The sequence below is a fragment of the Eubalaena glacialis genome, chromosome 9, assembly GCF_028564815.1.
Source record: "Eubalaena glacialis isolate mEubGla1 chromosome 9, mEubGla1.1.hap2.+ XY, whole genome shotgun sequence".
Lineage (NCBI taxonomy): Eukaryota > Metazoa > Chordata > Mammalia > Artiodactyla > Balaenidae > Eubalaena > Eubalaena glacialis.
This window is the reverse complement of record NC_083724.1, coordinates 115,761,225-116,337,940: the sequence shown is the minus strand read 5'-3', so window position 1 is coordinate 116,337,940 and position 576,716 is coordinate 115,761,225. Positions and strand designations below refer to the sequence as shown.

At 44.3% G+C, this 576,716-nt stretch overlaps 3 protein-coding genes and 1 pseudogene across 5 annotated transcripts; 2 read left to right on the top strand and 2 right to left on the bottom strand.

The window, feature by feature from the left end:
* Positions 1-25,695: 25,695 nt before the first annotated feature.
* RP1L1 (RP1 like 1) lies at positions 25,696-80,134 on the top strand. The gene is made up of 10 exons (XM_061199255.1): positions 25,696-26,301; positions 28,196-28,337; positions 29,896-34,247; positions 34,326-34,878; positions 48,688-48,904; positions 68,550-68,638; positions 74,585-74,685; positions 75,675-75,756; positions 75,858-75,935; positions 79,911-80,134. The coding sequence occupies exons 1-10, from the start codon at positions 25,696-25,698 to the stop codon at positions 80,132-80,134; spliced, it is 6,444 nt and encodes a 2,147-aa protein (XP_061055238.1).
* A 13,085-nt stretch (positions 80,135-93,219) lies between these two features.
* Positions 93,220-154,695, bottom strand: PRSS55 (serine protease 55). The gene is given in 8 exon segments (XM_061200753.1): positions 93,220-93,272; positions 93,275-93,467; positions 98,528-98,677; positions 107,113-107,255; positions 108,676-108,926; positions 110,568-110,757; positions 152,689-152,770; positions 154,598-154,695. Coding segments are annotated over 8 exon segments (1,086 nt in total). The 5' UTR covers positions 154,622-154,695.
* On the top strand, positions 134,594-135,709 carry LOC133097549 (growth hormone-inducible transmembrane protein-like; annotated as a pseudogene).
* Positions 154,696-162,609: 7,914 nt separating the features above from the next.
* On the bottom strand, positions 162,610-542,165 carry MSRA (methionine sulfoxide reductase A). Of its 3 annotated transcripts, none has more exons than XM_061200754.1 (6): positions 541,941-542,165; positions 396,457-396,525; positions 355,119-355,238; positions 288,133-288,237; positions 258,204-258,310; positions 162,610-163,386 (listed from the first exon to the last, which is right to left on the bottom strand). In XM_061200754.1, the coding sequence occupies exons 1-6, from the start codon at positions 542,074-542,076 to the stop codon at positions 163,222-163,224; spliced, it is 702 nt and encodes a 233-aa protein (XP_061056737.1). In that variant the 5' UTR covers positions 542,077-542,165; the 3' UTR covers positions 162,610-163,221. The 3 variants fall into 3 exon arrangements, with proteins under 3 accessions (XP_061056737.1, XP_061056740.1, XP_061056738.1); XM_061200757.1 differs by lacking the exon at positions 541,941-542,165 and adding an exon at positions 374,088-374,144 and having other exon boundaries at positions 396,457-396,515; XM_061200755.1 differs by lacking the exon at positions 396,457-396,525.
* Positions 542,166-576,716: the final 34,551 nt, after the last annotated feature.

Sequence of the window (576,716 nt, the reverse complement as noted above, 5' to 3'; positions counted from 1 at the left end):
ACCAGCCAAAAGCTAGACAGGGAAAGGGCTGGTTCCATGTCTCTCTTCGTGGATGTGGTAACCTCACCTTGACCTGGTCAGCTCTTAGTCATCACAGCTCTCTGCATAGTTGAGAGCAGGGGTGAATCAGACCCGTGTGGCCTCGTGTGCACCTTCTAAGGGCAGTGGGGAGGCAGGGATGGACTCCCATAGGCTTCCCTACAGTTCAGGAGAGCGGCTGGCTTCCTGCAGAATCACAGACTTTGAAGATGGGCAGACTCTTTCGGGACCACCTTGTCCAACCTTGTCACTTTTTGGAGAAGAAATAAGAAGTCCAGAGATGTGAGGTCCCTGAGTCCTCACCGCCCCAGGGAGACAGAATCTGGGTCACCCAGCCCCGGTCCTGAGCATTCTCTCTATGGCGCCAGTTGCCCAGTCCTTGAATGGAGCTTTGGTCCCCCTGGAGAAGAGAGCCAGGAGCAGCCACGCTTCCCCAGCGGGCAGAATTGGGCTGGATGCTCTCCGAACCCAATAGGGCCTCCTCACACCCCAAACCAGTCCCTGGCGACACACGCCCTTGTTGACAGATGCTGGAACATTCTGCTACTTTCCCTGACCACCTCCCCACCTCCTTCCACCCACCCCTGGCCGTGTTTGCCAGAATGACACACAAGTGTATCCAGTTTTATTCCTCTGGTCTTGTAAATCAGTTTTTTGTACCATTCTAGTTGCTTCCATTCTCTGAATTTCCATGGATCTGTCAACACACTCCTGGGACTGGAGGCTTTGTCTCATACCACCACCTGCCCAGGTGAGAGGTAGTCAGCAAGCCCTGGGCGAGAAAGGAGTGTTTTTGCAGCACCCACATTAGGTTGTTGGCTGAACCAGGATCTTCTCTCTCCTGATGCAAGGATTGGCTTTCCTCTCCCAGGCAGGAGAGACCACATTCCAGCCTTTTCCAGACTCTTTGTTACCTGGCAAGAGAAACAGATGGGAAGATAGTGCTTCGCCCCCCACCCCCACCCCCAAGACATCAGTATAAATGCTTTCTCCTCCTTTCTGAGACGCTAAGAATGTGTCTCTCATCCCTGATCCTCAAGTCTTCCAGGTAGCTCGCAGCAGATTGGTCATGCTATGGAAGAAGTTGGATTAGGAACGGTTAGAAGAGGGACAGAATTGGCATGAGTACCTACTGTGTGCTGGCATTTTCAAATACATGCTCTCATGTAGCACTAGGGGTCATTTTTATTTTCTTTTTCAGATGAGCAAACTGAGGCTTGGGGTACTGGCTAATTTACCCAAAATTACATAACTAGTAAGTGGGGAGAAAAAACAAAATTTGATTGCACCTGTGTAGCTCTAAGCTTCATTGTACCTTGACTGAAGGTCAGGTCTGCATGAAAAAAAGGAGAAAAAGAACCTCCCTGACTTTCCTCTTAAAAATTACTTTTTGTACTTTTAAAAAGTTGATCATAGTTTTGCTAGAACAGATGTTCTTCTGCCTGTGCCTCCTAAAATCACCTGCTTTCTTCTTATCTTTCACTTATATTACTGAGCATCAGTATGGTACAGCTCAGGACACCCTGGGCGTGTAGGCCATTTGGGTGTAACCCAGATACACTTGGGCTGCCTGGTGGCACCTCTCAGCATGCTGTCACACTCAGGGAAACACTGTTCTGATATTTAAAAAATAATTTTTCAAAAGCCAAATCTTTACTAAAACTTCCCTAAAGGCCCCAAGGAGGTTATTTCACAGCAAAACATCCAACAGATCTTCATTGATCATTTCCCCCCAGACTTTCCTAGAAGCTTCTCAAAAATTTTCTCTCTGGATCTTAGCCAGTACAATTCACTATTCTCTCTTCTTCTCCCTCATTCTCTAATTCCCAATTATTTTTGTTCTTCTTAAATGAGAAACTCAGAGGCAGTCCTGGGCTGGAATGGTGTCTTAGATACAGCCATTGGTACCCAAGCTCCTTCTGTCCTTTATCCTTAGTCCTGGATTTCATTGTGGTACAAAATGGTGTCTGTAGCTCCAGCCATCTTGTACATGTTCCTGGAATCTGGAAAGAGAAAGGAGTGAGGGAAAAGAGTTTTAGCAACCTTGAAAGAAGTTTCCTAGAAGCTCCTCCAAATGACTTCTGGTTAAAACTCATTGGGCCTTCCCATCTGAAAAAAGAATCTGGGAAATGTAGTTTTATTAACTGGATATATTGCAGCTCCAATATATAGGACTTCAGTGACTAGGAAAAAGGGGAGAATAGATCTTTAACCCTGCCACACATGGTAATAATTTTTATCTCTGTCGTTCTTTAAAAAAATTAAACCTTTAATTTGAAGTAACTGTAGATCTATACGCAGGTGTAAGAAATAATACAGAGAGCTCTCCCGTACCCTTTACCCAGTTTCCCCCAAAGGTAGCATCTCATAGAACTATAGTACAATGTCACAGCCAAGATATTGACACTGATGCAGTCGAGGCACAGAACTTATCATCACCACAAGGATCCCTCATTTTACTCCATTATGGCCACACTCTCTTCTCTCCTTAACCCCACCAACCATTCACCTCTTCTCCATTTCTATGATTTTGTCATTTCAAGATTGTTATATGAATGTCATCATAGAGTGTGTAATACTTTACATCACAATGTGCTGTGTGCATCAATAGTTTGTTCCTTCTTATTGCTGAGTAGCGCTCCACGGTATGGATGTACCACAGTTTATTTAAGCATTCACTCACTGAAGAATATCTGGGCTGTTTCCAGTCTGGCTATTAATGAATAAAGCTGCTATGAACGCTTGTGTATAGGTTTTTGTGTGAACCTGTTTTCGTTTCTCTGGGATAAATGCGCAAGAGTGCAATTGCTGGGTCGTATGGTAGTTGCTTGTTTAGTTTATAAGAAACTGCCAAACTGTTTTCCGAAGTGGCTGAATCATTTTACATTCCCACCACATCCTTACCAGCATTTGATAGGGTCATTATTTTTTATTTTAGCCATTCTGATAGGTAGGTAAAGATATCTCATTGTGATTTTAATTTGCATTTCCCAATGGCTAATGATGTTGAATACCTTTTCATGTGCTTATTTGCTATTCATATCTCCTCTTTGATGGAGCGTCTGCCCATGTCTTTTGCCTATTTTCTAATTGGATCCTTTGTGCCCTGTTTGTCTTGAGATTTCTTTATATATTCTAGATACTACTTCTTTGCTGGATATGTGGTTTGTAAGTATTTCTCCCACTCTGCGGCTTGTCTTTTCATCTGCTAAATGGGGTCTTTTGCAGAACAAAAGTTTTAGATCTTGATAAGGTCCAATTTAATCAGTTTTCTTTTTCTGGATCATATGTGTAAGAACTTTATTCTAGCCTTAGATTCTGACAATTTTCTCCTATATTTTTCTAAAAGTTTTATTGTTTTATGTTTTACATTGAAGTCTGTGATTCATTTTGAGTTAATTTTTGTATAAGATATGATGTTTAAGTGGAAGTTAATTAATTTTGTTTTACCACGGATGTCCGATTACTCCAGCACATTTGTTGAAAAGCTATTCTTTCTCATTTTGCATCTTTGTCAAAAATCAGTTGGACATATTTCTGTGGGTCTAATTTTGAGATCTCTATTCTGTTCCATTCATCGATCTGTCTATGCCTCCAACAATAACTTTTGGGGCTTTTAAAAGAAAATTATTTTTTCCACTTAAAATAATATATTACGTTATAGAATATTGAAAATATACAAAAAAAATTTTTTTAAAATTACCTGTAAGTACCATAATCTAAAAACAGATTTATAAACATTTTGGAGTGTTTTCTCCATGCATTTTTTTAAAATGTGTATTTTTACTTTTGTTGTTCTCATGTTTACATTATGTATTAGTATGGATAGGCTAGGTTATGCTGCAGTAACAGATCTCAGTGGTTTAATCCAATGACGTTTCTTTCTTATTTACACAGGATTGTTGTCGATCCGGACAACATTCTGGGGCTATTGTCTTATAAGTGGTGACTCAGGGATCAAAGCTGCTCTAATTGGCTCTTCTGTCCCAACCTGAGGCCTCCATATTCACTGCCCCAGCATAGTGATGACACGCGTCATGTTTGTCCACATTTCATTGGTGAGAGCTGGTCACGTGGCCCACCTACCTGCAAGGGGACAGAAAGTGTGGTCATACATAGGAAGAAGGAATATGATACAGGATTTGGTGAGCCGTGGCATTGCATCTGCTACATATTGTATGAAAAATGTTGTATTTTATTTTATAGGTTAATATTATGACACAACCTCTTTCCTACTTACAAATTCTTCCAAAAAATTTTAGAATGACTTACAGCATAGAAAAAAAAAGTCTTGGTGCTTTACAAAGTAAACTTTTGTTATCTGCGAAGTTGACTTCTGTAAAATGGCTCCTTCTCCAACTATGTGAGATACATGAGGCCTCACTGTCAGAACAGTATCATTGTTAAGACGAAAGGGACAGAGTGAAGCATTTGGGTCATGCAGGTTTACATCCTGGACCTGTCCAAGGCCCCCGTCAACTTCACTCTAGAACCTTCCACTTTCAGTACTTTCTTTCCTATGACCAGATCATTCCAAAGTAGCTTTATTTTTTGTTTTGTTTTTTAACTAGAATAGAGTAGAACCAAAAGACAAACAAAAAAACCCTAACCATTTAGAAGCCTACAATAAATACATCCCATGCAACATTCTGCCAATACCATCCCCTAAAAGGAGGGAAATGCCCCAGGGCCTTTGCCCATGCCATTCCTTCTACTTGAAATGCTTTTCGTTTTGTCTTTGCCAAGTTAAATGCCCTTCATCTTTTGGATTTGTTGTCTGGGGATATTTTGGTGCTTTGGTAGTGTAAATAGTGTTCAGCCAAGTTTTCCCAGGGGTCATGAAGTAGGCTCACAATGAGATGCTCAAATAGCACGGTTTACTAAATAAATTAAAAACATTGGCAAGAAGCGAAAGGAAAGAGATGGGACAGGTTGACACATCTAGGATAGGGCTGCATTACATGAATCCTGGATTACAAAATATCTGTAGGTCCTGTCAATGTCTCTCTCTCTCTCCCTCTCTCTCTCTCTGCTGCATCACCTTTCCTGCTGGTAATGGGGCTACAAGGACCAGAACGAAGGGTGATCAAAGAGCCTCAGCAGAAATAACACGTGCCTGCTCCATCAGAGAGCAGAGGTGAGAATGCCTGGCCCCAGCTCCCCATGTGTAGTTCCTCCATCAATCTGTTGAGCAGCTAGTGGGTTTTATCTGCATCCCTCTATCTGGCGAACTCCCTTATTTGTCCTCAGCTCTGGTCCCCCAAATTTCAAACCTCGAACAGTTTGAGAAGTTTTTATCTAATTTTGTGAGAAAAAAATCAAGGCAATGAATTATTGCAGTTCTTCCTTCAATTTTTTTTCCACATGAAACAGTCTCAAATTCCTGTTTAAGTCCCCAGCATCCACGGAAAGCTCCTACTTCATCCCTCCACTTATACTTTTATCATCAAGGCTAACCACACTGCTTTACTCTTAGGTTAGGCCTCGGTGAGGATCACAAGTGCCTGTGGATAAATGGAAATGTGTTTGAATGTGTGTTTACTTTGCACAGGCGAGCTGAGCCAATATTTTTGCATTCACACTTGTCATCGACATAAGCCATACCTGAAACAAAGCAGGTGTTTCCTAGTTGTTCTTTCTTGTCATGGATTTAGGGCTTTTTCCCGGGTCTGGGTCTGTGGGGTCTAAGCTGCTCACCAGCTCCAGGAGTGAGTGCATCGCCTGCTCTCACTGCAGAGGGGACCCGGGCCTGGGGCTGTAGACAGGAGGGCGGGGCCATCCCAAGAACTAGTTCCTTATCAAGAGGATACAGAGTCCTGAAAATCCCCCCACCCCCGGAGCTTGTATTTCCTTTTGGATCTCTGAGCATCTTTTGATCTTGAAACTAATCCATTTTTCCTCTCTCTCTTCCTATTTCCCCCCTTCTCTTTCCTCTCCTGTCTCAACCAATTTAGGGAAATAAGAGCTTATGTGGGAGATAAGTGACCACAAATAACAGCTCCATTAACTCTTTCCCTGCCGGAAAGCTCAGCTGAGCTGTAATTAACTAGAGCAACTAGTACACATCAAGTGGGTTGGCTGACTAAAGGGGGAGTTCTTTTGAGTATATTTGTTATTGATATGTTTATTCCTCCATTTAATGCCTCCATTTAATGCCAGAGGAGTCTTCTGGTCCCCACATAACATCACACACAGTAAGTGTTCTTTAAATATATCACCTAATTGGCTTGCTTTCAGTGCATTAGAGAAATACTGAAGGAGATTGTGGGCTCGCTCCACTCAGGGGCAAGAGGGCCCTGTCACTCAACAGATTCTGTGACAAGCCTGGGAGGCTGATGTCTCCGACTGTCTGGGTCCAGAAACCTGATCCAGGGGTCCTGCTCTCTCTTTCCCTGCTCTGTGGGCCCTCAGCTGGCCTGTCTCTTCTCTGGGCCCAGGTTCTTTCCTTCTAAACGCTCTGCCTGTCTATCTCCCTCACAAGGTGGCTGCAAGGATCAGCTGAGATGGGTGAAAGTGCTTTGTCTATTGCAAAGGACCCCCCCAAGCAGGGCCTTTGGTCGTGGCCTCAGGTCCTGAGGCTGGGCTGGCTTGGGAGCTGTCTCAGGGAGCCGTGTGGACAGGCTGTGACCCTTGCCCCAGTCACTCCTGCTCTGTCTGGGCATCTGGCATCTTCCCAAGGGGCATCTGTGCCCAGACAGCCTTGGTGTCATCAAGGATGGGTTGGTTCCAACCTGCTCCAGGCATCAAGCCCAGCTCTGAATTACCTAATCCCGGCTAAGAGCATTTCTGATTGCTTGACCGCTGACCTCCTGCAGCTGGATTATCAGATGTGGCTTTGGGGAATAGGCTTGTTTATAATGCTGGAGACAAAGGGAGGAAACGCAGAGCAGTTAAAACAACAGTCCTTCCTGTTGCCCCAGCGCCTTTCATCCAAAGAGGTCATTACGAAGCAGGCTCCTTGGGGCTGGCAGGGCCCTGAGATGCGATTTGAGGGGGAAGGGGAAGAGGGAAGCATTGAGCGGTGCAGGGAGGGCTCAGGGAATCCCCAACACTGCCCTGAGGGCACGTGTTGATGTCACCACTTCATACAGGAGAGGTGACCAGGTGCAGACAGGTTCATTCATTAGTCCAAGTTCAAGGTTTACAGATGCTAAAGGGTAGCCCTGGAACGTCGAGGGGGTCTGGCTGACTCCAAACCTGCTTCTCTTCCCTTTGCCTTCTGTATGCTGGATAAAGCAAGTCTTAACCTACCCTGAAAGCCCCCAGCACCCCTTTTCAAGGTCCAGACATGAGATGGCCCAGAGCCTTTGTTATGGACTCAGAAAAGGTGAGCATTAGAAGGACCCATAAGCATCACTGAGTCCAAATAACTTGTTTTAGAGTTTAGAAAACCAAGGCCCAGAGAGGGGAAGCAATTCATCCACACCCACACAGCATTCCACACCGTACGTGGTAGAAGGCGGGTCATCCACAGAGAGCTGTTGAATAAATGACGGAATTAGTGGCGAAGCCGGACACGAGCCCAAGCCCATCCTCCAGCCTGGTTCTCTCAGCCTGTGCCGGCCGCTGCAATGGGAATGGTTTTTTCCACAGGTCAGTGCGGTGGCCTGACAGGGGTCGGGGGGTAGGGTCTTCTCGTGCTTACTACCCCTAAGCTTCCACCCACTGGTCTCTACCCGACCCCGAGCCTCCACTATTCGTGCTCTGTAAGTAAGTAAGATTTATTTTGAAGTAGTTTCAAAGCTATTGAAAAGTTGCAAGAACAGTACAAAGAGCTCCCACATCCTCCACCTTCTCCACAAATACCCCATCACCCTCACCAACCATCTCCTTGACCAACAGCTCTGTGCCAGGAGGCGAAGGGAAGAGAAGAGCGAAGGAGATGGGATGCTATTTATGCTACTTAAATCAAAGGGTTTTCCCTGTCTCAGTTTCACAATTGCTGGGAGAGCAGACCCTTAAAGAACTCCTCTGTCCTGAGAGGTTACCTAGTCTTCCTTCTTGACAAGGCCCAGAACTTAGTAGGTCTTAAATAAGTCATTGCCCAATGAAGGAATGAATTGGTCTCATACAAGAACATTGGGTCTCTGGGGTGGGTGGGGATGGAAAGATGTGTAAGGTGAGGAGGGCCCAGAGATCAGCTTTGGTGGGGTGCAGGGTGCCAGAAGGGTCTCCTCACAGGAGAGGTAATGGAGCCATGGCTACTGAGGCTCAAGGGTTACTTGGAAAGCACCAAGCGGGTGCTCCAAGTAGGGGCCTCCATCTTCTCCCTGACTTCCCCAGAGAGGTAAAGTGACTTCCTCAAGGACAAGGATTGGTCCGTGGCAGTATTAGGATGAAGACCCAGCCTTCTGACTCTCAAGCCTTTGCTTGTTTCCCCCACTCAATTCAATTGCTCTGTGCATGGATTATTGGCCCATGTTAATGTTGCAAAGAGGAGACAAAAAGTTCACAATCACCCTACACACTTTCACAAGATGCATTTCAGGAAAAAAGTGACTGAGAAGGCTCAACAGTACCCCAGGTACTGCATTTCTGAGGGAAGTGGGCCCCTAATTCCTGGTGAAGAGGGTCCCAAGGAGACTGGAGAGGTCATGTCTAATAGTCTCCCTTTAGGAGGGGGAATCCCCATTGAGGTTGGGTGGGCTGATACCAGGTGGAAGAGCCATAATGCCCGGAGGTGGATTTGCTCTGCCCACAGGTGGGGTGGGGTCCCCAGACCTGGTGGGTTCAACTACAGCAACTGCCACCATGTCTGTACACTTGATTCCTATTGGGATGTCCCACAGCCTCTTGGATGGTGTCCAAATCCAGCAAGAGCCCAGGGACTTGGTACTCTTCTGCCAGCTGCCCTGCCAAACCCAGAGCCCCCTTCAGCTCCAGCAAGTGGTAACCAAGAAGTGCCAGTGACTTTGGGGGTGGCCCTGGATAGTCATGGAAACCAAGTTCTCCCCATGCAGCAACACCGGACCCAACACCCACCTTCTATGCTCTGGCTGTTTCACGCTCTTTGATTTGACCTTCCTAAGTTTGTCACAGTCACAGAGGGTCAGCTCATGTGTTTGCAGAAGCCTCACAGATGCCAGTTGAAGATGAGGTTGGCCTGTAGGGTGCATCTTGTTCTGGGGTCCACGTGCTGAGCATCTTCCTGCTCTTGCCCCCGGCCCTGGTTGCTGCTCCTGCTTGGATCCTGGGAGAGCATGTTTTCTGAACTGTTTCCAGAAGAGAGGAGTAGACACGTGGTTGAGCTCACATAGGAGGTGAGCGATTGGGGTGGTGTCAGAGAGGAGCCAAGAGAAGCTTCTCTCCCAGCGGGTGCTGCGTGGCATGAGGACTCTACCCTGTTCCATGCACCCATCACCTCTCTTTCTGTTCAGACAGCTGTGGTGTGGTCCAGCCTGACCCTCTGAGCCCTGTCTACTCTGCCTCAGGAGGCTGAGGCCACCTCAGGACTAGTTGGGGAACAGGGTGAATTTGGGAGCCTGGTCAGGCCCTCAGACACCGTTGTTCATGGGTGAAGAGAGAGGGCAGGGTTTCTAGGGTCGTAAAGCCTGGGTTCCCCTCTCATCTGTCAATCAATTTTCCCATCTGAAAAAATGCGGGGAGGGTGGAAAGAGATATTAGTTCTTGCATCCCTCATGGGACTATGTGGGGATTATATACAATAATATGAAAAAGCCCAGTAGATAGTGACCCACCCCGAATTCATGGTCACTGAAGTTCATATGATCTTGATGTAGCTGTAGATCATGATGTAGGTCTGGAGAACTTCCCAGGGTAACTCGGGTCACAACTGTCTGGAGCCCTACCTGTTGCACTAGGTTGATAAAAGACTCAAGAAGGATTAAAAAAGAGGTCATTTTGCTTCTTTCCCAGGACTGTGAATTCCTCTGGGCAGGCTTATGACTCTCCAGAGTTACTGCAGTGCCTGGCATGTAGAAGGGCTGTGGAGAGAATTTATGCAGCCAAAATGTACTCAAAGTCACCAGGATGTTACTGGTGACCCTGCCCAGGGTTTCCTTTGGCTGGAAGCTGATCTCCTTTGAGGTGTTTGGCTTGTTAAATCTCCATCTGCCCTTCCTGATCTATTCTTAGTCCTTTGACCTAGGAGTTTGACCTCTATGGATTACCTCTCAGGCTCCCTGGCCCTCTGGCTTCTGGTTGGATTTGGCCAATGAGAGGCACCAGCAGGAGATCAGAGGGAAAGGGGAGAGAGAGGTTGGAATATTTGGTTCCCCCTTCCCTGTCAGGTCATAGCTTTGACAATGTCTGCGTTCTTCTACTCAAGGCCACTGGGTGGCTGCTGTGTAGCTTCAGCTCTCACTGGACCAGCAGTTCTATCTCTTCCCTGTGCCCCTTCAGACATAGGGGCAGCATCGGCTTCCCACTGATACTGTCTCCTAGGCACATTTCTGTCCCTTGGTGGACACAGAGTGTTGGACACGCTACCCATGTGTTTTCCCTAAACTCCCTTCAATTAACCCTTTGACTGCATCCTGTGTTTCCCACGGGGACCCTGACTGACACAGAAAGGTACATCAGATGCTGACCCTCCCTCTCAGATTGGCACCCGGGGTTCAGTGGCTCCAGGCCCTGAGCTTCTCGGGGGGGCCCAGTCCAACATAATAGATAAGCAAGGGCAGTGGCTGGGGTACTGCTCATGTATCACAGTCTCAGCCCAAGGAGGAGTGAGTAGAAACTGATGACTCTGATGGATGGACCGAGAAGTCTCAAAGGTCATTCTCAGCTCCAAATAGTGTCAGAACCATCAAAGGTCCCTCAAGTGCTTTTAAATCCTAACATTGACCTCACTGACCCTATATCAACCTTAGGTGGAGAATCATAGGCCATTCTGCCCAATGAACGTTCATGCATTTATTCATTCAGGCACTCAACACACATTTCCTGAGCACCTCAGGTGCTGCAGTGTGCCATGCACTGGGGACCCCAAAATAAATGGCCTAGTTCTCACCCCCAACCATCTCCTAGTATAACAGGAGAAATAAGCTGTGCACACACATGACAATTATACAGTCAGCATGAGAATGAGACAGGAAGAGATAAAGTGCTGAAGGAGTTCAGGGCAGAAAAAGGAAATGGGGATGAGATAGGGCATTCCCTCCCCTGAATCTTGGCTGGAGATAATCACATACATCAATAAGTTGGATCGTGTAGCCAAGAGCTGTTTACCAATAAGCTAAACAGAAAGGGAGACCTAATCTCTACTGATGTCCTACTATGTGCCAGGTGCTTCATAACATCATCTCAGACTTCCTGGTAAACACTGTTATCCCCACTGCGCAGGGAGGAAACAGTGCAGCTTTGAAGGTTGGACGGTTGCCCAGCAAGCTCCAGATTCAAGGTCTGTCTCTTTGCAGCCTCTTCTGCTTCCAGACATCACACACAAACTGCTTCCATCCATTTTCCAGAAGAGAAAAGGCTGAAGTAGAAGGTTCGGCCTCCATCCCAGTGAAGGGTCATGAGTGGAGTGCTGGCCAGTTGCACCTAAATTTAATCAGGGGACTTGGTTCTTGTACCCTATGGCTTCCCCAGGTTATTTTGTGTCACTTGTTAGAACCGGAGTGGGATGGTGAATTTTGTGTGTCAACTTGATAAGGCTAAGGGGTGCTCAGGTAACGGGTAAAATTTTATTTCTGAGTCTGTGTCTGTGAGGGTGTTTCTGGAAGAGATTAGCATTTGAATCGTCAACTGAGTAAAGAAGAGAGTCTTCATTGATGGGGGTAGGAATCTTCCAATCCATCGAGAGCCTGGATAGAATAAAAAAGAGGAAGGAGATTCTCTCTCTGCTTGCGCTGGGACAGCCGTCTTCGCCTGCCCTTGGACACCTGTGCTCCTGGTTCTTGGGCCTTCAGCCTCTACTAGGACTTGTAACTTGTTCTCAGGCCTTTGGACTCAGTTTGATGACCTCCCTGTTTCTCCTGGGCCTCCAGCTTGCAGACGGCAGACCATGGGACTTCTCAGCCTCCGTGATCATGTGCTCCAATCCTTCGTGATGAATCTCTTTCTGTGAATCTGTATGTATCACATTGGTTCTGTTTCTCTAGAGAACCCTGACTAACACAGTGACAGGACTGTGAAATCAGAGCCCCTCAGCCTGCACCCCTGGGCCTCCTCCCAGGGCTGGGTCTGCCCCCATCTTCTCTCCCTTTCCTTCCTCAGCAGGACCCGGCCTCTGGTGGCCCCTCCCACGCCCCTCCCCCATCGCCCCCCACTGTGAGAGGCACGATGACAAAATGACAAAAACATTCTCGAGGAAGCAAGCTGCCCGGCTCACGGAGGCCACCGTGAGTGCCAGAGAAAGCAGGATTTGGAGTTATTCATTCCACTTCCATGGAACGATTCCAGATCTGCCCTGTGCTGGTTTCCCCCTTCCTGTTTTTGAAACCAGACACTTGCGGTCACAGTATCTTCCCTTCGGTGGGTACAGAACCTCTAAGGGCTGGCCGGCCTTGGTTTCCCTTTTGTCAAGGATGGGCTGCTCCTCTTTTGCTTTCAACCAGCCCTCATCAGCGTATGGAGGCCGCAACGTATGGGGACGAGAAGGCAGAGTCTGCAGCCCGAGGGCCGAGGAAGGCTTCCTAGGGCACCCACATCCATGACCCGGGGCCGAGGGACCGACCAACCCTGGAACTCTGCCCACTCACCACTTCTCCGCTGTTCAGTGGGGTTTCCTGGCCTCTCCTCTCCTTGTAGGTCACTGTAGGAGCAGTGAGATAACACTTATGTATATATATTTATATTATTTAAAGGCTACTATATTTATATATTATTTTAAAATAGTTCTATAAATAAATATTAATTTACATGTATATATTTATATAATATTTATACATATAATCACTTTGTAAGCTGAAAAGAGCTTTACACATGTGGGCTTTAAGAGTTCTTTTTAAAAAATGTTTGTGTTTACAAGGGCATTTATTGCAGTGTCGTATATAATCACCTCAGTGGGAAAATGCCCACCCATAGGGTATTGGTTACATATGTGTGGTAAAGCTCTTAATGGGATATCATGAAGCTTGTTTTAAATTTAACTTCATTTTTATTGAAATATAACATACGTACAAAAAAGCGTATAAATCAGGGGTAGGGAGCTGGATGAGGTCATCGGTAAGTGAGCCAACACAGCCACCCTGCAGATCAAGAGTCAGAACACCACCAACACAGCACTGCCATTCAACTGTACTTCAATACAAAAATAAAATGCAAACCAAAATTAAAAACAAAAAAAAAGAGGAGCAGAACACCGTCAGTGTTCCAGAGCCGTCCTCGGTGAGCTCCCGATATTTAATCCCGCCCTCTGCCTCACATAGAACCTCTGTCCTCTCCCGTAACAGCATAGATGCATTATTCCTGTTTTGAACTGCATAAAGGATTACATACTCTATGACTTCTTATGTCCAGTTAAGAATTCTTTAGGCTTTGTGAACTGTTGCTGAGCTGTGGTTGCATATTCACTATGTGTTCTGAGGAAGCGCCCCTCCCCTCATAGGGTGTGTGTGTGTGTGTGTGTGTGTGTAGGTACTGTTGCCATGACAATATCCCCGCCTGGGCGTTACTGCCCACAGGCCCTCTAATCCGTCCTGCTGGTTGATCTTGGGCGATCACCATGTTTACAACATCGTGCCCCTGCTCAGAAGCCCACCATGGCTCCTGATTGTGGTGGCTGCTTTATTTACAGCCCCTTCTCCCTCAAACCAGGCAATGCCACCCCTCCTGAGAGGCAGGTGTTCACTATATCAAGCGAGGCTCCACTTGCAAAGTTGCTGGAGGCCTCGCCCTGCTCTGTCAATGTACATCTTCCTATCCCTTCCACCCACTGGGAAGTCTCTGTCAAATCCTCTGGCCGTGACGGCCAGACACTCCTCTTACGAACCTCTGTTGTACTTAGACTTCACATCATCACGTGGGTTGGCACGCAGTTGGCATCCAATCGTGTCCGGCTGTTACTTTAGCTCAGTGGTATTCAACGCTGGCTGAGAATCAGCTGGGGAGCTTTAAAAAAGAAAGAAACTGAAAACATTTTTAAATACTAAAAAATAGTTTGGGCTTCAGGCCAAACCCAAGTCTCCGAACCTCTGAAGGTGGAGTCTGGATGTCAGTACTTTCAAGTGCTTTCCAGGAGGTATGGGCTGAACTGTGTACTCCCCGCTATACTCACATGCTGAAGCCCTAACCCCCAGTGCATTCTGAAGACTGTGACTGTATTTGGACACAGGGCTTTTAATGAGGTAATTAATTAAGGTGGGCACTAATCCAATATGACTGTGTCCAGATAAGAAGAGGAGATTAAGACACAGAACCACAGAGGGAAGACCATGTAAAGACACAGGGAGAAGACGGCCGTCTACAAGCCAAGGAGAGAGGCCTCAGGAGAAACCAACCTCCTAACTCTTTGATCTTGGATTTCCAGCCTCAAGAACTGTGAGAATATAAGTTTCTGTTATTGAAGCCACTCAGCCTATGGGATTTGCATGGCAACCCGAGCTGACTAATACACCCGGTGACTCCTCTGTACGTCCAGGGTGCAGCTCTGGGGCAGAAGCCAGCCACGTGGATCCCCCCATCCTCACCTCCCAGCTAGATGGTAACCTCCCTGAGGCCAGGGATGGGGCTGTACCTTTGATTCCCTTGGTATAAAGCTGGCTACTGACCCATCGGTAAGTAACGGCTCACTGTGCCATAGGACATGGCCCCCATGCACTTGTATTCATGGTCCTTTACTTCTTTTGCCTCCATCATACTTGGAGATGCTTTGGACTTTTTTTTTTACAGTGTTTTTCCGCTTATCATCTTGGCCAGTTTTACATCATAAACAACTTCTATCATTTTCTGTTAAAGGCTTTTTTTCTATCCCAAGGATCCTGACTTTTGTTGGCATGTTTAATATTTTCTCATATGTCGGGTAAACATCTGACTCTTCTGACCCTCTATGTGGCCTGCTTGGCCCACTGGCATTAGATAACTGCCACTTCCATCGACGACATGCCATTTCTGGGAGAATATTAATCTTTTTTTTTTCCTTCTTTTTCTTGGGTCGCATCGCGCGGCATGTGAGATCTTCTTAGTTCCCCAACCAGGGATCAAATCCATGCCCGCTGCAGTGGGAGCACAGATGGAGTCTTAACCGCTGGACCACCAGGGAAGTTCCAGGATTTTTATCTTTTTCGGAGATGCCACTGGCCTTGCCAGCTCCCGACTCTCTGGGGCCATTGTCCTGTCACTTTTCCCGTTGTACGTGCAGGAGAGAACCTTGCTGAAGGCTCACCCGCCTCCACATGCCTTGTATGGCTTCAGACCATCACGCCCAGGAGAGCTCCTCTTTTAAGAAAATGGACTGTTTGGAAGTAAACTTAGAGGTCATTTTACTGATGGGAAACTGAAGCCCAGAGGTGGAAGGCGATTTGCCCACCGTCGTCGAGCGAGGCAGTGGCCACACCCGTGCTGGAGGCTGCCTGCCTGGTGGCACAGAGCTCTGCTCTCTGAGTCACTCTGCTACCCCGTCGAGGGGAATTTCTTCTCCTGGGAAATAACGTCGGCAGAGAGCAAAAGCAAAGCTCTCCGTTCTCCACGATTCGTCTTGAAGTTTTCTCTCTATCCTTTATGGCCCTCAAATTTTATACCACTTTCCCTTTTCTCCACTTGAATGCCAACCACGGCCCAGAGGGGTCATCACTGCCGGCCCTCATTTTGCTGTCCGGTGCTGCTGCGGCCACTTCCAACTCCCTGTACAGGTAGCGATGGCCATGTAAGCAGGTTCTGCCGAGGGATGTGGGCAGAAGTTGTTGGAGGAAAGTTTCGGGTCAACTTTCCAAGTGACTAACTCAGTAAGTGTCCGGCCTTTCCCCCTCCCTCCTGCCTGGAATGTGGGTAGGTAGCAAAGAGAAGAAGGGCACAGAGCTGGACAAAAGCAAGACAGGGCTCTGGTTCCCAGCTCTTCACTCTCCATTCCCAGCTTGGGGTCAAGTGGAGGAGTACTGGGCAGGGGGGTGGGGGGAGATATCTAGAGAAGGTGAGAGAGACACTCCAACAGCAGAGGGCTTCAGTCCAGCCAAGACCCATACATAAGCTCTAAAGGAGACCTCCTTTTAGACTCCTCATCGCCCTCCCACTCAGGGCAGGGCCTCATCAAGGTATATTTGGAGGATGGATTGGAGAAGGCTCTGATGCTCAGCTTTCCTGAGCCACCTGCGTTCTATGGGGTGTGGACAGAACCAGGCAGGAGCTCAGGGGCTGACTGTGAAGCTATAGGTGGTCTTGCTCAACACAGAGACTGAGGAGGTAGACCACTGGTGTCAGGCTGAATGGATCCCAGTCAAACTGCAGGGCCCACAGCAGCCATCTTGTGACTGTGAGGAAATTTGAAGAGGGAAGTCAGCAGTAAGGCAATCAAGGCAGAAATAAAGAAGGTGCCAGGAACATTGTTGACATCTTGGAGAATCTGTACCAGCTCAAGAGTGTCTATCTCTAGACTTCTTTTATGTGATAGACAAATTAACTTCTACCTGGTTTAAGTCATTTTGTGGGAGGGCTTCTGTTACTTGCAGCCAAAGGCACTTTCTGACAGAGCAGTCATCTTAGGATCACTCCACTTGTTTAAAAGTTGTTTCCCAAGTTGAACTGAGATCAGCCTCTGTGTCCTAGGAAAGTCCTGCCCATTCCTAACTCCCGGTTCTGCCTTTTAGGGTCACCCCAGAGAAATCTAGTTTCTTTCTTGTCTCCAGCATCTTCCCAGTTCCTTCCCACTGGCTTTTTCATGTTACTGGTTTTCACTCCATCTCTTACACCTGCGATTGTTTGTTTGTTGGACCTCAGGCTCCCTTAGTTGCTTTCTCAGCTGCTCAGGGCCCTGGGCAGCCTGAGGGTGTGTGTCCTGTGTGTCACTTCTCAGACCCTCCCAGCCCACAGCAGCTGTTGGATTTGCACTTCCCTTGGTCATTTATTTGTTTCCTCCATGCCCTGACCCATGGCTGGTCAAGAAAGCTTTCTTCCCTTGGGCTATCCTGCCCCCATTTTATTATTATCATAGTCTTTGCTGACTGTACTCCTCACCCCACCCTTACCACTGCATGGCCTCCCAAGCATCATTTATTCTGCAAACATTTGTCAAGCACTTACAATGTGCCAAGCATTGCCTGGGACAGCAGGGCCACAACCAGAACGCTTCTTGCCTTCAAGGAGCTCAGTCATCCCACTTTGCCCATTCCACTTTGCATCTTAAGCTCTGTAAATCTGAGCCATCTCATTAGCCTACTTCCCTTGTTGATAAGCTGTCTAGAGAATATTAGCAAGTGTGGGGTGGGGGAGAGGCAGGACAGGAAGATACTCTAATGCTGGTGCTTTCTTTTAAAGACAGTTTCCAAGGATTTTCCTTCCTGTGTCAATATCAGATATCAGGGTTCTTCCAGTGTTAAGTCTCCTTTCCTGAGTTGCCATGAATATGTTGTCGTGTGTGTCTTTCCATTATCTCCAGTAAGAAAGAGAACCACCTTTGGCAAAACTTTCCTCAGGACCTATAGGTTGAACAAGAGGGTTTATATTCACAAACACGGTCTCTTTCTTTTTAAGTCACACCATCTGCATATACTGGTCAGCCCAGAGCTCCGTGTTTTTTCTCGCTACTGTTCTTCCTCTCCTTGGTTTCCTCATCTTCAAGGACTACATCAAAGGTTCCTTTTCGTTTCGTTGTTGCAAGCATTTAAGTTCTATTCTCTTAGCAAATTTCAATTATGCAATACAGTGTCATTAACTGCAGTTGCCATGTTATGCATTAAATCCTCAGACTTCGATCAAAGGTTTATAACTTGGGCTTTGTGATCTCTGGGGGGTATTTTGTGCATATGGGAATGTGCTCATTTTTTAGAAGAGGGTCACTGTTCATGGTTTGACCATAATGTTGAAAGGGTAAGGTATTACCTAGAAATTTTTAAAAACTAATGCCTTTGATATTTTCTCAAGAGGTCATCCAGATTAAAGGGTAATCATTTATAACACAGCATCATGTGCTATCTTTTCCTGCAAAACTCCTAGTGTAACCTCAGCAGCCCTTTTGTTTAGCACCTTCATTTTAGGATTAAAGTAACTGAAACTCCAAGAAGTCAAGTAGCTTGCCCACAGCCATCAGTTAGTTACTGGCAGAGCCAAGGTGGGCTCATGAGCCTGGGGTCTCCTGGAAGCAGCAGGGAAACTCACGGGCCAAAGGGTGAGGACTCAGGTGCAGAGCTTCTGTCTTCTTTCCTGGATTTTAAATTCTGTGAGGCATGAGCCCGTCTCACCACGCTAAGCCTCATTCTCTGTGTCTAACCATATTTCTAGCACATCGTAGATCTCAGTATTGGCTGCTAGATTGCTTTACATCTGTTAATTAAAAGTACTACTCTTGGGACTTCCCTGGTGGCACAGTGGTCAAGACTCCGAGCTCCCAATGCAGGGGACCCAGGTTCCATCCCTGGTCAGGGAACTAGATCCCACGTGCATGCCGCAACTAAGAGTTCACATGCCACAACTAAGGAGCCTGCCGGCCGCAACTAAGGAGCACATGAGCCACAACCAAGACCCGGTCCAACCAAAAAAAAAAAAAAAAAAGACCCGATGCAACCAAAAAGAAAAAGTACTACTCTTGTTAGACCCAATTTTCCTCACATTCCGTTTATTTTCTTCCTGAATCCACCACTCAGAACCTCAAGCACAGGGCGTTCTGCTGTGTGGAGCTGTTTCCCTTGCCCCTCACCACCTCAGCCCCAGCTTTGGGAAGTCTCCATCCATCAAGTCGCCTTTCTTAAAGGGCAATTCACCCCACTTCCTCCTTTCTTACACTTACCGGCCTGGTCATCGTGACCTGGCCATCAGGTTACAGCACAGTGGCGCCCTGATGCTGTCATCACTCGAAATCAATCAAACCCAACCTTGAATAAGTACTGGGTCTTCATCATGGATCTGCGTACAGCCTACGCTTGACTCCTGTTGTATTTCACTGACTTTAATACACCCAGGTTTCCTGCACCCCTCTCCCCGCCATGTTTTAATATCTCTGAAATCAGAATGCAATCTTGCAATTAATAGCATGTCTTTGTCTTAGTCTGTCACCATTTTTTTCTTTCTTTCTTCTTGGCTCATAAAATAACGGCAAATTCGAGTCACTGAAAGGTGGTGTTGAAAGTGGCTATAGATCCCACCCAGCCTGGGGCACTGGAAGACCCTGTGCAGGGCTGAGCTGCCTCTGATCGGTGGCAGTTCTCCCTGGAGGCTAAGTGCCGCCAGCGTTTTTCTCCAGGGACATTGGCTGTTCACACCATCCTTGCTCCTCCCAGCTGTTTGTTTGTAACATCAATCAGTCAACCTTCAAGGTTTCGGCCGCAGCGTCCTCCGCCCCACCCCTTCCTGCTTACTCCTTCTTAGGTCGGCTTTGGTGTCTTTGCCACTGGAAGTTTTCCTCCTGCAAAGCCCAGCCTCTATCCAGCCTGCAGACTTCTCTCACCCTATTTATTCTCTTCCTGAATCCATCACTCTTGCTGCCTGCTCCGCCCCCAGCCCCTGGCCTAGCCCACTTGCAGGCCTGCCAACAAAACTGTTTCCTCGCCTGCAGGCCCATCCTGCCCAACTCCTCCGCCAGGACTGCCACCTTTTCGAGCATTTCCTGAGAATTCTATTTTTTTCTCCTTTTGCCCCTTAATCTGTTTTTCTCCACTTCCCTCCCCTACCCACACACAGCTGGGATGACTCCTATGCTTTCTTCCTCCTGAAATCCCCTGGCACCCTCCCCCATCCTTTGCTGCCCTAAACTGGTCCCACCATTGCTAGGATTTGGTGCTGTGGGCCTGGCTTTGGCTGGAACCCATTTCGCACTAGTGATTCGCCCCCCAGTCTGTATGCTGACTGAGATCACCCACCACCACATGACAGCCAGACCCTGCTCTCCTGCCTGGCCCTGTCCACCCCCGATTAGAACCCAGGTGGCTTAGGAAACCTGGACATCGGAGCCTCCTGCAATCTGCTCTGCCCAGCACATCTTGAGGCCCTGCCCCGTGTGGGAGTGGGGTGTGGGTCCCGAAAGGAGGTGTCCTTTAGAGTTTAGTCACGGCGCAGCTGGGCAGACGCTGTCTGCTGCTGGAGTGTCTCTCGCCTTATCTAGATATTTCCCACCTCCAGTCTCCCCACCGTGACCCCAAGCTGGGAGGCAGACCCTATGTGCTGTCCCCCAGCTCTGCCCCCTGCTTCTCTTTGCCCTTCTCCCCAGCACTTCCTTGCACCTGGAAGGGCCAGGCTCCCCACTTCCTCCAGAACCTTCTCTTGCTGTCCACCCCTTCCCCCACAGAGAGTGTTAATGGGGGAAGGGTTGTCTTCTCTCTCCTGTGAAGTGGGTTCCTGATCACGTGGCTCACCTCGTTCACAAGTGGTAAAGAAGAGCTGCATGCACTTGTGAAAGAGGTCAAGTCTCCCCACTCCTGCTTAGGGAGAGAAACCTCATGATTTTTTTTTTTTTTTTTAACATCTTTATTGGAGTATAATTGCTTTACAATGGTGTGTTAGTTTCTGCTTTATAACAAAGTGAATCAGTTATACATATGTTCCCATATCTCTTCCCTCTTGCATCTCCCTCCCTCCCACCCTCCCTATCCCACCCCTCTAGGTGGTCACAAAGCACCGAGCTGATCTCCCTGTGCTATGCGGCTGCTTTCCACTAGCTATTTTACATTTGGTAGTGTATATATGTCCATGCCACTCTGTCACCCTGTCACTTCATGATTTTGAAAGGAGGGATGCAACGAGGGAAAAACCCGGTATACGTGACTTTGCATATCAGCTGAGCAGTAACCCTCTGTCCCACCTCTGAGGGTCTATGTTATACTCCCCCCTCCGCCATCAGGGCTTGCAAGAAAGGGATAGTTGACCCCATCCCCAGGGACAAGGTGAGAGGATCTGGGAGGGGCCTCAGAGCTCCACCGTCCCGCCCCCAGGGGCCTCCCTAAGTGAATCTGGGAAAGACAGGGCACTCACTGGCATTGTGCCTTGGGGGATCCGTGTCCCTTTCTGTTTCCGGTGACAGAAACTCCAAGTCAAATCCATTAAGCTAAGTTGAGAATTGTCAGCTCGTGTATCCGAAGAGTCCAGTTTTCCAGTTTGGGTGCTGGTTTCAGGCCTTAGTACTTCCAGGGGTGCAGCCAGGTCCTTAGGACTTGGTTTCCCATTCTTAGTGGTGACGTCTTTATCCAGCTCCACGAGGCAACAAGCTTATCCCGGCCTCGCTGCCAGCAGGGCCAGAGCCAGGAAGAGGCCCACCTGATCCTGGGAACTTACCAGGGGATGGGAGGTGGAGGGGAGGGTAGGGTCCCAGCACTGGGCCCTTCAGTGCTGCAACTGGGGCAGTCCAGGTAAACTTAGCCTGCAGTGACTCCTGCTTCTTACTTCTCCTCTGTTTTTGCCAGACTCAGTTACCATCCCCCTGTTCCTTACTTACCTGTTCTTGGATCTAAGGTAGGAACCCCCTGAGTTTGCTTTTGCCAGCATCTCAGACTTCAGTAGGGAAGGGTTCTGGGCTCTGCCATTGCAGTTCCTGGGGTCAAAGCTGATCTTACTGTCTGTGCTGTGCCATCCTCGAGGGGCATTCATCAGCCCCCTTAACAGAGCCTGTCAGATGCATGGTGTGCATCAGTCGAAGGCCCTTCCAGAATACCCAAGCTTTCTTTTTCCACCACACTTTTGCACATACGCCCTCACCTCGAATGCCAGGAGCAGAGCAAGGATGGGAAGGTCAGGCACCGTGTGGCCCTTCTCTGTCCTGACGCTGTGGCAGCTCTGCCGTATGACGCGGCACAAGGGAAGCCTCAGCACCTCCTCCACCCGTCCTTCCAGCCCACCCCGCAGGTCAGAGTTGGCACCACGGCAGTATCTATTTGCCACGCCGGTCCTAACTTCCTCCTTCTCTGGTAAACCCTAAGGTGTCCTTTAGGTCTCTGCTCAGGAGGCTGCATGTCACCTCCTTCAGGAAGTCTTCCCTGATTTGCATACCCCTGAACCTGCTTTCAGTCACACCCTGTGTATATATATCTCTATCTCTATCATCTCAGAACATGTTTTATGCTGCATTTTAATAATGTACCTACTTGCCACACTAGAATATGACGTTTTTGAAGATGCGTGCTATGGCTCAGTCATCTTTGTATTTCCAGGACCCAGCATAGAGCCTGGCACACAATAGAAGCTCAGAAATCTTTGTTGGGTACGTGAATGCGTGAATGAAGGAGTGGTTAAATGAATGAATACCCTGGTCTGGGAGCCAGGTCATTTTGAAGGTGAAAGGATCAAAAGTTCATTAAGCCTCTTTGAAAAAAGAAAATCGATTTTCTTCTCCCTTCCCTGTGGCTGCAGGAGGAGGTGGCAGATGAAGCAGAGCCTGTTTGTTTCTGCTGATGAGGCTGGAGGTCAAGTGGTGTCCTCATCTTCCTGTGAGAAGGCGCGTGACGCGTGGAGCCCTGTGTGCCCTCCCCTTGCACAGTCCACACAGCAGGCTACCCTCCCGCTTCAGCTCCTTCTCCTGGGTCCTAAGTGCCTTCTAATTTGTCTGTGTGTGTGCACGTGTGTGTATATCTGTGTATATGCAAGTGAGCAAGTGTGTGCGTGTGTGTATGCGTGTCTGTACATGTGTATGTGTGTGTCTGTGTCTCTGCATAAGTGTGTGTGTGTGTGTGTGTGTGTGTGTGCGCGCGTCAGCGAGCCACCTGAAGCGACATGCGGAATCTTGTCTGTCACCTGAGTGCAGGTGCGTTAGCAGCAGGGGGTGGTCCGTGGCTACCCTCACTTCTCTGGGGTCGTGTGCTTGGTCTCACACTGGGAAGGAGCCTTCGGGCTGGAGCCCGGCTGCTCTCAGCCTGATCTTTTGGACTTAAGATCCCTTGGGTCACATTTCTCTTTTTATTTCAAAAATCCACTTGGAGATTGAGAATTTCAGTTCAGAAAGAAGTTATTTGCTAAGGAACGTCAGAGGAAAGGGGCCGTCAGCACTTGAGGGTACTGAACGCGTCGTTGCCATGAGACGCTTTGGCCAGGGTCCTGGGGGAGCCCAGACGGGCTTTGCCTTCACTGTCTCTCCCCTCCCTGCAGAGCTGCTGCCGGGAGGGCCCTGGGGAGGGCCTGCCTGTTCAGAAGTGGGCTGTGAGGAGCAGCCGTCCTGGGAGACAGCAGAGACGCTGGGGGACACGGCGATGCTGGGAGACACAGTGACGCTGGGGGACACGCTGACACTGAAGGACACAGTAACATTGAGGGATGCAGTGATGCTAGGGGGGTATGGTAATGTTGGGGACATGGTGATTATGGGAAATATGGTGACACTGGAAGACATGGTGACATTGGGGGATATGGTGATGATGGGGGACATGATGACAATAAAGGACATGGTGATATTGAGAGACACCATGACACTGGGAAGCAGAGTGATGCTAGGAACATGGTGACACTGAGGGACATGGTCACACTGGGGACATGGTGATGTTGGGGGCACCATTATGCTTGTGGAACTATAAGGACATAGTGACAACAAAGAACACGGTGACACTGGGGGACATGGTGACATCTGGGAGTCACAGAGACATTGGAGGACACAGTGATGCTGGGATATGGTGACACGGGGGGACACGGTGACATTGGGGACATAGTGATGCTGGGGGACATGGTGGTGACTCCAGGGGACACTGTGACCTTCCTTCTCCTCTCAGTCCCTCAGTTAGGGCCAAGAAGGATGCTCATGGTCAAAAGTGAAACTGCAAATCAAGTGGGAAGAAAGGGAGCCCTCGGGGAAGGCACGCCGGAGGAAGAGTGCAGCTGCGGGGATGTGCACCGGTGCTGGGGGGCTAAGAAAGCAGCTTAGAGGGATTCGCTGGGAGGCACGAGGCTGAGGAAGCTAATTATAAAGTTTGTGCAGAGATGAGAGAAGGTTATAAGCCCTCTTGTGCACCAAGATTTTAAAAATGAGAGCAGAGTTCTTTCCCCGAAGACGAATGGGGATAAATGGTGAGTAAAGGTAAAAAAGGAGATGTGGGCACTGGCTGGGCTGTGAGCGGGGGAGATGGCTGCGGCCAGGGAGACCGCGGTCACCTGCAGTGTGCACAGCAACGAGGGCCCTGCTAAGTCTGAACCCCGTGTAATCAGGGGAGACCCCTCATCTGATCCTGACTGCGTGCGTGGCAGCTGCTTGGCAGGCCTGGGCTCTGCTGGGCGGCTCTGTGAAGCACGGGTGTCATCAGTCAGCGGCATTTCTTGGGCCCCTGCTCTGTGTCAAGCAAGGGGCTGGGTGCCCCGGGGGGTACAGGTTCTGTGCCCCACGCCTTGGGGTAGTTGGCCAGGAAGGGTATAGGGTGTGGGAAACATTGGGGAGCCGTGCTGAAAATGGGGCTTGCCCCGGACTGGGGGGCTGGAGAAGCCTCCACAAAGGAGGACAGCCGAGGCAGGGCGCAGAGAATGCGGCCGCCCTGCAGGCAGAGCCTCCTAGTCAGGCAGAGTGGAGGATTCCTGCAGGAAAAGGCAGGAGCAGGGACTCAGGGCGGAGAGGGCCTTGAATCGTGCAGTAAAGGCCTGGGCTTTTTCTGAGGACACTGCAAACCACCCGAGGGGCTTGGTGCACTGGAAATGTCCCGAGAGAAGAGGGTTTCGGGACAACTTGGCTGGCCGGTGCACAGAACAGAGCGCCATGTGGTGACCTGGGCAGGAATAGCCTGCAGCTGGCTTTTGCAAGAGTCCCAGATGAGGCAATGGGGCTCCACCATGGCGGGAATAGAAGCGAACAGTTGGACGAATGGCCTTGACCCCGCACAGCTGGCCTGCAGCCTTATCTCCCACGCTGGTGGCAGCAGGCTGTGGTACTCACCCGTACGGTTCATCTTCCAAAGACTTTGGAGGGATGCAGGGGGAGCATCCTTGCTCTATTAAAGCAAACCTCCCTGTATAATGGAGAAAAAAGCACGGCATCAAGTGGCAGCATCCTCTTTGAGTTACGAGTCTCCTTGTCTGCACTCCACCCTAAGGGTTTGGGACGAGGGACTCTGCTCCGGCCCTCCCACCTGGCTGCTGGAGGATGTGAGTGCAGAGAGCCTGGACTCCCTCATGTTCACACATGACACTTTGCTCTGAGAGAGAGGGCAGGGCTCCTGGGTCTCCGGACCACTTGTTCGGTATTCTTATGTCCGCTTATTCACCCACCTCCTAAGGAGATAAACTCTATACTATTCAAAGGAGTTCAAGGTGGTAGAAGAGGGTAAGAGAAACAGCAAGAGAAAGGAGAGGAATAAAGGTGTATTGATGCTTGCTCTGTACGCGTAAATTCATTGAATCCTTATGACCACTGCGCAGATCAATATGGCTGCATGTTACCAAAACACAGACTATGTCATCAGCCTCCTGGGTCACACAGTCAATAAGTGGGGGGGGTGAGGGATGGGATTTGAATTCAGATCTTCCCATGCCAAATCTTTGGCCTTCCTTCTACTCATCAAAATGGATTAACCTGCCTCTACAAGGTTGAGAGGAGCAGATTTGGGGTGGGCAGGGAGCACCTCTGTAACGAGGGGGAGGAAATGCACAGACCCGCTCTCTGACTTTCCTCTTCCTTTGATCCATTTCAGCTGCCTGGTCCTCCACACCATGAACAGCACCCCGAGGGATGCCCAGGCCCCCGGACACCGCGAGTGCCTCCTGCCTTCTGTGGCCCGGACCCCCTCTGTCTCCCAGGTCATGCCAGCCAAGAAGATAACTTTCCTCAAGCGAGGGGATCCCCAGTTTGCTGGGGTTCGCCTGGCCGTTGACCGACGCGCCTTCAGGAGCTTCGGGGCCCTGATGGATGAGCTCTCTCAGCGCGTGCCGCTCTCCTTTGGGGTGCGCTCCGTCACCACGCCCCGGGGTCTGCACGGCCTCAGCACCCTGGAGCAGCTGCAAGATGGTGGCTGCTACCTCTGCTCCGATAAGAAGCCCCCCAAGACCCCCAGCGGGCCGGGCCGGCCACGGGCGAGAAGCCCTTCTCAGCAGTCACGGGATTTTGAAGGCTGCTGCGAGGCACCTGGAACAGCTTCTTCCTGCAAAAGTCTCAGAGCCCCGAGGAGGGTAACGCTGGTTAAGAACGGCGACCCTCGATACCAGCAGGCAGTGGTGCTCAGCCACAGAAACACCAGGAACCTGACGGCCTTTCTCAGCAAAGCCTCGGATCTGCTGCGCTTCCCCGTGAAGCAAGTGTACACAACCGGTGGGCACAAGGTAGGCTGTCGGGTATGACATTTCCTTAAAAGGTTCTCTGGACCTCAGCTCAAAACACTTAGGTGGAACTGGGAAGTTATTCCTTTAAAAGAGGGACTGATTGCCCTGCTACTAATTAAAGGTGAATAGAGTGGAGACATTCAGTCAGTTAATCAAACGAGCAATTGTTCTTCATATTTGCAGCTACCATTTAGCAAGTGCTTAGTACCTGTTCCGTGCACACTTTGATTGTTTTCTTACCCAATCCTCTTAACCTATTTTGGTGAGAGTTCAGTGTAGGAAACAGAAAAGACTCCAAGTGCTTTAAGCAGAAAGCAATTTCACGCAGGGCATTGGGGGGACTTTCAAATCTTTGGCAAGCTGCGGGAGTGAACTCCAAGTTGGGTGCGCAGGATTGGCTCCCAGCGTCCTGCAGAAAGCTGCGAACTCCGCTCCGAGCCGCTGTGACTGAGCTCAGGAGGACTCCCCTGTACTGGAACCGAAGCTTATAAAGCTGGGTCAGCAACCTGCCCCAGCTGCATCTTGATGCCCAGGGACACCAGCCACTGCTACCTGAGCACCGTCTCCTCCCGATGCCCACAGGCTTGCTTTGTAGCCACACAACAGCCAGAAGCAAGAAGAGACAGTGTCTACTTCGCTTGCCTTCCCAGGCTTGACCTACCTGATGGAACCCGATCAGCATCCGGCCTAACTGGCAAGAAGGCTAATGAATGTAATTTTTGCCCTTCTGGGTTTTGCTGAACATGAATGTAACCCAAGATGGGCAGGCTGGAGGATGGAGGTTGACTGATCTAATCCACATAAACTCTCACAGTCTAGTCCTATAGCTACTGACACCTGTATACACCATGCTACCAATACTTAAATGTATAACAGCAGCTACAGCAGCGTGTCCCCACCTAACAATGGAACCATCCCTCCTACCATCGAGATATATTCCCCTGCTCCCCAAAGTCGCATCAGTGCTGTACCATTCTCTTCCAGCTCAGTCACGATCCCACCTTTATACCCTCTATCTTAAGAGCCTTTTCTTTCATTTCCTTGTTAATAAGCATACCCTTCTAATTGGAGAAAAAGAAAAAGAACAGATTCTGTACTTTAAAGATGGAACGAAATCCCCCAACATCGCTAATTATGATGTAATGTTATAAATTGTGCAAATCATCAGATAGGCAGGATCCTTGGGGCCAGGTGAGATTTTTCTAAAAGCAGGGACCTGCTTCCTGGAATGCAATCCAGCACGGATGTTGCCTACATGACCCAGCCCGGGATGTCATGATGGTGGGGGGTTGGGGTAGGTGGGGGGAGGATGACCCAAGTGTCTGGGCAGGAACCTAGAGAACCATTGGAGGAGGGAGAGAAAGGCCATCTGTGCCTTGTCCTTCTCTGCTCCACTAGGGGCAGAAGCAGAGGCCCTGGGCTCAGATTAGACTGGAAAGCACAGATCAGACCCAAGAGAGGACTCTGCCTGGAAAAAGTATGAGATAGTGAATCAAGTCTCCATATGGGAGCCCTGGACCTTCTGTTATGGTTGCTCTAAAAAATACACATTCCGGAGGGAGGAAGTGTGGGCAGGGAAGCAAGTCAAAGTCTTCTTGAAGTCTTTTCCACCTGAGTATCCAGAATAACCTCTAAACCACAGGCCTCGTACCAGGTGGAGGGAGGGATGTAGGTAGAGAAGAAGATCATGGTGGGAGGACCTCTGCCCCCAGCCAGTCATGGAGGTGTAATGAGGAGTGAATGGGATCCTTCCCTTGGATCAGAAATCTGGGGTGAGATGTGCAAATATCAGGAAAGGGACCAGCAACAGTGGATTCTCCCTCTACCCATGTCTCGCTGGACAGAAGTGGGTCCTGCAGACCACGCCTCCTGACTCTAGACTCTGCTTCCCCAGGTGGACTCTCTGAAGGGTCTGCTACACAGCCCCTCGGTGCTGGTATGTGCCGGTCACGAGCCCTTCAGACCTCTGGCAATGGAAGATGTCAGAATAAATGGAAGTGAACCTTTATCTGGGCAGACTTCAAGGAGCAAAAATGGTGAGTTTGTTCCGCAGGATCCCCAGTCTTATTTGCACTGGATGGTGGTTTGGTAGGGCTGGGCAGATATCCTTTCTAGATAACTAAAAAAACCTGCCTTTGGCTCCAGGTCTTGGGCATCCCATTTGTTTGGGGGTCTCTCTTGCCTCTTCCTCCTTCTCATCACCATCAGCCTTAACTAGGTTGAACACTTGGCTGGGATAAGAGAGATGGGAGTCTGGTATTTAAACAGGGATTAAGAGATCTTGAACTTTAAGCTTCTAGGATCTAAAATAAACTTTGTTAAGAACCACAGTGGGCATGACATTATGGAGGCAGTGGACCATGGATATGGGCCCTTTGCATCTTTCAAGAGTCATGACTTTCTTAGGCAACAGTGAGGACCAAACAGACCAAAACAAAGGATAACCATTGATCATCTATCCATCCATCAATCTATACAGCCAAACATACATCCATCCAGGTGCCAGAGGTAGCCTTCATTATTAAAAAACAACAACAACAACAAAAACCCAAAAAGAAAAATTATTGGAATGACAATGGGCAAATTTTGGCGAGTAAACAAAACAATATCCTTTGTGAAAAGCTATTAAGAGAAAGACAACAATGGTTTCAGTGATTGCCTCATGCTGGGTGTTGGCTGTACAAAGGCCCATCAGCCACAGCCCCTCCTCTGGAGGAGCCCCCAGTCTCATTTGGTGCTTATGGAGGAGCAGGAGGGGCAAAACCTTCTCCTGCCCAGATGGACTCAGGAGGTCTGCTCTTCTGCCAGCCATAGGCTCAGCCTCTGCCAGCCCCTCCCTCTTGCCAAGCATTAGCTCAGGAGATGAAATGAGAAAGTACCAAGGGCTACATTATCTCTCGGGATCATGTCTTTCTAGCCCCAGTGACCCCCTCTTCTTCTCTTTTGCATGGCTGAGGGGCAGGCTTAGCTACCAGGACCTGCTATCGTGTGTCCAGGTCCTTCCTTGCAACCCATTTATCAACCCCAAAGCTTGATGAGTGTTAAGATGATAAATCATCACTAATAATTGCACAGCATTTTACAGTTACAATCAGGTGCGTCCGCAGCAGCTTATTGATTTTTGCTTCCTGTGCCGTGGGTGGGTGCGAGCAGAGCTAGGATTTAGCTCTGGGCACTGATGCTCTGCAGTCAACTCTACTGCCTGTCGAGAACCTACTTTGTGCCAGCAACTTTGCAGGAAGCTTTACATGCACTGCCTTGCATCCTCAAAACAAACCTATCCGTTAGATACCATTACTCTTATTTTACAGCTCAGGAAAGAGGCTCTGCCAAAGACTACACAGCTAGGAAGTGGCAGGGTTGAGATTGAATTCGGACTCCAGGTTCATCTCGCTGGGCTCTGCTGGTTCACACCCTGGCAGCTCCGTGAATATTCGTTCTAGAATGGCTTCTGTCCTTACGGCTGGTTTTAGAGGTGGCAGGGGTATACAGACCGTGGAAGGCTCGTGACTGGCCTTGACTCTTCTGTCCCGAAGCTCTCCCCGGCAGCTCACTATCTTTCCTTCTTTTCTCTTGCTTGTCGTCGTGCACCAGGGAGCTGGGGGCCAAAAGCCAAGCAGAGCGTGATCCATGCGCGGTCCAGGCCAGGCAGCAGGCCACGGCAGTTTTCCTTGCTGTCGGAGAGGTCTGGGCTCAGTGACCCTTCGGTGCCTCTGCATCGTGCCTGCATGTGCCCTGCTCCTGACAGGCACCCTCAGGACACACCTGCCCAGCTCAGCCCGTTGGTAGCTGGTGAAGACATTGAGAAGAATGTGCGCGTGAACGAGGACGGCAGCTTGTCCGTGGAGATGAAAGTCCGCTTCCACCTACTGGGGGAGGACCTGCTCCTGTGGTCCAGGAGGGTCGGGAGGGCCAGCAGTCTCACAGCGGCCAGTGGGGAGGGCCCCGTCCTGGGGGAGGCAGATCCCCTAGGCTGTGTGTGGAGGGGCCCCCCTAGGGACCCCTCAGAGCCTGGGGCACAGGGACTGGGGCCCTGCGAGGCAGGAGGTGTGGGAGCCTTTGACCGAGGCCGGTGGCAGCCGGGGTCTAGATATGAGATCTGGATGAACCCCCTTTATGCCCCCCAGGGAGAGCAGACAGCCTCTCAGAGGAGGTCTGGGCTGACCCAGAAGTCCCACTCCAGGACCCCCAGGAGCCAAGGGGTCACCAGCAGGAAAAGAAGGAGCAAGGACAGTGCCAGCCCTTCCTCCAGTGACAGACCCCCTGAAGGTTCTGAGACCAACTCTTCCTGCTGTTCCAGGTCCCTGGAGGATGGTGTGGGCAGCTGTGGCCCACATCTGGCCTCGGGGGCTGGTGAGGGCACAGGCGAGGGAGCAATGCCGGGCCGCAGGGAGCACCCTGGCTGCCTGAAACCCGGGACCCGAGGCCCGGCAGACGCTTTTCCTGACTCCTCGGCAAGTGGCGGGTCTCATGAGGAGTCCAGTGAAAGGCGTGAGCTGCACCAGGCCCACCCCAGCAAGAAGAGCAGGGCCGTGACTTCCTGGGGGGCCACCCAGGGGGGAGGCCCCGCTTCCCCCGCTGTGAGCCGCTCGTCTGTAAGGAAAGAGGGCCCACGGGCAGGGGAGAGTGGACAGGGCGCCGGGTACCCCCAGGCCAGGAGTGGGTCTGGGGTGAGGCTGCCTTTGGCTCGGGGCGGCCGGGCTGGCTCTGGGGAGGATGCAGGAGGCCACTCTCCGCCGTCTGCCTGTACCTCAGCCCCAGGCGGGAGCAGAAAGCAGGAGAGCAGAGCCAGCGCCCTGTCCTTACCCAGCGTTTCTGTCCTCAGCCGAGGGTCCCAGAGGGGCCGCCCCAGGCAGCACCACACCCCAAAGGACACCCAGTGCCCACTCGGCTTGCCTGTGTCCAGGCCAGTGCCGGGACCTCCCAGCAGAGGCAGGGCCCGCCCAGACAGCCCAGCGCCTGGCCCTTCTGAAAGCCCACGCAGCCCCAGGAGCCAGGCCTCGCGGGACCCGGGGCCATCCTTCTCTGCCTCTCTTCATTCCCGGGACACGCGAGGGCTTAGCAGCACTCCCATCACCCCTGTGGGCAATTCTGACTGTGTTTCCAATTTCCACCCCCCAAATTCCCCTGCTGCTGAGACCGAAGGGGACCCTGAGCTCAGGGCGTGTTCACCAGCTCCCACACCTTCAAACACATCTGGCTCTTTCAACTCCCAAGCTGATGGCCTGGCTGAAAAGGCAGGGGGTGACAGTCCCAAGCCTTCCTGGCCCTTGGTCCTGCCAGTCGGGTGGCCCGAGGGAGGGAGGCCGGGAGCGCACAGGGACAGCTGCTGGTCACAGCTGGACGCATCCCCGGCCCTCGGGTCCCCCGGTGGGAAGACACAGTCGCTGCCAGCCTCCCCGTCTTGGGACGGCCAGGGGTCCTTCTCTGAGCCCTGCTTGGTGTGCAGCAGGTACTGTCCCATGCCTCGCAAGCCACGGCCCTCGGGCAAGAAGCATCCTTTGTGCACCCTCAGCCACAGCGAGGGCAACCACAGTGCTGATGGGGAGCCGGGCGGGGCTGAGGCAGGGGAGGGAAAGCTGGACGTGTGGCGCCCTCGGCCCCCTGGCTCTCCGGGAGGGCCCGTGGGGAGCGCAGTCAGAGCCGTGAGAAGGGGCGGCTCCCACCGCGGTCCCAAGCTCGGGAGAACGTTCCAGGAGAAGGTCTCGGGTGGAGGAGACGGCCTGGAGGAGCAAGAGGAAGGTGGCTGCATGACGCTGGGCACCCTGCCCCGAGTCTCCCCAGAAGCCGTGGTCCGTGCGTGGCTGAGCAACATCCCGGAGGAGCCCGTGAGATACGAGATAGTGGACGAGGGCGAAGATGTGGCTGGGCACAGCCCGGAAGGTGCCAAGGAGGACCCTGTTGACAAATATCCCCCAGATGGCCTGGAAGGGTCAGCGCAGGCCAGACAACTGCCCCTGGAAGGGGCGGCCAGTGAGAAAGCAGAACCAGATGCAGCCCTCCCAGTGACTGGCAGTGCTGGTCCCAAGTCAGGAGAGGGCCTGCCTTGCAGTGGGGTTTCAGAAGCCCCAGCGGAGGTTGGTGAAGGCAAAGGAGCGGCTGTGGACTGTGCGATGGGCCAGTGCGAGCTTCCCAGCAGGGTCTCTTCCTCCGTACACATCATGAAGGCGCTGATGGGATCCAGGCCAGGCCGGCCCAGCAGTGTGCCCGAAGTGTCCAGCTCAGTGGGCAGGAGGCTCGGCCGCTCGGCCCAGGCCCTCATCACCTGTCTTGCCAGGCTCCACTTCTTTGACGATGTCCTTGGGTCTCCCGCTGGCAAAGTGAGGTTCACAGACTCTCCTCGGTACCAGGAGCTCCTGAGCACCTTCCAGGCCCTGTGGCCGGGGAGTGGCCATGGGCACAGAGAGCTGGACTCGGGCCTCCAGGAGCTAGGCTGGGGCCAGGCCCTGCCGGCCCTTGGGTCCCACGCTGCAACTGAGGACTTCACGCCGACATCCTCCTCTGGTGTGGATGTCGGCAGTGGTTCCGGAGGCTCAGGCGAGGGCCACGGGCCCTGCACCGTGGACTGCGCCCTGGTCCCTGAGAGGATGGAGCTGCCCTCAAGCATCCCCTGCCAGAGGCCTGATTCCAGAACCTCAGGCAACCCAGAGGATGCGGGAAACCAACAGCCAAGTGGTTCCGAGGCTGGTGGTGCCTCCAGCGAGGACAGGGCAGAAAGAAACAGCGGGGAACAGATGTTGGGCAGTGACCTGGACCAAGGTGTTAAAAACATGATGCAAGAAGAGGGGGTACAATTAGAGGAAATAAAAGAGGAAAAAGAAAGAGCAGAACTGCAAGAAGAGGGTGTTAAAGGGTTTCCGGAAGAGGAAGGAACCACAGGACGAGAATTGTCAGGGGCGGGCTCTCAGGACGGGGCGGGCGCCAGGGAAGACAAGAGCCTGCAGGAAGAGGAGGGAGACCCCACATCGGCCGCGCTGAGCCCTCCAGGGAAGACAGAGAGCCCGACAGAGCGCCCTAGGAGCCTCAGGGAGAGCGACCCAGACGCCAGCGGGAGTCAAAGTGGCCCCAACGCTGAGCCTTCTTTGGAGAAGTTGTCCACAGCAGCTGAGACAAGCTGTGGGCAAACCCAGGCCAAGCTCACCCAGGGGGCGGGGGAGAGGGGCACTTCCACAGCCCACAGAAGGCCTCTGGACCCTGACCCCCTCTGGGTGTCCAAGTTGCTGAAGAAGATGGAGAAGGCCTTCATGGCCCACCTCGCCACTGCCACGGCTGAGCTCCAAGCCCGCTGGGGCCTGGAGAGCAACGACCTGCTGGACCAGATGGTGGTCGAGCTGCAGCAGGACGTGGGCCGGAGGCTCCAGGACAACATCGAGAAGGAGCTCCGCAAGGTGCAGAGCCGGGCGGGGGGCACGGCGCCGGGGCCACCCAGGGAAGCCCTCCGCTGGGAGACGCCCCTGCAGACCAAGAAGTACAGGCCGCACCTCTGGGACCTGAGTGTCCTCTCAGCTTTCCCCGAGCACACGCGGGGCTGGGGGCCCCCCTCCTTCTCCCTGGAGGACGTGCCAACCTTCAGAGGAGCCCTGGGGACCCGGCCGGGGGAGGAGGCTGAGGAGGAGGAGTTCTGTCCCTGCGAGACCTGCGTGAGGAAGAAAGTGGTCCCTGCATCCCCGAGGGACGCAGTGCGGGCAGCCAGTGCGCCCGTCAGAGAGGCCTTTGACCTGCAGCAAATTCTGCAGAAGAAGAAAGGAAGATGTGCGGACGGGGAGACAGCAGAGGCGGCCCCTGCGAAGAGGGGGATGGAGCCCCTTGAGAGGGCCCCCTCGGGGACGGACCCTGTCCGGGGAGCTGACGGAGGCCCTGAGCTGGGATCAGGCCAGAGCCCCCGGGAGGAGGAGGGGGACGAGACCCTCAGCAGAGATGAAGCCCCCCGGGGGGCAGAGGAGGGGGCAACTGCTGGGAAGAGAGAAAGGAAAACAGACCCCTTTGTAGGCAGCTACCCGGACGGGGTGGGGCCGGGGGAGCAGAGTGTGGGCAGGGAGGAAGGAGACCCAGAGGTGGGATCCGGGGCTGAGGACACTGGGGCAGGTGAAGCCCCGGGAGGAGGTGACCCAAGTCCAGGAGGACAGAATGCTGGTGCCGAAAGTGCAGAGGCCCAGGGAGCTGAAGGGGAGCAACAGCCAGAGTCAGGAGGAGGAAATCAGTGTAAGAGAGAAGCGGGCCCTCAGCTTGGCCCCGGACACCGCCAGTCGCGCGAGGCTTCTAGAAACAGCAGCCCAGATCAGGAGGGCAGGCCCACGCCGTCCCTGGCCCCAGGTGCAGACTCCCCCCACCAGAGCTCAGGCCTGAAGTCAGGCCTCTCGTCCTCCAGCACATCATCTCTGGGAAACTGCTCTCAGCTCTCTCAGAAAAGCTCCGAAGATGAGCCTTCAGACAGACACACGAGGAGCATTGAAGACGAGGCCAAGGGCGTCCCTGATCCAGAGACAAAAGTCACAGGCACATGTCCAGAAAGCTCCCCTTCTGAGCAAGAAGGGGCCCCCTCAGGCTCGAGGACGCCAGAGCGAGGAACAGATGAAGGTCTGACTCCAGAGCAGGGGGAAGAGGGAGGCCCGGCTTCAGAGCAGGGGACAGAGGGAGGCCCAGCTCCAGCGAAGGGGACAGAGGAAGGCCCGGCTCCAGAGCAGGGGACAGAGGGAGGCCCGGCTCCAGAGCAGGGGACAGAGGGAGGCCCGGCTCCAGCGCAGGGGACAGAGGGAGGCCCGGCTCCAGAGCAGGGGACAGAGGGAGGCCCGGCTCCAGCGCAGGGGACAGAGGGAGGCCCGGCTCCAGAGCAGGGGACAGAGGGAGGCCCGGCTCCAGAGCAGGGGACAGAGGGAGGCCCGGCTCCAGCGCAGGGGACAGAGGGAGGCCCGGCTCCAGAGCAGGGGACAGAGGGAGGCCCGGCTCCAGAGCAGGGGGAAGAGGGAGGCTCTGACTTAGAAGCTGAGAAGGTAGTGAAAAGTCTCGCTTCCACAGAAGTGATGCTTAAAAACCTCCCCATGGACAGGACAGATGGCTTTGGCCAAGACGACTTAGATTTCTAAGGATCCAGCTGCAAGACAGTCCTGAGTCTGGAGCTCAGCCTACTGGAGATGCATAAGGGACATGGACAAAGATCAAGGACTTGCCAAGGACATGGCCACCCCACACTGCCCCAGTTCTAAATTCTGGGGTTTCCAAGGCCCCATCGGCCTGTGCACCCATCGCGTGAAAGAGGGCCATCTCAGATCTTCCCCATTACGGGAGGTCAGCTGCCCCAGCATTTGCCTGCTGGACCCAGGAGGATGGAACTGCCTGGCAACGGTCCAGGAGAGGTTTTGTTTGTGTGTTTGTTTTTTGCTAGTGAGTGTTTCCCTCGTTCTTTGCCTATTGATCTCCAGTTATTTGTCTCCTTGGCCTCTCCGGGGCACTGACGTCTCTCGACTTTGAAGTGCTTTTTTCTAGTCTTGACTATATTTGGTGACTCTGCAGATGTGAAAATTTGGGAGAAGAGGATAAATTCAGGATCACTGGACAAAGTTTGTTCTCAGCCCCAAAGTCCAAGTGTCTTTCCTTAATTCTTTTTTTTTTTTGGAATGAAAAAAATTGGAAAATGCAAAAAAGCAGAAAGAAGGAAAAGTAGTCACTCATCATCCCACCCCTCAGGGATGACTCGTGGTAGCAGTTGGATGTATTTCTTTCCCATCATTTTTCTAATTATTTGATACTTGTGCTCATCCTTTTAAACTACTTTTTTAAACATAATATGAGAATTTCCCCCATTAATCTCAAAATCTTCATAAACCTATTTTTAATACCTGAATAATGTTTTTAATGCCCAAATAATATGAGACTATAAAGTACTTTTTCACCATCTCCCTTTTGTTGACCATTTGGATGGTTTCCATTATTTTTTCCATATATATATATATATGTGTGTGTATATATATATATTTTTTTTCTTTTTTTTTCCCCTGAACAGCAGATGATTTCATTAGGATAGTTTCCCAGGCATGGAATTACTGGGTCTAAAGATATCGACTTTTTTAAGGCTCTTGATATCTTCTGTCAAATTGTTTTTCTAAAGGTCTACTAAGTTGTACTAAGTTACATCACCTGGTCCGCCACATTCTCAACTGTGTTTGGTAGAGTCATTAAAAATGAGAAATCTTTTGCTAATTTTACTGGCAAAAATAGTACCTCATTTTAATGTGGAACTATTTTAGCTATATTTGATTGCTAATGAGATTAAAGAGTTTTCTAGTTTTTTTTTTAAAGCCATTTGCATATAAATTATACGTGTATGCCTTTTACCCATTTTCAGCTGGAATTCTAGCTTTTTTTAAACGAATTGATTTACATGTGTCCTTTACAATTTTTAAAAAACCTTCTGTTTATCATTTTTGAGATTGAAAAAATGCCCTTTCTCGGCAGGCTTCTCCAGCAAGCCTTGGACTAGGGCTGTCTGGATTGGGGGGTCCTTGATAGGGCAGAATTTCCTTCAAGGGTTCTCACCAGCATACAGGACCACTTTGTGTATTCAGAATTATTAAAATGGAGGTCTGTGCTACAAGAACAAGTATTGTTCACTGGTTGTTTAAATGTAAATGTTCATGTAAGAAATAAAGAAAATAAATACGTTAGTAACAGAAAATAAAGCAAATGTTGGGTGTAGGCTGTGTCCTCATGCCCAAAGTCATCTGTTCTGCTCTGTTTCTTTTCTTTTTTTTTTTAAATTTGTTTATTTATTTATGGCTGCGTTGGGTCTTTGTTGCTGCGTGCGGGCTTTCTCTAATTGCGTTGGGGGGGAGGGCTACTCTTCTTTGCGGTGCGCAGGCTTCTTATTGCGGTGGCTTCTCTTGTTGTGGAGCACGGGCTCTAGGCGCGTGGGCTTCAGTGGTTGTGGCACGTGGGCTCAGTAGTTGTGGCTCGTGGGCTCTAGAGCACGCAGACTCAGTAGTTGTGGCTCACGGGCCCAGTTGCTCCGCGGCATGTGGGATCTTCCCGGACCAGGGCTCGAACCCGTGTCCCCTGCATTGGCAGGCGGATTCTTAACCACTGCGCCACCAGGGAAGTCCCTGTTCTGCTCTGTTTCTGAATGCTGGAGATGTTCTTAATAAAATTTGACATGTTTTTAAAATTTCTTGTGGAGGTGAGTCTTTAAAGTTTTTACATTGAAAGTATATATGAAAAAGAATATATATATGTATCTGTATAACTGGATCACTTTGCTGTACACCAGAAACTAATACAATGTATATATACACACACACATATGTACGTATGAACTGGTGTCTTAGCCAGAAGCCCCTAGTGAAACAGATTGCATTGCGAGCTTGGATTAGATATGGTGATATGCAGGATTGTCTAGAACTTATTATTGTTAGTTGACATGGAGCATCCACTGTGCACCTCTTCTGTGACTTGAGGTCCTCAGTCATTTCCTAAGAGATGTTCCAACCTCTTTGTTTCATAATCTGCTGTCTCCCCAAATGACAGAGACAGCCACCACTGGCACCTACTGACCCAGCACTTCACTAAAATGGCATGTCCACCTCTGGTCAAGAGAAGGCAATGGAAAGAGTGTGGGACTTGGAGTTGGATGACCAGGCTCAAGTTCCAATGATGGCACCTCACTTGCAACCTCTGTGAAATGGACCAAGTAATATTTTGCTCACTGCATTGTTGAGAAGTAGATGAGATAACATATGAAACTTCATTACATGTGTATTGGGAAAATATCAATATTTTAATTAGAACTGCTAAGTTTTCAATGCCTATGATGTATCAGGTACCACATGAACATAAATGATCTCATTTAGTCTTCTCAACGTGTCTGTGAAGTAAGCAAGTCGACAGTTATCCTCATTTCAAAAATGAAGTAACCGAGGCGGAGGAGTCTTACGTAAACTTGTCCAAGTTCACGCAGTTAGTTAGGGGCAAAGCCAGGATTTAATCTCAGATATTTCAGACTCTGAAGTCCACATCCTTTTCCACTGTATCATATTTTTTTCATTTTGATTTGGGTTCCCTAAATAAATCATTTAACTAAAGGTGATCAAAGCTTTGTTGAATGAATTTACTGCAAAAGAGTTAAGACTTAGGAAAGTAGATTAGATGGGATTTTTTGTTCAACCAATTGCATTACGTCCTTAGTAATGTTCTAATTACGTACAGACATTGGGAGCTTGAGATAATCTGGTTTTTTAAAGCTAAGAGTTGAACTCAAAACTTTTCTATCCACAGAATTCTCCTTTTAGTTACAAACTCATCTTCTTGAAGCCCCCAGACACCGGGTTGGCCAAAAAGTTTGTTCGATGTTATGGAAAAACCCGAACGAACTTTTCGGCCAACCCCATATTTCTGCTTTTATATTAAACAACTTGCTGTTAATGGAAAATTGTGTCTTCTTCTGACTTGGAGATAAAGTATTTCAGGGCCATCAGCCAAGGTGGGAATTTCGGCATCTCCTCCGCACCCCTCTTCTCTACAGCAACCATACCGCACAGCATTGCACAGGCCTCTGAAATGTAGCACCTCTTGAAAATGTTGGGCTTCCTGTAGCCCATCCCCGAATCAAAACTTGGTGCATCTGCAACTCAAAGAGTTGCCAAAGTACTTTTAGTATCAGTGGTAATGCAAGCATTTTTAGCCAGTGGAGTCTCACCTTGAAGTAAGTGGGAGACGGAAGTGAGTGAATAGAAACCAAGCTCTTCTCCCCCCTCCTCTGTCCTTCTGCTGGGGATCAGAGATTTCAGATCAAAGGAACCGTTTTTCAGTGGCTGGGAACTAAAGCCTCGTGTCCAGGTCCCATGTCAGAGATTCTGAATTTATTGGCCCGGAATCGGGCTCCAGCACAGCTGCTTTGTCCAGCTCCCAGATGTACGTAGCGTTCAGTCCAGGTGGCCCGTCACTGATTTAGCCCAGCTTCCTTTTTCCAGGTGAGAGGACACCCATCTTGAATAAGTGAATTGCCTAAACCATGAAGCTGGATAAGTGGCTACGCTGAGAGCAGACCCCAGGTCTTTCTCTGGAGCTCACTTCATATTCTCCTGTCCCCGAGCTGAGCGAGGCCTTGCCGAGGAACGCAAGGAGCAGCCAACCTTGTCACCCAGACCCCTGCACCCCTCCCCTGCTTGCCCCCACAGCTCCCCGCCTCTGAGTCTGACCCGGCGACCCAGGTGCTGTCTCCAGGAGGGCCCTTCTAAGGTGGCCAGGGGAGAAGTAACCTGTCCTTTGTCTGCACAGTCCTTAATACGAGTACAGCTGGGAAGGGGACGTGTCCTGAGAGACTTCCACATAAATCAAAGGCCGGGGTGGAGGCTTCCTTCACTTGAGTGAACATGTAAACCACCTAGCGAGCATCATTAAAATGGACAGATCCACCCAGGAAATTCTGATTCCATGTGTCTGAGGGGGTCCAGGAATGCGCGTTTCAACAAGCCCCTCGAGGCCCACGCACACACGGTCCTCCCCCAAAAGTTGCCTGCATTCTATGGCCGGACCGTCCCACCAGGACCGGGGGTCCTCCCAGACACACACATACACGGACGCACGCGCGCGCACACACACACACCCCCCCCCACACACACGCCCGCCAGACACACACACACACATCCCAGACACACACACACACACCCAGACACACACACACACCAGACACACACACACACACCCAGACACACACACACACACCAGACACACACACACACACCCAGACACACACACACACACCAGACACACACACACCCCCAGACACACACACACACCAGACACACACACACACCACAGACACACACACACACCCCAGACACACACACCCCCCACAGACACACACACACACCCAAGACACACACACAGACCCAGACACACACACACACCCCAGACACACACACATACCCCCAGACACACACACCCCCCACAGACACACACACACACCCCAGACACACACACACACACACACACACACATCCCAGACACACACACACACACAGCGGGAGGGCGGCTGCCTCGTGATGCCCCTCCCCTGGGCCAGCTCTCTGCCTTCCCGTTGCCTCCACACACCCCCTCTGGGGACGCCTCCAGACCCCACCTGTGTCTTCTTTCCTAGTGTCATTTACAGATCCCCATGCTTGTCCTCTTGGGTTAAATGTTTAGACCCGGCTGGGGGGTGGACAGTCATAGCCCAAGGCACCCAGTTTGTTGATGAGGAGACCAGTCGAAGGTCCCACAGGTCGGGAGAATGCCCTGCCCTCACCTCTTCTGCCTTCCTTGCTCCCCTTTCATGTAACCCCCCTCCCATATCAGCTCACCGTCCCCCACCCCACCCCAGACCCTAAAATCACTGCTGGTTGTGAGTTTTCCAAACACTGGGGCCTGGCTTGGTCATCATCTCTCAAGATGGTGGTGACCCACGGTCCTAATGATGCCCCCTGCCTCAGTGACACACCTCCTCCTCATGCCCCCCGTCAGCTGGCTCTGGCTCCGCGTCCTCGGCCTGCACTTTCCCCCCAAAACGCCAGGGTCTCCTCATTCTCAGCCCGTTGGTCTTCTCTCCTTCGTCTCCCCGGAGGACCTCACCCTCTCTTGCTCTTTCTTTGCTCCTACTTTGGTCTGAGGACTCCCAGCGAAAACCTGCGATCCCTTATTGCACCCCTCATGTGTATCAGGAAGTTGCTTTTATGTACATGGTCACCTATCACAGCTTCCTGGCTCAAGAAACGGGTTCAGAGGTAAGTCTCCCAAGGATGCTTGGCTGGTAGATGCCGAAGCCGTGATTTGAACCCAGACCTGACTCTCCCGGGCCTGGGTTCCCTCTTCCACGCAGCCAGGGCCTGAGCCCCAGGCCCGGAGAGACCTCTTACCTTGTACCCCTTGGGCTGGGCTTCAAGCCCTGCTTCCTGCCCTTGGACCCCCATTGCCCGAGGCTGGCTGGGGAGGCTGAGCTCCACTGGGCTGCCTCTCTGGCCACCTCACCGTCCTGCCCTTGGCCTGTGGGGCTGAACCTTCCAGGTTCACACCTCGTCCTGGCCAGCGCCTCCCCACCCCAGGGCCCGTCCTCCTCGGCGGCATCCCTGACAGCCCCACTGGCCTGTTGCTGATAAAGAACAAGGAACTTGTGGTTTTCCAACTGTGGGCAGCCTGGGAAAAGCATGGAATGTTTTTGTCCATCACAACGATTGGCAGCACCTGTGATGTGGTGTGCAGGGCCCAGCACACACTGGTCACACCTTGTGACCAGTCCCTCACAAGGATGGGTGGTTCTACCCCAGAGGCCACGGGTATTACTATTGCTTCACTTTACAGCCGACCAGACTGAAGTTTGGGAGCATAGCAGCTTCCCCAGAGGCATAGGGCCAGGTGTAGATGAGCATCCCACTTCTGAGTTATGACTCTCCCATCATATCCGAGAAGGAATGATATGGCCTTCTAACATTCCAGGCTGGCTTGGGATCACCTGCCTCAAGGCAAAGGGATGAACTGGGTGACCTCTTGAAGCTTCATCATCACAGCAGTTCCGGGAAAAGACAGACCTTAGGATCAGATGCCCGCTGGGTGCAATGGATAAAAGGTGGGATGGGTGAGAGTTGGAAGTGACTCATTTTTCTTGGAAAAGGCTGAGCCCTACATCTTATTTTGTTCTGCTTCAGCTTGGTGAGCTCTTCCTTGCCCTTGAGAGACAGGCCCCGACAGGGCAGGCAGCTCCAGAAAATGTTGGGGACCCAGAGATAAATGGAATGCTTTGCAGGTCTTTTGTTCTGACATCAAGGAGCAATGATCTCTCTTCCCCTCTTTGATCTCAGCCTTCCAAGCACACCTGACCCTCCCAAATACATATCAGGATCAGACCCACAAAAACTTCTGAATTTAAGGGACAAGGGTGAGGAGAGAAAACATCCACAGGAAAAACTGAGTCTATTCCCTCCTGGGTCCAGGGCTCTTCACCCCTACTATGAAGCTGCTCTTACAGATGGAGACAATGACTTGTACGGATGGATTCACTGCAATCACATGTCACAACAGCAAAGGCTCATTGTGATACGGTTTCCCCGCATTACCTGAACCTGCATTTCAGGGCACACTACACACCAGGACCATTGACATTTGTTAGTTCTTTTATCCAACCTATGATGAGCAGCTGCTCCGTGCCAGGCTCCGTGCCATGCTCCGTGCCAGCTGCTAAGGATGCAGAGATGAAAGTGCTGCCCCCATGTGTCCCACTCCCTAGACCTGCTGTGGCCCCTCCCTGGGGCTCACCAGTCAGCAGTGCTGCCCTCCTGATGGACAAGTGAAATAACAGAGCCGTGTTCCTGCTCTGTGTGCCCAGGGGTGGAGCGACAGCAGGAAACCCAGACGGTGGCTGAGAAAATTGGGAGATGCCGCGGAAGTGGTCCCAACAGCAACCATAGCAGTGGAAAGGCCAGTTTTCATGAGCTATTTTGACTGGGGGCGGTGGTGGTCTGGGTATTTTCCAGGCAGAAAGGACGGGAGCCAAGATGGGGTAAGTTTGTCATGAGCTGAGGCTGGGGGTCAGGGGCTGTAGCATGGGGGTGACAGCAATTAGAAGAAACCACAAGGAGTCATGTGGTCTGTTGGGGGGTGTCTGTGGGCAGTAGATGTAGGGCAGGAAGGAAACTGAGAGTCGCAGAAATGCTGCCTAGTTGAGAAGGGGGCCCTGATGACCCGAGAGACACCTCTTCTGGAAGGTAGAAGAGTTTTTTCAGAATGGAGGAGGGTGGGAGTGGGAATCTTGGGACCACCTGAGGAACTTCCAAAGACATAGGCTGGAGCTTTGGCCAGTGTGAGGGCAGGTGTCTTCCTGTGCTCAAGGAGGACCAGGCCTCAGGTTGGCCCTGGCTCAAAGCCCCACCAGGTCCCCAAAACACAGGGAGGGGTAACGGAGAATCTAAGAGGGGGAGGGCTGCTGTCGGGCTGGGGAGCCGCTGGACGAGGCAGAGAGAAGCCGGGACTACCAGGACCCCTGGGTTCCGGGGGGGGCGGTCCAGGCCAGCACGAGGGGTGTGGTCTTCTCTAGTCCGGTGTTTCTACCTGAGGCCCTGTACTCCGGCAGTCAAGGCGGCTTTTCTTGCTGCAATCGGCTTCAAGTCCTGGCTGTGTCCCTAGCCAGCAGCTGCAGGAGGACCTGGGGCATCGGAGGGTCATTCTTGGAGGTCCTTGCAGGGTCCAGACATCCCCTCCCCGTGGAGCCACAGCAGATGAGCCGGAATGAGAAAGGCTGACTTCCCATCTTACCCAGAGACTCTCGGCTTCTGGGACTGGTGACAGTGAACCACTGAAAGAGCACTGCTGTTTTCCCATTCTCTGTGTCCTAGAAGCAAGAGACTTTCGGACCATGATGACCATATACCCGCTCCATCTTGGCTCTGCCATTTATAGCTCCTTGTCACTTGAGAGATAATAGCGCAGAGGTCCAGAGACATCCTGCCCTGGCCCAAGGTCACACAGCAAGTCAATGCAGAGTCAGGCCTGGAAACTGCCGTTTCCTGATTTGTAAGCCTGAGTTGGCTCCGCAGCTGGAGAGCCTCAGAGGCGGGGCTGCCCCTCGGGGAGGGCAGCTTCACAGCCTAATTAGAAGCTGTAGGGGAGCGGGGACATGGGGGGCCGTGCTCGCAGATCAGCGCCCCTCCATAGATCATAGGCATGCCAAGGACATAATAAATAATCTGCCCAAAGGTTTTAAAGGTAAAAATCAGCAAACCATTAATAACATCCCCGGCACCATATATCACGCTGAAATCTTCCCATTACACTGCTCCCTGAGCCGATCCGCATCTTCTAGGCTGTTTTTTGTTTGTTTGTTTTCGTTCCCTTTCCGATATGTCCTGCTGCACCTCTGAAGCCCCTCCCTTGCAGCCTGTGGGCTGGGAAGGATAGGAGTGTGGAACCTTTCGGATTTACCATCCGGGTTCTATTCAGGAGCGTGGAGGGATGGGCATCCCTTCCTTGGGACCCCATGTTTCTGCATCCACGTTTCCTTTTAATGGATGGGGTGGAGATGGCCTACCTTCCCCCACCCCCAGCTCTAAGTAGGAATAACTCTCTGACCTCTCTCTCTCAAAAGCCACAGAGGCTTAATTAATTAATACAACAGGGTCACTTTAAATAAGAAAAGCGCTGATGGCTGCACTCTCCAACCCCTGGTGTCCCCTGCAGGGAGCTGGGGCAAGCTCGAAGATTTGGGTGCGTTGGATGTGTTTTATAATTTGGGAGTCACCCGTGGTATCAAGAGCTGGAATGAGGAAAATCAGGCAGAGAGAAGCCGGGCCAGCAGCCTGACGGCCTGTGACACGGGGCAGTGCGGGGCTGTGTGACCACATGGTAGAGGGTCCAGGAATGCCTCCGGCATGGGCCGTGTTGCCCCCATTTGGCCTCAGCTTCCTGCCACGTGCTGCCCTCCGTGAGTTCTTCGACGGGCGTGTGGGTTGAGTGGATCACGAACTGCCACAGTGAAACGGTCTCTTGGATGCAGGACGCGTACACTGAAAACAGAGGAGGAACTCTGTGCTGGTTACTTGTTGCCTCCTGGAAGGCCCCCCTGATGGGGACAGGGACACTCGGGCAGCGTGGGGAAGGGGCTCCTGTCTTGGTTCTTTCGTCGTGAGCTGAGCTGGGTGACTTTAGAACAGCCCCTTCCCTCCTCTGGGCCTATGTCCTCACCTGCAGCATTCTGAGAGTCCCTTCCAGCTCTGAGGCTGGACTGAGCCACCTCCCCGAACTTCCCATCTGAGAGCCAGGGCCACGTAACGGTCATTCTGCAAAACCTCTTGAGTGGTCCTAGGCTAGGGCCTGCGAGCGGCCGGCCTCAGCCGTTTTTTACCTTGGCTAAGACATACACCTCTCCACGGCTTGGAGTTCTGTCCCCGTCCCCCCGCAATCCCTCAAAGTAGACAGTAGGAATCCACCAGACCACCCTTCACACGTGAGGGGCACATTTCACCAAGCACAGCCTGGTTTCCTTAGGCCTGCAGAACGACCCAGTGAAGAAGCAACGTAAGGTCTGCTGTACCCATTTGATGGATGAGGAAACTGATACGGATAGATGAACAGGACTGAGAAATCCTCTGGTAAAAGGCCTCTCGTGGAGAGAAGCTCAGGGTGTGATGGCCGGGAGCAGGGTTCTGAGAGCCCGAGGGGACGGATGGCTATTAGGCCAAGACAGCCCGTCGCCGTGGATAAAGTCTCTTCCCTAGAATATCTTGGGGTTTGGTGCAAACCATTCTCACTGTGAGCAGCTCTCCCCTGGGCACCACGTTTTGCAAGAAAGACTCGAATTCCCTAGGCTTAGAGTGACGTCCCACGTTGACTCTGCAGGGGGCACTGGAAGCCGGGCCCCAGCAGCCAAAAAGGAGGTGGGGCTCCACAGCCAGCAGACATGTGCTGGCCTCCCCCAGCCCGGGCAGTTTCTTCTGCAAGACCAGCATCCTCCTTGCGGCTGTTGGGACTTCCCAGTGTGGACCATCTCAGCCTCCCTGTGTCCTGAGGGAGGGCTCCATCTAGCGCAGGGTCCCCAGGGGCACGTCGGTAGAGCCCGAAGGCTCCGCCGGCAGACCCCTCTGTCACGCCTTCCTTTGTACCCACAGTTTGCCCACCTGCCACGCTCTGCTTACCAACTGTGTGGTCTGGGCAAGTTACTAATATCTCTGAGCCTCAGTTTATCATCTACCAAAATGGACCTAATGCCCACCTGTCTAAGTGGCTATGAGAATTAAACGGTGTGATAACTGTGGACGTGCCATCACGAGTATTTAATAAATGAGTTATTCTTGGGACAGGTTGGAAATGATTTGTCTGAGGGGGTACAGAAGCTCCTGAGTTCAGCCAGAGGAGAGAAAGCACATTTCCACTGGAAGGGAGTAAACTGGGGAAGGTTACACAAAAGAGAACACATTCGGTCAGCACTTTGACAAAAGAGTGGGGCTTTGACGGGAGCAGTTGGGAGCTGGGCTGGGGAGATTCCAGGGGAGGGGACAGAACGGTTGAAAGCCCAGAGGTTTATGAAGCAGGGAGGGTCCAGCTTGACCAGACCCAGGCACATGGGGGAGGGTGGGCATTTTGGCCTGGTCTGTCGGTCACCCTGGCTAAGCCCCCGTGCCGAGGCGTCAGCTCTGATGATGGAATGCACTTTGCCAACCAGCTGTCCTGAGAGACCCTGGCTCCCCTCAACCCCCTGTCACCGTGACAGACCCCTGGCCCCCCTCAGGCCTTGATGGATGGCTCCCACGTTGATTTCATACATCTCTATCTTCTCCAGGAGCTGTGACACAAGTAATTGGTGTCACCTTTGTTGATTGCATGCCGAGTGCTGACAAAACAGTCCCTAACAGGGAGCTCCGGGGTCCTGTGCTCGATTCTGTGGATGAAGGAACCGCCAGGGATGGACCTAGCTGACCCGTGGAGAGGCAGCCGGCTCCGCTGGACCAGCGGGGGCCAGTGCAAAGGTATTCTGGCCCCAACCTGGAGAACGTGCCGGAATCCTGCTAAACTGGGGGCAGCGCTGTGTTTAGGATCCATGACTCGTCCCCAAGGCTGTGCTGGGGGGTGACCCACACCTCTCTGATCACTGCCGTCCATGCTGTTCCTAGGCCGGGCGGTTGGCGGGGGGTAACCCTCGAGGAGGGGCCCCGTCTCCTGCCAGCAAGGATGCTGCCCTTCCCCAGCACAGATGATGTGTCTAAGGCGAAATGAGTTTCACCGACAAGTGTAGATGTTGGCGAGGGGAAGTGTTAGGGAGGTGGGCTAGGGTGGGTAAAAGCCCTGTCACCTGCTCTTGACCAGACAGACCTTGCGTCAAGCCAGGCCCAATCTGACCTGGGGCCTTGGCCTTTCTAGCCTCCGGGGTGGAGGGGGGGAGGGGCCTCCCGAATGTCTCATCATTCGCAAGAGGACGGCAGCCTCACCCAGGCCCACGGCTTAGCAGAGAGGCCTGCGGTGAAGCAGGAACTCACACAGGGGCCCTCCCGGGTGTGGCCCCAGGAGAAACACCTTCTCCGAGCTACCCCATCTCTAGCCAGAGTTCAACGGAGACAAACCGGCCAGCAGAAGGCTACCTGGGGGCGGTGCCATATGTCACTTCTCTCCATCCTCTAGCATCTGCCCCTTAGAATTTTGCCTTAAAATTCAGCTGAAACAGCCGATGGCAGGGTGCACGGGCCCTGTCTCAGTGGCCTCCTTGTAGGGCCTTTCATGACTGGCGCCTGCCTGACCCTGGGAGGAGCTCTGAGAAGCAGGGTCCTGGAGCCCAAGAAGGTTCCAGTGTCCTGCCTGAGTTCTTTCCAGGAGGATTTTGGACGAGGCTTGGTCTTTGGTTTTAGTATCAGAAGTAACATTTTGGTGTTTTTGTTTGTTGTTTTTTTGCTCCTCCCAAACAACCTGTGATCGATGGTGTTTCTCCCTCCTGGTGGTGGCTGCACCCCTCACCCGCGAGGGACGTCACCCTCTCTCCTGGCTCTACTTAACCTCTCTTCCCTTGTTTTCTTTTCCCCTCAACTTTCTTCTTTATTTTGTTTTATCCTGTTACGTTGTCTGCATCTTGTAGGTTGCTGTAAGTCCTTTTCAGTATAAGGCTGGACTAAGCAATGAATAAAAAGACGCAGACTCAGTCTGGATTTAGGAAAGAGACAAATATCCTCAAGGCACATCATTGATCCCCTGGGCCGTTCCTCCTGGGGTCTCCAGTTCTGGCCTGGGGAGATTTGATCATACAGTCTACGCACTTTGCTCCATACCTACCACGTGCCATGAGCCATACACGAAGCGACGATGGCACCTGGGATGTCTCAGCAGCCACTCCTGGCTAAGAGCAGAGGCACTTCCCCTCGGGGTGACTTGGTCAGCATCTGCAGGCACTCAGCCACCGAGACAACTTGGCCTCACGTTTGGCCAAGCCGCAAGGTCTCTGTCTATCTGCTGCCCCGACGGCTTATCTACCTGCGGGATTGGCAGGCCCGCTGGGGTGTCCTGCGTGTGCGCCCAGACGCTCTGCACGCCTGGGGGTGTTGAAGAGCCCTCCTGCTGGGCATGGGACAGGCTAGAGAGCAGAAGAGTGAGTCAGAGGTCACGGGCCTCCGGGGGTCAGAGCTGAGGTCATCCCGGGAGCCACTCACTCCTTGCTCCAGCTGTGTGATGCTTGCTCCGTGGCCCGGGGAAGGCTGGGAGGTCCCTCCCTGGGGTCATGATTCCCTGTCTGCCCCTGCCCTGCCCACAGAGAGAGAGGGGTCTCTTGCGGGGGGGGGGGGGTTGGTTGGAGCAATGCCGAGGCTGCCCCCGCAGCTCCTTCCCAGGGCCCCGGGCTCCCCCCTCAGAGCCCCACCACGCGGCAGTCTCCGGCCTGGCCCCTGGGACCTGCAGATCCTTCCTCCATCCCGCCCGGCTTGGGAGAGTCCCGCAGCCGTCTCATTGTCCCACCGCTGCCACTCTTCCTCTGCCTCATTGTTCCTGTTATCAGCATCCTCCACACTGTAGCGGCTGCACGGGAAGGCGTGGCTGCCACTGAGGCCGAGGCCGAGGCTGGCCCAGGTGTCCTGCTGGCACAGTCGGGTCCTTCAGGCTTGTCCCAGAGCCCGTGGTGGGTTACATGGCACATGGCCGTGCGCTTTTGGGGGGATCTTGGTTCTCGGTGCTTGGGAGGAAGGGGCAGGAGACTCTGAGCAACCCCCTTTCCAGCTGTGATATCTGCAGGTACAGGCAGCCTCTCCAAGTCTCTCCTTCAAGGCCAAGGTCCTGCACAGTCAGAATCTCCGCATCTCTGTTTCCTTCTCTGTAGGTGCAGGCCTGCCTGTTTTCCTTCTTTTTTTTTTTTTTTGACGTGGACCATTTTTTAAAGTCTTTATTGAATTTGTTACAATATTGCTTCTGTGTTATGTTTTGGTTTTTTGGTCACGAGGCATGTGGGATCTTAGTTCCCTGACCAGGGAATCGAACCCACACTCCCTGCGTTGGAAGGCGCAGTCTTAACCACTGGACCACCAGGGAAGTCCCCTGCCTGTTTTCTTGACAGGACCAAATAAGGCTGAGGAAATGAAAGTGTGTGAAGTGAGTGGTTTAGATTAGAGCAGGCCTAATAAAGCAGATCCTATCCAGAGTTTTTCGGGATGAAGGGGCTGGGGGAAGGGAGAAGGAAGCTTGCTTTTGGTCTGCACTGGGCTAGAATATTCTAGGCATCTCAGGAGAGCTGGTGTGGTACAGCTTTAGCAAATAAAAAGAAAGGACACCCAACTCAATTTGAAATTCAGATAAAGAATTATTCTTTGTTTATCTGAAATTCAAATTGAATTGAGTGTCCTGTATTTTATCTGGCACCTCTACATAAGATCCCTTGTGGGGTGCAGAATGCTGCAGGGAGGTCGTTGGGAAGTTCAGACAGGATTGGGAATGGGGGGGGGTTCCTTTGGATCTTTCTCATTCCCTAGAGTTTCTCTGGAGCATCTTTTCCAGAATCCTCTAGGAGACGGGCAGGCTGGAGGTGGCTCCCCAGGGCACAGGGATGCCCCAAGTCTGAGGCCCCCAGAACAGCCTGAGTCAGACATTCGGGCCCAGAGCTCTTTGCAGCCTCCTGTGGTGGAGCCCCCTCCTCAGCGCTGTGGGTGCAGATGGGGAAGTCGGCAGAGCCGGCCTGGAAGTCCGGGTGGATCAAGGAAAGAACCCGGGCAGGGCAGCCAACTCTGTTCCCACCAGCTGGGACGCCTCGCCCTCTGCTGGCAGGTGCTGATATGACAGGCATCTCTTTCAGGGACCGTCCCTGCAAGGATTACCAGACAAGCCGCATCCTCAGTTTATCTTCCACTCTTCTGTATCTGCCCTGGGAGAATAGGAATTGTGGCTTTTCTGTGAAGAAAGATTCACCGTCATGAATCTATGTTGTTGATACAACCCCATTTCTTTTATGCTAGGCAAGCAGGATCTTGGAGAAAACGAGATATAACGTTCACTAATTTTGCCTTCCAGAAGGAGTGGACTTGGAAACTTCTAGAAACAAAAAGAGGTAATGTCTCTCAGTCTGTGAGGTAATGACTCTCAGAGTCATTAATAGCAGTGGGGGCATCGGAACGGGATGACCATCATCTTGTTCACTCTAGCAGGAACGCAGTTCTAAAGTCTCTTTGCTGTTCCCTTCTATTAACATGGATAATTATTTGCTTCCTGTGACCCCCTGTTTTAGCTCAAGACACCTCCAAGTGACCAGAGATCTCAGGACAGAATTCTCTACAAGCTACTCAATGAGCCAGTAACACAATTCCTACAGATAACAGCCAAAGGGGATCATGAGAGGCTTCTATCAACTCCAGCCAATGAACAGTTTAACTTTATGTACTGAATACAGGAAATAGTAGATACTTTTTCTTCATCAAGATATTTATAATCCACATGGAAAAGTGACATGGTTATAAGTATGAGCTAATACAGCTGCAAGGATTTATGATGTGCAAACAGGGCAGACCCAGGTTTTCCGAGGACTTCTTAAAAAACAGACTCTCAGACTGCACATGAATAACGAGGCTCCTAAGTGAATACTTATTTGGAATGAGTAAATGAATTACAACGATTTGCATATTTTTATAAGACTACTTTTTGGTGCCGTTCTAGATTCACAGCAAACTAGAGAAGGTGGTACAGAGATTCCCTGCCCCCCACATGCGTGGCCCCATCATTAACATCCTCCACCGCAGTGGTGCTTTGGTTACAGTCGATGACCTTGCATCAACACCTCATAATCACCTTAGTTTACCGTAGGGTTCAGCCTCTGTGTTGTAAACTCTATGGGCTTGGATAAATGTCCAGGGATATGTCTCCACCATCAGAGTATCATAAAGTGGTTTCGCTGCCCTAGAAATCCTCTGTGCTTCACCTACTCAATCCTCCCCCACCCCCAACCTCTGGTGACCACTGATCTTTTTATTTTCTCCATAGTTTTGCCCAAGTAGCAGATTTTTAAAAGATGAAAAACAGGAATATCAGGAAACCAGGAAAATAATCCAGACAAGCTTCTGGCTCTGTATATTTGTTTATCCTCTGCTTGGGACATACTTCCAGTGCTGGGAGCCCTAAGACATGTTCCCACTGATGCACGACTTGTGGCCTTGCACCTTCATCTTGTGGCACTGGTGGGTCATTGGGGTGTTCCTGGAAGTCATTTCAACACCAAGACGGTTGACAATGTTTAATTACACAGAAGTGACTAAAGTGCACGCGCGCGCGTGTGTGTGTTATGATGGCAAGTATGATGGAGGGAAAGTCAGAGTGGAAACAAACAACAGTCTTAACCAATTTGTGATTAAAATAGTTTACATTTGCAAATTTCACAAACACGTGTACTGTTTGAATAGAGGTTGCTAGGGCGCTTGGCTAGCCATGAGGGGCCTCGAGACTTAACCTTTGTTGGTTTCAGGGTAAACCTCCCACCACATACAGACCAAGGCCAAATCTCAAAACAAATAAAGTCAACATTATCCACAAATGAGACTAAAATTTTGAGAATAACACTAGGGACATCCAGTCATTTTCAGTGTTTCAAGTGTCTTGAAGGCATTTTTCTAACAGTGATACTGATTTCCGCCTATGATTTATAGGAACCAGACTCCTAACCTGTAAGCCCAATAGATAATCAAACACTCTTTATTTACCGTTTATAAGATCTAGCTGTATCCCGAATTCTCAATGTTAAATTTAATCTGCAGTATTCATATTAGGCCCAATTTGTGCTGTCTCAACCCTACCCTGTGTCCCACTGCAGGGACGTTACCATGGTAGCAAATGCTGGGCAAACAAGAATAATAGAGGGAAGGCATTTCGGGGAAGCAATTCATTCTGAAGCAATATGGACATGAGGTTCAAAGTCAGTGGAACAGAACAAGAGGAAATGTAACACAATGGGTGCAGGTTGGTTTAAGGGCTTCTGGACAAGGAGGACGGCTACTGAGTCTCTGAGTAAGACAGGGAGCTCTTTGTGAACTTATGACATGAGCCTCTATCGGGCTGGTTTAGACGTGGTTTGGAGGAGATAGGAGAGGCAGCTAGATGACCACTCTTGGGGCATCAGAATTCTTTCTCTTGTCCAAGGCTCACGCTTGGATTTTAGGTAAACAGCGCCCTCTACTGCTAAATAGCTTTTACGACAGCTCAGAGGGCAATGGTTCCCTTGGGGGCTCTGTCTACAGGCTCATTCCCCCCGACCCCCAGGAAACCTGAACTTCTAAAGACGTTTGCAGGTGATAATGTGGGTAGTGATCTAGGATAACCTGGGCACAGCCGTTTGAGACGAATCCCCGTGTCCACAGTCCCTGGTGCCTGGGCTTTCTGGGTGGCATGGCTGCCACTTCCTTCTCACCTGGGCTTTGAGGAGCCCCCTCCCTGGGGGCTGCGGGAACAGGCAGCCTCCCCCGATGCTCTGCCATTAACCAGTAGCTTGACCCCAGGCACATTTGCTTGACTTTCTCATCTTCATTCTCCCGTCTCCTGTTAAGTGAAGAAATGGATTAACTCGATGACGTCTGCAGTACCTGCCAGCCCCCTCTGGGACCCACCACCCCATGTCTCTCTCTCTCAAGTTTCTGCCAGACTCCTGGGGAGACCAGTTGCACCATGAAGCCAAGAAAGGGTCCCCAGCCGTGTCTGCCTAATGCAGATGGCCTCCGTGCCCTGAGGGACCTACCGGAGCCTCTGCAGCCTGTGCTTTAACGTCCGAATCCAGGGTCCACCTGCCCCTTCCCAGGATGAGGATGGACGATATTAAGGAAAGCGCTTATGCTCTGCGGAAGAAAGGACCACTGTGCATGCGCTCCCTTAACCACTGGCGATGACCTGACAAGTCGTTTCACTGGCTTCACTGGTTACGCCAGGCACGATGCCTAAACTCATCTGTGTTTACATTTTCAAGGTTTAAAGAAAACCAGGAGACCCTACCCCAAGGGACCCAGGGTTGTACACCATCTAGAATTACATCCCAAGGGTCGGCAAGCTCATAGGGTCCTTACAAGTTCAAGGTGGCACTTCCCCCGCCAAGAACTTGGCTGAGGAGGCCTGTGCCCTCCAGGAGCTCCCAGCCAATCTCTAAACACGTGATTCTCCGGTCATGAAGGAGGCAGCTCTCCCTGGAGATCTCAGACTCCATCTCTAAGCTCCTTGGCTGCTGAGGACGGGAGGGGAGACTTGATAAAATCAAAGATGAATCCGTGATATTTAATCAGGTGCCTCGAGGGGTTCTTGAAAACTCCTCTGGGCCTGGGAACCACCTCAGAAGATAATAAATAATAGTGACAGACAGAAACAGAGTTGAGTGCCTCCCTTTGATCTTCTATTTCCTCCATAGGGGTCTTGGCGCCTGGGTCAATGTTGACTTGAGTGTTTGTTCTACTGTTTGTGCCTCGGTATGAAAACACAAACGCCAACTTCCTTCTGAACGCAAGACCCCAGGAGAACCAGGAGGAAACTCTCCAGGGACAGGGCCCTGCTCGTCCCCCCCTCCTCCAACTCCAGTAGGTTTACATCTGGGGAATCTTGGCACCTTCCTCTATGCTGAGGTTCAGGTGGAGAACTTGGAAAGTGAAAAGTCAGGCTTAATATCCCATGCATGCGTGTGCACGCACACACACACACACACACACACACACACACAGCCCTCTGACTGTAAATACAGGATTCAGCCTATAACAGAAACAATAAGAGCTGGATTCAATGAGGTTCCCCCCGGCAAATGGAGTGTTTAGGGTTTTGTTGGGATTCTATTGTGTAGACTGGAGTTTCTTAAACAGTAAGACAGCAAGCAGCTTCCTGTTATGGAAACAGCCCAACCCTGAGATTCAGAAAGTCAATCTATACAGCAACTGGATAAACAACCAAGATAACGATCAGCCATAATCGGCACAATAGCCAAAATGGGATTGCTTGGAGAAAAGAGGCTGGCGCCAACCCAAGCAATGCCCATGAATACAAGCCATCTCCTGCTCAACAATCCCCATTCACTGCGCCCTGGGCTTGTGCACGCCGCCCCGTACACGGCCGCCGGGCGTGTGCACATACAGACCCAACGCTATTTATAGGCGGCTGGCCAGGAGCCATGTGTCTAGCTCCCTGGGTGCCCCCAGAAGGCCTCCCTGGGCACTGCACCAGGACAGGTGGCCCCCTGTCTTTGCCGGCATGACTGGTGTCCTACTCCTGTCCTGTCACTCATGGGAGTGAGCGCGTCCAAGCCAGGGCTTGAAGCCGGGTCTTCGCTTGTCCATCTGTAAAGGGCCATCCTAACGATGTGTTCAGACTACTTCGCTCTGTTTCTTCTGACGGCTGCACAGATGACATTGCCTTCGGATTACAGAAGGCACAGCAAAACTGGTTGTTTTATAAAGTATCTGAGCGTTGGGCTCAGCCCCTTGGCAATTACCTGAGTGCAGTGAGAACCATCCTCTGCCCGCCTCCCCCCCAAAAACTGCTCTATTGCCGAGGGACCTTCCCCATCAGCCCTTAGTCAACACATGTCCAGCTAGTTAACCTGCCCTGGGCGTCATCAAACTAACACGGAGAATGACTCAGTGTCTCTGACCAGGCTGACTGGTGATCGCCCAGGTGTCTGACCCGGAGGGCCCTGGAAGGCCTTGCTGACCCTGAATCTTTCGTTTATCCACCAACTTCTTTCTGAAAGGAAGTATCCACCATGTGACTCAATTCTTTGGGTTAAACAAAAAGTTGGGGTGCATTGGGAGTGGGGACACTGCATCGGGAGCCCCTGTCGGTGTGGACATAGCCTGGGAGGGAGATCTGGAGCCATCGGAGTACCCCAGGGCTTTCTCCCGTGCCTAAATCTCATTGTTTGGGAAGAGAGAGCTGGTCAGACAGCTCTGGAGGTCAGAGGGGTGCGTGGAGCAGTGCCAGGGCCTAGGTTGGACATTCCAGTGTCAGGAGGGACAGAGAAGGTAGCCTTGGGTGACGGGGAGTCTTGGAATTATTTAGTGGGACAGAGGGGCAGGCAAAAACTAATCAATTATTTTTCTTGCTGTAGCATTAAACTCTGAGCTCTAAGAGCAAAGTGGTTACATTTGGAGTTTTTGAAGGTCAGCGATCAGAGCTGGCAAGGATCTTAGAGATTATTCCAGGCCAAAAACAGAGGCTCAGAGAGAGGGTGTGACTTGCCCAAGGCCGCAGAACAGGTGAACGACAGGGCTGGAGTGAGAACCCTGGCTTTCCACGTGTGTCCTGCTCCCCACTGCATCTCCCTGACTCCGTCCCAGAGAGACTGCTTTCTGCCCACAAGTGGGAGGGAGGGGTTCTGGCTCCCTGGATGCTCCCTGTAATCCTGTCCACAAACAGGGCCTGGTCTGGGCCAGGAGAAGCCCCTGACCTGCTGCCGTGCTTCACTCCTGGTAGCTCCTCTTCCCTGTGACCAGGGAGAGCGGGAGGGCAGTGGGGGGACAAGACCAACGATAACAGCTTTGAGCAAGACAGTCTTCAGGCCAAGGAAATCAACCTGAGAAACTCAAAGAGCTCAACACTCCCTATTTCTACAGCACTTTGCCTTGCATGAAGCGCCATATCCCATTCAACTGTAGACAACCTCCCTACGTTCATAGCATCCCACTGTCCCATTTTAAAAGTGAGAAAAAGAATGCCCATGGGGCTAAGTACCTTACCCAGAACCATGGACCCAGTGAGTCCTGTAGTCAGGGTTCAACCAGATCCTTTGACTCCAAGCCTAGGGCCGGCCCCATCAGATCTCCTCAAAGCTGAATCCACTTACACACCACACTGTATCCAGTGATGCCAGGGATGAGTGTTTATTTCGTTTGCCTGTATTCATTACAACTGGTCATTTCGAACTCACATTAGATACCACCGTTCAGCGGCGGTGAGCTCAGACTGAAATCTGTGTTCCCGTTAATCTAAGTCCTTGGGAGTAAAAGAAAATCTATGCTGCCTCCATTCTCAAAGGAGGTGAGGTTGGCATGGCCCACGATGGTCCACATGTCTCCACGGTGGAGAAATCAGCTGCCTTGAATTATATGGAATAATAAGCACGTGGCCTCTCTGTCCATCCCCACCCCCCACCCCCAAAACACCAGGTTATTTGCTGGATCACAGCTTCGGGCTCCTCGTCGACCGCAGCCAGCTCTGTGATGTGGAGGTTTCTTTCCTTATGGGGCTTGGGGCTGGGGGCGCCTGCACCCCGTGCCTGTGCCATCCTCCTTGCTCTGCCGACCGCACACCTTGGATCCTAGTTTTCCTTCTGGCCTGTGGTCTCTTCCATGGTGTTCAGGTCAGGTGTGTGAAACCAGTGGCCCCGATGGAGGCGCCTGGCTGCGTTCACGTGCTTTTCCTGAGAGGCTGTACTGTTACTCTATGCAGCAGCAGGTCGAAGCTCGTGCAGGCGTCATTTTGCCCCCTGATTCCACAGCTAATCAGCCGAGGGAGCAGGAGAGAAGCTGAGGTCTGGATCGCTGGATCCCATGTCTAGGGCTCTTTCTAGCACACAGGGTGGCCGATTGCACGGTCTTAGGCCCAGCCTGGTCTTGACCCAAGGAAGCCCCCTGGCCTTCTGGCTCAGCCAGACCTCTAGTCCGGCCTTCTCCTGCCCTGTGGCCCTCAGCACCCAAGTCTCAGAATGACCAGATCATGTGTTTCTCCCCTGACTAAGGGGTCTACTTGCTCCCTCCCCATAACCATGCCTGCACATTCTCAGGGACACACTTTCAGTGACTGCGCCTGCCTTCCTCTGCTTTCCTTGGCATTGACAATGTGAGAGGAGTAATGAGGAAAAAATCCCAGCAGCCAAGTTCACGTCCAAGCTACACCAGCACACCTGTAGAGAGGCGTGAAGGAGCATGAAACAACCCCGGGCTCCCTGCTCTGGCTGCCGAGAACGGACCCCCCCGGCGCAGGTGCTGGCAGTGTCATTAAGTCACTTCCAACACAGGCCAAGAGGATCGAGGCAGGCACCTCCTTGTCCCTCGAGCCTTCTGTGGTCCCCTTCCGCTGCAGAAGAAGAGTCCTGCCCCGCTGCTGGTCAAGACCTCTGTGATCTGGGTCCCCTGCCCTCTGACCAGCGAGGCTGCTGTCCCACCCCCGTCTCCCCCTCCTCATTCCTCCAGCCCTCCTCCACCCCGGCCTCTCTCCTCCTCTCCATTTCTCGCAATCTTACTCGCCCTTCCAGGCCTAATTCACATGATGGCTCTTTTGTGAAAACTTTCCTTATGACCCTGCTTTGCAAATGGGGAAATGAAGTGGGGGTAGGCAGGATTAAGTAACTTGCCCAAGGTTACACCGCTTGAGTGGTGAAAGACGGATTTCAAACCAGAACCATCAGACTCCAAAGTCAAGGCTCTTTCTCCTAAACCCCACCTCCCCGTGAGGGGCACTGTGTTGACAAGTTCAAGGTGCCGAAGTTCTGTGAGTTCCCCTTCCCCACCTGCTTGAGGGCGGGAAGCCCAGAGAATAGTGTCATGCCCTTGGGTGTTTGTGAGGGGGGGCCCTCAAGAAAGACCACTGAATTGATTGATGACAACAGCTACCATTTGCTGTCTTTACTGATGACGGTAGCTGTCGTTTATCGAGACCCTCCTGTGTATGCATCTTCCCATGTAATCTTCACCCCGCCTCACAAGGTAGGAATTACTATTTCCATTTCCAGAAGAAGACTGCACTCTTTTTGTTTTTTTTTTGGCCGCGACACCCAGCATGTGGGATCTTAGTCCCCTGACCAGGGATCAAACGCATGCCCCCTGCAGTGGAAGCACGGAGTCTTAACCACAGGACCGCCAGGGAAGTCCCAGAAGACTCTGCACTAGATAGCCCACTTGAGCCAGGCATTTCCCCACTAGTTCTCGAAACAACAGACTGAGATACAGATGGCTATTTCTATGTGACAGTTGGCCAAATTGGGGCTCACAGAATTTCAGCCACTGGCCGTTGTCCGTGGGGAGCCGGGTGAGAGCCCAGGCCTGATAGCTGTTCCCATGGAGCCACTCAGCCTTGGTTGATAGAGGATGAGACAGACCCTCAGACGGGAGCCCAGCCCTGACTCGATGTGTATCAGTACCTGTGGCTTTTGTGTGACCTGAGTGGGTTCACACTGTCCGGCTGAGTGGAGGAGAGGAGGTGGAGGTGAGGAAGGACGCAGGCCCAGTCACAGGAGAACAGAGTTCTGGAGGAATACCCGTGAGGAGCAGCAGGTAGACAGTCTGGGTGCATCCGGTGCCCAGGGATACGGAACAGGCTGCAGGGAGAGGCTGGGGGAGGAAGGGGGCATCCGCTCAGCTGGGAACTTTCACCCAGTTCCGCTCCCAGGCGTGGCATGCGAAAGTCAGGGCCCTGACGGGACCTCAGCCACCAATCTCCAGCCTCTACTCCCTGGAGAGAGAGCAACCTGGAGAAAGGAAGTCTCTGTGCACCTCCCTTAGAGCAGGCATTGACTCTGCCTCAGGCCTGCAGAAAAGTGGGAGCTTTGTTGTCAAGGGAAACAGGCCCAAGGTGGACCAGCCCAGGACCCCCTGTGTGAGGAATCTGCTGGGCAGGAGGGGCCCCGATAGAAGGAACAGGAGATGGGGTTCAATTGTCCACAGGCCCTGAGCCTATCCGGGATCATGGTGCTGGGGACCAGGTGCTGACTTTCAGGGAGGGTCAGTGACCAACCACAGCTGGGCTCAGCTGGGTGGAATCTATCCAGCACCCTACCTGTGTGCATTGACCTCAACAAATATTGATTGAACTGGATGCCAAAGTAGAGAAGAAAACGAGATGGTGAACCCCTAACTAAACTGCAGGGCTTCGTGGTACAGACTAAGCCACAAGGGTGCTGCAAACCTCCTTGACTCTTTGGGGCTCGGGAGAGCTGAGAAAGCTTCCAGGAGGAGAAGACATGGATTTGGGCTTGTCACTGCCTTCAGGCACAATGAAGCAAGTCACAAGATGCAGGAGATGGTTCTTCAACTAGGGATCCCAAGACCTGGGATGGGGTTTTGCCTGTTACTGGCTGTGTGTCATGGACACATAACAACTTCTCTGAGCCTCTATTTCCGTTAACTGTAACTTGGGGATAATGACAACATCAACTGAAAAAAAACGCACAACCTAGAAGTTGAGAATGATGTTTTATCCGGTGGACATACTGAGGACTCAAGCCCAGGAGACAGCCTCTCAGACAGCTCTGAGGGACTGTTCCAAAAAGGTAAGGGGGAAGCCGGCATATATAGGAGTTTTTGCCAAAAAAATCCCGGTAGTTGAACATCAAAAGATTACTGCTAATTAAAGAAAAACCAGACATCTCAAGTTAATGAATCTAGCGCTTTTCTAGGTACGGGAAAATACAAGAGTCTGGGCTCATTGATATCACTCCTCTGATATGCACCCTAACTATTTAGGGCCAGTATCCTGTTTTCTCTCCATCCTGAATCCCCTCGGGGCGCACAGCGGCTGATGGCTTGACAGCCACAACATCCTTTATTTACTGATATGGCAGGCGACATTCTTTGTCCACAATAACAAGGGTTTATTCCTAATGAAGAAATCACTCAAATCATTTGAGTGCCAACTGGTACCCGTCTAGGCTCTAGGAACACAGTGGCAGACATAATAAACAAGGGCAAGCTCTCGAGGAGACGACGCAGAAAGTGAAACAGTGAAAGAATAATAAACAAGATCTTTTCAGGTGGTGATAACTTGATAGCTGTTATGGAGAATATGAACAGGGTGGAGGGAGAGAGAGAGAAAGAGAGAGATGCTGTGGGTCTTTTTCTACTGACTCTGTTGTCTGCCCTGGCAGGAGCCAGGCCAGAACTCTTTCTCAGCTCTACCATTGTAATGAGTTATTTGCTTCTTCATGCCCACCCCAAATTCATATATTGAAATCCTAACCCCCAGTGGGATGGTATCAGGAGGTGGGACCTTTGGGAGGTGATTAGGTCGTGAGGGTGGAGCCTTCATGATGGGATTAGTGCCCTTATAAGAAGAGACAGGAGAGAGCTTGCTTCCTCTCTCTCTGCTCTCTGTCATGTGAGGACACAACAAGAGGACGGCCATCTGAAAACAAGGAAGCAGTTTCTCACCAGATGGGAGATCTGCTGGCACCTTGACCTTGGACTTCCCAGCCTCTAGAACAGTGAAAAACTAATTTGTTATTTAAGCCACCAAGTCCATGGTAATCTGTTATAGCAGCCCAAACTGACTGAGATGTTGTGCTTCTTCTGTCTGTCTACTCCTTCCCCCTGCCCCCATGGCATGAAAGCAGTGATTTTCCTGCTTACCATATTCCAATCCTCCCTCCAGTTGGATTCCATAACTGAATTTTCAGCCCCGGGGTTGGTTGTTTTGTTGCTGGTTCAGCCACCTCAGCCCTGGCAGCAACTACATCCAAGTCAGAAACCCAGGTGCAAAATTACAACATCTGCATGAACCCCTGGTGACCCCAACCTGCCAGCTCTCCCCACCTTCCACGCCACACCTTTCCAAAAAGCATGAGCATTGGAAAGAAATCCACAGCCAGCACAAGGTAAGTTCCAAGCCTAGGGGAGCCTGGGAGGGGTGAAAGGCGGGGTTATCCCAGTTTGTGCCTGTGGAGCTTTCTGGAAAGTGAGAGTCAGAGCTCAGATTAGAAATTGCAAAACCACAGGTGATGTGGTTTGGCAGTAGAAAGGGTGAGGCAGGCAGTGCCTTGGGAGTAGGAGGGGGAGCTGGGGCAAGCAGGGATGTGGGGACGGTAGGGGAGGGGGAGGCCAGGCAGAGGCTGTTTCACACCAGAGGCTTGACCTGGGGGTGGCTGAGATTTGGACAGCAAGAACAGCCTGGAGAAAGCTTCTCCACTGGAGCAGCACCGGCTTCCTGCTCTCACATTTTTCTTCTTCCAAGTAAGAGGATGTCATCTTAGCAGCCTCCACTGGGTGGGCTTCTGGAAGGTGCAAGTGGAGCCCAAAGAGCACTGGAGCCATTGTAGACTCCCTCAATGATAAAACTGGAAGAATGCAAGAGAATATCCAGCGTAATTCCCTCCTTTATGGATGAGGGAACTAGTGCCAGAGCGGAAGGTGCCGACCCAGGACCACACAGCTGGTATGTGGCTGCCTTGCGATCTGCTGCGGACTTTGACCTCCAGCTTGGCGCTCTTTTCCTACCACACTTCTTGTGTGCTCTGTGCCCGGTGGTCCCGTGCCCAGCACGTGTGTGCAGGCTGAAGGATGGAGAAGGGAGGGCAGCGTGACCATCCTTCGAGGTCTGGCAGAGGCCCTGGGCGCACTCAGCCTCCCAAGGAGGTGGAGGAGGACCAGGGTTCCCATGTTTGCTTTAAGAAAAGCTAAAATCATCCAGTCCCAGGGGTGTTTCAGAGCCCAGCAGATTTCCCCAGTGTGGACAACGATATTCGGCCCACTTAGCATCTCCTGGGTTGATGCTGCCATGGTAGACAGCGCTTTGCAGACCTGCATTTCTTGGCTGGGGAAAGAAAAGATCATCTCTGCCACTTACTAGTTGTGAGAACTTTGATGCACATACGACCCACATGCTTCTATGAGCCTCAGTGTTCTTCCCTGCAGAATAATACACACCCTTCTTACATCATATAGTTACTAGGGCCCAAATAAGACATATGGTACAAGAAGCATAGAGCTCTGTATTCACTCTGAAGCTGCTTATTTATGTATCACCAACATCACCATTGCCATACCATCATCACCTGGGGGAACCAAAGTGGTTCATTATCGTGGATGCCGTGATGGATGCATAACTCTAATGACTGATTACTGAAGGCCTTAGGTGACTAATAAAGATACCAGTCAGACACCTGGACTGTCCACAGTCACAACTTGCTCTCCAAACACTGGCAACCAGAGGGCTGCTCTGTTCCCAGTTGGTTCCTAGCCCATGTTTACTGCGTGGCTCACCAACCTGTCCTGCAGATGGAACCAAGAGGCTAGAAGTGGTAGGACTCAGGGTTTCCAGCTGGAGGGTCTTCCTCTTGCCACAGTGATGTTGCCAAAGAGAAATGATCCCGGCTTATATGTTCTGGTGCCCATGGGGTCAGCTATCCGTGGGTTCCAGGCAGCTTCCCCCCGGGGTTGAGCAGTCACGGCAGGCTTCCTGGAGGAGATGGACCTTCCTACTTGTGATCGGGGAGGAGTGACTGATTCCCTGTGCAGGATCAGGGCCGCGGCTGGTCCATCCATTCTTGTCATGGTGTGTGTTGTAAACCATCAACTGTGTCATTTATGATGTATTTCTACCTCAAGAGAATAAATCCCCCGTCCCCATTTCAGAACGACAAAAGCCCTCCTTGCTGTGGCAGCATCTCTATGAATGTGGTCGACTAAGATGGTTAAAGGGCAGCCTTGCCATCTCAGCAGCTTCCCCAGCATCTGGTGCCAGGAGGGCTGCCCTGGGTGGGGTCCTCCCTGGGCAGGGGGCAGGCGTGTGTTCTGTAGCCTGCATCCTGTTGGAACACTCCTGCCCCCACTGTCCACTCTTACACCACGCCGACGTCACACGTCTGTGCCCCGCCTGGTCATGTGGGCATCTGAGACCGCAGTCTCCTTTTCCTTTTGGTTAGAGGCGTTCCTGTCTTACAGTCTGACTTCAGATCACAGAAGGCAGCACCAGATGGGCAGCGTGTTCCATCCAACCTTCTCATTTGGGAGCCAAGGGGCAGGCTTGGGAGGGAGAGACAGGCTCGAGGTCACAGGGCAAGTGAGTGGCCTGCAGGCGCCTGCCTCCGGCTGTTCCCACGTGCCTGTGCCTTGTGTGGAGGTGTCTCCACCGCCCTTGCTGATGGGTGTCCTTCTCAGCCTCTAACCCCAATCCTCCCTGCTGTGGGACCTCCTGGCTCCTGGCCCGAGTCCCTCGCTGTGTCTGTTACCTGTAGCTCGTGACCACCTGTCTCCATGTGCCCTTGGGTTCCCTCTCATGAGCTTCTCTTTTCAAACATTGGGGGGTGTTGCTGTAATCTGGGGACCCCCTCCTCTCTCCCACCCCTCTCCTTTACTCTAAAACCAGTGCCACAGAGTTTGGGTCCTGGGGGTGAAAACTCGCCCATCACCCAGTCCCAGGAGCCCAGGCCCGGGTGGCCCCTCGTGGACGCGTGAGGTCAGGGCAGTGGAGCAGGGGGCCGGGGTCACCGGGAAGATTTGGCACCTCGGCCATCCCCAGCCTGAATGAATAGAAGTCCCGGCGGAAACACCTGGTAGTAACGGAAATCCAGGACAACTTTTATTATGCCTGTTCACAGGTCCATTCAGACTGCATTGGGGGCTTCCTGTTTCCTCTGCTGGCTCTTCACACTCATTCACAACAAGAAAAGCCATTGTGCTCCTGAGTTATGGGCCCAGCATCCCCATGGGGCGGGCATTAAATGCACTGCCCGGGAGGCTTATTTTTAAAATTGTACTCCCTGCTGAATTGTAGGTTCTTATTTTTTCCTCCTCCCACAAAGAAAACTTTAGAGGGTAGTTTTCTCCCAACTGCCAAGGTGAAAAATAACTGTGAAATCCATTTCTGAGTTTTCAGAGACGATCGTGTGGGATACCGCTCATTGGAAAGACTCCAGTGCTAGATTCTAACCCGGCTCTGCCCACGTCTTGGCTGGTTGGCCTTAGGTGGGGGGCTTTACCTAAAGCTTCAGCTCCCAACTGTCAAAGGAGGGAGTGGGCCGCATACAGGTGGACCTCACTTTCTTCACAGATACTGCTTGTTTCTTTTTTTTTTTTTTTTTTTTTACAAACTGAAGGTTTGTGGCAACCTTGTGTCGAGCAAGTCTATCAGCACCATTTTGCTCACTTGGTGTCTCTGTCACATTTTAGTAATTCTCACAATACTTCAAACTTTTTCATTATTATTATATCTGTGATGGTGATCAGTGACCAATGATATTTGATGTTAAGACTGCAAAAAGATTATGACTCTCTGAAGACTCAGATGATGGTTAGCATTTTTTTTTTTTAGCAATAAAGTATTTTAAAATTAAGGTATGACATTGTTTTTCTAGATAATGCTATTGCACACCTAATAGACCACAGTGCAGTATAAACATAATTTGTATATGCACTGGGAAACTAAAAAATTTTGTGACTGGCTTTATTGCGATATTCGCTTTATTGCCATGGTCTGGAACCGAACCCGCAGTGTCTCCGAGGTCTGCCTGTATTTAGGGTCTCTTCTAGCTCCCAAGTGCTGAGTGCAAACAGCACACAGTGCTGAGTCAAATCTTCCTCTTGGATGCGGCCGTGGAGGGGAGTCTCTGTTTAGAGGGGGCAAGACCAGCCCTGCTCATCCCCGGGCGAGAGGCAACCAGAGCTCCAAAGGTACCGCAAAGGCCCTTGGACAGCGCCCCTGCCAGAGATGGGAGACCGTCAGAGGATGAGGGTGGCTGTGAGCCCAGGCTCCATTTCTGAGTCAGATCCTCAATAAAGAGGCGTCAGCTTTGCTAGCCTCCAACGGAGTGAGGGTCCCACTCTGCCGGGGGCTCAGCGCCAGGGCTGATGCCTGGAGCTGCTAAGACGTCTGTTCTTGTCTCTAAATTCTAGTCCCTGAAAGAGAAATCCAACAGCCTGGAATCTTCCCCCAGGCCCCGACTCTGTGTATTGCTGATAATCCTCACAATTGTTCCTCAGAAGTTGGGCAGCCGGGCAGCTGGTAAAGCTCAGAAACAAACACTTGTACTCAACAGAGTCACCCGAACAGAACAGATATGTGTTTGATTGCTTGCTTTTAATATTACCTGTTAAAGGAAAGAATATTAAGACTTCAAGACTATCGTAATAGGCGTCAAGGCTGTTGCAATAGGGGAGAGAGATGGGGCTTAACCCCGAAGACAACAAGGACAAGTGGGGATTTCTAGCCGAGGAGCAGTTTGGTGGGATGGGTCAGTGGATGGAAATTACTAAGAGGAGACATCAAGGGTAGCAGGATTCTTGCTAAAATGATCTAACAGGGTGATTCTCACTGAAGGCAGGCCTGGGTGATGGCATATCACCTGGGGGGGTCATGGGGGCTGAGGAATTTGATAGGATGTTGAGGGTGATTGGGTCCCGAGGGTGGAGGATTCTCTCTAAACTGACTTGGCCAGGCTCTTGCTAAAAGTAGACTCTGAAAGAACAGACAGAAGCCCAAGGTTGAGGCCAAGTGGAAAAGAGGGCTCAGAGGAACCTGTGTAAAGTCTGGTCAGGAGAGTCTTTGTCACACGCCTGCCTCAAGCATGGGAAATAGGTCTGCCGAGGGACATCACGACTTTCTTTTCTGGGTCTCGGTGACCTGCCTCCCGGCGTGCGGTCCAGTTCTCTCCCATCTCCTGTTAGGAGGGGCCCTGCCTCGGCTGGGAGGGGGTTTAGATCCTGACTCAGCTGCCTTCTGAGTCCAGGAGTGGAGACGTGTTTAGGGAATGACAGGGAGGCTCTGGGCTCGGCACGGGGCAGATTGTGGGCACTTGGCCTTTCTTGTTCTTCATGTTTTTCTCAGATGCTTGTAGCTGGGGGAGAGGAGTGGGCGTGAGCCGTCAACTCTGGGAGGCCCAGGTGGGTGCGGGGCTTGCTCTCCACCGTGGGCCGGGGCTCAGGAAGTAGGGGATGGACGTGTAAGTGTCGTGGGAATGAATGCATGTGAGGCGGATGTCAGGGGACAGAGAGGGTGAGAAGCAGGGTCGGGGGACCATTCGTGGCCTCTGAGTTGCTGTCTGTAGACCCCCGGGGAGGTGAAGCTCTGTGAGGTTGGGGGACCTTGGCCACCAAGGGTTCTGAGAAGGGTCCAGGTGACCCTGCCTCTGCCTTTTTAGTTCTGATCCGGGATTTTGCTAGTTTGGGGGCAACTGGAAGTGGAAAGTGGGCAAAAGGTGTTGGTTACTCAACTTTGTCTCATTCCCAGACTGTGCAGTGTTGGCCAAGAGGCAGCCTTGAGGTGGGACAGCTGAGCAAAGAGATTTCTAGAGACAGACAGAGGGTGGGTGGAGACACATGCTCCTTAGTCTAAGCCCCAGCTCTGCTCTCTGTGACCCCAGGCGGTAGGGGAGGGAGGGGAAGGGCTGCCACACCGACTCTAACTGTGCTTCATGTTTGATGTCCTTTACCTCCTCCATCACCGCAAAGGTTTCCCAGCAGGCGCTGAGAGCCCCATTCTACATCTCAGGAAATTGGGGGTCAGAGACTTTGCCTTAAGTTCCAAGTTGTTAACTGGCTGAGCCAGGATCCCAGCCCTGGTCCCTCTGGCTCCCGTGCCCATGGCCAGTGCTCGCAACCGGGCTGCAGGATGGGGATGGTTTGCACTTCACATCTGGTGCCACTGTGAGAAACACACAAAGAAACTCGCGGGAGTGTGTCTTTTGGCTCCAGATCAGTGTGCCGGGTATAAGGGCTTCTCAGGAACCCTTGTGTTGATCCTGGGCAGAAGACACCCCCTCTCTCAAATCCTTTTGGCCCCTGTCACTCTAAAGCAGGGGCCTCTTGGAGAAGAGGAAACAGACCCACAAGGAGCCGAAAGGAAGCCTTTGAAGAGCGGGTGGGCAGTGGGGAGAAGTGGGTGTCCCCACCCGCTCCTGGGTAAAACTGGGTGCCTGCTGTGCTGGGGCCACTTGGTGGCAAAGAACCTGGTGCCCCGAATTGCAGCTTCCACACTCCCGCTGGGCCCAAGTCCTTTCCTCACCTCATCCGGGGCGCTCGGCCACTTGCAGTGCATGAGGACACATACAAGCACACACACGCATGCGTGCACGCACACACACACGCGTTCATACACATACACACAGACAAACACGCGTGCAAGCATACACATACACACAGACAAACACGCGTGCAAGCATACACATGCACACACACAAACACGCGTGCAAGCATACACATACACACAGACAAACACGTGTGCAAGCATACACATGCACACAGACAAACACGCGTGCAAGCATACACATGCACACAGACAAACACGCGTGCAAGCATACACATGCACACAGGCATAAACATGCATCACATGTACAAGGGAGTTTAGGGGTAGAGGCTGGTTCCCCGTCAGGGATCTTAGCCTTCCTAGGAAGGCTGTTGCTTCCCCTACCCTTTGTGTGGCCTCGGTGGGTCAGGATTAGCAGACTTTCTGGGCATCAGTAGTCACTAAATGTCCCAACCCTGTACATCCCTCCCACTCCCAGCTAGGCCACTTCTCTCAAAGCACTGTGCAAATCCCCAGAGTGGACCTGACCTCCATTCAGCCCACTTCTGTTACTGTCACAAATATCATTACCCTTACACGCAGGCCTGACTGAGACCCTAGCCAAAAGGCCATGCATGACCATGGTGGGCTTCAGGCCACCCACCCCACGAGTCGACAAGTTATACACCTGTCCTGGCCCCCGGACACATGAATGGAAGTGAGATCTTCAACTACAGAGTAGAGACCTAAAAGCCAGAAGCTCTGGGATATGATAACTCTGGGGGTGGGGCAAATAATACACTGCCGCAGAGGCAGGAACCCCTCAGAGCCCTTAGGACCCATCAGGGCAGGTTCCCTGGGGGCAAGTGAGCTGGTACAAAGTTAGATGGGGGCCTCACGGAGGCACAGGGTATGGGGGCGGCAGGTGGGAGGGGCAAATTAAGAGGGAGGTGGTTCCAGAGCGGGGAACAAGCTGGCTGGGAGCCTGGGCGGCCCCTGATTTCCTGAGCTGGAGCCGGGGATCAAGGAGAGAAGGTGTGAGATGCTAGGGACCAGATCAGGGAAGAGATGGGTCTAACTATGCAGGGTGCTAGGAAGGAAGACCAAGCAGAGAGGGTGAAGCCAAACGTCCTCCAAGTTTTGATCTCGGTGTAGAAGGAGCTTGAAGCTACCATGGGACCACCTTTCGGCTGAAGGCTTCACCCCGGCAGAAGCAACCAGCCTCAGCTCAGACTCCCGGAGTCCAGAGCCCTGGGTTCTGGTCCTGGCTCTGCCTGGGATCTCTGTGCAGCCCTGAGCCTCAGCTTCCGGTCCCATGACACCTGGTCTCCGTGGTACCTGGGCACCTTCTGGCATCCCCATGCCCAGGCTCTGCTTCTAGAGAGAGGTTCATGGCTTTCCCAGGGCTGCACACCCCACCTCCAACATGGGGAGCCTCCTTGATTGACATGAACTAGGCCTCCAGTAGCTTCCATCCTGGTCCAAGTTCTGCCCTTTAAGTTGCTCCGCATAAACCTCCCCCTCTGCCCCATGATGTCCCGATAAGCCAGGGAACCCGCAGCATGGCTCCCTGGTCCTCTCCAGGCCGGATCTCCCACCTCCGCTTAACTGCCCCGCTCTAGGCACTACGTCCTGGCCTTCGTCAGCTTGCAGCCCCTCCTGCACACCCCCTGCTTTGTCACTGTTCCTTTGAAAATGTGTCCTGTGGCTGGTGAGATGTCGGCCCTTTTCAGGACGGCCCCGTTCCCATCGCTCCATCCTCTTGCTCTGTAGCCCTTCCCCACGTCCCAGCAGCTAAATCTGTGATCCCAAACTGCTTTTCTCCCAAGCCCTTCCTGGGAACCCTGGGTTTCTGTCCCCAGCAAATACCATCCTGTGTGTGTGTGTTTGTGGGGGGGTCATTGTTGGAGAGCCTCGTTCTCCGGCTGTTCTAAGGGTTAACAGAATCGGGAGCCTGCAAGGCCAGGGTAGGAAGCCGGCTCCAGGAAAGGGGAAGGATATCTTGCCTTTCTATCCGGGTTACAATGCTGAAAGTGAGCCAGTTGGGGGAGGGGCTGGAGGCCGCAAAAAAACAACCACCCCCAAATAAAATTATGAATGGGCTGATTCCACAAAAATGCGTGAGGCTGGCGGGAGGGGAGGGGCCCGAGGGCCTGTTGACAAGCAGCAAGGTCAGGGCCGCGCCGCCCGTAAACAAGGGCTCACAATGCCCTCCTTTCCTCCGAGTCGGCTCCTCTCCTGGCCTGGTCCCCTGGGGCCCTGGCCTGCCCTGTCCCTCATCCTTGCAGGAGTCTGTCACTGAAAAGCCACCGCTGCTTCCTCAGGGGAAAGCCCAGCCCCGTGTGAGCCCTTACTTCCTTCTTCTGTGGGAACCACTTCTGCGCCTAGGACAGCTGCTTCGAGGCGTCTTTCTCAGGGGCCGAGGTGGGAAGGAGGGGGGTGCTGGCTGCAGGGCAGGGGGGCTGCAACCTGTCCGGGCTGGGATTGTCATCACAGGCCTGGGGAGAGAACAATGGGGGGAGCCTGGCCCCCGCCACCCCCAGGGGTAGGTGCTGGTGCAGCTTCCTCTTCCCACAAGCCTGCTCTTTTGTGTGTGTGTGTATTGGGGGGTCAGGGGAATTCTTTTGTTTGCTTTTGTTTCTCTTTTTTTTTTTTTGGTTTGTCCTTTGGATAGCCCCTGGCTGGTGGGGTGTGTGCGTGGAGGGGCAGTGATGCCCCGAGAAGGATTGGGGGGCTCTCTGGAGGAGAGGGAGTGAGCTTGGGACCAGGGCGGCCATGGGGTTTGTGTGGGGAAGTTTGGGGGCTTTGGGAGGAGAGGAGAGTGAGATGCTGCCATCTTGGTTTTCTTGGGCAGACGCAGCCTCTGAGCTGTGGGTGCTATCCTTCGGACAGTGCACCTGAGCCCCAGGCAAGGGCCACGCACGCAGCAGTTGCCCGACAGCTTGCGGAGGGTGGGAGGTGGGCAGTCCTACCCTAACCCTGACCCTGACCCTGACCCTAGCCCTAACCCTGACCCCAGCCCTAAGCAGGGCCAAGAGCTCTATCTTGGGCGGGGGGGCTTGAGAAGCACCTTGGAGTCCATGACCCAGATGCTTTTTACCTGCCTTCCGGAAGTGGGTCGGAGGAAGCCCTGCCGACCTCCCGGTGCAATCACTGCCCTGTCTGCCCCCGCTACCCCGGCCGGGACAGACGTGGTGGATGTACCCAGAGCATGCAAGGGAGCCCACAGAAGTCACATCCCCTCGGGAGAGAAACTGCCTTGACTTTGGTTCTCTGCGGGAGCTCCAGGGTGGGACTCAGGGCGCCATTCTCTAGAAAAACTCCAAACCCCCAAGAGAGGAGTGGCAGAGGTCAAAGAGACAGTTGTCCCAGCCGCCAGCTCAGCCAGACTCCCCAGCCAGCTGTACTTAGACCCGTTTCCCAGCACTAACTGAAGCCCGTGTGATGCCAGTGCGGACACGTCTTCTTCAGCTCATATCTGAGGGGACCCCACGTAAGTCATTAGGAAGGCGGAGGAAACAGCTAGCTTTGGTCCTTGGGGCATGACTCAGGAAGATACCCCAGGAATTATCCTTGAGGAGACGGAGGGGAAGACCTCAACCCATTGGCTGACGCTCCTGCCGCTTGTGGGGAGCCTCAGTCTGGCTTCCAGAGCAGCGATTCTCAGCCCCGGACACACAGCAGAGTCAGACGAAGGTAAAACACGACGTCAGGCAGCCACTCTGGGAAGGAATTTGGCAGTTGTTTCTTACAGAACTGAACGCTCAACTACCAACGACCCAGCAATCACACACTTGGACATTAATCCCAGAGAAATGAAAACATGTTCACATGAAAACCTGTACGAGACTATGCATAGAAGCTTTACATATAATAGCCCCAAACTGGAAACAACTCAGCTGTCCCTTAATGGGTGGATGATTAAGCAAACCATGGCACGTCCACACCGTGGGACACTAGTCAGTGCCTAAAACAATGAATTATCATCCACACAGGCAACGACTTGGTAGGATCTCCAGGGAATGATGCTGAATAGAGAAGCCAATCCCCAAGGGCTACCGACGGTCTGATTCCATTTATACACCATCCTTGAGCTATCCCAATTATAGAGGTGGAGAATAGATTGGGGTTGCCAGGGGTGGGAATGGGGGTGGTGGTGAGGCTGTCAAGGGGCAGCATGAAGGGGCCGCGTGGTCACGGGATGGTTCTGTATCTTGATCAGAACCGTGGTGGTGATCACGCAAATCTACACATGAGATAAAATTGCACAGAACTACACACACGCACACACAAGCGTGTGTAAAACTGGTGAAACCTGAAGTTTGGCAGGTTGTACCAATGTCTTGGCTTTGATGTTGTCCTGCAGTTGTACGTGGTCTTCTCATTGGGGAAACTGGGTGCAGGGGACACAGGACTGGGTGCAGGACACCGTTCTATAAATCGATAATTGTTTCAAAATAATAAAAAGAAAAACCGCAATTGAAAATGAAGCATCTGGGCTTCACCTCTACTGTAGAGTCAGACGCCCGTCCAGCACACACGTGAGACAAGGTCAAGACCTGGCTCGTAGGACGAGCCTCTGCTGGTCAGACGGCGTATCTCCTACGGCGACAGCAAAAAGAAGAGCGAGCCACGGTACCAGCTCCCTGTGAGCTGCACGCCCCACACCAGAAAGGACAAAGAGGGGACACAAGGGCCGCACGACTGTGACAGGGGACAGCAGCGGCTCCCAGGCTGCCGCCCCTTGTGCTCTGGACGCTCCCGAGCCGTCCTGCCAGGACTGAGACGCGCTTCGCCTCTCGCCTTTGCCCGTGTGGGCCGTGAGGATCCAGGCACGGGTGCCTGTGGGCCCCGGGGCGGCCCTTTCTCTGCTCCTCTCTCGCCTGGGGCCTGGGCCTCAGTGGTTTTAACAGCGTCCCTGTAGTTCTGCCAGGAAGCTGGGCTTGGAACCAAATGAAGCTCTACCTTGAAGGAGCCAGAGGTTTGCATCCTGATTCTGCCCGCGGCTCGCCCCCAGGCAATTCAGCGGCCCTGTGTCCTGCGTGTAGGGTACAAGACTTGCTCTCCACAGCACTCCAGCACCTGCTGTCCTGAGCACAGCCTCCCTATTGCAGGGAAGACTTAGGACATGCAAACGGCACATTCAGTGGCCAAGGGTCCCAGGGAGGCCTTCTCCTGGACGTGAGCAGGCAAATGAAAAAGCACAAAGAGACCAAGGGCTTTGGAGGGAACAGGACACCTGCTAAAATATGCCACCGCGGTGTGGGTGTCCAGCACAGAGATGCCTGGAACAGTTCCTCCCTTGGACCAGGAGAGACTTTTGCACACACACACACACACACACACACACGGATCTGAAGGAAGAATGTCGTGGTCTCCACTTATACACAGAAATAAATCAGAAGGAAGTCCCAGATTCCAGCTCATCATTCATTCAGGGAATTCATTTGTTCTTCCATCATTCATTCATTCGCTCAATCCACACACATTTTAAGTGGGTCTCATAATTATTGGGCACTGCTTAAATCAACTTTCAACTTCTCATTCGGAACTGCAGGCTCAGGCTTGAACTCTGGGCCCTCCAGAAAGCCCCACATACTTACATGGTGTTAGTTATCAGGGCCAGAAATATGAAGAAGTAACCAAGGGCAACATCAAGGCCAGGGGCTTGTGAAGGGGAGCTGGGGACTGGGCTGGGAGAGCCGGAAAGAAAGAGCAGCCCCTGTGCCCGCCGGCCACCATCTCTGTGCACAGGTGTCGGAGGGCGGCCTCTGCCAATTGTGGGGTATTCACGAGTGTTACACGGAGAAAGGCCTTCCAGGGTCGCGAAAGTCTAGGGAAGGCTGAGTCCTCCAAGTCCAGCAGTAGCCTTTTCTGCAGGACTCTCCAGACCTCTCCTGTGCTAACACGCGTTGTAATCCCCAAGGTGGAGATGCAGCCAGGGGAGTTTCCCAAACCCGCCTGAACACAGAGCATTCTGTGGGACCCTTTGGGAAACGTCTGATGCTGACAACAGGATCTGTTGGGAAAGGGAGGGCTGACTCTGGACCCAGGGAGAGGCCAGCTCATGCCAAGAATAGACAGGGTCAGGCAGCCACGCAAGGGGCAAGGGACAGGGAAAGGAGGAAAGAGGGTCAGATTGGAGATTTCTGTAAGATTTGGGAAAAGTGACCTAAAAGAGACAGGGGAACATTGTCTGCTTCAGAGGAAGAGACTACTTCTTTCCCCTGGGGTCTGGGGGACTCGGGGACACATGTCAGACTGAAAGCCCAGCTTCGAGTGAAGGTCAGGGCAGGAGAACCAGGAAAGGAACGTAAATATCGCATCTGCTGGAGACAAAGATCCTGGTGCAGCAGGGGCGGCTCAGGGGTAGCCACAGAGGCTTCCCCAGCTCAGGGAGCTTCTAGACTCATAGCCCAGGCAGCCTGAGGCCTGAGCTACCCTCTGAACCAGCATCCTCCCTCCCTGGTAACCGGCAGTCTCCCAGGCAGTCACAGCAAACCAAGGACACCTGCCACCTAGTGGCAGAGGGAAATGCTGCATGACGATGGGTTTGTGTACTCCCTGTGAGCGTCTTCGGAGATTTCATGCGGTTTACTTGAATCTTTTTTTTTTTTTAATTAATTAATTAATTTATTTATTTGTATTTTTACTTTTGGCTGCGTTGGGTCTTCGTTGCCGCGCGCGGGTTTTCTCTAGCTGTGGCGAGCAGGGGCTACTCTTTGTTGTGGTGCACGGGCTTCTCGTTGCGGTGGCTTCTCTTGTTGAGGAGCACGGGCTCTAAGTGCATGGGCTTCAGTAGTTGCGGCTCTTGGGCTCTAGAGCGCAGGCTCAGCAGTTTTGGCGCGCGGGCTTAGTTGCTCCGCGGCATGTGGGATCTTCCCAGACCAGGGCTCGAACCCATGTCCCCTGCATTGGCAGGCAGATTCTTAACCACTGTACCACCAGGGAAGTCCTACTTGAATCTTATTTAATGCACAGCACCCGCTGCATCGTTGTGAGTTTCTGATCTATTCCAGCCCATAACATCAACACATTTGGGCACAGCAAGGCTCACTCCCAGAGCCCCACGGTCCCCGTTCCAGGACTGATCATCCTCCTGTGTTTAGGCCGTTGGAATCCCAGGAATCCCAAAACCCTCCGGAGGCAGCAGGGTCAGGAGTCCCCAGACCTGAGCCCTCTCACCCGTTCTGGGGTCCACTCATGGAGGACCTTGTGTCTTTGTTGAGCCCCAAAGCCCTCCTGGGGATGAATACATGCTCCTAAGACCGATGTCTGGGCTCTCTTTTCTCCTTGAAAATGGCCAAGCTATAGAGGAAGGATCAACATCTATTTCCACCGTGGTATGCTAGGGGACTTGGCAGGTTTTTAGTTCTCCGGGTTTTAGTTTTGGTTCTTTGCCAGCGTTTTGGGAGCTGTTGCTTGTGATTAACCACTAGGAGACGAGGCTCTTCTCCTTGGTTTGGCCACCAGTGAAAGGCCGCAGCGTGAAATTCCAGCCGGTGAGGGGAACCCGCCTCTTCCCCTGCCTGGCTGGACCCCAGAGAAGCTCCTCTTACTCCAAGTCCCCATCTCTGTGCCTTAGCTTGCACTATCTCATGCATTCACGCACTCACTTGCGCGTTCCTTCACCCGCGTGTCTACTGGTGCCCACCAGGGGCTGCTGGAGAAAGGATGATGGCTCTGAAGGAGACGGTCTGGGAGCGAACACAAGCAAGTCCTCAGGCAGTAACCGAGGCACCGGGAGCCACCTTCGAGGTGTGTATAGTTATGGGGGCTTGGAGGACATGCACCCGACTAGTTCTGGGGGATGACTCCAGAGGAAGGGAGTGACATCTCAGATGACACTAAAAAAAATGAATAGCAGCAAAAAGCTGGGGAAGGAGGGAAGAGAGTGGCTAGGCAGGCAGAGCCAACAGGGTTGGTCTGCAGAGCTGAGAACGAGCAGGGCCGCCCGGGGACCTGAACCTGTGAGTCGGAGGGGCCAGAGGCTGACCCTGAGCAGCTGTCCTCACGTTCTTCTTGAAACTGCAGGTACATGTTGAGGTTAGTCTGAGCGAAGTTTGGAGACCCCACCCAAATAGTCCAAAGTCTGTAGGATGGTCTTGAACTTGAGCGTATCTCGTAAGAATCTTCTGGTCTGGGGGTAAGACGGGACTTGGTAGGACCCTCGGGACTTCTCCAGAAAGATTGAATGGCTGGGAGGTTTGGGACGGTGGGGATTGATGGCTTCTCTCGGGTCCAGTCTAGATGGATAGACCAAACACGCGGCCTTCTGGACGGTCCCTGCAGAGGCACATGCGTGCAAGGGTCGGAGGTGGGGGTTCACAGCATTGGGTTTGTGAGAACGTGACTATCCAACATCAGCTTCCTCCCCCCAAATTCAATGAATTTTTTTCTCTCTGTTGGTCTTGGTTTCCTCATCTATAAAATATGAATATTGGACTAAATAATCTTAAGGATACCTCCAGCCTGGAACCTTTCGTGATTATGAATCTACCTCTTATCAACATGCTCTCCCCTCTGAAAATCTTTCTCTCCGCCCTCCCTGAGGGCAGCAGAAGGCCTGGCCCAGGGAGCCGGTGTCACACTGGGCCTGCCTCCTGTGCGGTGTTTCAGACACCCACTCCCTTGCCAAGACTTTCTGTAGTGAGCAGGGTGTTGACAACCGGCCAAGGACTCAGGGTCTCTCTGACACACTCGCATTGCTCTCCGAGCGAGGGGCTGCGGGTCTCACTCTCCCCCAGCTGGGAGAGCAGAGAGCCCAGGCCTTGGAGGGGTTGGGGGTTGGCACCCACGGAAGCAGGAGCCAGACCCCCAGGAGGGAGGGTCAGTAGGGCCTGCTCTGTGCCACAGAGGTGCCCTGTGAGGCCCAGTGGTCATCTCACACCCTCCTCCCTGCTGGCCCCATCCCTCTGGCCCTGGCATAGTGAGGGAAGTAGGGAAGTTCACGGCCAAGGGCCAAGCCAGTCTGGGAAGGTTCCTGAACCCAGATCTCCTTCCTGAGGGTAAGCGGGAGGGGCACAGAGTGAGGCAGCTCCCGCTGATCAGAGAAAGGCCAGGAATACAGGGGGACCCTCCACCCACAGTACCAGGCAGGCAGCTGGCATCAGGGCAGTTGCCGGAAGGATGCAGAGGCCCCGCTGGTGAGGGGTTGGAGAGAAGAACCAAGACATCTGCAGGAGGCAGTGTCGGGGGATCATTTGGACCTTAGTCTCCTCATCTGTAAATGAGGATAATGAGTGGATAATAATGAGGATAAGTAACTGAACAGGGATGGGGATTAAAAGAGGTCAGAACATGGACGTATTTGTTACATGGGGTATGACTTTCCTATCGCTACAGGGGGAGCCAATCTCCCAGCACGGGTTCTGCATATTCTTGGTCTTTCAAGGCTGAGACAACCAGGGGGTGATGGGATTTTAGATAGATTGCAACAGAATTTGATGAGTCCAGAATTCTCCAAACATGTCAGCTTTTCTGCTCCCTGCGTCTGCCTGTATTTTGCAGGTATTATTTCCTGTTGGGCACACGGTTGTGGTGGAGGGGGAGGGGTAAGGGTGGGGGAAAGGAGACTGTAGAGGTCGCAGAGGTTGACTGCGAGCCTCGGATGGAAGCGGTCAGTGGCGACATCAGCAGTGGCCTGCGCCTTTCCGGTGCGTGGGTTTGCTTTAAAACACCCAGGAGGGGCTTCCCTGGTGGTGCAGTGGTTGAGAATCTGCTTGCCAATGCAGGGGACACAGGTTCGAGCCCTGGTCTGGGAAGATCCCACATGCCACGGAGCAGCTGGGCCCGTGAGCCACAATTACTGAGCCTGCGCGTCTGGAGCCTGTGCTCCGCAACAAGAGAGGCCGCGATAATGAGAGGCCCGCGCAACGCGATGAAGAGTGGTCCCCGCTTGCCACAACTAGAGAAAGCCCTCGCACAGAAACGAAGACCCAACACAGCAATCAATCAATCAATAAATCAATCAATAAATAAGAACGTGAATTTCTTAAAAAAAAAAAAAAAAAAAAACACCCAGGAGGTCACTCAGGGTAGGAAAGGGTTAGTCTGTTAAGTCCCGGCTGTCCTGAGGAGCGGCCACAGGCTGGCCAGGTGAGCCTGCACCCGTGTGTGTGCATCCCGTCTGTTTGCAGAAGTCAGAGGTGGCCCGGCTGACTCTCCTTCCCTGTCTCGAGGGGTTGCCTTCTCCTCCCCGCAGAAATCTAGGTTACAGTTGACCCTTGAACAACAAGGGATGCGGTTCTCGGTATCCAAGGATCCTCCGTATCCGCCACTCAACCAACCGTGGACTGCGTTGTGCTGTAGCGTTTACTCTTGAAAAACATCCACCGAGAAGTAGACCCGGGCAGTTCAAACCCGCATTGTCACAGGGTCAATCGTCCTCCTTTGCCCCACCAACCCTGTCCAGCCCACCATCAAGTCCCATGCGTTTGGCCTCCGAACTAGCTCCTCCCACCTCCTCCCATCCCACCCTCCCAGGCCATCACCTCTCCCTGGACCACATCACAGCGCCCGACTAATCCACAGGCGCCCACGTGATCCACAGGCGCCCACGTGGCTCCACTCCCAGCCCCTCCCTGCTATACCCACAGGGGCCCCCAAATGCAAATTCCATCACATCACGGGCTGTTTAACCCCACAAGTGGCTTCCCCGGGCCCATAAGAGGAGGGCAAGACTCTGTCCCAGGGCATCCTTGGTCCTGTGTGCCCTGCCCAGCCCAGCTCTGCAGCTGCCTCACCTGCATGCGTCCCTGCGCCCTGGCGCCACAGCCACTGACCCTCCTTCAGACCCCTGGGTTTGCGACATTCCCTCCTGCTGAGGTCTTGGACCGTACTGTTCCCTTTGCCCAGAATGCTCTTTCTGTCTTGTTCTCCTACTCATCCCTTCCCCTCTCACTTTCTTTCTCTCTCTCTCTTTTCTTAAATTGATTTACAATGTTGTGTTAATTTCAAGTGTACAGCAACGTGATTCAGTTATATATCAATCTCTCTCTCTATATATATAGATATATATTCTTTTTCAGATTCTTTCCCACTATAGGTTATTACAAGATACTGAATATAGTTCCCTGAGGTCTACAGTAAATCCTTGATGCTTATCTATTTTATTATAGTGGTGTGTATCTGTTAATCCCATATTCCTAATTTATCCTCCCCCCCCGCCGCCAACTTCCCCTTTGGTAACCATAAGTTTGTCTGTGAGTCTCTTTCTGTTTTGTATATAGATTCATTTGTATTATTTTTTAGATTCCACATATAAGTGATATCATGTGATATTTGTCTTTCCCTGTCTGACTTACTTCACTTAATATGATAATCTCTAGGTCCATCTCCCATCTCACCTTTTTTTTTCTTTTCTTTTCTTTCGGCCAAGCCGCGTGGCTTGTGGGATCTCAGTTCCCTGACCGGGGATTGAACCCGGGCCACAGCAGTGAAAGCCCAGAATCCCAACCACTAGACCACCAGGGAACTCCCTCCCATCTCACTTTCAATGTCACTTTCTCAGGAAGCTTTCCAGGAGACCCCATGCAGGCCAGAGGGTGGCCATGTGACCAAGGTCAAGAAGCAAGGGCCGGAGGCCTTGGCCCCTAGGGTTGGAGGCCACGTGCAGTTTGGAACAAACCTGGCAGGCTACACAGGGCTCGAATTTTCCTGGGGGTCCTCAGCAACCTCGTGGTGTGGCTGGGATGGGAATTCCACCACTTGTCCTGTGTGCCCTGGGACAAATTATCCAAACCCCTACATGTCTCATTTCCTTCATCTGTCAAGTGGAGATAAATAGTAGGTCCTACTTCATTGGGTCGTATGGAATTTTAAGTGAGATTTTACAGCACACATCTTACAAGTCTAATAAACAGCATGATTAATTCTTGGGTTCACCAAGGCAAACTCCCAGCCCCACTCTTGTCATGGAATTTACCCTACAGTGTCACTATCGAGAAGACGCCTAATTCTCCTCAGCAGTGTAACTTGGTCCTTGTCCTGGTAATTGCCTGAATTTCATGATTAGGCAGGAAAAATGAGCCCTTTAACAACGAATTGAGGCTACTTTTGCCACAGAGTGCAATGATTATCAAAGTGGATAGGCTTTACTTGGTTTTTCCATTCATTTGGACAGAACAAGCCCTCGAAGACTTTCAACTTGAGACTACACCCAAGGAATGTGTTTTCTGCCTGAAAAATGACCGATGTAGAGGAAAAAGAAAAGCACAGATCTTGCAGATGGAAGGCACGGATCCACGTGGGCCTCGGTCGCTAGCTTCCTGGGCTCAGTTCTTGCAAAGTGGCAAGACAGCTTTGCTTTTTCAAGCCAATGCTCCATGGATACAAGCAGGAAAACGTTCCCTGGAGTCGCTCCAGCCACTGTGGGGCTTTGCCCTTATCAACATTCCCGTGATTTCACTCTCCCCAAAAAAGGGATTTCTTAAAAGTTCCAACTTTAGGGCATCACTAAGCTAGAAAAGGGATCTCTGGTTTAAATCAGACGGTCCCTAGCCTTTAGACTAAAAGGAGGATGAGCTTCTTCACAGCCAGTAGCTCCCAATACGTTTTCTCCTAAGATGTGAAACAACTCCCTTTGCAGGATTCACATTAAGGTTGACTGCTGCAAGACAGGAGAGAGTCCCTTTCCCCAGCAATCTCCAGCCTTTTCTGCAGTGTGTCTCACCCCCCAGTGGCTCCACACGGCTGTCCTCCAAATGTGTGATGGCTCTGCTCATTAACTGTCCCTTTGGGCAGGAACATTGGAAGGTGGAGATTTTGCAAACATTCTGCTTTTGGAAGTGGTTTGTTGGCTCCCATCAAACACAAGGAGGGAAAAGAGGAATGCTTTATAGCGAGGATAGTCTGGGACTTGACCCGGGACAAAGCAATCTGCAATGCTTTGCCCCCTAAAAGGATGGGGTGGGAGCCTCTGGGCCACTGCAGGATGAGGAGACGCTTGGCTGTCCATCCATCACCTCGGCTGTCCCCTTCAGCCCCTCTCGTGTACCGAGGCAAACACATCACAGGAAAGCCAGTCCTCAGTCCTCTGGGACACGTGGCCCCAGTAACACCTCTGATGTGGCTGGCGCTCCTGCTGCTGCATCCGTTGACCTGTGATGCTGCCGCGGACGCTGCCTCCCCACTAGACGCTGAGCTGCCTCAAGACAGTAACGGGGCGCTGTCTGTCGTGTTTGCCAGCACAGAGCAAGACACTTAGCACTCCCTCTGATTCAATAACAAGATGAGTGAGTGAGTGAAGGCGTGTGTTTTAAAGCCATGGGTGTTTCTGCCTCACAAAGTCATTGTCTTGTGAGGAAAGCCGACAGACGTGAAGGAGCTCAGTAAGAAGCCCCATGTGCAGGATTGCTTCCTGTGCCTTTTGACCTTCAGCGATGAAGCGTGACCTTTACCGCTTGTTGAGCACAGACTGCTTTTAAAGGATATCCTTCCACTGCCCTCCCAGAAGGAAGGGGAGATTGGATGGTGCTCAAAGCCCACCAGTGTCAGGACCTTCTTTTTTTTTTTTTAAGTTTTTAATTAATTAATTAGTTTTGGCTGCGTTGGGTCTTCGTTGCTGAGCGCAGGCTTTCTCTAGTTGCGGTGAGCGGGGGCTACTCTTCATTGCGGTGCGCAGGCTTCTCATTGCGGTGGCTTCTCTTGTTGCAGAGCATGGGCTTTAGGCACGCGGGCTTCAGTAGTTGTGGCACACGGGCTCAGTAGTAGTGGCGCACAGGCTTAGTTGCCCCGCGGCATGTGGGATCTTCCTGGACCAGGGATCGAACCCGTGTCCCCTGCATTGGCAGGCGGATTCTTAACCACTGCGCCACCAGGGAAGTCCCCAGTTTCAGGACCTTCTGCGTGTGCTCTGAAATAAGTAGACAGTAAGGGAAGGTGGCAGTGGTGGGGAATTTCAAAGCAGTCCTGGAGGGAGGCTGGTCCATTTTGGCTGATGGTGGTGGGATTTGGTGGGGGGGGAGTCTCAGTGGAAGTAGTTGATTGACTGAGAGCCGTCTGAATGTGATAGAAGACAGGATAACTGGGCAAACATCCTTCCCCCAAGCTGTCCCTCCACCCCATACAAATGTGTGCATGCACACACACAAACACAAATGCACACATATTACATCCTTTGGGAAATAGATCATGTGGAAGACACAGGTATCAAATGGAAAGTCGTTTCTTCCGAAGAGGTTAATACAGAAAAAAACCGAGATGCCAAAGCTCAGAGTAACAGGAATTTAGATATAGCACATTTGTCATCAAACGTCCTCATGGATAGGCAGGCTGGGAGGATAGGGCTGAAACTGCAGGTGATCCTGATTCAGAAGTGGGGAGGTAGAGGATAGGTCCCTGCACCCCAACTTTCTCCATAAAGGCCAACAAAGTGGCTTCAATTAAGGGAGTCCTGGAGTCAGTATCTGTCTTGGAAGTCCCCGCAAAAGTCCCAGGACCTAAAATCTTTGATATTTAAGGCAGGGCAGACAGCTGCCACCAGGTGGCGCCAAACAAGAGCTTGTGCTGGGACAGGCCATACATTGCCACAGACCCAAGGCTCACCAATTCATTCATCGATTTTGCCACACCCCAGCTTTGCATTTTAGGGGCTTGGATTTCTCAGCTCCCCCCTCCTTGCCCCGCTTATGGCCTCACGGCAGGGTTTTACTATAGTGTTTCTCTATGGGATAATGGTGCTCTTTGGATATCTAAAATGCCTTGTACTTTTTAAAGTGCTTGCCTTTGCATTACTGCATTGCAGCAGGACTGACAGCTAGGCAGGAAGGGGTCATTACTTCCACCTTGCAGGTAGGAAAATTGCGGTTTAGAGAAATTACAGAGAGAAGGGAGCAGCTGGCGGTGCTTCAGCTGCTTCATGGCCCAGGGCATTCTATCTTAATCCTCTCTATTGATCTGAGGCATAGTCACAATGTGTAAAGGCTATGTGTCAGGGGTTTCAAGGGACTCAGGGGTAAAAAAGTGTGTCCCTGCTGTCAGGGAGCTTTTGGGCTGATCACCTTGCTGTCCCTCCTTATACCTTTGCTGTGATATCAGCACAAAAAGCTGCCTCTCTCTCCAGGCTGCAGTCATGTCCTCATCGTCCTGCCCCAGACCCTCACCTGGCTGAGACGGAAATACCAGCAGCTACAGAACAAACCTGAACACGCTCCTGAAGCATCTTCTTAGAGCATCACTGTTAGTAAGTTATTTAAAAATTTCTTCTACTTCAAGACACAGAAGATATATGATGGAACAGAATGCAAAAAGCACCTGAATTAAAAAAAAAAAAACCCTGAGGCTTCAGCGACCCCTCATATTTGTGGAGCCCTTTGTCTCCAGCCCCCAGGGCTGGTCTGTTAGCTCCTCTGCACCACCCTGGGCACCTTGCGGGAAAAGTGTGAGACATGCTTCAGCCTCTGCCTTTCTCTCCCTTTTGGCAAGAGGACTTGGGCTGGGATGTGCTGGGTTTTCAAGGCTCCCTGAGTTCACACAGCCCTGGTCCCACCCACAGGGCATCCTAAGAGGTCCATGCTGATGTCACTCGTTAGGAAAGTCCTGGAAGATACCACGCACCATGCACTCAACCAGAAAGGGGCACAGAGCAGAAACTAACAACAGGAGGCTCCTGCCCGGCATTCCGAACGTTGCCACGAAACCTCCAACCTCGCTTCCCCACCTTTGAAGGAGGGGCTTCTCTTGGCGATCCAAGTGGCTCATCCACCGCAGCATCTGGCATGGCTTGGTGAACCCTTGTGCAATCCCAGAGTTCGGGGATGCAGGCTGGACACAGACTCAGCCCTGACCCTGCCTCTCCCTCCCTCACACTCGAAATCCTGCCAGCATCGACTCTTTCCCCATCCCCACAGCTCCCTCTCTCTTCTCTCTTCTCCCTCCTAAGCAGCCACCACAGTCTCTTACTGGGCCCCTTGGCTCTGCTCTTGTCCCCTCCTCCACTTTCCACACAGTAGTTCCTGGGATGGGATCTTGTCACTCCTGCTCAAGACCCTTCAGTGGCTCCCCATGGCTACTATCCTAAAAGGCAGGCCCACCTGGACGCTCCCCGACCCAGCTTCCCACTCAAATTCATCTCTCACTTGCCCCACCTCCATAACGGCCCTGCCTCCATCACAGCACTCTCTTTTTTTTTGCCCTATGTTTTTAAAATTTTTATTTTATATTGGAGCATAGTTGATTAACAATGTTGTATTAGTTTCAGGTGGGACAGCAGAGTGATTCAGGTATACATATACATGTATCTATTCTTTTTCAAATTCTTTTCCCACTTAGGTGATTACAGAATACTGAGCCGCGTTCCCTGTGCTGTACAGTAGGTCCTTGTTGTTTATCTGTTTTAAATATAGCAGTGTGTACATGTCAATCCCAAACTATCCCTCCCCCCCCCCACTTCCCCCTGGTAACCATAAGTTCGTTCTCTAAGTCTGTGAGTCTGTTTATGTTTTGTAAATAAGTTCATTTGTATCTTTTTTTTTAGATTCCACATGTAAGCGATATCATATGATATCTGTCTTTCTTTGTCTGACTTATTTCACTTAGTATGATAATCTCCAGGTCCATCCATGTTGCTGCAAATGGCATTATTTCATTCTTTTTAATGGCTGAGTAATATTCCATTCCATTGAATATACGTACCGCATCTTCTTTATCCATTCCTCAGTCCATTCATCCATTCAACTTCATCTCTCACCTGGCCCAGCCTCCATCGTGGCCCCGCCTCCATCACAGCTCCCTTTATAGTGACGCGATCCTCTGTTCACTTCCCTGTCTCTCCCTCCAGATGGGTGGTCAGCAAATGTTTTCTATAAAGGGCCAGCTAGCACATGCCTCAGGGTCGTGGACCATATGGTCTCTGTAGCAGCCACTCAACCCTGCTTTATAGCACAAAGCAGCCACGGACACTAGGTACACAAATGGGCGAGGCTGTGCGCCAGTAAAACTTTACAAAAGCAGGCAGCAGCCTGGATTCAGCCCTCAGAGTATAGTTTGCAGCCCGCTCTGTGAATGGTCTGTCTCACAGACCCCTGGGTCCCCAGCACCCTGCCTGGCGTGTGTAGATCATTCATTAAACTTTTGAATGGAGGTATGACCAAGCGGGCTGTGTGGGGGGCACGGCGGGGAAAAACGTGTTTTTTCTGCGGATGCAAGTCTCACGCTGGCCGAGTGAGCAGGCTCAGGCGGCGGCGCTCCGCTCTGCGCCAGACCAGGGCTTCTGCTTCCCAGGCACCCTCCATTCGTCTCAGGAGGCGCCCCAGGCTTGGCGGACTAGCGCTGGGTGAGCTGTAGGGTGAGATGCCCGGCTCGCTAGGGCAGAGGGAAGAGAAGGCCCCGAAGTGAGCCAGCCACAGAGCGAGGGGAGCCACTCGCCAGCTCCCAGTCCTGAGCGGGGCCCCATGGGGCCAGGCTCCCTCAGGAATATGTCAGCTACGGCTGCTCTGAGCCCAGAGCCCCACCTGTGGGGGCCAATCCGGGGATGGCCGCCGTTGGGAGAACGGGGAATCCAGTGGCTCGGGAAAGCTCCAGCCAGCTGTCAGGCAAGGAGCCTCTTCTTCCTTCTCAACCTTCAAAGCTGTATCTGCTGCTCCCCTGGTCTTCCGGGGATCCCGAACCTGTGCCAGCACTCCTCATTTGGGGGAAGAAAGAAGTTTCTCCCCAGACTCTTCGGTAGACTTTTTGTCTGAAGTCACTCTGCCACCTGGTGGCTGTATCTGGGAATCGCAGTCCCATCCGGGCCAATCGCACTAAGCCTGTTGGCTGGGCTCCTGCACCTCCAAAGTCTTCCCCCAGAAACCTAAGTCCTATCCACACTTGTAAAGGCACCTGATAGCATCTACTATGCTCTTTTCCCATGTAGCAGCATGGTTCTGGCCCTCACTCCCTCCAGGTGTGAGTTGTCAGCAAGGTCCTCCCAAACACCCCCATAAAGCAGCCGTCCTTCTACCGACGCAGCCTTTCCACCCTCACCCCCGTCCTTCCTTCCTTTCACTGCACTGTCTCCACCTGTCATACTCAGAAACATCTGTTGTTTATTGTATCTGTCCCCGCACAAGAACCTAGGCTTTCTGAGGGCATGCTGTCTTGTTCACAGTTCTACCCCCCTGGTAGAACAGGCTGGCACACAAAGGCTCCCAAGACATGTTTGATGAGGGAATAAACAGCAGTGATTCACACCAGACCATGATGATTTCCTTTCTCTGAACATTGATTTCTGTTTTGTGGACTGTATTTCATTCTGGGCCAACTTTTACACAGCTTTATGTGTGTAACTCCCATATTCCCTCCTGGATTGCAAATTCTGGAGATTATGTTTGCATTTTCTAACTGAAACAGAAGCTCAGTAGATACATTTTTAAAATTATGAACACTATAGTATTACTGTCATTAATAGCAATCCTCACATTTATAATCTGTTTATAGTTTCCATCAGTTTCTACACTTGATCTTGGCAATTCTATGAAAGACTAAAAACAGAAATTATGAATCCTATTTTCATATAAGGAAACTGGGGCTCAGTAAGGTTAAATGACTTGCCCAAGATCACACAGCTCCTGAATGGATGTGCTGGGACTTCTGGCTCCAGACTGAGCATTCCGTTCCCTGCTTTTGTCAATTAGGGTCCAAATGGGGAGAGTGTCACCTGATATCCTGAGGGAAGGTGACATTACAGTGTGGGCAGAAGGGATCTGTGCAAAGAGCCTGTGGTCTGTAGGAAAGTCTATTTTCCGGCGTTCCTCAGCCCTGCTGTATTAATCTGTTAGGCTGCTGTAACAAAGTCCCACAGACTGCGTGGCTTCAGCAACAGAAATTTATCTTCTCACAGTTCTGGAGGCTGGACATCTGAGATCAAGGTGTCAGCAGGGTTGGTTTCTCCTGAGGCCTCTCTCCCTGGCTTGTAGATGGCCGTCTTCTCCCTGTGTCCTCACATGGTTGTCTCTCTGTGTGTCTGTGTCCTTATCCCCTCTTCTTATATGGACACCAGTTATATTGGATCAGGGCCCACCCTAGTGACCCCATTTTACCTTAATCACCTCTTTAAAGGCCCTAATTCTAAATACAGTCACATTCCGATGTACTGGGGGTTAGAACTTCAACATATGAATTTTGGGGGACACAATTCAGCTCATAACACTCTGCCTCCTGCCCTTGTCCCCTAGCAGACACATGTCACCTTCTTTCTCCACGGGCTTGTGCCCTCCTTAGAGGGTCTCTGGATGCTTTTCTGCTTCTTCAGAATTGCCAGCTGGTTGGCTGATGGCTGGCACATGGAAGGGCAAGGTTCCAGGCTGTCAGTGACTAAGAGGAAAACCCCAGAAACCGTAGAGGCCCCTGCAGGGAAAGTTGCTCATGTACACTATGACCGCTTTGCCGGGCAACAAATTTAAAACCCCGAGCAAGTGGCAGAGGACTTCCTTTCTGAGAGGAATGGCTTCAGGCCAACACCTAGGAGAACTTTCTGTGCAAGTGGACAGAGGAGGAAAGCACCCAGAGTTCAATTTCAGACATTAAAGAAACTCTCCAAATTCGTCCCAATTAACTTGACACCTGAAATTTGTTCAGCTCATTTTGGGGTGAATCTCTCTGTGACCCTGGACCACAATTTCTTAACCTGTAAAATGAGGGACTTAGACTAGATCCAACCATAAGACTTGAAAGGAGGGTTTGGGTCCCAGAACCAATACCTACTAGCTGTGTAACTTTGGTCAAGTCACTTTAACCTTTCTGCAACTTTGTTCTTGTCTCATAAATAGAGCTGAGGATCAGGTAATCTCTAATTCAGTGCCAGCTCCGAAATCCTCTTTTCTTAAAAAAACAAATTTCAAGCAATTATAAACTTACAGAAAATTAGGAATTACAGTTATATAATAAAACCTTTTCCTTCCTGGTCATTTGAGAGTAAGTTGCTGACCTGATTTTCTATCAGTGTGTGTTTCTACAAACAAGGACACTCTCCTTTATAACTAGGGGGCTAACACTGATACACCACCATCATCATAGTCCTCGGACCCGCTGAGGTCTGACCAATTGGCCCAATGACTCCTTTCATAACAAAAGGATCCATTCAGAATGACACGCTGCCCCGAGTTGTCACTTCTCTTTGGTCTTCTTCAGTCTGGGGCAATTCCTTTGTTTTTCTTTGATTATCACGGCCTTGGTACTTTTTTTTCCCCGGGTATTGGACTTATAATTAGGTGTGAATAAGACGGCAGAAAGCAATAGTGATCATAGAGAACTCATAAGTAAACCCATAATTAAAAAAAAACAAGTGTGTTTCATTAAAATTCAGAATTTTAACCAGAAAAAAGGGAAAAAGACAAGTGATGGCCTTGATACTTTCGAAGATTTTGGTCCAGCCATTTTGCAGACTGTTCCTCGATGCCAGGCCCCCTCGCCAGGGCCAGCTGGCTTGGACCCTGACTTCCCGAGTCGCCCGCCCTGCCACAAGGACACGCTGTTGCCCCACCCAGGCTCTGACCACCCTCCCTACCCGCCGCATGGGCTCCCACGCCCCTCGCCCGGCTGCCTGTCCCATGGACGCCCTCCCCGCTGTCCCCACGCAGCCCTGAGACCCTGCGGCCCTCCTGTCCCTGAACTGAGGACACAGCAGCACTCCACGTCACATCAGGGCTTTGGGGCTGAATCGCTCAGGATGAAAGGGAAGAGCTGGGAAGGTGGGAGCTTAAGGCTTTAGTCTTCAGTGTGCTCCCCAAATGAGGAGGGCTCCTGCTGAATGGGGGTCCGTAGGAGGAAGAGAAGGACCAAGAGGCCCCGGGACTCAGGGAGGGGTCTTCGTGGTGTCAAGAAGAGAAAAGCAAGGCAGCTGGGGGCACTGAGACAGGCTGTACACATTCTGCAGTTCTAAAAGGTCAGGAGTAAGGCCCACCTTAGGCTCTACAAAGAGACCCCGTGACAGCAGGGCGGGGTGGGTCTTACCTGGGGAGGCACCTCACCTGGGGGTGTGTTCTGACAGGATGGTGCCGATTGTAAAGGTATAAACAGGACGTGTGACAGGGAGCTGGGATGTGCAGCTTGCAGAAGCCAAGGCTCACTGAGGCCAGAAGGCTGGTCTTCAAGGGTGCACACGGCAGTCGGGCTGGCCCCCAGGAGCTGCAGCCAGTGCTGGGGTGAGAGCCACGGGGAGGCCAATGCAGCTCAGCCTGGGACTGTGTTCTCCGGGTCAAAGCTGTGCGGAGCTGAGAAGGCCTGCCCTTGGGTGGTGAGTTCCCTGTCAATTGTGGCATTCAAGCCGAACAGCTTGGGGGTTGATACAGAGAACTTCAAGGGGACTCAAGTCCAGGCCAGAGAGGGGTGGGGAGAGGAGTGAGAACTCACTAAGGCCCACCCCAACCTGAGGTCTTGTCACTCAGCTTCAGCTGGTACGGGCATTGGGTTCTCCTGAGCGTTACCCGGGCCTGGCTTTGCATCACTTCATCTGCATCATCACGGCCCGGCGTTGGCCTAGGCAGTCCATGTGACAAACCCCCATTTCACAGGCCAGGAACCTGGGGCGTAGGTGCTCCTGTTCCTGGGGCCTAACCCCTGAGCCTCGGCCAGGGTGATTCTGGATCTGACCCTCCACGGCTGTCAAGGCCAACTCAGGACAGGGGAGCCCAGGCCTGGCCTGCCCCCTTGGTGTGGGTGACAGGGATCTGGCTCCGCTCTCCCAACTCCAGACGAGGCTTCCTCTCCTCTCCTCGTCTGTGCCGGCAGCTGCTCACACAGCCTCTGAACCCCTGGGTGATCTGGGCTCAGCGCCTTGGAAGGATACTCCATGGGGAGGGGTGGCCCCTTCACGCACTCAAGCAGAGACAGGAGCCAGGGACCGAAGATGGAAAATGCCTCTTCCTGGGCCTGTTCTGATGTAAAACTGCAGAACTCAGAATTAAACAGGTGCTTGACATCACAGAGCACTGCTGCCCAATTAAGCTATTCCGGGGCCTGAGGGCACTTAGGCATTTTGTGAGTTTTTATTGCTCAAGACAATGAATAATATATCAGTCTGTACAGTCTCAATTCAAATGATGACTCATGTGTCACATTTCAATCTAACCCGTGTTTTAATGTGATCCTCCTAGACTTTAGAAAGCCAGGGGCCCCTGACTTCTTGGTAATTAAAGTTTGGATCTTTTAGGGAAATACTTCTCAAAGGGTGGAACACGGACCACTGCTGGTTCCTGGTCCATGAAGAGATAAGTACAGAAATGGAGAGTAAATGCTTAGAAACCTTCACAGCAATTTAACGAGTGATTTTATGTGGGTTGAATCTAATAATAAAAGTTTGAGCTTGTATTTTATATGTTCATTTTTTGGTTCATTTTTCTAGTAATTTAATTGGATTATGTTTTATGAAAGTATTGGTTTGCAAGAAGTTAGAAATTTAAAACAAGAACCCACAAGCTCTGTCCTTCCCCACAGACGGTCTGAATGCTCGGGTCCAAGGCCACGGCCCTTCCTGCTCACCGCCGCCAGGCTGCAGGGCACAGAGTTCACACCCATACAGCGCGTTTCATTCGCTGCGGGGCTCTCTGTGCCTGGCATGTGTTGGGCTCTGGCTGTGTGACCCCTTAGCTGGTGACCACAGCTGACCTCCTGGCCCCATGGTGTCCTCCCAGGGCTTGTAGACCAGTGACCGAATCGGGGTGCCTGAGCTCAAAGCCTGACTTTGCCACAAAGTTGTAGGGTGACCTTGGGCAAGTCACTTCCCTCTTTGGGTGTCAGGCTTTTCATCATTTCAAGGGCGCTTCTGGTTCTCTCATTATGGGACTCCAACACTGGCTCTGGGGACCACTGAGATGCCCATCTTACACAGTGAAATCAAGGTCAGAGTTCTAACCAAGCTTTCATAGCACGTGGAAGGCAATTTCTTAATCTAGACACAGAAGAGTCACTGGCATCCAGCACTCATATTTTCTTACAGCTCTACTAAGGTTTAATTTAACACAAGCTGTACACGTCTGAAGCGTCAACTGTGGAGAGTTATGACATATGCCTTTACCTGGGAAGCTGTCATTGCAATTAAAATACTGAATATTTCCATCTTTCCCGAAAGGTTTCGTGGGCCCCCTCAAAATCCACTTTCTCCCTTACTTCTGACCCCCAGGCAACCACCGATCTGCTTTCTGTCACTATATAGATGACTTTGCATTTTCTAGAATTTTATACCAGTAGAATCACACAGTATGCACATTTTTTGGTCTTTGTTTTACTCAGCATGACGATTTTGAGATTCATCCCTGTGGCTGCAGGCATCAGTAGTTTGCTCCTTTTATTGCTGAACAATACTCCACTGCATGGATATACCACCCCATTTTTATCCTTTCAGTAGTTGATGATAAACATGTGGGTTGTTTCCAGCTTTTGCCATTACAAATAAGGCTGCTATAAACATTCCGAAGCAAAGTCTCTGCGTGAACGTGGGCTTTCATTTCTCTTGGATAAATATGTAGAAATTGAATGGCTGGGTCATAAGGTAGGTATATGTGAAACTTTTTAAGAAGTTACCAAACTGTCTTCTTAATGGCTTGTACCATTTTACAATTCCATCAGCCTTGTATGAGAAATCCAGTTTCTCTATATCCTTGTCAACACTTGGTACTACCAGTCTAAAATTTTAGCTGTTCTAGTGAATACATAGTGGTATCTCCTTGTGGTTTTAATTTGCATTTCTCTGATGACTGATAAAGTTGAGCATCTTTTCATGTGCCTATTGATCACTCATAAATCTTTCGTAAAGTGCCTGTTAAATCTTCTGCCCATTTTTAAATTGAGTTGAGTTGCAAGGATTCTTTATATATTCTGGATAGAAGTCCTCTGTGTGACATATGTGTTGCAAATATTTCCTCTCAGTCCCAATATGTGGTCTTTAGTTTTGTGAGTGTATACAATTTCAAGGAGTTTTACAGCCCTCTATTAGGTCATCCATGAGTCTGAGGCTTCGCCCTGGGCACAGGTGCAGAACATCAGCTCTAAGGTTTCAGGTCTGGCCAAAAGAGAATGATGCTGGCGCCCATAGCAGAAGCAGGTCCAGTGAAGGTGGAGTACTTTTTGTACTTTTTGTGAGTAAGACAGTGTGTATAGTCAGTTGAGTTTTAGGAGCTGGGAGTAAAGATAAACGAAAAGGTTTAGCAGAAAATGGATAAATGAGATTTCCACTCTCCCTACCTACTATCTGGAGAAACTACAGCCAAGGGACTGGGCTTGCTGGAATCATCAAGGAAGAGCTGGTTGATTCTGCTGAGAGAAATGCAAATCAGGTTGCTAGAGGTGGGACGTATTCCTGGTTGAAGGCAGGACACTGAGTGAGTCCCCCAGCTATGGGTCGAGAGAGGATGGAGAAAGAAGAGACTGGGGACTGAAGAATGAGGGAGTGAATACCCCAACCAGAGAGAGGACGAGGAGGAGACCTGGAAGACAGACCGGGAGCCTGGATTGCTGTATTTGGCTTTTGTGACGTTGGCCAGGGACCTGAGGTGCTCTCCCTACATGCGTCCAAATGAGAAATCCTGGGTTTTTACTCTGTAACTTTCTCTAGAGATTCCTTTGACCAAGGAACCACCAGTCTGGGCCACCAGTTTGACCAAATTCCTCAAAGAGTGAGTGATACCTGAACCCAGGTATCAGACCTGTGGGTCAGTGTCCTTGCCTTGGACAGTGTCCAGAGGCAGGCTGGCCCAAGGGCTCAGTCCACCTCCATCTAGACCAGACTGGTTGGGTGTGAATACAGCCCCACATCCTCAGAGCCCTGTGACCTTGGGCCTTGGTTTCCTCAGTCTGTAAACAAGGCCCAGTGGTAGTACCTATTTCATAGGGTTACTCTGAGGACTGAGGGGGATTGACACTGAGCAGGGCCCCGTGGGGCTCCTGGGCACAAAGCCTTTCTGTATCCCCCATTTCTTTGATTACAGGAAATAGGCTTCATTCAGCCTCCATGACCTTCCCTGAGTGCCAATGGGCAGATTCAAGCAGTTGTTAATTAGGGAAGGGAAGGGATGGGAGACAAGGGTGGGACACTCAGGAGAAACAATAGTGCCGCCTTGGGGCAAGGTCCTGGCTCCCCATCAACAGACACAACAATATCTTTGAGCTGTTTTGCAGATGCCCCCTTCAGGTAGGAAAAGTTAACAATTAACGATGGTATGCTTCCCACGAGCATGTAGACCCCAGGCCAGTTGGAAGCAGAAGGTTGATGATGCCGCCTCCCACTTACCTCACCACCAACCAATCAGAAAAATGTCCGCGAGCTGATCATGCCCTCTTTGAACCATTACTATAAAGCTTCTTGCTACCCTCTCTAAGGGGGGCACAGTTTTTGGAGGCACTAGCCTGCTGTGTTCCCTCTTTGCCTGGCAAGGAAATAAAGCTATTCTTTCGCTTTCCTCCTAAATTCTGTCTCCGTATTTCTATTTGGCATTGGTGTACAGAAGCCGAGATTTCAGCAACAGGATCTTAATGTGTATAAGAGTATTTACAAGGGCGGTTGACGTTTAGGAAGCATCATGCACATGGCAGCCTTTACTAACAAGGAGGGTTGCATGGTGTGTATTCTGCCTGCTCAGAGCCGCTCCTCTGGGAGCCTGGAGGCCAGGGAATCTGCGACATTCCGGACTTCAGCAGCAAGGGAGCAGTGGAATTAGAACCCAGGCCGCTTGGGCTCCTGGGATGTCCTGGGGGCTCCAACATGTCTACCCCTGAAACCGAGTGGGGCCTGGGCACGGAGGCCTCTTTTTGTCCCCCGTTTCTTGTAAGCAAGACTCCAGTCTCCATGACCTTCCCTGAGTTCCAAAGGGCAGATTCGAACAGTTGCTAATCAGGGAAGGAGCAGCCAGGAAACCACCTGAGGCAAGATTGAAGGGACCAGAGAGTCTCATCAAGATTTGGAGAACCGACCACCTGAGACCCTGCACACACCCTCATCTTGTCAGCAACCCCGCCCTTGAAGTACTGTTATAAAACTCATCACATCCTCCTGGGTGGGGACACATAGTTTTTCGGTGCAGGAGCCCACTGTGGCCCCTTTTGTCTGGCAAAGTACTAAAGCTCTTCTTTCCTACTTCACCCAAAACTCTGTCTCCGAGATTTGATTCAGCACCGGTGCACAGAGAAGCTGAGCTTTCGGCATCACCCGCCTGCCCCCATCCCAGTTCCTAGCACTGTTCCGAGTGAACGCCTTCGCTTCTCTGAGCCTCGGCTTCCGCATCTGAGCGGTGGAGTGGTCCTCTCTGCCCTGCTACCTCTACAGGCAAAAGGGATGGGCGAGAAGGTGCTTTTCAACAGGGGGAGTAAAAGGTTTCACAGTTACTTTCCAAACAAGCGAGCGGTGTGCGGGGCGGGGAGCGGTCGGGGGAAGAATGCCAGAAGAGCTTTGAGCTGCAAATGCTCCTCCTGCGAGACATTGCCGAGAACCTGCTTCTTAGGAAACCAGGTGACCTCGAGTGGCGGCCAGCAGTCCACTTCATGGGCTCCATCTGCACCCACAGCGGTCGTGGCAGAGCGCCCAGGCCGGCGACACCGACACCCGGGCAGCCGGGAAGAGGGGGTGACATCTGCGCGGGGGCGGAAGCGGTGCGGCATTTATATTTGGAAAACAATAAGCATTTGTCAGGGTTTGCTCTTTCTTTTCTAAATTCAGAACATTTGGGGAGAGAACAAGAGAGAGGAATATTGATTTCCGCTCCGGGAGAGGATGATGGATGGCAGAGACGGCAGGAAACACGGACACTTCCCCACCTACCCCTCCCCCCCATCCACTCCATCTCCGCCACCGCCTGGCTGCCGCGCCCCTCGCCTCCTTCCCTGGCTTCTGATCTGCTGTCACTCTCTCCCTTTCCTACCTCGCGGCCAAAATGAAGTTGCTGCCAGGTTTAGACGGAAAAACTCAACATGCCTCACCCTACTGGACCCCTAGAAATTTCACCGAGGTAGAAGACCCCTGAAATTTGTTGGGTTTATTTCCCACCCCCAGGCATGTAAATGTCTTACCAATAAGTCTAGAGCAGGTGCTACTTCTTGCTCACTAGGTCCAGTCAGCAATATGTCATCAGTGTAATGCACCAGTGTGCTATCGTGTGCAAGTGAATGGGGTCTTGTGATCAAGAGCCCTGTGAACTAAACTATGCCATAGGCCCGGAGAGTTGATATCCACCTGAGGTGGGACAGTAAAGGTGTAATGCTGGCCTTGTCAGCAGAGAACAAACTGCTTCTGGCGGATCTCACGGACAGGAATGGAGAAAAAGGCATTCTTTCAGATCAAGAGCTGCATAGCAGATACTGGAAGAGATGTGTCACTTTACTGAAGCAATGAAATCACATCTGATACAGCAGCTGGAATTGGAGTCGCCACCTTGGCAAGCTTACAATAATCCTCTTGTCATTCTCAAAGACCCGTCTGCCGAGGCCAGATGGGAGAGTTGAATTGGGGATGTGGTGGGAATCACCACCCCTGGGTTTTTTAAGTACTTGATGATTGCACTAATCTCTGCAATCCCTCCAGGAATGCAGGGCTGCTTTTGTGGTTGACTATTTTCCTAGGTAGGGGCAGTTCTAGTTGCTTCCACTTGGCCTTTCCCATCATAATATCTCTTACTCCACAGAGAAGGGAACCAGTGAGTTCAGAGTCAGCGTCCAGTAGTCCCGAAAAGGTCTGATTATTTCCTCTTCCCAATGCACAGTTGGCAAAAGCCTGTGGGTCCTTTTGGGGAAGGCTGGGAGAATGATTAACAGTATAAATATTCCATAGTGTACTAGGGTCCTTCATTCAAGGGGTTCTGAGTCTATAAAGTGGCTCAAGTCTGACAATTAACGAGCCATGACTCTTGTTTTTATGATTCAAGTTAGACTCTTTTCACTTGACCTATTTTCTGCTTACACAGAACAAGTAAGAATTAGTAGGCTTCCTGTCTATTTCACTTCTAGGAACCCCATGACGAACTAGCCAGCCATCGGTCTGCAGGAGTCAGGCCATTCTGATTGCGGCATTGACCCTGCTGTCCATCACAGGGACCATTCCCTCCTTGCCATTGGGGCTTTAGTGCCGCCTCTCTGGTCCCTGACACCACGGATCCGATCACTCTCATTGTGGTTACGTTTCCCAATTCCGTGACTGCAGTTCCCTCTGTGAAGTCTGGCCCACAGAGAAGAGCCAGGGATGCCAGGGGTTCCCTCTCAAATTTATCTCTCACAGTCGTGGTGAAAGGCATGTCTTCTGGACCTTCCCAGGGTGGGTGAGTGAGTAGGTTTCATATGACAAACTCACTCTAACATTCCAGTCTCCCTAAGTCATGGAATCCCTTTCTCTACATTAAACCAAAGCAGGTCTGGCAATTCTAATTCACTCACTGTGGGTCTCCTTTTGGCCATATTTCAGCCAAGCAACGAAGCAAACTGTTAGAGCCCTTTCTTCCTCCCCAAGATGCAAAGTTAGACGCAGAATCCCTGCTTAGTGAGCCCGTGGCAATAAATGCCGCCTGATCCAACTTTACGTTCCTTCCACGATTTATCCCACAGCCTTAATACCCATCCCCACACGTGTGGCCCGGGTTTCTATCTGCAGGAGTTAGAACACTCAGAGGGTAGTACACCTCCCCACGGGTCACACTTTGTACCTCACCTTTAGGGGCTGCTGGGACTTGAGTCTGCTCATAGGTCTAGAAGCCAAGAGGGGTGGTGGGGTTGACACTGAGGAGAACCAGCAGTGTCTCGCTTGTCAGCTGCCTCAGGGGCGGTCATTACCCTTTCCTCAGGTAACTCAGGGTTAATACCCTGGGACGGGCGGGGGTGGAGAAGCCACTTCTCCTGGGGACAGAGAGACTGCTGCAGAGAAGATGCATCAGAATTTAGGGTTCAAGTTCCCCAGCTCCATCAGGGTCTTCCCACACACCCCCATTCCAACTTGCAGGATCCCATTCCTTCCCAGTCCGTGGCCTGGGTTTAGCAGGAGACACCCTGGGAGGCTGGGAGTTCAACTTGCATTGTAATTCAGCCAGTCACAGGGGGAGATGGCAGGTCTGATTTTCAGCAATCCCTGCCCTGTGGCTACAGGGGGTAAGGGTCTCCTTCAGGGCAGACATAGAAGCTTTCAGGTCATTTACAGGATCCTTGAGCTAGGAATTCGAATCCCTGAGCTCATCCTTTTCTTTCCCACTTTGTCCAGTAACATTAGAAGCAACCAGCCAATCTCATCATACTCATCAGTTTGAAAAAAAATGTTTGAAAGTATCATATACATGGTCACCCAGATCCTAGCTTCTTACAAGTGTTGGATCAGGAGTTTCCAGTGGTGATACTTTGCTTATCTCTCTTGCCCTGTCACTTCATGGACTGTCAGTGCTCTTTTTACTACTGGAAATAGAGTCATTAGTGTCTTTCAATCTAATCTGACTAGAGAGCTAATTCCAGAAATCACAGCACCAATTCAGAAAATTCATCTTTAAGATTTTGTTTCTCTAGAACCACTCTTGGTCCTAAAATCTGTATTAGTCAGAGTTCTCCAGGCAGTGTGTGTGTGTGTCTGTGTAGGTGTATTTGTTATGAGGAATTGGATCACATGATTAGGGAGATTGGCAAGTTCAAATCTGCAGTGTGGGCTGGCAGGCTCAACACCCAGGAGAGCTGAGGTGCAGGTGGAGACCCAGGAGAGGCAGAAGTGCGGATGAAATCCACAGGCAGTCTGCTGGAGACATGCCCTCTTGCTTGAGGAGGCTGGTCTTTTTGTTCTATTCAGGACTTCAACGAATTGGATGAGGCCCACCCACATTACGGAGGGCAATCTGCTTGTTCAAAGTTCACCAATTTAAATGTTAATCTCATCCAAAACCACCCTCCAAGTTAACACATGAAAGTAACCATTGCACTCCCCCAAGCACCCTTCAAATGGCGTCTTATGTTCGCTCCCCGTGTTAGCACTAGCAAAGTGCCCATGCTCACGTTCATTCTGAGACAACTTATTTTCACCTCTCTCTCGAGCAACCTTAACTTTTCCTCAGCCCCACCCCCCTTTTTAATCATCTTACTTTCATTCTGTCTTGGGACTCCCCTCTTTTGGAGAAGCGTCTGCTCCCTTTTCTCCCCGCTCTCAGCTTGTTACCAGTTCTCACTGTAGGTTACTCTTGAGCCAAGCTGACGTCGCTCATCTCCCGCTTGCCCTTCATTTGCCCTCTTTCCATGCTTGGAAAGACCTCGCTTTTCCCTCAGCCGATCCTCCTCCGTGGTGCAGCCCGTCTGAGGAGGCTTCCGGGTCCTGCCAGCTCCTGGTGATGGCCCCCTGCACCCTGCAGGATTCCCCACACCCTCTAGCACTCAAGTGGAAGGGTTGGGCGTAGCTGTATCACCATTTGCCAGGAAGCTCCTTGAGGAGGGGAGCTGCATCCCCCATGGCAGGCAACACTGTGAGCTCTCAAGACGACTCAAGCACTGAATGACTCGGGGCTGCCATGTGCCTCATCCCTCTGGTTTTGGCCCTTATTGGATTCCCTGGGCTCCCACTCGAGATGCAATGGCAACTGGGGAAACGCAAAGCTTGGGCTCGTCCATGACCTACAGCAGTGGTGATCCTTCTTCAGAAAGAGACTGTGAGAGAAAACACTTCCTGGGTCTCCCTTTTCCCACTCTAACCCTGCTCTTCCAATGGTCTTAAAGCAACAGTCTCTGGACGTCATTTCTTCATTTCTTCGGGAGCTCCTGAGAGCCTGGGATTCGGCTGTCCAGGAGGTCAATCAGAATGTCCACCATCAAATGGCATCTCCAGTAGCCAGACCCTTTTATCTGTTCCCAGCATCCTGATTTTTGTGTGGGTGCATCACCTGCACCCACAATCAGGGCACATGGTTCTGGACGGCTGGCCCTTTGCTGCTTCCTGGCGTGGGCGTGTGACTCGGGCCGAGCCTAGAAATGTGCCACTGTTGGCCACAGTGATTGCAGCAGCAATGGGCTGTGGGCCTGTGTGTCAAGAGAGCAAGACCACAGGCTTTTGCTGGAACTATCAAGAACGAGGCTCTCTCTATTGGAGCTGCTAAGCTGGTAGGATACAAACTAAAGGTACTAGTGGTCATTATAGCCACTGCTTGGAAGCTCGTTTTGAGAAATGATCCCTGTTAACATCTACTGCGCTCCTGGATTCAGCCATGCCTGAAGGCAATCAACATACCACTCCTGTTTCTTGTTTTGTTTTGTTTTTCTGTTATGTACCTCTATAAACAACCCTTTTTGGCTTTAGATGGTTTGAGCATGGTAACTCACCTAAAATGGAAAGAGTCCTGACTATTGCAGGGACCCAAAGCCCAGTCCCTGAGCCATGGCTCCAGCCTACCTGGTTTCTGATTCTACTCTCTGTTAGCAGCCTCAGTTCCTAGCCCTTACCTCTAATCTGTAGTTAGTCCTTGTGCTGGTGGCTCATTCTCACACACTCTCCTTGGTTAAAGAATAGCATCTATTTTATTATTTGTAGAAAAATAGCTTAAAACACCATGTAGGGCAGAAGGCAGAGCAGGAGCCAGAATCTGGGGCTGCCTGGCTCCGGGAATTCTGAAGCCTGAGAGCTCTTTGATTTTTGTTCGGGAGAGGCTATCATTTTCTCAGCACTAAAGGGCCTTCCCTCTAACTCAGTCACCTTCTTGATCCAGGAGTGGTAGTTTTCTAACAAGGTGTATATTCCTGGAATGTTCTTCTGTCCACAACTCTTTCCCCAGCTGATGATGCCCACCTGGTACCACTTCTTGCCAGATTCTGTGGTACAGACGAGAGGCCCCCCGCTGTCACCCTGTGGACAGAGAACACAGATCAGCAGCGAGTCCCATTTGAAACTATCCATCTGAGGCAGAGCTCAGCTCACTCATGGAAGAGGGTTCATGGACCTCCCGACTCCAGGCTGCCAAGGGGAATCACATCATTGCAGATCAACACGCACCCTATCCCGGCTGCTTGCGGGGCATGTGCAGCACTCAGCCTGGCTCCAGGATTCGTGGTATGTAGAGCGTGGGCAGTGGCTGGGACAGGACTAGAGAGGGGGGAGGAGGAGGGGGAGGGCTGGCGAGAAAATAACTCCATGCACAGCACGGAGAGAGGGAGCCGGAACATGGAGGACCTGTCGCCCAGGCTGAGGAATAGCGGGGACCAGTTTTGCGGGTCTTAAATCAGAAGCTCTGGACAGAGCTGTAAAGGGAAGGAAGGAAAAGAGGATGTGAGGAGTGCTGTTAGGGCTGTGGATGTGAACTGGGTCTCCTCTGATGTTCTTCAGGAGGCGTGAGGGAGAAGGATGTCTCTTTTTAATTCCTTGCTGTGGGTGTTTGCAGGGGGCAAGTGAGCTAAGCTTTTCTGACTGTGTGACCCCTCCAGGGTGGAATCACATGGGTCTATGACTCACATGATTATCTATTTATATAGAAAGTATGTACCAAGTCCCCATCGTATTCCACACACATACATGGCTTCCTTTTGTCCGTTTTAACACAGGGAAAATGAAGCTTAAGGAGGATGAAGGGCTTGCTCAGGGTTACATGGTGTTGGGGCCAAAGTTGGAACCAGGTCTTCCTGATGCCAAAGCACATGTTCTTTCCCTCTGGGGAGCTATAATTGTTCAAGCGACCTTTCTTTCTCAGCGGGGAGATGGCCTCCTTTTCCATGGTCATCAACAGGACCGGGAATGGGACCTAACAGGAAGGAGGAGGGTCAACACTTCCTGGACATGATGTACAAGGCCCAGCGTTGGTCCCCTGACTTTTCTTTCTCATCCACCCCTTCATCTCACATCTCTGTGAGGTAGGTATTTTGATTCTCATTTTATAATTAGAAAATGGAAAGTCAGAAGAGATCTGCTCACTTCCACTGAACACATCCTCAAGGAGGAAAAACTAACTGTTAGGCACTTGGGAAAACAAGACCTGATGGTCTAGGGAGGGAGACATCAATGCAAACAAACAGGATCAACTGCATTTGATGAAACAGGAGAAGTGGGAAGAAGATATGGAAGCAGTGCAGGGCGGGGAGGAATTGACTCTGTCGAGGGAAAGGTCTGCCAGGATAGCCTTCAAAGCATTTTGTTTGAAGGATGAATAAGAATTTGACAGGAAGAGTGAGTGGGGAGAACTGATTGGAAAGGAATTAGGCAGGAGGTGGAGGGACCAGTTAAGAGGAGATGGGAATGCTGAGGACCTGAACCAGGGCTCAAGACGGTCAGGAGGCAGAGGGATGCGTTGACACTGACATGATCCGGTGACTGGTGCCACTGCACACGGATGGTGAGGCCTAGTTCCAAGGTCACGGGGTGTGGTTAACACGGGTAAAGTGCAGGGGAACATAACGATTAAATCGGGTTCAAGGGGAGTTTATGTTGACTGTGGGACACATCGCCAAGCAGAGGGATATACGGAGCGGAATGAACAGAGAGGTTGGAGCTCAAGGACACCCAGCAAGCGTGGTGCCAAAACCAAAACCACCCTTTCCAGTACAAAACATTGCCCTTAACGCTTGTCTGGTTTTTGTGGGTGTGTGCTTTTCTTTGTGCGCGTTCTAGTTCAAGGTCATGGGGCAAGAACCAAATCAATAGGATTGCCACTCAAAGAGCTCCTTCCATAAGTGCTGTCTTTATCATTTTCTTCATGTTACGATAGCATGAATGTTATAAAAAGCCTATTAATATGTTGATTGTTATTTCCTTACATAACAGGGAGAGAACTGTGCCTGGACAAGTAACTTCTAAGCCTCAGTTTCTGCGTCGTTAAAATGGAGATAATACCAGCTACTTCCCAAGATTACTGGCAATGACATTTTTAAAATCTATAAATCACTTGGCATAGGGTAAATGCTATGTAGTAAATGCTTCAGAAATGTATTAGTATTATTATTTTAGCCTTATGTATTACAAACATTATTTGTATACTTAGGAAACAGAGATTCCCTTCTCGGACTGCTGGGACACCAGAGGGACAGCTGTAAATTCATGTCCTTTCACACATAGAGTCTTAATTTTTTTTCTCTTCCAATTGGAAAGAAAGAAAGGATGTCTCAAAGGAGGGTCTGGCCTCAGCTAGCAAGGACTTGGGACTGATGACAGCCCACCTAAGGGGAACTTTCTTCCAAAGACTAAGGCTGGTAGCCAGAGACTTGTCTGGTTAGAAACATACTGACCACAGAGCCTCCTAAGTTCACTGCTGTGTTATTTACACGGCGTGATCACTTCTGTCCATTTTGGGTGAGAAGCAGATGACCTGGCTTCCAGCCTGGCCCCACCACCTCCTGGACCTCAGGCAAACCACTTAAATTCTAAATCCCTGTTTTCTCATCTGTTAAACAGGGAGAGTGAGACCTGCCCAGCCCATCTTACAGGATAGTGGAGAGAATGAAATTATTGAATATGTGTGAAAGAGCTATGAAGTTATTACACGGCTTCGGATCATTCAGATAGTGAAGAGAATGATCGATGATTAAAATAACCATGTTTTCTCATCTGTGAAACAGTTGCAATTAAATATTTTTATACATTTCTTTCTGGCTCTAGAGGTCTAAGATGCTATGGAGTGAAATAAGATTTTCAGGCAAGTGTCATGGGTGAGGATGGGTTCAAGATAACACCCTGCAAAGTAGCCCAGAACTGTGAAAACACTCTGTGTGATAGTATTTGTGATGGCGCATGTCATTATACACTTGACCATAGAATGGACAACACCAAGAATGAACGCTAACATAAACTATGGACTTTGGGTCATTGTGATGTGTCAATGTAGGTTCATCAGTTATAACACATGTACCGCTCTGATGGGGACACTGATGGTATGGGAGATTACGCATGTGTGATGACAGGGGGTATATGGAAAATCTCTGTATCTTCCTCTCAATTTTACTATGAACCTAAAACTGCTCCCTCCCCACCCCCATAAAATAAGATCTTTAAAGAAAGTTGCTCAGGTTGATATCCAAGTCAGCTTGGCATCCCCATAACCAAATTGCCCAACAGCCCAGCTGGCTGCCAGCTCTTTCTCTCTCTCTCTTTTTTTTTTTGATGTGGACCATTTTTAAAGTTTTTATTGAATTTGTTACAATATTGCTTCTGCTTTATGTCTTGGTCCTTTGGTCGCGAAGCATGTGTGTCCTAGCTCCCCTACCAGGGATTGAACCCACACCCCCTGTGCTGGAAGGCGAAGTCCTAACCACTGGACCACCAGGGAAGTCCCTGGCTGCCAGCTCTTAACCCCCCTCCAAGGCAGCCTCCGTCAAGGTCTCTCTCGGATGTCCCCTCCGCTAGGGCTACTGTAACTGACAGGCAGTTTCCAGCTTCCTTGGAAGGTTCATCTCTTTGGCAAACATTTGTTGAGTATTCTTCATGCCAAGCACCGTGCTAGGCACTGGGAATCCAGCCATGAATAAGACAAAATTTCCGCTGGAGTTGAGAAGAAAGATAAGAAAACTGTGCAGCATTGCAATGCCTGTTTCTCAGATGTTTGCTGGTCCTTCACAAGAAGTATTGCTAGCTTGGGACATATTTGGTTTTATAGTTTGCTGGACTGTGTCACTTATTTTTTTTAAATTGAACTTTGTTTTTTCATAGTGTAACCTTAGGGGATTACAAAGAGGAAAAGCGCTGGAAAAAGTAAACCACAAAATTCAATTGATTTGATTTTAATTTGTATTTTAAGGACAGCATAATCTTATTGCCATTACTTTGAACATATTTAAATGTTTCCATCATAAAATTATAATTTCCCTTCATTATGTGATTATGTGTTTCATTCAAGTTTGCTAAGTTTAAAAGTGTGATTTTATTTTTAAGGGCAATTATTTTTAAACCCTAGGGGGCTTTCTGCCTGGCTTACCTGGATTTAAGTGATGATAATATTATATAATTTCAGAAAACTTTCCTTGCCTGGATCACTGTCAGTTTATTCTCAGCAATAAAAAGCTTTCTAAACAGAGAGCAAAGCTTTTCACTTCACAATTTTTTTCTTAAAAAAGGCTTGAAACGATAACAGTGCACTTATTTATAGCACTCAAGTAATAGATGATTAATTTTAGAAGCTTTCATTAAAGTACATTTTGATAGGGGAGGGATTGGAGCGAAAATCCTAGACTCCAGATGGTAGATCCAGCCATTGAAGCAAAGGGGACAGAAAATGTCATCAAAGATGACACTTGTTTCAAGTGTTGCTGCAGTTGGTTTTGGCCATTTGAATATGGGATGGTGACGAACCGAAAAGATTGAAAGGATAGGTGTGAATACTGATGAAGGTGAGCAGCAGGGGTGACAGCCTGGGACAACATCTGGTCTCCCACGCATGGCAACCCTGCCCTAGTGACCTGCTCTGCTCACCTCTCCACACTCAACCCTGGTTATCACTGGCTTCTGAAATATTGAAAGTTCCCTGAACACAAGATACTTTTTCAAGCCTCTGTGATTTTCCCCCAATTCTCCCTGGAATGCTCTCTCTTTCCAATCATACTATTAAATGTTGTTTTCCCCTTTTCAATTGATATTGGATCCCTTTGTCTCCTGCTCCAGTATGAATTGGCTACTCCCTAAGTCTGTGGCATGGCTAGGATCTGAGATCTTCATTAAACCATTGCTGTTGGGAAGCTTTGTCTTCTCTTTGTTTTTTAAGTTTGATATAACTGTAGATTCATGTGCAGTTGAAAGAAATAATACAGAGAGATCCCATGTACCCTTTACATGTTTCCCCCAGTGATACCATCTTGTAGAACTACATATAGTACAATAGCACAATTGGGGTATTAACACTGATGCAGTCAATACACAGAACATGTCCATCATCACGAGGATCCCTCATGTTGCCCTTTTAATGCTATATCCACTTCCTTCTACCCCTAAACCCTCCTTAAGCCCTGGCAACCACTAAGCTGTTCTCCCTTTCTATAATTTTGTCATTTCAAGGATGTTATGTAAATGTCCATTGACAGAGGAGTGGATAAAGATGTGGTACATATATACAATGGAATATTACTCAGCCATAAAAAAGAACAAAATAATGCCATTTGCAGCAACATGGATGGACCTAGAGATTGTCATACTGAGTGAAGTAAGTCAGACAGAGAAACACAAATATCATATATTGATTATATGTGGAATCTAAAAAAATGGTACAAATGGCACAAAACAGAAATAGAGTCACAGATGTAGAAAACAAACTTATGGTTACCCGGGGGGGAAGCGGGGCGGTGGGGAGGGATACATTGGGAGATTGGGATTGACACATACACATTGCTGCATATAAAATAGATAACTAATAAGGACCTACTGTATAGCACAGGGAACTCTACTCAATACTCTGTAATGACCTATATGGGAAAAGAATCTAAAAAAGAGTGGAGATTATATATATATATATAACTGATTCACTTTGCTGTACAGTAGAAACTAACAATATAAATCAAGTATACTCCAATAAAAATTTTTTAATAAAGAATGTTATGTAAATGGAATCACAGTGTGGGACCTTTGGGGGTCAGCTTGTTGCACATAGCATGAGTCTCTGAACACATTCACGTGGTTGCATGTACCAATAGTTTGCTTCTTGTGACAGCTGAGTGGTATTGCATGGAATAGATGCAGTGTATTTAATTATCAGTGTATTTAATTATCCACGTCTTACAGGACATTTGTTTCCAATTTTGGTCTATTATGAGTAAATCTGCTATAAACACTCCTGTACAGGTTTTTGTGTGAACACAAGCCTTCATTTCTCTGGAATAAACGCCCAAGAATGGCATTTGCTGGGTTATATGGCAAGAGCATGTTCAGTTTTTAAAGAAACTACAAAATTGTTTTCCAGAGTGATTAGACTATTTTAAACTCCCCCAAGCAATATATGAGTGATCCAGTGTCTCTGCATTCTTATCAGCATTTGGTGTTGTTACTATTTTTTATTTTTTAATTTTAGCCATTCTGAGGTGTGTAGTGATACCTGATTGTGGTTTTAATTTGCATTTGCTTGATGGTTAATGATGTTGAACATCGTTTCATTTTCTTATTTGCCATCTATATATCCTCTTCAGTGAAATGTCTGTTCTTGTCTTTTGCCCATTTTTGAATTGGATAGTACATTTTTCTACAGTTGACTGCAAGAGTTCTTTATATAGTCTAGGTATAGTTTCTTTGTTGGATATTATCTCCCAATCAGTAGCTTGTCTTTTCATCCTCTTAATATGGTCTTTCATAAAGGAAAAGTTTTTAATTTTGATGAGGTCCATTTGATCAATTTTTCCTTTTATGAGTTGTGTTTTTGGTGTTACTCTATGTCCCAAAGACTTTCTATTTTTTTTTTCTAAAAAAATTTTATAGTTTTACATTTAAGTGCATGATCCATTTTGTTTTAATTGAATTTATTCTAGGAATTAATGGTTCTCAATTTTTAAAAAAAGATTCTTTACTCAGATTTTTAGCTTTATTTTTCCTTATCCTATGTGTATTAGTAAATGGAATCCATGTATATTAGTGAAACCCTCTATTCTATCTATTACAGATCCTGTCTTGAGTAATAGGTTATGAGACTCAGGTTTTCATATGAATCTTCTGTTTTAACAGGCTTCTTATGAAACTGGAGTCCGGGAAGGGGGATGCCAACTCCTTTCCATTGAATTGGGGTGGAAGTCTTGACTCGCCACTCAGGCCAGCTATGACACTAAGGGGAGGAGCAGGAGTGCAGCCACCACTGGGTGGGAGCCCAAGCTCCTCAGGTGGCCTCCACTGACATTCAGGGGGACAGGGGATGGCTCATTATGACTAGATTGTACTTAAAGTCCTGGTTTTCCACTCAGCCTCCTCTGACACCACCATAGTGGACAGGGGGAGGGGGGGAAGGTGAGATTGTCCACTCGACCTTGGTTGCTAGGGTAGGAGCGCTGTGGGGCTTTTCCTGGTGTTTTGCTGGAATAGAATGATTATTGTTTAAAAGTTTCCACCTTGCTAGGTTGCCCTTTTCCTGCTCCAAAGAGAGGAAGGCTATCTTGTTTTGTTTTGTTTTGTTAGTTTGTCTGTGCCCATGGTGTTTTTTCCCCCAGCTGCTCCCAGGAGATACTTAGCTGTTATGTACTACCATCCAGGCTGGGATATAAGAGGCAAAAAGAAAACCCAAGGAATTCACTGCTGTATCATTCCTTAAGTATTAGGATATTTGTTTCCAATTTCATCTTCTCTTCACATTTTGGAGCCTTTATTTTTGTCTCACAATATAATGTCCAGTGTTTTTAGCTGTATTTAGTGGAAGGGATCAAGAGAAATGTGTCTACTCCATCTTGCCCAGAACCAGAAGTCCCAATCCTCTGTTTTGTTTTGTAATGTTTTAAATTATCCAGAATGTGGGGAAAACACAGGGCTCGTGTGACATTGATTCTGTCTCTCTCTGTGGTCCTCATGATATTCACCACCTCGTGGGGGACTCCTTCTAAACCTGGTGCCATTGCTGCTAGTGTTCACTCTTTCTTACCTCACAGCCCTTCTGTGAGACAGCCTTTTCATCACTCTGCAGAACATTTAACATCTGCACTTACAGTTTTATACCAGTGACCAGATCCACTGCCCAGCCAATGAGTAGGACTAAGTGGGCTCCCCAGAATGATCCTTCCCAAGATGTATCCTTCCCATCCTTAGAGCCAGAGGAAGCTAATTTATGAGGGGTTTTCCCCCTGTTTCTTCTACTATCAAACAAAAAATGTTTTTCTTTTTAAATTTTTGTGTTAATTTTATTAAAGAGAAGCTAAGCTACCAGACTTTTCTTCAGTGAAACTCACATGCATTATCCAATACACTATGATTGTTTACCCAACTGCCTGCCCAGGAGACTGTGGGCTCCTTTAGGCAAGAAACCATGTCTCATCAATGGTTGAATCCCAGGGTTTAGTGCACTCAACAAAGGTAGCTAAAATTAATGAAGTAAAATAATTCCTTGTATGGATCTCAAATATTCCTTGGCTTCTTGTTTTTTAAAGAAGTCTCAGAAATGGAAAAAGTCTTGGGGCCCTACCTGAAGAAGACTAGAAATATTTATGCAGGGTTGCTGCATACTGACTTCCAGGCAAGCACTGATATTCCAAGGACCTGACAGTAAGTATTCCTGAATCCATGTCCCCATTCCCATATCTAAGCCTGATTCCCACACATTTTCCAAACTCTTATTGTCTATTCCCCATGGAGAGAGGATGCCTTTACATTGGCAGCCCGAGGGGATGGAGGGGATACATCCAAGTTACCTGGCAAGCATCGTAGGTCTCATTCTCGTATCCAGCACACAGCATATTTTTGGTAAGTCTTGGAAATTCCTTTAAACACTTCTCCCAATCCATGATGGTCATGGGTACTTTCAGCAGCTCTGTTTCCATAGGTTGTTTGAGACCTGACCCATAGAGAAGGCCCTTTAGGAAAGTCACTGGACAGGAGCCCCAGTGCCGATAATGCAAGTGACGTGCCCTAGACCAACCTGCCCAGTGTCCCGCCAGCCACACATCCACCTTTTTTTCACATTTTCACAGACCCTCACTCTCCATGTCCTTCCCGTAATCCCTCGCAATTTACTCACTCCACCACCCCAGGCTCTTCCAAACAAGTCCCCGCCTACTTGAATTATCCCTCCCATTCAAAATCATATTCCTGCCTCCAAGGAGACTTCCATCTTGGCTCCAACAGCGCTACAGACTTGACTTCTTAGAACTGGCTTTCGATCGATTCTCAGCATAATCCTGCCTCTTCAGCATATTTGCCTATCGCTACTTTCTGTTATGTGAGTGTGACACCTCTAACACAGGGCCACTGAAACTGGGTTTGCACTCCCAGTGAAAAAAGCTTTCAGGTCCCCCAGACAAAGCTAGGTTGGTTGAGAGTCTTTACAGGGGGTTTGCCAAGGCCCTTCCTGGACTGCCAGCTTCCAGGAATTTGTTTGGACTTCTCTCCATCTCATTAACTCTGACCACATGGAGATTTCAAAAAACTTCTCCACACTGAGTATTTTTAATCGTGCAGGCACCCACCTGCCTCTCCTCACTTCTAAATTTTGAGTCTTGCCCAGAGCCCTGAATCAGTGTTACACCAGTTGCCCTCTAGTTACCAAACTCCTGAAATACCTACCATCTCTTAGACCCCAGGTCGCTGCAAAGCATCCCTGAGGACCTGGAGTCTTGCTCAGGCCTGAGCTAGCGCTGTGCTATTCCCGTCCCTCCCCTACCTATTTTGTTGAGTTTTCTTTGGGAACAGGCCAGCAGGGCTTTCATAATTCCTTTATTACCCCAGTCCAGTTCCTCCTATTTTGGCCAAGTAACAGTGTAACAACAAGTAACAACAGATTCATTTCTAAGAATGGCTGGGCAACACTCCAGGACCATCTAAAGTCTAGGCCAGGGCAGGCGTCTTGAATGCCTGTAGGAACCAGGTGGGAAACATCCATCCGTGAATCAGGGAGATGTGAGAGAGCAGAGCAGAGAGCCCCTGGCCAACTGGAGGGTTTACATTCAATGAAACAAACGAGACTGCCATGTGATGGTGGGATAGGACCACACCCAGGGATGGCCCACACCTGGCATCTCAGCTCGGGGACTTGGGGGATGTTTCCTTCGCACTTGGAAGAGGCTGAGATCAGGCCTCTGTGCGTTCCTGGTGTGCAGGGATTTGCTCCGATGCAAGCCCCTCTCTCCTCTCTCCTTCCTCAGCCCTCTCCCCTTTCACCCTCTCCCCTCTCCTTTAGGTTTACTGGCCCATCCTCAGACGCCCGTGATGTGGCTCTTCCCCCAGGTGCTCCCAAGAGATGCTGAGCCGTTACTTACCAGTTTGGGTCTGCCCCCATCCTGCCACCCAGCACTTGTGCCACCTGGAGAGGCCGGGCTCTGTGGGCATGCAGATGGGTTCTTTCAGTTCGCTGAATGTGATGGGCGTGTCCAACAGCAGCAAGGAGATATCATTGTCCATGTTGAGTTCCTGAAAGTCCTTGTGCAGAATTATGCTTGTGACCCCCTTTATTTCCAGGGATGGGCTGCTTAAACTATTGGTTCCCAGCACGACTCTCAGTTCTGTTGGCCTGGTGGCAGAGAACCAGAGACGGAGAAATAGGAGGGGAAGGAAAGTCACAAGGTGCACAGAATCTGCTGTGCCTGAAAACCCTAAATCCCACATAGCTGTAGGGGCCTCTTGGATTTGTCGTACTGGGGCTGTTGCTCAGAAGATGTGAGCATTTGAAAAAGGTAGAGAAGGAGGGTGAAACAGCCACTGTGGCCGACCATAGCTCCGTGGCTGCTCCAGAATCATCCCAGAGATGTGAATGAGATACTCCCGCCTCACGGGGCAAAGACAGGACTTAGCGTTGGGCCCCCAAAGAGCCCATAAAAGACCACTTGGCACAGATCAAACTAGCCCTCAGATAGGAAGGGATTATGACATCAATTTGTCTACCAGCAATTTAGAGACTCAGGAACAGAATTTTTCTGTTGGCAACATACACAACTGACCAAAGTTTAACATTCAGAATGTATAAAGAAAGTCTACAAATTAAAAAAAAATTGTCAAAGCTCAAACAGACTTTACAAAAGAGAAAATATACCAATAAACTTGCAAATATCAACTTAGCAGTAGTAAGAAAAATGCAAATTAAGACTACAATTATAATAGTATTTCATGCTTTTCACCAGAAAAGCAAAAATTAAAAATTCTGAAAAAGTAGCAAGTATTGGCGATGATTTTAACACTTATACACCGCTGGCGGAAATTTAAATGGGTGCAACCACTTTGGAAAATCATTTGGATTTTCTAATAAACTTGAAGATGCACAAGTCCTATGATTCTATATCTTCTCTCCTAGGAATAAACTCTTGCACATATGCACCTGAAGACCTATGCAAGAATCAGAAACAGAATTTAATCCAGACCTGCCACTGATGAAGCAGAAAGAATCTTCAGTAATAATTCAGGAATTTCTCTCCAGGCAGAATGGCCAGGAACTTTCCAACCGCCAGTCCTTAAGTATCCCATGGGAGCAGATGCAACAAGTTTCCTTGGTTACCCCAGGGTGAAACTTTCCCCAGGTTTTTGATTAACCCTTTAAAGTTCATCTTTCTGTGTATCTTCAAACTTCCTCGAGGTGGTGGAGCGGAAAAGCACAAGTGCTGGAACCGGATTTAAATCCTGTTTCTGTCTACTAGGTGTGTACCTTGGGTGAGTCAGCTAACCTTATTGGACCTCAGTTTCCTTCTCTATAAGATAAGGATGTTCATTCTACCTGCCGCAGGGTTGTTTGTATGATTAAATAAGTTAATGCACGTAGTTTCTTAGCAGGTCGCTGGCACACGATTAGGAATCAGTAAATGCTCTATTTTCCACCAGTCTCCTGGAGTGCAGAGAAAACTCTATAAGGAGGAGGGAATTAGGTTGTCGGATGGCCCAGGAACCCAGACCTCCAGAATTAGGAGGATTTCCTCCTAGAAGGACTTGAATGTCCTAGGAGAGGTAGACAGACCAAGCCCTTTGGCTCCACCAAGCCACAGATGTCCCTGGAGAGGACAGTTTGTGACCTCAGGGAAGCCGCAGTTACTGGTTCTGGGTGACAACAAAGAGGGCACAGTGGAGCCGGCCTTGGGTTCACAGCCTCCTCCTCCCTAGGGCGTGTGGGGCTTCCCCAGGGAGGGGGGCACACTGTCTGAAGCAAGGGGATGGACTCGGTACTTACGAGATCTCAGAGTGAAAGCAGTGAGCCGCCGAGACAATCCACCACTCGTTGATGATGGCGCCACCGCAGAAATGTTCATTTCTTGCTTGAATACTCACCTGCCATGGAAACTCACCCACCTCAGCCTCCATCCCTCCTATGATTCTGGAATACTGAGCTCCTCTCTCAAAAACGGGTCTTTCACCGCATTCTGGTAGAATGGAAGAGAAAGGAAGGGAAACGATGCAACACTTAGTCAATATCCATAGAAGACCCATAAGTAGCTATCATTATACCTGTTCTAGAGATGGGGAAACTGAGGCTGGCCCAGTAAAGCACCCTTAGAAACACGAGTAAGCCAACAGATGCTTCACATCTGTTGGAACGTGTTCGGAAGTTTTGGCTCTGTCTCCTTTCCAGACAGGCAAGTCACTTTGCCGAGCTTGTTTCTGCTCTCATCTGAGAGAAATCGGAGGAAAATACTTGGCCAGGGCCAATCTGGAGTGACTGGCAGAATAATGCCTCTGTGGCCAAAAAATGTCCACGTCCTAATGGACCATGCCCTGGAATTCGTGAATATGTTACCTTACAAGGCAAAGGGGACTTTGCAGATGGAATGAAGGTTGCTAATCAGCTGACCTTAAAATGGGGAGATTGTCCTGGATAATCTGAGTGGACCCAATGTAATCACACGGGTCCTTAAAAGTGGTAGAGGGAAGCAGAAGAAGAGAGACGTGACTGCAGAAGAAAGGCACTGACAGATGCAATATTGCTGGCTTTGACAATGGAGGAAGGGGCCACAAGCCAAGGTATACGGATGATCTCTAGAAGCTGGAAAAGGCAAGTTAACAGGCTCTTCCCTAGAGCTTCCGATAGGAACGCAGTCCTGCTGACACCCTTATCTTAGCCCAGGGAGACCCACGTGGGAGTTCTGTCCTACAGAACTGTAAGATAAGAAGTTTGTGTTGTTTAAGCCACTAAGTTTGCGGTAGTTTGTTACAGCAGCAAGAGGAAACTAATACACACAGGAAACCAGAAGGGTGGCCCGGAGAGGGCCTGAACCTACAGGAAGCCCTGAGCTATTCTAGGTTAGAACATTCTGTTCCAGGCAGAGCAGCTCTGTTTCCTGGAAGGCTGAGAACAAAGGCTGCAGCTGCCTGTTTGGAAGAGAAACCTGCCTTCTGGACCGAGTCCAGATCCAAACCCTCACCCCGAGGAGGAGGAGACACTCTTAGTATTTTGATTTGAATGTGGTCTTGTTCTGGAACAAAGAATGAGCTTGATTCTAACGAGCCCAAGACCCCCTCCTCTCTCTTTCTAGAGGCTACTTTTCCAAATACCCACTCAACAGAGGTTTTGAGGACTTTGTAGTATGGGTTGGAGGGATCCAGTGGTGGTTATTTTTAGTTAAAAAAAAAAATGGAGTGAAAATGTATCAATATGTGTCCATAGCCTTCAGCTGTCAGCAACATATAGAGGCTCTTTCCAGGACTTTTGGGTCTGCACTTCCTCCTTTATTTACCAAACACATATAGTCTTACCATGTGTCTGGGCACCATTATATGCTCTGGAGTCGCAAAGCCTGAGTCTGAATCCTGGCTCTGTTGCTTATCTGCTGAATGATTTAGGGTAAACGACTTATTCTTGTTTATCATCCCTTTCTTTATTCCCCAAATAGGCAGAAGATAATACCCTACAGAACAGATGCACAGATGTACAGAACAGATAACGGGTGTTGAAGTGCCCAACACAGAGTAAACCCTCAAGCCACGTTAGCTGTCAGAATTTCTCATGTCACCTTGCACCAAGGGCCCCCTTTCCTTGGTCTTGAGAACAACCCACATCACCAGCGTGGAACCGTGCAGACATATAGACTAACGCTGGAACACAAAGCCCTAAGCAGTGACGGAGGCAGTGCCAAAATGGTAAGCAGAGATGCGAGCCATCGGGGGCACTTGGACCTGCTCGCAGAGAGGCCAGCTTTGCCGATTCTCTGCCCACACCACACACCAGCCCCCATTCACTCCGTGCGGCCAAGCCTGGGCCGGAATGAGGGAAGCCGGGAACATGGGCTGTGTTCTTTCCGTGAGGCAGAGGGCAGGGAGGGAAATGCGGGCCTGGAGTCACACTGGGGCCAGTCCCAGCTCCCCCATTTCCCTGCTGCGAGGCTCTGGACCAATCCTCAACCTCCCTGAGGCTCGGAGCTCCTTACCCACGTGTGGGGCTAGGAGTGGAGAGCCCACTGGGGTAGTGTGGGCATCTAACGGGGGAAAGTACCTGAGCCGTAACAGCTTCCTTTCCACTTCAGCCACCTGCCACCCCCCAAGAGAGAGAAACAACCTATCAGGAGCTGCGAGGAGCTGCCGTGGAGCACAGGTACCCCCGGCCCACCCCCACCCCACCTCTCATGCACGTGGATGTCCTGGGCATCTGCTCAGCATCTGAGTTTCCGGACCGATGCTCAGCTCATTCTGGGCCCGTGCTTCGCTGCGCTCCACTATTCATTCAAGGATAAAGCCTCGGGTTTCAAAACCAAAACTTAAGGTCAGACAGGTTGAACTTGGGGCCGGGGCAGGAGAAGGGGCAAGGGAAGTGGTTTCCAGGAGGGGTGTGTGGGGAACAGGAAGCCACAGCTCCTGTGAGCCGGCCTCTTAGTGGCCCATTAGCTGATTCGTGGGATCGTCCAGGCCTCTGTCCCTCGGCCTCTCAGGCTCAGCCCTGGCGGGATGGAAGGGAGAGAGCAGGGCCAGGGTCGCGCCCAGCCCCGCCTGGAGAGCTGCTCGGGCCCGGGCAGGCGTCCACTTACCCAGATGTGCGTCCCTGGCCTGGGTCATGAGCAGCAAAAGGGACCACAGGAGCATGGCCCTGGGCGTGACTGTTGGCCTGGGAGGTGACGGAAGCCGGGGCAGAGGGGAATGACTCTGACGGGGCCTCCCCCTTACAGCCAGCCCTGCCGGTGATGTCACAATGGGCTGTGGGTCTGAGAACGCAGACTGAGTCATGCAGGCTTCTCTTCTGGCCGTTCTGCTCCGAGATGGGCCTCATCCCTGACGCCTCCTTGGCTGAGCTTCCCTTCCTGACTTGGGCACGGCCTGCCCTTCACGAGTCCTCAGTGGGCAACTTGCTGTGGCCCCCTCACACCGCGTGTTTCTTAAGGCTCAGATGCCTCCTCTTCCACAGGGCCTGTTCTGTCAGGGGTCCCCTGTGAGTGTGCGTAGAAGGCCTGCGCGAGGGGCTGCCGGGTGCGATCCTTGGGAACAGGGAGGCGGTCCAGGAGGCCCGGAGTCCTGCGCAGCCTGAACGGCCGTCGGGCCAGGTGCCAGGTTCTCTGCTCAGGCCTCTGATCTGGGCCGCAGGCGCGGACCCGAAGGCTGGGTTCAGAGGCCCTGGCCTCCCCCCATACTCAGCCCAGCAGGCAACAATCCCTGCTCCCACCCTTTCTGGGTTTATGCCACGTGGCCCCCAAATCTCCAGATAGGCCCCTGTCCATTTCTAAAGATGGAAAGATCAGACTCAGAGATGGAAGTGCCCAGCCCAAGTCTTCCCCTTATGTCAGCGGCTTAGCCATGGGATCTGGACCTTACTATTTGGGGTTTTCTTTTTTGGACACTTTTAGTGCACAGACTTGGGTGGACTCTACCCAAGCATCCTTAGTAACGCCTCCCCGGCCACTGTCCAGGCCCAATGGTTAGAAGTGAATCATGTGCTAATTCAGCTCCCAAAGTGACCGCTGGTCATTTTCTAGACTTGCTTTGTCTACTCTGCCCAGCCTCACGTCCTCGGTTTTCTCCTCTGCAGAAAAGGAAAAATAATGCTCACGGTAAAGTTGCTGTGAAGCTCAAGACAAGATCATATGATTTGGGTGGTGGGCCCTCTTTACTAAACCAAGGCTGTGGCTCCAGCTACCTTCTGGGAGGAGAAATTCCAGGACGTGTGACTTACTCTTTCTCCAAGATCAGGAGAAAGCAGCATCCAGGTGTTCACCCTGAGTGGTGGGCCGAGGCCTGGTGTGCAGCTTTCCCCACCTGTTCTGAATAATACCTTGTGGGCCTTGGCCTTGATCCAGGGCTAAGCCTTTCTCTACTGGCATAGGGTAAATGTCCCCAAGCACACTGCATCACCTGGCCCCGGTCTTGCCCCGGGAAGCTCTGAGTTTTCCCTCTGCTCTTCCTTTGGACTCAGCGCTCTCCCTCCCTTGGACGTGTTACCCACATCCTGAATGCTGGCGGCTTTCTTTGCTCGGGTTCTGGGGGTGGGGTGTGGAGGGGAGGAGGAGCCTGGGCCCCATGTCTGATCGGGAGAACAGAGGATGACTGACGGGCACATCCACCCTAAACTGCTGCCCATTTTCTATGAAAGTATCTGGACAGAATCATCTCTGTCTCCTCTCTAGGAAGATGCATTCCTTCTGGGTCTGTGTCCTTCCTATTGACATGATGTGAGCCCTGTCTATTGCAAAGCACTCATTCGCTGCCCCACATTTTTTGGCCGAGCTTCTTCACAATAACAGTGGATCACACCATGTCTGAGCTGGTGGAGGGACTGACCAGCGGGGCCAGAGCCACCGTGCACAGCCCCAGAGGCCGCCATTCCTGTAGACTCCAATGGGAATGGCTCCCCCTGGAACTGGGCAAACATGGCCCGAGTATGGAGAGAAACTTTAGGAATGTAAGGAATCTATAGAAATCCAAAGAGGAAAGCAGGTACATGGTGACATAGGTTGCACAGGGACACTGCCTGCCTGACGCTCCAGAGTTCCCCAGGGTGGCTTTATCGAGGTGACTTTATTTTCCACAGTCCTGGCCGGCAGAGCTCTAACTTTGGTGTGCAGCCCGGGGAGCTTGTTTGGTACAGATTCGGGTTGCCAGATTTAGCAAATAAAAATACAGGTTGCCTGGGACCTCCCTGGTGGCGCAGTGGTTAAGACTCCGAGCTCCCAATGCCAGGAGCCCGGGTTTGATCCCTGGTCAGGGAACTCGATCCCACATGCATGCCGCAACTAAAGAGCTCGTGTGCCACAAATAAGGAGGCCGCCTGCTGCAATTAAGACCCAGCGCAACCAAATAAGTAATAAATATTTTTTAAAAAAGAGTTAAAAAAATACAGGTTGCCCAACTGATTTTGAATTTCAGATAAAGAACAAATATTTTTAGTACACATGTACCCCATGCAATGTTTGAGACATTCTTATACTACAGAAAAATTCATTGTTTACCTGAAATTCAAGTGTACCTGGCATCCTGTATTTTAGCTGGTGACCCCAGTGTTGATTTCCAGGCTTCACCCTTCAGACTCTGATCCAGTGGATTGGGGAGGGCAGGGAGCCAGGTCTCAGCACTTTAACAGCTGCTTCCAGATTATTCCAGGACAGATCCTTCTGGAGCACCTGGAGAAATGTCCGTTAGGCCAAAGGTAGAGGGCTTCCTGGGATCCCTGGGAAGCTGGGGACTGGAGTCTGACTCCAGTCAGACTGGAGTGGCCCATTAGCTGATTCGTGGGATCGTCCAGGCCTCTGTCCCTCGGCCCCTCAGGCTCAGCCCTGGCGGGATGGAAGGGAGAGAGCAGGGCCAGGGTCGCGCCCAGCCCCGCGGGCTTCTCATTGTGGTGGCTTCTCTTGTTGCGGAGCAGGGGCTCCAGGCGCGCAGGCTCAGTAGTTGTGGCGCACGGGCTTAGTTGCTCCGCGGCATGTGGGATCTTCCCGGACCAGGGCTCAAACCTGTGTCCCCTGCACTGGCAGGCGGATTCTTCTTTTTTTTCTTTTTTTAAACATGTTTATTGGAGTATAATTGCTTTACAATCGTGTGTTAGTTTCTGCTTTGTAACAAAGTGAATCAGCTATACATATACATATATCCCCATATCTCTTCCTTCTTGCGTCTCCTTCCCACCCTCCCTATCCCACCCCTCTAGGTGGTCACAAAGCACCGAGCTGATCTCCCTGTGCTATGCGGCTGCTTCCCACTAGCTATCTATTTTACATTTGGTAGTATATATAAGTCCATGCCACTCTCTCACTTCATCCCGGCTTACCCTTCCCCCTCCCCGCGTCCTCAAGTCCATTCTTTACGTCTGCATATTTATTCCTGCCCTGCCCCTAGGTTCTTCATAACCGTTTTTTTTTTTAAATTCCATATATATGTGTTAGTATACGGTATTTGTTTTTCTCTTTCTGACTTACTTCACTGTGTATGACAGACTCTAGGTCCATCCACCTCACTACAAATAACTCAATTTCATTTCTTTTTATGGCTGAGTAATATTCCATTGTATATATGTGCCACATCTTCTTTATCCATTCATCTGTCAATGGACACTTAGGTTGCTTCCATGTCCTGGCTATTGTAAATAGAGCTGCAATGAACATTGTGGTACATGACTCTTTTTGAATTATGGTTTTCTCAGGGTGTATGCCCAGTAGTGGGATTGCTGGGTCATATGGTAGTTCTATTTTTAGTTTTTTAAGGAACCTCCATACTGTTCTCCATAGTGGCTGTATCAGTTTACATTCCCACCAACAGTGCAAGAGGGTTCACTTTTCTCCACACCCTCTCCAGCATTTATTGTTTGTAGATTTTTTGATGATGGTCATTCTGACTGGTGTGAGGTGATACCTCATTGTAGTTTTGATTTGCATTTCTCTAATGATTAATGATGTTGAGCATTCTCTCATGTGTTTGTTGGCAATCTGTATGTCTTCTTTGGAGAAATGTCTATTTAGGTCTTCTGCCCATTTTTGGATTGGGTTGTTTGTTTTTTTGATATTGAGCTGCATGAGCTGCTTGTATATTTTGGAGATTAATCCTTTGTCTGTTGCTTCATTTGCAAATATTTTCTCCCATTCTGAGGGTTGTCTTTTCATCTTGTTTATGGTTTCCTTTGCTGGCAGGCGGATTCTTAACCACTGCGCCACCAGGGAAGCCTGGGGATGTGTTCATTTCTTCTTTCTTGCATCCATCCACAGGTGGACAGGGTCCAGGTGTTTCCCTGAACAAAGGCACTTTGGTTTAACGTTCAGGCGGAGGGGCAGGGTTCCCTGAGGTTGGCCATTATGTATAGACAGTATCCTTTTAGTGAACAAAAGCAGTGGAAAGCAAAGGTTAAAGGAAAAGAAACAGATCCAACATGTAGTCTGATTTGGCTCTTCCCTGTTACACACCTTCCCCCGACTTTGATCCCTGGCAGGAGCAAAAGAGCAGCTTGAGTAGGGGGAGGGTAAGCAGAGCCAGAGGTGAGAGGAGACCCAGGCCCTACCCCGACCCAGGCCCTACCCCGACCCAGGCCCGGAGGGGGTTTGATTTAGAGTCAGGCTCAGCGCCCCCCGGAGCGTGATGAGGGCTTGGATGCTCTAATTCCTAAATTGAAACCTGGTTTGGGACTCAAGTGACTGTAGGTCTACTATCTAAGGATAATCCGAGGGTGTCCCTGGGGCTTTTCCTTCTGGGCAGGACAAATCATCACCACTCAGTGGAGTTGCAAAGCCAAAGGGAGGCAAGACGCACTTGCATTTCCATCACGTTCCTCGGTGCCTTCACGGCCCACCCGGAACTTCATCGTTTCTCCATTTACAGCCGTTTGCGGAACAGCGACCGTGGAAATCTGACTCTCTTACAAACCAGGGCAAGTCACTCAGGGAGGCAGACGCCTGGTACAACAGCGTGCCCACGCATCCCCACCGCCCGGCGCTCACCACGGAAGTGATGAAGGTGAAAGGAGTGTCTTTTGTTGTTCATAACAAGCCCCTTTTGACCCCACCTGAGTTTGTGTTAACGAGGTGACTTTTGAAAAGCCCCAAGGATGGGGGCTGGTTGCCAGGGCGACCAACCCCCTGATGAGAGGGTTGGAACTTTCAGCCCCACCCCCTGAGCTCTGGGGGAGGCGAGAGGGGCTGGAGGTTGAGTTAATCACCAATGACAAGTGATTTAACCGATTATGCCTGTGTAATGAAGCCGCCATAAAAACTCCAACTGAAAGGGTTCTGAGCGCTTCCGGGTTGGTGTGCACGCGGAAGGGGGGATGGCACGCCTGGAGGGGGCACGGCAGCCCTCCACCCCTTCCCCACACCCTGCTCTGTACATCTCTTCCGTCTGGCTGTGCCTGAGTTGGCTCTTTTTAACAAACTGGTAGTAGTAAATAAAGCACTTTCCTGAATTCTGTGAGCCATTCTAGCAAATTAGCAAACCTGAAGAGGGGGTCGTGGGAACCCCTGATCTATAGCCAGTTGGTTAGAAGTCTAGGTGACAACCTAGGCTTCCAGTCGGCATCTGAAGTGAGGGTGGTCTTGTGGGGCTGAGCCGGTGACCCGTGGGGTCTGCACGGACCTCAGGCGGGCAGGGTCAGAATTGAGTTAAACTGTAGGGCACCCCGTCAGTGTCCACCTGAAATGGAGAAGAGCTCGGCGTGGAAAAACCCACACATCTGGTGTCAGGAGCTTCCCAACTCCTTCCCCCGCCCATCGGTGCACGGCTTGCACTTAGTTCCCTGAACAGGGATCGAACCCGTGCCGCCTGCAGTGGAAGCGTGGAGTCTTAACCACTGGACCCCCAGGGAAGTGCCTGGTGTCAGAAGTTTTGTGGGAGTAGAGGAAAGCAGGAGTGTTCCCTTCGCATGTAGATAACAGCTGTTTCAGGCAGTGTGTACATCCTTCACTCAATCCTCCAAACAGTCATTCTTTGGACAACAGGGGATGTTGTGAATGAGAAGAGATGGGGTATGGGTGGAGAGGAAGGGGGTCAGAGCAGAGGGAGGGCATTTTGGGGGGCTCTCGTTTATTTAGAAGGTTTTAAGATGGGGATGACTAAAACAGAGAGGTGAGGAAGATGTGGAAGAGGGTGAAGAGGGGCGGGGGAGAGTATGTAATTGATAGCATCAGATTCCCGTGCCTGTGGGAGTGATAGGGACAGAGTAAAGGGACAAATTAGGCAATTAAATAGTTAATCCCACTAGGGGATTGTAAGTAAAGAAAAAAGTATGGGAGACTCCTGTAAGTTAATGATCACTCAAGAAAGCAGGTTTGCTTAACTGCAAAACCAAGCAGGCCTGCCTAGCAGCAAAACCATGTGACAGAAGCATGAGACAAGCCCCAAAACAATAAAACAATGGTGGCATGGGACCCACATCCTGCCCAGTGAGCTCAGTAAGTCAATGATCCCTAGGACATGCTCTCTGCACACATAAAAACCAATACTTTATGGAAAGGTGCTCATTGTACAGAGACCTGAAATAATTTTGACAGTCCTGGCTTGACCATGTAGGGACAAAAAAACTCCCCTGCCCAATCTGGAGGAGGAGCTGATGACGGAAGCGTGACGTCTACTCAAGAATGAGGAAGAAGGTGGTCTTTTCACCCTCCCCACTTTTCCTTTGATTACAAAACTGTAGCCCACTAAGTTCTCAGGGCGTGGCACCTTCTTGCCCACCTGCTTGTAAGCCTCACGAGCGTCCTATTCTAATAAATCACTTCTTATCTATCACTTTGCCTCTCGCTGAATTCTTTCTGCACTGAGACATAAAGGACCGGGCTCTTCAGAGAGCCCCGGAAACAACACCTATCAGTTTCAGCAGGATTGAGAGATTTAGAGGACACAGGGAGGGATTTCCCTTAATCAGGAGGCATTGCTCCTCTTTGGAACATTCTAGTACCATTTTCCACACCAACACCAGCTCCTGATTTTCCTCCAGCACTTCTGGCAATTTCCAGCCTCCTTTTCCAGCTCTGCTTCCTGGACATGGTCATAAATGTCGGCAGTTCTTCCAGGCTCAGCCCGAGGCCCTTTTTGCTGTTCTGTCCACACATTCTCTGTGGACAAGCTCATCCACTCCTGTGATCTCAACAGACTGATGGCTTTCCAGTGTCTACTTCTACCCCCAAACCTTCAGAACTGTATGTGTATCTGCCTACTCACCCTGTGTAGCTTAATAATCACAGTACTTCTATATTCAGCCTCCTCTGTCTCTCTCAATTACATCTGTTTCTTGGTAACTCCACTGTTTTGGACTGAATTGTGTCTCCCTTAAAATTCTCATGTTGAAGTCCCAATGCTCAGTACCTCAGAATGTAACCATATTTGGAAATAGGATCTTTAAAGAGTTGATTAAGTCAAAATGAGGTCCTCAGGGTGGGGCCCTAATCCAATATGATTGGCATCCTTATAAGAAGAGGAAGAGGGACTTCCCTGTAGGTCCAGTGGTAAAGACTTCGCCTTCCAATGCAGGGGGTGCGGACTTGATCCCTGGTCAGGAAACTGAGATCCCACATGCCTTGCAACCAAAAAAACCAAAACATAAAACAGAAGCAATATTGTAACAAATTCAATAAAAACTTTTAAAATGGTCCACATCAAAAAAACAAAACAAAAGAAAACTTAAAAAAAAGAGGAAGAGACACCAGGAGTGTACCCTGCACAGAGAGATGACCATGCGAAGAGGCAGCAAGAGGTGGCCGTCTGGAAGCCAAGGGGAAAGGCCTGGAACAGAGCCTTCCACTGTGGCCCTCAGGAGGAAACCAACACTGTTGGCACCTTGAGCTGGGACTTCTCATCCTCCAGAACTGGGAAATTTCTGTTAAGTTGCCTAGACTGTGGTACTTTGTTATGGCAGCCTTGGCAAACTACTTGTCCTCTTTCCTACTTTAGGCCATCACCATCTTTCATCTGTATTATTGGAGCCACTTCCTAAATGACAGTCTCTTTTCTAGTTTTATCCTCTCTAAAATAATCTCCCAGAGTAATCTTTTAATGCACATGTGTCTGTATGACCTGCTTTGATTCCACTGCTCTCCCCATTAACCTCATAATAAAGTCCAAGTCTCCTAACAAGTCATAGCAGGCTTTGAGATCTGGTTCCAGAGAATACGACAACTCACCCAAAGACCCAAAGCTCTTTAATGCCCAAGCAGACACTAGAACACATGGCTCTTCAAGAGGCTCAGAGTTATGCTGGGAGGGGTGGGTACAGACAAGAGTGCCTGATACGGTGCCCCTTTAGTCCCCGCTGCAGAGAGAATGCAGACAGGGGAGGATTGGGCTGTGCGGACGCCACTGAGCCAGGCTGCCCTGTGTCCCCTGCTTCCTCTCTAACCCTGGGCTTACTGTGATGTCACCCAGGACCAGCTCTGCCGTGCATTTGTGATGGCCCCCACTGAAGCAGCTGCAGCTGGCATTTTGTCAGCTTTGGCTGGAAGCCCAGGTTGGGAAATTCTGGACTGGAATGAAAAGAAAATGCTGCAGCTTCTAATTCCACTGCTCATGGCGCTCAAGGGACGTGCCCAGGAAGCTCCAGGTCTGTGCCAGTCTAAGCCAGAGTGGAGGATGGGGAGAAGCCTGCAACCTCTTACCTGGCTCCTATAGAGTTGATTTAGAGGCCCAAGGGGGTGCTAAGTCAGAGCAAATGGCTCAGGAAATGAGGAGAGTACAGTTGATTAATCGAAGAAGATGTATTGGGCTCAGTGAACATGCCAGTTAAAATGACCCCCCAGTGTCTGGACCCAGAGTTCTGGAAGAACAGGGGACTTGGAGCAACAATTAGCAAATGCTTTTGCTTCTCCAGTCTCCACTGCCCTCCTTGTAAACACATTAAGGATCTTTCTGGGCTCAGTACTCTGGGAGAGCAGCAGAGTTTCGGTAGAATAAGGGCCTCATGACTTTAGAGCACCTTATTAGATTATGTAATCTCATAAAGTGGGAAAAGTTTAAAGGGCTATTGTGGGGAGCAAACGAGTTAACACAGCAGTTTCCAAAGCGCGTTCTGTTAGAAACTGCACAGCAAAAAAGCTCTACGATTAGACAAAATTTGCAAATGCTCCTTTCAGTACTTTTCCTTGGAGTCACGGTGGATATCCACATGTTAAAGGTTCCGAGAAATCTCACAGTGACAAAGTGGTTTAATTTTATTTAATCCGGCATTTCTGAAATGTATCTGCCCACAAGGCTACCCTTTACCCTAACTCCCAGCCTTATAAATAAGTAACATTTTCTATTTATCCTTTTGAGACTGACCTGTTCGTATACTTTTCCCATCATTTCTATTTGAGTGGGTATCGTAAGTCGATTGGCAGAACCTTTTTGATTTTAATGATATTAGCCCTTTCTCTCTTATGTGTGCCACAAAATCTTTTCTCCTAATTCTTTAATACTCTTCCAATTCTATTTTGGACTAAACAAATCTTAAATTTATGTTAGAAGTTCAGCAATATTTTTACTTATGGTTCTTGGCTTTTATTTGATGTCTTAGAAGGACCTCTTCATTCCAAAATTATAAACACAATCAGACCTGTAGCAGAGTGTAAGCTCTGAAATTAGACTGTCTGCTTTCTAATTACTTTTCCTCCAAGTACTTGCTATGGGACCTTAGAAGGAGTTTCTAAATATCTCTGCATTTCAGTTTCCCCATCTGTAAAATGGCCATATTAGGGTTATTGTGAGGGTTAAATATGAACAAAGCTCAGAGAACAGTGCCAGACACTGTAAATACCAAAAATTTGTTAGCTGTTATTATTCCTAAATGTTTATGATTTTACTTCTTAAATTTACATTTCCCCATCCCAAGATGATATTATCGTATGTTATTTCCAAAAAGTTTTATTTTCATCTTTTACATTTAGATTTACAATTCGTTTGGTTTCAAATTTTGTATACAATATAAGGTAGAGTTCAAGATTAACTTTTTTTCTTTTTTTTAAAGAAAGTAACTGTAAAGAACCCCCATTAGGTTATCAGTGGATTTCTCAGAAGAAACTACAGGCCTGGAGAGAGTGAAGTGACATAGTCAAAGTGTCGTAAGATAAAATATGCCAGCAAAGAATACTTTATCTGCCAAAGTTATCCTTTAGATATGAAGGTGAAATAAAGGTTTTCCCAGAAAAACAAAAGCTAAGGGAGTTCACCACCATTAGACTCGCCTTGCAAGAAATGCTAAAGGTTCTTTGTGCTGACATAAAGAGATGCTACTGAGTGACATAAAAGTAAACGAAAGTACACAATACTCTAGCAAAGGTGAAAAATAGTCTGAATTAGAAAACTCTAACTCTATATTAGAATGGTTGTTAACCACTTATAGTATAAAGGCTAAAGGAAAAGAGCATTAAACATAACTATAGGTACTAACATTTCTCAACGAATTCACAGGACAAAAAAAGGTAAATTGTGACATCAAAAATATAAAAGTCAAGGAGTAAAAGAGTGGAAACTTTATAGGCAAATGAAGATTAGGAGCTATCAGCATAAAAAGGACTGTTTTATCTAAGAGATGTTTTATGTAAGCCACATGGTAATCACAAAGCAAAAGTCCCAAAAGTAGAATCCCAAAGCATAAAAAAAGGGGAGACTGAGCAAATCACCATGGAAAGCTACCACTTTACAAAGGTAGATAGAAACGAGGGAAAAAGAATGAAGATACAAAATAACCAGAAGGCAAACAATAAGATGACAGTAGTCAGTCCTTACATATCAATAAACACTCCAAATATAAATGGATTGAATTCACCAATCAAAAATCACAGAGTAGTGGGATGAATGAAAAAAAAACCAAGATCCAACTATGTGCCGCCTATAGGAGACTCATTTCAGCTCAAAGGCTGAAAGTGAGGAGACAGAAAAGGATATTTCATGCAAGTGGTAACAAAAGGAAAGTGAGGGTACTCATATCAGAAAAAATAGATTTCAAGCCAAAAACAATAACAAAAGGCAAAGAATATAGTTTTGTTTTTTAAACACGTTTAATTTAATTCGATTCAATTTAATTTATTACTGATACATTGAAGTTTGAATCCAGCATCACACTATTTGTGGCATCTCCTCCACATTTCTTTTCCATTTCTCTCTCTGGTTTTGTGTGCATGTGTGTGTGTGTGTGTGTGTGTGTGTGTGTGTGTGTTTTGGGGAAGTTGATAAAGATTACCTCTGTTACTTATTATCTATGTAATTATGTTAACAGTTAAAAATACACTCCAAAAACGTTTTCTTCTTCACCTCTGTCCCTCACATCCATGATCAAATTGTCATGTGCCATGTATGTGAAGCTTCTGCACTGTATGTTACTGCCTAGTATGTTATAGCAGCTCTTGAGGGATGAAATTTGTGGTTATTATTCCACAGGTACACTTACTTGCAGCCTGGTTTACTTCTGATGCACCCTTATTTCTAGGGTGCAGACCATTAAACTCCTAACTAAAGCCACGGAATTCATGAGGTCCCTCGCCATTGATGGGTCCTGGGGTCCCCCTCCTCACTCTGCAAGGCTGTCAGAAGTACCGCCCAGCCTGTCAGATGACTCTCCACAAATTGTGCCCACAAATTTGTTTCTCTTCCTAAATATTGGCCCATAACTCTTCACTAACTTTGCTGTCTAGTGCTTTCAAGCAAGTGATATTTTAACACTTTTATTTATCCTCAGCAAGAAAGTTGGTCCAAATTTCCTAGTCCATCTAACCGGTTTTAATTTTTCAATGCTATTATGTGTCTTTATTTTTTCTTTGTCTCTGCTAGTTCCTTTTTACTTCTTCCTTTTCTCTTATTTCATAGTGTTCCACGTTTTCTTTAATGTCCTTGCATGATACACCTCTAACCTGTTTCTTCCCTCCTGGTAATAGCTAAACAAATATATTATTCATGTGTATTTTGTACATTCTGTTTCTCTTTTTTTGTAATATTTTTGCATGGTTTTAAAAAATTTATTTATTTATTTGTGGCTGCATTGGGTCTTCGTTGCTGCGTGCAGGCTTTCTCCAGTTGCAGCGAGCGGGGGCCACTCCCTGCAGTGCGCGGGCCTCTCACTGCGGTGGCTTCTCTTGTTGCGGAGCACGGGCTCCAGGCGTGCGGGCTTCAGTAGTTGTGGCTCACGGGCTCTAGAGCGCAGGCTCAGTAGTTGTGGTGCACGGGCCCAGCTGCTCTACGGCATATGGGATCCTCCCAGACCAGGGCTTGAACCCGTGTCCCCTGCATTGGCAGGCAGATTCTTAACCACTGCGCCACCAGGGAAGCCCTTTTGCATGGTGTTTATATATTCTTGCTGGTTTGCTTTTAACTTGGGGCCAGTTGCAGCAGACCTGCCTTCCACCTTATACTGTATAGATAGAAACTCATTACTGCCTTTCCCTTTTTATATAAGCCTTTCCATAATCTTTTCTCTTTACCCAGAGGGCTGGATATTGATAATTTATAATATCTGTTCAGTCTGCCTGAGGAGAGTGGTGAGGGACTTGGGATCACGACCAGTCTAGATCTGGAGATATTTTATTGGATGCTTTCCCTCTGAAGGGGGCCAGGGCAGGGGGTGAAGTTCCAACAGCTCAAATAAAATCTTTTCATGTGTAGGGGTAGCCTTGGATTTCAGGAAGTTCTTTCCTCTTTGTGGTAATCTTCTTGGACCTCAACGCCTTTCTTACTTCCTGAGTTGGAATGTATTTTTTCTCTGCAAAGATAGCTCTAGTGTCTGCTGTGAAGTTTAGTTGCTGCTGACCATTAAGAAGACATGCCAGGGACTTCCCTGGCGGTCCAGTGGTTAAGACTCCATGCTTCCACTGCAGGAGGCTCGGGTTCGATCCCTGGCCGGGGAACTAAGATCCCACATGCCCCATGGTGCAGCCAAAAAAAAAAAAAGCCACGTCAAAGGTGGGTGAAGGAAGTATCACATGGTTGGTTGTCATCTCCAGACTGTTCCAGGAGAGGTCAAGTAGCTCAAAAGAAGCAGCTCCCTGTCCTTGCCTTCTCTTGCCTGGGCCGCAGGCTCTTGCCCTCTGATCTGTGGATAGCAGTGGGATTCTATGGATTTCTTTTCACTTTGTTTACAGTATTCTGCACCGTGAGGAACTCTAGAATAGGCTGTGTATATTATTTCTCAGTGTCTTCTTTCATTCTGATAAAATTATAAGGCCATAGTCTGAATATCCTCAGTTTGCTGCGTGAGTATATTGTGTGAGTGAGTATGTATGAATGTATTTATAAGCCATCTTTCCTCCAAATTATTTTACAGTTATTTTACAGTTCCAACAAAGCAACAGGAATATTACATCTTAAAACTCAAACCACAAACCCAATTTTATTTGAAACTACTGAGTTTTATTGAAAATATCTAAATATACTAACAAAGAGGCCGAGTAATCCAGCAGAATGGTGGTGGAGCTATGATAAATGAGCATTTGCATAAGGGAAGTGGAATAGAGATGCATTCCAGGGCCTGAAAACAATTGGGGATGGGTTTCAGGCTGATGCATCATGGAAAATGCACAGCCAATGGAAATCCTTGATGGCAAAGTCTCCTAGGATTTTACGCTCGTAAGGCAGAAAAGTAACAATGAATTCTCATGGGGTCTAGTGTGAGGAAGATATATAAAGTGTATGTTAGAATAGAGAGGTTGCATCTTTCAGTACAAAGGGCTGTGTCCTGAGAAGCAACCCTGAAACAAGAATCCCAAGTGCTACAGTGGCCAGAACTGTGTACTGAAGGCCAATTTCCAGTGATTCTAGAACCAGAATTCCTGGCTTCAATTCCTGGTTCTAGCACTTACCAGCTGTGTGGCCGTGAGAAAGTTACTTTACCTCTCTGTGCCTCAGTTACTTCTTCTGTGAACTGAAGATAATAATATATAGAACCCAACTCACGAGTGAGAATTAAAGGAGTTAATATGTATAATATAAAGAACTTAGAACAGTGTCTAGTCCACAGAAAGTGTTAGCTGTTACTGTTGTAATGACCAGGTCTGTAGGCTCCTTGAAGAAGAGGCTGGGCTAGATTTGATGGCTAGTCTATGTGGAAGGACTAGCATTGAACTAGAAATGAGTAGACCTGGGTTTGAAGCCCAAATTTGCTACTAAGGTCATACATATATCTAGTTGCTTTTCAATAAATATTTCTTAAGTGAAGGAATGAATGAATAATTCATAGATCTTCACCACTATTCCAGGTTTAACCAGTTCAAGAGAGAGAGTACAGGATGTTTCCAAGGTTCATGGCTACCAAACTAAGACTTCCTGATTCGATTCCCTAAACCAGATGTCCAGAGCACAACTTGAAGATCTAAAAAGCTAAGATTGAGATAAATAACAGAAAATACTAAACAAAATCATGGGTAGTGAACCCTTGTACAGAATTCCTCCAAAAGGTTGTATAAGCTGAAATTATAAAGTGCTCAAAACATTTAGGAAATGTATAGCATTTTTGTTCACTCATTTATTCAACAAACATCTATTGAATTCTTAACACGTTCAAAGACTGTGCTAAATATTAGCAATGCGAAGATGGCAAGATATGGCTTATATCCACCACATATTTATAGTCCAGTCAGGGAGACATGTCAACAGGTAATTAACACAATGTGGTGACTGCCCTATTGAAGCATTTTCAAGGTGCTTTGGGACCACAGAGCAGAAAATAACTGTTGAAGGCTACGTAGTTTCCCAGGTGGATAAAGGATGTATCTAAGGCAAAGAGAAAACAACTGCAAAGGCATGAAGGCAAAGAAGAAGGTCACTGTGGCCCCAGATGTGAAAATAATTAAGGATGACTCACAGCACAGCCAAGGCATTGGGGAGTAGCGGGAAGTGAGGCCGGAAACGTAGGTAGATCACGCCAGATCACTGAGGGTCTACGTGTCATGCCGAGGATTGGGACTTTGCTGTGTTTAGGGTCATTGGAAGGGGCCATCCCAGGGTGCTGAGAAGGAAATGAGCAAGGTCATGTTGAGGTGCTGGAAAGAGAACTGAGACAGCCGCGTGCAAGGTACAAGGTGGAGCAAGAAGAGAGTGAGGTACCAGAGCCCAGGACGATAGTAAGAAGACCATCGCCAAGGTCCTAAAAAGAGATGCTGAACTGAAGCCAAGACAGGAGAAGATGGCGGCCAGGACCGAATCTGCCCGGGGTCAGGGTCTGGGTACGGGGGAATGTCGGGGTGGCAGGGACTGTGTGGAAGAAGTGACAGCTCCGGGGGGGTGGGGGAGAGAAGGTCTGCGGGCAAGATGGGCCAGAGCTAATTTATGTTCCCTGTATCCCCGCATTCACCCGGGGATGAACTGAGGGAAAAGAGAAATGTTAAGAACAACTGACTTGAAGTACAATATTCTGACAGCAGAGGAGGAGCAAAGAAAAAAAAAAAAAAAAAAATGACAGTGCCAGTTTCTGGAAAGTGACATCTCCTAAAATAAATATCTCCTAATTTATTGTCATAAGCTCAGTGTACTCAGCCAACTCTTTTCATTTCATTTTAAACATTTTGTCAGCATTAGACAGGAAGCGAATGTTGATCATTTGTTCACATGCTCCTAGTTGTAGAGCTCTCATTAGTGATTTGAGCAAAATACATTAATTCAGTCATTGCAACCAGTTACCTGACATGTTCCTAAACGTGGTGGCAACAAACTCAGAGGATTGAAATAAAGTCTGGATGAAGGATTCAAGCACTGAATTCTGATTTACTTTAAATCTCCTAAGATAAGAACAAACATTTGTCTCAGATGCTGTATGTGAGGCAGCCAGAGTATATAGAAGGATGCCTACCACAGAGTGTCAATGTAAGAAGCCAACCTGAAACAAGCCTGGGGTATCTGGAAGAGCTGTGCTGAAATACTGCCATGTATTCATCCAAAACGACCTTTGGAGCACGTGACAGGTGTGTATCCGTATGTGTGTGCTCACCTGAGAATGTGAGAGACTCTGAGGAGGTGGGGGAGATGGTGGGGAGGAGAGAAGGAGGTCAAGGGCAAAGGTGAGAGAAAGGGACCCTTCAAACTGATTTATGTATTTAATTTAATTTATTTATTTTTGCAGTTTTAAAAAAATTTTTTATTGGAATCTAGTTGATTTAAAATGTTGTGTTAGTTTCTGCTGTACAGCAAAGTGAATCAGTTATACATATACATATATCCACTCTTCTATTTTTTTAGATTCTTTTCCCATATAGGCCATTACAGAGTATTGAGTAGAGTTCCCTGTGCTACACAGCAGGTTCTTATTAGTTATCTCTTTTATATACACTAGTGTGTATAGGTCAACCCCAATCTCCCAGTTTATCCCTCCCCCTCTTATCCCCTGGTAACCATAAGTTTGTTTTCTACATCCGTGACGCTACTTCTGTTTTGTAAATAAGTTCATTTATACCCCCTTTTTTTTAGAGTCCACATATAAGCGATATCATATGATATTTGTCTTTCTGTGTCTGACTTACTTCACTCAGTATGACAATCTCTAGGTCCATCCATGTTGCTGCCAATGGCATTATTTTGTTCTTTTTTATGGCTGAGTAATATTTCAAGTCTGGATTCCAAAATTCAGAGACAACATGAAAAGCAGGGGCAAGGGATGAGATAAGAAATATCCACCCTGAATCAACCGAAGAAGGCCACTAGGTAAACTCTTCCTATGAAGTATTGGATGAGAAGGATTAGAGCAGATGATACAGCTGATTTGGCTAAGGAGGGACTCCAGAGATTACTGATGTTCTTATGCCACGTCAAAGGCAACCATGACAGATGGGCATGGGCAGACTCCTTAAAGAGAAACTCCTCTAATAATTTTTTTAGCAAAGGGAATGACTTTCTAAGCACCTAAGGGAAAATTTATAAAGGAAAAGTTTTGACCCAGCAACACATTTTAATTTCCTGAATGTCGAGACAAAAGAAATTGACAAATTGGGTAAAGTAATTACAATATTTTTGCAGATAAAGAATTACTATCCCTAATATCTAAATAGCTTTTTACAAAAACAGTTAGTAAATAGCATACCTCAGCTCCCTCCATGCACCTGCCCCCCAGCCATCAGTCCACCTGCACCCAGGAAGGATGCTCTAGCCCAGCTGTACTCTGGAGGGGTGTTTCCTGCATGTGTAGTAATGGGGACTAGCAAACGTCTGCCTTCTCTTGGGCTGCAAAGTGAGTTGTGAATCCCAGCCTTGCGGAGGGACTCCCCTTCCAGGTTTGGTCCTTCCTTTCTTCCCTAACCCTGAGGTATTCTTGGAGTCCTCTTGACCCTTTGTAGTTACTCTTCTGTTGTAGTTTATAATTCTTGATATTAAGCTTGCCCTGTTCCAGTCTTGCATGGTTCCTGTTTCCTGAATGGACCTGGCACGTCTTTGGCACTTCTCCGTTGCCACCAACACCTTCACAGCTTCTGATGGATCTCCACCCTGACCTCCCCAGATCTCACAGCTCTTCCTAAATGTGAGGGACAGACAGTAAAGGAGGTGTGTTTGGCTGGTGTTGTCTGAGGTCTATCCCCCCTGCACCACCTCACTTCACTCAGCTCCATCACCGGTCTTAGCTGGGAAGATGCTGGGAAGACGGGATAAGAAGGATTTCTCAGTGCTTCTCATGTGCAAATGGCTCTTTCTTTTCCCTTTCAGATGAAGCTCCATGTGGCTACAGACCCAAGTTTTCAAACTCAACATTGGTACAAGTTCATGAACTGTTTGAAGTCCAGGAAGGTGAGTTCCCATGGCAAGTGAGTATCCAGATCTCTCGGAAACACCTCTGTGGAGGCTCAATCATACATCGGTGGTGGGTTCTGATGGCTGCACATTGCTTCTCAAGAACTCTGTAAGTTCCTGATGTGTTGTCTTAATTTATATCAGGTCTCCTCAACATATTGTCTGGGCTGGGTAGCTTGTAGCTTAGTGGGTTAGTACACAAGGTTTGTGAAGCCATGGGCTCTACACCAAGTGGTTCCCATTGGCTTTGTACTGAAAAGTATCTGTTCTACACCTACTCTCTCCTCTGAGGTTAACCACATCCAAAGGTTGGCTGCTAGTTGCGACTATGCACCCAGTATTGGAAAATCAGTACAAAGTTTCTCTTCCCCTGCCTGCCATCTGTGTAGACAACACATTGTATTCATTCATCATACACATCCAGGCTACCGTGTGCTGTTCTAAGTGATGGCGATATGGTGGTTGACAAGACAGTCAAGACCCCTGTGGTCAAGGAGCTCACAGTCTATTCTCTTGGGTGGAGTCATCCCACTACCTTTCGATGGGGAAGTCTCCCTGGGCTGGCTGTTCACTACCTCAGAGTTCTGCCTGAGTTTAGACCCCTGGCTCCTGCCACCTACGTATGGTATGTGCCTTCCCTTTTGAACCCACAGAAAGCCCACATTTAGGTTTCCCTGGGCTAGATAGCATGATGCTTTGGAAGACTCAGGTCTGAATTTTGGCCTCACTACTCTAGCTTTGTGATTCTGACCTAGCTCCTTCACCTTCTTCTCCTGCACCTTTTCTCATCTGTAGCATGACAGTAATGCCGCCCTCAAATAAGTTATGTGGATTAAATTAAATGAGATTACACATGTAAAGTCCTTAGTAGAAACCTGGAACACAGAAGAATCTCAAAACATGAGAATGATGGTAATTTTTTTTTAGTACCCAGAAGCATTGTAGAAAGAAAGTTAGGATTCTTCCTTCCTGGGCTGTTTTATAATCGCATCCCCCCAACTGTTTATCATTGGATGAAGCTCATGTAGACCACCATCCTGAGATAACTCTGAGACAGTGATTCCCCAACCAAGCATAGTCATCAATTATTCTGCTCCTTTCCCAAGGCACCAGGCTGGCCAGACAAGGATGTGGGAGTGGGATGAGGAGAAGGCCAGAAGCTACTTTAAAATCCTGAGCCTACAGGAAAGGAAATGTTTAGGGAATCAAAATCAAAACAGAAGTAAGAGTCCAGAGTTGTTATGCAGACTAAAAAGCCAACAAGAGGTATAAATCCAGACTCTTGGGTTTTAATGGTCATGTAGGGCAGTGGTCCCCAACCTTTTTGGCACCAGGGACCGGTTTTGTGGAAGACAATTTTTCCACGGACCGGAGGGGGTATGGTTTGGGGATGATTCAAGCGCATTACATTTATTGTGCACTTTATTTCTATTATTACATTGTAATATATAATGAAATAATTATACCACTCATCATAATGCAGAGTCAGTGGGAGCCCTGGGCTTGTTTTCACTTGCCGCTCACTGACGGGTTTTTCAAATTTAAAAATATTTTAAAATTTTTGGCTGCGTTGGATCTTCGTTGCTGTGCACGGGCTTTCTCTAGTTGCAGCAAGCGGGGTCTACTCTTCGTTGTAGTGCACAGGCTTCTCATTGCGGTGGCTTCTCTTGCTGCAGAGCACAGGGTCTAGGCATGTGGGCTTCAGTAGTTGTGGTTCGCGGGCTCTAGAGCGCAGGCTCAGTAGTTGTGGCACATGGGCTTAGTTGCTCTGAGGCATGTGGGATCTTCCCAGACCAGGGCTCGAACCCATGTTCCCTGCATTGGCAGGTGGATTCTTAACCACTGTGCCACCAGGGAAGTCAACCGATAGAGTTTTGATATGAGTCTGCAAGCAATTGACTTATTATGGTCTCTATGCAGTCAAACCTCTCTGCTAATGATAATCTGTATTTGCAGCCACTCCCCAGTGCTAGCATCACTGCCTCAGCTCCACCTCAGATCATCAGGCATTAGATTCTCATAAGGAACGTGCAACCTAGATCCCTCACATGCGCAGTTCACAGTGGGGTTCGCGCTCCTATGAGAATCTAATGCTGCCGCTGATCTGACTGGAGGCAGAGCTCAGGAGGTAATGCGAGCCATGGAGAGTGGCTGTAAATACAGATGAAGCTTCACTCACTTGCCGGCCGCTCACCTCCTGCTGTGCAGCCCGGTTCCTAACAGGCCAAGGACTGGCACTGGTCTGTGGCCTGGGGAGTTGGGGACCCTTGATGTAGGGAACAAGGGCTTGAGCTCTTGGAGGGTAGGTTGTAGGAACTGAGAACCATTCACAAAGAATGGACACTTAATGGGTTATAGCCTCAGAGAAAGTGTGGGCTCAGAGAAAAAATCCTCTGATGAAAGGAGACTATTCTTTGTTTTAGTCTCAGCAACAGAAGGGGGAAGAACTCTCCTTAGAGAAATGGCAAACATGACCCTACCCTCAAAGGTGTCTAGAGTTCAAAGATAACCATGTACATAGATCAAAAACACCAAACTGAAAATTTAATTTAATTTAATTTAATCTCTCAAGAGATTCAAGAAAGAAGAAAAAATCTTCTCTAGAGACATGTATCTCCAGCATAGGTAGGGCTGCCAGACAAAATACATGTCATAGAATTAAATTTGAATTTCAAATAAACAATGAAAAAAGTTTTAGTATAAATATGCAGCATAACATATTTGAGAAATATTTATACAAAAAATATTAGTTGTTTACCTGACATTCAAATTTAACTAGGTATCCTGTTGTTGTTTTTCTCCTAATTCTGGCAACTCTAATCATAGTTCCCTACATATTCCCATAGATTAAGTTCAGCAAAACATGAGTCCAAAATGTAAAATTGCTAAACTCATATAACAGCCATCATGAGAAAGTGCAGGAAGAATAGAAGATTATACATCTAAACACTTCAGCCATATAAGTTACTAGATAATAAATATAAACAATTGTATTTCAAAAAAGAGGGAACTGAAAACTTGACACTGAAAGCAAAATAATGTCAAAGATGACCAGGCAGAATTGAAAAAGAATCAAACAGACTTTATAGAAATAAGAAATATAATCAGTAAACCAGTAGATGAATCTGAACAAATTACCCAAAATGCTAAAAGAAGACATGAGAAATGTGAAAGGGAAGTTAAGAAATAAGGAGGGTAAATTGAAAAGGTCTAACATATGACTACTGGGGTTTTAGAAGGAGACAACAGAAATAATGGAGAAAAGGAAATGTCCAATAAATTAATGACCAATTATTTTCCATAACTGATGAAAGATATGAATCTTCCAGTTCAGGAAACCAAAAATCCCAAGCAGAATTTATAGAAATATATCTCTAAGCACATTTTAGTGAAATGGCAAAACAACAGAGAGAGAAAATCTCAAAATCAGCACATGCAAGAGAGAGTGTACTTATAAAGGAACACTGAATTGACAGACTTCTCAACAGCAACAATGGAAGCCAAAAGATACTGGAATAATACCATATTTAAATTGTCTACACCAAACTATCATTCACGTAAAGCAGATTTTAAAAATGGTTTATCAGTAAGAGGTGGGCGGAGGGTACGGGTGGTGGGTGCAGTTGCGTTTCGCCGGCCCGGAAGGCGAACTGCGCGCTTGAGTTGACCAGGGACTGAGCATTTCAGATCTGCTTGGTAAACCTGGTGCACCACCATGCTGGCCGCAAGACTTGTGTGTCTCCGGACACTACCTTCCTGGGTTTTCCACCCAGCTTTCACCAAGGCCTCCCCTGTTGTGAAGAATTCCATCACAAAAATTCGATGGCTCTTAACACCCAGCAGGGGATATGCCACCAAAACAAGAATTGGAATTCGGCGTGGGAAAACTAGCCAAGAACTCAAGGAGGCAGCTTTGGAACCATCATTGGAAAAAATATTTAAAATTGATCAGATGGGAAGATGGTTTATTGCTGGAGGGGCTACTGTTGGCCTTGGAGATTTGTGCTACTATGGCTTGGGAATGTCTAATGAGATTGGAGCTATTGAAAAAGCTGTAATTCGGCCTCAGTATGTGAAGGATAGAATTCATTCCACCTATGTGTACTTAGCAGGAACTATTGGCATAACAGCTTTGTCTGCCCTGGCAGGGAGCAGAACTCCTGCCCTCATGAATTCATGGTGAGAGGCTCTTGGGTGACAATTGGTGCAACCTTTGCAGGCAGGATTGGAGCTGGGATGCTGGTCCAGTCGATATCATATGACCAGAGCCCAGGCCCAAAGCATCTTGCTTGGTTACTACATTCTGGTGTGATGGGTGCAGTGGTGGCTCCTCTGACGATATTAGGGGGGCCTCTTCTTGTCAGAGCTGCATGGTACACAGCTGGCATTGTGGGAGGCCTCTCCACTGTGGCCATGTGTGCGCCCAGTGAGAAGTTTTTGAACATGGGACCATCCCTGGGTGTGGGCCTGGGTGTCATCTTTGTGTCCTCACTAGGATCTATGTTTCTTCCACCTACCACTGTGGCTGGTGCCACTCTGTACTCAGTGGCAATTTATGGTGGATTAGTTCTTTTCAGCATGTTTCTTCTGTATGATGCACAGAAAGTAATCAAGCGTGCAGAAGTAGTACCAGTGTATGCAGTTCAAAAATATGATCCCATCAATTCGATGCTGGGAATCTACATGGATACATTAAACATATTTATGTGAGTGGCCAGTATTCTAGCAACTGGAGGCAACAGAAAGAAATGAAGTGATTCAGCTTCTGACTTCCTTAATACATCAGATATCTGGCTTGCTTAATAGGGGCAGATATTCTTTAAATAGTGTGTGCAAGCAGCTTTCGTTGAAGTTTAGAAGGTAAGAACTTGTCAACATGTTTCAGGTGTTCCTGTAATGTGATGCTTCAGGTGTGCTTTTTCTTCTGGAGAATAAATTCAGTAGTTCTCTTCCAAACAGTACACACATTTTCAATTCTCGTGTTTGAGTAATTCTAAAATGTTCTAATGAATATGAAAACGAAGTTTTGTGTTGCAGGAATTTAAGTATTTTATCTATTTTTAAATTTATTTGGTTAAGTGAAATTTAGCAAACTTGTGTACCTGCATTTTTCATTTTGGAATGCGGAATATTAACAAGTAATGTCATAAGTGATGTAGGGGTTTGGTGAAGGGACCAGAGAGAAGTAAAGCGACACCTGCAGTCTTTCTTTGAATACTTAGAACTTAGCACTCGTGTAATTGTGGTGAGCCAGTGAGGGGGTCTGGATGTTTGGAAACAAATCATGGCTGTACATCTGCTGAACTTACCAGAAGCACTGAGCAGAAAACAAAGACACAGGTGATTCTCCGGGCTCTCCTTACAATATGGATGTGATCATGTTTGGCTTCTCATTGTTTGACACTGTTAGGAGAGTCCACAATGCTAATCCTGTGGAGAATTCCTGTTATATATATTATGTGTGTGTGTAAGTCTTACTTTTGAATCATCTAGAACAAAATATCCTTAAAACACTCAGGAAAAAATATTCGAAGCATGAAAATTGTTGCATTTTTAAGTATACAAACAATATGTGCATAGTTGCTGAATATTTTGCAAATTTATTGAAATGTTTAAAGGAATACATGCTTGCCTTTCTTATCTCTTCAGGTTTTAAAGCTTATATCAGAAAAGCCTATTCATGGTTTACACTTGAGATTATGAAAGCAGTCTTCCCCCTCAGATTTAGTTTCTTGCATTCCCTCTCAGAGGAATCACTAAAAAAAAGGAAGGCAAAGCGAGGCTTCTTTCCTGAACTATATCAATCAAAAATGTAATGGAGAAAATGCTTCACTAGAGTTTCCCCTAGCAGAATTTTCCTTCTCTCCTCCATAGACCATTATTTAACTCCCTTGTGCCATTTATAAGTTTTTTGATACAGAAGAGTTATTTTTGGAAGTTCTTATGAATGAAATAAGCGTATGATTATTGAGATAGTTGGTGTTTTGACAAATATTTATTACAGTAATCCATAAATAACTATTCTAACCACCTCAAGTTACATAGGATGCCTATTTCTGAAATAATAAAGTTTCTAGCCAGAAAAAAAAAAAGTTTATCATTAACGGGTGATAAACTAATTCACTATTTTTGTTTAATATTTTAAAACATTTTATTTAAAATTTACAAGGAGGTGGATACAGTAATATTCATAGCATCATAGTTTGTAATAAAAAATTTGAAAAAAATAATGCTCATTATCAGAGACATGAATAACTAGTTTCAGTATAGCCACTCAGAGGTGAATATGTATATGAATTACAGTTAAACTGATCAACATAGATTAATCTCACAGTGTTGGCAAAAGCAAGTTGCAGAAAAATGTGTTCAGTATGATACCCTTTCTACCAATTTTTAAAATATGTAAGACATTACTATTGCTTAGTATCTATTCGGGTATAGAAAAATTATAAATGCAAGGGAAAGATAAGCACAAAGCTCAAGCTGTTTATTATGACTGGAGGAGGTGAGGGGACCCACAGACCTTCAACCGTGTCCACAGTGTTTTATTTCTTAAACTGTGAAGTGTACATGGTGTCTTATAATAATAATACAATTTATTATTTACACCATTTTTAACCTTAAATACCTTACCATAACTTATAAAAAGAAATGAAGAGGAGAAAAGAGGAAGAACATTTGAAGTATTTATAAGCTCTTCTCATCTTGCAAAGCAAAATGCACAGTGAATGGTGAGACTATCTTACGGACAAACCCGAGGGAACATTTTGGCCAGCCCAATAGATGGTTGAAGGGAAAGTTCAGGTAAGAGAGTTAAAGCGGTTCTGGGTAAAGTTAGCAGACAGAAACTCTTACCATAAGAGCAGGCTTAGTTAAAAGGCTGCTCCTCCAGTTTTCCAGTGATTTTATAAACAGAAGTCAGGGACCTCTACTAGTTTTCAGGCCCCATCACTGCGGCTCTGACCCAAGGCCAGGAGGCCAGGGCTGCAGCCAGTGGTTGGGAAGGAGAAGGAAACCTGGCTCCCTCTCTCCCTGCCCAGCTGTCCTGCAGCCCTCAAACTGGTGACCAGCAGGGAACTGAGAGGCCACTGTAAACACTCACTTCTACTGGAGACTGGCTTCAGCTGCCACTGCTACTGCCTCCTGCCTTTCTGCATCTCAAATATTAGCAAGTGCATTTCACTGGACCGAAAGTCACCTGCATGATGCCAGTGCAATTCAGAGACTTCCAGATCTTATGACACAGAAAAATGGGGACTCAGCATTCAGGGAAATGGATCTTGAGTGATACTAGACACTATCTAGCAAACCCACGCCATGTTGGCTTCTCAGCACACACACACACAAACTTCTATCACATTAAACATTCTAGAAAGAAAGAATAGTAACAACAGCATGCTCCTGCCAAACAAGTACAAATATCCTTCATACAAACAAAAACACTCTGATTCTCTTCCCCAAAGTGGGAACCAAAGTCTCATAAATCACAATACCCATCTCCGGGTGATAATCATTTCTCTTTCAGTTCTATCACATTCCACCTTTATATCTTTGTGTCACTTTGTGTCCTCCAAGAGGCAGATGCCAAGGCATAATTATATGTGAAAGGAACTTACTGAGGGAAATGTCTGGGAAGGATAGAGGGCAGGGGAGTGGCATGAGGCAGGGCGTCTCCAGACTCCAGTGCAGGTCTGAGAAAGTCTCAATCAGGTCGATGGGATCTCCTGGCAGATTGCCACATTGGGTAGTAATGGACCCACTCCTGTACCTTTAGCCACTCTCAGACATTGGCTGAATGCAGCCCAAGAGAAGGGTGGTCTTGGCCTGACTGCCGTGATGGATCCAAAGGAACAGCAGCCAAAGGCTGCCGTCAGCTACGCTCCTTGCAACAGGTTCCCTAAAGCAGATCGGAATCGTGCACCTCCATGGCAACCACAGTCTTATATCCTAAAGACCACATAATAAATTTAACCACCAACAACACGTGAAAAAGTGCTGAACCAAATACATAACAAAGCAAACATGAAGATCTGGATAGCTACTATACTTCTCGTCTACAGCTGATTCTGAGGTTGGTATTTGTACATTCCTTCTTCCAATGAAGCTCAGCTGATCGTGGTTCTTTACTTGGTGGGGTGACCCAAACTTTCACTTTTGAGCTCTTGGTGGTTTGCCTAGATTGGGTTACTATACTTTTCCATTAATTTCTCCCTATGGATAATGAAATACTAACAGCATCCCCAGAGGAATGCATGGACCCCCCCCCCCAGACATATTCCTCCTTGTCCAAACTCTATTTGCAGCATAGCTCTATCCTCTCGATAATAAATGTCAATCAGGGACTTCCCTGGTGGTCCGGTGGTAAAGAATCTGCCTTACAATGCAGGGGACGTGGGTTTGATCCCTGGTCAGGGAACTAAAGATCCCACATGACACGGGACAACTAAGCCCGCGCGCCACAACTAACGAGCTCGCATGCCTTAACTAGAGCTCACGTGCCGCAAACTACAGAGCCCATGAGCCCTGGAGACTGTGCGCCACAACTAGAGTGAAGCCCGCACACCATAACGAAGAGCCCGTGCGCCACAACGAAAGATCCCGCATGCCGCAACTAAGACCCGATGCAGCCAAAAATAAAGTAAATAAATAAATAAATAATAAGTCTTTAAAAAAAAATAAGCGTCAATCATCTCAGTCAACACATTAACTCCTTCTTTGCCTTCTGGTTCAATGGCTTGATGAGCTCCAAGCAGCCAGGATGGAGTCTCAACTCTCAGGTCGATAGATCCATTGTGTTTCTCAATAAATGCATTCCTCCCTTAGGAACTAAGACTTGTAAACCTTCACAGCTCAAAGTTGTGATAAGAAGCAAAATACTTTTAGAGCAGATCATTAGGTGAATAGTAATTGGAATCAATTACTATTCCAGTTGCTTTTCTAACCCTTGATTTACAAACCCATGTTTTCTGGTCATGGGAGAATCAGCACATTATATTGAATACTGGCCCTTGAGATGCACCATACGTTGTAAAAGGGCACTTCAACCTCGTAAGTTGTTAGATCTCAATAGACTCAGTTACAGAAACTTCAGTAGGCCGTTCCTCTTTTCTGGCAGGCGTGCTGTTTCCGGGTGCTGGGATACATGGTAAGAGCAGTGAATCCCACGGACACGAACATGTTGCCTCACTTCTGTTGCATTAAAATCAGTTGATCAGAAGTTGTGCCCAGTGGAAAACCATATGATGAGTAACTAGGCATCTAGTGGGGTGGCGGAAGCTTTGTGAGCAAGGCAGACACGTCCATATACAGAATAAATGCCTATTTCTATGACGAAAAATTACTGCTTACTCCACAAGGGAAGAAGTCAAGTGTAATCAACCTCCCACAAGATAGGTTACGTGTTACATCATCCTCAGCCTACAGACGACGGCCACAACAGGGTCTTTCAAGGATGCTGATGCTCCTTATGGAAATGTACTTTTCAATGCCTAATTTAACATGGTGTCCTCAGGACTCATTTAAGGGATGGAGTTAGGGGATGGGTGAGCAGGTCACCCTTAATAAATCCATTCTGACATTCCTATCCAAGATTTTGTATTCCTTCTTTTATGTTCTACAAAAGAATTCCATTTAATGTAGGCCATTTATTTTTGTCCAGGGTTTTAGTCTGTCAACTAAACAAACAGAGCCAGTTCTAGCTGCTCCAGATAATTCATTTGAACACAGATTTTCTCTTAAGTGCACCCAAATTGATAAATTTGGCCAAGTCACATTTTACTTTATCCTTTGCTTAACTCCTTTAGAATCTCTTCTCCCACATAATCCTCCGGTGTCTACAAACATACATTAGCAGAATGTTGCAGTTCTTCTAATGTGTATAATATCTTCTGCCGGGTCAGATGAACTGATCCCCTATGAAGTCTATTGTGATGGCTCTACTTATGGTTCCGACTGCCCTGAGAGGTGGTAGGGGTGGGTTATGGGGAGAATCAGCATCCCCTGGGAAAGTATTTCAGTTAAGTCATTACAAAGTCTTCATGGAAACGGAGACTAGCCTTTCCAGAAAGGGGTAGAAGGGCTGCTTCTAATAGGAACGGAAGCTCAGTGGGATTTGAGGTTTTATTTTATTTTATTTATTTTTGGCCGCACTGTGCAGCATGTGGGGATCTTAGTTCCCCGACCAGGGATCGAACCCGCACCCCCTGCCTTGGAAGGCGAAGTCCCAACCACTGGACCGCCAGGGAGGTCCCGGGATTTGAAGTTTTAAAGTACACTAATTCATCTTAATCCATCCAAATATTCCATTGCAATTTTCTTGGTCACCTTCTTTTCCAATTAATCACCTTTCATGCAAGCAACTAAAGAAGTCGTGAATTCAAGTTATGTTGTCATTCTGCTACCTGCAGGAAGAACTCTGGGACTGATTTTTGATACAGTAGATGAGAGATTCTTTTAGGGTAGTTGTAGAAACTTCTCTGGGCCTTAGATGATGCCTTTGAGTTGAAAATGTAAAACTCCAATATTATCGTTGCTGTTTTTCTGGTAAACTTTCCATTGCATTTGGTGACAGTAGCCCTTGTACTTATCTCTTCCACCAGAAAATTCTATAGCAAAACCCACTTGTTCTCCTTTAATAGGATTCCAAGAATGACAGGTAATAATTTGAGAGACTGTTTGACCCTGCATACCCTGGACTCCCAGAATCGCATTTTCCACCAGTGACGAGCTCATTACTGCCTTCAAATCAAATCAAGCCTGACAAGAAATCTTCGATTCCCATCTTTGCAGTTGTATTTCCTAAAACCACTTTCAATACCAAATAACTGTATCAGTCAGGATTCTATCAGGAAAATAGAAAATACTCTATGTATCTCAAACTGACAGGGATATAGTACATAGAGATGGATGCTTACAGAACCATTAAAAGGGTTTGAGTGCAAAGACCAGGAAAAACAGTTGCTTGCTTCGAGAAGCTCTGTAAGCCTCAGGAATCATAGGAACTCACTGCTAATGATCTTATTATTCTCTTCAGCATTAGAGTAACAATTTGCCAGAGGACATCCAAAGTTAATGGCAAAACCTCACAACTGTCTTCTGCTGAAATCTGCATGCCTGTGTACAGTGCTAAGGGAAGACAACACCTCTGTCTTCTGCCTCCTAAAACTCACCTGAGAATCTAAATTTGAAGCCTGTTGGGACTCTGAGAAACGTGACCAGCTTTCAGCAACTACAATTCTTAGGACAGTTTAGAAAGGCAGAGATGGGGCTAAACATCAAGATACAGTATCTGGCACACTGATAAACTAAATGTGGAAAATAGACGAGCAATCCCTCAAATAGTCACTATGAGAATTAAGAGAGAGAACACCGGCAAAGTCCTAAGCACAGTATATTATATATGTGTAACTTAAGTGCTTGACATTTTAAGTTTTTGGTTGCTGAGTCATCCATTTTGAAAGACATCCATCCTGAATAAACATATTGCCAGCTGTATGACACAGCCACTAGCAAAACAACCAGATAAGGAATCAGGCTTGTGAAGGTCCTCACCCATGAAGGTCCCTTTTCCAGAAAGCCCCGGGTAACCTACATAACTGCTTGAGTGACCTATTTCTTCCTTCCTGCACCCTAATTCCTGGTCGCGTGCTTTAAATTAGTCAATAAAGAATGAACTCGTGAGACCCTAGACACCCTACCTTCAACCCTAATAAAAGCAGATCCCCGGGTCTGTTACCTCTCTCTCTCTCTCTCTCCCTGCAACCTGGCTGTGTGGCCCCTCAGGTGTGCTGTGTACCCTCCAGGACCTGTGAGGAATAAATCTTGTTCCTCAAAGTTCCCTGATGGTTTTTGCTGAAGCACATCCTGCAATCCTAATACGAACCACAAAGGCTGGTCCAGCCACACATTAGGGGAGATATCCGCGGGGGCTGGCTGCAAGTAATATGGTCTGGACGAGTGCCACCAGCGTTCCTAGCTGACAGCCAGGCTATCAATAGGCTGAGACCAACACATCACCATGAAAAGCCTTACTGGGCAGCTGGCTATCTTTACCCGTCCTGAGATAAGAATGGCTCACAGCTTTCAATTCTATTCTCTGGGAGGGAGCACTAGATGATGCTGTGCAATAATTTTCCATTTGTCCCCATTTTACCACGACAAATGCCCTGGCTGTCCTTCCCTGTGTCCCGGGAGGCTGGCTCTTGAGGACTGGTCACCTGGGGGACCCTAAATGTCACGTGGCTTGCTCTGGGCAATGGGAGGCACCGGCAGGCACGAGGTAGGAAGGGAAGGGGTTGGGGTATTTCTTCCCTGTCCCTTCTGGCTGGGGCCACTGTGCTGCCAGTGGCAGGGTCCCTCCTTGACCCAGTTCCTGCCGCGATCTCTCCTCCGTACCTGCCGTTCTCACTGGATTCCAGCGACTAGACTTTCTGCCCTTGTCCCTGTGGCTAGTCTCTGAAATGCCCTCCTTCACTGGGACACTTCACGATCGATGCCCACAGCTCTCTGTCCCTTCATGAAAGTAGCTTCATTTCAACTTGCCGAGTGGAATTCGATTTCCTTCTGGGACCCTCTCGAATCCCTCTGTTCAAGGTCATCTTCCTAAACACCCCGGGCCTGAGGCTTTGAGGCCATCAGCCTCCTTGTTTCCACTTCAGGGGGCTGGATGGAAATTCAGAAAGTCACGACAGGGCTCAGCACAAGGTCAGGCCATGGATTCACGCTGGACTCAGAGACTAGACCCACCCACCCTTCCTGGCAGAGGTGAGGACTCCATCCCCATGAGCCAGCAGGCCGTCAGCAGACAGCAGTTCCCTTACTGGGGACACGAGTCCGAGGTCCCACCGTGCACCCCTGTCCAAAATGGAATCAGTGAACCCGGGTGGAGTCTCTGCGGCCTTGCACTCAGATACCCCGAGCAGCCTGTACCAGGAAAGAATTAGGGCACAGCTGAAATCCAAAAGGGAAAGGAAACGGGCTAAGATCCACGGGGAACAATGACTAGTTCTTCATCCGTCTCCTGCCCCAAATAGCTCCGCTCTCCTCCCCCACTGGTGTTTACATGTGTTCCTTGCCTGGCAGCAGATGCCACCAGGCCTTAAAGTGGGTCACAGAGGGCGGTGAGGAGCCGACCAGGCCCTCAGGCCACGTCCTCTCCTGCCCTCACTGCCCAGAGGCTCCAGCCTGGAGTGGCAGAGCCCGGACCCCAGGTGGCCCCTGCCCTCCAGGGCATCCTGGCAGGGTCCCTGCTGCCCAGAGCCACAGCCGGCGAGGGGGATCCTCCGTCCAGCCTGTGAGGGGGCAGAGGGGTCGGCACTGGGTGCGGCTGCAGCCTCCCCACCCACTCCTGCCCTGCCATCCCCCTCACCGCAGCCGGGCGCGCATCCCCTCAGGGACCCCAGCCTCCCCCGGGCAGCTGGGGAGCCACACGGCCCTGCTGCTTCCTCTGGAAACAGGGTGGCTTCACACAGACCCACAGGGCCCAAACCAGGGCTCCCCACACCCACGGGGGCAGAGGTGGTGTAGAGGGTAGAGCATAACTTACAGTCAGAACCAAACCCAATCAAACCCAACCCGGATTTCAGACCCCAGCGCCCTGGGGCCCACGAAGGGAGATGGTTGCCCAGAATAACCCAGCAGGGAAGTGGCCGAGCCCGGGCCCCAAGGACCACTGCACACCCCCAGCCACGTGTCTGCCCCTCCCATCCTGACCTCCTGGTCCTCCTCCTTCCCAGGATCCCTGCGCTTCGGGTCCTGATGGTGCCTTTCCCTCCACAGGTTCTGTCAGAGCACGGCTTTGGCCTGATCACCACTGACATCCGGGAGGGACAGACTTTCTACTACGCGGAGGATTACCACCAGCAGTACCTGAGCAAGATCCCCAACGGGTACTGCGGCCTCGGGGGCACCGGAGTGTCCTGCCCGCTGGGTATTTATTATGGACCCAGAATTCACATGTTGGAACCCTATCCCCCAGTGTGACTGTATTTGTTGATGGGGCCACTAAGGAAGAAATTAAGGTTAAATGAGGTCATAGCCTGCGGCCCTGATCCTATAGGATTAGTGTCCTTACATGAAGGCATAGCAGAGTGGTCTCTCTCCCTCCGTGAACCTGCACTGAGGCCGTAAGAGGACACAGTGAAAAGGCAGCGTTCTGCAAACCGGGAAGAGAGGCCTCACCGGGAACCGGGTAGGCTGTCACCTTGATCTTGGACTTTCAGCCTCCAGAACTGTGAGAAGATAAATTTTTGTTGTGTAAGCCAGCAGTCTATGGTATTTTGTTATGGCAGCCTGAGCAGACTAAGCCAGAATTAAAAAGGAATCTCTCCCCACGCGGTCAGCCCTTGAGATCACAACAAAAACACTTTCAATAAAGCAGGCAATTCTTTTGTGGTTCACAGTGGCTTTTTGAAGTGCACAAAGGCATTTTTTAAAAGTCTGGTTTTTGACATATAATTTAAATTTAGTAAATTACCTTTTTAAGGGGTATGGTTCCATGAACTCTGACAAGGGCAAGATGGCTATGTAACCACCACCAGAGTCAAGTCACAGAACCTTTCACCACCCCAGAAAGCTCTCCGGTGCCCCTTGGAACCCATCCCCTTCCCCAAGTCCCAGCCCCTGGCGACAACTGATGTGCTAGCTCTGCCTGTCTGGGCATCATACTGAAGGTAGCAGTTATCCAGCTTCCTCTCCTCGGCAGAAGGCACTGGAGGTTCATGGTTATAGCATGTGGTCTGCAGTCAGTGGTCTGCTCCTTTCTATTGCTGAGGACTATCGCTGTTGTCTGGATGGACCACCGGCTATCCACTCAACTGACAGACATGTAGGGTGTTAGTTGTTAGTACTTATGGATAAAAACACCATAAACATTGTGTACGGGTCTTGGTGTGGACATGTGTCTTCATGCAATGGTATTTTGATAAAAATGTGAATTCATGCACATATGTGCTGGGAGATTTGGGGATTCTTTGGGATCTGAATGAAGATCATGCATATGCTGTGTTATCCTGTTCAGAACTCTAGGGCCAGCCATGGAAGCCACGTGGTTAAGCCCGGTGACCTTGGGAATTCTTTACCTATGCCCTGGTCCACCTCATATGAACACGTGCCCTCCAGGGCCCCAAAGTTTGCAAACACTTATAGCTGCAATGAAATGTTTCTCTCTGCTGAGCTCAAATTCGTGTGGTTTTCTAAAGAACAGAGATAAGGAGGCTGTGTCTCTCATTTCAGGCCCCCTCCTGGCAGGGAAAAGATATGTTAGGTTGATGAATTCTAATGCTTTGCTTATAGCTATGAGATGGATAGTAAATGCTTGTTATGTTAAAACTCCACATCCAATAACACGAACTAACTTCCTAATATTTCATCTGCTTTTCGCTTATTCTGATAGGATATCCCCAAGAGCTTTAAAAATAAATTGTAAAGCCTTAAAAGAGCTAGGGAAAGAAAAAGTCCCATAGTCATTTTCCCTAAAATGGAAGTCCATTATGTATAGAATTTTGGAAAACATTTACACCTACAGCTCTTGCCAATCTTTAGTAATAATACTTGTTCTCCACACACCTGTCACGTCCATGGTGATTTCTCATGAGAATACTTCTGTGGCTGTATAGTGGGGAAGACTGTATTCAGAGTCGAACTTTATTTAATAAATTGGCCTGTCTACTGCTCAATCTTGCACATTATTCCAACTCAACATTTTAGTTTGAACTATTCGAATTTGCCAGTATTAGACCATTTTTGAGCTACTAAACCAGCAACTCTATATGGTTTAACTTAAAACTTCCTACAGTTCCCATACCTTTGCACACATTTTCTGCCCATCTAGAATGCTGTATTAGTTCCCTAGGGCTGCCATAACAAAGTGCCACAAACTGGGTCGTTCAGAACAACAGAAAGTTATTGTCTGGAGTTCTGCAGGTCAGAAGTCCAAAATCAAGGTGTTGGCAGGGCCGTGCCCCCTCGGAAGGGAGGGATCTGTTCTAGACCTCTCTCCCAGCTTCTGGCAGTTCCTTGCCTTGTGGCAGCATAACTCCAATCTCCACATGGCGCTCTCCCTGTGTGGGTTTATGTATCCAAATTTTCCCTTCTTGTAAGGACACCAGTCACAATGGATTAGGGGCCAACCCTGCTCCAGTATGACCTCATCTTAATTAATTACATCAGCAATGACCCTGTTTCCAAATAAGGTCACATTTTGAGGTACTAGAGGTTAAGACTTCAACAGATGAATTTGGGGAGGACACCATTCAACCCATAACGTATGCCTTCTGGCCCCTCCCTAACATCATCTCTCTCAGTGGATTGACTCAGCCCAGACAGGGCTTATTTCTTCCTCTAGAGAATCTTCCCTGGTGGCCTCTTTCCCCACCCACCACACACCTGTGTTCCCCCCACACTGGGTTGGGTGCCCCTCCGCAGCTCCCAGTGATACACTTGCCCCAGTGTGGTGGTGTCTCTGCTCACATGTCTCTCCCAGATTCTAGGAGACAGAGAACAAATATTGTTTATCTCTGCATCATTCTCCAAGCCTGGCGTATAGAAAATGCTCTGTAAAGTGCTAGGTCACCTAGTGGACAAACAAATGAATGAAATATATGAACAAAAGCCACCCTGCAGCCCATCTATGCATGGGTTCTGTACTTTATGCACGTCCTATTCATAGAAACGGCTGGTCAATGTGCCTTCCTTTTCTGGAAGACATGAAATTGGCAGAGAATTAAAATCATGGGCTTGGTATTTGCCAGGTCCTAGATACACGCACTATCTCACTAATCCAACAATATATTGATGGAAATATTGTGATTATCCCCATTTTACAGATGAGGAATCTGAGGCTCAAAGTTCAGGTCCCACTGGTGATGTGAGCGCTCTGCTGGAGGACTCTGAGTCTGTGCTCGCTCCACTGTATCACCTGACTTGTTTGGACCAGCAGCCTCAGGTCCCTTCTCCTGAGGAAGGCCTTCACCTCTTTTTTCCTGATGCATTAGTGGGTCTGAGAGGCCCTGCTCTGCAGGAGCCCAACTGGTGTGGAGCCCTCCCGCTCCACTGCCTCTGCCCCCGCTTCCACACTGGCCTCCACGTCCCAGAGGGCTGGCTCATGGAATCATCAGGTCCTGGTCCAGGAGGCCCCCTGGCTGCCTTGTCTGGACTGTGCTGGTTCCACCCAGTGCCCTATTGTGACCTGGGCATCAGGCTGGGCTGTGAGACTGCAGGCACGGAGAGCAAGGCCCTGACTCGGTCCTTCTGAATTGAATATGCGCAGTCTCACCTGAAGCTCCTCCATCGACTCGAGTGAAGACCAGGGCCGATGACAGGACGGACGGACAGAAGAGCGGTGCTTCTGCTGCCAGCCGCCCTGCTGCTTCCCTGGTCTCACAGTGGCCTGGCACGTAGGTCTCTCATGGTGTTCTTGGGTCTGTGCCTCTCCGGGGCTCTCTCTCCTCGGCGGCCGGGAGAATCACTTGGGGAGCTTGTTCAAAAGGTCAAGTTCTAGGATGCTGATTCTGTAGTACTGGGTGGGATCTGAGGAACTGCACTTTTAATAAGGCCCCTCCAGTGAATCTGATGCCGGGGCCCCTGGACCAGACTTTCAGATCATTGCTCCCCACGCACTCCCAACTTTAAAGTTACATGTGGAGAAGCCATGTGTGCGTGTGTATGTGTGTGTGTTTGTGTATTTCACATCTATGTTAGGTACCAGAGTTTTCCAGAGTGAAGGGCCAATGTAAGTAAACCGTTTGAGAGGGGTAACTAGCTGTCCATCTGGAGATGCTAACTAGCCATGTCCTGCAGCTTTAAGGTCCTGTGTGATCAGAAAAAGGAATTTCTCTGCTGCTTTCTCTTTGAAAACATCCTGAAGGATCATTTGGAGCCTAACTGGTCTAATGCAAAACATAAATAATATAACTGTAATGAAGGCAGCGTCTTAATACCTACTATGGATTCATCTCCCTGAGTCCGGAGAATTTATGGAGCCTCGTGTTATGCTGTCAATTTGCTGGTTGACAGATATCAAACCTCTATCACGTGTTGGGAGCTGTTTTAGGAGAGAGATGTTTTATATCAGAGAATGACATATTCAATTCCTACCCTTAAGCAGTTTTGCTATCTAGTGAGGGGAGGGAAGTATTAAACATAGAAATGAATAAATAAATAAGTTAATTCCAGTTCCTGTTAAATGGTATGAAGCAGATGAAACAGGCTAATGCGATGGGAGGTCTGCAGGTGGGAGTTGAGACTGTTCTAAGAGGTGGTCACGGAAAGCCTTCCTGAGATGACGACACTTGGGTTGAGACCCATCTGATGAGAAGGAGACGTATTTCCAAGCACAAGTGACAGCAAGTGCAAAGGCTCTGAGGCTGAGTGCGCGGGGCACGTTTTAGAGGCAGACAGGCCAGTGAAGTTGGGGCAGAGTGAATGGGAAGGGGCCACTGGAGAAAGACGGGCTCGTAAAGGCACAGTGAAGACTTTGGATTTTATTCTGGTTACAGTGGGAAGCCATCAGAGAGTGAGAAATGAGAGGTGCTTGAGAAAACACTCTGGCTGCTTCAGAGGATAGACTGTGTAGGAGTGGGGATGCAAGAGTGGAAGGAGGGGGACGAGTTCGTGGGCAGGACAGGATGACGGCCTGGATGGGTTTATAGCAGGGGGGATGGAGAGGATGGCTGGCGAAGGACATTGTTTGGTAAAGTTGATGGAACTGACCAATGCACTGCTCGTGGGGAGTGAGGGAAAGAGGAGACATCAAGGATAACTCTTGCCTCAGCAAACAGACGGGCGTGGTACCATCCATAGAACTGTGGAAGGCTTACAAGAAAGATGTGGAGTGGGGTCAGGTTCCATAGTTCAGTTTGGGCCACGTCAAGTTTGAGGCACCTCTTAGACGTTCTTGTGAGATACTGAGTAGGGCAGTTGGTTAATGGGCTGGGAGCTCAGTGGGGAGGCTTGAGAGGGTAAACGTGAGAGCATCTGTATAAAGATGATATTTGAAGTCTGGCTAGGATGAGATACTCTAGCCAAAGTGCATAGAGAAAGAAGTGGTCTGAGCATTAAGCCGTGAGTTTTGGAAGAGGAGGTGGATTTGGCAGAAAAGTATGAGAAGGAATGGCCACTGATGCAGGAAGACGACCAGCAGGTACATCCTTTCACTGAAATGTTGCCCAGAGATGACCCCAGATTGAACCAAAAGTCTTGGGCAAAACTCAGACTTCTTTCTCCTTGGTCCAAACTAGAATGAAACCAAATGTCATCCCTCTAAATCAATGTGGCATGAAAAAATAGGCATTAGACTGTGTTAATACTTATCTTTGCATTAAAGATGAGGATATTGAGGCACAGAGAGGTTAAATCAGTGGCTCCAAGTCACACAGCTAGCCAGTGGAGCCAACTCAGAACTTCTGACTCCCAATCTCACTCCTTCCCTCTTCACCAGGTGCCCTGCCAGCTAGGAAATTTCCAGGCTAAAACCAGTGCCTTCTGCAGACTTGAGTGGTTTCTCCAGTCATGCTTCTCTTTCTCTCATGGTGACCAATATATTGAAAGGGTCTTTTGGGGCAAAAAGAATTTCTGAGACACCCTGATGGTGCAGGCAAAGAGAAAACACTCAACTAAAAAGCTGAGATGAGACCTCCCTATCTTAATTTGTTTGGTCACATCTCTGGGTCTGGATCAACCAGTCACTTGGCAAAAATCTACAGTCTGCAGTGATTTCATTCCAGTGGAATTTGCAAGGGAAGATTTCCAAACTCCCCCACCAGGAGTTTGCTCTGTAGTGCTGGCGGACCCAAGACTTCATTTGGTTTTTTATCTACAGACTATATAAACCCCTTAGGCTCACAGGAACTCTGATAAGATTCACAACCGTGGGTCTCTTAGTTTCCAGGACAGCCCCAATTCTAATTTTCAACAAAGTTGAGCCATTGAGCATGTAAAAATATAGAAGAACTTTTGGACTTGCATAAGACTTTTCATGTAAATACATTCACGTTTCAGTCTGCATGACCACTGGCAGCCTGACATCAATATCAATACAGCATTTAAACTGTTGTACTGAAAATCATATACCTCTTAAGGAAAAATTCAGAATAAGGAAGCTAAAGTTTGCTTCAATGTTTATATAAGAAGCAAAATGAAATGAGTTGCCAAAGCAGGATGTGAAATAGACGTGGTGTGTCTGAAAGGAAGGTCTTTATAATGAACAAGAAATCAGCCAGTTTTGCCTCAAAAGCAATGATGGGGATAATACTACTAGCCAACCTTCAAAAATGCCTGTCATGCTTGCTTCCGACTAGTCTCTGGGGCTCATTTGGGGCTTTTAACAATGATGGATGTTAAGAACCATATATATCCTAAAATAGATGTTTCTGAATAAAAGTGGCATTTTCATTACAAAAAAAAAAAAAAAGAATTTTAATAAAAATAGTTATGTTTTATATTAATGTAATTTAAGTAAAAATGTTTCCCCCTCGTCATTTTAAACTGTAAAAGTAGAGTATTTTAGAACTGGGAAAAACCTTAGAGATGATTTTATTGAGTCCCCTCATTTTAAGGTGAGAAAATTGAAGAACCTAGAGGTAGCCTATTCCACTATAGAGAATTCTATGAAGTGCATTTTTATATTGAAAAATATACAAATTCCCTGGACTCCCAGGGACTCCCCTAAATTAACCACAGGCCCCAGATTGTCCAGGTCACCCTCAATTCTGTGTAACGTCCAACAAAGTGGAATGTAAAAGTACGGCAGAATTTTTATACTGTAAGATCTTTTCATGCCAACATATGCTTTTCACCCACTGACACTGGATCTGAGCAAGTCTGATACCACGTCTTTAAGAAAACCCTGCAGAAGTCTGAAGGCCCGTCCTTTTATGTTCCCTATAATCAGGCTTCCCAATATGCTAGTTACTCACCTCTGAACACGCTCCATTTGTTAATGCTATTCTTACACCTCGAGCCCCCAGACCAATGACCATCAAATGCTAAAGTCTAGGAAGTGGCGTGCTTATCGGTCAGGTCATCTCATCAGCATCTTGTGGTTGATATTTTCATATGAAAAACTTCCAAGTCAAAGCTCCTCTCACAACCTCGAGTTTGGGATCTATTATTTTTTTTGACTGGAGTTGCAAGACTTTATTTCTAGTCCTTGTTGAGTTCAGTATTGACGGTTCATGCCCAGGATTCAGATGTGATCAGATAGTTTTCAATCTCTATTCTGTAATCTATTAAATATTAGTTCTTGCTCAGTTTTGTGTCATGCATTATTATGCACTTTTTTCCCCAAGTGTAAGACGACTTTTTACCCATTTAAGTTTTAAAGGCATCTGTTAGTACCAGCTTGGCTTGGTATCCTACTGCCGCTCCAACACCTCCGAACCGTCAGCAGAAACTGCTAACAGATCTTGCTTTCTCTTTTGTGTTGAACATCTTGTTCTACACAGAGGATGGCAGACTGCCACTGCCCACCAATCAGATAGCTCTCCAGGTGAAACCTTCTTCCCACCTCACTCAGAAAGCCTCCCTTCCAGGATACAGTCAATGATCAATGCTTTAGATATAATATCTCAACCAGTTGGATGTTCGCCTTAGAGAGAAATCATCCAAACCACATACCATCATTTTAGCCAAATAAGATTCGCAAAGAATTGAGTGGATGATTTGTCGAAATATAGACATACCATGCAAGCTACGAGCAAGATGAATAAACAACTGGGCTTTAGAACCAGACATACCTGGCCGAAAAATCCCCATCTGTCTCTTGTAAGCTGAATGGTCTTGAGCAATCACGTGATCTCTCCAAGATAGTTTCTTCATCTGTGAAATGGGGATAACAAACCATAGCTCAGAGGTTTGCTGGCATTATTAAGTGTCTCTCACACACACAATACAGAGGCTGACTCCTGGTAGGTGCTCAGTAAGTGGCTATCATTATGTAGCAAAAAGATTAATATATGGGGCTTTTAAATTATTAATCCAATTTGACTACTAATCATTGGTAATTTTGTTTAAATTTTCACAAATTATTATTTTAATTAAGTATTTAAAAAATTTTCCAGAGATCCAACATTGTTTTATTGTATATTAAGTCCAAGATTCCCTTGTTGGCTCTGAAAATTCAACCTTTTCATCTGAGATTGGGCTGCAGGTTCCTTACAACGTGTGCCCTTCCTTGACAGGAGCAATGGGAATCCCTCATAGAGATTACAATTTAGCGGGGGAGGTAGACTTTAACAGTTTCACAAATGCTTCATCACCGTTGTTAGTGTCCTGAGGGGAAGGTGGGGTGTTGAGTAAGAAAGTTATACTGAGGGTAGCTGGTGTAATCTTAAAAGGCAAGGAAGGAGCTAAGATATGAGGGATACACAGGAATTAAACAGGCAAAGAGGAGCGAGACAGATGAGGGAGGAGCCTCTCTTTCTGGCAGGAGCACGGGGAAGAGCCCCGAGGTAGGAAGGAGCAGGGCACTTCCGGGGAGCTGAAGGGCCAGGGAAGTCAGAGGACAGAAACCCAAAGGCAGCGATGAGAGGCAGCAGTGGTGGTGGCGACGTGCAAAGGTGGCGGTAAAACGTGTAGTGATGAGTGGTGTGATTGACGGTGACGTGTGGCGGGGACATACATGGCGGCGAGGCTGTGTGGTGATGGTACCATGTGTGCTGCAGAGACAGTTTGAATAGATACACCTCTCAGATTAGACTCTTCTGTGAAATATTATGAACGTCATGGACTTTTCTCCCCAGGTATAAGTACGGTTAACACTTAGGCAGTTTGCCCAGTGGTTATGAGGACAGACTCCAGAGCCAGACTGCCTAGGTTCAAATCTTAGCTTAGTCATTTATTAGCTGTTGGTCTTGGCCAGTTGTCCTAATGGTAAACTTGCCTTTGTGGTCTACCCTTTAAAATGAGATGATGATAATTTCAACTATCTTGTGAGGTTTGTACGAGAATTAAATTAATTAATTTAGACAAAACAGAATGGTGCCTGGCAAAGAGTAAGCATTCAACATTTTAGATTTTATGATGTTTATTGTTTCCCATTACTCAGATGATGTTGGAAACCCATTAGAAGCTGTCAAAACAATCCTGTCACATAGGAAATGCCAAAATTTTAATTTCTCTCAAGGTGCAATTGGGATGATCTTTAGAATTAAAATTGGGTGAAACACGGTGGTGCCATAAATCACAATAGAAAATGCAGGAAAGGAATCAGTTGGGAAAGGAGGGGCGGGGCAATTTCCCTTGGGCTTCCCTACTAGGGTGCAAGAGCAAGATCCGGCCCCAGGGCTTGTGGCTGTGTGCCCCTCCCCACAGGCCCTCAGACGGAGACCCTTCCAAGAAGCACAACTATGGTGAAGGCACTCAAAAGTACAATCTCATAATTGCGGTGCCCTTGGTAGGCGTGGAGGGTATTGTTTTTGTTTGATGGATCTCCCACCTGGTAGTAAACTGGCTGAGCCACTGCTGTCTGTGTGCTGGGGGGGTGAGAAAGGGGCATCATACTTAAGTGTCTTCCAAGCCAACCAACCTTGACTGTTGGGCTCTGTGTCTCTCCTCCCTCTTCCTTCTTTCTGCTCTTAGTGAAATGTGGTCAAAGATTAACCAGTTCTGAGAAGTCAGAAGCTTTGGATATCATAGGCGGGGTACCTGCAGACATTGTAGATTTCCCATGGCAGATGCGTATCCTTGACAGTGGGAATCATCTCTGTGGAGGATCGATCCTCAGTGAGTGGTGGATTCTAACTGCAGCCCATTGCTTCAAAAACAAAAATAAGTAAGTGTTGCAGATAGAATTTGTTTTTCAAACCAGTGTGGTAGAATATTTGCCCCGACATGCCTATTATTCATGTTCATCAGCCATAAAACAAAATACCAGGAGGTAGACACCTGTGTTAAATATCACACTTTGCAGGTGGAAAGAAACCGTTCTCCTCCTAGGGTGTTGCACAGCTTGCTGTGTGGGACGTACACTGCAGAGCAAATGTTCCTTGGGCTTCTCAGCATTTTGCTAAGTGCATGTAGTCCTGGCCCAAACTCCTAGAGAGTCCTTTCCTAAGCATTTGCTCTCACTCAGGGAGAAAGTGGGCTGACAGAGATCACGGAGTTGGGGAACTCATAGAAGGATTAGGCCCCGAGGGCAGGGTGCCAGGCCTGGCTGCATGGCAGAAGATGCTGTCTGAGTCCCAGCCTACAAAATATTTTTGCAAAACTTCCAAGGCGTCTGTGATATAGCCAGTCAGCTTTTCTTGCAAATCAAGGTCAAGTCCCTCAATTACTTATGCCATAGTATGGCTTCCAAGACATTTGTTGATGAAATTTACAAGTGAATTTGCCCAAGCAAAAAGCCATCAGGGCAAGAGCTGGTTGGCCAGAGGGCAGGCTGGGCACTCAGGTCAGCCTCCTCCTCCCTGGCTCCGTGTCAAGTGCAGAGCCGCAGATGCTCTCAGGATCACAGTCTCACACGAGTGCAGTTATTTTCTCCTAAGGCTCACCTTTCACCCTCCCACCACTTACCTATTTTCTCTTTCTTTTGTTTTGGAATAAGATCTACCTTGGAGGTCGTACATGGTAAAGGAAATCTTGACACCGAGAACTTGACAAAGATACAAGTGGACAAGCTAATTACTCACTATTATTTTGACAGCTGGTTCTACATTAATGACATAGCTTTGCTGTTGCTCAAATCCCCACTGAACTTGGGTGTCAAGAAGGTACCCATCTGCCTTTCAGAGGTCACTGACATAGAGAGATGGAGAAACTGCTGGGTGACTGGATGGGGCACTACTAGTAAGTTACTATAGCCCAGCGGGGAGGGGGCGGCACCTTGGCTGAGGTTTGCAATGAGAAGCAAAGTCTGGAGGCTCTGCTGGCCTTAGGAGGTCTGCCTCGTGCACCTGGGCTCTTCCGGTTCTCAGTTAAAGTCCCACGATGACCCTTCTGTTCAGTCCACATGGGAGCCATCCTCCCTGGGCGCGTGTAGCAAGTTTTAGGTCCATGTTGTGAAACAGGAACCCTAAACAGGGCCTCAGGGAAAAGCCAGGCAGAAGTGTTCAGAATCTTCAGGGTGACTTGGAGGAACGTGGAGGGACATACCAATGGGAAAAGGGGCTGGGCTCCGGGAAGTCCACTCCAGTGTCAGCCAGAGCAGCTCCATTCCAATTGATGGGGCCAGTTCCGCCCCCTGTGATAAAGGGCTCTGTGGCTAAAATCTCTGAAAACCACAGATCCAGGCCAAGGAGGAGGGGATAAACCGAATGTAATTTGTCCTTCTAGAGTCAACCTGTAACCTACTCCTGCCAGTTTGCCCAGCCAGCCCACAAAATGGTGTCCTCTTGTCTTCCTTCTTGGTGAACGTGACTTTCCCCATAATCAACAGAGCAGGAAAAGTCACATTCCACTCGGTGCTGCCCTTCCAAGGAGGCACCCAAATGGCTCTACATGGATTCCCACGTGGTCCCAAAACTCAGAGCTGTGTTAGATTCCTCCTTGGGAATTGCCCTTAGAAGCTTTTCAATAGCTTCAAAAACAAGGCCACCTTCTTAACTTAGAGTTCCTCATGCTTCATTTACCTCATTTTCTTTGAAACTCCTCTATGATTCAGGCAGTGTTGTAGGCTCCGGGGATTCAGCAACATACAAAGAGGAACACATCCCCATCTTCGGAAGTGGACATTCTAGGAGTTGGGCTCAGCTAGAGCCCACAGGCAGTGAACTCCTCAAGGACCCCGACACGAGCTTCAAGCCCATCTTTTTGTGCCGTGGGTCCCAGGACAGAACTTGTCATTGTGGGTTCTCTTTACATCCTCATGGATTTGAATGAAACTCCTTTTTAGGACCCTAGCTGGAACCTGGCACCCTCGGCAGGGTGAGAAAATAGTTCACTGAGGCTGAAATCCAGTACAGACCCAGTCCTAGGAGCTCTTGATTCAGAGAGGGTGGGCTCAAGAGTCTCCCGGACACCCCTCCTGCCCCCTCCTCACCCAGTCCAAATTTGGGTCATTGCCGGGGCCACAGAGCAGTTCCCTTGTTGTTGAGGTGAAAAGACATGATGTGGGTGGGTCCTCCACAGGGACCACGTTGAGCTCAGGGTCCTCTCCCCATCTGCTTCTTCTTTGGGTCAGTTCCTAAGCGAAGTACGGAAACAGCGCTCCGGAAAGTCAACATCCAGCTGATCGAGTGGGAAACATGCTTCCACACGATGCCTCTGCTCACCAAGAGCATGCTGTGCGCCGGCGACCTTCAAGGTGGGAAGGACACCTGCCAGGTAACATAGCTTCTCCATGGCCTGGAGAGGGGCTGCCCCAGAAAGCTGGCCAACAGTGCCGGGCTACCTGGCTGCCCTCTTTCTCCTCTGGATAGGAGGTGGATTAAAACAACAGAAACGTGTTCTCTCCCAGAGGCCAGAAGTCCAAAATCAAGGCATCGGCAGGGCTACGCTCCCTCTGGAGGGTCTAGGGGAGGATCCTTCCTTGCCTTTTCCGGCTTCTGGTGGTTGCGGCAACCCTGGGCGCTCCTTAGCCTGTAGGTGCAGCCCTCCGATCTGTGCCTCCATCTTCACAGGCCTTCCCCCCTGTATGCGTGTGTCTCCTCTCCTCTCTCTTCTTATAGGGATACCAGTTATTGGAGTAGGGCCCATGCTAATCCCGTAGGACTTCATCTTAATGGAACTAATTACATCTGCACAGATCGTATTTCCAAGTAAGGTCAAATTCTGAGGTTCCAGGTGGACATGAATTTGGGAGGGATGCTCTGCAACCAAAGGCAGGCTGTGCAGGCCAGCGGTTAGGGCTGCAGGCTCCCTTAGCTTCCCTCCCAGCTCCTCTACTCACTGCCTGGAGTCCCCTCTGTGCCTGTGCCTTTTCAGATTTCCCCATCTGTAAAATGGGACTACTAAGAGTCCTCTTAGGACTGCTGTGAAGATAAAATGAGTCAATGCACAAAAGCATTTACAGGAGCATGGCGCAGAGGAGGGTCATGGTAAACACTACGAATATTGTTTTCTCCATCATCATCTCTTACATCTGTTCAGTGCTCAATAGCATACAAACTGCTTCCACAAATACGTCAAACTAGCTCTAGGAAGCAGGCCTATTTTAGATGGGAAAAGGAGGACCAGGAAAGCTGACAGCCTTGCGGAGGACACACCAGCAAGGTAAATTACAGACCCCGAGTTCCCACCAAGGCGCGCTGACTTCAGGGGTGAGAGCCATCTTTTGGGTTCCAATAGAGACAGGGCTCCAAATCCAGCAGCCCAGCACGGCCCCGCCCAGATGTGCCTGGTTTACCAACCACAAAAATGGTGGGAGCTGCCAGTGAGTACAGGCTTGCTCTATATTAGGGCCAGGCATAGTGCTTTATAGGTGTCATTTGCTTACCTTCACACCGTGGTCCTGCAGGAGAGGTACAATCATCACCAGCATAAAAACGAGCCTCAAAACGCTGAAGAAAAATTTCACATTCTCTCAACTAAGTATTCACCCTGGGATCTGAACCAAGGTCTGTTTGCCTCCAGAAATTTAAATTCTTAACTGTACATCTTTCACATAGATCCCCTCATCCCTAGAGAAGCGAGTGTAATTCTTTATTTTAAAGAAAGGTCATGGGAATTTCCAATGACTTCAAAGAACTGGATGAAGAACAGTTTGGTTCAAAGGAAGCTGATGGGCACAGCAATTTGTTCATGATAACAATCTGGTTTAAAAAAAACCAAATAAACCCATATCCTATTTGGGGGGCGTTGTTGTTTGTTTTGTATTTGGATTTTTGGCATATCATTAAATGGTGCTTCTTTCTGACTCTTCTATGTGTTACTTAATATTTTCAAAAATAGATCTTTGTAAGCTGTGAGACACTATGTACCGCCGGATCCTATTTCTGTAAAATAATAATGACGTGTACGTATTTGCATACATGAGGATGTGGAAAGTTACATTTGGCTGAAGAGTTGCCTCTGCATGGTTGAAATTAGAAATGTTGTTTATTTCACTTATTTATTTCAGTACACAGTAAAGAAAATTCCAGGGGTATAGAGGGGTGTACAGTGAAGAGGAAGTTTACCTCTTACAATTGTTCTCCTGTTCACTCCCCAGAGAAACAATGTTAACTGTATCTTACCTGAAAATTCTTCTTATACACAATCGTGTGTGTGTGCTTATATATAAATTTACTTATATAATTATGGGTATTCTTCATGTTCTTTTTCCATATCCCAGTTTTCTGATTTTTTGATGAAGATACATTCTTCTTTTTTTTTTTTGAAGATACATTATTCTTTAGTAGAAAATTTTAAATGGTCTAAAATGTTCGGGGGCATGAAAGGTAGTGCATTCCTTCATTTTCATGTCAATGATGTCTGCTCCACCTGTGCTTACTTGGCAATCTCTTTCATGATGCTTTAAAATTTGTAAATTGTTTAAAATTTGATGTTTTGAACCACAATCTAACATTTTGACACAATTTTTGTACTTTTTGCATTCTGTATATACAGTCTGTATGCCTGCTGTCTTCAACCAATGACCTAGTATAAAGCATAATGGCTTTTGGGTTTCAGTTTTTACTTTTTGCTGTCGTGAACAACACAGAAAGAGCAAAATGAGGTCTTTCTGGGGAAACTGAAAGAATTCTGAAAAACAAAAAAGTGCTTAGAGGCAGAACGGATTAGAAAACCACTCCTTGGTATATCAGAATGAATGCATGTTACTGGATGATAATGATGATAGTGACGATGGATATTTATTTTTTGACCAAATTGTCATTCATCACCATTGCTTTTGACCAAACTGTTCGCTCCCTTTTCTGACAGTCACAGAGCTGGGAGTATAGGCATGTTGTTGGAGAGCCGAACCAAAAGTAGAAACATCCACCCGTCCTCCAATGACACCATAAGTGCTTTGTGCCTCGTGCCAGGCGCCCACCCCTCAAGAGGCTGTAAGAGCAACTTGCCACCATCCCTTCCACTCCCAAACAACTCTTCTCTCCTAGGGTGACAGTGGGGGGCCTCTGGTTTGCCAGAAAAAACCCAGCACAAGCAAATGGTACCAGCTGGGCATTGTCAGCTGGGGAGTGGGCTGTGGCCGGAAGAAACTGCCTGGAGTATACACGAAGGTGTCTAGTTATCTGTCATGGATTGAGAAGGAGACCAAGCTGTCAAAAAGGCCCTACAAGCATGAACCGGACTCCGGGGACAGTTTGCTTCTATCACCCTGGGCCATCTTGTTACTGTATCTTGTGATGTGTCTATTATCCCCGTGATTAAACACTGCATTGCCTCACAACCAAGTGTCCTTCTCAGTCTGTGGAGTAAGGTCAAGGGTGGGGTGCAGGTTGTGAGGAGGGATTCTCATACGAATAGCTGTGCCTGGAATAATCATATACCTATAGGAATGCTTAAAATATACCTGGGACCCACTCAGAGGCCTATGGTTCCCCTGGGACTCAGAGGCAGGTCACCAACTTCAGCTTGAGGCCTCTCCAAAGGTTTGGATGGAGCATCTTTCCACAGGGAGGGGTATGCCAAGGATCTCTGAAACAGAAGGCCTATTCTTTCCCTCTCTCACAAGCAGGTATCTTCCACAGCTTCTTTCATTTTCCATTTCTTTTGCTCCTGCAATGAGAAACATTCCAGCTCCTCGCTCCCCCTTCATTGGTAAGCTCATCCCTGAGACCTGCAGACTTGGTCTCTAGAAAGGTCCTTGTTCTTTACCCTCCTTTGCTTCTACCTGGTTCAGAGCCCCAGTAAATGCTGCTTTTGGCTCTCAGAGACCATGAGTAACAATGCTGAGATTCAGGATCAGGAAATCACTGATGTAGAAATGTCCTAGAGATGAGGTGGGAAAGAAACACACAGCTTATTGGTTTTGTTGTTATTGAGTTGTATGAGCTATTTGTATATTTTGGAAATTACGCCCTTGTCGGTCCAATCAAAAAATGGGCAGAAGACCTAAATAGATATGTCTCCAAAGAAGACATACAGATGGCCAACAGGCACGTGAAATGACGCTCAACATCACTAATTCTTAGAGAAATGCAAATCAAAACTACAATGGGGTATGACCTCACACCAGTCAGAATGGCCATCATTAAAAAGTTTACAAATAACAAATGCTGGAGAGGGTGTGGAGAAAAGGGAAGCCTCCCACACTGCTGGTGGGAATGTAAATTGATACAGACACTATGGAAAACAGTATGGAGGTTCCTCGAAAAACTAAAAATAGAACTACCATGTGACCCTGCAATCCCACTCCTGGGCATATGTCTGGAGAAATCTCTAATTCGAAAAGATGCATGCACCCCTATGTTCATAGCAGCACTATTCACAATAGCCAAGACATGGAAGCAACCTAAATGTCCATCAACTGATGAATGGATAAAGAAGATGTGGGGTGTGTGTGTGTGTGTGTGTGTGTGTATGTGTGTGTATATATATATATATATATATATATATGTATATATATGTATATATATGTGTATATATATATAAATATTACTCAGCCATAAAAAAATGAAATAATGCCATTTGCAACAGCATGGATGGACCTAGAAATGACCATACTAAGTGAAGTAAATCAGAAAGAGAAAGACAAATACCATATGATATCACTTACATGCGGAATCTAAAATATGACACAAATGAACTTATTTACAAAACAGAAACAGACTCACAGACATAGAGAACAAACTTAACGGTTACCAAAGGGAAAGGGGGTGGGGGAGGGATAAATTAGAATAAAATTTTTTAATCCTATTAACATGTCCTTAGAAGACCCTGCATGGTCTGGCTCTTCCTACCTCTCTGAGGTACTTCTCCCCAATACCTTCCTCAGTCACACTATTCCAGCCCTACTGGCCTTTCTGTTTCTCAAACACCACAAAATCCCCCCTGTCTTGGGCCATTTATGCTTCCTGGTCCTTGTAGTTGGAAAGCTTTTCCTTCAAGCACCACAGCGGGGATGCCGACAGTGGTTAGGGATAGCTACTTCACTTAAGCATTCTTGATGTGTTTAGGGCACAGCAGAATTCCAAGAGGGAAAAGAAAGAAATGGGCTATATCCAGGGGGAACCATGTCTTATTTCTTAGTCCATCTCCTGCCCCCAGAGCTCCGCTCTCCTCTCCCAACTCGTGTGTCCGTTTCTCCTTTGCATCATTCAGATCATTCGGTTCTCAACTTACGTGTCACCACCTCACGGACCTCACCGCTTCACCACCTCCCCTGACCAGCGTGGCTAACACAGCTCTGAACACAACTCCACAGCACCCAGACACAACTTAACATCTTACCCTATTCACCGTCTTCCTATCATTTCTCAGGACCAGCAATTATCTTACTTATTCATGTGTTTACCTGTTTATTGTGTACTTCCCCCACCCCTGGTCTTGAATATAAAGACTCTTAAGGGCAGGGATTCCATGTGTCTGTTCTCTAGAATAGCCCCTGATGTGATGGTTGTAATAGCTGTGTTGAAAACAGCTATTATTACTAAAGTTGCAAGGAGCTAGAGGTGGACCTGTTTCCTAAAGATTTCAATCAGATTTCCCATTTGGGGGAAAATGATTCTTAACACTTTTTCCCCCGCAAGCTCTTTGAGAGCTCTAAAATTTATCTTACAATACTTAGAAATATCCTACCTAAACAAGTAACAGACAGATGAGATATCAGACAGTTTGTATTATTAGACTGTAGACTTTTATTAGAACAAGCATTTCTCATAGCTGTGAGCAAAGCGTTAAAATTCATCAAGCTAACTCACATCTTTTCTCTGCCACGAGGAGGGCCGAAAAGAGAGAGAAAGCCCTTTACACAAATATAGGATCAGTTGAGCAAAGTATTTCAGTGAACGACTCATTGTGGCTACAAATGTTTGCAAATTTTAAGGCACTGGAGGGCAGGAGGGCTTGCGAGGTGGGACAAGGCACAGATACAGATAAAGGATGCCCTATCCCCTCCGACAATCTGCCAGCTTGGTTCCCTAGCATCCATGGCAGGCACCCAGGCACAAGAAGGGTGAACACTGATTATTCATTATTCTCATTCAGACACCAAATGATCCAAAAAATTTCACAGCTCTCCTCCCACCATAACTTATTAGAAGATAAATTACATGTTATCAACCTGCCACTGCACTTCATGTAAATTATACCTCAATAAACCAGATTTTTATGAATGCCTTTGTGTACTTCAAAAAGCAACTGATGTGAATGAACCACAAAAGAACTGCCCGATTTGTTGGAAGCATTTTTGCTGTGACCTCAAGGGCTGACCATGTGGGAAGAAATTACTTTTTAATACCCAGCGGGCAGGACACTCCGGTGCCCCCGAGGCCGCAGTACCCGTTGGGGATCTTGCTCAGGTACTGCTGGTGGTAATCCTCCGCGTAGTAGAAAGTCTGTCCCTCCCGGATGTCAGTGGTGATCAGGCCAAAGCCGTGCTCTGACAGAACCTGTGGAGGGAAAGGCGCCATCAGGACCCGAAGCGCAGGGATCCTGGGAAGGAGGAGGGCCAGGAGGTCAGGATGGGAGGGGCAGACACGTGGCTGGGGGTGTGCAGTGGTCCTTGGGGCCCGGGCTCGGCCACTTCCCTGCTGGGTTATTCTGGGCAACCATCTCCCTTCGTGGGCCCCAGGGCGCTGGGGTCTGAAATCCGGGTTGGGTTTGATTGGGTTTGGTTCTGACTGTAAGTTATGCTCTACCCTCTACACCACCTCTGCCCCCGTGGGTGTGGGGAGCCCTGGTTTAGGCCCTGTGGGTCTGTGTGAAGCCACCCTGTTTCCAGGGGAAGCAGCAGGGCCGTGTGGCTCCCCGACTGCCCGGGGGAGGCTGGGGTCCCTGAGGGGATGTGCGCCTGGCTGCGGTGAGAGGGGATGGCAGGGCAGGAGTGGGTGGGGAGGCTGCAGCCGCACCCAATGCCGACCCCTCTGCCCCCTCACAGGCTGGACGGAGGATCCCCCTCGCCGGCTGTGGCTCTGGGCAACAGGGACCCTGCCAGGATGCCCTGGAGGGCAGGGGCCACCTGGGGTCCGGGCTCTGCCACTCCAGGCTGGAGCCTCTGGGCAGTGAGGGCAGGGGAGGAGGTGGCCTGAGGGCCTGGTCGGCTCCTCACTGCCCTCTGTGACCCACTTTAAGGCCTGGTGGCATCTGCTGCCAGGCAAGGAACACATGTAAACACCAGTGGGGGAGGAGAGCGGAGCTATTTGGGGCAGGAGACGGATGAAGAACTAGTCATTGTTCCCCGTGGATCTTAGCCCGTTTCCTTTCCCTTTTGGATTTCAGCTGTGCCCTAATTCTTTCCTGGTACAGGCTGCTCGGGGTATCTGAGCGCAAGGCCGCAGAGACTCCACCCGGGTTCACTGATTCCATTTTGGACAGGGGTGCGTGGCTGAGCCCCAACTTGTGTTTTCATGACGGAACTGACCAGGCTCTGACCGTCGTTGGTCCATTTAAGATGAAGTCCTCAAATTGGCACAGCACAGGGAATCCAATTTAATACTCAGCACGAGTCACTGATTTTCCCTGAGAACCTTCACCTTCTTTCTGAATCTCCTCCCAGCCCTCTGAGCCAGAATGAGGCTGACTGCGGACCTGACGCCAGGCAGGCCCAGGAGGGGTAAAGGAAGGATCCTCACTAAGGCGGGCGGGTTGGATCCCGCAGCTCAGAGGCGGCCAGTTTCCTTACAAGGGTTAGAAAGGAGAATGGGGAGCCATTCTGACTTTAGTTTTGGCAGTTTTTTGTAAACGAGCAATTATCGAGGGTTTACCACATGTCACGCTCTGGGTTAACTTCAGCCTCACAGCAGCTGTCTGAAGGGAGTATTGATGCTATTGTTATCGTCCATATTTAAAAGTCTGTGTCCGATACTGCGTCTTGGCCCCTGACATCCTCGGCTCGCCCTGCTATTGCATTGGCTGCAAGCTGGGAAACTGCATTTCCCACATCCCACCGCCAGCCGCGCCCCGGTTTAGATCCCACCGATGGGAGAAGGGCATGTGACAGCTGGCGGGTAAATCCACGGAGAAGCTGTTATCGGCCAGGTGCAGCTGTGGGGACGGGCACGAGCACCGGCAGAGAGCAGACCTGGGGCTCTGACAGCTCCCCCTGAGAATCATTCACTCCCGTGCTGCAGGCAATCAAAGCCAACGCAGTGATTTCCAGCCACTTCTGTAACTTCGTGACATCTTGAAATCCAGAGGTGCTGTTCCCTGACCTTCACTCCAACAGCCCTTCAAATGATTCTGGAAGCACCAAATTCCCTTTGTGAAACCCGCCCCGCTTAAAATGTCTCCAACACTTTCTGTTTCTGTGATGAACCGCGATGAACATGGCATTTAGTGTCAGGAATGTTTTCCGGAACCAGAACCTGCGCGAGCACGAGAGCCGGGATTGGTTAACTCTCTGGTCAGACTTCGAGTCGGGAGTGACCTCATCCTGGCTAGTCCTCTCCGCGGGCCTCCTCCCCACTCGCCGCCCTCCCGCCTGCCCGCATCTGTCTCCCTCACAAATGGCCATCCTCCTGGTACGAACAAGGACGGCCTTCCCGAGGCCCTGGAGGCCGCAGCCGCCGTCTCCAGAAGCTTCTTTTCCCCGAGGCAGGGAGGCCGGTGCCAGTGGGCGCTATTGCCCGGCTACACTCCGCCTCTCACGCCAGCTCCGAGCGACCCCTGCCCACGACCACCCCAGGGCAGCATCCTTCCGGGAGCAGCGAGAAGAGAGGTGTGGGGAGGGGGCTGCAGTACCAGGCTCCACCACCAGATGGCAGAAAAAAACCGAGACTAAAAAGCGATGAAAACCCGCAGGAGACAGACCCACACGCTGCCCTCTTGCACCTCCCATTAGGCTGGGACGTTCAGGCCACGTCTGCTCTGCGGTGGACGTCGCCCCCGTACACTGGGCCAGCAGCTTCCAGGCTGAGGCCTCACTTAGCACGGGGCTGTCCTCAACCTTGCTCTGAAACTGGGGAAAGGGGACAAAAGCGCCCAAAAGAAACTGGATGTAAAACAGAAGAAGTGGGAAAACGAAAACGCTATCTTGTCTCTATTTCCCTCCTTCCCAGAGCCCCGGCCCTCTGCTTCCTCACTGGCATCCGGAGGGACACACACACACACACACACACACACACGCACACGCACACCCTAGAGCTGCTGGGAGAGCTGGCTGCTGGTAATAGGAGCAGCCTCCTTAAACCCTGATCTCTGGGAGAACCTGCAGGCTCTTCCCTCTTCCTGCTGGGTCCCACCCCACCTCCTCAGCCTCACTCCCTCCCCGTTTTCTAGCTCTTTCCTTTCCCTCTCTGTGTACTATTTTCTTGGGTTGTGTAGACCCCTACATATTTCCTGAACATTCCATTCCCTTGCACACTACCTCCTTAGAATGTTCCCTCTTCTCTATGGCACGAACTCCTACCCACCTCTCAGGACCCAGGTCAAATGTCCCCACCTGTATAAAACCTTTCCTGATTCATTAGGGCTGAACTTACTCCATCTTCCAGGCTCCCACGACACTACCACCCCTTATGGCGCTTGAGACATCGCATCGTAATTATCCACTTCCACTCCCCTCTGGCATTACACGTGCTGGACCGCGTGCTCCTTGACATTATGGACTGTCTTGTTTCTCTACCTCATCTCAGCGCTTAATGTATCAATATAAGAAATGAGTGAACGAGTCTTGGGGATCTCTTGGCGCTCCTCTTAACCTTTGGGTTTCCACCTGTGTCCCTGCTGCTGCCTCAAGCCAAAGCACTTCCCTGGGGACCTGAGAAGGAGCAGCGAGGAGGAGCTCGGGGACCAGGAAGCTGAGTCTGTCCATCACTTTCCTTGTCACAGACTCTCGGCCAGTTCCCCAGGACGGGTTTACTCTTTAGACCATGCGTTGCAGTGGCCGTGTCCGTGGAGAGAGGGCCAATCATCTTCCACAGAAGGATGGCCTCAGCATCACCTGCAGCTCCTGAAAAACCCCTTTCACTCTTTGGGGGTGGGGGTGACTGAGGTGATGGGGGTGGTGGCGGAGCAGGAGGAGGTGGGCGATGAAGACCGGGTTATAGATGGTCCCTCTGGCCCCCAAAGTCCAGTGGTTAATCTGGCCTCATGCCCAAGCTGTGCTGGTGTTGATGGGTGCACCTCAGTCTCCAGACCCTTCTCCTACAGCATCTCCATACGCCAGGTCCCCAATCAGTTACTGGGGGTGTCATAAGTAATTTGTGACTGATAACGGCTGTGTCGTTGTTTGTAACTTACTTTTCCTTCATGAATTAGGGCAGATGGAAGGCTACCCCGATCCTCGCATCATTCCCGCTCACCTGCCCACTCGCGTGGGAGGGAAGGGAGTGTCAGGAGAGCTGGAACATGTGTGGCCTCCCCCATCGTCCACAACAGGGACCACACCAATGACAGGCCATTCCTGATTATAGAAATGATGAATCACATCACCCACAGAGGTTCCTGGTATCTTATAAAAAGGAAGCTGTACCCATGAGAGTGGGCTGCCCATAGGAAAATCATGGCAGATAAAGAGCTGAAAGCAGCTGCAGCAAACGCTCTGGACTCAAGCACAGCCAACCTCTCAGGATGCATCCCTGGGGGCCCCCAGGCTAGCGGGCCCTGCCTCCAGACCGGGCTGACGTTGCCCCAGGAGACTGTGTTCTTCCTTCAGACTCTACAGAGCCACCTTTGAAACGGAGTGCAGAGTGTGAGGTCAAAGTGACCCCCCCAGATGGCCCAAACCCCCATCAGATGCCTCCAGGAAACACCCTCTCTCGCTGGTCAAACCCCAGGCCCAACTCATCCTTTGTCACTCCAGGCTCCGGGGCTGTTCACCCACTGCCATTCAGAAAGGCAGCCCTGCACACCCACTTGCTCTGCTCAGTTCCTCACCAGGACCAGCCCCCGAGGAGGAGCTACTGGGCCTAACTGCCCCCCACTCCCAGCCCTCATTTTTCTACCTTCCACTCTTGTTGACGCCAAAACAGTTATCTAGCTAGAGCTCCTTGTTTGTTGCATTTTATTTTTATTTTTAATTTTTTTGCTGATTTTTAAGAAGGAAGTAAGTAGGGTCTAACGTGAAATAACGCATGTCAGTGTGACACCTGGCTCAGGATCTCCTGTGAGAGGGGCACCTAGTGGAACTGATCAGATGCTTTTCTCACAGACTCTTACCTCACCCTTTTCTTAGATGGCCCCAGGAAGCCTCCTATGCCTTTATTCTCTTATCATTTTCTTCCCGGAAGCAGCTTTTCTATCTGTAAAACGGGCACAATACTTCCCTCAAAGTGCTATGATGAGTCCAAGATGGCGCAGAGCATCCTGGCACATTCTGACTACGTGGTAGTCCTGACCTACTTTCCCATCAATGCCCACCCGGGGGAAAGGAGCCCACCATCTTGCCCTCCTTAGGCAGGTCTCCATCTCCACGCACGGGCACGCCCTACTTCTGCAGCTGCACAGCCCATCTCTGTGGAGCAGGAAAAAGAGGTGGGGGTCAATAAGCTGGGGCAGAGCTCCCAGCTCCCAAGCGGTGTCTCCAGCCCGCTGGAGGAGGAGGAGGTGGCCAGGCCGTTCCCTTACAGATGTTCTGCCAGCGGGAGTGTCCTGGGCCCAACCCACCCTTCCAGGGCTGCCGGCAGGAAGCCTTTCTTTTAATAAAATCAATGAACACGTGACCTTTCTGCTTACTGCAACCCGCTAACAAGCTCACTGTTAGCGTCGCTGAGATTCTCCAGGTGCCCAGGGATACTCAGCGTATTGAGTGGAAACAACAGACTCTGAGGTCACCCTGAATGTTGCCTGGAGGCCACAGCAGTGCAGGCCGTGCTGGAGCACCAACAGGTAGGGCGAGAAGTGTATCAAGGCAGAGAAGCAGCCTCAATCCCAAGTCCTTGTGTTCATCCTGAACTGCAGTGTCTCCAAAGGGCCTCTGCACGCTCCGTAGTCCACGCGAGGCTTTCACTGACTGAAGAGGGGAGAATTATCCTCTTATTTCTCAGCGGAGGACACCAAGGCACAGGCAGAGAGGAGGCTTGCCCAGAGCCACTCATCAGTGACAGGATGAGAACCCGTCCCCTATTTCCAGCACTGCTACACGACCACCGTGGCCAGATGAAGGAGCTACCCTCCCCTTAGAGAGGGACAGGTCACTATTTCAAAATATCCAAAAGAGACCTAGACACCTATATTTGGATCATACTCTCCCCACCCTGCTCACATCCCTGGAACTCAAAACATGTGACATATTTCTTGGTCATCTCACTGACTTTCTTTAAAATTGTGGGAAAATACACATAACTTCAAATTCTCCATCTTAACCATTTTCAGGTGTACAGTTCAGTAGTGTTTTGTACATTCACATTGTTGCATGACTAGTCTCCAGAACTTTTTATCTTGCAAAACTAAAATTCCGTCCCCATTAAATAACAACTCCCCATTCCTCCCTCCCCACCATCCCTCATACCCACCATTTTACTTTTTGTTTCTGTAAATCTGACTATTTTAGGTACTCATAAATGGAATCCTACAGTGTTTGTCCTTTTGTGACTGGCTTCTTTCACTCAGCATAATGTCCTTGAGGTTCATCCATGTTGTAGCCTGTGTCAGAATTTCCTTCCTTTTCAAGGCTGAATAATATTCTGTTGTATGTATGTATCACATTTTGTTTACCCCTTCATCCATCAATGGACACTTGGTTGCCTCTCATCGCTTTTTTTTAGCTGTCAAATAACACAGCTTGCTGAATGACAAGCCCACCCCATGACAGTTACACAGATCCTTCCTGGCTTGTTTTTATCAGTTGCCTGCTGTTTTGACGTTAATCTCCTCCAAGGAAGTGAAAAAGGAGTTCAACAGTAAAAAGACTTGCTGCAAACATGTGGTTCGGTTATTCTTTATCTTGTCCCACCTCAACTGATGCCACCTATCAATGACTGCATTGTAAAGATGGAGGGCCAATCAGAGAGCTCCTCTAAGGCCCCCTGATAGACAGCTGGCATTGCCTGCCTCCCATCCACTCAGAGGGATAAATGCCCCCCCCCCCCAAATACTGAATTCCACAAACTTTCCAAGTATCACCTGATTCCAAGAGATGGCAGAAGACCTACTCCAAGTGTCAGGAAAGCAGAGTTTGCATGTTAAATGCTAGGCTCCACATCGATTTTCTGATGGATGTCAGAGGAGGGGCTTGCAGGGCCCTCCAAAGGGGCAGACGCAAGCTTAGGACGCCCTGTCTTTCATTTTCTCATTTCATCATGCTAGGAATCCTGTAGGGGTGGGGGAATAGTTATTCTGACTCCACCCACAAGGAAACTCAAAGAGGTTAAGAATCACGCTCAAATTCATGTGCCTGGAGAGTTAGTGGTGGGTCTGGGATAAGAATCCAGATCTGTCTGGCTCTGGATTTCATGCTCCTTCCCACATACATGCTGTCCCTGGAATTTGGAAATACAGGATGGGTGAGACCCCAGGGAGCTGAGTCTGCCCTGTCCTGCCACACACGTGTCTGAGGTACAGAAGGTCAGTATGAACCCACCAGGAACCTTGAGCTGGAATTCTACAGAGCAGGACAGGGAGGGGTGGGGGGGGTGGCTCTAGAGACACTGGCACACGTGTGTGTACACACGTGTGTGGGTGAGGATGTATGTACACATTTGCATGTGTGTCCTCACACGTATGTGAATACAAGTGCACATGAGAATGCCAAGTGATATACATTCAACCCCCATGTTAGATGGAGTGACCTATGGACACCTTCTCTTTTTAGAAAATATATCATCATAAAATAGAAACCCCAATTTATGATAGTGGATCTTAACATCTTGGGGGGGCGGGTCATGGATTCCCTCGAGGATCTGATAAACACCACGGACATTCTTCCCACATAAACTCACGATCAAATATTTGCTTATAATTTCAAAGTATCCTATGACCCTTTGGAGTCCACCCGTGGGCCCTGTATTCAGAACCTTTGGACACAAAAAGTCATCACGGCAACGGCCCGTCCCCCCTTCTTAGGGTGCTGGAACATGCCAGCGGCATGTCCAATGGGCAATGAACATTTTCAAGACAGTTTGAAGGCCCAATGAGAAATGGCTCTGTTGACAATGAGAAAGTCACCAGGAAGGGAGAAGTTACCTGATGAGTTCAAACCTCATCAGATGCATATTTTTTAAAGCCTCATTAAGTCTGATCCAAGCAAACCCCGTCTCCTCCACCCACCAAAAGAAATTAGCCTTACCTTAAGTGTTCGGTTTTTATATAGTTATTTGCAAACTGTAAGTGTGTTTCATTTTATTTTATGATCATTTTTAAAAGATATTTTAATGGTAAGAAAGTAGTGTCCTAGAACTGAAATCCAGTTTATGATACTGAGCCCACAGGAAATTAGCGTTTGGTTTGGCTTTTAACAGATCAACCTGAGACTGCTGCCCCGCAGGCCAACCAGCTCTCCTTTAGAGGAAAAGGCTCCCGGCAGGACCCAAGAGACCCTGATGCTGGCCTGCACTCTGCCCTCTAGTGGCAGCAGGGAGCATATACAGGCACAGCCCCTCCTTGGTTCCTACTTTGCCCTTCTGAACTGAGGGCCCTTCAGGTCGTTCCAGATCTAACTCCATCGAATCCCGTGCTATGTTTCCATCCTGCGCGTGCACGCGTGCACACACACGCACCCCCCACACACCCGTGCAGGTTTAATAAGCTCAGCCAATGCCAATGCCCAAGTCAGCAGTTTTATTCCATTGGCAGCTTCTGGCTGACCAGATTGCCATCAATCAAAACTTCGGAGAAAGGATATAAAGCGACTGGCATGGCTTTTAAATAAAACCACTCGAAAGAAAACCAGCATCTCTTCTGAGCTGAGCAGAGGCACGTGTGTTGGCAGCTCAGCACCATGCAACTGCAGTTGCGTGGGGAGCAGGTTTGCCACTGCCCGCAGTGGTTCAGCTTCAGCCACAAGGAGGCGGTGGACAGGCTGCCCGCCTCCTGTGCCGGGGAGGACCCTGGGACAACAGGAGCTCCAGGCGCTGGGCCCATGGGCACCACCCCCTGCAACCCCTCAGTGGCCGTCAGCACTTGCAAGGGCGAGCAGGAGATCCTGGGACAGAGACGTGACACGGACGAGGAGGGTGCTCGATGGGGCTGAAGCTTCTATGAGGCCCAGTCAGAGCTGCACTGACCCTTCCCAGCTCCGTGAAACCATGGGAGGCACAGGAGACAGAGAGGTGACACAATTAGGTCTAATTTGGTCCATTTACCAAACCTGCTTATGCAAATGGTGGCCTCTGGATGGAAGGATTCTGGCTTCTTAGAACAGCTGCAGCATCCTTGTGTTCTGTCCTTCCCCAGACTCTGCAGTTGTGCTGAGCTATTAATGACTTTCATTATTTATTCCTCTGTGTCCCCCTTGCCTGTGAGGTAAACCACAAGTGTCTGCTGGCTGGCAAAGAGGTTTTTCTTGGTTTGCAACACAAAATGATAGAGCTACGAGCCGAGTTCTGTCTCTGCAGAGAAGGGGACAGGGAAGGAGTTCGGTTTGGCCAGTAAGGATTCGAAGCTTTCCCCCTGGTCCTCAGAGCGTGGACGATGGGCCAGCAGCTTGTTCGAAATGCAAAATCTGGCCCCCTTCCCGGACCTACTGAATCAGGATCTGAGTTTTAAAACCATCTCCAGGCGATCCACGTGCATGGATTTGAGAAACTGTGCTCTAGCAGACAAGCATGGAAGACTGCGTTCATGGTCACCAACATCCCTTACCCTCCCTCTTGATGTCAGGTTGCCTGTGTGACTTGCTCTGATCACCAGGATGTGAGAGGAAGGGACTGACGTTCTTCCTAGGAAGAAACCGTCCGGCACCAGCATGAGCTTCGTGCTTTCCCCTCTGCCACAGCAGCAGCACTGCTCCCAGCTGGCCCTGCTGTGAGGCAGTGACAATCTGGAGCAAGTCCCCACATGGAATACTTTATTTCCTCTATTACAGACCCTGGTTTTCCCTGGTTCGGGGTGTGATGCTGAAAGATCCGGGAAGGCAGGCACTGCTCACACGAGCTAGTCGTGCAACTTCCCCGCAAATAAGTTTTTTTTAACTCTCCAATTTGACTTAATTAACTAATTTCAGCAATCATGGTGGGGCATTTGCTAGGCGCCATGTACTGTGCTAGACATTAGGGATAGAGAGGTGAGTAAGACAATCTCTAAAGCAGGAATAAGGACGGGCATGCGAGCAATCACACCCTAAGTGCCTACTATGTACGTAGCAGGTGCTTGTGAGGCCGGACTGAGGAAGAAAAGTTCCCTGAGTTCAAGGAGTTTACGGTTTAGGCAGGGAGTCAGGTCACACGATGAGGATGGGATGGCCTGAGGGTGCGGAGTGATGGCTGACAGGTGGCAAAATGGGAGCCATGCCCACAGGCTGGGGAGTGCAGAGGACCACTGTCCAACATCAGGAGGTCAGAATTCTGCTAGAGGAGACAGGTCATACCTGCACGTGAAGGCAGAGGGAATGTGCTGGAACACTGGAGGTGCAGACTCCACTGAGGCTGTGGAGGAAGGAAAGACCAGTCCAGCTGGGAAGAGGGGTCCTGAAGGAGGTGGATGCTGATATGGGAATCTCACGATGGTGGCTGTGAGGGCAGTGATGGGTCTGCTCCGAGTACCCGGAGGGAGGGGGTCATGAGGCATATTTGAGGGGTGCTGAAGGGCCTGGATGGGGAGCGGGCGAAAGCTGAAAGGGGCTCAGCTGAACAGCAAGAAGAGATGAAAGCGGATGGGGGGAGAGGCCTTTGGAGGCATCAAGTTTATGGCCTATTTTTCTGTTTGCTCCCATTTAAGGTAACCCAGCTACACACTTTCTGTTCATCCACTGCCCTGCGATCACAGGGACACGTGGAAACACTCTACAGGATTAGAGGAAGCGCTTGCACCCAGGCAAAGCTGGCAGATGCCTCTCAGTTTCATCTGCTTGGCCGCGGCCACGGCTTTAAGGCAAAGTGAGCCAAGGTGGGGACGATGGGAAGGAGGTGGCTATTGCTCATTTTTCCACGACTTAGTTGTCATCCTTCACCTCCCCATACCTTATAACTTCCAAGCACCATTTCCTGGCGGCAAGAGGAACTGGGTCCTTCCTCATTTTCTACTGAGTGCCTTGAGAGGAGGAGCCCCGTGTCAGGCTGGGCTGGGTGGCAGCCCTGGCCTGGAAAGGAGGGAGGCTGAGCTGGGCACCCCAGCTGCAGGCCAGGGGGAGAGGCGCAGAGCTGTGTGGCTGAAACGTGCCACTGCCCATTTGCTCTGGCTTCTGCAGCGTCTCCTCCAGCCACGAGGTGACCGACATCCATCACACGTTCAAGGACTGCTGCTTTCCCTTGCCTTTGAGGTCTGCTGGTTTTGAAATGGAATTCAAGTGACTTTTCCTATACAAGTTTTCCTTTCATGGCTTTTAGTTTTACAGGAAATGGATCTCTCTCCCTCTCCCCCTCTCCTCTGAATATATCTCTAAGGGGTTATAATCTGCTTTTTCATATCTGAAATCAATTAACGACAACCTCTGTTTCTATTATATCCTTAGCATTTAGTATACAAAAGAATCCACTTGTCACTTTTCAAGGAAGCCAAGGACACTGGCTTTCACCTTGTGGATGAAATGCAGATTTCTTTAAAAGGAAAGATCCTTCATTCTGAAAGGTTGAATAGAAAAGAACTTAAAGCAAAATGCCAGCTGCTTAAGTTTAGAACATTGAGTTCAGCAAGGCAAAGGAACTTTCCGAGTACCACCATCTCTCATTTACGTATGAATTTCAGGGATTCAGAACCACAGGAAAGAATATTTGTCCCACTTGGAACTACAGACAGTGCAGCCAACCATCCTGATTTGCCCAGGACCAGGGGCTTCTCAGGATGCGGGGCTGTCAGTGTTAGAACTAGGAAAGTCTGGGGTCAGTTGGGCTGGCTGGTCACCATAACTGTAAAATGGGTAAAGAGTTCCTGTCGATCACACCTCAAGCACTGGGCACCTTGTTTCACCAGTCTGGGTCTGGGCCTCTGTTTCCCCAACTGTAAAACGAGAGGATTAAACTAGGAGGTCACCCTTCTGTTACCCATGTTGTCTCTCTGAGCCATGTGTTCCAGAGCCTTTTCTAAACTGTGCTTCTTTCTTTCAGATAACTATTTTATTGAGATATAGTCCACATACCATAAAATTCAGCCTTTTGAAGTTGACACTTCAGTGGTTTTTAGAATAGTCTCAGAGCTGTGACTATTTTTTTTCATTTCCACTGCTCAGACTGGACAATTCCGATTCCAATTAACCTAACTTTGTTCTTTCTTCCACTAACTCAGCACCTTTAGTGATTTTGTTTCTGCTTAAGTTATTGTACCTTTGAATTTCTATTTAGTTATATTTAATTCTGCAATTTCTATTTAGTTCTCTTTTTTAATACAATCTCTATCTCCTTATTGATATTCTTTATTGGTGAGCACTGTTCTCAGATTTTCCTTTCATTCTTCAGTCATGGTTCCCTTTAGTTCTTTGAGTGTATTTACAATAGCTGATTTAAAGTCTTTGTCTAGTAAGTCTTACTTCCATGTTTCTTTGTTTGTCCCATAATTTCTTCTTGAAAACTGGGCATCTTAAATGATACAGTGGTAACTGAAAACCAGACCACCCTCCCCCTCTGTTTGTTGCTGTTGCTGCTGTTCATTTGTTCACTGACTTCTTGGACTAGTTCTGTAAAGTGTGTGCTCCCTTTCATGTGTGTCACTGGTGTCTCTGCTTGGTCAGCAAATCATCAGCTAATGATTGGGCACAGGGTTCCTTACCTGTCGGGAAGCAACAAGACTTCTACCCTTTGGCCCTCTGTGTGTTGGAGCAAACACAGCTTCAATGCTACAGTGGTTTTTAACTCTGCCTTTTCTCTCTTTGCTTGTGCAGGGTTTTTTTTTTTTTTTTTTTTTTTTTGGCTGCACGGCAGGGCTTGTGGGATCTTAGTTCACCGACCAGGGATTGAACCTGGGCCTAGCCATAACCCTAACCCTAACCCTGACCCGGGCCCCCGGCAGTGAAAGCGCCAAGTCCTAACCACTGGATTGCCAGGGAATTCCCCTACCTGTGCAGGGCTTTGAGGTCAGCCAGAGGTGAGAGAGCAGGGCTTTCTCAGGTATATACATACTGCGGTCTGGCCATCCTTTCATCAACTGAAGGACATCTGGGTTGTTTCCAGTTTGGGGCTGTTATGAATAAAGCTGCTCTGAACATTCAGGTATCGGGTTTGTCTGAACTAAGTCTTAATTCTCTTAGGCAAAACCCTAGGAGTGGGACTGCTGGGGCATGTGACAAATGTACATTGAACTTGATAAGAAAGTTCTGGAGCATTTTGCATTCCCACCAGCAATGTTTGAGAGTTCCTACTGCGTGGCATCTTGTCGGCACCTGGTATTGCCATTATTTTTTAATTTAGCCCTTCTAACTGGTGTGTAGCAGTCTTTCCGTGTGGTTGTAACTGGCATTTCCCTAATGACTAATAATGTCAAGCATCTTTTAATGTTCTTATTTGCCTTCTGTATATCTTCTGTGGTCAAGTGTCTGTTCAGATCTTTTACCCATTTTTAAATTGATTTACTTGTTTATTCTTGGGTTTTGAGAATATATATTCCAAAGTTGCATTTTGATTTCAAATGCACAACCCCTACCCTTAAACTCTATGTTCCCCATGAGCATCTTGGCTCCACATCTGTAACATACTGTTTCATATTTTATATTGTATATAATGTCTGTATCTCTCTCTTTCTACACACACACACACACACACACACATATAGCACTTTAAGCAATTTTCTTTTTCAATTTAGTTCAAGAAACATTTATTGTGTCCCTATGAAGGCACCATACAAGGTACCAGGGAACCAGAATTGACTAGCATATGGCCCCAGAAATTGGTGAACTTTAGTTTTTAAGAAATGTGGTCTTAAGTTGGATTAAATTGAGAAATACATAAGAATGACTGCATGTAATACATCAGCTTTTTGTGTATAAAATTAATTATTTGTTCAAACAGTTGAAACATGTTTATTATGACTTTATAGAGGCCACTAATTCTCATTAGAAAATCCGTTCTTTATTTATAGTCAGAAGTATTCCTCATATAGTCCCTTGCCTAAAGTAGCATATATTGTGAAAGAACGCACTTTGCATTAAAAGATTTCTGCTGCAATTTTAAATGAATGCTTCTGTATTCTGAGCTCACGAAATGTGATGAAAGCCAAGTCATGTTCTCTTCAAAGACAAAAGTACACCAACTCTGCACATCTTAGCACACACCCTTTCCCTGCCGAGGAGTGGTGTCCACAGAGCAGCTCAGAAAAATGTTTCACGTAATTGCAGTACAACTGTCTATCTGCAGAACCACCGGAAGAATCTTCTCGAACACAGAGAAAATTAACTTTCAACAGTAACTTAAAAGGCAATTGTGATTTCTTAAAATCCTCTTACACTGAGTTTAAAAAATGAGACTTAGCAACTTTATTGTTTTTTTATTCACTGATTAAGACAATAAAAGTTGTGCTCATTTCAATATTAAGAAATTAAAACCTCCCTTGAGACTTCCTCTGCCCTGGAGCAGGTTACATCTGTCAACTGCAAATAGGCTGGCCAGCTTGCAAGCAGAAATTCTTCCTGGGGCTGCAATATGTATAACCTTGCACTGTATTGTCTAGGGCTAAGAATGAAATGATTGGAATTTTTTTTATTATCAAAGGAAACTAAAAATAGGACTATGAAGTAAAATAAAATCTCTAAGAGAAAATGCATTTAAGATCTATTTTGCTTTAATGCTTTCACTTCCAGCCTCACATGGTAGAGAATATATGATGATGCTAAATAAAGAAAGAAAAGAAGCTTTTGTTGGTTTCCTCTAAGGCTTAAAGCTGACACAGTGCAAGTCAATGGGAGGATGGCCCACAAAAGGATGTTCCCTGTGATACTCTCAGTGTGCGGTCTAGGAGCTGTAGGTGACGAACCTGCGCTGCTTCCTAGTTTCAACTGCATCTCAACTTCTAAGCAGGCATCACTGGAGGACTCTTGCCTCTTCATTTCTTCTAATTGCTAATACAATCACAAAGGAACAAATGACACCCGAGTGGAGATAAGACGGAGGGGTCTGGATTAATGAAGACTCTCTATTCAGGTTGTTTAAGCTTCTTAGCAGTGAAGTACAGTCAGGGTTTTTTTTTTTTGAAAGAAGAAAGGAAGGGAGAGAAGAAGGGAGAAAAGAAATGGGAACATAAAAAAGAAGGAATCTGAAATAGGCTATGGGCGTTCTTTGCCAAAGCATAATTTAAATTTTCTTCAAGGCTCAGAACCAGCGGGAGAACTGGAACTCTCTCAAGAGAAGATGGCAGGAACATAAGCTAATTATACAACTTCAATGTGGTAACGCCACCATGTAACCAGCACGTTTTCCGGTGAAGGCGATCTGAGCCCATGTAACCCGGAGGTAAGACAATGAAGACAACGGCGCTATATAGTTAAAGCAGTACTTTGTATCCCCAAGTATCAAAACTTGCTTACAGTATCTCAGGGGTTCTCAAGTAGATCATGTTTGTATGGATGTTAGTGACAAGACGGGTCTGAATCCTATTCCTGGCTCTACCAAACCACATGACCTTGAGGCCTGGCCATCTCTTCTGCAAAATGGGGATAAGTGACCTCCCTCTCAGTGCTGTTTTGAGGAACAGATAAGATTACATATTCCATTCCAGCAGCCCTGCTCATATGGTTAGTTATTTTTTAAGATGTTATGATCTTTTTGAGCCCTTGGAATGTCCCACTGCGGGAAGTGGCAGGGATTACACCCAGAGAAGGTCAGAAAACCAGAGCCTACTAACTGAAGCCTCATTTCACCCTTTCCTGTTTTCCCAGACACATCCAATGAGTGACTTCATGTTTTACATGCCATGCAGATTTTCCGGTACTTTGGAGGCTGCCTGGGGACCAGACTTGCCGCACCAGAGTGCTGGGGCTTCGTCCACGCACGAGCGCTGGGTGTCGCAGCTGCACAGCCGTGCAGGACACTGGCAGTGCTCCTGGGGGAGAACCTGGACACAGTCCTCGGGGGATAATCTCTTTCCCTCTGATTTTCTCTATGAAGAAATATCTTGACTGAAGTCGATTAAGACCCCAGTGAAAATCCCGTGTTTCTGGCAGGCAAGGAAGAGAATGTGTGTGTAGGGAGAGCAGCAGAGGTGAAGAGGAGCTGAGAGCTGACGTCCCTTGAGCCCTTACTCTGTGCCAGGCACTGCCCTGCGTGCATCACGTGTGCCATCCTCGTGACAGCCCCTCTGACTCAGCACAGGGAGGTGGGGGGCCAGGATTCGAACCCAGGCAGACCGACCCCTGAGCCCCTGTTCTTAACCGCTCACTGTGGCTGCCTTTTACCTAAAAAGTATTTCAGGTCCACTGACAATATACTTTGCCCACAGTGGAATATTTATATTATCTGTTTTCAACATGATGGAAAAAATTAACTTCATCTAAAAACTTGAATGTTTTTATTACATATTCCCCTTTGAATATCACTATAAGGATGTCAATTAAGACTGGTCCGGGTTAATGATCCTGAGAACCTCCGTTTTGATACTTCTCCTCCAAGAGCTGTGGCCATTTATCTCTGGCTTTTGATTCCTGTCATTAAACTAGTTCCCTGCTTGTGACAACACAGATTTTCTGCTGTGCTGCTGATCTCAGTATCACCCCTGAAACAAAGCTTGTCCGTGTGTCCACTGCTTCTGAGAAAGAATTTTATGTCTACTGGCTCTTCTTTACAATCCTATTAATCCACTCAGAGAATCTCTGCATCGCCAGAGCAGCTTAAAGATTTAAGGGATCTGTGATGAAACTCCCAGTATTGATATCTGATCCGGATTCAGAATGCAATCACCATAGGAGGCAGAATAGGCATAAAATAGAAATGCAATGAACAAGTAAGAATTTTGATAAAAATACAAACCATCCTACACTCCGGGTATTGTGCTGTTTAGACCAAGAATGACTCACTCTCCATATTTCCTGGGATCCAGACCCTTCTCTTTACTTCCTTACTGAATCCTACCACGCACCCTCCCAGAGCTTCAGACACGGCACAGCCCAAACTGGAGCCATTCTTCTTCCTCTCCCAAAGCTGTTCGTCTTCTCCTGCTCCCTCTCTTTGTACACGACACAACCAGCCACCTATTCCCCAAGCCATACATCTCACTGCCATTGTCAACTCTCTCCTCGCTGATGTCTCCCAGCAAATCATATTCATAAAGCAAACCTTGACACTTCAATCTGAATGGTGCACGAGTCCACCCCATCCTCAGTGACGCTTCTCAGGCTGGGCCATCACCAACCTTTGCCTCGACCGTTGCTATAGCTCCACATCTGGACCTGCTGACTGACGTCATGACCCTCAAATCTATCCCCAACCCTGACCAGGAGCCAAGGGGAGCTGAAGAAAGGCTGGGGGTGCTTCGTCAACCTCCACATTGTGAAATACATAACTCTGTCACATTCACAAACGACACAAAGAAAATGTCACATCTGACAAGGCAAGACTCAAGGCCGTCCTCAGCACAAATCTCACCTTGGTTCCTTGAACTGTATGTATTTCTAGGTGTTCTCAGTTCGCCATAAAAGTAGGTCCAAACAACATGTTTCAGAGGGATAAAGAAAACCCCCCCTACGCTTCATAGAAATCAAAGGAACAAGCACGGAACAGGGGAGACACAGCTCACATGTGAAAAATAACACATTTTTTTTGTTTGGGAGTAAGATATTGGCTTGATTTATGCCAAGAGGGAAAAGTGGGTGCCTTGAAGATAAGTAAGCAAGGTATAGTTGCCAGTGCAGAGGGGACAGAGCCAACACACCCTGGGCTGTGCTGCCTCAGATCTGCTGCCTGATGTTCTTGAGGTAAGTTCTAGACTGCCTGCTCTTGGGCTCCCCAGCGCCGCCTCTCCCCTTTCTGTGCTTTCTCTTCCTGTTAGGCTACCCCACTTACCTGCATGACCTGGCCAGGTCACCTATCCTGTCTGTACTTCAATTTTCTCATCTCTAAAATAAAAATGACAATATCACCTTGTAGAGGTGTTTGTTGGAAATTCACAAAATGTCTCATTTTCCAGATGGATAACAGAGGCTCAGAGAGGTTAAGGAACTTGCCCAAGGTCACACAGCTAACAAGCTGCCATGACTGTTGGGTACCACACTCAGCCTGCCAGCTGGACTTTCTCTAGCTGCCCTGGCTGAGCTCATACAGTCCCTCTGTGCTATCCCTGCCCCACACAAATGGATGGATCTTGCTTCTAGTTCCAGCCTGGCCTAGGCACCAGGCTGTTCCTGTCACTCCACAAAGAATTGGATACAGTGAAAATCATTAACATTTCTTCTCCATACCATGAAAAGGCAGGGAACATGGGCCTTCATTTCTATTATATTATTTTGATTCTTTTCAGTTCACTAGAAATGCACTCGCTGCTGAGAGCCTTAACCACGGAAAACACTGTGAATAGCTCCTCTCTCCTCTCTGTCACCCTCTGCCCCTCATGATGCATCCTGTACACGTGTATGAGCGTGTGTGTGTGTGTGTATTTCCCTCAGAGCTCACCTTCAAATCGTGCCACTCCAGCCCCGTTCACATCATTCACTCCAGTGCCCTGATCGCCATCAGGTGGTAAAAGTCTGCTCTAAATAGTTATGGATATTGGGTCCTTGGCGTCTAAGTTCCAGCGAAAGAAAAGTGGCAGCTGAGGTGTCAGGGTAAAGAGAAGAAAGAAATGCGGGGCACGGAACACACGTTTTTATTCTCTCTCTCTTTAAGAATCTGGCACAAAGAGCTCACCTCCTTCCTGTCAGGGATGGAACAGTAGTGACTTGGCAACAGTCTCAAGCCAGATGTCACCCTCATCTGGTTGCCTTGGCTGGTTAGCTGTTTGGAAAGAGCAGCCCAAACACGGGGCAGGGGAGCTCCTGGAGGCTGCGGGCAGCGACGCTGGTGCCGGCCCTGGTGAGGCCCTGCTCCTCGGGGGGCATGGGGCGGGGCCGGGGGCGGGTCTGTCAGAGGGGGGCTCTCGCTCAGACGCCAAGGGGCCCTTGGAAGTGCCCACCGCTCACCGCTTCGGCTCCCTCCTGACGGTGAGCTGCCTGGTCCCGTCCCCAGCACCGGGGCACAGACGTGTCCTGCTATTTTACGAAGACGAGGCTCCTGGTGCATTTGGGACCCCCATAGGCGTCCCCATCCTATGTCCGTAGGACCACACTCTGGGATACAGATGGCGGGAGCAAAGCGGGACGCAGCCCCTGCTCTGGAGTCCTGTGCCGCGGCCACCGCAGCTTGGCCTTCGCGGGCCTCATCCAGGCTGAGCCCAAAGCCTCGCCGGGCGCCCTGGGGAAGCAGGCAGAACCCTGGGCAAACACCCCAGTGAGGAGACACGCGGCTGCCACACGCAGGAGGGAGAAGGCAGAGCCTGGGGGCGGGCACAGGCCACATCCCGCGTGGTGGCCCAACACTGAGGGGTCTCCGACTGAAGGGGGGCCCCCGGGGACCAAGAGTGTCCTCTGGAATGAGCCCGCTGGCGTCACCTGAAGCCCAAGCTGGGCCCTCTAGGACAAAGCCGCGCGCTCCGGCCTGTGTTTGTACACACATCAGCGTGTGGTGAGAGGGCGGCGTGCAGTAAGCCCTGCCAACAGGTCCGTTTTGGTCACCATCTGCCGCGGAGAGCCCGAGCACCTGTCGGGAACAGCTGCTGGTGGCAGCCCGTAGGTGAGGGAGGGGAGCAGCCCCACCCCGATGGCCTGTTGCAGGGAGCATGCCGCCTGTCCCCGCAGAAATACCAACTGTTCACTCTGAAGCCCATGCCAGTTCGGAGGGGGTGCGATGAAATCCCGCGCTTCTCATCACTTCCTCGCGGGCAGGGCAGGAGGAACAGCGATGCCCTTCCCTCCCCAGCACCGGGCGTGACCGTCGCTTGTCACAGGGGCCAAGGAGAAAGGCATTCAGGAAAACTTCCGGGGCAATTCTCCCCTGGAGCTGTGAGCCCGAGACTCCCACGCCAGGGTCCCTGCCTCGCTGTAGGTGGAGAAAGGGCAGTGACACTCCACTTTCCTGGCCCCGCGGGCAGCGAGACGTCCCCCCCGCATCAAGGGGTCGGAGGTGAGCCGAAAGTTGGAACGAGCACGAGAGGATGACGTGGTCTGGGGTCGGGTCCTCTGAAGCATCTTCTTCCAGGTAAACAAAGTTGACTTCAGTAAGGTGAAATTAAAACCTTTAATATTATCACTTTTCATAAACAAGTTCTCCAAAGTGAGTTATGTACTCCCCTGCCCACCGTGTCTTTAAGTGTCTGTCATTTATTAGATGCTGGTTACCTGCAGCTGCTGCACGGTTAGCCTGCTGAATCGTGTAAGGCATCGTCCCACCTCCTCGCACGGCACAGGGGGACTTCTTGTTGGCTGGTCAACGTCATTTTTCTCCCAGGATGTCACACAGCGAGGCACCTTCCTTCTGGAATTTTCACATCGGCTTCCCCTGGTCTGCTGGCTGCTGTTTCTTTCTGATCAGGCTGCCAAACTTCCAGAAGCTTCACTGGTGCCTTCGGAGGGCCTTCCTCAAACCAGTCCCGAGACATCTGAATGGGTGGCTTCTAACTTGCAAGGGCTGGTAAACGAGAATCTCTGGCTTTATATGTGTGGAGGCCTAACACCAGAGCCCTGCGGGGTAGAGGGCCCTGGCTTGACTGCAGGGACTTGGTGACTTTTCTTTTGGTTGCTCAGAAGCTGTTTTCTCTTGTGGTTTTTGGAAACGGTACTTGAAACTACTCTGTAACTTGGAGGTCCATGCTTGGGCCGTGGGTTCAGGGGCCAAGGACATGGTAGGCATGGTGGTCTCTCTGATTCCCAGAAACAAAGTCTCCCAAATGGGAGGAGGGCACAAGCTCTCTCCCAGCGTCGGGGCCATGCAGTGCAGGGAAAATACAACTCTGGGTTTAAACCTCAAGTCTGGAAAATTCCCTACTGACTCTGTGTCGCAAAGCAAAGTAACTACAAATAACACCCCAAAGTAACACTCTGCTATCCTTTTTAAAAGAGCTTGGTGGGGCTTCCCTAGTGGCGCAGTGGTTGAGAATCTGCCTGCCAATGCAGGGGACACGGGTTCGAGCCCTGGTCTGGGAAGATCCCACATGCCGCGGAGCAACTAGGCCCGTGAGCCACAACTACTGAGCCTGCGCATCTGGAGCCTGTGCTCCGCAACAAGAGAGGCCACGACAGCGAGAGGCCCGCATACCGCGATGAAGAGTGGCCCCTGCTTGCCGCAACTAGAGAAAGCCCTCGCACAGAAACGAAGACCCAACACAGCCATAAATAAATAAATAAATTAAAAAAAAAAAAAGAGCTTGGTGACCCACAACTAAAGCCTCTGTGAAAGGGGCTCTTCCCGCCTCTGTGGGCACGGTGTTTCTGCGGCTGGTCTGCTTCACCACCCCTCCGTCCCTATCCCACCCTCCCCGTGAGCGAGGAGCCGGCCTCGGGAAGGATGATCTGGATGCCTGCACTTCCAGCTGCCGCCAGGGAGCGTCACGGGTGTGGGACAGTGCACGCGGGGTCCTGAGGGTTCGCTGCTTTGGAATGATGACCGACTCAGGGCTCTCCTCTCCGGGGAAAACTGTGGGTGCTCGGAAGCTGTGAGCAGAGGAAGAAAGCAGCCAGTAACTGTAGAGGGTGAAGCCCGCTGGCGCTGCCCTCAGCGCGAGGTGCCTGGCAGGGCTGTCTCCCCTCCCAGGCAGGAGGTGGAGTGGGAGACAGGACCCTCCAGGAGAGGTCACCTCACTAGAGCTTCCCACAGTTTGGGAGCAGCTCCCTCTCAGCCCAACGCCCAGGCATGGTGGAGCGTGAACCCACAGCACAGCGCCGGGAGGTGAGGATGGTGCAAGGAGTGGGCAGCGACCCTCAGCCAAATGCACTCAGATGGGAGACTCCGGGGAGCCGAAGCAAAGAGCTTCCCAAGTTCGGGGCCTGTCCTGCCTTACTTTCTTTTTTTAAATGGTAAAATATACATAATATTCACCATATTAAGCATTTTCAAGTGTTCAATACATTAAGAACATTCACATTATTGTATAACAATCACCACTGGCCACTTCCATAACCTTTCCATCTTCCCAAACAGAAACTCTGTACCCTTTAAACAATAACTCCCCATTTCCCCCTTTCCCAGCCCCTGGTAACCTCTACCCACTTTCTGTCCCCACGAATTTGCCTATTCTGGCTCATATAAGTGGAATCACGCACTGGATTACTTCACTTAACATAATGTCTAGCATATTTCACTCAGCATATTTTCAAGGTTCATCTATGTGGTAGCATGTGTTAGCATTTCATTACTTTTTAAGGCTCAATAATATTCCATTGTATGTATATACCACATTTTGTTTATCTATTTATCTGTTGATGGACACTTGGGTTGTTTCCACTTTTTGGTTATGTGAATGACGCTATGAAAATGTGTGTACAAATATCTGTTTGAGTCCCTACTTTCATTCTTTTGGGCATATATCTAGGAGTGGAATTGTTAGATCACATGCTAATTCTACATTTAACTTTTGGAGGAACCACCAAAGTGTTTTCCCCAGTGGCTGCACCATTTTACATTTCTACCAGCAATGCGAGAGTGTTCCAATTTCTCCACATCCTTGCCAATACCTGCTGTTTTCTGATTTTTTGACAATAGCCATCCTAATGGGTGTGAAGTGGTATCTCATTGTGGTATGTGCATTTCCCTAATGACTAATGATTTGAGCATCTTTTCATATGCTTATTGGCCATTTGGATATCTTCTCTGGAGAAATGTCTATTCAAGTCCTTTGCCCATTTTTAATTGAGTTGTTTTGTTGCTGTTGAGTCATCGAAGTTTTTTTTAAAAAAATATATTCTGAAAAAAAATAAAAATAAAAAAATAAAAAAATATATTCTGGATATTAATCCCTCATCAGATATATAATTTGCAGATATTCTTTCCCATTCTGTAGGTTGTCTTTTCACTTTCTTGATTGTGTCTTTTGATGCACAAAAGTTTTAAATCTTGATGAAGTCCAATTTATTTTTCTTTTGTTGCCTGTGCTTTTGTTGTGACGTCCAAGAAATCATTGCCAAATCCAATGTAGATCTGCACTAAATCCACTGAAAATCCAATGAAGATTTTCCTCTCTGTTTTCTTCTAAGAGTTTTATAGTTTTAGCTCTGAATGTTAGGTCTTTGATTCATTTGGAGTTAATTTTTATATGCAGTGAAAGGGAACTTCATTCTTTTACCCTTACATTCAGTCACAAAACTGGATATCCAGTTTTCCCAGCACCATTTGTTGAAAAGACTGTCCTTTCCCCATTGAATGGTCTTGACACTCTTGCCAAAAATCAATTGACCGTATATGCGAGGGTCCAGCCTTCCTTTTCAATACTGTCCCTTACCCTTTCGTTTCTGCCGCCACGTCAGTATCGTGGCTGCCCTGAAAGGCTGACGACTGCTCATCCCCTGCATCTTCCAACCAGGTCATTACTGCCTCTGGGCCACGGCCCCCAAAAGCAGGTGCACTATTCAAAGTCAGCACGGATAACATAATTCTCTCTGTTCTCCCACATCTGTTCCCACTCCTGTTTTCCCTTTCTCGGTTCCAATGCCAGCCACACAAGGGGGAACCTTAACGCTCCAGCCCTCATCCACACACCGTTTGTAACCACGACTCCCCACACAGACTGAATAGGTCATGAAGTCCTCCTAATCTTATCTCTGGCTTGTTTCTTAAATTTATCTCCTCTCTTCCGTTCTCTCCACCACTGCCTTAATCCAGGCTCTCTCTCGTCAGTTTTCACCCATCACCCATCTCCCACCCCGAGGCCCACCCAGCCAGCCCAGCCCCCAACACTTCCTCCAGAGTGATCGCGGAACGGAACGTGCCAGTCTGACGTGGTCTCTGCTACTTAGAGTTCCTCAAAGATGCCCCCTCTAGGAAGGAAGGCAGTCTATCACCCCTCCACCCTACACACGCACACGCACGCACGCACTGCCTCAGATACACCGGAATTGCTCCTGGTCCCTAAATATCCAGTTTTAATCCTCAGGCCTTTGCACGTTACTCTCCTCCTGTCAGGAGAGTCTTTGCTCCCACCGTCCACCTTATTGTTCCAAAGCAGCTCAAATATCACCTCCTTCGTGACAAGTTCTGGATCATCCACCAAGACCATTGGAAGCAGAACTTCACATTGTTCATTCATACGTGTTGCACACCCTCTGTGGTTTATTAGCTACCACAATGACGGTAATAATCTACATAACCTCCACACCACCAGCCCCACCTCCACAAAGATTTACCTCAATTTTAATAGACTCCAAAGTGGAGTCTATTGCAACACTACGGGGACGCCTGGAGACCACCTGTCACAGTAATGCCACACTCAGCTGTTCTCTTGCACGTTTCTTCCTGAGACAGTGAGAGACGTGAGGACAGGGACTGTCTTCTATTCCTCTCTACAGCCCCAGCACAGGATCTGGCACCCAGCAGATGCTAATACTTATTTGCTAAATAAAGGAATGACTTCAAGTGCCTGCTTTAAAGTTTTGCAGCCCTTGGAAAATTCCATCGTTTGGGCAGCTGCTCACAGCCTCTGTGCAAATAGGCAGTTCATCACTTCCAAGGTTGGCAGCAGATCTGCTGAGCTGAACTCAGTCCTCAGGCTTTCTCTCAGAGCCGGCCCTCCATCCCAGCGGAAGCCACATCTGACTCTCTCGACAGGGGCTTCTCCCAGGGAACGGGGAGAGGCTCCGTGCAGCCCTAGCATTTTGAGCGCTATTTTAAAAGCAAATTCAGAAGCAATGGTGGTATTTTTTCCCCCTTAAAAACAACTCCTTTGACATAATAAGGTTAAAAAAGAAAGGAAAAACCTCATCCTGCTTTTCCTTTCAGCTGAATTGAAAAAAAAATCCCCAATCTCCCAGTTCCAGCTGGCAGACCGCTGGACTCTCAGCTTCCGAGAAGAAGGGGAGCGGAAAGATCAGCCCTCAGCAGCTGAGAACTTATTTTTGGCTAAACAGCTGGTGGAGGACTTGCTGGCAGCAGGCAGCATCTCCCTGCAAGGATGCAGAGGCAACAGCGCCCAGCAGAACTCCCCGTCCGGGCCTGGGTACCTGGCTCTTAGCTTCGCAGGGACAATTCAGGGCTTCTCGGGGCCAAAGCAACCCCGGTGGCCAAGGACCTTCTGAGGGACCTTTAAAGGAGAAAAGGGTGCTCAGCTCCCAACAAGGAGGCTCCAGGGGAACTTCACTGTTGGCCTCAAAGGAAGTTCTCTTTTGGAAAAGGGGAGAAGACCAGCTCTGTCCTGCTCTAAACCCGAGACCAGGACCGGCAGGTGGGATCCCATAAAGGCAGAATGTAGCCACTTCGTTACAAGGAAAAAACCCCTCATCCAGAGGTCTCTGACGGTGGAATGAGTTGCCCTAGAACTGTGTAAATAGAGGCTGACTGGCTTACCAGTTGCCAGAAATTTTATAAGAGGGATCCCTGGATGGAGTGAAAGGAACTTAGTTTCTTAAAGCTGGGAAGGTCAGTGGAGACCAGTTAGGAGTTGATGAAAATTATCACTGTGGACAGGCAACTGGACAGGGGACACCTAAATTTTAATAGACTCCAAAGTGGATTTTTACACAAAATTACACATTTGTTGATTTTCTCTGATTAAAACCACAGAGTAAGAGCCAATCTTCTCTACTTTGTGCTGAATCCACGCTATCTTTTGTAATGTTGATGCTACAGCCCAAGTTCAAGGCTTTCCACATCAACATGAGAGAGAACAGAGGGTCTCTGCCCACTTCTGCTTTTCACCAAGTTGTTATAATGGGCTCGCTTCTTTGCTTCTGCTTTTTTCACTTGTGATAATTTAGAACAACAGGATTAAAAAGTCCTAAAGACTATGGGAAAACAATGTTCTTCAAAGAAAGCTTTTGCATTTATATTCCATCCAGATATCCAGTACTCCAGAAACATCTTCATATTCAATGTGGAATAACAAAAATCCAAAGCAAGAGAACATGAAGTCGGTAGAAGAAAAAATAATTTTCACTGGCAGAGAGTCTCCAATTCAAACTCAGAGGTTACCCATTATGTGTCAGACCCCCCCCTTAGCTACCACCTTGATGAAGACACGCCAAAGATGGGACCCTGTCCTCTGGGGACATGGCGCACGCACTCCACGGCACTCAACCCAGTGCGCTGCCCACCTGGGCTGTTCTCACCTCTCCTCGCACCCCCCGCCCAGTCCCATGGACTCTGCAGGTCAACAGGTTTGTCCTCTGGTTGCTTTTATTACAAACGAGCTCAATCCAAGCAACATTTGTTAAACTCTCACAAAGTACCAGGGTCAATGTTAGCACCTTGGAGGCGTAGGATTCAAAGGTGAGTAGCTTCTAAATATGTGTCCATTTGTTTGTTTGTACCTCCACTTTATTCCCCAAGCATTAGAGGTGGCTTACAAAAATAAACCAGGACCAGGGAAAATAGACATTCTAAGGGAAGGTCAAGCCAGGAGACAAAGGAGGAATACACATACCACACACGCACATCACAGAGTCCTACATGGCTGGTAAAGTAAAACCACAAATTTGACTCCGTGGATGAACAGGACATAGTCTCCAAGCCGTCTGGGGATGGACAGCAGCCCTTATACCAATTTCTTGGTATAAAAGCATAGTAGCTGGCACACGGCGGATGCTCTAGGCATTCACTGTTTAGATGCTGACGGGGGCATCAGAACACAAGGTCACTCCTCAAAGCATGACATCCAGCTGAATAACTTGGGCTGGGAGGGTCAGAGAAGGCTTTGCTCAAGAGGTCTCATCTCCGTTGGGCTACTTTGATGGGGAGACTGCCCAAAGTTCCCAAGCCAGTCATCTAGGATGGAAGTGGTGCTATGAAGAAAAATGCCACACAACTCCTCAAGCAATGGCGACCCCACTAAACAGGGCGTGCTGGCAGCATAGGGGTTGGAACCTGAGTTTTAGGGCCACACTCTGGATCCACAATTCCCTAGGCTTGGGCAATGCCATTCACTGAACAACCTCGAGGTTCTACCTGGCGGTACTGGTCATGGAACCCTTCTGATGGCAGTTTCTTTGGGTAAAGAGACAAGGTCATTCAACAGTCAGAAACACACCACCATCTAGAAAGTTATAATCCCCAAATCAGCTTCACCCCGCACCTGAAGTCCGTCACTCTAGGGAATCTGAAATGACCAACAGTCATTCCCCAAAGGTTTAGCAGCCAGGTCGCTCTTTCAGGGGATCACAACGTGAGTACTCAATGCATAAACTTCAAAAACTAATCCCAGTTGCGCTAGAACGCTTATCTGCTTTTCCTCCAAATAGTATTTTCCTTTAGTGATAAAGCCTCTTATCGCACTGAAACTCCAAATAAAGGAACGTGAGAAGTTATTGAAAAGTGGCATCTTCTCCCATTGAAGCACTGCATCTTCTTTCAGAGCCCTTGCCACTCTATGTGTAGAGAGAAAAGTGGTGGGGAGGGGAGAGGACTTCCCAGGTGAAGGACAGATGGGTCTGAAAGACAGCGGCCCCTGCTGAGCGCGTGCGTCATCTCCCCGGGGAGGCCCAGTACTTGTACCAAGGACGGGACCCTCAATAACAACACCGTCTCCTGCTTGTCCCTGTAATTCAACCGGTGGTTGGGGCCAACGGTCCCAGTTAGCGAGCGGAAAAACCAGCACCCTGCAGGAAAAGAAGGTGGAGGATCCGGCCTCGGAGGGGGACACCCAGCCTGGGAGCTGAAAGGTGCAGCCAAGGGACTGTGGGAAGGGGGTGGGGAGTAAGCGGCAGTACAAGTGGGCTATCGCAACAGAAACCACAATCCACAGTGGACAAGGCGCAGCCCACGTGAGCTGGACCCCACTTGGAGGGCCCGTGAAGACGGACAGAAACAGGAATCTTGGTGAAATGCAACTTCTGATTCCAGCTTTTGTGGGGTGCTTGGGAGCACTGCTTTACAGTCTTACTACAGATTATATGCCTCTGAGACCCACAGAAGATCGGGCATCTACAACCTCAAGTCTTTGGCATTTTGGGGGATACAAGGCAAAAAGAGGCTGAGAAACACTCTCAAAAGTAGGCAAATGCTTTTTCGCTGGATCAGGGAGGGATTCAAATTGTCCTCTGCCGAAAGGCTATGTCGGTAGCCAGGGTGGACCCAGGGTCAGCGGACATGCAGACATTCTCAACATTTCATTACAAATAGTGGCGGCAATGACCGTTCTCGCCCCCGGTTGAGATGCTCGTCCGTGCTCTGCCAAGACCTGCAAGAGCCTTCACGCTGGCCTCAGCCCCAGCATCTGCCTCCCCTGCCCTCTTCACCGCACCACGGTCAGCGTGCTCTTCCTGAAACACATCCTTGGCCACGTCAACCCTCTGCTCAAAAATATGGCTAAATGTTTCCTCCACATTTCGGCTCAACCAAACTTTACAGTTTCAATCCCTCCACTCCCCACCCCCATTCTAAATGCATCCCGTGGTTCTGCCCCCGTGGACACGCTGATTTCCCAGAATCACACCTGTTTAGGTTACTCCTCCTCCCTTACCCATCACAGCCCTTTGCAAATACGTGTGCAGGTGCACGCATGCATGCGCACGTGCACACACACACACACACGCTTCCACACCTGGTTAAAACCCTACTCATCTTTCCAGGCACATTCCTCTGGAGCATGCTTCCTCTGGAGGGCCTTCCTGGTTCCCTGGGTTAGAATTCAATGCTCCCTTAGGTGTGTCCCTAGAGCATCCTGAGCTTACCCTTGATGTCACACTGATCACACTGTTCTAGGTGGCTGTGTGTGTGTGTTAGTTTCTGCCACTTGAATGTAAGGCAGCTGGATGGCAGAGACTGAGCTGAAATCATTTTTATTAGTCTCACCTCCCTCCCACCCATCCCAGGCCTAAAGGCAGTGTCTTAAACATGGTAGCCACTCAGTCTGTGTATGAATTGAATTGAGTCTGTAACTGCAGATCATTGATTTACAGTCAATAGGCATGGACAATATTGAAAGGGACTCTGGATCCAACTCTGACAAATAACCACTCCAATATTAGATAGATATTGGATGAGCCAACTCACATTTGTACTTCAGTCCACATTATTTAGAAAGTAACTGATGCCATTTGAAAGGAAGAGGTCCTAGTTTATTATAGAGAGGAGTGGGAGGGGTGGAAAATGAGCTGGCCGTGGAATCGGCTCTGTCTCCCACAGCTGTGACTTCGGGTAAGTCCCACAGCCCTTCTGAGCCTTGGTTTCCCCATCCATAACACGGATGTGAGAATTCTGCCCCGTTAACAAGGCTGCTCAGAGAAGAGATGAGATGATATTTATAAAAGGGATTTAAGAACTAAAAATGTGCTATTCAAATGAGAAAACTTACATAACCATTTTGTGAATCCTACTGTGATAAGCAAATTTTTGTAGCTAATACAACGTTAATCCCCCTTTGTGGCCTGGGTAAAGAAGGGATGGGATAGATAGAGTGGGGAGCTCTATTTATTGTTGAACACCCCTGTGTTGGTAATGGGTCCGATACTTTGGGATAGCTTCTCTGAAAATGCAAGCTATTATCTTTGGGGACCACAGGGTTCTGGCCGCCCAAAATACAGATACAGAGCGTTAACTTTGGTTTCTCTACAATAAAAACATTGAATGGTCTCTTTTGGTTTTGGAAAGGTCAATGAGGAAAAACTCATCGTAAAAAGGAAGATGAAGAGACTGGTAAAATATTTAAATGTTATTATAAATACACAAGACACAATGCCATCTAGCTAATAGTTAATATCAGCTCCCTAGAAACTCAACCACTAACACTGGGCATGTGGTCTCAGGGTCTCTCCCATCTGCCGTTGACTTTACCACTGATGGTAGAAAGCTTACGCCACACCAGACCCAGGGGCCAGCTGTGTGGCTATGCATCCATCACGCTGCCTGCAGACCACATGACTGCCCCTGGGGCATCTTCATGCCAGCCTGATACATGTAAATGCCTGAAGCCTGCATAGTGACCAAGTAGAAAGGCACACGTGATGCCCAGGGGCCAGTCTCCAAACTGTCTCGATTCAATACTGGCATGCTCACCTGTCAGTGTGTCACTGCACATGCTTGCTAACCACGGGCTAACCAGACAGCTAGGGATTCACGCTGCCTGATGCAGGTCATCAACCATACAGGACAGCTGCATGCTAGCTGGTCCCGAGTTTTTATCATTCCCGTGCTGTGATCAAACGCACAGAGTATTTCCATATACTCTCTGTGCATGTATAACTATGCATTCTATGTCTTGTCATAGCACTGTTCACACAGCACCCAGGAGTGCATCATGTATCATGGTGACGTGTGCCAGGCACGGAATGATTGTGCCTAGACCTTCTGCCTAGACCACAAGGCCCACTGTCACCAAAAGCCAAGAAACATCTCTTAGGTACAGAGCAGGATTTGCTGTAATAACTTTGGATTCAAGTCTGAAAACTCCATTATGGCAAGTTAGTTGGAAAAATGGTGTAAAAATGCGCCCAGTGGCAAGGACACACACATCAAGCTGGTGTTGCATCCACTCTAAAAGCAGAAGGGACTCTGACGCCTCCTCATACCCTGGACAGAAAGAATGGTGGGGCTCTGCATGGTCCCCCCATCCCTTCTCCCGGGACTCAGGGGTAGCTACGGGCAGCTGAGGTCGGTTCCGTTCTCGTTGTATAACTCTGCTCAGGAACTGCAGAACATTTCTTCAGCACGGGAATGTTCCCCTGAGGTCAGCTGATTTGACCCTCCTTACATCACAGATGACAAGCTGAGGCTGAGGGGTACAGTGATGGCTGCTGGCCACACTGCTGATTAAAGGCTGATGTGTATTCACAGTGACACGCTTAGCCACCAGATTAATTTTTAATTACAGTGTACACTTGGCTACTGAGCACATTTACTGATAACAAAAAGAGCATCATGGCCAGACCCAGAGAGAGGGAGGAAGTGGGAGATGAGAGTGGGATGTGAGGCTCAGGACCGAGAGCAGGTTGGAGGTGGGAGGGTCCAGAAGGGAGGGACACTGGGCTGGACTCAGTGCCCGGCTCTGACTCTGACCAGCCGTGTGGTCTCAGGGCAGCCTCCTTCCCTCTCTGGCCGGCCGCTTCCCGGGCTGTAAACGGAAGGAGTCAGCCTCTACGATCCCTTCACGCTCACAATTCAGACAGATTCAGGAGGTATAAGCATCATTCATCGTGGAAGGAAGCCCTGGCGTCAGCCTGATGAAATTTACAAGGGAAGGAGACAGACATCCGTCCACTCAGCTCTGGCCAGCCTCATGACCCCTCCCTCACTGTGACGGCCTCGGGCAACTGTTATCATCACACAGAAGGACCATCCTCGGCCTCCTTACCTTCACAGAGGTGAACCTGCCACTGCACAGCCAGGAGGGGAGGTTGTGATTCACCTTGTTTTCTAAGCACTCTACGTTCATGCAGTGAGTTCTTTTAAATACGAAAGTCTGAAAACTGAGTCTAAAACACCAACTTTTAGAAATGTAGAGAAATGTTTCAGAGGTTTCTATAGATCAGGAAATGTTCACTGCATGACCAGCCCTGTGGCAAAACCAGGCCAGTGACCCAAGTCCCTAGGAAGTGGAACGCAGTACTTTAAAGCTGTCACCATCTGCCCACTCACTGCTCCATCACTTCCTTTTACGTGGGACACGTGAAGCCACAGACAAATGAGGCCACGAATTACTCTTCTTGGACTCAAGGGCAGGGCAGGCTGGCACAGCGGGTGACAGACGTGTTAGGTGTGGTGGGTGGAAGGAGAACGGGCTTCTGAGCCTGGCTCATCAGGGGTCAGATGGCAGGAGGTGTGACTCTGGGAATCACCCACCTCTTCTGGCCTCAGCATCCTCACCTCTGTCACGTCACTGCTGGCTTTACGTGACCTCTAGCAAATCCTCTTTGACACATTCATTGGATTTACTACTAGTAAAATGTGCACAGAATTATCAGTGAGTGATGAAAAATATTTTAATAGAGTTTTCATTAAAGATATGATCTTGGTTTAACCACCCAGAATGCCACAGATACCTACAACTGTCTGCTGGGTTCCAGGCAGTGTACAAGACACCTCATAGACAGTCTAGTGCCTTGCCCCAGACAGGGCCAATCTAAAGAATGATGCCCATTTTCAGACGAAGAAACTGGAACTGAACTTGCTAAGGGCATAAAGCCTCCTCCGTGTCAGAGCAGGACTGGAACTTGGGTTCCCTGCTGTCACAACGATGACGAATAAAGTTCTTATCTAACTGGGTCAGGCTGGGTTGATTAAAGGCTGAAGGGGGAAATAAAAGTCAATGCAGAATTAGGTTAATATTTTTATAAAAGTTGACTCCTATGAACTCAGAATATTGATAAGTAAGTTCCAGAACTACTTCCCTCTGTTTTTGTTTTTTGAAGCCCCAGAACATGAGCTCCATTTAAGAATGGGTAGAATTCACCTTTAAAAACAGCATCTCGTGTTGTTTTTAAAACGTAATTTTATATCCTTCATTTTTTCAACTTTAAAATGGAGTTAATGTGTGTCCACACCTCTTGGGAGACTCAAGTAAGATAAAATGTACAAAAACAATACGACAGCCATAATTCTCTAAACAAATGGAAGGTGGCATTTTATTGTTGTAATTATTACTTTGCCTTGATAAATATCTACAAGTTTCCCAAAGCATCGTGTGACAATGATCAGCCGTATAAGGATGTGGTGTAACTGGCAGTTTTCATTTTGTCCTCTGTGATGTCACCAGTGCCCGCCAGGATGCCGATGGCCTCCGGGGGTGGGTGGGAGAAGGGGCAGGAGCTGGGCTGAGAGATCCAAAGGGCAAGGAGCCCTAACGGATGCGCCTGATCAGAGCTGACAGCTCACCAGACTAGCCCGCTGCTCACCTACCCTTGATGGACCCGTTCACCAGATAAGTGCCAGGCCCCCGCTTTTGCACAAGGAAACGACAGGCTGCCAACACAAGACCATGCCAGGACCCCCTCCACTCAACCTGAACACGCCCCCTCCCCTTCGTTTCCTCACAGCAAGACCCCAACTGGGCATGACACCCAACATGGCATAGAGTATCCCCAAGTCACACAGACTCTGGGAAATTCTGAAAGTGGCCCAGCTGGGAATCTTGGGAATATAGAAGCGAGAGGGACTGGATCTAAGCAGGGGACACAGCAGAGGTGGCAGGTGAGCTGGGCTTGTGGCGGGAGGGACAAGGTGAGCAGAGCACGGGAGCAGGCATGGGACAATCGGACACCCAGGCTGTTAGTATGCACATGGGGGCTACTAGGGAATGGCCTTGAACTTCAGGCAAAAGTGTCTGGTTGTGGGCAAGGGAAACAGAATGACCATTATCCTACAGAAGTCTCTTCCTTTTCTGCTTTAGGTATACGTGTTTCATCACCATGACCCTCCCTGCCCCAGTTCCTTAGCTGCCTTCAACATCTTCCTAAAGTCTAATCAGAGAAAAGTAACTGGTGCAAAAATCACATGAGACAGCGGGAGAGTCTGCAGTCAGACATACCGAGACGGTCTCTTCCACTTTGGGGAGTTATTTCACCTCTCTGAGCTCTGACTTCTCCATTTGCAAACTGGAGACGATAATACTTATCTCATGGAACATACGAAAATTAAAGGAAACTCAATATCCATTAGTTTATCATTACTTTTAATAAGTAGGAAATAATACAGACATGTACACTTGCATGATGCCTTTGCTCTGAAATTTTAAGAGTTGACATGTGACAGTCTGTCCCTCCCACCCTCCCTGAAATTCCCACGGACGGGGCCATTAAGGAATGGGTTACAACAAAGGGAGGGGCACCGTCTCCAGAAAGCCCCCCTTCCTCTCCTGGCTTCCAAGATACCCCATTGTTCTCCTCTGTCACTATTTACTCTCAGTCACCTTTGCAAGCGCCTCTTTTCTTTGCTCTCTCCACAACTGCTGATGTTCAGCCCTTGACCTGATTTTATAGGACACCTCCCCCTGGGTGGGTGAGAAAATTCACAATTCACTCCCTTGGCTGCAGAAACCGTTTAACCAGTCTTGACATGCTAACAACTCCTATCTTTGTATCTCCTCCCCCAGCACGCCCCGCTTCCGACCTTTATTTCAGTGCCTCCTGGAAATGCCCTCCTGGATTGTCCAGTGAGGACCTCAGCTGCCACACGCCTCACACTGAATGCACCCCCCTAATCTCCCGACAAGAGAATAATCCTTTAGAATCACAGACTTGATCGCCTCACCCCCCTGCCCCGCCCCACCCCAGTCATAAAGGTCCAGCCCGTCCTGTCACGTCTCCCATCCCTCTCTCTGCCCACCCCCAGGCACACCCTCCACGGCAACGTGCCTCCCACCGTTGCGACAGGTTCCCTCCTTGACCAAACTCTATTCAGGCTCCTCTGAACTCTCTCAACCAGGGCCTGACCTCAGGGCCTCTGTGTTGGTCTCCACATTGTCCAGTCGTAGGAAGAATCCTGCTCTGTCAGTTTAACCAGAACCCTCGCCCTCCATGTCAGATAACCCTAACTGATGGGGTCTCCCAGGTGATGTCTGATCACCCCAGCCTGCCTTCAGCAAGAATCCAGTTAGGCTGCTTTACCCCAATAGGTCCTCTCAGTAATCTCCATCCCCTCAGCCCCACCCTGCTCCATGGCGGGAAGTCCCCCCTCGTCCTGTTGTCTGGGAGTTAAGCCCCGGCTCTCCCCTACGGCAAAGCCCATGGTAGAAGCCCCCCTCGAATAACATCTTCCTTATTGCCTTTAACAACTCACACTTTATTTTTTATTTTTTAATAAATTTATTTATTTATTTATTTATGGCTGCATTGGGTCTTCGTTGCTGTGCACAGGCTTTCTCTAGTTGTGGCGAGCGGGGGCTACTCTTTGTTGTGGTGCACGGGCTCTAGGCGCACGGGCTTCAGTAGTTGTGGCACGTGGGCTCTGTAGTTGTGACTTGCAGGCTCTAGAGCCCGGGCTCAGTAGTTGTGGCGCACGGGATTAGTTGCTCCGCAGCATGTGGGATCTTCCCGGACCAGGGCTCGAACCTGTGTCCCCTGCATTGGCAGGCAGATTCTTAACCACTGTGCCACCAGGGAAGCCCTTCACTTGATTTTTTAACAGTTCCCAAATAAGACTCAAATGTGAGTCCTTCTACCTAGCAGTTCTCAATCCTGGCTGCAACCTGGAAACATCTGGAAGCTTCTAAAAAAAAAAAAAAACTTCTCATGCCTGGGCTCTACCTCAGATTGGGGTTAATCATCAGAATGGGGTTGAGGGGTGGGCAGGAGGAGTTTTTTAAACTCCACAGGTGACCCCAATGAGCGGCCAGAGTTGAGAACCTCTGGCCTGAAAACCCTTTGCCTTCCCACCTAGACGAAGAAGGCAATTCTGCCGGGGCTGTGTGGAGAGGCTCCACGCTGACCGGCACCGGGATGATTCCCACATTAAACTGTCATTATTTGGAGGGGAGGAATTCTGAATTTTCATTCTCTGGATTCCAAGCACTGGCAGGGTGGGTGCCTGGCAATGTTTCTGAACTGACGGGAAGGGGTCAGAGCAAGCAGGTTGGGGTAGAGGGAGAGTCTCCAAGTTCAAGACAGGCTCTACTACTTCCCTCCATCCATAAGGGCACAGAAGGTGGAGTCACACAGTTCTCCAGGGTGACACAGCCCAATATGCCAGGCATATTCTAATTTAAGGTACAAGCTCTGGGCGCATAAACTGTCCTAAAAGTGGCAGGTAAATGTCACGGTTAGCATTTTAATGTGTAGCTTCGTGGAGCAAGGGTGGTCCAGAGTCACTGATCTGGGGGTGAATCTCAGCTCAGCAGGCATCCGTCACGTGAACTTGGTCACATCCCATGCCCTCCGAGCCCTTGGGAAAAAAGTGGGGGTGAGCAGGTGAAGAAGGTCCCTAAAGTTCTTTCCATCTCTAACATCCTACAACGCTCTGACCAACCAAATAGAAGTGCTTTCTCCTTAGCTGTGCGCAAACAAAGCAGAAGTCACTAAAATGAGGTGACAGGGAGCCGGAAGGAAATTCACAAAGGCAGCCAGGCTCAGAAGTAGCCTACAATTTCACAACCCATCACTGGGCTTTGTCTGCAAAGACCGTTGAAAGAAGAGAGACGGGACTTGGAGTGGCCAGAAGAATAATTCCAATCGCACTTCTCCGAATAAGGTACTTTATATTCTTTTTGAGTTCAAGGCCTCTGATGTGCTTTCCAAAACATTTTTACAAATGTCAAACTCACTGTCAACCCTAAACCACCTGGAAGAAAAATAACTGACAGGCAGCTAAATTAAGGAGCTATAATTTCACTGAAGTGTTTCAGGGACCTTTTAAGCCACAAGAACCAAACTGAAATTGCTTCAGTCGAGCCCAGAAGCCGCCTGAGTAAGAAGAGACCACAAAACACCCCCCAAGCCCCCCTACACTTTAAAATTGAGCCAAGTTGCTGAGAGGGTAGATCTTAAGGTTTGTCCCCATTAAAAAAAACGTTGCAACTATCTGAAGAGAGAGATTAATTAGATTAAACATGGTGATCGTTTCACAGTGGATATGTATATCAAATCATCAAATTATATAGTTTCAACATGTACAATTCTGAATTGTCTTAATATACCTCAATTTTGTTTTTAAGTGGAACCTGTGGAGATGAACTGGGGCCTCTTTCTGCCACAGGACCTCCATCACCCCACTTGCCATTCTGAGCTCTCCGTGACCGAAGGCTCACACCAGCAATCCTACTGAAGCCTGAACCCCCCTCCCTTCCCCCGCAGCCTTCTTGCTTTCCAGATGGCAGCGCCCTTCCCTGGACAGTCCTGACTCTCCCAGCAACCGGCCCCATGGACCCGAGCAAATCACCAGGCCTCGAATATTCCGCCTCGAAGGTCAGGTGGCTGAACTAGTTTTCTTTCATGGACCCTGCCCCAGCTCTAGGGAGAAGAAGTGAAGGTCCGGGAACTCTCTTCTCCCATCCAGCACCCCAGGAGAAGACAGAAGCTCTAAGGAGGAAGACACTGGTGGGAAGCTGATATCCACAAGGGAGCGTGCTGGCAGCGCGGAGAGCGGGGTCTACGGTGGGTCAGGACGGGACAGCATCGGGCCGGGGCTGCCGGGGTGGTTCCAATCCCACTACCAGCTGCTTGGAGGCAGAGCTGGGCCTCTTCCAAGCACGGCCTTGTCCCTCCATGACTGGGCAGGTACATCCACTTAAAGGAAGGGTCCAGGAATGCCATTCTGGCCCTTGAATGACCTTCAGCCTAGTCAAGACCTCTGCCACTTGCCAAATCTGAAAACAGAGCTGAGGTGTCTGCCACATGAAGCTGTAGCTAGTGGACCCCAAAGGCCTGTTGGCCAGATTTTCATGAGATGCTTTGGCAAAGCCCTTTCCTGGCACCACCTTTACAGCTTTAGATCAGGTCTCCAAATGAGAGGCAGGTGTAGAATGACAGCCGCTGGTCGTTTTGCAAATAGGGCACTCAAGGTGCACCTCCCTCCCAGGGCAAGCTGAGCCTGTCCGCCAGCTGCTACCCATGTCTCGGCACGAAAAGCAGTTCAAGGGAGACTCTGGTGACAGGCATCTCCTCAAAACCAGTGCGGGTCAGGGGAGAACGATTAACGAGGTTCTGGCCCTGGACTCGCATCCTAACGACCTCAGCGCGAGAACCACAGTGGTAGGGGGATGGGGTACCTGTGGGCAGGGCTGTCTCCAAGGCCAAAGGCCCCTGAGCTGCTGGCAATGCTCGACGAGCTGGAGAAGCAGCTGGAGGAGGGCAAGGAGGCGGCCCCACCTGCTGAGGCAAAACTAAAGACCCACAACCAAGTAACACACGACAGTCCTTGCCCCGGTCCAGCGGGCACTGCAGGCCACCTAACCCCACCGGGCCTCAGCTTCCTCACCTGTAGAGTGGGCAGGAGGACCCCACACCACACAGCATGAAATGGCTTCACAGTACCATTCTCCAGTCACATTCGACCTCTCCAGGTGCCCATTCGTGATTTGTCCCCCGCAAGTTGGCCCTTGGTATACCTCTGGTCCCCTAGGGTCACAACAGTGACAGTGCCTGAGGCAGGGCAGGGAGCAGACCAACCCAGGGTGATTTTTCCAGCCCCCAGGGATGGCCCTGACATCAGGGGTCCCTGCCACAGTTCCTAGATCTCTAAGGAAAAGCAAGAGTCCCATCAGCTCCCTTAGGGTCTGCCCTGCCTCTGCTTCGACACTGTGGATGGGAGAGAATCTAGCACCCCTACCATCACAGGACGGGTGGGGCAAGTGCGCCCCTTGGTGGTTTAATCCAGCAACTGCAGAGAGAGGGCCGAAACCTAGAGCCTCCACCACAGGGGCTGGGCACATGTGTGTTCCCACACCACCAGCCAGGCCTCTGGAGAGGCCTGACGCCAACGTGAAAGGTGGTGGAAACTCCCTGGGGAGGGGCCAGTATGACAGACCCAGCTCCAGGATCTAAGCCTCACTGCCCCGTTCCTCCCAGCTCTTCTTCTGAAATGTTCCAGGGACTCTGACCCTCAGACCACTTCCTTCCTGAGGCCCTGGGGATGAGCCCTAAACAAAACACCTCCTGGTTATTTAGTCAGGATGAAACAGCTAGAGAAGGTAGGGAAGGGACTGATTTATGTTAGGAAGGGGGTGGATCCGAGAGAAAAGGAAGGAGGGAGAAAATAATGTAATCAAGGTAAATCTAAAATGATGAGCAGAGGCGAGTGCAAAGTGGGAGGGGAGGGGAGGAGGACAGAGGTGGGGAAGATGAGTGAGGGAGAGGCTTGGGGGAGACCCACTGGGGGAGACACTGCCCAAGCGTGCCTCCAGGGGCCATGGGGCATCCAGATATAGAACACTCACCCATCCACCCATCCATACATCTACCCATCCATTCATCCATCCATCCATCCACTCATCTATCAATCCATCCATCCATCCATTCATCCATCCATTCATCTACCCATCCATCCATCCATCCATCCACCCACCCATCCACCCATCCATCCATCCACCCATCCATCCATCCACCCATCCATTCATCTATCCATTCATCTACCTATCCATCCTTCCATCCATCCACCCATCCATCCATCCACCCATCTATCCATCTACCCATCCATCAATCCATCCACCCATCCATTCATCCACCCATCCATCCACCCATCTATCCATCTACCCATCCATCAATCCATCCACCCATCCATTCATCCATCCATTCATCTACCCATTCATCCATCCATCCATCCACCCAACCACCCATCTACCCATCCATCCTTCCATCCATCCATCCATCCACCTGTCCATTCATCTACCCATCCATCCATCCATCCACCCATCCATCCATCTACCCATCCATTCATCTACCCATCCGTCCATCCATCCATCCATTCATCCATCCAAAAAAAATACTAAGTACCTATTGTGTGCCAGCTTACTGGCTTCTGGAGACACAGAGATTAAAAAAAACATAATCCTTAGTCTAGAAAAGGAAAGGAATGTGAGCTAATTGTGAGTGCATTTTCTTATTCTGGACTGTCTCTGAAAGGGTCCAGAACCCAGGGCATTTCACCAGTTATGGGCTAACCAGGAAAACTGCACAGGAAAGGCGGCCACAGCATCACATCCTTCATAGCTCCCTTGGGATATTATTAAAGAAAGAAATTTCAAAACTGAATTGTAGCAATGCTCTCAAAGGGAATTAAGGCCTAGCACCCTGTAGCAGTCCCCCCATGCAGAGTGCAGGGAGCGCCCTCTCCAGCTGCCCACCCAGAGGTCAAGCCTCCTCCTAACCCGTGGCAGTTGACCTGGGAAAGCTTCCTGTAGGAGGAGACCATGCGGGCTGAGTCTTAAATCAAGAGTACGAGTCATCCACGAATAAAGGGGAAGAGACAGTCTAGGCAGGGAAACAGCTTGTGAAAAGGCCACAAGGCCAAACCAAACCCCAAGCAGGCAGTGAGCGCGGCCCATTTGGGTGTGGCTGGAACGTGCGGGGTGCGTGAGGTAGGTGATGCTGAAGAGAAGAACCACGTGCATCCTCTGTCATTTATCTTTCCCTTTTTCTCCCCACCTTTTCTCCCCACTGCACATGAGTGCGTTTCGGTTGGGTGTCTTTTCAGTTCATTATAGCCCCTCTCTCTCCCATGGTCTGGCCTAATCAACATTCATGTCATCAGCGTGCCCCTTCGAGGCACCTGAGTTGAGTCTGTGATCCAAGAGCCAAATAAGGAAGACCCTAGTTTGCCAGGTCGTGAAGAGCAATGTAGAGCCACTGACAGGGCACAAATGCATATCGCCACTAACGGAAGGGACAGTGACACACAAGATGCCCTATGGATTACCCTTAGCCCATATCTAGGATTCACCCCAACGAAATCATTTCAAAAGATACAGCGTTATTTATATGACCCAAGAATGGTCAGTGGTCTTGTCAAAACTAGGGGCCATGCTGGTCAAGCTGTGTGTCTCAGGCTCTCCCCGGGCTGAGCCAGGCTGGGAGAAAGAAGGAGAGAGAGATACACAGGTGTAGGGTGGGGGGAGGTGGAGGCAGCACGAGAAAGAAGGAGGGGCCTTCCTGCTGGGGACCAGGATGCTCAGGAAATGACCGCCAGCAGGCCTGGCACAGGGTGAGGCCCCGGGCATCCAGCCCACTGGGGCAGGGGAGGCTCCCGCCCCCATGCCCACACCGTGCCCCCCTCTGCAGACACCACCTGCGAGCACAATGAGAAGATGCTCAGTTAACAAAACTCAGTGGATGGGGCTGTTTCAGTCACAATGCATCACCGCAGATTTAGGGGGTCTCTTTGGTTTATTTTTTCCACTAAGCAATCTTTTCCAGATAGCCTCAGGTTGAGGACTTACAGGGAGGTCGATGTTGGGCTGACGGGGGTCACGTGGAACATCCCAGAAGCTGACCTCGCCCTGGACAGGCAGGAGGCTTCGCCAATGGTGAAAAGCGGCAAGTCGCCAAATGTCTGGGGACAGGGCAGTCAAGCGTGTGAAGCCGGTCACGGAAGGGAAGTGTTCTGCAGTCACTGAAGATGACAAGTATGAAGGTGATGAAGCGACGGGGAAAAACGCACTAATAATGTCTAAGTGAAAGAAGTACTACAAAAAGAAGTCTCTATCCAATGCCGTCTGTGTAAAAACTATGTGTCCAGATGAACAAAGACCAGAAGGGAGCCCAGAAAGATGAAAACAGTGACTATGACGGGGCAGTGGGGCTGCAGTAATTTTTCGAAGTATTGCTGGAGCCTTGTCTTAATAATTAAAAATAGTTTTACATAAAAGAGGGAGAGACAGACTGTGGTTCTCAAACTACGGGGTTGTGCTGGTGCAGTGGTTCTCAGACCTCAGCCTGCCTCGGACCACTAGCAAGGCTTGTTAAACAGATTGCTGGGCTCACCCCCCCAGGGTTTCTGAGTCAGTCAGTAGGTCTGGGGTGGGGCCCGAGAATTCGCATTTTCAACAAGTTCCCAGATGACGCGGGTGCCACTGGGCCCACACTTGGAGAACCACTGAGCTAGCGTGTGGTTCTCTATGGAAGTATGAACTTGGGGAGGGTGAGGAGGATGTCACGAGCCCGTGTGCCGAGGCTCCAGGTGGCCCAGGAGATGATGCCGGTCTATGTTCTGATGGATGCTATAAGCCCGCTCACCCCCATCCTGTTCGTGGTCAGGGTCACCAACTCAGCAAGGCCCCTGGGGTGTACGTCCTGACTGGAAAGTTCCTCCCGGCTCACAGAGACTGAGAGACTATTACAGGGGGGTTAGCTACCAGCCCCCCTAGTTTCTGACATCTCTCACTGGGTGGTTGCTCTTCCATATCTGCTCATCCCTATGGTCCCCTAGAGCCCAGAACATGGGGGCGAGCACCCCAGAGACCCCCTGCCAGCTTTCATATGTGAAGAAACCAAGGGCCGGAGGGAAGAAGCCACGCAGGCGGCTCCTGGCAGAGCGGAGACTAGAACCCAGGGCTCCCGGCCCCCAGGCCCCAGCTCTTCCTCTCCTGTGATGCCCTGTGCCCCCAAGAGTGAGCAGAGTCTCTCTGCCAACATTCAGTCACTGACAGAGACATCTGCTGGCCCGGCCACCTGGAGCCTTTCACCCCGAGCAGGTGCTGCTGATGAAAGCTTCGCGCCGGGGCCAGCGCTCCCAGCCGGCCGCCACCGCCCAGGTTCACACCGAGACCCTCCTGGACCACAGGCACCAGCACCGCCAGGAAGCTTCACCCTGATGGGCCGGGGGTCTGTGCAAAGCAGGTCCCATCTGGCTGGCCCTGGGAGACTCAGGGCCCCCTCACACCCAGCACCTCCACATTCAGGACCCTCCTTTGAAAAAGTGTTTTGCCAGCAGGAGTTGGCCCTGTGAACTCGCCATAATTAAAGCTGCCCAGAGAGACCCAGCAGAGGGTCAAATCTGATTTCAGAGCCTAAAATCAGTCAGCCCAGAATTCTGAAAGAAACACTCAGCCTGCTGTCCCCAGCCCCAGTTCACAGGCTCCCAGCCGTCTCCGTGAGACATTTTGGTGCTACGTCTTGCTGGGCAGATACCAAATCCGAAGGTCGGAAGTGCACAGTGCATTTTCTGGGTAAAAATACCTGCACTCCTTACCTCATTCACCCGGACGGCCGTTCTCACCCACCCGAAGGATATGGCTACAGAGAAGCTATCCTTCTAACAAAGCCAGTTACTGCTACCGTTAGAAACAAAGAATCAATATCTGCTAATGGAAAAAGATGGCTACTAGTAATATGAAAGGATCTGGCTCCTAATAGGTCAAACTGTGCTTCAAATCAGAGGCCCCACAGAGATGCTGGCAGAAATCTCCTTAAAGGGGATTCAGGCCACCTTAAGGTTTGGGATTTTGCCAGCCAAGAATGTCACATGTAATTAACGTAAAATCACACAGGCAAACTGGCTTGGTTTTTACCCTCTGGCTGGGTCCACCTGTGACTTAGTCCCAAAAAAATCCTGGTGCTCGGCTGTCGAGGTCCTGCGCCTGCCCTCTTGGTCCCTGCGCCTTCAAACACAGCCTGCTCCTACCGACGCACCCATAGAACCACCGGCCCCACAGAACGTCATCCCACTGCTGCATTAAGACAGAAACATAAGCACGTGAATTCAGCTCTGCAAACACATCCGTGCTAGTGCCCCGCCTATGACTCGTTCATCTACCTCAAGGGCTAAAGCTCCACCCCGGGCGTCCATCTGTGGTGCCTGGTGCCAATAACTCCTGGTCAGGTTAAGTCTAACGATAAGTCATGTTGCGACAGAGCTGATGCTGGCCTTACTGTTTCTAAATGTATTGGGGGTGGGGGGGGGGAGGGAGGGAAGATGCCAGAAAGAGAGGAAAAAGCAGGAAGAGGAGGAGCAAATATATGTCCGTACAAGCCAAATGCGAAAGTCTCTTATCTATTCAAATGGACAAGAGATTGCAAAGGCAAAATTGAGGGGAAAATGGAAACTAAATGGTTAAGCTCTCTGAACGTTTCAAAGCAAAGACCCTTGGTCCAGCCAGCTGCATCTGCGTGAGTGTTTTCCTCCAGCGTACAGTGGGAAGGACACAGAGAGACCTACCTACGCTGTGATTTTACTTGTCATTTACTAGCTGTAAGGCCTTGGCAGGTTACACAAGATTTCTGAGACTTAATGTACTGATCTGTAGATCGGACTCAGAACACCTTCCTCAGAGAGTTCTGTGAGACACACCGGTAAGGCACCCAGCCTGGGGCCTGGCACACAGGATTCGCATAATTAGTGGTTACTCTCATCTCTAACACAGCACAGGGCCATGCAGGGTCTGCCCGCTCCCACCGAGGCAGCCAACGGATCCCACAGCACAAGGCCCTGGATTTAGGAGAATCACCATTTCCCCCGATATTATCTCTATCCATAATCCCCAAATTATATTCTGTGAGTTCACTTCTGTACTTTCTTATTATAAACTCCACAGGCGAAGCGTTCTGGGACCAAAAGGATCCTAGGAATTTGGCCTGGAGAACAAAAGCCCATCAGCTCACCACACCGAACAGAAGGAGCTTGATTCCTCCATCAATCAGCCTGATGGCAGGGGAAAACGTCTCCACGGGTGTCCCCGAGTTTGCGTATAAGCCAGGAACGGGCCGTGCAGTGGCCGGGAGAGGGCAAGCCCCGCCCCCGCTCAGGATGCTAACGTGGCGGTGACTCATGCACCTGCCTTCAGCCCGGGTCCATGGACTTCTCTTGGATTCTGGAAGCCAGTGGCCGCAACACGGACCCCACAGCCAAGGCTTCGCTTCAGTGGTCTTTACATCCAGCCCCTTCTCAGGTCCCGCACCTGCTCAAAATCCTCCAGAGGCTGCACGGCCCACCCCATCACGTCCAAGTGCGTCGGCTGGCTCTGAGGTCCCATCTTAATCTGGCCCATCCTCACTGCTTCCCACTTGATCCCCACAGCCCCCCGCCACCTGCCCGCTCTCCTGGTGTCCCCAGAGGTCCATAAACCGCGTCTGTCCTGCCCCTGCGCCTCAACAATAGGAACAGTCTCATGGGCCGGATGGGGGATGAAATAAGATGGTGTTTGTAAACACTCACTCAGCACAGGGCTTGCAACAGAGTTAAACCTTTATAGGAAATCCTGTTTTTAACTTTATTGGAGTTTCTAAGCCAGTTTTAGATTTCTACCTCAACTTTTAAGCCCACAAAAATTTTAATTATTATTCCCTGACTATACCAACCTTTTCCTGCCAATCCCTGTAGAGCCTGTAGTCTGATTCCCACCACTCAAGTTGTATTCACCATGGTTGTTCCTATCTTCGCTTTGTCTAACTGTAGCCTTCCTCCCTCTGTTCCCATCCAGAGAGAGACCCAGGTGGGAGTGATCCAGGTAACCTGGAACAGAGTGGCTGTATTTAAGTCAGATTCTCTGCGATACAGTTTAGTTATCTAGAAATAGGGAAAATAGCATTTGCCCTACTTACCTCATAACATTCTTGTAGGGAGCAAAATAAACTCAAGTGGTAGAGGTACGGCCACCTTGTAACTACAAAGCACTGCAGATGCGTGAGGAATCTATCTGGTTTGCAAGCACGGTGAAAATAATCTCCATGGAGTTCGTTTGGAAAATTACTCTAAACACTTCCGGCTCAATGAGGCCTGCGACTGTAATAGTCTATTTCTTAATTCTTAATTGGACCCCTCTGGCTCAGATGGCAGCCACTGCCTAGCAGGGCCAGAGACACCCGGCGAGAAGGCCAGGAGCAGCGCTGGAGGTGAGAGGCGGTGGGGTCCACAGCCTGCGTGACAGTAGCTCGCAGCGCCCTCCAAAGCAGAGGAGACCCTGTGGGCAGAGGCCAGAGGTATCAAAGCAAAGAAGCTCACGGTACAGTGAAAGGGGGCTGGCAGGGGACAGGGAGTCTGGCGAATGTGTACGGCCTTGCCTGCCACGCGATGGAGTCCAAGCTCTATGTTGGCCAGGGGACCGGCCTCTTCTCCCTTCCCAACTAGTAAGAACATGGCTCTCTGCTGCTGTGTACTTTCGCCCAGGCAAAAGCCGAGAACCTGACAAACAGCTGTGCCACTCCCAAAGTGTAGGGACCATCTGGGGAAGGCCTGTGTCAATCTCGAATTCATCATGGGAGGGGTCAGGGAAATTGGGGAACAAGGTGCGGGCCAGATGAGGTGTGGGAGCTGGTGACACTCTTTCCGTGTCCAACATGAAGAAGAGCCACAGAAGAGGACTTCTCCCGTAACAGACGGGCTTCCCCAGTCTTAAATCTGCACCACCTCTAAAGGTTGAGATGGCAAATGACCTCCTTTCTGACGTTCAAGTACCTTCTGGTATTTATCTCCTTCCTGATCTTGTCCCAAAATAATACACCCTAAAATAACCAATGAATTCAGTTTAATCAATCACCCCTCATGACACAGAGAGTTCTGTTTCATAGCCAGGGTTGCAGAGGGGGTACAGCGGGTAAGCATGGCTTGGCAGCGTCCCCAGGGGACTATGATACGCCCAGGTTGATACAACACAGGATGGTGAAAAAGAAATCTTCATTTGTAGGAAGGATCAAAGTCAGGAAAGGAGCAGAATTATGGAGAGGAGACTTGGATCATACTTAAGACACGTGTTCTAATGACTAGCCGGCGCGTGTGCCCACGAGCATGTGATAGCACGTCTCAGAACAAAATACAGCTGCTTTTTTGTCTCCGCGGCAACCCTGGTACATTTGGCAGGAGAACAGATCCATGCACCAATCCACAGGCTGACCTACAAGACCTTGTGAGTCTCAAGGCATTTTTAATATGTTTCCCTCCTTGCTGTTGACCATGACAAACAAGGACATTCCCCTGGTATTCCAGGTACATAACATGGACTGGAGATGGCAGGTGAAGAGAAAAAGGGTTCAGGACAAGGGAGAGGCATTTACAGGTCATCACAATGTGGGTCCCTCCAGGCCACGGGGCCAGGCCATCATTCTCTGTGCCGGCAGTGCAGGCAATATGGTTGCTACTCTTGCAGTAATATTGTTGGGTAAATAAATGAATTAATGAGAACTGACATTTCATTAAAAGAAGAGTATATCTAACAGTTTCAGTGTGAAATGTCCTTCCTTAGAAGCCTCAGACATTGGCTGATCCTCTGCCTAACTTGCTATGTCTTGACTGGCCACATGGACGCTCTGCCACCATATGTAACAGAATCAAAGAATTCCATCTTGAGAACGATTCTTATCTTCTCCTGGGAAGCTGTGCCAGAGAGTAGAAGGAACATGAAATTTAGAGCCAGAAAATCCAGATTTACATCCTGCCTTTGCCACTGACTGGCTATGTAATCTTGGGCGAGTCATTTGATTTCTATGAACATAATGGTCACCTCAGTTGTAAAAGAAAGGCACTAATTATCTAGTGGTAGAGAATGAAAATGACATGTGAAAGCATTTTGAAGCTGCAGAACATGATACCAATGTTGGTTGTTATTAAACCAGAAAGCAAAAATAATGACAAAACAAAAGTTTATAAAGGTGTCCCTGTCTACCACTTACTGAGGGCCCAACATCAAGTTTCTTCTTCAGCAAGAACAGAACATTTGTGCCAAATATCCATCAAGGATGAGATGATGGAACTCTGCCTGTGTGGATACTTCAGGATGAACTCACGGTTTCATAACCACATAGGAGAATGTACAAATGGCTGTTCCTCCTGTATCTGCTACAAGTTATATAATGATGATTTTAAACCTGGAAACCTGATGAATAATTCTCATGTATGTGTTTTTCTTCCTATGACTGTTTTTTAAAACATTTATTTATTTATAATGGGCCTTAATTAACTTGAAGAAATGATTGACCTATCAATAATGCACAAATAGGATGACTATTGATGACCATAACCTAGCACGTATTAATAATTACTTTAATCTAGACCCCATTTTTAATGACAGCTTTCATTCCAAAACCAAATTTTGATATACTGTGAATTCCCGTTATTCTTTTACATTGCCTTTGTTTCTGATGGACTTTGAGAACATGAAGTACCACAAATCAAAGGCAAGCAAATGTTAAAAGATGACCCCCTCTTAACTGCATCTGACAATAAATTATACACTGCATGTAAGAGCGGTCTCCATAGGTGGCATTGGGTTTGCTGTACTTTAGTTTTGAAATTAGTGTTTGCTCATTTCTTTAGGTACTTGGTCTGCAATTAAGGCACTCCATCATTAGGTGGCAGGAGTGTTATAATCGTGCTGTATCCATGTAAGAGCCTGTCTACAATAGACTATTTCTTAGCTGAGAGGAAGAACCTAATTTTCTTTCTCAAAAAAAAAAAAAACTACAAAAAGACCCGCATTTCAACACTATTTAAAACACCACTTTAGTTTTTAATATTTAAGATAAAGTAGTATTAAACTATTATCATCTTTACCTTAACTATTCATCCTTAATTACTCAGTCACTACTTAATGTAACTGTTTCTCCCCCAGAACTGAATGCAGAGTTCATCTCAAACTCACTAAGAATCCTGAGCTTGGATTCTGACACTTGCCCTTTTGGCTTTGAACTTCATGCCCGTTGCTTCCACACACCTGTGGGATGCGGTCCCTAGTTGGCATAGCTGTGTCCTATAACCACAAGAATTCTACCATCTTACTAAGCTGCTCAGAGACAACTGGAGGGGAAGCCTTGCTTTGCTTTCCTGGCTATCAGATCAGCTAGAAGGCCCTTCAGAGCTGACAGTTCCATCTCCCAGGCAGAGGGGGAAAGCAGCAACAGACAGGTACAAGCACCTGTGGGCAGCAAACACCACGAATCCTTCCACTACATGGAAGAAAGTCATGTTCTGTTCTTTCTAAGAGGAGAAACATGCCTCCTGCCCAAGGGAATCTTGAGATGTCAGCTCATTTAAATATCAGCTCTCTCTCTGTGTGGTTCCCTTAGTAACGACTCTAACCCAGGGTCAGATACAAACTGTCTCACAACTGCTTTAGAAAAGAGCTTTTATCTTTTATCACGAAACAGTGCATTTGGCAAATAGCATTTGTGCAGATAGCTAGTTTTAAACTCGCATCTAGAGGGTTCCATCCCCAGAAGCCATCGCAGGGGAGGCCCTGTTACAGTGGCTTTGGACTGAGCAGTACCTCTTCGACCCTCCGCTGAGCGGGACCTGCAGCCTTCCCGCCACGACGCCTGCACACCAGCGTCTCCAGTCCCTGGAGGGGTCACTCCCTCACCTTCTGATTTTGCAAAGGAAAACAACTTTTAGGAAATCGAATGATAGGGCTGCATTTAGATCTTGTTTTTAAATTTTAAGTTTTTAAAAAATTGGGCTTCTTCTGATTAGACTTTCAAGGCAGGGAGTAGGGAGGAGGCCTTAAAATGACTCATTCTGTAAAAAGGAGTTAAGACTATTTTAAGCTTTAAAAATGTATCATCATAATCGTCATTGTTTTATGTACTAAGCTAAGAAGACAGAACTAAGGAATTTGGGAGTCGGAATGGACGTTTTAGGGCACACGTGTACCAAGCTCCATATCAGGGAGACACTCTTTCTACGGCTTCGTGGCAAACGGTCATTCTGCTGCTGCCTGATCTTCCTGGGCAGGGTGTTCACTCCTTTGTAGGCAGGAAATTCTGCTGATGGGCGGCTCCACTCGCTTGGAAATCCTTCCTGATGGCCTAGCATCTGCCTCATTGCTCCTGAGCCCGGGAGTAAGACAGCACACCCTATCCCCCCTCCAAGGACAGCCTGTCGTTAGAATCTTTTTTTTTTTTTTTTTTTTTAATGCAGCCTTCACACCTCTCACTTCAGTGTTTTCATCCCAGGCTAAATGGAACCGCTTTCTCGGACCTTCCTCACAAGGCCCCTCTCATCTTAGTTATCCGGGTGTTATTAATAAAGTGAATTGTCACAGTAGATAAGAACATATATAAGGTACCTCGTGCAGTGACTGGCCCCTGAGTACTCTCAGTAACGTGTAGCTAGTAACCACAATGCTAATTGGCACACAACAAAATTGGAAGAATTCGGGTAAGTCAAAAGCAGCTTTCACTGCAGAAATACTATGGGGCTGAGTCTAGCGGTCAGCACAACCAGTTAAGTTCTGCATTATCCCAGCAAAGCACTGATTCACTCGCTAAGTGAGCGTGAGTGGAACACATACCAATGGTGTTCAGGACCCAAAAGATGGGGGAGACGGTCCGGATCACAAGGAGCCTAGCGGGAAGGACAGCCAGTTCCAGCAACAGAGATGGCTCATGGGGCAGGTCGGTCAGAGCTACAGACAGGGGCCGTGGGAACACGGAAGATGGGCCCAGGGTCTGGCCAGGGTTGAGAGACGGCTTCCAGGAAGAGATGCCACCATCTGGCCCCAAAGTAAACCTACGCGCGGCTACGACCACAGCCCCCACCTCTGACACTCACATCAAGACCGGACTGAACAGGAGGCTTGCCGGGACCCCAGAATGTCCGAGGTCAGCCCCGGGAGAATTCCACAGGGGCTGCACGAGGCTGGCGCGGGGCTCGCCCAGCGCCCTGCCCAGCCCAGGCTCAGGTACAAGCCCTCCTCGCCGGCAGGCCGGTGGCACAGGGCTCCAAACTGTAGGCAGGTGGCTTTGGTATAAATTTAGAGCCCTTTGCTTCCCCTGCCCACTCATAACTTCACACTTTTCCCCAAGCTGCCTTCGCCCGGAACAGCTTCCCTAAAAGAAACATGAAACCTCTTTTCTTTCTCTCTTTAAAAAAAAAAATCTCCTGCGATCCCATCTGCTCTGGAAAGCTACCCAGATTCAGTGGTCGCTCTGCCACAAGGCCACCATCACAGGTCGCCAGGGGTTCCCAGTCCCGCAGAAACCCCTTCTCTCCTGTCTGTCCTGAAGGAGCAGGGGAATAAGGCACAAAGGGGTTGCTACAGGCAGCTAGCGGGAACTAAGGGGTGTGGAGGGAACCCCACATCCGCACTGACAGGTCAAGGCGGTTGGGGGGTGAGGGGCGGGAGGACAGGCCTGGGAGCCAGGAGTCCTGGGCTCACCATTAACTAGCGTGTGGCCCTGGACCAGGCTTCATGCATCTTAGCTTTCTCGTCTGAGCAACCAGGAAGCCCCACGAGAAGAGGTTAAGACAGGTCTTCCTCCCCTACACCTGGGGGATATGAAGACATCCACCCTCCCTGAGATGCGGACGACGGCCCCAGCCCTGCAGTCCTGATCCTGTTCGTGTAGAGCCAGGCGAGTAAAAAGTTAACGCTCTCGGTCTATAAGTAGTTCCTGCTGTTGCAGATAAAATTAAATGGCATGGCTATTTTGGTGGAAAATCAGGTAAAAATGCTGAAAAATAAACTCTCTGTCAAATGCCAGCCCCCCTCCCCAACTCCCCACCATGTTCTTTCTTTATGCCCATTTGGTATTTGTTTTTAATTCTGGCTGATTGTCAACTTTAAAACCTGATGCACAGAGTGGCTTGCTATTCCGGAGGCGTTATTTTAAGAAGAAACAATGTAAATTCTGACTTGGGATGGCAGATGGCTGGCAGTTCACTGTTTGGCAAACCAACTGGTATGGTATGTTGGAAATTCAGAGCAGCAGGTATGCAGTTCAATTTGAAACCAACACAGATGCTCAGAGGGAGCGGGGGAGGGGCGCAAGCTGGTCAGGAAATTAAGAACAGTACTTTGAGCTCAGAGGGGAAAAAAGATGATAATTAGCTGAAAGTTTGCTTCTTCCAGTCTCTACTTTTTCTTTTTTTCTTTCTTTCTTCTTTTTTTGGTTGCTTCTTAGAAAACCAGGAAGGCCCTTAGAAGCTGGCCCAGGGAAAAGCTTCTAATTTTGCTCCAGAGCTGTCTGTTTGGCAAAGCTCAGCCTCCATGAGGAATTTAAAGGTGAGGAAAAAGCGGATGAAGAGAAGCTCAAACATGTTCTTCAACGGAGAGATGCCAAGAGCAACGTTACATAAGGAGCCCACCTCCAAGCTGATTTTTAAGACAGGATCAATTCATGATATTTCGGGAAGAAAGGACTAGGATTCACAGTTAGGAAAGACCTACACACGTGAAATGGACAACACAAGCGTTTCTACGTCCAGGGAGTTGCCCCAAAGTTGGAGGGAGGTCGTGTCTACTACACACTTCGATTAGATTCTAGGCGGCATGGATGCTGTCTGGTGTGCCCATCTGCAGAGGGTCTGAACTCTGCCCAGATTTACCCATCAATGAAGGCCTATTCAAAGTCAGGGAAGACACAGGGTCCTTTTAAAGAAGGTCACTCAGGCTGCAAACCTCAAACTGTCAAGACTCCTATCAAGTGGAATGTCAAAACAAGTCATTAGGACAAGAACTCTTGGTGGGTGTGTATGCGTGTGTGTGTGTGTGAAAACTGAACTATTTCTCATTTCCTCCAAATTCGTATGATGACTAGAAAGCCAGTAGGGAAGTACCTGGTATAGGCGCCCTGCAGTTCTCTCCTGGGGTGCCCGAAGTAGACAGGAGCCCCACGAAAGGAGCTGGGATGGGGATCTGCCAGGTAAGACTTGGAGACTTAACAATAGCTCTCAAACCACTCTTGCACTAAGGGTCCTCTGGTGTGCTCAAGTCTTGAGGAGTCGGCCTTGATGACCCCGAAAGGCAGCAAACCTCCCACTTTGGGTGTCCGTGGATGACAACCACTAAATCCAGAGCGCCACAGTCTCAGTGACTGTGAATTACTCAAACGGGTAGGTGTAATCTGCTCACTGTGTTGCAATCAGGTGTTCTGGCCAGAACAACAGCTTATTAAAATTCCAGTTCATAACTTAATGGCTCATCTGGACCTTCAGCAATGAGCAAAGGGTCTCTGGGTTTCAAAATAATGCTCCGAGCCCGTGTGTGCCCTTTCTCCAGCAGAGCGTTGCCGGGAAGAAGCCTGGGGCGGGTGAGCTCTGCTCCCCGCTTCCTCGTCACACACGAGGTTGAGTGGCTGGGGGTGTGTGTTCTTGCTGTCAGCAGCCACGGGCCACCTACAAGGCCCAGTTCCAGGCACCGAAGGACATGAAGATGAGTCAGATGTGGATCCTGCCCTCAAGAACTTTCCACCTGAGGGGAATAATAAGGTGTGACTCTACATCACCGATGGGGCCTGGAGGACGGACAGATAAAGAACAAAGGGAACTCGAGTTCCTACTTTTCGGAGGAGATGCACTGTTTTCTTTTGGAAGAGAGGTCCTGACACAGGAGCCTGACAGATTCCTCTTACGTTCTGCATTGGTCCTGTGGGTCAAGGCGGGGCAAAGTGTCTCAAGCCTTCCCCTCCGTTACGGCCCAGAGAAGCAAGCCGGACTTGGCCATGTTCCCAGTTTTCCCAAGAACCTGGTTCAAGACCCTGAGAAGGGATCAGGATGGCTCCCCAGCTTGAAAATTAATCAGGAACTGCGGTGCTTCAAATACAGATTTAGCCAAAAGACAAAGAAATCTAAGGAAGAGAGATACAGATGATAGGAGAATGGACATTTCTGGAGGAAAAATGTTGTGCTTGTTATATCACCAACCACCAAATGTGAACCACGCCAGTGAAAGAGGCTGGCGAGGGTCCCTGAATACATTTCTTGTGAATGCTCTTAACACCAAATGGATCAAAAAAATTTTTTTCCCCCGAGATGCTGCAAAAACAGCATGTCCGTCTGTTGTTTCGAAAATGACATTTAGGCAGCAGTGAAGCTGAGTGTACTGGGGTGGAGGCAGGGGGCAGTGGCAGGGACCAAAGAACAAAAGAGCTGGGGACCAGGAGAGGTGGGGTGTATCAGGGACAGCTTAGGTTGGTGGAGGGAACTGTGTTAAAAACTGAACAGGAGGGGAAAACGAAGGGACGGGAGGCCAGGAGAGAAATCAGGACCAGCATGCATGAGCGTGATTTTCCAGTCTCTCAAGCAATATTTTGCAAAAGGGCCCCCATCTGAGACCACCCTCCCCTTGGAACACAATGGTGGTGGGAGGAGAGAGAAGGGGCTTCTCTGTGTCTATGGGGGACTGCTTGGCAAAGAGTCGTGTCTGTAAAGAAGAGCCCATCACGTGTATGAAGAGAAAACAGCTGAGGCATGAAAAACTCAGAAGTGGGAGCGGAAACAAGAGATGTCACCGTGACTCCGCCCCCATGCCACCTCCCACATTGCTAAGGATCCATACCCACGTGTTTGGCTTGGGTTTCTTTGCTTATGTATCACTGTGAATGGGTATTTCTGATTTGTTTTAGTGGCTATAGATGTATTTGTACGGAGAAACACATCCTCAACAGTACAGGGATGAAGCTCCACCCGTGGCGGGCAGGGGGAGTGAGAACAAGTTATCACAAACTATTTCTCATGGGCAAGAGGTCACTTTTTCATTGGCAGGAGAGTTCCCAAATAAGGACGATTATTTGGGAGGCATCAATATTGTGCCAGGTACCAAGTGCTTTACATATATTATTACAATTAATCCAGCAGCAACAAAGTCACGTGAGGATTTTTTATACCCATTTTATAGGTGAATAAACTAAGGCTCAGAGAGGTTAACTAGCTTGTCGATGTCTCAGAGCAAGTTAGGACAAAGCTGGATGGGAACACTAGGCTCTCTCACTCCGAGTCCAAGATTCTTCCTCTGTTTCCTCACAAACAAAAGATTCGAGCACAGTGAAACAATGACATAGGAGATGAAGTCATCTATCTCATGTGAAGGAAACTAATTCACTTCCCAGGAAATAAAGGGGAGGCAGTGGGAAGAAAAGAAAAGAATAAAACACAGCTTTGCCTTGATAGATGACAATATGATATTAAAAAGTTGAAATTTTAAGACAGATAAATTAGGGAGACATTTTTCACATTCCCAAAGTCATGTTTACTTCACAAAGTGATTCTCTTAAGAGTTACTTTAGGTAGATGGTTTCCCGTGTACATTTAAACTAATTGCCAAATGAAAATCTTTCGCATGTAACTTCTGAGGAAGACAGGTGGGCTCCTGAGAAGACAGAAAAAAAAATAGGAGTCCTCAAATGTGTCTCCCAGCAGTAGTTTTATTTGCATCCAGAGTTTCCAGTCTTGAGGAATCCTAATAGAATGCAAAACTAGGCTCATGTGCCCCCAACATCTAGAACATAAGGGTCATACAGTAACGGGAGATTCAAAGGGGAAGCTACCTATTCCCCAGTCGTGTCCACAGCCACAACCACCAAATTGTAGTTACAGCCTGAAAAGCGGTAAAAAAAGATATAGAGCCACAAGTCCCAAGCACAAGTCTCTCAGACAAAAGGTTAACGAACTTCGGTGCAGACCCCAGGGCCCTTCGGCCAAGCAGAAACGTGGCACTATTAACAGGAGTCATGACAGCTAAGGCAGTCACTGACTTGGGCTGAATCTTCCCCCAACACATTGCATTGCAAAAGACCTGTTATCTCAGAGAAGGTTGCATCGTCTCTCGTAATTATGTCTCCAAGAGACAATACTCTTCTCATTAAATGTTTCAGGGGGTGGCCCTGCTGAAGGTGCAGGAACTTAACCCTGGACCGCGGAGCCTAAGAGGACACAGGCAGAGGCCACCGAGGAGTTGTCCAACTCTATTAGCTGGGGTCTGGCTGTTTATTGGGTTGAAAACAGCTTTAATTAGGGACCCAAGCAAAGAAGCAGATAAGTTATTGCTATATAAAGTGCTTTAATAGACAAAGGCACTGGGAGTCACAAGCTTGCCCAGCTGCTTTCCACCCTGGTCATGGTTCAAAGTGGCAGGCTGTGAACTCCAAAAGCCAATTTGACATTTGCAGCTCATTATCTCCATGTAACAGGCAGCAGGGAGACATTGTGCTCCCACTAGAGGGTGAACTCCCCCAGCACCAGACACAGACCCTGTGTCCCTGGCGTCCCAATGAACAGCAAGTCTCTTTGGAAATAGGATGTGTTACCAAAAGCACTGTGGGTGGGCTGGGATCCTAATCCAGAGGTAGACAGTTTCATTTCATTCCACGAACATATATCAGGTTCATGTTTTACACAGGACAATGTGTGAAGTGCTGCTGGAGACTCAACCGTGAGCTCTGTCTTCATCAGCTTAAAACCCTGCTGGGGGATTCTAGGAAGAGGGCAGCGGCAGTGATGTCCTCCCAATGCCTCACAGAAAAAGCATACAGAGAAACTAAATGCAAAATCAAAAATGCACAGACAATGCTTACAATAAAACTAAGTGACAAGGTATCCCCATGAACCTCCAAAAGACAAGCCAAGGGACAAAACTACCAATAGCCACAAGACGTGTGTGTCACTGGTATCTATCTGTGCTAGAGAAAGGAGAGGGAAGCAACAGGGCATGTGATGGACTTGAGAACAAAACACCAAACTATCCAACAGGAATCCACTGGGAAGCACACATAACTGAGAATAGCAGCTAAAACTGGGGGCAGTTTTGCTCACTCTAATAGTAGGGACATGGAAGGACTTAATGTTTGAAGGTCTGAAGTGAAGAGGCTGGAGCTGCCTGGTCCCTACGAACTCTCAGTGAACTCCTCCAGCAAGTCCACTACTGGGAGTGAAATCAAAACGTAAACAGGAAATCTCAGAAAGAAAGCTGCCATATTTTTTTAACACTATGTGAAACAACAGAAGAGGAAATACCGTTAAGTTAGAAAAGCTAAATAAACCAATCTTCCTCCTAAAAATTCAGGAAAAGCAAATTCATATAAAAATTTACATTTTGCAAAAGAGCCCCCATCTGAGATTACCTTCCTCTTAGAGAGGTTTGGTGGGGGAATTTGGAGAAGAGCCTCTCTGTAGTGGTATGTATGCAGGTAAAACTTCATACAAAGCTATTATCAAAAAAAAAAAAAAAGAAAGAAAGAAAGAAAGAATTAGGAGCAGAAGAGCATCTCTACAGATAATGAAGACATACCAGAGAGATAGGCTCAGAAAACTATCAAAATTGTAGCACCTTATTTCAAAATCAGCTAAAGGCCTTCAGAAAATGATGTAAGATCTGAAATAACAATAAAAAATTATTTTAGAAATGAAAAGTAATCTAGAAGGAACATAAAACTAATACATAAAACAACTAATACATAAGGGAAATGAAAGGTAAAAAGGATAAAAATTTTCAAAATCAAAAAGAAATGAAGAAAAAGATAAAAAATGATCTCAAGAAAGGGACAAATATTGAAGATAGGAAATGAAGATCCAACCAGTGGAGAATAGGAGTCAGTCTCTAAAAAAGAAAACCAAGGCATGGGAATAGAAAAATATTAAAATGTATGATTCAAGACAATTTTCCTGAAATTTTTTTTTAAAAAGATTTGAAACTGCACATTGAAAGAGCACACCACATACTTGAAACTCTCAACCCAGAACTATTAACATCAAGACATGACTTAGTAAAATTATTGGACTTTAAAGATAAAGAAAAATAACTTTATAATACATAACTTATAAGGGAAAGAAAACTAGATTATCACATGCTTTTTGATAATAATACTTTATGCTAGAAGAAACTGTACTATTTTACTTTTGATACCCATATTTATGATATTTAAAGAAAAAAAGTGAGTTAAGGATTTTACACCCAGCAAAACTTACTTCATGTACGAAGAGCACAAATTGTTATCAACATAAACAAACTCAGAGGATACTGTTTCCATGAAATGAAAACTTACTAAGGAATCTACTAAAGAATTAGCTTCAGATGAGCAACATAACTAAATTGGCATCAACATAAGGATAGTGAGTGTTAAATATATATTTACCTACAGAACTAAAACTAAATGAGGATTAAAAGGGATAGACTACAGTATATATTGGTTATCTGATCACACAAATACGACCAGAAAAGTTGGGGGGAGGGAAGAGAATTTGGAGATTTAAAAATTTAGCTATTTTCAGTAATCATAATTGATGGTGGTAGTACTGTTATTATTGTTATTCAGAGACTTTTGTAATAATTATGAGATGTTCTAATTCTGTGTTTTTAAGAACCAGGATTCTTGGTTTGCAATAAAGGAGATACAAATGCAATATAAAAGTCGTTAGGTAAAAACTCTATAGTTTTGAATCTGAGTCTGAAATACTTTGAACTCAGAATATTTGATCACACACATATTACATACACATGTGTATGCTATGTCTGCTGAAAAAGCTAGAAACAAGGACCAGCCCAGTAGGAATAAGCATCCAAAATATCCAGATTGTGGTCTTGAAATATCTTTTCCCATTAACAGAAACCAGGCTTCTTGGAGAAATGGCTGATTCCAAGTCTGGGGCAGGAAATACACAACATGAGCCTGGAGTATCTTCATGTACCAGATAGTAAGGAAGATCAGAAACTTCCTGAGGTCATGTCAAAGGGACCCAGGAGCCAACTGAAGAAGCTCCAACTGGCAGTGGATTGAAACCCATCAAATATGTGTAAATCCATGAGTTCATAATACTATTTTAAAAGAACTAATTGGTTACATTTTAAAGATGACAGGAAGCCAATTTATTATCTTGAAAACTGGATATATAAATGCATTGAATATTTATTTGGCATTTCCTGTAAGAACTGTACCACTGGGTGACCAAGTAGTAGAAAAATGGAAGCTTCTCCTTAAAAAATTATCCCCGCTAATATAAAAACAAAATTATAGAGTGAGAACTACACCATTTTGCAGCCCTCGGTGAAGTGGTGGGTCGAGACATTGAGCATCACTGAGTGTTAACATGAAAAAGTGAAAACCACATGTTAAGGCCTTCCTGATGAAAAACATCATCACCTTGCCAAAGAGATTGAACCAGAGTCTGGTCAAGCCTCTGGAAGCAGCTGCCAGGGTGCAGGAAATATAAAAGACAGAGGGAAATGTTGAACTGCACCACAAGTATAGAAGCTTGTGGGACTCTGCAGATTAAGAATTCCTGGGTCCTTCCACAGAAAAAGTGTAAGGAAAAGAAAGGGATGGAGGGGATGCTGCAGCTTTTAAAAGAGACTTCAAATATATATCTTTTTTTTAAACGGGCAAGACTAAAAAATAGCAGTGTTGAATGTGGAAAACAGTGTGGAGGTTTCTCATAAAAAATAAAAATAGAACTACCATATGACCCAGCAATTCCACTGCTGGGTATATATCTGAAAAAAACAAAAACACTAATTCAGAAAGATACATGCACCCCAATGTTGTTAGCAGCATTATTTACAATAGGTAAGATATGAAAGCAACCTAACTGTCCATCAACACTTGAATGGACGAAGAAGATGTGAGATACACACACACACACACACACACACACACACACACAATGGAATACTACACAGCCATAAAAAAGAATGAAATTTTGCCATTTGCAACAACATGGATGGACCTGGAGGGTATTACGCTGAGTGAAGTAAGTCAGACAGAGGAAGACAAATACTGTATGATGTCACTTATATGTGGAATCTAAAAAGTACAACAAACTAGTGAATATAACGAAAAAGAAAGAGACTCACAGATATTGAGAACAAACTAGTGGTTACCAGTGGGGAGAGGGGAAAGGGGAGGGGCAATATAGGGGTAGGGGATTAAAATGTACAAACCGTTATGTATAAAATAAGCTACAAGGAAATATCGTACCACAGAGGGATTATAGCCAATATTTTATAATAACTATAAATGGAGTATAACCTTTAAATATTGTGAATCACAATACTGTACACCTGAAACTTATATAATATTGTACATCAACTATACTTCAATTATATATATATATAGTAAAAAATAATAGTGAGGAATGCACACTAATGTGACAAATCGACAGAGAAATGCAAGAGAGTGATCGCCATAAAAATTGAGACGGGTAGGGGATCTGATTGTGAGGGACAATGGAGGGGCTTCTAGGGTGGCTGGCAGAGTTTCATGGGAGCAAGAGTGTCTGCCTTATAAAAATTCACTAAGCTATGGATTTGTTTAGTATTGCTTTCTGTACCTGTTTTATTTCACAATAGAAAGATGAAAAAAAGTTTAAAAAAATTCCAACAGGGATCAATTTTAAAGAATGTTCAGAATGCTTTAAACTCTGCAGCATCTAGAAAAAAGCCAAGAGATCAGGTTGCCAACTAAAGAGTTAAGAGTAGGGAATGTCCAGATTTCCTGGCTCTAATCACTCAAGCTTCACAGCTGGGACCACTTAATCTCAGCTCCCCAGATAAGTTAAGGAGCTTCGGGTCAACAGCTCAGCAGTCTAGGCTGCTGGTCCCACCCTGACCATTTTGAACATGCCTTTCTTCAAAACTCATTTCTAGCCTGGCTTACCAGTTTTCCTGTTGCCAAGATCCCAGGTCCTAGGGGAAAAGGCCAGGCCCTGTCATCTCCAGATCTCTAAGAAATTGGGTTTCTGTGACTGTTGGGTCTCCCTGATGTAGGCCATCTGCCTGGCTAGACCTCTGACCATTACCTGCTTCTGGAAGTCCTCACCCAGGACCACCAATCATCTACCTTCTGAAGGAGCCCATCGGGAGCCTGAAGCTGGCCTCTAGCCAGTCAATTTTCAGATGCTACCTCTCTCCAAGTCACCCTGATAGCCCAAAGTATGACTGTCCTGCTGCAGCCTAGGCCCTTCTGCTGTCACTTATGTTCTAAAGGACTTCACCCATTAGGTAAACTTCTCCGGCTTCAATGCAGTATCTTTCTCACCCAACTCAAGCCAGCTTTTTCTATCCCTTACACATAACTCACAATCAAAGACTCATAAATTTGCAGATCTGGAAATGCCCTCAGACAGATCATCTTTTTAAAATTACCTCATTTACGTTTGTTAGGAAACTGAGCATCAAAGAACTGATGGCGGATTTGGCAGATCCCACATCTATCTAATACAGCTTGTACCAAACCCAGGAGTCTCCGACAATGACTTTCTCACCCCTCCCTCTCCATCCATCCTTGGCCATTGCCTCTTTTCAAATGTGCATTAATACTCAGCACTTCCATGCAAGTTGCCATTAGCTCTGTGCCAGGAACGATGCTGGGTAGGCAGAGGTGGTGCTGGGGGCCGGGAGGGTATCTCAGTGCTGTAGCTTGACGAACAAGGTACCTACAGTCCTGCCCTAAAACTAATAAAGATTTACAAGGAGGGCAATAAACAAGACGTTACCAGAGAGCATGCTAAGTGCTGACACAGACTCTCTCATTGACCAAACTCTACTCAGACTCCCCTGAACTCTTTTCCAACCAGGCCTGACTTTCGGACATCTATGTTCATCTCTGCATCACCCAGCTTTAGCAAGAATCCTGCTAAGTCAGTTTAACAGAACCTCCCAATCTCAATACGTGATCACCCATGACAACTGATCAGGTTCCTCATCCCCCAGGTGATGTCTGATCACCTGACTTGCCTTCAGCAAGAATCTTGTTAGGTTGGTTTATCCAGAACCTCCCTCACCCCTGATGTTTCCTCTCAGTAATTTTCCATCCACTGACCCCCACTCTGTTCCCTGACTATAAATTCCCATTTGCTCATGCTGTATTCGGAGTTGAGTCCTATCTCTCCCCCACTGCAAGACCTCATTGCGGTGGTCCCTATACCTCCACCATGGCCCCTTTCAACAAACGTCATGAATACATTTCTTCTGTAACACTGCCATAGTACAGAAAGGACATGGTGCTGTTGACACACATGTGTCAAAAGCTACAAAAGTCTGCATGCCCATATATGCAGCAATTCCCCTTCCGGTACTTATCCAGGGAAATAATCATGGATGCACAAAAAGATTTCACTACAAGTATGCTCACCACAGCAATGTTTATGATTGTGAAATGTCCAACAATACTGGATTGGTTAAATAAATTGTGGTATACCCATTCAGTGGAAACTATGTAGCCAAAAAAAATATATAGGAAAATAACAGGTAATGGCATAAAAAATATTCATGAAATACTGATCAGTGAAAACATGTATAACAAAACGGAATGTATACTAAGATTCTATCATTTAAGGCATTTACTCCCATAGAGAAAGGAACAGAACATATATACCAAAATGTTTAAAAATATGATTATTAAAGGTAATTTTTATTCTCTTCTTTTTGCTTATCTGTGTTTTCCACAATAAACATACCTTAGTTGTGCAATAAACAATTAAAACTAAATTTTCTTCCTCTGGAAAACTTAAAAACTCATCTGATTCTCTCACTCATTCTCACTTGTGTGTTCTCAAAGATGTGCTCTACACTTGGATCTTGCAGACAATGTGGATTCCACCGACTTAGAGATCAAGTTCAAAGGAAACACATTATAATTCAATTAATGTCTTAACGGGACCTGGAGCTAGCTTCTCTGCATTTTAGAAGATGAGCTTTCCTAAGTACAAGAAAACCTTTATTCGGGGCTTTAAAAAAGCCAATAAATTTAAACTCTGGTGCTAACCAAAGATTTGCAAAACAAAACAAGGTGTGGTTTTATGCTTATCATATCAGCAAACATCAAAAACAATGACAACACTTGGGGCTGGTAAGGCTGTAATAAGAAGCATTGCAATGCACTGCACTGAACAATACGTACTTCTAAAAGTTAACCCACTGAAAAGAGAAAAAGAATTAGTTTTAGCTTTCCTCACAGAACTTGGGCAAATTTTCTTACACACGGGTTTCCTGCTTTCCATTAATATAAAGTTGTTTGCATCCATGACAAAGGATTAATCTCCAAAATATACAAGCAGCTCATGCAGCTCAATATCAAAAAAACAAACAATGCAATCCAAAAATGGGCAGAAGACCTAAACAGACATTTCTCCAAAGAAGATATACAAATTGCCAACAAACACATGAAAGGATGCTCAACATCACTAATCATTAGACAAATGCCAATCAAAACCACAATGAGGTATCATCTCACACCGGTCAGAATGGCCATCATCACAAAATCTACAAACAATAAATGCTGGAGAGGGTGTGGAGAAAAAAGGGAACCCTCTTGCACTGTTGGTGGGAATGTAAATGGATACAGCCACTATGGAGAACAGTATGGAGGCTCCTTAAAAAACTAAAAATAGAACTACCATATGACCCAGCAATCCCACTGCTGGGCATATACCCTGAGAAAACCATAATTCAAAAAGAGACATGTACCACAATGTTCATTGCAGCACTATTTACAATAGCCAGGACATGGAACCAACCAAAGTGTCCATTCACAGATGAATGGATAAAGAAGATGTGGCACATATATACAATGGAATATTACTCAGCCATAAAAGGAAACAAAATTGAATTATTTGTAGTGAGGTGGATGGACTTAGAGTCTGTCATACAGAGTGAAGTAAGTCAGAAAGAGAAAAACAAATACCCTGTGCTAACACGTATATATGGAATCTAAAAAAAATGGTTCTCATGAACCTAGGAGCAGGACAGGAATAAAGATGCAGACATAGAGAATGGACTTGAGGACACGGTGTGAGGGGGGAAAGGGTAAGCTGGGACGAAGTGAGAGAGTAGCATGGACATATATATACTACCAAATGTAAAATAGATAGCTACTGGGAAGCAGCTGCATAGCACAGGGAGATCAGCTCGGTGCTTTGTGATCACCTAGAGGGGTGGGATAGGGAGGGTGGGAGGGAGACTCAAGAGGGAGGGGATATGGGGATATATGTATATGTATAGCTGATTCACTTTGTTATACAGTGGAAACTAACAACATTGTAAAGCAATTATACTCCAATAAAAGTGTTAAAAAATAAAATAAAATAATAATTTTTAAACCTAAAAAAAAAAAAAGACACACAGTGCGATAAACCTCCGCCTGAGTATGTCAGAAACCCCAAGGGAGAGGTTGGCTGTGCTGGGGCTGAGGAGGTGACAAAGATGTTTAGGTTGAAGGTGCCTCAGAAAGTGGGTTTATGTAACTGAAAATACACAATAGATATGCGTATTCACTAATTATTTTGGAAATTCTCCATAAACCAATCACCATATGAGCAAAATTGAGAGACTGGAAAATGGTTCAAATTAATAAAGCTGATATAAGCATTCCCATGGAAAAAATAAAATAAAGTCTTCTGTCTCATCATTTTTCTCTATGATTTTTGAAATGCAGTTTCCTAAGACATGTCACAAGACATGGGAAAATAGCTGCTTACTTATTTCCTTTTATTATTGTCCTGTGTGGGATTCAAAAGAATTTTCCAAATGGAACTCTGTCACCTGCTTGGCATCTTAGAACGTAGAAGGGTGGGCACTGGCGGATGCAGAGACTGAGAGAGGAAGAGTCGCTCGTCATACCTTCCGGATGGGCAGCCCCTCTACTTAATCTTCTTCAGTCAAACACGCACGGGTGCCTGAAAAAGAGCTGCAGAGCTGGAAAGGTGGTACTTGGGAAAGTATTAAAGAACAGACCCTACCCAGAAGATTGCATCTGATCACAGGAAAGTCATCTGTGCTGCTCTGCTGGAGACACTGACCACTCGTTTTAACACATGGACCCAGTTTCCAATACGGGAAACACAGATGGGAGGAAAGTGTTCTCCAAACACTCCATTCAGGGGTCTGGTGGCATCAGTAACAAATCAGTGGAGCAATTTATTTCCTTTATTGATATTTCGGTGAGCACGCTTAAACAGAAAGCTGGCTGCTGCTGAGTGGCTTTTTATTAGTAAGGCTGCAAGAAGCACGCGCTCTCTCCTCCAGGAATGGGCTATTTGCAAGGGGCAGTTCTCCCAACTACCTTAAGCATCGCTGCGCTTCCGCATTCTTTGTCTCGCAGCGAGAAGGAGTGTGAGTGTGGGCGCACGCGCAGGCCGAGGTTCTGGCCCAAAGTGGAGGGAGGGATGCTAAGGCTCTTGTTCTCCTCCCCCCACCCAAAGGGAGATGGGGAAGGTAACGACTTCGACTGCAGGAGCACCCTCCAAAGACGGCTCAGATGGGCAATGAAGAGGAAGTGATGTGGCTCTGGTATGTTGCAAGGCGGAGCTGATTTTTAAAATAAGGAAAAAGGGAGTTGAGCCCTTTTACTCCCCCTGGTTGTTGACTCTCCAAAACACTGGGTCTGGCGCGGGTTCTGATCCCTGGAGTTTGATGCACGTTTGATTCACAGACTGCTGCGTGTCTGCACCAGATGGCCTTGAGTTAATGAACACAAACTCATCCCTTTTGCTCACCAGGGAAATGTGCAGCTCAATCTGATTTGTACTCTCCAACTAAAAATATTTGAGTATTTTTAGGGAGCATTTTACTGAGACAAAATGGCACTTCAGGAAAGCATTAAAAGAACAGAGACTAACCAGCAAATTGCAACTGCAATCTCCTGCACGTTGATAAGCCAGCTCTCAGATCGGGCTTTAACCAAAATTAAAGTAATATGCTACGAACTGTCTGGGAATGATGGCTCCATCCTGCCCTCCCACCCCTTCCCCTTCTGCAGCCCCCCTGCCCTGCCCCAAGCTGAACTTGTGGTCCCGAAGCACAACGTGGAACTCATTCCAAACACAAGATTTTTCTCACTTACATAATAGCAAAAACATTTGTCATGGGGTACATATAAACACACACACACACAATTTTATATGTTCTTTTAATCTACATGTTCTTATATATAACAACAATTTTAGGATCCAGAAAAAATTCATTAAATTAACTCTGCAAGATCTCCATCTTGTCCGACTGGGATAGAACTTGGTTCAGCTGAGTATTTTCCTGGTCATCACTACCAGCAAACAAAATAGTGGACTCCTAATAATGAATTAGGAAACAGGAAGCTATTCAGTGTGGCTCCCTTTCTCCCTTCTCTAAACCCTCTCATTTCCTGCTATTTTACCGAATCTTAGCGATTTAGCTCACAAACATTCAAGTCATAGCTTCCCAAGTCAGCTCAGTTCTTGTCTCTCTCCCAGCAAAACCAACAGCCACATAATCGGATTCTTTTCTCTTGGACTGTGACCGTTCATCCAAGGTCCAGACAAAGTCCTTATAGCCTTGAAACCTGGGTCTCACCCGGGAGCTGGTTAAAAATGCCCAATCTCAGGCCCCATCCCAGACCTACTGAATCCACATCTGCATTCATTTTAACAAGATCCCCAGGTGATTCCTACGTAGATGCAAGCTTAAGAAGCATGGCCTTACCGACATCTAATCATGTAAAACAATGTTTGAATCCACATCACAAGCGTTCTTATAGGTTGTACTGTCTTAATGCGGAAGTAGTTTAATCATCTAGAACTCTTCCTTATGAAGATATTTTACAAGTACCAGGTTTGAACAGACACCTTTGACTTTTTCACACTGATCATCTTTACAAATAGAAGTCTCTCTGTTGTTTAGAAGGAAAAAAAAAAATCATCATTCATTACGAAGTGTTCTGGGTACAGATTAGCACAGGGAGGAAAAGCATACTGTTTTTCACTTGAATGGATGAGCTTGGAAATAGAGTGTCACTACTAAGAGATAAACTTCCAGTGAAGCATCTCCAGTTGCCTTTGGCAAGATGTCTTCTGATTCACAGCCTTCTCCTGCTTGGGCAGCTTAAATGAGGTTCTCTTTCCAGCCAATTCTGGAGCTGGAAATTCATAGAATTCACAGCAAATAATGGTTTTGTGCAGTGGTTTAAAAAACACATTCTTTGTCACCTTGTTGGGAGCCACCAGGAGGGGCAGTGAGAAGGCTTCTGCGGGCTCCGGAAGCTCCCACTTAGCCCTTCCCTGCCAGGCTGACTACAGCAAATGGCTAAGAGGGTCTGACATGAGCTTTGGAGCCAGCAGAGATCCACAGAAGGCACACATGCGGGAAGCTTCTTGCTGTGGGTGGAGGCAGAGCCCTCTGTGGGCGCTCAGGATACAGGGAGGGGGAAGGGTAGGGCCCTGCCGGCAGGGCGCTCTGACAGGGGGTGAGATGCTGGGGCTTGCTCTCGGGGTTGCTCAGCCCAGCGGGGCTGCCCGCCATGGCAACAGGCCGCCGTGCCTGGGCCAGAACAAAGGAGGAACCAGCTACAAGCCCCCTCAGCTCGGGGCCAAAACTCCGACCCTGCAAAGCTGACAGGCTCTTTCTGGTTCCGGCTCAAACACTGTAGCTGCTGCTGAGTTCTAATTTGGTGACACAACTATGGAGGTTCTGGACTAATTTAACTGAGAAATTCACCCTGACAAGAGAATGACAGGATGTCAAAGCAGAAAGAACCTTATATGAACCTCTCATCCAGGGCTTTCAGGTTCAAATGCCTTCAGAGGCAGTAAGGACAGTAAATGAGTTAAGTGAGAAGGATCTAGAACTGGACTGTCCAGTTCTGCAACCACTAGACACAGGTGGCAACTGAACACTTAGTATGTGGCTAGTTCAAATGGAGAGGCGCTGTAAGTAGAAAATACAAAGTTTTTCAAAGGCATAGAAGAAGAAAAAAATGTAAATAGCTCACTAATAAGCTTTATATTAATTATATGTTGACATGAAAATATTTTGGATATATTGGGTTAAATAAATTATTAAAGTTAATTTCTCTGGTTTCTTCTTAATGTTCTTAATGGGAGAAAATGTTCTTAATGCTAGAAAACTTTAAATTACTTATGTAACTCAGTTTGTGATTTACAATTATTTCTATGGGACAGTGCTGGTCTGGAGCAACGGGGAAGTACGGAGACTACAGCCAACTGCAAAGCAGATGCCTTTTGAAAAGCATTAAAATTCAAGATTAAAAAAAAAAAAAAGAAAAAAAGAAGACTACAGACCAAATTCCACGCAGAAGTCACTGGTTTGTGACTAAGGATTTTTTTAAAAAGAGAGGAAGTGCCCCAATCGTACAGCTGGTTAACAAAGTCTAAAATGAAAAGCTAGGTCTCCAATTTTCCTATGGCAGCTTGTTTAACAAAGTCAAAAGCTTAAACGGCAACTTGAAGGGAACCTGTGACCTTCCTTTAGTCCCTTCACGTAATGGGGTTTGTACCTATAAAATGCGGGCTGCTAGGGTCTGAATATTTGTCTCCACCCCCAAGTTCATATATTGGAAACCTAACCCCGAAGGTGATGGTGTTGGCAGGTGGAGCCTCCGGAGGTGATGAGGAATGTGATTACCAGCGCCCTTACAGAAGAGGGCTGACAGAGCTCCCTCACCACTTCCACCACGTGAGGACACGTGAGCAGCCTGCCACCTGGAAGGGGGCCCGAGGTGAGTCTGACCACGTTGCTACTTGACCTCGGACTTCCAGAGCTGTGAGCAGTAAATGTCTGTGGCTGGTGAGCCGCCTAGCCTGTGGTATTTTGTTAAAGCTGTCTGAACGGACTAAGACAAGGGGGTTATATGAGACGAGCCCCTTGATCCGCCTGGGCTCTAACATTCTCGTGTTCAAGGGCCTCACACGGAAAACTCAGGAGTGAGCCGCCACAGACATTAAGGGCAGTGGGGCTAGAGGGTCAAGTGAGCAGCAATGGAGGACAGCTGTCCTCTAACTAAACAGAGTCCCAATCCTGTATTAGTCCAATTTCATTCAATAAATACTTGCTGATTCCAGTAAGTGTCAGGCCCTGTGCTAGGTATAGTGTGGTGGGAGTTTACAAAAGCAACTAAGGCAAGGCCTCCTTATCGTCGAGGAGTCAGAGGGAGAGAGAGACACACGCTCAAGGTACATCACCACGGTCATGGGTGCAAATGTGCAGGAGGTCATGTGGTTGCAGATGAGAAGGCAACGTCAAAGGGAGTTAGAGGTGGCATCGCTGAAGAGTTGGGTTTTAATTAAATCTTGATGAAAAAAAACATGGAGAAGGGATAAAGTTATTCTAGGCAGAGGGAACAGTACGTATAAAAGCGTATGATGATGCAACGAAGGAGAATGGGGAAGAGCACGGCGGATCAGAGAAACATTTCATTGCATCAGAGGATGCAATAACTGTGCATGTTATTAAAACCATCTGAAATGGTGCCTTGCAACCTGTGGCAGCAAAGGTGAATCCGCCGGCAGTGCAAATATTGATGCCGCCAAAAGCAATTTCTAAATATAAACTTCAGCAATTTAAGCAATAAGTGTATTCTGTTTTATTTGTAATTGTTTTAATTTATGATTACCATGTACAATTTTCATTATCTAATCATGTTTTAAAACTAACAGATGTATTGCGTATGATTATTCAGATTTCATAGGCATTCTTTTCTTTTGTTTTTTAACACCTTTATTGGAGTATAATTGCTTTACAATGGTGTGTTAGTTTCTGCTTTATAACAAAGTGAATCAGTTACACATATACATACATCCCCATATCTCTTCCCTCTTGCGTCTCCCTCCCTCCCACCCTCCCTATCCCAACCCTCTAGGTGGTCACAAAGCACCGACCTGATCTCCCTGCGCTATGTGGCTGCTTCCCACTAGTTATCTATTTTACTTTTGGTAGTGTATATATGTCCATGCCACTCTCTCACTTTGTCCCAGCTTACCCTTCCTCCTCCCTGTATCCTCAAGTCCATTGTCTAGTAGGTCTGTGTCTTTATTCCCGTCTTGCCCCTAGGTTCTTCAGAACTTCTTTTTTTAATATATTCCATATATGTGTGTTAGCATACGGTATTTGTTTTTCTCTTTCTGACTTACTTCACTCTGTATTGCAGACTCTAGGTCCATCCACCTCACTACAAATAACTCAATTTCATTTCTTCTTATAGCTGAGTAATACTCCACTGTATATATGTGCCACATCTTCTTTATCCATTCATCTGTCGATGGATACTTAGGTTGCTTCCATGTCCTGGCTATTGTAAATAGAGCTGCAATGAACACTGTGGTACATGACTCTTTCTGAATTATGGTTTTCTCAGGGTATATGCCCAGTAGTGGGATTGCTGGGTCATATGGTAGTTCTAGTTTTAGTTTTTTAAGGAAACTCCATACTGTTCTCCATAGTGGCTGCATCAATTTACATTCCCACCAACAGTGCAAGAGGGTTCCCTTTTCTCCACACCCTCTCCAGCATTTATTGTTTGTAGATTTTGTGATGATGGCCATTCTGACCGGTGTGAGGTGATACTTCATTGTAGTTTTGATTTGCATTTCTCTAATGATTAATGATGTTGAGCATTCTTTCATGTGTTTGTTGGCAATCTGTATATCTTCTTTGGAGAAATGTCTATTTAGGTCTTCTGCCCATTTTTGGATTGGGTTTTTTTTTGATATTGAGCTACATGAGCTGCTGGTAAATTTTGGAGATTAATCCTTTGTCAGTTGCTTCATTTGCAAATATTTTCTCCCATTCTGAGGGTTGTCTTTTCGTCTTGTTTATGGTTTCCTTTGCTGTGCAAAAGCTTTGAAGTTTCATTAGGTCCCATTTGTTTATTTTTGTTTTTATTTCCATTTCTCTAGGAGGTGAGTCAAAAAGGATCTTGCTGTGATTTATGTCATAGAGTGTTCTGCCTATGTTTTCCTCTAAGAGTTTGATAGTGTCTGGCCTTACATTTAGGTCTTAAATCCATTTTGAGTTTATTTTTGTATATGGTGTTAGGGAGTGTTCTAATTTCATTCTTTTACATGTAGCTGTCCAGTTTTCCCAGCACCACTTATTGAAGAGGCTGTCTTTTCTCCACTGTATATTCTTGCCTCCTTTATCAAAGATAAGGTGACCATATGTGTGTGGGTTTATCTCTGGGCTTTCTATCCTGTTCCATTGATCTGTATTTCTGTTTTTGTGCCAGTACCATACTGTCTTGATTACTGTAGCTTTGTAGTATAGTCTGATGTCAGGGAGCCTGATTCCTCCAGCTCCGTTTTTCTTTCTCAAGATTGCTTTGGCTATTCGGGGTCTTTTGTGTTTCCATACAAATTATGAAATTTTTTGTTCTGTTCTGTGAAAAATGCCAGTGGTAGTTTGATAGGGATTGCATTGAATCTGTAGATTGCTTTGGGTAGTAGAGTCATTTTCACAATGTTGATTCTTCCAATCCAAGAACATGGTATATCTCTCCATCTATTTATATCATCTTTAATTTTTTCATCAGTGTCTTATAATTTTCTGCATACAGGTCTTTTGTCTCCTTAGGTAGGTTTATTCCTAGATATTTCATTCTTTTTGTTGCAATGGTAAATGGGAGTGTTTTCTTAATTTCACTTTCAGAGTTTTCATCATTCGTGTATAGGAATGCAAGAGATTTCTGTGCATTAATTTTGTATCCTGCTACTTTACTAAATTCATTGATTAGCTCTAGTAGTTTTCTGGTAGCATCTTTAGGATTCTCTATGTATAGTATCATGTCATCTGCAAACAGGGACAGCTTTACTTCTTCTTTTCTGATTTGGATTCCTTTTATTTCTTTTTCTTCTCTGATTGCTGTGGCTAAAACTTCCAAAACTATGTTGAATAATAGTGGTGAGAGTGGGCAACCTTGTCTTGTTCCTGAACTTAGTGGAAATGGTTTCAGTTTTTCACCACTGAGGATGATGTTGGCTGTGGGTTTGTCATATATAGCCTTTATTATGTTGAGGAAAGTTCCCTCTATGCCTTGCAGGCATTCTTTTCATTCCACTTTCTTAGGCTGGCATTCTACGTGGTTTGTTCAGATAGTGAAAGCCACAGTGCAGCCATCTCCTTCTTTTCCACCATGCTGGCCTCTTGTTATGCATGCCTCTGCTTCAAGAGGCCTTCTCTCCCCTACTACCTCTCAGATCCCAGCTACCTGTTGGTCCCAAATTCTGCCAACCAATCCCTCTTTCCAGGACAGCATATAACTGCAAAATGTTAATGAGTAAGGAAATCAGTACTTTACATGCCTTGGTGGTATGAACTGAACTTCTACTAAAGAGAAACCAATTATCTCTGGATACAACTTGGGAAGATAGACATTTGGCTATGGTGCTGGTATAGACCTCAAAAAGAGAAATCTCCTGGGGAGAGGGCCATAGCACTTACACAAATACAAAGCAATTTACAAGCACTACGAAAGGAAGGACTGAGTAAATGCTGATAGTTCCGATACACAATTACTCTGATACTTTGTCTATATGATCCCATGATTTACAAGGAACTCTCAACTGTAGGTTTAAATTAATCAATCCCAAATCAATCTATGGATGAACTAATTTTATGTGAGGGCTCTTCTAGATGCACAGACCAGCTGCATCATTCATTCATTCAACAACTATTTATTCTGTGCTTACTCTGTATACAAGGCAAAGACTGGTCAGGGTGGGTGTTTCAATGAGCTTAGCCCAGTAAGAGAGAGAAAACATCTGCTTTGATAACTGCGATATAGGGGGATATAGAACTGCCATCAGAAAGATGCAGGGAATGTTTAGTCATTCATTTAGGCTGTGATGGTAAAGGAAGCATAGAGGAGGGAAGGGAAGGGAGGTCCTAGAAATGATAATTAGGACAAGCTAATCAGAAAGTCAGGTATGTGTTGAGGAGTAGTGAGCACTATGGTGGATGGAATCATTTAAGATCATATTGTACAGAGCTCTGAAAGCCAGGCTCTGAAGTATGAGGCAGCAGAAGGGTTTTCCACAAGAGAGAAGCATAACCAAAGTGGGATTTTGGAACAATACAGAGACTGGAACCCAGGGACCAGTCGGAGGCTGAGGTAACAGTCCAAGCCAGAACCAGGGTTGAGATGGGAATGAAAAGGAATGGACAGAAATGAAAAGATAAAGATGAAGGAGACCCACTGGTGACTGATAGCTGTAAGGGACAAGGGAGAGTGTTTAGGAGAATGGTAGGAATTAATGAATGGGGGTATCCTGAGGAAGAATTGGCTTGGGAGAAAGATCAAAAGTTTGGTTGCAGACATGTTACTTTTGAGATGCAAGTGGGGTATCCAGTTGAAAATATCCATGAAACAGTGGGAAAAGTGGACCAGAAGGTGGAAAGTGGGAGGTAAATTGGGCTGTGTTCAATATTTATCGATCATTTGTTTAATTAACATTTATATTTATTATAAGCTGACTGTGCTAGGGACTGGAGATACAAAGGCGAATGAGACAGAATCCCTGCCCTAAAGGAGTTTTTGGACTGAAAGAGGAAACAAACCAGTAACGATCATAATGAAAGGGAATACGTGTTATGATAAAAATGCAGTGCTATGAAAACACATAGGAGGGGGACTTAAGCCAGAGTTACAGAGTCAGGAAACAGGTTGTGAGGAAGGAGAACAAGGAACAGCAGCCCAGCACTTTCAGTTGGGGGAATGCTGAGAGACAGAATATACAGCTGGACAGTGTCCAGACCATCTGTAAAAAGAGAACTCTGGTCCACAACCTGCTGCAAACAGCCCAGGAAGCCAAACAATAACCCCTGTAGCAATTGGCCCCAAAGAGCCAGGACTTGGTTAATAACTGATAACTTCATGAAGTTTTGCCTCCACTTCCAACTTAGGACTAACCAGAGAAAGGCAAATATGCCCCCCTAAGTAACCACGTAGGATATCCCACTACTAGTTAGCCCACCAGCAGCGTCCCCATGCCCACAGCCTCTGAGCAGGGCACATCTGAAGCCTTCCCTTTTTTCCACCTAAAGCCTTCCCACTCCTGCTTGCCTTCGAGTCTCTGCCAAACACAAATGATGGTGGCCGACCCCCTCCATCGCTACAGTAAATTCAGAAGGAATGTCCGTTGCTCGTTCACAGCTGGTGGTCTTCCTTTATTTTCACAACAGTGCATGATTGCGTAGGGCTGGAATGCAGTGGACGCCTGCTGGGGTGGAGGGTCAGCAGAATCCGGAAGGGAGTTGGGCGAAGGAAAGTGGGGAATCAGCAGCCATAGGAGGAAAGACCTTTAAAGCCACAAGAAGGAATATAAAGTTTATGCTGAGTGTAAAGTCATCCATGCAGAGGTGAGAACTGATTCTGAATCTTTAGTCCCATCTTGTCAGGACGAGTCTTCAGAGAATGAACAAAGCGATGGGTAGGGAAGAGATGACATTTACTGAGTCACTCAGTCTTTGCCCGCCATATGAGAAGTAAAGGGTCCATGGGTGCCCTGGTCCCCTGAGGGGTCTCTGCAAACTTGGAACACTGAGTAAGAGGTGACGCTGGAGCTGCCCTAATGCACACACACATATAGAACCAAACACAACACAACGAACCAAGCAAATAAACAAAACTCGAGGAAGACAGGAGAGAAGGGCTGAATTATGACCCTGTGTCAGAGTAGGCTGGCAAATGGTTAGAGCAAAGGAAAACCTGAATTAGCTAAACACCTCCGTTCTGAACAAAGGCTCCAACCCAATGGTGGATTTGACCTTTTAGTCCCCTTCTATTCTGTTTAACTTTATACAAACACACCTTGACTTGCCAAACTTCTACAGAGTGAACTTAAAACACCAGAAGAGAAATGGGGCTCTGAATAAGGTGCTTCTTTTAATTCTGCTATATTTTCATAGATAGGTTTACAATCTCATCACAAGGTTTTTGAAAATACGTTTACCAGAATTCTCCATAAATATTATTTGTAATAATAAATTACATTCGTATAGCTCTGTACCACTTTCAAGATACTTCCAAGAACATTTGATTTCCACATTGCATAGGAGATGGAAAAGGGAGTGTGTGTGTGTGTGTGTGTGTGTGTGTGTGTGCGCGTGTGTGTGTGTGTTTTAAGAGGTGGGCCCTTGGCTCACTTGGTCCAAGACTTTCTCTTTACTCCTGAGGAAAATGGAGCCTATGATCACACACATACTTAGAAATAGACTGGACATAAAAAAACACATCTCTTGACTCCCAGGCTGGCCCTCTATACAACCCATTCTTAGTAACCCATTCCCATCCTACCGATCAAAAGACTGAGGTTAAGGGGGAGGGGGTAGAATGTACACTAATAGCCTCAATGACTCACACTTATTGATACCCACACTCTTGGGCAGTCCCCCCCCTCCACCAACTTTGGGCTTGAACACGTGATGTGCTTTAGCCAATGGAACATCAGCAAAGTCAGCAGAGGCTTGGTTAGCACCTGCACACCAGGGCTTAGCATGCTGCCATCACCCTGTGAGTCAGCCCAACCTGGGCTAACCTCCTGGAGAAGGAAAGTCCCTGTAAGTATAAAGAGGTCCAGGCATCCCAGTTGCCCCAACTGAGCCCAGCCACCAACTAAACATAGTCACATGAATGAGCCCAGGCAAAAAATCAACAAAAGCCAAACCACAGAGTCATGAGAAATAGAAAATCATTTTTTGCTTTAAACTACCAAGTTTTGGGGTGGTTTGTCACGCCGTGATAGATAACTGATATGCTAAGGAAAAAGAAGTCTGTCCATGCCAGTCATTCACAGGCCCAAGAGTGGACCTGAGGTCTTTGAAGTACACCACTTCACACAGGAATGGAGAATATGTTGCTGAACTGAGCTTCCTTGTCTTGGAAACCTGAGATTCCAAGTTCCAGATTCACTCAAAATCACTGTGGTCAGCTCGTCTAGCTGCTTAATGATTTTTGATTCTCACTTTTTGCAACTTTCTCCTCCCCTCAAGCCCATTGGACATGGCTGGCTTTGCATGCCTGAGGGTGGAGGGAACCAGCCACCACTCTCTAGACCAGCATTAGAGGGGACTGCTGTTAAAACATCTTTGTACACATGGGAAGAAGGACAACCGGAGAGACAAAGGCACTGGCCTCAATCACACTGTAGGTACAAGGGACAGGATGAGAACCCAGGTCTTCTCATCCAAAGCCAATACATTTTAGGTGATACATGCTACCTCCCTAGCAAGAGCAAAAAGAAGCTCCAATCCCACGGCTTAGAGATAACGATCACATGTCAGTTCTAGGCATGATGCTGCCATTTGGGACTACAGAGTGTTCTATCTTCAAAGACCTTTGGGTCCGACCAACAGAGCCACAAGAGGTGTCTCCCAGAGAGACACTCAGAAAGACTGAGGATGAATTCATTTCTTGACTCATTATTGATACCCACATATGTGCTGAACAGGGTCTGAGCTGGCTTGGAGATTATCTCATTTGATTGGATACATCACACTAGTTATTTATAGGATATCACTTTAAAATCTTTTGTTTGTCAGTAAAGTCTTCAAATTCACCTATAGTGTTTAAAAACAATATTAACATTTTTTGCAGCAGAAATCTGTTGACTTGTATGTGAGGGCCACCAGGGACCTCCCCCCACACGGAACGAAGCGTTACATTTACATTTGTCAAATAAGGAAAACTGGGTCACCTACCATCGCTGAGCTCTCCCATGAACTGATTAGTAGACAATTAAAAAGTGGTTTGGGAATGCAACTGGCAACATGGATGGTGCTACAGAAACACACATTCCACTTAGGGGTAAAAAAGAAAAGACAAACATATGCTACAAACAAATTTTAATCATCATAAATCATGCTTCAGTTTATTCAGCTGTAATAATACTATTCGTTGGCTCATTACGAGTTTCATACCACCTTGAAAACACTGATCACGCCAGCATGATGTACAGCATGGATTGTTGGGTCTGACATGTAAACTCATCATATCCGATTTTAGCTCTGCCTTCAGCCTGATGGGAAGGCAGAGAGAGACGGCATTCACCGTGCAGCCTGGAATCCCCTCGCATTGCTCGGTTGCTGAGCCAGCCTGGGTGTTGTCAGAAAGAGGAGCAACTGAGATGATAAGAGCTGGGGAAAAGCTGCAGTAATTCCCAGGAGTGCTGGCCGCTACCTATTACAAACGTACACCTCCAAGAAGTCATTGTTGTGAAGCTAAAAGAGCAATATAAAAGGGATGAACAAGTTGGGGGGTTCTATGGGAGTGTAGTTATGGCTAATATTCATTGGATGCTTGTACAAGATGCCTGCCCCTTTCCATACATTATCTTGTTTAATTTTCCCAGCAAGCCTATGAGGTAAGTATTTACGATCCACATTTTACATGTGAGGACGTTGAGGCCACAGAAGCTAAGAAATTTGCCCAATGTCACAAGGAGCACAGCTGGGACCAGAATCCAGCCATCTTTCACCTGAGCCTGGGCCCTAAGCCACTAACCTGAGACACAGGGCAAGCCCAGTGGTTGAAGCTCTACGTCATAAGCTCAGTTTGGCAACTGGGCTCTGAGGCCTTCCTGAAGCTGCCTTCCCAGCTGTATCAGTGAGTGGTTCAGTGTCCTCTGCTTTCATTTCTGTGCTTCTCTGAGACAAAACATACCCTGAGTACTCACCATCCACAGTTCAGGGTGGCCAAGGGACCCCTGAGCACCCCCCCGACCCCAAGATTTTTTCCAGGGTCCACAAGGCCAAATACTATTTCATGATAATACTAAGATATATTTCCTTCTTTCACTCCCATTCTCTCACAAGTGGAGGTGGAATTTTCCAGAAGCTACATGAAGCGTGATGACATCATCACTCTGATGGCTAATGGAATGTGTGCTTGTGTTTTCAAAACCTCAGTGTTAATTTCTCATATGGTAGATATCAATAGATACAACCCTCAAAAACAGAAGTTCGTTGGGGCCTTCAATAATTTTTAAGAGTTTAAAGAGGTCGTGAGGCCAAAATGTCTGAGAATCGCTGCCCAAGGTCACGCCTATAAGACCAATGGAAACGAAATCGCCTAAACTCTCAAACACTAGAGAACAGAACTCAAGAACAAAAAGAGCTGTTTGCTTTGGTGCAGCTGATTACTAACAAGCCATTTTTAATTCCTTGAGTTGAGCAGATCCAGCCAACTCACACGGCACAGGAGGAGAGTGGGCCAGAAAGCTGTGTGCAGAGCACCTCGTGGGATGGAGGGCACCCGGGGCGGGGGAGCGAGTAGCTTACATCAGGGGGGGAAATGCAATGGTGGAAAATGAGTTATCAACATACCTCAGTCAGCAACTGTCTTGGCCCAGCCCTTCCTCATCAACACGTGAGTGTTCAGGGTCGAATCTCTTGAGCATGTCGTTTGCCTCTAATGCCAATTGCTGATGTAACTCAAGATTTCAGTATACACTGAGGACAAGGTGCTGGGATGCCCCAGAGCAGAGAAGACGATTACAACTGATCAAGCCCTCCTGCAAACCAGAGGCTTGGTACATGCCGGCTCATTTATTCTATACGATAAAACTTCCCAGGTACACATGATTAGATCCATTTTGTAGATTAGGAAATTGAAGCTGACTGGTTCAGTGAGTCATCCAGGCTCAAACACCCAAGACTAAGCCCTAAGTCAGAGAACTAAGGACGCCCAAGACTAAGGACTCATCCACTACGCTGAGCTTCCCAAACCTAGCTGTGCATCAAAATCACTTGGGGGGTTTTAAAAACTTCACAATTCTTGGCTCCACCCCTGAAGATTCTAATTCAGTAGGTCTGGGTGGGACTCCAGAATTCATAGAGCCCTACAAACAGTCAACTTCTAGCTTGGCTTTTAAACAGCTATATCATTAGTTGGATAAGTAACTTCACATTTGAAAGCCTTTTCCACACCAGCACTACTAGCTGGCTTTCTTCTCTGCCTTTTTTTTCCTGGAAAAAATAGTATTTTTATTACATCATGAGCCTTGCTCTCTACCTGAAGCTAACTGGAGACTCAGCCAATAAATGCAGCCAAGCTGATGCAGAATGCTCTTCCAAGCTCTGAGCTGTCAGGCAGACGTGCTTTTAGATTTTATTTATTTATTTTTTAATTGAAGTATAGTTGATTCACAATGTTTCAGCTGTACAGCAAAGTGATTCAGTTATACATACACATGTATTCTTCTTACATACATGCTTTTAGAGTTTGATTTATATGGATTTCCATCACGTCCTTCCCCTGCAACACGCAGGTACTTGGTAAATACTTGGGAATTGAATTGAAATGTGATCGTATATAATCCTCACAACTCTGTAAAGTAGGCTGAATAATTCCCAATGTGATGGCTCACAGTTTTTCCACAGTAAATAGGATTGGGATACAAATTCTTTTCAATCACCAAAATCTAGTTCAACAACCTCGTGGCATTGACATGGACAGGGCTGGGCACTGAAGACTGCTCAGATAGACATTTTTTGGTCTGTGTGATCTTTCCAGCGTTCTCTCAATCCTAAAATACGTCGTGTTTCTTTCTACTGGAAAACACTGATTCTGGCCCACCTTTCACTTTCTGCTCTATTTCTCTATCCAGGTCTATGTTCCTAGGTTCCTTTTTCACACAGTGTACACACAATGGCTTGGATTTTCTTTCTTAGTCCCACCTGATCCCTCAACACATCCTATTTGCCTTTACCTCCTACCCAAGGATACTTTTCCTTCCGCTGCTCTTTGAATAACCCTACTGTTCATTTACCTTTTATCAACCCCCAACCCCTGATTTCCTAGGCTCCTAATTTACCTCTACTTTTACGTCCTATTAGTCTTGCATCAGAAACACAAAGCCATATAGACTTTTAAGCCAGGTTGGGTGGCACCGCTACCTGTTAGCTGTCTGACCTCGGGAAGGTTGCTTTACCTCTCTGTGCCTCATTTTCCATATCTTCAAAATGGAGATAATAATAGTACTCTCCTTATAGAATTATTAAGAAGATTAAATAAATGGCTTAATATAAAGAGTGCCCCAAAAATGAAAAAAGAAAATTAAAAAAAACCAAAAGAAACACAAAGCCATGCTGTCATAACAAAGAATGTGTGCATTTTTTAGGACCACTTTACAAACTGATTTAGCAGAAAGAAGGGCACTTTGCTGAATACCATTTTCCTATCACAAGTGCTTGAGTGTTAATCTCTGTGGATTCCTGACACCAAACAACACCCTTTGGGCGAATATGTACAAAAATAATAAATTAGAGTTTCATTCAACTGTCTTTGGCACAATGATAGCCCTGAAACCAGGTTCTTTTTCCTCCCACAATTATTTTTCTTTCCTACTGAATCTTGCTAACTCGTAATAAAGTGTTTGTATTGGTAAATATGTTTCTAAACTTGTTAATGAATCCTTGTGGCACAAGGGGTCTGGTGCTTTCCTTAAAGAAATGAGAATGCTTAAATAAAACAAACATTAGATCTACATTTGGAGGATTTTGTACATTGAGTTTATTGCCCAGTAAGAAATTGATGTTCTATACAACATGCAAAGAACATAAGGTGTCAAGAGTTTAGCGTTTAGATTAAAAACAAACGCTGTCATTTTAGCCTCCTGGTATACAGTGGATGCCCGATAAATCTCTATTGAGAAAACATCAAGCTCTAACCCCAGTCTATAGTTTCTCACCATCGTTATGTTATACATTCTGAGAATCAGTGAGGAAATTAAGGGTCATTTTATACAACCATTAATCCACATCCTGTGGCTAAATAATGTTGAACTAAATATCTTAGAGAAATTTCTCCAGATAGATGAGTCTAAAATTACAGATAAGAAAATGGGGAAAAACGGAAGCCTGGCCATTTTTCTGATGTAGAGTGGGCAGCAGGGGTAATGATGTCTAGTGGTCTTATTCCTGCGTGTCTCTAGTAAATTGTGATCACAGGCCATGGAGATTTCTTACCCATTCAGAGAGTTTAGACTGATTTCTTTTCCAGGTATTTAAATGGGACACCAGGAACCTCTCTGGCTTTTACTTAACTTTCTCTCTGGAAAACTCACTGTTAAACCTGTTTCTCACTACATTTTTTTCTTATGGCCTCATAAATACTGATCAAGGATGGTAATTGGAGGATTAGCAGTGAAAGTTGGGGGTAAGTGGAAAGTGCAATCGGAAGAACAGTTGCTTGTAGGTTGTGTAAGTCAAAATCTACCCCCTTCTATTTTTACTCCATACACTTGATCCTATCTTTTGGGGCAAAATATTACTCAAAGTAACTTCACTCAAGTTTTGCTAAAAGCATCATTTGAGTTGCAATGTGAAATATTCTAGCATTCTTGCCACTAAAGCACATTCTTTTGAATGCTTGTTAAGGTCCTATTTCTAGAAATGCAAAGGCTCTCAATTTTGCTTAATTTTCCCTAAGTGGGTGCTGTACCCAGTCTAAGAGAGAGGAAAGGGAAGAACTCAGTTTGCTGGTAGGTTTAATAGCCTCTAGTGACTTAGGACACTGGATTTGAGAGTAAGCTCAGGGGGACTCTCAGCCTCGTTTCCAACCTGATCCAGTGTTTGTTCACTTTCCTGGCCTGATCAGCACACGGATAGAAAGACTAGTTCGTGAACCACTGGCAACTGTGTCAGTCCTGGTTACACCAAGTTGCAGAAGCAATAGCTCTCTTATAATCATACAAAAAGACAGGGAAGTGACATGACTTTTTTTTTTTTTTTCTGTTCCATAGTTCTTTCAAAGATTTACGAGTAAATCCTCAAACTTCTAGATTCAGGCCAAAAGGGATGAGCAAAGATGGCAGAGAGGCAGACGTTAATAACACAGACCTTCTCCATCATGATTTTGTGGTACATTTCTATTTTTTTTTTTTTTGGCCTTGCTGTGCAGCTTGCGGGATCTTCGTTCCCCAACCAGGGAGCGAACCCATACCCCCTGCAGTGGAAGCTTGGAGTCCTAACCACTGGACTACCAGGGAATTCCCCTACAATTTCTATTCTGATAAAGCCCAAACTATCCCAAAATAAATAAGGGACCAAAATAAGTCTGAGAGAGGGAAGCAGAGGGGACAATAATTTTTAACTTCGTCCCACTGGTTCTGGCACAAATCCCCTCCTTGTCATCAGCCGGGAGCATTTCGCTCAGTTAAAGTACATGTATACAGTGCTTTCAGTCAGATTATAACCACAAGCAGCCGCCACAAGGAACAAAAAGAATTCCTCAAGCCATTAGCCCCTGATCTCGACAAATTAAACACCAATGACACATTCTTACCGAGTGTAAAACAGGCATGACAAAGCATGAGTAGAGATGGGAGGAATGGCCTTCATCAGAGGCTACCTTCACCATATATAAATCTGCGGGGGCATTAAACATCCAGGGGCCCACTGCAGCCATGTGACAGATGGAGAAAGCACGCACAGAGTTTGGAAGCAAGGAACTGAAGTATGCATTCTGGGCTCACCCATTCACAAGTGGTGTGACCTTGGAAACCACCGGCTTCAGTCTCCTGTGAAGCAGGGACCACACATGGGAGGAGCAGATGAGAGAATATTCGTGAAAGTTCCTTCTCCAGCCTCAACTATGCTGACTGGAGCTGTCAGTGTTGGCCCAGGGGCAAGGTCACCAACCACAGCCAAATCCCAACTGGTGCCGGACCCTGGAGACTGAAGGCCCCGGGTGTTAGCTGATGCACAGGACACCCCATCCATCACTCATCGGCGGGGACGTAAAACCCACCTGGAGGAGGGAGCCCAAGAGAGGCAGCTGGGGTTCCGCCAGCGAGGCTTTCATGGCTGTACCTCTCTCTACCTGTCCGATTGGCCAGGTGTGCGATCAGGCACTGGAGGCATAGATTCACTCGGCCATGAGGTAAGGATGCGAGTGACCTACAGCTCTGAGGCCAGAACTGTGATAACCCGCAGCTATGATTCCAATCACATCGTGAAATTCAGAGGTGGCTCCAAGAGGAAAATGATTTTAAAAACAATCAGGTTCGGGTGCCAATTTTGAAATGGAATGCTGTCCTCTTTTCGTTTTAGAGTGACAGGGTAATGGTCAAGGTAAATGGAATCTGATAGAGGCTTTTATTCTGACAGCTTAACTTGGGCCCAGGCCCTCTCACTATGGGGACGGCTGGGAGTAGAAAGGGTCATCCTATGAATTTCAATCCAAACACTACAAAAGAAAAGGGAGCTCAGAGCAGTTCAAGGTGAAGGAAAAGGCAGCCCAATCTTCTTGACGGGCACTGCTTTTGTCCTTCACACACTTCACACTTGAGGGAGAAACTAATGACATTGACCTCGGGGGGCCCCCATTCCCCCGGCAATGTCCACAGCTGTGGTGGGCGGTCCCTGCGGGCCTCTGCCCGCTGCCCCGTGCTCTGTTAATGTGGCCAAGCCAGCAGCTGACTGAAAACAGTGGCAGGCGGGCACTAGGCACACGACCCCTGACACTGCGGGCCTTTTTTTCTCCTCTCCGCTAGCAGCCAATGGGCGGGCTCTCTCCACCGGCTGCCATGGCAACGAGAAGACGGCTCCGCAGTGCCCAGAACAGATGTCACAGAAGCCAAGATGAATGTCGTGGGAGCGGGGAGCGTGTGGCAGGGGCCGAGGGGGATGGGGGGGACGCATTTGGAGTTAAATGGTCCCACCAGAGGGAGTCAGGCATACTTTGAAGGAAGTGCAAAGCGGTAACATCTCTTTTCTTTTTCTCCCTGTCCTTTAAGTTCCAAACACACATGCACACACATGTCCTTTCATCTCCGCTACTGAGGTGCTTGCGGCTCTCTGGCTTTCATGGCAATCGTGAAAGCTCTGATTTCTCGAAGCCTTAAATGAACATCGCCTCCATTGCGGACATGCAAGCGGGCGTTCTGCAGTCATTTAGGAACAGGCTGGGAAGCTCTGTGGAGGGCAATCGGAGAAACTTAGAACCACACGGAGCTGAGACAAAATCCATGGGAATTTCACAGGCAGACAACAAACCCTGTTTCACTCCGGTTGCCCCTGAACTGTAAGGGCTCCTATTCCTCTCGCCCCCCCCGCCCCACCCCGGTTATTTCTCTGATTGGACCACTCCTAAGGCCATTTTATATAGACTAAACCAGGGCAAGCCTTATAAATCTACCTGCTTGAGCAACAAAGGCTCTTGTGTTGTCTCCAGAATAGATCCTATCCTAGCTGAAATACTGTATTTAAAATGTTCCCACTGCCTTCCGTTTACCTGCCGCTGAAATTAACAAGTAGAGCATGTGCACGCAGGCGCAGACCATAAACCTATATATATCAGTTGGTAAGATAAGAGCGATATTAGCGCTGGTAGGCACTAGACACTGCAGACCTTTTCTCCCCGTTTGCAGCAAATGGGCAGGAACCTAACCCAGTCCCGGTTATGAGACCACATGAATCAGGGAGACAGGAGGGACCACGTACAGGCCCTGTCCTCATCCGACAGATGAAATGTACTGAATGTGTCCGAGGACGGGAAACGTCACTTAGAATGATTTTGCACTTAATTCCTGCCGCAAGTACGTGGAGAGAGCCTGCTTTGTGCACAGAGCCACATGGGCTCACTCCACAGGGCAGGCCCCACCTACAATCTAGAGGGAGAAGAACACAGAAATTCTTACAAGGGGCCGATGAAGGGTGGAATGCGTGTGGCAAGCAAAGCAGGACGCGAACAGGGAGGAAGGCTCGGAGAAGTGTCCCTAGTGTGAGGAGATGAGGGCACCTACTCTGTGACAGATGCCTGACATGTACACCATACCTTATAATGCTATAGCACCCTAAAAAGGAGTCATTATGATTCTATTTAACAAATCAGGAACCCCAGGCTTAGAGAGGTGGCTGAGCTGCTGCGGCCCCCAGTCATCCCCCCACCTCCATGGGGGTTTTGCCCCACCAGCCAATGGCTCATCAACCCAGTGCTGTTATCACTGCAAAGAAAGCAGCTGTGTGTGGGCCCCATCTCCTGGGCATCACCTAAGCAATAACGCCCAGGAAATCGTGGGCTTCAAACACTCACTGCATTGTTCCTAAAACATATTAAAGTATTCACACATAACTATTAACATTGAAAATGCTCATCTGGATACACCCTAAAGTCACCTCGGGTACCACAAGTGGTACATATGTCACACATACGGAGCCACTGCATTTTCCCACGCTGGCCTTGAAAGATGAGGAGTGCGGCCCATGGAGAATTTGAATTCACTCAAATGTCACCCTACGTGGGTCACGGTTATTTTGTGTGTATACCTCCCCTAAAATGAAAATGTCTCCTTGGTCCTCACAAGAATGCCTTCTTGTATCATTATTCTGGCCAGTAAGTGGAATCCTAGGGTGCTTGCCGTGCACTTGGATGAAAAGCAGTGACTGTGAATCAAAGACTGATGGCTCAGCAATGCCCTAGTCTGCATCGCTCCTGGACGCTGCCACCAAAGGCAGAACTCCACCCCAGGGACGCACTTCCCTGCCACTGCAGCAACAGACTACAACCACCAGAGGGCAGTAACACAAACCAGATTTTTCATTCGGACCCAAATGTTAATGCATACAGTTTAATAATATGTAAAGCCCATTATTACAAGCTTTTTCTCTCCCCACCCCTTATTAATGAACAAATGCCCAGGGGTAATGCAGATATTTCTAAATACAGTGCAAGAAAGGGCAATCTGTACTCATACAAGGGGAGTCTAGCACACAGTAATAAGTGGAAATGAAAATAATCACCCAGATGCAACTAAAAGATTTATCTGTCTGTATGGCTGCATACATAGAAATATAGAGGCCTGCCTCCCAGAAAGGGGCATTATAAAAACATTTATTTCACAAGTTCTTATTTAGAGTTCATAATAATACCTGTAATGACAACCACAAAGCTACAAGAGGGGTGTAAGAGGAATTTCATCTTTACCGCTGGGCAGACAAAGGGGGATTTTTCTCTTTGACTAAAGTAGGTGAATGAATTATTCAGGGCTTTTCCACGGACATTTAAAAATCATAATTCCATGCTTTAAACAATAGCACAAGTTTTTAAAAAAAGAAGAAGAAGAGGAGGAAGAGCTGGTTAATCCCCAAACCATAAAATATCAGCTGACATTTAGCCACGTCTACTCAGGGTGCTTTGATGCAAATAAATGATTTTTGGTGTTGGTGAAAGAGTCTTTTAGTGCTGTCGTTGGTTTTCACATCGGAGCACAGAGAACACAATAGATTGAGAAGGGATATTTCTAGAATGCAACCTACCCATTTCCCTGTAAACAAAGAAACAGGAATAATCCTGCCATTTTCTCTACTCATGAGAAAGGAAGGTTCTCAGATCCTATATTTCCACAATGGTTTGAGATTTGAGGGCCCCTGGAAAAGCAGGATGAAGTCATTGCCAACAGCCTTGTCTCTGGAGTCACCCCATTAAACCGTGATATTCGTAAAATGCTTGACAGATTACCGAGGACAGTGTGTGAGGAAAGCATATGGAATTCAGAGTCAGATGACTCTGTCTAAATGTATTACCTGGGTCATCTTGGAAACATGAATGAAGTCCATCTGAGCTTCGGTTTCTTCCTAAGGCAGGTAGGAGGACAGACCCTGAACTACTTCCCTGTGTGGGGTGAGGCTTACCACTCATATGATACGGGACAAAGCACTGGAAACTGTTAAGATTTATAAAAATTTTTGTTGTTCTTATGTTCCCCACTTTATACACAGGAAGGTAGAGCTGTAAAGACTTGTGCAAGGTCAGGGTCAGTAAGGGCAGAGCAGGGCCCCAGGTGCTCTCACCCACGGCTATGGTTCTCCCCACCCCTCCCTGGTATCTTAGTCAGCCCGGGCTGCCATAACAAAGTACCACAGACTGGGTGGCTTTAAACAAAAGACAATTATTTCTCACAGTTCTGGAGGCAGGGAGGTGCCAGCAGGGTAGGTTTCATTGTGAGGACTCTTTTCATGACTTATAGACAGCCACCATCTCATTGTGTGCTCACGTGATCTCTTCTCTGTGTGCTCGTGGGGGGAGAGAGGGAGTGGCGGGGGGTGGGGGGGGGAGAGAGTGAGAGAGAGAGAGAGAGAGATGGGGGGGTAGGGAGTGGGTTCTGGTGTCTCTTCTTACAAGGACACTAATCCCATCATGGGGGCTCCACCCTCATAACCTCATCTAACCCTAAACACCTCCCAAAGGCCCCAGCTCCTAATGCCATCACACCGAGAGTTAGGGCTTCAACATATGAATTTTGGGAGGACACAAATATTCAGTCTGTAACAAGGGGTAACAGTGGGCTTCTTTATTCTGCTACATCTTTTTCGTTCGGGTCAACAAATATTTGCTGACAATCTGCTAGGTGCCAAGCACAGAACCAGGTCTTGGGAGAAACAAGGATGACCAGGAGCCCCCAAACAGCCCACTTAATGTCAGGATAGTTCCCAGCAAATGGTCTACAGGAAAGAGCATTTGTGACACATGGGCTTTTATGACCATGTGTAGCACAGTTTATTACAAGAAACTTCATGAGATCCTTCTTCAGATAGCTGTGTTTGAAACAACTATAATGCGAGTCTGGCAACTAATCAGTACACAATTAATATATGATAAGGTAATTAATGTATTAATTTACTGAGGAAGATGGGGGGAAGGTAAGGAAGGAAGGACCAATTTTCAAATTTTCAGCCTACAGATGCTTACAAGGAAACACAAACGATCTGTACCTCCTGGTAGGGAATTATCAGGTCCAGTTATATTATGATGATTATAGCATAACTGGATATTTATTAATTATATTTAATTTCTCTCAGTTGAGTTGGCGTAATTAGAACTACTTTCTTGATTGGAAGACTGAAGGGGCTCAGCTTCGATTAATGCATATTGGGTGGCTACTACAGGCTAGCTATAGTAGGTATATATATATTTTTTCAGTCCATAACAAGAGGTATTTTACATATATAGAAAATATTATTTAATTCTTATAACAAGCCTATGAGGAAATTTTGCTATCCACACTCAGGTAATTTAAAAATGAAGACCGGAAGTGGAAGTCAGGGATCCACGGGTAGTAAGTCACCAGGAGAGTACCAGAACACCCTTCCCAGCCATTCAAACATCATTTTGATTACTCACTCACACGCATAATTTTCTCCCCCAAATCTAGCTCTTAGGGGTTTTTCCTGTTGTTATTTTTAGTATGCTACTTTATTTTGGTAAGCAGGATGGGGATGAAGGTGGATCTTTTTTGAAGGTAGAGATGTTTGAAAGGGGGATAAGCTTATCAAAATTTGCACCTCCCTTCAAAACTAGATACAGACCCCAAGAGAGAGGAGAGCAAGCCCTGTCCTCTCTGGGATACTGAGCGTGTTCTGTGGATGGCCCTGGAGTCCAGAGGAAGCCAGATGGGCACCCACTGGGTGAGCAGCCCAGGAAAGAAGAGCTCCCAGTTTCAGCCCTCATTTGAGGCTGGACATGTGACAGTGCCGTGGTAGGATGGAAACCAGATCCGCAGACTGTAGTAGGCTGAATAATGGTGCCCCCTGGTGCCCTAATCCCTGGAACATGTGAACGTTACTTTGTATGGCTGTGATTAAATTAAGGGCCTTGAGATGGGGAGATTATCTTGGATTATCCAGTGGGCCCTAAATGTAATCACATGGGTCCTTGTAAGAGAGAGGCAGAGGGAGATTAGACACATAGAAGGGAAGGAGGCAACGTGGCCACCTAGACAGAGACTGAAAGGATGTGGCGAATGCCATGGAATGTCGGCAGCCAACAATCAAAGTAAATAATCAAAGCTGAAGCAATTCTAAAAAATACTTGTTGTAATCCAATCATTGCATATTGTTTTTTATCTTTCACTTGGGTACTTTTTTTAAAAAATGACACTGTATAGAGTACAGTGACAGATTGCCAGATAATTGAAATTTAAGATAAAATATGGCAAATAGAGACTATAGCTATGCTGAAGATATGAATGGATGGATGGATAGATGGGATGCTGAGAGACAGAGACAGATGTTAGGGCACTGATTTATATTTGACACATGGTGGGTAATTTAACATTCACCCAAAGAGGTTATCCAGAGGAAAGCTTGTGCTTACTGTTCTTGAAGCTTTGAGGAGTTGGGAAGGAAGTAGGCCATGTGGCCAGAACAATCTTTAGATTTATTAATTCTCTATCAAATTTCAGGTAACATAATCTATTGGTGATCAAAAGATTTAATTCCTAAATGAGGAAGAGTCAAATTTTCAGGACATAAAAATCACAAGTGAACAACCCCCCTCCCTGCCACAGGCCACTATTCAATTTAGAATATTAGAAAATATCATCATAGGTTCACTTGAGAGGTAAACTGTCTATATCTCATGATCCAAAAACAATTAACAATACATCCAATTGTCTCCTCCAATTAATACCATAAGCAAAGAATTCCACCGTGAAACTCTGAGGAAAAAATATGAAAATGCTGTTAACAAAAGATTACGAAGTCTTTGTCCAAAGGCAAGAAGACCTCACATTTTGTGCAAAGGCTGCAGCTCGTCAAAGATGTGAAGCAGCTGTCAGATTCTGTGAACAGAATCCCACCCTTTCAAGGTCAAGGAACCCAGTGTGAAGTTGAAATTTCACTCTGATCCTCCTCTATAAGATTCTCCAGCCTCCTCTAATCTGAATGGAAATTAGCATACTTCTTCAGCCTTTCTTCCTTTCCTAGGGTTGTTGGTGAGCCTGGTATCTACAACCCAGCCAACTCTGCAGAAAACCACAGTTTAGATGGAAAATCACTTTGGGTTTCTGGCTCATCAGCAGTACTGCACATCTAATTAGCTCAACAATTGGTCCCTGTGATAAAATCAGCTAATTTTATGTTCAAATGGCTGCTCCGTGGTAAGTAATACTGTCACTCTCAACTTCACGTGGCATAAAGAAGTTGCTGAAGAAGCTGGTTACTAGGGGGTCACTGGGGGCAAACCAGTGAAGACTATTAAATTAGTAACTTCAGTCAATGTTATAGTTAGTACAGAGGGGTCCCGCCAGGGCTCAAATAAGATGAATTCCCAGGATGTGGTGACAGGGTCTGAAATGCCAACTCTTACCAGAGAAAACAGTACATATAAAATGATGGAAAGCCATCTGCAGAACCTCTCCGAGGTTTAACCCGAATGTTTGTGATGAGGTAGATTATGGAGTCCTAGACCCTCATCCAGTATTGTTAAGAATGACTCTCCCAGATTAAAGACCCCTGTTGCTTCAGGAATCTGTTCAAGGTTATCCTGGAGAGAAAACCCAGGAAGCCAATTCCAGGAGTCACCTCCCAACTTCTTCCTCTCCTTCACTCACCTGTGAAGGCAACTTGTGATATCTGAGACTCTTTCCCTACTTAGTGAGTGACCTAGTAAAAACCACGTTACTCTTTAAGGTAAATGTAAAAACACAGATCAACTTCTTTATGGTGTAAAAGCTAATTACACTGCCTCTCACCAGCACTGAGAATTGCTGATTTCTTTTTCTTCTTTTGGTGTGTATTTATCAATTATAACAATTGCATGGACAGTTAGAAATTGATACAAGCTTCAAAACTAGAAACAAGAAATGCATGAATGCATACGATTTTACATAAAGATACAGAGCGATATATTCATACCTATATCTAAACATATCCATTATATCTATGTATGTATACTGATACATATAGTCAGAGATATAGAAATGGCTCCATTTGTATAAAGTACTTAAAACAGTAATTAGCATGTAGTAAGTACTCAGTACTGTTGCTGTTCTATTATCATCAATGTCATTATTATATGTACATATAGATATATCAACTCTATACATACATAACTGTATATTATGTAATTCTACGATTGTAGCAGGATGCCTGCTAAAATTAGACTCGTGTTTTTCATTCTCTGCTCTAACAGAGGAGCCAGAAAGTCACTAAATCATAGTAAATTATCCTGGAGACACTGTAGTCACTTGGCTGGCATGGGCCGGGCAGGGGTGGGTGAAGGACCCTTTGTACGTCGTCGCATCAGCCACCTCTCGTGCACCAGCTCAGATCCCCTCGGCCTCGCCTTTCTCTCCTGCAGTCCCTGCTGCAGCGGCCAGCTCTGCACGGACTCTGAGGAGCCTCATGCAGGGTCTCACCTCACACCCGTGCCATGTGCCTCCTGCCCCGGGGACACAGTATCCTGAGCCCACAGGTGTGCAGCCCAGAAGTGCGGAGTGAACCCATGGAGGGTGGCATCCAACAGACAGATGCTTCCCTTCTTCCCCCGGAAGGACCCGTCATTTCATAAGGACCAGACACCCCATCACCGAGGGCAGGGGCCAACTTACATTGCTTCTCCTTCCTCTTCTCTTCCACTCCCCTGCCCCTCACTCCTGCTCCGTGGCAGCCAGTAAAGTCCTCACATACAAGCCTTTTTCATGGGCTCTCCTTTCTACAGCACCCAGACTAAGACAAAAATCACAGTGGTCACCTGTGTGCCAGTGCTCAACAAGGTAGGTGACACCATGAGACCCCTTGTTCTTTGGTTCCTGAAAAGGAAAATGGCTTGACCCCTCATGGCATAGATAGGAAAAGGGGGCAAAGGACAGTAGTTCTCACTGCTCAAGGTGGGACAGAAGGATAAATCCTGACCCGGAGCTTCCGGGTGGGGACCCTTGGGCACTGGCTGTGTCAGGAGAGGAAGAGATCTCTGCACTTGACAGAGCTCAGCCACGGGTCCCCAGGGCCATGGCTCTCAGTCCTCAGCTCTGTCCAGCGGTGGCTGGAGGAAGAGCGCTTGACCCTCATGCCGTGCCTCTCCGGAGAGGAGAGGAGAGGAGAGGAGAGAGCAGTTCCTGAGGCGGCACCTCTGACGGCCGAGCAGCCCTGAGCTCTCGCAGTGAGCCAGCCCAGGAGCTGAGGGCTGGTAACCCTGGGTCTGCCAGTCCGGGAGCCAGGCTGACGCCCCGCCCCCTGCAACACACACACCGCCCCACCCCTTACACTGCTGTGCTGTCCAATCAGGCTGCCGCTGGCCTCACGTGGCTATGTAAATACACAATTAAATTAGTTAAAAGAAAATAAAACGCTCGGTTCTTCAGTTGCATGAGCCACATTTCAAGTGCTCAACACCCCTATGTGGCTAGTGGCTCCTGCTGGACGCTGCAGGAGAGACCACTGCCATTGGGTAGAGAGCTGTACGGAGGCTCTGGTCTAGAGTCAAGACTCTATGGGTTTTAGTCAGTTTGCCAGGAGAGAAATACTGGACTTTCTACTCACCTATCAGTGGAATCCAGGGGCAGTTTTTATTTATGTGTAAAAGAGTCGTGACAGTATTTGTTCTCTGAGTTGGTGATAAAGCAGTTCTATGTGATTATGTTAATAGCAATGGATATCTGGACGCTGTGGGCACAAGAAGGCCCCAATCTTTATTTTAAAAATAGACCCTACTTTTAAAAGTCAAGCAAAAAATATGTATATATGTATACGTAGGAATGTATTTAATTCCCATATGCTTAGGTACAGAGCACCCAAAAAGCACTAGGTTAGAACAACTGTCTAGAATATAAGATTAACATTCCCCAAATCTAAAAAAATAATGGAGAAATTATTAAAACAAATAATATTTAATATCTAAATTTTACTTCATATGTGTATCTGTTATCTAAGACCAATATGGGTTCCACTCAAAGCTCAGGATAAGAAACTATATTGGGGTAGAAACCAGAAAATTAAGTGTAAGTTAGCCTCTTCATCATCACATGGAAGGCACTGACCTTGTGAACTTAAAATTTTCATAGTGAACACCAGAATATCAACTCATTTTGAGATATTCTGCAGGGAAATTAATATCCTTCCAGTCTCTAAGTATTACTGTTTGTACCTTAAGAGATTGTAAATCATTACATTAGGAAATCAATATATAGCATTAATCATATGTAACTTTTAGTATTACTTACTAACACAGCCTTTAAAATTAAATATAAAGAGATTAAATCAAATAGAACTAACTTTTCAGGTTTTGCATGGGGCCAATTCTCTATGGAGCCTGCCACAGCATCTTGTCTGGTGAAGGCACTTCCCTACCCATCTCTCCAATGCTGGTGTTCCTCAGGTCCTAAGCCTCCTCTTCTCATCACTTATCACTTTTCTAAGTGATCGTATCAGCAACTAAGGCTTCATTTACCAAATATAAGTTGATAATCCCAACAGTAATAAGGGCTACCATTTGTTGAGCACTTACTATGTGCTACGCCCTGTGCTTTACAAGCATTAACCCAGTTAATAATCACAACAACCCTCCCTGCAAGGTGGGAACAGCCCACATCTCCACCTAATAGCCACGTGGATGCACATATCAGGGGTACCTTAAACACCACCCTTCCAAACTTAACTCACCCTCCCCACAAATCTGCCTCTGCTCCTCCATACCTTCATACAAAACATCACTAGCCAGAAACCTAAGTCACCCTGGACTCCTCCCCCTCATCTAGTCTCCACTTCCAATCCAGGCCCAAGTTCTATTAGTTCTCCTTCCTAAATATCCCTTCATTCCATTCATACTTCCACCATCCTAGACAAAGCTCCCATCACTTCTGGCCTAGAGTCCTGTGACAGAGGTCTCTCATCCTTATGTGTCTGCCTGAGGTAAACATGATACATGGCTTTCTAAGTGTCAGGCATCTGATAAAAACTTATGCAGCTGACATACCAGTTGAGGCAATTCAAGGCTGGAGGTCACAAGCTGAAGTGCCAGCACACACTGAAGTGCCCAGGTAAGCCTACCATTATCAGAAAAGTCATCATGGGGGAGGGGTGGTGGTGGGATGAATTGGGAGATTAGGATTGACATATATACACTAATATGTATAAAAGTGATAACTAATAAGAACCTGCTGCATAAAAAATAAATAAATAAAATTCAAAAAAAAAAAAAAGAGAAAGAAAAGTCATCATATACATGCACCCCCATGTTCACAGCAGCACTATTTACAATAGCCAAGACCTGGAAACAACCTAAATGTCCATTGACAGAGGAATGGATAAAGAAGATGTGGTACATACATACAATGGAATACTCCTCAGCCATAAAAAAAGAATGAAATAATGCCATTTGCAGCTACATGGATGGACCTAAAGATTATCATACTAAGCGAAGTAAGTCAGACAGAGAAAGACAAATACCATATGATATCAGTTATATATGGAATCTCAAATATAACACAAATGAATTTATCTATGAAATAGATACAGACTCACAGACATAGAGAACAGGCTTGTGGTTGCCAAGGGAGACGGGGGGTGGGGGAAGGATGGATTGGGAGTTTGGGACTAGCAGATGCAAACTATTATATATAGACTGGATAAACAACAAAGTCCTATTATGCAGCACAGGGAACTATATTCAATATCCTGCGATAAACTATAATGGAAACATTTTTTTAATTTAAAAAACTTAAAAAAAGAAAAGTCATCATAAAAAGAGATCTGAGAAAGGATAATTTATACTTAAAAGCTTTTTAGAATGGAAATATAAACAGGCTCAAATGAGTTCAAAACATTTATTTTCTTGCAGTTTCTGCAGCACGGTTCAGCTGGGTACCTCTGGCTTGAGGTCCAATGTGAGCAAATTATCAAACTGGAGCTGCAGTCTCAACTCAAGGCTTGACTGGGGTTGAGGGGCTTCCAAGCTCATGCATGTGGCTCTTGGAGGCCTTGGTCCCTTTGCCATGTGTGCCTTTACACAGGGCTGCCCCACAACATGGCAGCTGGCTTCCCCCAGGGCAAGTGATCCAAGAGGCAGTGAGACAGAAAGGACCCCCAGGATGGAAGCCACAATCTCGTAATGAATTCATCTCAAAGGTATCATCCCGTTGCTTCTGTCATTCATTTGGAGGGAGTCATTAAATCCAGCCCACACTCAGGGATAGGGGATTCCACGTGGGCAGCAACCACTGAGGGCCATCCTCGAGGCTGCCTACTATTATCATCCAAGCAGACTTCACAGCCTTGGAGGGAGGGAGGGGACGTGCTAAGGAATAAATGGGGTCCTATCAGCATCTCCATTAGCCCTCTCTGCTTTTCGGAGTTGAACTGACCATGAGTTGCATGTCCTGCTCCTTTTTCTCAATAGATGTACTCTTGTCCCTGCCCACTCCTCACTGCCACCTCTGCCACCACGGGGATAGGCGGAGAACCCACACATTCCTGAGAATGGCTGCATAGCAGACTTTTTACATAATTCTAAAATAGATCAGCATTACTGTAGCTCTTGGCTCCACTGTTAAATGTGGATCCAACTCTCTAAAAAATATAAAGATAATTAAAATTTAAACATTATCACAAAGTTCTAAAATTTAAAGCAACTCAAGTTATTTTTAAAAGGACTAAATCTCTATCAGAGATTTTTAAAATATAATACAAGTTAATGGTGAAAAATAATTATTTCATGATGTAATGTCTATATTTCTGAGAAGTATTTTTATTATAATTCAATCTACTGTTACAAGCAAGAGAGAGAGCACTATGGGTTGAATTCTGTGTCCCCAAAAAGATGTTGGAATTCCAACTACCAGGAACTCAGAATGTGAACTTATCTGGAGATAGGGTCTTTTTTTTTTTTTTTTTTAACATCTTCATTGGAGGATAATTGCTTTACAATGGTGTGTTAGTTTCTGCTGTATAACAAAGTGAATCAGCTATACATATACATATATCCTCAGATCTCCTCCCTCTTGTGTCTCCCTCCCTCCCAGAGATAGGGTCTTTAACAGAGATAATCAAGTTAAACATTGTCATTAGGTAAGGCCCTAATCTAATATGACCGGAGTTGTCATAAAGGTGTTCATTTGGATACAGAAACAGGCACACATAGAAGGCAGATAATGTGAAGACACAGGGAGAAGACGGCCATCTACAAGCCCAGGAGAGAGGGCTGGAGCAGATCCTGCCCTCACAGCCTCCAAAGGATCCAGCCCTGCCAACACCATGATTTTGAACTCCCAGCCTCCTCACCTGTGAGACAATAGATTTCCGTTGTTTAAGCCTCCCCGCCCCGCCGCCCCAGACTGTAGTACTTTGTTATGGCAGCCTGAGCAGATTAAGACAGGCAGAGAAAAAAAAAAGAGACTCAGAGAGCAAGAGAGATTATATGTTAAGCTGTATATTCATCTGGAGGAGTTGACTTTAAAGAGAAATGGCATAAGGGCCTATTCTTCTGTGGCGCAGAAAGGCTCTATTCCAACAGGCTGACAGAAATTTCCAAAACATGTGAAAACAGAACCCAGTGCCAGGTGCCAAGCACCAGACTGTCCCTCCGCAGGTGGGGTCCGGGAGGGAGAGGGGACCCTACCTTCTGGTAGTCCTCTTTGGACCTCAGGGACGCCTCCATGTACTCAGCAGAGGTCGGGTAGATGGCAGAGCGGTACTGAGAGCCGTGGTCGTTGCCTTGGCGCAAGCCTGGGAAAGCAGAAAGCAGAGGATTACTGGGGTGGCCTGGGCAACGAGGCCAGTGCCACACATTCTCCATGACTCATGTCCTGGTAAGTGCTTGTTTTAACTGCATCCTGACACCACTCTCCTTAAACAAGCATGCAACGTATCTGTTTTGCTTTGCCAATTTTTTTTTTTAACTTTTTTAAAAAAAATTATTTAGTTTATATCTACCCCTATTTCTCTGTCTTAATTGTTGCTACGTTTTAAAAATTTATTTATTTATTTTTGGCTGTGTTGGGTCTTTGTTTCTGTGCGAGGGCTTTCTCTAGTTGCGGCAAGCGGGGGCCACTCTTCATCGCGGTGTGCGGGCCTCTCACTATCGTGGCCTCTCTTGTTGCGGAGCACAGGCTCCAGACGCGCAGGCTCAGTAGTTGTGGCTCACGGGCCTAGTTGCTCCGCGGCATGTGGGATCTTCCCAGACCAGCGCTCGAACCCGTGTCCCCTGCAATAGCAGGCAGACTCTCAACCACTGCGCCACCAGGGAAGCCCCTGCCTATTTTAATTGTAACAAATATCTTTGAACTTAAGGTAAATTTATCACAGGCCTTGCATCACAGTAGATGCTCTGCAAATATGCATTTTTCTATGCAGATATTTAAGTCATAACCATGCATCGCTTGCAAAGCACTGTGATACACACTGTTTCCTTGGATCCTAATGAGACATTCTGTGTGGCAGGTGTTACCGTCCCTCGACTGGCAGATAAGGAAATGGAATAATATACGTGGAAGTGCCTGGCCTAGTGCTTTGCACACAGGAGATGCCTAATAAATGACAAAGTGACTGATGCTCAGCGAATTTAAAGAGTTTGCCTAAGGTCATGCACCTAATCAAAGAAAAACCTAGCACTTAAAATCAGCCCAGCGTACTTTCCACCCGGTCACAGCAGCTGAAGTGTAGATGCTGGTCAATTTCTAACTGAATGACAGAGTCCCCAAGTTAAACAGCCACAGGCCTGCCATAGATCCCCTATAGATCCCCATGCTGTTGTAAAATGAACTTCACACATGTTTACTGCATCATTCAAGCATCAGTTTCAGTTTTAACAAGTGCCCCCAAACTCCTCCAGTAAAAGATGCAACTTTCCAAAACAAACAGTTCTATCTTTTCGAGCCCCCAGCTTAGCTGACTTCCTAGAAATGCCATTCTCCCACCTTCAGAGTCCCCTCCTCTCCTCAATGCACAAAGGTCACATGGGGACCAGGAACTAAGCGGCTTAAAGAGCCAATGCCAATAATGACATCAAAATATTAATTTAATATTATATAATAAAAATAAACCAGCCCATGCCTCCAATAAGCATTGATTAATACCAAATTAGGATATCTATTTCATTTCTTTCTAAGTTATATATTCATTTAAGTATTATAGTAGTAGTCTTATGGTGTACAATATATATTATAGGTATTATTTACAGTATACAGTATGTATTATTATAAATATTATTTATTAAGCACCTAATACATGCTGAGTACTTTTTCAGATGCTGAGGATACAGCAATGAATGTAAGAAAACCCTGCCTTCACAGAGCTCACATTCTAGTGAAGGGTAAGAGACTGGATAAATATACATTCCAGAATGTTCTTTGTTTTCAATTTTCCCTCCTTCCCTTACAAGTAGGGCTTTTCCCGTGTGACTACTTCCCATCCTTTTGTCCTAACATCTATTTGCATAATGGCAAGACGGTTGCATCATCGTTCCTTCTGAAACATTCTCCATGAAGAAAAAATATTGCCGGATGGCTGATTTTTGGTAAAGTCAGACCCCTCTCCATTCAGAACAAGATGCCGAAAAACACTGTCTCCATGTGTAGTTGTTTAAATCTACTTAAGTTTTCTTTTTTTAAAAGAGAAATTAGTATGTGAGTAAAAGAGAACCTGCAGGTATGATTTATTTATATTTTTCAATAAGTTTTACTAAGATTACATACGCCTTGTACGCTGAAGACCATAATATCTGTGTGCTTACTTGGAGGTCTCTGAATTATCATAGGATCATGGAAAATTGTTGCTTACAGATAAAAATTGGCTTTTTAGAAAACAGAGTGGGAATAATTAAGAATCACTCCAAGGATATGGTTTAACAGTGGGCCCTTTCACGGATCATATTTTCACAAAGCATCTGGTGTAAGGATTACACCATGAAACCCTTAAGTTTACATCGATTTTTTAGAGCTGCTCTTGTAGTGACATGACAACCTAAGGGGTAGAAACATCTGGAAGACTTCACAAAATTGTGTGGTTGGGCAGAAAAGATGCACATGGCTGTCATTCTGGGCAAGTATATAAGGTAATGAATTTCTATAAAAAATAATCCATGCATTATTTATACAATTAGAGTTCATACTACTACTGTAATCAGGGATGGGGATTTATGGGCCCTTCCCTGAAGCCATGATCCCTCGATCCTACATTCTCACTTGATCGCCTGTTCACTGGAACACTGTAATCCTGAGGTGGCTCCTCCCACTGTTGTCGCGGTCTTCCTGTGCAGGTCTGGGCTGTCCCCAACACACTGTGGACAGCTTTAAAGAGGAGTAACTTCGTGGGCATTACCCACAGCCCTACCCCAGACTCACTGCCACCTCTCCCACTGTACGAACCCAAACTAACCGTCCATTGGAAAGATGGGAGCTATCCACACAGTTAATAGTCACATCTGTGGGCAGAAGTCTCTCAATTTTGAATGTACAGCTTCAACCTTCTAATCACATCCCTTCTTGGATGTTCTAATAAAACTAAAAGTTCTTCATGTCAGAAACAATACCCTCTCTTCCTGGTCACTCTGGCTAAACCCCTGACTGGCCAGGAAGGAAGACAAGAAAGTGTTAAAGAGATACACTAGGGGATGGAGAGAAAATATGAAAGCCTGTGTTTGGATTTCTTTGAGTCTTGAGTGACACTGGACTAGGCATTAACTCTCTGGTCTACTCAAGGATAACGTTATTTTGATTGCATTTTTCCATCACAGTTCATCCTGAGGAGAAGGTATAATATCTTAAACCAAAACCATACATCTATATCCACATACATGTGTGTGTATTTGGTTAATTCCAATGCATGTACCTTTCGGTTCACTAATGAAGGGGCTTATTAAGTGGACAGAAGCTTCAAATTTGAAAGCAGATGGTTCACTGGGAAATACGATTTGATGCCCAACAGATTGAGAAACCTATAGAACTAGGGCTTTTCTGTTCTCATTATTTTTAATACATTGCATTTATAGATGTTTAGCATCATTAAACTTTTCACCATTTCTTTCAACCTCTATTGGTTTATATAATGAATGCAAAACAGTAATTCACATGTGAGGAAAACCTGTTTACTAAATCTCTTGTCAGAAGGCTAGGACTTAGAGCTGCAAGAGCTTGTTTTTAAGTCTGACTATGCCACTGACATATTTTATGCAAATTTCCTAATCTTTCTGAGCTTCAAACCTCTTCTGTAGAACAAGGATTATAAGGGCCTAAGCTATAGGTTTGTTTGAGGAGCAAATGAGATGGAACCTGTAAAGTGCTTTGTTGACCATAAAAAATTATGTAGGGGTTAAATACTTTCATTTTTACAACTTTTCATAATCTTAGAATAGTTCAGAACAACTAGTTTGAAATAAAAATAACGAATGACGTCACACAAGATACTTTAGGAGTGACCCTTCTCCCCCAGAAAAGCGTTATTTTTATTAATATCTCAGATACTCACACAGCAGGGGTCTCACAGATAAATAATCCAAAGAGAGGGTCAGAATTCATTTTATGTGTGTAGAAATGTACTGTTCAGTTTTTAACTAAACTTTTAGTTTATTACATTTTTTTTTAAACAGAATTACCTTCCTAGTTAAATTTTAACTCTGCTCATGTCCATCCCAGTTCTTCATTTCCATGGAAAACAAACCCAAGAAAGGGGAAGAATTCTTTGAGTGAATTCTCCCTCCCCTGCTCCTACCCATGAAGCGCTTTCAAATGCAATGTCTTCACGCTTGGTCTCTGATCTGAAGTTTGAGGAAAATCAAGCCTGTTAACATTATCTTGTATCTCTCAAGCTCACACCCACTGGGTTACTAAAAAGGGGGAAAGAAAGACTTGCAGAGTGGGTGGTAGAAAGAAACAAAAACAATTGAAAATTATTGAAAAACAAAGTTTTTAAAGCCCTTCTTTCTGACTTCCTGCCTTCTTTTCTTCCTTCCACTCATTCATCCGTCTTTCCCTGAATCAGGCAAGGTACTAGATATTGGGATTCAGAAATAAGACGGTCTCATTTTTCAACTAGGTCCCCATCCTAGTATGGTGAATGCCATCTTATGAGTTAAACCTAGATCTACCTGACACGGAAGCTCTTTCTCTTTTCAAGATTGATGCACAAGAAGTTACAGCAGAACAATCGAAGACAATGGAACAAAGTGTGCGTGTGCGGTGCATCTGGTGGGGAGTGGAGCATCCCAGCCCAAGACCCAGAAACAAGAAGAAGCTTGGTCTGTGCTGAGGGCTGTGAGGAGATGAGCCTGGGTCCTGCCAATTGTCCTGGAAGGAAATGAAGCCGGTCGGTTGAGCACGAGGCCGCATGGGTGTCTTGACAGGACACACGGGGGACCAGAGACGTATGGAAAGATCAGTTTCAAGGGAGCCACAGAATTCCGTGGAACCCTGGGTGAGCATAATCATCGAGAATCCAGAGCTCTCTTTCACATTGATTCAATATGTGTTGCAAAGTTCACTGTGCCTTCCACTTGGCTTTGGAAAAACTAGGAGGATAAATTATTGACATTATTTGGCTGTCTTCACATCCCAGGAAAGTAAGCAATAGACTTGCTGTGAAACTGTGGGGGTGAAAAGAGAATAACCGGCTCAGAAACAACATCTTGTGCTTAAAATTCTTCCATAACACTCTCTAAACTGATTAATAAGGACTGGGCTTTGGGGCATTCTTGAAAAGAACTGCCCTCTTGGCATCCACCAACTGTTTGAGATTTCTCCATCCACCTTCTCCAAATAAGATTTGAAAGGGACAAACCATCATGAGACTGCTCTAAGATTTCCCTCTCTCTCAGTGGAGCCAGAGAAAATGCCGGAAAACAGAGAAATGCTTAACCTATAATGAAGCGAAAAGATGGATGAGTTCTCACCTGCTCAGTGGCCCTCTAAACTTTGGCTCATCTTTGGGTACTAGCCCTGTTTTATATATTCAGACTAGAGAGATGAGAAATATGCCTGAACATGGAAATTTTAAAGGGAAGTTCACACTGTGAGCTGTTGCGAGGTAATTAAGAAATTTCAGGAGTCACCAGCTGATAATGAACATCAGGGCAAGGAAGGACATATTCCTAATGGTCTGAAATTACTGACTCTGTGTTAGGGAACTTCAAAGGAGCAATCTCATTAGAGGACTACCCATGTTGGCTACAGAGACCAGGTGACTCCCACCAGGATGAATCTATATTCTTCTCTTCTACAGCCAGTCGCTAGGAAAAAATGGATCCTGGTTATGGTCTGCTGCATGAAGCAGGGAAACTGGCATGAGTTTTGCCATGAGATGGTTCTGGATTCTAATTCCATCTCTGCGTTTACTGTGTAACCTCAGCCAAGGTACTAGACCCATCTAAGCTTCAGTGTCCTCATCTGGAAAAGTGGGGATGGTGACACGTACCTCACAGGTTTGCTAGGTATCTTACATAGGAGCTCAATAAACGTATCTCCCCCATCCCCTTGTGACTTCTAATGCAGAAATTCAAGGAGGAGAAGTTTTCAACATACTACTTAAGAATTTAAAAATTCCTGTCAAGAAATGAGCTACTAAGCATCTAGCTGAGTTCAGGAACCTTGCTAGAGATTCAGCTAAAACACAGACCATTGAGCCTGATCTCAGTCTCAGGAAATGTCTAGAATGTATCAACAAACAGATATGAACGCAGAGAGGCAAGCTGTGATCACTAGGATGAACATGGATCCATCTAGAATCCATGCCTCTTAACCTCTCTGGCCTCAATTGATCATCAGTAAGGATTTGGGTTAGATCCTTTTACAACCAGTTTTATTAAGGTATAATTGACATACCATAAATGGTATATATTTAAACTGTACAATTTGATCAGTTTTGACACGTGTATATGCCATGAAACCATCACCACAATCAAGATAATGAACACTTACAAAAGTTTCCTCATACGCCTTTTAAATCTCCCCTTCTCACCACTCCCAGCCCCCATCCTAAAGCCCCAGGCAAACACTGATCTACATTCTGTCACCTGTATTTTTCTAGAATTTTACACAACTGGAATCATGTCGCGTGTGCTCTTTTTTGGTAACTCAACCATGTTGTTGTATGTATCAACAGTTGCTTCCTTTTATTGCTGAGCAGCGTTCCATTGATTGGATATGCCAAATTTGTTTATTCACTGACCTGTTGATGGATATTTGGGTTCTTTGCAGCCTCTTGCTATTAAAATAAAGCTACTGTGATTATTCACGTGCAGGTCTTTGTATGTCCATATGCTTCCATTTCTCCTGGATAAATACCTGGGAGTGGAATGGCTGGTACATTTATGTTTACCTTTTTAAGAAACTGCCAAACTTTTTCCAAAGTGGTTGTAACATTTTACATTACCTACCAGCAATGTATGAAAGCTCAGTTGTCATAGCTACACAAACAGTTGTCACGGTCAGTACTTTTAATTTTAGCCATTGTCAAAATATGTGTAATAGTATCTTATTGTGGTTTTAATTTGAACTTCTTAATGTCTAATAATGTTGAGCATCTTTTCATGTGATAATTTGCCATTTGTACACCTTCTCCAGTAAAGTGTTCAATTTTTCCCCATTTTTAAATTGTATTGTCTCTTATTATTGAATGAGTTCTTTATATATTCTGGATACAAATATCTTATCAGATATATACTTGAAAATATTTTCTCCCAATCTGTGGCTTGTCTTTCATTCTCTTAACAATGTTTCAAAGAGCACAAATTAATTTTGATGAAGTCCAAATTATCAGTGTTTTCTTTTATGGATCATGTTTTTGGTGTTGTATCAAAAAAAATCTTTAGCTAACCCAAGTCACAAAGATTTTCTCCTGTATTTCCCTCTAGATGTTTTATAGTTTTAGGTTTTAAATTTAGGGCTATGATTCATCTTATGTTTTGTATATGGTGTGAGATATGGATCAAAGTTGTTTTGGTTTTCTTGTGGTGGCGGTAGTTTGTAGTTGTTTGCTGCAAATACAATTGTTCCAGCGCCATGTTTGGACAACACTATCCTTCTTCCACTTTGTAGTCTCTCCTCCCAGACTTTGCGCTATTTTTTTTAATAGTATATATTGTGTGCTTTTATTTTTTATTTCTCCATAGTCTGGTTCCAGGACTCTGCTCTTAACCACATCTTTGCACTGCCTCTGTTACTTTCTTTCTTTTTTTTTTTACATTTTTATTGGAGTATAGTTGCTTTACAATGTTGTGTTAGTTTCTACTGTACAGCAAAGTGAATCAGCTATACATATACATAGATCCCCTCTTTTTTGGATTTCCTTCCCATTTAGGTCACCACAGAGCACTGAGTAGAGTTCCCTGTGCTATATAGTAGGTTCTCATTAGTCATCTATTTTACACATAGTATCAATAGTGTATATATGTCTATCCCAATCTCCCAGTTCATCCCATCCCCCTTCCCCCTCGGTATCCATATGTTAATTCTCTACCTCAGTGTCTCTATTTCTGCTTTGTAAACAAGATTGTCTATACCAGTTTTTTCAGATTCCACATATATGCATTAATATATGATATTTGTTTTTCTCTTTCTGACTTACTTCACTCTGTATGACAGTCTCTAGGTCCATCCACCTCTCTACAAATGACCCAATTTCGTTCCTTTTTATGGCTGAGTAATATTCCATTGTATATATGTACCACATCTTCTTTATCCATTCCTCTGCTGATGGACATTTAGGTTGTTTCCATGTCCTGGCTACTGTAAATAGTGCTGCAGTGAACACTGGGGTGCATGTGTCTTTTTGAATTATGGTTTTCTCTGGGTGTATGCCCAGTAGTGGGATTGCTAGGTCACATGGTAGTTCTACTTTTAGTTTTTTAAGGAACCTCCATACTGTTCTCCACAGTGGCTGTATCAGTTTACATTACCACCAACAGTGCGAGAGGGCTCCCTTTCTTCCACTCCCTCTCCAGCATTTATTGTTTGTAGATTTTGTGATGATGGCCATTCTGACCGGTGTGAGGTGATATCTCAGTGTAGTTTTGATTTGCATTTCTCTAATAATTAGTGATGTTGAACATCTTTTCATGTGTTTGTTGGCCATCTGTATGTTTTCTTTGGAGAAATGTCTATTTAAGTCTTCCGCCCATTTTTGGATTGGGTTGTTTGTTTTTCTGATATTGAGCTGCATGAGCTGTTTGTATATTTTGGAGATTAATCCTTTGTCAGTTGCTTCATTTGCAAATATTTTCTCCCATTCTGAGGGTCGTCCTTTGGTCTTGTTTATGGTTTCCTTTGCTGTGCAAAAGCTTTTAAGTTTAATTAGGTCCCGTATGTTTACTTTTGTTTTTATTCTCATTACTCTAGGAGGTGGGTCAAAAAAGATCTTGCTGCGATTTATGTCAATGAGTGTTCTGCTTATGTTTTCCTCTAAGAGTTTTATACTGTCTCACCTTACATTTAGGTCTTTAATCCATTTTGAGTTTATTTTTGTGTATGGTGTTAGGGAGTGTTCTAATTTCCTTCTTTTACATGTAGCTGTCCAGTTTTCCCAGCACCACTTACTGAAGAGGCTGTCTTTGCTCCATTCTGGCCAGGTATATTCTGGCCTCCTTTGTCATAGATTAGGTGACCATAGCTGCATGGGTTTATCTCTGGGCTTTTTATGCTGTTCCATTGATCTATATTTTGACTTTGTGCTATTTTTGCCTAACATTTTACTTCTACGTATCTTATAACCCTCAAAATAAACTTATTATTTTTGCTTTAAGCAGTGGTTTATCTTTTAAAGATATTTAAAACTTTAAATATCTTTATATTTAGTTAACATGTAGTTAACATTTCTAGTACTCTTTATTCCTTGTGGAGATCCAGATTTCCTGATGGCATCATTTTCTTTCTTTCTGTTTGAAGGACTTCCTTTAACATTTCCTTCTAGCTTGGGTCTGCTGGTGATGAATTCATCCAGCTTTTGTACATCTGAAAAAATACTTTTGCTTTGTTTTTGAAAGATGTATTCACCAGGCAAAGAATTCTAGTATGACAATTCTTTTTCTTTCAGTACTTAAAGATATTGCTCCACTGTCTCCTAGCTGGCATTGCTGCTGATGAGAAATCTGCCATCTTCGTATCTTTGTTCTTCTGCATGAAATTATCTTTTTTTTCCTGTGGCTGCTTTTAAAATTTTCTGTTTATCACTTATCTTACTGATTTGATTATGATGTGTTGTGATGTTTTTCTTCATGTTGCTTGTGTTTGGTGTTCATTTAGCTTCGTGGATCAGTGGTTTTATAGTCTTTATCAAATTTGGATTTTTTTCTGACATTATTCAATTTTTTAATCTCAGGCATTGTAGTATTGATCTCTTGAAGATGGATTGGGTCTTTTTTATATTTTTCGTCTTTCTACTTCACATGTTCAATCGTCCCTCTAGCTTCTTAAACATACTGAATACAGTTTTAATGGCTTTAAAACCTGTGCTAGTGTCATTATCTGCATCAAGTTTATATCATTTTCAATTAATTGATTTTTCTCATTAAAGATAGCATTTTCTTGCTTATTTGCATGCTTGTTGGATGCCAGAAATTGTGAATTTTATCTTGTTGGGTGCTGGATATTTTGTTATTCCTACATATGTAGTCATATACTTTGTTCTGAGAAATTAAGTTACTTTGCAAAAATAACATATCCTTTTGATTCTTGCTTTCAAGCATTGTTACTTTGGACCAGGAAAACTTTTAATCTACATTAATTGCCCCACTAATGAGGTAAAGCCTTCAGAAGTACTCTACCTGATGTTCAATGCGTTTTTATATTTTCCATTCTAGGTAATGAGAATGGGCAGTATTCCCAACCCTGTGTGAGCTCTGGGAATTGTTCCCTCTAATTCTTCAAGGGGATTCTTTTTCTGGCCTCAGGTTGTTTAATCACACATATGCTGGTCAGTACTCAGACAATTACTTAAGAGAACCCTTTGCAGATCCCCAGAGAACCCACTCTCTGAGTGTTTCTCTCCTCCCTTCTTCTGTTCTGTGAATTCCACCTTCCTCAGCAACCCTGGACTCCCAGTGCCATCTCCTGAACCCGTGGAGACTGTGAGACTTGGCCTGGGTTCCTCCTCCTTGCTTTGCAGCCTAGAAACTTTCTCCAGGGAATAAGGTAGGGCATTTGTAGGACTTGTTTGTTTTTCTTATGTCTAATGTGTGAGAACCATTGTTTCATTGTTTTGTCTGATTTTTTCAGTTATTTCAAGTGGGAGAGTAAATCCAGTCCCTATCACTCCTTCTTGATCATAAACAGAAGTCTTTGAGCTAAATATTTTCCAAATATCTTCTCACCCTAATTTAAAAAAACCATTTATAGTTAAAATAATGGGTATGGGGACACAGACAGACAGACTGAAAAAATTCCCTTAAGGTTTTTGTGGAGGTTTTAGGTGTATTTTTTGTTTTGTTCTACTCTGTTAACAAATGGACTCTGTAAATTTATTTCAGTAAAATAATTCAGATTAAAAATTTATATGAACAGCATCTGGATGGTGACAAAAATATTTAAATCGCCGTGATTAATCAAAAAAAATAATTTAATCTATTTTTTTACCCTTTTATCTTCATTCTTCTCGATCATTCTGATCCAACAGTGTTCACAGCGCCTTCCCTCCTTAAATGCTCTTCCCCTTGGCCTTGTAACACTGTACTCACCTCAGAATTTCACTATTTCTTGACCACTTTATGTCTCTTTGCTTTTCCATTTCCCCCCCACCATCCTCCTTACTACAGATGTTCCTGGGCTCGGTCTCTGTCCGTCACCCTCCCTTCCATGTGTCCTCCAACAGAAACTTCCTTTTCTAGGCTCTGAACTTACAAGTCTGAATTTGTGATTCAAGTTCTCTTCCAGGCATCAGCCATGTAGAGCCACATTCCCGTTAGACGTTTACATATCTAGGCTCCATCGTCCCTGGATTCTCAACTTGACCTCATTATCTTTCATTGTCCCCCACCATTCTCATCTCTACCCATTGACTGGACCATTCTTCTAGCAACCCAAGCTTTCAATTTTGTAGTAATCCATGTTTCATTTGAGTCTCCTTTATGCCTTAAGCCAGGCAGTCACCTAGCTTTACCTTTGTTTTCTGTAAAATCCTTCAGTAACGTTTTTCTTTCCCTTTCCACAGCCTCCTCCCTGATCTAGAGTCGATACTTCATGGTGTGTGATGATAAAGCTAGTATGAACACCTGGATCTTCTGCAGAGCCCTAATTCAGGGCTGCTTAACAAATGTTTCCTGGCTGTCTCTGGTTGTGTAGGTTGAATAAATGAACTGGTAGTTCCTTGCAATAGTGGGTCATTTCACTACATAATCCTATCATTGTTCCCAGTACTGCAAGCCTAATATTTCACCCTTCTTCCTGTGAACAAAGCCTAAGGGCATCATTTTTCAGATTTTCCATTCTCAGAGCAGAGTGAACATCATGCAGAAAGGTGACAGATGCAGAAAGGTGACATAATGCTGCAACTCCCTGCTATGAAACATACTCATTTTCATATTTTTCACACTAAGAGTTTCGACTTATTATTCCTTTAAATGTTATGAAAGCCAATACATTAATCAGTTATTCTGCATATTAATATTCACTAAAGTAAGATGCCTTTGAAAAGTAAAGTGAAGGCAAGTAAAGTAAAATTTCCTTCGAAGTATCCATTGGATTTAGAATAAAAATATGTTCAATTCCTGATTTTTTAATCCAGGCACCCCAGGAATAGGATGGAGACAAGAGGGTGGAGTAGAAGGACATGAGCTCCAGCACCCCAGGAAATTACATTGAAATTTGCTTCCATGTGATTTTGGTTAAGCATAAACCTAAGTCACTCTTTTGCATACCAGGAGATGATAAAGCATCAGCAAGGGAAAGTGTTAACTAGGTCATTTGAGGGAGGCAAGAGTACTTGGGCTATTTTAAAGAGGGAAGAAAAAGCTAAGAAATTAATTAATATACTAGAAATGAAATTTAAGTGATTTTAAAGACATCGTTGGGCATCTGAACTGTTAAAATAAAAGGATGACTACCAAGGATTCCCTATCTGGGTTTCTTAACTTTGGCACTATTGACATCTTGGCCTGGGTAATTCTTTGTTGTGAGGGGCAGTCCTACGCATTGTTGGATGTGTAGCAGTATCCCTTGATTTTATCCACTGATGCCAGCAGAGTCCACCCTGTTGTGACAACCAAAAATATCTCCATACACTGCCAAATGTCCCCTAGGGGGCAAAATTGAGACCCACTGCTATATATTAATGAACTACATCTTTTGATATCATTGCTTATAAAAGCCTACATATTCAAAGCAGCTAAATGAAGCAACATGTGAAAAGTGAAAGCTCTAGGATATGTGGAAACCAACAGCTATAAAAGAGTATCAGAGGTCTTTGGTATTCATATTTTCATTTGCATCTGCTTGTTTCAGTGGTTGCCAGTTTGGTTTCACTTTTTACTCCCAAATTTAAGAGATTTGCATAGAGAACACAATACCTTTTTTTTCCTTTTCTGGTAAAATAGCATTTTAAGCTACACATTGCAAGTCCACAAAGAAGAGAAGAACATAAGCACAAATTAAAATCAACATGCATATAGTTTGAAAGAGAGAAAGTTCTCAATTTTATGGAGAAGGCAAGAAAAGCACCTTTTTTCCTTCTTATTTAATAGCTTGGGCAGGAAAAAAAGAAGCATTAAAGTTGTTATCACAACATGTTTCCTGGTGACTAGAATATCTTACCGTATCTCTCAGAAAGCCTCATATCTCTCAAAAATTGGTACAGCCCCATCTCACCATACCACTTAGGCACTGCAATCAGTTTAACAGAGAACAAAGGTAACAGTGGCTTAAACAAGACAGAATTATATTTCTTTTTCACTTTAAGTGAAAGGTACTGAGTTAGGTGATCTAGTGGTGGTCGGGTGGCACATGGTCACCAGGGACCCAGATTTCTTCTTTCTACACAACTATCCTTAGCAGATGGCTCTCATTCTCAAGGACATAAGATGCCTTCTGGTGCTACAACCGTCACATCCAAGTTGTAGATTAGAAAAAGGAAAAATAGAAGGACACTTCTTCCCAATTCTTCTATCTTTAAAGAGACTTCCCAGAAGTTCCAAGCCATACTTTCACTCATATCTCATTGAGTGAAACAAGTCATATGACCACACCTCCATAATTCCCCTCTCCCGGCTCCACTGTGGAGCAGGCCAAGGTCAGGCTACCTGAGGTCACATCCTTGCTCAGCTTCTTCCCCTTCCCTACCCTACTTTCCTCACTCCCTTACAGGTTCTTTTCTTTTTCCTCAATAAATCACATGTACTAAATCCCTGTCTCAGCCTCTGCATCTAGGGAAACTAACCTAAGACTTCAAGGTATTCATCTAGTTTTGCTCTCATTCAAGCCACCTTACTGCCCATCTCCAGGGCTATGTTGTTTCTTACATTCCATCACTTTAGTTGTTTAGGTTCCTAGATGAACTCTTATTAGATATGTTTATTAAAGTATTATTAGATGATTTTATTAAATTGCTATAATGATCCCTTAATGAGATCAAAGTTCTTGTGGTCAGCATCTGGCTTACACATGCCCAAGGGCCACCATTCTCAGAGAAAGACCACTGGCCTACATGCTGAAATGTCGCACTCAGGATGGTACGGCTCCACTGTATTTAATTCACTTTGTGAGATTAGCATAAGCAGAGGCTTAGCTGCTATAACTCTGTTTACTAGATTTTGAACACTCCTAACTGCTTCTTCAAAATTTCTCTCAATGAATAATGAAACAACCAATGAATGACTCAGAACTTCAAACATTCCATGGATAAAGAAGATGTAGTACATATGTACAACGGAATACTACTCAGCCATAGAAAAAGAATGAAATAATGCCACTTGCAGCAACATGGATGCACCTAGAGACTATCATACTAAGTGAAGTAAGTCAGAAAGAGAAAGACAAATACCGTATGATATCACTTATATGTGGAATCTAAAATATGACACAAATGAACTTACTTACGAAACAGAAACAGACTCACAGACATAGAGAACAGACTGGTGGTTGCCAAGGGGGAGTGGGGGAGGGATGGACTGGGAGTTTGGGATTAGCAGATGCAAACTATTATATATATGTATAACAATCACTTTGCTGTACACCAGGAACTAACACAGCATTGTAAGTCAACTATACATCAATAAAATAAAATTTTTTTAAAAGCAAGAAAAAAAAGAACTTCAAACATTCCAAATACATGAACAGAGTCAGCACCTCTACTCCTTGCTTCTTAAACTGACCCCACCTCCCCAGAGATGGCACAGGAAGACCACCACAGATGAGTGGCACTGGTGGAGTGTTGCTTCAAGGATGACCTCCTGCCTCCTGCTGGAAAATAGGGCCTCCATGGGGGCAAAACATCACAGGGCTCTGAAGTCCTCCAACAGGTAGATGAACCTGCATCCCTCACAGCAACAGCTGGCACCTCTTATTATCACCCATGTGACCCTTCCTCCTGGCACACCCGGACTTTAGCTCAGGTGTTTGAGACAAGTCTTATTAATATGGAATAATCTCACATTACCTGACTGAAAATTAATTCTGTCCATTTTAAATGACATCTCATTTTAAAGTTGAAACACTGAATAACCCTCAGAGAAAGGTTGAGCACCTGCCCAGGGCCAGTGCTGGATCTGCAAAGTGCTAACTGCAGTGCTAACTGCAAAGCCGTGCTCTTATCCACTACTATCTCAATTTGTAAATTATATATCACTTAAGCAAAAAAACTGAAGTAGAAAATAGTGAACTATGAAAGATATTACATGGCTCTCTTCTGAGAGAAAGTATTCTGTGTTCCCTACCATTTCCACAATATTGTTTCTATTTTTTAATGCAATGCATCTCAAAAGAGATAAAAGAAAATTGCTATATAACAGAGGTGTCAAATATTCACGCTGTACCTAAAAGGAAGGGTTTGAGTTTCAGTAATGAAAAAACATTACTTCTATAATCATAGATAAATTATTTTGAAAAGATGTGGTGATGTCTTCCTAAAAGGCAAAAAAAAATTATCTTAGTATAATTTTTGCTTTTATGAAAGAGAAATTCTATTTCTGGTCAGCCAAAGGAAGTATTTTAAATTATGATATCTTTCTTAGAATGTCTGGGACTCCATATCCACTTATGCTACAAACTCCCAAGTTTGACCAAATAATGAGTCTTGAAATGTTCAAATTATCATCAAAATGTATGAAAACTTACAAAATATTAAAATTTCTATGTCACTATTTCCTATCCAAATCTTAAAGTTTTGTAGCAATGAGTCAGCCAAAGTACTCCCCTACAGAACATTAGGCACGTAAATGAGATTTATAAGATGTTAACATCTGAATCAGTACCAAGCACACATAGGCACACACATTGACAAAGTTATTCTTTCATCATGGGCATTGTTCATATTATTAACAGGAATAGCAATCAATATATTAACCTTTGTAATTTCTAGATCTGATTACAGAAAGATACATAAATGTACAAAAGTTCATAAAACATAAATGCAGTTTATTAAAGTATTTACATTAATGCTATCATACTATATATAATATGTTGCAATATGTAATATTATTATACTTATTATAAAGTGAATGCTCATATAACCACCACTCATGTCAAGAAACAGAGAATTGTCAGCACCCTTGGAGGCCCTCCATGTGTCCCTACTGATGACAATACCCTCCCTCTCTCCAGTAGTACCCACACCTGATTTTTGTAACAGTAATCCCCTATTTTTGAAATTTACATCAATGAAGTTATTCTGTGGTTTTAATCTTTCACTTACTGTTACGTTCATGAGATTCTTCTATTTTCTTCATTTTCATTGCTTTGTAATATCCCTTTGTATGAATAGATAATAACTGATTTATCCATTCTACTGCTGATGAACATTACCAGCTTGGGGCTGCTAAGTACATTCTTGACCTGCATTCTGTTACATATGTATAAATTTCTCTTGAGTACATACCTAGAAATAAAATTGTTGGCTTGTTGGCTTTGCATGTCCTCAACTTAACTAGATGTTGAACCATTTCCCAGAGTAGGTGTATTAATTTATAAACCCGTATCAATTCATGAGAGTGCTCAGAGCTCTAAATGTTTGCCAATTCATTGAAGTCTGTTAATGTCAGACTTTTCACTCTTTGTCGGTATGCTTGGTGTGTAATGAAATCTCACTTGATCTTAATTTGCATTTCCTTGATTAATAATGGCATAGATTATCACTTCATGTTTCCTCACCACTATAAGTCCTTTGTCCATTTTTCTATTCAGTGGTCTGCATTTTTTAAAATCTACTGGAGATAATTTTAAAATCTACTTTTTATATATCTTGGATATTAATACTTTGGCAAATATAATCTCCCTATCCTTACATTTTCTTTATGATGTTTTTTGATGAACCAAAGTTGTGATTTTAATATAGTTAAATTTATCAAATAGTTTCCCTTATGGTTAGTGCTTTATGTATCTTGTTTAAGAAATGTTTCTCAAACCCAAGATCATAATGATATTATCTACTTGAAGTTTTGTAGTTTTGTTTTCACATTTAGGTCTGTAATCTACTTGGAATTTACTTTTTTTTTCACTCTTCTTACAATATTTTAGATTTTCTTTTTAAACTTATTTTTATTGAATAGTTGATTTATAATATTATATTAATTTCAGGTGTACAGCATAGTGATTCAATATTTTTTATAGACTATACTTCATTTAAACTACTATATATAAAATATATAACTAATAAGGACCTACTGTATAGCTCAGGGAACTCTACTCAATTCTCTGTAGTGACCTATAGGGAAAAGAATCTTAAAAAGAGTGGATATATGTATATGTATAACTGAATCACTTTGCTGTACACCTGAAACTAACACAACTTTGTAAATCACCTATACTTTAATAAAAAATTTTTAAAAATGAAATATCAACTTTCCAAAGTTAAAAAAAATAAAATTACAAAATAATTACTATATTGCCCTGTGCTGTACACTATATCCTTGTTGCTTATTTATTTTATACATAGTAGTTTATACTCTCAATCCCGTACCCCTATCTTGCCCCCCTCCTCCCCTCTCCCCACTGGTAAGCACTAGTTTGTTCTCTATATCTGTGAGTCTGTTTTTGTTTTGTTATATACATTTGTTTGTGTTATTTTTTAGATTCCACACATAGGTGAAAACATGGAGTATTTGTCTTTCTCTGTCTGACTTATTTCACTAAGCATAAAATACCCTCTAGGTCCATCCATATTGTTGCAAATGGAAGAATATCATTTTTATGGCTGAGTAATAGTCCATTGTATATATATATACCACAATTTCTCTATCCATTCATCTGTTGATGGACACTTGGGCTGCTTCTGTATCTTAGCTATTGTAAATAACACTGCTATGAACACTGGGGTGCATGTATCTTTTTGAGTTAGTGTTTTCATTTTTTTCAGATATACATACAAGAGTGTAATTGCTGGATCATATGGTAGTTCTATTTTTAGTTTTTTGAGGAATTTCCATACTGTTTTCCATAGTGGCTGCACCAATTTACATTCCCACCAACAGCGTACAAGGGTTCCCTTTTCTCCACATCCTAGCCAACACTTATGTGTAGACTTTTTGATGTTAGTCATTCTGACAGGTGTGAGGTGGCACCTCACTGCAGTTTTGATTTGCATTTTTCTAACAATTAGCAATGTTGTGTATCTTTCATGTGCCTGTTAGCTACCTGTATACCTTCTTTGGAAAAATGTCTATTCAGGTCTTCTGCTTATTTTTTAATTGGATTGTTTATCAATATTGAGTTGTATGAGCTGTTTATATATTTTAGATATTAACCCCTTATCAGTCACATCATTTGCAAATATTTTCTCCCTTTCAGTAGGTTGTCTTTTCATTCTGTCAATGGTTTCCTCTACTGTGCAAAAGCTTTTAAGTTTAATTAGGTTCCATTTGTTTATTTTTGTTTTTATTTCTTTTGCCTTAGGAGACAGATAAAAAAAAATTGCTACAATTTATGTCAAAGAGTGTTCTGCCTATGCTCTCTTCTAGGAGTTATATGGTTTCAGGTCTTACATTTAGGTCTTTAATCCATTTTGAGTTTATTTTTGTATGTGTTGTTAGGGAGTGTTCTAATCTCATTGTTCTACAGGTAGCTGTCCAGTGTTCCCAGCACCACCTACTGAAGACTGTCTTTTCTCCATTCTACATTCTTCCCTCCTTTGTCACAGCTTAATTGACCATAGGTGTGTGGCTTTATTCTGGGCTCTCTATCCTGTTCCATTTATTTATGTGTCTACTTTTGTGCCAGCACCAAGCTGCTTTGATTCCTGTAGTTTTGTGTTACAGTCTGAAGTCAGGGACCACAATACCTCCAGGTTTGTTCTTTTTTCTCCAGATTGCTTGCTCTGGCAATTTGGGGTCTTTTGTCCTTCCATATAAATTTTAAGATTATTTGTTCTAGATCTGTGAAAAATATCATAGGTATTTTGATAGGGATTGCATTTAATCTGTAGATTGCTTTGGGTAGTATGTGCTTTATAATAAATCTTGATATCTGGAAGAATAAATCCTCCCATCCTCTTGCTCTTATGCAAGAGTGTCTCTGCTTTTCTTAAACTTTTGCCTTTCCAAATAAACATCAGAATCAGCTTTAAAGATCCACAAAAATAACACAGCAAAAAAACTGCAGCTGAGTTATTTTTATGAGAAGCTTTTGAAATACTGATTCAATTTCTTAATGATTATAGGTCTATTCAGTTTTGTTTTGTTTTTGGCCATGCCACACAGCTTGCAGGATCTTAGTTCCCCAACCAGGAATTGAACACAGGCCACGGCAGTGAAAGCACCGAGTCCTACCCACTGGACTGCTAGGGAATTCCCAGTTTTGTTATATTTTTAAGGACTCTGTCTTATCTAATTATCTAACTTTTCAAATGTATTGACGTAAAGTTGCCTATCTGCAGTGATATCCCATTTTTTCTTCCCAATAATGGGTATTTGTGACTTCTCATTTTTTCCTTGATCAACTAACCAGTGTTTTATCAATTTTATTAGCCATTTTGAAATATCAATTTCTGGCTTCCTTAATCCTCTCTACTACTTTTCTATTTCCTATTCCATTTACTTCTGTTCTTCATTATTTCTTTCTTCTTCATTGTTTGGTTTATGTTGTTGTTGATTTTCTAAGTTCTTGAGATGGATGCTGAGCTCTGTCTTTCACCACCTCTAATGTAAGAATTTAAGGCTCTGTATTTCCTTCTAAGAACGGCTTTAGCCATGCCCTATAAGTTTTGAAGTGTAGTATTTTAATTACCAGTCAGTTCAAAATATTTTCTGATTTCCATTATGGCTTATCTTTGATCCATAAGATAATTAGAAAATTTCTTCTATTCTAACATAAAAGGATTTTCTACATATCTTTTTGCTATTGATTTCCAGCATAATCACATTATGATAAGAGAAACAATCTCTATGATTTTAGTCCCTCTGCAACATATTGAGACTCTATGGCTTAGTACATTTCCATGTGTGATTAAGAAGGTGTAGGGTACAGTGTTTTATATACGTCCATTAGATCGAGTGCTTTAATTGCATTGGTCACAGTCTCTATATCCTTAATAAGGTCCTTAAGACTCAACTCTTCTGGAATTGGCAAATTCCCTAGAGCAAAGGTGTTTTAGTCCCCTGCTTACCAGTCTGGATTCCTGTGTTTCCTTCAGTTTTACATGGTAATTCCTAATCATTTTGTCGGCATTTTGATGTGATGCTTTTAATACGTTTTTATATCTTATCCAACATTTTGAGTTGCTTTTGATGAGAAGTTGATCTGAATAGCCTAGCCTGCCATTTAAGAACCTGGAAATTCTAGTTCCTACCAATGTTATCAGCTCTGATTTTTTTCTCTTATCTAATTTAATACTCTTTTATGTGAAGTAATGTAATTCTTCTAATACTCTTTTATGTGAAGTAATGTAATTCTTCTGACTTCATTTCTTCTTATTGATTTTATATTATTTCAGGAATTGATCAGCAAAGTTTAAATGACCTAAACTCTCCTATCTCAAATATGTGGAATTCTCCCTGGCTGAAAGTTTTCAAAAGCCTGTTTGAACTTACTGACCCTAATCACATCTTTCAAAAGAAATTCTTGGATACCTGCCCTTGGTATAGGCTGCCAAAAGATATTAGCATTCCTAACCTCTGCTACCACACTATCCATTACAAATAAATTTTGATTTATAGCCTAAAAAAAAGCCTATTTGAACTTCTTAATCTTGAAAATCCTTAACAGGTTATAAAATTGTAATAGGTATTACAAGGAGCTTGTTAGGACAGATACTCTTCATTGGATAATGTGCTGCTGTTTCCAGTTACGGTGTGGTTGTGTTTTCTGTTGGCTGATAGCATCTTGTAACAATGTAGGACCACGTACCATACAATGGAAATAACACAAGGTTTGAAATTGAACTCTTAGGTCCAAATCCCAGCTCTGACAATAAAGTACCAACTGGCTCATGGAAAATCACTTCACCTCTCTGGGCCTGTCTGTTCATCTGTAAAATGGGTTTAAGACCACCTACTCACAGGTTACTTTAAGGATCAAATGGTATCACATGCACATAAGAACCTAGCATCATGCCCAGCCCAGAGTAAATACCCAGTAGGAGTCTGTCATTGAGTCTGGAGGCACCAAACCCTTAAAGCACTAGAAAGGCAGAGGAAAAATGTTAAATATAAGCTCTATAGTATTATAGGAGAGAGGGATTTGAAAGTGCAAATAGCACATTTGCAAATAGCAAGGATACTGTGTACATATATGATAATGTTATGCAAGAAAAAGTACGACTGAAAGAACAATTAATAAAGAAAAATATCAGTTAAATTCTTTGTTTCTTTTTTTTCCTGTTTCTGAAATTCTTAAAAGAATGAAATCTCTTTCAGAATTCATAATGCCGGGTTTGGGTCTTTTTTGCATTTTGTATGTGTGCAGCTGTTCCTCCACTATAAGTATGCACATCTGCTCATTAGCAATACAATATAATTCCCACTGTCTAATTATTTGCAGATGATAGATTCCTTGTACGTGGGCTAAAAAAAGGATAGTCCTTCAAAACTGGTGACTTATTTTAAAAGACCAACTTAAAAGGGTCAGCACAACGAAGTTCAGATATTAATTTGGCAGTTCAAATATATGAACACCAGCACTTAATTGCCAACTTGATGAGAAACAGAAGGAAAAGAGGATTTTTCTCTCTCCAATTAATATTCCCCGATAGACAGCACCAGGCCCTGGCTTCTCTATGGTGCACCTGGCAAGAGGCTATGAAGCAAACCTGCTAAAGTTGGAGCGGACCAGCCCCACCGCAGATTCTCTGGGAACCGCGCACCTCGAGCGATGCTGCAGAGTGAGTGTGGGGCTGTGCTGGGAGGGGGATTTGTGGTCCACTCTTCTCTGAATGGAGAAGACTCCTTGGGGTCTCTAGTCTCAACCACGGGCTGAGGAACCACATTAATCCCCTACTCTTGGCTCTGAGGGTGGGGCAGCAAGCCAGGGTGTGTGGTCCTAGGGCTCCATGAAACCAACACCAGAGACAGTGTGGCCCATGGGGACAGCCAGATGAAGCTTCTGAGGACAACTGGGAGCTCCCCGTGGGAGGGTGGAGGGTGGACGTGGGAGGGAAAGGGATGCTGAGCAGCTGATTGAGGATAAAGGGTGTGAACCAAGCATAGGAAATGATCAAGCGTATTCAAAACATAAGATGGGGAAAATGAGAGGGAAAAAAATGGAGGAATACTGGGGTTCAAGAGAGAGCAAGGCAAACAAATGGGAGCTGGTGAAATGGCTCTTACATGGGCAGGATGAGGATGGTGGCTATTATAGATGACATGCTTATTCTGTGCCTGGCACTGGGCTCTGCACAACAGACTACGTTCCTTCCTACATCTTGACGGATGCTGATGGGAGAGGAACCGTTTCACAGATGGGAAAACTGAGGTTCGTTCATTCATTTGTTCAATGAAAAAATATTTCCTATGAAGCTTACTTTCTAGAAGAGGAGACAGTTAATAAACAATAAACAGACAAATCAGTCCACCCTGTGATAAGTGTTAGGAAGAAAAGAGAGCGCAGCGATGGCAAAAGCCGGGAGGAGGGCTGGAGAGCCTCCTTCAGTTAGGGCGGGTCAGCGAAGACTTCTCTGAGGACGTGACTCTTTAAGCTGAAGGAAAGGAAGGAGCCAATCACGCCGACAGCCGTGGGCAGACGTAGCCGTAGGTATGGGCCCAGCAAGGGAGCGCTTGTGTCTTCCAGGAATGGGGTGAATGAAGGCCGCGATGCAGACATGCAGTGGGTGAGGGTGTGGAGGGGGAGGGGCGGCAGGGCCTGAGGCCGGAGCAGGAGGCGCCAGTCAGCTGATCCCAGGCCAGGCTGCCATGGGAAAGAGTGTGTATCAGCCCAAAGGAAAGGCAGGAGAGGGACATACTTTTGTTTCGTGTTTTTGACGGATCATTATGGGTACTGGATTGGGAAAGGGGCAAGGCCAGTCAGGAGGCGACTGTGGCAGCCAGATGAGAGTAATGAGAGCCATGACCCAGTGGTCAGGCAGAGACAGAGAGAAAGGAGGCCGTGAGTGACATAACCTCCCCAGGCCACATGGCTAGTACGTGGCAGGCCTGGTTAAAGCCATATCCTCTAACCCCGGAGTCCATACTCTTAACAGATTTGATTAAAGCTGTTTTAATTAAGGAAGCATTTTAATTAAGATCTTCAGGGGAGTGAGTGGGAGTTCATCACCAGCTTACAGTTGAAGGCTATTTTAGTAAGGATTAGTTCAGCTGTTGTAAGGAAAAAAAAAAAGAAAAAGAAAAGAAGGCCTAAAATGAACCAAAATAACAATAGCTTAAAGAAGTTCTTGCCTAAAGAGTCCAGCATGGGATACTGACTCTGGAGCCTTCGATCCTGTAGCTCCTCAGTTACAAGGGTGAGGCCTCCACCCCTGTGGTCTAAGACGGTTCATCACTGCATCCACAAGTAACTTGCGGGAAGGAAGAAAGAAGAGGAGAATGGCCTTTCCTCTAAGTGTACCGAACCCAGAATTTGACACCATCACTGGTACTCATGCTCTGGTAGTCAGAATTCAGACATGTGGCTATACTTAGTCATAAGGAATCTGGGAAATTTAGTCTTTATTGGTGGTTGCACATCCAGCTAAAATTCCAATCCTTCAGAAGTAGGGAAACTGATATTGGGGCCAGCTCGCAGTCACAGCCAGAAGGCCTCTGCAGAAAGGCCACCACTCACCAGAAAAGTTCCCCACCTGTGGCCCCAGCCCCTGGGAAGGCCGGGAGCTACTACTAGAGGTCCACAAATCCAACTGTGCAGCAGGCATGGCCTAGAGGCCGTGGAATGCATTATGCATGTGGGCCTTTCCATTTTCCAGAGGTACGTGACACTGTGCTAGTTAATAAAACAGGCATTCAGTTTAAAGTGATTAAATTTGCAGTAGCATTTTCATATATTTGCTTTAAAAAGGTTACTAAGGGCACAACTATATCACATGGGGGATCCTGAAAAATGTTTATCTTTAGAAGAGGTCCTCCTAGTCAAGAAGCATGGTGTACGGGAAAGAAAATAGATTTGGGCTTTAGTCAGAGCTGTGTCCAAATATTGCCAACAACATCAAGCAAGACTGTCAGTCTTCTGGAACCTCATTTCTTCTCTTCTCTTAAGCGAAGACAGTGAACCCCAATTCATAAGATTATGGTAAGGGTTAAATGAAATGATAGGTATAAAGCATCTACCACTAAGACTGGCCCGTAAGGGGTGCTTCATAAATGGTGCTGTCCTTTCCCCAGGATCGAGGAGAGGGAAAGAGGTTGGAATCGAGAAGTCAGGTTTATGGGATCAAGTCAGGCAAAGCTGAGTCTCCACATTGTGCACTTGTGTGCTTGTGGCTTGGCTCAAGGTACAGGGTCTGGGCCCTGCCTCCTCCGGCAGGAAGAGGAGGACCGAAACGATGGAATTCATGCACAGAGCATGCTAGGTACAGGGCTACAGAGGAAGCATGAGAGGCTGGGATCTTATCTGGTTCTTCTGAGCACTGGGTCAGCAGCAAACACGAGGCGGTTTCTGCCCACCAACCTCATCACCATCACCGCCAGCAGTTTCGTCATAGAACGGGAACACAGACAATGCTGAAATCTTTCTAACTAGCAGGAAGTACAAAAGAACATCTGTGGGGAGAAACCCCACCCTTTAGTAAGCAGAGGGTAGATATTTTCCCACAGAAATCAAGGATATAAAAATAACTAAATAAAACTGGTGAAGTTGTATTGCTGTGTTGAGAAGAACACAACGACGAAGCGGCCACCTACACGGTTCTTGACGTTTTCAAGTGATTTTCACATAATTTCATTTCATTCTTATGACAACCCAAGAAGTACGCAGGATAGATATCATTATCCCTTTTTTGTAGATGAGAAAACAGAGTTTCAGACGGAGTAAGTGTCTTGGTCAAGGTCGTGAGGTTGGGAAGGGGTCCATCTGGTGCCAGAACCCAAATCTAACTGTCGGGCTCTGCCATGTTGTCTGGAGACCGGGGGAGTTTGGGGACCACACGGTCAGGAAGGAGCCTGGAGGAACTGTATTTGTCCCATGAGTAAGACAAAGCCAGAACAGGACGTATTAGCTTAAACAGTGGTGTCTGAATGCTTCAGCAAAAGCAGGGGTTTCATGGTAAATTCAGAGAAAAGACTATTCCGTTTACTGGCCGGTCATCTGTAAACTTCACCTGAAGCTAATCCATTGAGCAGCCCCCTCTCAGGACTCACTGCCTGTTGGCTGTGGAATCACGGGTCTTGGGCCCCCTACATCGTTAAAAGCCCACACTTTCTGATAGCTCTTACCAGCTCTGTTCCCTTCAAAATGGTGGACCACGGGGATGTCCTCCTTTCCACTGGGACAGATGCCGTGAGAGCTGCTTTAATACCCTCAAGCAGGGAAGAACGTGCAGGATTTTCTCTGTCTGGTCTATACCATGAAGATCTGATTTAATTGAAAGGGAACTTAAGCTTCAATTCTTGCTGTTTCTACTATATTAGACCCTTGTCATTAGCAAGAACCCCGCATTTGCTAATACCACTCTAGGATATTGCTTCTCCCACAAAATGAAGTAAATTATAACTAAAGATTTTTAGTGGCCCCTGCAAATCCTTCATAACTTTATAAACAAAGCAGTAAAGCCTTTCAACATGCTAATTAAAATACATTTCTCTTGAGGCCTATTGCTGTTGAGAATCGTGTGTGTCCGGGGCGGGCCTATCATCACATCAAAGATCAATGTCATCTCAACTTTTACTTAAGTTTTGTCTTTTTGTTGATAAGTAATTCTGGTACAGGTAAGAGCATTCTTCACGCAGGTGGAGGAATCACTTACTCTTGTTTCTGAAAAGAACCTACAATGGACTATTGCTTCACAGACCAGAGTCTCCACCAAAGCCAACATGCTTCTGTCCTTACAAACGTCCACTTTCTGAGTAAGAGTAATCAGTCTTACACGCCTCTACTTCTCCCACCTGCTCTACTGGGTGCTTTTCTTTTCTGGGCCACTTTTCACTGTGAAATGTGATAAGAGTCACCATGTGACTTCAGGTAGAGAATTAAGAAGATGTGTTCAGATGGCCAAGTTCACCTGCAGCTCGGCTATATCTCCTGCTGCATGCCCATCCTTTAGCAAGTGGACTTCAAATTCTTACCTCAGAAAAATTACATGATTACACGTTTTAGACCTTCAGAGTTCCCTGGAAATACTAAATCCATTGATACCAGACTTCTTATGAACTTATATTTTTGCTTTTAATCTCCCAGGGTTAACCAATACTTGTTTTAATTATTTCAGGTTAACATTTTGGTCTGTGATCTTATACACATTTATGTGAATGCTCGTTTGATCTCAGTTTATTGGGATTAAACTATTTTCTTCCTATAGAAATGTATCTTCCCTGTGTGTTAACCAAAATGTTGGATACTGCTGCTTATTCCAGACCACTCAGTGATCTAGCACCACTTAGCAGAATACCTGGCAAAAAGAGCAGACACAAGATAAATGTCATTGATGAATGCTTGTCTTTCACAATACTTCAGAAATATTGAAAAGGCATCTGATATGTTCTCAGGCCATATGTCCCAAATCCTAAATCCTAATTCTGAATTACCAAGGAACCTCCAATCAAACCACCAACAGGTCTTGAAGAAACAATTTCTAGTGTCCGCCCCTCGGTGTCTGAGTCAATGATAAAACCATTCAAATGGCTTTAGACCTCTGATTTATGGAGCCAGATGAACACAGTTAACTAACAGTTACTGAATATAATGATCGAGCATAATGCTCATTGTTTAAATTGAGTAAGTGGATTAGTTAGGGTTTTTGTTGTTGTTGGAAGTAATAGAAAGCCAACAAACTAGCTCCAGTTAAAAAAAGGAAGGGAATACCTAGTAGCTCTCCTAGCTTGAAGAGCTCACAGGCGAGCTCTCGGAATTGAAGGAGGAGCTGCAGGAATGAGGAGTCCCAGGGCCTCAGAGCCTCCTGAGGGTTTTCTCCTCGCATCTCTCATCTCTCAGCGTCTCTGCTCATCTTCCTCCCTCGCCTCTCTGGTGGGCACGTCATTCCCCATACAGAGCACCCACTCCGGCAGCTTCAACAAACTGAGAACATACGACAGTCCCAGGGAAGCACTCTAGCTGGTTCTGCTTGGGTCACATGCCTGTTCTTTGGATCAAACATTGTTGACAATAGGAAAAGATACTGATTGATCAGGCCTGGATCATATGATCACTCCATTGGCCCTATTTCCAGAAGGGTCCTAGGAAACCCTACAAGGCAGAAAAAGATTGTTACAATGGCCCATTACACTGAACTATCTAAAAAAGTAATTCTAATAATAATGCGGGAAGATCAGATATCTTGTGATTTAATATGTGTGACTGTATATATTACATGAAGCTCTACTCTAAGCAGAAACAAATATACACAAGGGTAGAAAAACTCTCCTCCCACATGTATAATTTGTCCAAAATATCGGTGTAAAAAATAGGTCACTCGACATGCCAGCCCCATTGTCTGTGACCCCCATCATTCCATCACTACCAACTTCATCTTCTGACTCATAGAACTGAAGCTGGAGTTGAACCAGATGACCTCTAAAGTCTCTTCCAGCCTATGAGCCTATGAACACCCTGTTAGAAAAAAAAAATACCTCTGGAAGAACAGCACATCAACCTATTACATTATTGGACAGTGTTATGGGCTAAAGGGTGTCCCACCTCTCCCCACACGTCACATGTTGAAGCCCTAACCTCCAATACTTCAGAGTGTAACTTCATTTGGAGATAGAGCCTTTAAAGATTAAGATTAAATGAAGTAATTTGGGTGGGCCCTAATCCAGTTTGACTGGTGTTCTTATACAAAGAGGAGATCAGGACATAGACACACACAGAGGGAAGACTGTATGAGGAAAAGACAGCCATCGACAAGCCAAGATGAAACCAACCCTGCCAATGCCTTCAACTCAGACTCCCAGCCTCCAGGACTGTGAGAAAATGAATTTCTGTTGTTTAAGCCACCCAGTCTGTGATACCTTATGATGGCAGCCTTAGCAAATTAATACAGGTAATAAACCAAGAATTTCAAAGAGGACTGAGGCAAAGTTGAGACAAATCTGATCCATGGGATGGGGAGAACAAGAGGTTCTCCTAAAGTTTGTTGAAGGTGGAATTCCCCTGAGATTCAGGGGCCAGAACTAGTGACCTAATAACTGAGGTGTGCCAGTAAAGATGTGATAAAATGGGTAAGACATTAAGAGAAGTAAGGAGAGAGAAGTGGATGACAGACTTCACCCTCTTTGAAATTTTGCGGGGGCCAAGCATAAGGTGGTTGTATCGGGACATGGCATTACGGGTGGCCAGGCCAAGGCCACATACCCAGCCTTGTGGGCCTGCGGGGAGCCTGTCTCCTCCATGACTTCAGGCTTGCCTGGGCTCCTGATAGGTGTCTCCACTTAGAACTCTGGAGCCCTCAGCATCCTGCCTGACCCTCGGCTTTGAGAGCCAAGAGGCTGAATGGCTGCTCCATCTGGACCAAAGGCTTTCCGGCATGAGTTCCTGGCCGTCACTACCCTTATTTATGATGCTCACCAGTCAGTTTCCCTTTGAGCCATGCGTGTCTAAACCATTAGGCTTGCCGTTCTCATATGATGTGACAGTCCAGTAGTCCAAACGGGGGGTGGCATCAGAACCTTCTGATGATAGTACTCTTGCCCTACCAGTTCTCTACCTCCCCTGCCCCATACCTCACTGCTCTCCCACCAGGGACTCATCCCCCCATGTCAACCAGACTTCACTGTCATGGAGAGCCTGCTCCTGGCCTCCTTCCCGGCCTTTACCCACCCTGCTGGATGTACCTGGATCGTGGACCTGCCTGACCCTGGCTCGTCGATCATTCTGCTGTTCTTGCCTTAGCTCTGACCTTTGCCCTCTGGCAAACCACCCTGGCATTAGGTGGAACGAGAACTCAGGACTCACCAACCTATGCTGCTGGGGTCTTGGTAAGGTCCCACCCCAAAGCACAATGCACATTTGGAAAAACACATCCATTCATCAGGAAATAGCCAACATGGTGTACCCACTCCCCCAGAATCTGACACCAAAGGGAAAATATTTCCGTTAAATAGACCGATTGCTAAATGAAAATCACATCGGATATACAGGACCTTTCAGTTCATAAGCCTCATAATATCAGATCATCACACTGGCAAAGCAGTGCTTGTAAGGCTGTTAAGATGAAATCTGGAAATTACTCCATTATTGAATATTACAATGATATTTGCCAACATGAGATTTTTGCTTGTGTGTGCATTCAAATAAAATTCCTGACCACCATTGTTTACAGCCCAAATATATTAATATCTCCATATAATGAATTCCAAAGAAGACAAATGAAATATTTAAATAACCCAAGCATTGTAGAACCACCGAATACTGCATTTTACCTTTATGTTCTTTTTTTTTTTAAATCACCCACATTTAAAAGAAAAAAAAAAGGCTGATAATGTCAAAAGATGAGAAAGGCTAAATAAATTCAGGGAAATAAAGGAACCATAAATCAGGAAAACTTTGGAGCTGCTAGAAAGACACTTTAATTTTGTAGACAAAAGACTGCATTAAGGAGGAATAATGCAATAATCAAAGGTGAACGAATCTCTATTGTCTGGTGTCTTTCTCTGTGGGAATTTTCCCACCCCTGACAGCTGTAAAGGGGGGAGGGGCGCAGACAGTGGCTGTGCCTTTATTCTCTCGCCCTCTTTCTCCCCAGCCCCTCCCCTTCTCCGTCAATAAATGTCTGCAATCATATTCTTGAGCTCCTGTGTGATTTCAAGGTTCATCTCTTCCATGCAGCTCAAACACTAATTATCCCAGCTGTAATTAGTAAGATAATTAAATACTGGCTCACTCATCTACCTTGGGTCGGGTCATGATTCTCCCAGAAGACCTTGAGCAGTTCCTCAAAGCTGATGCGTTCTGGCTGGTATACCACTCGGACTACTTCTGCGTGGCCAGTTTTGCCTTGAAAGAAACAGAACGTACAACCCAAATTTACTGACAACATCAATTTATGACAAGTTATTTGTTTCCACAAAACCACTAGACAAAGGCTGAAATTCTTCTCTCTGAAGGCAGGCTGGGAGCACAATTGTACTTTAATGCTTTCATCCTAAGTCTCTGTCGCTGGTTCTTTTTCCATAAAAGCACACAGTTGTCCTCGAGCAAGTTTCCTGAGGATGATGATTTCTCTTCATTGTGCTCTAATTTTTTTTTAATTCCGTGAGAAAATAAACTCGGGTTTTCATTTTTCTAATCTCACTCTTACAAAACCTTATGGATCCAACCTGACATGGTGCTAGAGATTTGAAACTCTGCAAAGGGGAACGAGCCAATTTATTTTTATCATCCCCCCCTTCTCTGTGCGTAGTAAGCTCAGCTGCACTACAGAGGGAGATGGTGCCAGACAGAGAAACCCAAGAAAAAAACAGGCTTATAACTCGTTCACATTAGATAAATTCGTTAACAGAGAGACATATTTGCTGTGCTGTTAACACTGAGGCGAGGGTCAGGTTCATATACCCAGCAGGACGGTAAGTGTTTTCTCAGCCTAATTCATCTCTGTGGTAAACAACTACTGTAGCAAAAGCCTCTCTGCGGCCCCCGCTGTTAGCACACTCCCTTCTCAAAGGTGGTCCCCAAGGTTCTAAGGATCAGGGAAGCGGGTACTTGCAGTACCACTTGTACCTGTGGAATTCATGCCCTCTCTTATTATACAGTGTTAGAACATGGTAAATAATAGACCCCTCCATACTAACATCATCTCTATGTTTAAATTTGTTTTCCATCTCTTTCGGTCACCTTGTGTGTAGTAAAGAATTTAGCCTTGCCCAAACAAGTAGCTGGCCTCTGCCTTGGCTCTGGTAGGTAATCTAGGTCATACCTGATAGGAGTGTCCTAATTTAGAGAGGCCACACCTATACTCTTAGGGTGGGGCTAGCCACACTGAATCTCAGGGTAGGGCTGCCAACAGTCCTAGGGTAGAGGCTGCCATGTCGGAAAGACCAACCATGTGACTGAGGGTGGCGGCTTTGGGTAACACAGTATCGGCTGACCGAGAGCCTGAGTTCAACCATGTGGGCAATCAATCAATCATACCTATGTAATAAAGCCCCAGTTAAAAATTCTGGACACCAAAGCTTCGGAGAGCTTCCTGGTTGGCAATACTCTGCATATCGTCACACATGGAGGCCAGGAGGATAACATATCCTGACTGCATGGGAGATGACACAGAGGCTTTGCACTGGAACCCTTCCAGACTCCGCCTATGTGACTCTTCCTTTAGCTGATTTTGATCTGTATCCTTTTCCTGTAATCAGCTATAACTGTGAGGATAACAGCTCCCGACTTGCGTGAGTCCTTCTAACAAATTATCAGACCCCGCAGTGGTTTGGGGAATCCTTTGAACTTGCATCTTAGTTTGCAAAAGTGTTTTCCCCTATGTTGGTAATCTCACCTTAATTCTTACAACCCTCCGATTGTACACGCAGGGAAGGTAGAAATCCCCATTTTACAAACTGGCAAACAGGTACATATAAGTTAGATTTTCCCAAGGTCATACAGCTAGCAAATTTCTGGACCATAACCTGAAAAAACACCTTCTGACTTCTTGTCCAGGATTCTGTCCAATATATCAAAGCGAACAGAGCAAAGGGAACATGAATCCAGAAAAGGAGAGAGATCTACTTATTATCTTTAGTCTTCCTTAGCAGTTAAAATTTCTGAGTGTAGAAACGATGATTTGCAAACAATATGAAGCTTAAAAAATGTGCAGAAATATAGAAAAGAAAATAAAAATCACCCATACTCTTACCACATAAGTACTATCAATACTTTTTACCCACTTCTTTCTAGATATGTACGAGATACATACACACACAAAACACACACAAAGTCACACCGTGACACACAATTTGTTTTATTGTAATCACTGCATCATGCTTTTTCCACTTACCAGCATATCGTGAGTGTTTTCCCATATCACTGAAATTTTTAGGAAATACCATTTATAATGACTATATAACACTCCAAAGAGGCCGTACTATTACTTACTTCAATCATTCCCTGTCATTGGGCATTTGTATTGAATCCTATTTTTATCTATGAATGTAAATATTTTTTCTACATTTTTGAGGCTGCCTCTAGCCTTAGTTATATAAGGGAATTTTCTAAATCAATGTTTATGAACATTTTAAAGATACTTGATACCTTGTGCTAAACTGCTATTCATTAAAGTTGACCCAATTTTCTCTCCCCATTGGCAGCATACCTGAGGGTCAGCCTCAGTCACCATCACAACGTTGTTAATCCCTACCAAATTTATAGATGGAAGATAGTATCTTATCATTTTATTGTTAATGAATTCAATTATTAGTGAGGTAAAAAATGTCATGCTTATTAATAATTTTAATTTTTTATTTTCTCTAATTTTTGTTATGTCTTCTTTATATTGGGTTATTAATATTTTATTCTTAATTGGTCAGCCTACATAATTTTAATTCAAATACTATAGTCATGTAAGTTAACATCTAAACAGATTTTATGCTAATAGGTATGAAAAGAATGATAAGGGAATTATGGGAAGAAGATTCATTAAGTATAATAACCATGTTATTGTAAAACCATTTTTGATCTACTTTAAAATCTTATAATTTTGTGTTTTCAAATGTTTAAATGAATGATTTAACTACATAACTAGTAAGACTGAATATTTAAAAATGGCAACGTGTTACAAACATGACAAAAAAACATTTGATAAGAAAAGCGTTGGGCTTGCCTGGTGGCGCAGTGGTTGAGAGTCTGCCTGCCAATGCAGGGGACATGGCTTCGAGCCCTGGTCTGAGAGGATCCCACATGCCGCGGAACGGCTGGGCCCGTGCGCCACAACTACTGAGCCTGCGCGTCTGGAGCCTGTGCTCCGCAACAAGAGAGGCCGCGATAGTGAGAGGCCCGCGCACCGCGATGAAGAGTGGCCCCCGCTTGCCGCAACTAGAGAAAGCCCTCGCACAGAAACGAAGACCCAACACAGCCAAAAATTAATTAATTATTAAAAAAAAAAAAAAGAAAAGCATTGAAACCACACTAGAAATATAGGCAAAACACATTGTAAACAGGCAATACACATTGGAAAAAATAAATGTAGATCCAGGCATGAAAAGTTCTCAACATTTTCAGTGATCAAATAAAAGCAAACAAATGTATACTAAACATTAAAATACCATCTCTTACTCATTTCATTTTGTAAAACTGCTTAAAATTGTGCCTAGTGCTGATGAGGACACTGTGAGGCTGGCGCCCTTACTTGGGTGGTGACACTGAAAATGACAGCACCCTTCTGAAACCCCATGGGCATAAGAAGCAAGAGCCCCAAAGACTAAGATTAATTCACCTTGATTAAGTGACCCAGGAAATCCACCTCAAAGATATAAACCCCAAATAATAGAAAAGACATACACAAATACGAAAATTCATTCCATCATTGCTACAGTGGTGGAGTACTATAAGAAATCCAAAAGTCAAACAAAAAAGAAACAAATTATGGTACAGCCGCATGATGAGATATCACGCAACCATTAGTTATAATCCCAAACCCTAGTAAAAGCTGCTACTAGTTACTGAACACTGATAATGTGGCAGGCACTTTACCTACTGGGTGTTCTTCAATGCTCATAATTTTTTTTCCCAATTTTTCTCTACTGAGGTAAAATACACACAACATAAAACTTACCAGCTTAACTATTTTTAAGTGTACAATTCAGTGGCATTAAGTACAGTCACATCATTGTACTACCATCACCATCTTCCATCTCCAGAACTTTTTTTAATCTTGCAAAATTGAAACTTCATATCCGCTAAACACTAACTCCCCAATTTTACCTTCCCCCAGCCCCAGGTGACTGCCAATCTACTTCTGTCTCTGTGAATTTGACTCCTCTAGGTACCTCATGTCAGTGGAATCATATTGTATTTGTCCTGCTGTGACTGGCTTATTTCATCAGCAGAATGTCCTCAAGATTCACCCACGTTGAAGCACGTGTCCGAACTTCCTTATTTTTTAAGGCTGAATAACATTCCATTGTTTGTATGTGCCCCGTTTGGTTTATCCATTTATCTGTCAATGGACACTTGGGCTGCTTCCACCTTTTGGCTATTGTGAATAAAGCTGCTATGAACATGGGCACAGAGATGTTGCTCACAACAATTTTACAACAGGGATGCCATCCCCATTTTACAGGTGAGGAAACCAAGGCCTCTCCACAAGTTGTTTCACCTAACATCCCACATCCGGTAAGCGGCAGCCGACCAGGTTTCAACTGGAGGTGCAAGGTCTGGCTCGTTCTATGACCCCAAGCTGGGCTCCTGAATGTAGACACCCGAAGTCATCAAGTGACAGCAAAATGTCACACAGGCAGTGGCCCAGATGAGAAAACACAGCTGTGGAGGTAACTGACATCCAGGCCGTCAAGACTATTTTCCAGGATTAGGCTCTTCTTTCGTGGTTGCAGTATGGGGTCAGGAAAGATTTCCACTCACCAGCAAACACTTTTAGACATAATCTGCACACTGACATTATTTATGGAGAGGTTTAAAGAGGTTTGGTTGTTTAAAAGAAACTACTACCATTAAAATTCAGGATCCATCTGCATTGACAAACAGTGTGGAGAAGCCCTTGTCAAACTCACCTTTAGGTTTCTTTATTTTATTTCTCCAAAGTACAAGAGCCTGTATAAAAATACACAGTGCAAATGATCAAAAGGATGAAGGGGCCAGGAACCACTTAGAGAAACGCCCGCACCTCCAGGAACTCACCCACGTGTTAGGCTAATTTGATCCCCAAGACCAATCTGCAAATAGTTTCTGGTGCTTCCAAAGATAAAAGGCTATATCTTAAAAATACTTTGAGCTGTTTCTTCACATAACATCGTGCAAATAGCATGATAGATGTGATGTGCAAATGTGCTTGTTAACAGTTCACAGCAGTGTTATAGGTGCTTTAACACTGTCATTCAAAAATACCCTGAAAGGAAAAACGCAAAGGATGAATGTCTTCTCTGAGCATTTCCCCCTTGTCACTTTATCTCATGACCCCAAAGGGAGGTGAAGGAACACAGAGGGGTAGGCTATGGTCAGTCATTCCTTACAAGACAAAACATCCCAGAAGACACACATGGCAGTGTTCTGGGGGCAGAAAAATCACACATCTAGAGTCAGCTAGAGCTTTGTGGAAGCCAAGTCATCCACAGAACCAGGTGTTTTTAAAGAGAACCCCAAGACAAATCAGCCAATTTTTTAAGTCCTGTGTGACAGTGTTCCATCCATCCCATGGGGAAAATGCGATCTTCAACTCTTCCAGGTCAGCATGATTAGTTTTTACTACCGGTGGGCTGGGGAGGAGAAGAGAAACTAGGGAGGTGGCCTACCCAGCAGATGAGACCGGAAAAGAGGCCAGGAGCTGGTGAGACACGAAGGCAGGGGGACGATAGCAGGGGGCAGTGTTGTGCTCTGGTGAGAAGCACATACTCAAGCCAGGCTGCCTGGGCTGTGCTCTGGCTCTGCTACTTGGCAGCTGCGAGACCTGGGCAGGGCCAGGGAGGGAGGAAAACGCTGGTTCAAATCACAGCTCCTTGGCTATGAGCCATGCCTTACCTAGGGGTCCCACACCCACTATCAAAGGCCCTTTATCTACTTTACCACTTGATGCCTCAGTTTCCTCTTCTGCAAAATGGGGAGTCAGAACCGTGCCTGACACACAGGAGTCTAAGTCTCTATGTCTTATTATAAGCTGAATTATTAGAATTATACTCAGCTGTGATGGAGTGGGAAAAGATGAGAATTAACATCACTAGACGTAACTTAAGCCATAGTTCTAACAAGTAGTTTAACACTTTTTTCGACTGTGATCCAGGGTCTCCTACTATTTCAGATAGGAATAAAAAATAACCTCTGTGACAGAAGAGTCATAAAGATTAAACAAGGTCATATGTGGGAAAGTTCTGGGGAAAATGCCAGCTCTCTATACACAAATGTGACGCTTCTATTGTTGTCATCCTTTTATGTTTCCTTAGCATGGACCCCTCCCCGTAAGGACTAAACTGCAGGAGAAAACACATATCTCTGTAAGTGGATAATTCTGATTTTATTTATCCATTCAACTGATAGAAGTATCAGTCGAGTGTCTACAACCACTGACCCGGGTGCTGAGGTGCATTCCCAGCCGGCGCCTTCAGGCCCCAATGGGGACTGCGGTCCAGCCTTCGTCCACACCATAGAGGACCCAGATTGTCACTCTTTTGATGAAGTGTAGGGTGGTGGAGAAACACTGCGTTTTTCAAGTGTGAGTCCCCACTTTAGAATCAGAAATAAAAGGACAGGGGTTTAATGAGAGGGTGCTTAATTTGGGTAAAAAGAAACCTCCAGAAGCAGGGCCCCAGGAGAAGCTGGGGCTGGGGTCTTGCCTCCCTGGAGAAGCTGTGTCCTACCACACTGTGGCTGTCCACAATGTCCTTCCTACGAGAACCTTTGTCCCTCAGAGTCGGTGTAGCCAGGAGACAGCACAGAGCTGCCGAACTGAGACGAGCAGAAGCCTCCACTGCCCCCTGGGCTGGGACACTGGGAGGCCACCTCCCTCTGGTCAGAGCCAAGTGACTGCAGGTTGGTGGGCAGCAGTGATGGGTGGTCAGCATCCCACAGCGAGCACGCTGAGCGGAGCGAGCGAGACTGGAGGTGAGAGCTACACTCCAAACTCTCTATAGAAGTGGTGGCTCCTCCCCAACGGGGTGGGCAAATCCGATGCCAGGAGATTTCCAGAAGGAGAAGGAGCAGGGCCACCTGCACCAAGGGCAGCTTGAGCCCACGAGGGGCTCCTGGGGGTGGGCTCATCTAGGGGGGGACCCAAGGGCCACCCAGCCGAGCAGCCGAGACCTGTGTGGTCTCAGCGTGTGAGGAAGAGCGGAAGCCAGGGCAGCGGAAGCCTGCCTTCTGGGAGGGGGCTTGGTGGGGACGCAGAAGACAAAAGCAGAGAGAGATGGAGACCGTGCACGCCTGCCGGGGCTGGGGCCCTTGCTGCTGCAATGGCGGGGGCGGAGGGCGGGAGGCCGTGGAGACAGCACCCGGTCCCCGGGCAGAAGCTGCACCAAATGGGTGCCCCTCTGCTGTGAGCCGGGCTTCTGCTGTCTCCGCAGGGCAGTGAGAGACCTCGAGGCCTGCCCGCCCCTCTCTAGGTCAAGGCCCAGCCCTGGGCCACACCTCACAGTCAACAAGTTGCCCATCAAGAGCCAGACGGCCGGGCTCCACCCAGGCTGAGGGGCACGGGGCCGCTGCTCGGGGCCGGGGCTTCCGCACTGGGCTTGGCCAGAGCGCGCCGCACCCCCGTCCCTGCTGCCCACACTTGTCCTCTGCCCTCCGGAGTTCCTCTCTCTCCACAGCTGGGGTATGCCAACCTCATCTCCTCACGCCATCTCCCTGACCCAGACACTCCACAGCCCCACATCAGCCCCTAGCTCCTCTTGCACCGCCCACATACAGCCTGCAGTGCCCTCCCTCCAGCCACCTGCAACCCAAGCCCTCTCCTACTCTCAAGGTCCCCGTAGGTGCTGCTTCCTCCAGGAAGCCCTGCCTGAGGATGGGACCTTGAGAAGAGGCATGATGCACGGGGGAAAGCACCGCAGGCGGGATGCCGTCAGATCTACTGCGCTCAGATTCAGGCTCCTCGACTGAGTCAGGTCCCCTGAGGTCCCTCACCGGGTCGCTGTGATGAAGAGAGAGGATGGATGTAGCCGATAGGGCCCAGCAATTAGCACACAAGAGGGGACTCAAAAAACTGATCTTTCTCCACCAAGCACCACTGACCCAGCCCCCTAGACTCTTAACTGCACTTGGGATCAGCCACACACAGTGTAACACTTGGGTGCTGGCTGTTTTCAAGTGCTTGCTTAGCCTTCCCACGTACAAAGCGGGCTCCTTGAGAGGAGGAACCAGGAAAGTGGCTCTTCTCTGTCATCCCCCAGGACCAGGCACATGATGTGACATTAATAAACACATTCAGATCAGAGGAGTCTTGTGCTAAGTGTTTCTGCCACTTACTTAGCCTTCATCTGGATGAGCGTCCGTGCCAGCCCCAGACGTGCCCACCTGACAGAGGACCAGTGCCCTAAATGGAGACAAACCTCTATGCCCTGCTCTGCCTCTGTCCCTAACCGTTGAGTTCTATGTAAACCTCAGCATACATCTTCGAACGGACGTAGCTACTACCTGGAGAAAGGGATTAGACACAATTGATGCAACTTGAACACCTTACTATATGGGTCAACACGATGTTTTATTTACTCATTAATCCATAAATATTTCCTGAATGCTTACTAAGTTCCAGTACTTGTGCTAAATGCTAGGGATTCGAAGGTGGCAAATGTTAATACAGTGACAACAAAAGACTCTTGCAGCGCCAGTACTGCTTACGGTGTGAGTACAGGTAAAGAACTGCTCTTTGGAGGAAAAAGACCTGCTCTATTTTATTTATCCTACAGGCAAGATGGAGGGGAGAAGTGAGCTATAGTTATTTTTTCATTAAATAATAACTGTTCTTCAATTTCCCTCATCTTTTCCAGCCAACAAGACCAAACCGTTAAACCAAATCAAAAAGCACAGAAAAAGATCCAGGTGTTTGAAGGGGAAAGGTGGATGACTAATACCACCCTTTCCCATACAAGATTCAAACCACTACTTTCCTCTTGCTAATTAACTACAAAGAGGTAAGATGTCAGCTCAGTTTCATCTCCAGCTCCTGCAGATAGAAAATGTGATTTCCAACAATGTACTCATTATAAAAAAAAATCCTAATACATCAAAATTGGATGCCCTGTGGAGTTCATTATAGGATTTGAGGAGTGTCTATACTGTCATTTTATCTTGGCTTTTTTTTTCTTTTGTCTCATCATCACTTAAAGTGTCCAAAGAGAAACGTAAGCTTTAAAAAGCATCCTATTGATTGAAAAGTAGAAAAAAATACTGTTAGAGCAACTGTAATTTTTTTCTGGTCCACCATGGGGAGACACGGTGGGGGGGGGGTGTCTTATCCTTCAGTGATTATTCTCTCAGAGGAGTGCTATAAACACGGTGGAGTACTTTATCAAGAAAATTCCTCAGGAAAACAATACCCTACAACCATTAATTCTTCATGCTACTGGACGTTTCTTACTGCTACAAAGCTAACTAGTAGGTAACTAGTCTAGGAGTGAGCGGCTCACTAGTTTCTCTATCCAACCTGCTGATCATTAAGGCTGGCCCTCACACCCTTTGAACTGTTTTTTCCAGAACATGAAAGGACCTATGTGGTTGGGTTGATCAGTGTCTATTTCCTAGACCAGCACCAACTCCCACCCCACCATGAGATAGGCAGGCATAATGAGATGTCAGCAAAACTAACCTGCCAAGTGGAGATCATGGTATCCTTGCAGCTGAGAGAACAAACACAGTGTTATTAAATGGCCTGATTACTATTAAAAACGGTATTGCACACTGAGAAGCTATGACTCCTTGATGCTGACAAATTATACCAAAAAATCCAAAATGAGGCCTGCTTGTACCTTGTCATTAGTGGGCTACACAAGAAGAGTGGTTCACAACCCTACATCTTAGAATCACTTGTGCAACTTTTGGAAAAATATTCTCACGCCTCCCACTCCGCCCCACGCTGGAATTCTGATACAGGAGGTCTGGGGTCAGGCCTGGTCATATGTATCCTCACAAAGCTTGACAGGTACTTCTGATGGAAAGCTAGGAAAGGGAATCATGAAATTGGGCATTTGATATACGTGGCTATAACAAGGGAGAGGAAACCAGACAGTAGATTTTGTTTGAACAAAGTCTCAGAATTTTAAGGGACACAAAAGGTCACCTAGCTGAATGCTATATTGTGTTTTACCCCATTGCAACATCCAAATGACCATTTCAAGTGATAGGTTGTACAGGATTTCATGAAGTAGTCCATGCGGTTGTTGGAATGTCCTGTCTTTATTGAGTCAAATCTACCTCTTCCTACTCACAGGTCCAGGCTGTACCTTTTGGGGTCTACTCACTTCTCCACAATGATTCTTGAGAAGGCTGAAGGTGTAGGATATTGTGGGGTAGTTAACTGGGCACTGACTCCGAAGTCAGAAGACCTGAACTTGAGGGCATAATCTGCCAGACAGCCAGTTAACCTTTCCTAGTCACAAGTTCCTCACCTGTAAAATGAGGGAACTAACACCTGTCCCATCAATCTTGGAGTATGGTTGAAAGCCCTAAATAACAGACATAAAGGAACTGCGTGGCAGTAATCAAATCTATGATATCACAACTAGTCTTTCCATATCCATATACTATTGTAATAGGGAAGAACAAATCTGACTCCATGTTAGAACTGCTTCTTTTACTTTAACCTTTGTATTCTATTGCTTTTGCTACAGATTAAGAATGTTGCCTATAGCCTGAAATATACAGGATAGCCTATTCTCAAGGGTCTGACCTTTAAAGGTGTAACACTTTTCCATTCATATAGAGATTGAAAGTGGCAGAACAGAGAATAACATGTGTCTTGTTGGAAATTTACAGGAACAGCAGTGACCTGACCCATGTGGACAGCTGCAAGAACAAAGGATTCCGACAGGAAGAAGTCTGCAACAACCAGCCACATGCCCCCCCACACACCTTGCGTGTTTAAAAATGCTTTGCTGAAACCCTTCAGGGAACTCAGGGTTTTGGGGGCACAAGCCCCCATTCTCCTTGCACAGCCCTGCAATAAATCTACCTCTGCTTCAAACTTCGACATTCCAGTTTTTTTGGCCTCACTGTGTGTCAGGCATACAAACTTGCATCGGGTAACACTACTACGGATATGTCGTCATAACAGAACTTCACTATGCAAAGCCAGAAGCTTTCAAACATTCAGGATCTGGGTTAATACAAACAGAACAATATGGACTGCTCTCCAAGAAGAGATAGGTTTCTTTGGGTAAGCTGCCAAGGTTTTCTAAAAGTGTTCCAAATCAGAGTGAAAAAACAGCTAGAGAACCCCTGAAATCATGACAACAGAAGGCATCTTTAAAATCAAGTCAGGTAATTTTTCCATATTCTAAAACTACACTCAACTCATAATAACATGGATGAGAAAAGGCACCCCTATACAAAGCTCAACATTGCTAACTCCCACTGCTTACGCAGAATTTCCAGAAGAGCTACTTTAAGTCACCCAAAGATAATAATTGCCTATTCATTTTGCACACACACCACATTACAGTTGCTTTTTTTTCCTCAGAGGAAAGTGCATGAGACATACACTTTGATATTTATATTGAAACTGATAACTCTACCTGCTTGAATGTACTGCTTTCCCTCGGCGCCCGCTCTCCTGCTCTCCCTCTCTTTCTCACCAAACACTAGATCTGTATAACTTTCTCTTTAAGAATAAATAAACATAAAAATCCTTTCAATACATTGTCAAATATGTTCAAACACATGATTTTTCCTGCAATTGCTTTAAATATTACCTCATGTCTGTCTGCATTTGGTATCACTATTATAAAATATCAGTTAAAACTACTGATTCATAATTGGTCACTAGAAGGTTTTAGAAATGTACATAAATTTTAATATTCTTTCTTTTCTGTTTACCATTGACCCCCTTCACCCACTTCTCTCACACCCCACCTCTGCCTCTGACAGCCACTACCATTCTGTTCTCTGTATCTATGAGCTTATTTTGTTTGTTGGTGTTGTTTTTGTTGTTGTTTTGTTTTGTTGTTTTTGTTTTAGATTCCACATATAAGGGATATCATATGGTATTTGTCTTTCTCTGACTTATTTCACTTAGTATAATGGCCTCAAGGTCCACCTATGTTGTCACAAATGGCAAGATTATATTCTTTTTAATGGCTGAATAATATTCTATTGTATATGTCTACCACATTTTCTTTATCCACTCATCCATCAATGGACACTTAGGTTGTTCCTATATCTATTGTAAATAATGCCGCAACAAATAGGAGGGTGCATGTATCTTTTTCAACTCGTGTTTTCATTTTCTTCAGATAAATAGCCAGGAGTGGAATCGCTGGATCATATGGTAGGTCTATTTTTAATTTTTTGAGGAAACTTCATACTGTTTTTCATAGTGGCTGCACAATTTACATTCACACGAACAGTGCACAAGGATTCCCTTTTCCCACATCCTCGCCAACACTGTATTTCTTATCTTTCTGATAATAGTCATTCTAACAGGTGTGAGGTAGTATCTCACTGTGGTTCTGATTTGTATTTTCCTGATGATTAAGGATATTAAGCATCTTTTCATGTACCTGTTGGCCATCTGTATGTCTTCTTTGGAAAAATGTCTATTCAAATCTTCTGAGCATTTTTTAATCACATTGTTTGTTTTCATGCTATTGAGTTGCAAGAGTTTTTTAATATGTTTTGGATATTAGCCACTTATCAGATACATGGTTTGTAAATATTTTCTCCCATTCAGGAGGTTGACTTTTTATCTTGTTGATGGTTTCCTTTGCTGTGCAGAAGTTTTTGAGTATGGTGGATTCCCATTTATTTATTTTTTCTTTTGTTGCTTTTGATTTTGGTATCAGATTCAAAAAATCTTTACCAAAATTGATGTCAAGAAGCTTTTCCCCTATGTTTACTTCCAAGACTTTTATGATTTCAGATGTTATGTTCAAGTCTTTAATCCATTTTGAGTTTATTTTTGGGTATGGTATAAGACAGTCGTCCAGGTTCATTCTTTTGCTTGTGGCTGTACAGTTTCCCCAACACCATTTATTGAAGAGACCATCCTTTCCCCACTGTACATTCTTAACTCCATTGTCATAAATTAATTGACCATATATGTGTGGGTTTATTTCTGAGCTCTCTGTTCTGGTCAATTGATCTATGTGTATGTTTTTATGTCAATACCATACTGTTTTAATGGCTATAGCTTTGTAATATAGTTTGAAATCAGAACTCATAATGCCTCCAGCTTTTCCCTTCTTTCTCAAGATTGCTGTGGGTATTCAAGGTTTTTTTTTGTGTGTGCTTCCATACAAATTTTAGGATGATTTGTTCTATTTCTTTGAAAAATGACATTGGAATTTTGATAGGGATTGCACTGAATCTGCAGATTGCTTTGGGCAGTATGGACAGTTAAACAATTTTGTTTCTTCCAATCCACGGGCATGAAATATCTTCCCATTTATCTATTTTATGTGTCTTCTTGAATTTCTTTCATTAATATCTTACAGTTTTCAATATACAAGTCTTTCACTTCCTTGGTTAAATTTGTTTCTAGGTATTTTATTCTTTTTGATGCAATGGTAAATGGGATTGTTTTCTTTATTTCTGTTTCTGATAGTTTGTTATTAGTGTATAGAAACGCAACACTTTTTCTGTATTGATTTTTTTATCTTGCAATTTGACTGAATTCATTTATCAGTTCTAACAGTTTTTTGAGGGAGTCTTTAGGATTTTCTATATATAAGAGCATGTCATTTACAAATAGTGACAGTTTACTTCTTCCTTTCTAACTTGGATTCCTTTTATTCGTTTTTCTTGTCTGACTGCTCTGGTTCAGACTTCCAATACAATTTTGAATAAAAGTGGCAAGAGTGGGCCTCCTTATCTTGTTCTTAACCTTAGAAGAAAGGCCTTCACCTGTGTGCAAGCACAAGTCACTACCCACACCTCCCCTCCAGGAGCCTGTGCAGCCCGCCACTACCAGGGTCCCGTGATCCAGGGACAACTTCCCAGGGAGAACACATGGTGCGCCTCAGGCTGTTGCAACGTCACGCCAGCCTCTGCCACCACAGGCTCACCCCGCATTCCGTACCCCTCCCTCCCCGTGGCCTGAGTGAGCCAGAGCCCCCTAATCAGCTGCTACTTGAACCCCGTCCTGTCTGGGCAGGGAACAGATGCCCTCAGGCGACCTACAAGCAGAAGCAGGGCCAAATCCAAAGCTGAAGCCCGGGAGCTGTGCAAACAAAGAAGAGAAAGGGAAATCTCTCCCAGCAGCCTCAGGAGCAGAGGATTAAATCTCCACAATCAACTTGATGTACCCTGCATCTGTGGAATACCTGAATAGACAATGAATCATCGCAAAATTGATGTGGTGGACTTTGGGATCAACTGTAGACTTGGGGTTTGCTTTCTGCATCTAATTTTTTTCTGATTTTATGTTTCTCTTAGTTTAGTATTTAGAGCTTATTATCATTGGTAGATTTGTTAACTGATTTGGTTGCTCTCTTCCATTTATATATATATATATATATTTTTTTTTTTTTTCCTTTTTCTCCTTTTGTGAGTGTGTATGTGTATGCTTCTTTGTGTGATTTTGTCTGTATAGCCTTGCTTTTACCATTTGTCCTAGGGTTCTGTCTGTCCATTTTTTTTTTTTAGTATAGTTTTTAGTGCTTGTTATCATTGGTGGATTTGATTTTTGGTTTGGTTGCTCTTGCTTTCTTTCTTTTTTTATTACTTTTTTATTTTTAATAATTTTTTAAATTTTTTATTTTAATAACTTTATTTTATTTTATTTATTTATTTTTTCTTTCTTTTTTTTTCTCCCTTTTCTTCTGAGCCGGGTGGCTGACAGAGTCTTGGTGCTCCAGCCAGGTGTTAGGCCTGAGCCTCTGAGGTGGGAGACCCGAGTTCAGGACATTGGTCCACCAGAGACCTCCCAACCCCATATAATATCAAACAGCAAAAGCTCTCTCAGAGATCTCCATCTCAACGCTAAGACCCAGATCCACTCAACGACCAGCAAGCTACAGTGCTGGACACTCTATGCTGAACAGCTAGCAAGACAGGAACACAACCCCACCCATTAGCAGAGAGGTTGCCGAAAATCATAATAAGTTCACAGACACCCCAAAAAACCCCAACAGATGCGGTCCTGCTCACCGGTAAGACAAGATCCAGCCTCATTCACCAGAACACAGGCACCAGTCCTCTCCACCAGGAAGCCTACACAACCCACTAAACCAACCTTACCCACTGGGGGCAGACACCAAAAACAACAGGAACTACGAGCCTGCAGCCTGCAGAAAGGAGACCCCAAACACAGTAAGTTAAGCAAAATGAGAAGACAGAGAAATACACAGCAGATGAAGGAGCAAGGTAAAAACCCACCAGACCAAACAAATGAAGAGGAAATAGGCAGTCTACCTGAAAAAGAATTCAGCGTAATGATAGTAAAGATGATCCAAAATTGTGGAAATAGAATGGAGAAAATACAAGAAACGTTTAACAAGGACCTAGAAGAACAAAAGAACAAACAAACAATGATGAACAACACAATAAATGAAATTAAAAATTCTCTAGAAGGAATCAATAGCAGAATAACTGAGGCAGAAAACAGATAAGTGACCTGGAAGATAAAATAGAGGAAATAACTACTGCAGAGCAGAATAAAGAAAAAAGAATGAAAAGAATTGAGAACAGTCTCAGAGACCTCTGTGACAACATTAAACGCAACAACATTCGAATTATAGGGGTCCCAGAAGAAGAAGAGAAAAAGAAAGGGACTGAGAAAATATTTGAAGAGATTACAGTTGAAAACTTCCCTAATATGGGAAAGGAAATGGTCAATCAAGTTCAGGAAGCACAGAGAATCTCATACAGGATAAAGCCAAGGAGAAACACGCCAAGACACATATTAATCAAACTATCAAAAATTAAATACACAGAAAAAATATTAAAAGTAGCAAGGGAAAAACAACAGATAACATACAAGGGAATCCCCATAAGGTTAACAGCTGATCTTTCAGCAGAAACTCTGCAAGCCAGAAGGGAGTGGCAGGACATACTTAAAGTGATGAAAGAGAAAAACCTAAAACCAAGATTACTCTACCCAGCAAGGATGTCATTCAGATTCGACAGAGAAATTAAAACCTTTACAGACAAGCAAAAGCTAAGAGAATTCAGCACCACCAAACCAGCTTTACAATAAATGCTAAAGGAACTTCTCTAGGTAGGAAACACAAGAGAAGGAAAAGACCTACAGTAACAAACCGAAAACAATTAAGAAAATGGTAATAGGAACACACATATCAGTAAGCTACCTTAAATGTAAATGAATTAAATGCTCCAACCAAAAGACATAGACTGGATGAATGGATACAAAAACAAGACCGGTATATATGCTGTCTACAAGACACCCACTTCAGACCTAGGGACACATACAGACTGAAAGTAAGGGGATGGAAAAAGATATTCCATGAAAATGGAAATCAAAAGAAAGCTGGAGTAGCAATTCTCATATCAGACAAAATAGACTTTAAAATAAGACTATTACAAGAGATAAAGAACGACACTACATAATGAGCAATGGATCAATCCAAGAAGAAGATATAACAATTGTAAATATTTATGCACCCAACACAGGAGCACCTCAAAACATAAGGCAAATGCTGACAGCCATAACAGAGGAAATCGACAGTAACACAATCATAGTAGAAGACTTTAACACCCCACTTTCACCGATGGACAGATCATCCAAAATGAAAATAAATACGGAAACACAAGCTTTAAATGATACATTAAACAAGATGGACTTAATTGATATTTATAGGACATTCCATCCAAAAACAACAGAATACAGTTTCCTTTCAAGTGCTCATGGAACATTCTCCAGGAAAGATCATATCTTGGGTCACAAATCAAGCCTTGTGTCTTTTTAGAAAACACAAGAAAATTGAATTTGTATCAAGTATCTTTTCCGACCACAATGCTATGAGACTAGATACCAATTACAGGAAAAAAATCTGTAAAAAATACAAACACATTAAGGCTAAACAATACACTACTAAATAAACAAGAGATCACAGAAGAAATCAAAGAGGAAATCAAAAAATACCTAGAAACAAAGGACAATGAAAACACGACGACCCAAAACCTATGGGATGAAGCAAAAGCAGTTCTAAGAGGGAAGTTTATAGCAATACAAGCCTACATCAAGAAACAGGAAACATCTCGAATAAACAACCTAACCTTGCACCTAAAGCAATTAGAGAAAGAAGAACAAAAAACCCCCAAAGCTAGCAGAAGGAAAGAAATCATAAAGATCAGATCAGAAATAAATGAAAAAGAAATGAAGGAAACAATAGCAAAAATCAATGAAACTAAAAGCTGGTTCTTTGAGAAGATAAACAAAATTGATAAACCACTAGCCAGACTCATCAAGAAAAAAAGGGAGAAGACTCAAATCAATAGAATTAGAAATGAAAAACAAGAAGTAACAACTGACACTGCAGAGATACAAAGGATCATGAGAAATTACTACAAGCAACTACTTGCCAATAAAGTGGACAACCTGGAAGAAATGGACAAATTCCTAGAAAAGCACAACTTCCCAAGACTGAACCAGGAAGAAATAGAAAATATAAACAGACCAATCACAAGCACTGAAATTGAAACTGTGATTAAAAATCTTCCAACAAACAAAAGCCCAGGACCAGATGGCTTCACAGGCGAATTCTATCAAACATTTAGAGAAGAGCTAACACCTATCCTTCTCAAACTCTTTCAAAATATAGAAGAGGGAGGAACACTCCCCAACTCATTCTACGAGGCCACCATCACCCTGATACCAAAACCAGACAGAGATGTCACAAAAAAAGAAAACTATAGGCCAATATCACTGATGAACATAGATGCAAAAATCCTCAACAAAATACTAGCAAACAGAATCCAACAGCACATTAAAAGGATCATACACCATGATCAAGTGGGGTTGATCCCAGGAATGCAAGGATTCTTCAATATATGCAAATCAATCAGTGTGATAAACCATATTAACAAATTGAAGGAGAAAAACCATATGATCATCTCAATAGATGCAGAAAAAGCTTTCAACAAAATTCAACAACCATTTATGATAAAAACTCTCCAGAAAGTAGGCATAGAGGGAACTTACCTCAACATAATAAAGGCCATATATGACAAACCCACAGCCAACATCATTCTCAATGGTGAAAAACTGAAACCATTTCCACTAAGATCAGGAACAAGACAAGGTTGCCCACTCTCACCGCTATTATTCAACATAGTTTTGGAAGTTTTAGCCACAGCAATCAGAGAAGAAAAAGAAATAAAAGGAATCCAAATCGGAAAAGAAGAAGTAAAACTGTCACTGTTTGCAGATGACATGATACTATACATAAAGAATCCTAAAGATGCTACCAGAGAACTACTAGAGCTAATCAATGAATTTAGTAAAGTAGCAGGATACAAAATTAATGCACAGAAATCTCTTGTATTCCTATACACTAATGATGAAAAATCTGAAAGAGAAATTAAGGAAACACTCCCATTTACCACTGCAACAAAAAGAATAAAATACCTAGGAATAAACCTACCTAAGGAGACAAAAGACCTGTATGCAGAAAACTATAAGACACTGATGAAAGAAATTAAAGATGATACAAACAGATGGAGAGATATACCATGTTCCTGGACTGGAAGAATCAACACTGTGAAAATGACTCTACTACCCAAAGCAATCTACAGATTCAGTGCAATCCCTGTCAAACTACCAATGGCATTTTTCACAGAACTAGAACAAAAAATTTCACAATTTGTATGGAAACACAAAACACCCCGAATAGCCAAAGCAATCTTGAGAAAGAAAAACGGAGCTGGAGGAATCAGGCTCCCTAACTTCAGGCTATACTACAAAGCTACAGTAATCAAGACAGTATGCTACTGGCACAAAAATAGAAATATAGATCAATGGAACAGGATAGAAAGCCCAGAGGTAAACCCATGCACATATCATCACCTTATCTTTGATAAAGGAGGCAAGAATATACAATGGAGAAAAGACAGCCTCTTCAATAAGTGGTGCTGGGAAAACTGGACAGCTACATGTAAAAGAATGAAATTAGAACACTCCCTAACACCATACACAAAAATAAACTCAAAATGGATTTAAGACCTAAATGTAAGGCCAGACACTATCAAATGCTTAGAGGAACACATAGGCAGAACACTCTATGACATAAATCACAGCAAGATCCTTTTTGACCCACCTCCTAGAGTAACGGAAATAAAAACAAAAATAAACAAATGGGACCTAATGAAACTTCAAAGCTTTTGCACAGCAAAGGAAACCATAAACAAGACGAAAAGTCGACCCTCAGAATGGGAGAAAATATTTGCAAATGAAGCAACTGACAAATGATTAATCTCCAAAATATACAAGCAGCTCATGCAGCTCAATATTAAAAAAACAAACAACCCAATCCAAAAATGGGCAGAAGACCTAAACAGACATTTCTCCAAAGAAGATATATAGATTCCCAACAAACACATGAAAGGATGCTCAACATCACTAATCATTAGAGAAATGCAAATCAAAACTACAATGAGGTATCACCTCACACCGGTCAGAATGGCCATCATCAAAAAATCTACAAACGGTAAATGCTCGAGAGGGAGTGGAGGAAAGGGAACCCTCTTGCACTGTTGGTGGGAATGTAAACTGATACAGCCACTATGGAGAACAGTATGGAGGTTCCTTAAAAAACTAAAGACTACCATATGACCCAGCAATCCCACTACTGGGCATATATTCTGAGAAAACCATAATTCAAAAAGAGACACATACCACAGTGTTCATTGCAGCACTATTTCCAATAGCCAGGACATGGAAGCAACCTAAGTGTCCATCAAGACACTTAGATGAATGGATAAAGAAGATGTGGCACATATATACAATGGAATATTACTCAGCCATAAAAAGAAATGAAATTGAACTATCTGTAGTGAGGTGGATGGACCTAGAGTCTGTCATACAGAGTGAAGTAAGTCAGAAAGAGAAAAACACATACCATATGCTAACACATACATATGGAATCCGAAAAGAAAAAAAAAATGGTTCTGAAGAACCTAGGGGCAGGACAGGAATAAAGACACAGACGTAGAGAATGGACTTGAGGACATGGGGAGGGGGAAGGGGAAGCTGGGACGAAGTGAGAGAGTAGCACTGACATATATACACTACCAAATATAAAATAGCTAGCTAGTGGGAAGCAGCCGCATAGCACAGGGAGATCAGCTCAGTGCTTTGTGATCACCTAGAGGGGTGGGATAGGGAGGGTGGGAGGGAGACGCAAGCGGGAGGAGATATGGGGATATATGTATATGTATAGCTGATTCACTTTGTTATAAAGCAGAAACTAACACACCATTGTAAAGCAATTATACTCCAATAAAGATGTTCAAAAAAAAGAAAGAAAGAAATGGCTAAAAAGGCTCCCTAGGGTGGCTATAATTTTTGAAAGGTTGAGAAACACTGGTCTAATTAATTCAGTTAATACATCAGTATAACCAAAATGGCAACACAACTTACCATATCTCCTGCCTCATTTCCACTTCTGGATGGGGCTTGAAATAGAACGACCAGAGATGGGATTCCCTCAACAAGTATTTGTGGAGAAGCTAGCATGGGCTCTGGGTGCTCTCTTGGGTGCAGCTAATACAATAATGAATAAGACCGTTCCTGGCCAGAGGAGCACATAGGCCAGGAGGGCAGAGGAACATGTAAAATGGCATGTACAGGATAAAGCAGTTACTGCTAGGAGTGGGGTGTGCTCAGGTACACAGGCGCACATGGGAGGAGCACCAAGGCCAGCCTTGAAGAGTCAGGGAAGACTTCTCAGAGGAGAGCGTGACTCCAGTGCTCTTAATACTAAGCTCTACAATAGCGTCCCTTGACCCCTAGGCCTCTCTCATTGAGAGGCAACTTCATACTTGTCAGACATCCAGGCAATCCAAAAAAAAAATAGGGATTATTTATCTAGACTACATGCCTTTGCCTGTAGTTATTTTAACCTATGAAGGGAATCAAGGCCTTGAGCAAAAAAATTGATCAGTCCAGGACACTAATACCAAGCACATCACATTAAAAGGGCATACGTCCCAAAGGGGATCCTATAATAACTAATACTAGAGTCCTAATTTGGGACTTAAGGGAGCTTGTTCCACATTAACCCAAACTCTGCACTGGGCTTTTTATACCTTCAGATGAATGGTTACTCAGTAAGTGTGGAATGATGATGGCAATACTTTTATAGATCAGGAAACACTTTCATATGCATTAGGTATCTATTATGTCTTCAGAGTAACTCCATGTATCATATGTCCATTTTACAAATGAGAAAACCGAGACTCAATGAGGTCAAATTATTTGCTGAATTAAGGTCACTCAGTAGGTGGCAAAGTGCAGTAGGTTTAAGCCGAGGCTCCATAACCTCAAGTTCTTTCACATAAACATGGGGCTAAGGGTAACAACTAAATGATGGCTGCCTATGGCTGCCTATACATCCAAATTTGGCTGGAATTTGATTGATATTGGAAATCTTTTAGCCTTGATTAGCAGGTCTTTGGCGACAGCCAGTAATTACTTTAGGTGCCCAGAAATGTGCCTTATGGAACAAACCAAATGGTTTCAACAATAAAGCACTGAGACACTGTGCCAACGGCAATGCCAATGCAGTCAGACTATTTGAATTGAATGAATTACATAACTTCTCTGAGTCTCAGCTTCCTCGCCTGCAAAGTAGTTACAGTCAAGCCAAAAAGGCACACTGGAAGGGTTTTACACACACACACACACACACACACACACACACACACACACACACACACAGTGCTCGGGCTGTGTTAACCATAAAATGCTTCAGGACTTAGTTCTCTCTTCTCATTCCCTCCATCCCATCCCAGTAAGGCAGTAACCCAATAACCATAAGCCTGAGTCATGGCTACATGCACAACACAAAATGAAGATGTGAGAAATCCACAGACGTGCGATACAGGGCCTGCTCCTGGGGGACTCCCGCAAACGCTAACACAAGATAGAAGGTACGAGGTGCCACTGGAGAAGTACAGGTGAGCTTCCCGAGTCTGGAAGGGAAGAGAACAGGGGAGGTCTCAGAGGAAGTGCAGCTGAACTGGACATTGAAAACTGGGTGCAATTTAGATATACAGAGCTGAGTAGGAGTGTTTTTCAGATGATGAAAACGGACAAGCACCATAGTGCAGAGAAGGGAAACCAATCAAATGGCCCAGGTTGACTCCTCCACACCATTCCTTCTGGCAAACATGGTGCCGTTGCCCAGAGCACCAGAACACCCCCCGCTCTCTCTGGCACACATGCACCCTTCTGCCCCCACCAGTTTAGGGATACACTTACCAAGTTAGTTGCCTTTGTTCCCAACCCTGTTTAGACCAATTGTACCTTACACTGTAATTACAAAATTTCACTAAATATCACATATAGAAGAAAATAGAGTCATTTCTGTTAAGAATTAAGTTGAATGCTTTAGGAAACTCAATAAAAGGAAGTTGTTCAAAAATACAACAAATTATGGGAATCCCCTGGCGGTCCAGTGGTTAGGGCTCCGTGCTCTCACTGCCGAGGGGCCAAGTTCAATCCCTGGTCAGGGAACTAAGAGCCCCCAAGCTGTATGGCACGACCAAAAGTAATACAACAAATTGGGTGTGGGCACAACTACTACATAAGATTGTGAAGCGTGGTTTTTGGGGAAGGGGGAAGTGAGGAATGGAGAGTTGTTGTTCAATGGGTACAGAGTTTCAGGTTTGCAAGATGAAAAGAGTCCTGAAGATGGATGGTGGTGATGGTTGCACAACAATGTGAATGAATACTGCTGAATTGTACACTTAAAAATAATTAAGTTGGTGAATTTTATGTTATATTTATTTTACCATAATTAAAGAGAAAAAGAAAAAGAAGATTGGGAAGGAAAGCATTAAAATCCGGTTAAATGCTGTGCTCAGATTGCTTCACACTTGTCTTTAAGTTCTCACTTGATTTTAAAGAAGGCAAAATCAGAAATCATTGATAATAACAATGGTGGACACTTATAGCTTGCTCTGTATGAGGCATGGTTCTAAGCGGTTTACATATATTATTTAATCCTCCTGACAAGCCAATAAGGAGGTACTATTAATATACCCATTTTAAAGATGAGGACAATTAGGCACAGTGGTTAAATGGCACGACCAAGATCACAACACCAGTAGTGGGCAGACTCGCAATACAGACTAAAGAGTCTAGCCCCAGAGTGTGAACTCTTCCCCACCCCTACTGTACTAGGGAAAAGAGACAAGCAGGCACTCCTGGGAGAGGACCCACCACCAAAGGAAGACAGGGACCCGGAATCTAAAGGTTGGCACAAGGTACGTTTAGCTAAGAAAGAATTTTAGGTTTCTGTAAACCTTTTTAAAAAAAATGATTCACCCTCCCTTTAACCAATTTTCCTAATTAACTAATTATCATCCAAGAAAAGCAGTGGATAAGACATTTCTCCTGTATTCATTCTAACTGGAGCCTCAGGTGCTGCCACCATGGCTGCCTCACATCACGAAGACACAACTGGGCTGCGGAGACGACTGGGCTAGACACCAATGGGACACAGAATGAACACCTATCCCCCAAGCGGCTGGAAAGTATGAGCTTCTCTAAGTTTGTTAATATCGAAAACATCTGGATACATGGATTTTATAGTTTTCACCCTGGTGGATATCCATTATGTAGGCTAGTATAAATTATATTCCTTGACCACCAAAATAACTAATGAAAATAAGTTCAAAGTGACTTTCAAAATATAAATTTCAAGCTGAAGATACATCAATAACTATTTCTGCACTATGTTCTGTACCCTGGCCCTTCTGCAAATTAGGGATAATTGTACTTGCCAGACACTTACTTCAGAGGTTGGTGAGAGGATAATGTTTGTAAAGCCTATTGGTTTTTGTGGATGAAAGGTTTTTGATTAGTACAAATTATAAATTATTACTATTCATTAGAAAGAACAAATGAATTATTTTATCTCCTAATGCATCTCTGACATCCACATGCTATTGTACACAAGAGGACAGTCTTGGAGAACACGCCCCGTTCACAGCACTGCTATTAAACAAAACTACATCCCTCTACCTTAAAAAGGGACGCTTCAGAGCAGCCTGAAAAACCTGAAAAGTCAGTCCCAGATTTCTTTGTCCCTTTATCTAAAAGCAGGAAAAAAATATAATTAGAAACGTGGATAAGAAGCCTTGGCCATTGTGCTTGGTTATAAGCTTCAGATGTTTGGCTCCCAGCTCGATAATGGCCATCTTCTTGATCAGTGCCCCTTTATAAAGCAGGCTCCTACTTCACAGACGGGCGGGGGGGTCAGGGTTTCTGGCACAGAGAATAAAGTAAAATCCTCCACAGAGGAGCCACTCCATACAATCCAGTCATTGTGTAGATTTGATACCATTTTCCCCTGTGGCACATGCCAGAAATCATCTCTTAAAGACTGTTTCTCATCTACAGCATTTTCTAAGGTGTGTTACATATAGCCTACTTGCTCCTATGTTCTCTGCACTTGTATTGTTTCAAGATTCTGCTGTCTCAAAATCATGTAGTCTAAGCCTTTGTGCTAGTCAGTCAGCACCACCAGATTCTCAAGGTTGCACCATCGCAGTCTCTTAGTATACGATCGTCCATGGGGGTGGAAATTGGAAAATTGTGTTCATGTCAATGTTCCTCATTAATTAACAGTTTTATTGAGATAAAAATCCACATACTGTACAATTCAACCATTTAAAGTGTACAATTCAATGTGTTTTAGTATATTCACAGAGTTGGGCACCCATCACCACAATCAATTGTAAAGCATTTTCATGATGCTAAAAAGAAACTCCATACCCTTTAACTCTTATCCTCCCAACCCTCCATCCCCTCCAATCCTAGGAATCCACTAATTTGTTTACTCCTCTCTCTCTAGATTTCTATATTCTGGACATTTCAAATACATGGAGTCATACACTATGTGGTCTTCTGTGACTAGCTTCTTTCACTTGGGATAATGTTTTCAAGGTCAGCCACGTTGTTGCACGTATCAGTATTTCATTCTTTATTATTGCCAATTAATATTCCATTATATGTATATACCACATTTTATTTATGCATTCACCAACTGATGGGCATTTGAGTTGTTTCCACTTTTTGCTATTATAAATAGCCAAATACTGCTGCTATAAACATTCAGGCATAAGCTTTTGTGTGGACATACATTGTCATTTCTCTTGAGTATATATCTAGGAGTAGGGCTGCTAGATTATATAGTAACTCTATGTTTAACCTTTTGATGAACTGCCAGACTATATTCCAAAGGGACCATTTTCCCTGCACCATTTTCCCTTCCCTCCAGCAATGTATGAGGGTTACAAATGCTTTTTTGACCTAATAGATATCAGTATTAAAAACTAATTTTGAAAATAAATAATTCAAAAAGAAGAATCACAATAAAAAACTTTAAATACGTAAAACCAAATTATAAAGAAAACACTACTATCAAAACTATTGAGAGGCAGCAAAAGTGGTTCTCTGATGGATATTTATAATTTTAATTCAATTATATTACAAGGAAGGAGCAAAGAGTAAAAATATCAACGAACAAAGTAACAAGTCAAAAAGAGAACTACAGAATAATACAAAGATATTTGAAGAAAGGAAGTAAAAGAGGGAAGCATAAACTAATGAAACATGAAATAAACATTTAATAGAAAGGATCACAAACCCAAAAATTGATCAAGAAAAAAAGAGAAAGCACAAATAAATTCTATTATAAATAAAATGGGACCCTAACTACTGATGTAGCAAACATTAAAAAGATGAGAAAAACATTATAATAACCCCATACTAATAAACTGCTTAGAAAATATAACTTTCCAAAACTGACCACAAAGAAAAAGACTGAATTCTCTTCAATAACCATTTAAAAATCTGGATTGTTAGTTTAAAAAAAAATCCTACCAAAAGGGAAACATGAGGTCTGGAGGGCTTTACAGGTAAATTCTATAGAATAGTCAAGAAACAGATTATCCAAACATTATACAAACTCTTAAAATAATAGAAAAAGGGTGAACACTGCCTAACACATTCTGTGAGGTTGGTATAACTTGATACTAAAAGTAGACAAGGACAGTATAAAAAAACTAAAAAGTATAGGCCAATCTCATTCATGAACCAAGATGCAAACTCCAAACCAAAATTAACAGCAAAGTGAACCCAGCAATATATTAAAAAACTAAAGCTTCATGGCTAACTTAGGTTTATCTCAAAATGTAATCAAAATCATGACCAGGAATTTCTCATGAAAGCTCAACAAGGGGCTAAGGATAGCCAAGACTCTCCTCAAAAACTAGTTGAAAAGACTTGTCTTACCAATTATGTAATTAATAATTAAGACAGTGCATTGGTGCAGTGACAGAAAAATAGAGCTAAGGAACAAAACAATGAGTCCAGAAAGAGACCCATGCAAGTATGAAAACTTACTACATGACAGAGGTTACATTATAGATCCCTTGAACACTTGATTATTCATAAAAACAAAACTAAATTCAGATCCTTACAAAATAAACAAAAAAACAATTCTATTTACATTAAAACTTTTAATGTAAAAGGCAAAACTCCTTTATTATCTTTTAGAAGCCAACAGAGGGGATCCTGGGTTAATCCTGGGTTAATCTACGCAAGATACAAAATGCACAAACCATGAAGAAAAAGATAAATAAATTCCACCACATTAAAATTAAGAACTTCTCATCAAAAGACACAATAAAGAATTTTAAAAAGAAAAGCCATCAAAGGCAAGAAAAACATTTGTTATACATATAACTGTCAAAGGATTAGCATCCAAAATATATAAAGAATTCCTTAAAATCAAGAAGGAAAAAGCCAAAAATCTCAATAGGATAATTAGCAAAAGATCTAAATAGGCATTTCACAGAAGAGAAATACAATTAGTCAACAAACATATGAAAATTACTTCTATCGCATTAGTAATCAAAATGCAAATTAAAATCACAAGACGCCATTTCATACTCACAGAATCGGCAAAAATTTTATACCTTGAAATAGGCCCATCCTACTTTGGAAATCAAAAACTATGGTTCTCTACAATTCAAAATTCCAGAAGGAATCTAGCGATACTCTTACACACAGGTACCTGGAGACATGCAAGGATGTACAAAGCAGCACTGTTTACAATAGGAAAATAATATAAACAACCTAACGCCCATCTATAGGAAAAGGAAAAAATAAATTACATCATGGCCATACAATGACATACCATCAGCAGAAAAACAGTGAATTATAGCTGTGTGGCTCAATATGGACGAATCTCAGGAACAAACTGTTGACTGAGAAAAATAATTCATGCAAGAATCCATACAGTACGATACCACTTATAAAATGGTCCAAACAGGCAAAACTAAATAATATATTGCTTTTGGATACACAAGCTTGTGGCAAAACTACCAAGAAAAGCAAAGGAACAATAAACACCATTGTTCAGACAGTGGGCAATGCTAAAAAGAAGGCCTGGGGGTGCAATGGGGGGCAAGGGCAGGGGCATGCTAAAGTCATCCACGTTATTGGTAAAGTTCTAGTCTTAACTTGAGTGATGGGTTCCTTTTACTATTAGGCTTTGTAATTTAAATTCACTTTATATAATCCTTTTCAGGGGTCATATATTTAATTTTATTTAAAAAGGAACACCTATAATATCCCTAGAACATCAGCCTTATATCTGTTTTTATTAAAAGAAACTATGGATATTAACTTTTATTTTTCACTTAAGAGCAAGTTATCCCAAACACCTCTCCTAGGCATTTCACTTTAATTATGCATACAAGTACACGAGTTAATTACTAGTCGACTAAATTTTTTTAAGTTATACTGTGCCAATCTAGAACTGAAAATACTCATTTTCATTACAGAGGCCATGATTCAAACCTCTTTTTCCCTATTCTATTAAAAGCTACTCTTCAGAAGCTTTGTAAATAATAAAACCCAAAAGGTGGCTTGGAGGTTGTTCAATGACTCTTGGAGGGTCTCTGCTAGGAAGTGAAACATGATTCCCTTTTGCCTTTTGTTGTTTAAGCCAGCCAGTCGATGTACTTTGTTATGGCGGCCCTAGGAAATTAATACATCTGCTATTGGGGTTATCTCTCTATGTGGTAGATGGAGAATGAAGGCTTCTTTTCCTCACTGGGTAATTTTGTGGGTTCCGGGGGATCCTCCCTCTGAGAACCTCGGGCCACTGTTCTCTGGAGGTGGGCAGGGCCTCTCTCTGCTCCAGCTGGCTGCTCACAACTGTCCTACCTGCTCCCTAACCTCTGGGCTTCCAGCAGTCTGCCCCATAGTTTTTCTTTGTGGGAGTCCGCTGGCCCCTCCACGTGGTCCTCATGCGAGAGATACTTTGGAAAAGATCCCAGGCTGCCTCCTTAGCACGGGGTCCAATTCTGGACAGCACATACCTTTGCCCCACCATGGAGAGAGCACCACTAGACCCCAGGCTGGCTGTGTCTTCTTTCCACCGCCGGCCAGGCAGCTCCTGCCGCAGCCTTATTAGCCTTTATCCTCCACGGGCAGCAATTACGCACCAATCCTTACATTTCCCAGATTCCGGGAGCAGATGTGAAATTCTCCCGGTACTCTCCTGGAGGCCTCCTTCGCTTGGCTTGAGGTAACAATAAAGTATCCACTTTACGGGCTTTCCTTAGGTATTGGGTAGGGAGGATGCCTCATTCTCCAGCAACTCCTCCCAAGGAATCCTCTCTCTCAACTCTAACCCCCTCTGTCTAACGCTGGTATAAAGCATTTTACAATTTCCTAGAATGTCCTATATAGATGGTCTAAAACCTCCCCACAGAATGCGGGGCTTGGCACTGCCTGCATTGTTCTAGGTTCTGGGGCTCTGCTGACATTGGTGAGTCGAATTTTTTTTTTTCTTTTGGCTGCGCTGTGGGGCTTGTGGGATCTCAGTTCCCCGACCAGGGACTGAACCCGGGCGACAGCAGTGAAAGCCCAAAATCTTAACCAATAGGCCACCAGGGAACTCCCCTGGTGAGTAGAATTTAACACCCAGTTCCACTTGACTTTCCTGTTGCTTACTTCCCTAGATGACATTGTAATAGGGAAGAACAAATCTGACTCCATGTTAGAACTGTTTCTTTTACTTTAACCTTTGTATTCTATTGCTTTTGCTACAAGTTAAGAATGTTGCCTATAACCTGAAATATACAGGATAGCCCCATTCTCAAGGCTCTGATCTTTAAAGGTATAACAATTTTCCATTCATATAGTGATTAAAAGTTGCCGAACAGAGAATAATATTTGTCTTGTTGAAGGTTTACAGGAGCAGCGTGACCTGACCGATCTTGAGAGATGCAAAAACAAAAGATTCTGACACCAAGACGTCTGCAACAACCAACCACACCCCCTCCCCTTTTAGTAAAAGCAGCCTGAATTCTAACTCGGGGAAGATGCTTCTTTGGGACACTAGCCCAGCATCTTCTCCGTCTGCTGGCTTTCCAAATAAAGTCGAATTCCTTGCTCCAACACCTCGTCTCTTGATTTACTGGCCTGTCGTGCGGCAAACAGTACAAGCCTGGACTTGGTAACAAGATGGAGGACTCCATCAGTAGAAGTGACTGAGAAGAAGCCAGCTACAGGCTGACAAAGGCCACACGCCAGTGTGGCTTTCCACGTCTTCTTGTTCTCTGCAGCTCTGGTCCCCCTAAACTGTTTGGCTGGATGACTTATCTCCAGAGAGTGTAGCTGTTTCCTACTCCCCATGTAACAAGGTAGAAGAATTAGCCTGTTTCCTGAAGGGAGAAGTTTCAGACGAACCCTAGAGGTCGGGGGTGGTGGAGCCTGGGATTAGCTGATGGGAAAACCCTGGGACCTAATCTTCATTAAGGGCAGGAGCTGAATCACATTTTGCCTTTGAACCCCAAGCATCTAAGTTCTGTGCCTTCTATGCAGCAGATGATGAATGAATGCTCCTTAAACTGAGTTCTAAATACACAGGCCTTTGGGAGCCTGACTTAGGCTGGGGTTCATGGGAAAACTGAAGACAACTGATGGATTTTTATTATCCTTTGACGATTTTAAAACACATTTTAGTATCTGTGGGGAATTAGTCAATGCCAGGCTATTATGTTTATGCTGCATGTGAGCCATATGAGCTTTCCTCAATCTTCCTTTCCTGCCAGCCTTTCCCTCCACTTCTACTCAAGGGCCACCCTTTCCTAACACACACTCGGGGACTTCAATCTGGACTCACCTTCTTTCCCGGCCTCTTAATCTGCCCACTGTCAGCTCCTGCATGACACCTTTCTGAGTCCCAGCCAGAAAGTACCTCTTGCTCTTCCGAGTTCTCAGAGCTGTCTACCTGGATCTGTTCTGGGGCCCCCGAGCACTTTCTACCTTAAATTAGAATTATCTTCTCTGCTCTACTAGATGATGGGCTTCTTGAATTACAATACCGTTATGTCATAAGGACCTTTGTACCCCTCAGAGCACCCACGCTGACAAGTACCATAGGATGGCACTCAACAAGTGCTGAAAGAATTTTTGTATAACATGCGTGTGTTTTAACAATGCACATAATTTATTCTTCAGTGATGGGAAAGACTGATGAAGAGGGTTAACTTGTATGAGTTATAGGTCTGATTTATAGGTTTGATTTTACAGTTGTTTTGCAGTAAAACAAAGTCAAGATTTTTTTATGGTTTTTTCCTTTTTTCAGAAAGTTAAAATGTACATAGAAATACTTAGAAACGTGTTTTAAAAATCTGCCATTCTCCCATTAGCCAACGACATCTTATATCAAGTTTACAACAATGAGTAAGAGAAATTTGATCATCTTATGGCAACACTTCTCTTATGAGCCCAGTCTTTATGATAACAAAGGTTTGATCTTATTTTTATTTTGTGTTTACTTTTGTATGTAATTGAATGGAACGTCTAAACACCTATACAGCTGCTTGTTTATTCTTATTGCAAAATCCCAGAAAGCACACGTTTTGTCCAAATTGATGTCCCTAAGTATTAAAATCCTGTTACATTCTTAAAGTTCTATTTTTTATAGGGATTATTTTTAGACATATACCTTCAAATGAAACAGGATTAAGGAACAAGAACTTTGACTTATGTGTGTATGAAATGAAAACCACAGGGAAGGAACACATCTGGGTTTTAAATACACACCCGTAACCACCCAGTTAAATATTATAATCCTAAACTTGCACTTACATCATATTTTATGGTTAGCCAAGCACTGGCCCATGGTATTGCACACACTGTTTGCTGTCTATCCAACAACTATCTACGTCTTGCTTATCGAATACCAAGTCAGTTCAGGAGCCAGGCAGTCAGGCAGTTGTGGGCAGGCTGGGCCCCTCTGACTTACCAGGTGTAAGTTTTGACTGTTCTAACTCCTTATGGCCATTGCATTCCTCTTTTCAGTGACTGGTCTAGGCACAGGCACGTGAAACAATTCTAGCTAAAGAGATTTAAGGGGATGTCTTCTGAAGCACTTCTAGGAAACTCTTCTCCTTCTTACAAAAAGGACACAAAAATGGAGCATTAACCCCCTTTTCTTGACAGTGGATCCTGAAATTGAGGACTTGATGCATGAAATTGTGGCAGCCATCCAGGACCAATGAGGGATGCTGCCAAAGCTCAGAATGGCAGAGTAGAAAGACAGGAAGAACCTGAATTCTTGATGATTTTTTTTTGAGCCACTGAATCAATTACCCTGGAACTTCTTGACTTCTAGCTATGAGAGAGTACATGTTCCTATTTTTAAGCCAATTTTAGTTGAGATTTCTGTTATTTGCCACCAAAAGTATCCTAAATAATCCACATATTGGATCTCATTAAATCCTCACAACAATGGTGTGAAACAGGCATTTTACAAATGAAGCAAACGAAATAGCAAAAAGTTAATCTTCTGTGCCAAGGTCACACATCTATAAATGGCATAACTGGATCTGAAACCAGGTCTGATTCCAAATTTGGTGTTTCTTCCCATGAAACTTGATGACACACACACAAAAAGCCTAGAGCAAGAAAACATACTGTCAAATCATCCTGACATTCTTAACAAGTCTAAGGCAAACTGTGCCATCATGGAAATAGACTAGCCACTGAGTGCAAATGCTAGTTCTGTCAAAGACTCTGGGATTATGGTTAAACCACTTAACATTTCTCAATCAGGAGTCTTATATTCTTTAACTCTAATTTAAATCAAGCAATTTCAAGACAAATCCAAAAACATTAAGTGCCAACCATTTGTCCACAACTATTTGGCATTTTGGGAGATACACCATAAACCAAATGCTAGCTTGTCCTTAAAGAAAGGAACTTGTTCACCTGAGAAGCTAAGTCACAGACAGTACTTGAAAAAGCTAAAGAAACACAGTAAGGACTATATCATATATTAGCCTGTATGTCAACGATAGCACAATAGATGCTAAATATAGCATGAGACTCAAAAGTAGTACGGATCCCACGTTCAGGTGTCACACATCACTCAATAGCCAACAAAATATCTCATGCCTCCTATGTATTAGGTTCAACCATATGAAATCGCTAATATCCAACCTTTTTTTTTTTTACTAAAAAAGTGGCAATTTTGTGTGTTTCAACTTTGCTAGACCCAGAGATACAGCAGAAAATAGAAAGCATTTGATGTAGTGGGAGAGTCAGAGAGGTAAACCTCAGTAACGACAGAGTGGACAAGTGCTCAATAGGAGGGCATGTACAGGCTGGGGTAAGAGCACAGGGGGGAGGCACTGAGCCCAGACTTGTGAAGTCAGGGGAGGTTGCCCAAAAGAGGAGATGCTTAAACTGAGTTCTCAGTGGGAAGTAGCTTTGATGTGACTGATCTCTTCAACCTCTAAAGGTGTGTATTTCTAAATGAATGCTCATACTCTTTCCTATTTTTACCCATCACACGTCTGGAAAGACAGCTGTTTTATATTAATTAATTCTTTTAACAGCGTTACACTGAGTGGTTTATATGGAAGACATGTAATGCACTCTTTAATCATCACCCCATCCATCAAGGTGAGAATTAGTATCCCCACTTTTACTAATGAAGACACAGTGGCTCAAAAAGATACCCAAGATCATGTAGCCGTTTAGTAGCAGAGCCTAGAAAAAATTATGGTAGGAAATAAGAAGAAAAACAACAGCAGGATCCCCATATAATCAATGGCCTAAATGCCCTATGTTTAAAAAACAAAAAAACAAAAAACCTCAACCACCACAGGAAAAAAATGTTTAATTCTACTTTAAGGCAAAAATCTGTTCTGGTTACTAAACATGCTCAACAAGGCCACCATAATTGCCCTGTTTGTTACCCAAATGGCACTAGTAAGACTTAGAGCTCAAATAAAGTTCAAAGACCAAGCCAGAAGTCAAACTAGTCAGAAGAGGGTTTGGAGATGCTTAGGTCCTTTGAAGTCAACTTAAAAAGACCACCTGAGACGTCTAAGTCTCCACAAAGAGCTGCACTCACAAGTGATGACCATTTCAGCACTTTCTTCCAGGAGTTCCCATAAAACTGCAGGAAGGTAGAGCTGAAAGTAACTGAGGACTGCAGCAGATTCTGCAGGCTCTTCACCAGAAACGTACTTCCTCGTCTTCACAAGCCCGCCACCTTCACGGCATTTCCTGGCAGTCAGCGTGGCCACGTGCTCAAGTTCTACGAAGAACGTGAGCAGGAGTGATGTGTGCCATTTCTGAGCCATGGCCTCTCAGCCGCAGGGGTGCCCTCTCCACGCTCTCTCTGCCCATCTGATAGGTGTGGATGGCAACAGGGTCAGAGGGGACAACAGAGCCACAAAATGACAGGAAGCTGTCTGGCTCCCTGAATCACCACATGAGGAAAGCTGCCCACTGACCAGGAAGGCCCACTGTCAGTTGTTACATGAACAAGAAGTAAATCTGCACTGTGTTTGAGCCACTGTATATTTGGGGGGTTTATTTGTTATAGCCGGTAGTCTAATCCCATAGATAGCAGCATAACCAGGCCAAAAAGCAGGGGTGCTGTGGAATTCCTTTGGGGCTCTGAGCACATCTTCTAAGACCAAGGCTACCCCCTGCTGTACCCGGCTCACAGGCCCAGCCTCCTTCAGTCCAGGGCATTACCACAAAGCATTTCTGGAAGTGAGATCTAAAGAATAAGCAAATGAGTGACTCAATTGATAGCTAAGCATTAAAGGAGACAGTGAACATCTGAGCTACAAGGGATAGCAAAATATTGGGCAAAATAAGAGGGAAAAATGGCAAAAAGGTTTAGAACTTGGCCCTAGCATAATATGTATTACTCCTTGACACACTTTTTATTGCCCATCTAAAGAGTTCTTGATGCAAACAAAATTTATCTCAGTAAGTAGCCAAAGAAGTATAAATAAGATGACCATTTATTTACAAGAAAGATGACTCTAGGTATTAAATCCTCTTACATTTTTAAAGTTTTTTAAAATAAAGATTGTTTTAGACATATACCTTCAAATGAAACCAGACTAAGGCACAAGAACCTGGACGTATGTGTGTAAGAAATGAAAACCACAGGGAAGGAACACATCTGGGGGTTTAGATACAATTAAAAGTACATGCAGGGGCTTCCCTGGTGGCACAATGGTTAGGAATCCACCTGCCAATGCAGGGGACACGGGTTCGAGCCCTGGTCTGGGAAGATCCCACATGCCGCGGAGCAACTAAGCCTGTGCACCACAACTACTGAGCCTGCGCTCTAGAGCCCGCGAGCCACAACTACTGAAGCCTGCGTGCCTAGAGCCCGTGCTCCACAGCAAGAGAAGCCACCACAATGAGAAGCCCATGCACTGCAACGAAGAGCAGCCCCCGCTCGCCGCAACTAGAGAAAGCCCGTGCACAGCAACAAAGACCCAACACAGCCCAAAATAAATAAAATAAAATAAATAAATTTATAAAAAAAAAAAGTACATGCAATGATACTGAGTTTTCTGAAGCTCTTTGACTTCCAGAAATTACCATATTTGACACTAATATCAGTAAATTTGGTCATTTATACTTTACACTTTGTAAAGGGGGAAAAGCAAGAAGACTACACTGGAATCAGACTCAGTAAATCCTATTTTTTAAATAGGGGAAGAAACCTTAGAAATTGGATCTATAGAGTAATAGGACTAGACAGGATTTTAGAAAGCCTCCTCCTCAATTTCCTAATTTCATATATGAGAAAACTTAGGCACAGGGAGGTTGAGTCACTTTCCCAACATAACACAGCTTTTTGGCGAGAAAAAAATGGAGTAACTCCAGGTTTGCTGACTCCCAGACACCTGGGTTCCCTGGCTCTGATAACATAGAAGGAAGATCAAACTTAACCTCAGAAAAATACTTGAACTACACTTTCGAATAGCTAAATTATACTATAGGGACAAGAAATGCGACCTAGAATTCAGACCATCTTAAGTTGGCCAGGATACATTTTACAAGAATAATTTCATTGAGCTTAAAAAAATTATTAAAGACATCTTTAAAACATTGCCCTTAATTTCTTCTACTATCACCCACCACTGTTATTATAAAAATCTAGGTCTCAAGTAATGAGGTATATACTTTGTTATTTAGCAAAGCTAACAGATTATTTTTAATCATCCTACTGGTTATACATTTTCAATTACACAGAGAAAAAACTCAAATCCCTTTTAATTCTACCTTTCTTAACCCTGAAGGATATTTCTTCCAGATTTCACCAGCTGATACAATTCAGATGAAAAAAAGATCCTTCCTTTATTACTTAAAGGGAGCTGTAAATCAAATGTAGACCTCAGGGGCATCGGGACAAAGGGAGAGAAGGAGGGAGGGCTCATTTGCTTATTAGGTTTCCATAAAAAATTAAGAATAACAAGCAGATCTAAATCTGCCCACAACCGAAGCCTCGTATCAGTTGCTACTGAAACATGAAAGACTTTTCTTACAAATTGCAATCAACCTAACTTTCTGTTGTCTCGCATACAGACGTGCTGCTCCAATTGATGAAATGTTATTAATAAAGGAAGAGATGGCTACAAATTAAAGCAAGCCCTGCTTAATCACATTAATCCAGAGCAAGTCAAAGGCTTCCATTTTCGAAATAATTTTGGGCTTAATGCCTTAGAGATGGGCAGACTGCTCCATTGAGGCAGCAGCTGGTCCAATTTAAGCTGCATTGTGAGGCCGGAATTGTCAGGTCCTTACAGAAACAAGGAAGCCTGACAGTTTTCAGGATGCAACCAAAACTGCTGAGACAAAGGAAATTGCAAGAAATTGAAAGGGCCCTGTAACAATTACAAGGCAGCCCGCTGTTGGTGGATTGTATATGATTAGCCAACTCTCGCTGTCGGGATGGGGTGGCATGCACTCACTGCGACTCTGCCCCCAGCCATTGAGCCCCCAACAGCTGCTGCATGAAGCATAGTCAGGAACCACTACTTTGGGTGAGCGATTAGAAAAAGGCCCATCCCTAAGCACCAAGGCAGAGGGCACCCTCCACATGTTCCTGTCTCCTCCACAGACATGGTGGCTGCACTGACCAAGACACGGACAGAGAGGCTGGATAGGCACCAACAAAGAAACGCTGCCAGTATCTGACAGCCAGAAGGGGCTGAACTCTGAGAACAGGTTTGCAGCAGGGGGATTTGATTTTCCTGAGCAATTATCTGAATGATTTTCTATGCAACAAAATGAAAAAGTAGGTCAAAAACAAAACCCAAGTTCTAGGTTGTGAATTAAGAGATCTAATTTCTAATCCTAGATGTGCAACTCTGGCTGTGTGATGCTGGGCAATTCACTTTATTCTCTGGGCCCTACTTTCTTCATGAATCAAACCAAGATTCCAGCTCGGTGTTACACAGCTTGCAAACAACAGAGCTGACCGACTCCAAACTTCCCACATCACCCACACGTACACATTTTCCATCGTATTAGGAGATGCCATAGCACGGTAGTAGCAGGGACTCTGGAATCAAAATGCCTGGGTTTGAATACTAATTCTGTCCCTCACTGCTATTACTATTATCATTATTACTACTTATTTCACCACTCAACAACAAAGAGGCCCTACCAAGGTGAAGCTTTTCATGATTTCATCTGTCATAGCTCTCCAACTCTTTAAAAGTCCCACATGTCAGAAAAGAAAACACATCCAATTTCAAACAGTAAAATCATGCTATTAACTCTCTCAGACCAGGCTTGAACTAAGGAAATAAAGCCTGGGGGACAAGAACGACCTCGTTGGTTGCAGCTCCTCTGCTTAGACAACTGTAGGCTACATTTCTGAAACTTCAGTGAGGAATTATTGTATAATACGTTGTGTTTTCTCATTTTAGTGCTTTGGGTGTTTGTGGTTTTATTCTGGTAACAGTAATATTCTGCTGAGATTACTCCTGTCTTTTTGGCATATTACAGGACACTTTTAGGAAAAGGACACCTGGAATAGAAAGACAGCGATTAAAAATTATTCTACTAGTTAAACCAAATGAAAATAATGCATTTATATGTAATGTCAATTAATTCCAATATTAATGTAATAGCCCTAAGAAGCAAACCAATAAATGTTGGCCCAAATGAGTTTTGACTGAGTGAAATAACTTCATTGAGTTTTAAACAACTCAGAAGAGGAGGGATGGATGGACAGATGGATGGATAATGCACAGATAGATAAATAAGTGGGGGTATTTATGGATAGACATACAGGCACACCTCACTTTAGTAACAGAGGTACTCCTGAAGAGTCCATGGCTTCTCCAGATCGGAACAGACCTTGGAGATAGTCTGGCTCCACCTCCTACCCTGGTTGAACCCTCACAACTTCACAGAGAATCACCGTAGCCTGTGTTTCCTCATTCTTAGTGTCAGGATAACTGTAACATTTGAAGATAAGTGTCTGAGTTCCTCAGGGAATCTGCCAAAATATGCCTCCCTGTACCTTTCACTAGTTTTGTTCCCTCTGAGCAACACACAATAATGACATTCTACTTCACGCGACAGGTCTTTATTTGAAAACAACTAACATGCTCCCCATCTCCCAACACAGGCACCTAAGCCTTTGACTTCGCATTTGGAATTGAACCATAATAGTATGTTAGAAGGCTCCTGGGTTTAATAGATGTAGCAGTTATTAAGTCATTACCCCTCAGCTCCAAATCTGTCCTTCCTTCCCACTCTGTGATAAAGGAGGTGGGCTCTGTAAATATCTCCCTTTGCCAGATGCCATGATGTTAAGCCTCGTCACTAGGGAGAGCGGGAGGGACACTAGAGGAGGAATGGTCTCCTCTGCCAGGTCCCCCTGAGCCCCCCTCACCAGGCTCCTGCAGGGCACTGCCCTCTCCAGCCTTCACCTCCTGCCCAGCAGATTCCTCTCACAAGGCTCATGCAGGTTCATCCGCAGACAGGAAGCTGCTAAGTCCAGCTGTTGGCTCTGGGATCATACTGTCAGCCCCCAATCCTCTTTATCAGGTTGTGCTTAAAATAATTTCAATAGTTTGTGTTATCTGCAAACAGACCCTAACGTACACAGTTTTATTATCTACTTCCGTTGAGAATAAACTGACATAGTCATAATAATATAATAGTGTCTGTTGATTTACTGAAAAATTATGATATAGTTATATAGGAAGAATGAGGGAAGATGAGATGGTGGGAAGGGGGAAGGTGGTATAAGAAGGCTGTTTCCATCTATTATTGATGCTGATAATACTAATTATCATTGTTATCATCATTACAGTTAAAAGTTACATGATTCTTATTACATAACAAGTATTTTACATTTAGTAACATTTAGTCCTTACAGAAATGTTGTGACATGAAATAATATTATTTTCTTCCTTTTACAAAACTTGAAAATGAGGCACTGCAAAGTTAGATAACTTACCCAATGCTGTACAACTACTGGGGGGTAGAATTAATATCTAAAATGGGTAAATTAAGAAACAGCAGTATTAAGTGTGCAATAATTAGCTATTAAGTATTAAGTGGGCAATAGCATTGTCTGAAAACACAATGTATACACCTTAATTTAAAAATACTTTGTTCCTAAAAAACCCTAACCATCATCTGAGCCTTCAGTGCATCTTAATCTTTTTGCTGGTGGAGGGTCTCGCCTCGATGTTGATGCTGCTGACTGATCAGGGAGGTGGGTGCTGAAGGCTGGGTGGCCCTGACAATTGCTTAAAATAAGACCACAGTGAAGTGTGCCTCATCCATTGCCTCTTCCTTTCACTTGAACATTTAGAGGCCACTGTACCGTTATTAATTGGCCTAATTTCAATATTGTTGTGTCTCAGAGAACAGGGAGGCCCGAAGAGAGGGAGAGAGAGAGGGATTGTTTGGTTGGTGAAGCAGTCAGAACACACACAAAATTTATTGATTAAGTTTGCCATCTTGTATGGGCACGGTTCATGGTGCCCCAGAACAATTACAACAGTAACATCAAAGATCACTGATCACAAATCACCACAGCAAATGTAATAATAATGAAAAAGTCTGAAATATTGCAAGAATTACCAAATTGTGACACAGAGACACAATGTGAGCAAAAGCTGTTGGAAAAATGGTACCAATAGACTTGCTTGACGCAGGGTTGCCACAAACATTCTATTTGTAAAAAATGCAGTATCCATGAAGCACAATAAAGCAAAGTGCAATAAAGCAAGGTGTGCCTGTATAAATGTACTATTTTAACCCATGGAGTAGAAGAAACAGCCAAAACAAAGTACAGACTTCTGCTGAGCAGGATTTAAGGTAGAGTAGAATAAGGAAAAGGAATATTGCTTTGATTTTTATTTTGATTTACTTTATATTTTATTTTCATTTTATTTTGATTTTTAACCATGTTCATATAAAATTTTTTTTAACTTTTTATTTTATATTGGAGTATAGCCGATTAACAATGTTGCGATAGTTTCAGGTGCAGAGCAAAGGGACTCAGCCACACATATACATGTATCCATTCTCCCCCAAACTCCCCTCCCATCCAGGCTGCCACGTAACATTGAGCAGAGTTCCCTGTGCTACAGAGTAGATCCTTGTTGGTTATCCATTTTAAATATAGCAGTGTGTACATGTCGATCCCAAACTCCCTGACTATCCCTTCCCCCCTGGTAACCGCAAGTTCATTCTCTACGTCTGTGAGTCTGTTTCTGTTTTGTAAATAGGTTCATCTGTATCATTTCTTTTTAGATTCCGCATATAAGGGATAACACACGGTATTTCTCTTTCTCCTGTCTTACTTACTTCACTCAGTATGACAAACTCTAGGTCCATCCATGTGGCTGCAAATGGCATTCTTTCATTCTTTTTAATGGCTGAGTAGTATTCCATTGTGTGTGTATATATATATATATATATATACCACACCTTCTTTATCCATTCCTCTGTTGATGGACATTTAGGTTGCTTCCATGTCTTGGCTAAGCACTGCAAACAGTGCTGTAATGAACATTGGGGTGCACGTATCCTTTGGGGCCATGTTTTTCTCTGGATATATGCCCAGGAGTGGGATTGCAGGGTCATATGGTAGCTCTATTTTTAATTTTTAAAGGAACTTCCATACTGTTCTCCATAGTGGCTGTATCAATTTACATTCCCACCAACAGTGTAGGAGGGTTCCCTTTTCTCCACACCCTCTCCAGCATTTACTGTTTGTGGATTTTTTGATAGCCATTTTGACTGGTGTGAGGTGATATCTCATTATAGTTTTGATTTGCATTTCTCTAATAATTAGCGATGTTGAACATCTTTTCATGTGCTTCTTGGCCATCTGTATGTCTTCTTTGGAGAAGTGTCTATTTAGGTCTTCTGCCCATTTTTTGATTGGGTTGTTTGTTTTGATGATATTAAGCCTCATGAGCTGTTCGTAAATTTTGGAGACTAATCCCTCGTCGGTCACATCATTTGCAAATATTTTCTCCCAATCTGTGGGATGTCTTTTTGTTTTGTTTATGGTCTCCTTTGTTGTGCAAAAACTTTTGAGTTTAATTAGGTCCCATTTGTTTATTTTTGTTTTTATTTCCATTATTCTGGGAGATGGATCAAAAAAGATATTTCTGCAATTTATATCAGAGAGTGTTCTGCCTATGTTTTCCTCTAGGAGTTTTATAGTATCCAGTCTCACATTTAGGTCTTTAATCCATTTTGAGCTTATTATGGTGTATGGTGTTAAACAATGATCTAATTTCATTTTTTTACATGTAGCTGCTCAGTTTTCCCAGCACCATTTGTTGAAGAAACTGTCTTTCCACCATTGTGTAGTCTTGCCTCCTTTGTCGTAAATTAATTGGCCGTAGGTGCGTAGGTTTATTTCTGGGCTTGGTATCCTGTTCCATTGATCTACATTTCTATTTTTGAGGCCAGTACCATATTGTTTTGATGACTATAGTTTTTTTTTTAATTATTTATTTATTTTTTAATTTTAAAATTTATTTTTGGCTGCGTCGGGTCTTCATTGCTGTAAGTGGGCTTTCTCTAGTTGCTGCAAGCGAGGGCTACCCTTCGTTGCAGTGCAAGGGCTTCTCATTGCGGTGGCTTCTCTTGTTGCGGAGCACAGGCTCTAGGTGTGCGGGCTTCAGTAGTTGCGGCACGTAGGCTCAGTAGTTGTGGCGCATGGGCTTAGTTGCTCCGTGGCATGTAGGATCTTCCCAGACCAGAGCTCGAACCCGTGTCCCCTGCATTGGCAGGCAGATTCTTAACCACTGCACCACCAGGGAAGTCCCAATGACTACAGATTTGTAGTACAGTCTGAAGTCAGGGAGCCTGATTCCTCCAGCTCCGTTTTTCTTTCTCAAGATTGCTTTGGCTATTTGGGGTCATTTGTGTCTCCACACAAATTTTAAGATTTTTTGTTCTAGTTCTGTGGGAAATGCCATTGGCAATTTGATAGGGATCGCACTGGATCTGTCGATTCCCTTGGGTGATACAGTCATTTTGACAATATTGATTCTTCCAGTCCACAAACATGGTATATCTTTCCATCTGTTAGTGTCGTCTTCAATTTCTTTCATCAGCATCTTATAGTTTTTGGAGTACAGGTCTCTTGTCTCCTTATTCCTAAGTATTTTATTCTTTTTGATGTGATGGTAAATGGGATTGTGCCTTGAATTTCTCTTTCTGATCTTTTGTTGGTGGTGTATAGAAATGCAACAGATTTCTGTGTGTCAATTTTGTAACCTGAGATTTTACCAAATTCATTGATGAGCTCTAGCAGTTTTCTGGTAGCATCTTTAGGATCTTCTATGTATAGTATCATGTCATCTGCAAACAGTGACAGTTTAGCTTCTTCTTTTCCAATTTGGATTCCTTTTATTTTTTTTTTCTTCTCTGATTCCTGTAGCTAGGACTTCCAAAACTATGTTGAATAAAAGTGGCAAGAGTGGACATCCTTGTCTTGTTCTTGATCTTAGAGGAAATGCTTTCAGCTTTTCACCATTGAGTATGATGTTAGCTGCAGGTTTGTCATATATGGCCTTTATTATGTTGAGGTATGTTCCCTCTATGCCCACTTTCTGGAGAGTTTTTATCATAAATGGGTGCTGAATTTTGTCAAAAGCTTTTTTTGCAGCTATTGGGATGATCATATGGTTTTTTTTCTTCAATATGTTGATGTGGTGTATCACACTGATTTGCGGATACCGAAAAATCCTTGCATCCCTGGGATAAATCCCACTTGATCCTGGTGTACTATCCTTTTAGTGTATTGTTGGATTCGGATTGCTAGTATTTTGTTGAGGATTTTTGCACTGATTTTGTTCATCAGTGATATTGGCCTATAATTTTCTTTTTTTGTGGTATCTTTGTCTGGTTTTGGTATCAGGGTGATGGTGGCCTCATAGAATGAGTTTGGGAGTATTCCTTCCTCTGTAATTTTTTGGAACAGTTTCAGAAAGATAGGTGTTAGCTCTTCTCTAAATGTTTGATAGAATTTGCCTGTGAAGCCATCAGGTCCTGGACTTTTGTTTGTTGGGAGTTCATATAAAATTTGATAAAATAATTCACTATAACTTAGACTAAAATAAAATGCAAATAGATTCTGCTGAGTAATAAATAACTTGTTCATATCTATAATCTCAAACCTATACATGAATTGTTTTTAAGAATGAACTTGATTATTTTGCTTTTATTTAGTCTACTTTTGAATAGACCATCATCCTTCATGGTTACTTATATCAATCCTAAAACCCATATGAATCTTACTAGAGTCATATTTAACTTTAGAACATTAAAATTTGGTGCTTTCTAACTTGTAGAGTTTCTCCCAAATCTACTGCAGATGCAATCACTCATGTATTAATTTACTCAGCAGACATTTATTTGATACCTGTTCTATGCCAGGTTCTAGACTAGTCTCTAGCGATTGGAAGACGAATAAGACACAACCTCTGATTAAGGAACTTACAGCTTAGAGTAAAATACAGGCTTGTAAGTCTATATAAAACAGACATGTGGAGGCTTTACTACAGAATTTGTATTTGAGCTAGGTCTTAAAGCATGAATAAGTGTGACAGTTAATTTTGTGTCAACTTGAATGGGTCACAGGGTGCCCAGATAATTGTTCAAACATGGGTGTATCCATAAGGGTGTTTCGGGATGATGTTAACATGTGAATCAGTAGACTGAGTAAAGTAGATTGCCCTCTCTAAGGTGGGTCAGCATCAACCAATCAATTGAAGACCTGAGTAGAACAAAAAGATTAAGTAAGAGGGAACTCCTCCTGCCTGACTGCCTTCAAGCTGGGACTTGAAGAATGTCTACACATTCCTCCTGGGTCTTAAGTCTACCAGCTCTTGGACTAGAACTCACACCATTAGCTCTCCTGGGTACCCAGTCTGCCGACTGAAAATCTTAGAACTTCTTAGTGATCATAATCCTATGAGCCAATGCCTTATAATAAATTCCTTAGATCGATGATACATAGATAGATAGATAGATAGATAGATAGATAGATAGATAGACAGACAGACCACCACCCTATTGGTTCTGTTTCTCTGGGGAACCCTGATAAATACAATAATCTTTAAGTGAAGAAAATCATTTCAGATAAGGGAAGCAAGCTTTCATAAAGTTTTGGAGCCATGAAAGGATTCAGCATGCTTGGCTGGAAAATAGAAGAGACTGAAGAAAGAGAATAGTTAAGTTGTGAGGATTTAGAAAAGATGACTCACAGAAATTAAATCATGTAATGGAATTCCATGGTAAACTATTTTATAAAAGAACAATCCCCTTTGTAATGCAAACAGACAGTTGATAGGTCTGAAATTTTTAATGGAGATAAAACCATTTTTAATTGAACTTATGGGCAGGTGTTTCTTGCATGTAAAACACACAGTAATCTATTCCTAAAATTATGTGTCTATTTACTTATATTTTATAGTCTTCATAATTCCTAGAAAGATAGTTATAAAGAATTATTATGAAAGTTTTCAAACATACACAAAAGAAAAATAACAGTAAAATAAACCCCACCTGCCCACCTACCTCACCTACCCTCTGGATGCAAAAATTACCAACATTTTAACATACTTACTTCATCAATTTCTTTTTTTCTTCCTTCCTTTTTCCTTTACTCTGTAGTATGTTAAAGCAAATTTCCTGCATCATTTTACACCTAAATACTTTCATATATAATTGCTAAAACAAGGTTATTTCTGTTCATAACTGCAAAAACTGCAATACTCTCATCCAGCAAAATTAACAGTCACCCCTTAGCATCATCTAATTCCCAGTCCTTATTCAAATTTCCCTGACTACTGGCCAAAAAAGTCTTTTTCAAGTGGTTGTTTTGTTTTCAAATCAATTTCCATCCATGACCCACACATCCTACGTGATATGTCTCTTAAATGTTATGTAATCAGCAATGCTTTTGTAACTTATGGGCATATTTAAGAAACCAGGTCAGCTGTCCTCAGCATATCCTACATTCCAGATGTGCCCTACTGCTTCCTCAAGGTATGTGTCATGCAAGGTGTTTCTCTATCCCCTTTATTTCCCATTAACTGGATGTTGGATCTAAGGTTTTGACTTTATTTAAATTCAACTATTTTAGCAAGAATCCTTCAAGACGGTGCTATGTATTTCATCCTACAGGAGATGTATAATGATGTGTGGCTGTTCTATTTTTAGTGATGCTAAGATTGATCAGTGGATTCAGGTGGCGACAGCCATCTAACCTGTTCCCAGCAACATTTATCCTAATGGTTTCAGCAGGGTGAGCACTGCCTAAAGAAACTACAGGTATACCTCTGAGGTACTGCGGGTTCAGTTGCAGACCAACGCAATAAAGCGAATATCACAATAAAGTGAGTCATAAAAATTTTTTTGTTTCCCAGTACATATGAAAGTTACATTTACACTATACTGTAGTCTACTAAGTGTGCAACAGCATTATGTCTAAAAAATAATGTACACACCTTATTTTAAAAATACTTTATTGCTAAAAAATGCTAATCATAATCTGAGCCTTCAGTGAGTTGTAATCTTTCTGCAATAGTAATATCAAAGATAGATCACTATAACAATATAATAATAATGAAAAAGTTTGAAATATTGTGAGAATTACCAAAATGTGACAGAGACATGAAGTAAGTAAATGCTGTTGGAAAAATGTCACCCACAGACTTGCTCGATGCAGGGTTGCCTCAAATCTTCAAATTGTTTAAAAAAATGCAGTATCTTCAAAACACAATAAAGTAAAGAGCAATAAAAAGAGGTAGGCCTGTATTTCATTAGAGATTGCAAAATGGTGATCTTTCTAATTCTACAATTACTTCCGCATTAATAGCTAGAATTCTTCTATAGAGATGACTTGGTGATAAACTAATTTTAATTTTGGGGAATTAAAATATATGAAACAGGTCACTACAATTGACATACAATTTATTGCACATTTAAAAAATGTACATGAGAAGTGTTAACATATGTATCCACTCTTAAAACCATCACCACAATCTAGACAATGAACTTAGTTCAGCATCACTCCCAGATGTTTCCCTATTCACCTTTCTAATTCTTCCCTCTTACCCCTCACTGGCCCCATCCCCATGCAACCATTTCTGTTACAATAGATTAGTTTGTATTTTCTAGGGTTTTATATAAATTGAATCATACAGTGTGCACTCTTTCTTGTCTGGTTTCTTTCACTCAGCGTAACTGAGTGAACATAACTGAGTTTCTTTCACTCAGCATTCATGTTGTTGTGTGTATCAGTGATTTATTCCTTTTCATTTCTGAGTAGTAGTCCATTGAATGGATGTACCACAATTTATTCACCTATTCACCTGTTATGGGCATTTGAGTTGTTTCTCATTTGGGACTATTATGAATAAAGCTGCTATAAACATTCCTGTATAGGTTATTGTAAAAATATAAGTTTTCATTTCTTTTGGGTGAATACCCAGGAGTGAGACTGCTGGTTCATAATGTACACTTACATTTACATTTACATTATGAACCAGCAGTACATTTATGAGAAACTTCTAAATGGCTTTCCAAAGTGGTTGTGCCATTTGCATTCCCACCAGCAATGTATGAGAGGTCCAGTCACTCTGCATCCTCTCTAGTACTTGGTACTGTCAGTATTTTAACTTAATCATTCTAATAGGTTATAATGGTGGCTCAGTGTGGTTTTAATTTGCATTTCCCTGACAACTAATGATTTTGAGAATCTTTAGATGTTTTTATACACCATCTGTATGTCTTCTTTGGTGACAGGTCTATTCAAATCTTTTGCCCACCTTTTTTAAAGTTGTTTGTTTCCTTATTATTGAGTTTTGAGTTCTTTATATAAAACCTTTTATTCTTCTATGGAATAGAAAAAGAGAGAGAGAGCTCATAAATGAGCTTTAAGCTATTTACTGCTCCAGGCAGCTGGGGGTTCAAAATAAAATAAAGCCCTCTTCCAAGGATGAAATGAGAGCTCTGCCAACTCAAGGTTTCAGTGATGGTGAAGCCAAGGGGTGGGGAAAGACGCCTGGCTTTCTATAATGTTTGGATGCCCATCTTCTGCTGCACAGATTCCCATACTGCAATACCTTCAGCCTAACTGAACAGTTCTTTCCTTCCGAAGAAAAAGCCCAAAGATCATGGAATCAACCTTTCCTAATTTCTTCATGGAGTCACACCTGAATGAGCTAATGACATACATTGTGTCAATATTCAATAAAAATGCTCATAAAATCAGAGAATTTGCAATACACCCACCCTTATGACACACTTGATTCCCTGTACAGCATCCCTCACAACTGTTTGGAAGTAAAGTTGGTCTGACGTGGTTTGAGTGACCCTATGCTAGCCCCTGGGCCATCCCCTCCCTCCTCTAGCCATCCATAGGAGGATCCTGCTTGGGATAGGCTCAAACTGCCAGTCTTTAATTAGCAAAATTCGCTTTAGCATTTTTTTATAATTAAACTTGGGTTAAAGTTTCCATTACATGAATAAGGCAATGGGTAAGTTATACATTATTGTTTATGTGTTTTCTTCAAAAAAAAAAAGAGAGACATACTTGCTGTCTTTTCTATGGAAAACAAATAGAAGCATAGCCCTCTACCAAAGGATATCATGTTGCCTTTTACATAGAATTTTGCAGCTCAGTGAATTATCTTGAAGCAAAAATAGCTATTGATAGGCAGATGTTTTATTACTTAGAATCTGCTATACAAGTAAAACTTCCAAAGATAGATACATAACAAAACAATTTTTTCTGATAATAACTAATTTTTTTAACATCTTTATTGGAGTATAATTGCTTTACAATGGTGTGTTAGTTTCTGCTTTATAACAAAGTGAATCAGCTACATATATACATATATTCCCATCTGATAATATCTAATTAAAGAAAGATCAAACCTCCAATGTGAAACTTGAATGTCAAGTTTTCCAGTTCACACAAGAATATATTACTTCTACAGGAATGAAAAAATTTCTTTCCTTCACTGTTCAAACAATACTCCACACATCTGCATTATCTTCTTTGGCACTCATAACAAACACACAAGGTAGGTGAGAGGATAATTTTTCCACGATCGCATAAAGAGCAAGTGGGAGCAACAAAGCTGATAGCCTAGTCTTCTGCCTCCAAATTCCATGCTTCTATCACTGTATCCCTGCTTCCCCACAGGTAACACTTCCCCGTGGTCCACACAAGTCTATGCCTGATGCATCCAGAAAACTCAAAGAATTAACAATGCTGTTCCAACTTGACAAAAGTGATCTTGTCATCATTGGTAACATGTTTCTTTTTTCATAAATGGTTATATAACATGACATATTTCTGATTCTGCTCTAAGTTCTGTTTCTTTAAGAAAAGAAATTCCTTTGAGCCTTTATTTTCCCACTGAAAAATAGTTGACAAAGGGATATCTTACAATGAAACCATTTAAATGATTCAGAAAAACCAAGCATGGCTCACTCTGTGGTATCACTGCTTTGAGCACAATTGTTTAGATGAAGTCTACTCTTTCCCATTATCTGAACACAACGTGTGGCAGCAAATTGCATTTTGTGGTGACAATGCATCTACACTGGCAAGAACTCTATTTTCAGCTGCCAATAAAGGCGATGGAGAAACATTCAAACCTGAAGACAAATGACCACGCAAGGAAACACAGAGCACCTGCGAATGCGTGTGGGGTTTGCCTTCTCTGCCTGTGCCATTGCATTCCAAGCTGCATCTTTTCCAGAAAGCTAAAGATAAGGGTCCCAAGAGGTGGGAAAAGGTTTCTGCTATAAAGTTGTGTGATAACGAAAAGAAGCTAAGCTGTACCTGGATTCCAGGAGGACAACATGAAATAATTCTATGCAATAGGTCAGCTCAGCGAGGTATCTGGAGATCCACTGAATGGCTTAGTGTAACCTGTTGAGAAGATCAGCCCGTAGTCTTGCTCAGAAGGATACTGGGTCACAGAGCCATACTGAAAGCCCATGATGCTGAAAGAACAACTCATGGCCTTAAAATGTTTGAAGTCAGGGTTGTTTTTTTAAATTCTTTACGGTGCAGAACTTGTTTGCACATGTATTTAATTATTAAACAGCAATTTGCAGAGATCTTACTATTTGCCGGGCACTGCTCTAGATGATGAGGCTAGGGTAGTGAATAAGACAGCTGCCGAGGTACATGGTAAACAAATAATTTGTCAGAAAAGAGAAGGATGGTGTTGTGAGAATGTACAGTGCGGGGGGGGCGGGCGTGGGCGTGGGGCAACCTAATCCAGGGAGTGGAGGGGGAGATGTCACAGACATGAAATATTACAGACGAGTGATGACTGGAATGAAAGAATAGTGTCTCCCCTTGTCTCTTCTACTCTTTCTAGAAAACATCTGTCAGTCACATACTCTCCCCCCGAATGTCTAGAGTGCCAATAGAAGCTATTCTGTTAGATGAGAATGAAGTGGTCCCATTTGGTTTAAAAATGAATAAATGAATTGCTTGTTGTAGTTGGAACAGTGGAAGGCAAGTACTCATATACACGTCCATCTCCTCCATTCATCCAAGATGAACTCCTTTAACACAGGAATGTCCTGCTCATCTTCAGATTTACCCATTTAGTTGCTTATTCAACAAACATTTATTAAATGGCACTAGGGTTATAAAGATAAATTAGAGGTCTTGGCCCTTAAAGAAACTCCTGCTCCAGGCATGGAGAAAAAGGGTCATTGTGATAGGGTAAGTGCAATGAGGGAAATATGCTAAGGGGGACGGGGACATGGAGGGAGAGCTGGTCTAGCCTCGGGGCCTGGGCCTGGGGTGAGGGAAGGTTCCTGGAGGAGGGAAGGCCAGTTCTCATGGTGCCTCCAGAAAAAAAATGTGCAAGTAATTTTTTTCTGTATGAAAGGATGAAAGAATTCATGGCCCACCCACTAACAGTAATGCTGTACACGTAGAGAGCACATTCTCCCAGGGTGCCCATGAGGCCACTAAAAGGTACTCTTCTCCTTGTTTGGCAGATAAGGAAAACGCCTTACTCCTGGTCCTCCAGCAGATGTAAGGGACTGTCAGAACACAAACGCCTCCATCTGCTGACTTCTATTCCAATGCCCCTTTCTGTATGTCTCTACTGCTTTTCAGAAAGAAAGTACATCCCTGGGGTCAGGAGCACAGTGGAAGGCAGAACACTTGGGCCCATAAAGAATCCCCAGAGATGAAATGACCAGCTCCAATCCTGTGTCGTGGAACCTGAGTCATACACTTATATACTAAGGTCGATGGAATGGTGCTAAAAACTCCTCCTCCTCTCTTAAGTACCTGACAAGCACAGACAAAACCCCCGATATCCCTACACGGCCCTATTTAGTCTCCAAATCAGCTCCTTCCCTGTCTATGAGCTGCTCTCTTCAGCCACTGCAGCTTCTCCTCCCGCTGGGTCTTCACAATAAGAACCCAAACAAACTTCTCTTTGCACTGTTCCTATGAATGGCAGAGAGAGTGCCCACGTTGTTTGGGACATAATTACGTGATTAAGCACTGCATCCTCTCCAGGAATTCTAAAGTGCCATAATCACCACAACAGGAGGGGGTGGTGGGTAAACAATGGGTAATCATTGCTGTTGTCAAGGTTTTAAACTTGAGTCCAGGACTATGTTGGTCCCCATTAAAAGGGAAGAAGCTTACTTCTTACCCCAACTATGTTCATATCAAGAAATATATATAATCAAGAATATAATCAAGAATATAACAAAACACTGATTGCTCTTAATGACCTTATTATTCTTTCATTAAATGTATTATGAAAACTGGGCAATGTATTTTAGTGGGGTGTTTTTTGAGTGTCATACATGTTTAATGTATGGTTAACCTTTGCATTTAAACATGATGGTGTTGGTAGAAGATTCCTATAACCATGTGTGGATAAAGAGACCACATGCCTTTTACTATATTGCACATATGTCAAAAGACTGTGGGGTTCTTGCACCATAAACAAAAATTAATTCTAAATGGATAACAGACCTAAATGTACATGTCAAACTATACAACTTCTAGAAAAAAATATAGGAAAATCTTTGTGAATGTGGGTTAGGCAAAGATTTCTTAGATATGATGTCATATCTAAGAGGACAATCCACAAAATAATAAATTGATAAATTGGCCCTCATCAAAATTTAAAACTTCTACTCTTCAAAAGATACTGTTAAAAGAATGCAAAGACAAGCCACAGACTCAGAAAAAACATCTGCAAATCATATATCTGATAAAGGACCTATAAACATATATATAAAGAACTCTCAAAACTCTAAAATTAGAAAATAATCCAATAAAAATGTATGAAAGATTTGAATAGACAATTTTATGAAAGATATACAGATGGCAAGTAAGAACCTTAAAAAATACTCAATATCATTTAGTCATTAGAGAAATGCACGTGAAAAGCACAAAGCTGTATCAATGCATATCTATTAGAATGACTCAAATTGAAAAGACTGACCATACGAAGTGTTGGTGAAAATGTGGAGGAACTGGAACTCTCACACATAACCAGAAGGAATGTAAATTGGTACAACCACTTTGGAAAACAGCTTGGCAATGTTTTAAAAAGTTAAACATATACCTACCATGTGACTGAGTCATTCCATTTCTAGGTATTTATCCAAAAGAAATAAACGTATATGTCCACACAAAGACTTAGACATGAATGTTTATGGCAATGTTATCTGTAATAGCCAAACTGAAAACAATCCAAATATTAACCAACAGGTGGATTGATGGTATATCTACACAATGGAATACTATTCAGCAGTGCAAAGGAACAAACCCTTGATAAATACAAAAACCACCGAATCTCAAAACGATTGTGTTGAATAAAGGAAGCCAGACAAGTATGATAATCATATGTGTCTGATTCCGTATAAAATTCTACAAAATGCAAATTTATCTAGAAATTTGAGGAAGCAGATCAGAGGTTGCCTGGGCATGGGGGTTAGGGTGCTGGTGGCAGGGGGCAAGGGGGGATAAGGAAGGCAGGAAAGAGGAATTACAAAGGTGCATGAGAAAACTTTGAGGGTGATGGATATGTTCAATATTGATTGTGGAGTTGGTTTTACAGTGTCTACAAATGTTAAAACTTATCAAAATGTATACTTTAAATATGTATAGTCTACCATATGTCAATTATATCACAATAGAACTGTTTCTAAAAATTTAGTATATTAAAAAAAAAAAATGACCAGGGTCCTGACCAAGTCCCTGCTATAGGCCAGCAGGCCAGCTGCCTGACAGTGGTAAGTCATTAACCTTCTGGAGTTTCTACTTCCCACTGTGTAAAAAGAGATGATTCCAAAGGCCCTTCCAGCTCTGCCAATTTGGTTGAGCCGTGGGTCACTCATTCCAGCAGTCATCACAGTTCGTGACGACCTCGGGACCTTTCAGTGAGCCTACAGACCTGGCTGAGAGGAAGGCCCCTGAGCTGATGCCTGCCTAGAAGACCCCAGTGATGTCCCTGTCCTGTCCAAATCACCATCCAGTGTGCACCGTGATCTTCCCGGAGTCAAGAATCGACCTTGACTCCATGTGGCTGCTCCAGACCAGCCTGTACCCTTTGCCTCTCTCTTCTCTCCCCACTACCCTGTGTTTGGCCAAGTCTCTGCCAGCCAGCCACTTGGCACCTGAGCTCAGGTCTGATTCTGGAGTATAGATTGGCCTCTCCTACATGCAGGACTTAACTGGGTAAACACCAGCAGGATATTCAGACTCGGCATCAAATCAGCCACAGGTGAAAAGTGAGCAATGGCACTCCATCTCTCGTTTTCCTGAATCAAAGGCAAAACCCTCAGTCTGTCATGACCTAATCCTAGCAGCCGCCCTGACTCACCCACGCCCCCCTCACACCGGCTCGGTGGCAGCACACACTCAGAGGTGGGTTTAAAGCTTTCTCTCCCTCTGAGGGCCGACTTGACCCCTACTTCCCCCGTTTGGCTCTCCCTTCAATCTCTTCAACACACCGGCCTATCTATCTATTTAACTGACTTCCTAGGATGCTCTCCTTTGGCCTCTCACTTTATTCCAGGTTATTTTATTTCCTTGGACTTGATATACAAGATTGTACCCCTGGCCCATCCATCGAGGCTAAAGGTTTCTCACTGATTAGTCATCTAAGCTCAGTAACCATGTATTCGAGAAGGTATCCTTCACCCCACCTGCCCTTCTCCCTCTTCACCCCGAGCACTCCAGCCATGCCCTTAGGCCTACCCACCTGTTCATTCCTGCTTTTCCAAGCAGCTCAGGCCCAGCACGACAGCCAGCTCCCTGCTGCACCCACCTGGGCCCAACCTGCAGCAGCTTTGCCTGGCAACTCCGGCTTTAGCCCAGACAGCCAGAGTTCCAACAAACAAGTTAAAATGTATCTGGAAATGTTGCAGAATAGAAAACTTTCAAAAAGATTCAATGCTGAGTTTCTGGGGGAAAAAAACCCTTAGAATCAAATATATCTTACAATTATTTTAAACTAGGTGCATATAATTGATAATAGTTTCATTCTACAATAAGATTTTTTGGACAATTAAGGAAGTGGCATACAATACATTTACACAAGGTGAGCTGCCACAGGCTAACAGCTGGAGTTCTCATAAGCTACTGGACATGAGGGAAGCCCAGTTTAGCAGAGACTTAATGACACAGGTATAGTCTGAGGGCAAACAGTATACTCTAGGTATAGATATAGTTTGAGGGTGAATTTTAATAGAGGATTGGCTTCTGGAAGAGTAGCTCTTTAGTCAAAACTTTGAAGTTATCCCTAAGTTTGAAGTCTATTTTCTAAAAAAGTAATGGTGTTACTGAGTCCAAGCTCATACTGCTTGCTGCACGACAGGTCAATAGAAAGGAATAGGACTTTATTCGGAAAGCCAGCAGACCAAGAAGATGGTGGACTCAGGTCCCAAAGAAACATCTCGCCTGAATTCAGGTTTCTTTTATACTAAAATCAGAGGGAATAAAGTCAAACACTTCCTGGTTCCCATCAGCCTCCAGAGAGGATGTGTTCATTTCTTCCTCCCTGCAGTCATTCACAGGTGGGCCTGGTCAGGATGTTTCCTGGGAGCTAAACAAAGGTGTTTTAGCTGAATGCTCATTACCTGGGAGGCAGGGTTCCCAGAGATGGGCCATTATGTATAATTTAAGCTTATAGGCAACACCTCTTTAGTGATTACCTTGTAACAGAATACAAAGGGTCTTCCCTATTACAATGTATGTGCACCTTCATGAAAACAACAACTAATCTCTCCTGCCTCCCACTGTATCTGGCACAGGGACTTTCGCAGAGTAGGTGATGAGTTTTTAAATGCCTTCAGCGGAGACCCTAACATGAGTGTGCACACCTACTAAATGTATGTAAAAGTGCTGAGTGTGTAGCAGCTTAAAAATGTGCCAATTCATTCATTTCATCATCAAATGAAAATGTTAGTACCATCAGAGCTGACTACAGCTACTGTGTACACGATTAAAGTGACATAAAAGGAGTCACATAGAATTATATTTTGTTTTAGTTCAGTACTATCTGGTTTTTAAATGAAGGCTTCATCTTTTCTACATCTTATACTGTATTTTGAAAACCGAACCACATTCTGTAATTCTTTTCAAGAAAGTTATTTTTCACTTTGCGCTTAGAGTAAAAATTCAGTGTTAAGAAAATTTATTTCAAATATAGTTTGCATGTATATCAAATACCCAAATGTTATTTCCCCTTCCAGGGCTCTGAATGTCGTATGATTACAACATTCGGAAGTGACATGAAAAGGTCAGGTCTTGCAAAGACAAATGAGAGACAATAAGGCCTCGTACAAAAAACGCTTTATAAACATATACACCGATGATGGGATTTCCTTTATTCTTACTGAATTTCATTTGTTTTTCTCCCCACCAGTGCAAATGGCTACTCACTTCCCTTTTAGATGGTGGGCACCCTGGTTCTACCTCTGCCCAAGTGTGGTGTCATTAGGTCAACCTGATGCGTCCTTGGATTTCCCAGAAGGCACTGAGGTCCCTGGCTATCCAATTCATGCAATGAATCGTCCATCTGTTGCCCTAAGTTCAGGCTACGTGACCAGCACATCTGCGCCTGTCGACATAGGAGCTGTCTCGCGTATGTGCTTGTGTAGCTAGCGCTGTGAGGTGTTCTCCCTCTCCCCTCCTCTGCCCTAAGGAGCAAAGGAAACATTGCTGGTTCTCTATTCCATGGATCTTGGGCTACATGCAGCTTTTTCACTCCACTTTCATCACTAACCAGAATTCTGTGCCCCGTAAAACTGGCCCAGGCACAGTGGCACTCAGTAGTTTTTGCTTGTTTGTCATGTGTGATTCTTCACTTAGAAGCGGAGCTTTTATTCTGCTGCAACTGGTCCAAATTACAGAGTGAGCCTCATTCATCAATGACTCGCCTACACGCAGTCGCTGATTTCTCCCATTTCTTTGCCATTTATTCTGACAGATCTTACAGTTATTGTGTCCGCTTTGGGCAGTGTTTGTCTCCAATCCAAATTTGGAAACAAACGGAAATAACGAGGTTGTATTTTTCTTTTCTGGAACTTCTGTATCTTACAGCATCTCAGGGAAACAGGTCCAGGACCCCTTTCGGGAATTTCTGTGTTGAGGTTACCTGAGTATAACAAAGCGGAACCATGAGTGAGGCAGGCAGAGCCTAAAGCGCCAATGTCAGGAACACCAGGGAGCAGAGCAAAGCTACAAACCCAAAGAGAAAACCCCAGGACAGCAGCAGTCACAATTTGCAAAGGCAAAGTCAGAGAATGGAAGATAAGATATACTATGTGTGATATGTGTCACCGTACATTTGTCCAAACTCATAGAATGAACAACACCAAGAGTGAACCGTAATGCAAACTATGGAGTCTGGGAGATACTGATGTGTCAATGTAGGGTCATCAACTGTAACAAATGTACCATCTGGTGGGGACGGTAATAGTAGGGGAGACCACGGGACGGGGGCAGAGGGTATATGGGAAATCTCTATATCTTCCTCTTAATTTTGCTGCGAACCTGAAACTCCTCTAAACATAAAGTTTATTAATTAAAGAATGTTATTGAAGAGCCAAAAACAGATAGCTTCTTCCCATGCTGACCCCACCTGCACCCCCAGTATGCCGCTTAGCCATTATGTAAGCTGACTCTCCAAGGTGGACAGATGGTTTTCCCTGGAGCATTTTCAAACTACCAAACACAACTCAACAGGCCTTAAACACGGTGACAGATTTTTTTTCTTCTGCACAAAGATACGCAAGTTCAGGCACCTATGACTTTTTGTCAACCCACCCTTCAGCAGCAAGGCAGGTTCAGGGACAGGGCCTGGGTATGACAGTAGCCAACAGTTCCTTACCTCCAGAAAGGAGGAGGGGAGGGAGGGCTTTAAAATAAATATGCTCAAGGCACCAGAGCTGAAACAAAATGGACAGAGACAAGTGTTGGGAGATACCGGAGGCTCTGGGCCTCTGATGGGAGACCCAGAACTCACACAAAAACGCTTATGCTTAGGGCTCCTGGGTTCATCTTGGCGCCTGGGTATATCTCTGAGAAGGTAGAGAATAAAAGGCCCCATTCTCATGCCTTCCAGCACTTTATCTCTGGATGGTCTCCCTGACAATCCTGGGGACTTTGTAACTTCCAGTATGCAGCCTTAAAGCAGGCACAAGCGTGGAATGTGGTCAGAGAGGGGGGCTCTCCTTTAGTGTATGACGTGGTCGGGAGGTCTTCTCCTTTAGTGTATGACGTGGTCGGGAGGTCTTCTCCTTTAGTGTATGAAGTGGTCGGGGAGGTCTTCTCCTTTAGTGTATGACGTGGTCGGGAGGTCTTCTCCTTTAGTGTATGAAGCGGTTGGGGAGGTCTTCTCCTTAAGTGTGTAGTGTGGTCGGGAGGTCTTCTCCTTTAGTGCATAATGTGGTCGGGAGGTCTTCTCCTTTAGTGCGTAATGTGGTCGGGAGGTCTTCTCCTTTAGTGTGTAATGTGGTCGGGTGGTCTTCTCCTTTTCAATGTGTGTTTCAGCCCAGGGTGAAGTTGTCCCTGGTCCTCAACTGCTTTCTAGACTTAGCCCCAAGGAAGCACCTCCTTGGCCTGAAGAATGAGGACAGTGTAGGGGGAGCCCCCTCCACTAATCAGAGTACCTTGGACACTGTGTTTTAATAATACACTGCTGTGCAAAATCTTTATCTGATGAAAACATTCTAATGCTTATCAAAAGTTTCAACACTTACTGAAACAGATGACCTCTAAGATACATCCAATGAAAAGAAAAAGAAATCCATGTTTCTATAGGTCAAGTTCATCTAAATAGTTTCGGACCACCAGACATTTTTTAATAAACCATTTTCTAAAATCTAGTTTATTCCTACAAGAACTTCATTGCTTAATTTAATATCTTTTGAAGTATCCTAAAATGCTCAAGAAAGGCATGTGAAAATGCATTTATTGGAAATGCATAAAGAAAAAGTTTAGAAGGACACAGTCTGAAATACAAACTCTGTTTTCTTCAAAAGAAATGCCATCAGAAGAGACGGCTGGGACCTCTAGCTAGTGGGTGACACTCCAAGTAACTGTCTGCTCCGGAGGGCTTTGCACCCTTGTAAGTGGAGGCAACAACGCTGCCCTATTTCACAGGCCTGTGACAAAGCTCAGCCTCTGGAAATGTTTGTAGATTTTATAAACCAGCAATTAATATAAGCTACTATTATAATAATATCTGTTGAGAGTTTTGTGTTATAAACTGTTCTAAACCTAAGATGGGCAACATGTAAGTCACCAGTTCTTGTGATTTTCTAGGACTACTGTAATTATAATAGTACTGGAGTAGAAAAGCAATGTATCCTTAACCACAGGAAAGAAGAAGAAACACAGGGAAGGGAAGGAGAAGTGGGGAGAGAACATGACAAGAAGAAGAGGAAGGAGACAGCTACAAGTAAGAGGGCCCGACCCTGTTGTGGGTAAGCATCCTCCTCAGAAAGCTTCTGCCCCAGAGACGGGGCACTGGTTCCCACGTGCAAAGCCTGAAGAGGCTGAGGTCAGCCCTGTCCCTCGGCGCCCCCGACAGACCCTGCAATTCCATGCATCAGAGCCCAGGATTTATTAAGCAAAGTCTGGCCCACAGCTGAGAGGACTCAGTGGCCTGTGACTGATTCGCATGCTGATGAGGCCCCAGCACATCTGAGGCAGGCCTGGCACACAGCAGTGACCTCTTCCGAAGCTGCTCCGTTCCTACTGGGTGATTCGCTCACATGATGGGCGACTGTGTTTTCATACGAGTCCCTTGCAGTTTCAACTTGGCAGATGGGACAGCAATTGACCCAGATATTTATTTTTAATGTAACTTAGACAAGAAAGAAAGAAAGAAAGAAAGGAGGAAAGGAAAAAGAAAGAAAGAAAACTAATTCTCAGGCTTTAAAAATTGCCAGTCATTATGAAGTAATTAAGACCCAAAGTATCACATAAAATTCCTAGAGAAGCTCAACCCCCTATAAGGTTTTTTTCTCATATTACATTATGGCTCCATTATATGTGATTTGAAAATATCAGTGTAGGCACATTCATCAATTGCTTTCGCAGTTATGTTTTAAGAACTGCTTGCTATAGCAAAGTCCTCTTCACCTCCCTCCTAAATCCTTGAGAATATAATCCTGAAACAATGAAAGAACAACTTATTTCTAGCACTGGATGAGTATAAAGAATGTTTTTATTATTGTTCCTTTTCATTTAATTGGACTATTCGAATTTTACCATCAGATATGCTGAAATATTGACACATTTAACTTCTTAGAGTCTGTCAGTCTGTTGATCTTTGACCACTACACCTGTTCCCAGCAGTGAATTAAGTTGCTCAAGGAGAGAGGTGATGGAACAGCTAAACAACCTAGAGAAAATGAAAACATCAAGGACATATGAAGAATATACTAAACATGCAGTATCTTCAGAGACTCCACAAAGAATCAAAATTCATTTGCCACCTCTTCTCTTAAATGACAAACAACAGACACTGACATACTGGAGTCTTTGGCCGCTAAACCCGACAGGGAAGGAAAGGCATGAATGCTTCCTTCACCACCTGAGGAGGGAGGTCTTGTGCTGCCTCATGTTTTGGTGTTTGCCAGCTGTCAGCCCTCTGAAGCTATAGAAATATCTTCTTCCTCCTCTGTGACGTCTAATGTTGTATCAAATTATTGTAGCAAACTCAAAATATCTCTAGCAAAGGGCGCACATGTCTATTTTGTTTCAGCTTTGGGAACTTTGGACAACCCATTAGCATGGTGGTTCCACGGCTGCGTGAGCACGAGAGATCACGTGATTTTGTCAAGCCTCTGCACAAGTACAGGCGCTCTGGGGTTCTAGAATCTGGGGATGAAGGGCATACTGGTGAAGACCAAAAGCTGCTCTGAGTTCAGTAAGATTGCATGAATGTGTCTTTCATTTTCACAATGTCATCTCCCTTACAGACTGAAAATCAGAAGTAGATGTGAGCGAGATGCTTACTCAGACCTTCAGGACCTGCCTGGTGGACAAATCAATTTGCAGACTGTTCCCAACTCTGCAGGCCCCACGGCCCACAGCCCAGGCTGGAAACCAGACCTGCAGAAGCTCTGAAAGAGGGCAAGGCAACAACACCTGCTGGTCGAATGACTTCCTTTCTGGTTCCGAGGTCAGGAGAAACGAGAGATGCCAGCACACTGGTTAACAAGAGAGGCTCCAGCACGCTCTGCTGTCACACCCTCAGCTCGGCTCCCGGCTATAGCACACAGCACTGAGAGCATCCAGCGGACATAAGAACTATTTAAAAACCCCAGTACTCAATTAAAAAAAAAAAAATTCCAGTCTAACTGAAATGATAATTGATCTCTCAAAATCTTAATTCAAACTCAACAGCCACCTCCACTCTGAATTCTTGATCGCCATCCTCACTTAAAAGGGCATGATGCGTGGAGAAGTTGTATTTGATCCTAGAACCCAGGTTATAACTAGGAGTCACAGGACCCCTGACCTCGGGGCTTGCTTTCTGCTAGTGGTTTGAGAGAGGTAAGCATTTTCACCCTGCCTGCTACAAGTTCAAGGTTAATTTTATGTCTAATATAAGAGGAGCAAAAAGTGATCAAATTGCTTATAGCAAGAACTGAACACCGGAATTCTGGCATTTTCAGGGACATGTCAATAACTTAGTAATTTACCTTGACTGACATTGAAAAGAGTACAATAAGACTTACTATGCACTAAAGAGAGATTTAATGTAGTCTGCAAGGAATTTAGAAAGAGTTTTACATTGCTTGGTAAAATCTGCTAATAACAGAACTCATCACTACTTTGAAAAAGAATGGGGTCATTAATCTCAAGCAAGATACATAGACATGCACATCCACCCAAACACTTCAGAAATTGTCAAACTAAAAAAGTATATTGAGTTTTTTTTATATTAGTGGGGAAATTATTCAACGCTTTGTTAGAGCTCTGAAGCATCGAGGAAATAAGGATGTGCATTTGGAGAGGGGGGTGGGTATGACCTACTGAGAACACAGAAGAGGAAAAGAAGAAAACGGCTTCTGCTTGCTGTGCCGCGTGCACGTTCTGTGGGCTGAGCCCAGGCCCCTGCCAAGCGATGCTTCCTGACCCATCACTTCTATCTTTAATATACCCAAGAGCTAGAGTGATAGAAAGCTTATGTCCTGGATTTCCTACTCCCAATATGAAATAATTTTATTTTCAAATAAGAACCTGACCACAACCCTATGGGCTTCATAAAGCAGCACTGCCCCCATTTTACAAGAGAGGCAGCTGAGTCCAGAGAGTGGTACAGCCTTGGCACGGACACCACCGGAAGGTGACAGGAGCCTCCCACTCTCTGCTCCTCCCAGGCCCTGGCTCCTGCTCGGGACTTCTACCGAACACGTTGCATGAAAATCCACCAGAGTATTCTGTTGATAAAGAAAAGCGTCTGGGCCTCAGATTTTCCATGGTGACTGTATAAATCTCTCTTATGAGAGAAAGTTGTACAGTCCCTTTCATGCTTCTGGTTTTGGTGCCACTTGGCTGTGCAGATTTCTAAAAGCTTTTGAATAGACTGATAAACATGGAATTGTTCTGAACATCTGTAAGCAAAATACGAAAAGATATTACCCAGTGAATGAACATCCTGGGTTTTCTTGCCAGAAATGGGGTTATTTGTGTATTAGGCTAATGCACTGAAATTAACCCAGAATGCTTATCCATTGCAGAATGTCTTTTCATATTTTCATCTGTGTAGTCGTTATTATAAAATGTAAGAATAATTCTCTATCAGGGTATTCAAGAAACTGAATAGCTCAATTACTTCTAAAATGAACGTAGGAAAGCAACAGCATGCCAGTTAATCAGTTGGTTTGCATAACAAATGTGTGGTTTGTGTGAGTGTGTGAGGGTGTGTGTGTGTGTGTATGTGTGTGTCTAAAGCCAGGGTCAGCACAACTCTTTAAATGTGAAAGATCAAGCTTTCATTTAACTATAGAGAAAGAATTCTGGAAGACAGGTACTAGCATTTTTCAACTTGGTATCACATACAATGATATGAAGTACCTAGTACAATGTCTTGCGTGCAGTACATTCCCAATCAATGGTGAATTTAATTCATCAAGAAAGCCTACACGAAATTTAGGCTTTTCCTGGCTGTTCCCTTCCAGGTTTTTATGGGTTCTCCAGCGCCAGGCATACACTGAGCTGTTAAGGAATAACATGTGAATGAATGAATCCTTGGAAATCATTTCAGGAACAGAATGACGGCCTCTAAGACTTAAATTACTTCTCAGCACATGTCTTAGAGACAGATCTGAGGCACAACAAGAAACAGCCAAACGGTGGCTGTGAGCAATGCTACCCTGTATCCAAGCTGAGACTGGGTTCTTGGTGCAGGAGCTGGTGGTGGGCAGCTCTCAGAGGACTCAGAATTCAGGCCTAAAATACCTGAGAGATGCAAGTTTCTCAGTCTGTGAGCTCCAGCACTAATTGATGAATCTGAGGAAAGGAAGTTTAAGTGCCTATTATAGGAGGGTGGTCACTTTTAAAACAGGTTTAAATGAAATGATGGACATGTGAGGGATGCGGAGACTCTAGGGAAACGCAAGGAGGCAATCACAGCCTTTGGAAAATCATGGCAGTCAGGCTTCTGACTCTCAGCTCTGAAGGCCAAGTTCCATTTCTACACTGAATGTAACCCAAGGTTAATTGAATATGGAGAGAATGACCTGTGTAGACTAAACTCACAATAGACTGAGATATACATCTCAGAATAGCATTTCACTGAATTTGAAATGAGAAGTAGAACTGTCTGGCTGACCTGGTCTCCTTGCATTTTCTTCCTGTAAATAACCTCCACAGGAGGACAAAAGACGAGAAGTTTCTACAGAGTGTGTATCAGAACAAGACGAGTTAGTGACAGAACTTAAAAGTGTCATGGTGCCAGGCTCTGGGAGTCTGTCCAGCAGCCAAACCTTACAGAGCAACCCGTGGGGGGCCAGCAGGACCTCCCCTTTCCCAGGCCGGCCTGGCGGACCTGGCTGACCAGCCTCCCTCCTAAGGTTCTCTTCTTTTCCTTTCACATACGTCAGGGCATTCCGTCAGGTTACTCTGAGGTCCCAAAGACCCAGAAGCCAAGCTCTCTTCTAAGTGATTGCCTATCTTGGCTCTGATGCATTACAGGCTTATTTTATACTTCATTCCCAAAAGGCAACTTTGCAAATGCTTGAGGAACTGTTTTCCCCATGGGTCTTCTACATGTGTTAGGCTCTAGACTCACACAGATCACCCAGCATTAACAGACCCCTTGGTGAGCAGTTAATGAATGTCACCGTGGGGGCCACCTCCTCTCCTGGCTGGTACTAGAAGTCATATGTCTTTTCCACGTGCCTAAGCACAACTCCAGCTCAGGTTTCTGAATCACTGGCCCATCTGTAGCCACACACAAACACTATTCAGACATTAATACGCAGCCTGTCTGGACACACACCTGCTTTCACATTCACATGCATATCCACTAGCAAGCAGGCATGACCAACTTCAGCCAATGGTGCTGGTTCCATGGCTTGTGATCACCAATCTGTTCGCCAAGACGATACTTGTGGAAGCTCTGACACAAGCTCTGACTCTGGAAGCATCTCCCAGATGGTCGGTCAGGGTAGAAGGGAGTGGTAAAGCTAGCCCAGTGGGTTTTGAGAACCCCTTCCTGAGTGCTAGCCCTATAATTCTGGCACCTGCCCCTAAAAAACCCAATGGCACCTCAGGCTCAGGCGTCCTGCTCTGTGAGAGAAGGCAGTTGCCACACAATCCAGGTCCTTGGGCTTCTTTTCTTGAAGGAAGGCAAGAAGGAAGGAAGAAAGGAATACCTTTACAAAAGACTCCTGGTTGTGACCAAAGTTTTACAAGTTTAATTGCAAACACAAGAGTAAGTAATTTGGAAATTAATGCAAATACTGGAGCACAGACTAGTATTTCTCTCACATGAAACCTCAGCAACGATTATACATCTTAGCAGAGCCTGGGTTTTTCTTTCTTGCAAGGCAGACCCCTCCAGGGCTGACTTGTTCAACAAGGCTTTGAGCACCCGAGGCCCCAGTAGGGAGGCCTAGCCAGTATAACCTGCTTTCTGTCTCCCCTATCCCTCTCCTTGGTCAAAAATCTTTAATTAGCTGGGGACCTTGTTTGTTCTCCTTCCCCGCTATTCCCAGGGATCTGAAGGCTCCACCACTTCTGTGCTAGAGAGATCTTTCTATCACAGCTTCTCTCTGCCTTTTTGTTTTTCCCTTTCATGATCAGAACAAAAAAAAAGCCTGGGGAAAGAAATCATCTCTCCTTCTGAGTCTGGATAAGACCCTATAACTATCTTTTTCCAATCAGGAACAAGTTTCCATGACAACCATGCTTCCGGATGCCACCGCTAACTTAGCAGGTAGTGGTCACATCAAATAGAGAGTTCTTTACCAACCTCCGTGGTTTCTGTACTTCACTGTTGCTACAGGCCTCTAACGCACCAGATGTCTGCATGAACTGTATCTTAAAAGGGTTTTTTCCTTTTTCCTTGTAAACATCAGAAAGACCCAAAAAAACTGCTTGGTATTTTCCTTCCAGTAATCATTAAAAAGCATACCGATAGATTCAAAAGTATACATGAAAGAGAATGTGTGGACGAGGGGAGCATAAATAGGTGGATGGAGAATGGCTGGGCCGTGATGACAGCTGGGTGACTTACACCACAGTCAATGGCATAAGTTTTGAGCTGAGAGCTAATGAGATCGGGAGATATGACCTTGGGTAAGTTACTTAGTCTCTCTGAGCCTCAACACTCCCCCTGTAAAAAAGGAGAAACTGAGGCCCTTCATGGGGCTGTTTGAAAGATTAGATGGAAAAAAGCAAAGATGCAAAAAGTGCTTGTTACAGTGTCTGGCACATAGTAGGAGTTCAACAAAGGGCAATTATCATGTTGTTCTTGTTACGGTGAAGAACTGAATTGGAGAGAGTCTGAGCAAACCAGCAACCACGATATTCGAATTGATGATTAACATTTTGCTGGTAGACAGTAACAGTATAAGCAGTAGATATCTGGAGGTTTTCTTAGCAACTTTTTCTCTTAGGCTATTAAGTCATGTCTGCAATTACAGGAAGGAATCTATTCATTTCCATTCCTAAGACTTAAGAGGATACACCTGGGCAATCTCCAGGGTTCATCTGAATCTCTCTATTTATAGTTCTGCATAAGCATTTGTTTAATTTTGAAACAGAAGCAGAGGAAAAAAATGGATTAACCATTAACGTATTTGTTCGATATTCCACATTCTCAACACCGATCAGAATATTTCAATTCTTCTCCAGAAGCAAGAAAAAGAAGAATATGTATATTTGCATGATATTTTCATTGTTGCACAGTTCAAATTTCATTTCAAAATCAGAATTCATATTGTAGCAAACAAATCGACACGCTCATTATCGAACAAACTCCCAAACTCCAATTCCCCCCGCCTACATTCGCAGTGCCCTCAAAGAGCTGAGAGGGCCCTCCACAAATAACACCAACGCAAACCTTTATTTTTAAACGATAAAACTATTTACATATTTTTCAAAAATCCCATTTCTGTCAATGTGGTGGACTGTATATTAGATAAACTCTCCGTATTAAGAACTCTTAAGATAGTAAATAAAATATTCTTTTAAAAAATGTGTTTTACAGTATGGAGGTGCCTCAAGAAATTCAAAACAGAACCATCATACGATCCAGCAACCTCTCTTCTGGGTATACACACAAAGGAAGTGAAATCCGAATCTTAAAGAGACATCTGTGCTCCCATGCGCACTGCAGCATTATTCACAATAGCCAAGGTATGAAACAACCTAAATGTCCATCAATGAAGGGATAAAGAAGATGTGGCACATACACAACGGAACACTATTCAGCCTAAAAAAATGAAGGAAACCCTGCCATTTGCAACAACATGAGTGAGCCTGTAGGACGCTATGCTAAGTGAAATAAACTAGACACAGAAAAAAAATACTGCACGGTCTCACTTATAAGTGGAGTCTAAAAAAATTGAACTCACAGAAGCAGAGAGTACAATGGTGGTTCCCAGGGAAATGGGGAGATGTTGGTCAAAGGGTACAAACGTTTATTTATGTAAGATGAATTAGCTGTAGAGATACAAGGTACAGCATGGTGACTGTACGTAATAATATTGTATTGTATACTTGGAATTTGCTAAGAGAGTAGATCAAAGGTACTCTCACCACACAAAAAAAGTACATGAGGAGATGGGTATGTTAATTAGCTTGACTATTAGTAATCGTTTCACTATGTATATCAAAGTATCATGCTGTACACCTTAAATATATACCATTTTTATATTTAAAATGAAAAAAAAATTTTAAGAGAAAAATAATGTGTTTTAAATGCGACCAGAGCTGGCAGAAAGGTAAAAGGAAATCCTTGAAGGCCAGAAATAACAAAACAAAACAAATTCCAGAAAGGTTATCTGGTAATTGAGCTAGAATTTGCCATGGAGGCAACTGCCTATCCCGGTCAGCAAATATTTTTCTGTAAAGGGCTGGATCATAAACATTTTAGGTTTCACAGGCCATACTGTCTCGGATGCATCCACTCAACTGCAACTGTGGCATGAAAACATTCACAGATAACATAAATAAATAGTCATGTCTGTGTTTAAAAAAAAAAAACAACTTTATATAAACAGGCAGCAGGCAGGATTTAGCCTGCAAGCCACAGTTTGCCAATCCCTTCATTATAGCCTGATTTTTAGTGTCTTTCCCTCAAGAAAACAAGTCTGGTATATGATATATTTGTCCCAGGTGATAGAGTGATGTGGTGATGGTCCCAATTTCTTCACATCTCCCTGTACACCTGCCTTTGGGAAGTCCCTCCCACACAGATTCTGGGCTAGACCATGTGACCTGCTTTGGCCAATGGGACCAATAGTAAATGTGACTCAGAGACTTGAAAAGTACTAGCAGAATGGTGCTTGTCCTCTCTTACTGCTCCTAATCTCTGCATCTGCCATCACGTGAATTCACCCCAGGCAAGACGAAGTGACAGCCAGCAGCAACTGCCAGATGTATGAGCGAAGACATCAAAGACCAACTAGCCCCCAGGCAACCCACCAGTTGACTGGAATCACATGAATGAACCCAGATGAAACCAGCAGAAGAACCGCCAGGCTGAGCTTAGTCTAAACTGCTGACCCACAGAATCATAAGGTAACAAATGATTGCTTTAGCGATTTAAGTTTCAGGGTGATTTTTCTGCAACAAAAGCTAAATGACACATTCCTTAGGAAGTCTATGATCTTCTAAAAATATGAAGTGAAAGGCCAGCAAGTATATTTATAGAAATGGGCAAGAGAAGACTGAGAAAACACACAAAGAAATTATTTCCATTTTAAAGATCCTGTCATCCGCCAACAGGGACAAGTCTGTCCTTGTTCCTTATATGATAGAGCAAATTCTTCCTACCTGAGCAGACTTCTTCATAAGTAGGATTGGGAGTGTAGCCTCCTGCATAACCAACTTGAGTTGAATATACTCCTTTCAGGGTCCAGAATTTCCTTTCAGCTCCCCAGAAACAGCCCATTCCTAAGAAAAAATATGATACTGATTAGTCCTTTATCAAAAACAAGGTGGTCATTGCATATCAGAAGCCCTGTTACACTAGAAAAGAGAAGTTGTTCCTGTCATCTGGTAATCAAAAATGACTAAGATTTTATCTTTTAAAGAAGTAGAGTTTTTAACACCTAAAAAGAATTTTATTTAAGGTTATTTTCACAGAATGTCTCTTTGCTTTAGTTGTGCAACAACTTAGAAAGCCTCAAATTTTAATGGAGTTAGTAAAGCTATACCTTTTGAAATAACACAGCAAAAGGATAACTGCATTTGATGAATGATTTCCACACTCAGTTCATTATGGACTTGTCAAAACATAGTAAGTTGTAGGAATAGTAGAAATTTATTTAATGATCAGCATCCTGGTCGTGCTTTCTTTAAAAATTCTAACAAAGGAAGGTAACACTAAATTACTGATTTAAATGGGAAAACTTCCCCAAATCAAAACAGATTGACACAGTATTTGATTAACGATTTCACATGTGTTCAGTTTTTTTAAATTTTTGAAGTCATTAGAAACTTTCATGGGATAAATCGCTGCTCACCAAAAAGAACCTTTTTCTGAGTTCGAGTACTGAACATAATGAATAAGGAAAGAGAGACAGGGGAAGGCAGGGAAAGAGGGAACAACAAATAAAGAAACTCACAAAAACGGCATTCCATTCACCTAGCAAACATCGTGCTCACACCAGTGGTTAGTTATTGGATTCCTCTGAACATATGATGAAAACTAAGAACCATCTCCCAAGGATGCACGTACTTACACACATCTAAAATGCTGCATTACTTTTCCTGGGCTCCAAATAAAGAATCTTCATTTTTCTACCATGAGTTTCTAAACTGTCCACAACTGCTATTCTGTGGTCAATTCCTAGATGTAAACAAGATTTCTGCCTCACTCAAGTTTTACATGGCTTTATTAAGTCATATATAATTAAGATCGTGGGTAGAACAACAGTTGGCAAATTAATATATTCCTCCTACTTTAACAATCACTAGATTTGCTAGATTCGATGACAGAGCTAAAAGAAAAATTAGATAGAAGTTTACTGAAATTCTTGACACTTGTTAATATACTACTTAAAGAATTCAGAGCAACAACCAAAAAGAAATGTGCACGATGTTATACATTATAAAAAATATATTTGCTCAACTGTGATAGGAAACATACTAACCAAAAGTAGGTTAACAGTTAAAAAATATGATAGAGCCAAATGATGAAGTTTAATGCAGTAAAAAAATTACTATTGTGATAACAATGCAATATGGAAATATGTATATAATTATATCATAATTACCTAAGGCTAAATTTAAAAGAGAAAATCACAGTATATATGCATGTTTCTATTACAAAACTATGAAAAAAATTCATACCAAAATAGACTAGAAAGATATATATAAAATCATAATCATGATTATATTACAGCGGTGAGAATATACAAATACTTTTTCATTTTTCAAGTCTGTATGTAATAGATTTACATTACTTTATTTTATTATTTTTTTCAGAAGCCAGGAATAGGTTTTTTTTTTTTGGCTGTGTTGGGTCTTCATTGCTGCGCGCGGGCTTTCTCTAGTTGAGGCGAGCGGGGGCTACTTTTCATTGTGGTGCACAGGCTTCTCATTGCGGTGGCTTCTCTTGCTGCAGAGCATGGGCTCTAGGCGTGTGGGTTTCAGTAGTTGTGGCATGTGAGCTCAGTAGCTGTGGCTCGCGGGCTCTAGAGCACAGGCTCAGTAGTTGTGGTGCACGGGCTGAGTTGCTCCGCGGCATGTGGGATCTTCCCGGACCAGGGCTCGAACCCGTGTCCTCTGCATTGGCAGGTGGATTCTTAACCACTGCGCCACCAGGGAAGTCCCTACGTTACTTTAAGAACAAAAAATACATACATTTTTTAAGGGAAAAAAAAAATTCAAGGAAAAACATAAGCATATGCATTGTTCAAGTTACACACTGCTAGATACCATTTTTCCTGTTTACAAGTGAATTGTTTGCTGCTAGTGAATATAACTAAATATTTACTGAGTAGTTATAAAAATTGACTATCCTCAAGTCTCTGAAACAAGGATTCACTGCTAATTTTACTTCCCTGCATTCCTGGGATGAGGGAATCATATTAGTCAGTGTTCTCCAAAGAAACAGAACCAACAGGATTTATACAAATATATATATACAGAGAGATTCATTATGATGAATTGGCTCCCACAGTTATGGAGGCTGAGGAGTCCCATGAGCTACAGTCTGCAAGCTGGAGGCCCAGGAAAGGTGGTACTATAATTCTAGTCCAAACCTGAAAGCCTGAGAACCAATGATGTGAATCGCAGTCTAAGTCTGAAGGCCTGATAACCAGGAGCACTGACGCTCAAGGGCAGGAGGAGATGGGTGTCCCAGCTCAAGCAAAGAGAGTGAATTCACCCTCCCTCTGCCATTTGGTTCTGTGCAGACCCTCAGTGGATTGGATGATGCCCACCCACACTGGTGAGGTTGATCTACTCAGTGTACTGATTCAAATGCTAATCTCTTCCAGAAACGCTCACAGACACACCCAGAAATGATGTTTTACCAGCTTTCTGGGCATCCCTTAGCCAAGTCAAGTCAACACATAAAATTAACCATCACAGGAATGATGACAGGGCATCTCTGGAGAAGGACAGGTAGAAAAGGAGCTGGGCAGCATTACTGAACATAAAAGGCCACAAAGGCATCCAGGAGCCGTGCGGTGTGCCAAGCTGAGGCACCGTAGCCCCTGAAGTTCAGAAATCTGAGGAGTTCACCGAATAAAATATTTCTGTATCTCACAGCAACTAACAGTGATGGTACCGAAGAGTACTGCACGCCTTCAGTATTCTCCACACACGGTATATAACGAGCTATTTTAGCAACGAGCCTATCCTGACCATTGTCTACAGTACCACACAGACGGCCCCAGAGTCTGTATCTTTTACGTCTTCACTACATCCTCGTGATATAAAACTTAAAATGACCAAACAAAAATTTATTGCAGGTAGAGAGATATTTAACCCTCTTTTATGTTTAATAAGGATCAAGATAAGACCTCTGATAACAGGGAGAATGAACTAGCTCCAGCTGGACAAAGGTCTCCAAAGGGGACCATGTGTGGCTGAAATAATCCTCCAGGGAACTGTTATATAACCAATGTCAAAATTTTTAGAAAGGTACTTAACTTAGGATAAGCAGTAGCTCTAAGAATAAAACTCCTCCTTGAAGCAATCAGATGTTTTATCTAGTGGCTTCCAGTATAACCTAAGCATTCTTTTATTTGGCTTCCAGTGTGTGTGTGTTTAAACAAAGCAAGGTTTATTAATGGCAGAATTTCTCAGAATTTACAGTAGTCTAGTAAACAACATGAATATCATCAAAGAAGATGTACTGTGCACTTTTATTTAAAATATTTTATATTTTAACCTTTTATTATAAAGTAAACCAGATACAGAAAAACCACACAAAACAGATGCAAAGTTCAATGTCTATTATTACTCAAATGGCCTACTAACCACCAACCAGGTCAAGATTTAGAACTTTGCCATCCACCCCAGAAATCCCTCCTTGTATTACACCCCAGTCACAACTCCCTTCCTCCCCCCAAAACTAACCACTGTCTGAATTTTATAGTATTCACTTCCTTATGTTTCTTTATATTTTTATCACTCAAGTTATCCATTCTGATACTATACTTTGGTCTTGCTCATTTTTAAAAATCTGATTATGTCTTTAAAGTTCTTTCAATTGACAGGTTTCCTCTCCATTCTTTTCCTTTTAATTTATCTATTGAAGAAACCATGAGCCACTTGACCTGCAGAATTTCCCACAGCGTGGATTTTGCCAATTGCATTCTTGTGGTGCAATTCAACTTGTTCCTCTATCCTCAATATTTCCTGCAAATTTGCTGCTGGATCCAGAGGCGTGATCAACCTCAGATTTCATCCTTTGGCAAAACTATAGGTGGTACTATGTAATTTTTTTAACTTTTTAAAAGTTTTTTTCCAGCTTTATTGGTATATAATTGACATATGACATTTATAACATCATCACATATTTGACACACATATATATTGTGAAATAATTAAAACAATAAGGTTAGTTAACACATTTATCACCTCACACAATTACAATGTTTTGTAGTGAGAATATTTAAAATCTACTCTCTTAGCAACTGTCAACTATAAAGTACAGTATCATTAACTATAGTCACCATGATGAATATTAGATCCCCAGAACTTACTCATCTTATAACTGGAAGTTTGTAAACAATTCCCCCAACAACCTCTGGAAACCACCATTCTACTCTCTGTTCTATGAATTTGTATGTTTTTTTAGCTTCTAATGTAAGTGAAATTATACAGTATTTGTCTTTCTCTGTATGACTTATTTCATTTAGGATAATGCCCTAAAGGTCTACCCACATTGTCACAAATGACAGAATTCCTTTGCTTTTTATGGCTAATATTATGTTTGTGTGTGTGTGTGTGTGTGTGTGTGTGTGTGTGTATATACACACACACACACACATACATATACATATTTATATACACATCAATAGCACACCATCCTTATCCATTAGTCTGTTAATAGCCACTTAGGTTGTTTCCATCTCTTGGCTATGGCTGATAATGCTGGAATGAACATGGGAGTGCAGATATCTCTTCGAGATACTGATATCATTTCCTTTGGATATATACCCAGAAGTGGGATTGCTTGATTATTCGGTAGTTCTATTTCTAATTTCTGAGGAACCTCCACTCTGTTTTCCATAATGGCTTTACCTATTTACATTCCCACCAACAGTGCACTATGGTTCTCTTTTCTCCACATCCTTGCCATCCTTGTTATCTTTTGCCTTTTCAGCAGTAGCCTTTCTAACAGATGTGAAGTGATATCTCATTGTGGGTTTGATTTGCATTTCCCTGATGATCAGTGATGTTGAGCATCTTTTCATGTACTTGACCATTTGTAAGTCTTCTTAGAAAAATGTCTATTCAGGTCCTCTGCCATTTTCAATCAGATAATTTGGAGGGTTTTTTTTGAGGGGGGGTTATTGAATTGTATGAGTTCCCTATATATTTTGGATATTAACCCCTTATCTGATACATGGTTTGCAAATATTTTCTCCATTCCATTGCTTCTTCATTCTGCTGTTTCTGTGGCTGTGCATAAGCTTTTTAGTTTGATGTAATGTCACTTGTTTATTTTTGCTTTGTTGCTTGTGCTTTTGGTGTCATATCCAAAATATCATTGCCAAGGCCAATGTCAAGGAGTTTTTTTTCTCTGTGTTTCCTTCTAGGAGTTCTATGGTTTCAGATCTTTACATTCAAGTCTTCAATTCATTTCAAGTTAATTTTTGTGAGTGGTGTGAGATAGGGGTCCATTCTTTTGTATGTGAATATCTATTTCTCTCAACATCATTTATTTAATAGACTTTTCCCCACTGAGTATTCTTGGCTCCATTGTCAAGTGTTAGTTGACCATATATGCATGAGTTTATTTTCGGGCTCTCTATTCTATTCTATTCTATTTCATTGGTCTATGTGTCTGTTTTTATTGCAGTAACATATTGTTTTGATTATTATAGTTTTGTAGTATAATTTGAAATCAGAAAGTGTGATGCCTTCAGCTTTGTTCTTCTTTCTCAAAATTGATTTGGCTCTTCGGGATCTTTTTTGGTTCCATACAAATTTTAGGATTATTTTTTCTATTTCTGTAAAAAATGCCATTGGAATTTTGATATTGGGTTTGATGTGGAATTACATTTAATCTATAGAATGGCCTTGGGTAGTATGGACATTTTAACAATATTAATCTTTCCAATCCATGAACATGAGATATCTCTCCTCTTATTTGTGTCTTCTTCAATTTCTTTCATCAATGTCTTATAGGTTACAGTATAAATATTTGTCACTTCTTTGGGTAAATTTATTCCTGATTATTTTATTGCTTTTGATGCTATTGTGAGTGAGATTGTTTTCTCTATTTCTCTTTCAGATATTTCATTTTTACTGTATGGAAATGCAACTGATTTTCATATGTTGCATTACTGTAACTTTACTGAATTCATTGATTACTTTTAACAGTTTTTTGGTGAAGTCTTTAGGGTATTCTATATATAAGATCATGTCATCGACAGACAATTTTACTTCTTCCTTTATGATAGGATACCTTTAATTTCCATTTCTTGCCTAATTGCTCTGGATAAGATTTCCAGTATTATGTTGAATAGGAGTATAGAGAGTGTCTTGTTGCTGATCCCAACAGAAAAGCTTTCAGCTTTTCACCACTGGCTATGACATTATCTGTGGGTCTGTCATATTTGGCCTTTATTACATTGAAGTATGTTTCTCCTATACCTCTCAAATTTGTTTGAGAGCTTTTGTCATGAAAGGGTGTTGAATTTTGGCAAACGATTTCTCTGCATCTATGGAGAGTCATGATTTTTATCCTTCATTCTATTAATGTGGTATATCTCATTTACTGATTTGCAGCTGTTGACACATCCTTGCATCCCAGGGATAAATCCTGCTTGATCATGGTGTGTGATCCTTCCAATGTGCTGTTGAATTTGGTTTGCTAATATTTTGTTGAGAATTCTTGCATCTACAGTATTCAGTGATCCTGGCTTATAGTTTTCTTCTCTTGTAGCATCTTTATCTGGCTTTTATATCAGGGTAATGCTGGCCTCATAAAATTAGTTTGAGACTGTCCCCTCTTCTTCAGTTTTTTTGGAAGAGTTTGAGGACTAGCGTTAATTCTTCTTTAAATGTTTGACAGAATTTGCCAGTGAAGATATCTGGTCCTGGGTCTTTTTGAAGGGGTAGGTTTTTTTTTATTACTATCTCAGTCTCCTTAATTGGTTTGCTCAGATTTTCTGTCTTCATGATTCAGTCTTGGTAGGTTGTATGTTTCTAGGCACTTATCCATTTCTTCTAGGTTATCCAATTTGTTGGTGTATACTTTTTCACAGCAGTCTTTTATGATCCTTTGTATTTCTGTGGTATCAGTTGTAATGTCTCATTTATAGTTTTGTTTATTTGAGCCCTCTCTCCTTTATTCTTGGTTAGTCTAGCTAAAGGTTTATCAATTCTGTTTATCTTTTTCAAAAAACCAACTCTTAGGTTCAATGATTTTTTTCTGTTTTCTTTCTAGTCTTGATTTCATTTACTTCTGCTGTGATCTTTATTATTTCCTTCCTTCTGGTAACTTTGGGCTTAGATTATTTTTTTCTAAATCCTAAACGTGTAAAGTAAGGTTGTTTATTTGAGATATTTCTTTTTCTTCAATGTATGCATTTATCACTATAAGCTTCCCTCTTGGGAATGTTTTAACTGCATCCTATAAGTTTTGGTATTTGTGTTTTCATTTTCATTTGTCTCAAAATACTTTCTTGAATTCCCTTTTGATTTCTTCTTTAACTCAGGAGTGTATAGTTTGATTTCCACTACTTTTGAATATTTCAGTTTTCCTCCTGTTATTTATTTCCACTTTCATACCGTTGTGTTTGGAAAACATACTAGATGTGATTTCAGTTTTCTTAAATTTGTTAAGGCTTGCTTTGTGGCCCAATATATAATCGATCCTGGAGAATATTCCATGTGTGCTTGCAAAGAATGTGTATTCTGGTGCTGTTGGATGGAATATTCTGTATATGTCTTGTCAGGTATACTTAGTTTCTAGTGTTACTCAGATCTTCTGTTTCCTTATTAATTTTCTGTCTGGATGATCTACCGGATGTTAAAAGAGGAGTATTGAAGTCTCCTACTATTATTTTATTGCTGCCTATTTCTCCCTTCAGTTCTGTTAATATTTGCCTTAAATATTTAGATGTTCCAATGCTGGATACACATATTTACAATTGTTATATCTTCTTGATGAATTAATCCCTTTGCCACTGTGTAGTCACCTTCTTTGTCTCTTGTGACCAATTTTGAACGAAAGTCTATTTTATCTGATATAAGTATAGTCACTCCTGTTATCTGTTGGTTACCATTTGCATGGAGTATCTTTTTCCATCTCTTTGCTTTCTACCTATGTGTGTACTTAAAGCTAGTGTGATTCTCTTATAGGCAGCATATTGTTGAATACTGTTTTTTTTTAATCCATTCAACCACTATGTGTCTTTTGAATGAAGAATTTAGTTCATCTATGTTTAAAGTAATTATTGATAGGTAAGAACTTTCTATTGTCATTTTACTCATTATTTTCTGACTGCCTTTTTTTTTACTTCCTTTTTTCTTTTTCCTCTCTTACTGTCTTCCTTTATAATTTGTCTTTTTTAATGGTATTCTTTAATACCTTTGTCTTTTGTGTAACTACTATAGGTTTTTTCCTTTGTGGTTACCATAAGGCTTACATTAAACATCTTATAGATATAATAGTCTATTTTAAGCTGATAACTTAGCTTCGATTACGTACAAAAACTCTATACTTTTACTTCTCTTTCCCTCACATTTTATGCTATTAATGTCACACTTCACATTTTTTTATATTGTTCATCTGTTAATAAGTTACTACAGCTATAGTTATTTTTAATATTATTGTTTTTTAACTCTTCTACTAGAGTTAAAATGATTTACACACCTCCATTACAGAATTAGGGTGTTCTGCATTTGACTGCATTTTTACCTTTACCAGTCAGTTTTATACTTTTATATATTTTCATATAAAAGTATATTGTTTACTTAGCATCCTTTCATTTCGACTTGAAGAACTCTCTTTCTTGTAAGGCAGGTCTAGTGGTGACGAACTCCCTTAGCTTTTGTTTATCTGGGAATGTCTTTAACTCTTCTTCATTTCTGAAGGACAGTTTTGTTTGGTAGAGTATTCTTACCTGGCAGTTTTTTCTTTCAGTACTTTGAATATACCATCCCACCACCTACTGGTCTGCAAGGTTTCTGCAGAGAAATCCACTGATAGCCTCTTGGAGATCCCCTTGCATAGGACAAGTCATTTTTCTCTTGCTGCTTTCAAAATTCTATCCTTGTCTTTGGCTTTTAACATTTTAATTACAATGTATCTCAGAGTAATGTTCTTTGGGTTGATCCTGCTTGGGGTCCTTTGAGCTTCCTATACTTGCATGTCATTATCACTCCCAAGACTTGTGAAGTTTTCAGCTATTATTTCTTTAAATAATCTTTTCACCCCTTTCTCTCTCTCTTCTCCTTATAGGACTCCCATGATAGAAATTTTCAAACACTTGAGGGTATCACATAATTCACATAAGCTTTCTTCACTCTTTTTCATTCTTTGTCCTTTTTGTTCCTCTAACTAGCTAATTTCAAATGATTTGTCTTTGCGTTTGCTGATTCATTCTTCTACATGAACAAATCTGTTGTTGAAGTTCTCTACTGAACTTCAACATTCCATTGTATTCTTCAGCTCCAATAATTGTTTAGCTCTTTTTACGGTTTTATTTCTTTATTAAACTTTTCACTTTATTCATGCATCATTTTCTTGATTTTGTTTAGTTGTCTACCTGTGTTCTCTTGCATTTCATTCAATTTCTTTAAGACGATTATTTTGAATTCATTGTCAGGCAAAGCACAGATCTCCGTTTCTTTGCCTTTGGAGCTGTATTCGTTTCTTTTGGTGGTGTCATATTTGCCTGATTCTTCATGATCCATGTAGCCTTGCATTAGTGTCTGTGCATTTTTCAAAATTTTATTTTATTGAAGTATAGTTGATTTACAATGTTGTGTTAATTTCTGCTGTACAGCAAAGTGATTCAGTTATACATATATATACATTCTAGGGTCTGTGCATTTGAAGGAGCAAACACTTCCTCCAGTCTTTACAGACTGGTTTCCACGTTCTTTGATCAGGAAGCACATAATGTCTGGCCATCTCTCTTTTTGTGATGTTAGCATCTACTGATGCTCAACGCTTAGAAGTGTTAATTCCTTGAGAGCTGCAAAATGGTGATTTTCAATTCTCTCACTTCTTTTTCATTCATTAGTTGAAATACCTTTATAGTGAAAAGCTTCCCCTCAACTATTATTTTATTACTCAGTGGTACAGTTCATAAAATAAAGGGAAGATAAATGTTGGATTATGTCCATTTACTTAGCAGTCTTCAAGATGATAAACTTGCCCACTCCAAGGTTGACCAATCCGTTTTTTTTTTAAGATTTTTTTTTTATTTATGGCTGCATGGGGTCTTTGTTGCTGTGCGCAGGCTATCTCTAGTTGTGGAGAGCGGGGGCTACTCTTCGTTGATGTGCACAGGCTTCTCATTGCAGTGGCTTCTCTTGTTGTGGAGCACGGCCTCTAGGTGCACAGGCTTCAGTAGTTGTGGCACACGGGCTCAGTAGTTGTGGCTCATGGGCTCTAGAGTGCAGGTTCAGTAGTTGTAGCACACGGGCTTAGTTGCTCCATGGCATGTGGGATCTTCCCAGACCAGGGCTTGAACCCGTGTGCCCTACACTGGCAGGCGGATTCTTAACCACTGTGCCACCAGGGAAGTCCGACCAATTAGTTTTTAAAATATCATTATAAACGCATTTATTTAAACATATTTGATATGTTTCACCCTTTCAATTAGCTTGTAAGCTCTACCTGTCATATCTTTGGCTAGGGAGAGCCTCTTCAAATTGTCTCCTGAGTCCCTTTTGAAATACTCTCAATAGTCTCTTATTGCTTCCTTGCTATCTGGCATGACAGGATGTTCCAGGCTTGTATATTTCCTACTCCATGTCTGGAATCAGCCATTTCTCCAAGAAGGCTCATTTCTTTAAATGACAATAGGTACCTCAAGACCATCACTTGGGCACTAGTGATGCTTACTGCAGAGTGCCCAGCTATGAGATCATGTGGCTAAAACTGCCCATCAAAATCTAAGTCTTGTCAGACCCACCAAATCATAATGTCAAAAGAGTGCAACAGCAATCCATCACAATATAGAAGCTGTGTGTCTGGAATCATACATAAGCAGGACCAGGTGGTCTTGTAGGAAAAAGTAGCCAGACTCCCACAGCGTCCACCAGGGTTGCACCAAAACCACTCCCTCAGTTCACACCTATGGATGTAAGGGGATGCTATACAACCAGCTGAAGGACAAGAAAAAGGCTGGATTTTGGTTTATAAATGGTTGGCTTACTATGTACAGATGCAAGCCAAAAATTCATAGCAGCCACAATGTAGTCTCACTCAGGAGTGGCCATAATAAATAGTGATAAAGGAAAATCCTCCCAACTGGTGACCTTCAAACAGTGCACCAGTTACCCACTTCATGTGGAAGGAAAATAGCCCAACTTTAGAAATCAAGCTTTTAGAAAATGGCTTGGCTGGCTAGTGAGAATCCAGAAACAAAAATACTGAAAGATCAGGAACAAGGAAATCTGAGGTAGAAACATGTGGATGGACCTAGGAGTGAGTATGTGCTATGAAGATATCTGCATCACATGTTAAAGCCAGTCAGCGGGCATCCACCAAGAAAGAGGCACTAAACAACAAAGCTGACAAAGTGACCTGGCTTTGTTGGTCAGCCTGGTCAGCCTGTTCCATTGGCCACCCCAGTACTGGCATGATGGGCACAAGAACAAAGTGGCCATGGTGGCAGAGATGGAGTCAACATTGGCACAACAGTGGACTCCCACTTACCAAGTTTAATCCACTATTGCCATCACCAAATATCAACTCCAAGCACCTGGTACAGCATCATTTCTCAAGGGTAACAACCAACCACTAGGTGGCAAAGGGGAAACGCTGGGTTCCTTCCATGCTGAAAGGGCCGGTGGTTTGTTCTCACAGTAACAGACATATTCCAAGTGTTGGTTTCACTTTCCTGCTTTCAGAATCTCAGCCAACTACTGTTACATATAACACTGTTTCAGACCAGGAGACCCGGTTTACAGCACAAAAGATGCAGCAATGAACCCATGACTACAGTTTCCACCTATCTTATTATATACCACACCACCCAGAAGCTGCCGTTCTGATTAAGCACCGGAACATCCCCGAGGCACAGGTGCAGCACCAGTTCAGGGACAACTCTCTGTGAGGGCACAGTGCTATCTTTCGGAACACTAAATATGCAGGGAATCAATGACCCCAAAGATACTGGGATACTGTGTCCCCCAAAAGAAAAATACATGTATTAGAAAAAAGGGGTGAAAACAGGATTGGCTCCACTTACCATCATTCCCAATGACCCATTGGGAGACTTTGTACTTCCTGTCCCAGAACTCTTGGCTCTGTAGATAGAGTTAGAGGTCCTGGTCCCCAAAAGGGTACAGGTTCAGCAGGGGACACAGCAAGAGTCCACTGAATTATATGCTGCTGCTGTTGCCTAGGCACTCTGGCTCCTTGCGTCCAGGGACAAGCAAGCAAAAAGAGCTTGCCAGGTGAACTGACCCACAAGCAGTGTAGGAGATCTCTCTTGGGCCTTGAAACCATTTGGTGTTACAAGTTATATAAATTTTAGCCAATGAGATGTTTCAGAATTTTACCTCATTGTGATTTTAGCATATACTTGGCTAATTACCAGTAAGGTTAAGCATCTTTTCATATTGTATACTGGCCATTCATGTTTTCTCTTTTGTAAATTGCTTTTGTCCATTTTTCTATTAGCTTATTATATTTTTCTTGTTGATTTGTTGGAGTTTTTATATATTCAGAAGACTAATTCTTTTGTCAATTTTATGTTTGCAGATATCATCTTGTATCTGATGTGCCTTTTACCTTCATTTATAATGCCTATTGTCATGCAAGTATTTTAAATTTTAATTGTGGTTAAATTTCTCTATATTTTCCTTTATAATTTGTGCTTTTTGTATATAATGCATAAGAACTCTTTCTATACATTAAAGTCAAAGATAGTATCCTATATTTTCAGAACTTTTAAAGTTTTGATCTTCACTTTAGGTTGCTAATCCATCTGGAAATAATTTTTTGTGTAGGGTATGCGGTAGGAATTCAATTTACTTTTTTCTATATGGATAACCAAGTATCCAAAATAAATTATTATTTATTAAATAATCTATTACTTCCTCACTTATCTCTAATGTCACCTCTATCTTACATCATTATGAGTGATCCTGTTTCTGGGCTATCTGTTATATTCCATTCATTTGTCTGTTCCTGCACTAATAACACACTGCCCTTCATTCACGTATTCAACAAATATTTATTCATTGCCTACCATGTGCCAAGAAGTGCTCTCGGCACATGGAATACATGAGTGAACAAAACAAAGATCCTAACCTCTTACAGAGCTTACACTCTAGTGGCAAAAGACAAATAATATACACTAAAAATAAAAAATAAGCACACGATATAGCAAGTAAGAGGTAAAGAGCTATTAAAAAAAGAAAAGAAAAGAAAAGTAGAACAGAGTCAGAGGGATCAGGAGTGCTGCGGAAGGTGCAATATTAAATAAGGTCTTGGGGTGGACCTCAAAGAGATGGTGACTTCAATAAAGACTTGAAGGCAGTAAGGAGGTCACCCATTCAGTTATCTGGGGTACGCAGTGTTCCAGGCAGAGAAAAGCATCACTACAAAGGCACCAAGAACATGTCTGCTATGTTTAAGTGGCAGGAAAGAAGCCAGGATGGCTTGGGTGGAGTGAGCAGGGTGAGGCAGCGGGACGTAGATCAGGTAAGCCGGCTCGTGTAGGGCCTCGGGGGCTACTGTGAGGACTTTGGATTTTACTCTGAGGGAAATGAATAGCCACGGCTGAGTTCTGGGCAGGAGAGGGGAATGACGTAACTCCTGTTTTACAGGGTTCACTCTGGCTGGTCTCTGCTGAGAACAGACGGGAGCGGACTAACCTCAGAAGCAGGGAATGCTTAGGAAACTACTGCTATAGCCCAAGTGAGAGATACTGGTGGGTCAGACCTGGGCATAGCTGGGGAAGTCACAAGTCAGCATCAGACTTGGGATACTTTTTGTAGAACCAAAAGGATTTCCTGACAGGTCGGAAGCAGGGTTTGAGAGAAACAGAGAGACAAGGATGATCCTAACTGATGTTAACAGTTTTATATCTCCCTGTCCAATTCTTATTCTCCTTCTTTTATCTCATTTTATTGCGTTGGCTAGGACCTTCCACACAATGCTGAAAAACAGGGGTGATGGTGGGAAGCCTTGTCTCATCCTAATGTTAGAGAGAATGCTCCAAGAAGGATGAGGTTAGCTGTAGGTTTTCAGCAGATACTCTTTTTCAGGTTAGGAAAGTTTCCTTCCATTCCTAGTTGTAAAGAAAGAGCTTTTTGCCATGAATGAGATTTGAGTTTGAACAATGCTTGCATTCTTTTGAGATGATCACAGGGTTTCCAAATCCTGTAATCTCTTAAAGTAATATATTACATTTATAAATTTTTCTGAACCATCCTTCGGTAAACTTTACCTACTCATGATGCATTTTAATATTGAAGAATTACTTTTCCGAATATGTTATTTCAATTTTTTTCATTTATGTTCATAAGGAAAATACGTCGTAATTTTATTTCCTTGTACTATCTTGTCCAGAATTAGAATCAAGGTTATATTGGCCTCATAAAATGCACTGGTTAACATTTCTTTTTTTCTTTTTTTCTTTTTCTCCTATGTAATGTTGCATAAGAAAAATTTATTTGTTCCTTGGAGTTACAGTAAAACTTTCTGAACCACCTAGACCTTGTGTCTTTGGAGAGGAGAAGGCAGGGATTAGGAAAAACTGTCTCATTGTTATGTGTTTATTCAAGTTTTCCTATTTCTATTTCTGTTTTTAGACGTTTTCAACACTGAACAAATCTTGGCTTTCACTGATCCTCTTTTTTTTTTTGGTTTGTTTTCTATGTCTGCTCTTTCTTTATGGTTATCCTGTTGTACAGTTTACTTTTAGTCTGTTCCTTTCCTACTTTCTTGATATGAACTTAGCTTATTTAATTTTCAAGTGTTCTTGTTTTTTGATAAATGTATTTAAGGCTATATATTTTCCTCTAAGTTTTGCTTTAAATACATCCCACATATTTAAATATGCAGTACTTTCCTCATCATTCTTTTTTAAATATTTTATAATTTCCAAGTTACTTCCTTTTAACTCAAGGATTAGTTAAGGGTGTACAATTTAGTTTCCAAATATATGGCCTGTTTCTTATACTAGCTTTTCATTTTGATGCATTGTACTTAGAGAACATGGTCTTTATTGTGTTCTTTTGAAATCTGTTGAGACTTATTTTATGGCCTACTGCAAGAGACAGGTGAACCTTGGAGCCCTGGAGCATAAGAGGTGTCTTTTACAGAATATAACCAAATGGTTCTTTAAAGAATATTTTATCCCAAGGTGATACTGATGCCAAGGGTCTGCAGACTATAATCGTTAAAACTTGTTACTTGATAAAAATTTTCCAAAACTCCTGCTGGATTTTTTAAAATTTAGAGTTACCTTTAAGATTCCTGCATTTATACTCAAACTTTTTACCTGTCATTTCTCATGAATATTATCTGTGGCTATGGGATTTTTTAACACTTTTGGGAATTACTTTATTTTCCCTTAGCATTTATGATTCTCAGCTGAAATCTTCAGAAAGAACTTTAAAGAAACTTCAAATTTTCAAAAAGCCCTTTGCATTCACACTGCAATTTTTGACCTGATGAGTAAAGATCTGTGATTTTTGAAATGCTGTTTTTCTAAAAATAAATGAGAAGCTGACCACTACAACTTTGGCACATTTGAAGGCAGTCTTACTTCCCTGCCTCAGGACTCTGCATAAACTGGCTAGAACAAGTTCTGCTCCCTAGCACGCCCCCTTCTCCCGCTCTGCCTGCGACGGGTGTCACTGAATAACAGCCTGCAGACATCAGGTGGATTAGGAAGAGTGCTCCATCCCGTCAGACTGCAAACCGAAAGGGAGGCTGGCTTTCAACAGTACATGTGCAGTCACCCATGTTCCTTTCACATTTTATCCAAATGTTCCCTCTCTTCCAGCTCTTTTCCCTACTTTTAGACTTTACTCAGAACACAGCCACGTACGCAATCATTTCCAGGGTTACCTCCACGACTAGGATCCCGGAAAGGTAGACAGGAGAGCGAGCGTGACACAGCCATCCCACTTCTGAGATCACATACTACCCCTCCTCCCCAACTCGTTTGCAGTTTGACAGCTCAAGCTCACAAAGTCACTTTGCCCGTTTTAACTTGCTGTAAGGTACACTTTCCTTTTTCTGCATTTAAAGCAGCCTTTTTCTATATAGTTCAAACCACATATCCTCTATTTGGAAATGGCTCTTAACCCATAGGTCTAACCCCTGACCATCCACCTAAGAAAGCTTTAGAAAGACGCATTTCCAACTCCCTGCTGGGTATCTCCACCTGGAAGGCTCCCTGACACCTTGAATTCAAAACATCTAATACCTAATTAACCAACCAAGCCAGCATCTTCTTCCGATGTCTCTGTTTTAATTACACTGGAATTTTCCCAGACCCTTAATAGGAAAGGTGAGAATCACCATTTTTCTTTCCTTTTATTTGTCTCAGCCTCAACAGTCTCCTGGTGTCCTGTTATCTGTCCCTCATATTCTCATCCCTTTCCCATCACCACCCTAGTTCCAGCCAGCTGCTGCCTCTTTAACTGTCCTCCCACCTCAGCTTTGCTCCCTCACTCCCACCCATTGCTTTCAGGTCAATTTCCGTCACAGACACTTTCCAACGTGTCCTTTGTCTTCTTTAAAACCATGAGTAGGTAACATGCAAGAGCCTTAAGCATTAATAACACCTTTTAATCCTATGATTCCACTCCTATGAAGCAGTTGTAGGAAAAATTTTTCAATTGGCAAATATTGATTTTCCAGAAATATTTTAACAGCATTATTGATAATAATAAAAAATTTAAAACAACCTAAATATTCAAAAGTTGAGAAAGTATTTAATAAATGATGGTCCACCCATAATTTGGAGTAGAGTACTATGTATCCATTTTTCTAAGATTATTTGATTACATGTAAAAATATCCAAAATAATGTTAAGGGGGAAAAAGCAAAATATTAAACTGTATGAAGAATACGTTCATGTTTTGTTTAGTCTGTTTACACTTTGACAAACAGACTCAAGGGAATAAATCAAAATGTTAATAGTGGTTATAAACTCTGAGTAAGATTACAGGTGACCTTTATTTTCTTCTTTATAGTCTTCAGTATTTTCCAAATTTCTGCACAAGAAGTATGTATTCCAATTGTCATAATCAAAAAGAAGTTTTTTTTAAATGTTTACACAGATTGATAGATACACAGTCTGGAAGGAAATGCAATAAAATATTAGAATAATAGTTGCCTCTGGTTGCTCCCTTTTGTGTTTTTATATATTTTCCAAATTTTCTTTAATGCGCGTGTGTTATAACCAACACGATTAAGGTGGTTATTAAAATTCTAACATCTATACCCTTTCCTCAGCCAGACCAGAACACTCTGTGCCATTCCACCCTCGCTGGCCATCACGTTACCCGCTCGCGCTCTGCATCTTCCACCCACCTCCACCTTTGGAAACCCTGCCGACCCACCCTGAGTAATTTCAGATATCACCTTCTCCCTAAGTCTTTCCAGAACGCCATTCAGACATGAAGTGTCTCTTCTTGGAACCCCAAGGCATGTCCAAGCCTCTGCACTCAGCCGTTTACATGGTCTGCCTGATGGGATGACTGCTGGCTCCCTGCACCATGAACTAAGAACACAGGGCCTGCCTCTCTGGACCTGGTTTTCCTTCTATTGCCTATCATGGCACCTTGCCGTATTAGGCTGCATGGGGCAGGGGGCGGGGGTGGTGTCTAATGAATTGAACTGGAACTCTTTGAAAATTTAATGGACCATCTTTTGTAATTATGGTGGACTTTATAATGGAGGTACTCCTAGAAACCATAGTGCCAGTTTATGGAGAGCTCAGATCTTCCTTGAGGCTTCTGAAGTGGAAACCCAATGATTATATGGAGGGAAAATGTAGTGCTGAACAAAGAAAAAAAAAGTTCTCATTTCACTTGTCTCTTTGCTCTGCCAAATTCCTGGGCAGTTGGAGACACGGGTTCAGAAGCACCAAAGGCGGTCAGTTTGAGCCAGGCCTATACACTCAAACACTTACTACCTATTCAGCCTCAGGAAAGCTCCTGATACTCTTTTTTCTTTTCTTTTTCTTTTTCTTTTTAATTGAAGTATAGTTGATGTACAATATTATATAGGTTATAGGTGTACAATACAGTGATTCACAATTTTTAAAGGTTATAATCCATTTACAGTTATTATAAAATATTGGCTAGATTCTTGTGTTGTAGCCCTATACTCTTTAAGTCTTAGTTTCCTCATCTATAAACTAGGAATAGAAATACTACTAATCACAGAGTCACTGAAAGGGTTTCATGAATAACACAGAAAAAGTGTCAAGCATACAGTAGGTACTCAATAAGTGTTCATTTCCATTCTCTTCTCTCACTTTCCCTGCTTGCTCCACCTTCCCCCTCCCAACATACACGTGCACACACTCAACACTCCCTCTCTCAGTCCACCCAAGGTCAGAGCTGCTTCTCCTGTCACCCTTGCTCTCTGAGACGTCACACTGTCCTGTGGGAGAACCCGAGAGCCATCCCCTCCACCCTCAAATGAAACAGAGAGCCTTGTGGTCTCATATACAGCCTCTCTGGATTCTGCCAGAGCTCTCAGAACTTCTCTGAGCCAGTCTCCCCATTTCCTGAGCATATAACTCTCTGGTTACCACCACTCAACTCAGACCTCCCTTCTCTAACAGCTACTTCTCGGCCCATCAATTTTTTCAAAGCTTAACGGCCCTTCACATTCCTGCCTTCTCACTGCCTCCTTCCAGCCCAGTCTTTGCCACCCCAGACCCACAAAGAACGTACTGCGAGTTATGTGCCTCTTGACCGCTCACAGGGATGTCTTAAGCCTCAATGTGTCATCTGAAAAAATGAGTAGAACTAAGTTACTTCTAGCATCCAGCTTGGTCATTGAATGGTCTGAGGGCTCTCTGGAGAGAATAAGAAGAAGAACTGAAATCTGTTTTCCTCTTTTCTTCTTCTCCTCAACTTTAAATGTGACTTTGTGACTGTGATCAGTGAGCAAATAAAATTTTTCCTACAAACAGTACATAACCTGGTATCCTTTACATTATAAGAAGAAAAAGGAAGAAAGGGAAGGGAAAGGTACAAAGGAGTTTACATTTTTCAAGTGTGGCTGGGAGCCACACATTGTACGAGTAGATCTGTGTGCATGTGGAATCTCTCAATAACCCTACCAGGAAGATGGCATTAGCCCCACTTGAAGGATCAGAAAATGGAGATTCAGAGAGGTTAGGTCACTTGCCCAAAGACACAGAACCAAGGCAGACCTAGGATTCCGACTCAGGCATGCCTGGGATTCAAAGCCAATGTTCTTTCCACTGTGCCATGCTGCATCCCTAGCAACAATTTCAGAAGCTGGTCTGCGTGGGATGCTGTGGAGCAGCCTGAGTTAAGAGCCTCCTGATTACAGATGCAAGATTGAAGGGTGATTCTGTTGCATCACTTTATCCATTACAGAGAATTCAGTGGCACCTGGTAAATAAGAGGCAGTTCATGGGGATCTCGTGAAAACAGCATGATTTTATGGAGCACTCTGCTGGAATTACATTTTCTGTAATGGGATTTTACTGTATATAAATAAAGTATATGGAGAGTCAATAGCAAAGGCACAGTGCACTACTCCCAACACATTCCCAAGGCACTCCTTTCTGTGGCTCCTTGTCCTCTTTAAAGGCACAGGGATGACATCCAGATATTATGACTCTGATGACATCACATCTGGTCCAGATGAGAGCTCCCACCAGGGCAAGAAACTGAAACCCAAATTCCAGCCACAATCGGACAGGTGTGAGCCCTTTATCAGAAGGTGGAACCTGGGCAGAGATGGGGACCATGCTCGGCTGAATTCTAGAAAGGCAACTCAGAAGACCTGAGACAGACAAGAGGCGGCCAGGCTCTGGCCACAGACACACATTCACAGACCCTGGCTGTGTGTGGCTTGGGGTAAATCACTGCTGGTCAGCTGTCCAGCAGAGAAGGGGGCAGGAGAAGGGGGATTTGAAGATAATTTTCAGCTCTAAAATGCCATGACTCTCCCCCAAAGAAGATGAATACAGGAGGTAGAAATGTAAATGAAGTCGCAATACACTCCCTATGTTAGCTTTGCTTTTTAGCAAACCTACATCATATTAAATAATTCAACAAGATGCTTTCCTTATCACAACTTACTTGAAAACTACAAAATTTTTAAATACCTTCTGCTAGAAAAGAAACCATACAGCAATCAGAATCCGATTGATATTTTCAGTGTTTAGTGACAATTACCTTCTGTCCACATCAATTCCTAATGCTGCCTTAATTTTATTAAGTATTCTTTGCAGTCTCTTCCCAAATTTAAAACATGCCCATATGGACACATATGCTCCACTGTGCCTCTGTACTGTGATTAAGGCAGCTCCAAGTTCTTTATACATGTTGTTGTGTTTCACCCTCTACCCTAGGAATAGCCTCTGAAGAGTAGTAGGTCTTTATTCACCAAGAGGATTCAAGAACCAGAATTCCAAGGTTGTAAGGCCCCTGACCTCTCATCTAGCTTAAATGCCTTGCTAGTATTAAAACATCCCTCAGCATCATGGCAAATGGTTGAACTGCCCTCAACCTTGAAGCAGTCCAGTCTACCTCTGCCGATCTAGTGACGGTTAGGAAGCTCTTTCCTACATTGAGCCAAAACCCTAGAGTTTTCCCTCCTTCGTTCTGATCCTCTCCCTCAAGGTCATACAGGACATACATAGCCCCTCTTCCTCATGACAACCTGTCAGCCCTTTGATCATCTGAAGACAGCTCTTGTAAGCTGATTACAAGCTTCTTCATTTGCTCCTCACTACATATATTTCTGAATCCACTCACTATCTGCTCTCCTCAGAGTGTGCCCAGTGTGTCTGGACCCCTTCAATGACAGCGGAGCCACACCGCTCCCCAAGTATGGGCTGATGAAGCTGTGGGTTCCTTGGACAGGATGACCGTGGCCACGCCAGCGCTGTGAAAGCCCAGGCTTCACCAAGCCAGCTCACTGGAAGCAGCACGGTTCTCGTAGCTGCTGGAAAGCAAGTGGTTGCTAGCTAGACTAGAGGATGATCGATGACTGACAGAAAGCAGCACCTCAATTCAGGAGAAGCAAACTCCTCCTGAGGACAGGAACGTGAGGCTGAAGACAAAGCCGGCTTAGAGTGAGCTGTGCATTTTATCAGGGCCTGACAAATACGTTCAACAGCTCACCTGGGGCAAAGAAAAGAAAGCCTTAAAAAAAATAGCATTCAGTTTTCCTAGGAAGCATCCTTTAGTATTTCTCTATCTCCTACATATATCTGTTCATGGGCCCTGCCTTCTCTAGGTACTTGCAATTTTGTTTTCCCTTCTACATTGGGTAAGAGATTGATGGAATTTCAGTGAACAAATGACCATGACATTTGCCAGTGGGTGTTGATTAACACAGCAGAATGCCTTCAGTTCCAGCTGACTCCTAAGAGAAAATGTAGGACATGTGGAGGCGGAAAAGAAATCCCAGATGAAGAAGTCTTCCTGAAAGGTGCCCCAAATAATCTGCAACCACAGTGTACAATATGACCTTCTTCTTACCTTTCCTGAGAAGCAGAAAAACATAGGGAAGCTAAGGTCAGCCTGGATCATTCCATTTCATCAAGAAGGAATGGTATGGTACAGCTGGGAGGGCAATTAGTGAAAACCAAGGCTTTTGTGTTACCAGAAGACTTTTGTTGTAGCAGAAGCTGTGAATCTCGGCCACTAGCTTACACCAAATCTCATGGCAAGATCCACAGGGTCCAGACACAACAAGGCAATTCTAATGGCATCATAGACTATACCTTAGGCTACTGGTCCAGTGAATCTGAGGAATTTGGAACCTTCCATCTTTCCTCTGGCATGCCCCACTGTCATTTACATTTTTTTCTTTCTGGCATGGATATACTGCTTCCTCTTTCACTTTCCTATCTCTCAACCATTTTTTCTGCCTTGAAAATATCTTCCTTTCAGCACTGCCTGGCATCCAACAGACAGTCAATAAACATTAGTTTCTTTTGCCTAGCACCTCCGTCCTCACCACCTCCTCTCGGAGCCCCCTGAAGGTCATTCATCCAGCAGGTATACAGAAAACTGGGCTGCTGACACATGTACATCACTGAGGAGAAAAACCATCCTCTATAAAATGCACTGGGCCATTGACTGCTAAATCCCTCAAAAGCTTCCACAAGTCCCCTGAGACTTCCTCTGAAAGTCTCTCTCTACATCTCTAACTCAACTCTGTGTAAATTAAGTAACAGAATATAAAAAGTTTCTCCCACTTCCACTGCAGATGTGCAGAGTAGTAGCCATTGATTCATCTAACAAATATTTATACTAAGGGCCTATATTTGAGACTCGGCCCTGGTAACCCAAAGATAATAAGACACAGTCTCCATCATCAAAAAGCAGACAGACAGTGGGAGATAACCAATTCAATATCTACTCATAATGCAAGGTGGTAAATCTTATCTGATGAACATAGGCACAAAGAGGAGTTGTGGGGAAAGACTGAGGAAAAGTTGCTGAGGCTTCCAAGATGAGCAGGGTTTCAGCTGAAGGTGTGAAAGTGTGGGAAGTGGTTAGAAAACTAGGATGAGACCCCCCACAGGCTGGGTGAGAAGTTGTATTTAAAAAAAAAAAAAAAGGCTGGTTGAATAGATCGGAAATAGGTTCTACAAGGTCTTAAATGCTAAACTAAGGAGTGGAGATTACCCTTCTAAAACAAAGATTTCCCACCAAAGGAATGATGTGGTCATATCTATACTTTGAGAAGCATCTCTGTCAGGGATGTAATCCAATCCCCTAGAAAGATGATAGAAAGACGATGACACATTAGCAGGGGGACACTTGGATCTGTCCACTGGGCTTCATGTTCATTGCCTTCACTCTGGTCCAGGCCACCATCATCCCTCACCCTTTGAAGAGCATCCCTGCCCTTGAGGAAAGGGGAACCAGATTTTATTTTTGCTGGTAATGACTGAGGCTATGGTTTTAATGGGGAAAGCAGGGTCTCTTGTGACAGAAAAGGAGATAATACAGCTGTTTGGGAAGGATATAAAGAGGGGGTGTGTGCAACAGCCTCCAATTTGGTCTTTTCAAATCTTATCACACATCATACTAATCCATTCTTCTCACTGAAGCCTGAGTGATCTCTCTAAAATCCAACCATGGTCCTATCATCTCTATGGTTCTTGTTGCTCTTAAGATAAACTATAATTTCCTTAACCCGGCTAACTGGGTGGGTAGTGATGCCAGCTAACCACAATGAGAATAGGTTTAGCAGAAGAAAGAAATTACTATCTGTTGAGTGCCGACTATATGGCCAGCAAGACCCTATAAAATGTACATGGTCTATCCCACTGAGACCTGCCTTGTGAGAAAGTTATCACTACTCTCGTTTAATAAATGATGATCCCAGGATGCAGATTGTAATGATTTGCTAGTGAGACGCAGAGCTAGGGTTTGAACTTAGGTCTAAGTCTATCTCAACACATTGTCACCATGGAACCAGAGGAGAAGGAACAATGCCTTCTAAAAGGAGTTGGAGTGGGAAGTGGAACGGTGGTCTTTGAGCAAAATGGACCTTCCCTGTTGTATAGTCATCTATGTTTATTTAATCTTTATGCCCACTCAAAACTCTTTATTCTTTGGTCCTGATTTGAGCCCTGCCTTTGACCCTCCATATTTGGTATTCACCTTGATTACCTCCCAATAACATTTCATCAAATTTAAAATTATTATTTCCTCAAATATATATTTCTGCCCCAGTATCTCTCTCTGGGCTCCTTCTGATACTCCAACGACACATATATCAGACCAACTGACATTGTCTCATAATCACCAAGGCTCTCTTCATTTTTAAAAAAAATATTTTTTCTCCCTGTCCTTCTGTTTGAATAATTTCTATTGACCTGTCTTCAAGTTCACTGATCCCTTTTCTAATGTAAGGTCCTTTCTGTTAAGATCATCCAATAATAGCTTTTTAAAAAAAATTTCAGATGCTATATTTTTCAGTCCTAGAAATTCTATTTCTTTTTTTATAGTTTACATTTCTCTAATATAGTTTATATTACTCTACTACCCCATTCTGTCCATCTTTTCCTGTAAATTGTTTAACGTATTTATAATATCTGTTTTAAGTCCTTGTCTGCTAATTTCAACATCTGACTCTTCTCTGGACCTGCATCTATTGACTTTTTTTCTTTAACTATTAATCTTTTTTTGGTTGTTTCTTCATGTCTGATAATTTTATTGCATATTAAACACTGTGGATGATATGTGCTAAATTTTGTAACTTTTCTCCAAAAAATGTTGACTTTTTTCCTGGCAAGCAGTTAAATCTGGGTCATCTTGATCCTGTGGAAGCTTAGTGTTAGATTTTACAAGAATGGGTTTATTTTGCTTTTTCCCCTTAGCCCTAGGATGTAACCCTTTACCCTGGGTTTACTCCTAAGACATGGCCTTCCTAGAGTTCCAAGGAAAAGCCTAAAGTTTTTACAATTCTCTCTAACTTAGTAGGACCCGAACTCCAGCTTTCTCATAGAACCAAGCAACTGCTGAAATCTCAGCCTTTTAGTAGTTGCTTTCTCCAAGGTTTCCTTGGAATCTCACCCTGTACATGCACAGAGGCAGCCACAGATTTGAGGGGACTTGGTACAGAGAGTTTGGGGCTCCCCCCCTCTATTGCTCCTTCCTTACAGAATGTTTCGCCTTGATTTACAGCTACTCTAGCAGCCCTTAGACTCAGCCTCTGCTTCTTCAGCCTAGTAAGCTAGCCACTTTCTATTTGAGCTCTCTCTTTTAAATAAGCAACTGTGAACTAGGAAGTGCCCTCAGGGAAAAAGCTGGTTAAATGTGGTGCTTCCCAAGTTTGTTTCCCTTATTTCAGGAACTGTGTTCCCTCCAGGTGCTGCCCAGAGACCCAACATTTGGGTGCTCTCCAGTCCCTTCAGACAACTGAATTTTTAAAAAATGTTTTGTCTAGAGATAAAATTATTATCAGCTGGAGATTCAGAAACTTACTCAATTTCAGAAATCTGCTGACTTACAATTTAAACCCAAATTCAGCTGATAACAAATACCTGACATTCCATCCCAAGAGTTTTGGGAGCTGGAAGAGTTAAGAGATTTATGTAAATGCTGATTTATTGTGTTGATAAGTTTTTAGTCTTTTCTTAAGCATTGATTTCACATTTTAAATCACATCACCACAGTCCCTTGACCTGCGCTCCCTTGCACACTTTGCATATACCAGAAGTACAATTTGAAGTGCTTCTGAACTGTTCAGCGTATTGTGGAACAACCCATTTTGAATGCAATCCAATGCACACATTCAACATGATTCTGAATGGTTTAATTCAATCCATTCCATCTAAAAATGCAAGTAATATTGATCTATAAATAGAGCAATAATAATATCTAAATACTCTCTACAAAGGATTTGTATCTGTTTTTAGCTAATGTATCATGTTAAAGGACCATTTAAATGCTTAATATATGGGGATAGAAAATATTCTAAAAGTATAAAGATATAGCATTTAAGAAAGATACACAAGTGTAAGTTAAGCTTTATCATCACCATTATTATTACTATTATTATTAATTAAAGACAGTGGGTGTTCAAGCCAGAAGTACTAGGCTAGGAGGCAACACTCTCCTACATGGCGTCCCTGCTTTTTTTCTCACCATCCTAAACATTCTATCTTCAACACAGCAGCAAAAGTGATTCTTTTAAAAAATAGGTCATATAACGTTACTCCTCTGCCCCAAATCCTGTAAAGGCTCCCCTTGGCATGCAAAGTCAAAGTCAAAGTCCCCACGGTTACCAAAGGCCCTTCATGATTTAACTCCCCCTTCATCTCTGGCCTCAGCTACGACTGCTCCCTCCTTGCTTGTTACACCCCAGCATACAGGCTTCATGCCAGGCACACCCCTGCCTCAGGGCCTTTGCATTTGTAGTCCTTCTGCCTAGAATGTTTTTTCCCACAGATCTCTATATAGTAACCTCCCGTGCCTCTTTTAGGTCTTTGCTTAAAGATTACCATTTCATTGATGCCTCCCTGACTGTCTTATTTTAAATTGCAAACCCTCACCCCACCCCCAACCAGGCATTTCCGCTTCTCCTCCCCTGCTTTATTTTAATCAACAGCACTTATCACAATCTGACATCCCACAACAAATATTTTACCTATTTATCTTATTTTCTGTCCTACCCTACTAGAGTGTAAGTTCCTTGAAGGGAGGTATTTTTTCTGTTTGTCTCCTGCTACAATAAATCATGTGATGAATAAGTCAATAAATTAGTTGAGTGCTAGACCTAGTTCTACCATTAACTAAGTAGCCTGACCTTGGGACAGGCGCTTAATCTCTCTGAGCCTCAGTCTTCTCAGAATTAAACACAAAGAAAAAAATTAAATTATATATATGAAAACACTTTATAATATGAAATTTACTACCCAAATGTAAAAGTTGGCTGTTGGTGGTGGCATTGTTTTTACAGCCACTTCATTACTAGGTAGATTAAAAATGTCCTACATGGAAAAAAAAAAACAGGGATGAAATTTCAGTCCAGTTACCAATGCATTAACAGCAATTGGAGAGCTATTTGCCATTCCGCTGGTGCACCTGTTTCCAGATGTTTGTGTGGGTCACTGAAGGCCTCTGTATTGGCACCAGGAATAAAGCACATACTATTTGCTTGGGAATCCAGCTCATTTTTTCCATGTGGGAAAGCAAGGCCAGATGCTGAACCTGTGCCTACAGGGCCTTCTCCGTCCTGAGGTCACCTTTGCACATTTCTACTACAAAGCTATTAAGGTAAGGCCTAGCCAAAGGACATACTTGCCAATCACGAGTTATTCAGCCAAAAGAAAGGAAGGCTAGGAAGCAGTTCCCATGCATTCCTGACAGCCCACTTGCAGTTCTCACTCCAAGCTCCTAGTGTCATCATATTCCTGAAATTTTCCCAGATGGCCCGCCCCCAATCCACCCTCCCTTAATGTTCCCTATGAGGTGAATACAAATGCTTCCACTCTTCCCAATGCAAATGTCACTGCCACCTAGACAAAGATCATACACCAACGAAAGGAAGCCTGGTGGAAAAGAGGGTGACAAGAAATTCTCCCAAGTACTAAATGGACACATGGGTGGTTAGAAGCAAGATGAATGCAGCCTTCCACACGGAGACATTTTCATCTTGACCTGACAAGTGACCATCTTATGGAAATTAAGAAAATGGAAAAGGGTCATCATATAGAATTCGAGATTCAATGGACTGCACAGGGGGTTTTAGGGGAGACCAGAGATGTGGCTAAAACAATAAAATGTCTTTTTCCCACAAACAAAACAGCACTGATTCCTGAGTAGGCATGACTGTGGAAAGCCACATCTGGAAAGCCACATTTGTTCATGATAAGGTCTACCATGAGCTATCATTTAATTCTTTCCATATTATCATGAGTCTTGGGATCACAGCTGAGACTTGGAAGGATAAATGGTGGGATGTACACCAGAAGGATATCCATCTGGCAAGCACCACTGTTGGTCCCAGTGTCACTGGGCTCAACAAGGAAACTTGGTCTTGGTCAACTACGATCTTTAAGTCTTGGGGCACTGATGACACAAGGGGAAAATGAAAGGTGTTTTGTGGAATAGCTCCTGGTGTATATGGACACCGGGTGTTTTGCTGTCCCTCCAGACACAAGAATTTAGGAAAAGTTCACAGGTCTTTCATCATTGTTCACACTATTTTGGCCAAAGGCATGACAAGCTAAACGATCGTTTCTCAGCATGGATCAAACATGTCACTTCAACTGAATCTCATTTCCTAGGGTTTCAGTACTAACATTTCCAGTTATCCCTGGCAAAAACAGAACTGGCACTGTTTGATTTTGATTTCCTTAAAAAAACTATACGTTGTATTGGACGTACGAAATTTCATTCAAAGGAATTACTTTACTTTTATTTACTTTATTTATACACTGCATCATTCCAAAAGAAGAATTTGAGACAACTTACCAAAAACAAACAAACAAACAAACAAAACGCATGAAGTAATAAATAAGGAAAATAAAATGAGAGAAAAAAATAAGTGAGCCAGTAAATAGTTTCCCTTCTTGAATCCCACAATGTTTGGCAATGAGAACCACAGATAGTTTTACCTATTCTGTCTGTGAAAACTGGAAAGCAGAGAAAACGCACTCTGATAAACATGTCTCCTGCTACCCTCCTACGCATTCACAATATTAAGCCAAAAGCATGAGAAAGAGCTCCAGGTGAAAGAGCCCAGCTGTTAAGTCTTTGCAGTGGGCCGCATTCCTGAGGCTTTGTCATTTCTTGGCTGCTTAGCCATTTTCATCATTTTGATACTCTGAAAGCATGCCACATCCAGAAGCAAGCCGGCCCCCAGCCCTCAGGCCCTCTCTGGAGTTGCTTTTTCACCCTGGGCTGCTGGGGTTCAAGACTGGAATGCACACAGGAGCACGTCCCCTGGTCACAAGATCTGGGGCAAGAACAGGAGAGAAGATGTCTAACCCTTAGATCCAGCTTTGCTGGAGACATAACCTTCTGTCACCTGACTATGTGCCTTTTTCTTTGTTTTGCCCAAATCTGTAGAGGCAATCTGTCTACTGTGATTCTATTTTCAAACGTTTGACCAAATGGTTACAAATTTCAACAATTTGATTAAATGCCCAAGTGAAAATGGTCATTCAGTCAAATTAAAGAGGTTTCCATCACTTAAGCAACTATACTTACATATGTTTCTGACTCATGAATATACATTTAACCCATGCTCAGATACACGGAGCAAAACAGTAAACCCAGGAAAAAACAAAGCTGCTTTCCTAATCAACTGGAGGTCAAGGTAACCAAATAGTTGATAAAGAGAAACTTCTCTTTTTAGAAATATTCCCGTTCATAAATAAAGGGAAATGCAAGAATTTAAATGTCACTATCTTGCAGCTTCTAATAAAACAATAGGTCAAGGCAATGATCATTAGGGGCTGCTAACTTCACCAAAAGAAAGAGAACCAGTTATTAAATGCCTCTTGGATGGCTTACACACCCCACCTAAGGATTCTGATCAGGCCTCTAACTCCCAATTTGTAGAAAATACAGAGGCTTTTCAAGCATGTTCATTCAATCCAGACTGAAGGAGACAGTACAGAATAAATGATCTAGTTTCTTAAACAAATAAATTATAAGGAAAAATAAAGAGAGAGAGAGAGAGAGAGAGAGAGAGAGAGAGAGAGACACTTCCCTGGTGGGGCAGTGGTTAAGAATCCGCCTGCCAATGCAGGGGACATGGGTTCGAGCCCTGGTCCGGGAAGATCCCACATGTCGCAGAGCAACTAAGCCCGTGCGCCACAACTACTGAGCCTGCACTCTAGAGCCCGCAAGCTACAATTACTGAGCCCGCGTGCCACAACTACTGAAGCCCGTGCGCCTAGAGCCCGTGCTCCTCAACAAGAGAAGCCACCACAATGAGAAACCCACGCACCGCGACAAAGAGTAGTCCCCACTTGCCAAGACTAGAGAAAGCAACGAAGACCCAACACAGCCAAAAATAAATAAATAAATAAATTTATTTTTTAAAAAAAGAGAGAGAGAGAGGTGAACCTAGAGATTAAAAGAGACTATTTATGTCAACCCATTGCAGTGTATGGACTCTATTTGGACCTTGATTCAAACAGGTGGTTTGAAAAAACATTTATGAGACAATAGTGGAAATATGGACTCATGGGATATTTGATGATACTAAGGAACTATTTTTTTAGGTGTGATAATGGCGTTGTGGTATGTTTTCTTAAAAACTGCTCTTAAAAAGAGGTATGTGCCAAAATATTCCTGGATGAAATGATCTGATATCTGAGATTTACTTTGAAATAACCTGGGATGAAGAAGAGAGAGTGAATGGGACTAGAGATGAGACACATAAGCCCTGAGTGATAACTGTTGAAGCTAAGTTAGTGAGGCTTCACTATATTAGTCTACGTTTATGTATGGTTGAAATTTTTCACAATAAAGAATGAAAAAATATTTAAGAAAATTGAAATCATATCAAGCATCTTTTCTGACCACAACGCTATGAGATTAGAAATGAATTACAGAGGGAAAAACGTAAAAAACACAAACACATGGAGGCTAAACAATACATTACTAAATAACCAAGAGATCACTGAAGAAATCAAACAGGAAATAAAAAAATACCTAGAGACAAATGACAATGAAAACACGACAACCCAAAACCTATGGGATGCAGCAAAAGCAGTTCTAAGAGGGAAGTTTATAGCTATACAAGCCTACCTAAAGAAACAAGAAAAATCTCAAGTAAACAATCTAACCTTACACCTAAAGAAACTAGAGAAAGAAGAACAAACAAAACCCAAAGTTAGCAGAAGGAAAGAAATCATAAAGATCAGAGCAGAAATAAATGAAATAGAAACAAAGAAAACAATAGCAAAGATCAATAAAACTAAAAGCTGGTTCTCTGAGAAGATAAACAAAATTGATAAGCCATTAGCCAGACTCATCAAGAAAAAGAGGGAGAGGACTCAAATCAATAAAATCAGAAATGAAAAAGGAGAAGTTACAACAGACACTGCAGAAATACAAAGCATCCTAAGAGACTACTACAAGCAACTTTATGCCAATAAAATGGACAACCTGGAAGAAATGGACAAATTCTTAGAAAGGTATAACCTTCCAAGACTGAACCAGGAAGAAGCAGAAAATATGAACAGACCAATCACAAGTAATGAAATTGAAACTGTGATTAGAAATCTTCCAACAAACAAAAGTCCAGGACCAGATGGCTTCACAGGTGAATTCTATCAAACATTTAGAGAAGAGCTAACACCTATCCTTCTCAAACTCTTCCAAAAAATTGCAGAGGAAGGAACACTCCCAAACTCATTCTATGAGGCCACCATCACCCTGATACCAAAACCAGACAAAGACACTACAAAAAAAGAAAATTACAGACCAATATCACTGATGAATATAGATGCAAAAATCCTCAACAAAATACTAGCACACAGAATCCAACAACACATTAAAAGGATCATACACCACAATCAAGTGGGATTTATCCCAGGGATGCAAGGATTCTTCAATATACGCAAATCAATCAATGTGATACACCATATTAACAAATTGAAGAATAAAAACCATATGATCATCTCAATAGATGCAGAAAAAGCTTTTGACAAAATTCAACACCCATTTATGATAAAAACTCTCCAGAAAGTGGGCATAGAGGGAACCTACCTCAACATAATAAAGGCCATATATGACAAACCCACAGCAAACATCATTCTCAATGGTGAAAAACTGAAAGCATTTCCTCTAAGATCAGGAACAAGACAAGGATGTCCACTCTCACCACTATTATTCAACATAGTTCTGGAAGTCCTAGCCATGGCAATCAGAGAAGAAAAAGAAATAAAAGGAATACAAATTGGAAAAGAAGAAGTAAAACTGTCACTGTTTGCAGATGACATGATACTATACATAGAGAATCCTAAAACTGCCACCAGAAAACTGCTAGAGCTAATTAATGAATATGGTAAAGTTGCAGGATACAAAATTAATGCACAGAAATCTCTTGCATTCCTATACACTAATGATGAAAAATCTGAAAGAGAAATTATGGAAACACTCCCATTTACCATTGCAACAAAAAGAATAAAATACCTAGGAATAAACCTACCTAGGGAGACAAAAGACCTGTATGCAGAAAACTATAAGACACTGATGAAAGAAATTAAAGATGATACCAACAGATGGAGAGATATACCATGTTCTTGGATTGGAAGAATCAACATTGTGAAAATGACTATACTACCCAAAGCAATCTACAGATTCAATGCAATCCCTATCAAATTACCAATGGCATTTTTTACGGAGCTAGAACAAATCATCTTAAAATTTCTATGGAGACACAAAAGACCCCGAATAGCCAAAGCAATCTTGAGGGAAAAAAGCGGAGCTGGAGGAATCAGACTCCCTGACTTCAGACTATACTACAAAGCTACAGTAATCAAGACAATATGGTACTGGCACAAAAACAGAAACATAGATCAATGGAACAAGATAGAAAGCCCAGAGATAAACCCACGCACCTATGGTCAACTAATCTATGACAAAGGAGGCAAAGATATACAATGGAGAAAAGACAGTCTCTTCAATAAGTGGTGCTGGGAAAACTGGACAGCTACATGTAAAAGAATGAAATTAGAATACTCCCTAACACCATACACAAAAATAAACTCAAAATGGATTAGAGACCTAAATGTAAGACTGGACACTATAAAACTCCTAGAGGAAAACATAGGAAGAACACTCTTTGACATAAATCACAGCAAGATCTTTTTTGATCCACCTCCTAGAGTAATGGAAATAAAAACAAAAATAAACAAATGGGACCTAATGAAACTTCAAAGCTTTTGCACAGCAAAGGAAACCATAAACAAGACGAAAAGACAACCCTCAGAATGGGAGAAAATATTTGCAAACGAATCAACGGACAAAGGATTAATCTCCAAAATATATAAACAGCTCATTCAGCTCAATATTAAAGAAACAAACACCCCAATTCAAAAATGGGCAGAAGACCTAAATAGACATTTCTCCAAAGGAGACATACAGACGGCCACGAAGCACATGAAAAGATGCTCAACATCACTAATTATTAGAGAAATGCAAAGCAAAACTACAATGAGGTATCACCTCACACCAGTTAGAATGGGCATCATCAGAAAATCTACAAACAACAAATGCTGGAGAGGGTGTGGAGAAAAGGGAACCCTCTTGCACTGTTGGTGGGAATGTAAATTGATACAGCCACTATGGAGAACAATATGGAGGTTCCTTAAAAAACTAAAAATAGAACTACCATATGACCCAGCAATCCCAATACTGGGCATATACCCAGAGAAAACTGTAATTCAAAAAGACACATGCACCCGAATGTTCATTGCAGCACTATTTACAATAGCCAGGTCATGGAAGCAACCTAAATGCCCATCAACAGACGAATGGATAAAGAAGTTGTGGTACATATATACAATGGAATATTACTCAGCCATAAAAAGGAACGAAATTGAGTCATTTGTTGAGACGTGGATGGATCTAGAGACTGTCATACAGAGTGAAGTAAGTCAGAAAGAGAAAAACAAATATCGTATATTAACACATGTATGTGGAACCTAGAAAAATGGTACAGATGAGCCGGTTTGCAGGGCAGAAGTTGAGACACAGATGTAGAGAACAGACATATGGACACCAAGGGGGGAAAACTGCGGTGGGGTGGGGATGGTGGTGTGCTGAATTGGGCGATTGGGATTGACATGTATACACTGATGTGTATAAAATTGGTGACTAATAAACTTTCATTGGGTTATTTGTATGGAAATATGTTAATATAAATGTTTCAGACATTACATGAAATTTCTAAATATCTTATATGTTCTGGTATAATGTTATAAGTCATAATCCTAGTTATTACTTTAAAATGTATATCTCAGAAATAACTAATTTTCTTGTCAACTGCATTATTATGAACTTTCATCAAATCTTTAACCGTGGTCATTTTTAAGTCTTTTGTCATTTACAGACAGTTCTGGGTGTACTCTGATGCTTTTGTAAATATGTTCCTATAAAAGGGTTTCATCTTCAGGAAATTCATGGAAAAGACTCTGACAAGTACAGGTTTCTGGTACCTGACTGTACTGCTGAACTGAATGAATAAGCATTTTCAGAACTCTAATGAAAAACTGATGAGCTCATAAAAGTGCTAACAAAAGATCAAGATGAAAAAAAAATTAATTACATGGGACTGAGTGAACTGATGAGGATGAGTATAATTTTTGTGACTTTCTGTTTGAATTTAAAAAAAGAAAAAATCCCACAAGGACTCAGAGGCAAAGAATATACAAATCAATTTTCACTGCAAAGTAAAGGAGCTGTTACAGTGGAGGATTACTGGACTGAATGTCAATATTATGACATAGTATGAGTGTGTTTCATGTTTGGTAATTGCAATCATTGTTGCTTTTGTTGTGGTCATCCATGTACAATGCTTGGTGTCAGTCTATTTATCTCTTGTAAAAATAAAACACAGTGTGTGTAAAAAAAAAAAAAAGAATGAAAAAATAAATATTTTTTAAAACTCCACTGAAAGAAATAATATTGATAGAAAATTCCCTAAAAGTTATCTAGTCCCTCGATTGTTTTAGATACAATACAAGTAACTTCTTTCTGGGTTAAGCCAGGGAAGCACACTGTGGCACCCGTGGGGGAAGGTGGACAGGATTGTTCCTGGTGGATGTCAGGAGCCCAAAGACAAGAGTGGTGTGACCAAGGGCTCATGAATCTCCTCTCAATGCTCATGCTGAGGGCGCTGTCAGCAGTACTGCTGACTGTCTTACATCACAGTGTCCTCCTTATAAGTACCTTGAAAGAAATTTCTTTCTGGTTCTAGAATCAAGAAATTTTATGGTTCCCCCAATCATGTAGATTTTCAGGATCATTAAGTAAAACTGAAAATCACCACTTCACACCCATTAGGCTGGCTATTAACAAATAAAAATAACAAGTGTTGTCAAGAATGTGGAGAAATTGGAACCCTGTGCTTTGCTGATGGGAATCTAAAATGGTTCAGTCTTTGTGGAAAATGGTATGCAGGGGTTCCTCAAAAAAGGAAACAGGGAATTATCATACGATCCAGCAATTCCACTTTGGGATGTATTTGCCAAAAGAACTGAAAGCAGGGTCTCAAAGAGATATCTGTACACTCATGTTCATAACGGTATTATTCACAACAGCCAAAATGTGGAAGCAACTCAAGTGTCCGTTGACAGGTGAATAGATAAACTAAATGTGCACTCAATGGAATATTACTCAGCCTTAAGAAGGAAGGAAATTCTGACACATGCCACAGCTTGGATGAACCTTGAGGCCATTATGCTAAGTGAAATAAGCCAGTCACAAAAGGACAAATAGTGTAGGATTCTGCTTATATGAGGTACCTAGAGTAGTCAAACTCATAGAGAAGGAAAGTCAAACGGTGGCTGCAGGGTCTGTGGGGAGGGGAAATTGAGTGTTATTATTCAATAGGTGTAGAATTTCAGTTTGGAAAGACACAAAGTTCAGGAGACGGATGGTGGTGATGGTTGCATAACAATGTGAATGCACTGTTTAAGTGCACTGAACTGTGCACTTAAAAATGGTTAAAATGGTAAACTTTGTTATGTATATTTTACCACAATTCTAAAAAACTGAAACCAATCATACAACCAACTGATCTTCATGTTGCCGCTAGGAAATACAGAGCCACATTTGTGGCCAATTTTTATCAATTATATAGTATTGTAGCATGCCCTCTTTGCATATTTTACTTCTCATATTTTTCTTTGGTCTAATATTCACCTAATTCTAATGTATGTTATTTTGCCATTTCTTATATATATTTTAATTTTCCCTTATTTCATTTTATAGCAAGGCCCAAGAATCTTGTCTAAAGTCACGCACCAGGATCTGTCTGACTCCAAAGACCTCAGTGAATTCTGAATTCTCTGGGGACTTCTCCGCAACTTTTGGTGGGCAGGGCATGCTTACTTTCTGGTTCTTACAAGCATTCCATGTAGTTGAGGTTGATGGAGACGTGATCTCCAGACAAGTGTTACTTTGTCAGACACTATTTGACCCACTCCTTCCTACTAGGGGTGCAGTTTCTCTCTCTTGGCACAGAAATCCCCTCCCGCACTCCTGCTGCCACGCTGTCACCCTCTCCACTCCAGGACACCCTCTCCAACACCACGCCTGTGCCTTCTCGAGCAGGACCAGGGCCATCCCGTGCAGTGCCACACAAACCAAAAGGAATTTTCAACACAGGCTCTGGAAAGTCTCTTCCCCTTTGCCTATATTATCACCAGACCTTTCCATACTCAAAAAGGAAATGTGATCATCACACACGCAAAAGAGGTACATAAAATAAAATGTGTCCTACAACATGTCTCCAGACGACCCGTTGCTGTCCCTTAAAGGTGCTTCAGATCACCATGGAAGGAAGGTCTATTTTTGTTTCCCCAAATGCCTCCTCACATAAGAAGTTCGCGCCAGTTAGCAACCTGCTGTTCTAACGATCTTGTGAATTTAGACTGTTTAGTTAATTACAAACACATTTCAAAGTCATTCTTTCTGGCCTTTTTCCTAGCATAAGTGACTGCAGCTCCACAGCTCACAGAATGGTCTTCAATAGTTTTCAGTCAAGGTTCAGGGAGAAATATGCCACACCGGGATTTGATTATTTACCAACATAATGTTGGATCCTAGCCAATGAGACACCAATATATTTTCCATTGAAGTCGGACGTATCGCCTGCTGCTTTCAATGCTGTTTTCTTGGCTGGCAGACAAAGTAACTGTGGCTGTTTCTAATTCACCTCTAATTCAAGTCGGGGCGGTGGGGGGGCGGAGGGGGGGGAATATCTTATGATTGGTTCATCTTACAGACACTGATCTCTTCTGCCTTGGGGTACAGAAGGTGAGTCCCCCAGAGTGAGGCCTATCTATGGGCCTCTGACAGCCACTGGCCTCTGCTCTGGGATCAGTCCTTCCACACAGCTAGTCAGGAAAGAGTCTAGCAAATTCTTGGCCCCCTGGCTAAAAACAGAGAAGTGTAACAAGATCATAGCACACTTTCATGATGTCTTGGATTGTCTTTTGCTCCCTCTTGTTTGAAGAGCCCAAGAGAACCTGACATAGAGAACAGGTTTTGCAGTGGTTTGAGTTCCCAGAGCCATTGCTATCAGGCTAGTAGGAGCTTAAAAACCTACAGCGACCCTAAGAATTCGCAGAGGTACTTCTGCTGTGGTTGCTTGGTATCCATCAATTCCTGACCACTACAGTTTCTCACTGCAGAATTTTACCTCTCACCAAACAGCCTGGATATGGGTTTCTAAATGATACGATCAAAGAATTTAGAGTTAGGAGTAATTTTTCCAAAGAGGTCTAACACTCTGAAACAGAGAAAATTCTCATTAACTGAGAGGTCTAACACTCTGAAACAGAGAAAATTCTCATTAACTGAGAAGAAAGGATCTTAAAGGCTATTTACTTCCACTTCCCAACTGGGTAGGAACGATCTCTCATTTGAATACCTCTACTGATGGAGAGTTCATTACCCTACATCATTGGACAGTATTAGTATAATATTAGAATTGCAAGGGTATAAACAGATAATTCCCCGTCTCTTATTGAAATGCTACCAGCCAGGTTTTATAAATATGAATTAACTGTTCATTTCAAGTCATTCAGAAAGAGTATAACAATATTTACTGAGTAAAATCCTGGAAGTTGTGTAACTACTGGTGTTGATGCTATACGGTACATAATGTAAGTCTACTGCATTGGAATTTTTTCATTTGTTTATTTCATTTTATATCTCTAAGTTCATTATTTTTCAATTTCAACTTTACTCAATGTGTATTTATTATTCTTGACACAATGTCTTATAATATACACTCTCATTAGAGGGCAACATTATATATCCCATGTGCCTGAAGTCCTCCGGGTGTGTACCTCATTATTTTAACATAATTTTTACCAGCACCCTTTTCACTCTCAAAAGTATCCTAGTTTGGATGATAAGTGTTATGGTCAAGTACTGAACTCGAAAGTTTAAAAAACTGTATTTCATTTTTTCAAACTGTACTAAAAATCTTCACCAATTAAGACTGGAGCCCCCAACCCCTGACTTCTCGGCACTCTCCTCAATTAATAAATGTCTATTTTATTTGGAAATGATAAATCTTCCTGACTATGGAGTACTTTTAATAAAGTGAATAGCTGCTCCGTGCTTAAGAACGACCACCACAGAGAGGCCGGAGGCTTGCTCTCTGCGAGGATGGAGGGACCCTCCGCCAACAGGATGTCACCTTCCTGAAGTTATCGCAAGCCGGAGAGGACCTTTCTAGGTCAGGCACAGCATGCTGGCAAGTGTCACGTGGATGTCCTCGTGCCAGAGAAAGCAGTCCCTCTACTTGACCATATTGCTTTCATCTTTGGGTGCCTCAGTTTCTCCATCTCTAAAACAGCACAGTGATGCCCACTTCACAGGGCTGTGGTGGGATTAAAGGGATGGCAGACATAGCGCACTCAGCCACCTGGAACAAAGACGTTCAGTAATTGCAAAATGTTCGGTTCCGCTTCTCCGGCCTGTAAAAAAGGGGCTCCCACTGACTTGAAAGAGAGCATCACATACAGACGAGTAGAAGCCCACCGGGACAGCAGGCCTATTACCCTCATTACCATTGTCCTAAAGTGCGGAGGAGAGACAAGGGCAACAGAAAGGCTAAAGAACCGTGATCACAGAAAAACAAGACAAGGATAAAACTGACTGGGCCATGAAAGAAAACCTGAAAAAATGAACGTCTTTTTGTTTTAAAAATAATCTGTGAAGATTACATGCCAGAAAGAGCTTTTAAGGAGCCGTCTGTATATTCTCTGGCCACTTGATATAATAACACATTCATACATTTTTCAGAACGGAGCCTGCCCTTGACCCTCACTCTACCCTTCCTTACATCATCCACCCTAAGCTCAATGCTAATGGCCGTTGGTTCAGTGGCCACTTTCAGAGTGGATTAAATTTAAAAGTTTCTATTTAGACAGCATTCTGTAAGGTACATTCAAATGATTAACCAATAGATAATGAAATTGAAACTGGTGATACTCTTTTGGCATAAAATACTGACTTCCCAGGCTGAAGAATGAGTCTGGACAAGTAGAAAGTGCCACTGTTGCTTTGGTGATCTCACAGTCAAGTCAATGTAAGACATTCTCCTGCACATTAATACCTGCTACTAAAATCAAATGGGGGAAAACGATAAATAGTAGGAGACGTCACTCCAAGCAGTATTTTCCCGGCAAAAGCTGTGTCTCAAGAGTCCTTCAGAGCACTCTGGGAATGCATAGAAATTCACAAATCAATTTGCTAAATTGGCTTGGCTGGAAATCATGCTTTTGTGCATGGATCCAGCTGAAAGGCATTTCTGACTCTACCAGACTCTCCCAGGACTCCTGTAACCAGGCCAAGAGTCAGGGGACATGGTAAAAAGAGCGTGGACTTCCGGTCAGTTAGACCTGGGCTCAAATTCAAGCTCCACCATCTCTGGCTGAGGGACCTGTGATAAATCATGTGAGCTCTCTGAGAAGGGGATTATGTAATCCTACCAGCCTTACAAGGTGCTGAGAGGATTAAATGCCCAAGATATGTCAAAGAGGTGCACTTAGTTTGACTTTTTCAGTACAGCTATAAACAACCGAAATGACAGAAGCCCACCCCAAAACCCATCCACTCCCTCACTCCACTGCAGGCCAGGTGGACAAGCCATATCAAGTGAGGACAGTTTTGAAAACACAAATATAAAATGCTTGCATGCACTTAACGAAAACAGAGGCCTTCATTTAAGTATCTGGAAGAGCCAAACAGCAGTTCTAATAAGGCAAAAATCCTTAGATGTCAAGAGATATTCTATTTTATCATCTGTATAGTTCTGCACTGGTAGAAATTATGCACAGGATTCATTTCTTTTAAAACCACACCCCTTGGCCATTCACAGTGGGCTTCCCAGGGCTGCCTGAGGCCAGATGAGCCTTCAGCCCCAAGTATGGAAGATGCAGAAGCCAAGGGAAGGGTCTCAGAGCACCCCGTCAGCCTTCCCATTCTACAGGTGAGAAAACTGAGGCTTGGAGGGGGGAGTTGCTTGCCCAGAGTCAAACAATGAAGGCCTTGGGTTAGGATTTTTAGGAAGGCCACTCTAAACCAAACCTTTGACAAAATAATAGTAATAATAATCTTGCCACGGAGCTTTATTCACTGATATTTCCAATTCTGTGGCAAACAATGTCATCAGTCCTTTGGGAAGGAGGCTTTCCTCCAATACCACGACAGGGGGAAATCTATGACACGTCAGTCTCATTTTACATTTCCCAGTATGACACGGAACCTAGTTTCTAACCTAGTTTCTAGGGGTTCACAAATCTGAAAGACAAAAAAAAATCATCAAAAGAACCCTTTGAACATTGATGTGACATTTGTTGTCCCCTGGTAACAGACACTGTGCTAGGCCTACAACTTAAGTAAAATGGCATCATCTGAACATAGTTTCTCAGAGGAAAGTTAACAAATCAAATAGTTAGCAGACATCTTATAGTGACCACTGATGCTTTTTCCTTCAAAAACCAAATTCTCCATTTAAATTTCTGAACATAATAACTCCTAATCACTGACCAGTACATTTTAAAAGATGACAGCCCATACAGAGCAAGATTTACAAACACCTAGGCAGAAGTGGGTCCCTGTTTCATAACTCTCCAACTGTTAATCATCAGTGATGACTAACTCTGGGATTAGGGAAACATTTTATCCTGAATATGCTAATTTAGAGACAGTGTTGTCAGGAGGCTAATTTCTGGCTCAAAGACACTTCAATGCCTAAAGCAGTTTTACATCAAAAGCCCTTGTAGGAGACTTCCATCAGGACCAGGGGAAGATGGAAGCTGGAGGGGGGCATGAAGAAAGGGGAATTCAGGTTTTTAGGATGAAAGAGATCATAGAATCTGTATAAAGGCTAAGGGGAAGGAACCAGAAGAAACAAACAAACAAAAGGAATATGCTCAATTCGTAATGGAAGAGAAAGAGACCATTCAATTAGATTGATTATTGATTTTTGTGGAATAACATCTCAAAACTCCTTGAATCCCAGCTTTAATAAAGATATATATATATACGTATATATATACGTATATATATGGAAAAAAAATCCTTCCTGGGAAAGAAAAACTCAACTCCTAAATTATCAGGTTAATTCACAGTGTGGACATAAGAAATAGTAAATACACAGTTTGATATTTGATTTGCAAAGTGAGAAAGGAAAGCATACTAAATTCTATAGAATGAGCTTTTCTGATCCCAGATATACTAAGAACTTGATAGTTTTTTGGCTGCAACGACTTGTATATCTAGAAGAGCCCAGATTTTGAAGCCCTGAGGACACTTGCTAAAACTCAGAAACTTGGCACTAGGCTTTGCACACAATTTGGGTTTTCTTTCAGAGTTGTTATCTTACCAAATAGAGCCATCTGTGTTCCCTCTGGGAAAGGTTCAACTGTTCTGTTGCCATTGACATGATGTTTGGCTAGAAAAAAAAAAGAAGAGAAAGAAAGAAAGAAATGCAAGTTAAGTGTAAAGTTCTACACACATACTAACACATGTCATTAAATGTGTCAGAGAGCCTATTTCTCATGTTTAGTTAGCAACGGTACCAAAGCTCACCCTCTTAAGAGAGTTTCAACTATTTTGTTTTTAATCTCAGTTACAAAGGAGCCTAGAGATGGCCTGATTCAGGCATGTCATTTTACAAGTGAGCGTGCCCAGACCCAAGCACGTGCAGAGCCGTGCAGCGGCGGGGGCAGCAGAGCCAGCCCAGCCTGGAAGCTCCTGACTCCCGGCCAGAGGGTCCCCTGTATGCCGGGCTGTGCCCTGGAGAACCAGGAGAGCTCGGGATTCCAGGGTGCATTGAGGTGGCTTCCCCTGAGGACTCCTGATGATCAGAAGTAAAGTGAGCTGTAAAGACAGCAGGGTAAGCCTGGGACCAATTTTTCAAGAACCAGAATAGCAGAAGACATCATTTCACAAGTCAAGCACTGTTCCAGGGGCCAGAGACGCTTGCCTTTTAAAGACCAGACAGACTTTCATTCCAGTGCTTCTTACTACTCGTCATCCACCCTCGTCACCTCCACCAATCATCCTTCCCACCCGAGTGCACATCAAGGACTTCGAAATAAAAAGTGACCAGCTTGTGGTTTTCCAACATTAACTTATTTTTATAACCCCCAAACTGCAACCAGATAGAGAAGATCTGAGCATGGTCCATCTACGAGTAGTCTAAGAAGATCCTCAGGAATGTCTGAATATGGGCATTTATGTTGAAAATACATAAGAAAAGAATGGCTAAAACACTTTGACACTGCATCACGGTGCACTTATATTTTGATTTCATGGGTCACATTCGATTTAGTGAGCTCTGGCACAGGGCTCAGCACCAAAGCTAGGCTCTGAGGCGTTTAGAGGGGAAGACTGACATGGTCCTTGCCCTCGAGGAGTGTACAATTATCTTCAAGAGGTAAAAATTTCAAGAGCGAACTTTACTGGAAGGCTTACCATTGTGTGCTAAGTCCTGGAGTGGGGACTAAAGGTTCTGTAAGAGTTTGCAGCAGAGGGACAGCAAGCTGCAAGGCAGAGCCAGGGTCTAGAGGAATTGCAACTAGTGTCGAGTCTAAAAGGAGGAGCAGGGTTTGGAAAGGCAGAGGGTGAGGGAGCAGCTCGAGTGAGAGCCAGGAGGAGATGCCACCAAGGCATCAATCTGGGCCAGACTAGAGTCTAGTCTGGGCGCAGTAGAGGAGACATGTTGAGAAGCAATGGCACTTCAGGATGGATTGGTAGGCAGGCACCAGGTCATGGAAGGTCTTGAGAACCCCACCCAAATCCATGGGAACCCTAGGCACCCTCCGCAGCACCACTGCAAGTATGTCAGAACCTGAAGGCTTACGAGGCTCAGCCTAGCTAGACGATCCCTTCAGGATACCGTCAGTTCAGCAGCTTCCCCGGATTCTTGAGGGATGGTGGCACTAGCTGAAGAACAGAATAGCTGGGAGAAGGCGAGGAGCCAGGCTGAACCGGAGAACAAGCCTCACAGCCTCGAGGCTCTAACTGGCACCGCCAGCAGATGCAAGAGGGAAGGTCACAGGTGGCCCTGGGACCTTGGACAGTGCTCAAGTATGGTTAGGACCATTGGTTACTGAATCCAAAGGAACGTGATGGGGCTCCACGTGGAGGCCACAGCTCTGTTCTACAGTTAGGACCCCGAAGCCCCTGTCGGAGGTTTTAAAATGTTTGCCTTTACACATATCAAGAGTTGTAAACCCATTCAAACTCTAACTCACTAATCCCACTCATAAAAATTTAATCTAAGGAAAAATGCATTAAAGAGAGAAAAAAAAGGTGGTAGACATAAAAATATTTATTAAAGTATTACTGGTAATAAAGAAATCTTTAAAGCAACTAAATATCCAGAAACAGAGAAATAGCTTAGAAAATTATAATTCATGATTTATCACAAGCATGGAATATCATGCAACATTTTAAATATAGAATTTGAGAGATATATTGAAATGTGAAAAAATATTTGGGATAACAGTAAGTGAAAACAATCCTATTACACGCTGAATGTAGACTATAATAACAACTAACAAAAATGTGAATGCTTATGGGAAAAGACTGGCAGAGAAATATGCAAAAACAAAAATAACTAGGAAGATTATGCAAGATATTTATCTCTATCAATTTTCTTTGTCATTGTCAGATTCTTACTTCCTAGATGAAAATATGTTTGTTTGGATTTTTAAAGTCAACAAAATTATAGATTTCTAACATTTTTTCTGCAGTACTTAGTTTCCCAGGACAGTCCATCAGGACTTACGTATAGTCCAGTCGAAACACTAACACTTACCATAAAGAGTGTGGCCTATTTGACATCTCCTCTGGGACAGCTCAAAAGCACCTCCAATGCAGCAGGATATCCTTCCACTCCAAACCTGACCCTCTTCCAGCATCCCTACCTCTGGGAATAGGACCACCATCCTCCTACTTTCTAGGCATCCTTGCCCATTCTCTCTCCCTCACTATCCATATCTAATCTATCACCAAATTTGGCTAATTTTGCCTTCCAGATATCTTTAGAATCCTTCCACTTCTTCCCTTCACCATCCAAACCACCCTAGTCCCAACTCTTATGGCCTCTTTGCCTGGACTCCTACAAGCACCTCTAGCTCTTCCACATCCCCTTTCTAATTCATTCTTCTCAGTGTCGCCACAATTATCTTTTAACTCTGATTATATAACACAAAGTCTCCGAACCTCTCCCCCACTTTCCATGGCTTCCCACTGCTCTTAGGCTAAAGTCAGAACTCTTTAATGCAGCTTCAAAAACCCACATGGTCTGGCCACCTCAGTCCCTCACTCCCTCTACTACAGTCAGAGCTGCACCTTACACTTAGTCATTATTCCAGCAAGTAGACTACAAGCTCAGAGAAGGCAGGGCTCATATTGGTTCACTGTTTCCACAATTACAGCACACTGTGGGACCCAGCATAGGTGTTCAATAAATAGTTGCTAAATTAACGAAGGAAAACAAACTACTAAAAAGTCTCTCTTCAGCCATTATGAAAGATATATTATTTGATACGCTAAACATATATCTCTCTTTGTATGTACATGTGTCCCTTACACAAAAATGATCATTGAAAATGGCCACTCAGAGTCTCCCCAGCCAGGTGGCCTGGAGATCAAGGAACTCCTCTGTTCTAGTCCTTAAACGCCACTCCTCTTCCCTTCCCATCCACCTACTCTTATCTGAGAAAATGGATGTGGAAAGACGGGAAATGCTACCCAGAGAGGAAGGAGGAGTCACATGCAACTCTCTCCTCAGTGCCAAAGTTCCCCGGGACTCTGTCTTATCTTTCATTCTAGAGCCTGAGGCCCAAAGATAACAAGCCCTGTTAACTTGATTTTGCATTTTCTCCTGAACCACAGCTGAGCCTTACATCAGTCCCTGGACAGCAAAGACACAGCATTAGCCAAGGAGAGAGAGCACAGTATCCAGGGCTAAGGAACAAAACTGCCTGACCCTGAATCTCTGCTCTTCCACTTCCTAGCTGTATGACCTTGGCTTAGCAACTTAGCCTCGTTGTGCCTCCGTTTCCTCATTTGTAAGGGTTTCCTCATTTGTACCTACTTTGTGGGTTGCTTTGAGAATCAAATGAGTTCATATATGTAAAGCACTTAGAACAGTGCCTGGCATGCAGTACACATTACTTAACTGTTAGGCTAGTATTACCATCTACCTGTGAACTTTGTTTTTCACAAGATCTGAGTCAGGAATGACAAACACATGGCACATATTTACTTCTCCTCCACTTTCATGCCCGTGGCAGACATCATTAATCAATCACAGCAGACTTTCATGATCCCCAAATATGACCACAAAATCTTTTCTCAACTTAGCACCCCACAGAGTCTCTTATTCCTTCGGGGGGGCATGTGTGATGAAACCACTTTGTTATTCCAGGTCTAAGTGAATAAAACAGAAAGATGGTACAAAGAAAAGCCATTTTCTTTCTCATTTCTACATAATACATTGCAATTTTTAAAAAGACTCTTCGAAAATCTCCAAAACTCTATACAGCTTTACAGATAAAAGAATGGAGGGAAATCTGAGTGCTACCTTCCATTCCATGAGGAGAGAACGGGGAGTTGTTAAAAACCAAGCAATGGCAGTGCTAGTCCTGCAAACCGAGGGCATTTTCCCATTGAAACTCTGCTGAGGCAAGTACAGGACTTGGGGGCCAAAGAACCAGAGACCCTTTAAACATATTCTAAAGGTCAAATAAGACTGGGGGTGGGGAGACTCACCTGGGAACCTAATCAGCATTTGTAATTTTTTTTTTCAAAATTGGTGGCACATTTCACCACAGAAACAATCAAACTGACTAAACAGAAAAGTCACTCATTGATTGGGCACTAACTATTGATTACCAGCAGAGCATGACACGGAAACAGGAGGGGGTCTGTGACAGGGACATCTGCTGCCTGGCCACAGCAGGGTGGATGCCTCCCATCTGGCTGGCTGGGCTCCGTGGGAGCATGTTCTAAAGCCCCACGCTCCAGGAGGACAACCTCTACTGATGGCCATGACGTGTCCTCAGTCAAGGGCATGTGAGGACGAGGAACAGATTTCCATTTATCTTGAAAGCCCAGTGCTCGAGGAGCAGCGAGGTTAATTAGAGCACGATTGGGTCAAAGTCAACTATCGGAGAGATTCTGAAGGGGATTTGGGGGGCACTTCAAAAGCTTGAGAAGATGATGCTGATGCTGTTTCTTGTTTTGTTTTGTTTTATGAATGTCTAATGCATTTCAGACTTTATGACTGTTTTCTTCCTTCAGAAAAATACAATATAACAGTTCAATAATGCACCTGCAGTAATGCAAATGCAGACATAAACCATCCGGTGATTAGCACCACGTCCTGTGCTCAAGCTGAGAGCTAAAATTCCTGTCTTCTGGGTAAGGTTGTCGGGGGGACTTATCGGTAAATGGCAGGGAAGTGGGGGACTGGAGGGTGGGCCCCCAGATCCTCAGGATTCTTCTGTAGGGCCAAGCCCCTCCAGTCTGGGTGACCATGGCGACACCACCTAATTGGAGATCCCAGGAACTGCTGCTGCTGTCCTGGGAGTCCGGGTCCACTGCTGGGCGCAGAATCATCCCAGGACTGGAACAGCTGTATATCGGACTGAAGCCTCAGAGCTGCAGACCATCTAGTGGTGCCTGCCCCCCCGTCATGATAGTCACCCCACAAAACCCAACGCATACTCGTCCTGTGTTACTATCAGTCATTCACGCCGCTGTGAAGCTCATCGGTGGCGATTAGCTTCAGTTTGGGGCTGGAGTAAGAGTGCATTTATTTCACAAATAAGGTAACACAGATCTGTCAGGCCCCAAAACCAAACATGGTCTCACAGCCCCTCCCCTTGTCTGTTTCCTTGTGGCTCTTTCTCTAGATCCCAAATCCCTCGTGTCTCAAGGACAAGTCAGACTGGAACTAAGGCGGGTTCATATCTGGCCCACAAGCCCGAGCCTTGGACGAGGCTCTGTCTCCAGCAGAGGGTCCTTTGATCACACTGGGCATCCTGGGCCCCGGTCCTGCCAAGGTGCCCTTCACAGCGCTGTAAGTATGAACTGATGACCGTTGATTTGTAAAGAAAGGGCAGCAGGAGTCCTGAGGATGCAGCTGCAGCCCAGTCACCCAGATACAGGGCAGGTGCACTGGGAGAGGTCAGGTGATGATGCTTCCGGCCCCCTCTGCCCAGAGGCACTGTGCTTCTATCATATTTTTGTTCCTTACAGCGCCTGTTACTTTGGCTATGGTGTTTTAAGGTGAATGTTAATCCAGGGCGTACTCTGTATGTGAGGAGGGGGAGGGGGGAAGTTACATGGTGGTGGGCAAGTTACGGGGAGGGCCGACCTCTGCTCTCCACCCATCCTGTGTCCAAGGAAGCTGGAGTCCTTCCTACCGATTGGTGAGGTAGGCGACTAGAGGCAGGGGGAGTCGTGGCTAGGAGAGGCTGGAGAGGCGTCCCCAGCAAAGGCAATGGCGGGAGTGAGACGAAGGTGCCCCCTGCTGGGAACACCCAGAGGCGAGCGCTCCCCTCAGAGCTCCAGGGGGAGAGGAGGGCCAGCCCACACTGTCTTCCTCCCATGGTGACCAGTGACTGTGTATCTAAGTGGGAGCCGCCCTAAAAGCAAAAACTACGTGATGGAAAAGGCAGGAAAATCAGATGAGAACATTTTAGATTGTAGCACTAAAACAAAAATTCACCTGTCATTGAGGATTTTATCCTTATGCCCCAGCCGCTGTCCTTCCTCCAGTTAATGCCTTTTCCCTTTGCTCCAGGAACAACAAACTGAAGACCGGCTCTTGGCCAGTGAAGGTGGTGATTCCTCGGGCTCAGGCAGCCCTGCGCCTCCGGGGTCCCCCTGCAGCAGAGCCCGAACGGCACAGTGACGGGGCAGGACAGGGCAGGGCAAGGCTGGGCTCAGCCCCAGTGAGGACACGTTTGGTGAGGCATCAGCTCCAAACGGTGAAGCTTATTACGGCTCAGACCCACTAGCAGTTACGTGTTTAGTACGTGCCAGGTACCAGCTGCTGTGGGAAGAAAGATAAACTCCATAGACCCTACACTCAAGGAGATCCATCTAATCAACAAACTTATTGAGAGAAAGCCTAAGAGGAGATTTCTGGCCAGAAGAGTGAGCTGAGGATGACAGTGTGTTTTAAAAATAAAGCATTATGCAAGCAGAGGACATTTTTACTTTCCGTGATGTGCCTGCTGTGTTTTCTGAGGTCTGCTCAGGGCACAGGACCACGAGTGTGACTCTAAACCCGGAACAGCAACGCCAAGTGCACAAGGCCTCAGACACCAGCCCTTTCCTGCTCTTAAGAAAAACTGGCCCAGAATGATCCTGCTGTGTCCCCACAAGACGGCAAAGGAGAGCAAAGGAGAGTGACCACAGGGATGCCCACAATGAGAGGGCAGGAGGTAGACCAGATGCCCTAGAAACCAGTGTCAGAATTATTTCTGTACGTCCCCAAGCAGGCTTCCATGATTCTGTAAAAGACAGTGATTCCACGGCCAGAGAGAAAGTGGAGAATGACAGGAAGACAGACTACACATAAAAAATTAAATATATCCATAACAAACACATACATGAGTAGATGCTCGCTCGGCCACACAGTGAGACACTATTTTTAATTCGTGAAAATGGCAAAATTACAAAACCAACGCCAAGTACCAATGAGGGCGTAGAGACATGGGCTTTCTCATATACTGTTCATGGAAGTGGGAATGCTACAATCTATTTGGAAAGTAGTCTGGCAATATGCATCAAGAATGTCAAAAGCTTTTAAATTATTTCTACCTTCGGAAATAATCAGAAGGGAGGCAAAGGTTTCCAAAGATGTTTATAGCAGAATTGTTTATAATAGTGAAAATCCGTAAAAAACCTATATGGCCCAATAAAAGGGGGATAATGAAATAAATTATGGCACAGTCCTCAGGTGCAATATTACCTCATAATTTTAAAAGTATGATCATAAAAAGGTTTCTTCCACGGCGTCAGAAAATAGTAATAATATAGAGTTAAGTGGAGAATAGCAAGAAAAAAGAGGAAATCTAGATCCTATTAGGTATATTTTCAAGTTGTACAAATCTAAACGTTTTCCTTTGAGTTCCATTCCTCTGTTTTCTTTGAGAAGGAGACAGAGCAAGAGAAACCACTGAAACTCTCTTAAGTGAGAAAAACCGATGAGGAGATCACTTCCTGCTTGATCGCATACGGACCCTTTTCTTTCCAGGGTTTTGAGTACCTTGAAATCTCGCTTGCTCCTTAACACGAGGCCCCCTGGGTGAGGAGCTCTGGAGACGCTCAGGGACTTCAGGACCAACTCGACCCAGCTGCATGACTGCCCTATTAAATCCCCTGACGAGGGCACTATTGCCGAGATGCGCAGGGCTCCGGAGCTTATGAACTCATAGGCAGGCGTGTGGGGGAAGGAGGAAAGAAGGCTGACAGAGGGACTTGGGGGGACATAGCTGCTCCAGCAAGTCCAGGCACAGGGATCCATATTCCATCCAAATAACATCACAGTTCAGAAAACAATGACTGAACATCGCTTATGTGCCAGGCACCGGGCTTACTGTGGGTCATACAGTAAGATAGTAAGACAGCGCCTGCCTTCTCTTCATCCTTCACTGACCAGCAATGCGCCTGCCCCACTTGTTAGAGCTGCTGACCAGGTACACCTACGGAGGCTCCTGTGTTAGCGGCACTGCCTACAGCTCTTTAACACATCCCGTTACCCCATGATTATCAGACGAGCATGAGTTCCCGATTCACACTGCATTATCCCAAGAAAAGCATTCCGTCATCATTCATTTCATTTTTAGAAGAATTCCATTTTCACTCGTGTAATACTGTTATTAATTACCACATTTAAGAACCATGTCTAATTTAGGCATCTGTGATAAGTATATAATATTAATTGATGGAAAAATTTCCACCTGACTTTTATGAAATCTCCCTGCCTCCTCTTAACACATGTAATTCCTAATGACTACCAAAATTAGATAATCTTGAGACGAGAAATTCCATTTAAAATAAGGTTACTTGAAGGATTAAAATCCACATGTCAGCTTGATGAATGTGACATCTCCGTGAATAACAGTGTTGAAAACAGTTGTGTTAAAAACTGTGGCTGTAGGGACTTCCCTGGTGGTGCAGTGGTTAAGAATCCGCTCCCCAGTGCAGGGGACACGGGTTCGAGCCCTGGTCCGGGAAGATCCCACATGCCACGGAGCAACTAAGCCCGTGTGCCACAACTACCGAGCCTGCGCTCTAGAGCCCGCATGCCACAACTACTGAAGCCCGTGCGCCTAGAGCCCGTGCTCCGCAACAAGAGAAGCCACCGCAATGAGAAGCCCGCGCACTGCAACGAAGAGTAGCCCCCGCTCGCCGCAACTAGAGAAAGCCCGGGTGCTGCAACAAAGACCCAGCACAGCCAAAAATAAATAAATAAGTAAATAAATAAAGGTGGCTGTACACCAAAATGATTTCTAAGGTACGTTTCCTATTGATCCTAAACATATTTTAGATTTTGAAGATGAATGTTAAATGTATCTATAAAGGATCACACAGAGATCATACTTTTTAGTATTGTTGTAAAAACCGTTGCCCTTCAAACACTTGGTGTCCCCGGCTTGCGCTGCTTTAGTCCCCTCCACGTCTACTACAGCGTTTGCCCGTATGAAAATAATCAGCGCTGTGCAGAGCATCCAAGTCCTGGAAATGTAATTAAAGCATGAGCCCCACAGAGGTATGCTCTCATCCCATCATCAGAGTCTAGTAACACTTTGGAGCCTCCATGTATGCCTCTAAGACCACTGATTACGCTCTTACACACACTGTATACACACCCTGAGAGGAAGCGGCGCAGGGCTTGAGCAAAGCGCCGTAGCAAGCAGTGGTCTGCTTCCTCCTTCCTTGTGACCGGGTCAGCAGCCTCCAGCAGGAAGGAGCCCCTTGATGGCACAGCATCTGCCTGGAGGTTGAGTGAAGCGCATCTGCTGTCAGGCCGCCGATGGGCAGGAATGGTCCAGTGACTCCCCTACCCCCGTCTCCACCCCCATGACAGTGATAAATGACCGGGCCCTCTGCTCAGCTGAGCCTGACGGGCCAGACCTCCCCTTGCAATCTGTCCCAGACCAACACCAGTCTTTCCCCCCACAAGATCTTCCTCAGCACACCACGCAGGCCGGCACCAGGGTAAGGCCAGAACTATCTGCTTTCCGTGATTGTTCTTTCATGAAAACGAATTATGACTTTATTTCTAAGTGGAAGCTCCTAATCAAAAATGGAATATGTTGTTACAAGCCTTACAGGGGAACTTGTCTCAATTATCTTTTGACATTAGAAATGAAGGAGATACAGCTAAATACGGGACTTTAATTAGAAAGAAAGAGGAACAGTCATGGATATAAACATGGATGTCAATTTGGCTTCCATTTAAATCAATACATTTTCAATTTATTAAGTTATTACTGTTGGTGGTGGTAAGGAGAAAGAGACAGAAGAGTCTGAGGGGAATAAAATATTGATAAGGAGATGGAACATTAACACTGACCATTAACAAGATTCATCACTGATTAGCTCCTACAATACATTTTGTTCATGTGCAAAGATAGTCATTTCAGGATTGTTTGTAAAGAGACTGGCACCAACCTTTTACATAAAATAGTCTATAATGTGGAACAATATGCACCATTATAAAGAATGAGGTAACTATAGGTAAAGACATAGAACTATCTACAAGATGCCTTGTTAATTGGGGGAAAAAATCAACAGGCAAGATAATGTGTATAATATGCTACAATTTCTTTTTTTAATATTCTATTTTTACCTTTTGAATTTTGTTCCATGTGATGCATTACTTTCTTGAAAATAGAAATAAAAAACATTTTAAATGTCCCCAGTCTTTGCTACCCCGTGATTACCCCTGCGGCCTGAGAGCCTCTTCCCAGGGCTGAGGGCATTGCTGAGATGCAGGAGTGGCCAGTGGCAGGCAAGCAGCCCCTGGGCTCAGATCAGCCTGATGCTTACATTTTATCCAGGCTCAGGACAAACACCCAAGATGATTCCACTTGTATCTCAAAGCAGCAGAACTGTTACCAGGCTTTAAAATTCTGGGTAGTTCATAGTATCTTAAAAGGCCTCAAGATAGAGTTATCACTCCATTTCCTCTCTGAAATTGATCTGCCTTCTCCAAGCAGTATGTTAATTGTCCTCCTTTCAAAAGGAAAAGGATTTTAAGAGGATCAACCATTACAAATTTTAGATGGTATTAAAATATGATTTACCTAAAAATAAAAGGTATTTCTAGGTTTGACTTTATTTTACAGCAAAGAAGAGAGAGGGAGGGGAGGAGGGAGGGAAGGAGGCAGAGAGAGAAAGATAAAGGGAGGGAGGAAGGGAAGAAAGCAGGGAGGGAGGGAGAGAGGAAAGCAGACTGGTACATCAGCAGTACTTTGCCTTTCTGGAATTTGGTATGTATTTTAATTATTTCTCTGTCCCTCCTGTCTCTCATCCTTTCTGTTTCTCTCTCCCCTGTAATTTTTCTCCACAACAGAAGAAAAGGATATTTGAAAATCTATTTTAGATTTACTGAACAGGAATTATGCTCACCATTCATAATTTTAAAAGCTGTTGAAACATTCTATATTTCCCTCAAAAAAAAAGATAAATCAAGTTTTCACTATGAAACCTTCCACTGATTTCCAAAAAGCCAGTGAAATTTTCTTGAATCCAGCTCTTACTAGAGCAACAGCACAGGCAGCTCGTCCACTTTGAAGATGTCCCCCAAGGACTGGTGTCCTGAGAGAGCAGGTTTGGTCACATGGCTGATTAAGGGACATCTGACAACCCAGTGCATATTCATATTAGGAAATATGATGGACAAAATCTTCAACTACAGTTCTACAAATGACACAGAAAGTCATTTTACGATGTTTTTTATACTTGTCTACCATGAAAGAGTGACATAAAACTGAACATCTTAACTCAGGGAAGCTCAGTGGAGACAGGGTGGCTCTTCAAACATGCTTTTGGTCACCTGACTTAATGAATGGATAGGGACTAGAGAGGGCAGAGCAAAGCCTATTGGGTAATCTTCCTTGAATATGGGCTCAAGTATATCCTTGGATATTCAAGTGATGGGCTGATTCCGGGATGAATTCTCTAATGACTGACTGGAGCATTGCTGAATAAAATGAGAGTCGTGTCTGAAAATATCAAGCACGTGGGAGGCCAAGGCAAGCAGCCTTCCACTGAGCCCACCCAGGGCCTGAATGATGGTCTCTCCCAGCTGGAAGGCCATCAGCTTCGTAGAGATATGGGTTGGGGGTGGTGGGGATATAAAGCAGGCCAAGAATATTTCTCATTTTAGTACATTCTCATATACTAAATCTTATTGAGTGATCGTGGAAGGACCTGATTAAGACCCTAGAATTCTACAAAAGGAGACGACTGTGACCTGGTATAACTCAACTATAAAGGGACTTCAGTGCAGGCCCTGCAGAAAATCTGATTTTGAGTAAAATTATGCCTTGATAGGTCTGCCAGGCTCTTAGTGCTAAGAGTAAATTATAGTCATCTCTATTTTCTGCCACTTTATCTTCCCAAAAGGCTGATAGCTCAAAATGTAAACTATTGTGTGGAAGGTAGCTGGAGAGGAGCTAATGAAATACAGGCAAGTCCCCAACTTTAAAATGAGTCACATTTCAAAAGCATGTTTAAGAGATGGACATCTGGGATATAGAATCCATTTTCTCATGAACATGCTGTTATAAATGGTGGTGAGCTAGCCCACAAGGGCCTACTCAACCTATAATGAGTCTCAAATATAACTCTTTCTAGGATTCTAACCACCGTTTATGAGATACTGTCTCAGTGCAAAAATACATTCTAAGTTCTACCCTACAACACTAAGAACACACGCTTTCACACCAGCCAAGTTGGCTGTAAGCTACATCTGGACAAAAGAAAACATTTCCCTACTTCCCCAACCTGTCCAGCTACTAACTTGACCATAGAAAGAAATCTCCATTTTATTCATCACTGTAGAAAGGAGACTTTTTTTCTCCCAAAAGAGGAGGAAATCTCACTGCTCAAATGCTAAGTACAATTTAAATTCAGTGGTCTCATCGCAGTTGAGGATGTAAAGCTGGGTAGTTCTGGCTCAGGGTCTCCTACAAGTTGGAATCAAGGTGCTGGCTGGGGCTGTAGTCTCATCTGAAGGCTCAACTGGGAAAGGATTGCTCTCAAGCTCACTTGTTGGCAGGCCTCAGCGAGCTAGAGCACAGATCCTCCTGAAGTTGAGTCTTCAGAAGACGCAACACAGCTGACATCTTGATTCCAGCTTCATGGGGCCCAGCTTCAGGGCCACCCAGCTAAGCCACACCCCAATTCCCTACCCACCAGCCCCCCCAAAAAACACTGTGAGATAATAAATGATTGTTCTTTTAAGCTGCTACCTTTGGGGATAATTGATTATATAGCAGTAGATAACTAATAACATGTTCTAATAAAGGGGAAATAATGTAAGTTTTAGCAAAGGACAACTACTGATTATACGGCAGGAACTCAAACCATCTTTTATAAAGCTATGTAGAACTTTCACCTTTATAAAGGAAAAAGGTATTTCCAGTCTAACTGATTTACAAATCAACCCCTGGAAGATGATCCATTTCTAACTTGGAGACTACCTCTATGTAATTTTATTATTCCACCAACTTGTTCTCTAGTGTGCTGGGATTGCTAAAACAGGTGTTCCTAAACCACTAAAGTCTAGGAATAGTGTATAAAATACCAGAATCAGGCTTTCAGCACTTCTGCAATAATTCAGGCAATTTTTATTCGTTTGCATTATCCAGAGGATTGTTAGTTGCTTTTCCTGCTGTTTTGTTTGGGGAAGTTATACCTTTGCCTCATAGGGCTTAAATAAACAATGAAAAAAAATGTTTTTCCAAAATTCCCAGGGAAGCTAAAGTTAAATTCATGCCAAAGGCCTTAACTGCAATGGAGAAAATCTTCTGTATTTTGATGGGGTTTTGCTTGGTTGTTTGCTTGGTTGTTTGATTGGTTGTTTGCTTGAGTTGGGGGGCTTTTTTCTTTGACTAGACGGAAGTAAGAAGACAGCTGGATTATTTTTACCCATAGTGGTACCTATAAGAAACACAGTTTTTCCCCTTTTCTATGGGAATCAAAATAAAAGCTAAAAATGAAAATTGTTGCTGATATTAAACCTGGTTTTTAATTAGCCTTGGACACTTCATCCATAGCAGTTTAAGGTCATAGTACCTCTATTCCAAGCAGCAAAATAGAAGGATCCTTACTGTGCATTAAGAAATTCCAGGGACTTCCCTGGCGGTCCAGTGGTTAAGACTCCATGCTTCCAATGTAGGGGGTGCAGGTTCAATCCCTGGTTGGGGAACTAGGATCCCACGTGCTGTGTGGTGCAGCCAAAAAATAAAAAAAAAAAAAGAAATTCCAAACATCTCTGCTAACCACCATGAGACACGGGAAGGGTCAAGCTTGAGCTAGTCATTTCAGTGACATAGGAAACCATGTTCCTGGCTCATTGTTTGTTCAATTTCAGTTCTTACAGAAATATTACTCACCACACACTTGGTCTCCCCCCACCCCGTCACTTTAGTTAAATCTCAGATTAAAGCACATGGGGGGTGGGGTGAGTGAGGGGAGGAGGAAAAATACCAGTTGAATACATAGCAATATCTCCTACCCTTCTTGAAATGAGGACAAAATCCACAGATCACAAAAAGTCTCAACCCAAGTAGTGCTTACAAGAAATTCCTGTGTAGCGGTCTGGGTCCAATCAGGAGATGGAAACCACACAGTAGGTCAAACAGTGGAAGTCTAACATAGAGAATATTAACCATAATTAAAAAGTAACTATATAATCTAAGGAAACTCTATGTTACCTGAGGACTGAACATACCTAAGGAAGGACAGACTTGGAAGGATTCAAACTTCCTTGGAGAAGGTGCAGTTAAGCCACTGGATAGCAGAGAAGTTCACTGGTTTGTAGGCCAGAGCTTATCTGGAGATACAGGGCAAACAACAGGCTACCTTTCAGAATGTAAGCGATCAGAACCCAGTGGCGTGAGTGCACAATGGGACCCTGGGCACACAGGAGCCTCAGAGCATCTGCAGGGACTCTGAGAGTACATGGACAGCACAGAGGCTCTGGTTTCCTTGTCAAGAGGGCTGCAGAAAAGTTATCACCAGGCGAAGACTATAAAGTCACAGAGGGACTGAGTTCTGGGCCGGTGGCTGAGGCAGGCTCCACTAGAGGCCCACACACACAGCCCGCCAACCCAGGCCACACCAGAAACAGCAGGAGAGGCTCCTCCTTCCACAAAGTCTCCCCAGCGCCCTCTACTGAAACAGCTTAACACCATGCTCCCAGTAAAGGAAAAATACTACAGAAATTCCTGTGTTTATCACAGAGCATATTCAGAATCATGTATTCAGAGCTAAGAGGCAATAAATTAGTAACATACCTCGAAAGCTAGAAATTACCAAAACTGACAAAAGAAATGGAAAAATCTGAAATAGAAAACTCCAGGCTCATATAGTTTCACTGGGAAATTCTAGATACATTTAAGGAAGAGAAAATACCAATCCTACGTAAATTCCTTCAAAAATAGAGGAGAAGGTACACCTGAAACTAACAGAACATTGTAAATTAATTATATTTCAATTTTTTTTTTAATGGTTAAAAAATTTAAAAAGAAATAGAGGAGAAGGGAACTTTCACAGCTGATTTTATGAGTCCAGCATTACCCTGATAACAAAACCAGACAAAGACACAGAAAACTATAGACAGGGACTTCCCAGGTGGTCCAGTGGTTAAGACTCTGTGCTCCCAATGCAGGGGGCCCAGGTTCGATCCCTGGTCAGGGAACTAAGATCCCACGTACCGCAACTAAGCCCACGTGCCACAACTACTGAGCCCACACGCTCTAGAGCCCGCACACCAAAACTAGAGAAGCCCGCGTGCCACAAGGCAGACCTGGCGCAGCCTAAATAAATAAATTGATTAATGAAAAAACTTAATAAAAAAAGAAAACTATAGACAAATTTCCCTTTATGAACACAGGCTCAAAAATAATAAATATGTTTAATAAACATTTAGTTCAGGACTATATTTTAAAAGTATAATAATCATGGCAAATGGGGTTCATCCAAGGAATTGAAAGTTGTTTTAACATTCAAAAAAATGCAATCAATGTAATTCATCATATTAACAAACAGGAAAAAAAATGATCATCTCAACAGAAGCTAAAAAAGCACTTGACACAATTCAGCACCTATTCATGATTTTTTTTAATTCTCAGTAAACTAGGAAGAAAATTTGATAAAGAATATCTACAAGCAACCTACACCTAGCATACCAAAACGAAAAAAAAAGAAAAAACTATCTGTATATGCCAACAACGTGATTGTGTAAATAAAAAATCCCAAGGTATCTATCAAGAAACTTCTTTGTATTAATAATTAAGTTTATCAAGATCATAGAATACTAGGATAATATCAAAAATAAACTATTTCTATACAGTTGCAACAAATAAATAGAATGAAAAAAGTAATATTATTTACAATAGCATCTAGTAACATGAAATACTTAGGTAGATTTTTAACAAAATATGTATTAACACCTGTACCATGAAACAGTGAGAGAATTAAATAATATCTAAATAAGTGGAGAACTAGACCATGGTTGTGGATTGAAAGACTTGGTATCCTTAAGATGTCGATTCTCCCCAAATTAATCTATAGTTCAACATGATGCTGATGAAAACCTCAGGAAGCTTTTGTAGAAATTGACAAGTTAATTCTAAAATTTATATGGAAAATCAAAAGACTTAAAATAGCCAAAACAAAATCCATACACTGAAAACTTTAAGATATTGATGAAAGAAACTGAAGAAGACACAAATCAATGGAAAGATATTTCATGATCATGAAATGGAAGAATTAACATTGCTAAAATGTCCATACTACCCAAAGCAATCTACAGATTCAATGCAATTCTCGCAAAATTTTAAAGGCATTTTTCACAGAAATAGAATAAACAATCCTAAAATTTGTATGGAAACCACAAAAGACCCTAAACAACCAAAGCAATGTTGAATAAGAAGAACAAAGCTGGAGGCATCACATGTCCTGATTTTGAACTACATTAAAAAGCTCTAATAATCAACACAGTATGATATTGGCATAAAAACAGACACATAGGTCAATGAAACAGAATAAAGAGCCCAGAAATAAACCCACACATATGTGGTCAAATAACTTATAACAAAGCAGTCAAGCATATATACTAGGTAAAGGATAGTATCTTCAGTAAATGGTATTGGAAAAACTGGGCAGCCACATGCAAAAGAATGATACAGGACCCTTATTTTACACCATACACAAAAATCAACTCAAAATGCATTAAAGATTTGAATGTAAGACCTGAAACCATAGAACTCCTAGAGGAAGCCACTTGACATTGGTCTTGGTGATGATTTTTTTTTATTTTGACACCAAAAGGATTCCAAAGCACTCCTCTGTAGCATAACGGCAGTTGCCCATGTCTTGAAAATCCAGTTGAGATGAAAACTATAGCTAAAGTTGAAATTCAATGCAAGTTCCTATTGAAAGAAACACTGCATGAAATTGTTCAGAAACAAAAGCAATCCTTCTGCCAGCACTAAAAAGCATGAATTTACAAGATCAACAATCACAATGACTGACGACAGCTCACACAAAAAGATCTAAGCCTGGTATTTTTACAAAAACCAAAGCAAGACCTTTTTCTCTATACCGAGCTCAAAGATAAACGACATATAGGAGTTAAATCTACCATTTTCACTGAGGAGACACAGGAGCACAGCAGGACTGACCTTCTTTTACGTGGAGGCAGGTATCCCCCTGGCATCACCTCTCCCACCCCACCACCATCATAGCCACAGCTGCCCAAAATCCCTTTAGGAGGTGATAAAACCTTTCACCTGAAGTTAAAGGCTTATACTGTCAGTGCTTCCGGGAGAACCGACACAGTGACAATATTACCAAAATGTAAACGACCGCTACCCAATTAGTTCTAGGACAAGAGTTGGCAAACTAAGGCCCGCCAGCCAAAGCCTGCCATGTGTTTTTGGGTGACTCACGAACCAAGAGTAGTTTTTATATTTTTTTAATGACTGAAAAACAATCAAGAAGAAAAAATTTTTGTGACACATGCAAATTATATGAAATTCAAAACTGAATGTCATTAAATAAAGTTTTATTGGCACACAACCACACTCATTCATCTCTTTATTGTCTATGGCTGCTTTCACTCTGCAATAGCAGAGAGGAGTAGTTGTGACAGAGACTGTAAGGCCTGCAAACCCTATAATATTTGCCATTCGCACCTTCATAGGAAAGTTTTCCAACCCTTGCCCTAGAGCAAAGCTCTACGAGGCAGAGCACCCGAGGACCACATGTGAGGTCGTGGTTTTTACCCTTCTTTAGTGAAGAGGTAGATATACAGGAAAAGGGCTACATGATGAAGGGCCAGGAGCACAGAAGTCAAAAGTGGTTAACCTCGCCACTGAGTCAGGGCCAGTACAGGATTATATCAAGAAGAAGGGGAGCACCAGTAAGACACAAGTGCAGTATTATGCGGAAAAGCCATGGCCGGAGGACTCCACTCCCCACCAGAACCGTGCCTTTGAGCAAGTCACATAGCCCCTCTGAGCTTCAATTTCCTTATTTGAAAAAAATCAGAGGGAATCATGTCTGGAATTGTGAGAGGATAATCCACATGAAAGTACCTGGCCTGCTGGGGTTGAGTCTTGAAAGAGCAGGTTTCCACAAGTGCAAGACGGGGGAAGAAAGGAAATGTCTGAAATTGAGAGAACACAGGGCCCAAAGGTCCAGAGGAATAAGTGAATGGTCAGTTCAGGCCATCATCTAGGATTCAGTGAAAAGTGTCACAGCCGCTGAAACAGAAAAGGCAATCAGGGGCCAGATCTTGATGGAAAAGGTAGCATGTACAACTCTCTTCACTTTCCCTTTGTTTACTTCTCTCCCTTCTCTGTTCCCTCTCTCCAATAACCTCCAAGGACACTCTGGAGTGTTCCTTGGTCCATCAGAGGCCAAGGGCTAAACTGTGCCCACAGCTCTAATTAATTCCTTCAATGGCATCTGCAAAACATCTATTCTAAGGTAGAAACAGGCTTTCCTGCTCTACCCTCACCCAGTCATCGTCAGATCATTTGACCTATTTGCCCCCCACGCTTAGGTAAAGTCCTTGGGGGATACCCTAGATCCACAGCTGGTAGCATGTTCCAGCTGCTGAGTGAGAACCAAATGAGATTCCTGGGACTCTGAATAGTTTATAACGAATTCTAATAACTGGCAGGCCCCAGTCATGATGCATTCTGATGAACCGGCCCTTGCAGCCAGCTGTACCCCGTCAATCACCAACTGTCCACAGGGGGATTCCCATTCACTAAGGGCACAGCCAATCTCCAGAGATGAGAGGGGAACAGAGGCCATGCAGAAGAGAACAGCAGCCTTCAGGTAGAGGATTTCATGGTAAATGTTGGGAATATTTACAAAAAGCAGACGGCACAAGGAAAGAACAGTCAAAAATCAGGTCTTAGCCCTGCAATAAAAATCATAAGGCTATGTATGCAAACTATTATTCTCATGTTTTATTCAACATCATTTACTGTCTTTCCCTTCGTTCATCCTTGCTTTCTCTTCTTTCATAGGCTAGGTGATAAACTCTGGCTATTTTCTGTGTGATTTGAGCATGGGATTTGGAGCAGGAAGACCTAGGTAGGAATCTTGGCTGCATACAACTATGAGTTGTATGGCCTACAGCTGTGTATGTCCTTTGACATATCACCTAACTTTTCTGAATCTAGATCTCTTCATCCATCAAATTTGGGTCACGCCTGCTCTACCTGCCGGCCAAGGTTGTTAAGTGGGTCAGGTGAAAACGTATGGGAAGATGGACATGGTAAGCTTAAAGCAGCAGACAAATCTAAGGATCCCAATGCTTCTTTAAATATGTCTTCATCTTTAAAGATTTTCTCGCCAGTTTCTAAAAGAACTGGCAAGGGGAGGGAAGTATTTAAAAAAAAAAAAAAAAACCCTAGAATCCAATGTAAACCAAGCCATTTAATCCCAGCCTGGCAAGAGATAAGGGCTTTTCTGCTATTTTCACTAAATATAACATAGTAAGCAAACCTTCCACATCTAGAGAGAACGTAGTTATCAAGGTGTGCTGTTCCCAGGGACAGGAAACTGATTCCTTCTACTTCATGGAAAGAGGTTTGGAGTCTATAAATCTCTAAGGAGGGAGTGGTGGGACCTAGAGGTTGGGAATCATTTCAGAGAGTAGTGAGGAAACTGAAACTCCGCCAGCACCACCAATACCAACTCTAACACCATCACCTCCACCACCATCACCACCAACACCAACACCAATAACACTACCAATTCCAATAGCACCAGGCTCAGTTTTGCCTCCTCTGATGCCACACCCTCCTCCTCTCCACTTAGCAGAAAAGACACAAGGCCTCTACATCTATGTCTGAGCTTCCACTGAAGAATAAAAAGTAAAGAAAAGGGAAAAAAGCCGAGGGACAAATACCCCTGCTATGAATTGGCCTGGCTCTTGCTCTCTGCTCATCAGCATGGTTATTTTACTCAATCTGAACTTCTGTACTTTAAACCATTTCTGCCTTGATTGCTGCTGTGTCGAGCTCCCAGACTTTTGGTCTGTTGTGACTAATGTTTCAATAGACTCCCAAGCACTGCTCTGACTTCTTCATTGTAGGATCCTGGCTCTCATCAGTAGATCCCAGGGAGCACCACAGCCATTTTCTGAACCTCCCACTTCCTGACCGATCACTCACGTTTCACCCTGTAAGTTCCAGGTGACATGCCTCAGGTGTCTTCTGTTAGTTCTCATGCAATCCTAGTCCTGAGCATAACTAACCTGTCTTCATCGCCTCCTACATCCTAGTGTGACAAGAGCCTAAAATGACACACTCACAGCCAAGACTCAAGGGGCCAACACAGTGCCAAGTTTAGAGAGCCAAGCAGCCTCAAGAGCTAAGTGCAAACACAGAGTTAAGATTCAAGATAAACTATAGAATTGAGGGTTCTCAACGTGATGGTCTACAGCATTAAATGAGACTATAAGAGAAATGTTAAAAACAGGTGAGATGGCTAATTGGATCATGGAGCATGTTGTTTTAAAGACTCCCTCTAAACTATGTTATATAGTTTAGACATGTTGATGTAAAGGGGAGAAAAAGCATAGAAAACACAGGAATTAAGCTGGATAAGCTTAGGCAGAGCCTCTATGCCTTGAGTTTCAAACAAAGCCCAAGGTAGGCCATTTACATCCCATTCAGATCCAGGCCTGGGGTCACCATGTAGTGGCAGTGCATTTAAAATGCACAGAAGAATAAAACTTCTTGAGGCTGAAACTGCAAACTTAAAAGCCACAATCTGCCAGCTTATGGCAGGTTAAATACAGCCCACTTATAGTTCATTGGGTTGAAAGTCAGAAGTCCTAGCTCTACCTCGGAGTCGCTGTGGCCTTGGGTAAGTCACTTCACCTCTTTGAGTTTCAGGTTCCTCACCTATAAAAAATGAGGAGGGTCCAGGATGATCTCTAAGGTCCTTTCTGCTCTAATATACTGAGTGAAGCCACAATATACAGCTGTTGCAGGCAGCCTCTAGGATGGCCCCCAAATATCCTCACCTCTTGGTCTTCATGGCTTTATGTAATCCCTTCTCCCTGAGTAACTTGCTTCTAACTAATAGAATACAGCAACACTGAGGAGATATCATTTCTGTGATTAAGTTACAAAAGACTGTGATTCCCATCTTGCTAGAAGACTCTCTCTCTATTGCATGCTTTGATGAAGCAAGCTGCCAGGCTGGAGAGACCAACACAGCAAAGTGCTGAGGGCAGCCTCCATCCAGCAAGGGACTGAGGCCCTCAGCCCAACAACCCTTGAGGAATCGGATCCTGCCAAACGTCACATAAGTGAGCTTGAAGGTAGATCCATCCCTGGTTGAGCCTTCAGACAAGATCTCAATCTTGGCCAATATCTTGAGTGCAGCCTTGTGAGAGACCCTGAAGCAGAAGATGCAGCAAAGCTGCGTCTACATTCCCGACCCACAGAAACTGTGTGATAATAGATGTGTGTTGTTCTAAGCTACTAAGTTTGGGGATAATTTATTATACAACAATAGGTAACTAATCCACATAGCTTTGTTTGTATCCGTGGCCTTGACAGACTGCATCTCTGCCTCTCACTTTGGATGTTCTTATGGAATTCTCTACATCATATGAAGGATCACCTGAAATTGGAGTAGGGGTTGAGAAAAGAGCTGTGAAGTTGTAGATGGGGTCATGGGCCAAGAGAACTGTATCTCCTCTCCCCACCGCAACACTGCATTTCACCTACATATCTATATTTTGAGGAGCAGAGAAAGTATTTTCTTACGTTAATCTCCCCTACCCACACCCACACAAAATGCACACCAATCACGTTGTCAGACCAAGACAGATGGGCACAGAAAAAAGGCCATTCCCATGCAAAAGCATGATGCACAGGAGAGAAGCAAGGCCTCCAGGGCACTGATGCTCTAGAAAGACCATCTCTATCTGACATCAGGAAGTCCCACCGGCTTAATGACCACATCTCATCAGCTCCGTCACTACCCAACTAGTTCATCTAATTTCCTCTGCTAGAAAAACGCCTGCCAATTCCACTCTTGCCCTCTCTGTGGGCTCTCCCACCCGGTCTATACTCTACTGAGCAAACTGTGTAGTTGTTATAGACTGAATGTTTGTTCCCCACCCCCGCCAAATTCATATGTTGAAGCCTTAATCCCCAGTACGATGGCACTTGGAGGTGGGCCCTTTGGAAGGTAAGTAGGTTTAGATGAGATCATGAGGGTGGGGGCCCTGTGATGGGATTAGTGTCCTTATAAGAAGAGGAAAAGAGTCCAGAGCTTACTCTCTCTTTTCCATGTGAGGACACAATGAGAAGGTGGCTATCTGTAAGCCAAGAAGAGATCTTCACCAGGAACTGAATCTGCCAGCACCTGATCCTGGACTTCCCAGCCTCCAGAACTATGAGAATAAATGTCTGTTATTTAAGCCACCCAGTCTACGGTAGTTTATTACAGCAGCCCAAACTGACTATGACAGTAATTGTCTTAAATGTAAATACAATTTTGATATCATTTATATGTGAAATCTAAAAAAGCTGAGCCATAAAAACAGAGAGTAGAACTGGTGGTTATCAGGGGCTCGGGGTGGAGGAATTGGAGAAATGTTGTTTAAGGGTACAGACTTGCAACTAGGAGATAAATAAGTCCTGGAGATCTAACGCTCGGTATAGAGATTATAGTCAACAATACAGTGCTATAAACTTCAAAGTTGCCAAGAGAGTAGATTTTAATTGTTCTCACCACAAAATAATAATTATGTGACATGATAGAGTTGTTAGCTAATTACAATAATATATCAAATCAACACACTGTACACTTTAATATCAAATCAACACACTGTACACTTTAAACTCACACAATGTTATATCTCAGCTTAAAAAAATGTAAATACAATCATATCATCCCCAGCTTCAAAGTCTCTGGAGGCTAGTCATCAGGTCTAGGATACATTTCAGTCTTTACCTGGGCCTGAAGCCCCCCCTGGAACCTGTCCGGGACTGGTTTCCAGCATCATTTCCTCTCCCCAGGGCTCACTCCTACCCAGCCACACTGCAGGCTGTCTTTTGAACATGTCAAGATTGTTACCCTCACAGGGTCTTTCCAGGAACATTCTTCCTGAAGATATTTGCTTGACTCACTCATTTCACTCAGGTTTCTACTCAGATACAACCTCTACAGAGAGGCCTTCCCTGACCAGCCTTTCTACAGGAGCGTCCCCTCTGCTCTCTGCTCATACCTTCTCCTGCATTATTTTACTTTGTAACAACTAGCACTGTAAGAAATTGTATACTTGCTTACTGTTTCTGTCCTGCCTTCCTCCCATCTGCATGGAGTTTATTGGGGGTGTCGATATTATCCATCTTATTCTCATTTATCCCCAGTACCTAGGACAGCACCTACTGTTCAATAAATATTTACTGGGTTAACTGTGAGTTTGATGGCGAAGCCCATAGAGGAAGACTAGCATGGAAAGGTAGAGGTCACAAACAAGAGACTGAGTTCAGGAAGTCAGCTAAAGAGAAGGGATGTGACAGGCTCGAAAACCCAGCAATTTTTGGAAGTGTTAAAGAAGCATGCAGAGCAAGTTAGCACAACTCTTGATCCCATGTCTTCTGAAAACATCTGGTTTCCTGTCCGTTTGTTCAATGCATTCAACGGAAGGAAGCTACAAAATAATTTCAAACAGTATCTGATACTAACCAAACAAACATATTAAATGTACACAACTTAGGGGCTCATATTTCTGCATAGAGAAACCTTTCCTTGGGGTAGGGGACAGGGAACGAGGCAGGCATTGGCTAGGAACCAGGCCTTGTGCCAAGGGCTTTACCGCCAATATCTCACGTCCACCCACAAACTCGGCATCAGCTCCATTTCATGTATGAGAAACCAGGATTTAACAAGCCCATGTTACTAACTAATGTGTCCCATCAGCTGGGTGGCATATTCGGGCCTGGACTAGAAACCAGGAATGTCCACACAGAAGAAAGCGAGACAAGAACATACCAGAACCAGGCAGAAAGCAGCCATTCAACAAAAATAGATATGCCAAGACAAGACAAAACCTTCTTTCTTTTCAGAATGACTGAAGTGCACAGATGCAGCGAGCGTTGTGATTATAAATGAGGGGCTGTGTGAGCTGAAGGTAACCACAGACACCACTCAGCCCTATCCCTTTACCAGAAGGGTGAAGAGACCATCTCCCAGAGCCAAGAGTCCCCCAGTTAGAGAAGTGGAACACCTGGGCTTCTGTCCTTGCTATCTATTCAGTGTGCAGATCTAAACATTTGCAGCTCCTACAAGATTTGATTGATTCAAACTTGAAAATGTTGCTATATTTTTAAAAATAAATGGTGATCCTGTCTTATCATCACATTACTATACAGGCAAAAATAATAATCATTTTATAGAATAAAAATACTATCGAGTTAAAAATAATATATATTTTTTTCAATTAACCAAAGATACCGCTGACCTGGGGGGCAGCCATGACAAATGGACAAAGGGTGGGGCACAGACTCACCACAGACATAAAAGTGAACTGGATATGGCCAAGGCAGAGCTTGGGATGGAGAAGGGATTTTAACGCTTTCTAATGCCCCTGAATCAACAGGACATCCAGAAACGTGCAACCAGGGGTAAGTACTAAGAGATATGTCCTTCTACTAAAAACAGAAAGCAGAATTACCAGGAAACAGAAGCCTAAATGGAGGAATCTTTTCATTGGGCAGCACATATGAGCACTGGGTACAGATCCTGGTGCCATCCTGCTCTCCTCAAATCACAGACAGTAGTCATCTCCCCTACCTCTTTACCTAGTCAAACATCCCACAGTATCTCAACTTAGTTCCAATCCTTGATAAAATCAAGAGCTCCCAATCCTTCAACATAATAGCCTTCTTATCTACTTGGGTTACTTTGAATTTCAACTGAAGAAACAAAACCTGAGTTACTAAAATGACATTGTTGTCATCGATGTCTATGCAAAGTGAATATATGTTTTTTTCATTTTTTCTTAGACAAAATATGTCTATCATATCTTCATTGCTATACTTACAACTCTGGTAGTTCCTGTGATACCAAATTAGCAATAATGCACTTAACAGGTTTTCTTAAATTACTTTCCTGCTTGGAATGTTATTGTTGTTGAACAGCTAAGATTCATTTCGTTTTTACTGTCAGACTGTGTTAAACTAAGTGAAACCTATCAGGAAGTATATACACCCCTGAGTCTTCTGATTTTCACACTCTTAGCTCAAGGACAAGGCAGACAGTTAAAATGTCATGGATAATTAGCCAGCCTCTTTACAAATAAGATTGCTTGCTCTGATAGAATCACAAAGTTTGCCAGTCTCGGGAATAGATGTACTCATTAGGAGGTGATCAGATGTAAAATATTTGTTTATGTTTCTGGAATAAAAGAAGTGGGTGAAGTGGTGGAAAGGACACAGGCCCAGAGGTGAGGAGACCCAGGTTCTGGACCTAGTTCTAAGTGATTCTGGAGAAGTCTCTTTGCCTCTTTATTTCTGTTTTCTCAGCTGGGGACCCAGAAGACTCCCTCTAGTTCTTCAAAACCCTCATCGACCTCAGCCATAGACAGACATCCTCAAATGAGGAAGATACTATGCAGGTAACATGAACTTTCAACTATGCATCCAAGGTATCCATGGCTTTTCTTCTTTCCAAGACTGGTTTTAAGAAATTTCAGGGCTGTTCATAGATTACTGCTGGAAAAAGTTCATCAACAAATACCAGATATAAGCTGAGAACTTTGTTACCAAAAAAGACCTCAAATTTCCCTAATTGTGCACGTGTCACCAAAACACGGGGCAAATACACTCGAGCAACTTTTAAGTCAATGTTTATATATCACATCACACCGTTATTTCTACAGCCATTAGAATAAGTACTAAAATGCGACCATTTTTGCCCAAAGCAGGAGTTGCTAAAAATTGTAAAGCAATGTGCACCTAGCAAGCTCACTTAACTTAGACAAACTTTTCAACAAAAAGTATCAAAATTCAAGAATAAAAAGAAAAGTACACAAGTAAATATAGTATGTACGAGCACCTTGAGTTCAGAAAATCCTATTTTTTATCCCCCACTATATCCATCAGAGTACCTTGCCAGTTATATCAGGTCTATCAAGCTGTTGAAGTATATAGTAATTTAGAGTCACAGGATCCAAAGCAATCCCTCACCAACGAATCAGCATCAACCTGTCTTTGTCTGAGAATACTGTGAAGTTTTCAAAACCAGAAGAGATAGATGCTTGTCGCAATTTACCAGCACCAAGTTCTCCAACAGCATAATGATACCACTCAGGACATCTACCATTTGCAAAGAGGCATGAGACTCACTGAACCAAAGAGAAAAGCAGCACATGATAAACCGGACCAGTCTGCAGAACCATTTCTCACTCCTAAGGTCTCTGTTGAGAAACAAGAGCGCCTTCAAGACCCTGCTTCATTTATGAAATACGGTGAGGTTACAGCCCCCATTCATAAGTCTCCAGACAAGACTCTATTCTAAGAGAGGAAGCTAAATTACGCAGGGCCATTTCCCAGTCAAGAAGAAGGATACAGTTTAGCGGAAACAACTTGAAAACATAGCTGCTGGGCTGGTCCAAAGGCCCTGTTGGAACATATTTCTAAAAGTGATGGCAGTGGCTTCCCTGGTGGCGCAGGGGTTAAGAATCCGCCTGCCAATGCAGGGGACACAGGATCGAGCCCTGGTCCGGGAAGATCCCACATGCCGCGGAGAAACTAAGCCCGTGCTCCACAACTACTGAGCCCGCGCGCCTAGAGGCCGTGCTCCGCAACAAGAGAAGCCACCGCAATGAGAAGCCCGCGCACCGCAACGAAGAGTAGCCCCCGCTCCCGCAACTAGAGAAAGAATGCATGCAGCAACAAAGACCCAATACAGCCAAAAAATAATAAATAAAATAAATAAATTTATAAAAGACAATAAAATAAAAGTGACGGCAGGACCTCTGGGCAGGGGCTGGACCACTGGGCAGGGGCTAGACTCTGCCTCCACCCTGGTGCGGCGTTAATGGCCCAGGCCCTCAGGTGAGCTGTTTGCCGTCACTGGTCTGGTCTCTGGGTCTGCAAAATGAAGAGGACGGACTATGATTACTGAGCACCTGTTGTGGCAGTTTCTTGGGTCAGACGTCTTCTTGTCTTTATTCTTCACATGAGAGGGAGAAAGAAGAAATCAGTACTGGTAGAAATGCTAAGGTTTTCCACAGCTGAAACAGGAGATGGGCTAATGACACAAGTATGAGCATTCAGATCTGGGGCCCACCTTGAGCACTGAGGCTAAGGAACTCTTGACTTGGGTACATTCTCTGAAGTCAAGCCTTATGCCTCTAGGAAGGCCCCCAGGCACCACCCAGGGGCCTCTAAATCTGCTTCCCCTCCACCCTGTCTGTCCCTGGGTCCTCGTGAACTGAGACCTTCTGCTTCCTGGAACCGCCCTGCCCTGGGGGACTGCTCAGACAGGGCTGCTTCTCTGCGGAGGCTTGCTTTGAGATGAACAAATCCTTCTGATTTTAGAAAGGACAGATTTGAGAACTTTTCCACAGGCAGGCTTCTTCTGAAACTTCAGTTCTCTTCCTGAATTTTAAAACCATAATGTGACATTTTAACATATGGCAAAGAGAGATGGATTTGAGATCGTTTCAAACTGCTTAAAAGATCTGCATTAAACACAGATTTCCATTATTACAGATCTGATAAGTCCTATTCTCATCTGGGCTATCAGCAACAGAGTAAGTAATTACCATTCAACTTGTGCCGTTCCAGTCCATTAGCCCAATACTGATGACTCAGGCAAAGCTATACGTGAAGAACAAAATGCTGATAAGAGATAAAATGGAATGAAAGAAATGCTGCTGCCTTATCCCATTCTGCTACATCAGTTGTAAGGAATGAATCAAATATAAATAAACTTGATAGAGTGGTAAGTCCAGAAGTAAATATTAAAAATACAAAACAGAGTTGTGTCTACCTAGACTAAAGGAGAAAGCAAAATGCCTCCTTGAATACATCACCGGTTTGAAGGACCTTCAATCGTCAGTTACGATGCTTATCTAAGTACAAGGACTGGATCTAAACGGTACCAAACATCTTCAACATAAAAAGCTAAAACAGATATTCATTCAACAGTTTTTTCAATAAATCAGGTTCCGCGCTAGGTGCTGGGGATACAAATATTAATGAGACACTATCCCTACCAGCCAGAAGCTTTAGGACTATTAGGGAGATAAGTCAGTATACCAACGAGTATAACACAATGTGGTACACATTTGATAGAAATATACGCAGAGTGAAACTGGACCACACCAGGTTACTACTGTAGCACCTAACCCAGAGGAGATGGAGTCATGGAAAAAGTCTGGAAGGAATGCCTGCCAGAGATGAGTCCTGAAAGGGAGAGGCATTAAGCCAGGTGAAGAAAGGGGCTACCAACGTTCCAGGCAGAGGATGCCACGTGTGCACAGTGATGAGACCACGTGGAGGCTGGGTCACCGTCAAGTACAGCTGGGCAAGAAGTATGAGGTTAGGCTGGAGAAAGTGGGAAGGCAGAAGCCAGATCGTGGAAGGTTTTAAATACCATAACAAAGAGTTAGACTGTATCCTGTAAACATTTGGTTTACAGGATACTAATCTACTAATTAGTATCTACTAATTATATCTACTAATCTGAGTGGGAAGGACATGAGATTGATGACAAAGAGATCGACTGCCATTGGCAGGAATATGGGAGAAACGTAGGAGAGAAAGGGGAAGAGAGATTCAAGACAGTCATTTTAACCATCCCCAAACTGTGGGTATATTCCACCAGACTTCCCACCCAGAGTTTTAAGCTCATTAGACTAAAATTTTTCTTCAACCCAGAATCTCAGTGATCACTTGTCAACTAACCAACATTTGTTGAGCCTATTTCACATTCTTGGCATTTGGGCAACGATAAGAAAAATGATCACTGTGATTTGATAATAGTGTATGTTCAAGTTAGAGAAATAGGACCAATATACTTGAAATAGAAAACAATGAACATATATTGTTCATGTTAAACTGTGTAGTAGAAATCATCAGTTCTAGAAGAACAAAGGAAAAAATGGGATGATCAATATAGGCTGGGAAGCTTTCCAGGAGGAAGTGAGGTGTGACCATCGTGGCATCATCTCATGCGTACGGAGGAGAAGGGCCTGTTTCTGCAGTGTGGAAGGCACTCTGGCGTGGCTGGAGTATAGCCAGATAAGTACGGAAAAGCTGCAGGACCAAGGGCTAAATAGGAGACAAGACCCAGTCACATGGATGGTGGAAGCAGTGTTGATGGGCGCTGGGGCTAACAGGGTGGATCACAGAAGACCAGGTGAGTCAGAGATCAGATGTTTAGGAAAAAGCTCAGAATTGGTGGCGACCACGTGGACCCAAGGGGAAGAGCTAGATGCAAGATCAACAAGGCAGTGAAGAGAGAGAAAACATCAGTCTACCAGTCTGGGGATGCCTACTCTACTGACAGAAACCAGAAAACAGAAGAAAATGCTATTTAAAGAGGTGAAGGTGATGACTTTGTTTTTTGACATAAGCCACAGAAATTGAGAACTGGAAGAGATCTTAGAGGTCACTTAATTGGACTCCTCCCGTTAGATGTCTGAGTACAGCACACTGAGTCGGAGATGACAGTGGGGCAGCCAGTGGAAATGTCCAATAAGCAATGCAGATTGGGAGCAGGATTAAACGAGAGGTCAAGAATGCAGACACAGATTTGGGCGTCTGTGGCCATAAAGGTAATAATTGAAGCTAGGAGCATAGGTGATGGGAGGCCTGAAAGACAGAGAAGAATGCAGGACTTCGGGCTGGGGTCTGAGTTCAAGAAAGGGAGCAAGAGGGGGAGGTGAGTTGGTAAGGTGCCCGGAGAAGAAGCAATCAGCGGGGGCAAGAGGAGATCCAGGACAAGGTCATAAGATCCAAGAAGGAAGCGCCGTGGGAAAGAATGGCTGCATGAACGCCGAACACATCGGTTGCTACTGGTCAATCCGGGTTTCCTCCATCCTGAGTCCAGTCCTAGTCATCTCTTTTCTCACGCATACGCCCCATGCACTACTTGGGACTACTTGGCCTGCTTTCCCTTTTCTAGCTGCCACCATAAGCTCCGCCATCTGCATTCCCTCACACCCTCTCCCCTCTTACAGGGTTGGGCACAAGCTCTCTACTTCCACCTCTCCACACCCTCACCAATATGTCCGTTAACAAGTACCCAAATCCCTTTTAGTAATGTGCAGAGGGCTCCAGCTGCTTCTAACTCCTTTCCCCGAAACCTTTTGTCGACGACCATGGGGCTGGGAGTCCTCCATCTTAGCGCCTGTCTTGGAAATCTGCCCAGACTAATCCTCTTCGGTTCGGATGTTGAGCCCAGGCAATCAAACCCACAGCACCTGGGACGACTAGCCCAGTTCCTCAGTTTTCTGTGCAGTCCAGGTGTGCCTCTTTCTGCAGTAGACAGAAGCTGCCTCCTGTGAGTTAGATGGAAATGTAGTCATTTGCAAATGCAAATGCCTAAAATGGGACAGACTATGAACACAGATGACTGCAGGAAAAACTAAAAGAGTGACAAGAAAACAGTGACAAAGAAGGGGCTGCAGACTGAGTTAATCAAGGCAGGATTTGGAAGACAGCATCTTGAAAAGTTGAGCCTGGCTGCAAGCCCAGAAAAGAGACAAGCGGAAAGATTCCTGGGCATGGGGCCCAAGGAGGGCTCAGTTTGAGGTGTCAGGGAGATGCTGGAGAGCAGTTGTAGCCTCCATTTGTGGGCAATGCCTGGAACCAGCCGAGGGTTGACTCTTTCAAGTTCAGGGACAGAGAGAGACTACTTGGCCCAGTGTAGAAACAAGGCGACACCAACTACTGACAATGACCCCTCTCTTTGCTGGACCAAGTTAAGCTATGACAGTGGCCATTTCAACTTGTCTAAACTATACCCTCAGATTCTTCACCAGAGTGACTTCTTGATTTCAAAGTACCAGGTGTGACGTTGCTGGTACCATGTTTAATCTCTCACAGGGCAGAGAACAAAGACGACATATAGTCAAGCACAGAGACCCTTCAGCTCAAGAGGTGCCCTGGTATTTTACTGCCTTCTCTCTGAAAAGCTGAAAACCATATGCATAAACCAAAGGTACTAATATTTTAAATAAAACAGTTTGTATCAAGGAAGACTGTGCATAGAAAAAGGGCTCATGAGGGACAGAGTTTGCTGAGAGAAAAAAGTAACTCTCCCTCCACGCTCATCTATTTGCATAAGTAGTATGCTCTTTTAAAAGGTCTTTCTATACTCTTTATTTCTGCCTAGAATGTTCTTCTTTCCCCTTCCTCTCTCCCCTTCACCTTCCAAGCTCTTTAGAGACCCAACTCAAATGTCAGCTCCCTTTACTCCTACCTTTGCTGGGGTAATTTCCACTTGGTATATTCTATTTGTAATTAGCTGTTCAGTCTGTCCCCTCCTCACACGTAACATGGAGACTCTTTTATTCATCTTTGTAACAAAGCAACTATGCCTGGCACAGGAAATAGGTGCTCGATATGTATGGCCCGATTAACGAGCAAAAGATTCCACTTAAGGAGAAGGTGAGTGCAGACATCCAGAGTCTCTTGCTGCTTGATACCTTTGCCTCTGAGTAGAATACAGCTCTATTCCTCCAAGGCTCCTTGGTTTCCCCTCTCTGGTGAACCAGTTCTTCCTGTCAAGTAACACCACGGCCCTAGCTTCTCTTCTAGAAGTCCATTCTAACATCCATTCCCAGTACCAAATTGGCCTATTTCTTTTGCCTCCTTAGCCCGAGTTTTAGCCCATCCTCTATTCCCTCCATCAAGTGGTTCTTTAATTGGCACATTCCCTAACCCCTGCCTCTCAGTTAATACTTTACCATCCAACCAGTGGTCCAAGCTACAAGCTTCGTGTTATCCTTGTCTCTTGCCTCTTTCCCCATCCCCCCACCCCCACCAAATGACCAAAATCGAACTCTTTTGCTCGGGCTTCAAAGTCCACCGCAGAAATGAGTCCAGCAGCTGTGGCCTTCCACCTAGCCCCACTTCTTGCCTATTCTGTCCCTCCAACCTCAACCAACCCCTTCTGAGTGCTCCTAAAACGTCATTCCTTTGCTATTCTGAAACCCATGAGCTCCTTCAGTAGCCCAGCATCATCTCCCATGCAGGGTGACTATCACTCCAGCCACCCCTCCTCCCAGGTCCCACTGCCTTTGTCCCTGTCACCTTCTCAGACACTAGCATGGGAAGAATGTATGTCCCTAGCTCTGCTGTACTTCCATCCCTCTGACCCCACCCACCTTGGAGGGTACTCCCTAGTCCAGGTGGAAATCTGGGAGGGAGTTTCTCAACTTTATTATTATTTTTATTATTACTACTACTGCACCACCACTACTACTATTACTATCATTATATTTGGGACATTACCTATATACCCCCGTCCCATAACCTAAATTCCTCTGATTCCGTTGCCTACTTCAGACTTCAGATACCATGTTGTCTCTTCCCATAAGAATCACATCAACACCTAATAACATTATAAAAGAAATGCTTTGGCAAAATCTAAACAATAGATAAAATACTTTCTGATTTCAAGTAGTTGCTAACAGAACTATAATGCTATTCCAATCATTGATACTTTGCACAAATTCTACTACAAGCTAAACAAATTGCAAAGACATTTTTAAGATTATTTTAAAAGTGTTTTTACGTGGTTGAGCTGATGATTTAGCTTCTTCCAGTAATATAATCTTTATTTAATTAACTGGGTGATTCCATAGCAGTAGTTTGCTATTGTTGACAGTGCTGTCAAATGTGCAGCAATCTAGTCACTGGGGGAAGAACAACGCTGACAAGTTAAAAAGTGTATTTCTTGGGGCTTCCCTGGTGGCGCAGTGGTTAAGAATCCACCTGCCAACTCAGGGGACACGGGTTCGAGCCCTGGTCCGGGAAGATCCCACATGCCACGGAGCAACTAAGCCCATGTGCCGCAACTACTGAGCCCGCGCACCTAGAGCCCGTGCTCCACAACAAGAGAAGCCACTGCAATGAGAAGCCTGCGCACCGCAACGAAGAGTAGCCCCCGCTCGCCGCAACTAGAGGAAGCTGGTGCACAGCAATGAGGGCCCAGCGCAGCCAAAAATAAATTAATTTTTTTTTTTAAGTATATTTCTTCTTACAGTTTTGCTCATTAATACCAGTTACTTGATGGTATTATCAACAAAGATATATAAGGCCCTTGTTTTCTCTCACAGAAACTAGGGGGTTAAAAGTTGATAGGAATTCTTATTACAAATATAAGGAAATGTAGAGAACTGTTCATTTTCTTAAAGTTCTATTTTCAAAAACTAAGGTTTAAATTGGAGTAACGCTCATAAAATGTTAGCTCTCGAGGTTTTTTCAGGGCTAGGGAGAAGAGGGAGAAAAGAACCAGGACACACTGAGGGGAGTATGCCTGCGCTGGTCCACAGGAAAGAAAGATCAAATATTTCTAAAACAAATTAAAACTGACTCCCAAGTAGCAGCTTTTTCTAACTAGACTACATGTGGTCCAGCCTTTCCCTTTCACTACCCTTCAGCAGAATGTTAAAGATATCAGGGAAAAGTCAGTTAGGAGGCTACAATGTCTCCATTGAGATGCCTGAAGTAAAAGTATATGGCAGAAAACCTAGCTAAATGCTAGCAAGCAAACAGCCAGCATCATTCTTAATGGTGAATAATTTTCCCCTAAGATCTAGAACCAGGTGAGGCTATCCACTCTACCATTCCTATTCAACAACTGCTGGAGGTCCTAGCTAGTGCAATAAGGTAAAAAAAGGAAATAAAATGCATTTAGATTGGAAAGGAAGAAATCATTATTCACAGAAGACTGGATGGACTACATAGAAAATACCAAGGAATAGGCAAAAAAGTTACTAGAACTAGTAAGTGAGTTTAACAGGCCTCAGGATACAAGATCAATATATAAAAATCAAGTTAATTTTTATGTACTAACAATGAGAAGTTAGAAAGTGAAAAAATTTTAAGGTATCACTTATAACAGCCTCAAACAAAATGATTAGGAATAAATACGTGCAAGATTTATCTTTTCATTTTCTTAATTTCTTTTGAAGAACACATTTCTTTTTATGAAGTCCAATTTAGCATTTGGGTTTTTTTTTTTTTATAGTTTGTGATTTTTGTGTCCTAAGAATTACCAATATTTGCCTAACTCAAGGTCACACAGATCTTCTCCAATGTTTCCTTCAAGAAATTTGATGGTTTTATGTTTTACATTGAGGTTCATGATCCATTTTGAGTTATTTTCATATAGGGTATTTCTGAATTAAGCAAACTCTCATAAACTAAAGTGGCACCAACGCAGGAAAGTGAGAAATGGATGAAAATCAGAGGGTACACACACAGCTAAATCAATCTTTCTGCTAACATCCCACGGTTGAGGCAAAGAGCTGTGATTTACATAGTAATGCAAGTTGATGAATATGATAAGGTTCTTGCCAGTTTTCCTATTGTATAAATTCTTCCGTTGGACAGTTAGACTAATAAAGAAGTGAGGGAATACATCAGTCCCCAGCGATAGCCACAAAGACTCAGGATTCCACCACTGTCTTCTCTACAGCACTTTGAAGCCCTAGTAGGTTGTTACGGCTGATGTCTCAATTTGAGCATCCAGATAAGAGAGCTATCTCCTGCCACCATGAGAAAAGGTTATGAGAAAAATCATACAAGTGCAAAAGTATACTTACAATATTCCCTGTATTCGGTTCCACCTCACATCCTGCCCATACCACATAGTAATTAATAGCAAATAATTTGTACATCTTTTGATCGTGAATATCTATACATGCCTTGAAGTCAATTAGCCTTTCCTGTGACTGGAAACAATAAATCAGGTGTACTGATACATACTTAGCATAGTCAAGATGTCATGCTCTTCTAAATTTATGATTTGTTCAAGCAAAGCCTGGGTTATCACTTTGCAGGGATGTGGAAGAAAGTATTCCTGCATGGGTGGGAGATTGGACTGAGTGAGCTTCAGGCCCCCTAAGTCTCTGAAAATAGACGCGTGTCCGAATCCCAGCTGAACCACTTCCTAGCTATGTGGTTCAGCAAGTTGCTTCATTTCTCTGAATTTCATTTTCCTAATTGTAAAGTGAACTAAAAGTACCTTATCTTACAGGGATTTTTTTCTCTAGGGTTAAATGGCACCGTTTAGCTATTCAATCAATATCTAGTTTTTTCCTCCCTATTTCCCAACAATCACATTCATGCTCTAGAATTCTCTTAGAAATTATTTTTGTGCCAAGCTGCAATGTTCTGCATGGGAGTGGAGGGAGAAACAATGCACATGCCTGAGGCCTACCCAGTGACATCTGAGCTGGCTTGGGATGATATCACCCCAGTGATGTGGATAGACCAGAATAACACAGCAATCTACATACGTTGATATTATTTTCCAGACTGAGAATTCCCATAAAATTACACAAATATATAGAACCAAGACTATTAACAAAAGGAGTAATAGCAGTAGCTATAAATATATATGTACCTGACACTGTTTTAGGCATTTTACATGTATTGACACACTTGATCCTCACATCAATTCTATGAAATAGGCACTTTTATTATCCCATTTTACAGACAGGAAAACTAAGGCACATGGAGGATAAGTGTCTTGGCCAAGGTCACAAAGATGAGATTCAAACTCACAGTTGGGTTCCAGACTTCCTACTGCCTCCTAAAGATCCTCTAAAGAAAAGAAAGGACCTATCTTTTGGTCAAGAAGTGGCATTGCCAAGTCCTAACAGAGTTTTTCCATTCCTGGCCACCTATGTGCCCGTTCTATATGCCCAGTTTTCTTAAACAACACCAGGGGACATAGGGGGCTCTTCTAGGGCACTGGCAATATTCTCTTCCTTGGGGGGATGGGGTAGTTCCACGGGTATCCATAATTATTCATTAAATTTCATGTACTCTTTCTGTTTGTACGTCTCACAATAAAAGAAAGTGGATCAGCATTCATGCAAGGTCCCAACTATGTAGGCTTTTAACTTTGCCAAGGCTCCACGTTCAGATGTCGCTGACACACACCTAGGGCACAACACGAAGGTTGGGAGTAGACAAGCAGAGGGTGCTGCACGCACCTCCCCTGCCCGCTCTTCGTACTCCGCATTTGCATGAGAGAATCACTAGAGCACAAGCTCAGCTAATCTCCTGGCTGTGTGATTGTTATTATCATGCAGCGCACACATGCATATTCACCCAGATTTAAAGGGAAGAAATAAGCCTTCCTCATGGCACTGCTGATAAACAACCCCCCCAAAATCCTTCTCCCTGTACTCAAATGAAACACATTTTGAAGCCTTGTCATACTTAAAAGTGATTTGCCCATAAGTCTTTTATATGTTAATAACATCGTATGTTGAATATTTCATTCCCAAGATCTTTATTTGATTGGTTTCCACGTGACGTTCAGCACAATGGAAATGGACACAGAGATATCAGGTGCCTTTGGACACCAATCTCCATGTGAAAGCTGGCATTGCTGGCATCCAAATACACTGAACGCAGCTGCAGCAGGAGCCCCGGCCGTGTTTGTTAAGTCTGCTTATTTCCAGACAAAACATTTTAATTCCTAGCGTGAGAGAGGGGGGCTTAGGGACAAGGGCGATACTGGAAGAGGACGGAGAGGAGAGAAGGAGAAAGGGGAGAATGGAAAAGGCTTGATAACCAGGAGTTAAGGAATTTGGCTCTGCCGCTCTTTTGCAGCTATTATGAGACTGACTTCTCTGCGTAACCCTGTCCTCTTCACATAGGTTAGGTGTATACAGCCAGGGCTTCTCAACCCTAGGAGCACACGAGGTTGACCCAGTGTCTCCGGCAGGGGGCCTGATTCAATTAGGGGGCAAGGAGACTGGGAGCAACATGGATACCAGCCCCAGGTGACCTTAACATGCATCCAGGGTTCCACTTGGAAGTAAGTCTCTGGGCTCTGCAGACGTCCAAGATCCAGGCAGGCCACACAGCAGGCAGGAGGGCTGCACACAGACCCCAGGAAATGTGCTGAAGGTTCTTACCCAGGCCCACCTTCCCCCTTGACGACACCTCTGGCTCCCACATTATGCATCCTGTGTCTCACTCCTATCAATAAATAGATGGTCCTTTGATCTCAGAGTACACTAGGATGCGACAGAATTTTGTTTCTACCCAATGCCATACTGATTTCACACCTCTTCCAACTTCCAGGTACGTACTGGCTTTATCTGATTTGTCTCTCCAGCTACGTAAGGCATTAACACCTCACCCCCCAAGGTAAAGGGCAGGATAACCAGCTGTGGTTCAAGGATCATCAGCCTCATGACAATTTAAATGGCACAAGCATTTGCAGTTGCTTAAAAGGATACTAAGCAGTTTCCTACACCTGACCTCGCTTCTTTCTCCCAGCAGCCCTGTAAAGTGGGTACTATTGTATCCAAGAAAAAACTGAAATTACATTGGAGAAATTAAGTAACACCTAAAGATTCAGCCTAGGTTCTTAGCACACCAGTCTCCTGGTTCTAAGGCACCGTGACACTGTGAACTCTCATGACTCACACCTCAGTCGTGGTTAAGAGAGTGAGAGCTCCACTCAGAGTGCCTGCCTTTGAATCCTGGTTCCCGACCTGTGTGACCTTGGGCAAGTCACTACACCTCTCTGAGCCTCACTTTCCCCATCTACAAATGGGAATGATGTTAGTACCTACCCACAGAGAGTTGTGAGAAGTAAATGAGATGGTGTATATAAAGTACTTAGAACAATGTCTAAAACATAGAACTCGGTCAATAAATATAAGCCACCCTTGCTGCTATTATTACCCTCACTTTATGGGTGCATCTGTGTATACATGTGCTCGCACACAGGTTCCAGCCAGGCTCTCTGGAGATCTTTCTTGCCATTTGCACTACTGCCATTTACAAGTGGCCTTGACCAAGGAGGCTACTGAATTCTGCATTCCGTCTTTTCTGTTCTTCAGAAGCCCCTGTGCCCGCCCCCCCTGCCCCCACCCAAAATCCCACCTCCAGGCCATTGCCTTCCATCTCCCTCCCCTTCTCCAAGGTCTCTGGGGAAAGAAGCGCAGGGTACAACCATGGAAATAACGGGAACATCCTGCAGCCAATGAGATGGCAGCAGTGCCAAGAGAGCAACTCTTCCTAGAGCAATGGAAGCCTCAGGGTTAGGAATGGATTATTCACGTGCTAGAATATACCTTGTATTCTCAACCCACAGGGGAGATTAAGGTTGCTGGGTCCAGGCCTGGGGGTATAAAAGGAAATTGTTCTCTTGGTCTGTCTTATCTTGCACTTGGTACTTTAGGCCAACCATCCTCACTACAGATTTCCCTTCCAGATGCCCCTTCACCACAGGTGGACAAGGCCCGCAACAGAAGCCCCTCCGTCCCCTTCCAGGGAGCTGGCCGCTGGCAGCTGCCCGTCCCTCCACCCAGCACATGCCCAGCCCGGCAGCAGGGGCCTCGCAGCAGAACTCGGGCCCTCACAGAAAGCAGACACCTATGAATTAAAGGAGAAGCAATGTTGGCACCCAAGGGTGTTTAAATACCCATAATGATAGCAGGACGCACTCAAGATCACACACCACCACACACACACCCCAAAGCCTAATTCTGCCAGCACCCTTTCCAAAAATGTAAAATGAATGAGAGCTTTGGCTCAGAGCTACAGGAATAACTGGGGCCCTGTTCCACGGCAGACCACTCCTCTGTCTGGAGGCCGGGCGCTGTGCAGTTGCTCTCAGCACGTTCTCCTATTTAATCCTCACGACAATCCTCTAACAAGTAACTTGCAATGAGTGGTGTGTCCCCATTTTCAAGATGCAGAGCCTGAGGCTTAGAGAGATTGGGTGACCTGCCCAGGAGCCGGGTTCTTGCCGGAAGGGGCCTTAGAGTCTCCAGTCCAGTTCCCCTGCTTCCCAAGACCCAAGAACCTGTGTCTCATGTCTGCAGCGCCCCCAGATTCAGAGCCCAGGGCCCCTGTGTTCTTCTCGGTAGGACATCATGCCCTTCATTCACTTTTTCTTTATCAAAAAGCATTTTCAACATCAGCAGTCTATTGATATCACGTAAAAGGAGGCTCTCCCAGGAGACCAAAGTACATCCCAAAATTGTTTCCTAAAAGAACAACTTTATTTTTTTCTCTTCTTCAAATACCCCAGCTTAAGGCTGCATAAAACCTGCCCTACTTAGAGCTTCCACAAGAGGTTCGGCTTTCGCACACGGTAAATCAAGTTCAGCGTTACTCGGGGACTCATCACCCCAAGTAGCTAATGAAGATAATCCATCAGAGCTGCGGCCATTCCTGCCCAAGGAAACAGCGAAAAAACAGCCAGGGGGGGAAAAAGCCACCAGGAATTAAATGGGGAAACAGATGATATTTAATTATATAAATATTCTCAGCAATGCTCTGAGGAATGGAATTATTGGCTTGCTGGGCAGCCCCTCATTGAACCAGGCGGCAGAGAAAACTTATACCACAGAATTCATATTTTCATTAGAATTCACACAGCCTGTGTTTAGAAAGTAGGTGTCTGGAAGCTTGATGATATTTCGCGTTCATAATCTGACGCTGTAATACGGTGGCGTTAAAAAGAGAAGGGCGGCGCCTCTCTTATTCATTTGATATTTACATTTTATGAGTGTTATTATTTGACATAATTGCATACAAAGAATTAGCAATGTTAATTAATGCTGCACTAATGCAGTCATAATTACTTCCATTTATTCTAGAACGTAAGTGAATTTATAAATTTATTTATTTGGAATTCAAGTGACTTCTTGGATTCACACTTTTAACAACTAAAATCTATTTGCCCCTCCACTCTAACTAACCCTGCACAGGTAAAAGATGGTCTACAGTTTTAGCTAAAAAGGACCTTCTCTGGCAGAATTCATGACATGGAAAAATAAAGCCATTGATTCACTCCAGCTGTATTTCTAGTCACCTATTGGGTTTGTTTGATATTATTTTTATCCCACTTCCACTGTAATGAAGCTGAATTAAGTGGCCCAAAGAGAATTTCAAATGGACTTCTTCGCACATTTTCAACTGACAAAGTGCAAAGAATGAAAAGAAAAGCAGTTGATTTCAGCACCCTGCTCAGCATTAGAGTGACGAGTGTTTCTAAGGGTTTTAAAAGATTTCAAGTCATAAAGGTGTCTTCCTGGGGAAAACCAAGGGAAACTTTATATGCATTTTCTACCAAATTTAACAACGAAATGTCCATTAAGAATTAATATCCTCCAAATTAGGACTGTATCTCCTAAAAAAAAAAAAAAAAAAAAAAAAAAAGTTAAGTATTTGGAAGCAGTTTTCTCTCAATGTACCTCTTCTTGAAATATGGTCCACCCGTCATTTAAATCCAAACAGCATGTTTACAAGATTTTTTCTGGAAATAAGATTTTAAGAGATAATGCCAATTAAACTCTGCCTTACACGAGGCAACCTCTCTCCCGTCTCCCCACCAGCATACACACACACAATTCTACTTACTAGAAAGCTTTGACAGAGATGTTATCCTGGAACAAATTTCAACAAATTGAAGGAAAGGCAGTTCTGTCACTGTATTCTGTATTGAGTGAGAATAGCACTTCTATGCAGTTTTTAGAAGGGGGAAAGCATCACTAGGCTCTAGAAATGAGTTAAGGTCCCTCCACACATACCCCAGGACAGAAGGTTTGGCGCCCCTTCGCTGATTCTTCCATCTGAGACCTGGAAAGAATGGAGAGGTCATCCGACCCCGTGCCAGCCTGAAACTGTCTCTGACCTGGTGATGTAGTAGGAGGAAAAGGACTAAAGAGCTGACTCTGTCATCCTTCTAATACTCCTTTCCTGTAGGAAGTGTGTTCCATGTGCAACTGACACATCCCCCTGCCTGCAGGGATGGGAGTGTGCCCCACATCTGTATCTATGGCTCAAACCTTGCCTTGAACTCCTCGTCCCCATGGGCTGACTACTCAGTCCACACCCCTGGCTCAGCATCCTCACTTAGGTCTCTAACAGACATCAGAAACTTACAGGCCCGACCCTCCACCCAAACCTCCAGGTTGGTAGCCATCCTCACTCATTAATACCACCACTCTCCTTCCCCTGGATCAGGCGACCAACCAAGGGTCATTCCTGACTCCTCCCTTGGGTCTCAACCCCACAACCAATCTGTCAAAAAATCCCATTGGCTGTACCTTCACAATAAATCCAGAATCCAACCAGTACTCATCACAGCAGCCCAAGCCACCATCACCTCTCACCAGGATGACTGCTCTAGTCTCCCAGCTGGTCACCCTGATACCACCTCTGCCATCTCTAGTTCAGTAAATTCTCAATACAATAGCCAGGGAGATACTTTTAAGCCATTGAGTCATATCCTGTCACTCCTTGGGTCAAACCCTCCAGTAAGTTCCTATCTCGGAGTGGACACCAAAATCCTTACAATGGCCTTCAGTAGCCAACATAACCAGGCCCCATCCCTCCCCCACCCAACTCCTTGCATCTCCTCTTTGAACTCATCTCCCACTACTCTACCTTTCCCTCACTCTCTCCAGCCACATTGGCCTTCTGACTGTTCCCTGAACATACTGGGCATAATCCTGCCTCAGGACCTTTGCACTGACATTCTCTATGACTAGAATGCCCTTCCCCTACATACCCACATGACACTCTCTCCTACTACCTTCAAGTCTTTGCTCAAATGCCTCGTCTTCTCATCTGGCCATCCTATTTAAAACTGTACCACCCCCCAACTATGTCGCAGCAGAATCCCACTCTCATGCTTTTAGGTTTTCCTTGTTTTATAACCTTCTAACATAATACGTAATTTGCCTAATGTTTGTAGTCTGGTGCCCCCATCCCAGATGAATATAAAATCCATGGTGGCAGAATTTTTTATCTTTTATTCCCTGCTGGATTCCCAGTACTTATACAACAGCACCTGGAACAGAGTGGACACTCAACTAATATTAATTAAATGAATAATGAATTTTGATAGATGCTGTGTTGCCAAGCCATAATTGTATCTCTAGATAGAATGCTGTGGACCTCTGAAGGCAGGCATCCTGTCCTTGTCACTGCTGTGCTCCAGCATCAAGGACTGGGGCCTGGCACAGACAATGCCTTGCTCTCCTTTCCACATCTCCCCTCCTTGAGGGTAAGGAAAGGGTCTCACACCTCCAGTTTCCCTTGCACTTCCTTAACCATATAGTAGATACATCATAAATTTTGTCAAATTCATTTGAAATGTTCCAGGCAGAACAAATATTTTGGGGTAGAAAAAAGAAAGACTCCTATTTGAGTGCATATTTTAGATTTCATTTCAATTTCTAATGAAGAGCATCTATTCAGCTTCCATTTTTATAAAAAGGATTTAGTTAAATAGTGTTGCACTGAGATTATGGAGCTAGTTTGTATAGGAGATTCACCTGCTTCACCAGAGGAAATCAGCTAATCTGAGTTGTCAAGACAGTAGCTTTCAGCATACTCAGAACCCACCATTTGAAACACTTAGTAGTTTATACGACCAGTATAGCCTACATGTATGCCAAAGCAAAACATTTGTGGTTGCTGGTTAAACTGTGACAATGAAAGGCACCTTCCTGCTGCCTCAGAACACCTGGGTGCTGGATGCCACCCACCCCCTTCCCTTCCCTTGGGCCCAACTCAATGGATGGTGCCTTCTCTCTCCTGTATCTTCAGCGGCTCCCTCATTGCTAGATTCTTCCCATCAGCTTATCAACTGATTCTCCAACAAACCCCAACTTAAAAAGAAACTAACCCACCTCTTTCCAGCTGCAGCTTCTGTTTTTCCTTCATTCAAAGCCAAGTTCTCCAAAGGGCTTGTCTCACTACACTCCCTGCTGTGGTTACACTAACACCCCAGGCCACTCCTCACCTTCCCTCTCCTTAATCACTCAAATAACACCCACCAACTTTCTTGGTGCTAAATCCAGTGGATTCTTAATTGTCATTTCTTTTTTTTTTTTTTTTTTTTTATTTTGGCTGCACCCTGCAGCTTGTGGGATCTTAGTTCCCCAACCAGGGATAGAACCCACGCCCCCTGCATTGGAAGGCGGAGTCTTAACCACTGGACCGCCGGGGAAGGCCCTAATCGTCATTTCTTTTATTTGACCATTGAAGAGTACTGACCACTCGCTCCATCTTGAAATGTTTCTTCCCTTCCCTTCTGTGTTTCTAGAACAACACACTCGGTCCAAACCCTGGCCTCTTCTCATTCTCACAATCTCATCCACTCCCAGGTCTTGAGTTACTTCTGATAAACAACAATTCCCAAGTGCATATGTCCAGCCCAGAGAGCGCTCCTGATCTGCCCTCCCGACAGTAACCACCGTCACCTCAAACTCAAGCCATCCACCGCTTTCCCCTCTCCACCATGCTCTGTCCCTGCCATCAACGGATGCCATCACACTCCACCCGGTTGCCCAGGCAGGAGAATCCAGTTGCAAGCATTCCCCAGCCCCACATCCAACCAATCCCAAATTCCTGTACTTCTTAGCCCTGTAATCCATGCACTTCCCACCGTCCTCACTTTCACTAGCTTGGTCTGTCTCCTGGCTTGCTTCACCTGCTTATCTCCTCTACCCCTCTAACCCATCTTCTACAACGCAGTGAGAGTGAACATTCTAATTTCCATATCAGATAATGCCACTCCACCACTTAAAACCCTCCGAGGGACCATCAGCGAAATGCAAATCAAAACTGCAGAGAGGTACCACTTCACACCCACCAGATGGCTTTAAAAAAAAAGACAGATAATAATAAATGTTGGGGGAGGGTGTGGAGAAACTGGACCCCTCTGCTGATGGAACACACTGCTGGTGGGACTGTAAAATGGTGCAGGGGTAAGCAGACTTAAAAAAAAAATAGTCCGGCAATGCCTCAAAAAGTTTAATAAACATAGTAACCACATAACCCAGCAATTCCATTCTGAGATATTTACCCAAGAGAAATTAAAACAACTTTAAGACACAAAAACCTGTACATGAATGACTGCAGCAGTATTATTCATAATACACGAAAAGTAGAAACAACCCAAATGTCCATCAACTGATGAGTGGATAAATAAAATGCAGTATATCCGTACAAAGGAATATCACTCAGGAATAAGAAAGAGCGAAGCACTGATATATGCTACTGCATGGACAAGCTGTGAAAATTTATGCTAAGTGAAAGAAGCCGAAAGACCACGTATTATATGATTTCATTTATATGAAATGTCCACAGAAAACAAATCCATAGTGACAGAAAGTAGACTGGCGTTTGCCTAGGGCTGGGGGAGATTTGAGAGGGAATGAGGAGTGACTGTTGACAGGTACAGGGTTTCTTTTGGGGGCGATGAAAAATGTTCTAAAACTGACCATGGTGATGGTTGCACAACTGTGTGACTATACTAAAAACCACTATTGTACCCTTTAAATAGGTGAACTGTATATGAATTATATCTCTATAAAGCTGTTATTAAAAAGGAGGGAGGGAGGAACGGGAGAGAGAGAGACTTGCTCACCAATTGTAGTGTATGAACCTTCTTTAGATCCTGATCTGAAGAAAATGTGAGGGAAATTTGACACTGACTCTAATATTTGGTGATATTAGAGAATTGCTATCAAATTTCTGAAGTGAAAAAAACCCACACCCTACAAGAACTTTTACTTGCCCTTATAATTAAGTTGGAACTTCTGAGATGGCTTACAGACCCCTAATAACCTAGCCCCGCCTCTCTCTGCAGCCATCTCCCATGACTCTCCTCCCAAGCCCTCCTTATCATCCCTGCCCCCAATCCTTATTTCTGCCACAGTGATCTTTTTAAAAATTCTTTGAAAGTGTCATGATGCTATCTTAATTCCTTGAACCAACTGAGATATCAACTAGACCAACCAATGATTATATTCAAGAAGACTAAGGCCCCCGGGTCACACCATTAGTAACAGAACTAGAAATGCTGAAACAATAGTACATTAAACACTCACATATCCTCACCCAGATTCATCAGCTATTCACATCCTGGCAAACCTCCTCTCTCCCTCTGCCCCCCTCTGTCTCTCTCTGTCTCTGTCTCTCTCTCTCTCTGTATCTCTTTCTCTCTCTCTCATATGAATATATACACGTTTTCCTTTTGCTAAACTATCCAAAATTGGGCTTAAGACATCATGAAATTTCACCCTATTTACTTCAACAGTCATCCTTCAAGAACAAGGACCTTCTCCCATCTAACCACAACTTTTAAAGAGTGAACATTCACTCACTATCATCATCCAATATAAAGTTCATACTCAAATTTCCCCAGTTGCCTCAAAAATGTCCTTTATAGCTATTTTGTTTGTTTGATCCAGAATCCAACCAAGTTTCATTCACTGCTGTTGGCTGTTATCTCTCTTCAGTCTCCCTGATCTAAAACAGCTCCTGCACTTCCCTCTGTCCTTCAGGACACTAAATCGTTAAAGGGGTCCAGGCCAGTCCTGTGGCAGTCGTGTACCCCCCACTCCCATCACATCGGGGCTCTCGCTATGCGTGATGTCAAGCCCGACCATCTGGTCAAGGTGCTGACAGCCAGTCTCTCCACTTAAGTGCTCCGTGGAGGACAGGAGAACACGCTGTTCTTCAACATCAGCGACCTTTCTTCCAGCAGCGTTAGCACCCATCCTGAGTCAGTGATGACACTGGTGTTACAAAATGATGATTTTTTCAATTCCATAATCCCTTCTATATTTGTTAGCTAACCTTCCTCTCTAAGTAGAGCTTCTCCCTACTCCCACCTTCCTGCTCCTCTCTCATCACTGCTAACTCATGGGTTTGTTTTTTACAAATGTAATGTGTTAGAATCCAGGACCATCAAAAAATTTTTGGATACTGAAACGGTCCCAAGTTTGGCTCCTGAGAGTCCCTTTCAGCTGGTCCCTTGACACGACCTCACTAGTCTTTTAGCACTTTCTTGCTTCTGGCACAACCAAATGTCTCAGGCCTGCATTCTCTCCCGTGGTTTCTTTCAGTGGAATATGGATTTAGAAACCAAGACCCAGGCATTAGAGATGCTCATTACTACTGGCATGACATGGTTTCTAGGCTCTTTCAGTAGCTACATCTCTGTGTGTATGTGTGTGTGTGTGTGTGTGTGTCTGTCTGTCTAACATGAGTTCATACTGATACTTTCAACTCAAATCCAATACCATGAGACCCTTCCTTACATTCCCCCTTCTCCATATTTGTGTCCCTCCCTCATCTGCAGCAGAAATTCTGGTTTCCAGCACATCAGTACATTTACTCATTTGCTCTCTCCTAAACAAACACATGATAGTTTCAGAATTTCACCACCAATATCCCTACCAACAGAAGTCCTTTTGTCATTAAACTGCATCCAGTGTGGGTATAATTCTTTAAATATAGGGCTCTTTGGCAAGCTTGGGATAAAAAAGATCTTTTCAATGATTCTATTAATCATAAAATTAACTTGTTCTCTCAAAATATGAATTTAAGATAGTACCGATACATATATACATATAAGAATCAAACTCTATGAAAATTAGCTTTCACATTAAGTTTTACAGTACCTGCGATATTTAAATAGGTAATGTTAAGCTTTTGTGAGTCAACATTACAGAGCTTTTAAAGACCATGGATCCAATTTCCATCGAAACAATAGATCACTATTTCCAAGAAAAAAATTAAAACCCTTTTCAATACACAAGTAATCTTCTTAAGATGACCTTCAAACAGTTAATAAGTCTGACCCATGCGTTAACATTCTTTCACAAGAAATAAGTGAAACTGTTCTATTTAAAATGGGAATTTATTGTTCCTATAAAACACAAACATAGCCTTGAGGTTTACATCTTACTGAAGCACATTTTGGTAGCATCTTGGTAACTAGTGCTTTTAATTGGGTGGTCACATCTACTGTGACCTTGGTAACACAGCAACTCCTCTGCAAGGTTGGAAAGCATGTGTCCCCACCCATACAGATTTAATTAATGAGTGGGCTCTGACCATTTCTCATTCCTCAAGATCAGGTCTTATCCTTCCTTGCATTCTACTTTCACCAAATAAAACCTATAATATGCGTTGAGGATCCCAGACTATTATTTCGTCTCCTCCATGACTATCTCTGAAAGTACAGATTTCTTAGGCCAAAACCATAGTAGTTTTGATTTAAACATTGACTACTCACATGAAAATGGTCAAAACACCATTGCTGGGCTTCCCTGGTGGCGCAGTGGTTGAGAGCCTGCCTGCCAATGCAGGGGACACGGGTTCGAGCCCTGGTCTGGGAAGATCCTACATGCCGCGGAGCAACTGGGCCCGTGAGCCACAACTACTGAGCCTGCGCATCTGGAGCCTGTGCTCCGCGACAAGAGAGGCCGCGACAGTGAGAGGCCCGCGCACCGCGATGAGGAGTGGCCCCCGCTCGCTGCAACTAGAGAAAGCCCTCGCACAGAAACGAGGACCCAACACAGCCAAAAATATAAATAAATAAATAAATAAATCATTAAAACAAAACAAAAAAAAAATTGCTGTGTTCCTTCTGTATGGTGTTAAACCTAATTTTTAATTAGTGACATCAACAAGAAACATCCTAAAACCTTGATCCTAAAAAAAATGAATTTTAGATTGCAATTGAGAATACAAGATTCAAAAACCAATTTCATGCCCTTTCTCGAATTTTTTCTAAGTCTGTTTCACTTGCTTCTTCCAGAAGGATGTTTAGCAAGGATGTTTAGCAACAAGGATGTTTCCATACTTTTTCAGTATGGAAAAGCAGCCAATGCATTTCGTGTGCTTCTCTGACCGTGGGCAATATCCTCACCGGTGCTACCAGCTGCTGTCGCTTTGGGAAGTGATCAACATCAAAACCGTAACTTTCAGCCAAAAAAATCACTACTACATGTCTACCCAACTGTTGGTCTTATGCCTTAAAAAGGGAAAAAGAGACTGGGAGACTGAAGCAGAAGAAAGATACTGGTGTGAGTGTTCACTGAGGGTAAAGAAGACTAAAGGTGAGGAAGTAAGATCGTTTGGGTAAATGAAGAGGTGAAAGCCAGGATGAGTTATTAGGAGGGAAATGAAAGTGGAAGACATGGTGAAAAGAATGATTTCATTGGAAGAAAGACCCAGTGTCTTCTTTCCTCACCTCATGGCTCATGGGTGTTTCCATCCCAGACAACCATCTAGCCACGCCACCTTCTCAGGCTTCTGCTTTCTCAGGTCCTGAATAAAATGTTCCACTCATTTTTTCAACTGTGGTAAATTACACATAACATAAAATGTACCATCTTAACCATTTTTAAGTGTGCAGCGCAGTGACATTTAGTACTTTCACACTATTGTGCAACCATCACCAGAACTTTCTCATCTTCACAACTGAAACTCTGTACCCAATAAACAATAACACCCCATTCCGCCTTCCTCCCAGCCCCCGGCAACCCTCATTCTACTTTCTGTCTCTATGGATTTGACTCCTCTGGGTACCTCATATAAAAGGAGAATCATCTAATATCTATCCTTCTGTGACTGGCTTATTTCACTGAGCATAATGTCCTCACGGTTCATCCATGTTGTAGCATACATCAATATGTCCCTCCTTTTTCAGACTGAATAATATACCATCGTATGTACAGATCTGTTCACCGGACACCAGGGCATTGCCACCTTTTGGCCACAATGAATAATGCTGCTATGAAAGTGGGCGTTCATGCTCCTCCACTCATTATTAACGACCTCCTATAGAACATACAGATGGCATGATCTCTTTATTAATTTTTTTAAAGATACTTCTGTACCCAGCAGGAGATGCACAGAATCTGAAAAACTGAAGAGAAATATTTGTTTTGATGATTCCCCAATCCACTCAAATATCCAGCCTGAAATAAGTTCGCCCCAGCATTCTTTACAGCCTTATGATTCAAATCCAGTGACTCATCTTCCTGTCAACAAGACGAGGAACTGAGCAAAAAGAAATTGACACACACTAGTTCTTGGTCTTAAAAATACTTCTTTATTACACCTCCCTTCTGAGTCATAAAAACAAACTCCTTCTCTAATAGATTTTATATTTGACATATTTATACTTTTATGACTCAATCCAATTTTATTTCTTTTATTTACATACATATATGTATGCATATGTGTTTGTGTATGTGTATGTATATAACATTTTATACACACACATATACACATTTATTTACACATACTGAGTTCTAGTCTTCATCTATGCTATTCAAGCTAAAGTCCAATTTGCTGAATTTCCAGGGGGATTTTCCACTTCAATACACAAAAAAATATGCTCACAATTTAACTTCACATAATAAGATTGCCAGTGCGGTTAAGTGAGCCATGTTTCAGAGTGGAAGTATGTACATACTAAAAGAACTATTTTAGAAGCAACCCCAGATTTCTTTTGAATAAAACATAGTCTCACAATAAATTGGTCATAAGAAACCAAGGAAATAGGGGGCAAATGATGGGACACTGATGCTGTGTAGTTGTGTTAACACATTTTAAGTCAGATAAAAAGGCCAGGTAAACTTTTTTTTTAAAATAAATTTATTTATTTGTTTTTTTAATTTTGGCTGCATTGGGTCTTCGACGTTGAGTCTTCATGGCTGCGCACAAGCTTTCTCTAGTTGCGGCGAGCGGGGGCTACTCTTCGTTGCGGTGCGCGGGCTTCTCATTGCAGTGGCTTCTCTTGTTGCAGAGCTCGGGCTCTAGGCACGCAGGCTTCAGTAGTTGTGGCACACGGGCTCAGTAGTTGTGGCTCGCGGGCTCTAGAGCGCAGGCTCAGTAGTTGTGGCGCACGGGCTTAGCTGCTCCGCGGCATGTGGGATCTTCCCGGACCAGGGCTCGAACCCGTGTGCCCTGCATTGGCAGGCAGATTCGCAACCACTGCGCCACCAGGGAAGTCCCTAGGCCAGGTAACCTTTTAAGTGACCTCATTCTTGACTTCAGGCCTTCTCATCAAGTGGCACATGCAGAAAAAGAAATTAGATTGATATGTTCATCTTCCCAGGCAAACTTATCTCATCACTGCTTTTCTTCCAATGATTGTAAGCTCCAGTCAAACTTGTATCCTGACCCAATCCTTCCTTCTGCTAGGATGTTCTCCACTCCCCATCTGTTCCTGTCCAAACACTTTCCATCCACCAGCCTCTACCACGAGGCCCTTCCTGACACCCTCACAAGCTGCCATGCGTGATTCCTACCTCTTCTAACCTTCCTCACGGCGGCTCCCAACAGGAACAAACAGCATGCGATGCATTCCCAACCACGTCTCGTCCCCCCTCTGCCCTGCAATCTCACACGTGAACACGCTAGCTAGGGCTCGCTGACATCACCTACACCAGCGTGTTCAGGTAGTGCCATGAACCTGTCCATTCCACACCTTACTCATCTGCAAAATGAAGAGATCACAGCCTGTGCTACCCCCTCCGTGGGTTCCTGGGGCAGCTGAAACGATGCTCTAAAGACACAACTGACAGTGCAAGTGCCGGGAAGACAGGATGCAGGGGCTGAAGAGAAGAGAGCTGTGTTTTCCAACCCTGCGAGCTTTTTATGCAGTGGCTTCAGAATAGATCTGAGAACAGGCGGGTTTTTTTGATATAAGTCAAATTACCAAGCCAGACACAAAAACAAACTCACAGATATCTGTCAGTCAAATTGGGCCATAATTGCTATGTGAGGCTGCTTTTTTTGTTGTTTGTTCCCGGAGATTTGAGGTCATATATTAACGCATTAATTGAAATTTTGGTCATAATTAACATGTATTAAGCTGTTGATTACATGGTTGCATTTTGAAATTTTTAATTGGTTTGTTTCAATTGATAAAAGGTAATTTGTTTGGGGATGATGTTTAGAATTCTGTATTTAATTATCATTGAATAGATAATTAATATAGTGTAGCAATAGTAAACAATGACTATGGTAATTATCATTGAAGTACACATATTTGTACAAATATGAAAGACTGATTTTCTCTCTAAAGTTGCTTTGGTCTTTGCTCTGAGCTGGTTGCACTGTTTCACTTCCTTCACAGATGTAATTAACAACATCTCTGTATCATCCTCTCGCTTGGATTTGAATAGAGCTTTGAGAAGCCGTGGACATCCTAAAAGCCATATCGAGCTCCATTTTTCCCTCTCTGCCGATTACTCACTCAGAGAGCTTTTCTGCATTTCAGTTGGCTCTCGACATTCCCACAGTATCAAACTGAACGTTTGTATTAAAGCATTCCTCTATCGTTAGGGTACTCTTTCCCCAGCCCAGCAGAGTAATCATAATCCAAGAGTGGGAAAGCCTCCCATAGTGGTGTAACTACATTCAGTAGAAAAACACAGCACTTACCAATGGGCTGAGTTAAATAACAGAGGAAGGTGGCAAAAAACTCAGTGTTTTCTTTTCAACTGCTCTCCTTACCAAAAAAAAAAAAAAATCCCCAACTCATGAGAAACAATCATGAATACTATGGGCTCAGTTTTAACATCCTGCCTGTCTGTCCATCAACAACACTGCTGTTACAGACTGAGGTCTCCTGGGAGACCCTGCCCTGTCACCTTCGCCCACTGGGTTCCGGAGATACCTGGTAGTCCCAGCTATGTGGTGGTCTGGGGCTCCCCCAACTCGTGAGCACTGCAGAGGACGTTGCTGCATCTCCCGAGGGGCAGCCAGATACTAGCAGAGAAACTGCCCTGAACTTGCGCCCGGGTCCGTCTCTCTGCCTTCATTCCTCCCCTCTCTCAGCACAGGGTGGGAACTCAAAGGCAACCGAGCTGGAAGAAAGGAGTGACACCATTTACTGGTGCAGACCAGTGTCCAACCGTCACCCTCCGCAGAGCAGAGGAAGGGTGGCCTGCCCGCTCCCGGGCCACAGCAGCCCAGGTTGCACACAAACACATTTTAGGAACGCCCCAATCCCGGACTCACTGCTTCTCCAACATAAAAATAAAACAAGTGAGCAAGCGTGAGTAAATTCCTAGTTTAATAAAGTTAAAGACTGAGGGGGAAGGGAACATGATTGGCCAGAATGAAAAGCAAACCATAGAAAAAGCCGGGGGCGGGGGGGGGGGGCGGAAAGGAGTCCATAACTCCTTCTTAAGTTACACGAAAAGGAGTTAGATCTGGGTATCAGTAGTATCATCTGAAAATCAAGAAGACAAAACTAAAATATGGCAATTTGATATCACGCCATAATGCATCCTAGATTTAGATTTTAGATCTAAAATGTATTTTAAAATATTTTCCAAACTTCTCTAAAAATATAAAATAGCTTATTCTAACAGTCATCTTGCATATGTGAAAAAAACCAAGTTTAATAGAGGGGCATTTTACCAGCCTTAAGTGATGCAAGCTGCACAAGTGTTACTTCATTTGTGCCTCAAAACAGTCCTCAACAGGTGTTGTGATACCATTTTAGAGACATGGAAAGTGAGGCTGAATGATCTGTCAGTAGCCACACACTTAAGATGTGATGACACCAACCCCAGTGCTTCTTACAGAGTGCCATTTCCCATGACACAAAGATACCGCAACCCCCGTCCTATAAACGGAATGTTTGCGTTCCCCCCAAATCCTTATGTTGAAGCCCCAGCCTCCAGTGTGATGGTATTAGTTGGTACGGCCTTTGGGACGTGATTTGGTTGAGATGAGGCCCTGAGGGTGGGGCCCCCCAGGATGGGATGAGTGTCTTTTAAAGAGGAGACCAGCACTCACTCTGCACCATGTGAGGACACAGTGAGAAGGCGGCCGTCTGCAAACCAGAAGACGGCCATCACCAAGAACCAGACCATGCCAGCACCCTGACCTTGGAATTCCCAGCCTCCAGAGCTGTGAGGAATCAATGTTTGGTGTTTAAGCCTCCCATTCTGTGTTATTTTGTTGTGGCAGCTGGAGCCGCCTGGGACAACCTGTTTGTGACTCAACGAATGAAGCCAAACTAACAGAATCTAAGGTGGTGCTTCCTAAATTTCAGTCATTTCACTGCCACCTTCATGATTCCTGCCAGCTGTAATATTATTTATGTGATACCTGTCACGTAAACCACTTTTGAGATGTATACACATTTATCTTCCAAAGAGAATTCCTCGCCACGACCAGAAACAGAAAGCCGGTCTCACTGACCACAATAGAACGTAGCTACATCACAATGAAAACCAAACAATGGTATTAAAATGTTAGCCTACTCAAAGTTTCTGAGCCTTCCTCTCTCTTTATAAAAAATGGAAATTAGCGAGTACTAGAGAGGTGTTCATGTGGCAGTGAAGGTGAGACCTCCTTTCGTTGAGGAGAGGGACCAAAGGGGACCTGGGGGTCTAGGAGGGCAGACAGGACAGAGGTGGTATAAACAACAATTTACCGAAGATGAATGCACTCCTGGACGCCCCCGCCCCCGGCTCCTCACTGCGCGGAGTCCCCTCTCTCTGAGACCCACTCTTATCTTTCTCCCTTTTCCATCTACAACTATTTTTTTTTTAATTTTTATTTATTTATTTATTTATGGCTGTGTTGGGTCTTCGTTGCTGTGTGCGGGCTTTCTCTAGTTGCGGCGGGCGGGGGCTACTCTTCGTTGCGGCGCGTGGGCTTCTCATCACGGTGGCTTCTCTTGTTGCGGAACACGGGCTCTAGGTGTGCGGGCTTCAGTAGTTGCGGCACGTGGGCTCAGTAGCTGTGGCGCACGGGCTTAGTTGCTCCATAGCATGTGGGATCTTCCAGGACCAGGGCTCGAACCCATGTCCCCTGCATTGGCAGGTGGATTCTTAACCACTGCGCCACCAGGGAAGTCCCCACTACTTTTTAACAACCTTTTTTTTTTTTTTTTTTAAAGAGATTGGAGTTTATTTATTTATTTATTTATTTTTGACTGTGTTGGGTCTTTGTTTCTGTGCGAGGGCTTTCTCTAGTTGCGGCAAGCGGGGGCCACTCTTCATCGCGGTGCGCGGGCCTCTCACTATCGCGGCCTCTCTTGTTGCGGAGCACAGGCTCCAGATGCGCAGGGTCAGTAGTTGTGGCTCACGGGCCTAGTTGCTCCGCGGCATGTGGGATCTTCCCAGACCAGGTCTCGAACCTGTGTCCCCTGCATTGGCAGGCAGATTCTCAACCACTGTGCCACCAGGGAAGCCCCCCACTACTTTTTAAATACAAATAGATTCCTATTGTTAATTTTAAAAGCAACATTTTTCATTTCTGAATAGAAACAAACTCTTCGGCCCTGACTCCAAAATTAAACGAGGGTGAACTTCAACGTGGAACTTCATAGCTTTGTTACTTGAAGTAGAATAAACATGTATAGAAAGTAGAAAAAAAAAAAAAATAGGGTGAATTTCACTAGGGCTAAGTTTTCACATATATTTTAAAGGATCAGAGGCCACACCATTTAAGAAGGCTCATCTCATCCCTATATCCCCGGAAATAAACTTGTAACCCTTATTCTAAAAAGACTTCTCCTTTCCAGCTTCATGGGATAAAACTGAACATGCCATAGAGCTGAAAAGATTCATTCTGTCCACTCCCACCCCAGTTCACCAGGCTTAGATCTGATGTCGGCCTGGGATCACTCACTCAGCCTTTCCTGGCAGCCGCTATGGCAGCGTTTTTAGTGGCAGTCACTTTGCAATGTGGCAAAACGGACAGGTACTGGTGGCAATACTTCAGACAATGGAAGAACTTACTTCCTTTTCCAGTCTCTCCAAAGTTATTTTTCTTCCGTTTGGAGCTGTGCATCGTGGCCGGCCACTGGGGACAACTGTTGGGGTCTGGAATCTCTGCTCTGCCCTGCTGGCCCTTCAGAGTTGGGGGACAATAAACTCCCAGGAGCGACAGTCCAGAGAGACGGGGCCCTGTTCACTTTATTTTCCCGCCTCTGCACATAGGGGTGCCCCCAGGAAGCACAGGCTTCCTTGCACTGAGCTTGTACCTGCCTGACACCTGAGGGACCTTCTCGTCACACAGCTTTCAGTGTCAGTGACCACACTGTTCCTTTTACAACTGTCAGGGAATCGGGGTGCAGTAGCCAGACCAGGGGGGCTCCCAGCGGCCCCTGGTTCTCACACCTCCTGCAGTCCCCTCCGACCCCGCATCACAGTTGGTCTGTGTGAACAACAGCATCCTGCAGAAACGATGGAGCGTCACTTCCAAGACCAGGTCACTAAAGACACTGTGACTTACTTCTACCTCGCTCGGTTGCTTGTTGGATCGTGGGTCGCTCGCTCTGGGGGGAGCCAGCTGCCACGCTGTGAGGACACGCAGGCAGCCAAGGGCGAGGCCTCCGTGGTGAGGAGCTGGGTCCTCCTGCCCACAGCCAGGTGAGTGAGTCACTGTGGAAGCAGATGGTCCAAGGCCCCTGTCTGCAGACTCCCAACTCTCTGTGACCAGCCTCTTCTCTGGGGTCACAGCCATATTTCCAACTCTTCGCGGAGCATTTCCTGTGGATGGACTGCTGTTCCCTCCAGTCCGGCATATGCAAAGCTCTGCGTGTCTTCTGTTGCAAACCTGCCCCTCCCTGTACCTCCACCCCCTTGTCTGGCCTGGTTCCCCAGTCCCTCCAGAAACACAGCCTGGGAAACTGCGTATCCCTCAGAGCCTCTCTCCCACCTCGCTCAGATGAGGGCTGCTGTGCTTCTCTGCTGGCAAGCTAAAATAGCCACAGCTGGCTTCCCAACTTCCAGAAACCATCCTCCACATATCTGTGAGCGGCTTTTTAAAGAACAGTCTAAAGGCACCAAGGCCCTACTTCAAAACTGTCAATGGTTCCTTTTGGCTGGTAGAAACACAAACCTTTCAGCAGGACCTGCAAGGGTCTCTAAGATAAGGGTCTCTAAGATAAGGGTCTCTAAGATAAGCCCAGCCTTCCAGCCTGCACCCCCAGTGGCTAGCTCCTCTGTCTACCCTATGCTGCTGCCCAGGGGGACCTGACACAGTCATCTGAGGACCCACCACGCCCAAGTTTCTGAGCTCATTGGTCCAGCATGGGAACCAGGCTGCAGTTATTTTTTATAACAAATTTAGTGAGCTATAATTCACATACTATACAATTGATCCATTTAAAGTACACAATTCGATTTTTTTTAATGATTTGTGCAACCATCCAACCATTTTTGGACATTTTCATCACCCCGAAAAGAACCCCCATATCCATTATTATTTCCCCCAGCTCCCCCTGCCCTAGGCAGCCTCTAATCTACTTTCTAGATTTCTGTCTCTATAGATTTCAGGCAGCAGTCTTTTTTTTTTACATACATATATTCTTTTTAAGATTCTTTTCCACTACAGGTTATTACAAGATATTGAATATCGTTCCCTGTGCTATACAGTAGGTTCTAGTTGTCTATTTTTTTTTTTTTTTTTGGTGTGAACCATTTTTAAAGTCTTTATTGAATTTGTTACAATATTGCTTCTGTTTCATGTTTTGGTTTTTTTGGCCGCGAGGCATGTAGGATCTTAGCTCCCTGACCAGGGATGGAACCCACACCCCCAGCGTTGGAAGGCGAAGTCTTAACCACTGGACCGCCAGGGAAGTCCCCTTGTCTATCTATTTTATATATAATAGCGTATATCTGTTAATCCAAAATTCCCAATTTATCCCTGCCCCCCCTTCCCCCTTTGGTAACCATAAGTTTGTTTTCTACGTCTGTGAGTCTATTTCTGTTTTGTAAATAAATTCATTTGTGTCATATTTTAGATTCCACATATAAGCGATATCATGTGATATTTGTCTTTCTCTGTCTGACTTACTTCACTTAGTATGATCATCTCTAGGTCCATCCATGTTCTGGCAGTATTACTAGTTCTCCAGTGATGCAAAAGCATAGCCAGGGTGGGAACCTCTAGCCAAACCAGACCTCTCACCAGTTTACATGTTTCACTCTGCTTGGGAGGTTTTTCTTCCGTTTCTCTATTTAAAATTCCCCCCGTACTTCTAATTCAATCTCCTCCATTAAACCTTCATTGATTCCTCCTCTTCTTCAATTTACTTTGGCATCGCCTGAACAGTAGGTAGCAAAGCAAACCTCAGTTCTTCCTCTCCAGCCCCACTATTCTTGGCTCCACTAGAGCTATGTGGGCAAAAGCATTCTCCCCCGTCTAGACCACATGTTCCGGAACCGCAGGAACCATTTCTAATCCACCTCTGAACCCCACAGTAAGAATTACAGCGCAGTGTCTTGCAGTTGATGGGCACTTAAAATACATATTCCAAATAAATAAAAATACGGTCTGTCTACACATTTTCTCCACTGTTACAGGATTTCAAATTGAAGAACACCCTCTTCTTTCTCCCATCCACACTAAACCTCCATTTCTTTCCCTTTAATAACAGTAATAATGAAACAACGGTATGGAATAACCTTTCCAGTTACAATGCCACAATCTTTATATGCACACACATACATGCACATGGTTTATATGTGTGTGTGTGATTTTTAAACTTGCACCACAGTGGGAACCCAGAAAAATGGTACAGAGGAACTGGTTTGCAGGGCAGAAATAGAGACACAGACGTAGAGAACAAACGTATGGACACCAGGGGGGGAAAGTGGTGGAGGGGGGGTGGTGGTGGTGGTGGGATGAATTGGGAGATTGGGATTGACATGTATACACTGATGTGTATAAAATAGATAACTAATAAGAACCTGCTGTATAAAAATAAATAAATAAAATCCAAAAATTCAAAACAAATAAAACAGAAAAAAAAAATTTTGCACCACAGTGAGCAGAGACAGTGATAATAAAACACATATAATTATTAATCGACCCTCAGATGAGGCACCAGTCCTTCAAACATCTCAGGGAAACCACACGCAAAGAACTTTTCTTTAAATAAAGGATTTTGAAAACGAACAAGCCTCGTGTTCACATCATCGGAATGGATAAAAACGGCAAAAGTACAGCAAGGGCACTCACCCTGCAGATCGGGTGCTCATAAGCATTCGTGTTCAGAGGATGCGTGCATGGGGACCGTAGCAGGAGGAAATGAATTACGCGGGCAGCAAGCAAAATAAAAAATCAAGACGGTACATTCTTCAGTTAACACACAGGCTGACTGGATAATCTCAACGGTGCCTTAAAATGGATTAAATACACTTGAAAATCACACACGGTAATTTCACAGAGAACTTATCTAACCCAAATGTCTTATTTCGTCCTTGATCAGTCAGCCTTACTTTTCCAACGAGATGTTTTTCATATTAACTATTTTGTGTTTATTGTTTGGTCCCATAAGGAGAAGCCCCCCCCCCCATGTGAAACAGGAGCTCAGACTGGATCTTTCTTCTCTCACACTGTCTGCCCTGCCTCTGTCACTTGAGTTTTGACTCAGCTCCGTCAGTGAAAAATTAGACTTCATTTCAGTATGCTAATGGCAATCTCTCCAAAACAATGTAATCAAGGCCTCATGTGCACCTATAATTTCATCCTTGACATAAGCCTGACAGCTATTTATTGTCTGAAAGGGAAAGGGGGGGAGGGGAAAGAGGGAGGGGACGTCTATATGCCCCCCTCCCCCAAAACAAACCTAGCAGCTTTATGTTTGAAGGCAGAGCCTTTGCAAAGTCCAAACAAATGGCAATAATCATGGGGTTTACATATGTCTTGTCTTAAGCAATCAAGGCAGAGGGTTAACAGAGAAGCATATTCAGATGCGCCAATTCCCAAACTGCCCACCTCTGATGAGCCAGCTGTGAGCTGCAATTGTCACATTATAATTTAGGCTAAGGGGAAAAAAAAGGCATCAGAATACATACTGGATCAACATAATTATTCACAGCAGGATGCTGCAGAATTAATTTAGCCAATCAGAATTATACTTGGGGGTTGGGCACATTGCAGAGATGAAAGAGAGAAAGCAGGGCGCGGGAAGTGGGGGATAAGTGGAGAGGGGGAGGGGAGCCCTGTTTTCAACACCTTACTAATATTTGGATAATCTGATCTGGAATATATTTTGAATACACATAAGCACAATGTTGTTTCTTTTCCATTTATGTACAAACATCTATTCAGCACTCATGACGTGCCAGTCGCTAGTCTGAGCGCCTTGCAAACATTAGCTTATTTAATCCTCATGACCATGGGGGAGGTGCTGTTATTATCCTCATTTTACACACGGAAGCTCAGAGAGGTTAAAAAGCTTACCAAGGCCACACAGCTAGTAAATGGGAGGGCCAGAAATGGAACCCAGGCAGACCGGCTCCGGGGTCTACGTGTGAACCAGCACCGCTGAAAGGTTCTTGCTCCCAAACAAATCAATTAGCAATCAGAAGGCACACAGTGGCTGGTGAGGGCTCTGAAACCAGAACAACGGGTAGCTAGAGCTCTGTCATTCCCATATTCCTGCAAGCTGACTTGCCCAGGGATGGTAGCCACCTGGCACTCCTAAGTCGGGCACTCTACCTTAGGGCTGTGAACTTCCCCATCCAGATAATGTCATCGCCCAACTCTCCACAGTGGGAAGGGCAGAGGTCATGCCACAGCCTCACGGGGTTCTCCGGTGTTTACCACAGAACAGCCATAGTAACCGGGGTAGCAGCTTGGCCTCCCCATCCTGACACAGTCTTCCTAGAGCAAGGCCGCAGCTAGGACTCCAGAAAATCAATGGCAACGAAAGGGAAAGCGGGCTGCTCCAAGAAGAAGAGTTCAGTTAAGTGCCTGACGACGTGCAAACACGGGAAAAGGACTGAAGAAGTCGGCGGTCACCCTGAAACAACTTCCTGCCTGGGTCTGCATATCTGCAGACTCGGGTTTGCAAAGACATGACGTGGTGCTTGCCTTTCCCGTCGACACAGGGTGAGTTTAAATGAAAGTAGCCCTCTTCCTCAGCTACTTGGCATTCTGTCATGAGAGAAGATAGCAGAGGAGCCAAGAGGAGCCTTGATTCCCTTGTAAAAGTTAGACTTCAGCTGGCATGCAGGCTCCCGGTAATGGGGGGAAATGACAGGGAGCGGCCCAGGGTTTTATGTGTGGCAATAATGTTTGATCTATGCCATTGTCAATGAGAACTGTGATTTAATCCATAAGGATATAGAGCCTCTTGATGAAAGGGGAATAACGACAAATCCTGATTAACAATCACTGCTACACTAAAGCAGGTTTCCATAGTAACAGGGCTGAAATTATACAACAAACTGATGCCATACCAGGCAAATTACTCCATGAAGGGGCCCTTTTCTGAAAGCATTTGGCTTTCTGTGTTCTCTTAAAATTAAGATGCAAGCATCTTACTTTCAACTTGTATTAGCTTTCCTCTCTTTTTTCTAAACGTTCCCTCTTCAGTTGGTCTCAGATAATATGGGGATAGATATGTACGCACAGGAGATGTAGCAAAAAAAAGTAAGCACGCTGCAGCCCCTCTCTCCCCTGAAAGGAGAGGACAAAATAAAATTACGGCAAAGGGAATCTTCCTTTCATATCATTCTTTTGATAAAATAATGCTTAATTCCTTGATTTAGGGAGTTGGGGGGGTGTTGAAACATGTCCAAATAACAATGTTCTCTGAATTTGCAGGAGAGATGAACAAATAAAAGAGCAGAGTGAGGGTCAGGAAAAAGAAGGTAAATATCTCCTTTGTTCCCAATGATGTTTAACTTTCAATTAAGATTTTGAAAAATAAGAACATAGTTTTAAAATAATGCTGCTTTCCAACACTTACTCAAAATAATTTCAAAACTGTGCAATAGAAAAATTTGCATTGGTCCATATCACTTTAAAACTCCTGTGGCTATTACTACAATTGACTTTGGTGGTGAACCTTTGTAAAACAGATCTTATCAAACAGCCTAGGAAAAATCTACAGCATGAAAACATCATATTCAATGTTCTCTTTCAATTGCAGAGGAATAAAAAGAGAGACATTAAAAATAAACAGAGAAATCATCGTCCTAAACATTATCTTTTTAAAAATAAACAGAGAAATCATCGTCCTAAACATCCTCTTAAAAAGCGGTTAAAGGGGACTTCCCTGATGGCACAGTGGTTGAGAATCTGCCTGCCAATGCAGGGGACACGGGTTCAAGCCCTGGTCCGGGAATATCACACAGGCCAGGGAGCAACTAAGCTCGTGCGCCACAACTACTGAGCCTGCGCTCTAGAGCCCGCAAGCCACAACTACTGAGCCCGCGTGCCACAACTACTGAAGCCCGCGTGCCTAGAGCCCGTGCTTCGCAACAAGAGAAGTGACAACAATGAGCAGCCTGCGCACCGCGATGAAGTGTAGCCCACGCACCGCGATGAAGCATAGCCCCCGCTCGCCGCTGGCGCGCAGCAACGAAGACCCACCACAACCAAAAATAAATAAATAAATAAAATAAAATAACAAATAGTAATAAAAATAAAAAATAAAATCAGATTGTTTAAAAAAATAAAAGTAAATAAAAGGGGGTTAAAGGCTGAAGGGGGTTAAGGAAATTTAAACACTTCAGATATTTATTATTCCGCCTTCCAAGACAGGGGGAAAAAAATCAGAGCTTCACGTTTTTCAGAAATGCTACAACTCTAGAAGAAAACACTTTTTCCTCGAGATTTATCCATGGCTTTCAGTTTAAATCATTGAAGAGCAGTGCAGCCTCGTGGAAAGAACCTGGATTTAGAGGCAGAGCCCTTGGGTACCAGCTACATCACTCCCCAGCTGTGAGTCTTGGTCAAGTCCCTTGGCCCTTAGGGTCTTGGTTTCCTCATCTGTAAAATGGGAATAACAACATCTACCTTGCTTACCTCAAGAAGTTTCTGCGATAATTAGTAAATACCGCATGTAAATACATCCTGAAAATTGTGAGGGCGGCTGTGGTCAAAGAACTGCTAAACGTTGTGATTTGATTATTCAACACTTATTGAGTGTGTACCACACGCTGGGTACAACACAACCATGATGATCCTCTAGAACGCCATTTTCATCTGGCAAAAAAAGAAAACGCTGCCAAGTTTTTATCGTCTCTAACAAACTCAGTCAAAACGGGCAAACAAATCAAAAACATTTTTTTTTTTTAATTTAAAAAGCAGGGGGACTTCCCTGACGGTCCAGTGGTTAAGACGCCACGCTTCCACCGCAGGGGGCACAGGTTCGATCCCTGGTCGGGGAACTACGATTCCACACGCTGCATTGCGCAGCCAAAAAATAAAATAAAAAAATAAAAATTGTTTAAAAGGCAGGCATTTGCTGGGGGTGACTCCTTTACCCTGGCCCCACTTATCTGTATACCTTTAAGAGGTACACAGCAGTGCCTACCACTTTAAAATCATGATACAAATTATGTGCACGGCAAAAGTCAGAAGGTTGGGATGTTATTCCATGAAAGCCTAGCTCGAAGGTTCCTGCGTGTTCTCCGAGATGCTTTCTTTGTCTCTGCCATTTCCAAGTCTGCACTTCTATGAGGCTGGGTGAAGGCACAGGGCTGATGGCTGGGCCTATATGAGTGTCATTGCACGTCTCTTGTCTGTGTGGATTTTCCTTTGTGTACACAACCCTTTCTGTAGCCGGACTCCTTGAGTTCAAACTTTAGCTCCTCTGCGTACCAGCTGTGAAGGTCCCCAACCTCTTTGTGCCTCACTTTCCTCACCTTTGAAATGGGAATAATGGCAGTAGCATGTGCCTCCAAAGGATGTTAGGAGGATGATAGTCATTAAAAGTAAGGCACATGAAATAAGGCCTGGCACAGAGTAGGCCCTCAGTAAATGTTAGCTCTCATTTCTGTGGGTGTTCATAACCCAGGGGTCTAACCTGGTGGCCAGCAGGGGACAGAAGGATTTCCTAATGTTTTGTTTTGTTGGATTTGAGTGTCTTTAGGCAGGACAGGCTCTCCACAATTCCCCGCATTTGCCACACCTCTCGTTATGTTACACCATTGCCTGCCTGGCCTCCAAGAAGGATTCCAGGTTACCAGCCTTGTATATGTCCCTGTACATTCATCTTTCAGTGTCTGTTCCATTTTGTCTCTGACTCCCACTCTAGGTCTTCATTTTTACCTTTGTTTCTCTGTGTGTGTGTGTGTATACGTGTTTCTCTCTGTGATCTCTCTCTTTCCTCTTTATTTTCATCCTCAATCTCTCTTAATTTTTATCTCTAGCATTTATTAAATAGAGTTTTATGTTCCCTATTCTTATTTTTTAAGGCAGAGAAGTAGAATGCTTTTCTCTCTTAAAGAAATTAAATTGCTCTTTACTTAGTAGACCTTGATTCAGTCTTCCTGTGGATCAGTGACTTAACGGCAGAAGAAGTGCTCTCTACCTCTGCTGCAAGAAAATCCAAACTAAAAAATAGATAAATCGAAAAATTACATATATTACAAAAGAGTTCACTTAGGGGCTTTTTGTTTGTTCTTTTTTTGTTGTTGTTTGTAATACTGTGCCCTTAGTACGTTGAAACATGAATTTATTACAGACCATTAAGGACTAAAGCTGATAAAGGCAAAACTAAACATTTAGGAAAACTACTTGAAATCTGAAAATGAATCAAAAATAAAAAATCTTTGAAAACCTATGCAAATAAGTAGAAAATACGGGCACTTTACACAACTTTCAGCAGCCCCTCTCTACTTTTTACAAGGAGGACAAATTTATCAACACCAGTGTCATTCCAAGACTTAAAAATGATATTTTTAAAATAAAAAGCATATAGACTATTGTTTTATGATCCAATATTCAGATCAGTTTTTTTTTTAATTCGCAGATTACATGCTCTTAAAATATATTAGCAAACCTGGTCCAATTAACATCATAATGTTCTCAGATTCTTTCTGAGAAAATTCCAAAAGTGAGAAATTCATGAAACATAAGAAACTCAAACCTAAGTAACCTTCAGCCTCATCTACTCAAATGCAAGAAAGTCAAAGCACTCATTCTGAAGTGATAGCACAATGAAAACCTTTAAAATAACAGAATCTCGGATCGCAACAGAACGGAGCAGTCTAACGCGCCACCGATCCAGGACTGTGGATGCAGCGTGCATCCTCTGCGCGTTTCCGGGGATGGGAAGCCTGGGACCACAAGGCCACCTGTTCCTGGTGACTAGCTCTGTTGTTGTGGGGACTTTGCTGCTGCTGCTGCTGTCAGGTTGAACCCAAATCTCTCTCGCTAAATTTTCCACCCTTTGGGCTGAATTCTATGCCAGTATCGTTCCATTCAGGTAGGTGTGTTTTCGGCAAAGTGGCTTTTACCCAGATAATATTATGAAATAGATCAGTGGCGAGCAACCTCTCTTTCCAAAAATGATTCAGGAGGGGAACAAAAATGTTTTTAGAGCCTTTTATTCCATTCAAAATGCAAATAGCTTAATTTGGTCCCATGGGGAAATAGACAATATTCTTACAATTCAGATTACCTACTATATTGAATGAAAGACTGTCATTGAAAAAACTGACATATTTGAGAAGTGGAAACATGAAAGCAGCCTTTAATTTTTATCCTGAAAAAGGAACAAAGGCTGTATCTTGAAAATTGGTGGGCTGCATGTGTTCCCTCAGCCAGGAATGCTCATCTCTGGGGCTACGGGAAGTGCAAGCCTGGCTGCCTTCTCTCTCTCCCTTCGCTGTGACTTTCATACCCTGTGTGATGGCTCCCGAGCCTTCAGGCCTCAAACCCCTCCTTGCTGAGCATCTTGTGCACTTACTGAAAGCAGTTCATACCAATGAATGAACTCTCAAAGCGAGGTCCATTTTTAAAATCTTTTCCTTCTATCTATGATGAGAAGGGCTATAGCCCAGTCGCCCCAGTCTCAACATCCTCCGTTTACCATCCACCACTGAACAAAACATTCTAGAAAGAGTTTAACCAATTCAAAAAAGCCCGCATTTTTATTTCGCCCACGGACAACCCTATATGATTCAGTGAAATGAGCCCTAAACTAAGAGTCAGAAGAACTACGTTCCAAACGCTGCTGCCTTACATGTTAGCTGTCTGGCCCTGGACCTGTTACTAACCTCTCTGATCATCAATTTCCTTTTACGAAAAATGGGGACAACGGGGATAAGACGGCCTTCGCTGTCTGTTCTCCAGAGTCAAATAAAATGATGGATAAAAACATGCCTAGAAAATTATAACACTTAGGCTTACTTAAGGGATTACTGTATCTAGGTAATGAATGCATTAGCACAATGGTGTGCAAGTTTCTGAGGAGGAGTTCACCTAAGGAAGAGAGGGGCGGGCTGCACTGCCCAGACTCTGGTCTCCCTCCTCCTCCGCAATCGCCACTCTGCTTCTGTCTGTGTTAAGCATAAGGTTCCAAGATGTCCACTGAGAAGAGTTTTCCCACTTTATAAAAGATTGAAAACCACTGCATTAACTGTTAGCTCCAATGTCACATGACTAATTCCTATTAAGCTGACGGTCAATTCTTTCTAATGGCTTAACTCATTTACGATGAGATGAGTTTTCACTGAATTCTTTCATTTCCCAGTATACCACCATCCTCTTACAATGAAACAGGCACAGGATTTTTTTTTAAATGCTGATTCCAAGTATGTATTTTTTTGGCTCTCAGAGAAGGCACTTGACTTCTGAATGTCAAAAGGATCTTTCAGATGACTGCCATGAAAAATGGCAGGCACCTCGAACGTCCTAAATTAAACAAAACCATAAAACAATTTCTTTACACACAAGTATGGAAAACGAATTTTTAAAAAATATACTTTTGAGTAAAAGTGGGAAATAAAGGCAGAAATGCTATCTCCTAAAGCTGGCGTCAAAATGAAGAAGACACCACTGATGATTTACCGAGATACCCGGAATCCCAGCGAAGAGGACGCGTTTGGTTGTTAAGTGTATACCCTCTTCAGTGTACAACAAGGATTTGAGATGGAAGTGGATTTCCTCTCAGGCTAACACACATCACTGGTCACTCATGTGCACGCCGTCCATCCCGCTGGCGCTCCCAGAAGGGCACCCACAGGCCCTGCTCCGGGCTAGCTGCCCCCTCCTCACCTGACCGTCAGCTGACATCCTCCGTCACCTCCACACAGGATGTCGAACTCCCTCCCCGTCACTCGTTTCTGCGCCACAGGACAGCCTACTGCCTAGAACCCTGTGCCTGGTACAACCAACCACAGGGAGTTTACTTCTAAGTTAGAGACATCACTGGCAATGTTAGCTTTGATGGCCTGTCATTAAGACTCAATAGGGGAAGGCTGAGCTGGTGTTACAGACTCTGCATGGGCCCACATCCCAGCCTCACACTCGGCACCAACTCACCCCTGACAGCAGGCACGTCTCCTTACCTCCCGGGACCCCACTTCTGTAAAGCCAGGCAGGGCCACCACACAAACCCTGGGAACTGTCTAGCTCTTCAGATCCGTGATTATCAGATAGAATCTTTAAGAGTTTTTTCTTTCCTGCGTGGTTAGTTATACATTTGTGGAAAACCCCACATGTTTTTTATGCCTGTGAAACGTCAGATATAACCCAAGGAAACTCGTGCTGTGTTGAACCACATGAAACTGCCGATATTTGACACTTTCTACTCACAAAACAGCAATTTCATATGGTTCAGTCTAAATATTTTTTAGCATAGGGGCACACAGATGTGGAGAACATTGCTGTCATCTTCTGTTCAGCTGGTGTGCATTTTATATGCTTGGGATCATGAATCATACCTCTGTCTTATCATAGTATAAATTTAAGTGCAATAATATATATTAAATTCCTAATACGGGTTTGAACTGTGCTGGTCCCCTTGTACATAGACTTTTCCCACTAAACAGAACTACAGGGGACTTCCCTGGTGGCACAGTGGTTAAGAATCCGCCTGCCAATGCAAGGGGCACAGGTTCGAGCCCTGGTCCGGGAAGATCCCACATGCCGCGGAGCAACTAAGTCCATGTGCCACAACTACTGAGCCTGCGCTCTAGAGCCTGCGAGCCACAACTACTGAGCCCGCGTGCCACAACTACTGAGCCTATGCTCTAGAGCCTATGCTCTAGAGCCCGTGCTCCGCAACAAGAGAAGCCCCCGCTCGCCACAACTAGAGAAAGCCCGCGCACAGCAGCAAAGACCAATGCAGCCAAAAATAAATAAATAAAATAAAATTAATAAATTTAAAAAAAAATAAATTAAAAAATAAATAGAAATACAGTACTACACGGTCCGCGTTTGCTTGGTTGTATCCACAGATGTGGAACTGCAGATACGGAGGGCCGCCTGTAAAGTCATACATGGATATTCAACCGCATGGAGGGTCAGCACCCCTAAGCCCTGCGTTGTCCAAGGGTCAACTGGATAATACCTGGCATATTAGTCATAACTCAATATTACTAATCATTAATATTACCTGTTAGAATTGCTCTATTTTTCAGCACAAGAAAATTACTTCTTTCTATCTAGTATTTTAAGAGTCCAAAAGAGCATTTTAGGTAGAATGGAACTGGAGAAAAAAAAAGAAAAAAATTACAGCAAGTAAACTGTGGAATTTCTTCTGTCACTCTAGAGATTTCGGCTTCAATGGTAAAAACACAGGAGAACTATTTCTTCCTCATCACTTTGCCTCTCTCTGAAGGTAAGCAACCCCCAGCAATAGAAACTGCCTTCGTTGAGGGCCTTGGCCTGAAAGGCAGGGTACCTCTCCAGGGAGAGCATATCTAGGACCTTTGTAAAAAGAAAAACAGAATTGTTTATTAAAAGAGTAAAATATAAACACAAAAGGTAGAGAGTTCTAAAAAAATGATGGTGCCCGTCTCGTTAGTCTTTGTCTGTTATAATTCCTACTTCGCTTTCCTCTTCACCTCAAAGTAAAGCTCGGGCCAGATGTTACATGAAATTTAAATATAATAGCGAGATTTACACATTTAAATTCCTCCATCGGTTCCCTTAGCAACAGCTCTAACTTTTATAGCCTGCCTTGGATACAGAATATTCCAGCAAGAGTTCTTTGGGATTGATTTCTTAGAAAGCCTCCATTGTAGTCAGAATACAGCTTGTAAAACATTTGAACAGAAAATGTAATGACATTTTTAAACAAAAATTAAAGTGGGTTCATCACAGACATATTTCAACCAAACACTTGGTTTTGCTGCTCTGTTCTGCCACAGGAAAAGCCTTCCCTCCTCCGCACTTCACTCAGACCTCTCTAAAGCAGCGGGCCCTTTCTGGACCACCGGCTTCAGAGTTCTAACCCGCTGTCCAGGAAATGACCGTGGGCCGTGTGTAAATTTAGACCAGAGATTGTGCAAAAAAATGAGCCTCTTAGAAAAGGGTCCTCGAACCAGAGGACCCCTGAAAGTGACTTGGAGTGTGTGACACAGGCGTGGATATGTCACAATGTCACCGGTATTTGAGAGCAAGGCCAGCACAGGTATCGACTAAAATTCCCTTGTTGAGAAGCAGACTCATAGATAGAACAAACTAGTGGTTACCAGTGGGGAGGGGAGGGCAATCTAGGGGTGGAGGAGTGGGAGGTATAAATCACTGGGTATAAGATCGGCTCAAGGATGTTTTATACAACATGGGGACTACAGCCAGTAGTTTGTAATAACTGTAAATGGAAAGTAACCTTTAAAAATTATATAAAAATTTTAAAAAAAATTTCTTAACTCCCTTTTTGTACCAACTAGCTGGCCATGAAAAGAAGTTATCTCCAATTTGAACGCTGACTACACAGGAGATGCTGAAAAATTTAAAGTGTTGTATTGGGTTTTCCAACTGGTGACCACCAGGAAGTGGCAAGCTATTCTTCTGCCAGTTTTCTTGTATGGTAACAGCTACAGATTTGCACCTGGCCGTCTGTGAAACTCACCTGTAACCAAACAACGGGAAGGTAGAGAGAGTACAAGAGTGAACGCAGGAAACCAGATGGCGTGGAAAAGACATTTTATAATTTATCATCACATACGTTCTTTGCAGACAGGATCCAAAGAGGTGGATTTATGGGTCAAGATATATATTCTCAGCCTCAAGGAATCACAGTAATAACTGCCATCACCATTTCTTGAGCACTCACCATGTGCCAGACCGTGGGCATCCTACTTCATATCAATTTTCTCACTGAAGCCTAATATAATCCTATAACTTAGGTATTTTTTCCTCCTTTAGAGATAATGAAACTAAGGTTTGCATAGGTTCAGGGCTGAATGGTTAGTAAACAGTGAAGCCCAGGTCTGAACCTAGGCCGGTTGACCCTGGTACAGTGTGTCTCTAACACATCTTTCCTGGAGGGTCAGAGGGGAGAACCCTAGGACCCAGTCATGCCCATGGCCAGGACCTTGGCACTGAAGTACCAGAGCAAGCAAAGCGGGGCCTGGCTGTGGACCAAGTGAAGCGCCTCCCGGAGTGGGGAGCCCCGAAGCCAGGGCTCATTTCTAAAACGTGTGAATACTGCGAATCTTATACAGTGGTCGTGAGGCCACGCTGAGCCGGGTCGGAATGTATAGCACTTGGCCCCAGGCAGCTGGTGCTCAATCAACAGTAATCCCCTCCCCTCCAACCACCCTCGCCCCCTCCCCACACAGTCCGTGAAAAACAGGATTCAAAACATAGGTCTTGCTGACACAGACCCAGGGATCATGGGTATCTTCTCAGAATATAAACAGCCAGTATGGCTTTGCTTCCCTGAGAGCCGGGCGGTTCTACGCTTTTAAATAGCACTCCTGTAGGACTCAGCTCCAAGGCAGGATACCACATTCCGCCTGTTATGAGTAAAGTACAATTTATGTGAGGCCAGGCCTGCTGTGGAGACTTCCGGCATCCTAGCCCACGTGGCAGAGAGTAAATGGCCAAGGTCTCGTTCCCCTAAGTGTGGGATTCATCCAGACTGAGAGTCAAAAGCCATGTCTTAGTGGACTGACTCTGCCACTTATTTACTTTCTGACTCTGGATAAACCATTTAACCTTTCTGACCCTAGCACAGTCTGTGACAAACAATAGGCACTCGGTAAACAGTAAGTAGTATGCTTATTATTATTTCATACTAACAGGATTGTGGTTGGGCTTTTAAATGTACAGGGAAGTGCCTTGTCTGGACGTGTCAGCAGGGCGAGGTGGGCTGCAACAGGCTGAGGAGAGGAGAATTTCTAACTCAACCTATTGGAACAGCAGCCCTCAGTGTTTCAGACGTGAGTGCAGGGCTCATTGGTTGGCAGAATGCTCTCCATACTCGGGTGGGTCACACAACATACACCATGACAGCCACACCCTGGGCTTGGGGGCAAGAGGCCCAATTAGGGCCAAAGATGCTACAGGGTACCCACTGACAAAAACATCAGACAGTGGCCTGGGAGGACTGCAGTGGAGCATGATCTGCCATCACTGACATCAAATAAGCAATCTGAAAGCCCAGATTTATTTGTGAAGAAGGAGACTTCACGTCCTCAGGTACAATTCCCTACTTACAGAATGCTCAGGACCAATGTCACTTCACTGAAAAGCACCGCTCAGATAAATTAAAAACGGCAATCAACCTTGAGAATTTTATTGGCAAGGTGGGAATAATTTCACTCTCTCTGAACCCTGATAGAACATAACACATGCCAGTGTTCCCCATCTTCCCTTTATTCATCAATTAGGAGACCAAAAACCTCAATAAAAAAAAATCATATAAAAGGCTTATAAGCATCATTCAGATCTTCTTTACCAGTCATTTGCTTTCATTTAGTATAACTGGTTTTTCCATTAAAAGAAAATTAAATAAAATATGAGACGTTATTGTAATTGCTTAAGAGGAGATTGGGGGATTACACTTCTTAAAAAAGTAATTTCCACTTCCCTCCTGCTCTGGCATCCCAGCGCTGTGTCCCAGCTCGGTGACACACACAGCAAGGGGCTCCCAGTGGCTGGCTGCGGGGCCCACGCTGGCCACGGCAGGAGGGATGGCAGGATCCCTGAGCTCTTCTAAGCGGTGAGGTGCAGAGGGATCGCCGGGCACTGAAATTTTTAACAAGTTCCATAGGAATTTCTATGGCACATCAAAATGTGAGAACCAGAACTCCGAATCATTCATTAATAACAGCAAATACAGGCTCCTTCTCTGAATGGTCAGAAGTATATGCCAGGACCCTCCTAACCCTTAGCTGCCGCCCATTTCACACCAAGCCTGCCCAAACCTCTGCAGTGGTCTTCCACCGGTTGGGGTGCCCTCCCTTACAACACCCTCTTCTTTCTCCCTGCGAGCTAACTGCTACCTGCCCAAATCCTATGTATGCTTGAAAACAGTTGAATACCATTTCCACTCTTTCCTCTCTGTCACTTTCTTTGATCCTATCAGCCAGAAGTAATTTCTTCTGCGGTTAAACTTCCATTTAATTTGTGCTTTATTTGCATCATTATCGCCTTCTACCTTGCGTGGTACATATTAACACACATATTTCTCCCATATTAGATGGCAAGCTTCTGCAGAGACAAATCCACGTTGGATTCACCTTTGTATCCACGGCACCCAGCACATGATAGGTGCTCTATTATTATACAGAGAAAGAAACAAATAAGAAACAAAGGAACAAAGGAAGGAAGGAGAATGGGTGTCCTTTCGGATAACTCTTATAGTTCTGTAGTTTGCAAAAACAAGCTGAGTTTGCTCCACAGACCATTAACATTTCTATATACACACTCAGCCTGCTAATAAAAGCACACTGAGGATTCTTAAAGGCCCTATAAGAAAGGTTTTATATTCTGGCTTTAGCATCGCTGGCATCTGTGGCATCTAAAACCTGAGAACGCTATTCCTCTGAGGTGTCATTAGCTTTCTGTGTGCCTTCGAAAGCTCAAAGACAATTTCCTGGACTCCTATAAGAATGCCACTTTCTTTCCAGCCACTGCAAAATATATCTTAGCTACTGCTGTCATTGTCATTTGCTTTCTATGCCTTCAAAAGCACTGTGAGAGATATAGCCCTGTGCTATTATTGGCACTGTCGGTTTCCCTATGTCATATCAAAAGAGCCTTCCAAAGTTTCTTTGTGTGTGCCGTCTCTGTATGTGTTCACGGTGATGCTAAGATTATTTTTCTGGTCAAATGCCTTGTCCACAAAGCCTACCCAATTTTTATCTAATGGCTTCCCAATGAAAGAATGTCTGGGGGGAAAAAATCCAAACAGCAACAACCCTTATTTCACCCATATCTATATTAACAGAACAGTGAGAGCAACGCCCTAAAATCTGAAATAATATTCCCATATAGGTCAGAATTAACATCTCTAGAATTTCACAGCAGAGATTAAGATGTAGTCACTATTGTCACCCAAGTAATACATCAGTCGAGGCATAGGCTCTCCCACTTTCCCTGAAAATGTGTTATCCTTTGTGATAGAATTATAAACAGTCTCTAGTTCACAGAGTGGCTGAGTAGTCTTCCCACACTGTAAACACACAGTGTTTTTCAGAGGGCGTGCTGTGGCATTTGGGGCAGGATGGTTCTCTTGTGCGGGGGGCTGTCCTGCCCTCTGCTGAATGTCCTGCATCCCCGATAATGTCAGTAGCCATCCCCGGGCATTGTGATGACCAGAAAGGCACCCCCCAACATTCCCGTCACCCGGCTTCTCCTGAGGGAGGTGAGTGCTGCTGGGGCATGGACCAATGGGGATACACATGCTTTACAATCCACATTGCAACTACATATTCTATGTCATGGGTTACACATATGTATGGATCACTAGCGAGATAACGAAATAAAGAAAAGGGAGATGTGGAGAGTGGAATGGACATTTGTCACCGGTGACTGTGAGCTAGCCAGGTGTGCGCTGCCTTCACAGGTAAGGGCAGGTATGGACACAGATTCAACTCTGCCATTTACAAACACAGAGGGTCTTTATTTTTTCCTAATAGCCAGTGTCTTTGCTTTTCTTGAGCTTCCTGGGACTCAAAAATGGGGGCACGGTGGGAGAAAAACCTAAAATCTCCAAATAACGGCGCTTTACCCCTTCCGACGTGCACAGTCCTACCCAGTGAACTCTGTGTTCTAATTCTGTGATAAAAATCTCAGCTGGTCTTTCTCCCTCTCCTCCTCCAAGTCCTGCTCCTTGGTGCTCAAGGCGGGGGAACAGGCAACAGCTTGCGGGCAAACAAAGGAAAATGATTGTTCTGAGTTACTGCCACAGCCATTTCTTCACCTCGTCATTTTACACATACATTATTTCCTTTAATTTTCTCAACAACCGTGAAAGACGTATATTTTAATTCTTTTAAGGACAAGTAAGTGTTCCCCGGAGAGGCAGCCTGTTCACGCCAAAGCCGTGCTGGCTGCCCTCTACATCTCTGCCTCCACCATGCCATGCCAAGCCAGCATCACGCTAAAACAACGACAGAGTAACTATAACGCCAAGGCGTGCCCACGGCAGGAAAGAACCTGCAGCAAATTCATGTCTGACTGTCTGCTTACAGGTACAGTCTCAGGCAGCCAGAATCTAGAAGCACAGGACGTTCTGGTTGATGGAACCCGCCAATTAGCCACAAAGCCCCTCTGGTTGCGCAGAATAGAATTGGGATGTTACAATGCAGTCTTCTCCCCCTGGGGGTGTGGAAGGCCCCTGCAAACTAATGAGAAAATTAAGACTTAGAAAAAGCACATGTAATACATTGTTGCTGCCTAAGAAGGGCTGACAGTAAAGGCATATGGAAGTTTACCAAGGAGCCCTGAATGTCTTGCTCAACTCCTGTCCTGGAAAAAAATAAATGTAAATATAATTAACATAACAAGCTTTTGATTTGATTTGTTACAACATGTCCATTGCATAGGAAACATTTAATAAATATTTGCTGGATGAATAAGTGAGGTGGTGAACAGTATCTCTGATAAACAGGAAGAGCTGGAGAGCAAAGAACTTTTCAGCAGGTCTTTAGCACTGTCTAAAGGAAAAAGATAAGATACAGTAACCCCTTCCCATTCTGGAGACTGACCTAAATTTGGAATATCACCAGAGGTGGAATTTCCCTCATAAAATGTACTTGTACAGACCACAAAGCCAAGCCGAGAGGTGAATGCTGAGTTTTCAAGGCTCAGCTACTAGCTAAGGGAACCACACCAGCCTCAAGAGCTATGCCTCAGAAGAATTATAAATTAATACAAGTCACGGATGGATATACTAAAAGATAGTAAAAATCAGAAATGGCAAATCCAGTAATGCCACATGATCCTGAATACGTTTATGTTAAGGTTTTACTATCATTGGAATTAAAATAGAAATTCCTCAAAGATCTCCTGAAGAATGCATCAAGAGGAAGAATATATCTGCTTTCCTCCTCTTCCCCACCGCACCTCAGTCCACGGAAGGGTCCATGACTCACTCCAGTTTGAGGGACACTGCCCTAGATGAAAAGACTAGGCTGGCAGCATGCCCACATGCAAAGAGAAATCATTCCACATGTGGGCAATAAAAATCCGTTCCTCCTGAATGGATTAAATGGATTTAAAGAAATCTGACATTAAGTAAGATTTGAATTTCTACAACACCATAAAGATAATAATATTCAGTTTTCATATCTGAATTTCTAACTCTGACATTTTTAAATTATGTATTTCTTCTACTTAACAACCTTTTGAATTTTAATCAAGTTAGCTAAAATACTTGCTAATTTACTCAATTCTCTTTTACCAATAAATATAACAAGTGTCCTCAAACCCAGTATCAAATTTGCATTGATTGTTTTAATGCTAAATAGTAAGCTTCAGGAAGGCTCCCTAAGAATAGCATTTAATATATCACCCTCTGACCATGCCTTCCGGGTGACATCTAGTGACATCTACTCTTGTGAAACAAATATACCCTGGTAAAGGTCCACTAAGCACAAGCATGAACTCTAAACCAAATTCAAAAAGTGGGTTGGTTATCCAATGAAATGTGGTATATACATACAAAGGAATGTTATTCAGAGTAAAATTCTGTTACATCCTACAACATGGATGAACCTTGAAGACATTATGCTAAAAGAAATAAAACAAAAGGACAAACACTGCATGATTCCACTTACAAACACTGATTCTTATTTGCCTATTTGACTTAGAATAGGCAAATTCATAGAGACAGAAAGTAACACAGAGGTTACCAGGGGCTCAGGAGAGGGGGAAATGGGGAGTTATTGTTTAATGGCCATAGTTTCTACTTGGGATGATGAAAAGGTTCTAGAAATGGATAGTGGTGATGGCTGTACAACATTGTGAACATACTTAGTGCCACTGAACTGTACACTTAAAATGTTTTAAACAGTAAATTTTATATTATGTATATTTAACCACAATAAAAAAGTGGGTTGGGGCTTCCCTGGTGGCGCAGTGGTTAAGAATCCACCTGACAATTCAGGGGACACGGGTTCGAGCCCTGGTCCGGGAAGATCCCACATGCCGCCGAGCAACTAAGCCCGTGCGCCACAACTACTGAGCCTGCGCTCTAGAGCCCGCCAGCCACAGCTACTGAAGCCCGCAAGCCTAGAGCCCGTGCTCCGCAACAAGAGAAGCCACCGCAATGAGAAGCCCATGCACCGCAACAAAGAGTAGTCCCGCTTGCTGCAACTAAAGAAAGCCTGCGCACAGCAACGAAGACCCAACACAGCCAAAAATAAATTAATTAAATAAATAAATAAATTTTTTAAAGTGGGTTATCCAAATCAAGGATAATTACAAACAATTCCGTTTATCCTTCCCTGTCATCATACTGTGTGTGTGTGTGTGTGTGTGTGTGTGTGTGTGTGTATTATTTCTTTGTTTATAAAACAAGCCAAGCACTGTAAAGAGAAGAAACAAAACGGAAAATAGTTTTCCATTTTGAAGTTGAGGAGTTTTAAAAAAAAATCTAGAAAATCACAATGGATATTCTACAGAGGGGACAAAGCACTCTGGGATTTACAAACTGTGAGCGACTAAGAACACAACACTATGAATCCTAGATCAATGTCTGGAAGTCACATTCACCAACGTATCATCTGTGGTTATCTCTAGGGACTGGATTTTTCAGTGATTTTTACTTTCTTTGCATTTTGGGGTGCTATTTGACTTCATTCAGAATAAGCATGCATCATTTAACAAAAACAGGGCAGTTATTTAAAAAAGAAAAAGTGACTAAAACACTGGGCAATGGAGCCCATTCTGTCTGTCATCTACCTCTGTTTTGTCTGGCTTCAGCAACTTCGACCTAAGACACAGCTCCACTCACAGCAGTATTTGTTAATTTATTAATTACAGGAACCTGGGATTCCTACGTAGGGGATAGTCCTCTAACTATAGTATGGAAGTAGCATGATTTCCAGGATTTTCCTTTCTTTCCTTTTAAAGATACATAAATACAGAGGCTTCATCCAAATTTGGCCAAGTTCTGTAGGAAACCAGACCCTTTGATTAATCTCAAATCATACAAGTTGTGGCAAAGGCCTTTTGAAGGAGATAATGGCTGTCTTACTATAAAAATGGCCAAAAAGCTCTAGTAACCTAATAGAGGATGGGACATTGCTATAAATAATGACACTTATTGGTATCAGTTTCTGGGAATGAACATCTGGCCATCATTAAATCATGGCAGATACCGCATCGTCTATTATAAAATATAATACCTTGTGGACCAACTGATATTTTGAACAGCCAAAAATGTTTAGGAGGAAGAACTTTCATTAGAGTCTTTCAGATGACTTTGAAGCCCACAGAATGTATCTATCGTTCAGTGTCACTCAATGGCTCCCCCTTGGCCTTCAGAACCAAGTTCAAGCTCGTTAGCCTGGTAGCTGAGGTCCTTCATGACCCGGCCCTGAAGTTCTCCAGCCTCGTCTCCCACCACACCCCACCCCACCCCGGGCTACTTCCCTCCAGCAACCACCAGCAGGTCCAGACCGATCCCCTCTCTCCCCGGTACCACGGTGCAGGTTATTCCCATTCCTGGGATGCCCCCACTTCGCTCCCTTCTCCTTCTTCTTAGCTAACTCCTTACTCCCCTTCAAGGCTCAGGCCTAGTGCTGGACTATCCAGGTTCACTTTTCTATTGAAACTTCGATGTGTGCCTCCCTACTCCTGGCCCCCAGCCCCACAATACAACCCCGTCCAACCCTGTGAGGAACTCCCCAAGCTTTGTTCACCCAGATGTCCCAGTATCCTGGGCTACACACAGAGTACGCACACAGCAAATGTGTTTGAATGAATGAGTGATGCCGTTAACTAATGACTTTCCGCGTTAAGGGGAATGACGGTTCCCACAGTCAGGTTTTCTAACAAGCTGTCCCCAAGCAGTACCAGATTCAAATCGCAAAAGGCCAGCTCTCTACCCACAGCAGGAGCCAGCCCAGTGGCCCAACTGCATGCTCTCCCCTGGCAAGGATTTAAAGTGTAACCAGAAAAGGAGAGGTGCTCAGCCTGCACCTAGGGAAGCAGGACGAAGGAGAGGGACGTCTCCCATGTAGTCAAGGGTCTGAGGGCCCAGCCCCAGAAGACAGACCTAGCCAGAAAGTTGTGCTCTGCTCTTCAAAGGAAACACCTGGCAGCCTTTACACTCCCTAGAATGTTCTGGCATGATTACTGGACTTATCCTTAAGATCTAGAAGGCTATGGAGGCAGATCTTCTGAAATCACTAACAACCAACACATAGCAACTAGTGTTTTGTCAAGTAGATGGAAGTGGTGACGTGCATCAAAGCCTTAGTTCGAATTGTATGCTTTCTTTCAATCTTACAATTTAATATCTCTATTTAATCATAAAGTGAATTATCTTCCAAAATAATAAATGTTCACTACCTTTCTAAATAATAAAATACATTTTCCCAGCACATAAACCAAGAGCCTTATTTTTACGCTAGAACTGATGTGAAATTACATGTCATGAATTATTCATGCCATCCAATTTAATTCAATTATTTTTACTGAATTCATATCTAATCCATAAAAATGTTTAACTCAACCAAAAAAATCATCTCTGCACCCTTGAATAATAGATCTCTTGCAAAATTTCAGGAATGCTAAGTGGATATTTGGTTTGAAATGGCAAGGCATATTACAATTGTAATGATGAAAGTAATTTTAATTATTTAACCATACATTCTGTTCTATTTACTGACTGATGTCTTATAAAGGAAAACTTATTTAATATCAAAGTAGAATCACAGGAGCAAGAAGTGAGCCTTAGTTCCAAATATGGCACGAAAGTCACTTCCAGATTTTCTGTTAAGATGCACGCATATATCAGGCCGATGCCTGCTCAAAGGGGAGCAGATACCTTGCCCAATTACAGGCATAAGTTTTTCACTTATAGAAGAAGAGACCTGATTTTTCACGTAGAGATCAGAAGTGTGAAACCATCATTCCCCTCCTTAGTGAAAAACCCTTTGGGGTTCATGCCTCTTCCCTACTGCCCTCCTTGGAACTGCTCCCACTACTGTCAATGGCTTTGCCAACTGTTTCCCCATCCACCCCTCCACCCCAAATCCTGGCATCATTTGAGGTGCTCTCAAATGTCTCCAAAGAACGAATTGTAAGTCCCTTGCCTCTACGTTCCTAGATGACTTCAGTTCCACTGACCTTTACCACTGCTTCAGTTACATCACCCATGGCGCCCCAGCGACACCCAAGCCGGAAAGTCCTCCATCCCTGCAATCCCAAGCGCCAGTGAACCATCCTCGGACCACGGCCTCACAGAACGTCCCCTCTCATCACACGTGCTCTCTAACCTCATCAAGACTTCCATCCCCTTGGCCTCACTGTATCCTCTGGATCCACTTCATTCCTAAGAAGACTGTATACATCACAATTCATCTTTTAAATCACTTTTTTTAAACAATCAGAAGTCTTTTTTAATGCACACCTATCATGCTAGGCATTCATGAGGAACAGGTTCCAGCAGTTCAGGCTCTTCTCCATCGGTTCTCACAAGCCGTGCTTCTCTGGACGGAGGAGGCTGGTGCTTTAGTTGAACCCAGGTATCTTTCTCTTGGGTTTCCTTCTTTTTCTGGTCATTTTCCTTCAAGCATTTCACGACGCTGTCTTGGCTCTGAAGGTGCTTACTATGCTCAACTCGTACATTAACATCTTGGCAATAACCTTACCCTTAACGTGTTTGTTTACACCAACAACAACAGCGTGCTGGGTACACCGCAGACGCTCCCGGTTTGGCCATGGTAACAGCTGTGGGCCAGCTGTTTTTGAACAATGCTCATTCCCTTTCCTGTAGACACACCTGTGTGCTGCCCAGGGGATAAGTCCATGTCTCCTAAAAAGCCTAGAGAACACAGAGCAGGTGCCCCTCCTCTACGCCTTTGTGTTCGTCATTTTCGAGAGTTACTAGAAGATGGCGCCTCCCAACGAAAGGCTTACATCACTCTTTGCCCTGACGTCCAACCATCTTTTCCCTTTAAACTTCTGCCACAACTGCCCCACAAGACCCCACACCTGGATGGCTACAAGCATCTATTTTTCCACTTCTACACCAGCTCCTGGCCACTGCTGGAGGAGGTCACATGGTCACTTAGGTTGGTGCCAGGACAATGCGATGGTCTCCAGCCTCAGGCGGACCATCGGTGCCACCTTTCCATATGTCTCCAATGAGCTCCCTCTCCCACAGTCTACATTATCTATTTCAAACCTTCTTCACCCTCCCCAAGCCCCCACCCCCTCATGTCACTGCCCACTCCTACCTCACAGAAAAATCTAGAAAGCCAAGAAGATACTATCTTAATCATGCTCATCATCAACAAACTTATCTGTGTCAAGAGATCCTCGCTGCCAGGTTCAGGAGACGAGGGGCCAGGTTCGTCTCGCTGCCAGGTTCAGGAGACGAGGGGCTATCCTACCCATACCTATTTCAATGGCATTTTTTAAAGTGACTAGTTTTTATTAACTTTTCCCAAAATGTTTGACTTAATTTTAACGCAAACGAAACCTTCTTTTTTGGCACTTATATTTTGTTGGTTTGCCTAATATATAATTAAATTGCATAAACATAGTAACAAGCACAAGTGAAATAAAAAAGTTTGGGAACAAACACAGCAGACTCTTGGTAAAGCACACAAATTACAGAAGTGTACAGATACATGAAGACATAGACGCCCAACCGAAAGCATTCAGTCTAGCAATACATCAGCCACAATAGTTTAAGAGAGAATAAGCCTTATAAATAAATACAGTGAGTCTTTTAGGTAGAAATCAGTCGAGAGAGTTCTACTGTCCTGTTTTATATTCCTCATGCTTTATTTATATAATTTATTTACATAATCATCTCTCCTACTGTAGTCTAACTCCCTGAAGAAAGGTTCTACGCCTTCTCATTTTGGTGTCCTGAGCAGATCTAGCACGGTTTCAAGGAAATTATAGAGGTCGAGCAAATGTTTTGGATTGAATTTAATTGAATTGAACTGAACTGAACTGAGGTAGTACTGACTAAAACATATAAGCATCCAAAAAGTTGTAGATGCATTTCTGGTGTGATTGAGCTATAAATAGAGAGGTGGGTCCTTAACCCTTTGTGTCACTATCCCTCTGTACACATTCCATAGTGCTAGGGTCAGAAACCAACAGGCAGATTACAGGTCTTAGTGTAAATCTCTTCCAATTGACGAGAAAGCTCACCTTGCTCACTGAAAAGTCCATCTCCTTCCTATTTGGTACAACAACAAATTCATGGTGTCAATTGTGAGCAGAGCCATCAATGTTGCTGAATGTTATTTTCATTTGTGCCAAATAAGTTCCTCTGCTGGATATTGTTTGCTCTTCCAGAACCACTCTCCATTCTTATCTACCCTGTTCATGTGCTGTACCAACTACGCATCAATGGGCTCCCTTGATTGGTGGCTTTTAGTTGAGTTTGGCCAATGGGAGACATTGCTGGGAGATTGGACAGCATAGAGATTTGCTGGGAGTGTATTCCCCTGGCTGTCTCTCCCTGCCAGGCCAGAATTTGGCAGTGGCCATGTTCCTCTCCTGAAGGGCACTGAAGGGCACATTCCTGTAGGGTGATCCTCTCCAACAACCCCAGTTCCATCCTCTTAATTGTTCCCTCCTCTTGCCCCTTTGGGTCTAGGAGCGGTAAAGTTGTTGCTAGCTCCTGGGGGCTCTACCATCCCTTGTTGATTGCTTTTAATCATCTTGCCCACACATTTGTAAATAGTACCTTCATTCAGCTTTCTCCAATTATCCACCTTGACTGTATTTCTGCCAGGACTCTGACCGAGACAGTCCCTTCGTCCACTACGCAGAGAGATTATTGCAAGACTCTACTGTTCTCGGTATTCTACTCAAGGCCCAAATTCTGGGAAGTCCTCCCCTCAACGCCATCTCCTGTTCTACCCTAAGGCTGTTCTTCACTGACAGCTCCATACTCTCCAACAATCAAGCACAAGCCTCTATGAGAGCACTCAACACCTTTTTCACACATTTATTTGAATGTTTTTCTCTCCGAAAGGGCAAGGCTTTGTATTAATCATCTCAGTAACCTGAGTGCTTATCAGAGAACCAAATACATATGAAAATACCTTGCCATGCCTGTTTTTCTATGCTAGAGTCACTCTACACTTCAATCATTCAGCCCCCTGCAGACCACTCCCAAGTACAGGATGAATCACCATTCTCTGAGGTTGCAACAGAAAGCACAATTAGCCAAATGGCCTTCACTCCCTCCTCTAGATGTGAATGAAGGTGACCAACAAGGACTTATAAATAACAGGCTCCAATAGTGTCCTGTCATCATCTTGTTCATCAGAAATCCTTTTCCTTCAACAGACACCCATTCATATTTTATTATGAGAACATGCATTTTATGGACAAATTATACAGCAATACTAAAACACACCTGAAATAACATCCAGGATAATGGATCTCCATGGAGTTAAGAGCTGTAATTCACTATCTGCTCTTATAGAATGCTTGTGTAGACACAAATCATGAACTACAATGAAGCAGAACGAGGGCCTACACAAATGTAGAAGAGCTACAAGGCACACTCCGGGTCCTCCACATCCACAGGGGATTCAAGGGGTCTTAGGAATAGGGGGATTCTCCTCAAGCGTCTCTAGAACCTGCCTTCATAAAGACTGATATTCTCCTGGAGGGGCCCAAATTAGGCTGGGATGAGCCAGGAAAGCCGAGGATCGTCGCCTTCCGATATTCTAGGCGCCAAAGACTTCTACCCAAAGTGATCCTACAGCCCAGATGTCCCAGCACAAGACCAGAGACCAACTCTGCCATTGGAGGGAGAGAAGGGAATTAGATACGAGTTTCACAAGAGGAGCTAGTTTGAAAGAATGTGTAGAAGTTTACCAGCTAGTGAAAATAAAAAAGGGCAGTCTAAGCAAAGAAAATAGAAGGTTCAAAGGCACAAGAGCAGGGACGAGCGTAGAACCTGGGGAAAGGGCAGAAAGATCAAGCACAGGGTATGGGAAGGTGCAGTAGGAGGTGAGGATATCAAGACGGTTTGGGGTGAGGTTGTAGAGAACTTTGAGTACTGGATGGAAGAGTCTGGACTTGATTGTGGGGAAAACGGAGAGCTGCTGAAGGTCTCTGAAGAAAGAAGAGACAGTAAGGCCTATAGTATTTCCTCCGTGAGATTATAAATCACTTGAGGTGACGATATATCGTCTATGATTATTTATGTCATCCAGGGTCCTTTATACATTGTTGGACCCAGGATTTACATACTTTTGTTTCCCCTTAGCATTTCCCATAGTTCACTACACATAACTTATACTCAGTCTGTGTTTGCTGAATAAATGAACGAAAGAGTCACTATTTCTAAAGTCTTTCCTATAATCAAGGATGTGCAGCAGTGGCAGATTATACCTGCCAAGGCTATATAGGCAAAGAAATAAAAACATTACTCCAACGCAGGAGTGAGGAATAAGAAAAGCTAAAGTTAAAGCTCAAATCTGCCAACGAACTTAGCCCCGGGGGACAGTTAAAACCCAGTAAAAATAAAATCACCAGAAACTTTCACTAAAATTCTGTAAACACCTATGATTTGGTGTCTGCATCTTTCCTGACTGATGAAAATTAAACATCTCCCCTGAGTGAACTGCTCGCATGTGTTTGTTTACGTTCAGCCTTTGGTTCTCCTGATCAAGATGGAATGTTACATTCATGTTCATTCAAGCAAGGAAGTTGGGAGCCAAGATTTTTCTTTTATCACAGCAATCAGAGATTCATTCACAACTGAAAATGAGAAAAAAATTAGGTTTCTTCTGACACCATTTCTAGCTGGTTCATCAGAGCAAAGAGAGTCCAAGGTATCAAAAATTAAAATATTTTAGTACTAGCAAGTAACAGTCACAACTACCACCAAAAACCCTGAAATGTATTTGTTTGATCTTAAGACAACTGGGTGAGTACAGGTATTGATTCTATTCACGTCGGCACTGTCAAATTACTTGGCTATCCATATATACAAGACACTTTCTTGGATTAATAAAAGACATGATCCCAATAACTAAGATTCATTCTAATACCCAGAATATAGAAGCTCACATTTACAGAAAGCCAGCCTCTTTCTCCATTCCCAGAGAGAAGAGCCATGAGTTCACACTTACACACAGGACAGAACAGCCCACGCTCTCCATTCCATGCACACTGCAGCTGTCCAGAGTGCTGGGAAAGAGTGCCAGGCAGACCCAGTCCAAGGGAAGGCTATGGATTTTCCAGACTCTCTTTGGTGCCCCTTCCAGGCGCTCTCTCCTCTCTTCCCTGGCAGTTCTTAAATCCTTAAATGCCCAGTGCTCTCTCTGGGTCCAGGGAGCCCTCTCCTCCATCCTTTTTCTAGACTCACCCTTTTCTCTAGACTCACTGTGTTCCATCCTTTGTCACTGGCTCTTCCCTTGAAAACCAACTTGGGAAATCAGTTCCCAACAAAGCAGGAATGCCTGGCTAGAATACCTCACAAAGTCCTACAGAGGTAATCCGTGTTCTGAAAGAGGACTCCTGGAAAGCCTAAGACAAAAAAATAATTGCCCAAGGTACAATTTCAGGCATTATTCAGCCAGAGCTCTTTGGGGCAGGTGTGTGTTTTCAGCACCTCTCGTATTATTCCATGAGGCAAATGAACCAATTGTTTTGCCAATGTCCAAGCCTTTCCCTCATATACAGCCCAAATAGAACTTAATCTTTTTTGAAGTCTAAGATGCCTAGTTGCACCTTGGCACACCTTGCTCTAGGCTCCTGTGGCATCCCAGGCTTATAACAATGACATGTTATCACACTCTATCAAAATTATGTGTTTAGTTGTCTGGCCTCTAGCCCCCAACAAACAGTAGATACCTAAGGGCAGGGACTATAGCTCTGATCTCTGTACCCTAGAGCCTAGCACAGTACTCAGACAGTAAGTGCTCAGTAACTGCTTGTCAACTGAATACATTTTTACTCAATAGATGAAATTAATGAACTATTATTTGGTGCATTAATACTATAATCTAACTTGGGCTTTAATGTCATTGGTTGCAAGGATGGTTCTTTCCTTCTTGGACACACGGCTTTAAGCCATGTGCCATGGCAGCAGAGATCCAGGTTACTACTTCAGCTGCACTGGGTCACAGCAGCGGCTCCACGTCTGAACTGACACCTCCTCCTTCTATTGTCACCGTGGGTCACAGATTAAAGAAAGGTGAAGGATCTATGGGAACTACAGCTATTCTGGCCCTACTGTCCCACCACAGCCTCATTTTTTTTTTTAAATCAGTGTCTTCATTGTTTTAAAAATTGACACACTGTATTTTTGCATATCTTCCATTTATTAATTCATTCATTAAAGAGTCATTGAGTGTCAGCTATGTTCTGTTCTAACTGTTCTAAATGCTGAGGAAACAGTGGTGACTAAGACAAGGTTCCTGCCCCTCTGGGACCAGTCCAGACTCTTCAAATTCATCATGTGGATGTGTGAGGCCTCCTTAGGAGGACTGAATAATCAAACACAGCTTCTGGTATTAATCTTTTAGAAAACTCAGTAATGTTTCTGACTACTCCCTCCATCAAACCAAATCTGATAGTCACTGCATTCATTTCCTAGGGCTGCAGTAACAAATTACCACAAATTTGGTGGCTTAAACAAACACATTTATTCTCTCGCAGTTCCGGAGGGCCGAAGTTCACAATCAAGGTATCAGCAGGGCCGTGCTTCTCCTAAAGGCTGTAGGCAAGGATCCTTCCTTTGCGATTTCCTAGCTTCTGGTGGCTCCTGGCAATCCTTGGTGCTCCCCAGTTTGTAGCTGCATCACACCAATCTGTGCCTCCATCTCCGCATGGCCTCCTTCCATTGTGTCTCTGCATGGCCTTCCAGTGTGTCTCTGCATGGTCCATCTTCCCTACGTGTCTTCACATGGCCTCCTTCCATTGTGTCTCTGCATGGCCTTCCAGTGTGTCTCTGCATGGTCCATCTTCCCTATGTGTCTTCACATGGCCTCCTTCCAGAATGTCTCTGAATGGCCTTCCTGTGTGTCTTTGCATGGTTCATCTTCCCTATGTGTCTTCACATGGCCCCTTCCTGTGTGTCTCTGAATGGTCCATCTTCCCTATGTGTCTTCACATGGCCTCCTTCCTGTGTGTCTCTGCATGGTCCATCTTCCCTATGTGTCTTCACGTGGCCCTCTTCCCTGTGTGTCCCCACATGACCTTCTCTGTGTCTCTGGTCTTCCGACTATTCCATAAACTGTAACCCCCACACAACTGCCGAAGTTTCTCTTCTAATGTTCTGGATACATCTTCTTATGTAATGGATACATTTTTCCTCATAAATTTTAATCTACCTCTAATTTATTTGGCTATAATGTGTGAGATAGGGGCATAACTTTACCTTTTTAATATAGTGGCCCAACACCATTTATGAAATCAACCATCCTTTCACTTCTGATGATGCAATGTCATCTTTGTCTTATAATAAATCCCCATATGAACTTGGATCTCCTCTTCTTTTCCATCTAACCATTGGCTTATTCCATTGCTAAAACCACATTGCTCACTAACTTTATAATATGTTTTAATATCTGGTATATAAGTCATCATTATTGTTCCTTTTTTTCTCCAAATACATATTTTTTCTACAAATATATCTTGGGTATTCTCATACATTTATTGTTCCAGTTAAACTTTATAACTATTTTAGTAAAACCTTCAAAAAATTTTCATTGGCAGTTTTGCCGGAATTATATTTCATTTTGAGAGAATTGACATCTTTACAATATTGAGCCTTTTATTAATTTAAGGCATCCTTTACACTCTTTAGTGAAGTTTTATAGTTTCCTTCCCATAAGTCCTGCACATTTCTATAATTCGCTCCCTGGCCCATCACTTCAACCATCCACTTGCCATCACTCTCAAGCATGAAGCCTTTCTTTTTCCATGGAGTCTTCTAGAAAAATCCCAACCATGGGTTGATCCAAGTGCTCACCTTCAACATGCACTTGGAATGAAATATCACTTCACACCCACTAGGATGGCTATAATAAAAAAGATAGACAGTAACAAGTGTTGGCAAGGCTGTAGAGAAATTGGAACCCTTGTACGTTACTGGCGGGAATGTAAAATGGTGCAGCTGCTGTGAGGACCTTAGAAGGTCCTCAAAAAGTTAAACATAGGTTGCCATGTGGCTTAGCAATTCTACTCCAAATTATAGTCCCAAGATAATTGAAAATATATATGTCCATGTAACAACTTGTCCATGGATCTTCACAGCAGCACTATTCATGATAGCCAAAAAGTGGACACAATCCAAATGTCCATCCATTGATGAATGGATAAACTGTGGTATATCCATTCAATGGAATATGATCCAGCCATAAAAAGGAATGAAGTACTGATAAATGCTGCAACATGAATGACCCTTGAAAACATTATGCTAAGCAAAAGCAACCAGATACCAAAGGCCACTTACTTTATGATTGCATTTCAATGAAAAGTCAAGAAAAAACAAATCCAAAGACACAGGAAGACTAGTTGTTGCCAAGGGTTGAGGGGAGCAGAGAATGAGGAATGACAGCTAAGGGGTACACAGTTGCTTTCCAGGATATAAAAATGTTCTGTAATTAGATACTGGTGATAGCTGCACAACTTTGTGAATATACTAAAAAATGACAGAATTGTATAAAATGGAGGATTTTATAATATGTGAATTATATCTCAGTAAAATAACAAAAAATAATTTTTAAAAAACATGCATATACATGGGCAGCTAGGCGCTTCTAGGGAGAATCACCTGAACCCACAGATTGTTGTCACTATATATTCATGGCCTTCCACCTTTAACTGAGTACCCAGCTAACTTCCATGTTTTCCTAGTCAGATCTCTCTTTCTAATGGCCTGTGCACTACTTTACTCAAACCCAACCCTCCCACCTCCCATTCACTCTTAGAAGATAACATCATCACAAAGAAGAAGACTTTCCCACTTCCCTTCACCAAGCCTATAAACCTCACTTGCTGCACCAATTCCCTCTTCCTACCCTCCCATTACAGGGGAGAGCTGTTTCTGCATTTCTTTCAGGCTAATCCCTGTGTTCTGTATCCCAGTTCTCCAAAGACTATTCCTCCATCCCCTCTTCTGTATCTTCAACCTCAACCTCTCCCTCAGCACTAAAACCAGCTCAAGTCTATCCCACATAAAACAAATAAACAAACAAAACCGGAGTAACATCATCAAGAAGGAGATACAGGTTGTTCCTGACTTCAGTCTCCCTCACAAGAAGACCAGCTAGCAATTAACCATAGACAAGACACCACTGTGAAAATCCCAGCACCCAGGGGTGAGGCTGAAGCACCCCCTGGACCACAGAGTCCAAGAAGGACCACGTTAGAAGAGTAGGAGGGGGCTTCCCTGGTGACGCAGTGGTTAAGAATCTGCCTGCCAATGCAGGGGACACGGGTTCGAGCCCTGGTCCGGGAAGATCCCACATGCCGCGGAGCAACTAAGTCCATGCGCCACAACTACTGAGCCTGCGCTCTAGAGCTCGTGAGCCACAACTACTGAGCCCATGTGCCACAACTACTGAAGCCCACGTGCCTAGAGCCTGTGTTCCGCAACAAGAGAAGCCACCGCTATGAGAAACCCGTGCACCACAATGAAGAGTAGCCTCCACTCGCCACAACTAGAGAAAGCCCACACGCAGCAACGAAGACCCAATGCAGCCAAAAATAAGTTAATTAATTAATTTTAAAAAAAAAAGAAGGGTAGGAGGTGCAGCTACACTCTAACCACATTGTCCCTCCCCCAGGCTGGCACACCACCACACCCAGAGGGCTCCCTGGGCCTAGAGTTTCTCCAGGGGTAAAAAGAGAGCCCAAGGTGGACATCCAGCTCCCCCAGCATTGGAGGACACTTCCTGGGAGGCCCACTTGGGTCTCACCTCTTGGGGGATCACTGGGGTAATCTGCAGGGCTTGACCACTGGAGACCAGAGAGAGATGGTGCCATCAGCCCTCATATCATGGGAGACCACATACCTACTCACAGAGGCACCCAACCAGACATCTCAACCAGTGGCTCTGCCCATCTGCAGGGCCAAGCCACGGTCCCATTTGGCCAGGGAGCTTGCTTGGCACTTGTACCTGATTTGGGTCACCAGACAATAAGGTGGACTGGTTATGGAGCCTGTTCTATGGCCCCGCCCAGGCAGGGAAAGAATCCAGCAGCCCCACCCAATTGTTAAGTATAGCCTCTGGCCTCGCATAACCAGGGAGCCTGAACAGTGACTCTGCCCTGCCCCGCAGCAGAGCTCACTCAGCCTATGGACCTACTCAACTGCCTAACACAGCTTACTGCCTTACCAGGCAGGGAGCCCAGCCAACGCACCATTGGGAAGCATAGCCTGTGGCCCTACTGGACTAAGGAGCCTAGACAGGGGCCCCACTTGACCACGGAGCACAGTCCCTAGACCCACCCAGCTGAAGGATACAGCTAAGGCCCCTCCCCACCACAAAGCCCAGCCAGTGACCTTGCCCAACAGCAGAACATGGCCAGCAATCTACCTGCTCTCCAAGTCCAGCCTGCTACCCACCCGACACTGGGGCACAGCCTGCATCCCCACCTGATTGCACAGCACAGCCTGAGGCCCCTTCCGACTGCAGAGCCCTTCTGCAGCCCTGCCTAAAGACAGAGTCCAGCCAGCCAGGAGCACAACCCGATACCCTACCCAAACAGGAACGCTGCAGAATCCAACCCGTAGCCCTGTCCAATCACGAAGTCCAACCAGTGATACCACCCTGTGATACACAGCCTGCGACCTCACGCAATCAGAGGTGACTACAGAGTCTAACTAGCGACCCCACCTGACTGCAGAACACAGTCAGCAGCCCCACCCAGTCAGGGAGTCCACCTAGGGCCCTGTTAAGGCCAGCCAACAGGCCACCCAACCGTGGAACCCAGCCCATGGCATCCCTCCCGACCTCACAGCATGGGGAGAGGCCTCAACCTCACACCCAATCACCTCCCGAAGGCACCACCTCCTAATCCCATCACATTGGGAATTCGGCTTCAACATATGAATTTTGGAAGGACACACATATTCAGTCCATAGCATATCCAGAGCCCCACTTGGCCCAGGCCCTGTCCTCTTGGCCAATTACCATCTGCTGTCTACACCTCCTCTCTTCCTGCACATTCACTCAGCAAATATTTAGTAAGCTAAATACTAGGTGAAGATACACTTCTCCATTCTGAAGATACAACAGTGAACAAGACCAACAAGGTTCCTACACTCTTGTGATGTTCCTACATCCTAGGTGCTGGGAGTGGAAAATGAAATAAACAAGTACCAAAGAGATGAGACCACTGCAGGGGATGACCCTGTTGTGAATAAAATAAAACAGACTGATGTGAAAGAGTGACTGGTGTGGTTGAGGGGCTGCTTTTAGATGGGGTGGTCGGGAGTGACCTCCCTGAGTAGAAGACACCTGAGCTGAGACCTGGGTGATTCAAAGGGACCACCATAAAAGTTCAAGGCAAAGAGCTTTTAGACAGAGGGAACGGCAGGAGTGAAAGGCAGGAATAAACTTGGCAAGTTTGAAGAACAGAAAAACTTCCCCAATCCCCCAAGGCATGGATAACCCCGGCTACAGGATAGTTCCCATAGTACTTTGTGTCTTCTCCATTGTGGAATTTAAAACACTATATTGGAATTGTATGTTTAATTAAATGTCCTCCCCAATACATCATAAGTTTTGCAAGACAGGGAGCTTAGCACATGGTGGACCCACATGCCGTGTGGTGTGGCCAAAAATAGTTTTAAAAATAAAAAAATAAAAAATAAAAAAATAGATGCTCAATAAATATCTTTGCATGAGCTTTCCAGATGGTTATATCTGAAAATAATGTTTTTGTTTCCTTTCCAATATTTGTATTTATTTCTTTATACTGTTTAATGGCATTGGCTACAATTTCTAAAACATGGTTGAATAACTATGGTGATAGCAGGCATTTTATCTTGTCGTGACTTTAGTAAGAATGCTTTTTTTTCACCAACAAATAAATGGCACTGCTAATGGCTCTTTGTAGATACTCTCTATCATGTGAGAGAAGTCACTTTCTATATCTCATTTACAAAGAGCTGTTGTTTCTTTTTTTAAGGAAAAAGTAGATGCTGAATTAAATCGAATGGCTTTGAGAAACTACCAGGAGGAGCATACAGAGTTTCTTCTCTATCAAATTAATGTGATCCATTAAAATGCTAGCTATCCTAATATGGAACTCTCTTTGTGTTTCTGGAGTAAACTTTACCTAATTGTGGTGAATTATTCTTTTAAATTAAGGGGCAGTGTAGGATTGTGGATAAAAGCTGGGACTTAGGTGTCAGAACTGACTAATGAATTTTGACTGTTCTCTAGAACAGTCAAAATGCAAATGAGAAAGAAAAAATCTATTAGGATGAATAAATGAAACTGAGAACTGAGTCTTCGAGAAGAAAAATAAAGCAGACAAATTTCTGGCAAATCTGACCAAGAAAAAAATGACAACCAACACAACGTTAGGTATAAGAAGCTGTACACTCAGAGGCAGGGAGCACTCACTAAATCTCAGTTTCCCCTCTTTAATCACAGACTATGCACCTTAAGACTATGTGAGGCTTAAATGCGATGATGTGTGTGAAACACACAGTGCATGAGCACAGCACTGGCTCCATAGGAACTAAAAGAAGTTCTCTTTAAAAACTGCTAATATCTCATTTGGGCTTTTATTTTAACTGCCCTTAACAGATTATACCAGTCTAGTAACATGAACAAGGACATTTCCCTTCTTTCTCTGTGTTCTCAAAGATTTTAAATAACCCAGGCCTTCTCTGTTCATACACTTTGCTTTTAAAACCACGTGAGATCCCAATGGCACATTAGATCCTAATTTCTTAATGGCTTTCTCAATTTCTTTCCTTGTTCTTGATCTACTTATGTTCTTCCACCTATTCTAAAGGCAATTTTGGTAATTTCTATTTTCTTAGTAAATCATCCATTTAACCTAAGATTTTCAAATTATAACATTTCACATAGTGTTCTTTTACATCCTCTGCATCTGACGTTGCCTCCACGGCAAGGATCCCAACTTTGTACGGCAAGGTCTTCAACAAACTACACCATCTCTGTCTAGAACTCCACCCATCAATGTATACTCTAGCCACACAGGACTGTGTGTTAGGCCTGATACCCCAAGTAGTTTTGTCTCTGTGTCTTTGCTTCTGCTTCCTGACTGGAATGTTTCCTTCCGGTTTCTACACTTGATGCAATTCTACTCATCATCTAAGATCCAATTCAAATGTCAATTTGACTGCAGAACAGACGTGGTCACTCCTACCTCTGTGTTTGGGTAACTCTTTGCTCATAATACTTCTCGTAGGACATCTCACATGGTATCATAATTGTTTATATTTCTCTGCAGCTAGGTTTTGAGTTCCTGATGACAAACTACATCTAATTAAATTTCTCTTTCTTTTTTACATACTTGCTCTGTCTAATCTTAGTACTTAGCAAAATGCCTGGCACACAGTAGTAGCTTAATAAATAAAATGTCCTCACAGCACCCTGCACTTGGCCTTTACAGTTTGTAGTGATACATTACACACACACAGAGACACATACCTAATATACATTTGGTCTGTTTTCCCACTATATTGAGGACAGAGATCTGAATATTTTGCTCTCCACTGTACCCCCCAGCTCTGGCACACGGTAAATACTCAATACCTGTTGAAGGAATATTATTTGATGTACATAAAGTATGACTGAATCTACATGAGGCAACTATTTGTCTAAGAGTGAGATGGCTTCACCTAAGACAGCTTAGGGGTTTGACATATTAATAGAGATTTGAGAGACCCTTATGCTACAGCCACCCAAGTGCAGTCATTAGGTGGGGACCCATCAGGAGGCCCCGAATGAGGAAACTCTGCCACTCTTGTGGCACAACAGCTTTTGAAACAATGGCGGCAACAGTGTGGAACCAAAGCTCCTGCATTCATTCATTCAACAAATATATACTGAGTGACTACCACGTGCCAGGTACTTCTGGGGAGACCGAGCAGTCCCACATTCAGACACTTCCAACCCAACCACATACCCTTCCCCTTGGAAATAAGCCATGGTACATTAATGCTATGAAGAAAAATCCCCCCAAAACCTGTCTGATGGTCCCTCCCCATGACGACACTACTCACTACAGGAGAAAAGATGGAAAAATCATAAATGGAGTCAATCTGGGGATCTATTTTATATACTTTGAGAGCCTAGCATCCTACTGTTTGGGCTTTTGCAACGTCTTTAAAAGGAGACAAGATTAGAGGTCCTGTGGGAAAGGAAACAGGCAGTGGTGCGGCACTGCAATGAGAGAAGGAGCCAGCGGGGAGGTAGGTGAGTCACATTCACAGGCCACATCAGCATTCACGACGGCCCCAAATTTGTCATTCAGCACCCATCTGACACCATTCGCCATACATTCATGCCCCATAATCACACGGCCACGGAGTGGGTACCAAGGAGTGACTGAAGCCAGGCCCAAATGATCAAAGTGAATCTATCACAGAGCAGAAACATCCCGCCTGTCCCTGGGTATGGCAGAAACCCCGTTGTCCTGCTGGGGGAATAAGAGGCTCTACTGAGTCAAATCAAGCAAATAGGAAGCCATCAGACTCGCTTAACCTCTAACGAGCACAGCGATGGTCCGGATCTCTCGGCACTTGTCAGACTGCACCTGGGTAAGATGTCGCTCTCCTGAGGACACTCCATAATAAAGAGGTAGCTGAGCCGGAGCAGGTTAGAGGAAAGCCATGTAACTAAATCATGTCATATGTAAATGGTTGCATACAGAGGGACATTTTTCAAAGATGTGAAAGGCTGCCATGTGTCTGAATTAGATTCTGTTCTGTATGACCCCAAGAGGTAAAAGGAGTATCAGCAGGTGAAAGTATAGGAAGAAAGATCACAGCAGCACAGCTCAACAGAATAACCAAAGATTGCATGGGTCAGCCAGCCAGGGAGAAAGTGAGATCTTTACTGTGAAAACCAAGACAGCCATTTGACACAGATTCTGCAAAGGATGTGGAAGGATCAGAGAAGTGGTTTTGCTAGATAACATTTCAGTTATCATCCAAATATGAGCGCTTATTAACACAACTAAAGGGAATCTTCAGATGGACGCATCAGACAATGATGTGGGTGAGAAGTGGTGGCTCTTGTTCATATCAGTTCTCCTATCTAAACTGCTCACCTCACTTCTAGCCAACAGTGAGAATGACTTATTTGAATTTCTTTTTGGCTCCAGACACCCTCCGATATGAATCTTAGTGAGCAGTAAAATGGGAGAGAGCCTAGAGAACGAGCCACACATCTGGATAATGCATATCCTTGAAAAACTCATCCAGAAATAATTAAGAATTGAGTAAAATAAAATGGGGGGCGGGGAAGAGGGGGAGAGGGAGAACCTGCTTCTATTAGAATCTGAACAAAAAATACACTGAAATAGGCCAAATTTTGCTTGCTTCAAACCCAGCTTCCAATGGATATTAACTACATCATTTTGATGGCGCTGAGGGAGCAAAGCGGGGCAGACATGTGGTCCTCATTGCAGGCAACGTCACAGCCCTGGGCAGGAGCTCAGTAAAGTCTGTGAATGAGGCTGTCAGGCCGGCCTTACATCTGAGAGCCAGGAATGAACTGAAATCTAGGATCCTGGGAACGAGAGATGATGCAACGTACCAGGGGCCAGCGTGGTAAGTAGAAGGGACTTACGGATATGCTGAAGCCAGAAACTGTGGTGACCTATCTTTCACGGACTGGTGACGGTAAAACCCAGAGCTAGGTAAGGTCACATTCAGACTGGTTTGGGACTGCATGTTACCATGGGATCACTAACTATCCTGGACAAGTCAACTGTCAATGACATAAAATATCAAATGAGCTTCATGAAATCAACGACTTCAGCTTCTCATTAAAATTCTCTGTAATATCCACTGAACTATCAGAGACAAAGTGTTGCCTCAAAAACAGTGTATTTCAAAATGTGTTAAGTTCAAATGCTAAAAGTACATCGTAAGAAAAAAGAAAGCGTTTATACTCCAGCATTTTAGCACTCCAAATATTAACTTAAATAATGATAAAATTGAGCACCAGGAAGAAAGGGGTTAAAACTGATTTTTCATCTGATGTCAAATGTGGTCTCTCTGCCGAAGTATTTATCTGAAAGGCAGGCGCTATATGCATTTTACTTCCTGGTCTTAATTCATGTTTTGCCATGCTCAACAATTTTAATGCCAAGAGGAAGAAACTAAGTGAGGAAGGGAGTGTACCGGTCTGAACCCAGAGAGTTGATCTAATTGAACTGAAAAAAATGAAAACCCCTCTCCATCTGTTCAGTACACCTGCTGATGGAGCACTACCACAGGTAGGGAGGAAATCCATCAGAGACCAGCTATAAATAGATTTTTATTTCATCTGCTAAAAGCCTGGCAGCCGAGGTGGGAGGCTGCCTGCACCGGCAGCCGGGCGAAGGCTTGGAGCTGCTTTTATGTTTAGGTAGAAGGGGTGAGGAGACAGAAACCTAAAAACACAAAATGAAGGCAATTTCCCAGTAACTCATTTGACAACCAACCAAGAGTCACGAAGTCTGTTTAAAACACATCGGGCATTTCTGCTGAGTGCTGGGGAGATACAAAATCAATCTCACCCCCTCATGAGGACTGTACAGAATCTGATGGGAAAGACACCTTCACTCATCACTTACATAGCAAAGTTTATGTTCCAGCTTCCCTTGCGGCATCTATAAAACTGAATCAAGAGTGAGGAGAGCACGGGTAACAGGATAATGCCAGCTTCACTGATGTGCCATATTGTTCTCGGGATGAGGCCAACGGAAATCCAAAATGTACCAAAATGTCAATCAGAATAAAACATTTTTGTGGAAAAGAGAAACCAGCAGGCACAATCGATAGACTATCAGAAGGACCAGGAGGGGCAAGAAGCATTCTGGTCCCTCCCTCTAGGTGTAAGTCAGAGAGGCGAACTCCTCATCAGGCCCCTTCAGCCTCTGCCCCCTTCACACCTCACATCTGGAGGGGGGACAACAAACCGCAGCCACGTCGAATGAATGGATAGCCCAGGAGGTGACAAGGATCTTGCTCTTTGAGTAAAGATGGAATCGACGGATGTCTCAAGACAGGCCTGATGTGACTCTTTGGATCAGATACTTAAGAGCAACGTGTCAGAGATTATACTTCCAAATAGGACCCCGGAGAAGGGGGGTTGGGGAGGGGAAACAGGAGTATGTTTATTTCACTGGGAGAAGTGCAGGCTTAGGGAAAACTTCCCCAGGCCCTTCAAGAACATTAAGGATACTATGGAGAAGATAACGACCTGCTATTCTTTCGCCACCAAGGACAATAAGAGAAATGGGATTGGACTGTGGCAAGGGAAAACTGGGTTAAATATGAGGAAGACGTTCCTGACAGCGAAGGTTATTAAACACAGAAAAGGGAAACTAGAGGTGATTAGGGATGCTCTCTGGAGGTCTTTAAAAAAGCCGAATAGCTTGGCAACTATCTGGGGGTAATTCAGGTACAGTTCTGCCCACTGCTCTGGCCTTTATCAGTGCTCTAATTCATCCCCTGGCCCGGACACGACACATGCACCTCAGTAAACTACTGTCACGCTCTGTTCAATAATGAGCTCTCCAAAGAAGAATAAGCATTAAGAAAATGGCAAAAGCTCTCTTGGAAGTAAAACTCATTTTTCTTTATTTAAACTGCAAGTTGTGTTTTTGTGGGTTTTTTTTTTTTCTTTTCCTAACACATATCCCAGAAATAGCCAAACAAAGCTCATCTACACTGATCTGTGATTCCGAAGCATTAAAAGGAATCTAGATGGAGATTAAGTGTGGAGAAGGTTCTGAGCCAGAGACACACAGAATAATTCATCATTCACCTCTGTGCTAGGTGCTGTCTAGCATGGGAAACTACAGCCTAGAGAGTCTAGGATCTGCTTCTCAGGAGGCTAAGAAGGAGATTCCCATTGGTTTGGCTACAAGGAGGCAAACTAAATGACCTCTAGGATTCTAAAATTCTGACGTCTTTGTTTATCTTATGGCTCTATACTCGATGTCATATTTTAAAAAGGCAGAAGAGTCTCACATCTGAAGAGGTCCACGTTCTTTAAAGTACATGGATATTAATTATTCTCCCTTTATTTGAAGAGGGAAAGAAGACTTTTTAAACAGGACCCTCTTCTCCTGTCATACCCATCATTACACTTGATTGAATTGACTTGTCTGTGGTCTTTCTTCACCACTTTACTACAGGCTCCATGAGGGCAGAGGGTGTTGTTTCTGTTTTATCCATTACTGTATCCTCATTGCTTAGCTCTCATAGACACTCAGATATTAAATGAATGATGAATTGAGTGCTTGAATGAATGAATGAACGAATGAATGAAGGGCAGAGGACTAACCTCAGTACACAGCCCCAAGTGGTATATGGAAGAGCTACTACAATAGTAGCAGCTTACTCTCCGCCTAGTGACCCCATCACAGAGTGAACAAATGCCAAATAATGGAATGAACAAGGGATTTGGAGGCAGAAGACCTGATTGAGCCCTAGTGTTGTCGTTAACCAGGCCAGGCACTGCACCTCACCTCTCTGAGCCTCAATTTGCTCGCCTGAAATAGGTGTGCTGTGTGTACTGTGTGTGTGTGTCTCACACCGTTGCAGTAACTTAGGCTGTAGATGTAGAGAAAACAAAGTTTCTAACTGAACAAAAGATAGTCGTTATTTTCACATTCTTTATTAAAGTTTTCCCCAAACTTCTAAACAGTGGAGAAGTGACACAGAGATGGTGACTGGTGTCAAATGCTGATTCCAGGGAAGAATTCAGTAAGTGGGAGAAGGAAGAAATGTCAAAGCTTAGCCAACGAGAGGACATGTAGCTGGCTTCCCTCTGTGCTGTTGGGAGGCTCATTCACTGCACTAAATAGCTCACAAGTGTAATAAGGCAAACATGCATTGAGCAAAGCACATGGCCACTACCCTTAAGAAAGGTGAGTCTGGTGGTGATCACTTTAAAATGTATAGAAATATTGAATCACTGTGTTGTACACCAGAAACTAACATAGTGTTGTAGGTCAATTATACTTCAAAAACAATCAATCATAGAAAAAGAGATCAGATTTGTGGGTGTGGGGGGATGATGGGGAGAGGGGGACAGGATGAAGGCGGTCAAAAGGCACAAACTTCCAGTTATAAGTAAGTACCGGGGATGTGATGTACAACATGCTAAATATAATTAACACCACTGTATGTCACACATTAAAGGTGTTGAGAGAGTAAATCCTAAGACTTCTTATCGCAAGGGAAAAATATTTTTTCTATCTCTTTGATGTTGTATCTGTATGAGATTTCGGATGCTCACTAAACCTACTGCGGTAATCATCTCATGGTGTGTGTAAGTTACATCATTATGCTGTATACCTTAAACTGATACAGTGTCAATTATATCTCAATAAAACTGGAAGGAAAAAAAAAAAAAAGCAAGGCTGAAAAGTCCAGGCCGGGATGCTTGCCTTAAGGTCTGGATTTGCAAGTCCAGTATTGCTGTTAACTTCTACCTAGAACTTTACCCTCAGTTATGGATGAACCACCATCCGACAGACAGCGGTGCCACATGGCCTGAACAACCAAGCTTGCCCTGGGAGCACACTTTCACAAGCAGATTTTAAAACAGACACATAATCTCCAAACAGCTCCATGTAAATCGCAAGGAGCAGGGAAAGGAGAGGGCGTGTCACACACACAACACTCACCATCCGCCCCAGTCCTCCCAGTTTCTGGACCTTCTGTGTGTTCTTTTGTTTTGCAAAGCGATTTGGGAGATTAGGTGGGTTTTGTTTAGGCGGGGTGGCTATGGAAAGTTGGGGAATAAGTGCTACTTGATTGCACCACAAAAGATACACAAGGAGCCTCAGCCACAACTCAATCCCCCTTGCCCCAACAGTTTGAATTTCTCAATTAAGTTATTTTGTTAGCAAGAGGACTCGTGAGGGAAAGGAGAAAGTGCTTATTGCACCGAGATTATTCACTGTATAGAAATCAGTGTAAGCAGATCAACAGAACATTCTTTCTAAGGGTCTGAGAGCTCCTCTTTGGTGATGCTGCTGATGCAACAGGAATGTGCCCATCTTACTGGCAGGCTTAGGAGGCTCTGCAAACCGCAAAATAAAACTTCCCAACAGTCACTAATTCAAGAACTGGAGCTGAGGAACTGAGAATCTGCCCAAAGATTTCCATTGACCAAAAATCTACACCACAAATAAAAACTTTATCCTCTAAATATTAATTAAAGGGATAAAATTCTGGAACATTCGAAGAGACATTAGTCCCACTAGCCCTCTCTGCCATGTCCAAAAGCAAGGGGTGTAAATATTATCATTAAAATCATCTTTGAAAATGAAAACTGAAAGCATTCCAATTTTTCAAACATATACCAATAGTTTACTTCGAAAGTCACCATAGGGACTTCCCTCGTGGCACAGTGGTTAAGAATCCGCCTGCCAATGCAGAGGACATGGGTTTGAGCCCTGGTCCAGGAAGATCCTACATGCCATGGAGCAACTAAGCCCGTGCGCCACAACTACTGAAGCCCACGCGCCACAACTACTGAAGCCCGTGCACCTAGAGCCCGTGCTCCGCAACAAGAGAAGCCACCGCAGTGAGAAGCCTGCGCACCGCAAGAAACAGTAGCCCTGCTCGCAGCAACTAGAGAAAGCCCGCACGCAGCAACAAAGACCCAATGCAGCCAAAAATTAATTAATTAATTTTTAAAAAGTCACCATAAGGAAAATTAAAAATCAAGCCAAACATTGAGAAGATATTTTTAACCCATATACTAAAGGATTGGTATATACTTTGGTATATAAAATGTACCCCCCAAAAGGTATATGAAATAGACTACAAATTAACAAGAATAAAACAGCTCAAAAGAAAAATGTACAAAGGGTATGAAGAGAGAATGTACAGAAAAGGAAATCTAGACTGTCAGCATAAAAAGATGCTCGATCTCATAAGTAATCAGCAACACAAACAAAAGTAACAGCAAAATATTTCTTGTACATTAGATTGATAAAATTTTCAAAGTCTGATACTTTGAATTAAGTTGAATATAAATTGGAAAAGATCCTAGATGTCTAGAAAGTTCCTTTTGGATACATAGGCAGTATAGCAAAAATTCTAAGATTTAGAAAAGGCAATTTTGTGATGTAATTTCATTTAAGAACACTCTAATTCCTATTACAATATTATCTTTGAAATTTTTTAACTTCCCAGATATTGCATAGCATTTATTGGAGCCATTTGTTCTTTCCCAAAGTGCTTTGCAACCATTGTTTAAATTTTAGCCACTAACTGTCTTTGTTGAGGAGAAACTATCCAATGCGAGGATATAGCCATAGAGTGATATAGAGCTATGGTGATATAGAGATATGAGAACTTTGATGCCCTAGTGCAGGGATGTTACCTGGTATGAATGCTTTGAAGAGTAACTTGGCAATACTGAGTAAAGTTGACATATTTGGCAACTCAGCTCCATTTCTAGGTAATTCCCCTAGAGATCACAAATATGTGTAAAAGGCATGTGCCAGTTGGCAGTTATAGCACAGTCAGCACAAGGCAAAAAATTAAATGTCCATCAACAGAAGAATGGATAAACTAAAACGAAATACTCTGCAGCATCAGACCTACAGTAGCAACATGGATAAATCTCAAAAATATCCAATTTCATTTGCAAAAGGACAGCAACAGTATAAAATCATTTATATACATTTTAAATTATGTAAAACACGTTACATTGTTTATGGCTATATATATATAAATATATTTCTCGTACATTATTTAGTATATATGTATTCAATAATACTACAAAAATGTGCATGGAAATGTTCTACACCCATTTCAGGGATGAGAGAACAAGGTTTTACTTATATCCCTAATGTTTCATTCTCTTTAAAAAAGAAAGAACCTGAAGCAAATAAATATGGCATTTGCTAGTTCTGGATAATGAGTGCATGGGTATTCTTTTTGTTAAATACTTAACTGTGTGTTTGAAAGGTTTTCATAATTAAAACTTTTTAAAGCATTTTAAAAATATATGTGTAACCCATGGTCTACTGGCACACAGAGCTAGAAATCATACAGAATCAGGTACATTATCTTTACCCATCAGTCACATGCTTGAAGTAGCTTGACTAGATAACTATCTTTCATATTTGTGTAATATCTATCAGTTAAATTGCTTTCAGGCATATTGCCTCATTTAATATTCTTAACAACCTTTTGATTTAGGTATTATGACATCCATTTTTCTGAGAAGAAAAGTCAATCTTTATAGTTCTGGAGATTTTCCCAAGATCACCTACTTAGTAAGTGATCTAGTCCTGGGCTTCAGTACTGTCATTACTCTACCTCAGGTGACCATTAAGAACCCTGAAAATCTATTTTTCTAAAGACAAATGCATCATCCTCAAGATCTGCATTATCTACCCGAAACCACAGGTGTTGTCAGTAAATGAAACGAAATACTTTACCACTGAAATTTTTAAAGCCACCAGTCATATCCATTTATTCTATTTCTAATATACTGACCTCTTCTAAAAATAAGTTACAGAAGCCTGATAAAATCTAGCATGTTATTAATAGGAAAAATGGAAACCTTGCACAGGCAGGCTTTTCTCTCCTTTTAAAGATAAATTTTCAAAGTTAATAAACTGGAAACTATAATCTTGTTTCTTCACATAAAATCTTTTATTCAGTGTGCTCATGGTAAACACATACCAATCTTAGGGAAGCTAGTGATTAGAGAGGACCTAGTCCCTAATTTGAGAATTTAAATATCATTAAATAAATTATCAAACATAAGTAGCACCAACAATATAAGCTAAATTTAAGGAATACACAGCTCAGGGACTGTTCAGGTTATTTTACCAAGTACAAAACAATATAAATAACAGTATCACCTAGGGGAACCTGAACTTCAACACCACTAGCAGTAACAAGGTACCCCTCCCACCCAGGCTGTAAATAAAGGCCAATGAGGAACCTGGACTTCCACCCCAACCTCGCAGTAATGAGGGAGTGTCTCCTCTTCCCTGCTGCCAGAGAGTCAGAGGAGTTGTATTAAAACAGAAGACTTAAGCAAGATCCACAGTCTTATAATGTAACACCCCAAACATCCAGGATATAATCACAATCACTCATCATACCAAGAACAAGGAAAATCTCAACCCAAACGGGAAAAAGACAATTACTGATGCCAGCACCAAAATGACACAGATGCTGGAATTATCCGACAAGGATTTTAAAGCAGCTATCATAAAACTGTTTCAACAAGCACATTAAACAAATGAAAAAATAGAAAGTCTCAGCGAAGAAATGGCAGATAAAATACAAATTAAAACTCACTAGATAGGCTCAATCACAGAATGAGAGTGACAGAGGAAAGAATCAGTGAACCTGAAGATAGGAACAATAGAAATTACCCAATATGAACAATAAAGAAAGAACAGACTGAAAAAAAAAATGATCAGTGTCAAGCACCTGTAGGACCATAACCAAAAAAATCTATCATTCATATCATCCAAGTCCAGGAAGGAAAGGAGAAAGAAGGCAGGCCTAAAAATGGACTCAAAGAAATTATGGCTGAAAATCTTAAAAATTTGGCAAAAGACATAAACCTACATATTCAAGAAGCTGAGTGAACCGTGGGATAAATCCAAAGAAATCCATGCCAAGACACATCATAATCAAACTCTTTGAAAATCAGAGACAAAGCGAAAGATTGTGAAAGTAGGGAGAGGGAAACATTTTACCTAGAAGGGAAAACAACTGGAATGACAGCAGTTTCTCATCAGAAACCACAGAAGCAGAAGGAAGTGGCACAACATTTTTCAAGTGCTGGGGGAAAAAAAAAAAAGCTATTAGCCCAGAATTCTATATCCAGCAAAAATATCCTTCAGGAAAAAAGGGACATAAGACATTCTCAGATGAAGGAAAACCAAGAGACTTGTTTCCAGCAGACCTGTCCTAAAAGAATGGCTAAAGAAAGATCTCTAAAAAGAAATGGTAAGAATGCAACAACAAGGTCCTACTGTATAGCACAGGGAACGATATTCAATATCTTGTAATAACCTATAATGGAAAATAATCTGAAAAAGAATAGATATATATAGGTATAACTGAATCACTTTGCTGTACACCAAAAACTAACACAACATTGTAAATCAACTATACTTCGATAAAAAAAAAAAAAGAAATGGTAAGAATGCATTAATGTTAATGGTAGTGTTAATACTTTGTGTTAAAAATGAAATACGACTTTCTATTCCATGATAATGTACAAATACTATTTTATGTGAGTCATTAGAGTATTGTCCTGATTAACGCACCATGCAAAACTCCATACTATAAAATAATTTACAGATGATGAATGTGGCGTTTGGGTTATTTCCACAAAAAGCTAGACGTCATGAGCTCTTAAGTCAAGTCTAATATTTTACCATTATCTATGCTGGAAATTCTAATTCAACTTACAGCATTTCAGTTTACAATAAGCTTTTCAAAAGCATAACCTGCTGTGAGGACTAATACTGCATATTGACCCAGCAATTCCACTTCTGGGTATATACCCAAAAGAATTGAAAGCAGAGACTCATACAGATATTCGTACACCCACACTCAAAGCAGCACTATTCATAACAGCCAAAGGTGGAAACAACCCAAGTGTCCATCGACAAACGAACAGGTAAACAGAATGTGGTATATATATACAATGGAATATTATTCAGCCTTAAAAAGGAAGGACATTCTGACACGTGCCACAGCATGAATGAACCTTGAGGACATTATGCTAAGTGAAATATCCAGTCACAAATACAGTATGATACCACTTACATGCAGTACCTAAAGAAGTCAAATTCATAGAGACAGAAAGTAAAATGGGGGTTGCCAGGGACCTAGGAGGAGGGAGAACAGGAAGTTGTTGTTTAATAGGTACAGAGTATCAGTTTTGTAAGAGGAAAATATTTCTGTGGATGGATTATGGTGGTGACAGCACAAAACAAACAAATGAATATACTTAATGCCACCAAACTGAACACTTAAAGATAGTTAAGATGGTAAATTTTATGTTACGTATTTTTACCACAATTTTAAAAAATAACAATATCTAGCATTTACTGAGTACTTACTATGTACCAGACATTACACTAAGAGCTTTGCATATATTTCCTTATCTCTCCTCCCAACAGCCTTTGAGGAAGGTAGCATGATCCCTGTTTTATACATGAAGAAGCTGAATTTATATACCTTGACCAAAGTTCAACAAGTATAAAATGGAGTCAAAATTCAACCTAAGGCTGGTGAGACTCTGAACCCCATTCCCTCTAACCCATGATGGTAAAGGACTGTTTCAAAGGCACCAGGATAAAGCAGTCCTGAGTCTGAGAACAATTTGAGCTTCTCAAGTAGGGGAAAATCACTTACAGTGTCTAATGAAAAAAGAGATATAAATGGTTTTGACATATGGGATGAAAAGGATGGCATCACTACAGAGGGGCTAATTCCTCAAAAGCCGAACTATAATACCAAAATATTTTCCATAAAACGTCAAGATCTATACATTAGGGGTATTCTGATTATACAGGACCAAGAGATTCGTAACTGTAAAATAGAAGAGAGAATTTAAATTCTTATAACCTTGTGGAATACAGAACACAAACAGGTAAACTTTTTCCTTCTCTACCCTTGCTTTTAAAGAAATAAAATAACCTTAACCCAACCAATGACCAAACTAAGAGAGGATCTGCAGTTGGTATTATTATTATTAGTCACAACCTGTTGGGTTTCAGAATAAACTACTAACTTCAGTATTCTCTGAACCTTTTCTTTCACTTTACCAGAATTTCTATATACTCATCTCTCCCTATTTCACCATGTTCTCTGGAGCTCTTCCAATCACATCTCCTACCCCAGCTGGACCCCAACATCAAATGCTGGAATGCTGCCCTCCCCACCCCAGACCCTCAGACCTTCTACCATTCCTGCTATTCCAACTCCACGCTTGGACTCAACCCATGCCCATTCTCTCCAGGGCTACTGCTCACACCTGCAGTGACTTAGTATCTTCCTCTAGCCGACCAAGGCACAGGGCACACCCCTGCAGTACACACTTGTTCACAATGGTCCTGACCTGCCCCTCCCTCTCCTGGGCCTCAAAACACCCCCGGAGAAAGACCTGGAAAGATGCTGTTCAACATGAACTGGCCTCAGCAACCCTTCATCATGTCTCACACACCCTCGAAGCTGGCTGTTTCTGATACTCAAGTCTAACCCCAAGACCCCATATCCACCCTACTCGCCTAGTAAAGTTAGTGACAGGACTGAAGCCAGCCACTCAGCAGTGCCCTCAGCCTTCTTCCCACACTCAGGTTGGTCTGTTCCATGCTGAGGCCACTCCACCAAGGCCTAAGTTACGGTTCTGGGAGCTTCGGGGAAACTGGGAGCGGGAGAATGAGAGACGATGGAGGGCCGGCTGGAGGGAAGAGCTGGTCGGAAGGACTGGTCAGGGCCATTGTGACCAGTCAAGTCCTTGTTCTGTATTGTCTGCAGTGGCAAACTCGGGGATTCTAACTTGGTCACGAAGAATGCAGCCCTACACTTCACCCCCCCTAAACCTGTAACCAGCAACACAGACTCAAGATAAAAGCATGAAGGGGAAAAATTCTCTTAATCAAATAAGACTCAAGAAGATAATTAACTGGTTCACAACCTGGCTTATTCCTTCCATGAATTCTTCTGGGGCGGCCATTACATACCGGCTCCTGTGCCGGGCATTGTTGCCAGGATTAAACGAGATAATGGGTGAGAGCCTTTGGTAAACTGTGAAGAGCTATACAGTTGTCAGTTATTCTGATCTTCCCCCTCCCCACAACTAGACCATGAATCCCTTATGGGCAGAGAGAGTCTATCTTTGTAGCCCCTACATCCCACATGGTGCCCGGCTCAGAGCGCCTTTGGGAACACTCGCGGAATGACTTCAGCAGCGCACACCTGCAGCTGAAACATTTCTCATCTCCATTCCATCGGCCACCAGCCCTGACACAGGTCGTGGCCACCACAAACGCCTCCAAGCTCAGCTCCCTGGCTCGTGGGACTTTTATCTCCTCTTCAGAATATGAACCTATACCTTCTCTTTATACTGGAGACCAACTGCGTGGCATAAAGTTAGGCCACTAAGTTAAATATTCCCCTATGTCTAGAGTCAAGAGATGTTTTATGCCTATGAGTCTTTATGTTAGTGAACAAAGCTTAGGAAAAAACTGAAACAAAACGAAACACTAGAGAACACAGAACGTGAACTGATTGGTCCATTTAAAGTACACCACCCTCTAGCAAACTTACTTTCTAAGGACCATGCTGGCTTACGGATGTGGGGTTGGCCTCCTCTTCTTCCTCCTTCTCACAAAAGAAAACAAAGGAAAGGGAAAAAATCCCTCATAAAGAAGCGACTGTTATTTACGTTGTAGCTACATCTTCAAAGGTTCAATGACACCTGCTTGCACATGTATAAAATTCTAGCATGTGACCGGTGGTTCAATCTTCCCTATTTAATTTCTTCCTCTCAACATTTGAATTGCTTATTTTACACGTCCATCAAAGACTTGAACAACTGAAGGTTTCTGGTCAATAAGGTGCAAAAACCTAAATAATGGTAAAACAGAATTCTCACAGCTGTACGGACTACCTACCACTAATCTCCTGATTGTTTTAAAACAAACACTACAATACTTATATTGTACGACAAAAGTTAACATACTTTAACCTATTGAAATAAATCTCATTACAGTAGTGCTCTTTTCTCTCTAGGCTTTTGTGGTTCTATTTGAAATCTATTCCCTCTTCCAACCATGTATGTGGCTTCCTTCCCTGTTACCCAAAATCAATAAAATATTAGCATACTTGAGTGGGTACTCAATAAACATTTGTTCAATAAATGAATAAATGAGTGAATAATTATAAAATGTTGGACTAAAGCCCCCTGAGAGGTTTGCATTACTTTACAGCATTATGCACTTGTATGTTCAGGTATATCTAAATGGGACTTAATAATAGGCATCAAGAAGCAGTTAAATATTAATCTATTTCTGTCTTAATAATTCTACTTCAAAATATGATATAATACAAACTACAACGAATAAACGCTGAGATAGAGTTCACTTACAATCATATCACTAGTATTTACACACTTTAAAATAAGATTTGAAATATTAATACTAATCTGGAAATAATTTATAACCTAAATGTCAACGTGTTTGTAAAATGAAAGGTCTAAATGTAAAGAAGAATACACTACATTAAACTTTAAATGCACGTGTTGACAATGTAATCAACACCACTTCTTAAACACACCTTTGAAAAAAGGTTACACAAAGAGTCTCTATTATATCCAATTAACAAGGAGCATCTTAATACAGGACTTTTTTCACTTTAAGATATGTAACAAGTAGGCCAGAGAGAATATATTAGTAAGAAACTTTACTGGGTATAACAGCCAATATTTATTATCAAATCTTAAGTCTAATAAACACTATAACATGTAACTTTACCAGTATCGAAAAATTTATTATTTTTAAGGTATGTTCTGATATCTTTGTTTTTCAATTCACTAATTTTTAATTATACTGTTAGAAAATAGCTGGACATAAAATAGTCTGGATATAAGTTTGTTCTTACTGAGTTCGCTGCAAAGAAGTTATGAAATAACTTCTAACAAATAATTCTTTTACCTTAAAGGGAAAATAGTCTTAAATAAACAAAAGAAGTTATACATTTAGCAAACCTAAATGACCAGGGGTTATGTCAAACGTTTAAGAAGTAAATGAAAGTAAATATAAATCGGTAATAAGACGGTCTGTATTAAAATGTAGCTCTAATTTAAACTTATTTACTGAACTTTCCTTTTGTTTCCTATATCGTTGGTTTTTAGTATAGGCGTGAATGATCCTGTGATCAGTTCAAAAGGGAAGACCGTAGCCATGCAAACATCCCTTCCAGTGCCTATCAGCATGTCTTTTATGTCTTGGCGTCCATTTTAGAGCATCAGCGAGGTGGTGTATAAAGAAGCTTAGAAAACAAAGGTTGTCATTTTGGCAACCCACATGAACATCGAGTGATTTCAATAAAATGAAGATCAAAATGTTGATTAGTAAAAAAGTTGAAGGAACTACTTAAGCTGGACTATGCAAACACCTGTAATGAATTTCACATATTTTTAAATCGTATTTATACACTAAATGCCATCCTCAGAACTGCTGACGTTGTCATGAAAATAGCATAAAAACCATTTAAAACAATTCATTGTCTAAGGCGTACAGTAATACCAAGCTATAAACAACAAAATAAATTCTTTTCTCAAAGGATTCACAGATCCATGATTACATACTCAAAACAAAAGCATGGATCCTGAAGCAGTCTTTCATACTGCCCAAAATGATTAGTGCTTATGTGAATGTATATGAATTTCCTGTATTCTTTTAGTATATAAAATGTAAAAGAAAATATATTATTACAGGAAGTCAGAACCTAATCCTACCACTCAAACTCTCTTCTTTAGAAACAGAATCCTCACTGACAATGAGGGTGGTCGACAAAAGTACGTGCCTTACAGTGAACCTCTCCTATAATAATGCTGATTTTTAAGAGCAGAACTATCATAATCCAACCATAACCAGGCCTAATAGGAAGTATTTATTGTTGAGAAATTAGATATCAGGCATATACCTAAGTAAAACACCAGGTAGTATTGGAAAGAAAACTGATGAACTTTCTAGATTTTCCTTCTACTTAAAGCATTTTGAGAGAGGCAGGCTATAGTCATCGTTTAATTATACAATCTAATCAGCTAAAAACAATAGAATTTTTCTCCAAGTATTTCAAACACAGCTCACTACTTCTTATCCCAAAGATTTAAATTGCTATTCTCTGCCATTCCCAGCCATTTCTGCCAACATCATAAAAATTACCTTTTATCATTTCCTTCTCACAATGAGAATTCCCTAATCGCACACATCTTTCAGACACATACACCTCCCCACCCACCTCCCCACCCACCTCCAAAAACTGGTTCAGAGCAAAGACACACACAAAAATAATGACCAAGCTCACATTTCTTGTTTGCCCTTCAAGCGAAGTCTGGTGTCTTCAGCTTGCCTTTCTGGTCTTCGGTGTTGTCACTCATTGCTGGGGGATGTAGTTAGGACAGCATGAAGCAGCAGAAATAAAAGCTGTTGCTTTAAGAAAACGTTTTCTTAAACACATGGATAAAACAACTTTGACTCTGACTTCCTGGCTGTGTTGATAAAATCTTAGAAAGGGTCCTTAAAAAGTGAATGTCTACAAATGGGAAAAAATGAAATAAAATAAAATCTAAAAACTTACGTTCTGAACACATTCCGAAGGAGGTCTGATTTGATTTGAAAGCAGGTTTGTACTGATGAACAAAGTTTATTTTGTAGAAAATTAAGTCTCTCTAATTAGAAATTTGCCTTTGCCATCTTCTATATTGTCAATCCTGTCTCTCATAGTATAATCATACATGCCAAAAAATCAAATACAGTATTTCCCAAATGCATGGACACTGTGGAAGCTTCATTTTGAAAAAGGCTTTTATTTCCCTTAATACTGGTGACTAAACGTCATTGTATGTGCCAACACTTTCAAATAGCCCAAGAGACTTAAAAAGCCTTCTAAGTTTGAACACCCAAAAGTTCTGAGTTTTCTGTACCCCAGGACGGTTTTCTTTCCTGAAGCTCAAGCCGAGAAAGCAGACAAAAGAAGCTGATTTGACTGTGCTGTGCCAAGTCTTGCCTTTTTTCTTTCCTCAGCTCTCCCTCTGCCTCTCTCCCCCTTCCCTCTCTCTCTTTCTCCCTCTCACTCTTTTGCTCCCAGTATGGCAACCTTCCGAGCAGTCTTGGCGGAGGTCCAGCCTGTGCCAGCCTGTCGGAATTCTTGTCTCCAAAAGATGTCCTTTGCGGATCGATTAATACATCTGAAAACAGGAAACTGTGGTACGGTACCCAAATCCTGGCACCAACAGCATCGACTTCTGCCAAATCACCTTACGGATTTCATGGTAGCCTACCTTTCATCATCATTACTAACATGTTCCCGGAGCAATAATGGAGTACTAGAAGCCATTCGCTGTTCAGCGATAAGGAATCTGTTCCCTAGAAATGTCCATATGCGACATATGCACAACCTGCAGTAAATTAAAATTCTCCTGTGAGAAGAGATGTATGTAACTTTAATAAGCACCACATACTGTACTTCTTTTTATAAGGCTTGCTTTCCCTTGCCCTGCGGCAAAGAATCATGGGAGAACAGAAAAGGAGGCATGCAGACTGAAATTAAAACTGTATGCCCAAATAAGTCATGCTTTATCCTAAGGGAAAAGAGCAGAGTTCTGACTGATCAGCAATTCCTATGCTCAAGGAAACTCTAATATAAACTGTACTTATCCAAAATTTTACTGGAGATGAAGGGGGGAAAGAATTCTTTTCAAAACACAATTAAAAGGGAAAAAAGAGTGGACTGAGTAAAATTAAGCATCTTTTCATATTTTGAACTTCAAGTTTCAACACAGCCACTTGTTAACTAAATTCATACTTGTACAATTAATAAGTATAAATAAATACTGTTTATTTTTATTTGTAGCATGCACATCTTTTGAAGCAAAACAGCCGGTCTGTGCTTCACACATGTACCTGTCCTTTGTGGATCAAACAGTATATTTGAAAACAGGAAACTTGGGTATGGTGTCCAAATCCGGGCACCAACAGCACTGACATCTACCAAATCATTTTCTGATATTTCATTTAAGAAATCATTTTTACCTCTGATGCTTGAAAATACAGAATAGCCAAACTCTATACATGGTTTCAGAGAAAGAACCCAGAATAGTAGGTTCTAGTCCTTGGCTCAGTCCTTCTAACTTATGTAACCTCAAGGTCTTAAATTGCTTGATCTATATAATCCTTAGTTTGCTCTTCTATCAAATATAAAAATCAGTAATTTCCTCCTCTGCGCTCCCAAAACCCTCTGTTTCTACTCAGTACACCTTCATGCTAACTGTATAATAATTTGTTGAGTATGTGTCCTCTACCAACCAAATGTGTCATCCTCACAGGCAGGACCATTTGTCACTTACCTAAGAACACTGAAAGTCTTGCATGGAGCCTTTCATATTCAGGGGCTCAACAAATCTGTTAGGTGAATGAATTATGGGGATCAGTCACATAAATATCACTCTGAAGTTCTATAAAACTATGAAATATAATAATGAAAAACAAAACCACATGCTACTAAATCATAAAGTTGATAGATGAGAGAAGTGCTACAGAGATATCATAAGGGTCAGATTAAAGTACTAACAATAAAGTGTTCCATACTATCCTTTCAGATAGGGACTGATGGGCAGGGTAACAGTGGATTTGCAATTTCTAATCAAACTGTTGAAAGCTAAAGACAAAGAGAGAATCTTGAAAGCAGCTAGAAGTGACTCCTCAAGTACAAGGAAGCCTCCATAAGATTAACAGCTGACTGCTCACTGAAAACCATGGAGGCCAGAAGGCAGTGGGATGACACATTCAAAGTGCTGAAAGGAAAAAACCATCCACCAAGAATTCTGTCAGCAAAACTCTCCTTCAAAAATCAAGGAGACATTAAGACATTCCCGGGTAAAGAAAAACAGAGTTTATCACCAGCAGATCTGCCTTACAAGAAATACTAAAGGAACTTTTCCTTCAGGCTGCAAAGAAAGGAGATTAGACAGCAACTCAGCAACTTCCACATGAAGAAATAAAGAGTTCAAGTAAAGGTAACCACAGAAGCAAATGTTAAAGACAGTAGAAATATATTTTTTGTTTGTAACTTTTTTTTTTATCCGATTTGAAAGACAACAGCATAAAGCAATAATTATAAGTCTATGTTGATGGGCACATAATGTATGAAGATGTCATTTGTAACAACAGAATAAAGGAGGGATGGAACAGAGCTACAAAGGAGCAAAGTTTTTATATACTATTGAAATTAAGTTGGTATTAATCTGAATTAGATTGTTATAAATTAAGATGTTAACTGTAATGCCCAAAGCAACACTAAGAAAACAACAAGGGAATTAAATTGTTACCATGGAAAAATATTTAACACAAAAGAAAGCAGTAATGGAAGAACAAAGAAACAAAAAAGACAAAAACATATAGAAAATTGCATAATGGCAGAAGTAAACCCAACCTTATCAGTATTTAATTAAATTTAAATAAACTAAAGTCTCCAATTAAAAGACAGAGACTGGCAGAATGAATAAAAGTAAATGATCCAACTATATGCTCTCTATAAGAGACACACTTTAGATTTAAAGAAACAAATAGGTTGAAAGTAAAAGGATAGAAAAATATATACCAAACAAATAGCAACCAAAAGAAAGCTGGAGTGGTTATACTAAGATCAGATAGAATAATTGTTAAGACAAAAATTATTACTAGAGAAAAATAAGGACAATTATAATGATAAAAAGGGTCAGTTAATCAAGAAGATACAACCATTATAAACATATATACACTTAAGAGCCCCAAAATGCATAAAGCAAAAAATGAAATAATTAAAGAAATAGACAATTCAACAAATAGACAATTCTCCAAAAAGAGTCAGAGACTTAAGTACACAACTGAATAATGGATAAAATAACTAGATAGATATTCAGCAAGGAAATAAAAGACTTGAACAACACTGTAAAGTAACTGGAACTAACAGACATCTATACAATACTGTCCTCAACAGCAACAGAATGTACATTCTTCTCAAATGCACACAGAACACTCTTCAGGACAGACAATATGTTAGGCCATAAAACGAGCCTCAATAAATTTAAAGGAACTGAAATCATACAAAGTAATTCTCCAACCACAGTGGAATAAAAGTAGAAACCAATAACAGGAAAAGAAGATTGGGAAAATCACAAATATAAGGAAATTAAATAATGCTCCTAAATAACCAATGAAGAAACAATAAAGACTAGAGTGGAAATAAATGAAATACAGAATAGAAAAACAATACAGAAAATCAGACAAAGATACTGCAAGAGAACTACAGACCAATATCCCTTATGAATACAGATGAAAAATTCTGAACAAAATACTAACAAACTGAATGTAGCAACACATAAAAAGGATTATACCAGGAATACAAGGTTGGTTCAACAGAGAAAAATCAATCAAGGTAATATACTATATTAATGAAGGACAGAAACCACTTGTATCGCATCTGACAAAACCCAACACATTTCATGATTAGAAATTTGGATCTACATAAAGAAAGGAAGAGCACTGAAGAAGGAACAAGTGAAGGTCAAATAAAAACTTTTACTGTTCTTATTTTTAACTGATCTAACAGATAACACTTCAAAATAATAGCAATAATGTACTCAATTATATATGCTTATGTATATACATATATGTATATATGCTGACGTATGCTAATGTACAATATAAGTGAAATGAATGACAGCAATGATTCAAGAGACAGGAAGGAAGATTTAGGATTATTTTTTTATTATAAGGTACTTGCACTACCCATGAAGGAGTATGATGTTATTTGAAAGTGGATTTGGACTAGTTGTATAACAGATACACTGATAAAGGCAAGAAAACTGAATCATACAAAATGCTCATTAAAACCACAAAAGGCAGGAAAAAGAATAGAAGACAAAAACAGGAACACAAAACAAGGCAACAAATAGAAAATAGTAACAAATATGGTAGATAGTTATCCAACTATATCAATAATCACTTTGCACATCAATAATCTACATGCACCAATAAAAGACAGAGATTGTCACAGTGGATCAAAACATATTTCTACACAAAAACTTGTACACAAATGTTCATAGCAGCATTATTCATAATAGCAAAAAGTGAAAACAATCCAAGTGTCCATCAACTGTTGAATAGGTAAACAAAATGTGTTCTATCCATACAATGGAATATTATTCAGCAATAAGAAGGGATGAAGCACTATTACATGCTATAACATGGATGATCTTTGAAAAATTTATGCTAAGTGAAAGAAGCCAGACACAAAAGTGCACATATTGTATGCTTCTATTTATATGAAAGGTCCAGAATAGACAAATCCATAGACACAAGACTAGTGGTTGCCAGGGGCTGGGCAGCGAGAAGAACAGGGAGTGGCTGCTCACAGGTACAAGGTTTCCTCTCGGAGCGATGAACATGTTGTGGAATTAGTGGTGATGGTTGCACAACCTAGTAAATATACTAAGAACCACTGAATTATATACTATAGAATGGTGAATTTTATGGTATGTGAATTATATCTTGATAAGCAAAAGAGGTGCAGTCCATCTTTCCAGTATTTCTGAATGCTGTAAATGATTATACCCCATGGTAAACTCTCAAAAACCCTTTCAGCCTCTTACATAAAGGAAACACTATACATTAGCTCTTCCCATGCAGTCTGATCCCAGAGGGCTTACCAAGGCCTTCTCAGTGCTAACCCATGACCTGACTCAACCCTTTAATCCCTGCCTCTCCTCCACCTCCTTGTGGTTCCCTCTCCCAGCTACCCACTTAAATAGGACACCACTCTCTGCACCCACACGAGATATTGATCATGTGTGTACTGTTTATCTGATTCACTGGTGGCCTCAAAATCTTCTACTGATTCAAGCTCTCAGATAGAATGTACAGTCAGAAGGGACTGATTCTCAGAAGTTTTATCTAACCTATAAGTTAGTGGTTGCAGACAGTAGCATGGTTAAGTCTTTCTACGGACTCAGCAGAAGTGTACTGAGGGTAGCAGAAGAAACAGGGGGTCAAAATGCACAAATCTCCTCTAAACCTGTGGTTTTTCAAACTTCCTTGCAGGGATCCTTGGAGATGCTGCAGGGCTTTCACAGAGGACAAAGAAAAGATAAACAGGCAAGGTTCCAGGGCATCACCCCTGCATCGACCAGAGTAGTTCTGCTTTTGTGATGTGTGTATATGGGGTTCACACAGATTTTGTTTGACAAAAAAGTTTTTCTTAAAAAAAAATTAAAAATCCTTTACTTTAAGCCAATCTGGGAAAATACTCCCTAATGAGCTAACGTAACAATAACTTCTAAGGTTGTAGCCCTCTCAGAATATTTACAATATGAGCTAATGTTGCCATCTGAAATGTAAGACAGTCATGGGGAGCTACTGCCTAACCATATCGAGATTATATCTACCTTGTCCACAAGATAGAAAATTGAGTTATTGGACCATTTACCTACTTCCCTTTGCTCCCTAGATTTATATCTTTAGATCTATAATCTGAAACCCCAAAGAGCATGAATCTGGTCTTCTTTCCCAGCTATTCATTAAGTCTTGAATACAATCATCCACTCAGGACTAACTCTCTCAAGCATTATCTGAACAATGACTATGTGCCAGGCGTGTGCTGAGGACATGGAGCCCCTGCCATCATGGGGCTGGTATGTAAAATTTCAGGTCATCCATCAGCTATGAGAGAAGCATGTCCACAACATCCTACAGACACGGGAAAGAAAGAACATGCTGAAGAGTCATCTACCCACCAACCAAAAGTCAAATACATTTCACTCTAGTTAGAATGAAGAGGGAAGTTTAAAAAGTATACTCAATCATTTTATACACATTTGTTGTGTTCACGTTATGCTTGAAGAAGTAAGCTAACGCTCTGGGGAATCCAGAGGCACATCACAAATCACCCCAGCCCTCAAGAAGCTTAAAGTCTAGTATGAAGATAAGACACTTTCAAAATATTACACTTTCCATGATAAATATTATTTAAACATCTCCCCAAATCCTAACTCTTCCATGTTCCTTCCTGGTGTCATGATATAAAAGATAAACTGCCTTTCTACAAAGTTCGAATGTGAAATTGTGATGGCCATCCTTCCTAAAGCCAATCCAAATTATAACCACTCTCTCTTTCCTCTCTCCTGCCCTCTCTCTTTCTCCTTCTTTCTTATTTCTCCTCTCTCTCCCTTCTCTAACATTACAAACTTAGTTGTTACCTGCATTCATTGATTAATTAAGTCAGTATTTACTGAGCACTTGCTTATGTACAAAATATGGGGTTAGAAGCCACCATGAACACAAAAATGGAATAAACAAAAGGTAATCATGCATTAATAATAATAATCATGATAATAAGCACTTTCACATTCCTTAATTCATTCACTCATCCAACCTTTGGAGGAAGACAGGTGTTATTTTACTTTACAGATGAGGAAACTGACATCAAAAGAAGTTATGTGACTTGTCCAGACCATCAGACACATATCTAGAGTACAGAAAACTGAAGCAACTATTCCAGGTTCCATTACTTAAGGAACTCAGGAAGACCCAATGAACACAGGTGGCCTCATACATCCCACTACCTACTTAACAATCCCTCTGAATGGTTAATAGGCACCTCAAAGTCCACTTGGCCAAAACAGAAATCTTGATTTTTCTCAAAAAAGTTCATTCCTCTCTCAGCCTCCATTAAATGACAATACCAAACGCTCAGTTGCTCAACCTAAAAATCCAAGAGTCATCCTTGATTCATCCTCCCTCACCCACTAGAAAGGCTAAGGGGGAAAAGATTACATCAGGTGCTGGTAAGGATGCTGGAAACTGAAACCTCATACACTGTGATGGGAACGTAAAATGGTAAACAGCCTCACAGTTCCTTTAAAAGTTCAACTTATACTCACCACAGGAACCAGCAATTTCCACCCCTAAGTCTATGGGTGAGAAAACATACGTCCACACAAAGACCTGCACATGAATATTCCCTGGAGAATTATTCTTAACAGACAAAAACTGGAAACAATCCAAAAGTCCACCATGTGGGGAACGGATAAACAAAATGTGGTCTACCTTTCACTACCACACAATAAAAAGGCACAAATTACTAATACACGCAACAACACGGATGAACCTCAGAAACATTGTACTAAGGGAAAGAAGCCAGACAAGACTACATATAGCATGACTCCATATCTATGAAACACATTTAAAAGACAGAACTTTTCAACCTATAGAAACAGAAAGCAGATCGTTTGCGGTGTGGGTCTGGGGTAGGAGAGGGGATTGACGGCAAACGGGCGGGAGAGAACTTTGGGGGCTAATGGAAGTGTTTTCACCTGAACTGCATTGACTGTTTCACCACTGTATCAATTTATTAAAAATCATCAAACTGTACACTCAGCACAGGTGAATTTTATGGTATATAAATGATACCTCAATACAGACACCGAACAATTCACATGTTTAGCAACATTTTCTGCATCCAAGACACTGTATTAGGCCCCAAAGGGGAGACTGACCAAGACACTATCCCCACCCTGAAGGAGCTCTCAGCCCCTTTCTTCCAGTTACAGAAACAGAAGATGCACATGGACGTAACAGATATCACACATCAAAAAATGACTGCCCAAAACAGATACCACACACCAAAAAATGACTGCCCAATACATGGAACAGGCAATGAACGTGATAAAGTCTGGAGGAAGGAGAGAGACGGGGAGTGAGGTGTTGGGGAGGCCTTACAGAGGAGGTTAGTTTTAACTAACCTTTGCAGAATGAATGATAATCAGAAAAGTGGAACCTGGAGGGCAGTGTTGAGGAAAAACCCAAAGGCAGGAATGAGCAAGACGCGTCAGCAATCGGTGAGGCAGTCTGGCTGAAACAGAGGCCCGTGAGAACAGAAAGGGTCCCGACAACCATGAAGCCCGAAGCCTGTGCCTTCTCATGGTGTTTCCTCAAACCTCAGGCATCTGGGCACCACGTTTATGATTTCTGCCACATTTAAAATTATAGCATGACTTGTGCATTATTGGCTTAACATTCTTTAAACTCGCTTATTTTACCTAGATTCATTTCTAAAGGAGACTTTATAATACAACTAGACAATGAAAACCAGCATTATTTGCGAGACATACTAAATAATGTAAAAATGGGTGTTCTTAAATTGCGGAAGCCTGAAGCTCTCTCTAAGCTGGAGGCCTATCTCTTTTAAGAAGAAAGATTAACAAGTGCTGGAGAAGGGTCAGAAACAGTCAACATTCAAATACCAAACTGACACTTTCACCTTGATACAATCAGAACAGCTGAAAGACAGTTGAAAAAAGGAATAGTTTTCTCACCGTGGTTCAGTGTCATTTACTGCCATACCCTTGAACCATTTAATATCACCCTGTGTTAGGAGTCCCACATTATGGAAAATGCTGGTCTACAGTAAATCTTAGAAGGGGGGGTAGAGGGGATGATAACAATAATTAATATTTATTTAGCATTTACTATATGCCAGACACTGTTCTAAACACTTCTCATTTTATTTCATTTAATCCTCATAATAATAATACTACCTCATAAGGGTATTATCAACCCATTTTTCAGGCTAAGAAACTGAGCCATACAGAGCTTAACTAACTTGCCCAAGGTCATACAACTTGCCCAAAGTCACATAGTTAATAAATGGCAGAGGGACTTCCCTAGTGGCGCAGTGGCTAAGAATCTGCCTGCCAGTGCAGGGGACATGGGTTCGAGCTCTGGTCCGGGAAGATCCCACATGCCGCGGAGCAACTAAGCCCGTGCACTACAACTACTGCGCCTGCACTCTAGAGCCCTCAAGCCACAACTACTGAGCCCGTGTGCCACAACTACTGAGCCCGTGTGCCACAACTACTGAAGCCCGCGCTCCTAGAGCCTGTGCTCTGCAACAAGAGAAGCCACCGCAATAAGGCCGCACACCGCAACAAAGAGTAGCCCCCGCTTGCCACAACTAGAGAAAGCCCGCACGCAGCAACGAAGACCCAACACAGCCAAAAATAAATAAATAAAATAAATTTTTTTAAAAAATAAATAAATAAATAAATGGCAGAGCTGGAACTGAACCCAGGCAGTCTGTCTCCAGTCTATGAACTTAACCACTACAATTGAGCCGATTCTCATGTGAAATGATATTTCAGGAAGATTTACCTGGCTATGATTTGTTTGCTGAACTAAAGGAAAGAGAGGCCAGGAGACTACTGCAATGGCCCAGGCATCAGAGCCCATGGGCCAGCTGGGCCTGGGGGCTTAATTGCCATTCGCTGTGGGCAGCAGAGGGCAGCAGAGGGCTGTGGAGCAAGAGCTGGGCCCCCCACCCAGACTTCCGGCCAGGGGCTTCCAGTGGAGCAGGGAAACAGGGCTAAGGCCCAAGTCAGAGGGGCAAAGCCTACCCCGGAAAGAGAAGAGCTGGGGACACCACCATCCATAGGGGACCAGGAGAAGTCACCCCTGGATGTGAGGACAAGCCCAGAGAGAAGGCAGAGGTGTTGGAGAAGCAGCGTCTCAGAGCAGCCAGGTGGCTGAAACACCAGACCCTGCCCCAGGTTCTTGGGCTGCCACCGAAGACCCTCTCACACGCTGACACGGTCCAAGTTCTTCCACATTTCACTTCCAAACGTAACAGTGACATCATGACCTCTTTTTTTTATTTGTAAATGGATTTCAGGTCTTTCAAGAGTAGGAAATTTGGCTGTACCTTGCCCTAAACCTCCTCCTTTAAATTCAAAATATGCATTTAGGACTGGTATCTAGTTCTCAGACAAAGTGTTTTAAAATTAAAATTAAGAAACACATTCAAATGGCATTTCCAAGCTTCTGACAGATCTGAAATATCCTGAACACAGACACCAGTCATCCACAGACATCAAAATTGTTTTATTACCTTAAATCTTCCAAAAGCGTTGCTTGAAAAAAAAATAAGATAGCAGATAAAATTGTCAGAATAAGAAAAAAAGAAAACCTCCTTGAAGAAAATGTTCTATGCATGGAAAAAGAAAGACTAAAAAAATTAAGTACAAAAATAACTGATCTGTACTGACTGATTTGATGCTAAATTCAGGCTTCATTTAAAAAGTAGAAAAATTCAACATTGTAGGTTTGTGATTTACTCTTGAAAAAATATGATTTCTTATTTCCCAGGAGAAAAGCTTTAATAGTATCAACAGATTTCTCTGGATATCAAATATTTCTCCATTATTGTGAGTAAATTATCTTTAGATCAAAATTAGATGGATTAAATTTCCCTTAAAATACCCAAGAGATTTTAAAAATACAAGGAAACGTGTCACACACCCCAAAACAATATTTTATCCGAATACCTCCATGGAAATATCTCCCCATAAGAATAATTAGCCAGAAAACAAAACTAACCTGAGTTTTAGATGTATTAAGTTCAAAATACCTTATTAAAACTCAATCGTCATTTGCTGATGCTAAGATGAAATTCATAATCTTTGGTGCACTTTAAAAATCCCTGGAAATATGCATTTACATATCTGTTTTTAATCTGGAAAAAAAATGTGTCTGAATTAGTGATAAGTTGGATAGGAGTCTGAATTTTCTCTTTATTATTACTCAGCCATAAAAAGAAACGAAATTGAGTTATTTGTAGTGAGGTGGATGGAGTTAGAGTCTGTCATACAGAGTGAAGTAAGTCAGAAAGACAAAAACAAATACAGTATGCTAACACATATATATGGAATCTAAGGAAAAAAGAAAAGGTCATGAAGAACCTAGTGGCAAGACGGGAATAAAGACACAGACCTACTAGAGAATGGACTTGAGGATATGGGGAGAGGGAAGGGTAAGCTGGGACAAAGTGAGAGAGTGGCATGGACATATATACACTACCAAACGTAAAATAGATAGCTAGGGGGAAACAGCCGCATAGCACAGGGAGATCAGCTCGGTGCTTTGTGACCACCTAGAGGGGTGGGATAGGGAGGGTGGGAAGGAGGGAGATGCAAGAGGGAAGAGATATGGGAACATATGTATATGTATAACTGATTCACTTTGTTATAAAGCAGAAACTAACATGCCATTGTAAAGCAATTATACTCCAATAAAGATGTTAAAAAAGAAAAATAAATAAAATAAAATAAAATACAAATTTCCCTTAATATCAAGATAGACAAAAATTATTGTTTCTAAAAAGCTTTCTATTTGTGCTTTAATTATTTTTAATTTAAATTGACCTAAACTAGGGCAGATAGCTATATATTTGTTATTTTTTTTCTAATCAGCAATATAAATTATTTTTTTCTACTTGAGTTACTTTTTAAAAATCTGAAAGGTTACTTCTTCGGCCTAAAACTTGTTTTGATAAACAATTTTTTTAAAAATAAATAAATAAATAAATACAACATATACAACGAAGAATGTAAATAACAGTAAGCACTTCCAAATTCTTAAAAAATTCACCCTCACATCAGTGCCACAAGGTTCATGGCTTAACTATTCTCATCTATGTTATCTTTGTCTTCCTGACTGAACTATAAACTCCTTAAGAGAAGAAATTATTAACTTTTTAAATCATCCATTAGCACCACACTGACCCATCTATTTGCTCGGTAAGTATTTACTGAACACCTGCTATGTTCAAGGCACCTTGCTGGCGACACAGCAATAAGGTAATGAAGCGAAAACAGTCCTTGCCTTCAAAGATGTCACTGTCCAGAGGGAGGTGGGGAGACTGATAAAATGTACACAAGACTAAGAGGTTCACAAATACTCCTCAGCGGGAAGAAGGGCCCTCTAGACCCAATCGCTCTTTACCATCCCCTTTCCACAGTCTCAAATCTACTTCATTTGGCAGCCAGTTGAAGCTCCAATACTACAAAATTTAATCCCAGGTCAACGCGAGGAAAGTCCTTGGTCTCTGAGAAAACAACGTGATACGGTTTTTGAAAGAGAAGGTGAGACCCTTAGATCTGGATATTAGCTGGAACCCATGTCACAGAGAAGCGCTAGATCTGTTCCGTGTGAGAAGATTTACATTTTCTTAGAAAGAGGCTGAAAGAAGTGAGGAATGAGGGACCTCCCTGGTGGTCCAGTGGTTAAGACTTCGCCTTCCAATGCAGGGGGTGCGGGTTCGCTCCCTAGTCAGAGAGCTAAGATCCCACATGCCTCGCAGCCAAAAAACCAAAACACAAAACAGAGGCAGTATCGTAACAAATTCAATAAAGACTTCAAAAATGGTCCACATCAAAAAAATCTTTAAAAAAAAAGAGAAAAAAAGAAGTGAGGAATGAGCAGTGGGGGAAGCGAGAGGAACCAGAAAGGTGTAGGCTCGGCCCTGTGCTGGGAAGCAGCCTGGAGGGCTGGCCAAAGGCGCTGGGGAGCTGGACCGTGCACAGGGTTTTCACCCCTTGGCTCTGCCCTATGCAGTCAGCCCCTCCTCCAGCGCTTCTGCCCCAACCTTCAGTAAAGTCTGCAACATCCTCACCTGTGCTATGTGGGGTTCAGTAGATATAATGCTAAAGGGGTCAATTCAGTGTGAAAAAGAGAGAGTACCTGGGGATGCAGGAACCAGGAGGCAGAGGTAACCAAGACAACACAAGCATCCCACACACACTCCAGAATTTAGAGGACTCTTAAGGATGGCTTTGGACTTCTGTGGTTTGGAACTGGGGTTTGAGTCAAGAGGAGGAGGCCCCCAAATGCAAGTAGTTATACAGTCAGCTAGGCAAGGTTCAGACCACCAAAGGGGTTCCAGCAGCTTCAAAGGAGGACCCCTACACATGGTCTCATTCAGACTAGCCCCGGTGATGCCTCCTGATCAACCCCTTCCTGATGGTGATCTGGGACTGCCCTCAGACTGGATCTGTGCACAGCCCTAACTAGGTCTGCCACCTCCTGCAGTGTTGACCTGGCCCTGTCCTGCCCCAGCGCTACTTCTGCTTCGATCTGTGTTGTGACATCTTGCCCAAGCATTTCCCCAGCACCCAACCTCAACCTGCCTCTGCAGCCCATTAACTACTTCTCTTTCCAGACTGACAGTTTATAGGACAAGGGCTGGCCACATGGGCACTGCAAAAGACCTGGCCACAGTAATTAGGAGGAGACTAGACTTTGGAAGGAAAAACTGTAGACAAATTTCACATTTAGGAGACAGAATTACAGGCGACTACAGGACCAACAGTCTGCAAAGAACAAGGTCCACGTGTAGTCTGTGTGGGAAGAACTTTGCTCATTAAGAAAACCACGGTGTACTTCTAAACTCCTGTGGGTTTGCTTCAACTATACTTTCAAATATTCAGATATAGGAAAAAAGGTTGGTCTCTAAGAATTTTCAAGAATAAAACCAGATATATAGATTTTTTACTCTGTAAGAAGCTGTCCCACCAAAATAAAATAAGGAAGGATAAAGTTAGTTTGGAGGCAGAGAGATGGCTTCACAGTTCCCAAAGTAACTTCCTCTAGATTGAGAAAGAGGCTATCAGGAAACATTGTAACTATATTTGCAACCATGTTGCATGCCTCCATTTTCTCTCCCTTTCTCTGCCTTTTCCTCAAGGGGAAAAAAGAACAGAAGAGAAGAGGGGCAAAAGGAAAGTACAACTATGCAAGAAAGATGCAGGGCCCAGAGCTGGAGTTAATAAGCTTCTGAGGAAGGAGATTAATTCTGAAGGTAAGAGAGGAAATCGTAAGCATAATGCAAAGAAAGCACTGTAAGTCTTCGCATGAATAGAAAAGAACCTCCAGGAACTTTGCTTCCAAGCCCTTTTTATAGATAAGCCAATCTGCGGCCAGAGAAGGTAAGTAAATTGCCCAAAGTTACACAGCGAATTAGTGGCATAGCCAAAACCCCAAAAGCATGAGCCTACCTTCAGTGGTCACTCCGAGGGGCTGCAGTGGCTTCTCACCTTGGATTTGGTGAGCAGAACAGAAGTGGCCATACGAGAAAAGCTTTAACTGGCTCGTGGGAGTCGCTGTATAAGCCATAAACCCTGTGATTATAACTTCAGAAATGCAAAATATAGAAGACTAGTAAAAGTTTTCCTTGAAGTAGGAAAAAAGAAAGGGTCAAGCTTTTATGATGCAATACTCGATAATAGTTGGGCTTAACAACAAAGCTGTCAGTTTATATCAGGAGCTTGGATCTCTGCAAATATCATCTCTTCCAGTCAGGAATGCTCTAACTGGTGATGCTACTTTAATAGAGAGCTTTATTTTTCTAGAAAAAAAAAAGAAGAAGAACCAGACCAGATTGCTGAATCAGGTTCTACCACTCACCTGGTTCTCAAAACCTAAATGTATACATGCCACATGCCTGGAGGGAAATGCTCAAAGTCTGTGGGTGAGGCCATGGAGAAGCAAATCTACAGCCTCCCAGGGCGCTGTGGCAGGGTGGGCTTCCCAGTCAGCTCCATAATTGCAGTTTCCAGCTCCTGTCCCTAGAGGAGAGGCACCCAAGCCCTGGGAAGGTCAGCTCCTACCCCAGGGAACCAGCAGTGCCAGGGCAGTCACAGTAGACAATCTAGCTCTGGCAGGAGCCCTGTGAAGGGGGCTGAAGCAGCTCCTAGACAAGGGTGCAGGGGGAGATGACCCCTGGTGAGCATACAGCACCCACCCTATCACTCTCACCCAGGGCACCAGGTGTACATAGCATATGCCTACAAAGACTGCCCATACACAGCATCTCTCATGTTACAGCTTCCACTGCTGTCTCCAACATGGCTTATTACACTCAATATCATGCTGGCTGACAAGAGGAGGAGGAGAAGGAAGGAGGAGGGAGGGAGGGGAGAAGGAGGAAAGGGAAGAGGGGGAGGAGAGGAACAGAAAGGAAGTAAGGAAACTGCAGAGACATCTTCATTGCTCACCTCTCCCCTTCCAAAAAGGACAGTTACAAAATACTTACTGGAAAGTGGTAACTAACTTTTCCCACAATGGCCTTGTATCAATTCTAAATCAAAAAACTATTCTGTGTGTTTCATTTCCTGTGCCACTGTTCTTGATAAAAATTGGTTGGGCTTGCATCCCAAAACCTTCAAAGAACTAAGCATGGAAGTGAAAAACTTAGTAACAACACAGGGCGAATACAATGCCCTGAGACCGTGGCTTGATACATGCAAATCATGCAGTAACGACGTAAAGAGCATTAGGAAGGATTAACACAAAGCTGCAGATGGATGGCTGGGCCCAATGGCCAACACGAGTTTCTTCCTAAACGGACAATAAGAAGGCACCACCCCCAGACCCCTCGTGGTACTCATGATACCCAAAAGGACAGGATTGTAAGCAATCCATTAACAGACAAGTCTCACAAGGGGAGAGAGGAGGAGAGGAAAAGAGGGGGAAAGAGGGGGGGATGGAGGGAGTAAGGAAGGAAGAGGAAGCGGGAAAATAACCATGAAATAAAAAAACAAAAGAGAACTGGTAGTCAAGCAGATAAGAAGCCACGTGGAAAATGACAAAAAGCGGCACAAATTTAACTGGACGTCGTTTCTCTAACATCCTCCCATATCTTCCCCCTTAAGAATGTATGCATTCTTGAGTCACTCCTATCTTTTAAAACTACCTCCCTTTTGAACTTAACTGTTGCCCTATTTCCTTTCCACTCCAGCCAACCTTGCTGAAAGAGAAGATGGAATCCGTTCTAGTCTCCACTTCCTGGCCACCGAACCCCAGTCCCCAGCTCCTGCCCTCCCGTCCCCACTCCCAGCAAAGCCAGTGGTTACGGCTGACGATCCTGTCTTCTCCATAGACTCTGCCCTCGCGGTTTCTTGAGTACTCCTTTCTCTTCTCTAACAACCTTCTCAGTGTATCCTTAGCGGCTCTTCTGCCTCTGCTCCTAAGTGTTGGGATTCCACCACACTCCATCCCAAGACCCTCTTCTCGCTCCTGCTGATGCTGCATACTTCGGGGCAGCTGTGTGGAGACACCCTGGGGAAAGGCGCTGGACTCTGCAAAAGGGAACACAGAGCTGGGAGGCACTCTAACAGCAACAACTGCAGCCACCACTGTTGCCAAGGGCTCCACAAACACCCCAATAAAGAATCACCCATGCCGTACACCAGAAACTAATACAACATTGTAAATCAACTGTACTTCAATAAAAAAAAAAAAAAACTTCCCTGGTGGTCCAGTGGTTAAGACTCTGCACTTCCAAGGCGGGGGCATGGGTTGGACCCCTGGTCGGGGAATTAAGATCCCACATGCTGTGCGGTGCAGCCAAATAAATAAATAAATAAATGGATCACCCAGGCTCTGCTCGAACTCTTCTACTGACAGGGAGCTCGTCAACCAGAAAGCAGGTCACCTGTGAGAGACCGGAACGGGCAGTCAGGAAGGATGCATCTCCAGGGAGTGGGGGGTGGAGGCTGGGTACGCGCACACCCGTGCTGGCCACTCAAAGTCCTCTGAGAGGTGTATGGCCTTAAGTAGTGATCAACCTCCCTGCCTCACAGGTGGATCCAGGGCCAATCCTTCTGGAAGGAAGGCTGGCCCAGGAAAGGAAATGAAGTTGAGTCTGGGGTCACGACGAGCCTGTGGCCGGGTAGCCTCCCTGACCCACACCGCAGCTCTTTTGGTGCGCATGCGGATAAGACACAGCCACCAGCCACTGTTACAGAAGAGGGGCAACAACACAGCAGGAAGCTGTTCCCTAAACGTCCCCACTGGAACATCATACTGCGAACGAAGCATTCTGCACATCTGTCGAGAGCCGGGCATCACACTGGCTCTTTCCCTATGATCTCATCTGTTCCCAGAAACATCCATTTGAGGCAGGTGCCGCTGTTTCCGTTTTACAAATGAGAAAACTGAGGCAAATCTGTTCAAGGTCACACAGCTGGTAAGCACATGAAGTGAAGTTCAGAGTCACTGTCCGGAAGTTAAATGCCTGTGCTTTCCACCCAACCAACTCGCCCCTCACTAACGAATACATTTCTGAATACTGCCTATTGATAGCGAGGCGGCAAACATCTACCTATGGTCATGAACGGTCCTGTAGAGAGAGAATAAACAGGCGTTCATTTCCCAGCACCGTACGCTGCCGCGTAAATGAGTTTCCTTATCTTCGTATTAAGTCAAGAGAGGAAAGTGGTACCCTTGGCAGAAAAATATGAATGATACTAAAGGAATGCCGCAAACTCAATAAATCCAGAGACTAATATTGCTATGTGAACTCTGTAGTAGTTATGCTGGTACTGATAACCTTACAAAAGCTCTTAGTGGAACGTGCTAAATCATAAAATCATCTCTTGATTCTAGCACATAAAACAATGCCTTTTTTATGTAAACACAACCTTGGGAAAAGCGCAGATGACTTCAGGTCTTTTTAAGATATTTCCTCTGTCACACTGGGAACCATTTCCTTCACTCACCAATATTTTTACATATTTGCAGAGAGACTTCTCTGCCATAAATATTAAACACAAATCACAGTGTAACAGCTAAGAGCTCGGATCTCCTCTAACAACTATTATGAAATTCAGCCACTGGGTTCTCACAAGCGGTCATAATCAAATTTCTAAAGATGGATAGTTTGTGCTGGAAGGTAAGTTAAAAACAGAACATCCATTTATTGAGATTCATTAATATTACTATCTATTGACCTGCACCATACTAAAAGGATTTTATTGAACAGACAACTTCCAAACTTAATACTACACAGAATATTAGCTCAATCATTCTTTCATTCATTTAACTAATAATTAATGTGTAACATAAACATGCACAGGCATAGAGCTTTACAAATAAACTACTTATACAAATTTGTATACTACTTATATGAATAAGTAAATAAGCCCTCACTAAACTTAAAATGCCGTTATAGAGAAATATATAAAGTTAAATCAGTATTATAAAGTTAAACAATAAGACAACAATATAAGATGTCTTCAAAGAATAAGATTGCAAACCCAATGAATAGTAAAGAAAAAAATGCTCAAGGTTCTAAGAGATGAGGGTCAAATGTGTTGGGGCGTAAGAGAAGACACTGCTGAGGGCAGAGGTGGTAATAGGTAAAAGGAAGCTTGGTGAAGAGAAAAAACAGAGGTATTGATATTATTGGTCAAGGCATGTTCTAGAGAGAGTAGATGAAGGAAACTAGACCAAAATGTGTATGCAGAGATGAAGGATTAATAATCAATAAGTGCAAAACCACAGTGGTTTACGTTTCAGTGATCAAAGGAACATATTTGCTTATCTCCTAACTTAAGGACTCAGGTCATCGTTTATCCAGGTCCTCATTTTCAACCAAAGAAACAACTTGTCAAAACTTTATAACTCCCTTAGAAAAACAAAACATAATAAATATGTATCTACAATGTAAAGAGTCACTGAGTTTAGAATGCCACACTCCACTGGACCCTTTAGAGATCACTGAAGTCATGGATCATCCCATTGTGTAAACATTCTCAAACACAGCAATGCAGACAACATACAGTAAGAGTCAGGGAATCTGGGCAGGAAAGAAGGGCCAGTGCAACGCAAGTAATTTGTTCAGGTGGATGGTCAAGGTAAGGAGTTAACAGTAGTTACCAGGTAAGAACTACCCAAAATACTACTGCTGATAGAAATACAGACATGTTACAGTAGGGAAGCCCTTTGGAAGTCAGCCAGATCTACACACATCCATACTCTGCTTTCTTTTGAGGTGGGCACTGCCAACAACTCAGGGTCTAAGTTTTGGGCAATTGAAGATGCATGTGTAGAATAATTAAGAGTTTGTAACCATCTTACAATATCAAGAGATAGGAGGAACCAGAAGAAAGATGTCGTGAAACTATAGCAGCAGTCAGAAAACCTTTTCTATAAAAGGCCAGATAATAGATATTTTAGGCTTTGAGGGTCACATGATCCCTGTCACAAATACTCAGTTCCAGTATTGTACTGTGAAAGCAGACATAGACAGCAGACGAACCAATAAGCATGTCTGTGTCCCAATAAAAATTTATTTACAAAAACGGGTGGTGGAAGACTCATTTATAATAAAACTCTCAGCAAGTTAGGAATAGAGGGGAATTACAATAATGAGCATCTGCAAAAAATCTACAGCTAACATCACACTTAACAATGAAGGACTGAAGGCTTTTCCCCTAAGGTTTGGAACACAGGATTTCTACAAATGGTGCTTCAGCAATTGGATATCCATAGGCCAAAAAAACAAAAAGGAACCTCGAACTAAATCTCAAACTTTAAACAAAAATTAACTCAAAATGGATCACAGACTCACATGTAAAATGAAAAACCATAAAACTTTCAGAAAAAAATAGGAGAAAATCTTTGGGATCAGGCTAGGCAAAGAGTTCTTAGGCTTAAAACCAAAAGCACAATCCGTAAAAGGAAGAACTGATAAATTGGAACTCATCAAAATTGAAAACTTTTACTCTGCAAAGGCTCTACTAAGAAGATTAAAAAATAAGCTACAGGCTAGGAGAAAATATTTGCAAGCCACGTATCTGACAAAGAACTAATACTTAGAATATATAAAGAACTTTAAAAAATGAGCAGTGAAAGGGCAAATAATCCGAACAGAAATGTCTAACATTTTACCAAAGACATTTCGTTGAAGAGGATACACAAATGACATGAAAGCGCATGAAAAGGTGTTCAACATCATTAGCCTTGAGGGAAATAAAAATTTTAACCATGATGAGATATCACTACACACCTATCAGAATGGCTAAAATAAAAAATGGTGACAACATCAAATGCTGGCAAGGATGAAGAGACTGAATCACTCAGACACTGCTGATGGGAATGTAAAATGGTACAACCACTCTGGAAAATATTCTGGCATTTTCTTATAAAACTAAACATGTGACTACCGTATGATCCAGCAATTGCACTCTTGGGCCTTGATCGCAGAGAAATGAAAACTATGTTCACATAAAAAAACTGTACACAAATGTTCATAACAGATTTATTCATAATAGCCAAAAATTGGAAACAATCCAGATGTCTTTCAGTGGGTGAATGGTTACACAAACTGTGGTACATTCATACCCTGGGATACTACTCTGCAATAAAAGGGAACAAAGTATTGATACTGACACATGCAACAACTTCAACAAACCTCCAGGGAATTATGTTGACTGAAAAAAGCCACCCCAAAAAGTTGCATGCTGTATGATTCCATTTATGTAACATTCTGGATATGATAAAATTATAGACATGGAGCATAGATTAGTGGTTGCCAGGTATTAGGGATGGGGGGGCGGGGAGGGAAGGAAGGAGGTGGGAGTGGCTATAAAGGGGCAACACAGGGGATCCTTGTGGTGACAAAACTGTTCTGTATATTGACTCTATCATTGTCAATATCTTAATTGTGCACAACAGATTTCCAAGATGTTACCATTGGGAAAACTGGGTAAAAGGTACACAGAATCTCTCTGTATTATTTTTTACAACTGTATGTGAATCTACAATTATCTCAAAATAAAAAGTTTAATTTTTAAAAAAACAGACTATAGGCCAAATTTGGCCCACAGATCACATTCTGCCAACCCCTGGTTTATAGTAAAGGTATAAAACTTTGTAGTCCAGTTCATTAAATGTAACCAGGTCATAACTCTAGATGCAAACTGACCTTTAAGTTCTCAGAATAAACAATTCCACAACCTGGCTGCCCAGCTGTATCTAGAAACCAATCCAAATTGTACTAGCAAGCATCCAAGACCCATAGGATGCTTATACTTCATAGACAGACAGTAAGCATCTGCGTGTCTGAACCTCTGATTTCCCCCCAGAGTATGCATCACCACAGAACCTACATTTTTCCCATTTTCCATTCTGATCCAAACTCCTTACTTTGAGGCACTGCATAACCTGGCACCAACTTTATCTCCTTTGGCTAGATTTACAGGGAAGGTATTCATAAGTGCTTACAGTACGTATATCACATACCATGATTAATAAACATATCTACAGCGCTACTGGAGCCAAACCCTTAATAACTGATAAAAAGATTAGCTTTGTTTATTTTAATAAGCTGTGGTACATACATACCACGAGCCATTATGCAACCATTAAAAACAACATATTAAATTTCAGCAAACTAAGCATAGTGGGGAGCTTCCCCAACCTGATAAAGAACATGTACAAAAAACCTACATTAACATGATAATTAATGGTGAGAAACTAGATGCTTTACCACTAAGATCAGGAATAAGGCAAGGATGTCCCCTCTCACCACTCCTATTCAACATCATACTGGAAGTACTAGCTAATGCAATAAGAAAAGGAAATAAAAGGTAAACAGATTGGGAAAAAAGAAATAAAGATGTCTTTGTTTGCAGATGACATGATTGTCTATGTAGAAAATCACAATGAATTGAAAAAAAAAAAAACTCCTAGAATTAATAAGCAATTATAGTAAGGTTACAGGACATAAGGTTAATATACTAAAGTTAAATGTTGTCTTATATGCCAACAATGAACAACTGGAATTTGAAATTTAAAAACATAATACCATTTACATTAGCAATAAAGGAAATTAAATACTGAGGTTTAAATCTAACAAAATATGTACAAGATCTATATGGGGAAAACCACAAAATTCTGATGAAAGAAATCAAAGAATATCTAAATAAATGTAGAGATATTCCATGCACATGGATAGGAAGACTCAATATTGCCAAGATGTCACGTCTTTCCAACTTGATCTATAGATTCAACACTATCCCAATCAAAATCCCAGCAAGTTATTTCGTGGATATGGACAAAATGATTCTAAACTTCATATGGAGGCAAAAGAGTCAGAGCTGCCAACACAATATTGAAGAAGAACAATGACAGAGGACTGATCCTACCCAACTTCAAGACTTACCATAAAACTACCATAATCAAGACAGTGTGGTAATGGTGAAAGAACAGACAAATGGATCAACAGAATAGAATAAAGAGCCCAGAAACAATCACAAATATAGTCAACTGACCTTTGACAAGGGAGGAAAGCCAATGCAATGGAACAAAGATAGTCTTTTGAAAATGGTGCTTGAACAACTGGACGTTCGCATGCAAAATAATAATAATAATAATAATCTAGACCCAGACCTTACATCTTCCACAAAAATTAACTCAAAATTTAAAATGCAAATCTATAAAGCTTCTAGAAAGTAACATGAGAAAAATACCAGTGACCTTAGATTTGGAAATGAATTTTTAGATACTACACCAAAAATGTGATCCATGAAAGAAAAAATTGATAAGCTGGGCTTCATTAAAATTTAAAATGTCTGCTCTGCAAAAGACACTGTCAAGAGTATAAGAAGACAGGCCACAGTCTGGAAGAAAATATTTGCAAAATTCATATCTGGTAAAGGACTGCTATCCAAAATATAAAAAGAACTCTTAAAACTCAACAATAAGCAAATTAAAAATCCAATTAAAAAGTAGGCAAAAGACATAAACAGATACTTCACCAAAGAAGATATACAGATGATAAATAAGCATGTGCAAAGATGTCCATCATATGTCATTAAGGAATTGCAAATTAAAACAACAATGAAATACCACTTCATACCTTTAGAATGGCTAAAATTTAAAACACTGACTAAACCAAATACTGACAAGGATGTGAATCAACAGGAATCTTATTCACTGCTGATGAGAATGTGAAATGGTCCACTTTGGAACACAGTTTGGCAGTTTCTTACAAAACTAACCATACTCTTACCATATGATCCAGCAATTGTGCTCCATGGTATTCACCCAAAGGAGTTAAAAACTTATGTTCACACGAAAACCTATATAAGAATGTTTACAGTAACTTTATTCATAACTGCCGAAACTTGGAAGCAACCAAGATGCTCTTCAACTGGTGAATGGATAAACAAAATGTGATAAATCCATACAACGGAGTATTATTCAGCACTAAAAAGAAATGAGCTCTCAAGATATGGAGGAACCCTAAATGCTTACTGCTAAGCGAAAGAAGCCAACCTGAAAAGGCTGCATACTATATGATTCCAACTATATGATATTTTTGAAAAGGCAAAATTACAGAAACAGTAAAAAGATCAGCGGTTGCCAGGGGTTCATCAGGGAGGAGGGAAGACTAGGTGGAACACGCGGATTTTTAGGTCAGTGAAACTATTCTGTATGATACTGTAACGGCGGATACCTGTCATTTTGTCAAAACACACAGGATGAACCCTAACGTAAAGTATGGACTAGTTAATAATTATGTACTGATATTGGCTCATCAATTGTAACATGTACCATCTAAAGCAAAACGTTAACAACAGGGGAAACTTGGGGAGGAGGGGCATGTGTATATGGGAACTCTCTGTACTTTTCACTCAATTTCTCTGTAAACCTTAAACTGCTCCAAAAAATTAAGCCTATTAATATTGTTAAAAAGAATATGTTAAGATATACCAGCTGACTTGGAGATATTTCCATAATGTACTATTAAGTGAGAAAAGTGAGATACAGAGAATATAAGTTGATTCATTTTTATAAAATACCAACAATAAATAATGTGAGTGTTTACATATCATTTTATGGATATGGAGAAAGGCACTGAAGAATGCTCTCTTGGTTTTGGACAGTGGTTACTTGGGAAGTTGGGAGAAGACGATAAAAATGATTAGAAACTTACAGATCAAACTTTGAGCAAAAATATGAATAAAAATTTAAGGTTTAAGTAATAAAGGCCCTGAAGCAAAGAGAAGCCATCTCAAGACTGGGGGTAGGACCAGCGAGAATAGCCTATTACCAGACTTCCTGGGAAGAGAAACCAGAGGCTGAGAGCTAAGACTCCTTGGTTCCTTTCTAAGAGGGTAAACAGTAGAGAATTTTCATTTCATTAATTATATCAATTTAGTTTATCAACCATCCTACAAGTTCCAAAGCAAACATACACAGAAAAAGAAACCTAGGTTTCAGCTCTTTCATCAATCTCCTTATTCTGAAAAAAATAATCATCGGGCTTTCAATGAACCAAAATAGTTAAAGCTTAAGTTCCATCATATTCGTATAAATCCCCTGGTTCTTATCTTGCCCCTGGAAATTCATATTTAAATTTATATAGCTTATTCCTATATGATTCCCCCAAACTACTGCAGCAAACAGCTATATAATCGTACTCATCCAACACCTAATTTTCACCAGAAAATAATTATTCCCTTTTATTCCATTTATCAAAATAAATCCACAGCACTTCTTAGGATGAGCATAATCCTGAAAAAGAAAAAAAAAATTTGTTTTTTAATTTCTGAAAATAAAGTTGTCTGCAAGGGGCTCCTCCAACCTCTTTTACATGCAGAGGCAGTTGGGTGCAGGGTCTCCTCTTGGAGGGATGTGGCTTCCCGGCAACCTGCCTCCGGTTGTCAGGGAGAGACCCTGGTGAGCTGGTGAGCAGGGCTGTTATCAGGCCGGCTGCAGCCTCGGTGGGGGGAGCGGGCAGCTCCGTGTGGCTGCTTCGTGCCAGTGCACACAGCTCGGTGTGCGAGGAATGCTAAGTGGTGGGCCAGGAACCCCAGGGACCAGCAGGAGTTGTTACATTGGGCTTCCTGCTAGATGACGTAGCTCCTCATGAATTGGTTCTTAAGAAGAGATGAGGAAATGGAGGTTTGCAGCCGTGCAGTGTTTTCTCTGGGACTCTACTGGAAAGCTGGCTGATTCATTCCGCAAACCCTAACGTGGTTTTCTTTTCATCTGCTAACTGCAGTACGTCTGTTAAAATATCAAATTTTCTTCAGTTGGCCAAAGGATAATTTTTGGCCTCGTGTGAACAATGCTTTTTAATTTTTCACATTGTGTTTGACCTAAGCAAACTATAAATTACCTAAGAGTAAACTACAAATTTAAAAAAAAAAAAAATTAAAGCTAAAATATGAAAAAGGTCCAGAGGAAAATTCAACACTAATGTTATTACCTTACCAGGGTAATATTTTCAAAAGAATTCATTTTATATACATGCTCTGGGAAGACATTCAATGTTTCTGAATTTTATTCCTCATTTTTTAAAAATGTAATGATAATATAGTCATCAAAACATACTGTAACTCTACATTTCTTCCAGTTTCACTATTGCCAGTCTTTGCTGTTATTATAATATAAATTTAACACACTTATTCAACAAGCTAGTGGATGAGAAATATACCCTGCTGAGAAACTCTGTAGATATGCTCACATGAAATGGTACAGAAGTCCTACAGAAATGTAAGGAACCATGTCTCTCTCTGTGAAGGGCAATAACCTTATTCAACATTTTAGAAGCGATCCAGCTTACAGAAGAGGTCCCAGCTGGTTCAGAGGCTATGGCAGTCTCTGTTCAAGGTAAAATCAAGCATTTGGCATTGTTTAAAAACAAAAAAACAAACAAAAAATAGGCCCCAAATAAAGTCACTTATGCTAAGCCCCACGTCACCAAACCAAGATTTACCTTGGCTACAGTTTAGGGTCTCCCAGAAATGAGAGAGAAATGGTTTAAGAACCAATCAGGAATCACCTCATGAGCACTAGCTGAATCTGCCTGACAGACCTCCTGCCATCCCCTAGAGGAAAGGAACCTTGCCATGACCACCCTGCCTAGTACAACTTCCTTGTTCCCTCTTCCTTCTGGCTATAAAGATCTTTCATTTTGTACAGCTCCTCAGAGCCCCCTTCTCTCAGCTAGATTGGATGCTGCCCAATTCGAATCAGTTTTTGCTCAAATAGACTCTTAAAAGTTTTTATATGCCTCAGCTTATTTTAACAGCATCATGATCAAAGTAGTCAAGTATCTCACCAAATGGGAAGAACGTTTTGATAGGACATCCAGAGAGGAAGTTACCAGAAGACCAAGCAGCCTGACCATTGTAATCCAAGAGCTCTGGTCATGCCCACAGGGCACCGTAACCGGGTTAGAAGTTCAGGAAACGCAAGGGAGAACAATGGCAATCTCTGAGCTCCAGATACATTAAAGGAACTCAACCTTTACATCCCTAAGAAGACACATTGGAATGAAAGTGTAAAACAGGGCCTCAAAGCCCTAGCTCCACCTCCAGTTCTAAGAGCAATCTATGCTGAAACAGTCCCCAAAAAGGCAGCACAGAAGGGGAAGAACTGAGATTAGCCTTGAAAGGCCCAGGAAGATTGAGATGGGCTGTGAGGAAAAAAGCAAACTTCCCAGAGGAACGTACTAAGAGTAGGAGTCAGCCTCAGCGGTGGAAGCACAGATCAGGAACACTGAGATTAGCAGCAAGTCAAAGAATGTGTCTAACCCCAGGACGAAGAAAGTCATCACCCAGATCACACAGAGTTACCGCTATTCTCTTAGCAGTGATAGAAATCTGAGGTTTAAACAGATGCCTCGTAGTGGTGCTCATGACAGACTGGGAAGACTGAAAGCAGCGAACAAGGAAAGTGTGATGGTTAGTTTTCTGTGCCAAGCTGACTGGGCTAAAGGATGCCCAGATAGTTGGTAAAACATCATTTCCGTGTGTATTGTGAAGGTGCTTCCGGAAGAGATTAGCATTTGAGTTGGTACACTGAGTAAAGCAGATGATCCCAGCAATGTGGGGGGGAGTGGGTGCTCATTCAATCCAATCGGATTAGAACTAAAAGGCGGAAGAAGGGTGAATTCACTCTCTCTGTCTGAGCTAGAACATCCATCTTCTCCTGCCATCGGATGCTCCTTGTTCTCGGGCTTTAGGACTCAGACTGGAACTTACACCATTGGCTCCCCTGGTTCTCAGCTTTCAGGGTTGGACTGAATTACATCACCAGTTCTCCTGGGCCTCCAGCTTGCAGACAGCAGATCTTGGACTTTTCAGCCTCCATAATCATGTGCTCCAGTCCCTCATACTATATATATACTGTTCTGTTTCTCTGGAAAACCCTGACTAATACAGAAGGCAAGGAACAATCAAGACTTACTGGAAGAGGACCAGTTTAAATACAGAGGCAAGGATCGAAGATGAATGTGGCTAAGGTTTGGGGGAGAGTAGTGCCACGACAGAAATGGGGAAATTAAAATATGTATCCAGTGTTTTGAAGGGAAAATGGTAAATTTGGTCTTAGAACTGAGTTTGGGGTTATGGCAGGACATACCTATCCTCTAAGAATTTGGAAATGGGAAGCGGAACTTTTGCAAGATGAGATCTAGCTTTCAGAAGCCATGCACAGATGAGAGTGGTTGGGAAGAAGCTAGCCAGCCAGCCAGGAGAAGACGGTACAAAGAGTAAAGCAGTAAAATGCATGCAACGACAGGGGTGATGCCAGCAAACGCCAATTCCACTTATTCAAAGACAAGGCAGATGTCAGACTCTCCCAACCTCTCACCATTTCTTAGCTTAAAAGTTGGTGAGGAGATAGACACAAGTTAAAATGACTGAACTACCCCATGACGACAAACCCACGGCCTACTAGAAATCTGATGTAACCAAAGGTCTGGGCAGCATGGAGAAAACTCAGCTCTGCACAGCTGAGCCTGGGCTGATGCTCTGAACTCCAGGAAGGAAGAAGTGACAGCTAAGGAGGCTGCCATCACGTACCAAGGGTGGACTGATGCTCCATTCTTCAAATATGGCCCACTCCTTATCACATACATTTCCATTTGGCTGTCGAAATGCTATCTAGGTAATACAGTTTTCTGGTATAATAGGAAAAACTATTAACACGGAAACCAGCAAACAGTGGCAATCCCAAGTCCCCAGGCTCCCACCCTTCCTGCCTTCTTCAATGTGCTATTCTCCTCTCCATTACTCAACCCGTGTCTAGTGCTTTCATCATAAGCATTCTTGCCAGAGACAACGTTGCCTGATGCATTTTTGCCACAAACATTTCCACTGGGTTAACTAATTGGATGTAAGGCAATTTTGCCCTGAAAGATAAAATAATGAAAAATAAAAGAGGGACATTAAAAAGGACGTAATAAAACATGAGCAGTGTAGATTCATAGTGATACTGCCCAAATAACTGATTTTACTTTGTGGGTTGTACCTGAAAACTCGTCTTCCAAGTCTTTCATTCATTGCGTTCTATACTTTATTCTTGCTTGTTGATTCATTTCTTTGTTCAGCATCAGACAAATTTTCATTAAAATTTCTTCCTTCATTAAGAGAGGTATCAGTTTCCAAACACTAGGATGCGTATTTGTAACTGAGCTCTGTGTTGCCTTGTGAAAGTCTCTACTCTGTTGTGTGTTCTTAGCACGTTGTCACATGTCCGTTGATAGAGGTTCCAAAGTTCTATGGGAAATGTGGGTTCAACTCTGCACCTTTGAGGTCCTCAGCCTCTTCCTCCTCCAATGCAGTGTGTTTCAAACTAAAAAACCTACTCTTGGGGCAAATCACTGTCATCTGTCAGCTCAGTAAAGCCATCAATAATGTCACTAAGTGGAAGAAATGCTAACGCATTTCAACCAGTTAAAACCAAACTGTCAAACCAAAAATTGTCAACCAGTTATTTTATCTTTCACAGCAAAACTGCCAATTAGCTCTGCAGCAAAAAATGCTTGTAGCAAAGATGTCTACAGCTAAGATGCTTATGGAGAAAGTACCTAGAACCCATTCAAACAGCTATTGACTATCTATTCTGTATCATAACACAGGTATGTCTTTGAGGGGCCTGCCCATCAAAAAGCTCACAACATAATATGCTACAGTCATTCAGCAAATATTTATTGTCAACCTACTGTGTTCCAGACACAAAGAATAAGACAAAATCCTGCCCTGAAGTAGTTTGTACTCTAATGCTACTATTTCATAAAACATTAGATATTCTGACGCTCTCAGACAAACTGCAGATTTATGAGGGAAGAAAGATGAAAGAATAGGATGTAGAAGATCCACAACTTTTCTTCCTCACATTGACACCCTGAAGCCATCTTCTGCAGAATTCAGTCTTTCATACAGTGCCGGAGTTCGAGATCCGGGCTGGCACAGGATGGCAGGGGCTACAGCCAGCTGCTGTAGTATGAGAAGGGGCCTGGTCATCTGCCAAGGCAGCAGGGGTGATGGCTCCCAGGCCACTGGGGTCTGTGAAGGGGGCAGACCAAGCTCGGCAAAGAGGCCTTCACTCTGGTCCTTGCTGAGGGCCTGGAGGCTGCTGGCTCTCTTGGGACCCATGTCACAGGCTGAGTCTCCTCACCCAACCAGCTTCCCATTCCTCACCCAGCTGTCGTCACTCTCCTCCCTCCCCAGCTGATACAGGGGCTCGCTGTGTCCCCTGAACCAGAGGGGAGCAGGACGGGGCCCCCCAAGGGCTGTGCTTGAGCATGACACCCTTTTCCCCACCGCTGCTGCAGGTCCCTAGCATGTCCCTGCTCAGAGGCTGAAGACAAGGGGTGTCCCATCATCCATCCTGGCCAGTCGAAAAGTTTACCACTGGTCACAAGAGTGACTGAGAGGGAATTCTGAAATCAGCACAAATCCACCACCACTAGTGGAAAAAAAATTCAGAATATGTACCCCATGGATAAAACATATTATGTTTTTGCTAGCTTCTCTGCGTCACCATTGGTCACACGACGGTCACATAAAAAAACCACCTTTTTGGTCTTTGTTTTCAGGCATTAACCACACTCTCCCCCAATATCCACAAAACATTACTGAGTGTCTGATGCAGGCAGGCAGGACCCTTTGTGAAGTGCTACAGACTACAGGATAAAATAAGTATCAAACATGGTCCAGCCCCACCCTTTAAGGAGTGAAATATGGCTCCCCACTCTGGACAGACATCCTTCCGGGGCGCTCACACTCACATGGGGAGATAATGTTATCAAACACAAGTCTGTGTGCCCAACGCACAATGAGGCCAAACAATACTAAAATGACAGAGTTTGGAGCAGAGAAAGGTTTACTGCAGGGCCATGCAAGGAGACAGGCGGCCCATGCTTTAGAAACCCCGAACTCCCAGAACGCTTTCAGCAAAGCCCTTTTATAGGAAAGGTGAGGGAGGCACGTGGTTAGCTGTTGCAAACTTCTTGGTGTCAGATCCTTTGTTCCTGAGGTTGGGTCATGTCAGGTCACGACGTTCCTGTAAACCTTCACCAAAACAAATGTTATTCTCTGCCCTGACGAGAGAGGGCAAGGTCCCAAGGCCCAACTTCCGCCCTCCGAGGTCCAGGCCCTGGCTAAGAGGAGGGGGGGGTCCCTGCACGGGCCGGTTACCCTGCCCGGGAGCGTTCGCCCAGCACCCAGTCTGGGTCCTCCTGCCAGTGCCCAGGCCGGGCTAAAGAGGCAGATCTCAGCTGGCGTCGCCCTCAGGGCCAGGTCCCCAGACCCTGCCCAGCCGTCATCACTGAGGAGGCAAGGTGCCCAGGATCCAGCCGGCCCTCAGGCTTTGCATTTAAACTGGAGAGAATCATTTGTGTAGGATCAAGGTAATATCTCTGGTAGCAAATACCCATCAGGTGAATTCCCAGCTCACGACAACTGCCCTTCTTTGAGAATAGCCCCACCACAGAGGTGGACCTGAAGTAATGCTGTGCAATGTCCTTGCAACTTAACCCTGACCTCTGGCCACCTCCTAGGGGAAGACAACTGATCTCAGCTGGACCAATTTTTGAAACTTGAACAGAGAGACTGAAGCTGGCTGAAGCGGTTACCTGGATGGCAGTGTCCGTACACTCCAGTGGCTGAGGCCTTCGTGGGCTGCCACCCATGCAGACAGCCACCCCCGTTAGGTGGCAGAGGTGGGGACGGGGGAGAGGTTCGCTGCTGCTTCAAGGCCTGGGCCCGGCCAGCAGGCAGCCGTGGAGAGGGCTCTGGGGCTCTGCGGGACATAGCCCTCAGCCTGTCCCCGAGCCCCCAGCTCATCCGCCAGCCCCGAGGCCGGAGGGCCTGGAGGGCTCTGGGGAAACGGCCACGATCGGCCTCTCACTGCACTGTCTGCCTTGAGGACCACTATCAGGCCGACTGTTGGCGGAGTGGGACCTCTAACTGATGCGCTAAAGGTCTCGTGATAACGGCTGCACACCCACCCCGCCCCTACTACAGTAAGACAGAGATTTAATAACTTGGGTAGCAAAAAAGCACCTCAGTAGCAATGCAAGATCTGATAGAAGGATTCATAAAATAGTTCAAAATTATTTTTCTAGTAGAGAAGAAAGGGATTGCTTAGGTTGGAGAGGAAAGGGATGGGTTTATAGGAGAAATGGAATTCAAGCAGGGCAAGTTTTGAGGAAGAGCAGGATAAGGATATATGGAAAACACAATATTTTACCCAAGCAGGCATTTAATAAACATTTAATGAATGACTAAATGAAAAGATTAGAGTGTGGAACCCACTTGGGTAAAATCACATGAACGTTTCCAGAGGCAAAACACTGAAGCACATGCTAGCCAGAAGATGGGGTTCTATAGGGGCACAGCAGGAAAAAAGGCTGGGAAGGTAACGGTCAGATGGTGGGAGATATGGAATACCCTTATCCCAGGGACTTCAGGGAAGTACTGAGGATTCTGAAACAGAGGGTAAAATAAAGACCTTTAGACAGGATGCAAAGAGGAGAGATAATAGCTCTGTGTCCTACAATTTAGAAGTTAATCACACACTGGTGAAAATTTTTCTAAAAGGAAATTTGTTTTCTATGATTTTCTTTTAAAAGTCTATGTACATTACTCAAAATAAAAGAAATACACATAATGCCTTCTACATAATAGTGGAAGGAATTTGTCCCCAAGGATCTTTTCTTTGTATAAATGATGCCACCACAATTGACACTTCAATAAAAATGAATATTTATGAAATGTAAAATGATTTGGATTAACTTATTCCAATTTCACCCTCTAAATTTAGATTTTTAAATCACGCCAAAATGTGGATTTTGATTACAAAAGCAAGTTGGGGAAGAAAAACAGAACTTGACATGAAAAAGAGAGCAAAATTTAAAAAGAAGGAAAAAAAAGAACTTGAAATAGGGATGAAAAAAGATGATAGAAAGGTGGTCAATTAGACTAAAAACAGCAGAAAGAGATCATCTTCAAAGTGGAGTTACTTAATTCAATAATGCAGTCACATTATAAGAACCAAAAGTTAAAAAAAAGCATGGAGTCAAGTCTCCCAGCTGTGTCTCCCCTCCACCATCAGCTCACTGCATCGCCCTCTCTGTGGCCATTACTTTCTTATTTATCCTTCCAAAGTTTCTTTGTGCATAAATACTATTATTTTCCTCCCTGTTCACACAAAAGTTAACATATAACACTGTTCTGACCTTGCATTTTTCACCTAACACTATATCTTGGCAATCTCTCCATACCATTCATATAGATATTCCATGTTCTTTTTTACAGCTGCATATTTCATTGTGAGGACGAACCATAATTTATTTAACTAGCCCCTATTGATGGGTGTTTGGGTTGTTTCCAATCTTTGACTACTGCAAGCAAAGCTGCAGTGAATAACCTGGTACAGTCATCATTTGGCACGAATGCAAGTATATCTGTAGGATAAATTCCCAGGAATTGAATTCCTCGGTCAAAAGGTATACGCATTTAAATTTTTGACAGATATGGCCAAATTGCCTTCCATAAGAGTTGAGCCAATTTACATTCTTGCCAGCTATGTACAAGAGTGTCTTCTTCCTTAAGGATTTACCAACAAAGTATATCATCAAATTTCTGGATTTTTGCCAGTCTGAAGAATGAAAAATGGTACTTGCATTCTCCTCATTATGAATGAAGCTGAGCATCTTTTTATATGTTTAAGAGCCAATTATACTTCCTTTTCTGTAAACTGCTCATAACCTTTCTCTATTTTTCTAATGGATGTTGGTGTTTTCTTATTATCTTCTAGAAGCTTCTTACATATTAGGGAGATTAGTCCTTCACCTACGATATGAGTTGCAAATATTTACCCCAGTTTGTCTTTTGAATTTGCTTGCGGTAATTTTTGCCTGCAGAAGATTTTTATTTTGTTGTGATCTAATTCATCAGTTTTTTAAGTCTTCTGATTTTCAAGTCATGGTTAGAAAGGCTTTCCTTTCTAAAGGAATTCTCCCTTGCTCATCCTTAAATTATTTCCTTTTGTACATTTAACTAAATGAAAAAACAGTACATATAGTAGTTAAGATCACAAACCCTAGAGGCAAACTGCCTATATTCATATCCCAGATCCACTACTTATTAGCTATATGACCTTGTATAAGTCACCTAAATTCTATAGGCCTCAGTTTCCACACCTAGAAGTGGGGATAATAAGAGTTACCACCTCCTCAGGTTGTTGTACGATTAAACGTATTAGTAAATGTAAATCAATTACTACAGTGTCCAGCATATAGTAAACACTCAGTAAGAGTGAGCTATTATCAACATATATCTTTCGGAACTTATCCTGGTTTAAGACGTAAAGTACAGATCCAACTTTGGTGGGGGTTTTTTTGGTTTTTTGTTTGTTTGTTTTCCATATGGCTACTCAGTTGTCCCATAACCATTTATTGAATATTCCATCTTTTCCCCACTGATTTGAGATGTCACCTGTATCATATGCTACATTCTCATACATATTTAAGAATTTCTGATCTTTCTATCGACCTATCTATTCATGGACCAGTCCCACACTGTTTAAATTATTAAGCTTCACTTTTACTATGTGCAAGGGCTAGGTGTCCCTCTTTGTTCTTCTTTTACAGTTACCATTAACTATTCCTGCTTATTTTTCCATATGAATTTTTTAAATTAGTGCATCCTGTTCTAGAACAAAATAAAAATATCATTAGTATTTTTCTTGAAACCATGTTACCTTTATAAATTAACTTAGGGTAGGGTGCAAATAACAACAGACGTAAACAGAGGTAATATAGAAAGGTGAAAAGCTGTTAAACAGATTGGAGGTTGGAGTAGAGATGAATTTAACTTTCAAAACAATATTATTAAGTCCCTAAGCTTCAATCTTACAGCCACTGAAAACCCACCAAAGAGGTAACACTGCCCATTTCTTGGGCCAATCAGAACCTTCGGCAACCTGTCAAGGCAGCAGTACCAGGGGTAGAGATAGGAAAGGCCACAATCTAAAATTTAAGTATTTGCGGGGGCGGAAGTTACAACAGCTGAACAAAAAGGACGTGTGCCTTATAGGCTTGGTCCTACGCCAAAAAAAAGTTCACTGGTCCAAATACAGCAATGTATGCATGGCTATATAAAAAGGCGGAAGAGCCAGGACAAGAACCAAGTCCTGAGGTTTTGCAGTCAGAGTTATTAGATGGATAGAAAAAGAAATCGTTGGCTTGTTTCTGTCATGTTAGTTAATCTTTTACCAAAAGTGTCATTTATATACTAAAGAATTGAGTGGGAAGACTTTGGTTAAGATAAAGGAGAACTAAATTGTGGTCAGTTTTAACCTTGAACCAGTTTGGAAATCTGATCAGGAGTTTTTGGTTTGTTTTTAGATGTCTAGGAGGACATACCACAGACACTGTAGTGTGTAAAGAGGAAGTTTCATACAAGCTGGGAAAGTTCAGCATTGAGAAGTATTGCCTTTAAATATCCATTTATGAATCCTAGTTTGTTAAAAGAGAATTCTCTTTCAAGATAAATCAAGTTTAGATAATGGGGTTATGTAATTTAGAGACAGATTTAAAGATAATCGGGATTTTTTTTTTTTCAAAACTCATTCTCTGAATTTGAGTCAAAAATAAGCTTTTTAAGGCTATCAATGAGTTGGGAGTTAAGTGATGTGGGACACAGGAAATAGAACTGCTAATGTAGGTGAATGAGAAACAGGTCACACAGCATCAGTTCCCAAACTGCCTCAAATCCAAAAACCTCTACCTTCTCCATTCTCATACTGAGTATCGTGTATGATACACAGATCCTCAGAACGACCTCCTCCTATATATACACTCAACAATTCTTTAAGGAAAAGAAAGATGGAAGAATCCCTAGAAAACTGTAAATGCAGGATTTATCTTGGCATCGAGCCATATGTAAAAGATTAATCACCGCTTAATCCTCCAACACCTCTAAGGCAGCCGTTTACAAACTACCGAGTGCATTAGTACCATCGGAAGGGCGCATTTAAAAGATATCATTGGGACTACACTATGAGAAGCAATGCACCAAGATAATACTTCTCAAAATATGGTCCTCAGGTTGGTGGACACGTGCTATCTGCGACCTTCTAAGGGGCTGAGACAGAAATTAGAGTTAAGCTTTTGAAACTTTTAGAGTAGTTTCTACCACTTCATTTTTATTATATTTTATATATATTTTATTATATTCTCCAGAAGTATTGGTATGAGATTGGAAAATTATTTTTAAGTTTGGGAAGCACAGCTCTTCTGCGTGGCTGACACACACAGGCAAAGCCGGGAGCACAGGGCCAGGGGCAGCTCCTGCCAACTGGGGGAAACCGGGCAGTCCTGGAGGATAATGGTAGCCTGAGGATAATTCCTACAACCAGAACAGTGGAGAAACAATTTCAAAACTGCAGTATTCGTCGTTCTGTACCATTCCATTGCTTCCAGTGACAACACAACGCCGCAGCACCGATGCAAGTGGCCAGCATCCCAGCGGCCGGTGCCAAAAAGAAAGGGGATGCACACCGTGGGAAAGGGCGAAAATTGGGTCAGTGCTTTTCCCGCCCCAAGTTTGAAGCCGCCGGGGTATTTGCACTGTAGGTGAATTACACCACCGTAGTAGGTCCAGTCAACGCGTTTCGCGTTGTTTTAGCTGGTGAGAACCCAAACAAAGAAAGAGTAGCTACCCCGGGCCCCCTCCCCTGCCAGCGCCCTCCGCGCCTGCGCAGAACCCCGGCTGCCGACCCTCCCGAGGCTGGTCCCCGGCTCCCTTCCGGCGGCCAGAGGATGCGCGTGCATAGCGGCGACGACCGCGCCCTCGGTGCATGCCCGCGTCCTTACCCGCTACGGCGATCGCCTCCTTCCGGCCCGGCAGGGCCGCCTGGGGGCTGACGATGTTGGAGGCGGAGTTACCCATTATCCCGACGGAGAAGAGGCTCTGGAAGAGCTGGCGGGCCGTCCTGGTGGCGGCGAGCATGGGCGGGTGGCTGGCCTAGGGGCCGCCGGGCGGACCGGCGCGGTCGGGAGCCGAGGCGCCGCTGCGGAGTGGGCGGCCGGCGCGGGGCGGCGGGAGCGCGGCGCACTGGCCGGCCGGCGGGCGGGCGGGTCAGCGGGGGCACGTGCGCGGCGGGCTGTGCTGCCCCCGCACCGGAATCGAATGATTACCTCAGCCTCGGGCCGGGCGGGTCGGGAACGAGGGTGTGTTCTCGCCCTGGCGTGGGGCCGGGTCCGGGGAGGCACCTGCGAGTTTTCCTTGCTCCCCTTCGGTGCAAAGTTCCCGGGCGGAAGACAAGTGTACTAATGGCGGTAACAAAGTACGTGAAGCGGCAGGGGCCAAAAAAATAATGCCCGGCTTTTGACTTTAAAGTTCGTTCGCATTTCACAATCTCCTTAACAATTGCTCGGTGTGCCCAGTAAGCTGTACAAACTAGTAACTATATCTGTTTCCACTGGAGCCATTATGATGATAAATTCTCAAAAAGATGATTATCCAAAGTGAAAACTAAGCACAATTTTCAAAAAGTTAAGAATAGGGAAGATAATTCAATATAATGTTTTATATATACATATATATATATGCACACACACACATAGAAATAATATACTGATAAACACAAGGGGGAAAAATAGGAGCAAGGCACTGATAACCCATTAACGCAGTTGAGGTGAACTTAAGGGTTCTATTGGATCATTCTTGGCTCTCAAATCATGGGACGTAACATTTGCTCCTGTGACAGATTTTCAACCCCAAAAATAAGGTGGGTGGAGGCAGATGGGTGACTTGGGAGTTGCATATGTGAAATTTTGGTTTTACACGAATGTTCTGCCAAAGTGGGCGGATAGTCTCATGAAGGAAGGAACTTCAGATTAGCACCCAGAGAAATGAGAAGGCTTTGAGCCAGCCTCCCTGGTGGATTTAGTTACCTCTCATGTTGTTTAGTTACCTCTTTGTGCTCATGTGGTCTGGATTGTAACCTGACGACAGGAGGATTAGACCTACTGTATTGTAGAATATGGCCAGACCGGTAACATTAAAACCTCGGTCAAAGTGTTTGTTTTGTAATACGGGCTCTGTCTGGGTAGTATGCCTCGGTTTTTACTTCCGATTTATTTGGTTTTGCTATGAGATTATACGAAGTAGGTTCTACAGGCCTTTCCTGAAAGCTTTACAAGGTGTCCCTTCTAGGTCGTAAGATCGTTCTTCTGTCAAAGGAAATAGTCTGTGTTTTCTTTTTCTGTGTTTTGTGGTTGATTGTATGAAATTAAGAACTGAAGAATTTGGGGACTTCCCCAGCAGTCCAGTGGTTAAGACCCCGCGCTTCCACTGCACTAGTCGCCGGTTCCATCCCTGGTCGGGGAACTAAGATCCCACGTGACACACACACACACACACACACACACACACACACACACACACACACAAAACCGAAGAATTTTTCATGTCAAGGAGAAGTACTTACATAATGTTAAGAAACCACCACAAAGCTACAGTATGTATATGTGTAGTATGTAGTACACGTATAATAATGCATACACCTCCCCTTGCACACCCACTGAAGAAAGACTAGAAAAAATTGAAAAAATGTTTGCAGTTTTGTTGTTGTTCATGGTAATGGTTGACTGGTTTTCACTTTCTTTAAACTTCTGGTTTGAAATGGTACATATTGTTACAGTGTTCTCAAGTATTCCCATGGCTGTGTTACTTTTATTATAATTTTTTTTTAATTTTTAAAAGAAAAAAATACCTTTTTTCATAAAACAGGGATTTCTTATCTCATTTACCAGAATAGTTGAGAGAAAAGTTACACTGAGGTTGGTTGCTTGGTTGGCTGGTTGGTTGGTTGGTTGGTTGGTTGGTTTAGGAGAGAATTAATATTCCTGCCTTCAATGATGGCATTTTCATCACTAAGGTTTCGTTTTCTTCAGAATCTCGTAAACCTTCTGAGCTTCTCCGCACTGAGAGAGTCTTTTTTTGTCCATATTCCGCATTGGGCACGCACTGCTTTGAAGTGTTATTTTTGTGATTATGCTCTGGTTTTCCAACAAATTCTAACAATGTATGTTCTTTAGGATGCAGTCTAAGCATCCTCTTTGGTATTAACAAAGACCCACAATACATCAGTTTAAACAAAATAGAAGTTTATTTCTTCTATTATGTAACTATCCAGAAATAGGGCACTGAGCAGGACAGTGTCTTTTCTTCCGTAATATCTCACACTGTATTGGCTCAAATTAAGTGTACAGTGATTATGTATTTGGTTTAGTTGGGTCAAAACGCTGACTTAGAATAGCAAAAGTTTCTTTTCCATGTGTTCAGGAATGGCTCTGCCTTGCCCCTTGGAGAAAGGAATATTTAATACTCTTTTCCAAAACTAGGCCTAGCTTTTCGTTGGAATACAGATTAGGTTGCTGTAACCCAAAGGTATTATATTTGAAACAAGAGAGTTTTTGTTTTGTTTTTTTTCTCTCATATACTGGTCCAGGACTAGGAGGGCAGCACTGCTATCCTCATACGTAACCACCATCCCAGAACCTGTCAGCGCATCTGTATCTTAGCCCAGCAAAAAGGCAGAAAGGAAAGGGGTGCACATCTCAGTACTCCTAGGAGTGTGTCCCAGAGGTAGCACACGTCGTTTCTCCTCATTCCATTGACCTGGTTAGACACACAGCCACATCTAACTGTTGGGAAGGTGGGAGGTAAAGTTCTCTAGCTGGGCAACCACAGATCCAGCTAACACTTGGCAGTTCTAGTAACAAAGGAAGAAGGTAAGAATGTACTTTGGTGGACAACTCTGTTACAGTCCATTCCTCTGGCCATCGAGATATCCATATGTGTGTGTATATGTATATGTATATGTATATGTATATATATGTGTGTGCATATATATATATATATATATGAATATATCCCCTTCTTCTGACATATAGGACACACCCTATTTTAAAGTTCCAAGCAGGTACTGCATCCCTTTCAAACCCTTTCAAAGTCCACAATCTGAAGATGATGTGCAATCCTTTACAGGTCTGGATGTAACGCCTCATGATCCAGTGACCTATAAACTAAAAACATGAGGTGTCTGTTCCCTCCCCCCACTCTCTCCCCCACACACCTGGTGTACAGTGATGAAGCAGGATATTAAAATCTATTTGGAAAAAGAATGGGGTGGGGGAAGAGTAGTCACTGGTCCACAGTCTAATCAAATGTTGCAAAAGGGAAACTTCCAAGACTGCCTAGACAGTGGAGGTCGGGAGTGTGGATGGTGGTGGATGGGAAACTAGAGGAGGTAACATGGAGTAAGTAGTCTGAGGACTCTGACATCTAAGGTGGGAACCTCCCTCCCACTTGATTCACTCTGTCTATACCAACTGGAATGCCTGCCTGATTCTCTCTGGTTTTCTGACCTTATTCTTCATTCAATTCAAGACTCATCTTGTCTGTGCAACCTTCCCTGATTGCACAAGGAAACAGGGTTATTCATTGAGCCTAGGTTGCCCCATAGCACTCACCACTTGCATCACTCGGGTAGCACATAGCCTGTACTACCTTGTGTTGTTAGTTATCTGAAAAGATATACTAATTATTATGGAGGTTTCAAATACGACCACAAATTGTTTTTTTTTCTTATAGATCTTTACTGGAGTATAATTACTTCACAATACTGTGTTAGTTTCTGCTGTACCCCAAAGTGAATCAGCCCTATGCATACATATGTCCCCATATCCCATCCCTCTTGAGCCTCCCTATCCCACCCTCCCTATCCCACCCCTCTAGGTGGTCGCAAAGCACTGAGCTGATCTCTCTGTGCTATGCGGCTGCTTCCCACTAGCTATCTATTTTACGTTTGGTAGTGTATATATGTCCACGCCACTCTCTCACTTCGTCCCAGCTTACCCTTCCCCCTCCCCGTGTCCTCAAGTCCATTCTCTAGGTCTGCATCTTTATTCCTGTCCTGCCACTAGGTTCATCATAACCTTTTTTTTTTTTTTTTTTAGATTCCATATATATGTGTTAGCATACGGTATTTGTTTTTCATTTTCTGACTTACTTCACTCTGTATCCACCTCACTACAAATAGTTCAGTTTTGTTTCTTTTTATGGCTGAGTAATATTCCATTGTATATCTGTGCCACATCTTCTTTATGCATTCATCTGTCGATGGACATTTAGGTTGCTTCCATGTCCTGGCTATTGTAAATAGTGCTGCAATGAACATTGTGGTATATGTGTCTTTTTGAATTATGGTTTTCTCAGGGTATATGCCCAATAGTGGGATTGCTGGGTCATATGGTAGTTCTATTTTTACTTTTTTAAGGAACCTCCATACTGTTTTCCATAGTGGCTGTATCAATTTACATTCGCACCAACAGTGCAGGAGGGTTCCCTTTTCACCACACCCTCTCCAGCGTTTATTGCTTCAAGATTTTTTGATGATGGCCATTCTGACCGGCGTGAGGTGATACCTCATTGTAGTTTTGATTTGCATTTCTCTAATAATTAGTGATGTTGAGCATCTTTTCATGTGCCTCTTGGCCATCTGTATGTTTTCCTTGGTCAAATGTCTATTTAGGTCTTCCACCCATTTTTTAATTGCATTGTTTGTTTTTCTGATATTGAGCTCCATGAGCTGTTTGTATATTTTGGAGATTAATCCTTTGTCTATTGTTTCATTTGCAAATATTTTCTCCCATTCTGAGGGTTGTCTTTTTGTCTTGTTTATGGTTTCCTTTGCATGCAAAAGCTTTTAAGTTTAATTAAGTCCCATTTGTTTATTTTTGTTTTTATTTCCCTTATTCTAGGAGGTGGGTCGAAAAAGATCTCGCTGTGGTTTATGTCAAAGAATGTTTTTCCTATGTTTTCCTCTAGGAGTTTTATAGTGTCTGGTCTTACATTTAGCTCTTTAATCCATTTGGAGTTTATTTTTGTGTATGGTGTTAGGTGGTGTTCTAATTTCATTCTTGTACATGTAGCTGTCCAGTTTTCCTAGCACCACTTATTGAAGAGGCTGTCCTTTCTCCATCGTATGTTCTTGCCTCCCTTGTCGTAAATTAGGTGACCATATGTGCGTGGGTTTATCTCTGGGCATTCTGTCCTGTACCATTGATATATATTTCTGTTTTTGTGCAAGTACCATATTGTCTTGATGACTGTAGCTTTGTAGTATAGTCTGAAGTCAGGGAGTCTGATTTCTCCAGTTCTGCTTTTTTCCCTCAAGACTGCTTTGGCTATTCGGGGTCTTTTGTGTCTCCATACAAATTTTAAGATTTTTTGTTCTAGTTCTGTAAAAAATGCCATTGGCAATTTGATAGGGATTGCATTGAATCTGTAGATTGCTTTGGGTAGTATAGTCACTTTCACAATATTGATTCTTCCAATCCAAGAACGTGGTATATTTCTCCATCTGTTTATGTCATCTTTGATTTCTTTCTTCAGTGTTTTATAGTTTTCTGAGTACAAGTCTTTTGCCTCCTTAGGCAGGTTTATTCCTAGGTATTTTATTCTTTTTGTTGCAGTGGTAAATGGGATTGTTTCCTTAATTTCTCTTTCTGATTTTTTGTTGTTAGTGTATAAGAATGCCAGAGATTTCTGTTCATTAATTTTGTATCCTGCAACCTTACCAAATTCATTGATTAGTTCTGGTAGTTTTCTGGTGGCATATTTAGGATTTTCTATGTATAGTATCATGTCATCTGCAAACAGTGACAGATTTACTTCTTCTTTTCCAATTTGTATTCCTTTTATTTATTTTTCTTTTCTGATTGCCGTGGCTAGGACTTCCAAAACTATGTTGAATAAGAGTGGCGAGAGTGGACATCCTTGTTTTGTTCCTGATCTTAGTGGAAATGCTTTCAGTTTTTCACCATTGAGTATGATGCTTGCTGTGGGTTTGTCTTATATTGCCTTTATTATGTTGAGGTAGGTTCCCTCTATGCCCATTTTCTGGAGAATTTTTATCAGAAGTGGGTGTGGAATTTTGTTAAAAGCTTTTTCTGCATCTATTGAGATGATCGTATGGTTTTTATTCCTTGTTAATATGGTGTATCACATTGATTGATTTGTGTATATTGAAGAATCCTTGTGTACCTGGGATAAATCCCACTTGATCATGGTGTATGATTCCTTTAATGTGTTGTTGGATTCTGTTTGCTAGTATTTTGTTCAGGATTTTTGCATCTATGTTCATCAGTGATATTGGTCTATAATTTTCTTTTTTTGTGATATCTTTTTCTGGTTTTGGTATCTGGGTGATGGTGGCTGTGTAGAATGAATTTGGGAGTGTTTCTCCCTCTGCAGTTTTTTGGAAGAGTTTGAGAAGGATAGGTGTTAGCTCTTCTCTAAATGTTTGATAGAATTAACCTGTGAAGCCATCTGGTCCTGGACTTTTGTTTGTTAGAAGATTTTTAATTATGGTTTCAATTTCATTACTTGTGATAGTAGGTCTGTTTATATTTTCTAATTCTCCCTGGTTCAGTCTTGGAAAATTATACCTTTCCAAGAATTTGTCCATTTCTTCGTGGTTGTCCATTTTATTGGCATATAGTTTTTTGTAGTAGTGTCTTATAATCCTTTGTATTTCTGCAGTGTCAGTTGTGATTTCTCATTTTTCATTTCTAATTTTATTGATGTGCGTCCTCTCCCTTTTTTTCTTGATGAGGCTGGCTAATGGTTTATCAATTTTGTTTATCTTCTCAAAGAACCAGCTTTTAGCTTTATTGAGCCTTGCTATTGTTTTCTTTGTTTCTATTTCATTTATTTCTGCTCTGATTTTTATGATTTCTTTCCTTCTACTGACTTTGGGTTTTCTTTGTTCTTCTTTCTCTAGTTGTTTTAAGTGTAGGGTTAGATTGCTTATTTTAGATTTTTCTTGTTTCTTGAGGTGAGATTGAATTGCTATAAACTTCCCTCTCAGAACTGCTTTTGCTGCATCCCATAGGTTTTGGGTCGTCCTGTTTTCATTGTCATTTGTTTCTATGTATTTTTTAATTTCTTCTTTGATTGCTTCAGTGATCTCTTGGTTATTTAGTAGTGCATTGTTTAGCCTCCATGTATTTGTGTTTTTTACAGTTTTTTCTTGTAATTGATTTCCAGTCTCATAGCATTGTGGTCAGAAAAGATGCTTAATACAATTTCAATTTTCTTAAATTTTCCGAGGCTTGATCATAAGTGGGTGTTGAAGATGTGATCCAAGTTGTGACCCAAGATGAGATCTATCCTGGAGAATGTTCCATGTGCACTTGAGAAGAAAGTATATTCTGCCACTTTTGGGTGGAATGTTCTATAAATATCAATTAAATCTATCTGGTCTATTGTGTCATTTAAAGCTTGTGTTTCCTTATTTATTTTCTGTTTGGATGATCTGTCCATTGGTGTAAGTGACGTGTTAAAGTCCCCTACTATTATTGTGTTACTGTCGATTTCTCCTTTCATGGTTGTTAGCATTTGCCTTATGTATCGGGTGCATAAACATTTATAATTGTTATATCTTCTTCTTGGATTGATCCTTTGATCATTATGTAGTGTCCTTCTTTGTCTCTTGTAATAGCCTTTATTTTAAAGTCTATTTTATCAGATACGAGTATTGCTACTCCAGCTTTCTTTTGATTTTCATTTGCATGGAACATCTTTTTCCATCCCTTCACCTTCCGTCTGTATGTGTCCCTAGGTCTGAAGTGGGTCTTTTGTAGACAGCATATATATGGGTCTTGTTTTTGTATCCATTCAGCCATTCTGTGTCTTTTGGTTGGGGCATTTAATCCATTACATTCAAGGTTATTATCAATATGTATGTTTCTATTACCATTTTCTTAATTGTTTTGGGTTTGTTTCTGTGGGTCTTTTTCTTCTCTTGTGTTTCCCACCTAGAGAAGTTTCTTTAGCATTTGTTGTAAAGCTGGTTTGGTGGTGCTGAATTCTCTTAGCTTTTCCTTGTCTGAAAAGCTTTTGATTTCTTTGTCGAATCTGAATGAGATCGTTGCTGGGCAGAGTAACCTTGGTTGTAGATTTTTCTCTTTCATCACTTTAAGTATATCCTGCCACTCCCTTCTTGCCTGCAGAGTTTCTGCTGAAAAATCAGCTGATAACCTTATGGGGATTCCTTTATATGTTATTTTTTGTTTTCCCCTTGCTGCTTTTAATATTTTTTCTTTGAATTTAATTTTTGTTAGTTTGATTAATATGTGTCTTGGTGTGGTTTTCCCTAGGGTGTATCCTGTATGGGACTCTCTGTGCTTCCTGGACTTGGGTGACTATTTCCTTTCCCATGTTAGGGACGTTTTCAACTGTAATCTCTTCAAATATTTTCTCAGACCCTTTCTTTTCCTCTTCTTCTTCTGGAACCCCTATAATTTGAATGTTTGGTGCGTTTAGTGTTGTCCCAGAGGTCTCTGAGATTGTCTGCAATTCTTTTCATTCTTTTTTCTTTATTCTGCTCCTTGGCAGTTATTTCCACCATTTTGTCTTCCAGCTCACTTATTCATTCTTCTGCCTCCGTTATTCTGTTATTGATTCCTTCTAGTGTATTTTTCATTTCAGTTATTGTGTTGTTCATCTCTGTTTGTTTGTTCTTTAGTTCTTCTAGATCTTTGTTAAACATTTCTTGTATTTTCTCAATCCGTGCCTCCATTCTGTTTCCGAGATTCTGGATCATCTTTACTATCATTACTCTGAATTCTTTTTCAGGTAGATTGCCTATTTCCTCTTCATTTATTTGGTCTTGTAGCTTTTTACCTTTCTCCTTCATCTGTGACATACTTTTTGCCGTCTCTTTTTTTTTTTTTTTTTAATGAGTGGGATTGTGTTCCTGTCTTACTGGTTGTTTGGCCTGAAGCTTCCAACACTGGAGTTTGTAGGCTCTTGGCTAGATCTGGGTCTTGGTGCTGAGATGAGGACCTCCATGAGACCTCACTCTGATGAATATTCCCTGGGGTCTGAGGTTCTCTGTTAGTCCAGTGGTTCCGACACGGAGCTCCCACTCTGGGAGCTTCGGCCCGACCCCCGGCTTGTGAACCAAGATCCTACAAGCCGCATGGGGTGGCAGAAAAAAAAAGAGAGAACAATAACAAAGTAAAAAATAAAATTAGACTAGGAAACTAACAGATATGTTAGAAAGAACATAAAAATTAAAATAGAGATGAATCAACAACTGGAAGGTACAAGAGTACCACCACAGTAAAAAAAAGAGGAGGAGGGGAAAGAGAAAGGAAAAAAAAAAAAAAAAAACGGGGAAAAGACCTTGGCTGGAGGGCGGGGCCTAAGCACGGGCGAGGTTTGGGCGGTGGACGGGGCCAATGCTCAGGACCCACAGGGCTGGAAAAGGCCCTGGGGGCTGGGGGGTGTGTGGGGCTTAGGCTCAAGGGACAGAAGAGGCCCAGGCGTGCCCCCCACTCCTGGTCTCAGAGGGCAGGGGGCCTCACCTGGGAGCCCAGCAGGCTTCCTGGGCTCCAGTGGGCGGGGCACTCGCCCTCCGCTCCTCTCCTGCTCCTCCCAGAGGGCCCCTCCCACCTGCCTCTCCTGATCTCCCGGGCCTCAGGGGCACCGATCCTGTCTAGCCTCCACTTCTTCTCTTCCCTCTGTCCCCCATATCCTACCAGTTCACTTGGGGGTTCCTCCCGTCTCCTTGGGCATCAGGGTCCCCCATCAGCAGCCGGCAGGCACCCTAGTTGCCGGGAGACGCTAACCCGGTGTCTTCCCACACCACCATCTTGACTCCGCCCTCCCACAAATTCTTTTAAAGGTCCAGTTTCCCTCCCCTGACATTTTCATTGGACTTAGTGTTTGTTTCTATTGAGTAAGACAGAGGTGATGGTGTGTGACCTCTGAGACTAAGCCATATAAGGCAAGGCAGTTTCCTTCTTGCTCACTTTTGGATCACTCCCTCTGGGGGAAGCAAGCTGTCACATCATGAAGATTCTCAATCAGCCCAATGGAGAAGCCCACATGGTGAGGAACGGAGGTCTCCTGCCAATGGCCAGGTGAGTAAGCAATCTCAGAAGCAGATTCTCCAGACCCAGTAAAGCTTTCAGGTGTTATCTTGTCTGCAACCTTTTAAGAGGCTCTGAGCCAGAGCCACCCAGCTAATCTGCCTCCAGATTCCTGACCCACAGAAACCACTAGACAAAAAAATACTTGTTGTTTCTTTTAAAGTGTTTTTAAAATTCATGGTGAGATAAGGAGACGATATTCTTGAAAACAGGGCTTATCAGAGTTGAAAGGATTTTCTTGGAACTCCCACAACTGATTTTACATAATAAGAACCAAAGCTAGAGGACTTGCCTTAAAATAAACCCTAGACTAGAAAAGGTAAAGGCCATGACTTAAGAGATGAGAAAGAAGATCAAACATCTTTATCTTATTCTCCCACCCTGGGATGAATTTGGGGATGGAATCTTAGAAACCTCCAAATGGACTGGGGAAGAATCTGAAGATTTGGGAGCCAGTGCTTCACTACCTGGGGCATATCCTAGGACAGTGAGCCATCTGGGCATAAAGAAATCAGTCTTGGGACTTCCCTGGTGGTCCAGTGGCTGGGACTCCACGCTCCTAATGCAGGGGGCCCAGGTTCAATCCCTGGTCGGGGAACTATATCCCACATGCCACAACTAAAGACCCCACGTGCCCAACTAAGACCTGGTGCAGCCAAACAAATAAATAAATAAACATTAAAAAAAAAGAAAAAGATATCAGTGTAGTAGATTGGAACAATGTGTTTTTTAATGACTTAGAGTAGATTAGAAATATCAGAGTGCATCCACAAGTAGGAAGGATCTACATAATTGGGGGTATTTTTTATTTCTCTTACATACACGTGTGTGTTGTACATACACTGTGTCTAAACGTAAAATATATTTCTTAGTGTAGCTCCTGGTCAAAAGAAGTTTGAAAGCCATGGTCTAAAGAGACTATAAATTCTCGAAGGCTCTTGCCTTCAGCAAGGCATGCAATGCTGTGTGTGTGCAGAGGAGCAGTGACTGAGGGCAGGGCCAAGGCTGGCAGACCAGAGGGCAGCCTCACAGGATCCTGCACAATTGTGTTGGGTGTGGGGAAAGAAGGAGGGCATTGCCAGGTCTCCCATGAGGGGCGGGGGTGTGGAAGGACAGAGAGAACCCATGACCCTGATAAAGCCTGGAGTTAGAGTAAGGAGACCCAAGTGCTGCAACGTGTGACCAGGTGCAACAGCAAGGTCCTCAGTTATTGGGAGCAGGAGCCAGCCTAATGCCCAAAGGATGGACAGAAAGAGCTGTGTCTCAACCGAGCAGGAGCCCGGTGGCCAGGAGTCCAAGCTACACCAATGCACATGCTCAGGGCAGGTGCCAAGGCTGAGAAACACCTCAGTGGGAGACCACAAGACCAGGAGCACACGTAGCTCTTCCAGTACCCAGATGGCACCTTGAAAGGAGTAGGGAAAGCCCTGGAGAGAATCCCGAAAGACTGACCAGTTACCCGAATAGGCTATTTAAAACTGAAAGATGCCAAAAAGACACTTTTATTTGTCAAGATCAAGTGTTTTCCTCCATCATTAGAAACAATAAGAGCAAGATGAGATCAGTTATAGAAAACAGGGCAGTTAACATTTTCTGTACATCTGAGTCATTGTTTAAATTTTGGCCTCATTACATGGGGTTTATCAAAGCATGCAGAGGGGTAGCTGCCCTGCCTAGGAGTAGGGATGCTACCTGCTTCCTGGGATATCACGTACACAAATGAAACCTTGTACAGTACCAATCTACTACTAAATGGCAAAATACAAGAAAAAAGATAGTGTCGTAAGTTTTTCATAAGCAACATATATTCAATTTGAAAAGCTATCTTTTATTCCACAATAATATACTCTGACTTTTCTGGTGTCGAAATGTCCTTCCTTCTCATATGGTGGTGATGAGATGGCAGTTGTTCCTCTAAGGCCCTCATCTGGCAAAATCGAACGTGGAAAACCAAAATATTTGGTCCAATCCTGCTGACCCTTGAACTCCAAGTACCACTGAGGTAACGTGTGTGATAGCCCCTGACACAGAGCAGTCACTCCATCAATAGACGTTCCCGTCCTCCCTCCAGCCGTTACCACCCCCGTTGCATAAAGATCAGCCCCTAGTAAGTAGTTTTGCTCTTTTTGCCATGGGCTCCATCTTGTCCTCCCCTCTCAGCTTTCCTAACCACACATTGTTCCAAGCCGCCTCTCCCCAGGTAGACTATAAAGAGTAAAAGACATGATTTAAGGCATGAGAGAGCAGGCCAAGCATCCTCTTCCCTCCTCCCACCCTCGGATGCACGTGGGGATGGGGGTCTTAGAAACATCCTCATGGACTGGGGAAGAATCTGAGGGTTTGGAGACTAGTGCTCAACAAAGAGGAGGGCAAGGAAAGGTGTCTCTCCAGAGAATTTATCAAATTGTGCCACCCCTCAATTTCTAAGCTCCATCCTAATAGTAAATTGTATACATCACTGATAAAATGAGCCTAGTTACATACTGAAAACTTTAATAAACTTAGAAACTTCAGTGCCAAGTTATTTTGCTAATTAATTTTCTTTCATAAAACTATGTGTCAGGGTTACTAAAAAAAAAAACACTAAGGAAGAAAAACACACTCTCTGAAAAGTCAGATAATATATGAAGACATTTTCAGTTAGTAGGAATTGGGAAATGACTTGTTATATAAGGTAGGGGTATGACATTTAGCTAAGTTATTGAGAACATACCTGCTTCTCAGTTACATGTGTTAAATGATTTTTTTTTTGATGTATTGCTTTGTGTGTGCTTTTTGCAATGCCCCTACATGCCGATTCTGCTGAAACCCTCCCTTGTTTAGTAAATACCATTGAACTCACGCCATATGCAAGACACCAACTGGATGGTGCATACGGAAGAGTCCAGCCTTTCCGGGACTCCAAGGGCCTCAGTGCAGTAGGGAGACATCCCAGCCCTGGCACCAAACGGCAGACCAGGGGTGCTCACTCAACTCCACAGCAGAGCCCTGGACACAAAGGGCTGCGGGGCTTTTCGAGAAGGACAACAGCTTCTCAACCTCTAGGGTTGCAGGTTGTGAATATGGGCGGCCATGCTCCAGGGCTGAAAAAAGAGCTGTCACAGGTGTGGAAAATGAACTCAAGGACAAATGATGCAAAGGGTGAGGCTGTGTCCCCTCCAAGAGGCATATCAGCTCTGTCTCCATTCTTTATCAAACCACGAATAACTGCAGGGACGCCCTGGTGGACTCAAATTGAGATAAGGCTTTTTTGGTCTTTTTATAAAAATCCACTTAAGTAGGCAGAGACACCCTTATAAATGAATAATAGAAAGCTTAATACGCCCCTTTACACTGGCAGAGTTAAAACCACATGGCCTTATTTACGGTCTATCTATAGAAGATTCAGAGCTGTCTTAAGTATGGTAATTTACTGCAGAGATTATTTTACTGAGTTTTAAGAGGAAAAATAGAAATAACAGTAATAACAATACAGTCGTTCCCCCCCCCCCCCTTATTCACAGTTTCACTTTCCAAGGTTTCTATTTCCTGAAGTCAATCGCGGTCTGAAAATATTAAATGGAAAATTCCAGAAATAAACAATTCATACATTTTAAATTGTGTGCTGTACTGAGTAGCACGATGAACTCTCTCGCCATCCCTCTCCATCCCCCAGGGACGTGTATCATCACTTTGTCCAGCGTATCCCATCCGTTAGTTACTTTGTAGCCGACTCCGTTATTAGATCAACTGTCAAGGTATCTCAGTGCTTGAGTTCAAGTAACCCTTATTTTACTTAATGGCCCCAAAGGGCAAGACTAGTGATGTTGGCAATTCAGATATGCCAAAGAGAAGCCATAAAGTACTTTAAGTGAAAAGGTGAAAGTTCTCGACTTAACAAAGCAAGGAAAAAACTCGTATGCTGAGGTTGCAAAGATCTTCGGTAAGAACGAATCTTCTGCCCGTAAAATTGTGAAGAAGGAAAAAGAAAGTCCTGCTGGTTTTGCTGTCGCACCTCAAGCCACAAAAGTGACAGCCACGGTAAGTGATAATCCCCAGGCCACGCTCTCCTTCTGACCCTTCTGCTAGCTGGAATGCAGGTGTGAGAGGCAGCCTGGAGTAACCACTGCAAACCAAGTACCCTAGATGGCTTATTCATAGGCTAGTACATGAGCGAGAAATGAACTTTGGTTTTATTTAAGCTGCTATGGTTTTGAATAGCTTAATGGTTCTCAAACTTCAACATATACCAGAATCACCTGGAGGGCTTGTTAAAACACAGCCTGCTGTCCCCACCCTGAATGTCGGGCTCAGTAGTTTGGGAGAGGCCTGAGACTTAGCATTTTTAATAAATTCTCAGGGAATGCTGACACTTGGTCCAGGCACCAAACTTGGAGAACCACTGTTCTGGCCGATACGTACACCCATTGTCCTAGCCCTCCATAAACACGCCTCTTGTGTTTGAAATCTAACGACATTTTCAACTGCTTTCACCCACTTCAGGCAGCACACTGAATCCAAAACTAAAACTAAGCTCAGTGTTAATTTGTCTACAGCTATCAGTGCTGAATCTAAAGAGATTTGGAACATACCAGAAATCACGCAGAGAGCAGGAAATATGGTGTATCCAATGGCATCGGAATTCGTTGGACCCTCAAAATCTGGATTCTGGAATCGAGATAATTCAAAACTTCTCTTTGTAATAATCCATCATTCTTAGGAATTATAACTGGATCTTTAAAAACATGTTAATCCACGTGTGTTTGTTGTATGTCAAATTAAATTAAGCCCTAATTTTCAGTAGTTCATCTTCCTACACCAAGCACATCCTGAAAAGGATCAAAAGCTGCAGAGGAGGTGAAGCACATGAAGCAACAGCTCAATGTTTGAAGATGGAAATGATTCCCATGGGGGAATCGTAAACTTTTGAGTGGCATCAGTGCTGAGCAGACAACACAGGCAGTAACAATCTGAATGCTTGGAAACCAGAAAGCGTCAAAGATGCTGGAAGAGAATAAGCAGGGAAACCTTCAGGTGTGTAACTCACACTTCCCCAAACCGTGATGGCCTTCGGGAGCATCTAATAAGCAGTAACTTTGAGCTTTTTCCCTGGCAGGGTCCCAGGTGATTTGTGAGTTCACCTCAGCTGCCACCGGTGTCCCCCCTTCTGCCACCACAGATGCCACTCTCCTGCTGCCACCATCAGAGCATCTGACACTGCCAACCCTATGCAGCTGCCACTCCCCAGGGCTCAGGGGTCACCTCGTTTTAATTAGATTCCCCTACGGGTAACCTGATGCACTTCATCTCTGAACCGTCGCCATCCCCCCCAACCCCCGGCCTTTAAGGAGCTCAGGATGAGAACCCTCAAGTTGGGTCAGAGAACAATTCAGGGGCAGGGTTCAGTACTGCACAGACTTCGGCGTGTAAGAAGTAGTAAGTACTTAATAGATGTTCATTTTCACTCTCTCGCCTTCAGCCAACAATTCACCTATGTCCCAAACCAATACACTTCCAGCACTTTCCTACCTCTTGGTGAGTACCCTGCCCACCTTGGACACAAGGTAGGGCAGCCTTTGACAATCTTTTCTCAGTCTTCCTGGGGTCGACCCACAGACCAGGTTAGTTTCCCCAAGGAATGATCTCATATCACCACAAATCTTTCCTCCATATAATTTAAATATAATTGGGGATAATAATAGTAGTACCTAACTCACAGGTTTTTTTAATTTTGTTTTTGTTTTTTCTTTGTGATGATTAAATAATACAGGAAAAGTGGCTGAAATCATGTCTGACACATAAGAAGCCCTGAGTAAATATTAGCTATGATTATTATACACGTTTATTTGGGTGACTGTTGGAAAATTGTCCTCCTCCACTAGGGCTGTGAACTGTAGAAAGGCAGCGATTGTGTCCATTTTTTGCTTTTTGTTGTATCCTAGTGCCTGTCAAGGTCACAGTCAGCATTCAGCCAATGTTGGTTGAATGAATGCATGAATCAACCGTAGCATCTCTTGAACCAACTGCGTAATTCCCCCCAGAAGTCCCTCCTTACCACTTCTCCTAAATGTCTGATGGGTCCTGATGCAAATAGGACTTATCTTGTTATCTAAGTGTTCTCCAGTTAGTATATAAATTAAACCCCTTCATACACACACACACAAACACACATGCATGCATACACACACACACATCAGAGTCACCCAAAGGATGCAGGTAGAATTTTTTTGTATGTTTGCTTGTTTGTTTGTTTGTTTTAACAGCTTTACCAAGGAATAATTGATATCCAAAAGCTGCACGTATTTAATGGATAAATTTGATGAGTTTGGACACATGCAAACAGCTGTAAAACCAGCAGCACAATCAAGGTAACAGACATTTCCATCACCTCCAAAAATTTCTGATGTCTCTTTGTTTTGTCTTATTTTGTTTTGTTTTGTTTTTGTGTGGTAAGAACACAACATGAGATACACCCTCAATAAATTTTTAAGTGCACAATACCATCTTGTTAGCCCTAGGCATTATGTTGTACAGCAGATTTCTAGAACTTATTCCTCTTGCATAACTGAAAGTTTACACACATTGAACATCTCATTTCCCCCACCTCTCAACCCCTGGAAACCAACATTCTATTCTCTGCTTCTATGAGTTTGACTATTTTAGGTACCTCATATAAGTGGAATCATGCAGTATTTGTCTTTCTATGACTGACTTATTTAACGTAGCATATTGTCCTCCAGGCTCATCCATGTTGTAGTAAATGAAAGGATTTCTCTCTTTTTAAAGGCTGGATAACATTCCATTGTGTGTATATGCCCTATTTTCTTTATCCATTCATCCACTGGTGGAAACTTCGGTTGTTTCTGTATCCTGGCTATTCCAAGATATCTCTTTGGGATGTTTTTTGTAAGACTTACTTTTTAAAGAGCAGTTTAAGTTTACAACAAAATTGAGAGGTACAGAGATTCCCCATACACCCTCTGTTTCCACATAAGCATAGACTACTCCCCTATTATCAACATCACTCTCCAGAATGGTACATTTTTTTACCAAGGATTTTTACATTAGCACCTCATAATCACACAAAGTCCGTAGTTTACCTTAGGGTTCACTCTTGGTGTTGTACAGTCTATGGATTTGGACAAATGTATAATGACATATAACTATGACTATAATATCACACACAGTATTTTCACTGCCCTAAAAATCCTCTGTGCTCTGCCTACTTAACCTCCCCCAACCCTCACCCTCCAGAAGGTTTTTTAAGGATACTGTAATTTATCAACATTATCTTTTCTTCTCTAAGTGCTTGCTAAGATTATATGACCATTAAACAAGAAATCCAAGTGAAAGTACCTAATATAGTGCCTAATGCCTAATAGCTATTATTATTATTTGTGTTTGTTATGGGACATGACGAGCCCTGAAGCCTGGACCACCATTGGAGAGACAATAAACATTTGAAGATTAAATGAATAAATAGCCAAGTGAGTGAGTACAAAAGAGGAGTGCTGCATTATAATACTAGTTTTGGATTAACTAGTTCTGTGGCCTTTGACTAGTTATATAATGTCTCTTAGTTTTTGTCATCCGTGAAGTTGAAGGGGGAGGGGAGACAAGTCACAACTTCTCGAAATGCATTGAGTCACCAACTTTTTAAGCTGGGAGGGCATTAGGCAGACCTGTCCATTGATGGGTAGTTCATCAAGTTCATCCAGCATCTAAAGGGGATATTGCCAAGTTGTCCAGGTTTGATAAACTTGACTGTCTGGTTCATAGTCCAGAAAACAACACTTCTAGCCACACAGAGAGTAAGTGTATGTTGAATGAAGAAATAGTGAATGGTGGAGTGTTATCTAATTTAAAGCTGATTTACATAGGCTTTTTAAAGCTTAATTATCAAATAACTTATTTATTTGACTATTCATTATCAACAATAATTCAGTTAATTACTTGTATGAAGATAATTCAGTCAGTTAAACCTATCTTTCTTGGAGACACTTTTGACCCAGGTTACAGTACATATTTTTTCTTCAACATGTTATTTTAACAAAATACAGTCATTTTAGAGTTTTATTATTTTTAAGTGTGTGTGTGTAAGAGAGAACTTTTTTTTAGCATTTTATAAATCTTTAATTAGTCATGGGTACTATTCAGTTAATTTCTACTTCTCTGTTCCTTGCTTGCAGTAACATTTTCAGACACGCCCTACAGTAACCATGTGATAATTGCAAATTTGTTTTGTTCTGTGTTTGTGCACGTAAATAATTTGTCACAACTTTGTAAATCAACTATACTCCAATAAAAATTAAAAAAAAAAAAAAAAGAATTAGTTTTTTCTTTCCTTTCTGACCCATGACTAAATTGCTGACTTTCCGGTTCCACTGTCATTCAAGAAACCCAGAGAATTTAATGCTTAAAATTAAAAGGCTGGGGACAAATTTTATTTAATCCATTTAGTTTATCATATTTTAAAATGTTAGCTACCTGTAGTGCCACCCAAGGTAACTTTATACCGACCCTCACCAGAATTTAGCAAAATTAGAATTTCTTGTCTCCTAATAGATTCTAAAGTGCATTTTTACAACCTGGGTTTGTTTGTCTTTTTAATTATTACTCACTCATGACTATAACCCAAAAGCCTCTGCTGCTCTACCTTTTATTTTCTATCCTTTTTGAGAGTGCTTTTTTAAAGTCTGGATGAATGTACACCGGGGTGTTAACAGTAGTTATCTCTGGATGGCAAAAATATAGGCAATTTTAATATTCTTCTGCAATCCTTTTATAGTGTATTTTTTTACTTAGAAAAAAATAATAAAACTGCTTTATAACTCATTGATTGAATAGTCTGAACTTAGGGGATATAAGCATGGTTAACTTTCTTTGCTTCCTAATGGTAAAAGTAATATAGTTCCTTGAAGAAAATTGAAGTGTAAAGGAGAAGACATATACTACCTCATAATGTATTAGCCCAGATCTTCCTTCCCAGCCCTGTCTGATGTCTGCAGGGTTCCCTGAGCTTTCTGCTCATTTCCAGTTATTAAAACCTCAGTCCACTTGGTTCATACTTAGAGACTTCACTCACATCTCCTTAATACTCACTCCCTTTCTCACCCTCAGCCCAGAACAAACCCGGCTTCCCTCCCAAAAGACATGAAGGCGGCGAGGGATCCACTTTTCATTCTTCTATCTTCTCCCTTTTTTTCTGGGATCAAGTTCTTTTAGGATTGGGGACTGGGAAGAAGGATGGGGGAAACGGGACACACCTTCCTCAGGTGGACTGCACTGTGTTTATCCTGAGGTTTCTCTACTGGCTTCTCAGGTTCACGCCCAACTGGCATAGAAGTCCTTGGGGAGCAGTGTCGCTCAGACACTCTGATTAAATGCTCAAGTGAGCATCTTCACGGCATGGCATCTTGCGTGGGAGCTCCATGGCCAGGAAATGCTCTCCAGCTCCTGGCCTGGAGGTACAGTCCTCGATGTGTGGCTGCTAGGACTCCCTGGCCACTAGGAAACCCTCTTGAGTGTTGTAGAGACAAGTTGAATCAAGCTAAGCTGCCTTCCAAGCTGTCCTTTAGTCCCATAGGAGCTCATCCATTCTCTCCTTGCCAAACAGAGGGACCACTCCTCTCTCAACTCTGCCATCTCTCCATTCTCCTTTTCCCTGCTAGGAAAAGTACAGGGCAGGTCTACAAGGACAGGGTGTTAGCATCATTTCCCCAGAGGGAAAGTGCTGATACTCCTTTTAGCTTTGGAGGGAGGGATAGTGGAGTCCTCCCCATGGGGCAGACTTTTCTAGACTCTGATGCATCTCCCTCACCCTCTATCAGCCTTTTGCTTATATACACTGGAAAGGTTTGGTCATCCTTAATAAGCTCTGGATGAGCAGCTAGACCCCAACTGTTTGAAGATCTCTTTCTACCATAGGGTCTTGATGGCTCTCTGTCCTAAGCTTTGGGTCCTGTTTGCCAGCTCCAGGGAAACAAGTGAGATTTCCCTCAACATCCAGTTACATATATGTCATATTTAGAGTCATAGGAAAAAAGAACGAAAGAAAATACAGGCATACCTCATTTTACTGTCTTCCACTTTATTGTACTTTGCAGATATTGCCTTTTTTTTACAGATCGAAGGTTTGTGACATCGTGCATCCAACAGCATTTGCTCCACTTCGTATCTCTGTGTCGCACTTTGGTAGTTCTCACAATATTTTAAATTTTTTCATTATTATTATATTTGTCCTGGTGATCTGTGATCAGTGATCTTTATTGTAATTGTTTTGAGGCACCACGAACTGCGCCCATATAAGACGGCAACTTAATCGATTATTGAAATGACGACAAAGGATTTAACATATGACATAAACTTAGTTGATAAGGCAGCGGCAGGGTTTGAGAGGATTGACTCCAGTTTTGAAAGTTCTACTGTGGGTAAAATGCTATCAAACAGCAGTGCACGCTACAGAGAAATCGTTTGTGAAAGGAAGAGTCAATCAACGTGGCAATTCATTGCTGTATTATTTCATGAAATCGCCACGGCCACCCAGCCTTCAGCAGCCACCACCCTGATCAGTCAGCAGCATCAACGTCCAGACAAGACCTTCCACCAGCAAAAAGATATCAATTCACTAAAGGCTCAGATAATGTTTAGAATTTTTTAGCAATTTTTTTTTATGGCACGATTTCTTTTATATGATATATCCAGAATAGGCAAATTCATAGATTTGGGAAAACAGAGACAGAAAGCAGATTACAGTTGATCAGGGTTGGGGGTAAGGGAGAATGCGGAGTGACTACTTAATGGGTACAGGGTGTTTTTTTTTTATTGGGGTATAGTTATATTTTTAATCAAGATAAGTACACTGCTTTTTTAGACATAATGCTATTGCGCACTCAGTAGACTACAATATTGTGTAAATATAACTTTTATATGCACTGGGAAACCAAAAAATTCATGCAACTCATTTTATTGCGATATCTGCTTTATTGGGTGGTCTGAACCCCACCCGCAGTATCTCCGAGGTGTGCCTGTAACCCAAATGCCAACAGCGGTTTTCTCTCTGTAATCGGACTGTGGGTAATTTTTATTTTTTCTTTTATACTTTTCTATTTTTAAATTTTCTAGACTGTACATGTATCACTTTTTAATCAGAAAGTCAACAGTTTATTTAACAAAAAAATGATTACAGCAAAGATAAATTCTAGATTGGTAAAAAGAAAAGGTAAGTGAACTATCTTAGCCAGTTCAATTTTTTTCTTTTAATCTCAAATACTGGGTTACCTCATTAAGTTAGATTTTTATCTCCTTTGGTTTATTCAAAACCTGAATAAGAAGATAAAATTGCTTTATCAAAGAAAGAAAATGTTCTTTCTGCACCTTCAGAAGAAATCACTGCTTTCAACGGTTAATTGTCCAATTTTAGGTTATGTTTGTAAAGGGAATGGTTTCCTATTTATTGGGCTTCTTTTATTCAATTCTCATTAGCAAATAAATATTTTAAAATTGCTAAACAATAATTATAAGATGTGTGTGCCCTCAGAAATCTTTGCTGAATTCCTTTATACCTACCTCAAATTTGTTCAGAAGTTTAAAAATGATCTGATAGTGAATATTTCTGAAGAGCCTTTTTAATATGTTTTAAAAAGCAAGCATTTAAAAATATTTTTAAATGTTTATTTTATTTATTTAAATATATTTAATATATTAAAAAGCAGGAATTGAAGATTGACATAATTTTTAAATAGTCTCAAAACGTTAACTATCTCAATGTGAGTATAAATAGAAATTAGGATCTCTAATTCATGACTCTATCTTTCATAGCTTTTTAAAAAAATTATTTATTTATTTATTTATTTTTGGCTGTGTTGGGTCTTCGTTGCTGTGCATGGGTTTTCTCTAGTTTCGGAGAGCGGGGGCTACTCTTCGTTGTGGTGCGCAGGCTTCTCATTGCGGTGGCTTCTCTTGTTGTGGAGCACAGGCTCTAGGCATGCGGGCTCAGTAGTTGTGGCTCGTGGGCTTAGTTGTTCCGTGGCATGTGGGCTCTTTGCAGACCAGGGCTCAAACCCGTGTCCCCTGCACTGGCAGGCAGATTCTTAACCACTGCGCCACCAGGGAAGTCCCCATACTCTATCTTTAAGCTATGCTTCTTTCACAGTGCCTACCGCATAGTATATTTGTCAAATAAATGAATGCAATTCTCTTTAACTAGGTTTATATTTCATTCTTTACATTCCCAAATTATAAATAAACACGTGCTTGTTCCAAAAACTTCACACAGTACAGAACATCTAGAGTATAAAAGAGTCACTTGAACATATTCTACCATTGGTATACATCTTCCCAGATCTTTTTATATATAGGTTTATTTTTAAATTACTTCATTAAAATGTTTCAATCTACTCTAACAATTTCAACTCTGATTCTCATATACAAATACCATATAAAATACTCTTTGATTTAGAAATACTGTGGTCATCTAAAGTTTTGTTTTGCTTTGTTTTGTTTTGTCTTTTACCTATTCTGCCTACAGACAATATGCAAAAATTTTCTAGGTCACAATTATTTTCTGCCAGCATTTCTCCTTGAAACTGTAACCAGCACTAGTGTACACAAAGAGAAAAAGACATCCATTTCTACTTCTAGTCTCCTGCACATTTTCCGTCTTGAGTAAGCTGTGCTTTCTGTGTCATATGCTTCAATAAGCCTCTCAGAAGGTGTAATTGGGACTTAGGCACTCAATAAATATTTGTGGAATTAAATTGAATTTCAGTTAACTATTCTGTAATTCTTAAAGCATGTAGACGCTGGAAGGATGATACACAGTTTGGTGTTTTTCATTCTGAAGGTTGCAAAGCCTCTACAAACCCATTTCTGAAGTCAGGTGGTGACACTGGTAAGTGAGGGTTTGTGGGTTATTTGGGGTTCACTACAGAGAGCCTTTTGAGCTCCCTCCAATCATGCTTTACTTCTCGGTCCTAGGTTTCTCCGCTAAAATCTCAATTGGAAATAAACTCATTTCCTTAAGCCATCTGGTGGCTTTCCCTTGTAACTACAACATCAACTAATGGCCAAACAAACGCGAGCACTATTTTCTTCTCGTGTCTCTTCTGAGATGTTATAATGACATGATACCTAAGTAATGTGTAGGTGTTAAAAACCCAAGAGAAATTGTCATGATTTTCACCTCAGGGACACATTAATATCAAGAGCAACATAATGAAGGCTATGGGTGATGGAGTAAGAGAAACTATTTTATTTTATTACAGTTGTATAATAAGACAAGGTTTATTGAGCACCCACGATGTGCCAGGCAGTGTTCATAGGCTAGAAAAACCAATGCAATTCCCATATTCTCAGGGAATACAGGCAAACTGATATGGGAACAAATACAAAGTCTAAGTGTTATAGTAGCTGTGCTAAGTTGGAGACAGGAAGACTCTCCCTGGGTTCCTTTATCCCACACTGGACACCGGGAAATGGGCACTATCTCCTCCCGGAATACAAAAGATACCAAAAAATAAAGTCAAAGTTCATTTTGGAATCAGCTCAGAATAATGCAGCTGTAAGTGTGTTATGTAACTTTGTCTCCTACCTTCGGCAAAACCCAACAATATTCATATCTTTGGATCATGCATGACCCTTAAGGCCATGTTGCCCCAAGGTGGATCACAGCAGGGACATGGGGACCCCAGGGTTGGTAAATAAATTTTCACGTGCTCATTTAACTTAGCCAAAGACCACCTCCACTGCCAGCCTTCCGTAGGACAGCAAAGAGGAGACAGAGTCTGCTTTCCAGGGTGCAAGTGTGCCCCCTCTAGCTCCATCTCATTAGCCTCAAACAGAAAAGTGTTATTGGAGCACTTTCTGCCCTGGAAGGTTCCTGAGAAGTTGTGAAGTTGGGACAGAATGTGGAAGAGCGGATGGGAATTTTCAGATCACAAGGCCAAGACCATTCCGTTTAATGGGGACCTAGGCCACAGTGCAACGTATTAAAACACAAGTCATATTTGGGGACCTGCAGGTAATTCGGGATGGCCAGAGAGGACATTGTGAACAGAGAGTGTTGAAAGCTGCAGCTCGGTCAATAAACAAGCGCAGGCTCCCGAGGGTGGCACAGCACATGCTCAAGAGATGGGCCATTTCCCTCACTTCGTCAGGTTGAAAGGACACATGACGAGAATTAGAAGGCCAGTTAGGTGACTGTTAATATACTCCAGGCAAGACATGATGACGGTTTCCAGATGAAGTTAGTGGCAATACAGGTGGAGAAGTGGGGATGGATTTGAGAAAATCTTTAACAGGTAGAATAAACAAGTCTTTGTGACTTGGATATAAGAGATTAGATATATAAAGGAATTTAGGATGATTCCCAGATTTCTGGCTTATGAACTGATGTCCCATAGGCAGCAGGAGGTACAGATCTGAAATACGATGAGACGTCAGGGCTGGAGATATCAATGTGGAACAGATCAGCATCAGTGCCATGGGAAAGGAAGAGCTTATCCCTGACCAAGGATAATCTTGCCCTTGTATCTATCTGTAAATTCCTATTACCTTTCCACATTCTACCCAAACTTCACAGCCTCTCAGGAACCTTCTCAGACCTTCCTAGGCAGAAAGTGCTCCAATAATATTTTGTTGTTCAGGGGTAATGAGATAGAGCCTGACCAAGATATTGTGATAACCATCTCGGAAGAGGTGTGTTAAATAAATGTCAAATGAATAAATATGCATTCTTATATACACCTGATTATGTACAGATCACCTGGCAGGCTGAATAGGAGGAAGCCAGCCTAGGGTTTTCTGCAAAACAGCACCTGGAAATGACATTGGGGTCCAGTGACTGGTGGGAGACCCAGAGCGAGGTGAAGATCTGGATTCAGGAAGATGTTATGGATAGTTCTAAAAATAAATATTTCCACCAAGTGTATGTCCGGCTGCATTAATATCCTACACCAGAAGTCAGAGTGCTGAGTCACTCTTGCCCAGGGCAAGCTGTCGCTCCTTATCTTCACCCTTATTCAGAGCACTGAACCCCGGACCCGACCAGCACGACGAGACGGAAAGTGAGGAGGGATGAGAGTGGCCAGTATGGAGCTATGAAAAATGCACCTCTGTCTTTTCCTGGCTACCTCAGACTGAGGGGAAATTCCAATCAAGGTCACTCCTGGGAAATAACAACATTATTCCTCTACTGGAACTTTAAATTAAAAAGCTACCTAATTCTTTGAGGGGGAAGGATTGTTTCCCTTCTATCAATAAGTCAATTTTCCCCTCTCATCTTCCATCTTATATATTTGAAAAGAAATTCATTCCAGTTAATATGAAAATGAGTAGCCAGAAATTATGAAGGATGCTATGGATGCAGCTCTTGTGATTCACCAAGTCTGTCTGTTAATCTAGGTATCAACAATACACTTATTTGTCAATCATTTAAATGCTCTCAACCAATCGGAACATCTTTGCATTATAAGGAATGCACTAATGGAAAGATACTAAGCCCCTTTATTAACATTAAAAGGTCCATGTCACTTTCAGGCAATCAGTAGAGACCATCCTAAAGGAAAGGATGCTGTCCACACAAGGATAGTATTGGAATGAATTTGACCCTTGTGGGAAAAACCCTCAGCCCAACCAGAACAGGCTATTGTTCAGTTTTCCCTTATTGAAATGTTCAAAAGTAGAAAATATATACCTATTTCCCCACATTTCTGCTCAAATATTTATTATTGTCTTTATTAAACCCTGCGTGGTCAGATAAACAAAAAACAGAGATTTCTCCATGAGACCAAGCACTTTCTATAAAATATTTTGACATTTAATAAGGTAAGTATTCCTTTGTTATTATTCTTTTTCAAAATTATTTTGGTTCTTCTCCCTATTCATTCTTGTTGGCAGCTTTTTCAATAAGTTTGTCAATTGCTCCCCCAAATCCTTAGGGGTTTTGATTGGAATCTTTTTATTTTTATGTCATAACCTGGGGAAAACAAACATCTTCAGTCTTCCTACCCATGAAAGTGATAGGTCTCTCCATTTCTTCTTTTTTCTTTTTCTGCCTCAGTGAATTACAGCATTTTCTGTATGTGGGTCTATTAAGTTCATTCACTGTTATTTTGCAACAGCTTTGCTCCACTTAAAATGTGTCCAAAAGTGCAAGCCAGAGTGACACTTAAAGAACTGAAGTATTTCTATTATGGTATTTTAAGAAATCACAGAAAATAGAGAAAAATGTAGGGGTTCATCTTTTCTTATGAAGAAACAACTCATTTTATAAATTATATTTTTGTTGCTTTATGGAAATACTTACAAAATCACAGTGTGACTGCAGCAAATGTGCTTTTGGAAGAGCACAGGACGTCAGATCAATCTACTTTCTTCTGGAGCAAGATAGCTGACTTTCAGATAAGAGTAAAGAATTATATGTGAAGCATCTGAATTTGGGGAAGTCTTTATTCTTAATGAATAAGCTTCTGACACAAAGAATGTAATAAACATAGTCTGGTGCTGACTCCATTGTTGGAGAACTTGTACTTGAAAAGGGGCTATCTGTTTAACTCTTTGTTTATTTATCAAATTAAAAGGCAACAGCCCTATGGCAAACATACATTATCCTTATAGGACAACTCAAATAACTTTTTCCAAAGTTGCTGCTGATCACAGGTAAAAAGCAATGTAATTCTCTTGGTCTATTTGCTTGGAAAACATTCCTGTGCCTAAATTCCCAATGTACAACTGCTGATATTAGACAACATAACAATGTCAGCTTGAGAACAAAGAGAGGACCATGACTGTAAAACTTCATGATTCTGTGAATTCTGCTATTCCTATCCCCACCAGTTTATTTAGTGTCTTATGAACCCATGGAAGCCCAAGTCCAAAGGAGAGATGGAGGGCGGGAGTTGTTCATGGATGAGCAATAAGACACTTGCAACATACTAACTCCTCCTCTAGTTTTAAAGGTTTGAAGAGATGACTATGGTAGAAAGCAGCAGAAATTGATGAAGATGCAGAGCAACTGGAACTCTCGTAAATTGCTGGTGGGGATGCAAATGGGTACAACTGCTCAAGACAGCAAAGCGGAACACTAAACCAAGTGCAGGGCCCTTCTGAGGGCCAATGCCCATGGTGCACACCCATGAAGTCGCCCTGTATTTACCCAACAGAAGTGAAAACATATACTCACACAAAGACATGTACATGTATTATGTGCATTGCTCATGTATTATGTGCATTGCCCCCAAACTGGAAGCAACCCAAATATCCACCAACTGATAAACGGATTAAATACATTGTGATACATCCATAAAATGGACTATTACTTAGAAATACAGTAAGCCCCCTACATATGAATGAGTTCCATTCCAAGAGCACATTCATTAGTCCAATTTGTTCATAAGTCCCACAAAGTTAGCCTAGGTACCCGACTAACACAATCGGCTATATAGTACTATACTGTAATAGGTGTATAATACTTTTCACACAAATAATACATAAAAAACAAACACACACAAAAATAAAGAAAACATTTTTAACCTTACAGTACAGTACCTTGGAAAGTACAGTAGTACAGAACAACAGCTGACATACAGGGGCTGGCATCGAGTGAACAGGCCAGAAGAGTTACTGACTGGAGGAGGGAGAGCAGGTGGGAGATGGTAGAGCTGAAGGATGGTCAGCAATAGAAGATGGAGGGCAAGCTGCAATGCCACTCATGCCTGACGCTGATGGAACACACGTTCACATCTTTGAAAGTTTGCAACTTGAAGGTTCATATGTAGGGGAATTACTGTAAGAAAGAAATATTATTAAATCCTACAACATGGATGAGTCTCAAAAAGTTTCTACTAAATAAAATAAATGAGACACCAAAACTAAAAATGGTATGATTCTAAGTACACAAAATTCTAGAAAAGGTAAATTATTGTGACAGAAGCAGACCATTGTTGTCTAGGGCCAGAGACTGGGGAAGGGGCTTGCCTACAAAGCAGCAGGAGGAGCAATTTTTGGGGGATGAAAATGCTCCATATCTTGAAGGACTGTTGTTGTATGTAAATTATATTTCAATGAAGCTAGGAGAAAAAATTGAATGGCAACAGAAAGCTGAGTATATATACAGAGTTAAGTGTAAATCATATTAATCCATACACTTAAAATATATATATATAAATAGGAAATTTATATAAATAATATTGAAAAAATAAATATTTATATAAATATATAAATAGGAATAAACCTACCTAAGGAGGCAAAAGACCTGTACTCAGAAAACTGTAACACATTAATGAAATAAACTGGAGATGACATAAACAGATGGAAAGGTATACGGTGTTCATGGGTTGGAAGAACTAATATTGTTAAAATGACTATACTACCCAAGGCAATCTACAGATTCAACGCAATCCGCATCAAAATACCAAGGGCATTTTTCACAGAACTGAAACAAATAATTTTAAAATTTGTATGGAAAAACAAAAGACTATGAATAGCCAAAACAATCTTGAAAAAGAAGAGTTGAAGGAATCATGCTTCCTGACTTCAGACTCTAGTAAAAAACCATAGTAATCAAAACAGTATACTCCTGGCATGAAAACAGACACATAGATCAATGGAACAGAATAGAGAGCCCAGAAATAAACCCATGCACTTATGGTCAATTAACCTATGACAAAGGAGGCAAGAATATACATTGGAGAAAAGATAGTCTCTTCAATAAGTGGTGCTGGGAAAACTTGACAGCTACATGTAAAAGAATGAAATTAGAATGTTCTCTAACATCATATACAAAAATAAACTCAAAATGGATTAAAGACCTAAATGTAAGACCAGAAAACATAAAACTCCTAGAGAAAAACATAAGTGGAACACTCTTTGATGTAAATTGTAGCAATATTTTTCTGGATCTGCCTCCTAAAGCAAAGGAAATAAAAGCAAATGTAAGCACATGGGACCTAATTAAACTTAAGAGCTTTTGCACAGCAAAGGAAATCGACAAAACAGAAAGGCAACCTACTGAATGGGAGAAAATATTTGCAAATGACATGACCAGTAAGGGGTTAATATCCAACATATATAAACAGCTCATACAACTCAACATCAAAAAAACAAACGACCTGATTAAAAAATGAGCAAAAGATATGAATAGACATTTTTCTAAAGAAGACATACAGATGGCCACAGGCACACAAAAAGATGCTCAACATTGTTAATCATCAGAGAAATGCAAATTAAAACCACAATGAGATATCACCTCACACCTGTCAGAATGACACAAACAACATATGTTGGCGAGGATGTGGAAAACACTACTTCGAAAACATACATGCACCTCAATGTTCATAGCAGCATTATTTATAATTGCCAAAATATGGAAGCAACCTAAGTGTCCATCAACAGATGACTATACAGACACACACACACACACACACACACACACACTGGAATACTACTCAGCCGTAAAAAAGAACGCAATTTTGCCATTTACAACAACATGGATGGACCTGGAGGGTATTATGCTAAGTGAAATAACTCAGACAGAGAAAGGCAAAGATAAGTATGTCGTCATTTATATGTGGAATCTAAAAAATACAACAAAATAGTGAATATAACAAAAAAGAAGCAGACTTGCAGATACAGAGAACAAACTAGCGGTTACCAGTGGGGAGAGGGAAGGGGGAGAGGGGCAAGATAGGGGTAGGGGCTTAAGAGGTACAAACTATTAGGTATAAAATAAGCTAGAAGGATATATTGTTCAACACGGGGAATATAGCCAATATTTTATTATAATTATAAATGGAGTATAACCTTTAAAAATTTTGAATCACTATATTGACACCTGTAACATATAATATTGTATATTAACTATACTTCAATAAAGATAAAACAAACAAATAAGTTATCCGATTCCAGAAAAAAAATTATATATACCTAAGTATTATTATGTTCTATGGGCACTTTGGTGTAACCTGAATGATAGTAATGTAAATGGCCATGAGTAGGATTATTCTTCCAGTCAGCACATATTTTTATAATTGTTATCTCCTTACTTTATGGCCACTACAGTCAGCATCAATATTGAGAACGTTTTTTTCATACAAGGTACAGGATTCAGCTCAGGCAGTGTGGTCTCCCAGGTGCCCAGAACTGAGGCTGTTTCTGTACCTCCCTTGGCCTCCCTCTTACCTGAGATGTCCTTAAACAGCAGAGTCAGCTGCTCTCTGCTTCCTCTCCGTGGTGTCCTGAGTGGCACTGGGCTTGGGGCAGCAGAAACTTGGGACCCGGAGGCTATATGGGTGGCCTCCCCAGAAATGGAGAGAACTTTTCCCCAGCTTTAGTTGCATGGAGAGGGAGAGAGAATCCCGAAAGGCTCTGTCTGCATTCTTGGAATCAGAGAGTGTAGAGGTGGTGAAAAAGGCTGGGGTCTGCCCCTGAGCTCAGACAAGGAGCAGGGCTTAGGCCAGGGAGGCTTCAGAGGGAGAGGGCGGCCAGCCACCTCAAGCCCAAGCAAGATGGGAGCTGGGTTCTACCGCCCCAGCACTTGTTCCCCCACCAGCAGGTGTCTGGGCTTCAGACCATCAAAGGTGCAGCAACTTGCCTCCTCTACACAGAGGAGAGGGGGTGGATCAGCCCATCCCGCCTCTCCCAGCTCCAGCTGTCCCAGTAGGCTTCAGCCTGGTGTAACCCCAGGTTTCTCTGATGAGCATCAAAGGGTGATTTTAGAAATAATGGCAAATCTCCTGCATTAAAAATAAAGGCTGCTCCTGCCTGCTTGTGGATACTTTAAATCCCTTTAAGAGGAGGCACACAGAGTCAGAAGGTTTTACTTTCAAATGTCTAGAATAGGTAACAAATTAACCTAAATTCCTTCACCTTAAAGAGTAATCAACCGTTGATTGGCAATTTTAAATGATTCTTCTTGGTTCCAGTTGGAGGAGGAGGTTAAAGAGGAGGGCAAGGAGGTGCCAAAAGGTGGGGTAGGGGGAAATAGAGTAAAAGTTGGACGACACACTTGATAAAACATAATAATTTTTCAAAAGGTGATACAGTGCTCTCCACTAGACAAAAGGACTATACAGGGCAATATTTCTACTATGCACATCAAAGTCCAGCTCAGTCGAGGGAGCAGAGTTCACTGAAGATCTCAGAACATGAGAGAAGGCAAGTAGCCCCACCACCTCATTTCACTGATGCAAGACACAAGCCCGAGAGGTAAGCAGCATTATTGAGTAGGGCAGGATCCCAGGCCTTTCCCTCTCTACACCACACAACAGGGTGGATCTTAATAGTACATCCTTAGGGAACCGTCCCCCCTAAAAATAGAGGAAAACCCCTACCCCCCAACTCCCTGGCTTCCCAGATCCAACCAGAGAAATGCATTTGGAGAGGTCACTGGAAACTGTTCAGTGGCTCTTCCAAATGCTAGGGGGTGGGGATCCCATGCTCACTTCAAAGTAGGCTGCTTCCCTTCTAAAAAACCACACACTCCCTTCTATGCTCCTTCTTCCTCCACCTGCCAAACTCTTGTGCCTCTCCAGGCCCATCCACAACATCCTTCCTTTGAAAAGAAGGAGAACTGGAACTAACATTAGTTGAGCAGCTACTATGTGCCGGGAAGGTCTTTACATATGTTTTGCTCATTTGCTCCTCAGACCAGCCCTGTAATTTAGGCATTGTTAACCCCATTTACCAGCCAATCTCCTGATTCCTTCATCCAAACATGCTCTTTCCCTCCTTCCCCTGAAGCCCCTCAGCACTTTGTCTGGCCTGGCTCTATTCTGCCTAGTGTTACACTTATTTGTTGTCATAGGTTGGGTTCCCCAGAAGCAGACCCCTAGGTGAGGACTCAGCTGCGCTTGGTTTATTAAGGAAGGGGATGGGGGGTTGGGAGTGGGAAGGAGAAGAAGCCACACAAGGTGTAATTGCAGGCAAGTCCCAGTCTCAGCCTCCACTCCACAGTGGAGTCTAAATTACACCTGAGTTTTTTCCTCTTGGACCAAGGGGCTTAGGGCTGCTCTGGGGGATGTGAACTCCCAGGCAGGGCAGGGAGCTCTGAAAATGTAAGCAGAGCACCTGCGGGCACACAGAAGCTGGGGAAGGGGCACAGAGAGGGAGGGAAGAGGCAGGGCTCTGGAGGAGTGATGACACACCCTCATACTTGTGCGTTCACCTTACCTCCCTGTTAAAGGTTGAATTGAGGGCCCCCAAAGGATTTATTGAGGTCCTAATCTCCAGCACCTCCGAATGTGGCTTTCTTTGGAAATAGGGTTTTTGCAGATGTAATTAGATATGATGAAGTCACACTGGAGTAGGATGGGCTCTTGATCCAATAGGACTAGTGTGCTCCTGGGAAGACGACATGAAGACAGGAGGAAAGAAAGCCATGGACCAATGGAGGCAGATTGGAGTGATGCAGCTCGAGCCAAGGAACGCCAAGGGTTGCTGGCCACCACCGGAAGCTAAGAAGGGGCAAGAAGGATCTCCCTAGAGCCTCAGAGGGAGCATGGCCCTGCAGATACCTTGTTGGACTTGTAGCATCCAGAACTGTGAGGCAATAAATTTCTGTGCTTTTAAGCCATCCAGCTCATAATTTGTCACGGCAGCTCTAGGGAACTAACCCACTCCACTAGACTGTAAGCTTCTGGAAGGCAGGCCATGCGTTGCTCACTTTTCCCCTTCAGGGTCTGTCTTATAGCAGATGCTGCAGAAGAAGTGAAGCACTTATTCTCCTCCTCAGATCCCCAGAGCTGTGCCCTTGCCCTGTGTTGGCTGAGCAGCTCCTTTGACACCCATGTGGGAGGTAGCTATGGGGATGGGGCTAACTCTCTGGAGAAATTAGGAGTCTTTGCTCCCTGTCTTATGTCTGTGTTATATTCTTGAAGCCCGTTTGGGAGCTTCATTGAGGTTTGTATTGCTGTTGATAACATTGATCTTTGTCAACCCCACTCTTTGTAGGCAAATCAGTTAAACATCTCTCTGGGCTCGCAGCACATCCTGGGCAATCTTCTCTCCTGGCTCTGCCAGGGACAGTTAAAGGGATCTGCCTGTGCCTCTGTCATTCCCCCATATTGAGGACTCTGGTGGGGACAGTGGTCTTATTTATTTCTGAACCTTTAATACCCAGTGTCTGGCACATCATAAAATCCCTGTGCAAGGGCTGAACTGAACAGACGTGGCTATTTTAGAGTTTAGCTACAGGTTCAAGCAGGTTTCTGGATGATCCAGAGCATTCCATTCCTCAGTCAGAGCAACACCGTATCATAAAGAAGACTCTGCGTGTCCGTGGCGTTTTCCAGGCACACCGTGCTCCTGGAGGGCTGAAAAGCTGGCCCGACTCATTTCTTCACAGTTTATTATGTGGAAAAACATAAGCTTTCTCTTTTCCTGGGCTGTTAACTTGGCGCCTCATTTCGTATATAAAACTTATGTTAAAATATGCTACCTCTGTGATTTAATCAGCCATAGATGGTCAAAACTACTTTATAGTAGGAGGACCTCTCAGCACTCGTGCTGCACGAAGAATGACTCCATAGGCCAGGTGAGAAAGACTGGGTGTCCCAGTATTAATCCTTGAAACAACTTAATGAAGTTGGTATAAGACCTCTTCAAAGGTGGTGAAATTGAGACTCAAAAAGGGTAAGTGACAAGCCCAAGATCACACAGCTGCTAAGGGACAGAGTCTAATGTCTCTGACTCAAAGCTGTGGGTTTTTAAAAAACTCCATTCAGACTCTCAAAGTGATAGAATTAGCGGGGGGGGGGGAGGATTTTTTAAAATTGAAGTATAGTTTATTTACAATGTCATGTTAGTTTCAAAAGTGATAGAGTGTTAAAGAAAACAACGAATTGTCTTTCACAAGAAGACTTGGAATTACTTGTTCAAATAGGCGATGATCTTCACAGCTATCTCTTAGCAGGTTAAACAGCAGTTCTGATGACTGGCTGTTCTTCGTTTCTTTTTGGGGATGCTTCTTCAAAGATTCAGGTCTTCAGAATGTACATGAAAAAAGAATGTACATTCTTTTTTTTTGGCTGCGCCGTGCAGCTTGCGGGATCTTAGTTCCGCCGCCAGGGATGGAATCCATGCCCCCTGCAGTGAAAGCGCGGTGTCCTAACCAGTGGACTGACAGGGAAATCCCCTGATGTACATTCTTTTAATTATTACCTCTGGTGGCAACTCGTCAACGCTGAGGTCTTTCTGAGCAGAACATGGAGAATAAAGCAGGTGATTAAACTGGGCACTAATGTTTTAGGTCAAAACATGGTTGGCCATAAAGATACAGGATAGATTGTAGATTGGTGGATCTAGACACAGCTTGGACAAGTTTCCACACCTGATTTGCAGCCAGGAAGAAAGGTTCTGAAATCTGTTTTGTCACTTACTAATTGACCTTGAGCAAGTGGCTTGACCTCTCTCAGCCTGTCTCCTCAGTAAAATCAGATGGTCACCAATCTCATAGGATGGTTAAAATTAGAAAACACATATAGAAAAGTCACACAGAGCCCATGCTTACCAAATGACCGCCATTATTACTGATCAAAAAAAGACTTCCCCAAAAAGACTTTGAATAAAAATAACATCATTGAACACACAGCTTCAAGAACATTCATCTAAGTGCTTAAACTCTGGTACCTGTTCCATATGTCCAGGGGCAGGACAAGCAGTTCA

Bases quoted from the DNA above. Each gene is read 5' to 3' on its own strand.
- MSRA (XM_061200754.1), bottom strand. From the start codon at position 542,076: ATGCTCGCCGCCACCAGGACGGCCCGCCAGCTCTTCCAGAGCCTCTTC. The intron at 355,239-396,456 runs GTAAGATAACAA...ATTTTTTCTTAG, and splicing joins AACACAGATGGCTCTATTTG to GAATGGGCTGTTTCTGGGGA. The intron at 258,311-288,132 runs GTAGATGAGTGA...CTGCTTTCCCAG, and splicing joins GAATCATGACCCGACCCAAG to GCTTGCGCCAAGGCAACGAC.
- RP1L1 (XM_061199255.1), top strand. From the start codon at position 25,696: ATGAACAGCACCCCGAGGGATGCCCAGGCCCCCGGACACCGCGAGTGC. The intron at 34,879-48,687 runs GTCTGACTCCAG...TGGGACCTGCAG, and splicing joins AGAGCGAGGAACAGATGAAG to ATCCTTCCTCCATCCCGCCC. The intron at 74,686-75,674 runs GTGTGTATAGTT...ACTCTCCCCCAG, and splicing joins CACCGGGAGCCACCTTCGAG to CTGGGAGAGCAGAGAGCCCA.